Source organism: Emydura macquarii, unplaced genomic scaffold (assembly GCF_026122565.2).
Source record: "Emydura macquarii macquarii isolate MOO-44397 ecotype Brisbane River unplaced genomic scaffold, CSIRO-AGI_Emac_v2 contig_3477, whole genome shotgun sequence".
Taxonomy (NCBI): Eukaryota; Metazoa; Chordata; order Testudines; family Chelidae; genus Emydura; species Emydura macquarii.
In genome coordinates, this window is record NW_027133614.1 from 1,240,250 (window position 1) to 1,816,965 (window position 576,716).

Here is a 576,716-nt window from a genome sequence, read left to right on the forward strand (position 1 = left end):
GCCTTGCGTATTAAGGAAAAGAATCCCATCCATGAATGTGTAGCAGCACCAGAACAGCGTGACCTTTACAGAAGCAGCAGCAACCTGTTTTGTTTGGGCTGTGAAGATGCATCTTGGTGACATCTATTCAGCTATAGAAGGAGCAATACCAGCCCCTGGGAGTGAAGCAAGCTAACGGTGCAATTAAATTGCTCTTGACAGTAGCTTCTGCTTGTGATTTACTGTTTGAAGTGAAATCTGCTGCAGAAAGGCATGGTTTTCCTTTGCTAATTCATTACCATGCTGACCCCTTCTGGGGAGAACAGGGAAGGCCTCTTGCAGCTGCAGGCTCTTCACATGCCTGAGAATGTCCTCTGAGCACCACACCAGACTCCAGCTGGTGTGTCAGTTGCACACAGAGGGGCTGGAAGGCAGGCCAGTTTCTTGTGGCCATTGGAGCGTATGTCATCCTGCAATCACCCAACAGATGCTTCAAAAACAAACCATTTTTGATAATGCCACTGAAACAGCAGGAAATCCTTAGCTTAAATGCTGCAGACAGGCAATAGTATACTGTTATTTATCCTTTCCCAAAGCCTAAGCACTGGACTGGCCAGTGGGAAGGGATGCTCCAGTGCCCCAAATCAATAACAGATTTTACAGTATGTAGTTAACGTGGGACTTGCTACTATTGGCAGTTGTTGAGGTGAATAGCATTGTTTTCAAGAAAATTCGGTATTATATGAAGAATAGCACTTGTTCCCAGTGAAGACAAAAATCCACATGCTTCAGGGCATAAAATAATCTCAGCAGCTGGGGTCAAGAGGAAATTTTCCCTCTTTTGGCATAGTACAGCACAAGTAGCCAGGTATGTTGTGGGCATCCTGTCCTCAGGCACAAGGTGTTGGTCATTAGCTGAGTCAGGATGCTAGATTAGGTGGATATTGGTCTATTTCATTGTTTGCTGGGAATAGCCCATTGTTTGGGTTTTTTTCTGAGCTCCTCAGTCTTTTCCTTTGAGATCTTCTATAATATATCCTTGGTGAATTAGTTGCTTTTTAGTTTTTCTAACCACTCTGAAGCCCCCATCCTGTGTTCTTACTTGGGGAGCCCCTTCTGCCACTTTGGTGGTGTAGCCAAAAGCACATTGAAATTTTAACTCCAGTAATAGACTTGTCTTTTCTTATACAATGAAGACCTCTAGTGGACATCTGAGGCAGTGCACCCACTAAAAAGCCATCTGTTATAATTTAATACCCAAGGACCGCTTTCTTAGAAGAGATGGGAGGCAGGAGTCCCACAACAGAACATTCCCTGTTGGCTCACACAAGGTTATTTACAGAGCTTTCCACACCCCGGCTGCCAAAAGTGGCAAGAACATGCACAGACAATGCAAGGCAGGAGCAGATCACTTGGGCAAGAATCAGGCCTTGTTCAAGAGTTCCAGACGGGTAGCCGTGTTAGTCTATACAGCAAAAACAACGAGAGTTCTGTGGCACTTTAAAGACTAACAAATTTAATTTCAGCAGGCATAAGCTTTCGTGAGCCTCAGCTCACTTCCTCAGATGCAGTAAGTAGAAATGATACAGCAAATGTAACATATAGGAGGCATCATATACATATACAAACGCATAGAGAACAATGGGGTAGGTGGGTAAAAGCTGGGTACTTGAGGTCTAATGACAACCATTGAGTAGGAGGTGAGAATGGGTGATCAAAGCAATTTGCCTCTTGTAATGAGAGAGCCATTCCAAATCTCTGTTTAAACCCAGTTTAATGTGTCAAGTTTGCAAATAATTTCTAACTCAGCAGTTTCTCTTTGAAGTCTGTTTTTGGGGTTTTTTTGGAGACGTACAGCAACCTTCAGGTCAGCGACAGAATGCCTTGGGAGATTGAAGTGCTCTCCGACTGGTTTATGGATGTTGTTGTTTTTTATGTCTGATTTGTATCCATTTATCCTTTTGCGTAGTGATAGTCTAGTTTGGCCAATGTACATGGCAGAGGGGCATTGCTGGCACATGATGGCATATATAACATTAGTGGATGTGCAGGTGAATGAGTGTGGTTAGGACCACTGATGCTGTCACTAGAGTCGATGTGTGGGCAGAGCTGGCAACGGGGTTTGTTGCAGGGATAGGTTCCTGGGTTGGACATTTTGTAGGGTGTATGGTTGCTGGTGAGTATTTGCTTAAGGTTGGGGGGCTGTCTGTAAGCCAGGATGGGTCTGCCGCCCACTGCCTAAGCGAGAAACGGATCATCTGCTAAGATAGGTTGTAGATCTTTAATGATGTGTTGGAGTGAGTTTAGCTGGGGACTGTAAGTGATGACCAGTGGTGTTCTGTTGTTTTCTTTGTTGGGTCTGTCCTGTAGTAGGTGACTTCTGGGTACCCGTCTGGCTCCGTCAATTTGTTTCTTCACTTCTCCAGGCAGGTATTGTAGTTTTAGGAATGTTTCATGGAGATCCTGTAGGTGTTTGTCTCTGTCTGAGGGATCGGAGCAAATCTGGTTGTATCTTAAGGCTTGGCTGTAGACAATGGATCGTGTAATGTGTCCAGGGTGAAAGCTGGAGGCATGAAGATACGTATTGCAGTCAGTAGGTTTTCGGTATAGGGTGGTATTAATGTGACCATCCTTTATTTTTATTGTAGTGTCCAGGAAATGGATTTCTTGTGTGGACTGGTCCAGGCTGAGGTTGATAGTGGGATGTAAATTATTAAAATCCCAGTGAAAATCTTCGATGTTGGCATACTGTGGGGCCATGCGGGTGCCCATAGCTGTGCTACTGACTTGGAGGTATAGATTGGCTCCAAATCTGAAGTAGTTGTGGGTCAGGACAAAGTCACAAAGTTCAGCTGTCAGGTGTGACATATGATCATCGGGGAAAATGTTCTTGATGGCTTGAAGTCCATCTTTGTGTGGAATGTTGGTGTGGAGAGTTTCTACATCCATAGTGGCTAGGATGGTATTTTCTGGGAGATCACAGTTGGCCCCACAGTATGCCAATATTTTTTATGGCTGACCTAGAACAACACTTCCTCAAAACTCGTCCCCTAACACCTCTTCTTTACCTACGCTACATTGATGACATTTTCATCATCTGGACCCACGGGAAAGAGTCCCTCGAAGATTTTCACCGGGATTTAACCTTAAGCAAATACTCACCAGCAACCATACACCCTACAAAATGTCCAACCCAGGAACCTATCCCTGCAACAAACCCCGTTGCCAGCTCTGCCCACACATCGACTCTAGTGACAGCATCAGTGGTCCTAACCACACTCATTCACCTGCACATCCACTAATGTTATATATGCCATCATGTGCCACAGAACTCTCATTGTTTAGGCCTTGTTCAGGTCACTCTTGTATATTTGTTGCATCCTGCGCATGCAATGTTTGTGTCTTCTGCCAATGTGGGCAGATGAGGTAATATCTTGTCACTTAGTGCTTAGGCTACATAGGATATTCTCATTTTCTAAATGAGCCAATGGGGCTGGTTCTCCCTTTAACCCCTTTCAGTGGCTGTGTACACTGGGTCCCTAGAAATGTGCAGAATCTGGAACTTGGAGACTTTTGTGTATTACCAAAAAGTAACAGTTGTGTGGAAATTGAGGGCACTCAACACTTTCAGGTGGCTGAACCCTCACTGCATGTATTAGAAAACCCTGCTGATTGAGACAGAGCCTTCAGGATCCCAGCCTCAGTCAGTGTGCCTCTCTGGAGACAGGCCCAGCCTACTGTCCTTCCCAACACTGTTTATGTCGAAATGACCCTGCTTCTCTGGTGTCCACATCAGTCCAAATCTGTGCACAGGCCACTGCTTGTAACAATGGGCTTGGCTGAGTCATCTGTGGGGACTAAAGCTGGCAGCTGTGAGTCTAAAAGCATTAGTCTCTACTACTTAATCTAGAGGAGCATGTCTGCTAGCACAGAGACAGTAGCAGACACACAAAGTTTCTTACATAGTCTAGCCACTGGAGAGGGACAAAGAGCCTGCAGCCTTAATATTGGTTACATTTAAAAATCCTGCTATTGTTAAAAACCTATTGAACTGTGCAATATGGGATTCCCTTCTCCTCCCGCCCCTTGCAAAGTTTTATAATTCAGATAAATATCAACCAGTTTCCACTGTGATATTCATTGGCACTTATCCTTAATAAGGGCCCCTCCCTGTCAAACTTTCACCCCAGCCACTTTGGATGCCAGGGTATTAATATTATCTGTTAATGATATTGATTCCCCCTCTGTCCCCCAGCTTCCTGAGTTCAAACACAACTGGCCTGTTTGCACTCCAAAAAAAGCCCCAAAATCACTTTCAGGGAGAGGTCAGGCCTAGCTAATTTCACCCTGATCTGTGAAACATTGAGCTATTTATGAACACCGGAAAGCAAGGCTATATCAGAATTGCTTCAGTCACCTTAACTGCAGTTGGAGTACTAGTGAATGCTACAAGATACATCTAATGGAATTATACCCGGGGGGGGGGCCTCATGAGTTGAACTAATAGACCTTTTTAGCTTATTGGGTAGAAGCCTGAGTGTATGGAATAATGGCTGGTGCATAGAAGGCTAGCGAGGTTTACCTTCTTTTCTAGAAGTAAGTTCTGCCCTGGTTGGGGAGGATCATCCCCACCAGTGCTCTGTACTGGTAACATAGTAAAGCACATTCAGGGCAATGAACAGTAAACAGCATAGCTGTGAAGGAGACAAGGAGGTGCTGCAAGACATTTGGTAGCAAGGTCGCTTAATGTTAGTAGCAAGGTAGTTAATGATCCCTGAGCCAGAGAAACTCTCAGGACAGGCATGAGTCTTCTGTTAATGAAGCTCATGCTACACCTAAGTATCACTGATAGAAACACTGGGGTTTGTGTCCCACCTATGTTGTGTCAGTGTCACAGGTATTTGCCCAAGAAGGTGTGTTGTGGTAGCTTTTGCCCAGGAGTCCTGTTTCCCAGCAGCTCATGTTTACCCAGCTAGGCAGGGGACCAGGCAGTAGCAAAGAGCCCTTGTGGGTATCACCTGGTTTCACCAGGTCTGTTTTCTCTTTTTGGGGTGCAGGTGAAGCTTTTGCTGAATCTGGTGCTGGGCTAGAGCAATGTTTCTCACCTAGAAACCACAGTCTAGACTTGGCTGTGCGCCTCATGCCATTGAGGGAATGTCTATGCTGCAATCAGGATGTATGATTGCAGCTCTTGTAGGGATATCCAAATAAGCTTTGATGGAGCTAGATCAAAGCTAGCTGAAGTAACAATAGCATGGGTTAGCTACTCAGGTATGTACTCATGATCCAGAGGGAGGCAGTGCAGTCTGATCTCCTGTTTGCAGTATAGACGTACTCTTAGAGAGAGGGCTCCAGGAGACAAGCCCCTTTACACCCCCAGGGGGAAGGAAAAGGGGAGAGAGGGCCCTTCTATCCCTTACATTCATGCATGATACAAGGCAAAACTGAGACACACTGAAATTGAAAAGCAGCAAGTATAAAATAGATTCCAGGACAAATGTCATAAAGATATAGTTGAGGGTGGCACCTAAATATCAGTTAAATGGCAATATTATCAGAATGTTTTAGTTCTAAAAAATGGTGAAAGTCAGGAGGATATTAATTAATTCACAAAAAACCTTAACTTTGACCCCATCTGTTAGCCCTGCATCAACTGGTGTTAGAGTAATACCTATTAACAGTGCTTTTCAAATCACCTTAGAGGGGATGTAAGAAAGACAGCAAGGCGCAGAGCCGTGCAATGATCTACTCACAGTTACTAGGCAGAACTGGGACTAGAACCAAGGACACATGGCTCTCAAACTGCCCTGTGAACCACACGGTTACAGGCAGAAACATCTGATTGAGGGCAGGTGCTTAGAACTGTCATGGTCTGTTCTACTCTTTATATAGCAGAACAAACCTGGGGCCACCAAGGAACATCACACTTGTCATGACAGTGCATATGTTTGTGAAATAGTGACAGCCAACCCCCAAACAGAAGCAGTCACATCTTCTTTTGTGACTGCCTGGATTTCCCTAACTCTCCTCAGTCCAGATCTCCTTCTTACAGGAACTTCCCCCCAGCATGCCTTTCTGCACCTGGCCCTTTAAATATGGCTGAGACAAGCAGCTGCAGTCCAAACCCCACCATTTTGCAACAAGCTGCTGCCTCTCCTTCTCTTCCCACTAGGGCATGTTCATGCCTGTTAAGTTTCCCCTTTCTTGTTCTGAGTGAAATGGCCCATTCTTACACTTGTGGGCACTCTGAGTTCACAAAAGGGTGTAGGGTTAGAGCTCAGATCCTCCTGCTAAAACAGAAGCTCTGGCTGCTTGGAGCCAAAAGAAAAGCTCCATTAGAATTCAGTCCTGCCAAGTGCTGAGCCCTGGGACCCTAATCCAGCAGGGTATGCACTTGCATTCTCCCAGCTTGGCTGGCTGTAGAAGGGATGTGGGCTCAGCCTTGTCTGCGACCTAACAGGCAATCCCCAGCTGATCCTGAGCTGGTGGTGTGATTGCCACTAGTGACCCCAGCTGGAGGGGCCAGCTCAGTCAGATAGAGCCTCAGCCCCAAGGCCTGATGAGCCTGGGGTGGGGTGGAGCCTAGGGGAAGGACTGACAAGTAGTCAGAGAGAGAGAGAGAGGAAAGGATCTCTAGTGGGGATGTCTGGACTTCTAGCTGCACTTCTGTTGCCATGGAAGGAGCCTGGACTAGGTGTGGCTTAGTTGGAGGGCTATATCCTGGACAGAAACAGGCCAAGGAGGTGATCCACGGGGGTCTGTAGAACTGAAGACCCATGCAGTGCTGCACCATGGTGCCAGGCAGCGCAGTGGCTGGAGTCACTGACACACATACATGGGGAATGTCATTTAGCCTTTAAAGCTAAGCATATGCTTGAGTGCACTGCGCAGGATGAATGCCTTAGCCTGTAACAGCACCAGGCTTGTAGTGTGCAGCTGAGCAGCGTGGATTCTATCTATACCAGCCAGCTCACTGGACTCTTCTGGAGGTGGGTGGTGATGTTGGGGTGCTTTGACTCAGTGGAATGGTTGTTACTAGGTGCCTTTCTGGGCTGTATGTGGAAACTAAGAACTTACTGTCCATGATCAGCCAAAGTTGAGGGGAGTTTGTGTTCAGGTCAGCTGGTCTTTACGTGGCTGAGGGTGGAAGGAAATTTGTGAAAACAATATGGTAACTGATAGTATTTTTAGTATAGACTGGAGCTAGGAACAAGGACTCTGCTTTGTGATAAGTGATCAGGGTAGCCTGGCCTCTTTACTGTGTTCCTTGTGCAATAGCTGGTGATTGGGAATCATTTTGGGAACATGGAGGTGGTTTATATGGAATTCACAGGCACAGGAAGGGTGCTGATATGATGGTTGCTGCACTGCCCCCCCAGAGCTGGCTCTGTTTCGCTGGTAGGTGACTGAGCCTTGTCAAGGTGGTTTGTGATCCATGGAACATGAAAGTACAGCTCTGCTCTGAAGAGTCACTAAGGAAAAAAAAAAACACCCCTCTCTTACTCTGTACACCTGCTCCCTGCAGGTATTCATCAGGTCTCTCTGCTTGACTGACTGAAATAAGCTTTTATTGGTTTTTATCACTGCAGAGTTACTGAGACCATGGACTGGGCACCATTCTTGTGCTGACTCAATTAACACTTCTGCTGATGAAGCTGTGACTGCAGATTTTTTTTCTTTTTAGTCACTTATATGGTATCTTCAACTCCTCATGGACCATGGGAGTGGAGTAACCTGGTTACAGGGTATCGCTCTGTAAATGGAAAGTAGCACCTGAAGAATAGCTGCTGCAGTTACACTAACTGGAGTACATGTTACAAACCCATATGCTCAGGCAAACCTGGGTGAAGAGATGTTTCAGACCTTGACGGTGGGAAGTACTGCATGCTCATCCAGGTGTACGATAGGCCAGTCTTTCAAAAGACATTGGTTTCCATGTAGGTCTCAAAGTAAGAGGCTGGATCTTCAGAAGTGCTCAGCACATCAGTTGCATGTTGTGCTCTCTGGACCAGTGGACCCAATCATGGGTGCTGAGCACTTGAAAATGTAGCCTTGAGCTCTTTGGAAATTCTGCCCATTGGTGTATCTTGTTTCTTTTGTGCCTGATTCCTCTGATGCATCTAGCAGAGGCAGCTAACTAAGGCTGGAGACTGGCTGGGCTATTGTAGTATGTCTGGTCTGTTCTGGTTTGTGTTGTACGTGTTTATGCAGTGAGCTGATATCTGTGCTGTCTGCAGCCTTGGATGCTTACTGTAAATCTTGAGCTAATTTCAGTTACGTTGGTGGAAGGTCCATGGAAGTTAATAGGTGCAGCACCTAGGTAAGGGAAGGCAGGGTTTGGTCCCAGGTGTTGAGAACTAAACTTTGTACAAAACATCTTGGACATTCCTAGTTGCCTGCATGGTAGCTGTCTGCATGCATTACGCCCCTCTTGTGCCTCTGGATTGTACAGTGTGTTCTGAGCAGGGGTTCTATTATTTGTTGGGTACATTCCATCAATTGTAAACCACTGTGTCCCCTGCAGTGCTATATAAATAACAAACCGTATTCAAGCTCCCTGAACAATGAATGAACAGCTCTAAGGGATTATTTGCATTTTATTTTCAGGCACTGTTTAATGGTAATTTTACAAATATCATTGCATTACAAGCCCTGAAGTCCTGGATTAATTCCAGTCTGGGTAATTACATCCTGCCTAACTAAAATACATTCCCTGCTCCTCCCCTCCCCCCACTATACACCCCTGTAGTTTCCTTGGCAAAGAGGTTCCTTTACTTTTACTGTTGTGTTGCTGACACCAGCTGGCTGCTGTGTTCCACCCCAGAGCTGGCTCCATTTCAGCAGTGGGCGACTGAGCATTTTACATAGCTCTATAAACACTTTGGGATCCTTCGGAATGAAAGGCGCCATAGTGTAAATGCAGCCTTTATTCATAATAAACCCAGCACAGCCTTTCCAAGCTACAGGAGCTGTGCTTTTACGCTGCAACCCTCTAACATCTGAATTTACCCAAGTACTTGATTTTTCTGGTCCCCCATCATTTTAATTGATTGCATATGGTATGTAGAAAATAATATTTTATTTCTAGTAGGGCTGTCAACAGTTAACTCAACTCAAAACAAATTAATCTCTTAACTTGATTTAAAAAATTAATCATGATTAATTGCGATTTTATTTGCATTGTTCAATAATAGAATACCTATTTTAATTTATTATAAATATTTTGGATGTTTTTCTACATTTTCAAATATATTGATTTCAATTACAACTTGGAATACAAAGTGTATAGTGTTCACTTTATATTTTTATTACAAATATTTGCACTGTAAAAAAGATATAAATAGGCTGGGTGGGATTTAATTTATATTATTAACTGTAATTGTCAGCTTAACCTGACACATAGAATCTGACAAGAAAGCGATCTATAGTAGTTGAACGGGGTTTTCTACTTTGCCCAATGAGTGCAACTTCCTCTGCACCTAGTATCTGTAAAGATCAGCTATCCTGGTATCCACCTGCTGTGAAACTGTGGAAAAATTAAATCAATAAAAATTGGAATGGGAGGGAGAATCTTAAAAATATCAATTTATGCATGAAAATTACACAAAATTGAAGTCTGTGAAACCTATGTATAAATATTAGGCATGTCTGCTCAATCCACTTTGGCTTCTTAGATTATCTACCCTGCCCCAACCTCTAATATTTTAAATGAAATCACTCTGGTCAGAGCATAAACCCTTCTCAATTTGTCACTATCCTATCTCCAATAGTCTGAATATGGCTCAGATTGACTTATACCTGGGAAGCTGTTAATGAGGCCCTTGAGTGGCAAGGATTGGGTGCCCCAATATAGGGCAAAAGTCAGGATAATGAAAGTGAGTGTCTGTGCGTTCTGCTACTATATTCTAGTAAGAGTAATGGAAGGAGGCACTATGATGTAGTGACTAGGTCACTAGACAGGGGGTCGGTAGGCCTGGAAACCAGGCTCTGTCACTGAACTGTTTGGGCAAGTGTCTTCACCTCTCTATGTGTCTGTTTCCCTTTCTTCTCTTCTTCGTTAGACTATAAACTCTTCAGGTCGGGGATAGCATCATTCATGTCTGTACAGCATCTTGTGTAATGGAACACTTCCCTCATGGGAGGCTTATAGGCACTGCTGTGTAACAACCTGTTCCACGACAACCTACAAAGTGATGTCTGAGGATGAGGAGGCAGCAGGAACACATGAGCTCTTGCTACAAAAGCTCTGTCTCCAATCAAGTGTCCAGTTAAAGAGGCGGGGGGTTTGAAAACCAAAGATGGAATTGTCCCCTCTGGTGGAATATCTCCTGGAGGTAGGAAGTGACATCGTGAGGCTCTCATGGAAGCTGGGCTTGGATGCTGAGGTGATGGAGACCGTAGACAGGCTGCTTGCAGCCCCTGGTGGTCCCTGTGGCTACCCCTCCTGGATGAGGCACATGCAGCCTTGCAGTTAGGATGGGGCACAAACCTACAGAGCCCAGCATTCAGTTTCACAGCAAACACGCAGTGGAGTCTGGATGCCCCCAGGTGCTCTGTCTGGAAGGCTGCACCATAATGCTGCTTAGAGTCCCGAACCAAAAGCAGTGACAAGGCAGGCGGTTCCCTAAGGTACCGCTCACCTTGCTTTACTTGAGGCTGGCTCTCTGCAGCCTGACTGCACAGGACCCAGATCGCAGGCTGCCCTGCAGAGCTTCCAAGGCTGCAGGCAGGACCAGCAAACCCCTCACTCAAGTTAAAGTGATGGCTTGTAATTTTAACACAGTTTTCAATACACCACACCCAGTACAAGGATGTGGATCCAGCCCCTCTGCCCCCTCCCCAACCCACTGATGGCCTAGCACTGTCCAGTGATTGCAGCGTCTCTTGGCCATGAGACACCTGCCCATCCAGCTCTGCACCAGCTGCATCCTGACTGGGCTTGGAGTGTGGAAGTGAGTGAATGCTGTCACAGCTACATGAGAGCTAACACAGATATACCCCAGAAGTAATGGGCAGCTCCAAGGGGGAGTGAGCTGAGGAGGGTGGCTGTTCCCCTGACACCTCCCCTCACCCTTGGCTGAGCCCTGGCTGCAAAGATTTGCTACAGAGGGGCCCAGGTTATGGGGGAAAGGGGCACATACTGTGGAGCTGATACTCCTCCCTGTATATACACAAACCATATCCACCTTAGTCTGCTCCCTGCTGCCATGTAAGGAAATTGGAGAAGTGGGCCCATGGGATATATGGGGCTGAGTCTCCTTGCTTACAGCAGTGCGTATCAGAAGTAACTCCCAGGCCCACTATGTGTGAGCAAAATAATATCTGGCTGGGAATTGCCCACAGTGCAACAGGAGGTCTTTGCAGGTCTGTTCGGATGGTGCAATCTTCCTGGGGGCTAATCCACTGTGCACATTGCCTCTTAAAAACTGTCCATCTTCACAGGTGCAGAAGAATATGCAGGGGAACGTTCTGAATGCTGCATGGAGTTGGATTGCGCCCCCATCTCCAGATAGCCTCCTCTGACCCGGAGCATGGTCCAGGAGCCAGGTGAGAGCCTTCCATCCCAGGTAACAGCAGTGAGGCTAGTGCAGTGGCCTTAGCTGCCCCAGAGTACAGCGATTTTGGCCCAGTGTTGTGTTTTGGAGGAATTGCCTTGAATGGAAACAGATGGATGTTGGCAACCCCTGGCTGGAGCTGGGCTTGATGCTCTGGGATGTGTATTTCACAGATCTGCCACCAGGTGGGGCTGCAGCCTATAGTCTGAACCTGGCCTGAGTCTTGCTGGCCCAGCACAGGCTGAGCCCAGTGCCCGCAGCGGGGGGGGGCTTTGCTTGGCTAAATGCCATCGAGTTGATCAAGGAGCCGCAATGATAGGCTCTACAGGGAGGCAGGCGGGGTCCTGAGTGGGGCGTGCCAAGAAGTTGGGGAGATGTGAGAGGATGGGGACGGCTGCACCAAGGGCACAAAGGAATTTCCCACAAGGCCCTTTGCTCAGTGGCCATAGGCAGGACGACACTGGTGGCAGAGCTGTCGGTGCGTGAGATGGTGGCAGGTCCCGCTCCAGAGCTGGAAGGGGATCTGCCAAAGAGCAGCTGTGCAATAGGGGCCTGACTCACTGATGTGGCTCTCGGGGATTAGGTGATGCCCCCTCCCATAAGCTCTGGGGGACCATCCAGAGCTAACCTTGCCTGAGGCAATGCCACGGCTCGTCTCTCCTTGATGGCGATGCTGCGCAGCCTGACACCAGTCCTGAACTGCGCTTTGGAGATGGTTCCCCAGGGGCAGCCAGCTCCCTCCCAGCATGTCTGGCTCACTCGCCAGCTCTGGTTAGAAGCTCTGCGCTAGAATATTGACACTGCAGGCAACAGCGATGGCCAGGGACCATTCATATGCATGAAAAATAGCCTCCACTCACATCTCGTCATCGACTGAAGTCATTTTAATCCATTCTCTCTCCCTCCCCTCCACAGCTGGCCTGCTGGAAAACCAGCATCTTCACTATGCAGTGAGGCATTACTTCTCCCCGCCCCAGCCCCAGGCGTTTTCTGCTATCAGAGACTTTGGTCGTCCGCAGTGACACTCAGCTGGCAGAGCCATTCCCCCTCACACTCATAGCTACCAATCTGTGAATTGCCTCTGATCTGCTCCTAACTTTCCCAACAACCCAGCTGCTGTGGAAGGTACAGAGGGAGGGATGGGGAGTGCAAGGCTGTCTGCTTTCCAGCTGTTAGCACACTGAGCTTTTCCTTAGAATTTCCTATCTCTCACAGGACACATCTAATAGGAGACCAGAACTAACAGGTGCGTTAACACATCACCCAATATAAATCTGGCTGAGTTCGTCAGGGAGAGGCCAGGATGATCTCGCAATGCTTTCTTTTGCCTTCAGATGTGGCCTTGCTCGCCTTTCCTTTGGGTCTTAAAGGTGAAGTACAAAGACAATCACCATTGTGAAGCTGGCATGGATCTATGTGCTGAATTTCCCCACTAACTGGCCTGGCAGGTAGGCACTCAGGATGCAGGAGACCAAACCCCTAACATACTTACAAAAAATACTTGTACAGTATACTGCTGACTATCTAAATAGCATGGGGGCATGGGTTTTATTTGGTTAACTGGATGGATAGGAGCCCTTCAGCAGCAACTGGGGGGTTGTCGTGCTCCTTGCAGTCCTGGCCGGGGGTCTCTGCTCTGCCCCACTCACTCGCTCCCATGACAAGAGGACTCCTGGCGCTGCTGCACGGCCAGAGACACCCAATCCCTGCAGGAATAAGGTGCAAGGGGAGTTCAAATATTTCTGCTGCAAGCTCTCCCTCAGCACCACTCCCTCGCTAGTAACCTTCATGAGCTCTTTGTGACGGGTCCATTCTGGTCCATGAGTCCTGTTGTTCTTCAGGCTCATTTCTCATTCATTTGTTTTGTGGTCCTTTGGCTTTTCTTCTTCCATCCCTATTTCCTGGCATCTCTCCCACCACCTCTTCATCTCTCCCTTTGTGAGCGCAGAGGCAAAGAATGAACTGTAATTGTTCAGCAACATTTATTCCTTTGATCGATTAAATTATCCTCTGCCATCTCTTAAGTAATAAAACAAACCTGCAGCCCTGGAATGATTTTATTTAAATTAATGATTCTGTCCTCCTCTCCACGCAGTAAAATAGCTCATTCCACCCAACTATCGTTTCAGCTCCTTTCCATTCTCCTGTCACCCTGAAGTCCCCAGGGCAGAACTGTTCTGCACTGAGGTCGGTGACTCTTCAGGGGCTCTGCCTTTCGCTCACTGAATCAAGCCTGGGCCAGGTTGATGGGAGTCCATTGTTAGTTACTGAGCAGCTGTCAGATGCCGACAGTATGGGAAAGGAGCTGCTGACCTCTGCCATTCTTAGTGGACAGGTGTAGTCACAAAACCCGTCACCATAGGTTCTCCTCCTGCCACGCTCCTTTGGCAGTTACAGCAGAGGGGGCACGGAGAGGTGGGATGGTCCAGTGGTTAGGGTACTAGCATGCAGCGGGGTGACCAGGGCTCAATTCCCTGCTCTGCCACAGACTTCCTGAGTGATTTTGAGCATGTCATTTAGTGTCTCTGGGGCTCAGTTCCCCATCTGTACAATGGGGGTCATAGCCCTGCCCAGCCTCCCAGGGGAGTAGGGACGACGAATATAGGTCAGACTGAGAGCAGTCAAGTACTATGGTGATGGAGGCCGTATAAGTCTCATCAACAGAAGTACTGCATGGGTCTGCAGACGAACTTCTCCACCTCAGGGAACAGGACTCGGCTTGTTGACTGTGATTACGGAGGAAGCTTACTCTGCTGCTGCCTGTGCTGTTCTGTGCTGGCCAGATGAATGCTGATGCTGTAAACGTTAGCGGTAGAAGCACCATACTGCTTGCTTGTGTGGTGACACAGCTTGGGCCGGCCTGAGTGCATGGCACGAAACCGTGTTCTCTTCACATGATAGGACTGTGCACTAGTGCAGGTCTTACACCGTTCTGTGCAGGTCTGGAATTGCACAGAGTCAAAGCCAACATGCTGGAGATGATGGCTGATCATCTCTATTCCCATACAGCAATTCCTGAAGCAGAGATTCCTGCCCTAGTGCCTAGATTAGGAGAAGATCCAGGTTCTCTCTGCTTGTTTCAGCCTTGGATCTTTTTCTTCTCCTCAGCAGCAGTTCCATTGGAGCTAGACATATGGCTCTCTGCTCCCCTTTGCTACTGCAATCACCTCTACACATCACCTTGCATAGAAGTGTCAGGGCTTGCTCCTCACCCACACAGTCCCAGTAGACATCACTGCTTTGCCTAGTCCCTCCCAGATCGGGGGAAGTGAAAGTCTGGGTCTAGATTTAAGCTTAACTATTCCTTGTAACTGTCTGCCGTACAGGAGCTGCACAAAGACGCCTGGCTACAGTTGATTTTTTGTTGTTGTTGTTGTTGCTTGTTTGCATTTTAAAACAAACACCTAGATGTGGGGAAAATTTTTCAACTGAATTTTTTCCAATGAAAAATGCAGGTTTTGATGGACTGAAACATTTGAAGAATTTGGTTTTGACTTGCTGAATAGTTGTGGTTTGGAAAAAATTTTTCCCCCAAAATTGAAATGTTTCTTTTCAACATTTTTGAAAAGATTCTTAGTTTAGAAATATCCTTTGGTTTAATTTAAAAAAAAAAAAAAAAATTGGAACGTTAAAAAACCATCATCATCAAAATGAAACATTTTATTTGCCCCAAATAATTTTAAAAAAACAACCAAACTTTTCACTTCGCCAAACAACTTGAAATATTCTGGTTTTTTGGATCTCCCAAAAAAAAAAAAAAAAACCCCAAAAAAACACGTGCTTTGTGTAGATATTCTGGAATTGCTGGCAAACTGAAAAATCCTTTATTCACCCAGTTCTAGCAAACACAACACTGCAGCAATTGGACTTAGAGGACTGAGAAGCGCATAACAATCACAATATGCTGCAAATGTGGTTTCTCTTGGGGGAAGTTCTCTTTTTGTTGCCCCTCCAGAATGCATCAATGTGGTTGTGCAGGGCAAGCAACTTTAGGAGTTGGAGAGTAGCTGAGTCTCTGTTCCCATTCATCTCTCCCCTGACGCTGCCAACTACAGTGGTGATGTGTTTGAAGTGGATTCTTGTACATTGGGACCTGACCTGAGACTCTATTAGCTGTGTGATTTATATGAAATGTAAATAGCTTTTGGCCATCACGATCCTGGACTGGGTTGGATTTGAACTAGAAACCCATAAAATCAATGAGTTATCAGTCCTACTACCCAGCCAGTCCCCATGTCCCAGCTCTGCAAAGAATCAAGCAAATGTATCACAAATTTTTGCAATTTTCCTCCCTATATTTTTCTACTCACTCTGGCAGTAAATGACATGAGCAGTTGACAATTCAATTCAAGTATTCAAGATCAGGCACCTGACAATGGTTTGGGTAGCTTCTCTTATTGTGCCCCTGACTGTGTGTTTGGCAGTGTAGACTTTGAGCCAAGACTGAGAATTCAGTTACTTACTGTGAAGGGTTAAACCTAGTCATCTAAAGGTTAGTAGAGAATCAATGGGATCAGTTGGTGCCATGTTTTTAAAGGTATTGTCTGGGTCTCCAGGGGAGAGTGGAAGTTACAGAGACACAGGTAGCACCTGCGAGTACAAAGGCATTTAGCTAGTGACTAGAGAGGGGGAAATAAGTGGTGTTCCAGATGCTTTTCCAGCCACTCAGACATAATAGGGTCCGAAAGGTGACCTTTAATGTAGGTTTGTGAGTCTGACCTGCTGTGACAGCCCAAATGAATCAGGCCAAGAGATGCCACTCTGAGGCTGACTGCGCCATAGCAAAAGGAAGAGGGGGAACTGTAGGAAGCCCAAATAAGGAAAGGAGAAGACAGAAAATTCAACAGGCGCCTGAATCTGTGAACTGATACAGAAAAACTCCAGGGCTGCTATGGCATGGGAGAGGGAGCAGGAGCCAGAGGCTGTCAGTGAAGCTGAGAGGAGAACGCTGAAGTTGAAGCATGTCCCAAAGCACCGACAGAGTGAGAATTGTTTACATGGGGCAGTAGCCTTCAGGGCTCCAGTCACGCTGTGAGAGCCCCTGCACCCCAGACTGGTACATCCCCCTGGCAGGGTGAATGTCTGTGGGCTGGTGGTCTGTGGGCTGGCAGTGAGGAAGGGAGTTGTTGGATTTGGTTGTTAGTCGCATTGAGGCCCCTTTGCACTTCCCTGGCCTGAAAGTGGGTGTGAATGTGAAGTAAGGTCCTGGTACACTGCCAGGAGGTTCATAGGGGCTATAATGTAAATGAGAATTAGGTTCCATGTCTCTGTTCTACTAAGTGCCATGTGAGGTGCCATTTTCCTGTTCTAATCTGCACAAAATGACAGCAATAGACAGCCTCCGTTAGAGGCAAATTCATCCCAAGACTCCTCTCTTCTGTGGTGTTGCTGTGATGTGCCTCCCTCCAGCTCAGTGTCCAATTCCCCTTCTCCCTTTGTTAATAAATGCAACATAGTTTATTCTTAAAGGTGACCTGTAAGGGGAGAAACGGGTCTGTGCCCTTTTTTCTGCTGCTTCTTGATAGATAAAGAAGGCCTGCAAGGCATGGGGTAGTTTTATCTTAGAAACTCTGCTCGTGTCTGGCCTGTCCCAGCAGAGACTAGAATGATTGGAGAGCTAGCAGGACTGAGAATAGCTAGTGGTTGCTGCCTTAAGGATTACAGCCTACAACTGATACCCGCTAATGACACTGGTGTTCTAACTCAACGTGTATAGCTCTGTGGTGAAGGGTACAATTCAGGCAGCAGCTGTAATGCTGTAAAAGTGTCATTAGAGAGGGGAAAGTATAGATGCTACCTGAATTTTGAACTATGCAAGTCTATTGGTGGTTTGGTGTGTTTTAATAAAAATCTGTAGATATTGGATGGCTTTTCTGCCTAATTTCCCCTCACTGATCTGAAATGGGTCTACACACCACAATTCTCTCTTACAGCTCCCATGTTGTGTGAGCTGGAGACCAAGGAATTGCCATACGGGCTTAGACCAGTGGTCTGTGTAGTGGTTGGATGCTTCACAGGAAGGTACAAGAAACAATTCTAGAATAATCTACCTGTAGAGGAAGCTTTTTCCTCCCCTCTGGTAGCTAGTGACTGGCTTGTGCCTTGAAACATGAGGGTTTATCTCTTTCCTAATTTTTTTTATCCAATCTACCGTCTAGTGTGAATGTTCTCATTATGAATATAAATGTCATTCTTTTTTTTTTTTGAATTCTCTGAAGCTCTTGCCCTCAATTATAGCTTGTGGCAATGAGCTCTACAGGTTAATTATATGTTGGGTTTTGAAAAAAAATCCTTTTATTAGTCTTCAATTTATTGCCTCAGTATTTTGAATGTTTGGTTTTTTTTGGTTCTTTTTTACATTGTGAGAGAGGGTAAATAGGCACACCTGACCTACCTTCTCCATATCATTCATACCTCTCATGCCCCCTCTTCTTTCTCTCCTCTTTGAACCTAAACAGTGCCTCCTCTTCAATCTCTCATCATATAGAAGCTTTTCTATGCTGCTAGTTGATTTGTTGCTTGTCTCAGAACTGCCACTCCCCCTCCCTTTTTTTGCTCTATACTCTTGTGAGATGAGCAGGACTGAACACAAAGGGCCAGGAGAGGGCATTCTGCTCATCAGCAGAATGGCAGCAGAATTTTTTTTTGAAGAGTAGGATTTTCAAAAGTGCTCAGTGTTGGTCTAACCCTGCTCCCATTGGCTTCAGTGAGAGCAGAATTAGGCTGGCCCACTTCTGAGAATCCCACCTGCAGTATGTCTTTTCCCATTCCTGATGGATTCGAAGGCTTGGATTGCTTTTTTGACTGCTGTTGCAATCCGCTCAGGAAGATTTCATTGAGGTGTTGGCAATGGGACTCAGGTCTCTTTCCTAAATGGTTGTGATACAGTGAGAACCCAGCAATGTGTATGAGTTGTTTACATGATTTATTTTGATGTGCATTACCTTGCATTTGTTCAGTGAATTTTGTCTGTCGTCATGCTGCCCATTCACCTATCTTTGACTCTGGAGTTTCTCAGTCTTTTTTGCGATCTTACATTAATGGTCCTCTGCAGATTTTTTTTCACCAGATTTTCCAGATTCTTAATAGATACATAGAACACCAGCTCCAGTACAGCACCTTGGGGGGCCCCTATGTTATACGCTGACCATGTTGAAAACTGACCATTTATTCCTATTCTTTGTTCTCGGTCTCATAGCCAGTTTCTGATCAATATTTGTAATTTACCACTCACAGCATGCCTGCTAGGTTTCCTTAACAGCCTCTCGTGAGGGACTTTATCAACAGCTTTTTCAAAGTCCACATAAATTTTACCAACTAGTTCTTTAGCCACTCTTGCTGACAGGCTGTAAAGTTCCAGGAGATTAGTGGGGCATGAATTTCCTTTACAGAAGTCCTGGGTTTATCATTATCACACATTCTTCTAGGTCTTTTAAAATTCTATTCTTAATTATCATTTCAACCAGTTTCCCCAGCATTGAAAACAGCTCACTGGTCTGTGATCACCAGCATCACCCCACTGCTTTTTTTTAAAGATAGGGTCAACATTTGCTAATGTCTAATCTTCTGGTGGCATAGACTCCTTCACACCCAGTGTGCTAAAGTCAGAGGTGATGAGTGGGGAGGAGGTTGTCAGTTACTGAGACTTGGTGTATGCTGCAGAGTTAGGTTGACATAAGCTGCCTTGCATTGATCTAACTGTGGGAGTGTCTATACTTAAATTTCGCTCCCACCAGCGTAAGTGCCCTGCTATACAGATTTAATAATTCCACCTCCACGAGTGGCATAGAGTCATGGTCGATGTAGTTAGGTTGATGCAGTGTCAGTGTAGACCAGCGGTCGTCAAACCTTTTGCCATCGCACCATCACTTACCTGGTCTGTGCCCCCCAGGGGTGGAGGCTGGGATCTGGGGGCCGAGGCCAGAGCGGACCTGGGGTAGAGCAGAGCTGGATGGTGCTCCCTCCCCGCCCCCTGTGGGGGCTGGCCCAGCCCTGCTGTGCCCCTAAAGTTCCTTCGTGCCCCCCTAGAGGGGTGTGCCTCACAGTTTGGGGACCACGGTTGTAGACCCTGTGTTGCTTATGTTGAATGTTACTGGCTTTCAGGAATGTCCCACAATGCCTATACTGACAGTCCAATTGATACAAGAGCTCCTGGTGAGGATGCATACTGCCAACACAAGAAGCAAAATGTAGACATGCCCAAGTGATGTAATTAATGCAGTGGCTGTGTGCTGACATTAATTAGGTCGACTTAATTTTGTATTGTAGACATGACCTTAGCCTCCTACCCACATAGCGTGTTAAATCTAGGGGGGTAGGCTGATGTAGCAATGAACACTGAGTGTGGGGTGGGAGAAGAAGAATAAATTGGTGCAAGTGGCATCTTCTCGACTCACATAGTCCTGGTCTACACAGTCCTTCCCCCCCGCCCCCCCCAGTTTTCCACAGTTACTGCCACTTCTCCAACTCCGCTGAAGGTAGCGACACCGGGAGCCCGAGCGTAGATAGCAGCCATTGGTGCCCTGGCATTTTTACCACCCTCCTGCCTAAGTTTGTTCTGAACAGGTGAGATGAGATGAGAAAAATGCCGTTGCCTTGTCTAGTCTGGGGGGAGCTGCATTGGGGTGGGGGGGAGGTGGGGAGAGGGGAAGGTCCACTGCAGACATAACCTTGGGTCTCGCCTCTCTGCGTGGCCCGTTGAATCAGCTAGTGCACAATGTGTAGCGGTAGGCTTGGAAGCCAAGGGGAGAGGCTGGACAGTGTGTGGCAGAGCGTCTGGCATCATGGACGGCTGGTGAACCCTGTTAGGGGAGACTAGCCCATGGCCCCGCCCCTTCTGCCTGAGGCCACACTCCTCCCACCCCTGAGCCGAGCCCCCTACCACAGCTAGTGGGGAGGAGCCCCACTCCTAGTCCAGCCGGCTGGAGCTGCCAGCTCCAGGCAACCCAGGCCCAAGGCAGACGTGGCCGCAGCTGTCCCGTGTCCCAGCCCGGCGGTCCTAGCACTGGATGGCCCTGACTGCCCTGGCGTGCTTGCCTGCCCAAGGTCTGGTCAGGTGGCCTCAGTGCCGCGTGGCCCTGGCTGCCCCGAGTCTCAGCTGGACCACACGTGGCCCCAGGGCTGGGCGGCTACAGCTGCTCTGGAGCGCTAGGCTCACCAAGTTCCAGCAAGGTAGCCCTAGCACAGCATAGGTGTGCAGCCACCCTGAGTCCCGGCCACACATGGCCCCAGCCCACATCCCCACCTATTTCGGGGGAGGTTGAGCAAGGGTGGGAAGAGCTGCTGCTGCAGTGCTTGCCTGCCTGGGGGATGCAGCAGAAGGGGGCAGGGACCCAGGGTGGAGCGTGAGTGCGGCATGTCTGACTGTTTGAGAAGGCCCCGCCTATTATACTAGCTGCCCATGCCTGGCATTGAGACGCTGCTCAGGCTGAGATACCATGGATTCCCCCCATCCCTGCATTCTGGGCCCTGTTGCAGACTCACTCTGCCCTTCCTTTGTTGTTTCATTTGGAGGCTGTTATCTTTTTGGGATATGCGTTTATGCTGGGGTTGACAGCCATCCTGAGAAGAGAGGTCTCTAACCTTGAAGGTCTGTGTCGCCAGCTTCTACAGCAATTGGCGTGTTGTTGTCGCTGCGGCTGGCAGTGCTGCCTAGAGGCTGCAGCGGAGACTTGCTGGCTGATGGCCACGTTTGCCTCCCTCCTGCCTCTGGGATAGAGAGTAACGTGGGAGGCCTGCAGAGCTGGGGAGGGGGACTGGTGCCAAAGGGTCCCACTCCCCACCTGCATGCATCTGTAGCACTGTCTGGGCTCTGGGCAAAATCATTAAGGAGAGGCCATGATGTAGGTGGCGTGCTTGTTTCATTTCCGCCTGTCTGGTTACAGCAAGGCACGTTTTATGGTGTGTGTTTGTCAGTCTCTTCACTGCTCCAGGGTGTCCCACTTGGCTCGTTTCTTCTTGAAGGAAGTAATTAGCTCTGTGCTTGAACAGTCAATATTGCAGCAGAGGTAAATGGGGGGAGAGATGGAAGAGGGAGGAGCAGGAGATGTTGCCATGTGCAAGCTGGATGGGATATGAGACCCCTGGGAAGCTGGCCAACCTAATCCTCTCAACTGGTCGTAATTACAGCTCTGCCCAGCAAGATGCTTCCTGCAGTCAGGAGAGATGTGCGCTCCCTGGGGCACAAAGGCTGCAGAGAGGAGATGGCACAAGAGAGCAGAAGCTCCTTTTTTTGTGCAAGTGAGTCCCCGGTGGCTCTTAAAGGGACATCCCCTTGATGTTTGGAACGCTTTCAAGGCATTTAGATCCCAAATTGATTATAAGCCAAGTTGGGAATGTCCTATTGGATTCTAAGGCTGAGATTTTTCCAAAGTCAGTGTGTGCTCAGTGCCTGTCAAAAGTAATGGGAGTTGGGCATTCAGACTCCCTACGGCTAGTGGCGCACAACCTCTTCTAGGGATCTAGCTAGGACCTTCATCCCATATAGCACCATTGGAAAGGCAAGGAGGGCGAGACTTCAGGCTGTCTGGGAGGGCATGACTCGCCAGCTGAGAGCCCAGGCCTTGGGTGGCTCTGAAAATTTCAGGCTAAGGACCTGTTTCTAGTTTCTAAACATATTCTCCACTCTCTTATAGGGGAGGCAGTCCCCTTCCTCAGTGCTAGACTCACACAAGCCTGTTGACCGTGTTCAGCCAGGTGCAATGCATTTGCAGGCTGCTGACAAACTGCACAGCTAGAGCTGGGCTGCCATTCACCACTGATGCTGGTGCAAGAGAAAGGAGATGAACAAAGGGCCAAGCTAAATGCAAACTCTGATGTGCTGGAACTGTTGAGGAGCCTAGGCGGTGCTGGCAGGAATCAGCAGCTGAGATTTTCAAAACAGTCCGGGTGGGCTGACTTCCAATGAGATTTTGATGCCTAAGTATTCAAAGTCACTACTGAAAATGGCACTTGGATCAGGTTTTTAAAAGTTTTACCTTGCAGGTGCCTTTTAAGTGCCCAGGCACCCACAAACTCTTTTTGGGGTAAAGCAAAGTAGCTTCATTGACATCAATAAAAACACGGGGAAAAAATGCTCTCTGGCATGCCCCAAATGACAGATAGCGAGGAAAAGGAATATTCTCCAAGTTTTGCCTAAAGGGAGAACCAGAAATAATGGGAAGTGAAAAACCGGGGGAAGCGGACAATGCAGATGGAATGATTTCTATCTTAATTCAGTAAATATGCTTTCCCATTTTCCTTCACTTCTCTTATTATCATTCCTTTGTTTGTATTATGGTAGCACCTTGAGGCCCCAACTGAGATCAGGGCCCCCTTGTGCAAGGTGCTGTGTACGCACAGAGTGAGAGACAAGATGGACAAAAGTTATTATCCCCATTGTACAGATAAGGGCAACTGAGGCACAGATTAAGTGACTTTTCTAAGCACAGTCAGTCAGTCTGTGGCAGAGTGGGAAACTGAACCTAGCTTTCATGAGACCCCGGCACTTGCTCCCTAAGGAAGTGGGGTGTTTCAGACAAGCTGAAATACTTTTCTTTCTGGTATTTTGCTTCTCATGGCAAAGGAGCTATGTCCGCATACACTAGCTGAGGATGTGCCCCTGGGTAGCCATGATGTGAAGTCCATAATAATCTAATCTCTGCTCTCTCCACCCCATCCCCATCTCTTGATTGCTTTTTACATCTGTGTTGGTCTGATCTGATCATCTGATAACCTTTTGAAATCCAACTTGTTGATTTCTCCCCTTGCAGAGACTTCTCGTGTCCTGAATAGGTCACCTCAGGCCCAATAGTGGGAGAAATGAATAATGGGCTCTTTGTAACTTTTACATAAGAGAACAGAAAACAGCAAAACAAAACCAGACTGATGCTTTCTGGGTGAAAACACTAATTTAGCCATACAATAGCTGAGTGTTAGCAGTTTGATTGCTGTCTTCACAAGAAAAATGTCCTTTGTTTTGTGTAGTCTGTGCTGGGAGGTGAAATGTCCTTTGATGCCAAGAATTTTGAACTAAGTTGCATTATGACTTAGTTTTTCTTTCACTAAATACATACAAATATAGCCAATTTGGCATACTATATGCTTAAATCAGAGTTATTAGCATCTTTTGCAAAAATATTATTTGTGTTAGGTCATGCCTAGAGAGCTCAGCTGAGACTGCGAATCCGTTGTGCTGGGTGCTGTACACAGTGTGAGACAATCTTCGCCCTAAAGACCTGGCAAACTAATTAGACAAGCCAAAAAAAGGGTGAGAGGAAGGATTAGTACCTGTGTTTTAAGGATGGGGAATTGAGACCCAGAGAGATTAAAGGTAAAATTTTCAAAAGTACTGAAGTGACTTGCCCAAGGTCTGTGGCAGAGCCAGGAGCTGAACCCGACTCTGTCCACTCCATTGCCTAACTACAGACCCATCTTTCCTCTGAAAAAGGTAATCAAATGTCCAGTTAGTTTCCTTCAAGCAAATAATGTAATTGTGAAGTAGGGCTCAATGCAAGCGTATTATTTATTTCCGGAATTAGTACTCCTCTGGCAGGCATCGATTGGTGTGTGGGTTTGGCTGGGCTTGTGTTTGGTTTGTTTTTGGTTCTCAGTTGAGTTTGTAGTTACACAAAATATACTGAGCAAATCCTCTACAAATGTTCTCTGCAATAAAGCACTGACAAACAGGAGGTCCCATTTCTGGCTATCACTCCTAATGCCCTGGGTTACAGGGCAGGAAATGCAGCTTGTTAAGAGAGGACAGTTTCAAAGCTGATGTAAAGAAAGTTCCAGCACTGGAAGTGTTTTGGCTGGCCTACATTTCCTCTCTCTCAAACATCATCATCCAGCTGAACTCCCTGCTGGCAAGTCTCAGTAAAATGGCAGCTCTCAGTGGGAGACACCAGCTCTCTTCACATGGGGTATTGAAATAGTCAGATATAGTTCCCAACACATTTGAAAATTCCCTATGCACTATTACCCTTTATTTGGCGATATGAAGTATTAAACTGTGGTGACGGATTCTTCCTTTAATGAACTGATAATACAAATTACAGTCAGGGGAAAGTTGTCTCTGCACAAAAAGCTCTTCAGAGGAAGAAAAACATTGCAAGATTAGGAGCTGAGGAGAAGAATGCACAGAAAATATGCAGTAGAAACCCAATCTGTGCCTAACATGCTCCACACAAGAACTATATACTGGGTATTGGGCAGGTGGTGGAGGGGGGAGATCACTCAGTTACTCTGCAACATAGCAGTCTGTCTCAGCAGGAAATTTCAGGCCCCTGCCCATATTTTAAAGATCTTAGTCTTGGATTCTGACTAGCATTTTCCCGAAAGTCACAACACTGTGGCTCAGGAATAAGCAGTGGCACTGCCTTTGGTTGCAGGGGAGATGGCTGTCCCCAGTGCTTAATTTATGCAGAACTTTCCAGGGCTCAGCCCTGGCACCTCTAGGCATGGCAGTTCATAGCCCTGTCACCTCTGGGCTGGCCGTGTCAGTTATGAAAGTAAAAAATTGCTTGAGTGCTGGCACCTAATTATGTGTGACCCGGCACCTCTTTTGTTACAAATTGAAGCACTGGCTGTCCCCATTTATTGGCAGTTGGCCATTTGTCATGCATGTACTGTAAGGTGCTGTTTCTAAAGACAGCCATCATCAGGACAGGCTGGTGATACTTTAAATGCGGGGAGGCAAAACTGACACATTAAAGATTGCACAAGGCCAGTTTACACTGGCAGGTAAAAGTCTTTTTGCGTGAAACAGCATAGACAATGGCTGATCTGAGGGAGGGTCGACTCTTCTGAGACCTGCCCTCCTGTAACATGGACAGCTGTAAAGTCCTGGAAGGATTTGAGGTCTAGTGGCTCAAAGGTCCAATGGTTAATGTGTTGGACTGGGACTTGGGGACCTGATTTCTATTGTTGGCTCTGTCATGAACTCCCTGTACAATCTTGAGCAGCTCAAGTAGGTGAGTTTTCAGATGTCCATTCTTGGGCATGCAGCAGAGGTACTGGGGACCTAGTTGGGCACTCAAATGGAGACTTGGCAAAGCTGAATAATGTTGGTGCTCCTGCTCTGCTTCCCAGAGTGTCAGATCCAGATAACACATGCTCAGGCAATGACATTTCCAAAGGCTCCCTGATGTTCCTGCAAGGTATAGTTTTCAGACAGTGGTCTGCTCCTCTTTTCAAGATAAATTTATGGAGGGGATGGTATGATGAGATTGCTTACAATGTATGTAACTGATCTGTGACTGCGAGCAGCAAATATCTCCAATGACTGGTGATGGGACACTTTAGCTGGGGATGGCTCTGAGTTACCACAGAGAATTATTTCCCAGGTGTCTGGCTGGTGGGTCTAGCAAACATGTTCAGGGTCTAACTGACTGTAACAATTGGGGTCAGGAAGGAATTTTCCCCCAGGTCTGGTTGACAGAGACCCTGGGAGTTTTTAGCCTTCCACTGCATCATTGGGCACAGGTCACTAGCAGGTTTAAATTAGAGTAAATGGTGAATTCTGTGTAACTTGAAGATTTTAATCCATGGTTTGAGAGCTTCAGTAACTCCGCCCGGGATCAGGGGTTGATTACCCGAGTGGTTGGGTGAGGTTCTGTGGCCTGTAATGTGCAGGAGGTCACCATGATCATTTAATCTGGTCCCTTCTGGTCTTAAAGTCTGAGTCACATTTACACCCTTCATCTAAGATAGCAGCTGACACTGCATCAATCCTGTGTGCCATTGTAGGGCTGCATAAATACCTCACCAGCTCCAGATGGGAAAGAGAGAGGAAAAGCCCCTTAACTAAGAAATGGGTGGGGGAAGGCAACCTAGAGCTAATGAGCCATAGTGACTTTTGGATTCCTTTCAGATGAGACTTTGAAGCAGTTTAGAACCTTCCAGAGCTAAACAGCTTCTGGAGTTCCAGAACGGGCAGAATATTGTGCACCGTTTTGGGACAGGAAAGATACAAGCAAATTTCTGAGAGGGGAAAAACATCCTGGGTTTTGCATTTAAATCTTATTGCAAAGCATATAGAACTTCATTGAATTCTGCTCTACCCTGAATGACAGAAATAGATAATTTTTCTAGGAGGTGTTACTAGGTTGTTTCTAGAGGTAGTTGGTATTTTTTTGATGGAAAAAATGCAGATTCATCAACACTGAAATGTTTTGTGAATTAGTGTTGGTTTTGTTGAATTGGTTTTTGGGTGGGCGGAAAAACACCCATTTTTTTTGTTGTTGAGATTTTAAAAGAAATATCTAAATTTTTTTCCCGTTTTAAGTGACTTTTCATTTAAAAATGTACTTTATTTTAAAAGCATTTTAAAATGCTCAAAACTGAACCAAAATGTTTCGCTTCTAAACGTTATTTTTGACTTTTTGATTTGTGAAAACGTTTAAAAAAATAATTTTTGGTTCGCCCCAAAATGAATTTTTTTCTGACTTCAGAATTGACAGCAAACCAAAAAGCTAATTATCTGTGCTCTAGTCATTACTTCATTTTGTTTCTTTTTTTTTTATCTCAACCATGCAAAACCAAACACTGTCATGAAAGATAGGTCCAAAATATAGTGGGGAAAGAGAAATCCAACAAAACTTAATATGAATTAAAAGATTTATGAAATTTAAAATAAGTCCAACTGAAAAATTATTTTTGTTGCAGGCTGGTTTTTTTGTTGCTGTTCTCCTGTAGCTTCTTGCACTTTAAACATTATACTCTGGACCAATGCATGAGAACTGAAAAGTGAAACTGACTAAGGTGAAAGTCACTGGTCTGTTTTTATTGTCTGAAATTAAAAGAGTAAACACAGCATAAATGGGGGAAAAACAAATCAAACTTTAAAATTCTCAGTTTGAGTAACATAATAGGCAGCAGGCTTAAAATAAAAGGAAGTACTATTTCATACAGTGCACAGTCAACCTGTGGAACTCATTGCCAGCGGATGTTATGAAGGCCAGAACTCTAATGGGGTTAAAAAAAAGAATTCGATAAGTGCATGGAGAATATAGCCCACAGCAGCGGCAACCTGAGCACCCAGGGGCTCTGGTCGCCAGACAAGAGGTACCTCCACATCAATGTCCGGGAGCTCAGAGCAGTCCGTCTGGCCTACAAGGTTTTCCTCGGATTTCTGAGGGGCAGAATGGTGCAGGTCCTTACGGACAACACGGCGGCCATGTTCTATATGAACAGGCAGGGGGGAGTGCGCTCCTCTGCTCTTTGCCAGGAGGCCATTCAACTTTGGGACTTTGCGGTGAGGCACGACTTCCACATATCAGCCTCTTACCTCCCAGGGGTCAGGAATGACGAGGCGGATCACCTCAGCAGGTCGTTTCTACCCCGACACGACTGGTCGCTACAGCCGGAGGTGATAAGTTTTATCATCCGCAAGTGGGGTGTTCCCCAACTGGACCTGTTCGCGTCGTCCCGGAACAGGAAGTGCCCGAGGTTCTGCTCGCTCCGGGGTTGCGAGCCAGGCTCCATCTCTGACGCGTTCCTTATAGGATGGACGGGGACCCTGATGTATGCGTTTCCCCCCATTCCGCTCTTGCCCAAAGTCCTCTTGAAGATCAAGAGAGACAAGGCGGACATCATATTGATCGCCCCAGCTTGGCCGAGGCAGCACTGGTTCAGCATGTTGCTGGACCTATCCATAGCCACGCCGCTCCCGCTTCTGAGGCGTTACAACCTGCTCTCCCAGGATCAGGGTCGCCTGCTCCTCCCTCCACCTGACAGCATGGAGACTCTGTGGCTGACGGAGGGAGAGAGAGCCTGTTCCATGCAAGTCCAACAGGTTCTGCTCAACAGCAGAAAACCTTCCACTCAGGTGGTGTACCGGGCCAAGTGGAAGCGTTTTACCTGTTGGGCAAAGTCCCGGGGTATCCCACCGAGCTGCTCACCCATACAGGCGAATTTGGAGTACCTCCTCCATTTGAAGCTCCAAGGTTTAGCACTGGCCTCCCTCAGGATACACCTGGCGGCCATCATGGCCTTCCATCAGCCGATGAAAGGGAGATCTTTATTTTCACATCCCATGTCAGTCAGGTTCCTCAAAGGGGTGGAGAGGCTATATCTGCAGGTCCGCGACCCGGTGCCTCCCTGGGACTTGAACCTGGTCCTCGCCATGCTGACAGGACCCCCCTTCGAGCCCATGGCTACATGCCCGTTGTTCCTCCTCTCTTGGAAAGTAGCCTTCCTAGTGGCCATTACATCGGCTAGGAGGGTCTCCAAGATAAGAGCTTAACCTCGAAGCCCCCCTACATGGTCTTTTAAAAAGATAAGGTCCGACTGAGACCCCACCCGGCTTTCCTGCCTAAGGTGGTGTCTCAGTTTCACTATAACCAGTATATCTTCCTCCCCGTGTTCTTTCCTAAACCGCACGGTTCAGAGGAGGAGCAGAGATGGCATTCGCTGGATGTCAGAGGAGCCCTGGCCTTCTACATCGAGCGGACCAGGCCGTTCTGGAAATCGACACAACTGTTTGTGGCAGTGGGAGACCAGATGAAGGGCTCACCCGTTTCCACCCTACGCATCTCCACCTGGATGACTGCCTGTATCAGGACCTATTACGAGCGGGCGAAGGTGCCGCTTCCAGGAGCTGTGACAGTGCACTCAACCAGAGCCCAGGCCTCATCAGCGGCCTTCCTGGGAAGAGTGCCCCTGCAGGACATCTGCAGAGCAGCGACCTGGTCATTGGTCCACACCTTTGTCCCACTATGCCATCGTGCAGCAGGCAAGAGAGCACGCAGGCTTTGGCAGAGCCGTGCTGGTGAGAGCCACTCAATGCTGACTCCTACCCACCTCCATGGTATGGCTATTTAATCACCTCTATTGGAATGGATATGAGCAATCACTCGAAGATAGAAAAGAGGGTTACTTACCAGTAACTGTTGTTCTTCGAGATGTGTTGCTCATATCCATTCCACACCCACCCTCCGTCCCCGCTGCCGGAGTCGGCAGAAAGAAGGGACTGCGGGGTCGGCGGTGCCCTATGTACCGCGGCATTAGCACGGTACTCCAGGGGGCGCCTGAGCCAACCCTACGGGGCTTGCTAAGGGGAAAAAAGTTCCAGGAACTAGTGAACAGGGCACGCACTCACCTATATTGGAATGGATATGAGCAACACGTCTCGAAGTACAACAGTTACTAGTAAGTAACCCTGTTATAGTGAACATCTTGGTCCATGTATGGATCTTGACCTATCATTTCCTAATTGCTTATTGGTTCTGCTGGTCTGATTTGCATAATTTCTGTATGGTTAATTTTAAATAAATGTACAATATGCAGATTATTATACTGGCACTAGCTAATAAGTGGTCAGCCAATCGGAGTGCAGAGATTTGCATAATCAGTGTGGCAGTTTTTGTCAGTTGCCATGCAAGTCTATGATGACAGGGTACTATCATCCCTGTGTTCTTTTTGGCTCATCCAGCCAGGATTTTTTAACTGTTTCCCAGCAACAAATATGCCTCTGCAGCTTCTGTCTCCCTTCAGCTGAAGCAAGACACCGGTGTTGACATGCACGAGAAGTGGGGGAAATACCAAATAGCACAGAAAATTGTGGCTGTGAAATTGAAAGGGAAAATGTTCTTAAAAAGTTAAGATTTCAACTCTCAAACAAAACCCTGGACTCAATCCCCTCCTCTAAATTTGATCCAACTCCCTTTTAATCTGATGGTATTAACTTTATTACCAAATCCGGTGTGTTTACGTTGGTTGAATCCCAGCCTCCCCCTCTGAAATCAAAGTTGATTGAAAAATGGCAAAAAAATACTGAAGTTTCACAGTATCATTTTAGGCTTGACATTTATCAATTGGCTCTCCAGATTAGTTCTGAAACCCAATGGAAACAAATATACTGTATTGTGGTCTGGGAAGAGGAGTTACGTGGCAATGCAACGCTATCCTGTAGAACACATTGCACTGAAATATTGAAGGCAAGAGCTTCACAAGGTTCAGAAAGCAGTTAGACATTCATGTGGATAAAAATAATGCAAGTTAAAACAGCAATAATTAAAAACAAAATCCACCCAAGAGTTTTGGAGATGGACTTTAAACCCTTGTGCTTCAAGGCTTAAGTCAATCATTGGGGGACTGGAGGGAATTTTCTCTGGAGGCAGGTTCATCTCATAGCTGCCTGCTGCAGGGTTTCTTCTCTGGTGCTGGTCACGGTCAGCTAGGATACTGGACTAGATGGATTCAGTATGGCAATTCCGATGATTGAATGAAGGGTTGGAGAAAGAAGGAGAGGGAGGGAAATTATGGGGTGGAGAAAGAAGGGCCCCAAATGGGTTAATTTCTTAAAAGCAAGTCTATTTTTCTGCAGTTTTGTGGCCCACTCTAGGGGTTTGCATTTTTCTTTTTTAAATTTAACATTTGAAAAGTTAACTTAAAATATTCACTACAACAACTTGAGTTGATTTAGAAATGACCTGATGAGATCAAGTCCTTCACTGGGGGCATTTGTCTTCTCAACTTGATAAAAATGCCTCAGCCACAGGCTGGAGTGTATCAGCCCTACATGCAGTTACCTTGTAAATAGGACACACCCTCATGTTGTTATCAGAATCAGGACCAGTGCACATGTGATCTCACACCAGTCTGACTTCATGGAGTTACATATTTCTGAGAGGAGAATCTAGCTCCAAGTGTGTGGGGTGCCCTCCAGTGGTAGTTCTAAGTATAACACTACTTCATACAGGAACTGCCTTTTTCCTGTCCAGAAGTTAGGTGTGTCTTTCTTTGGAAAATGCAAATAAAGCTTATGGGATTATCAGCAAACTTTATGGTCTGTACCTACACACACAATCCAGTTTACACTGGTGAGCAGTTACTCAGTGGAGTCACTCAATTTTCTTTTGAAAAAGCAACTCTACTTTGAACCTGACCGCATCCTTCTGTCTTTAACAATTTGGAATGAGCAAAGAAGTCATCTTAGAGCATCATTCTTAGGTATTAGTTCAGCTAATATGTGCAAGACCTTTTTGCGCACAGTGGCATAGTGCAGCTTTCTCCTGGAGACCTGTTCATAGCATGTACAAGTCACCACAGTGGGTGCAGCACAGTCCGTGAATCAGAATTGGTTCTAATTGGCCCCTAGCACTGGGCACACAGGCAAACAATTTGCTTTTTTTAATACTGAAACTCATTCAGTGCATAAAGAAGGTAACTACTGACTTTTGTTCTCCTCCAATCAACTTGTAGGTTTAATTTTTTGCAAAGGGCACAGCATTGGGACATTTGTGCTGAAGGAATTTCTAATGTGCAAACATTGGGAACACCTGTAGAACTCACAGAAGTCCAATAGCAACTTATTGCTGTGACCGATGCCTCCTGTACCGAAGTATTCCTGTGACTATTTCACGGTGGAGGGGAGGGGGAATTCCCACCTACCTTGTACCAGGGGTTGCCACCTTGGGCCTTAAACAAGGCCGTGGTCTCAAACTAAGCCCTTCTATTGCCTTCCCAAGACCACTTCCTCTCCCTCTGTGTGCAGTAGAACCAGGGCTGTAGCCAGGCAACAGACGAACACAGTCCTTAGAATTCCTTCTCTCTTTGAAAGCAAAGCCAGAGTTCAGCTCTATCGTGGATGAAAACACAGCCAAGCCCAGACCCACACCCTTTCTTCCTGCAGGCTGAACTGATGACCCTTTTAGCAGGTTACGGTACCACTGGCCCCATGGAATCGCTCTCCTCAGAGCAGCACAGCCTCTGAAAGCAGGAGATAACCTTCTGGGAGAATTTATAAGAAGGAATTGGGCTGTTAAGTGTGCACAGCAGCCTATGTGGCTGGCTGAGCCAGGAAACATTTGCTACTTGCATGGAAGCCACTTCTAAGAAGCCATGTTAGTTTTTAATTGGTCTCATTTGGTTAACAGGCACCAGCTGTTTTCTGGCCTTGCTTGTCAATGTTTCCTTCTCACTGTGGAGCTCCATGACTTTCTGACCCAGCCACTTTTGTGGCCCAGATGAGCGATAAATCCAGTCACACCTTTTCTAGTGCAGCCTTTCAGTCTGGGGATTCACACGTACAGAGCAAGGCAAGCATGACCAGGAGCCTTCATTTGACATCAGTGGAATCCCCTCAGTGTACTGTACCAGCCTTACCCAGCAGTTGTTGCTGTAGAATATGGTGCTGAAAAAGCGGTAAGAGAACCTCAGAATTACTCCTAGTTCCAGCCTTTCTCCACCTTGGAGCCACTGTATGAAGGTGTTTAGAGGTTGGGTTCTGAGCTGTGAAGGGCTGAGTCTGGACACTGAGTTTATCAATATAGCCATATCTGCTCTAATCTGTGGTCATGTTGTATAGACTCATGGACTATCAAGGGCTGACTGAGGCAAAAGGAATTCAGGGGAAGATTATCCACTTAACGTTGTGGCAAAGGCTTTGATCATGTCTGCAGTTCCCATTTGGGTGCTTCTCACTCCTACCTTAGTGCTTGTGCATCTAGTTTTTACCACTAACAAGAACTGTATCTGCACTCTTACTTTTTCCTGCTCTCCTATTTGCTAATTTCAGTGAACATTAGGACTATTGAAAGTGAGACAATCAGTAGCACGTGCCTGAACTAAGCACAGGATGGACAGGAAATGTGGGAGTGGCTCTCTGTACAGTGCTGCACTGATGGCTTAACATGCATCAGATCTGATGTGACCTACCTTGCAGGGCTTCTGAACACACACCACCCATCATAATCCTGTGAGTATGTGTCTTCCAGTTAGATACTGCACTTTCATCCTGAAGGAGCTCCAAATAATATGCAAACTGTATATGTGGATTGCTTCATTGACATGCAGCCACCTCTGGTGCAAAATACAGTAACCACTTAACAGTGCATAATAGCACAAGAACTTAGGGCTGGATGTGAAGAATGATGCAGCATCCTCTTGAAAGGGTAAGGGGATTTAGTTAGACAGAGTATGCACAATGGGTATTTTACCCCTTCTCCTCCTGGAGCTAGAATAATTTCTGGAGCAGTAATAGGCAATGCCTGGTGATTGATCTCTCTATGGATTGCTCAGTCAGCAATACTTTTTCCTTCCATCCTATCTCCACCCCCACCAACTTAGACCCTGAAACTGATCACAGAACCATGTTTTGTTTTGGTTTCTTTGCAATGTCTGCTAACTTTATGCCGATGAACACGTACAAAGAGCTGTCTAAGAGCAGGATTCAGTTTAAATCACAAAAATTATCTGGAAACAATATAATGCATGGCTGCTTCAAAATATCCCAAATGCAGGACTTGAAGGGACCTCGATAGGTCATCTAGTTCAGTGCCCTCCACTGAGGCTCGAATAAGTATCATTTAGATCCTCCGTGGCAAGTGTTTCTCTTAAAAACTTCCGATGATGTAGATTCCACAACCTCCCTGAGTAATTTGTTCCAGTGACTGACTACTCTTGAGTTAGGGAGTTTTTCCTAATGTCTAACTTAAATCTCCCTTGCTGCAATTTAAGACCATTACTTCTTGTTCTGTCCTCAGAAGCTAAGGAAAACAGTTTATCATCTTCCTCTTCATAACAACCTTTTATGTACTTGAAGACTTACCACATCCCCCTGTCAGTCTTTTTTCTTTTCCAGACTAAACAAACCCATTTTTTTTTTTTTTCAATCTTTCATCGTAGATCATGTTTTTTCTAGCCCTTTCATCATTTTTGTTGCTCTCCTCTGGATTTTCTCCAATTTGTCCACATCTTTCCCAAAGTGTGGTGCCAACCCCTGAACATAGTACTCCAGTTGAGGCCTTATCGGTGCTGAATGGGAGAATTACTTCTCATGTCTTGCTTACAACACTTCTGCTAATATATCCTAGAATATTTGCTTTTTTTTTTTTTTTTTTTTTTTTTGCAGCAGTGTGACATTGTTGACCCTCATTTATTTGTGATCCATTATAACCCTTAGATCCTTTTAGCATTCTTTTCTAGGCAGTCACCTCCCATTTTGTATTTGGGCAACTAATTATTCCTTCCTAAGTTGAGTACTTTGCATTTGTCCTGATTGAATTTCGTCCTGTTTATTTCAGACCATTTCTCCAATTTGCCAAGATCATCCTGAATTCTAATCCTGTCCTCCCAAAGCAGTTACAACTTCTCCCAGTTTGGTATTGTTTACAAACTTTATAAGTGTATTCTCTATATCATTATCTAAACCATTTATGAAGATATTGAATAGAACCAGACCCAGGACAAATCCCTGCATACCCCCACTTGATGTGCCCTTCCAGCTTGACTGCGAACCATTATAACTATCCTCTTGAGTACAGTTTTCCAAACAGTTGCACACACACCTTATAGTAGGTTTGTCTAGGCTATATTGCCCTAGTTTGCTTATGAGAAGCTCATGCAAGACAGTATCAAAAGCCTTGCATGACCTTCTCATAAGTATGACCTCAGAGCAGCACATTAACAAATTCCTCTTTGTGTGCCATGTTACCATATTTGCCCTTCACCTTGGGGTATGCTCATTTATTAGGGTTACCTTCCTGGAAGGGGGTGTGATTCTAGGGGTGTGATTCTACTAATGTACTGCTTGTGTTACTTGTGTGTTTATAGGGCTACAAGCCCCCTCCCAATGGAGCTATCCTGCAGGACCTAAGGTTTTCAGGGCTGGGTTCCTCCAGCACCAGATTCAAATAAACCCCCCACAGATACACACACATATACACAGTTCAGCTCAACTTAGTGCGTCTGAGCGGACTGGGCTATCAGCACTCTCAGCTGACCCCTTATATGTCCCTGAACTCAGCAGGCTGGGTGAACCACACTCTCAGTGGCTACCCTTATGTGCCCCTGTGCAACACACCAGAATAGAGCAGGCTGGGTCCAAACAGCACCTTTTGGCTATTCCCCTTAATTGCCCCTTGGATTCAATCAGGCTGGGTCAAACAGCACTTGAGCTGCACCCTCATTTGCCCCTGGACCCCATAGGCTAGGCAGAGTGGCACTTCCTGGCTGTCCCCTTCATATGCCCCCTTACACCACAATTGTTCTAGCAGTAACCCCCTTGATGAGCAAACCACATAGGATTTTTGCGCACTCCAGGGATCTTTGGCTAAGATAAAAGAAGCGTTGCTACAGAGCAAGATAGGGACCAACAACACAAAAGAGCACATGCAGTTTGGAGAGAGAGAGAGAGAGGGAGAAAGAAAGTGGCAACCAGCTTGAGCATAACAGTTATTTTATTGCTAGGTATATAAAACTTATGATACTAATAGTAATACCATACAAGGAGAGCTTACAATATTACACAATTACAATTGAGGTATTGGAGAAAATTATCCCAGGTTTGATTACAAAAGTAGAAAGTTATACCTGGACTAAGGGAGAAGGAGGGGGAGGGAAGAGAAAAGGTGTATTTGGGGGAAGAAGGCGTTGATCTCACCACTCCATGCAGTTTAGAGGTTCCCAGGAACAAGTTTGTCAAGTTCAGGGTCTGGAGGGCTTTGAGTCTGGCAGAGCCCCCAACACGATCAGTCAGGAAGAGAAGACAGGTTACAGTGGAACTGATGCAGAGTTTGGATCCAAGCATCAGAACAAAAGTTTGATTTCTGATAGGGGGTTTTTGTAGATCCCAGGTTTGTTTATGGATACAAAAGGAGCTGATCGTTTTTGGAAGGGCATCCTTCCTTCAGAGAGAGCTCACAATGCAACCAGGATATAGTGTTTTGCATATCAATACCTAGAATGGTCTGATAACTGCGGAGCTGGATGTGTACAGGTGTTAGTTCATTTACATCAAGAGCAGGGATTTCCCAACATGCAGTGCTTCCCTGCTTCAGCAATCCCGGAGTTCAGTGCGTTCCCTGCTGTACCAATCCCAGAATTCCGTGCGTGTTCCATCTTCCATGTAGATGAAGCTTCTGTTCTCCATTCATGTGCTAACTGAGATGCTTTTGAGGCATGGGGAGTTGTCTCACCCTTGATGGGAGGGTTTCAGTTGTGTCTCCTGCCTTTTCATATTGAGAATGTCTTTGATTTCCGGTTCAAGCAGCCTGCCAGGTGGTGGTGGTGGTAGGGTATTCAGGTGAGCAATTGGGGTTTTGCGCCCTGGTTCCCCAAGAACACAGAGCTGCTAGGTAACAGCCACATACCAAGATCCCATTTTGGTGACATCAGTATGTGAGGCAACGTGCATTTAAAATGATGGTCAGACCTGCTTTGTTCTAAATTGATTGTGTGTTTTTTTTTGGTTTTTTTTTTAAAGTTGTCTACAAATGCAGATGAATGACTTCATTTCTAATGTCAGTCTGCTCTGTGTTGTGAAAGTGTCTTGAATGGAGGAATATTAAGATCTAAAACTGCAGCTCTTGACAAGATCGATACTGACTGCGTAAAGATGGCACACGCAGAGGGTAGGGGCTGATGGGAAGATTAAGTTCATATATTGAGCTAGATAAGATTGCAGCTCTGTAAGTGCGAGTGCTCAGTGATTTTTCTGGAGAAGTGTGTGTGTGTGTGTGTGTGTGTGTGTGTGTGTGTGTTAACGCAGTCAGGTTAGTTTCTCTTGTGCAATCAGTGTGCGTGAATGGAAGGTGTTTTGTTGCTTTTGCTGCTGCAGGAAAGCGTGTATGTTAACACACTTGGCATCTGCAATATTACGTTTTTTGCCCCCAGTAAAATATAATGCTCTATCTAAGACAAATGAACAGAGCAAGAATGAGTAGATAGGTTACATACTTAAGACACTGGGGGGTGCTGAGGGGAGGAGGAAAGATGTCCAGGATGCTTTATTTCTGTGAATTTAATCCTACAGACTGCTTGATACAGGCTACCGCACACAAGCCTTGATTTATTTCCATAAGAGAGATGGCCAGTCCAATAAATGGTATTGTAAAGTTGGGTTATTGTTGGCCTCTGCACTGAAGCACAAGAAGCTGTTGGAGGCCCAGTACAATTTGAGTTGTTTGACCACTGTCCTACAGGCCTAGCATAGCGTCAATTGCTTGCTTGGCTTTTCTGACCCCTGTAGCATGACGTTTTCCAGTTGGCAGAGACTGAGTAACCTTATAGATGTCTCAGTTTCTGCATAGCACGGCACATAATAAGACAAAATACAGATACTGTATGCTTGCAGCTGCACATAGATAACAGTGATGGGAACAACAAGTTATCCTTGAACGTCTGGGGTACATTGTTTTATTGTCAAGGGGCATACTTTTACTCCACCCCTCCTATCACTAGATGTTGTTTTGGTGACCCCAATTATTATGGTGAGAATGGAATGTAGTTAAGGGTGAAAACCCAATGTAGGTAATTAGCATATATGATAATGAGAGAGATAATTAGGTGAAGGTTGTTTATGGAAGGGTATAAGTAGTCACCACTTAGACAAAGGGGGTGCTTCATCAACACCTGATTCTGCGGGAGGTGCTGCCGGTTGGACCAGAGGATCCACTGACTCCCTGGGGGGCCCCTGAAGAAAGCCGTTCCCGTATACAGCCTTCTGAGTAACTGCTTAGCTCTCCAGGCTTAGTGAGTATGATATATTGTAGTTAATTTTAGGCTTTGTATCTAACTAGTGTATGTATAGAAAACCTTGCACATTAAACCTTATTGATCTGCAAATCGGGCGTACGGTGTCTCACTGGTATCCACACTGATCACAAAGTGTCCAGAATCAACAGAAGCCATTGTTCTCCGTGCGACTAACTGCTTTAGCAGAATTCTGTACTGCACATGCTCTGTCTCCTCAAGTTATTGCTAGGGAAAAGATATGTTGGTCTATTTTTTCTCTGGACTCAAGAAGCTTTTTTTTTTTTACTCTCCCATCACTGCAAACTAGCTGAAGGGAGGTTGGCTAAGATTTTGAAAAAATACCAACTTTCAAGCAGCAATCAAGTGAAGAAACCTTTTAGCTTACAAGATGAATACTTCTGGAAGTTGAGTGACAACTATTGTACAGTGTTGGGCCAAAGTCATCGAGTCTAGATTTGGACTTACACATAACTGAGGCTCTGTTCATACTACACAGGCTATGCTGGCATAGCCCCCTAGTGTAGACACAGCATACACGGACAGAAGGTGTCTTTCTTCTGGTGTGGGCACACCACCTCCCTGAACAACACCAGCTGTGTCGACGACCGCTCTTCTGCCGGCATAGCTGTATCTACATGGGAGGGTTTGCCAGCATAGCTGTGTTGCTCAGGGGTGTGTTTCTTTCACACCCGTGACCAATATAGCTATGCCAGTATAAATTTATAAGTGCAGACCTAGCCAGTGTATTAATTCACACCTTTTGAGCCTGCTTCATGACTCTCTCATTCAGACCACCTAAGAATTAGATCATCTCTCTCAATATGCAAGTGATATGTTTTAAGATTCCCTCTCAAGAGCATTGACTTAAACCACTTGGATCTTCCAGTGCCCGAGTGGCTAGAAGAACCAGGGGGCTATTTATGTTGAATGGCAGGTACCAGCTCAGTGGCATTCATTTTTGTTGAGTATTTATGAAAGGAGCTGGATTGACAGCTCTGGGTTCTGTGGTGGTGTTTATTCACAGTACAGTTGCAGCAGCATAGGCAATGGCAGTGTGAACTTCCCCAACCTTCACCCACCGGTGTGCCTCAATTCTTAGACATCTTATGCCCATTCAGTCCTGTACCTGAGAGACTACCAACAATGGGGCCACTTGTGGTCCTGATTGTATCCACTACGAACTGGACTGAGGAAACCCCTCATGCACCTCACCCGTGCCACTGAACACCCACTGGATGGTAACCATTTCCACCCTGGCCTGGATTCAAACCAACAATCTTGCTGTGAGAAGCTCTTTATCAGTCTCTTCAGGATATCATTTCAACTGACGTGCTGGGTAAACTGAATTAAACCTGATAAGAGCTGTCTCAGCTCTCCTGAATATGGTGCCTGACAGCCATATCTGTAAGAGTTTAAACCCCATTGTAAATAATTCTGCTAGTCGACCGATAAGAGTTATTTATAATAGCCGAGGTTTGGAGTATGGATAGGTTTAATGTGAGCACTTTGGGGATTAGTTGTGAGCACTGGGAATGACTGCTTTTGCTTTACAGGAAATGGGGAATGCAGCCTGCGCAGTAAAATCACTGCAATTTCCTTTTCACGGTGATTGTTTCCCTCACTACACCACTGCCATCCTCTAAGTAAACAAATGGCCCATAAGTGACAGCCTGCTGGTCCCTGGACACAGCTAGCACTGTTCATGCGTGAAATGTAGACAGGAATGCTGATCCTTTGTGAGTGTGGTTTGGTCCATTCAGTGCTGCAAGACTGAACAAGACTCCAACCTTATGGGAGACCCCCATGCTGTTTGTAACATGTCTCCCCAGTATCGTATGAACTATTGCTAACTAAGAAAAAGTAAAGGGCAACTTGATTACAGTCTATATGTATTTACATGGGGAACAAATATTCTTCTTCGAGTGCTTGTTCATGTCAATTCCAAAAAGGTGTGCGTGCGCTGCATGCACAGTCCACCGGAAAGTTTTCCCTTATTGTTACCCGTAGGGTTGGCTCTGGAGCCTCCTGGAATTGCACCTTCATAGTGCCCTGTATAGGGCTCTGCTGACCCTCCACCTCTTCAGTTCCTTTTTCCCCACCTGTGACCCTTGCTGGAACATCAGATTCTCTTGCTTTGCAAGCTCTTCCCCTTACCTCGTCTTTGTCTTGTTAACGACCTGTAAATAGTTAAAAGAAGTAGTAGTTAGTGTAGTTGTAGGATAGAGCATTCCTGCTTATCAGGTAGGCTTTTTCCCTCTCCCCATCCTGGAGACAGGGCATGCCTGGCTTCAAATCTTGTGGGTCCTGCAAGAAGTCTATGCCTGCACTCTTCCTGCCTAAAGTGTCTAGGAGAGTCACACCTGTGGGACCGTTGTAACATCTGCAGAGGCTTCCGTCCCAGGACTCAAAAAGAGCAAAGCCAGAAATCTACTCGTGGAATTTGCCCTTTGGCCCATGGAGAGCCCTGTGGAACAGAGGCCTTCAACCTTGGTGAGGAGTTTGCCGGCATCGGTGAAGGAGGAGCCCCTTAGTAAAGACTCCACACCCAAGGAGCCTCAGCACTGGCGTGCTTCCTCAGCACTGAAGGACATGGCAAGTGGGCAGCAACGGCACCATTCCCATTCCCCCGTGCTGCATAAAAAGAAGGCAGACCGACATCACTCGCCAGGAAGGGAGCAAAGTGTGACCAGTGTCAGGCCACTTGAGTCCCGAGCCCACAAGCACAGTGCCGCTGACTCTGGCCCTGAGGAGGGTTCGCTGAGTTTGGCCCCCATAGTCTCCCTGCTGTGGGAGATGCAGGGGGAGGAATTGAGGCTCCCCTCCACACAAGAAGCCTATGAAGCGGCAAGGGAGCTGATTGAGGACACGGCCCTGCCACCTCCACCTCACCATGACTGTACCCAGGCACTGGCACCGAGAACCTGCAGTGCCCTCTAAGGGCAAGCCAGTTATGATGGCCAGGTCTTGCTCCCCACGCCACCAATCCCCGGCACTGCACCCTATGGTCTCTGTAGAGTGAGCAGTTCTCCTCGGACTCTGAAGTAAAGTGGCAGGTACCCTCACAGTAGCCAGTTTGGACCCTGTGAGCATTCCACCAGTCCCAAGGGTCCCACTTGGGCAGGTCGCACTCCTTCTCATCAGAAGGACGAGCCAGAAGACCATCTCATTCTGCTGGAAGCATGCAGCACAGCACCGAGGAGTACTTATCCCTGGAACCATGCAGGATTTCTCCTGCGACCCCAGCTCTGAGAATGAAGATGTGGCATTATGAGACCCTTCCAGCACTGAGGGGCAGGATGCGTCAGCCCTGCCTGTTAGTGTCTTCCTCTTCATCCCTGGATGAGGTTGTGGCGGGAGCAGTGCCGATGCCAGTACCGGTTGACAGCAGGGCTCACCAGGAGCTATTCCGTAGAATAGCTCGGAATATGGACCTTCAGGCAGAAGAGATTGCAGAGGGTGTGGACCCCGATGCTACACATCTTAGCCCTAGAAGGTCCTTCCAGGGTTATGCTACCGCTTATAAAAATCATCAGGGAGACCACAAAGACCTTGTGGCAAACCCCAGCCTCTCTGCCTCCTATGGCGAAAAAAGTCAAGAGGAAATATTTTGTGCCATGAAAGGATCATGAGCATTTTTACATGCACCCTCCTCCAGGGTCACTTGTGGTCGCTACTGCAAATGAGCGTGAGAGGCAGAGACAACAAGGTCCCACACAGAAGGCTAAGGATGCCAAAAAGTTGGAGCTCTTCGAGAGGAAAATGTACTCCACTGCAAGGCTCCAACTCCATATAGCTAACCAGCAGGCCATCCTTAGCAGGTACGCCCTCATCTCCTGGCAGTACATCAAGAAATCTGCGGCGTCAGTACCATCAGACTCTAAATCTGAGTTCTCCATCATGGTGAAGGAGCGTAAGGAGGTATCAAAGACCTTGCTTCAGGTGGCCTTAGACACAGCAGACATGGTGGCATGGACAATGTCTTTAGGAGTAGCCATGAGACGGAGCTTCTGGCTCCAAGCCTTCCTCATGAAGTCCAGCTAACCATTCAGGACCTGCCATTTGGGGGTCCGGCCCTGTTTTCGTCTCAAAAGACTCCAAGATTCATAGCTTGAAAGACTTCAGGCCCATACAGAAGTCCTTTGAGCTGCATACTCCAGTAATGCAGAGGAAGCCATTCAAGCCACAGCCCATGCCTCGTTTTTATCAGAGTCAGCAGAGACAGGACTCTGTCAGAAGAGCAGGAACAACAGAAGGAGGCCACGTCAATCCTCTGGCCAATGCCTGGGCCAACAAGGCAATCCCCAACCCTAAGCAAAACTTTTGAGGGTGTGCCTGAGGACAGTGCACCAATCATTGTTCCGGATCCATCCCCCCCTTTTTGTTTTTGGATTGTCTATCCTGCTTCTATCATGTAGTCACAGATCACATCGGATAGATGGGTTCTACACATGGTAAGACTGGGATATTTGCTCCAATTTTCATCTCACACACCCTCTTCCCTCCCCGTCCCTTCAGGGACCCCTTTCATGAGCAACTTCTTTCACAAGAGGTGCAAGTGCTTCTAAGAGTGGGAGTAGTGGAAGAGGTGCCTCGGGAACTAATGGGAAGGTGATTCTACTCCTGCTATTTCCTAATCCTGAAAGCCAAGGAAGGCCTTTGTCCCATGCTCAACCTATGGATCCTCAACAAATGCATTAAGAAACTGAGGTTCCGCATGATATCCCTAGCCTTCATCATTCCCTCCCTGGATCTGGGAGATTGGTATACTGCCTTTGACCTAAACCTTAAAGGATGCTTACTTCCATGTGCCTATCTGCCTGGGCCACAGGAAGTTCCTCCATTTTGTTGTCAATCAGGCCCACTACCAGTTCACGGTCCTGCCCTTCAGTCTATCCATGACCCACTGGGTATTCACTAAATGTATGTCAGTGGTCGTAGCCTTTCTGAGGAAGAAAGGAGTGCAAGTATCCCTACCTCGATGACTGGTTGGTCAAGGGATGCACCAGGAGGCAAGTGGAGGCAGACACGAATTTGATAAGGGCTACCTTTGACAAGTTGGGCCTTATGATCAATGAGCTGAAATCGTTGCTTACGCCCGCCCAGAGGATAGAATTAATCAGGGCAGTGCTGGACTCTGGGCAGGCCAGGGCATCCCTTCTGAAGGCTTGTTTCCTGGCCCTTTGGGGCATAATAGAGGCCTTGAAGTGCTACCTTTGGACCATGGCTCAGAATTGCCCAAAGGTGCTGGGCCAGATGGCGGCCTGAACATACATCGTACAGCATGCGAGGCTATATCTCAGGCTCCTACAAGCATGGCTAGCCTCAGTTTACCACCCAGCTCCTGGCAACATAGACAAGGTGGTCTCACCCCCTCCTCAGTGTTAGAGACCCTGGAATGGTGGTGCAATCCTCACATTGTATGAGTAGGAGTTCCCTTTTCGCCACCATGTCACTTGCTATGTCTGGTAACGGGTGTGTCAGCGATGGGTTGGGAAGCTCATCTGAGGGACCTCAAGACCCAAGGTCTCTGGTCCCACGCAGAACTTTCACTTCAGATCAGTATGAGAGAGTTTAGAGCAGTGTATCTGGCTTGTGAAGCTTTCCAAGGTCACTTGGAGGGCAAAGTAGTATCGGTCCTAACAGACAATACAACAAAGGTGTTTTATATAAACAGACATGGTGGAGCTCTCTCTTCTCGCCGGTGCCAGGAAGCCCTCAGACTGTGGGACTTCTGCTTTGCTCATTCAATGCATGTGGAAGCATCATACATGTCTGGGATTCAGAATACATTGGCCAACAACCTCAGCAGGTCCTTCCTTACTCACAAATGGTCGATCCGGCAAGACGTGTTGAGCAGTATCTTCCATTGGTGGGGTATTCCCTGCGTGACCTTTATTTGTCACAAAGCTCAAGAGGAAGTGCCTGCAGTTCTGCTCCTTCCAGAACCACAGCCCTGGGGTCCATTGCAGATGCCTTTCTCATCCCATGGATGGGCCAACTGTTTTACGCCATCCCTCTGACGCCTATCATTCACAGGGTCCTGGTGAAGATCAGACAGGAAAGATCCGCAGTGATTCTGATAGCTCCCGCTTGGCCTCATCAGCACTGGTTCACCACATTCCTCGACCTCTCAGTGGACACACCTGTCACTCTACCTCTGCTCCCGGACCTGATCACTCAGAAGCATGTCACCTTGAAGCACCCCAGTCTTGAGTTGCTATACCTCATGGTATGGAAGCTCTATGGCTGAACCCCATAAAACTAGCATGCTCAGAACAGGTTAAGGAGGTCCTCCTTGGTAGTAGGAAACCCTCCACTAGGGCCACTTACCTAGCTAAGTGGAAGCAGTTTTTGGTCTGGACTGCTCAGAAGGATATCCAACCCATGCTGGTGTCAATTTAGTTAATTCTGGGCTATTTGCTATAGTTGAAAAAACAGGGTCTATCAGGGTCATCAATTAAGGTCCACCTGGCTGCCATTCAGTGTTCCATCCTTGGTAGCCAGACGCTCGGTCTTTGCTAACCCTTTGGTTGTGCGTTTCCTGAAATGGTTGGACAGGCTGTACCCATCCACATGTTCACTGGTTCTCCAATGGGACCTCAGTCTTGTTCTCTCAAGGCAGACAGGGCCTCCATTTGAGCCTCTAGCGACCTGCTCACTTTTTTTTATTTATCCTGGAAAGTGGCCTTTCTCATAGCCATAACTTCTGCCAGGAGAGTATCTGAGCTCAGAGCGCTTACGCTGGAACCTCCCTATATGACCTTCTTCAATTATAAGGTTCAGCTTCACCCTCATCCAGCATTCCCACCGAAGGTGGTGTCTCACTTCCACGCGAATCAAGATGTTTTCTTCCCAAAACCTCATGCTAGTAGTAGAGAGTGTAGACTGCATTTGTTGGATGTCAGGTGTACCTTAGCCTTCTACATTGAAAGAACCAAGCCATTCAGAAGAATGACTCGGCTATTTGTAGCAATAGCACACAGAATGAAAGGGCTACCAGTTTCTTCCCAACAGATTTCATTGTGGATCACTTCCTGTATCAAGGCCTGTTATGACCTGGCAAATGTACCTGCCCTGGCGATAACGGCTCATTCCATGAGATCACAAGCATCCTCCACAGCATTCCTGGTTGAAGGGCAGATCTAGGACATTTGTAGGGCAGCAACAAGGTCCTCTGTTAACACCTTTGTGGCCCACTAAGCTATTACCCAGCATGTCAGAGGTGATGCTGCTTTCAGTAGAGCAGTTTTGCAATCTGCAGGACTTTGAACTCTGACCCCTTCTTCTATGGTCTAGGTTAGGAGTCACCTACTTGGAATCGATATGAGCAAGCACTTGAAGAAGAAAAAACAGCTATTAACCTTCTGTAACTGATGTTTATTGAGATGTGCTGCTCATGTCCATTCCAAAACCCACCCACATACCCCTGTATTGGAGCCAGCTGACAAGAAGTAACTGAAGAGGCAGAGGGTCGGCAGAGCCCTATATAGGGTGCTACAAAGGTGCGACTCCAGGAGGCTCCAGAGCCGACTCAATGGGTAGAACTACGGGAAAACTTTCTGGTGGACTGTGCATGTGGCACACGCAAACCTACTTGGAATGGACATGAGCAACACATCTCGATTAAATAACAGTTACAGGAGGTTAGTAACCGTTTTTATGGGCTCCTTGCTCTAGCAGCAAAAGGTATACCGCGATCCAATGGCTTGAAGTTGAAGCTAGATAAATTCAGACTAGAAATAGGGCATACATTTTAATGGTGAGAGTAATTAACCATTGGAACAATTTTACCAAGGGTCGTGGTGGATTCTCTATCACTGATAATGTTTAAATCAAGACTGGATGTTTTTCTAAAAGATCTGCTTTAAAAATTACTCTGGGGAAATTTTATTGCCTGTGTTACCCAGGAGGTCAGACTAGATGATCACAGTGGTCCCTTCTGGCTTTGGAATCTAGAAACCAATTCCATTCTGGGCTCCCACTGTCCAGTCTGTTTTGTGAAGACCAGAGAAGAACATTTTTGGGAAGCAGGGGGTGGGGTTGCATCTATACTTGAGTTCAACCCCAAAGTATGAGACATTTCCCTTTAACTGCAGCTCAGAGGCACCCTGCTGTCCCTCAGAGGGACAGAATTCCCAGCTGCCTTAACTTTTAGTTTCTTTTGGGGGGGGGGAAAAAAAAAAAGCTGATTGTGAGAAATATTCCTGTTTTTCACATGGATGTATTTGAATCCTTCTAGTTAAAGGCTGCCTTAATGTATTCTTAGGAGGATACACTTTTTGGGATCCAGCTAGACTACAAGATGTTGGATTATTATTTTTTAAATATTACAGTACTACTTAAATGCCTGGAGTACATGGGGCAAGTAGCAACAGGCTTCCGCCACTTGTTAAAAGTGGCTTGGTTGCTAGTGTGGTGGGAGCAGACTTTCCTGTACTGGTACAGAAGGCTTGCTAGAGATCCGTTGGAATGTGTTGTCTAGCTCACTGCTTAACAGTGTTGCCAAAGACGCTATAAAGTCCACTAGAGACTCAGCTATTACTATCAATTTTACATAGAAGGTGCTCATATGCCATGATGATGAGTGACAGTGTGAAACCATAAGATAGACAGACAGAAAAGAGTGTGACTGTTCTTCACACTGGAACCCAAACCATTTCCAAGAGTAGCTGCAGAGGTGATGACATTTGATGGTAATACACACATCAGTGTGGTGAACTAGACAAGAAGGGTGGCTTCAATGCAGAGTGGAGGAAATGATCAGTAGAGTCCTCAGCTGGAAGGTGCTGTAGTGTGCATATTACTAGTAATAGTAGTATGATTATTTCAAAGCATGTTATAAACATGAATGAGTTAGGGTCACAGCACAACTGGGTGGGTAGGTATTCTTTCCATTCTTCACTTATGGAAACTGAGGCACCTGAGGGACTTGCCCAGCTCACACAGGCCATAGGTAACAAAGCCAGAAGAGAGTATCCAGATCTCCTAGCTACAGTTTTGCTCCTCCCTCTCTGTGTGTAATAATATATAGAACTGAGCTGAACAAATGCCTGGAGGATTCCACATCTGTATCTGACATTCTCGCGTGTTTTCTAGTTCACCCTTTTCCATATGATTTTTTTTTCTTTTAAACGGTTTATTCTGAGAACCAAGGGCCTGATTCCTGTCTGCCTTATGCCAGGTCTACTCCAGTGCAAGTCTACTGAATTCATCTTATACCAGCATAAAGCTGGAGTAATACAGTGGTGTGAAGCAGGCCTGAGTTGTGTAAGCTTCAGTCTGAGAATAAAGGGCTTGCAGTCTGCCTGCTGCAGCCTGTGGAGGAGAATGCTTTCAAGGGTCCTCCACAGCCAGACTGCTTTCATTGCCAGACACAGAAACTACTGTACAGTGAAGTGGTGAGGAAAGCCCAGGCAATTGGGCCAGCATCTCTTCGATGAATAAGGCTCTATCCATAAATCCCTTGGTGACAATGCCAGAGGAATGAGATTAATTTGATGTTCAGGACTGTAGATGAAAGGATTCTGTTTGCTAAATCCTTCAGCATCAAAGAAGATGAATTGAATTCTGACTGCCAAATCCAGGGGCATCAAAACGGGTGAATTAGGCACTGCCCACTAAACCCCTGGTGTGATGAATTGCAGTCTCTTGGGTGAATGAGGAATGAAAGCATTTAGGGCAGTGATGCTCAGCCTGTGGCTACTGAGCTGCAAATAGCTCGACATGTCCCTAACCATAGCTGTCTTGGGGCAAGGGTCAGGCCAACTGTGTGGGGCAGGGTGAGAAGAATGCTCATGGATGAAAGGGAAGCTTTCAGGCCACTGCAGTTCCATGGGCTCTGGAAGTGTTGAAAATGGAGTGCCACACCAGTAGGGTATCTGAAATCTTCCAGGAGTGAATGCTTGTACCTGCCTAGGTTAGCTGATCATGTACTGATTTATAACGGATATCTGTGGCAAAAGGGGAGTGGTGGGGTGGACCGAGATGTCCCTGTGTGGGAGAGGTTGCTGATCAGCTCCTGGAATCTATCTACAGTGCATCAGGCAGTGGCTCCCATCTCCAGCCTCCTGCCGGGGTCCCTCACTCCACAGCTCAGCACATTGCGATCCCTCCTCCTTCCCCCTCCCCACATTTTCTCTCCACTGCCATTTTCTTTCTCTCATTGTCTCCTCTCTTTGGGGAGGTTTCCTACTGAAAACAAAAGAAAATTCTTCTGTTTTTATAAATATTGTTCTTCGAGTGCTTGCTCATGTAGATTCCATTCTAGGTGTGTGCACGCCCACGTGCATGGTCACTGGAATTTTTTTCCCTTAGCAGTATCCCTAGGGCCGGCTCTGTGCCCTTTGAAGCCCTGCGCTCATGCCACAGTTCCTGTGCCCCCTCAGTTCCTTTTTTCCACCTCTGACAGTTGCTGGAAACCTCGCTCTTGCCCGCTACTGCTAGTGTTCGGAGTTTCCCTAACAGTTAGTTTAGTTGTCTTTTTTGTTTTCTGTTAAGTTAGTCAGTATATAGTTAGTTGTTAAGTGTTAGTCCCATTAGGGACCTCAGTCCGGGAGCGGGGCAACAAAGCCCTGGTCCCTGGGCTTCAAACCTTGTGTTACCTGCAACAAACCCTTCCTGCTTAGCAACCCCTATGTCAGTTGCCTAAAGTGTCTGGGAGTATCGCAAAGTGCAGGATTTGTATGGGATTCAGGCCGAGGACTTAAAAAGAGAGAAATTTGCCTGAAAGCCCTGCTAATGGAGGTGGCACTGAGACTGGCCTCAGAACCGCCCTGTTCCATCTCCGTGCCAAGCACTTCTGCTTCGGTGCAGAGCGCACCACTGGCACTGGTTGTGATACCACTCTTCTTCTCCGTCATCAAAGAAACAGCAAAAGAATCAACACTCCGACAGAGATCATTCCCCTGCACTGAAAAAGAGCAGAGAAGTGGGGTCGAGTGCAGGTGCTGTGTTGAACCAGCTGCCTGTGTTGGGACAGCCAGAGCTGGGTTTGCCACCCAGGACACTGAGCCCGCTGACAGAACTACCCCCAACACTGGGGAGCGAAAGGGGGCCTCTCTGACTTATGGTGCCATTAACGTCAGAAGCGTTTCAAGTGGCGAGAGACCTGATGGCCCTCTCCTTGCCCCCCACACCTAAACTCTCCCTTTTTGCCAGGTAAAGGGAAGGCACCAATATCAAGAAGGAAGTACATGATGGGGCCCCCACAGTGGCTGCATTGTTCCCCTGAGTCATGCTGCCGCTCGGTATCACTGCGGTCCCGGCCGCCAGTGCGGAGGAGGTCCCTGCATTCACAGCACTGGTCCCCAAGATCATGCTCTTGGTCTCCGGCACCGAAGTGATCTTTCGCAGCTGAGTGGCGCACCGATCCCAATCCCCTGCACCAAGGCAGTCATCTGCAGCTCAGCGACACCAATCCCAGTCCTTTAACAGGCACTAGACCAGTGCTGTGTCGCTGGGGACTCCGATGCCTCGCTTTCTGGCACTGCATTACTTACATCAGCACTTATCAGAATATCCTGGGACCCGGGGTTCCAGTCACTGGTCCCCCTCTCCACAGCACTGTCCCTCAGTACCACAGGGTAGCTGGAGGGAGGCGACGTGGCTTCCGGGAGAGGAATCCTACTCCTTGAGCAGTGACAGGCCCATCGCCCGAACCAGCCAGCGCCAACCATCAAAGGCGCAAGAGCTAGGTTCGGGCCCTTCAAAATCGAGTTGGCCTCAAGGTCAGTGGCCAGTTCAATGGCTATAGTGGAATCTGTGGGGATTGTCCATGGCACTAGGGCTCTGCTCTTAGTGGTCGTAGGGAAAACGCTCAGTGGTGCTGATGGGCCCAGAGGAGGCTCAGGACTTGGCATTGGAGGTGGGCACAGAGTCTCAGAAGGGGGCATCTACCTCAGTCTTCTTTCAAGAGGCGGAGATACCATCACCTCCCTTACTGCTGCCGTTGTCATCTTCATCCCCAGACAAGGTAGTCACTGCAGCAACCTCAATCCTGTTAAGTGATTTTCAAGCCCACCAAGAGCTCCTCAAGAGAGTGGCCTCCACTCGGGGCTTAGATACAGAGAAGCTCAAGGAAACCACGGATAACCTCTTTGATAGGCTGGCAGCTGCAGCGCTGGCCCAGGTTGCCTCGCCCTGCCAGTACATGAAGGGGTGCTCAAAGAGGTCAAGGTCCTGTGGCAAACACCTTTCTTCTCTGCCACCAACATCCAAATGGGCTGAAAAGAAATACTACATCCTAGCCAAAGGATTTGAGTATCTGTTCACGCACCCTCTTCCTGGATCTCTAGTGATGGCAGCTGCTAACGAACAGGATAGACTGGGTCAGAAGAGCTCAACTCCAAAAAATAAAGACTCCAAAAAGTTGGATTTGTTTGGGAGGAAGATTTATTTGACAGCCCGCCTCCAATTTAGAATTGCCAACTGGTAGGCATTGATGGGGATGTACAATTATAATATCTGGAACTCCCTTAAAAAGTTTGAAGATGTGCTGCAGCAGTAGTCATAGGACTTTGCCTCCATCTTGGAGGAGGGCAAGACAGTGGCCAGGGCTTTGTACGCGGCAGATGTGGCGGAAAGATATATGGCCTCTGCCGTTTCCATGTGCTGGTGCTCGTGGCTGCAATCGTCAGGTCTATCCCAGGAAGTGCAACAATCTATCCAAGACCTTCTGTTTGACGGCAGTGTGCCCTTCTCAGATCAGATCAATGTTAGACTCCATGGGCTAAAATATTCAAGAGCCACCTTGCAATAGTTAGGCCTATATACACCACAAGCCTTAAGACGACAGACTGCTGCTGAGGAGGGCGCAACTAGGTTTCAGGCTCCACAGATAAATCTGTGCCATAAATCTGGGCCTACAGATAAATGAACAGAAATTGACATTATCACCGTTCCAGCGAATAGAGTTCACTGGAGCGGGCCTTGACGCCACACAAGCCAAGGCTTTCCTACCAGAACACCGATTCAAAGCCATGTCAGACCTCATCACGCAAATCTGCACTTTTCCCCTCACAACAACCTGGACTTGCCTGCAGCTGCTGGGCCATATGGCAGCTTGGATGTATGTGGTGTGCCATGCACGTCTAAGGCTCAGACCACTACAGTCATGGCTGGCCTCGACATATACTCGCAGCAGGCACAGCCTGGACCATTGTGGTCACAATACCCCCATACGTCTTGTCTCCCTCAGTTGGTGGTTGAATCCCCATTTAGTGATGCAGGGCATGCCCTGTGAATGGTTAGTTGCCTAAGTCACAGTACATGTGGGTGCGCACACACCTAGAATGGAATGGACGTGAGCAATACATCTCGAAAAACAACAGTTACAAAGGTAAGCAACTGTCTTTTCACTCTCTCTTTGTGTGTCTAGCTCCTGCACCAACAGATGAGCAGTGCCTGCAGCTCTGTGAGAGCTGCTCCCACCAGCCGGCTTCATTAGAGAAGGGAGGGAAGGCGAGGAGAAGCCCATGTGTGTTGGAAGGGAGAGAGTGGTGGTAAGGCGGATCTGGGGTTGGGTAGTGAGGGTGAAAAGCTGCCCCTCTCCCCTGACCTAGTCACCACAGGTTCAGAAATACTGTCCTACTCCCAGTGATATTTTCCACTACCCCTCCAGCCCAGTGCTAGTCACACACCTGTTTGAACTAACTACAATGGAGCAAGAACATCTCCACCATTCAGCGCTTTCTCAATTGCCCCCAGGTGCCCTCCCGGTGCCTTTAGTATTCCTAATCCCAAATCTCTCTTGCGTGAATGCACCTCTTGGACAGCATTGAGGGCTGGAGCCTTTGCCCACTGAAATCAATGGTGAAGCACCAAGCTAATATTTCCCCCACAGCCATGCATCAATGACACCCAATGTGGAAAGAATCCTTTTCCAGCCTTCCTGCTGCAGGAGATCAGCTTAAAAATAGACGGAAGGAAAGCTCTGATTTGCAGTAGTAACTTGCTGTAGCTTTAATTTATGATTGAGTGCCAGTGAAATCCCTATGAATATTCTATTTTTAGCTGGTGCTTCCAGTTTGTTGATACTAGAAGGAAATATAGGCATGTGATCAGTGGCAAACCATGATGTTAAAAAACCCCAAAAAACCCATGGAAATTAATTTCCCCAATACTTGGCAGTAGAACAGGGAAGTTTGACTTCTTAATAATGCAGGAAAGGCAGAAGTTTTTCAATAAAAATTTCTGTTCTGTATTTGTGAAAAAGCCAGATGTATTTATATCAGATTATTCTTCTTGTATATGGCAAGAGAGGGGATTAGCCATGTTCAGTATCAGATGATGATGAAGAAATACTTTCCATTCCAACCATAGCTAAAGAGGATGTTAAAAAGCAGCTATTAATGTTAGAGAGACAAGGGCCTTGTCTACTCTAGCACTTATGCTGGCAAAACTTTTCTTGCTCAGGGGTGTGAAAAAACACACCTCTGAGCGACATAGGTTTTGCTGGCATAAGCGATTGTGTGGACAGCGCTATGTCGGTGGGAAAGGCTCTCCCACTGACGTAGCTACTGCCACTGATTCAGGTGGTCTCCTGCCAACATAATACAGCTACACAAGCGCTTACATTTTCACACCCCTGAGCGACCAAACTTTTGCCAGCATAACTGCTTGTGTAGACAAGGCCAATGTGAATGAGGTAATATCTTGTATTAGGTCAGCTTCTGCTGCTGAGAAACAAGCTTTCAAGCTTACACAGAAGAGCTGCTCTTCTTCAGGTCTGCGCCTTGATCTACACTACAAAATTACTTCAGTATAACTAAGTTACTTGCGTGTGAATAATCCACACCCTTGAGCGACAGAGTTAGAGCGAACTAAGCACCACTATAGACAGCACTATGTCAGCGGGAGAGCTTCTCCCACCGACAAAAGTACTGCCTCTTGAGGAGGTGGTTTTATTAAGCCAATGAAGGAGCTCTCTCCCATTGGCTTAGAGCATCTTCATCAGACATGTTATCGCAGTGCAGCTGCATCAGTGCAGCTGTAGCAACATAAATTTCTAGTGTAGGTCTGCCCTAAGAAACGTAGGCAGAGTATCTGCTAAATGCAAGATGGAATAGTGTGTTTAGCATAAGTAAACACATTTCAACAGACCATTCAAAGTGAATGTTAACACCCCTCTAGTCATGGGGGATAGGGGAGAAAAGGCAGTTGGGCAGTGGCGGAGGCTGTTAGGGGGTTACAGATTGTTGTAATAAACCATAAATCCAGTGTCTCTGTTCAGTCCATGATTTTTAGTGTCTAGCAAAGTTATGAATTTAAGCTCCCAGGCTCGTCTTTTGAAGGTGGTGTGCAGATTTCCATTTGAAAATGAGGACTGAGAGGTCAGATATGGAGTGATTGTTTCCTGACAAGTGTTTGTCCACAGGTGATTTGGTGTTTTTGTCTCATTTTCCTGTGTGAGGTTATTCGAAAATGTAGCAACTGTGTTTCAGCCACATTGTTGTTGGTGTTGTGTTTATAGTGCCCTGGATGAGGTACACCACATGTTGTGATAGGCATGAAAAGGACCCATGGATCTTGAAAGGTGTGTTGTGGGGGGCATTAATCATTGTAACGGTGGGGATATGTCTGCAGATTTTGCGTCTGTTGTGGGAGGGTCTGGTGCTGCTTTGTGTTGGTGTGTCCTGGTCTGTGGGGAGCTTGCTTCTGATGATGATCCCTGAAGCCCCTCTCTTCGGGCCTTCAATCAACCCCCCAGCCTCTCAAAGCTCATCATCGGAAGCAAACAATTTTTAACCCACTAACACGCCCCCCACTCTCATCAAGCTATATTCCTGCCCTTGCTTTCCCCCCCAATGACTGGAAGGGTGTTAATGGGCCACTTCACCTTGAAGGGTCCCTTGAAATGTGTGTTAACTTCTTATGGTAAACAATCTGTTCAAATCTAATATTTAGTGCTAACACTTTGAGGTAGAGCTAGTCTACACTTAAAACTTACAGCGGTACAGCTGTGTCAGTACAGCTGTGCTGCTGTCAGAGTGCCTGTGTAGCTGCATTGTCGATGGGAAAGAGCTCTCCGCCAACATAATCAAGCCATCTAAATGAGTGGCGGTAGCTATATTGGTGGAAGAGCGTCTCCTGCTGACACAGCAGTGGCCACACAAGTGCTCATGCTGACAAAATTTATGTTGCTGAGGGGTGTGGTTTTTTCCCACACCCCTGAGCGATAAAAGTTTTGCCAGCATAAGTGCTAGTATAGACAAGGTCTTAGTTTTCCAGACCTGAAGAAGAGTAGCTCTGTGTAAGACTGAAAGCTTGTCTGTCTCTCACCAAAAGAAATTGGTCCAATACAAGATACTACCTCACCCACCTTGTCTCTCTAACAGCCTGGGCCCAAGATGGCTACCCCAATGCTGCTATTAAAGATAGACACTTTTATATCAGGAGGTCTGGATAGTTTGTCTCTGAGAACTTTAAAAGAGATGGCCAAGGAGTAGAACTGGGTGACTAATGACTTTTTTTTTTTTTTTTTTTCAGTTTAGCCAGCAAACTGAAAAAAATCATGGGTAATATTTGGTCAGAATTTGTCAGCAAATTAGAAGAGTCCATTTCAGGCCAGCAAAGCATGAATGTCTCCGTGTCTCCATTTATAATGTTTATCCTAGTGGATGGGGCACTGCTAAGAGTACGGGAGCTCCAGGTTTGAATTCCTGCTCTGAAGAAGGGACTTGAACACTAGTCTGCTCCTTCCCAGGTGAATGCCCTACCCACCAGACTATTTTGGGGTGGGCCTCTCTGTCTTTCCTGTGGAAGCTACTCCACTCTGTACAAATACTTCAGTATTCATTGGGCCAAAGAGAGAATGACTGAGTGACTTTGCAGCCTAGGGATTAAGCCATTCACCTGGGAGTTGTGTGGATTTAAATCTCTCCTGTGATGAGATTACTGATAAAAGTAATAGTGTTTGATGTAACATATTTAGACTTATTTAAGGCATGTGACTTGGTACCGCATGACATTTTAATTAAGAAAGTAGAACGATACAAAATCAACGTGGCATGCATTAAGTGGATTCAAAACTAGCTAACTGACAGGTCTCTGACAGGTCTCAAAATGTAATTGTAAAGGGGAATCACCAAGTGGGTGTGTTTCTGGTGGGGTTTTTTCAGAGATTGGTGCTTGGCCCTATACTATTTCTTTAATACTAAAGAGAGCATAAATTCATCACTGATAAAGTGTGCAGATGAGACACAGATTGGGGGAGCAGTGAATAATGGAGGACAGATTACTCTGACAGAGCGATCTGGATCTCTTGGTAAGTTGGGTGCAAGCAAACAATATGCTTTTTATTACTGTCAAATGTAAAGTTAGATAGCTAGAAACAAAGAATGTTGGCCATGCTTACAGGATGGGGTGTCACAGTTCAGGGCAACTGCACCTGTCTTTCCTTCTTGTAGTCCAGCAAGGGCACCCACTCTAGGCTCCCAGCTTTTCCGCTGTCATCTCTCTTGGGTGGAAATGTGTCTCTCTCCCTCTGAACCAGAATTTTTCCAGGCTGCACAGTGCTCTGCCTACACTGTGATATCCCCACCAAGACAGATTGTTTAAACAGGCTTTGCTTTCTCTTTGAAAGGCAAGTGTTAAGTTGCCACATAGTTTTTTCTAAGCAATCACGTTAATTCTTAAGGGAAAAGCGATACAGAGAAAACATTAAAAACAATAAAATAACCTACATATATGTGCTATAATCTTACCAGAGATCACCGCAACTCCAGCAAGGGCTCTGGTCGGTGTCAGTCCTTCCAACCCTTCTCTAAGGATTGGCCCCCTCCTCCCCAAGACAGAAGGCCCTGGACAGATCCATTTGCTGGATCAGAATGAAGGCCCTGAGTCAGTTTAAACTTAGGCTATTTATCCAACTGTCCTTTCTTTGTCTGTTGGTCTCTGGAGAATCCAGTTTGAATTAGTATATGCAAGCGTCCCCAGGAAGCGATACCTCTTTGGAGGTGTTACAACCTGAGTGAATTTGCCTAATCACCCTCCGCTGTTCTCCATTCCTAGAGGGAGGTAGTTACCATCCCCCATGGAATTACATACACTCCTTGGCTCACAGTGATACATAAAATTAACACAGTAAGCTCTCTCAAAGATATTGCAGGAAATTGCCCATCAGTCACAGAGGGACTCGGTTGTGGGAAGAGGGGACTCTGAAAGAGACTTGGGGTCTTTGTGGATAGTCAGCTCATCAGCTCCCAGTGTGATGGTGTGGCCAAAAGGGCTAATGGAGTCCTTGGATGCATAACCAATGGAATTTCAAGTAGGAGTAAGGAGGTTATCTTACCTCTTTTTGGTGCTGGTGCCATTGCTTCAGGAAGACAGGGTCCAGTTCTGGTGTCCACGACTTAAGCAGGATTTTGATAAGTTGAGGCGGTTTCAAAGAAGAGCCAGAGAATGGCTAAAGGATTAGAAAACATATCTTAATGGGAGACTCAGTGAATTCAGTCTGTTAAACTTTCTTCTCCTTAAGCTAACGGGGTGACCTGATCACACCCTAGAAGTACCTACAAGGGGAACAGATATTTGATTATAGAGGAATCTTCAGCCTAGCAAACAAAGCCATAACAAGTTCCAGTGGCTGGAAGCTGAAGCTAGACAAATTCAGACTAGAAGTAAAGTATACATTTTTAACAATGAGGGCAATGAACCATTGGATCGATTTACCAATGACCACATTGGATCGTGGTGGATTCTCCATCAGTGGAAATTTTAAAATCAAGATTGGATGTTTTTGTAAAAGATCTGCTGTAGTTTAACCACAGCTCTTGTACTTGAAGCAGGAATTTAATTCAGGGATGTCCTATGGCCTGTGTTATACAGGAGGTCAGACTAGATGATCACAATGTACATTCTGGCCTTAAAAATGTATGAAGACAGATGGGATAATGATCAGGTCTTTTTAATGCACTGCAGCTAAATGGGTCCACGCAATAAGCGCACTCCAGTATGATTTCAACAAGTTCCAAGCTACCTGCTGCTAGGGGACGCAGAGGGGGGAGGAGTGCTATAGAAAGTTCACCGCTTCCAATTGCAGCTAATTAATTGAGAATGAATTCTTGTTTAATTTTTCTTTTCCCTTGAGACCAAACTTGGACAGAATGACTAATGAATCAAACTGCAGGGCCTTGGCGTGCATGGAGGGACCTGGCTTTGGTGCTTTAACTGAAGGATTTCTTCCCCAGATGTGCATTCCAGTGGGAGGATTTAGGCTTAGGAACACTAAGGGCACTTGGAGAAACCCAGGGGTGAATCAGAAAGTACTGCGCTGTGGTGATAGTGGATGGGGCAGGTTTTGTGTGTGGGAAAGAGGAACACCGTGGCCTCCCATTGGCTGATGTCAGAATGTGGACATTAAGGTGGCCCTTCCGTTCCTTCAATATCCCCCATCGTTCGTGAACTGGACTGAACTCCTCCTAGGCAAGAAGTGGGATTCAGTCTCCGTATGTTGATTCAATGCAAGATGTCCTCTTCAGCCAGTGCTCTTCCCAAAACAGACCTGGTTGGGCTAGGATCTGTACATACACAGTGCTGTTATAACAGCAAGAGACAGTTCCTGTTTTGAAGAACTTGCAGTCTAAGCAAATGAGACAGACAAAGGCTGGGAGAAAAGACCTAGATCAAAGTATGCATTTAATCTAATTCAGCAGACTAGGCATCAGACCACAACAATGTCCAAACCCATCAAAATCAAAGACCGAAGAAAAGCTGTGGTTCAGCCTCCTGGATAGATCCCAAATGCTGTGCTTTCTGATCCAGACTGAATATGATGTGGTGTGCATGTGCTGGTTGCGATTCAGTGAGGTGTTGGAACTGACAGACCCCTGTTTAAGTGGGAGAGGGGTGTTGGCAGGGGAGGGACCCTCAACTTCGGTATTCATGTCTTCCCTTGGTCCATCCAAACCGAAGTCTTCATTGGGGGTTTTCTCTTCTGGCTACCTTTTGCTCAGCCTTTGACCTGCATCTTGTCCCCACCCTTCTTGAGTTGGCCCACATAATTAGTTTACCTCAGTTCCTTGTTTGGCCCCTCCCCTTCTCTGATGATTCTTTTTCCCCCTCTTCACTGGTCTGGTGGTCACATGATCAAAACCTAAATCAGACAATCCAGGAAGTTTTTGGAGAATGTTGGGGACAACTTCCTGGTGCAAATGCTGGAGGAACCACACAGGGGCTGTGCTTTTCTTGACCTGCTGCTCACAAACAGGGAAGAATTGGCAAGGGAAGTAGAAGTGGATGGCAACCTAGGCAGCAGTGACCATGAGATGGTCAGGTTCAGGATCCTGACAAAAGGAAGAAAGGAGAGCAGCAGAGAATGGACCCTGGACTTCAGAAAAGCAGAGTTTTGACTCCTTCAAGGAACTGATGGGCAGAATTCCCTGGGAGACTAATATGAGGGGGAAAGGAGTCAAAGGGAGCTGGCTATATTTTAAATAAACCTTATTGAGGACTCAGGAACAAACTATCCCGCTGTGCAGAAAGAATAGCAAACATTGCAGGCGACCAGCTTGGCTTAACAGAAAAATCTTCAGTAAGCTTAAACACAAAGAGGAAGCTCACAAGAAGTGGAAGCTTGGACAGATGACTAGGGAGGAGTATAAAAATAATGCTCAAGAATGCAGGAGTGAAATAAGGAAGGCCAAAACACAATTGGAGTCGCAGCTAGCAAGGGACATGAAGGGTAACAAGAAGGGTTTCTACAGGTATGTTAGCAACAAGATGATTATCAAGGAACATGTGGGCCCCTTACTGAATGAGGGAGGCAACCTAGTGACAGATGATGTGGAAAAAGCTGAAGTATTCAGTGCTCTTTTTGCCTCTGCCTTCACAGACAAGGTCAGCTCCCAGATTACTGCACTGAGCACCACATTATGGGGAGGCGGTGAGCAGCCGTCAGTGGTGAAAGAGCAGGTTCAGGACTATTTAAAAAAGCTGGCCATGCACAAGTCCATGGGGCCGGATGCAATTGCATCAGAGGGAGTTGGCTGATGTGTAGAGCCCTGCGTGGATACAAATATGTGGATCCGCATCCGATCCTCCTCTGCACGAATAAAATTTCACCTGACCTGCAATCCGCTGTCCCTCTTTTAGATTTACCCGCTTCCACACATCAGCTTCTTTTGGAGCCAGCAGCCCTACATGAGCTGTTGAGCCCTTACCACTCCAAACAGCTGATGAGCCCCCACCTAAAAGATGATCAATCTCTCCCTCCTGCCTAACAGTTGATGAGCCCTCCCAGCTGCTCCTCCATCTAATAGCTGATCAGCCCTGCCCTCCCACCTAACAACTGATGAGCCCTCCCAGCTGGCCCTCCCACCTAACAGATGATCAACCCTGCCCTCCCATCTAAGAGTGGATCAGCTGCTGAGCCCTGCCAGCAACCTAACAGCTGCGACCATCTGACTGCCATCTGCAAGAAATGGTCCACGGATATAAAGTGGATATCCGTGGATTTGCAGGGCTCTACTGATGTGATTGCAGAGCCATTGGCAAATATCTTTGAAAACTTGTGGTGATCGGGGGAGATCTTGGACAATTGGAAAGAGGCATAGTGCCCATCTTTAAAAAAGGGAAGAAGGAGGAGCCTGGGAACTACAGACCAGTCAGCCTCACCACAGTCCCTGGAAAAATCATGGAGCAGGTCCTCAAGGAATCCATTCTGAAGCACTTGGAGAAGAGGAAGGTGATTGGGAACAATCAGCATGGACTCATCAAGGGCAAGTCATGCCTGACCAACCTGATTACCTTCTGTGATGAGATGATTGGGTCTGTGGATGTCGGGAAAGTGGTGGACGTGATATACCTTGACTTTAGCAAAGCTTTTCATAAGGTCTTCCACAGTATTCTTGCCAGCAAGTTACAGAAGTATGGGTTGATGAATGGACTATCAGGTGGATAGAAAGCTGGCTAGATCATTGGACTCAACGGGTATTGATTAACGGCTTGATGTCTGGTTGGCAGCTGGTAACAAGCACAGAGCCCCATAGGTTGGTCCTGGGGCCGGTTTTGTTTAACATGTTCATTAATGATCTGGAGGATGGGGTGGATGGCACCCTCAGCAAGTTCGCGGATGACACTAAGCTGAGGGGAGTGGTAGTTATGCTGGAGGGTTAGGAATAGGCTACAGAATGACCTAGACAAATTGGAGGATTGGGCCAAAAGAAATCTAATGAGGTTCAACAAAGACAGTGCAGAGTCCTTCACTTTAAGACAAAAGAATCCCATGCACTGGTACAGATTGGGGACTGACTGGCTAGGCAGCAGTTCTGCAGGGGGTTGGACTAGATGTCCTCCTGAGGTCCCTTCCATCCCTAATCTTCAATGATTCTTGACTTTCAGAGCATGCTGTAAGGCTGAGGTAGTCCATTTATTTTTGTTAATGTCCTAATTTCTTTGTCAAGATATAGTCAAGATCCAGAGTCCATAGAAGGATTTTTCACACTGCCACAACAATAATCATGATGATAATAGTCAATAAAAAGATTTAGTGGTCTGTTCAAAAGCATCTGGCAGTCCAGATTTGGCCAGATTTGCCTATTGACTATCCTTGCTGTAGGGTTTATTTGTTCCCCCAGGCTGTCAGAAGGAGATGAAGCAAAGGTGGGGGGGGGAAGAACTCTAATGGAACGTCTACACTGTGATAGAAACACCAGCGGCATGGTCGTGGCTGGCCAGGATCAGCTGACTTGGGCTCATGAAGCTCGGGCTGTGGGGGCTCAAAATTACAGTGTAAACATTTGGGCTCAGGCTGGAGCCTGGGCTCTGAAACCCCCCAAAGGGGCAGTGTCTACACTGCAATTTTGAGCCGCCCAGCCTGAGTTCCACAATTTTAGTCAATTGACTCAAGCACTAAAACTCGGTGCAGGGAGTGTTTTATTGCAGTGTAGACATACCTTTTGGGTGTTTGGGTGATTTAGGGCTGGTTCTGAGTACTTGAATGGCTGATTGTACAATAAAATCATCTACAAATCCTTGTCATGTGCTTAGAGCACTGTGACCTGACAGGCACACTTAAAAAATCACCCTAACTATGTAATAATGATGATTTTTAGGTGGATTTTTTAAGGCAAGGAAATGGATCTTCAGCTAGATAAATGGATTTTGTGGCTGGTTTTTCCTTTAATTTGAAGGCTAATGCGTGTCTTGCTCTTTTCCAGTGGCCAACATCCCTAGGCGATATGGCTAGATCATGAGCACAGGTGTTACGGAGCTTTCCCTTCCATGAGAGATGGGCGGGTGCTTGGGGTGAATGAAGAATACAGGAGAGAGGCATAGGGGCTTTCGGGTAATTGGGGGGAGGTGGGGAGAAAGCAAGTATGAGGGGTGAGGGTAGGAGACCGTGAAGGGAAAGGGAGGCAGAATGTAGGAGGCAGGATGCCATGGGAGAGTGTGGAGGGAGAAATGTGAGTGGCGAGTGTTGGTTCTGGACACTTTGTGATCAGTGTGAATACCAGTGAGACATGGTATGCCTGATTTGCAGATCAATAAGGTTTAATGTGCAAGGTTTTCTATAAATATACTAGTTAGATACAAAGCCCAAAATTAACTAAAATATATCATACTGACAAAGCCTGGAGAGCTAAGCAGTTACTCAGAAGGCTGTATACAGGAACGGCTTTCTTCAGGGGCCCCGCCAGGGAGTAAGTGGCCTCTGGTCCAACTGGCAGCACCTCCCGTGGAGTCAGGTGTTGATGGAGCGCCCCCCCTTTGTCTAAGTGGTAACTACTTATACCCTTCCATAAACAACCTTCACCTAATTATTTCTTTCTCATTATCATATATGCTAATTACCTATATTAGGTTTCCACTTAACTACATTTCATTCTCACCACAATAATTGGGGTCACCAAAACAACATCTGGTGATAGGAGGGGTGGAGTAAAAGTATGCCCCTTGGCAATAAAACAATGCACCCCAGACGTTCAAGGATAACTTGTTATTCCCATCACCGTTATCTATGTGCAGCTGCAAGCATACAGTATCTGTATTTTGTCTGATGTGCTGTGCTATGCAGAAACTGAGACATCTATACTGTTATTCAGTCTTTGCCAACTGAAAGATGTCATGCTACAGGGGTCAGAATAGCCAAGCAAGCAATTGACGCTATGCTAGGCCTGTAGGACTGAGATCAAGCAACTCAGATTGTACTAGGCCTCCAACAGCAAGGAGAGTGGTCAGGGAGGAAGATGGTGAGGGAGGAACGGAGAGGAATAGAATAGCAATGGCCCCAGTTCAGAGGTTCTGGCCCATGATATTTAAATGCTGGGCCCTTGTTAACAAAGGCCCTAATGCGGCAAGTAGGTCAGCACAGGCATTTCCCCTGGACTCCTGCAGGGCTCTGTGCAGGTGCATGGGTCAGTCCTTGCAGAGCCGCTTGCCACATCAGGTCAAGAGGCTTCCCCATGGCTTGGAAGACTGTATGCAATAAACAAAAAAGATCTCACGGCAGGCATCTTTCTAGGATCATGATGCTTCTGTTTGCGGCCTTCAATAGTAAGAATTGAAACAGCCCGAACCATTAACTTCAACTATCTGAGCCAGAGTCCTGACTGCAGATTCCCTGTCTTGTCTCTGAGCTCCCAGGGCATCTTCCTAGAAAAGAGTTAGGTTGCATGCTTCCTGCTTGGCTAACCAGCAGGGTAACCAGGCCACCTGCTGAACAAACCCATTCCCATAAGCAAGGGCAATTCGAGCCAGTTGCTGAATCTGGGAGGCCTTTGAGCTACCTTATTAAAAGCTGAGTGAACGTGGACTACCAAATTACTTTGCAAGAGGCAGATTTTTGAGAGAAGCTAATGTAACCTTATCCAGAGTTCTTTGTAGAGTGAAATTTACTAATTTACTACAGTTGCAGTCTCTGTGATCTCATACATAATAAGCTTTTTTCATGTGGCATCATTTCAAAAATCTAAAACTAAAAAGGATGGGAAAAAAATAACAATCAGCATAGGAATAAATAGCTTTCTGGCAATAATTTTTCCTGCACTAGATGGGGGAGGAGACGCAAGCCAAGAAATTGCTCAGAATTTGGTCAAATATGTCAAATGCAACTAGAAATATAATAAAGGTATGTTGTATGCTTAAATTCAGGCATTTCCAAGTGGTTGGAGCACAGCAAGGCAATGATGCAGATCTCTTTGTAGGCATAGTCACTGTGGCCAATTGGCAACTGCAGCTTCAGTGCTTAATGGCAGAGTTGTGTATTTTAAACTGGATACTGGAGCACAATGCAAAATTAGTGCAAGGAAAATATATAATGCTGAGGCTAAGGAAACAGATCAGAAATCTAAAATAAAGCTTGTTTTGTAATCCGAACATAGACTACCTGTACAAAATAAGGTACCTAGTGGGATTTGCTAGCATAACTTTTTCAAAACCAGTGTGACTTTACTTTCCAAACAGCAGATACACTATCTGTGTTAGAATTAAACTCTACCATGCCATGAAGCTAATCAACATGTTTGCTGTAAATGTAAGATAATCACATAAAGAGAGCATATTTGGGACATTCTCAGTTATTTCCCAAGGCCTATGATGTCTGAAAGGTGAATGCTGTATTAAAATAGACAAATCAGTAATTCCTGTGATCCATCAGCTAAAAAATATTCCATTTGCCAGATGGAATAAAGTAACTAAACTTCATATAATGGTAAAGTTGGGAATTATTGAAAAGTAAGACCGTCCTACAAGCAGGGTTAATTGTCCAGTTGGAATTCAAAAGCCAAGTTAAATATTGATATGCATTGAGCCATGTGATTTCTAAGTCCTAAAATATGAGTATTGATTGACTAAACTGTTGAAGAGGCAGCTAAGTTTTCAGAAATGAAAATATTACTTATAGTATTTAGAGATGGTCAAAAATGCCATTTTTTTCCTCAGCAAATCTTTCATTTAAAAAAAAAATTCCCATGAAAACTTTTTGTTTTTTGATGAAAACCCAAAACAACAGCAAATAATTTTTTTTAGCTTTTAAAATAGTTTTTGGATTTTTTTTAAATTGGCATTTTGGTAAAAACTTAACTGATTTAAAAAAACAAACAAACCGAAACCCCCAAATGTTATTGGTTTGCGTTTTTTGGTGGAAAACTAGAAAACTTCTACCAAAATGAAAATTTTCCATGAAGAACGGTTGTTATAATATTTTTTTAGTGAACTCTAGTGTTTTTACATGTGGGAAATAACTATAGGTGACAAAACTTTAACAACTGTTTGAATATAACATTTAGACAATATACATTTACACTAAAAAGACATTCTCCTAGTTCTGCCTCTGAGGTAGTCAGTGACTAATTTCACAGGTTTCTGAGGAATTACAAGGTGTTGAAGCTATATGGAAATCTTGAACCTATTTATATTCCATGTGGAAATTATGGGCCAGATCCTCTCTTCAATGGAGCTATGCTGATTTACAGCAGCAGAGGATATAACAGATACCATGGTCTGCTTCTCCTTTGCAGTTTTGCACTGATGTGAAAAGAGTCACATCCCCCATATCTTTGCAGTTTTAGCATCATTATTGTGTGCTGGATTCTAGGCTATGTTAAAATTAGATTTTTTTAAGAATAAATTTTCAAATGGCTTGTGATCAGTTTTTATCTGTATCTTTTCTCTCAGATATTAACATATATACATGTAATTATAGTGGATTTCCTTAGCAGAATTGTAAACAGATCACCTTGAAAGAGACGGATGAATATGAAATTCAGGAATGAGACTTATCCTGTTGCTGCTTCAAAATTAGCAGCATTTCAAATCACAGAGACAATCCTGCTTTGAATATTCTGTCCCAGTCCTGCTGAGGAAAGAAATGATTATTAAAATACATAGTTGTCATTTATTTGCAGAGAAACATAAGCACAAGGCAATAGCTAGTTTGTCTTTGCCTAGGATAAGTGATTGTTCTACTTCGAGTAATTGCTCATATCCATTCCAATATAGGTGAGTGTACGCCACCGTGCACTGGTTCCCGGATTTATTCCCCTTAGCAGATCCCCTAGGGTCGGCTTAGGCACCCCCTGGAGTACTGCGCTCATGCCACGATATATGGGGCACTGCTGACTCTGCAGGCCCTCAGTTCCTTCTTTCCGCCCGTGACGGTTACTGGAACGTCTTGCCTCTTGCCTTCTAGCAAGCAGCAATCCCCTTACGAACTGTTCTTGTTATTAATAGTTGAATACTTAGTGTTAATTGTTTGTTAAAGTGTAGATAGTTTAGTTAGAATAAGAAAAGCACCCTTAGGGGCTTAGAGTCAGGCCATGCCCGGCTCTCCGGGTTCTAAAGCCTGTGCCGCTTGCGGCAAACCCTTGCCTGTAAGCGACCCCCACGATCGCTGCCTTAAATGCCTGGGGGAGCAGCAGCATCGGGACAAATGTAAAATATGCAAAGCCTTCAAGCTGCGGACTCAAAAAGAAAGAGATATCCGGCTGAAGCCTATCTTGATGGAGGCGGCGCTCCGCCCAGACTCTGAACCGGTGTGTTGCCCCGTGGCACCGAGCGTCTCCTCAGTGCAGAGTGCTCCACCGGCACCAGAGTTGACATGTCGCCGCCAGTCGCTGGTGCCCAAGAAAAGGAAGCGCCAGGGTTCCGAGCACCAGGACTTCCGCGCACCGCCTGCGCGGCCGGGGTCGAGCCAGGAGATGCCCCAGCCACAGCCCGTTGAGTCTGCTCCAGCACCGGCATCTTCGCGTGGGGAGCCTCCCCCGACTCCTGCAGGTGGGGGAGTGCCCCTGCAAGGACCGTCGACACTGGAGGTGTTCCGCACGGCACACGCCTTAATGGCCATGCCTACGCCTCCAGCCCCCCCTCGGCCGAGGGTGCAGGGACCGGTGTCCCGAGGTAAACCCGTGCTGGGTGCCTCAGGTGGGTAGACGAGACCCCTGTCAGGGGTGAAGTCTCCCCGCAGAAGGCCAGAGAGGGTAGAGCGTGCTGGCTCCCCTCATAGCTCCGACTATGAGTCGTCGAGCTCCTCCTCCCTGCGGCACCGAGGACGGTCCACGGCACCTGAGGCATCGCGTTCGAGGCGGCGTCGATCGAGGTCTGCCTCACGCAGTATGCGCAGCTCTTGCTCCTGCACCCCAGCACCGAGCCCCTCGCCTCCACGGCACTGGTCCCGATCCCTGGTGCGGAGTCCGGTGTGGATCCCAGTGCCGAAGGACCCAGCACCGATAGTACAGGCCACCTCGACACATCGCCGATCGTGGTCCTCGGAGTCGGGCTCGGCACCAAGGCAGCATGGGTGTCACCGCTCCCCGAAAGGAAAGCGGCACTGGAAGTCCTCGGCACTGAGACGGAGGTCTTCCTCCTGCTCGTCAAGCCGCTCATCTGCCCAGCGGCACTGTTTGCGACGGCACCGATGCTCCTCAACCTCATCGGGGTCATTGCAGGACAGGTCCCTGGCGAAGACGAGCAGGAGCCACAGGCACCGTCGGCACCGCTCCAGCGGCTTGGGGTCCCACAAGGGCAAGTCCCGCCTTGACGTACTGCAGCCGGCACCGGTTCCGGCACCGGGATGGCCACAGGGGCCGTGGCAGTGGCCATACTGGGGTCCATGGGGGGTGCAGATGGGACAGGGCACTGTATCCGTCCTATCTTCAGTGGCGCAGCTGGTGCCCCCCCCCCAACTAGCCAACCAGCTAAGGGCCATTCCTCAGAGGAGGAATCGGACCCTGAGGAGGGACCCTCCATGGGGCCCCTTCCACAAACCTCCTCCTCTTCACCTGATGAGGTGACCGCGAGGGACCACAGGGCACCCCTCCCTGACTTCAGGGCCCATCAAGAGCTCCTTAAGAGAGTGGCCAGCACTTGAATATTGAGCTTAAGCAGCTGTTGGAGGAGGAGGACCCCCTCTTTGGGGTAGCTGGGTTGGCGGGACCATCGAGAGTGGCCCTGCCAGTACATGAGAGAGTCCTCAAATTGGCCAAGGGTCTCTGGCAAACCCCTGCCTCGGTTGCCCCCACCTTGAAAGGCGCCGAGAAGAAGTAATATGCACCAGCAGAGGGGTTTGAATTCTTGTACACCCACCCAGCCCCGGGGACACTGGTCGTTGATGCGGCCAACCAAAGAGATAGGCAAGGTGGCTCGGGCACCATGCCTAAGAACAAAGATAATAAAAAACTCGATTTGTTCGTCCGCAAGATCTATTCCACCGGGGCCCTACAACTGCGGATCACAAACCACCAGGCGCTCCTAGGTCGTTACAACTTAAACCTATGGAACTCGATGAGGAGTTTCGCAGAGGGGTTGTCCCAGGACCAGGCGGCGGACTTTGCCACGGTCCTGGAAGAGGGCGTCACAGTGACAGGGGCGGCATTGCAAACTGCCAGTGACGGTGCAGACACAGCCAGCAGAGCTATGGCCTCTGCGATTGCCATGCGGCGGTGTTTGTGGCTGCAATCATCTGGGCTGTCCCAGGAGGTGCAGCAATCCATCCAGGACCTGCCCTTTGATGGGGCAGGCCTCTTCTCGGACAAGACAGACGAGAAACTGCATGCTCTGAAAGACTCGAGCCACCCTCCGGTCTTTGGGACTTTACACCCCCCAGGCCTCGAGGTGCCGGTCTTGGCCGCAGCACCAACGCCAGGCCCAACTGCCCCCTAGACCATCGCCCAGACCCCCTCATCCCCATGGGGGCTGGGACAGGAATTGGGGTTTGGACGCCGAGACCGCTCTGGTTCATCTGCGGCTTCCCAGCAAGGGCCCTCTAAGAGGCGCACCATCAAAATTGTCTCTTTGCGTTGGGCCCGAGGGTGGCACCAATATCTCTCTCTTTTGGATCCACATTTCCCGTTTGCGGAAAGGCTCAGACCCTACTACACCGAGTGGAAGAATATTACATCAGACCGCTGGGTCCTCGGCGTAGTTCTCAGGGGATACGCCCTTCAGTTTACGGCTTTACCCCTGGTATCTCCTCCACCCTGTCCCTCTTCAGGGACTCCTCTCATGAGCAACTCCTTTTGCAGGAGGTGAATTCTCTTCTCCTTCTCGGGGCTGTGGAAGCAGTCCCTCCTCAGGAAATAGGGAGGGGATTCTACTCCAGGTATTTCCTCATCCCCAAAGCAAAAGGGGGCCTGAGACTCATATTAGATCTCCGCCGACTGAACAAGTTTATCAGGTGTCTCAGGTTTCGCATGGTCCCCCTAGCCTCCATTATCCCTGCTCTGGATCCAGTAGATTGGTATGCACCCTCAACCTAAAGGATGCGTTTTTCCACATTTCCATCCATCCATCCCAGCCACAGGCGCTTCCTCAGGTTTATGGTAGGTGGCTGCCATTATCAATTCTCAGCCCTGCCATTTGGTCTCTCGTCTGCCCCCAGGGTCTTTACGAAGTGCATGGCGGTGGTGGTGGCCCACTTGCACCGCAGAGGAGTGCAGATCTTCCCCTAGCTGGATGACTGGCTGATCCGGGGCAGGTCAAGGACCCATGTTCGGAACAGCCTAGCCCTCACTTGCGTGACGTGCACTGGACTGGGGCTGCTCATAAACGAGCAGAAGTCCACTCTCACCCCAGTGCAGCACATAAATTTCATTGGGGCCACCCTGGATGCTACCCAGGCCAGAGCCTTCCTCCCGCAGCCTTGATTCGAGGCAATGGCTGCAATAATCGCCCAACTACACAGGTGCCCCACAACAACAGCCAGGCATTGCCTGCAGCTGTTGGGGCATATGGTGGCTTGTACGCATGTGGTAAGGCTGGCTTACCTCAAACTCAGGCCTCTCCAGGCCTGGTTAGCCTCGGTGTATGCACCAGCCAGGCACTCCTTGAACAGGGTGGTCACGGTTCCCCCACAGGTCATGACCTCCCTGAACTGGTGGAGGACTCCCTTTCCGGGATCTAGCCCCATCGGTCACCCTAACTACGGATGCTTCAGATGTGGGTTGGGGGGCCCACATCAGCACCAACCTGAGCACCCAGGGGCTCTGGTTGGAGGAGGAAAAGAGCCTCCATATCAACATCCAAGAGCTCAGGGCAGTACGGCTGGCTGTGAAGTGTTCTTCAAATTCCTAAGGGGCAGAATGGTGCAGGTCCTCACAGACAATATGGCGGCCATGTTCTATATGAGCAGGCAGGGGGGAGCGCGCTCCTCGGCCCTTTGCCAGGAGGCCATTCGACTTTGGGACTTTGCGGTGAAGCACGACTTCCATATATCTGCCTCTCACCTCCCTAGGGTCAGGAAAGATGAGGCAGACCACCTCAGCAGGTCGTTTCTACCCTGACACGACTGGTCACTTCACCCGGAGGTGATAACTTTTATCTTCCGCAAGTGGGATGTTCCCCAACTGGACCTGTTCGCATCGTCCTGGAACGGGAAGTGCCCGAGGTTCTGTTTGCTCCGGGGTTGCGAGCCGGGCTCCATCTCTGACGCGTTCCTCATAGACTGGACGGGGACCCTCATGTATGCGTTTACCCCCATTCCACTCCTACCCAAGGTCCTCTTGAAAATAAAGAAGGACAAAGCGGACATGATACTGATCGCCCCAGCCTGGCTGAGACAGCACTGGCCACTCCCGAGGCGTTACGATCTGCTCTCCCAGGACCAAGGTCGCCTGCTACACCCGGACCTGGACTCCCTCCATCTGATGGCCTGGAGACTCTGTGGCTGACAGAGGGAGAGAGAGCCTGCTCAGCGCAGGCCCAACAGATTCTGTTGGGCAGCAGAAAACCTTTCACTCAGGTCGTGTACCGGGCCAAGTGAAAACGGTTTACCTGTTGGGCGGAGTCCCAGGGCATCCCACCGAGCTGCTCGCCTATACAGGCGATCCTGGAGTATCTGCTCCACCTGAAGATCCAGGGATTAGCGCTGGCCTCCCTGAAGGTGAACCTGGAGGCCATCTCGGCCTTCCGCCAGCTGATGGAAGGGAGGTCGTTATTTTCCCACCCTATGTCAGTCAGGTTCCTCAAAGGGGTGTGGAGAGGCTGTAACCGCAGATCCGTGACCCAGTGCCTCCCTGGGAGTCGGCAGAAAGAAGGGACTGAGGGCCCACAGGGTTGGCGGTGTCCCATATACCATGGCATGAGCATAGTACTCCAGGGGATGCCTAAGCCGACCCTACGGGGTCTGCTAAGGGGAAAAAAGTTCCAGGAACCAATGCACAGTGGCGTGCACTCACCTATATTGGAATGGATATGAGCAACACATCTCGAAGAAGAACAGTTCTCTCTTCGAGTGATTGCTCATATGCATTCCAATTTAGGTGTGTGCGCGCCCCGTGCACAGAGTCTTAAACTCCAAGGCCTGGCCTTGGCCTCTTTGAAGGTACACCTGACGGCTATTTCGGCTTTTCACCAGCCAATGGAGGGACGGTCGTTGTTTTCCCACCCCATGTCAGTTAGATTCCTGAAAGGGGTGGAGAGAGTGTTTCCACAGGTTCGAGACCCCGTCCCCCCCTAGGATTTAAACCTGGTCCTCACCATGTTGACAGGACCCCCCTTTGAGCCCATGGCTACTTGCTCCCTGCTCCTCCTCTCCTGGAAGGTAGCATTCCTGGTGGCCATCACTTCCGCCAGGAGGGTCCCTGAGTTAAGAGCACTAACTTCGGAGCCCCCCTATACTGTTTTTTATAAGGATAAGGTCAGGATGAGGCCCCACCCAGCCTTCCTTCCCAAGGTGATGTCCCAATTCCACTGTAACCAAGATATTTTCCTCCCTGTGTTTTTCCCGAAACCACATGGTTTGGTCGAGGAACAGAGATGGCATTCGTTGGATGTCAGGCGGGCCCTGGCACACTACGTGGAGAGAACCAGACCCTTCCGTAAATCGACACAGCTGTTTGTAGCAGTGGCTGACCGGATGAAAGGCTCCCCTGTCTCCACCCAGCGAATCTCCTCTTGGATCACATCATGTATTAAGCTCTGTTACGAGCAAGCGAAAGTGCCACTACCTGGAGTGGTAACGGCACATTCGACCAGGGCTCAGGCCTCTTCAGCTGCCTTCCTAGAGAACGTGCCACTGCAGGATATCTGTAGGGCAGCCACCTGGTCGTCAGTTCATACGTTCACGACCCACTACGCCATTGTTCAACAGGCGAGAGAAGACGCAGCGGTTGGCAGAGTTGTGCTGAGCAGAGCCGCTCGTCAGTGATTCCTACCCGCCTCCAAGGGTATGGCTACTCAATCACCTAAATTGGAATGCATATGAGCAATCACTCGAAGAGAGAAAACAAGGTTACTTACCAGTAACTGTTGTTTTTCGAGATGTGTTGCTCATATCCATTCCAAACCCACCCCCCATCCCCGCTGTCGGAGTCGGCAGAAAGAAGGGACTGGGGGCCCGTGGGTCCAGCAGCGCCCTTTATACCGCGACATGAGCACGGCACTCCAGGGGGCGCCTGAGCTGGCCCTGCGGGGCTTGCTAGGGAAAAAGGTTCCGGGAATCTGTGCACGGGGCGCGCGCACACCTAAATTGGAATGGATATGAGCAACACATCTTGAAGAACAACAGTTACTGGTAAGTAACCTTGTTTTACTGGTAAGTAACCCTGTTTTATCTATCCAGTTGTTTCCATAAAGAGCAAACAAGAATATACAGGATCATAAAATCACAGTGTGGCCCCGGCAAAACCAAGAAGGTGACTGATTTCCACTTGACAAAGACACGGATTTACTGTTAATTGATTGCTAATCTATATTGATGGTGATTTCAGAAATACTCAACACATGCAGAAAAATGGTGATTGCTAGGATCAAATTATGATTTGAAGGGCATGAAGTGCAGGCGGCTCCAATTTTTGGCAACAGATGGATATCTTAATAAGTGAGGAACATCAGAAAATCCTACGAGAGCATGTCATCTCCTGGCCAAAAGCACCCCATGAATAATGGGCGGCCAAGACAGCCACTTAGAAAAAATCCCTTAAAGGATAAAATCCTTTGAATCATGTTGGTAAAGACCCATTTCTAGCCCTGTTGGATTTTAGAAGTACAATAGTATGAAGTGTGGCCTTCGCACAGTTGCTAAAGGGAAAATAGAAACTTTACTTCTGCAAGCCCTCAGTCACTCAAAGCTAACAACGCTAAAAGTGATTCTCTCCAGCCTTGTGCAGTCATTTACAGGTGATTTACAAAGTGTGTGTAAAAGGTTACTCTTCTGACTTGGTGCAAAACAATGGAGAACCAAGCCTGGTGTCTGTATCGATGACCACAGAATCATTGCAGTTGGTGACATTGCCAAAGCCCTGGCAGAAGTCACAGCATAACTAGCCTGAACTGAGCCATGTTAGTGGCTGCATTTGCAGGAAAACCCCAGCTAGTTCCTTGCAGGGCTGAAACTCTAGAGCTGTGAGTAATACTTCCAGATCTGTTGGCTGGTTGCTTTATAGGACTGAAGTGACTAACGAGAGCAATGAAAGAACACTTGTATTATCAGTAAGGCAGTCACTGTGCCTGGTTTGGGAGTGGCTGGGAATCATGCTTTTGAGTTGTATCCCATCAGAATTAGCTATTTCCAGGAGCCTGAGTAGACTCAGTCTGAGCTGGCTGCTCATGGAGCTCACAAAAGTGCTGTCCCTTTTCTCCACCTGACCTCCTTTACTACCTGTGGGTACACAGGCCTCCCCATGTCACTTTTTGACTGATGTATATTTCAGAAGCCTCAGGTGCGCAAAGGAAGCCTTGTTTAAGCCTTTTGTTTGTCTGGGCAGAGTCTGGTCAGAGAAGGGAAGGTAAACATTTGAGATAAGCCCCTGGATCTAAACAGATTGAAACATTGCTGAAGTTAGGATCTGGAGCTGGATCTGAACTTTGCATCTGAAGTCCATCTTGCCTGTGCAGTGCCTAGCACAATGGGTCCTGGTGCATGGCCAGGGTACCTAGATGCTACGCTAATACAAATAATCAATAAGCTCTAGTTAAAATCCTGAGAACAGGCTGGCAGACTGCTGTGGTGAGACTCCAGCATGTGGGCGAGTGTGTGTTTTGTGATTTGTTCCCAAGAGACTAATGCAGTCTCAGTTCTCAGTTGTCAGCACTGATATGATTACATCTTCCTGTGTTTCATTCCAGTCTATCCTTAGCTGAGTTAGTGGGAGTAGAATCTTGATTTCCTCTCTCTGGATGTGGATGTGGAGTCTCCTTCCTTTCAGTATATAGAATCTCTTCCCTGTAATACACATTAACATCTGCTCCTCTGAGGAGCTGGCAAAATTATATTCTTAATGGAGTCCTGGGGAAGAACCCTGGTTTGCTCCCATAGAGCAGGTAAGGGCTCAAATTCACATTGGCTTTGCTTATATCTGGAAGAGTAGAGCTGATCTATGATGAAATGCAGTGAGAGAGAGAGAGAGAATCTGCTGAACAACGAACCCCAAGAGTTCAATTACCCCAGCTCCTACCACAAAAGTTAACCATGGAAACATCATAATCCAAGGCATCCCTGGTCCCTGAACAACAGCAAAAATAAATCAATCAAAATCAAAATCCTGAGCATGTCAGTGATGGGAGTAGGATGTGTTGTGTACATACAATATGGGTGCCATGTTGAGGTTCCTTTGAGTTATGTGTAGGCTGCACCATTCGGCTGGCTGTTTGGGCCTATGGGCAGTACAGGATTCTTGTGTGCCAGCTGTCCTCTTGTATGTGTAAGTATGATTGTTGAAATGTGAGTGTATGTTGGAGTGTGTCCAGGTATGTTCCTAACTTTCTTGAGGGTGTTGAATTTGTGCATACACTGTGTTCTTGTTAGTGTTGGGTGTGTATATCTGGAAACTGGTGGCTTAGTCTGCAAGATGTGAACTGTAATAATAAAGTGCATTAAGGTGAGTGTGGATGTGCTCTTCAGTGTATTATGCTGATTTGCCTGGCTGTATATGTGATGTGTATGTGATTATGCCTCAGGGTTATGCATGTAAAGTATGAACGTGTTAGGTTTTGTTTGTGCATATTGTGACAGGGGCTACAGGAAGGTAGTAGAAGGACGCTATGTTAGCCTAAGAATGGCCAAGGCCCTGTTCCCCTAGCAGCTGCCCAAGGTTTCCTTCAGGCTGATTAGGGCCAGCTGAGGCCAGGGTCAGCTGAGACCGATTAGGGCCAGCTGAGGCCAGGGTCAACTGAGACCAATTAACGGCTGCCTGGCAGCAGATAAAAGCTCCCTGCCAGCCAGGCAGGATGCTCTTGAGGTCTGGAGAGTTTGGGGGAGAAGGAGAACAAGAACTGTGAGTGGCAGGAACCAGAGGAAAGCAGGGGGCTTGCCCGTTGGAGTGGCTGCTTAACCCCAATGAAGACTGGGGACCGACGAGCTGGGCAGCAGCTCTGCAGAAAAGGACCTGGGGGTAACAGTGGATAAAAAGCTGGATATGAGTCAGCAGTGTGCCCTGGCTGGCAAGAAGGCCAATGGCATATTGGGCTGCATTAGGAGGGGCATTGCCAGCAGGTCACGGGAAGTGATTATTCCCCTCTATTCGGCATTGGTGAGGCCGCATTTAGAATATTGTGTCCAGTTTTGGGCCCCCCAATACAAAAAGGATGTGGACAAGTTGGAGAGGGTCCAGCGGAGGGCAACAAAAATGATTAGGGGGCTGGAGCACAGGACTTATGAGGAGAGGCTGAGGGAACTGGGCTTGTTTAGTCTGCAAAAGAGAAGAATGAGGGGGATTTGATAGCAGCCTTTAACTACCTGAAAGGGGGTTCTAGGGAGGATGGGGCTAGGCTGTTCTCGGTGGTGGCAGATGACAGAACAAGGAGCAACGGTCTCAAGTTGCAGTGGGGTAGGTCTAGGTTGGACATTAGGAAAAAGTTTTTTACTAGGAGGGTGGTGAAGCACTGGAATGGGTTACCTAGGGAGGTGGTGGAATCTCCATCTTTAGAGGTTTTTAAGCTGCGGCTTGACAAAGCCCTGGTTGGGATGATATAGCAGAGGTTAGTCCTGCTTTGAGCAGGGGGTTGGACTAGATGACCTCCTGAGGTCCCTTCCAACTCTATGATTCTATGATTCTATGATTCTAAGATCAGGGTAGGGAAGCAGCCCAGAGAGAAGACTCACACAGTGCCTTATAGCGGCAGCCAGCCACTGCTGTCAATTAGGGTCTCTGGGCTGGTGTCCGAAGACAAGGGCGGGCTTGGACACCCCCTACCCCAACCTTAGAACCTAAGGTCCCGAGGGCACTGCTTGGCCTGCGAAGGCTTGAAGGAAGACGGGGCGGAAGCGAGACGGCCACCGTCTTAAGACTGATGGGAGTCCCAGGTGGCCATTTTGTGCCCAGCACACTGAAAAAGTGCTCAGCCCACGGGAGCACGAAGGCCACCCTACCACAACATGCATGGGCAGTATTTATTCTGTCGTGTGTGTCCGAAGGGGTGTGTTGAGTCTGTATGTGATTTGGTATAGGTTTGTTGGCCACTCACTGTGCTGTGTACTGTACCTCTGAATGGATTCAAAGTATTAAGGAGCTGGGTGTATGCAGTATTTACATGTGTTGTGCCCCGAATGTGGGTGTGTGGGTTTTTATTTCAATTTGCTTGCTCTCTGAGTGGGTGACTCTCTTCATTTCATACAATTGCCATGTCTCTGAGAGGCCTACAAGTGGAATTGCGTTTGCATGGAAACATTCATTGTGTGTGTGTGTGTGTGTGTGTGTGAAACAGAATTCTGACGGCAGCATTTAAACAGAACACTTGTCTACAGGATTTTCCTTCTAGTTTCATTCAGATTTACAACTGAAAGTTTTAAAGGGACAGTGTTAAAATATAACATACCCATAATATTATGTTGGTTTTTTTTTTTTTTTTTTTTTAAAAAACCTTCTCTGGATCCTCCAAAACCTGACAGTCCCGCCAAAAGAACTAAAACAGTGTTTAAAATCCTGGCTCTTCAGCTAGAGAGCCCATTTACCTGCTCAAATCACTTCTCCAGCCTGCTTTGCTCACCTGAGCAGGAAGTGGGAGATTGCAAGATTTACTGACGTTTAACAACGACGGAAGGCTGACGTTTCACTATCAGGGGAATATCTTTAAAAACAAAACAGTATTTACATCTCAATTATTTTGTAGAGCTGTTAGCCCCCCAACATAACTAACTTGCGGGTCTGTCTGCAAAATGATCTGTGGTGTGAATGGATGCCCAAATATATGTGTGACCTCCTGGGTAGTAGACATTTCTATGCAGGCAGTATTATGCCTGCCTATGCATGTATGACTGTATTGCAAGGCTTGAGTGTACACCTCACCTTGTTTAGTTGGCATGTGGATTTGGGTGTACTTTGTGTGTACAACTGTGTCCCCTATTTTATCTGGGCAGTGGTCTTGGTTTGGATCTAGTGGCTTGCCTGAGATTGTTCAAATACCTTTTTTTTTTTTCTTTTTTTTTTTTTTTAAAGCAAGACAAATGCTAAACAAGGAGAGGGTGTCACACAGGCTGATGCCTTCTGGGAGCTGAGGCTTTTTTGTGGCATTAGCAGTGAGCAAGCAGCAAAAATGAGGAAGGTGTGAAATCTGAATAGTATTAATAAGGCTGGCAGAGGCTGCCTGTGCCAATATGTAATTGGAAAGTTTATGATGCTTGATAGTGTGCACGCGCATGCGTGCGTGTGTGCGCGTGCTCTTTCTTTTTTCCCTTTCCCCTTCTAATAATGTCCTGCCTACAATTGGATGTCAGCAAGCTGGTTGCCATGGCTACTAAATGGAATACATGCCAGCTGAATTATTAAACCAGGCCTTTTCTTCAGAGCTGCTACTCCCATTGAAGAAGTCACTTTAGGTGGCGCAGTCTGTGCAGTGGAGCATTTGCTGGGCTATTGAAAGGCATTTACTGTCTCGGGTGGCTTCAGACACAGCAGGGAAGTGCAGCGGAAGGCCTCGATAGTGAGCTTGACATAGTTAGAGCATCTTCCTTCAACCCTCCTTCCCTCCAAATGTGCATGTTCAGGGGTGTGTGTTGGCTTGTGGGGAAGAGGGATACTTTTAGAGGAAACGCCCAGTCAGCTTGCTTCAGCCCCTCTGCCTGAAGGAAAAGGGCTGGGACAGCACCATTGCTGAAGCGTGGGGGATAAGGACCAAAACCAATATTGTGTAGTGCTGTTTGGAAGGACTCCACGCTGCTCTAGTTGGCTGCTGGTTTTTGAGCCTAGTAGGGAATGAGTTGAGTGGCTGAACTGTGCATGTTTTGGGAGAGAACATGAGTGTCATAGGAGCTTTGGACTCTCTGCCCACCCACAAATACCCATCAAGCAGGGATGCCCTGGGACCATCCTATCATCAGGCCAGTAGCAGAGAAGATTTGGTGCTCTGGCATGAACCTATGGGACAGATTTGGTATTTGGGAGTGAGAGTGAAGGCCTGACTGTTGCTCTCTTGGGGTGGTTTTAAAGCCAATGTCCTTGGTGTTCAAATTCTTTACTCCAATCAGCTGGTTTCTAAAATGAATTTAGTGCTGCTGGCTCCACAGCTCTGTGGCCAAGCTCTTTAGGACCCACAGACTGGAGGCAGGCAGCAGCAGGGCAAACCTGCCCCCACGCTGCTCCGTCAGTGCATCTCTGTGCTGTGAGAAGGGAGTTCACCCACCACGTGCATCAAGTCCTTGACCTTTCTGGCTTAGTTAGCAGCATCTAGCAGTGGTTTTTGGGAGGTGAAACCCCTTTTTGCTAGGAACTGGACTGAAATTTCTCATGTGTCTGCCACAAATCAAACAGGATACCAATTGACGCTATAGTGGTGACTTTCTTCCCTCCCTGCCTGGGTAAACCGGGCTGTCTCCTGGCACCGTTGAAGCGGACATAATGAAGGTTATAGTTAACAGAGCATGTGGGACTGAGTCCACCCATCAAAGTCACTTTAATAGGTTCTGTCGTCTCCTCCATTCTCTTCCCTCACTTTGAGTGACAGCATTCAGAAAATTGTTGCTAACACCTGTAGCTGCTGCTGACCTACCTCACAGCTTGGACCATTGATCTGCAGTTACATGCAGTCACAGCTTCGAGCCTAAGCTTCTATCTGGAAACTTTTAATATGGAAACTTAATTTTGGGTGTTATGCCCTTGAAAAACATATACCTTAAACCTGCATTTACCTGGATGGGTGGCAGGGGAGAGCAGGGGAAGCCATGTATTGTAGTTGCTCAGTTCTGAGCATTCTCATACTGTTCCACCAGTAGACCATGACCTGGGAACGCTATCCTTTCCTGAAGCTAAGGGAGGAATTCAGTCTCATGTTCATTTGACCATAGATTATTCCATATTTCTCCCAAATGAACCCTAAGCTGGATTGGTGCTTGATCCCCTGGGAGGAGAAGGGGAATGCTGTTTGTATCGGCAGCATTCAGATATTTCAGGATTGATTGTTTTAGCAAAGAGGAGAAAAGACCAGGAATAACCCTTAGCTTTGCTCTCCTGCACCTCCCTGCCTGTCTGTTCCAAGTGGGACTGGGAGAGGAATGCCTAATGGAATGATATGGAGTTCAGTCTGGAATGCTTTGCATAGACTCTTGGAACCTTTTTTTCTTTCTAGATTTTGCTGAAATTGAATATTTCTCCAAGTTCAAGTTTCTTTTACCCAAGAGTCCATTTAATTAATTTGTCTTATTACTCTTTATTGTTAATTAAGGATGAACTGAAATTGTAGTCTTTTATTCCACCCTGTCTCCTTTTCTTGGACTCTGGGCTTTTGAAAAATGGGATGTGAATAAGAGTCATTCCTTGCTTGCGAAAGCAAAACCATCACTGGTGTCCTCCATCCCCACTGTTGATCTCATTGGTTGGCCCAAAAACCGGATCCCCTTGTTCTTCCCACCTTCTGCCTTCTTGTTCCAAGCCATACTTCAGCTGTTGGTTGAGGAGGAGACAATCATCAAGTACGATTCTCCTCAAAGAACGTGCTGTAGGTTTGTGAGGGGTGGGAAGTGTGGGCTGTTTGAATGGTGGGGTTATGCTTCTCTGATTTGTTACAAGGCACTTAGTAGGTGATTGCTGCTGGCTGGAGTTACAGAAGTATCCAGTGCTGTGGATTTCTAGTGCTTTTGAAAACCAGGCCATGGGCACGTTAGTAACCAATAGATGACTGGACTGCAAGGAGCACCAGCCTGTAAAGTGAATTTAATGACATGAGCATTTTGGCAGCCAGAGCCTTTCCTGTGCAGCCATGTGTGACCTCCTTCACCCACAAATTGCCCCTCCCCACTCCCCCATCCTAGAGGACTTCCTCCCAGCAGTGCCCTGATCAATGTCTCAGCAGTCTGTCACAAATCCCACCCAAAGTGGGGGAGAGCAAGACTGGAGCATGTGAGATGTATTGGTTCCTCTCTACAGAGACAGAAGATCGATGTGATTTTAGGATCATTAAAATTGTTTGTTTTTGTTGACTATAGCCAAGGAGTAAGTTACAGGGTGCTGAACTCTTTAACAACCGTGCCGACCTGAATTCCCAGGCACGTGGCTGTTTACTATTCTAATCATGCAAAATGGGCCAAGCCTTTCCCCACTCTTTCCCTCCTCTCTGCTTACGTGTGTTTGATATGCCTGGACATTTCTTTTTGTTTTGATTTAGCTCGATTCTCCGTTTCTCCTTTGTTGTTCCCCGTCTGCCCCCTCTGGTATGTGTGAGTTCTCTTTCTGATTGTCAGAAATTTCTTTTCCACTGTGTGGGCAGGAGACAGATTTTAACTGTCTCTATTTTTTTCCATTTAAAAAAAAATAATTCTTTTATCCCCCCTTCCTCCTCCTTCTCCTTCCTCTTTTTCATTCTCTCCTTCTCCCCCTCCTCTTCTTCTGTCTCTCCCTCTTCCCCCTCCCCTCTCTCTTTCCCCCTCCTCTGTCTTCATTTCTCTTCATATTACAAATAATGTCTCTGGAATAGTATCATAACCTCACCCAGCTTAAGTGCAGGAGCCATGCATTTAATTCAAGGTAAGCTCTTGCTTTTGGTTGCTGTTTGTAGGACTGGTGTTTCTTAGTAGCTTTTTAAAAGTAGATAATGCTGTGGTTTTGTTTTTTTCTTTTTTTGGCATCTTGCATTCCTACCTAGCACAGGAAACCTTAGACTGGAGCCAGACTCCGGAGAGCGCTGCTACCTGTTGGAGAGTGGAGGTAGAATGGCTGGCTTTCTGCTCTCCAGCCACCTTTTCTTTTTAATATCTCCTACCCCCTTTTTTTAAATATATATACTTTTAAAAATCCTCTCTAGACTGTGGCTGCCTCTTTGCTTTTATCTCAGGAAGAGATTCAGTCTCTGCTGAAAAATTTCCAAGGCTTTTGTGTTATCTTTCCTTATGGCAATGTTCTGAGCTCTGGGTCTGTGTTGCTGCTTTAAGATGAACCATGCTGAGGAACTACAAGCAGAGGGACCAGAGCCTGGTGTAAAACAAAGTGCCGGGTTGTCACTTACAGCTCTCCCCTCTGATGGATCTTCTGCACACTGCTCTGTGTGTACTTGTTTGTGTGTATTCTCTCCCCCCAATATCTCCACATTCCACTCCAGAGGATTTACACTGCACTTAGATGGTTTTGAAGTTTGAAGAGGAACTTCTTCACAGGAGAATTCTCTGCACCTTTGGGGCTTTGCTGTGCCCAGGAGAAGCTGTGGCTCAACAAAGTTTTTATTAAGGTAGCCTTTGTGCATTCTGAGGCTATACAGTTACTTTAAGGTGGATCCTTTACTTCCTTAAGATGAACTTTGAGTGAGTGAGCAGAGGCTCAGGGGAAGGAGAAAGGCAAGATGCCTTTCATTGGGACTGCAAGCTGAAGGAAGCTGGTGATGGGGGAAGAGGTGAGGTCTGTGGTGTTGGATTTATTCTGCCTTGGGGTTTTTTGTTTTCTGTTTTTTAAGGTAGTTTGAGGCTGTTTCCATCAGAACAATGCTGGTAGCTTTTTCTTCCACACAGGCAGAGTGTTCTAGCTCCTGCTTCATTGATACCGAACTCCTCAGGTTTCATTCACATGTTCTGTGGATCCCATTCATTGGGGCTGCAGATATGAGGCTTTCACTCATTTCTCTCCATGCCTCAGCCAAGTGCCATACAAAGGTATCCTCCTTGTTTAGATGGCAGGGGTCTGCGAGGGTCTTCTGTGATGGGTGGATGCTGTTGTCTTAATGTGCCGAGGGCTTAGATTTGTTCCAGGGGTGCCTATAGTCCAGAGGCGTTGGAACAGTTTGTGTAGTGGGGGTGCTGAAAGTCATTGAACAAAACTGTAAACTCTATTAATGATGGAAACCACTTCAAGCCGGGGGTGCTCCCGCACCCCCTGCTCTAGTCTCAGAGTGGGATTGTGCCATTCTACCTTTGCTCTTCTGTCTTTACCGCCCTTTAGTGACCTAGCTTTGTGCCCCGTTAGTGCAGCCCCCCAACCTGCCTTACTCCTTTGGCTTGGCCGCTCTGTAGGGTACAGCTCCAGCCCCTCGACTCCTCTAGCAGTGAAGCAGCTCCGGGCCCTATTGGCACACTGATTTATTTATTCTCCCCCTCAGCTTGACCCTTTAGCAATGCAGCTCTATATTCCATGGCTTCCTTGTTTCTCTAGCTTGGCCACTCTTCAGTGACTTAGCTCAGTTGCCTGCTAGTGTGTGGCATTCTTGTGAGCAACAACTGCTGCTTCCATCTGGGTTTCCCTTCTCCCTATATGGGCCCTTGGAAAGCTTGTTTCCCCTTACAAAGGTGTTTTGGAAAGCCCTCTCAGGCCATAGCTGTCCATGGGCACTTCCATTGCCTATCAGCTGGTTAGCCTGCTGGGCTTGTTCAAAGGAGACTTGATTCTCTCCCTCTCCCCATACCTGAGGCCTCTGTAATGCACCTTATCTCCTTTCCTTTAGAAAGCTTGCATCCCTGATTTTTCCACCTATAAAATGCATGTCTTCATGCCATGCTACTTCCCTCCCTGCTCCACCTCCGTGTCCTTGGAGCTATGGCACTGCACTAACCATACAGATTGTTCCCTTGACAAATGGCCCTCCTGTGTTGTTTTTTTTAATTCCCCAGTTTGCATTTCTGTTTGGTCTGAGTGAGGCTGGATCCATCTGCAGCTAACAAGTGGAGCTCTGCCTGGGGCTGTTCGAGACATGTTGATTGCAGAGTGATGAATGATTGGCCCCTGAGTTGTAGCACTGTGTTATTTGTCTTGCTTCTGCAGCTCTCTTGGCTCGTCAGTGTTACATAGAGTGAGTGTCTAGCAAATGTTGTCCCAGCCTTAAAGCGCTGAGATCGGGGCTCAACTGCAGCCTTCCCTGCTGGGGAAGCCAATTCTTTCCTTTCTGAAAGACACTGAATGGACTCTTCTTGACTTGCAGGACTTGGATACTGTGATTCGTAATATCTTAGCCCTGTCTCTTGGCCTACATAACATTCCAAGATACACCATGCCACCTTGGGCTGTGATCTCACTGTAGTTCACACAAGCTGCAGCAAGATAGGCCTAGTCAGTGTGCACATAGGAGATCTCCACTCTTGATGCAGTAGAAATTGATGACACTCTCTGAACTGATACTTATCTGTTGTTCTGGCAAGGGGTTAAAGAGGCATCATGCTGACAAAGGTACTGTCTGTTGAATGGGATATGAAATTGCAGCCTTGACTCCTGTTGGGATCTTTGGCAAGATCTGGAGCATTACTGCTGTAGAATCCTGGGAATACCGCTACCAGTTAAGTAATGGTTTTCCTTAACAGAATCCAAACTTCTAGCTTCTTTTAGAGACATTCCTTTCTACTGCCTCCTTCTAAAATCTTTTTTGTAGAGTGGCTGTTGCAGAATAGCTGCTGTATGTGAGGACAACCTAGATCTGCTACCTGTCATCTTGCCCAAACCTGCTATAGCTTCAGGCCAGCTATGAATGGTCCTCCAGTAGTTTCCATAGTGCCTCCTAGCCACAGAGATGCTAAGCAGGTTGGCCTTCCTGGCAGCTCTGCATAGGAGACATGCAAAGTTCCCTGGCCAGTTTGCTTAGCTCCTGGCCAGAGGGAAAACTATACATTGCTTGCTGGAGACATCCAGAAGAAGCTGACAGTAGCAGCTGTCCCAGGGAGGGTGATTCCTTCTGTTCTCTGCACACTCTTCCCCACAGAGAGAGGGAGCTAACCCAGTGACTGTCATCTCCCAGTTGCCCGCCTTCCATTCCCACAATGGGGGCTATTGTACATTCCCCATGGCTCTTTATAACCTGTACTGCTATGTTCTAGAGTGAGGGACTCACTCTGATCACCTTGCTTCTGTCATTGATGGATTTCTTCTTCTGCCCTGAACACACTCCATATTAAGGAATCGGGTTCCAAGCTTGGTGAAGGTCTGGGTTGCAGCATGGTCCAGCAATGTGGTTATAATGTGCTTTGGTTCCTATCTATGCACACATGAGACCAAACTGTATTATGTCCTGGCCAGGTGCTATTATGGGCAAGAGCTGGATTGTGCAATCATTTGTAGTGTAGATGGGTTTCTGCTGCCTGCTGTCTTGCTCCCTGCCAGCCAGTCAGCCAGCCCCCCTCTCTGCTGCCTGTGAAGGAAGGCATGCATTAGGAGTTGTGGATCGAACCCTGCACAGGGGAGTCTATGGACAAGTGTCAATTTTTATTCAGCATGAATAAAACTCTTCCATTGATTGTGACTTTGCGGCCCCTCTCTCCTCCCCCTGGCATGGTTGAGTCAATGCAGCCCACCCACTGAATCCAGTACAGTGACTCACAGGCTTTTCATACACTGGTGTGAATCACTCACTCACAGCAACAATGACTATAGTGACAGCTGAAAAGAGAAAACAATTACTCCCCCCTCGCACAGGGTCCTGGTGACCGGAGCCAAAGCTCCCCTAACTTTTCTGTCCTCGTGATCTACATGAACCCAGGCACCTTCTGTTCATGTCCTGGGTGTTACCAACAGGGACCCACTGCTTAATGTCCAGGAGGATCCAGAAGTTAAGCCTTAAAGATTGAGCTCAGGCCTGTTGGCTGTGGTCTGAGGGGGTGTCCACCAGCTAAGGTTGGCTAGCGTGTGGGCCCTCTAGTAGTGGAGGTTGGAAGCCCAGACCCGTTGGCTGAAGTTGGGTTTGTGTATTTGTGTGTGTGGCAACAGGTGGGAGTGAGGGGGCTTGGACGCCCTGACCCACTGGCTGTGGTTGGGCGTGTGTGTGGGGGAAGGGAGCTGGTTTGGAGGCCTGGCTCTACTGACTGTCCTGGGAAGGGCGGGGGTGAGGCATCTCCATAGGTAACTTTGTCAGTGTCCCTTCTGATTCACTCCTGTTGAAAATATAGAGTAAAATCAGACTCCGTCTCAGATTTGATGACTTTCCCCCAGCCCTTCCTGCCCATTGCAGACCCCTTGAGTGCATAAGAAACATCTTAACCCCAGCGTGAACGGCTGCCTGGAGCCAGAGCCTTCAAAATGCTCTTTCCTGCTCTTCTCCCTCATGCTGTTGGTGTGACAGATGGCAGCAGTCATCTGCTCAGTTGGTGGCCAGGACACTTTGTTTGCTGCTCTGCTGAAGGCCTAGGCTGGGCCTGTGTCTGGCCCCCTCGGACCAGAGATACTGTTTTAACAATTGGAAGATGCTTGTTAATTACCTTCCTCAGCTCCCTCCCCCTCCATCCCTACTGTGCCTCTGAGAGAGACTCTGAATCCTTGCAGAGATGGAGGGGTGCCGGCTTTGAGAGAGGTTTCAAGCACCCTCTTCTCCGTTCCTCTGTGAGGCTTGGTTAGTGGCAGGCCAGCCTGGGTGTAGGATCAGGGCTGGTGGCTGTTCCAGGTCGTGCTGTTTCTCGCCGCTGGAGGGATCTCTCTGCTGGGAAGAGGATTCAGTCTGATAATTAGTGCAGCAGCCACGTGGCTCTGGTTTCCAAGGTTCGTGATCTCATTCAAGTGAAAAATCAGACACTGCAGATGGAGCTGCATTGAACAAATTGGTGTGGATTATTGGTGGCGTGTTTAATCTGCAAGAGTGGAGTTAGTGTCCTACATGCTGTTAGGGTTCTAACCCCCTGCCTCCCGCCCTTTCCTCTCTTTCGGCCAAACTCTCTATCCCTGGCACATTTATTTTTGTTGTGCTTGTTGCTCTTACTGCCACCCCTCCCCCCCATCATCTCTGGCTTGGCTTCCCACCGTCAGGTCCCTCCTCCTTCCTTATTCCCTGCGGCTGAAATGAAGTGCTGGAGTATTTCAGAGATGTCAAAACATACCATTAGTTGCAGCTGTGAGGTCTTTTGCCCAGGGAGCAACCACTGAGCTCCATGTCAGGCTGAAACATGAGCACAGTTTGCAGGAGCAGTAAGTTTGGGGTGGGTGGAGGAGGGGCTGTTGGAGGCCAGACTCTGGCTTTGGGATCATCATGCCCCCTTCTCTCTTCACCTGCTTCCCTCTGGTTCACGATGACTCTGATGCAGATTAAGGCTCTCTTCCTGCCCCTCCCCCACCTTATGCCGAGATGCTGGCTGGCTGGACAGATGACTCCTGGGCTAAGCTGCCCGTGATTAATTTAGTGAAAGCATATATCACTCCAGAGGTGGACATGAGTGTGACTTGTGTCCATGCAGCAGGATGCTGAGGCTGGGAATCCTGTTGAAAGACTGCTGGGAGACGGTCTCAGGCTGTGGCCATGGGCTATTTCCTGAAGCAAGTTTGAAGGCTGTTTCTTGGGACCAGATTCAGGTAAGAACACCGTTGCCTGGTGCCAGCTTGTGTGGGAAGGGTATGACTATCTAAAAGTTCTCAAACTCATTAAACTCTTCCAGGATATGGTCCATAATGTTGTGTAGGTGGGGATTGACTCTTGCAAGCTAAGCTGAGGTCAAGCCTGCTGAGTGTTTAGCTGGAGGAGTCGCCCTGAGAAAAAACCAGCATGCTGCAGGGAAGCACTGTGAGTGTGTTTCAGTAGGTGGCATCTATCCCTCTGAGTCACCTTGAGCCAGTGCCCTGACAGAGTGCTTGTGGCCACTGAGGCTAGAGGTGCCATATGTCAGATGAGATATAGAACCAAAGTCCTGATCACGTGTGGTCATTAAATCTGACATGACACTTTTCCCAAGTGTCACGAGCACATTTACCTTTGGTGTCCTTGCTGGGTTACTGCATTCCGCCCCTGAAAACACCCCTGCAGTTTACATTGAATACTGCATTTTTCAAAATATCATCTCAATAAATAGTCCCAATGCTCAGACCTGGCTAGACCTCTCTCTGCCCAGAACAGGACTCGGTGGCCCTGAGCTTCAGCCTTCTACTGCTGTCTAGAAAATAGTGGCACATGGGATTTCCTTTTTTTAAGAAAAAGAACAAATGTTAGAAATTTCCTTTGAAGCACACAAACAAAATACTCTGGGAAAAGGAAGTCCTTAAGGCTGCAAAGTCCAAGTGCTGAAAAGTTAGGTTCGGTCAGAATTAAGGTAGCTTGCACCCTGATATGCTGGTTTCCCTTTTTCTTAACTTGGTAAGGTGGCAGGAAAATTCAAGATTGTCTGTCTGAATTCCTTTGAAGAGGTTGGGCTTACTCCTCAGAATTCACAGAGAATTGGTGCCTATAAATAGGAATGAAACCAGACAGAAAGGGTTCCTTAAAGTGCTGAGATGTAGGCAACACTGGGCATATAATGAGACTTTTCCCTGTTAGATGAGTGCACAGAGAGAGCTAATTTAGTCATGGCTAATATTTCTAAGGAAGTCTTTTGGTTCAGCAAGATATTTGTGTTGACCTGTGTCCCCTCTTCTCGGTGTTGTTCCTACACAGCAGAGAAAAGGAGAGCTTTAACTCATTGTCCTCAACTCCGTCTGCATGTTTTTAATATCCAGGGATGGGATCCAGCTGGATATTATGTGTGAACTTCCTCACTGTAGCCTCCAGGCAGTGCCAGATGAAATCTCCAGCACTTTGAGAAGTCTTCCTGTGTGCCTGGAAAGAGAGTCCCCGTTAATGCCAGTGCAAGTTTCCTTACCAGGGTGCCTTGTCAGACAGCTTACTGAAACTGACAAATGTTTGAGGCAACGGAAAGAGACTGATGTTGAAGGCTTCAGATTTCATTTGTGAAGGATAATAAAATAAATCCTAGCAAGCAGATACTCAGTTACAGTGCAGCAGGCCTTGTCACTAGTGGTCTGTAAGCAGTCCGGGATAATTTGCATGTCTCGGGGTTCAGGGATGGTCCATTCCCAGAAAAGAAAGAGACGGTAGACTGTAGGCTGCTCCCTGTAGCCCGAAGTTGAGAAGGAAATATGAGCTGTGACAGTTAAAGCAAATATGTTCACTGCCTGTGTCCCTAGGTGTAGTTTGACTTCTGTGTTTGGAAGGGCAGGGCCCAATAGGGCTTGAGCCAGTTCTGCATAGCAGGGCCCAGAGAGGGAGACTCGCCTCAGCAGGCCACCCAGCCTGTCTGGGAGGGCACGCACAACCAAAAATTGTAACCCAAAGGGAGGGGCTCAGCTCAAAAAGTTTGAAAACCATTCAAGGTGCAAGAAGGGGGATAGCTGGGGGCCAGGAGGTGGGGGTAGCTAGAGGCTGTGTATAGGGAGAGGGGTAGCTGGGGGCTGGGGAGGAGAGCTAGGGGCTGTGTGCAGGCAGAGAGGAGGGAGGTGTGTGGCGCTTCCACTGGGGCTGTTCCGTTGTCATGACACCACTGCAGTTTAGGGAGTGGCGGGGCAATCCTTCTCTTGTGCCCCTCCAAAGTCTGTCCATGCCTTTGTCTGTGAACTTGTAGCAGCTGGGCCTGGTGCCCAGTGTGGGGCGAAAGTGGTCTGAGTGTGGGTGAACTGAGATGCCTGTGCCCCTCAATGTGATAATATGGAGGTGTTGGTCACCACCCCAGGGTGAAGAATCAGTTCTGTTTTGCACATAAATCAGGGATTCAATCTTTGTTATGCATGAAAACTACAGCATCTTCTCCTCAAACTTACAGCACTTACCCTTGGAATTCAGAATGAATTTTCTGGTCATATATAAGTAAATCCTTCAATTAGCTTGAGTTAAAATTAATGGATCCCTGAAGAAATTTAACATTTGCCAGCCTTTTTTTTGTCCAGAATGATCTTAACAAGGGAATAACGAAGACCCTTCAATTAACTTTAACTATATGGAACGTGAAATCTTGAGCCGAGACTGTATTTGAAGAAATTACATTGTAATTAAGTGAAGTTTATTATTAATGATTGTTGGATCTAATTGCTGTGATTAATAGGCTTCAGACAGGCTCAGATCAGCAATTCACAGTTCATAAATGGAAGCTTTGTGAAATCAGAGATAACTCAACCATCCTTACTCTTTCTCTACAGCTGTGTTGCTGGACCGATTCTGTTGGTTGTAGTGATTCAGGGGTGGGAGGGAGATGGGACACATGTCAAGAATTCTCATTGGTAGACTGTCTGGCCCAACTGTTGCTCTCTTTACAGGTTCCGTGGCTGCATGCTAGCCTGGGGATCCATGTATGAAAGGCTCGCCATGGCACTGCTGCACAGCGCAATGGAGCACTATATGAGGGACTGAGGCTGGGGCGCAGAGGGAACTCTCACAGTACAGAAACACTGGGACTCAGGGAGGGCCTCCCTTCACATTTTGCCAGTTTCAGTAACGCGGCCCTCTCAATCAACCACTCAGTTGCAAAGTAGGTGCCAGATTCACCAGCATGCTTGGGTTGCTTTGCCCTACTCGGATATTGGTGGTGAATCTGGTCTTAAAAGTTAAAAGATGATTGAAAGTTAATGTTCTAAATCTTCATTAGAAGTGTCAGATAGCAGCTTTCCCTCTGGGTTGTTTCTTTAGTGTTCATGACTGAAACTTTTAATAATTTTTAAAAAACCAAGGAAATTCCAAGAAGGGAAAAAAAAAACAGGCACAGAAGCCACAAATGCAAAAATGCCTTAATGACAATTATATTGTGATTCCATGGCATGGCTACTGGGCCGCTGTTGTTTGGACACTTGCGGTGTGCATTTCTTTCTTCAACATGCTTGGATTTCTCTTAAGTGTAACCTTAACTCTGAATTTCTGGGGGTGGTTTTGGTAATGCTTGTTTTAGGGATAATTTCAACATCTCTGTGATGGGTTTTACTCTTAAGTTACTTACATGTACTCTCAATGTACTCTCAACCTGGCCTCCATCTTTTGGAGTTTGTTGGCTTGAATGTGAATGTTGTTTGTATTGGACAGATTCTGTTGCTTTGGAAAGCAGGACATGGAACCTTGTGGTCCATTGCACGTGTTACCCCTACCTAAGCTGTCATTTAGTGGAGTCTGAGGGGGGTTGCTGGCTATAGATTGTTGCCCTCTGTTGGAGATTAAGAGCATGGGATTTGGCCATGGGGGAAATTTCCTTCTTACCCCAAGCGGGTAGAGGTTAGTGTGAGAAGAGCTGCATCTGTAGCTTCTCCTACCTCAGCTCATACCATACACAACAGTTCAGTCATACGTAGGAAATCTTCTTCCATAGCCCAGACACCTGGCTTCTTTCCCTCATGGCAGGGTTTCTCTCTCTTTCTCCTCCTCTTGCCCAGCTGTTTGCTCTCCATTTCTCTCCTCTTGAGCTTCATTATGTTCCACCGTTAGGTATGCCCATATTTGGCTCTGTTCAGAAATATCTTCACTTGACTTTCTCTGACTTTCTTTCCTGGTACTTGCCTGGCCCTCATCATCATAGTATCAGAGTGCCTCCTGTGAGTTACAAGAGACCAATTTGCTCCTCCGCCCCCACTTCACTGCCACTGCTGTGCTTAGTTTCCCTCTTTCCACATTTTAAAAAATTATCCTTTAGCTCCTCCCTCTCTTTCCTGTTTGTACAGTTTAGGATCAGCTCCTGCCCCCACTTACCACTGCACGATCTAATTGATGTCAACAGAAATAACTGTGGGCAGGATCTGATCCTTTGCCTCTGCATTTCCTCTGACCCCTCTTCTTCCCTCGTCTCTTTGCTCTTATCTACTTTTCTGCCCTTTACTCCTGTACTCCCCCAGGTCTTGCTTCTCCTCTCTTCGAGTGGGTTTATATTTGCCATGTTAAGGTAACTGCACCAGCTGGGACAGACACTCTCACCTATCCACTCTCCAACCCCTATGACTTCTAGTTTAAATTCCAAGGTGCTATTGTCCCTAATTTCCATGATCCCACCCCCCAACCCTTTCTTAAACCTGGCTGCATTGTGCATGTATCTTTCTCAGATTCTGAGGCTGCCTGTTTCGCGTATAACTCAGAGTTCATTCACTTGCTTGTCGTCACTTGTGTATAGTCTATATTTTCCTTGCCGTGTGATTTGTTTTGCTCGTTAGATCTGTGGATTTTCCACCATCTGCTTCCTCACAGAATCATAGAAATGTAGGGTGGGAAGGGATCTCGAGATGTCATCAAGTCCAGCCCTCTGCGCTGAGGCAGGGCCAAGTAAACCTAGACGGTCCCTGACAGGTGTTTGTCCAACCTCTTCTTAAAAATTTCCAGTGATGAAGATTCCACAACCTCCCTTGGAAGCCTAGTCCAGAGCTTAATTATCCTTCTAGTCAGCAAGATTTTACTGATATGTTACCTAAATCTGCCTTGCTGCAGATGAAGCCCATTACTTGTCCTACCTTCCGTGGACATGGACAACAATTGATCACTGTCCTCTTTATAACAGTCCTTAACATATTTGAAGATTGTTATCCAGCTCACCCTCTCAGTCGTCTTCTTTTCTTAAGGCTAAACATGCCAGTTTTGTTTTTTTTAACTTTTCCTCATAGGTCAGGTTTTCTAAATCTTTTTATCATTTTTGTTGCTCTCCTCAGGACTCTTTCCAGTTTGTCCACATCTTTCTTAATGTGTGGTGCCCAGAACTGAACACAGTACTCCAGGCCCAGCTGAGGTCTCACTAGTGCCTAGTAGAGCAGGACAATTACCTCCCACATCTTAAAATATGACACTCCTGTTAATATATCCCCAAATGATATTAGCCTTTCTTACAACTGCATCACATTGGTGACTCGTATTCAATTTGTGATCCACTATAACCCCCAGATTCTTTTAATCAGAACTAACACCTAGCCAATTATTCCCCATTTTGTAGTTATGCATTTGATTTTTTTTCCTTCTTTCGTGAAGTACTTTGAACTTGTCTGCATTGAATTTCATCTTGTTCATTTCAGACCAGTTCTCCAATTTGTCAAGATAGTGTTGAATTCTAATCCTGTCCTCCAAGGTGCGTGCAACTCCTCCCAGCCTGGTGTCATCTGCAAATTTTAAAACCATGATCTCCACTCCATTGTCCAAGTCACTAATGAAAATATTGAATAGAACCAGACCCAGGACTGACCCCTGCAGGACCTTACTAGATACATTCTCCCAGTTTGATCATTGTTTTTTCTTTTCTTTTTTTTTTTTTTTTTTAACCTTTTTGAGTGCAATTTTTCCAATCAGTTGTGTACCCACCTTATGGTAACTTAATCTGGACCACATTTCCCTGATTGCTTATGAGAATGACATGTGGGACTGTGTCAAAAGCCTTCCTAAAATCGAGATGTATCACATTTGCTGCTTCCCCCCCATCCACTAGGCCAGTAGCCCTATCAAAGAAGGAAATTAGGTTGATTTGGCAAGATTTGTTTGTGACAAATCCATGCTGGCTATTCTTTGACCCTATTGTCCTCCAGGAGTTTACAAACTGATTATTTAATAATTTGTTCCAGTATCTTTCCAGGTATCATAGTTGGGCTGACTGGTCTGTAATTCATGTTCAGATAAAATTACTAAACTGTTCCCACCAACTGTCTGAGCCCTGCGTTGCAGCTGAAGCCCAGACTTAATTAGAAAGAGTTGTTTGTAAGTCATGGAAGGTTAAGAGTCACCCAGCTCTTCCACAATGGGAAGATTTTCTGTTTGTCAGAGCCCTGAGTCCCACCATTCCAGCCCTGTCCACACACACACTTTACACCTTCTTCTCCTTCTACTCCCAGGGCCCAGCAGTGGACAGCAAGTACTGTTGTAGTCCAGGATTGGATACCATAGTCAGGGCGAACTTGCCAATGCCACACCTCAATTGGCTTGAGGAATTACTGCTGGGAGGCAGGAGGTGTTCTTCTCTTCCCTTCCCTTTCCTCCTCCCCCATGCCAGTGGAGCATCCTGGCTGCCCAGCCCCAGGGAACAAGGGGCTTCAGTGGGACAAGTCTGGCTCTTCTAATGACAGCAATCTGCACTGCTGTGTCTGTTACCATGTGCTGAGAATTCTATTTAAAGGCCATTGTCAGATGGCATAAGGGCTGCTGGCACTTCCAGCGCACGTGTGTGTGTGTGTGTTTGAGTGAATCCAACTATCTGCTCTGCCCCAAGATGGAAAAGACTTCGTTGGTAACCTTTGTTGCCCAGCGTCACCTGCTGCCTAGTGCAGTGGGACCTGTGGGACCCGGTGTGGCTCAGTCCCCCCACTAGTGGCTGAGCCACAGAAGTTTAAGAATCCACTGCAGCTTTTGAGTTTGCAGAGCTGGGGCTTTTAGCTCAGGCTACAAATATTATGGTGATGGGAGGCTGCAGAGAGATACAGGTTTAATGTATCACTGAGGTACATGGAGGAAGATTGTACCTCACTGTTATTTCCATCTGCCTGAAGACTCCATAAGGGAGTGTTGTGCTAGGTTGCTCGGATTAGTAATTACTTGTTCTACAGTAGTGCCTGGAGGTTCCAGTTGAGGCCCATCATGGTAGGTGCTGTTCAGCATTGTAGGTAAAGGATCGGTGCAGGGAAGTAAGTGAACATCACGTACCTTCCTTACTTCTCTGAGCAGAGGTCTGGATTGCAGCCCACAGAGGAGAGAGAGCAGCGTCTGTAGAGCCTTACCAACTCTCCTATGCAGGGAGTCGGGGTGGGGCTGGTGAGGAGGGGTAGAGCCTTAGGTGGTCATCACTGCAGGCACCAGCTAGCAAAGCTGAACGGCATGGGGCGGTTGAGGAGGCAATTCCCTGATATAAACCAACAGCCAATTACTTGGTCTGTGCAGCAAAGAGGGAAACGGGGAATGAGCAGCTCAGAGTGCACTGCCCCTGCTCAGAACAGGTTGTACTGATGCACTCTAGCCCTAGTGAGACAGACCCCTGTCCCAAAGAACTCGCTGTCTCAGTAGACAAGAGACAGAGGGTGGGAAACTTCATTTAAAAATAAAAGCTTAGATTCTTCAGAAGCCGCTGGTTTAGCACCCCACCCTTCCATGACACCAGCAAGTGGGCAAGAAGTGTCTTGGTATGGTTTTCGTATTGCCACACTCGTCTTCTCGCATTTATATCTCCCATTAGCCCCTCTTTTTATCTCAGACTCATCAGAAGCGTGCTGCTTGTGTTTGATGTTTAGTGACTTACTAAGCAGCCTTAAAAATGTTTACAAAACACAGCTCCAGTGATGCATGCTAATGTCTAGCTCTGTGTTCTGCTGCTTTCTTCAACTATTTGCAAATGTGTCATTTGCTCCAAAAGTTGCTTTTAGAGTTTAGTTTTGAAACACCAACACTGTGTGGGCTCTTCCATGATGCTTAATTCATCATTCCTAGGCTACTTGCAACCCTTCTTTCCACCATCACTTACACCACGGCAAGATCCTGGCCAAAATTCTCCCTTGCCATGAAAGCCCCTGATCTTGTGGTTACCTTTGATTTTTCCCTTTCCTTTCCCAAAGTCCTCTTGCCTGGGCTTCAGTAACCAGTTCCCGTGGAACCTCCCTGGCTCAGCCCTCTTCAGCCCACGCAATTTCCAGCGCTGAACTAGTCTCTCTGAGCTCTGACTATCATCCTACCTCTAGTCCCTGCACTGGCTCCTTGTCTCTTTCTGCCTGGCATTCTGATCTTTGAGTTCTGCACAGTGCTCTCTCTCTCTCTCCCACCTTGTGCTCTGTCTAGACTCACCTTCACGCTCCCTTTGTCTCCTCTGACTTTTGCCTTTGTGCCTTTCCTTTCATGCTGCTAGCTGTGTCTGGGTGACATTCCTCTTGCTGGGCACCCAGTGTCCTTGCTCTGCTCCTCCAAACACACTTCTGTCATCTTTTTCCACTGCTGACATCCAGTCCTAGGCAACATCCTCCTCTCCTCACCCTGCCTTAGTCTGTACTAAAAATCATCAGCACCTAAAATATTCTCACTATATAAATGCCTCACTGCCACTTGTGTTAATCCTCCTCCTTCCATTCCATATCACCTTGCTTTGCCTGCCTGCATGTTCTGGGTTTGTCCTGTTTAGATAGAGAAGGGCTACTAGGATGATCTGAGGAATGGAAATCCTGCCTTATGAGAGGAGACTCAAAGAGCTTGGCTTGTTTAGCCTAACCAAAAGAAGGCTGAAGGGAGATATGATTGCTCTCTATAAATACATGAGAGGGATCCCAGGGAGGGAGGGGAGTTATTTAAATTCAGCACCAATGTGGGCACAAGAACAAATGGATATAAAACTGCCCATCAGGAAGTTTAGACTTGAAATTAAACAAAGGTTTCTAACCATCAGAGGAGTGAAGTTCTGGAATAGCCTTTCAACGGGAGTAGTGGGGGCAAGAAACCTAGCTGGCTTCAAGACTGAGCTTGTTAAGTTTATGGAGGGGATGGTATGATGGGACAGTCTAATTTGGCAATTAACTGAACTTTGACTACTAGCAGTAATATGCCTAAGCCTGTGATGGGGTGTTAGATGGGGTGGGTTCTGAGTTACTACAGAGAATTATTTCTGGGGTGTCTGGCTGGTGACATTGAAAATGCTGCTCTCTCTATGTGTATTTGTGTTTCTGTAATAACAGTGTAATTCCTGGGGTGGGAAGGGGGAAATTCTTTGAACCCCTCTGCATGTAGTGGGATGCAGTTGAGTGAAACAAATGTAGGATGAAACGTTTCTTAATGGTGAAACCTATTAGACTGTGAAATAGTCTCTGCAAAGGCAGTGGTGCAAGCCCCATTGTCTGAGCCACTTAAAAATTAATTGGGTAAAGCGCTAGGGAGGAGGGTTTGGTAAGGAAGTGATTCTGCTCTGTCCCCTGAGGGATGGACTGGATGACTGTGCCCCTGGTTATACTGGGGGCTCCTTAAATCAAAGTACATAGATTCAATAGTAATGTTGCTAGCAGCCTTATTGATTACGTCTGCACAACATGGATATCCTAATCACACAGCACTCATGAGAGCTTGATCCAAAACGCACTGAAGTCAATTGGAATCGTAGGCTTTCGATGAGGTCCTAAACTCTCATAAGAGTGGGATTTTCAGGAGCACGGCATGTTGGCCTAACTGCTCCCGAGGAAATCAATGGGAGTCCCACTGTTATTCTCAGGAGATGTAGAGTTAGGCCAGTGCAGTGGCCTCTGCATATATATATAACTTGAGAAGGAGTCCCTGGAGGGTCTAATGAGGTTGTTTCAGAGCCCTAGTCAGCAGTCCAGAGGGCGTGTCCCCAGGGCATAATGATCAGGACTGGCCGTAGCCTATTTTGGGTAGGGCTGCAAAGTCATTGTTTGCCACTCTTTCCTCAGACAGAACTGACTCCTTCCCTGTGTGATTCCATCAGTCTGCGTGAGGCCAGCCTGAGGACTGAGGGGGGTTAATGAAATGACCCTTTGGGACGCACTCCAAGCTTGACAGAAAAGTGGGAGTGTTCTGGAGATTTTTATTGCTGAGTGGAGGGCAAGAATTCTATTTTGCAGCAACTTTCAAAGTTTTGAAATGTTATTTGTTTCACATGGGAAAAAAACCAGCACCTTTTGAACATTTTTGCAACAAACCTGTGTCTAAATGTCCATTTTTGGTTCAAAAGCTGGGCTTTTGGGGATGCATCCTTGGGGGTTAGGGCACTTGCCTGGGACATGGAAGATCTAGGTTCAAGTCCTTGCTCTGACAGATGCATCTCCTATCACTTGAATCAGGCAGAGCAGTGATTGAACCAAACTCCATTGAAATAATACATCTCTGCAAAATGTTTGCATTTAGAGGAAAGAGAATATTTCGGCAAAATTTCATTTTTGTGGAATGTTCAACCAGTTCTAATCTTTAGGTAACACTTCCCCCGCCGCACCTCCCTTGCTTATTAGGAAAAAAAAAACAGAAAAACTTTGATGGAATTATTTTCCTTGGAAGTGGTTCTATTGAAGTTGAAATGCTTTGTGAAATTGTCAGTTTTGCTGAAATTTCGTTTGGGAGAGAAATCGGAGAAAAAAATTCTAACAACGTCAAAATGTTTGATTTTGATTTTCCATTTTGAAATGACTTTTCGTTTAGAAATTATATTTTCTTATGTAATAACATGAAATAAAGTGAAACTGAAATGTTTCAGTCTGTTGAAACTAAACGTTTCAAGCAACCACAAACTATTTTTTTTCAGAATTTTTTCTTTTGCAGAGAATTTAGAACTTTGAGTTTTGTGCCTAATTGGAATGAAGACAAATGTTAAAATTTTGATATCCTCTACAAAACAGAATTTCCATCCTTTACACAGCTCTGTTCTTATATCTTACAACAGCCTATGTGCAATTGCCAACATTATAAAAGCATGGCAAGGGAGAATTGTCCAATTAAACTGGGTGATGATGATAATACCTAGCTCTTATATAGCATGTCTCATCTTTAGATGGCTAAGTGTTTTGCAAAGGAGGCTGGTTTCATTCTCCCCATTTTATGGATGAGTTCACAAGGCCCACAGGCAGTGTAGGGTTTTGTGCATGTTCCAGTGGATTACAGCACTTTAATACTAACAGCTCATCAGTGCTCCCTGTCGGGGAAAGGAACTATTCTTACTCCCATTGTATGGATGGGAAAACTCAGGCAGAAAGATGCAATAACTTTACCAAGGCTACAGAGGGAGTCTGTGTTGGAGTCAAGATTTGAACTCAAGGGCCCTTGTTCTCAGGCCTGTGTTTACTTCACTAGATCATATTATTGAATTGGCCCTCCTTCAGGACAGAGGTCAATGGTCACTTAGTAGGGGAGCCACCTTCAGAATCAGTCTATTGAATTGCCTCTACCAGTCAAGAACTGATCATGGGTCCTCCCAAATATCGAGAGACCTGTGGCCATATATGCTATGGCTCCTAAATACCACTGCTGGAGGGGAAAGTGAATAACTTGTGATAGCCAAAAAAAATCAGTAAGGTGCTTTCAGCCCTAGTGATCTGTTTGTTTCCAGGACTGCCATCACAAAGAAAGGGGGGATAGAGCTGTCACTGGCCTGGTGGGTGCACAGCACCTTTGAAATTCAGACCTATCGCTGTTATTTTTAAATGAAAGCTAGGCTTTTCCTTTACCCTTCCACTTCTCCATAGCAGGGGGACTCCACCGTGGCTTTGAGGACAATAAAGGCCAGCTCTGATTACTATAGCTTGGTGCTTTTCCTATCTGTAATGTGTCTGATTCTGTGCTCATACCATGTCCATCCAAGCCATGAGCACTCTAGCCCTGCAGAGGTAACAGTACCATAGTATTTCTTTTGTCAGTCCTAGAAGCCGCCTGGGAGGAGTGTGGAGCAATTGTGGCTGTTCTGTTCAGGAACATTAAGAAGAATGCAGGCTCTTTCCAAAAAAATGTCAGATTCATACAGGGTGGTTATTTGTAGGCCTGGAGCTGAGTCCCCAGGGGTTGAAACTGACATTCAGTGATTTTTATTCTAATGATTGCTTAGAGCTAATTGACGAAATGTAGTTATGTGCATGTCTCACTTGACTTATTTGTAAGTGTCGTGACTTAGTTTTCATCATTTTTATGTTTTGCTCATGCAGAAAAATGTTAGTGTCATCAGGGGGATTTAACCTAAAAACTGACACCTGTTTTCTTTGGTATCCTACTTGCTAAAGTTAATACACTGGATTGTAGATGCATTCAATCACAAGGGCAGCCCTGGACATTAGCTCTGTGCTGAATCCCTGCTCTCCAGTAGTTTCTTGTATGGTAAACATTACCCCTTCTCAACTAAGGGAGCCTACTGCCCAGTGTTGACAGTGTGTGCTCATTAAGTCCTGAGCTTCCCAGTCTGGTCCATCACTGGGACCTGGAAGGATCATCCTCTCAAGCCATGTTCATGTTAGGACTGGCTGTGATGGATGCACTATGTGGAACTTGGCACAGTGCAAGACCACATGGCCATTAGCTATCCAGGATCTGTGATTGGCTGAATGCCATCGAGAGCCTTTTTGTGTGTGGACATCTGAGGGCCCTCTCCTTGGTTGTTTCCAGGATCTGAGTCCAGGATTTCCAGAGTTAAAGCTTCTCCAGAGCTTGGGCTAAAGAACTGAATCCCTAGCCAGCAGCTGTAACAGACTTTTATCTTCTGTGGAATAGGCTCAGAGAGGTATTCCTAACACACACTGAGCAGTGAGTTAGACACGTGGCATGAAAGACATGGTAGGAAGACTGTACCGGTTAATAGGCCACATTTCTCTAGTGTAGACAAGACCACTGTTGGAAATATCTGAGATGCTACTTCTCCTGCACTCAGCATAACTCATTCAGTGCATTGCATGGCTGCAACATAGTTTTGGACTTGTGTGGTGTGGCCACAAACCCACACGGTGTACTCTGAAGCTAGTATAGTGTAGGCAGGGCTGTGGAGCATGAGAAACATATGTTCCCCATTTTCATTCAGTCCATCCGCTCTTCTTGCTGCTGTATCAATGGACAGCAATCCTAACATCCCTGCGGGAGAAAGGAAATCCACTCTCTCCTGGCTTATTGAATCTGAGCTTTTCCCTCACTGCCTCTCTGGTAGGATTTTGCCATAGCTATCAGTGTGGAGAGGGATGTTGGATTCTGCCTATCCTTCAGCATGTGGAGCTGCTGTTCTGAGTCTGTAGCCTTGCTTAGAATTGCAAATCTTTTCAGGCAGAATTTCTTGGCACTAGCCTTGTCTAAGCAAAGCTGAAGTCTGAATTAATGCTTTAATTATCTAGGAATCTTCCCCAAAGGCCACATTCTCTATTTTAATTTTGGAAACCTCTCTTATGTAGCATCTTTCTTCTCCTGATCCTGTCATCTATAATGTTGAAAACATCGCCCAAGGAGTGAGACTGGGACACAAACAACTGCCCTGCGTGAAGCCATCTGTAACTGCTGAGTGTGCTTGCAGTGCCATTCCCAGGCTTCTAGTGCAGCGCAGAGCCCTTGTCAGTGAGGAGGGGGGGGGCTGGTGCCTGGGTTCAGATGGGCAAAGAACGTGGAGCCACATTTACAAAGGTATTTTGGTGCCCAAAGATGTAGACAGATGCACAGTCAAATTTTTGAAAGTACCTAAGCAGGCTGGATGCCGAACTGCCATTGGGAATTGGACACTTGAAAATCTGGCCCTAGGAGCTTAACATATAGGACAACAAATTCTGTGTAGACCAGGCCAGATGGAACTCCTCTTTGTCCTGTAATAGATGACTCTTCTAGAGTGCCTTTCCTCAAGGATCTCTGAGCACTTTCCAAAGTGAACACAGCTTCAAGCAGGTTGGGAAGTATTAATGTCACCATTTTATGGACAGGGAAAGCTGAGGTATAGGGAGATTAAAGCCTTGTCTAATACACTGGTTTCTGCTGGTTTAACTAAAGATGAGTTTTTTACAGTGATTTGGTGAAACCAGTGCATAGCCCTGTGTTCACACTTTTTCTTCAGTTTAAGTAGCTCATGTTGATTTAGCTTAAATTGATTCTTTACTGGCTTAAGATACACTTATTTCAGGTTATCTGCACAGGGTTTTGCACTGGTTTATATTAAACTAGTTTCTTTGTAGTTTGCCACCCATGACCCCTAGGATATGGCTTCTCCTATGTTGTCCAGATCAGGAGAGAAGGTTATATTTTTTAACAGTTCTAGACAGAGGGCCCTTGAAACCATTGTTCTCTCTATACAGGGCAGGTATGATCTGGCCAGTAGCCACAGGACAAATTTCCTACTCTTTGTCTGTAGGTCTCAACCTTGTGCTGGAGGTACCATGTGTTGAGGTGGAGAGAGGGTGGCTAATGTGATGTATTGAAGACCGTTTTGGAATTGTGTGTGTGTGTGTGTGTGTGTGTGTGTGTGTGTGTGTGTGTAGGTGGGGGGGGCCACCAGGTAATGAACTGCTTTTTTCTGTCACCACTGACCTGGTAGGAGTTTATCTAGCAGTTAAAAACTTCCATATCCTATTACCAGTTGCTTGGGTCAGCCAATCTCCTGGAACAAAGTGGCTTGAACACCTCCCCCACCCCCTCCAAACTCTTACAAGTTACTGGCTTTTTTGGCCTTGTTCTCTGACTCTCCAGCCAGAGCCTCATTTCCCTATGCAGCCAATCCTCCCCTACCTTCTCTTCCTAATGGATGAGCAGCAGCTCCTCAGAGCATTGCCTTACTAGCATTTGTATTGCATAGCCTCCTATATCAGGACCCCATTTTGCTAGGAGGTGCCATACAGGCATATAGAGAGAGAGGGTCACTGTCCTGAAGAGGTTACCATCTAATTGCAGCAGGACACCATGAATGTAACGAACAGTAGGAGGGAGATGAGGGGAGGAAGGACAATAGTAACACTTCCAGTAGTGGCCCCTAGCCTTCTTCCATGCAGAGCGCTTGGGCTGCCCCTTCACAACAGTGACTCAAGCGAGAAATGCTCACTGTTCCTCCTCCGCTACTGCACCACTGTCGCTAAATCACCTGGCCAGCCAGCAACTATTAGTGTGTATTATTGGGAGGAGAAGACAAATAACTTCCCTTAAGCTGGGACTGATTCCCAGCACTATTATTTGCATGAACCTGTCTCTAATAGTGTTGAGTGCGTTTCTGGAGGGCTGGCAGATAATAGACAGTTTGGGCTAGTCTCCTTGCTTGTTGATGGGGGATGGGTGAACACCTTCCTCCCCCACCAAAATCATCATATCCTTTCAAAAGAATCAAGCTCTTGCTTTGCTTTATGGTTTCTGAACCTTTAGGATGTGCTTGAGTCATGTTTTCAATCTTTTTTCCACAAACCAGGAGGGATAGAAACTAGGTGAGAGACTGCTTTCATTAAAAAATAGTCACCTGACTCCAGAAGCAGGGGCTTTAAGAAGAAAGTTAAACGTTTTGAGACTTGAAATAAAGTTGCAAGAGTTGGCAAGACCTCCACTAGGGCAGCATAAAGGGGCCTTAAAATGGGTGTAAATAGCTTCCAGAAAATATCCCCTGGCCACTTTTAAACCAGACCTGCATCGAGGACCTGGCATGGGGGCAGATCACGATGTGTTGAGGGCATGGCCTGAATGTACTACACTATGGCGAGTCTCTACTCAGCGCTGTGGGATGCAGAGTCTAAGTTAGAGCAGCCTCAAGATTGCTCTAACTTACAGTGGGGCTGGGTAGGCCTTTCCACAGTCGCAGAATACAGAAAATGCAAAGGTGGTTTTCAAAGCCACCTTAATTCCCCCACTTCCAGAGCTGGAGAATGGGGTAACTGTAAATCAGGTCCCTTTGGGTCTGCTAAGGAGAGACTGTGATAGGTGTGGGGGAGCAGAGAGGGGAAGAGAAATTCTAATGGAAAAAATAGCTACAGTATAAATGCTATAGATAGGCCACCCACACCTGTCTGCTTAGATTGCTGAGGAGAGCGGGGTGTCTGATTCCTCTAATGCATGGCACAAGATATTAATCACATGTGACAGGTGTTAGTCACGTCACTCACAGCGTTACTGGAAGGCACTCAGATGCTGTAGTCATGATGGCTGTATAAGAAACTGGAAAATAGGGTCAGCTTCCCTTTAATTAGGATTTTTTTTAATGGTTTAAATTACACAGGGCAAAGTGTTCACGGACTTGACTTGTTTTGCAAACTCCCACAATAAGTCCAGGCGCATTTGAACTCCCCCACATGTCTGCAGTCCCTGTTCACTGACCACAGGAAAGCAAGTGTTTTCAGGGGGCTTGAAAGAATCTGAATGGGGTAGCCCCCTAGGTGGTTGTGATGATTTTGCCCTTGATGAAGAAAGATTGTGCAAGTGATGACCAGTCCTTTGGTTTTACAAGATGGAATATTTTCCTTTTCTAACCCAAACCTGCCTGGCTGTGCATGGCAGGAGTAACTGCATAGCTGTCTCTGGAAGTGCCAGATGCCAGATCAAGTTGTGTGTGAAGGTGAAGTAAGGATGGGCATCCCGCAGCATTATTGTGGGATGGAGGTTCTTTGCTGGAGCGCAGCTAGCTCCTATGACGCCAAGATTCATGATCTGGATATACATCTAAACTAGCTTTAATTTAGCTCATGGTAGTCCTGAGCTTCAGGTTGGGTTAGCTGTGTGAGTAATTAGCCAGTGGTCCCAGGTGGGTTTGTACAGCCCGCTCTTAAGTGGGCACTGCCACAGCTTCACAACTGCTGGTACCCAAGTGTAGAAAGGCGCTGTGGCCTCCTCCGGGCTCAGCACCCGAGGAAAGGCCGCAGCCACTGGACTGGGCAAGACATAGCCCCACAGAGCAGCCTGGCCAGCAACCACACGGCTGGACTGTGAAGGGGCCGGCAGGCCAGTCTGCCCGGCAACCCAGGAGCCGGGCCGTGATAGGGCCGCCAGAGCTGCCCAATCAGCCCAAGAGGGGCGGAGCTTCTCAAGGCACAGGTAGTATAAGAGACAGGCTCCAGAGCTCAGTCAGGAGCAGACCGCTGCTGGAGGTAGACGTGCTGCCCCGCTGGCTGAGACCTAGGCCGGAGCCGAGACTCCGACCTACCCCAGACCAAACTGGGCTTAGGGACTGGGTAGGGCCGTCGCATAGCTGGACCATACAACCTGGCCAGAGAGACTGGGCCGAGATCCCTGAACCGTGGTGCTGGACCCAGGCCCCTGAACCCCAGGACTGGGCTGAGTCCCCGGCGCACCTTGGCTGGGTAACACCCTCTGCGGCTGAATGGGACCTAGAGGAGCTGCCAGCTACCGACCTTCCAGAGTCGGGACCAGACCTCGACGAGCTGCCTGAGGCCGGACCCTTCCCGGAACCCAGTGACCTAGAGGAACTGCCCCTCGCAGAGGAGCTCCCCACATTGCCGCCACTGGGCGAGGAGGGGCTAGCGGGCCTACCCCAGACAGCGGACCCCAGCGACCCTGGAGAAGCAGGTACAGGGGGATACGGGGAGGAAGTAGCCCAGGGGCAGCCATAGACGTTGGCTGAGTTGGGGCAATCCTGCCGGCATGTTGCGGCAGGAGCCCCGCCGGCTCAGCGGCTACGCCTTTGCCGCTCTTAGGGCCCTGGGCTGGGACGCAGTGGAGACGGGTGGGCCTGCATCAGCCTTCCCCCCCCCCTTTCTCCTAGCCACCCCGGGAGAGCCTCAACCTCCCTACTGCTGCCAAAACAGAACCACTGCTGGCTCGCCCTGCCTCAGGGCCGGAACCCTTCGCTGTTTGCCAGCTCGCCCTGCCTCACCAAGGTAGATTAAAGCTAGCTCCGGTATATCCTCTTGAGCTGCAGTCACAGCCTGTGATTGCAGTATAGACACACCCTGTGTGTCACTTGTAAAATTCCCTTCAGACTTTTACTAGTGTAGCTGGGATGATCTAGGCAGTCCAGAGAATTTGAGGGTTAATCGCTCATCTGGGTCTGTGATGATTCTAGGTTAACGAAGAACTAGATGGTGGAGCTGCACCAATGTGGCTGGGGAGGTGGAGGTAATTCAAAGGGTTTATTACTGTCAGAGATTAATAGAGTGTAAACATCATATAACACAGAGAGTACCACTTAAAGATCCAGGTTCACTGTTCCAGCCAAGTTGTGCTCAGCACAGGAATTACAGAAGAGGAGGTGGTTAAAGGTAGTCTTAAGCCACCTTTATGCCTCCTATGTTCTTTATTTTTTTAAATTTGTGTTGTAGTAGCACGTAGGAGCCCCAGTCATGGACCAGGCTAGGTACTGTGCAGATGAGGGGAGGGAGGAAAAAGACCATCCTTGTCCCAAGGAGCTTACACTCTGAATATAAAACCAGTGACAAGAGATGGATACAGATGGATGGGAGGAGTACAAGGAAACAAGGAGACCATACTGGTCAGCATGACAGGCAGTGACCTCAGTGCACCAGCAGCCATCCATTGTCAAGTGTTTTGTAGGCATTGTGGCAAAGGAGATTAAGGAGGGATTGGAAGGAGGATAATGAGTTTATATGGAGCTTCTCCCCAGCATGAGGGGCAACACAAGAGAGCACAGGGGCCACTGTTTGGAAAATTAGCAACTAAACGTTTATTATAAAGGGAAAGAAACAAATAAGAAGAGAAATGTTAAGTGGTCAAAACAATTAGAAACATACAAATGACTGTAAATCACGTACATCAGATTATCAGCAGGACTGTGGAGTTTGCAGGCTTGTACAGTTCCTCTGGTGTACATCCAGTACCTGGATGGCTCTATCATTTGTTTCACAGTTTCAGTTGTAGATGAATTGATCCAGAGGTAGGAAGCAGGAATGAAGACCAGATGGAGATGGTGAAGTTGCATTTTATATAGTCTGGTCTGCCATGTGGCTTGTTTCAAACAGAAGCCCACAGCAGATGGGCAGGGAAAGACAGGCACTTGCAGTACCCCTGACCACAGACATGTCCCTACATGTCTTGATGACTCATCATAGGTACCATCCTAGCTTCACTTCCTGGGCTCATTGTAAAGATAATGGCCCTCGATGAATCATCACTGCTGACACTAATCTGTTTGGGGGTGAGCCCAGTAGCACAGCACAAGTGTTTGGATACAGATATCACGCATATCCATAATTTACCATACAGATAGAGACGATATTTACACATAAGCAGTATTACCGTGCTTAGCAAATTATAACCTGTCCAATGGTACCTGACGTGGCTGATCTCTTATGAATTATTGTAATTTTGCAACATTGATATCAGTAATATAAATGGTCACCCCAATCCAGAGAGTCACATCCCCTCTGACACTTGCTAAAATCAATTGAAACCTAAAACATGTTTACAGCATGACATGGGGTTAGGTCCCAATTTATCTCAACTGGCTTCTAAATTATCTCACTTCACTCATATTTTATTAGGCCTTAGTAGTAGTAACATTCCCCCATTCCCATATATCCCCTTGTCTCTCTTAGCGCCCACACCATCACCCCCCATCCAGGATTCCATAGCTTATCCCTTTGTTGTTCTCCCGACTTCCAATCGCTCCCTGTGTCCCCCCATAACCTGCATATTATCCCTGGATGTTTTATAACTTTACCTCTTTAACTTTATGGGTTACCTGTTTGTTACTTTTTGAAATATTCACTTTACTGCATGACCCAAGATTATACCTTGAGTCACTTCTATTCATACCTTTGTTCACTCATGCTAATAATGTAATTTTAATTAATATGAAGCCTAAACTTTAGGCCTAAAGGCCTGCTCTCTACTTGCATTTCAACACATTTCTATTTAACATAAGCAAGTGTCATCCCTATAGGCTACAAAGGTGACATGATCAAAGCGCCGGACTAGGAAAATGGTCTTTGCAGCAGCATGTTGGATGAATCTGAATAGTCCCATAAAATTATTTTGATTTTAAAAAAAAAAAAATAATTTGTCATTTTATTCTTTAGGAATTTCTTGTTTCATTGAAATGTTTTTATTTCTTTTTATACCATTTAGATTAATAATTGAAAAAACCCGTGCTTCTCCATGCCCATTCAGTAATACAAATGCCATGGGACACCACGGTTCTTCCCAACCCCTGCTGCTTCCTCATCTTGTTCCCACCCACCCCAGTCTCCCACCTCTATATCCCCAGGGACTTCTTCCTGGTGACCCTGCCCCCTTTATGTATTCCCCGTCTTCCACTGAACCTCCCCCACAAGCTCCAATTAGCCCTGGAAATCTCTCCTCTACCCTCTTAAATATTCCCTCCCCACTGAGCCCCAGGGACACCTCTCCTATACCCCTTATATATTCCCAACCCCCCACTAGTTCCACACCCCGTGAATTGGGTCTTCCCTCCAAGAAGTTGTAGGCCCTGGGGGTGCAGAGCGAGTCCTCCCTGTGCTTACCCCACAGCAGTGGTACCTGTGGCTCCTGTCCCGAGGGGCCCCACTAGACTCTGCTCCCTGCTCTGTGCATTACGACTTGGCACATTGGGTCATAGAGCTGCTCTGCTGTGGCTGGGCCAAATTTGAGTGAGTGGTGGTGCGACCCCATGCACCAGGTTGCAATGCCACTCACTCAAATTTGACCTGACCCCCATCATAGCAGAGGGGTGGCTGGGCCAAACCTGAGCAGCACTGCCACCCTGTGCACATGATCAAAAGGCTAGGAGTGGGAGCTGAGCCCAGCCAGCCTGCAGGACAATGGCTGCCGTTGCTGTGGTGGCAGGGGGAGTTTTTCATTTTATTTTGGTTTTTACATTTGATTTTGTTTTGTTTCATGTTATTTTACATTTGGGAAAAACATGGGGCGTTCTAGATCCGAGAGTGGGCAAGATGGCATTAGTCAAGGCCAGAGCAGAGAAGGGGACGTGGTAACATTGAGATGTGAGATAACTAGAACCATCAAAGAGCTGGTGGATCCCTGGTGTAAATTAAAAGAGCCTCTGGGATGCTCTAACTTATGCTCCGCTGCAAGAGCCCATAGGGAGGTCACTGCATCAAGAAAGACTGGGCTCCCTCCAAGTTCCCCCTCTCTCCTGCTATGCCCACATCTGAAGCACCTCATGTGATGGAAGCTGGGTGAAGGGACAAAGCAGAGGAGTGCTGTTCTACCAGCTCTTCATTGCTCTGGGAACCCCATTATATTGGGGGTGCTGTCTCAGGGCTCTCCAGTGTTCTCTTGTGTTGGGGCTAGAGTGCCAGGGAAAACTGGCTCTTTGGTAGTTTCCAAGTGCAGAAGCAAAATACCCCTGGTATTTGTAGCATTTCCATTCTATAGATAGAGAATCCTCCAACTCCCACAGTAGAGGTGAATATTGCAGTGTGGTACACTCCCATTTCTTAATGGCACCCACTTACATTGATATACCGTACTCCTTTCATGGCTACTGCTGTGTCACCCCCATACTGCCTCTGTCAGCTTCTCTCGTATGGTATCTTGGGTATATAATGCCCCTAGAGCCTGATCCTGCTAGATGCTAGGTGCCCTCAGCTCTCGCCGATGTCAGTTGGAGCTGAGAGCTCTCTCAGCCCTTTGTCCTTAATAATAATCTGTCAGTCACTTATTTTAGTGCCTCTCTCCTAAAAATCCCCATGCACTTGATAAGTGGATTTGCAGACTGTCACAGAGGTAGTGATCATGTCTTCATAGTTCAGGAAGGACTGGATCTGATTTAAAGGGATCACTTTACCACCAAGTGATCCGTGGGGTGAGGCACAGCAGTTGTTTAAAAGCAACACTGTTCAATAGTTCAGGCCAAGAGTGGAGCATGCTCTTTCTCCCCACCATGACAATGACAGGGAAATGCAGGTGGAACAGTTAGAATTTAGCTGGGACACCTCTCTCTCTAAAGCTACCGCCGCAGCGACATTCCTTCTCAGTGAAACAGTCCTTGGGGTTGAATGCACAGCAGTCAGAGCAAGCTGTCTTCACACCCCTTCTCCATTTCTTGTTTCCTGCTTGTGTGGCATGTCTATGTACTGTCAGTGCCCTGTGGCTTGTTGGCAATGCCCTCGTTGACTGCAGTCTGGGTGGGTTTCATGTTCGCACTGAGCCTTGTTCCTCTGTTCTGACTAAAGAAACTCATGTAACATATTTTACTTCTTGGCTGTTAAAATAACTAGTTGCTAAAATAAATGCTACATATGAATGCAGCAGCAAGGAAACTCAGCTAGTGGTGTTCTTTGTAAAGGAAGCACATTGACAGATCTGCTATTATAAGTTTTTCTTTTAACTATAGTTTGAGTGGCATTCTCAGAAGCATGGGTTTTCTTAAAGATGGAATGATGATTTCCCAGCAGAGGCTCTTTTCCTACTTAAATGTCAATGGAAATTTATAGGAAATGCTTTATCTCCTCTCTGCTTGTTGACTTTTTATTTTTCATTTGCATACGCCAATAGTCAAGGGTGGAATAAACGAGATTTGTCACCGGTTCACAGCAGGCTGCACATATGTAGCTTTTGTCTCCCAGGAGAGTGTAGGGTGGGTTTTCAAAAGCACTCTGCACTGCCCTAACCTTGTTCCCATGGCAAAACTCTCATTGACTTCCCTACGAGCAGAGTTTGGCCAAAGCTGAATGCTTTTGAAAAACCCACTTGTGCTGTATATAGAATTCTAGGGCCTGTTTCTGTGAACTCTTCATGTGGGGAAAGGGCTATTGGTTTCAGTGGGATTACTATGAACAGAAGGTTTGCATGCTCAGGAGCAGAGGCAGGATGGCCTAGTGGTTAGGGTGCTCCTCTGGGACCTGGGAAACCTTGCTCTGCCACAGCCTTTCTGTGTGATCTTGGGCAAGTCTCTCTCTGCGTTAGTTCTCCATCTGGAAAATAGAGATAATGCTATCCTGCCTGTTGTGAGGCCAAAGGCAATAAGCATTATGCAGTGCTCTGATACTGCATTGATGGGGGCTAAATATTAGGTTCTTGCTCAAAAAGTGTTCGCAAAGCAGAGTTAAGTTTTAAATAAATCAATTAACTCAAATTATTTATATTTATAATAAGCACAAAATCATAACATGTAGAATTAAAAAATCAAAGTTCTATAAACAACCATTGCTCTGCCCCCTTGTATTCTGATGCATCAGGCTCCCTCTGCAGCATGTGAGATTGCTTTGTGTCCATAATAAGCATTAGAGCTGCCTCTCAAACTTCTGAAATAGTTAACAAAAGGCATATGCTGCCTGCAGGTCAAGTCCTTTATCCTGCGTGTGCAACTGGTAAGGTCAGAGTGTATAGCTTAGTGTGGATAGCTGGTTGAATCTTTGATCTGTGGCTAGTATTTGCAGAGTGGAGGGAGGTAGGTTAGATACGGGGCTCTGCTTGGATGCCTCGGGCTTGGACCCACATTGGAAGTTAGACTAGGTGTGATTTTATACTCTGTATAGAGAGTTGAACTGGTTGAGGGGGGAAAAGGATACAAATAGTGGGATTTTTCAAAATGTGTTACTCTTCCCCCCTCACAAAAATTGAAATAATTGTTGACACTCTGAAGTTTCATCCAAGTTTGATTGTCAGCTTTTTTTAACCAACTTTATAGCTGGTTGGAAAACCAAAATATCATTTTGGGGAGGGGGTGGATTCTATCACATTTGATTTATTTTTATTTTTTCCAGTGAAAAATGTTATTTTTGGAGTGCTTGCTCGTGTCCATTCCCATGTAGGTGTGTGCATTGCCGCTGGAAGCTTTTTCCTAATGGCATGTGCCAGGTCAGCTCTGGTCCCTCTAGAGTGGCGCTCTCATGGTATAGTATTCCATGCTGCTTTCCCTCCCCTCAATTCCTTCTTTCTGTCAGTGATGGTCGCTGGAATGCTTCTCCTCTCTTGCTGTGCAAACAGTACCTTCCGTGGTTGTTCCTGTAATTAAGTGTAAATAGTATTGCAGTGTAAATAGCTTAGTTAAGATCTTGAACTTCTTCCCTGCTCTGCAGGGCTCTTCCACCCGTTCTTTGGAGCATACCTCCGTCCCAGGGCTTCAAACAGTGCACATCCTGCCCCAAGAAAATCCTGGTGAGTGACCTGAATGAGAACTGCCTGAAGTATCTGGGTGAGGGGCACCTCCTGGAGAAGTGCAGAATCTGTAAGAACAAAAAAGGACAGGGACAGTAGACTGAAGTTCTTACTAATGGAGGCCGCATTTCATTTCGCTTCGGAGTGCCAACCAGACTCAGGGCCAAGCACATCTTCGGTGAGGAGCACTCTGGCTTCCATCAGGGAGCTGCAGAGCAACAAAATCTTTGGCACTGAAAGTGCCCTGGCACCTTTCCCCAATGCCCCATCAATGCGGCACCAATCAACACTTCCAGTGCCCAGGAAGAGGTCAAAGAAGACGGACTGTGGACACTCTCCAGCAAGGAGGAGCGCAGAGAGGGTGAGGGAAACAGTAGCCCTTCCCAGGCATCGGTCAGCCAATGGGCACCTTTGACTGTGGCCCAACGAGGGGTACCATCAAGTCCAGTTCATGTGGACTCCCCACTATGGTTGAGCCAAGAGGGAGACATGGCCCTAGCAGAGCCATTGATGCCAGAGGCTTATGAGGCAGCAAAGAGACTCTTGACCCTCCCAGCGCCTCCATCTTCCCTGCGCTAAGGCCCACAAGCCTTGGTCTAAAAGCGCAAGCCCACTACAAGGAGACTAATTCCTAGCCTGGGCAAGCTGGCAATGATGGCGAGGCACCGAGCCCCATCTTGCCTGGACTTGCGAGTGTCGACGCCGCAGCAGTGCTGATGATCACAGAGTAGATCACAGTCCCGCCAATGACAAGAAGCCTAGCACCAGTCACGGCCACCATGACGCTCAGGGTCATAGTGCTGTTCTCCATCTTGGCGCCAGTCCGCATCCTGGCATTGATCCTCATCTCAGCACCGCTCACTGTACTGGCACCAGTCACCACAGCGAGGCCAGTCCTCTTCTTGGCATTGGACTGTAGCTTGGGGCTGTTCTACCTCATGGCGCTGGTACACAACACTTCCTCATCATCCCAGCCTCCCCATCGCCTAGAAGCAACTTGTCGGGCTTGATACTCCAGAGAGAATCCTAGGGGTTCACCGTGGAGCCACTACAGATCAACCAGGGGGTACAAGCCACCGCAAGGGCCATCTATCTATCTCAACATGGACCCCAGCCCAATGGCAAATGCCAGCACAGTGGTGGGCACTGTGGATGTCCTCAGATGGTTCTGGATGGCTCACGTGGGCCAATCATACTTGGCCCCTCAGAAGATGCAGCTCATCCTCCACTCCCCATCAGAGAGAGGATCTGTATTGGGGCAGAGGGTATGAAAGCCCAAAGTACCACATCAGGGGACCAGCCAGAACCTGAGGAGCTACAGGATCCTGGGACAATCCAAGCATCCTCATCATGCTCCCTGGACGAGGCAGTGGTGGGGCAGCTGTGGCCCCCATCCGGGATGATTACAGAGCTCACCAGGAGCTCCTGAGAAGGATGGCCCAAAACCTTGGCCACAAGGTGGAGGAAATCGAGAACTCTGCCCCAGCTTTGGTGGACATTTTGACATCACCCGCCTCATCTAGGATGGCGCTACCACTTAACGAGGCAATCTCAAAGCTGATAAAGGTGTTGTGGCAGACCCCTGCAACTCTTCAACCCACTTCCAAATGGGTTGAAAGAGAGTACTTCATCCCCCCTAAGGAGTATGAGTACTTATATATGGACCTGCCACCAGGCTCCTTGGTGGTAGCTGCTGCCAATAAGCGGAAGAGGCAGGGACGGCAAGGTCCTTCACCCCATTCCCTAAGATGAAAGAAGCCAAGAAGCTGGACTTGCTATGGAGGAAGGTCTACTTGAATGGGGGCCTCCAGTGGTGAATATTGAATCACCAGGCCCTCCTCAGTCGATATGACTTTAATTCTTGGTCGGCTATGTCAAAATTCAAAGATCTCTTACCATCAGAGTTGAGGGCGGAGTATGGACCCCTAATTGAGGAGGGCAAAGCCATAGCTAAGGCATTTCTGCAAGCCTCCATGGATGCTGAAGATGCATCAGCCCACACCATTGCCAGGGCAGTAGTAATGAGGCGTAGCTCCTAGTTGTAGTCTACAGGTCTCCTGTACGAGGTGCAGATGATGGACAAGATCTACTGTTTGAGAGGGGCTCCCTCTTCTCTGACCAAGTGGATGCTTGTCTGCACAGCCTGAAAGACTCCCAGGGCACATTGAAATCATTAGGTCTCCCCACACCAGTCCAGTGGTGCCCTCTAGGCAAACTGCGAGGCAGAACTTTTGGTGGTACGGTCGAGGATGACGCACCAGTTCAGAACCTGGATCTTACCCTGATGTTTGGAGATTGTTTATCCTATTTTTACCAGGCTTGGGTCAACATTACAGCTGACCTTTGGATGCTACTCGTGGTGAAAGTGGATATACCCTACAGCTAATCTTCTCCAATCCTCTTCCCCATCCCTCTTAAAGGACTCTTCTCATAAGAGACTACTATTATAGGAAGTACAATACCTGTTAAGGGTGGGGGCAGTGGAAGAAGTCCCATTGGACCTAAGAGGCACGGGATTCTATTCCTGATACTTCCTGATTCCGAAGTCAAATGGGGACCTCAGGACCATATAAGACCGGCGGGATCTCAATAAGTTCATGAAGAAATTCAAGTTCTGCATGGTCTCCCTTTCCTCAACCATCCCTTCCCTAGATCCAGGGAATGCTGCCCTCGACTTAAAAGATGCATACTTCCACATAGCACTTCTGCAGAGCCACAGGAAGTTCCTCCAGTTTACAATAGGTCATGAACACTTGCAGTTCATGGTGCTGCCCTTCGGCCTATCAGTTGTGCCAAAGATATTCACGAAGTGTGTGACAGGGTGGCGGCTTTCCTAAAGAAGGCCAGGGTAGAAGTTTATCCATACCTGGATGATTGGCTGATCAAGGGCTGTTCCAGGGGGCTGGTGCAAGGGCACGTAAGAATTGCTCAGTTCACTTTCTTGAACCTGGGGCTCATGATAAACCAGCAGAAGTCCATCTTTTCCCCAGTACAGAAGATAGAGTTTTTAGGGGCTGTCTTCGATTCAACCCGGGCAAGAGCTTTCCTCCCAGAGTGTCGCTTCAAAGCCATCGAAGTCTTCATAAAAGTTCTGGTCACCAGAGCATGGAATTGCCTGAAATTGCTAGGCATCATGGCATCCTGAACCTGCACCTTGGGGGGAGAGTCTGATGTATGCATTCCCTCCTACGGCTCTAATCCACAGGGTGTTACTCAAAGTTAGGAGGGACAAAGCCAGCATGATCCTTATAGCCCCAGCATGGCCGCAGCAGCTTTGGTTCTTGACCCTCCTGCACCTGTCGAGGGACAAGCCCATCACCCTGCCGTCGCTCCTGGACCTGATCTCACCTGGCCTCCAGCTTCACCCAAATCTTGACTCTGCACCTGACAGCTTGGAAGCTCTATAGTTGAGTGATGTGGAGCGAAGCTGTTTAGCCATGGTTTGGGCAGTCCTCATGAATAGCAGAAAGCCATCAACCAGATCCGTGTACTTGGCTAAATGGAAAAGGTTTTCAGTGGGGCTATCACAGAAAGGGATTTGGCTGAATGAGGCACCCTTACCACTTATCCTTGACTATCTACTCTTTAAAAAATGAAGGCCTGCGGTTTCATCTATATGAGTTCATCTGGCTGCAATTCCAGCCTTCCATCCACCAGTTGCTGACGGATCAGTTTTTGCTAACCCAGTTTGCTCTCAGTTTCTGAAAGGTCTGGAGCAGCTGTATGTCCAGATGATGCAGCTGCTGCCGCCTTGGGATCTCAACTTGTTTCCTGTCAAGGCTCATGGGACCTCCATTTTGAGCCTGTGGAGATGTGCTCTCTGCTCCACCTTTCATGGAAGGTAGTCTTCTCAGTTGCCATCAGGGTCTTGGTTCAGAATTGAGTGTCCTAATCTCCATCTTATACCATATTCTTTAACGACAAGGTGAAGCTCCATCAGCACCTGGCCTTCCTGCTGAAGGTGATCTCACATTTTTACAGTAACCAGGACATCTTCCTCCCTGTTTTTTACCCAAAGCCTCATGTCAACAAGAAAGAGCAGAGGCTTCACTTGTTGGATGTCAGACGGGCCTAGGCTTTTTACAAAGAAAGGACCAGGCAGTTCCTGAAGACTTCCCAGTTGTTCATGGCTTTTGCAGAAAGAATAAAAGGAAATCCAGTGTCTGCCTAAGGGATCTCCTCATGGATCATGTCATGTATCTGCATGTGCTATGTCCTAGCGAAAGTTCTGCCTCCTCGCCTGACAGCACGTTCCACAAGGGCGCAGGCTTCATCATCAGTGGTTGTGACACAGGTTCCGATCCTTAGACATCTGCAGGGTGGCAACCTGGTTGTCTATTCATACGTTTACTACTCCCTATGCCATAATACAACAGGCGATAAGTGACGCTGCCTTAGGTCAGGCAGTCTTACAGTCTGTATCCATATCAGCATGGAATTCCAATCCCACCACTTAAAACATGGCTTGGGAATCAACTATACGGGAATGGACATGAGCAAGAACTTGAAGAAGAAAAAATGGTTTACTAGCCTTTCTGTAACTGTTGTTCTTCAAGATGTGGATTTTATGTCCATTCCAAACCCGCCCGCCTACCCCTCTGTCGGAGTAGCTGGCAAGAAGGTACAGAGGGGGCAGCGGGGTTGCAGTTGCTTATATACCGTGCCATGAGGGCGCCACTCCATGGGGCACCACAGCAGACCCAGCATGTACCACTAGGAAAAAGCTTCCGCCAGCAGTGCATGCAGCGCTTACACACGTACATGGGAGTGGACATGAGCAACTAATCTCGAAGAACAACAGTTACAGAAAGGTTAGTAACAGTTTTTGCTCACAATGTGTGAAATTTTGACCAGCTCTAGTCGAGAGGAGTGGACAGGGTCATTTGAATCCATTTTCTTGGCAGCCTTGCCTTTGTGGCCAATAGTGGAATAGTTTAGTAGTGGTGGATGTTTGGGGACCTTGTAAAATTGGTGAGATGTGCAAGTGTTGTAGCCTCTTGACCATGGTGGGAAACAGAGGATGAGGGAGGGACAGAGTTTTGGAAGGTAAGAGGCAAAGGTTGTTGTAAGAGACATTATTATGGAGAGGATGGGGCCCAGGATGTAGCTCATGCTGGAAACAGAGAAAAAAGTTTGATATAAAAGTGTCTTGGGCGTCTAACTTTAGGCTTGCTGGGGATAAAGAGAAGGGACAGAATTAAGCTTCCAGTGTATTCCCCCCCCCCCCCCCCTCGACTAAATCTTATAAATCTTCACACCTATAACTTTCACAGTGAGGATTTTTGTCTGAGAATTTTCTTCTTTTACAGAAAAGAAGAGAACTAAAACATCTAAAGCTCCTTTCTGTTTCTTCCCAGCAAAGTTAATATTCTAGGGAAAAATTATTTTAAGTAAGAATGAAGAAAAGTCAGATTACTCTATATAGTTGCCTTTGAACCAAACCCATCTTCACCCCGTCAGTGTAAAACACCAAATAAAAATTAATGGACTTGCATACTAGACAAAAGAGGTTTATGTTCAGTTCTATATGGTGGTAGTGAGGCACAGCAAGGAAGACCTGCTGTGGAAGCCCAGCTGCTAGGTAAGTGCTGAACTGCTGAGCTAGAGAGCACATGGCAGATTTGTCAGAAGCTTTGTCCCTGCAGACCTTAAAAGCTTCACTCTAGAGTGAAGCTCTAACTATATATAGCTGCATTGCTGTGGGGTGCAAAATCTCGGCTTTGGCAGCTATCTTCATTCCTGCAGCTCCTCAGCTCCAGCATTGTTTTCTCTGCTCCTATGTAGCTTATGAAGGCTTCCTGGTCCCTAGCATCTCTGAAAAGTCTGCAGGAGTCCTATCCCAGGTGTGTCTGTCTTCATTCCTGAAGGAGCTTATGAACTCTGCCAGGCATGGAGGCTACTTAGTGATCCTGTATGGCATACAGGGCTCTAGTGCAGGCTTCATGGCCTCTTAAACCAGCTGTGCCTACCAATCCACTTACAGCCTTGGCAAAGTTTACATCCTTCATCTGTGGACATCTTATACCTCATATGCCCTGCTAGGAAAGCTAAAGACTTTTAGAAGTTTGCAGCCTCCAAATCTTTCTATCAGGCCTGTTGAGAACCAGTTACCAAATCAATTGTTTTTCTCCAAACTTGGAATAAATATATCAGTGGCCTCAATGTGCTTTGAAAAACATTTCCATCAAAAAAAAAAAATCACAGTCACTGGCCAATGCATCCTGTATGTGTCTGTACCCTTATAAAGGTGAAAGATCGGTAGGTGTACAATGAGCAAAGGGAGCACAGTATAGCAACATAAAGACGGGATCAGTGACTCAATTGTCACATAAGGAGATAGTGTACACAGGCACCTACAGCACGAACAGGTGTTTGTGCAAGCAAGCAGTCCAGGTGGTCATCTGCCCCTGCGAAGAAAGTATCGGTGGAGGGTGGTCGCAGGGCTGCGAGGGCTGTAAGGGCTAGGAATGGGAAGGTATGTTGTCTGTGACTTGTCAGGTAAAATGAATGGGCAGTAAGGCATATTAGCAGGATATCTCCAGACTCTGCGAAAATGGCAAAGCCAGTTACTGTCCCAAAAGCAGATTGCTTAGTTCCACAAGTCATGATGAGTTCACTGGGCATATTTGCACAGATAGCAGTGGCATAGCAAATCTTGTGTCAGTAAAATGCTGGTGTTGCTGGTCCATAGCCTATTACAAGCCAGGGTCCAGTAGGTAGTGAGGATAATAGGGTGGAGTACACAGCTCTACAGGGAATGCCCCATTTTCCTACCTAACTGTTGGTGATTGTGTACAACGTACCTTTCTTAGCACAGCAATGGGTTCACATGTGTAGTATAACAGCAGTGCCTCGTGCAGCTGTATGCGATGAGTACAGCCCATAAACATAGTCACCCAAGACCAAGCTGCCAGGTTTGTGATACAGTAGAGACAGTGCTAGATCTTTAAGGTGTGCGCACACCCATTATGCTCAGCCAGCTGTGACCTGGCTTTCTGGGGACCTTAATGCCCCATTGTTTGGACCAGTTTTACTTTACAGTTGCTATGTGCTTCTTGAACACTAGTCAGGGGAAGGCCAGGCAGGTACATGTCCCATTGCCACATCTCCAAACACTCTCCTTTAGCTGCTGTGCTTGGCCTGCATGCATCAATGTGCTGCACTACGCAAGAGAAGCAGAACAAGGTTCACCTTTGTACGTTTGTTGCTTTTTAGCCAACACAGATTTGTAGATTCTAAGACCAGAAGGGACCATTATCATCACTAGTCTGACATCCTGCCTAACACAATCCACAGAACTTCTCTAAATTAATTCCTGGTTCATCTAGAGAATATCTTTTAGATAAAGATTCACTCTTGATTTAAAAGTTTCCAGTGAAGGGGAATCCACCATAACCCTGTCAGTTGTTCCAAGGGTTAATTTCTCTCACTGTTAAATATTTGTGCCTTATTTTAAGTGAATTTGTCTAACTTCAACTTCCAGCCATAAAATGGACAGCCTCCATCTCAGGAGAAAGGGAGCCAATCTTGTAGGGGACAGGCTGCCTAAACTTGTCAGAAGGGCATTAAACTAACAACATAAGAGGAGGGTGAAAAGAGGGAACAGCTGAGTGCTCTCTTAGCACAAAGCCAAGATGGTGAGAACAAAATTAATCAAGGCACTAAGAGACATGAAGAGAAGAAATTCTTTAATTGCCTACACCAATGTGAGGAGCCTGGTAATAAACAAGAGGAACTGGAATTGCTCATTATGAGCATAAATTCACCCTAGCTGATATTTCTGAAACCTGGTGGGAAGATTTGCATGACTGGAATATTAAAATCAATGGTTATAGCAAGGACGGAGTGGGGAAAAGGCAAGGGAGAGTGGCGCACTGTCAAAAACGGCATTACTTGTTGCCGAGTCATTGACAACTCAGAACCAAATGATCTTGAATATTTATGGATCCTTGTCCTAACTAGGAATGTAAAAATTTGTTTAAAAAAAATCCATTTAAATGTTCTAAAAATAAATGTGTGTGTGGGGGGGGCAGCTGCGTTGGGCTCTGCTGCTAAATGAGAGCTGCCTAGCTGTGGCTCCTCCTTTGCAGGGCCATAGCTGGGCAGCTCTTGTTGGTGGGGAGCTGCCCCAATCCCAGCTTTGCATTTGTGGGGGGAACTGTGCTAGGCTCCGCGCCTCCCCATGAACCAGAGCTGCCCAGCTGTTCTGGCTCGAGCCCAGCTGTGGCTACCCCCATCCTCCCCACTGGGCTCTGCACCTCCCCTACCCTCCCTGGGCTCTGCGGCTCCCTCCCCCCCCCCCGACTTTAAATGTAATCAACTGTTTAAAACATTTAAACAGCTGATTACCATTTAAACGGTTAGCCTTTTACATCCTTAGTCCTAACATGTAAAGGACAAGATGGGGTGCTAGTTGGTGTCTGCTACAGAACTCCAAATTGCAGTAGAGAAGAGGATAATCAGCTCCTTATACACTTATCCATAATGTGTAGGGGGAAAAAAGTTGAATTATTATAGGATGCTTCAATCTGAGTAACATGTTGGAGGTCTCAGATTGCCTGTACTAAAACATCCGCAGAATTTCTTAATGTTATAGATGACAATATCCTAACTCAAAAAGTGTTTTGGGTCCAACATGGAGGAATTCTATATTAGACCTTGTCTGATAGAGGAACTGACCACAGAACCAAAAATTAGTGGTAACTTAGATGCAATTGATCATGATTTTATTATGTTTGTTGTACACAATCAGAATGAAGTCCAAACCAGTAACATATATACATGGTGTTTTAAAAGGGCCAGTTTCACAAAGATGGAAACAATTATGATTCAAATCAGCTGAGAGAGAGAATTTAAAGATTAAAATGTGAATGCTAATTGGGAGCTATTTAAGAATATTTTATTAGATACTCTAAAAGTCACAACTGATAAATGACTAGACTGGTTAAAAACCCAACCTCATAGACTATAAGGTCAGAAGGGACCGTTATGATCATCTAGTCTGACCTCCTGCACAATGCAGGCCACGGAACTTCTTCCACCTACTCCTGTAATAGATCCCTAACCTAAGACTGAGTTATTGAAGTCTTCAAATAATGATTTAAAGACTTCAAGGTACATAGAATCCACCAGCAAGTGATCTGTGCTCCATGCTGCAGAGGAAGGTGAAAAAAACCCAGGGCCTATGCTAATCTGCCCTGTGGGAAAATTCCTTCCTGATCCCAAATATGGCGATCAATTAAACCCTGAGCATGTGGGCACGACTCACCAGCCAGACACCCAGAAAGAATTCTCTGTAATAACTCAGAACCCACCCCATCTAACATCTCATCACAGGCCATTGATCATATTTACTGCTCGTAGTCAAAGATCAATAAATTGTCAAATTAGGCTGTCCCATCATACCATCCCTTCCTGGGTTAGAGGGGGATGTAAAAATAGCTATAAAATGTTTATTTATAAACAAATGGGGAAAAGGGACAGTTGATAATGATGACTTATAAATTAGAAGCTGGGACTTGTAGAAAATTGATAAGGGAAGTAAAAGGATACAAGGAGAAGTTTTAAAGCATATTAGGAACAAAAGGAATTCTAGCAATGATGTTGATCCATTACTAGATGGAAATGATAAAATTGTCGATAATACAGAAAAGGCAATAAATATTTCTGTTCTGTATTTGGGAAAAGCCCGATAACATCAAATTCTTTCCATTCCATCAGTCATCCAGGAGGATGTTCAACAGCTACCAAAGACAGACATTTTAAAATCAGTAGATCCAGATAAGTGGCATCCCAACATTTTAAAAGCTAGCCAAGGAGCTCTCTGTACTGTTAATGTTGATTTTCAATAAGTCGAGGAGCACTGGGGAAATTATAGAGGACTGGAAGAAAGCTAATATTGTGCTAATGATGACCTGGGTAATTACAGGCTTGTCATATGACCTCATTCTGGGCAAAATAATGGAACAGCTGATATAAGACTCGATTAATAAAGAATTGAAGGAGAGCATTATAATTAATTACCAATCAATATGGGTTTATAGAAAATAGACCTTGTCAAACTCACTTGATATCTTCTTTGATGAGACTACAAGTTGGTTGATGAAGTTAGTAGTGCTGATGTAGTGTACTTAGATTTCTGTAAGGCATTTGACTTAGTGCTGCATGACATTTTGATTAATAAACTAGAACTATATAAAGATCAACACAACACATGAAATGGGTTAAAAACTAGCTAGCTGACGGGGCTCAAAATGTAATTGTAAATGGGGAATCATCATCGAGTGGATGTGTTTCCAGTGTGGTCTTGCAGGGATTGATTCTTGGCCCTATGCTATTTAATAAATTTATCAATGACTTGAAAGAAAATATAAAATCCTCACAGATTGTCATAGGTTTTGTCCCCACCCTAGCTTCTTGCTCACTGTGAGAAGATCTAACGCATAGGGGGTTCACATCCAACTAATTCCATGCCCAGTATTGGGGTAGGCTGAGCCAGATGGCGTTATTTCCCTGCTCTGTTATCTAGTCCATTGTGAATTAATTATGGTCTGATGACCTCCCCCTTTTGAAATCACTTGTCACCCATGGTTCCAACACAGATTTTGCTGACACTCTAACGGGTATCCACTGTTCAGTTACCTCCCTTGTGACCTGTATGTTAGGGCTCCACATCAGTGAGCTGGTAGAAGAAGTCAGCTTTGTTGCTGGTGCTGTGAGGGCAGTGTGTAAACCTGTGTGCAGTGACGTGCATATGTATAGGCAGTCTAATACAGGAGAAATTCAGACATCCACCGAAGAGACACGCCTAATGTTTGGGCATTGTTCTTTCCACATGCGTTGGGGAAGGGAGTTAGGCTAGGAATTGGCTGTATGATGCTGGAGCAGACGTGTGAGCCATTCGGAAAACAATCCTTGTTTGATAGAAGTTCCTGTAACTAAGAGACCCAGCCATCTGGTCTCCAGATTTGGGGTTGGGACAGAATTTCCCCCCAGGGTAGATTATCAAGGACTTGGGGTTTTCTCCTTCCTCTGCAGCATAGGGCATTGGTGGCCTGCTGGGATCATCTAGGCATGTGTCACCTAATCAATTCCCTGCCATTGCAGGGGCCTCGAGTATCAGTGGCATTTCTGTCTCTCCTGTTCTTTTTCTGTGGCACACAACAGTTTAGTCTCCTAAAGACTGAAATGCTCCAGTCCAGCCCAAGTTATTCGACTCAGTACAGGGGTGACAGGATGCAGTGTAATGGCTTGTGATATACAGGAGATCAGACTAGATGATCTAATGGTCCCTTCTGGCCTTAAATTCTATGAAACTGTGAAACTATGATGCTGATCCTGTCTTAGGTACAGCATGTAACGCACATCAGGGGTAGAGGAAGACCAATCTCTTGTTCCTTCTATAGACATTTACTCTAATGACCACACATTGGTACCTTTTAATGGGCGCCATCAGTGCACTTGCGATAACTATGATGTCATTCCAGTCCCAGCCTTTACAATCTAAATAAACCATGGCTGTGACCGGCTATGCAAGCGGCATGCTCTCTGTGTTTGCACTGCATAAAGTCGAGTGTTCTGTATTCTTGTGCTGTAAAAATCAATGAGTTTGTCTGAAATAACAATCACCCCCCTCTCTCTTGATAAATGCCAGTCTTCCTGCTTGCATAGCCAGCCCCAGTTGCTGCCTTCTACAGCAGGTTGTGTCTGTGTGATCAGCACCTTGCCTAAGGCCAGTTTTCTTTCTGAAAAGCTCCAATGTCATTTAGCTACCTAAATGAAGTAGCCAGATTGTCAAAAGGGCTTAGCATCCAGCAGCTCCCAATGGGTTTCAGAAGAGGTATGATCCCATTTAGCTACCTAAAGAAAGCCAGATTTTCAAAAAGTCTCAATACCCCTTTGCTCCTAATGGTTTTCTGAAGAGCTCCATTCCCATTTAGGCACCTACATGAACTGGTCGGGCTTTCAGAAGGACTCAGCCACTTCAGGCTGCTGTGTAATGGGAGCAGGGGCCTTGGGCTCTAGAAGCTACTGTAATGAGATTTCCTGGCCCAGGTCTAGTGCATGCAGATGGTGCCATGGATGAGAGACAGAGCCAGTAGTGGGCTCTTCATATTAGATGTTGAATTTAACTAATTTGTTCATATTTGCCGATAAAACTGGGTTGTCAAAATGTTCTTTTTAGCACCTCATAAATAGTTATTCCCCTTTCATACCAAGTACAGCTGACAGAGAGAAACTGGGATCAGGTAAACTCTTTCAGAGGCTGAATTCTTTGTGTTCGTGTGACAGCTGAAAAGAACTCCCTATTCACACATGTTAAATTGCACAAGAAGGGAAGAAGGAGGGTTACAGTGAGAGAGAGAGAGAGAGAATGAGAGAGAAACGGCAGAGGTCGGAATGAGCAAAAAGCAGGCAGTGAGGGAGGCAGTGTGCGCTAATGCATAGAGAATTGACTGGAACTCAGGAGACCCAGTTTCTAGTCCTGGCTCTGACACTATCCTCCTGGGTGACCTTGAGGCTTGCGCAAATCTCTTAGTCTTTCTGAGCCTGTATTTCCCCTCCCGCATTTGGTTTTGTGCATGTATGCTGTAAAGTTGTTAGGACAGAAGATGGTCTCTTGCTACATGTTTCTAGCACACTGGGACCTTGGTCTCAGCTGGATCCTCAAAGCACTATCATAATACAAATGCACAGAGAGTCTCTGACTTTGGGCACATCTACACTGCAGAGCATTCCTGTGTCCATAGTCCTGTGCATGCGAATCTGTGCTTGCCAAGCCAAACTGAGAGCATCCATGTTGCAGAGTCACACGTGACCCGTAGCCATGTCCATAGTGGCGCTGCAGTGATGTTTACGATATCTGGGGATATATGCAAGGGTTCTCCGTGCCTTATTAGCTGGAGCCGCTCTAGGGTTTTTTTGTTCATATATTGTGGGAAAATTTGTCTGTCCTTCCCAATCCCAAGTGTTGAGTCCTCCAAAACATCTAGCTGAGGAACTTCTGGCTCTGCACACTCCTTGCTTCTGTCCAGTCCAGCTGGAGCCAAACCATGGATCCAGTGCCAGTGGATGAGCTGTTCCTCTTTTGCAGGCTACAGACAGAAGATAAAGATAAAACACTTTTTAGTGCCTCACTTAACAAACTATATTAAATTCAAGCAAAATTTCTCATCTCACAGTTCCAGCGAGGTTGCTGACCAACTTTGTCAAGTCGAGGACCGCTCCCGCAAAGTACAAAGGCTGTTTTCCTTTGTTATCTTAGGTGTGATGCTAGAGACAGATGAGGGGGAGAGTTTTGGGAGAGCTGTCTTGGGATGTTTGTCCCCACTTTTTATAGTTTCAGTCCTCCTCTTCAAAAACATTTCCAGCTAGGAACTAGGAGGCAAAGAGTCTGTGTGGAAGGATCTTCCCTGCTAGTTTTTTCTACCTGTTTGAGCTTCCTTTGTTTTCCCTTCCTGCTCAATGACTCTGTTTTACTGCTTAAATGTAAATTAAGGCAAACATATACTTCTTTGTTCAAGACAGGCCTCTGACCAGTTTGGTGCTATGTGAGTTTTGAGCATGTGTTCTTAACGTCATACAGGGGAGTCTTACAACTTAACATACAATGTTGCCACACATTTTATCGAGATGAGACAATATCGAGATATATCTTGTGCAAAGATTATTACAGTAGTGTGTAAAGTGTGAGCACAGGGGTGTGTGCTGTCACAGCGGCTTGTTACTGCCATCAGGGAGTGGGCTGCCCTAGATTGCTGCAAGGCTGTGGCTAAACAATTTAGTGTTGGCAAGTCACCTGTGGCACTGTGGTAGGGAGGTTTGTGAAACAATTAATATTGTGATTTACCCACAAGTGGTGGACAAAACTAATGTACCTGAAACGATAGCTGGCTTTGAGGGAACGGGCTTCCCAGACTGCACTGTGGCCCATTGAAGCACTCATATGCCCATAGTTTGCCTGCCATAAGGAGCACATGAATATATTAGCTGCAAAGGGCACTGTTGATTGTTCTGCAGGCCTTGCTCAGCCTCAGGTACAAATTCATGAACACTGATGTGGAAAGTCCTGGCAAGGTGCAGGACACTAGAGTGCTGAGCTGAGAAGATCTGGTGTTTGCCTGTTTGGATAAGCCGGGACAGTATTCCCTCCAAATGACATGGTCATCAATGGTGTATCTGTGCCTGCTTTATTGTGGGTGACTGTGCTTACATTCTCCTTCCGTGACTTGTGAAACCATACCCCGAGCTCAGAAGACCTGGAAAAAGACATTTTGATGCATGCTTAGCAGTTGCAGGATGGTAGTGAAGTGTGCATTTGGCAGGCTGAAAGGTGCCAGTGTGGCCAATGCTGTCCAGATGATTGTGGCTCTGCACAACATCTGCAAGAATAAGGGTGAGAAGGTTTGCATGGAGAGGGGTTCAGGACACTGCTTGGTTTGGATTCAGAAAGTGCACCCACCTGGCATCACCAGGGCTGGGTCCAGGTGAGCAAGGGAAATAAAGGATGCCATATGCACCCACAACATTGCATTGCACAGTTATCTGCATGTTGAAATGTGATGCTGTGAAGTGTTGTAGTAGACACAGAAGTTTATTTGCGACTGCTTTTACATGGAATTTATTTTTTAAAAGCCTTTAGATGCAACATTGACTCATCCTTTTTTCCCTGAGCTCTCAGACAACAACATTTATTACAACCAAACCAATTTGTTAACAGACAAAATAGCATTAAATGAAATAACATTAGAAAACTATTGCAGGCATCCCAGCTGACTGCAGATAAACACTGAAAGTGCCGAATGAACAAACAAACGTGCAGAGCAGCCCACAATGGTACAAAGGTGCAACAAAATTGCGCACTCCTCTACAGTGCTCGCAGTACAGCCTCACTTGTCATGGGAACTGAATGTCAGCAGTGGGCCTGTTCTCCTTGCCACTGGTGGAACGCGTTGCGCAGGTTGTCTGCAGTTGTACGGGGTGGCGTGAGCAGGATAGTTCAGTGTTTGGAAGCATGGGGGATTCTAGGAGAAGGTTGCTTGAGGTGACAGGTTAGGGAACTGCAGACTGCTGGATGGTGAGTAAAGGCTGGGCAGCCAGTGGACAGCACTGGGCTGAAGCAGGTGAAAGTCACCAAGTGCTTGGCAGTACTTGGAATAGCATCTCAGTAGGGATGATATAGAGCCAAATTCACATTGACACTAAGACCCCTTTACACCATTCTGCCCTGTGTAAATTATAGTTAAATGCACTTTAAGGCCTTCTGGTGCTGCCAGGTTTGTTTGAAGGCGCCTTAGCATGAGTGAGAACTGGGCAATGGGTTGGGAGAATTAAAAGGAACAAACTCCTTTGAGCCAGAATCTAAAAGTTAAGAAAAAAGTCAAAGGCAAAGTACAAAATAAAACCAGCTTGCTGTTCCTCCTTTTAATGCTGTTTAATGATCTATAAAAATGGCATCAGTGTCAAGTTATTTTTTGGCTTGTACATGACAAGCATCCTCTCGTCTCTCTCTTTACCGGAGGAGGCAGACCCCTTGCAAGATTTGGAGGTCCTGATTAATCCCGTCTCTTGAAGCCATAGCTCCTTCTCTCTTGCCACTCCAGCAGAAGGGGTAGGGGGAAGAGGAATCAGCTTATCCTCCCTGTGCCATAAAGTAAATCCTTCAGGAAGTAGAAGATACAACACTTTCTAGGCAGCAGAGATTGCAGCCTTGTGTGACATCATAAATTGGGTTCTCCAGCTGTGACCAAGGGTCTCCAGAAAAGAAGGAGAAATGAGGAGCTGAATTTCTAATGCAAATTAAAAAAAATTGGGGGTGGGGTGCGGGGGAAGGCTGGCGGAGGAATAAGCCCCTTTCAGCCAGCCCTTTTACGTAATAAAGAAGCACTAAAGGCAAAACCATATCTTCCTTTTAATTCACCTTTAAAGGATCCAATTGTTTTAACCTCTCTGGGGTGCTATGACTCCCTGTGTTGTGAATTTGATGTTTGCAGGATCATATAATTGCCTTTGAGTCTATTGAGTAATGACACACGCACATTGTGGCTTGTGAGTCACATTGGCCAAGGCACCAATGGCATGAGAACTAGTTCTCAATGGCTTCCCCAGGTTAAGGGTTTCATCATTATTATTAATTTTGTTAACAATATAGCAAGCTGCAAGAGAGGAAAACAATGTGAAAAGAGCAGTAAGCAAGCCCAAGGGTAGGAACCATAAGTAGGAAAAGCCAGAAAGAAAGGCCAGAAGAATTGTTGCGTCTTTCTGCAGGGAAATATTGTATTTGATGGTATCGGGGGCACTTCACAGACTTACCAAGGTCACATGATAAATTAGTATCTTAGCCTGGCTCAGAATTTACAGTTCGCTGGGCTCCTGTTTAAGTTGTCAAAGTTGTTGGAGCACATGTACACACCCCACCTCCTCTCGGCTCCTGGATCTCAAGGAAGTGGAAGGTTGGTCTTGTGCTTAAGTCAGAGGACTATTGGGCAGAAAATCTGGGTTCTCCTGGTTCTGTTTTGTGCCCTCGGGCAAGCCACCCAGTGGATCTGTGCCTCAGTTTCCCCGTTGGTGAAATGGGAATAATAGTACCTATCTCACAGACGTTTTGAAGCTCAATTCATGAATGTGTAAAGATTGATCCTCTGGAAAGTGTTATACTTGTGCAAAGTATTAGAAATACCTTCCCTGCTCCATTCCTTAAGGGTGTTATAGCTATCTTATAATTCCAAAGGTGTTCTTTTTTAATTTTGTGGGTTTTCACTTGGATCTTGCTAGAAATGAATCTAGCAGGGGGTGTAGATTATTTAAAACAAACACAATACATGTCTGATGTGGGGGGGTAGTCAGCTCTGACTATGCGGTACCTCAGCGGCTAGTAGCACATCTGGATTGTGGAACAGGAGTGTGCAGCCCAATGAGAGTTTCTGCTGATGACTGTCTTGAACACAGAGGGTGGGGAAATAAAATAGAGTGAAACCATCTTGAATGAATGCCATTAGGAGGGATAATTAGCAGTGGGGGTATTCTGGTAGTGCCCACAAGGTGCTAGGTGCTGTCCATACACATATCCACACAACCCCAGTCCTGAAGAGTTCACACTGGATTGGTGTCTGGATCTCGATGTTTAGAATTGGGAATCAAAATCATGTACCTTTGAACCTTGGCAGCTGGTGAGCAGGCCTGCATGGTTGGTAGGCACTACTGGAGTCTTTTCTTCATGCTCCCCTGTCTCTCTCTTTTATTCTAGAAACAAAACAAAGAAACACCCAATAACACGATGCAAAGCTTTAGAGAGAAGATGGGGAGGTAATATCTTTTACTGGTCCAACTTCTGTTGGTGAGAGAGAGACACTTTCGAGCCACACAGAGCTCTTCTTCAGGTCTGGGAAAGGTACTTAGTTGCCATGTGGAACAGATTGTTTAGCATAAGTCATTAGCATGTATTGTAAGGGACCATTCAAGATAGAGTGGCCTGTTAACACTTCTGCAATCCTAGGACAAAAAGAGGGGGATTAGTGGATGAAACCACACTCTTGATCATTACACTGATGGTTTCAGGAAAAAAAATTGACTATGAAATCCTTAACAAACATCACATCTACCATAATCTCTCCATTGCCCAGAGGACAGCCATACAGTCCCTGAAATCTAGCCACCAAACGGTAATCAAACTAGCAGACACACCAGGCACCATTGTAGTCCTCAACCGTGATGATTACATTCACTAGGCCAGCCAACAACTCTCTGACAACACCTACTATAAAGAACTCAAAGAAGACCCTAAATCACAATTTACCCAGGAATTTAAGGATATCATCAAATCCTTCCCCAAACAACTCCAGGAAAAACTCTACAAACTCATCCCCCGTGAACCCACCCCAGGGATCTTTTGCATGCTTCCCAAGATACACAAACAAGGGAACCCAGGCAGAGCCATCATATTTGGCCACAGCACTCTTACTGAAGGAATAGCAGGAATCACAGAAACCATCCTCAAACTACTCGCCACACAAAGTGCCAGCTTGCTCCAGGACACAAGTGACTTCCTTAACAAACTCGCCCAGAACACCATTCTCGCCACCATGGATGTCACTTCCCTATACACCAACATCCCTCATGATGACAGCATAGCTTCCTGTCTCAAATATTTATGAGACAACCCTCAGATATCCACCCCAAACATATTGCCAAACTCATCCATTTCATCCTCACCCATAACAATTTTACATTCAACAACAAATACTTTGCTCAAGCCATGGGAACAGCCAGGGTACTTGGATGGCTCCCCAATATGCCACCTTGAAGAAGAATTTCTGGACAAATGTACCAATGAAATACCTGAGATACATCAATTATATTTTCATCCTCTGGACAGATGACTTAAATTTCCTCACAGTTTTCAACTACAACTTCAACAACTACCCTCTGTCCATTAAACTCTCTCTGGAACACTCCCCCACTAGTATCAACTTCCTGGACGCCATAATTAGCTTCAACAATGGAATCCTACAGACAACCATACACATGAAACCCACAGATCACCACCACAGGTACCTTCATAGATCCAGTAGCCATCCCAAACACACAGATACCACAGAATATGCTCCAAGGAGAAAGTCTGGGATATACACCTTAACGCACTTAAAGACACCTTCACCAAACAAGGATACTCCACCAGAGAAGTAGATTGTATCCTGGAATGGGCCACCCAAATACCCTGAGAAAACCTGCTTCAATACAGAAATAAAACCCCCTGCTTCAATACAGAAATAAAATATACACCCCTAGTCGTCACCTACCACTCCACACTGGAATCCATATGGGGTCTCATCAAACAACTACAAACCATACTTGATGGGGAACACACCCTGAAAGAAATCTTTCCTGAACCGCCACATCTGGCCTTCAAACAATCTCTTCAAGCTCATCATCAGAAGGAAGCTCCTCACAGACCAGGACATATCAACTCAAAGTGGCCCCAGACCCTGCCAGAACAACAGATGCAAAACCTGCAGACGTATCTCCACAGCTAGTGATCAAGGCCCCCTCTCCCCCCCGACACACACAATACACCTTTCAAAATACATGGATTCTACACATGCCTATCACAACATGTGGTATACCTCGTCCCGTGCTCTAAATGCCCCAATAAAAACTGTGGGTGAAACTAAACAATCATTACGTTCTTGAATGAACTCTCATAGGGTGTTTTTCTCTTTTATCATTTTCCTATCACCTGTGGGTGAGCACTTTTCACAAAGTGATCACTCTGTATTTGACCTATCAGTCCTCATCCTCAAAGGAATACTTTCAAAAGATGAGCCTGGGAGCTTAAATTCGTAACTCTGCTAGACACTAAAAATCATGGACTTATTACAACAATCTATAACCCACTAACCCCCTCTTTTTGTCCTATGATTCCCTTGGAATATGTGCTAACTACTTATGCTAAATAATCTGTTCCTCCTTTCATTTAGCAGTGAGGCTCAGAGTGCTACTTTCCCAGAGCTGAAGAAGAGCTCTCTGTGGCTCGAAAGCTTGTCTGTCTCATCTGTTGGTCCAATAAAAGCTATTGCCTCACCTACCTGGTCTTGCTAATATCCTGGGACCAACATGGCTATAATTACACTGCATATCCAAAGCATTACTAAGGTCTTTGCTTCAATCATATCATATGGCAGTGAGTTCCACAGGTTTATATATAAAAAGTAAGTTCCCAGTATAAATTAGTTGCCTTCTGAATGCCTCTCTTGTTGACATATTATGGGAAAGTGTAAAAAGTAATGCCTGACTGCGCTTCTCTATGCTATGCATTAACTATCTAATTTTTATCTATTTTTGTTTTTTCTATTACCATTCCTAATGAAATACTCTTAGTCTTACTCCTACACTCCTTGTATGGAAGCTCCTTCTGCAAAACAATGCCTCCAGTCACGTCTTTTTTTTTCTTCCTCTGGGCCTTTTCTGTTTCTGCTGTTGCTCTTGTGATGAGTTAGGTGACTAACATAGGAGCACAAGTCCTGTTATTGCTTAAAGTCACTTAAGCACTTTTGAAGATCCCACCCAAGATCAATAGCTCTTTCTGCAAAATAAAGGGAGAGCAGGTCACGGCAACTGCAGTCCCGCCTCTCCCAGCAGGAGTCATTGTAGGGAATGGTGCAGGAGCACTGACTCTGTGGAAACTCATCTCTAGTGCAGTCCTCACCTCTTCCAGCAGGAGTTGCTTCAGAGAATGGCATAGGAGCACTGACTTGGTAGGAGCTAGTTGGTATTTTAGTCCCAGCCTCTCCCAGCAGGAGTCACTATGGGGAATGGAGCAGGAGCACTGCTATGGAAAAGATTGCATCTATGCCAGGCCCAGCAGCAGAGGGTTAAAATGTTAAGGTGGATTTAGAGCAGCCAGGAGTACTCAGGATACGAAATGTGAAGAACCTGCTGTCACATCTTGCTTTATTAAACCATGAATTTCCACTCTCCTCATAACTGCTGCATGTAAAATGATGTTCCATTTCCTAAATGTGCAAGCTGTCAGCTTGGTGTGCGGAACTGAGTATCCGCAGGGAATTGCAGGCTGTCCCACAATGGAGCTCCCTCTCCCAGTGTAAATGGTTATAGGAGCAGTCCTTTGAGGGTGGTCCCAGCCAGGGTAATAATCCAGTCTAGGAGTTTTGCACAGACCTGGAGAGCTGTGCTGAGATAGAAACCTGCAGCTTCCTTGCTGTGTGCCAGTTGCCTCTCTCAGCCAATAATGCCATCTGAGGTTCCAGCAGCAGAAGGGGATTACAAAGCACTCTCAAGTTACCAACCTAGTAGACGAAGGGTGGACAGACCCCATCCATCGCCTGGGCAGGTGCTGTCCTAAAGAACCTGCCATGACCAACTGAATGTTCCCCCTTCCTCTTGTCTGCATTCACCTTCAGTCACATCCCAAGCTCAGTCAGGCATTGACATCTCCCCATCCGGGCCTGATGATAACGAGTCCTTGAACTGTGTGTCCTGCAGACTGTCTCCTCCAGCAGCCTCACACGTATCATTTCAGCCCTGACTTAAGAAAGTGGCTGAGGGTTAATCTCCCTGCAGCCATCCCTTTCTGCTCCTGTAATTGCTTTGCCTAAGAGAAAGGCCCGGCTCCTTGCATCCGCCTGCTCTCCCCACGGTACTGTGCCAGAGATGGAGGGCTGATTTCTTTGACGTAGGTTTGTATAAATAATAGTGGGGTTTGTTTAACAGATATTCTTAAAGGAAAGATGAGATAATTTCATGTTTTGATATTCTTAAAATTGATTCCCTTGAATCTGGAGCTCTTTGTTACTGTATATATTAGAGAGAAAGCACTCTTATCTCCTCCCTGTCTGAGAGGGGGAGGGCAGAGTCCTAGATCACTTGAGCAAGAGCACTGGAGACAACTTGGGGCAGTTGAAGAGGGGGAAATGGGAATCCGGATGCTATTTGGGGTAGGTTTGGAGTGGCTTGAAAAAGGAGAATGGGGGAATGACGTGATCATGTAAAAGAACTGGAGTAGTGAATGGCCCAGGAAAGGCTTGGGGTGGAGGCCTGGTTTGGCCCAGTAGGAATATGGGGGAATAGCCTTGAAAAAGCATAGGGAAGTGGCCAGGGAATGGTGTGTGGGAGCAGCCTCAGTGTGTCTCAGAAAGGGAGGAGGGTGGAATATTCTCTTTACATCAGAAATCTGAGCAAAACCAACAATGCATCATGGAACTTCACCCGGAAAAGCCTGTTGCCGTTTTGTGCATTTCACACCCCGTCTGCCTTCCCCACCTCACATTTTACTGTATTTGCAGTTTGAACAAAATTAATAGATTTCAAGGTCAGAAGGGACATTGTGATCATCAAGTTTGACCTGCATAACACAGGCCAGAGATCCTCCTCTAAGGATTTCAGCAGCAAACCATCACTTCTGTTTGAGCTACACAACCTCTTTTCAAAAGCCATCCGGTCTGGATGTCTATCTTTGCTTTGGAAATGCAAAGAGTCATACTGTTTAGATGAGAGCAGTCTCTGATTTCTATATAGATTTTTTTATATGGCACTCGTCACCATAGTATCTGAGCACCATCCTGTACTGTTTTAAGTGATGTGACTAAAACCTGTCATGTGCTGTTTGTTCTCTCGTCCTTTCCCTGTGGGGAAAGTGTGTGTAATGGAGTGTCTTGTTGTGGTAGAGGTTTTTTTTAAATACACTGCTCTGTATATATATTAGAGAAGGCAAGGTCAAGGAAATGTGCCTTGCACTTGGAGTGGATGGTGATAAGGTTTGTGATAGTCCTTAGTTCTTGAGGGAGTTCATTCCATAGTCTGGGGCCAGCCCCCGAGAAGGACCTGTCTCCTACACAGATGAGCTTTACCTTTATTGTAGATTGTTCCATTGTGCTAAAGGAGTGTAGTTGTTGACCATTGTCTTCATCCCAGAGGTCTAGATGGTCTTTTAGATGCCTTGGGGCCAGGCCTTGAAGATAAGGACTTAGACATTAAACTTCATAAGATTATTCTATAGGAAGCCAATGTAGGGAGCAGAGGACAGGTCTGATGTGTTCACGGTAGCCTGTGTTGTTGAGATATTCTGCAGTGTTCTGCACTAGTTGGAGTTTCTAGGCACAGAAGGCTTCATGCCCAAGTATACTGCATTGCTGTAATCCAGCTGAGAGGTGATGAAAGAGTGAATCATTGAGGCCAGATCTGTTATCTGCCAGGATGGGACAGAGTTTCCCAGCCAACTAGAGATGACAATAGCATCTGCAAGTAATACTTTCTATGCAATAGCTTAGCATCAGTGAGGAATCCATGTGTACACCTAAACTACAGACTGAATTGACCAATTATGGGTATGTACCTTCAACCATTAAGAAATTGGCCTCTTTGACCTTGGAAATAGGCCTGAGATGGCGTTTCTCTATCAAACCTTCCCTGCTTCATGAGATTTCTGTGACAGGAGGCTTGTAACTGACTTTCCAGTTTGTCTGGCTCTCCACAGACCTGGCCTCCTTGTTGCATTGTTTGCAGATGAACAAAGCAGCCTCTGGTTCTTTTTTACTTCAGCCATTATCTGTTTCTGGTTCTGCCTTCCCTGAGGTCAGTTTCCTTTGAGACACCTGCCAGTGATTGTGCCATCCACAATCCAGTTCCAGGGATCTAAAATAAAAACAGACTTTCCTGAGAAATAACAGGAGTCAGGAAGTAAGATCAGTAGAACACACCCTCATCAGGCTTGATGCTTTGCAAAGTTCTGCTGTGCAGGCCCATGGTTTAGGTTAAAGCACTGTATGAGATACATGAGAAGTATTGAATGGCAGAACAAAGGCACTCTCCCAGATTAAAGGCTGTCTAAGTGTCTAGTCCCACAATATCTCCTGTCCCAAGGAGAAGTGTCAGGTAATCAGAACTCCTTCTTCCTTTATCTGGTCTATTTTAGCTGGTTATAGTGCCTTTCATTGTGGGATCTAAGCACTGCCCAGCTTACTCATCGCCAAAAAGTAACTTTTTACCCATAGGTTCATAGAAATATGAGCTGTCCACTAAAAATAAGGTTTAATGGACTCTCGTTTGGTTTTATGCAGTTCCTGACGCCCAAACATGATTGTATATATGGTAACATCCTCTTTGAGGCCTCAGTTCAGCAAAACGCATAAGCATAAACATACATAAGAACAGACATACTGGGTCAGACCAATGGTCTATCTAGTCTAGTATCCTTTCTCTGACTGGCCAATGCCAGGTGCTTCAGAGGGAATGAACAGAACAGGGCAATTTCAAATGATCCATCCTCTGTTGTCCAGTCCCAGCTTCTGTCAGTTGGAGGTTTACGGACACCCGGAACATTGGGGTTGCATCCCTGACCATCTTGGCTAATAGCCATTGATGGACCTATCCTCCAGGAACATATGTGCCTCCTGTGGGAAGGCAATCCCCATGACAGCTGCCTGAAGTGCTTTAGGGAAGCCCATCTCAAGGAGAAGTGTAAGATCTGCAATGCTTTCAAACCAAGGACTCAGAAGAACAGAGAAATCCATTTGAAAGCCTTGCTCCTGGAGGCAGCGCTTTGTCCGGCTGCCAAGCTGACCCACTCTGTCTCGGTACTGAGAGAGGGGTTGGTACAGAGTGCACCGTCGGCACCGGCCGCAACTCGACACCGCACGGCTTCCCCAGTGCAGAAAAAGAAGAGAGAACAGTGACCAGAACACGGACACTCCCCCACGCCATTGAAACGGGCGGGGTCAAGCACTGAGCTGCACCGAGGTCGGACCGCGGAGACCAGCTTGCCGGAGCCAGTGTCTCCAGTCAGGGAGCCACCCCTGACTCCTGGGAGTGTGGGAGCCCCTCTGTCTCTGCTGGCACCATCAACACCAGAGGCCTTTCAGGCAGCAAGAGCCTTGTTGGCCTTGCCTTCGCCACCTCCGTCCCAATCTCCGCCGAGGGAGAAGGGGCTGGTATCACAGGTGTGGTAGGGTGGCCTTCGTGCTCCCATGGACCGAGCGCTTTCTCAGTGCAGTGAGCACAAAATGGCTGCCCGGGGTCCCCACCAGACTTAAGATGGCAGCCGTCTTGCTTCTGCCCCGTCTCCCTTCTGGCCCCCTGCAGTCCCAACCGGGCCCTCAGGACCTTAGATTATAAGGTGGGGGAGGGGGGGAACCTCTTCTCCAGGACAAGGGGAGGTTATCTGGTTGGTCCAGGGGCGGTCGGGGTAGGGGGTGTCCAAGCCCACCCTCTTCTTCGGACATCAGCCCAGAGACCCTGGCTGGTAGCAGTGGCTGGCTGCTGCTACAAGGCACTACATACATCTTCTCTCTGGGCTGTTTCCCTACCCTGGTTTTCGTCGGGGCTAAGTAGCCTCTCCAGCGGGCAAACTCCTGCTTTTCTCTGGCTCCTGCCACTCACAGTTCTCGTTCTTCAAACACTCCAGACTCCAAGAGTGCCCTGCCTGGCTGGCTGGGGCTTATATCTGCTCCCAGGCAGTCCTTAATTGGTCTCAGCTGATCCTGGCCTTAGCTGACCCTAATTGGTCTCAGCTGACCCTGGCCTCAGCTGGCTCTAATCAGCCTGAAGGAACCCTTGGGCAGCTGCTAGGGGAACAGGGCCTTGGTCATTCTTAGGCTCACATGGCGTCCTTCTACCACCCTCAGGGGAAAGCTGTGTTGGGTCCCCCGGTGTGGCGGAGGAGATCCCTGGTACTGGGAGGAAGATCTTCAGCTGGACGGTCACCTAGGGTGGAGCAGTGTGGCTCCCCTAGCAGTTGTTCCAGGTTGAGGTCGTCAAACCGACCTGCACCGGGAGAAGCTCACTCCAGGAGACGGCATCGGTTGAGGTCACCTGCCGAGTGCCGCTCTGCAGATGAATCCCGCCGTTCCTGTTCCCTGGCACCGAGAAGTTCGCCCGCACTGAAGCGGCACTGAACCCGGTCGCCGAAGTCTGACATGGCACCAATGGCAAGCGGCGCCGCAAGTCATTGGTACCAAGACGATGCTCCAGTACATCTAGCTCCTCGAAGCGCAGCTCCGTGCACCTCCAGTACATCTAGCTCCTCCGATCATGGCGCCGAAGGCATCCCTCATCATCATTGAGGTCGGCAGCGTTGAGTGTTCTTTGGACCGACAGAGCACCTGTGGCTCAGGACATCACTCCCCCCCCAGCTCGGTACCACACGGCAAGGGCCTCGGAGTCTTCGGACGCTGCTTTGGTGTCCTCCGGCGGGGGGAGGAGGTAGTCAACAGGCGAGTCACCATCGTCAAAAGGTGCCAAAGCACCTGACACAGGTGGCCCCCGGATGGCCTAAAGGGCAGTGGCCACCCCAATGGCCATATTAGGGCCCCTGGGGCTCCCCAGTGGGGCCAGGACCCCAATCTATTAAGTCCTTGGGTGTACATTTGGTGCCCCTGGTACCGGGGAAGGCCCTCGGACGATAATTTGGACCCACAGAAGGGTTCTATGTGGAGGCTGCTCATCAGCAGGAAGGGGTGCCACCTCCTGCTGTACCCCTCCAATCCTCTTCCTCACTGGACTAAGCAGTCTTCCAGGGTCACTCAGTGCCACTGGATGATTTCAGGGTACACCAGGAGCTGCTTAAAAGGGTTGCCTCCAACTTGGGGCTGGAGGTGGAGGAACTGAAAGAAGAGTGGCTGCCCCAACTCTAATAGCCCTCCCTGGTTATGAGGGGGTCCTCAATATAGTGAAGGCCCTGTGGCAAACCCCCTCTTTGGTGGCCCCGATGTCTAAGGGGGCTGAGAAGAAGTATTACGTCCTAGCCAAGGGGTTTGAGTATCTGTTCACCCACCACTCCTCTGGGATCCTGGTGGTGGACGCTGCCAACCAGAGGGATAGGCAGGGGCAGCTGGGGTTTACTTCCAAAAACAGACAATAAAAAGTTGGACTTGTTTGGGAGGAAAATTAATTCTACGGCAAGCCTACAGTTTAGGATTGCCAACCTGCAGGCTTTCCTGGACAGGTATAATTTTAACCTGTGGGACTCGCTGAGATGCTTTGCTGAGGCTCTGCCCCAGGACCAGGCGCTGGACTTTAATACAATCATGGAAGAGGGTACCACGGTAGCTAGAGCAACTCTTTGTATGTGGCTGACTCAGCGGGCAGGGCTATAGCCTCCGCCCTCTGCATGCGCAGATGCTCATGGCTCCAATCCTCCAAGCTGTCCCAAGAGGTTCAGTAGTCCATCCAGGACCTTCCCTTCGATGGGTCAGCCTTATTTTCTGACCAGACTGATGCTAAGTTGCATGGTCTGAAGGACTTGAGAGCCACGCTTTGCTCCCTGGGCCTTTACACACTGCAGTCCTCTAGGTGTCACTCATGTTCCCAGGCACAGCAGCAACAGAGGTTCCAACCTCGGCCGTTTCTGACCTATAGGCAACGGGACAGAAATAGGGGGTCTAGGAGAAGCAATCGGCCCCCAAGTTCCTCCTCAGCCCCCCAGCAGGGGTCCTCCAGGCGGTCGGGCAACCAGAGGAGGCCCTTTTGATGGTGTGACCAAGGATGGTGCCCCAACCGTTCTCCTGGATCCCTCCCGCCCCTTTTTGAACTGCCTAGCGCCCTTTCACTCTGAGTGGGCCAGTATTACTTTGGACTGCTGGGTCATTGGTATAGTTTCAGTGGGCTATGCCTTCCAGTTTGTCTCTTTTCCCCCCAACAACCCTCCCCCTCTGTCCCTCTTCAGGAACCCTTCTCATGAGCAACTCCTCATACAGGAGGTGGAGACTCTCCTCAGCGTGGGAGCGGTGAAAAAGGTCCCTCAGGGGATGGCTGGGAAAGGGTTCTACTTGAGGTACTTCCTCATTCCCAAGGTGAAAGGGGTCTAAGACCCATATTAGACGTGCGTCATCTCAACAAATATATTAAGAGACTTAAGTTTCACATGGTCTCCCTAGCTTCCATAATCCCATCCCTGGATCCAGGAGACTGGCATGCCACCCTCGATCTCAAGGATGCATATTTCCACATATCTATCCTTCCCAGCCACAGGTGCTTCCTTCGCTTCATGGTGTCCGGCTCCCACTACCAATTCACAGCCTTACTCTTTGGCCTGTCTTCGACCCCGAGGGTGTTTACCAAATGCATGGCGGTAGTGGATGCACACCTGAGGCGAAAGGGTGTACAAATTTTCCCATACCTGCACAACTTTTGGCAACATTTTTGACAACTGTTTTGTTCAAAATCTTCATTAATGATCTGGAGGATGGGGTACATTGCACCCTCAGCAAGTTTGCAGATGACACTAAGCTAGGGGGAGTGGTAGATATCCTGGAAGGTAGGGATAGGATACAGAAGGACCTAAACAAACTGGAGGATTGGGCCAAAAGAAATCTAATGAGGTTCAACAAGGACAAGTGCAGAGTCCTGCACTTAGGACGGAAGAATCCCATGCACAGTTACAGACTGGGGACTGATGAGCTAGACAGCAGTTCTGCAGAAAAGGACCTAGGGGTAACAGTGGATAAGAAGCTGGATATGAGTCAGCAGTGTGCCCTGGGTGCCAAGAAGGCTAATAGCATATTGGGCTGCATTAATAGGAGCATTGCCAGCATATCGCGAGAAGTGATTATTCCCCTCTATTCACCATTGGTGAGGCCACATTTGGAGTATTGTGTCCAGTTATGGGCCTCCCACTACAAAAAGGATGTGAAGAAGTTGGAGAGAGTCCAGCGGAGGGCAACAAAAATGATTTAGCGGGCTGGAGCACAAGACTTATGAGGAGAGGCTGAGGGAACTAGGCTTGTTTAGTCTGCAAAAGGGAAGAATGAGGGGGGATTTGATAGCAGCCTTTAACTACCTGACAGGGGGTTCCAGGGAGGATGGAGCTAGGCTATTCTCAATGGTAGAAGATGACAGAACAAGGAGCAATGGTCTTAAGTTGCAGTGGGGGAAGTCTAGGTTGGACATTAGGAAAAAGGTTTTCACTAGGAGGGTGGTGAAGCACTGGAATGGCTTACCTAGAGAGGTGGTGGAATCTTCATCTTTGGAGGTTTTTAAGCTGCGGTTTGACAAAGCCCTGGCTGGAATGATTTAGCTGAGGTTAGTCTTGCTTTGAGCAGGGTGTTGGACTAGATGACCTCCTGAGGTCCCTTCCAACTCTATGATTCTAACTGGCTAATAAGGGGCAGGTACAGCTCCCAAGTTCAGAGCAGTGTGACCCTCACATGAGCCACTTGCTGCTGGCTAGGCGTGTTGATAAATGAACAAAAGTCCACGTTAAATCCAGTGCGGTGCATAGAGTTCATTGGTGCTACCCTGGATGCTTCCCAGGCCAGAGCCTTACTGCCCCAACCGCACTTCGAGGCAATGGTCTCCATTATCACCCATCTGCACCAATGCCCCATGACAACAGCCAGACATTGCCTGCAGCTGTTAGGTCACATGGAGGCCTGCACCTATCTGGTGAGACTTGCTTGCCTGAAGCTTGTTGCACATGTGAAGTAGAATCCCCAAAGACCAACAGAGGGGCACACAGTGGCACCGGATACAAAGTAACTTTATTGAAGGAGAACGAAATAGGACTTTTAACAACTAGCAGCAGCGGTCAAAATTGCAACAAAACTATCAATCTATTAGCAGCTAGCAGAGGCACTTAAACTTGCAACAAAACTATCTTGTTATATATATATATATACAATTATTATGCTAGACCCTTGCCCTTAAGTAGTAGGAGGAAGCACAGTATGCTAATACGTTACCAACAAACAGATTCGGCCTGGGATTCCCGCTCTGGGAACACAGGAGCAGGAGAGTCAGGACCAGCTGATCAGGCTGGTAAGTTTCGGTAAGGCTCTCTGCCTGCTGCCGCTGTGCAGCGTCTTTTTAGGGGGCTAGGGTCAGGCGGGGCAAGCACCGCATAGGTCATCCTGTGCCTCACAAGGCAGTACACTGGGGAATGCTGTGGTCTGATTGGTAGTTAGGCTCCGTAGAGGGAGGTAGTAAATTCCAGGTGTACGAGGTGCAGTTGTGGATCGTGGTTCGCTAAGTTTCGCTTTCACCTGGTGTAGTAGGTCGGGGTGGGGAGGGGGAAGCAGCCGATCGTTTTGGCGGGTGCCCTAATAAGGTCAAGTCACGGCCAGGCAACAGGGACCCGAGCGTGCTGGGCGGTGAGGGATGGCCATGTGTGAGAAATTGTGCCGCGACAAAGCTCAGACCATTTCAAGCATGGCTGGCCTTGGTGTGTGTTCCGAGCAAGTGGTAACAGGATCGGGTGGTAACAGTTCTCCTGCCCATCCTAGCCTCCCTAGATCGGTGGAGGACCCCTGGGCAGTGTTAAAGGGCGTTCCGTTTGAGGAACTTATCCCCTCAACTATCCTAATATCGGACGCCTCGTTTATTGGGTGGGGGGCCCATATCCGTGCCAACCTTGGCACACAAGGGATCTGGTCGGGGGAGGAGAGGCGCCTGCACATCAATGTGAAGGAGCTGCAGGCCATTCACCTAGCGTGCAGAGTCTTCTTCTGCTTCCTTGTGGGCAGGGTGGTGCAGGTGCTGATAGACAACACTGCAGCATGGTACTACATCAACAGGTAGGAGGGAACTCGCTCCTCAGCCCTCTGCATAGAAGCTATCTGCCTGTGGGACTTTGCTGTGAGGCACGATTTTCACATGATAGCCTCTCACCTCCTGGGACTGAGGAACGACGAGATGCATTGCCTCAGCAGGTCGTTCTTACCCCACCATGACTGGTCACTACACCCAGAGGTAGCATCTGTGGTCTTCTGGAGGTGGGGCTCTCCCTAAGTGGACCTGTTCACGTCGACCTGGAACAGGAAGTGCACACAGTTCTGCCCTCTCCGTGGTCAAGAGACCGGGTTGATCTCTGACGCCTTCCTCCTGGTCTGGTCAGGGAGCCTCATATACGCGTACTCACCCATTCTCCTCCTGCCTAGAGTCCTGCTAAAGATCAAGAGGGACAGAGCAAATGTTATCTTGATCACTCCAGCCAGCATTGGTTCAGCATGCTGCTGGACCTCTTGATCGCCCCCCCCCTCTGGAGCTCCCAAGACGGCACGATCTCCTGTCCCAGGACCACCATCACTTGTTGCACCCGGACCTGGACTCCCTGCACCTCACAGCATGGAGGCTCTGTGGCTGATGGAGGGTGAGTGAGCCTGCTTGGCACAGGTCCAGCAAGTCCTGCTTGGCAGCAGAAAGCCTTCTACGCAGGTCGTGTATTGGGCTAAGTGGAGGCAGTTTACCTGTTGGGCAAAGTCCCGGGGTATCCCGCCCAGCTTCTCGCCTATACAGGCAATCCTGAAGTATTTGCTTCAGCTGAAGCTCCAGAGTCTGGCGGTGGCCTCGTTGAAAGTTCACCTGGCAGCTATTTCGGCCTTCCATCAGCTGCTAGAGGGGAGATCACTCTTCTCCCACCCAATGTCAGTCAGGTTCCTCAAAGGGGTAGAGGGGCTCTATCTGCAGGTCTGTGACCCGGTGCCTCCCTGGGGTCTCAACCTGGTCCTCTCACGAGTCACGGGGCTGCCTTTGAACCCATGGTTTCATGCCCTCTGCTCCTGTTTTCCCGGAAGGTGGCCTTCCTGGTGGCCATTACCGCTTCAAAGAGGGTGTCTGAGATTAGGGCACTGACCTCAGTGCCCCCCCCATACGCTGTTTTATAAAGATAAGGTTCAGTTGAGGCCACACCCGGCCTTTCTGCCCAGTGTGGTTTCCCAGTTTCATTGTAACCAGGATATTTTTCTCTCCATTTTTTCCCCGAACCTCACAGCTCAGAGGAAGAGAGGAAGTGGCACTTGCTGGATGCGAGATGGGCCCTGGCCTTCTACATCGAGCACATAAAGCCGTTCCAGAGATTGATGCAGCTCTTCATCGCAGTGGCTGATTGGATGAAAGGCTCACCTGTCTCCACCCAGCGTATCTCCACATGTATAACATTGTGCATCAAGTTCTGCTGCGAGCAGGCGAAGGTGCCGCTTCCGGGGACCATGGCAGCACACTCAACGAGAGCTCAAGCTCTGTCTACAGCCTTCCTGAAGAGAGTGCCCTTGCAAGACATCTGCAGAGCCGCCACCTGGTCATCAGTGCATATCTTCACATCCCACTACGCCATTGTCCAGCAGGCGAGAGAGTACATGGACTTTGGCAGAGCGGTGCTGTGGGCAGCTCATCGGTAACTCCGGCTCATCTCCAAGGTGTTGCTTGTTAGTCACTTATAATGGAATGGACGTGAGCAATCACTCGAAGAAGAAAACAGGGTTACTTACCAGTAACTGCTGTTCTTCGAGATGTGTTGCTCATGTCCATTCCATGAACCACCCCTGTCCCTGCTGCTGGAGTGAGCAGAAAGAAGGGACTGAGGAGGCGTAGGGCCGGCATTGCCTCATATACCGTGACATGTGCGCAGGGCTCCAGGGGGTGCCGGAGCGGGCCCTACGCGGTCTGCTGAGGGGAAAAAAGTTCCGGTAACCGTGCACCAAGTCGCACACACACCTATAATGGAATGGACATGAGCAACACATCTGGAAGAACAGCAGTTACTGGTAAGTAACCCTGTTTTTTACAACCCTGAAGGGCCACCAGTCTATCAACTCATGAAAAATGTATTGATGTATAACACCATTAAGGACTACAAATCAATATAATTTAAGGTAAACATTTTGATGCTACTGTGCTCATTTTTACATTCACTATAGTATACCTACAAATTATTCACAATATGTCACACACTCACAGAGAAAGCACTAGTTTAGATGAGTGACTGTCACTACACATTGAAGCACATGGCCTGGCAGCTGAGTCATGGTGGGTGGCGTGCTCAGTGCAGGCCAAACCAGAAGGCTCTGATTTTTAGAGTTTTGTCCCTTCTCAAGCTTGGTGGGTCCTGGCTGCTCCTCCAGCAGCCCTCCCCAACCCACTCTGCTGCAGCCAGACAGAAGGAGTTCAGCGAGGAGGCTACCTTCTTGCTGATCTCCCATCCCCCTGGCTGCAGCAGGGAAACCACACATGTCCTGTAGTCCCATATGCTTCATGTGAGTCCCTATGCAGTGGCTCCCTTCTGCAGCCAGAGGGACGGAAGATCAGTGCATCTCCAGAAGGGAGGTTCTACTCTGAGTGATTGCTCATATCCATTCCAATATAGGTGAGTGCACGCCACCGTGCACTGGTTCCCGGGACTTTTTTCCCCTTAGCAGACCCTGTAGGGTCGGCTTAGGCGCCCCCTGGAGTACCACGCTCATGCCGCGGTATATGAGGCACCGCTGACCCTACAGGCCCTCAGTTCCTTCTTTCCACCCGTGACGGTTGCTGGAACATCTCTTGCCTCTCACAAGTAGCATTCCCCCTTACTGACTTTATCGTTGTTTGAATAGTTTAGTGATAAGTGTAATGTTAGGTAGTTAAGTTATATTAGAATAGCATTAGAATAGAAGCCCTTAGGGGCTTACGGCCAGGCCATGCCTGGCTCACCTGGTTTCAAGTCTTGCGCTGCTTGCAGCAAGCCCCTTCCAGTGAGTGACCCTCATGATTGTTGCCCCCAGGAGTCGGGGGAGGCTCCCTGCAGGCTCCGGAGCAAGCTCAATGGGCCGCGGCTGCTGCATCTCTTCGCTCGACCCCGGCTGTGCAGGCGGTGCGGGGGAGCATGGGCACACTGCGCCCTAGCACTGTTTCTTCTTGGGCAGCGGGGATGGGCATCGAGTAGACTCTGGTGCCTATGGAACACTCCACACCAAAGAGACACTCGGTGCCGAGGTGGAACGCGGCGGTTCGGAAGCCGGTCGGAGCGCCGTCTCCATCAGAATAGCCTTCAGCCGAATATCCTGCTCCTTCTGAGTCCTTGGCTTGAAGGCTTTACAGATCTTACACTTGTCCCTTCGATTGCCCCGCCAGTGGAGCTCCCGAGGCGTCACGACCTGCTCTCCCAGGACCAGGGTCGTCTGCTCCACCCGGACCTGGACTCCCTGCATCTGATGGCCTGGAGGCTCTGTGGCTGACGGAGGGGGAGAGAGCCTGCTCGGCACAGATCCAACAAATTTTGCTGGGCAGCAGAAAACGTTCCACACAGGTTGTGTACTGGGTCAAGTGAAGAAGGTTTACCTGCTGAGTGGAGTCCCGGGGCATCCCGCTGAGCTGCTCGCCTATCCAGGCGATCCTGGAGCATCTGCTCTACCTGAAATTCCAGGGTTTGGCGCTAGCCTCCCTGAAAGTCCACCTGGCGGCTGTTTCAGCTTTCCACCAGCTGCTAGAGGGGAGATCCCTGTTTTCCCACCCCATGTCAGTCAGGTTCCTCAAGGGGGTGGAGAGGCTTTACCCGCAGATCCGTGACCCGGTGCCTCCCTGGGATCTAAACCTGGTCCTCTCTAGTCTGATGGGGGGGGCCCCCTTCAAGCCCATGGCTGCATGCCCGCTGCTCATCCTGTCTTGGAAGGTAGCCTTCCTGGTGGCCATTACCTCGGCTAGGAGGGTTTCCAATATTAGAGCATTGACCTTGGAGCCCCCCTACACCATCATTTATAAGGATAAGGTGCAGTTGAGACCCCATCCGGCCTTCCTGCCTAAGGTGGTCTCCCAGTTCCACTATAATCAAGATATCTTCCTCTCCATGTTTTTTCCAAAACCGCACGGGTCAGAGGAGGAGCAGAGATGGCACTCCCTGGATGTCAGGCGGTCCCTGGCCTACTATATTGACAAGACAAAGCCGTTCTGGAAGTCGACGCAGCTGTTCGTTGCAGTGGCAGACCACATGAAGGGCTCACCTGTCTCCACCTAGCGCATCTCCGTGTGGATCACTGCCTGCATCAAGTGCTGCTACAAGCAGGCGAATGTACCGCTTCCAGGGGCTGTTTCAGTGCACTCAACCAGAGCCCAGGCCTCGTCTGCAGCCTTCCTGGAGAGGGTGCCCCTGCAGGACATCTGCAAAGCTGTCACCTGGTCGTCGGTGCACACCTTCACGTCTCACTACGCCATTGTGCAGCAGGCGAGAGAGGATGCGGGATTTGGCAGAGCCGTGCTGATGAGAGCAGCTCACCGGTAACTCCTACCCACCTCCATGGTATGGCTATTTAATCACCTCTATTGGAATGGACATGAGCAATCACTTGAAGTAGAAAACAGGGTTACTTACCAGTAACTGTTGTTCTTCGAGATGTGTTGCTCATATCCATTCCACACCCACCCTCCGTCCCCGCTGTTGGAGTCGGCAGAAAGAAGGGACTGAGGGCCCGTAGGGTTGGCGGTGCCTCATATACCGCGGCATGAGCGCAGTACTCCAGGGGGCATCTAAGCCGACCCTATGGGGTCTGCTAAGGGGAAAAAGTTCCGGCAACCAATGCACGGTGGCGTGCACTCACCTATATTGGAATGGACATGAGCAACACATCTCGAAGAACAACAGTTACTGGTAAGTAACCCTATTTTTGCTGGGATAGGTCTACTGGTATTTCTATACCAGGAAATCCTTTTAAGTCGAGACAAGGCCTTATTTTACTTACTGAACTGGTATAAACTATAATAGCAAAAGCAATTTTTGCTGGCATGAATTGCATCTATGCTAGTATAGCTCTATTGGTATAGGTGCATGACAAAACTTTAGTCTAGATTTAGGCCTGCTCTTCACACAGATTTTTGTAGCTATGTCAATTACCAGTGTGATTTTTCCTTACTGAGATAGTGATACTGGTAGAATAAGTAATGTGGATGCTGTTATAGTGGAATAAAGGTGCCTTATACTTATATGGTTTATATCAGTATAGCTATTCCCTTACTATGGGCATAACTATATTGATATAAAGCATCTCTCTACTGGTATTATTTCATCCACATTAGGAGCGTGTATTTCTTTAACTCTACCAGTATAGCTGAAGTGGTATAATGTTTGTAGACAAAGCCCTTAGGCCTAAGTGCTCACTTCTGCTGTCGCATACAAAAGTCTCAACAATTCCAAATATTGCTTCTGAGAGAGGCGCTTTGTTAACCAAAACCAAGCAGCTTTTGCCCAGGCTCCATAACGAACAGCCATGGGACTCAAAATTATATACATCATCAGATGAAACTGACACCTAAATGTACTCTGACGTCATAACTCCAGACACAGCTGTCTGCTACTTGGCCATTTTTGAGTTTGTTGTTAAATGAGACTAAACCTTGAATTTCAAGTAGCTCTCGGGTTTTCTTCACCCGCTGCCTCGCTATTGTTAAATAAAAATGTAGACACAACTGGAGTGAAGAATAATTTACAACTGAATATATTAAGATAGCAAGAGATATAGCGAAGCAGTGAAAATGAATCACTCATTTGAGGGTCCACTTGTCTCTGCTCTGTGAGGCCCTGTAATTAATTTACTCTTATTACTGTAACCTTTTGTGCTCTGCTTCTGAGCATTGCTTTGCATCATTAAATGAGTTCCCCACTTTTCTCACGTCTCTTTGAACAGTGACTAATATTCATCAGCTCAGATAGAGTGAACACTACTCAGAGAAGGAAAACGGGTGATAGTTAAGTGGCCTGATGTTAAGGTAGAGGAGGTGAGTGGGAGTGGGAAGAGGGGGTGAAATGTCAGACTGGGGTGGGATATGGTCAGATTTGTAGGCCAGAGAGATCAGAAACTGGGAAGGAAGACAATATGAATGTAAAGCCCGAGAGGGGGATGTAGTGTGGATGGGTGAGAAGATGCAGAGAAAGCAGGAGGAATGGGTGAAAAGGGGAAAGCATCTCCAAAGCTGCCTTTATCAACTTTTAAATCTGCCCCCACGCAAAGGCCTCTCTTCCTTTGTGCCTTACCGCCCTTGAGATGACTGCCTCTCCCCCAGCCTTTGTTTGGTTTCTTTGACTGACTGAGGAGTCAGAATTCAGTAATGCAAAGTGTTTGAATATTTCTGAGGCTGGATGAAAGCTCTTTCCCCCACCTCCCTGCCCCCAACAACTTACTGTCTTCATCATCTGCTGCTAAGATGACTTCACCTTGCAGTGTTGCCTCTGGAAGGTGGTGGTTGTGGTCATTCAATGATGGACTCAGTTAGTTTGCATGCAGTCAAACCAAGGGGATGTGGCAGATATCTGGCCCAGGAAGCAATAAACAGGTGTAGCATGTGCTCTAGATGAGACCCCCGACCTTAGCCCTCTCTACCCTTGGGGACAGGGTGAAGGGAGACAAGTGGCCCCGTTTTGCAGACTGTATTGAATTAACCTGTGAGCCATGGTGAGGGGCAGCCTGTGGTGCTCAAAAAAAAGAACTGATCAAGAGTGGATTTTTCAGGATGGTATCAGCAGCGTGCTGTGCTGCAGCCTATTGGATGCCCTTTGATCGTCTGGACATTCAGGGACACATTATCCTCCTACATATGTAGGATTGCTCCTTTGCAGTCAGCAGAGTGAGAGTGATGTAAGCGTACGGCTAATGTAGTTGTGCACATTTACATCCCTAACTCGCTGGGCAGTGGTAAAGGTTATTCAGATAATAGATGTAAAGTGCTTTGATCATTAAAAGTGCTACCTAAGTGCTCAGTATTATTACGCTGGTAATACATCATTATCTGGACAAGAGGTTTTATTGATGTCACTGCGGCGCACGCACCAAGGCAGCAGAAAAACCTCGGACACCAACCTCCTCTTTCTAGATGAGCAATAATGCATTCAGGCTAGCATATAGCTTGGTGCTGTTTGCATTTATTATTATGCCTTCTTGTTTTGTTTAATTAGGGTTCTGAAAGTGGGAACAAAAATTCTACATATCATAGTCTCCCATATTCGTAAGGTTCTGGTTGTGTCTTGTACACAATCAAAACAATGGGCCAAGTTTTTTTGTGCATGTTGATTGGCACAGCTCTTTTGCAGCCAAGGGATCTGTGCCAATATACAAAGCAGAGTGTTTGGCCTTGAAGCTTTAGTCAGCTGGATGTGAGTCATCAGGTTGTATGTGGCTACTCTCCAAATCAGACTGACTTCTTATGGGCTGTCTTTCAAAGACTGTAACAAGTTGGGATCCAAAAGAATTCCTGGTAGTTTCTCATCCATAATTTGTTCTCTGACATCAGTGTGTTGAGAGCTTTCCAAACAGTCTTCTGCCCCCATAAAAGCTGTCTGGCATGCATGTTCATCTGGTGTCTCTTCTCTCATTGAATCTGTGCATCCATTCTGCATGTACTTGAAGCAAGAGCATAACCATTTTTTCTTTTATGAGCAAGGATAAGTTGCTTAGTTTCTTGAAGATTGGGTAAAGCCTCACAAAATGGAGTCAATGTAGGGTTTCCTCCTGTTCTGTCCAGTAGTTTCTCTTCACTCCTAGCATTTTGACCTTGTCTTGAACATTTACTGTTCACCTGTTTCACTACCCTTTGGAATGCACCTGGCACCTCAACCTCAGCTGCTCCTGTGCTCCTGCACAGCTCTGTTATCTCCTGATGTCTGAACATCAAGTCACAGAAGGTTAGCTTTGAAAATCTCAACCAAATTGCCTTCACAACTTCTTGGTATTTTCTTGCTGCTAAGAGTCTGAGCAATGAACCAATGATAGGGTTTACTTTTATTAGAGTAAACCTTTATATAGGGTTTATTTACTTGTATTTTTTGTTGTTGTCCTTTTATCTTTCAGGGACTGTACCACCACATATGTTGAGGAAATATCATACACCATAAGCATTTCTGGTAGCAGTCTTCCTAAATAAATTTGTATTATCACTCTTGGCTTTATTGAGGCATTTCCCCTAGGGGAGAGCTTTCTTTCTGCTAGTGCTTTCCTTCCTTGACATACAAGCCAAGTAAATAACTTGTTCTTAACATCACCAGCCATGGTCAGCCAAAAGAACACCTGACATTCTGATTGTTTTTTTCAAAGTTCACGTGACCTTTTTCTTCATTACTGGGGGGCTATTCCCAAGATGTTCTCTGTAAGCCTATGGGCAGGGAATCCTGCTACCCTGTAATAAATGGGTCTGCAAATTTACCCTATGAGCTCAACTGTGACAAGTGAGTACAAGTTCATAAAATGTCACAATAACCTATAACAATGAATGTTGATGGGAAAAGTTGTGTGCGCGTGCGCACATACAAAAAGACAGACTTGGTTAGTCCAAACAAGGCCTACTGATATAACTCAAGGACTGTGTTAAGAGCATGCCTAGTATACAAAAACTGTATGAAATCGAAAATCTATGAATCAAAATTAGTGTGTCGGAAATGAGGATAAATTGGTGGATAAAATAATAAGAGGATGGACTATTCTGCCCATCACTCTCTTCTGGGTGTCTTTAAAATGAAAGCGACTTTGGAAGAAAACCTGGCTACCATGATGCTGGCTGACTGAAAGAGGCAAGAAGGGGAAGGAGTGAGCTTCACCATCATGTCTGCTTCTGCCACCGTTTCTTGGGACCCTCAACCTTCTTCATCCTACTCCTAAGAGATGTCCTGACCACACTGGGCCGGAGAGTGGGAACCAGATAACAAACAACCTTCACCAGCTTCAGCTAAATCCCAAACATCACCTAGGACGTGAGATATTGTTTGCTTCCCTCTGGTCCCCATGTGTCCTTTTCCTTCCCTACCTTAATTCTTTTCTTTCCTAGCTCTCTCCTTCCTTCTGTCTAAGAGTCTAGCTTAGCTGGCCAGGACTGCATATTTTGCAACACTGCTGTGAACCTGTGACCAGTGCGGTGACTAAAAACAATGCCCTGAGCAGTCCGATGCTGGTACAAGTTTGCCAGCTCTTGGAGTGGCTGATTTGACGCTGTGCTGGGCCTGTGTTTTGCCAGCAGTGTGGTTGCAAGTGAAAGTCAATGACAGAGTCAGAAGTTGAATTTTCTATCTTTCCTGTTCTTTTATTTCCCTTTTTGTGTATTTGTGTTTTTGTTTTGCTTTTCAGGAAATGGGTCGGCCTTTAACAGCAACAATCACAGCCCCAGCTCATATTACCTAATTTTTCCCTTTTTGCCAAAAGGATGACACCTCCTGCATGAGCAAATTGGTACCAGGGTTGATGGATGCTGTGAGCACTTCCCATTCTAGGTCTCCCTCCAGCAGAACTGCTGGGCTATTAAAAGTAACTCAGGGTATTTAGACTACTCTTTCAAGAGGTCTAAGCCAGACTAATCGGAAACTGGTTCTCACTGCACCCATCTGGCTCAGAATATCTGCAACCGCATGGCTAATCTGTGTGCACAAACACAAGAACCTGCAAGGCTGGTACCTAGCTCCATGTGGATTCTGGGCCACTGTTGCCTCTGCATTGCCACTGGAGGCTTAGGCTGGGCTCCCATAGGAGGACCCTGTATAAGGTGACCATATGTCCCATTTTGGCTGGGACAGTCCCTTTTTTAAGCCCTGTTCCAGCCTTCCCGACCTTTTTGGCAAAAGTTGGCATTTGTCTCATTTGTTCTTGCCAACTGATCAAGTTGTTAAAAAGTGGGGTGCGGAGGAGTGTGTGTGTGTGGGGGGGAAGGACAAGTGGTGATGCCAGCCCTGCTCAGGGCAGGAGACGGGGCTTGGGTGGGGAGCAGGTAGGGCTCAGGACAGCAGCAACACCAGCCCCGCATGGGGAGGGGGAGCAGGGGCTCAGGTGAGTGGCTCAGGCCAGCTTCGGGGGGAGGGCTAGTCCCATGCAGTGGCCTGTTTTCTCTTTGGGAAATATGGTCACCCTAACCCTGTGAGGCTGGGCTACACAGGAAGTATCGCCCAGCAGGACCTGAGTGTTGGCCCCTGACAGACAACAGACTGGCCAAAGCTAGTACTTAAAGCAGGAAGACATGAAAGGGATCTGTCTGAGCAACAACACAGACTGCCTGCCAGTCTCTGCTCCAAACCTTGCCTGCAGTGGGTCCTAGACTCCGGCTTCTGACCTAGTTTGTCCTCAACTTCATTCCTCGATTGCTGTCTGTAACCTGGTGCCTGACCCTGATTTCCTGGTAACCTGGCCCTGCCTGTATCCTGATGCCTGACCCTCAGTCTGCCCGCTGGCCTATCTCAAACTCTGACGTGCTGGTACCTGACTTGGCCTGCCTCCCAACTCCTGCTCAGATCACCAGGTAGGGTTGCCAGGTGTCCAGTTTTCGACCAGAAAGTCTGGTCAAAAAGGGGACGTGTCAGCATGTTGACTGGATGCTAAAGGTCCAGTTACATGCAGTAATTGGCCTCTGCCACTAGGGGCTGGGAAGCACAGCAGCCGCAGCTAGAGCCTGGAGGAGCACTCAGTAAGTGCCTGGCTCCTGTGGGGGAGAGGTACCAGCAGCTCCCCGGTCCTGTCCCAGTCACCTCTCCCCCCGGAGCACAGCTCTTCCTCCCCCATCCTGCCCCAGTCACCCCCTTCACCCTAAGAGTGCAGCTCTCCCTGCCCCGGTCACCTTCTGCAACCCTGCAACATGGCTCTCCCTCCTCCTTGCCCCAGTCATTTCCCCCCACCCCTGGAGCGTGGCTCTCCCTCCTCTGCCCTGCCCCAGTCATCCTCCCTTCACTCCTAGAGCCCTGCTCAGCTGACGGGAGAGGGAAGTGGACAGTGCAGTGAGTGACATGGGGGGAGGGGAGAGGAGTGGGAGCACGGGGCCTCCAGGGAAGAGGCAAAGCAGGGGCGGGGCCTCGAGGAAAGAGGCAGAGCAGGCATGGGGCCTCAGAAGGAAGAGGCGGAGCAGGAGGTGGAAGAGGTTCTGGCATTCAGTGTCTGGTTTTCGCAAATTAGGAAGTTAACTATCCTACCATTAGGTCTGACTACCCTCCTCTTGGTCGTGACAAGTGCCCCTCTGTATTGGAGCCCTTCGGTGTGTTATATGCTGTGAATTCTGCATCTAACAAATTTGAAAGTTGGGGCTAAACAGTCAGAGGCTCCAGTAATTGAATACTTGATTTCTTTCTAATTCAATTTGCAGCTCCTAGAAACCACTGATCAGTGTTTATCAAGGTCACCAGACTGCTCCAGCATGAATCCAACATAGACTTTCATGCATCTTTTTACTATTAATTAATAAATGAACTGGAGTCTAAAAGTTAAGGGCCTCCAAAGACCTTATTCGCTAGCAATGAAACAATACAGAGCATGTCACAAAAGAAGTTTTGTCACAAAAGAAGCTTTTCCTTGATCTTCCTTTGCTCCTCCTCTGCTGGGATTTGGATCCTAAATCAAAACTGCTGCAACATTTCGTTCCAGCCATTATCCAAAGTGTCAGTTATGTTAACAGACAATGGCTGTCTTCAACTGTCTGCCATGAGTCTCCTGTCATCCACATGCATACTCGTGTCTCCATTACACTTTTTAACAGTTACACTTCACCCTTGGCATTCCTAATAGTACTGCGCAATAAACCCATCCTCCAGCCAGGGATAGAGCTGTTCTTTTACTGCTACCAATAGGGGGGGATATCTTAGCGGGGCACTCAAGTTTAAAGAAAATCTGATGCAGCACGCAATCACGTTTATATTCCCATCTCTTTATTATCTTAACATACTGACAGGCTGTTGGTGCAGCTGTTCTAATTATTTTAGTTTCATCCCCTTTCACTGTCAAGACCACCTCTAAATTGCTTTCTGTATGGGCTGCTTTACATCTCTTGTCCATGCCGTGTGACAGGTGATGAGATGGCATCTCCTGATAACACTGTCTCATACTAATTGTTTACCAGTGGTATCTGCTTCTCAATCACACTTACTTTTACCCAGAACTTTCCATTTTGGGGCTACTTTAAAAAAAAGTTTGGCTAAATGACAGTTTTGAGTGTATTTGGCACTTCCAATGCTCCTCCAGATTCTCTCCAGCTTTCCATTCTTTTTACAGGTGCGTGGTTTATTGGTGCATGATGACTTAACTTCATAGCAACTTTATTCCAGGCCAGGAATGGAACAGGACAGTTGATTTGGGATACTGAGAAGATTCTCCCTCTAAACCTCCAAGAGCTTCCTCCTCACAGTGTGAGCATTTACTCCTACCAACATCCAACAGAAACACACGGATAATGTGCAGGGAATTGTGATGAACACAGGCTATCTTGGTAACCTTAACACATCAGCAACCTCCAGTTTTCCTAATGCCCCTACTCCTTTCCTTGGGTTGGGCAGTCATTTCCAAATGGCCTTTTCCTCCATTGTGAATGTCATTTGGCCCTAGGCCCAACTAGAGAAGAGTTAGTTCTCATTTGATCAAAGGGTGGCTTGTGAATTGTGTGCACGTCTGCTTCTTTTAGTTGGCCAAGTCAAGCAAGGCATTCAGCGGCATTCCTCTGTTTGTCTGCATGTGATAACTTAAAGATCACATCTGATCAATTCCAAACTCTCAGGGAATGTTTGAGGCATCAGTAGGAAGAATCCGATTGATTGTGATAAAAATCAGAAAAGCCTGTTTTCCACTAAAATCAGCACCTGCTCACTCAGGATACTGGGCAAGGCAGTGGCTAACCCCTGTGGGAGGGGAGAAGAGACACTCTGGATGCAGGCAACAACCTCAGAGTTGAGGGTTAAGATCAATGGGCCACCCACCAACACCAGCCCACCTCCCCACTCCTGCTGGGCCCCACATCCCCGCTCCCCCCACCAAAAAAAGAAAAAATCAGCTGAGTCCTTTGCTGTCACTCCTCCAACCTGCCTCCTGGTCAGAACTCTCTTGATTTTGGTGGAAACTGGACCTGCCTGACAGCAAGCAACTGAAAAGTAATAGCTGACAGGCAGGTCAGAATCAGTTTGTCTGCCTGCATGTTTGCAACCCTGCTTTTTCTCTGATCCATCAGTTTACTCATGGGTATGTTCTCTTCCTTTGCCAGCAGATCATGAAGTTTGCTTGTTAAGCCATTTATAACCTGATTTTCCTAACAGGGCTCCTTCAATGTCTGCAGCCCAGGGTCTTCCTAGCTTGCTGATTTTGACATTCAGTGCAGCAGATTCTGCTTCACCCAGGTCATCTCTGATTTGGCTGCAAAGCTCTGTAAAGTGCACAGGTAGTTATCAAGGGCCTGCTATCACTTTGTGGTATTTCAGAAGAACTAGTCCTCCTTGGTAGCAGCTCTTTACATTATTACTGATACTAACTGTTTATGCAATCTCCAGGCAGCAATGGGAGGCTGCTGTTGAAGGGCCTTTACCTTGCCATGGTACTCTGGTGCCTTGTTTCCAAACTGATCATTCATCCAGATGAACAGTTATTCCACAGTCATCTTCCTGGCTTGTATTCTTAGCAGGCAATAGTGCTTTAGCTGCTGCCCCATTACTTGCTGACTGACAGCGCTGCAGGTCACTGCACCATGCACCGGTCAAAGAGGATTCCCCTAGCAGGAATCCACAGTAATGCCACTTGCGCGGGGACTGGCGTTCTCATTATGGAGACAGCACCACCTACTGTTACAGATGCGACTTGCATTTACCATTATAGTCTGTGAGAAGTTTTGTCAGATACTCTAGCCAGCCTCTAGAATGGGGGAGGAGGGCAAGTTTACTGCTTTCTGCCTTTGGAAGAGTCAGTGGTGGGGATCATTATCTGTTTTTGGCCCAGGGCAAAAGACCGGGGCAAAAATTCATCACTGTTGGTGGAAGATTTAAGCCTGTGATTAAGCTGGCTCTAGATGAGAACTTTGGGTCTCACTCCACCCAGGCGAAGGGGGCTGGTAAAAAACAAGATGTGGATGGGGGGAGGAGATTCACTGGCTCAGCAAAGATCCTGAGAAATGGGATGTTGCAGGTATGGTGTGAACAGCTATTTCCTTCCCTCTCTGCTGCGCAGCCCCATCACATCCAGACACCTGGAGACAACTAACTTTTTGTTTAAACTCTTCTGTTGTGGTAGCACAACACACGGCCACCCACATTTCCATTGCGGGGGGGGGGGGGGGGAGTGGGCGGGATATTCTGTGGCGGGGAGGAGTACCGCACATCCCCCTAGAGTATGCCTGGGTTGGTGTTGTTAGGTTGTAGAAGAAGTCCTGCCCAGCCCTCATTGGCTTGGAATGAGGGAGCCTGTAAAAGTGAGGCATAAAGGAAAATATCGGGGTGACCCCAAAGCATCCACACTTTTTCTCATTGAGCAGGAGCTTGCTATTAATTTCCTCTGTCTGTCTTGTGTCCTCTCTAGAGTGATGTACTGCAACAGCACCCAAGATGCTTGGACTCGGTGCGTGTTCTCTCAGCGCTCAAACACTCTCCGAGGCCAGTTCCTTCACTGCCAGTGGGGTTGCCGAGCTGGATTCCGACTCCCAGAGATACGTCCTGGCCCTTCCAGAGGAAGAGACATGGCGTAAGCACCAGCTAGGCCTGATGCAAGCTACCCAGTCCTGCAGCCTGCTGGAGCCCGAGACCTTGGGAGATGCTCTGGTCTTGCGCACGGCCAGCTTCGACACCCTCTATGAGCCGCGATCCAGGGAGGGGGAGGCCAGCTTGGGCTTTGAGGGCAGCACTTTGGACATAGGACTAAGCCAGTACATCCCGGTGAGCCCAGACGTTATCAAGCGCCGGCGGGGCGGACTGATCGAACAGCGGGACATCATCAAGGCGCACGAGGCTCACAAGATGCAGAGCACACCGCAGGCGAGGAGGAAGGAGTGGGAGTAAGTACCCGGACAGGCCCAGTGTTGGCGGCATGAGGCAGCTCTAGATAAGAGAAGATGTTTCTTCTCACTGGTCATGGCTGATTGGAGCTCAGGTCCCTGGCTCCCGGGGCCAGCAGGGGTCACAAGAGTTCTGGAGGCAACATGCTCAGCCTTGCAGGGAGGAAGTGCCTTACACAATTGTCCTCCAGTGGCTCTCCTACAATGACCCCAAGGGGGAACAGAGAGGGAGAGCTGGAGGGATTGTGGAGGCCTAGCTTGCTAAACTACTAATGCCAATATCTTCCTGTGCCCAACCCAGCCTGCTCTCCCCTCCTGTAGGGAGCCATTTTAAAATAAAATGAAATAATCCCTGTCCGGGCTCCCTTCTGCCTCATTTCCCCTTGGAATGGGTCAGATACTTAACCAGCTATTTGAACCTGGGACATGGATTCTAACCTTCCTTTGTGTTGCCAAACAGTTTTGCCCACCACTAGTTGCCATCCCTTCTTTGGTCCCTTCCCTGTGTCTTCCCCACCATAACTGCCCTTCAATGCTCTCCCTGTTTCATGGCTGTTGCACTTGGCTCTGTGCTGAACTTGGGACTTCCTGGGCATGTTGTTCTAATGGCCTGGATTCCTTATGCTTTGATGGGGGTAGGTTGGTATGTGTGAAGCAGGGCACGGGGCTATATTAGGCAGTTCAATACTCATCAGTCAAGACAGAACAAAATTTATTCTTCTCTCTCTCCTTCCTGCCCTTGTTTCTGGGTTATAGGGACGCGTCTGACAGGAACTACACTCAAGTGCTAGGGAAAAGCTCTTTAAAGCAGAGGTGTCAAACATGCGACCCGCGGGCTGGATCCGGCCTGTGAACCTTTTTTGTCCGACCCGCAAGCTGCCGGATACGGCCCGCGATCCTCCTTGGTCCAACCCCTGGTGGCTGTATACGGCCTGTCAACTTTTTTCTTCTGACCCCTGGCGGCTGCTGCCCAGCAATTCCCCTGGAGCTGCCGCTGAAAGACAAAACACAGCGAGTTTTGTTGGCGGCGGGTGTCATGCTGTGAGCTGCCGCCGATAGGGAGAATGCAGTGTGATTTGTCAGTGTAGGGTAAGATGTTTCGAGGGTATGCCCTTAAGTTCATTTTATTGAAATGTGGCTCGCCATTGGAAGTTAGACACCCCTGCTCTAAAGATTTACCTTGGTTTCCTTGGTGATGGGTATTTAGTTGTACTGTGTAGTGGGGAAACTCTACAGGCATAAAATCACTGGTGTAACTTTCATCTCTAGACACAGTCTCCGGGGGTATGGGGCACAATCTAAACTAGTGAGGCTTATGGCACCAGAAGCTCTAAGGCCAACCCTGAAAAGAGGGTCTGACTACCTGGTTGGACAGAGACTGGGAACAAGCTAATGTCTCTGCAACTGGGGACCTGAAAATGGTACTGCAGGCAGTGAATTGAGCTATATGACTCTTCACCCAACAAGCAGATACTGTTTTCAGGGGAGCCCGGCTGCTTCCTGGAAGTGATTTACTTTACATGTGCCAGGAATGGTCCCTGCTGCTGATTGTCCATCTTCAAACTTTATTGCTTATGTAAACACCATGTAGCTGAAGTGTGTAGCTTATTGGCTTGTCAACCAAATTTTCCTTATGGGGATTTTAGTCCGCTCCTTGCCCCAGTAGATTCATGCCCAAAAAGATTGTGTTTGCCAGCACTCATGCCTCACCTTTTGTTATGTGTAGCGTCTATTCTGGATTTCAAGCTCCTTTGAATTAAAAAGGGGCCGCAGTGAGAAAAGTGCTTGTAACTACACGTGATGTTGTAGAGGTCTCAGTGGCTGTCCTGTGCATTGGGATTGGTTTGCACATCCAAAGATAGTGTTTCTAACAGCCAGGTCAGCACTGCAGAAATGGTACCTTGTGTTTGAAACTACACCTGGACTCTCCACCACTGTGACCTGGAGCAAGACACTAGCTTCTGTAAAATGTGGTGAGAGTTACCCACCTCCTGTGGGTGTTGAGGGATAATTGGTCAGTGTTTGCACAGAGCTTTGGAATGAAAAGTGCAATATTCACACTGAGTTGTTATAAACTCCTCTCCCTGTCTCCACCCTTTGTGAACACCCACTCTAACCACTAGTCACTAGATGCATAACTTCTCTGCAGGACATTTCGAAGGTACGCTATCCATTGCCTATCCATCCTCACAGCTAAAACTCTCATCAGCTCAATGACTGCAATGTCCTCTTCTCTGGCCTTGACAAAAGCAATTTTGCCCTGCTTGTATCCTTTCCATGCTGCTGCAAAAATCATTTTCCTAGCCCCTTGCTTTGACCATATCTTTGCATCCCTTCACTGGCTTCCCTTTCTCCACAGTATCAAACATAACTTCTTGTCTTCGCTTTCAAGGCCCTTTATGGCTTATCCCCATCCTACCTTTCAAATGCTATGAGATGTCATCTCTTGTCTCCAACCTGTGATGCCAGTCTCATCGTCCGTTTGTTGCATTTTTCAAACAAGTGCCCTGGCGCTTTTTCCCATGCTGCCCCTGATGGTTGGGAGGCGCTCCCTGTGAACATCTGCCATGGAGGCTGTGGAGTACCATTGGAAGTGGGGGGCCATAAATTCCTTGCACTCCACCACCTGACCCTCCTCTTCTCCTCAGCGGGCTCCCTGGCCCCAGAGGACAACAGCTGGCGAGGCGAGGGGAGAGTAGTTTCAGGCCAGACCTGGCTCACTCTGTGTGTAGGAGGGGTAACACATACCTGCCTGTGATATGCATCTCTCAGGAGCGTGGGCATGTGCCTCCAGCATACAGCCCAGATGGCAGTGGGGGAGACGCGTCATTGTGTAGATCTAGCTCCCAGTCCTGGCGGCAGCCCAGGTGGGGCCCAGATGCTGGGACTTGACTGGAGGCAGATTCTTCTACTGATATCCTCTGCTCCTCTCCCAGTCTCCTCTGCCTGGGCAGACACTGTCCCCATGCCCTGGAGGAAGGGACTGGGAGGTGATGCCAGGTGAAGGCAGTGGCCCAGGGCTAGGGGAGAAGTACATCCCCTGCCTCATCTCAGGCACGAACACTGCAGCTGCAAAGCACCATTACAAAGCACGTGGTCCCATTTATTGCCAGGCATGGAGTTTCCCGGAGGCCTTGTCTGCCCAGAATTGCTGCTTTCGGTACCCAGTGTGAGACGCCTAGGGCCCGACTGAGTCCTTTGCATTATCAAGCACAATCTACTAGCCCTGCCTATAGTAAAACTCACTGCTAGTTGCATTCTTCTATAATTGGCTACTCTATCCCATTATATATGTCCATCCCTCACCTGCTTTTGTGCCATGAACCCATCCCTCTCCCACTTTGTGCCACAGGTACCGAGAGTGTGTACCTAGTGTTTACTGTGAGAGAGACTCGTGAAACTGGGCACAGGAGACATGAATTGATATGTGGGCTTTGCAAGTGCTGAGTACCTGGTTATCTTTGGAGTCCCACCAGTGTTAATGGACAAGCAGGAGATAGAGTGACAGAGCCCTTCATTGTCAGTGGCTGTGTTGAGTACCTAAAATAGAAGTACTCTGACTTGATTGTCTGCAATTTTATTCCAGGCTGGTGAAATGAGTCCAGTGTCTTCACTGCTTGTTCTGTATGCACCAGGGCAAGGTCTGTGCCTTTCCCCCACGTGGGTATCTGCTGCTCATTCTAAGAGTAAGTCTAGTATAGTACAGATGGGCTTTCTGCCTTAGACCTATGTATGGGAAGTTCACAGAAAAATCCTCCTTATGTGTGCACTTTTTTTTTTTGCTTAATGTGCTTGTTTCCCCCTTTTGGCAGGTTTAGGTACTGCGGCCACATACAGTACTGGATTGGGATACGGCAGACCTGGTTCTAGTCCCGCTTCCACCCCTGATCTGTTGCATGACCTCAGGCAACTCACTCCTCCTCTGTGCCTGGTTTCCCCTCTCATTCTGCCTATTTTGCTTGTTCAGACTGTAAGCACTCAGGGCAGGCACTGTCTCTTACATGTACGTCCAGAGCCTAGCGCAACAAATCTTTGACCTTATTTGTTTGGGGGTCTGTAGATGCTGCTGTAAGTACAGGCATGCCTGTGGGATTGCTGCTGTGATGGATGGCTTGTACAGCAGGATCCTTCTGCTCATCCTCCCTCCAAATCCTCATGGGCTGGACCCGAACACCTTTTTGCTCAGGATAACTGCTTCCTTAAGGGATCAGTCTCTTGTATTAAAAGGCCAGTTGCTGTTTTGAAGGTTGGTAGTGGGTATGTATTATGGTAGTATGGGCTGGTTAATATTGTGTGGGTTTTTTTTTTTCAAAATAAAACTTTATTTATTGGGAAGAGGGAATGATGTTACTGCACTGGTGGTAGTTGTGTTAGGAATGGCCCTTGCAGTTTGTCCAGGGCTTAAACAGACTTCTTCCTCCCTCCACTGTCCCTCTGATCCATCTCGTGTTCATTATATGTGCTGATGTTACCCTATGTAATAGCAAATGGAAGTGGGACACTGCGTGAGTTAATGAGGCATGGGGCCAGATGCCTGGCTGGCAGTAGTAGTGAATGATGGAGTTATGCAGACATGGGGATGAGAGAAACTTCATCTTGGCTGGGAACCAACGTGTGCACACAGCTGCTAAGCTCTCCCTGCTACTCAGCCAACTGAGCTACAAACTAATCTTAGGCCTTGTCTACACAGGAAAGCTTTCTCAGTATAATCTAAGGTGTGAAATTAAACCCATGTAGTTATACTATTATAACGCCCCATGTGGACACTTATTCCAGAATAGAAACATGTCTATACTGCAATCAGAGGTGTGACTGGAGCATGTATAGACATGCCTGAATTAGCTTTGATTTAGCTACCTTGGATACTGTGACAGGGCCAGACCTGACGGCTATAGGAGGGTGCTGGAAGGCATATATATTAGCTCCAGGCTCAACAAATCCTTGTTCCCTGGGTAATTCAACCAGGGTTACTCCAGGTCCACTAGGTCACCAGAAGCCATTTAAGGAGCTTGCCACAGCAGTTAAAAGCCTCCATTTCAGGCAGATAGGGGCAGCTGGAAGGGAGTTGAGAGAAGGAGTGGAGCAGAGTAGAGCTGCTACAGAGCTTGTGCTATTTCAGTTGCTGTCACAACACCAAGGTACGGGAGCTGGGGAGAAGCCTGTCCAGGCAGGACCGAGGGTCGTAGGCCCAGAGGCCTGAAGGAGGACCTGGCCGCTCAGGCAACTGAGTGAAGGAGTTGGGGTGGGGGAACCTCACCCAAACGGGAGGATCACAAAGACAGAGAGACTCAAGGCGAGGAAGGCGGAAAAACCTCCTCCCCAGTTCCAGGAAGCAGACCGCAAGCAGGGGGGCTACGGACAGGCGACCTAGGGAAGGTGGTAGTTCTCAAGGACTAAGCAGTTTGAGGCTACTCCTCGCAGGGTCCCTGGGTCGGGGCCCAGGGTAGAGGGCGGAACTGCTCCCCCCCGCTCCCAGCCAGCCACACCACTGGCATAGCCAAAGAAAGCGCAGGACCCGTGGGGGCATAGTAGGCCTCCCTCACCACAGTACCAATAGCAGGGAAAGGTGTCAGTATGGGCTAGCCACCCCAGTAAATACCCAGCATCTCTGGTGGGGTTGGATAACCGGTGATACCGCAGCTTCACTGCTATTGTTATTGAAACTAGACAGATCAGAGTTAACTTGCATATGTCAACATGTGCTGCAGTCGCCCCTCTGATTGCAACGTACATACATCCTCAGTGTTTTCTGGTTTTGTTTTATAAATTCACTTGAGAAGGAGTATAAGCTAAACCCTGAAAAGGCGTTCACATTGGAATAAGCATGTTCACATGGGGGTTATACCATATTATAATACTGGGGTATTGGTAAACTTTCTTGTGGAGATAAGTAAGGCCTTACTTTATATTGGCTTGTACGCTACAGTTTTGAGACAGTGGTGTACACTGAATAAAACCCATTTTCCTTGAATCTTTAGGATGGTCTTTAATATGGTCTTTGGTTGGTCACATAAATCCTCATTTGTTCACTAATTGCCTTCAGCAGTCAACACTTCTTGAGGGAAGGTGCCATTATCATGCAAGCAGAGGTGGCTTCTTTTGCATGTGGCCTGATTTCTACAGGGAAGAACAAATGAAATATCCAGATGTTATATGCTGGTTATAATTCATATTATACAGGCTGGGTACTGTGGGCCACAATTTCCTTGCCATCTAATTGTCACACTTTTGATGCACTGTCATTACTGTGGTGATGACAGGTAGGGCTCAGTAATAGCAAGGCTGGTGGCCAATTGGACACACATACAAAGTCCTTGTAACTGAGTTTAAAAAGTATGATTAAGCACACTTTAAAGCCCATTGTTGCCCACGGGGTTCTCATATGGCTGGGCTGGACTGGCCAGTAAGGAGGGGGCCAAACTGTGTTCTAGGCTGCTTTGTGCTGTTCCAGTGGCATCAAGCTGGCAGATCAGGGTCTTCTCTGTGTTTCTCCTGCCTAGGGGAGTCCTTGGTGGGGTAGGGCCAAATTGTAGCCCCTGTGCCCTCCCCTCTCATGGCCCTCGGTGAAGAGGGAGTTCCCAGGAGAAAGGCAGGGGCATCCATGGGCCCGAATGGTTTAGTGATGCCATGGACGGCCTCAAGGTTGCTCTAATTGACAGCAAGACCAGACCCCGACCCAGGATTGAGGGAGCACAAGAATGGCTTGAAAACCACCTTTCGCAGGTCTTGTTCGAAGCACAGCTTGGCTAGATAGGTGGATCTGAGTCTGTCCACGTAGGAGGAGCATGGTAGTTCTGTCTACATTGCTCAGACTGGGTAGCCGGTAAAACTGGACAAATGATATCTGTGAGGAGCTTACTTGATGGGGTTTTCCTCTTGAGTTCTCCGATAATTGGTCCCTGCTGTTAGATCAGCTCAGGCTGATGACAATTATTGGATCATTTGCAATGTTTTTGTTGTTTGTTGTTGTTTGTTCCCGTCTAGTGCAGAAATGGTGTTAGATCTCGACTTGACTATGGCAGAGTTTGAACTGAGGTGTAAGTCTCCTTTTTACATTGGGGTGGTGAGGATGATGTACTGGGGGCCTTAATGTATTTTTCTCCTGGCTGAATTCCAGACCACACCGTCATTCAGGGGAGGAGTGTCCCATCTGTATGGGAGATGCTGTCAGGCAAAAGTAATAATTCCAGAAGGGCTGCATGTGTTCGGTCAGGAGGTAGTTTGGCTGCAGACAAGGGAAAGGTGCAAGACTGTAGTCTTTCCCAGAACTTCTGATCTGAAACCAAGTGCTAACTCCATCTTTTTAAAGCTTCCCGTTCTCAATTTTGTCAAACCTAGTAGGATGACTTGCACAACTGGAGTGTTTAAATCAATGGTTATAATCTAGTTAGGAAGGATTGAGTGGGCAAAAAGAGAGGGGAGTGGCACTGTGTGTCAAAAATAGCATAACATGTTTCCAAGTCACTGATAACTTGGAAGAAAATGATCTTGTACATTTATGGATCAAAGTCCTAACAGATAAAGCAAAAGATGGGGTATTGGTGTCTGCTATAGACTGTCAAAATCACATTAGGGATCAGGATGACCAGCTCCTTATGCACTTATTGATAATGTGTAGGAAAAAAGCTGTGTGATCATGGGGGACTTCAATTTGAGAGACATATGCTGGAAGTCTCATGCTACCAGCCCTAAATATCCTTGGAATTTCTAAGCATTATAGATGACAATTTCCTAACTTGGAAAGTGTTGAAGCCAGCACAGGGGAATTCTTTATTAGACCTTGTCCTAATAGATAAAGAAGAATTGATCACAGAACTAAACATTAATGTAGCTTAGGTACAAGTGATCATGACTTGGTCACAACTATAATGTGCAAGCAGAATAAAGTCCGGACCAGTAATACATGTATACTTGGTGCTTTAATAGGGCAATTTCACAAAGCTGAAAATTATGAGTCAAAGCAGCTGGAAGGAAAACATTAAAATATGAATGATAACTGGGAAACATTTAAGAATACCGAAAAAAAGCACAATTGAGAAGGAAGGCCATGTTGGTTAATAAACCAACCTGATTTAGAAAGGAAATGAAGAAAGCTAAAATAAATAACAAATGGAAGAAAGGATGAGTTGATAATAATGAATATAAATCAGAAGTTATAAATTGTAGAAAATTGATAAGGGAAGCAAAAGGACAGAAGGAGAAATCTTAGGCCAGCAAGTTAAAGCATTTTAAAAATATATTAGGAAAAAAATGAATGCTGTCAATGGTAATGGTCCATTACTAGATGGAAATGGTAGATGGATCAATAATAATCCAGAAAAGGCAGATGTGTTCAATAAACATTTCTGTTCTGTATTTGGGAGTTAAAAACAGATGATATAGTCTCTTCATATGATAACACTCTTTTCATTCCACTAGTATCTCTGGAGGATGTTAAACAGCAGCTACTAAAGTTAGACACTTTTAAATCAGCAGTTTCAGATAACTTGTACCCTAGTTAAAACAGCTGTCTGAGAAGTTCACCGGACCGTTAATGTTGATTTTCAAAAAGTCTTGGAGCACTGGGCAAGTTCCAGAAGATGCTAGAAGGCTAATGTTGTTCCAGCTTTTAAAAAGGGTAATGGAATGATCCATGTAAATTATAGTCCTGTCAGCCTGATATCAATCCTGGGCAAGATAATCAAGTGATTGATAAGGGACTCAATTAATGAAGAGTTAAAGGAGGGTAATGTAATTAATGCAAATCACTATGGAAAATAGTTCCTATCAAATGAAAACATTGATGAAATTACAAAGTGTGGTTGATAAAGGTAATAATGTTGACATAATATACTTAGACTTCTGTAAGAATTTTTACTTGGTTCCATATGACATTTTGATTAAAAAACTAGAATGATATAAAACTAACATGTCATTCATTAATGGATTAAAAACTGGCTAACTGATAGGTCAAATTATAATTGTAAACGGGTAATTGTCATCAAGCAGGCATATTTCCTATGGGGTCCCACAGGGATGGGTTCTTAGTCCTATGCTATTTAACATATTTATTAATAACCTGGAAGAAAACAAAATCATCACTGATAAATTTTGCAAAGGACTCAAAAATTGGGGGAGTGGTAAATAATGAAGAGGCAGGTCACTGATTGAGTGATTTGGATCACTTGGTAAATTGGACGCAAGCAAAGCAATATGCATTTTAATTTGGCTAAATGTAAATGTATACATCTTGGAACAAAGAATGTAGGCTGTACTTGTAGAATGGGGGACTCTATCCTGGAAAGCTGCGACTATGGACAAGATTTGGGATTGTGGTGGATAATCAATTAAATGTGAGCTCCCGATGTATCACCGTGGCCAAAAGAGCTAACACGATCCAGTGATGCGTAAACAGTATGACTAGAGAGGTTGTTTTACCTCTGTACTTGGTACTAGTGCGACTGCTGCTGGAATCCCATGTCCAGTTCTGGTGACCAATTTATCAACATCTGTCTTGAACAGAGGAGAGGGTTCAGAGAAGAGCCATGAGAATGATTGAAGGATTAGAAAACATGCCTTATAATGATAGGCTCAAAGAGTTCAATTTAATTTAATTTTTCATTTAACAAAGACATTTAGAGGTTATTTGATTTACAATCTATAAGTACCTACATGAAGAACAAATATTTTATAATGGGCTCTTCAGTCTAGTAGAGAAAGGTCTAACATGATCCAATGGCTGGAAGTTGAAGCTAGACAAACTGAGACTGGAAATAACGTGTAAATTTTTGACAGTGAAGGAACCATTGGAACAATTTACCAAGGGTCATGGTGGATTCTCCATCACTGGCAATTATTAAATCAAGATTGGATGTTTTTCTAAAATATCTGCACTAGGAATTATTTTGGTGAAGCTCTGTGGCCTGTGTTCTATAGGAGGTCAGACGAAATTATCACAATGGTCTTTTGTGGCCTTGGAGTCTATTATTCTTACTCTGTGACAATATAGTGACAATATAGTGGTGATGCAGATGTCTCTCGGTGCTGGAGGGTCCCTGGTGCTATCCTGTAGTTTAGAGAAGGAGATTTGGTCATTCTCTCTTCGAATGATTGCTCATATGCATTCCAGTTTAGGTGTGTGCGCGCCCCGTGCACAGATTCCCGGAACTTTTTCCCCTTAGCACACCCTCAGGGCCGGGCGGCGCCCCCTGGAGCGCCGCGCTCATGTCGCGGTATATAGGGTGCTCTGGCCCTGCGGGTCCCCAGTTCCTACTTTCTGCCTCTGACGGTTGCTGGAACTTCTGCCCCTTGCTATTTCAAGCAGCAGTCCTTAGCCTCTTTGCTCTCATTAGAGCTCTAGATTTGTTAGATAGTTAGTTTTGTTATTCAAAAACAGTTAAATTGTAGATAGTTGTACTGTCAGGTGCCCTTAGGGGCTTCTGCAGGAGCCATGCCGGGCTCTGCCGGTTTCAAAAGCTGCTCCATGTGCTCCAAGCAATTTGTGGCGAGTGATCCTCATGATCGCTGCCTCCGTTGTCTCGGAGAGCAGCACTGCAAAGAAAAATGCAGGATCTGCAAATCGTTCAAGCCCTGTACCCAAAAAGAAAGGGATGCAAGACTGAAGGTCCTGCTCATGGAGTCTGCGCTCCGCCCAGCATCCGAGCTGTCGAGATCCCCGGCACCAAGTGGACGCTCGGTGCAGAGCACACCGCCGGCACCGACATCGGCACCGAAGGCTTTGGTGTCGAAGAAGTCGAAGCGGTCCGGCACCGTCTCCATGGACTCCTCCCTGCAACCAGCGAAGCAGGGAGAAGGTCAGGAGACATCCCAGCCACGTGCCATGGAGGTCCCTCCGGCACCGGTGTCTCCTCGTAGGGAGCCTCCCCCGACTCCTGGGGGTGGGGGAGCGCCCCTGCAGGGGCCGTTGACGCCGGAGGCGTTCGTCGCGGCAAGGGCCCTCATGGCCTTGCCCACGCCTCCATCCCCCCCTCGGCCGAGGGGTGCGGGACTCGTGTCTTGGGGCAAACCTGCGCTGGGTAGCCCCGGTGGGTGGAGGAAGCAATGCTCCCAATCCTCACCCAGACGGCGTGAGTGCATCCCCTCCAAGCTCCGACTCACGGTCGTCGAGCACCGCGGCACCGGGGGCGGTCAAGAGGCACGAAGAGCCGGCGCAGGAGTGTCAGCGCCAACTCTGATACCACCCGCAGCTCGGGCTCAAGCTCTCTGGTGCGGGGGACATCGTGGCACCGCTCCCCAGTTGACACCCTGGTGGCACCGAGCAGCGACGTCCTGGAGGCCCCCCTTGCCTCGGCATCGACAGCAGCGGCACCGTCAATTCCGGCACCGACTGCAGTACAGGCGATGCCGGGACCAATAACGACGCTGGCTCCTACAGCGGCGTCACACGTGTCCCTTGCGTGGTCCACACCTTCGATGGGGACCCAGACACTGATGGGCCAGACCTTGGCGCCTCCAGGGTTATCAGCACCGGTGTATTCGGCCCCGCCGGCACCGACGTATTCGGCATCGAGGCTCCAGGCACCGACGACTACGGCACCGACCGCCTCGGCACTGGGCTTCGCGGCACCGGGAAAACCAGCGCGTTCCTGTTCCGCTTCAACGGCACGCAGCCAAAGGAGCCGTCACTCCCGATCCCGTAGTGGGGAGCGCCGCTACAAACGGTTGGGACGCAGATGCAGGAGGTCCACCAGTTCCTCCAGTCGGTCCTCCTCTAGAAGGCACCGCAGGCGTCGGCACCGGTCCTCCTCTTCTTCCCAGAGCCACTCCTCGCCGAAGGGTCGCAAGAGACGGTCTGCGGGCTCAGGCCACAAAGGCCACTATGTGGACACCCAGCAGCTACCTATGCCAGGGTGGCCGCAAGGGCCATGGCAGTGGCTGTACTGGGGACCTTGGACTGCTCAGCCGGGACAGGGTGCTGAGTTGCTCCACTCTGGGGTGGTGCAGCCTCCACCTCCCCCAACACAGCTGCCTCCACAAATCCACTCTGATAGGGAGTCAGACCCGGAGGAAGGTCCCTCCACAGGGCCCATCCCCCTGTCCTCTTCTTCATCCCCGGATGAGGGGACCTCCAGGGACCATAAGGCGCCCCTTTTTGATTTCTGAGCGCACCAAGACCTCCTTAAGCGGGTAGCTACCAACTTGGGGTTACCACTTAAGGAGATTTCGGAGGAGGATGATCCCCTCTTTGGCCCTTCGGGGTCCTCAGGCCCTTCTCGAATGGCCCTCCCCGTCCACGAGAGGGTAATGAAGATCGTTAAGGCCCTTTGGCAAACACCTTTCTCTGTTCTCCCAACATCGAAGGGAACAGAAAGGAAGTATTATGTGCCGAAGGAAAACGTTGAGTTCCTGTATAATCATCCCCTCCCAGGGACTCTAATTGTGGATGCGGCGAACCAGAGAGGTCACCAGGGGGGTCAGGGGAGTACCCCCAAGGGTAAAGAGGGGAAGAAATTAGATCTTTTCAGCCGCAAAGTTTATTCCACGGCCGCTTTACAATTAAGGGTGGCAAATCATCAGGCCCTCCTGGGGAAATACAATCAAAACCTGTGGATCTCGATGCAGCGTCTGATCTCAGCGCTTCCCCCTGATCAAGCTGCAGACCTGGCCACGTTGGCACAGGAGGGAGAGACAGTGGCCCAAGCAGCTCTGCAGTCCGTCAGCGATGCGGCGGATACCACAGGCAGGGCGATGGCGTCCGCCATCATCATGCGCCGCTGTTCCTGGCTGCAAGCATCGGGGTTGTCGGTAGAGGTCCAGCAAGCCATCCAGGACCTCCACTTTGAAGGTTTCGGCCTCTTTTCAGAGAGGATGGATGATAAATTGCATGCCCTCAAAGACTCGAGGGCTACCCTGAGGTCCTATACCCCTCAGGTGTTGAGACGCCAGTCTCGCCCCCAGCCACAAAGGCAGACACCTCCCCCGCCAAGACAAGCCCCTAGGGCCACTCAGCAAAAGAGGGGGCGGGAGCGCTTTAGAGGGCCTAAGCGCCGTGAACGGCAGGACTCTCCAGCACGGGCGCAGCATGGTGGCAAAACCAGAAGTGGCAACGGTAATAAACGCTTTTGACAGCGACTATGAGGGTGGCGCTCTTCTTTTTCCCTGGGAGCCTGACCGACCCTTTGAAAGCAGGCTTCGGCCTTACTATCATGCTTGGGAAACAATCACTACGGACCGTTGGGTCCTGGGGATGGTTCTCAGGGGCTATGCCCTCCAACTCACTTCTTTTCCCCCGGATGCCCCTCCCACCCTGTCCCCTATCAGGGACTCTGCGCATAAGCAACTCCTCATACAGGAGGTCCACTCACTCCTGAACCTTGGTGCAATTGAGGAGGTCCCGGGGATGGAAAGAGGAAGTGGATTTTACTCTAGATACTTCCTGATCCCCAAGGCCAAAGGCGGCCCGAGACCGATCCTGGACCTCCGCCGTCTGAATAAATATATCAGACGTATCAAGTTCCGTATGGTTTCCCTAGCCTCCATAATTCCGGCCCTAGATCCAGGGGACTGGTACGCTGCCCTTGATTTAAAGGATGCCTACTTTCACATCTCCATTTTACCAGGGCATAGGAGATTCCTGAGATTCATGATAGAGGGAGGCCACTATCAATTTGCGGCCCTCCCATTTGGCCTGTCCTCAGCCCCGAGGGTCTTCACCAAGTGTATGACCGTAGTGGCGGCCTACTTGTGCCGCACGGGGGTTCAGATCTTCCCCTACCTGGATGACTGGCTCATCAAGGGCAGATCCAGGAATCACGTGCAAAACAGCCTGGAGCTGGCTTGCGCCACATGCACCAGACTGGGGCTGCTCATCAATGAGCAAAAGTCCACACTCGCCCCGGTGCAGCGCATTGACTTTATAGGGGCTACCCTGGACGCCATACAGGCCAGAGCCTTCCTGCCACGACCGCGTTTCGAGGCAATGGGATCCATTATCGCGGAGCTGCATAGGTCCCCCATGACGACAGCCAGGGACTGCCTACAGCTGTTGGGAAAATGGCAGCCTCTACCTACGTGGTGAGGCTGGCTCTGGCTCAAGCTAAGGCCCTTACAGGCGTGGTTAGCTTCGGTCTACATACCCTCCAGACACTTACTCACCAAGGTGGTCACGATTCCCCCACAGGTGCTGTCCTCCCTCCGTTGGTGGACGAACCCGAGGGAGGTGCTCAAGAGAGTCCCGTTCAGAGATCTGGCTCCGACCATGACCCTTCTCACGGACGCCTCGGATGTGGGATGGGGAGCCCACATCAGCAGCAACCTGGGCACCCAAGGGTTATGGTCACCGATGGAGCGAGCTCTACACATCAACGTTCACGAGCTCAGGGCAATCCGTTTGGCCTGCAAAACCTTCCTCAGATCCCTGAGGGGCAGGGGGGTACGAGTCCTCACGGACAATACCGCAGCCATGTTCTACATGAACAGGTAGGGGGGAGCGCGTTCCTTGGCCTTGTGCCAGGAGGCTACACGTCTATGGGAATTTGCAGTGAGGCATGACTTTCATTTATTTGCCGATCACCTCCCGGGGAACAGGAACGATGAGGCGGACCGCCTCAGCTGGTCGTTCTCACCCAGACACGAGTGGTCGCTACACCAGGAGGTAGCAGCTTCAATCTTCCGAGAGTGGGGTGTTCCCCAACTGGACCTGTTTGCGTCGTCTTGGAACAGGAAGTGCCCGAAATACTGCTCGCTCCGAGGTCGCGAGCTGGGCTCCCTGTCCGACACGTTCTTAATAGAATGGTCAGGGTCCCTGATGTATGCATTTCCCCCCATTCCGCTCCTCCCTCAAGTCCTTCTCAAGATCAAGAGGGACAGGGCGAATATCATCCTGATTGCCCCAGCGTGGCTGAGACAGCACTGGTACAGTACGCTGCTCGACCTATTCATCGCCACACCGATTACGCTCTCCAGGCGATACGACCTGCTCTCCCAGGACCAGGGGCGCCTGCTGCACCCGGACCTGGACTCCCTCCATCTGACAGCATGGAGACTCTCTGACTGACAGAGGGAGAAAGAGCCTGCTCTTTGCAGGTTCAGCAGATTCTGTTGGGTAGCAGAAAACCTTCCACACAGGTTACATACCGGGCTAAGTGGAGGTGCTTTACGGGTTGGGCGGAGGCCAAGGTTATCACGCCAACCTACTCGCCAATACAGGCGATTCTGGAATACCTCCTGCATCTTAAACGCCAAGGCCTAGCTTTGGCCTCCCTGAAGGTACACCTGGCGGCCATCTCGGCTTTTCACCAGCCGATGGAAGGGCAGTCACTGTTTTCCCACCCCATATCAGTCAGATTCCTGAAAGGGGTGGAAAGGGTGTTTCCACAGGTTTGGGACCCAATTCCCCCATGGGATTTAAACCTGGTCCTCACCATGTTGACAGGACCCCCCTTTAAGCCCATGGCTACGTGCTCCCTGCTACTCCTCTCTTGGAAGGTAGCATTCCTGGTGGCCATTACTTCGGCCAGGAGGGTCTCTGAGATAAGGGCATTAACTTCGGAGCCCCCCTATACTGTCTTTTACAAGTACAAGGTCAGGATGAGGCCCCACCCAGCCTTCCTTCCCAAGGTGATGTCCCAATTCCACTGTAACCAAGATATTTTCCTCCCTGTGTTTTTCCCAAAACTGCATGGTTCGGAAGAGGAACGTAGATGGCATTTGCTGGATGTCAGGCGAGCCCTGGCACACTACGTGGAGAGAACCAGACCCTTCCGTAAATCGACACAGCTGTTCGTAGCAGTGGCAGACCGGATGAAGGGCTCTCCCATCTCCACCCAGCGAATCTCTTCTTGGATCACGTCATGTATTAAGGCATGTTACGAGCAAGCGAAAGTGCCACTGCCAGGAACGGTGATGGCACATTCGACCAGGGCTCAGGCCTCATCAGCGGCCTTCCTAGAGAACGTGCCACTGCAGGACATCTGCAGGGCAGCCACCTGGTCGTCCATTCACACTTTCACGACCCACTACGCCATTGTTCAACAGGCGAGAGACGACGCAGCGATTGGCAGAGCCATGCTGAGTAGAGCTGCTTGTCAGTGACTCCTACCCGCCTCCAAGGGTATGGCTACTCAATCGCCTAAATTGGAATGCATATGAGCAATCACTCGAAGAGAGAAAACAGGGTTACTTACCAGTAACTGTTGTACTTCGAGATGTGTTGCTCATTCCAAACCCACCCCCCGTCCCCGCTGTCAGAGTCTGCAGAAAGAAGGGACTGGGGACCTGCGGGGCTGGAGCGCCCTATATACCGTGACATGAGTGCGGCACTCCAGGGGGCGCTGCCCGGCCCTGCGGGTGTGCTAAGGTAAAAAAGTTCCGGGAATCTGTGCACGGGGCGCGCGCACACCTAAATTGGAATGGATATGAGCAACACATCTCGAAGAACAACAGTTACTGGTAAGTAACCCTGTTTTATTCAGTGCTGGAGGACCCTGGGTTATGTACTATGATATAGTGGAGGACAGAGGTAATGCAGCTGTGTCTTTGCTGGAGAATCCCAGATGTGTGCTGTGTAATATAGTTGGAGGTAATATGGTTGTCTTTGAGCATCCTGGATTCTCCAGCTCCAACTATAATGGCAGAAAGCAGTCTTTTCTCAGTGTCCAGTATACGGTGCTGTATTCTGATCATGTTATAGTACAGTACTCCTGGATAGGGCTATTATAAATGATTTAATTAATACAGCAGACCGCTGTGTCATTATTTAGACTGTGTGTTCTCTGCTCATGAAACTAAGAGTTATTGCAGTCATATCCTCCCTTTTTTGGTATTCATGTCACTAATGCACTACTTATAGCTTCCAAGGCTTAATTAAATCATCAGAACTCTATGTTAAAGCGATGGGTAGTCTGACTTGAATTCCTCAAACTGGAAAATTTCTGGTTAAGTACAACCACCTATTCAGAACCAGCATTCAGCTTGCTCCCAGTTGCACCTCAGTAAGTACTGCAGCACCTGTCGAATGTGGGAGATCCCTGTTCTTCAGTGACCCCTAGAGTGAGATGTTGGGAAGAGAATCTTAGAGCTGAGAGCCATTTAACACAAGCTCTTCTTTCACTTGCCTGTTAGAGCACTGTCCCTGCCGGGCCACCAGACCTGGGTTTCCTTGGTGCTCACGCGTGTGTGTGTGTGTTAGGCATGCCACTCACCAGTCCATGAAATTTGGAGGATAGATGAGAATCATTTGGAATAACTTGTGACCAAGTCAGCTGGGACTCTTTCTAAGCTCTGGTTTGCAAGCAAAGACCTGTAGACAAAAGGTAAGTTTGAAATTCACCCCTGTGCAGAGGAATTGTTCATCACTGAAGTTTCATGTATGCTCTGCTTTTAGCGTGCAGGCAAGGTGCTCTGCACGGGGTTGCATTTTACCCTGCATGGAAAGCAGTGCCATGGAAGACTTAGTGGATTTAATGTCTTGACTTTGCTAGTTCTTCCTTCTGTTGTTTGGTTAGCAACAGCTAATGAAATCCCAGTGGAACATCATGATGCTTCTGGTACATAGGGCAGCTCTGCAGGAAAACGTTCCTCTTCCCAATGGTAAGGGAATAAAACAGCTTGTAAAATGCACGAGATGTATCCAATGACTCTTTTGGAACTGGAGCAGTCTGCTTGGCATGTGTACACTGGCACAAATACAGTTCAGCACCAGGAAATCAATCATCTTTAACAGAGTCTTTGATGTTTATTGATCAGTCAACTCCAGCCGCATTCAGAGTCTTTTTTAAAAACAGACATCCAGTCTGGTCTTGATCAGGCATGAAGGAGTCACTCCTTGGCTAACTGACAAACAAGGATCTATTGTCTAGTATATCAGAGAATTAGAGGTGGAAAGTTAATAGATCATTCTGGCCATGCCCTAGAGGCCAGTCTAGAACAGTTGCCTTCAGCATATTCCCCAGGACTTTATACTGTCTAGCTTTAACTAGTGCAAGTGACTGACAGGTCATTGAGTTGAGACAAAGTGTCTCAGCAACTTAGTGCGTTCTTGCACTGTTGCGCATGAAGAGCTGAAGATACTTCTACTGCTGACATGAGCTCATTGTTCTGGGTCCCAGTCTCCTTTCCCTTCTGATTTCGGCTGTTGAATATTTTCATGAAGGATTTCCGTTATATTGCCACTGGCCGTGGGTGAGAGGGGACAGAGTAGGGATGCCTCTCTGTAAAACTCTCCCTGTCACAGATGTCCATTTATGTCAGATGTGATGCTGAGACACATCAGGTCAAAAAGACATTGTCAGTTTAATAAATATGTATTTAAAAATTGGTGACCCCTTATTGATAAATAAATCATTGCAGATAGTGTTATGTGACTGGCGCTGCTTCTCTCTGATTGGATGGCCCCAATCACTGTGGCATCTCTCAAACGTGAATGAGTTCCTCCTTTAAGACACCCCCATAAAACAGGGTGGCATTAATTTCCCCATTTTACACTTGCGGATCTGAGACACTGAAGAGATAAGGGCAAGATTTTTAGCAAAGCGCAGCAGCCACAGTGGGGACCAGATTTGCAAAACAGCCAAAATAAGGGGTCAGATTTTCAAAATACCTCCTCATACTGGACTCTTGAAAATTTGACCATGAATGACTTGATCTAGGGAGTCTGTGGCAGTTGTAAAAGTTGAATGTAGGCCTTCTGAATCCTGGTCTGCTGCCTTAACCACAAAACTATCCTTTCTCTTGAGCAAAGGGGCTGGACTGATCACACTTCCTTCTGTGTATAGTCACTTTCAAACTTTGGGCTTTCATGCACTATCTCAGTGCTCTAAGTTCTTGATAATGTTTTAAAATCCAAATAAACCTTTGTTTTCATTGAGACTTTTTATTTGAATTTCTGGTCATGTTAATTTTGATCAACAGTTTTCATAAACCCAGTATTTTGGGCCCTTACTACTTGACAGATCCCTTTATATTGAGCTTCTTCAGTGGCTTTCTCTGTGAAAACTTACTGCTGTGGGACCCTTAATAGTTTTCTTTTTACAATTTTTTTAGTACATTTTCTTTCGGATTTTAATTTGTTTGGTTTCTCCATGGCACATTTCTGGTTTTTAAAGCTTCACATTGGGGGACCAGAATTAATGACAGAAAGGATACACTATGCTGGCAATTTCAGATCCACTTTATAGCCATGTAATTTACCCACCAGGTATCGCATTACTAAAAAGCAATCAGTAGGCCTAGCTATCTTCATATTTATCAATAGTTTAAACAGTTTTATTTCTGCTTTAATATCTTTGTTTGTTTGGCATGGCGTGGTGATAGGCTGCCACTGTGAATGGTGATGCCTTAAATCAGATTCTGGGCTAATCAAAGGATAACAGGATTTCAGCTTGTTTACTTGGTTTCCAAGCACTGGCTTCTGGGAACTTAACAGCAGCCCTGGTTCTAACTTTCACAGCTGGCCCTGCTGCTGTAGGGAATGTCAGACCCTTGTTATCTAAGAGAGATGGCAGTTTTATCTTTGGTGTCCTGGTGCGTTGCATTCTCTGAGTCAGAGACGCTGCAGTTTGAATCTTGATGCCCTCTTGTGCTGAGCCCTTCATAAATGAGGGAGGGTAGGTCAAGTTTTAGAAAAGCAGTGTATCGGACCCTCTGTAACCAGAACAGCATGAGGGTCAGTGCCTAACTCTCTCCAGCCTTGGACATTTCACAACTGATCAAGGCAAGGGTTCAAGCCTGGTGCATTAGATCCTCTGTTACCAGGAGAGGCTGCGGTTAAATGGTGAGAATCAAACCATGTTGTTTCTGTCACTCAGGGTCCAAAACACCAGCGCTCTGGGAATCAAACTGCAGTTTTTCCCAATTACAGAGGGTTTTCTAGTGCAGGGCTTCTCAGATTTCTTTGTAGTGTGGACCATGTCTCAACAGGGAGATAGTCTCCTAGCCTCTCAACTATGAGTACCTTAACAATCCTACAACATCCCTTTGGCAACTACAGCAAGCGCTTTCTCAGGAAGGCATTGATTAACTGTCTTTAATGTGAAAGATGAAAAGTGCTATGGAAGAGCTGCTGTTTATTATGCAAGTAATGAAATGCAGAACTGGGTGCACTGAGCTTGGCATCTGAATTGGAAAACTAATCTAATGGTGTATCCCGCTGAAACATGATTCCATTTAGCTCTCGCAGCTCTGACTTCTGTTTTCCTTGCCATGTCAGGTAAGGATCAAAGCTGTTTGTGAGTGTTTCTCTCTCATCCTGGCTGAGGCAGGAGTGAAATCATAACTCTAAATCGGTGACTTCCTGTGCAGGAGAGCAGATGTGGTACCATAAACATCCTAAATCCATCATCCTCAGAAAGATTGAGACTGGGAAATAGCCTGGAGGCCTGGACTTTTGTTTTCTTTTTCCTTAGTAATTGTAGTGGAAATATGATTTTAATGAAAAGATGGGTCCAGGAGCTACATACTGTATTTACCTTTTACCTTTCAATAGGTGGTTTTTCTGTGATGAAGTTTTGCAAGAGGAACCAGTTTGGTGTGCTTTTATGGGTTTATTAAAAGAATCAGTAAATAAAGTGAAGCTATGTACCAGTGTTGCTAACTAATTGATTTTTAATTTTTCTAAACTAATTAAATACAACACAATGCATTGATTAAATTAAAGTTACAATTGAAATTTTATTAATAGATTAATGACTTAATTTATTTGTCTTGCCAATTACTATAATGAGTAATTAAATTAGTTTACAATGTTAACATAAGAATTACTTTAATAGTTGGCTAGAAAGTTAAGGAAGAACATTTTAAAATTTTAATTAACTGGGCTAAGAATCTGTTAAAAGCAGAAGCTGACTCTTGCCTTTGTTTGAATGGAGTATAGCTTTTAGAACGATTTTTTAAAATAGCTTTGTATTTTGATGCTTTACCTTAAGTATTTTTAACACCTAACTTAACCTAGACTTTATTTGCTTGCCTTATTTATTTAGTTTTCAACACCAATATCGTGTTTGCATTTTTGACATTTTTACACAGATGCAGAAATGATTTTTAAATTAGACACTTAGTGGCTTAAGAATAAGATGATTCAAACTCAAAACACTCTTTTTCTGATTTAAATAACTTATTTTTTTGACAATGTGCTTTGGTTTCAGTTCAGAACTAGTTTTGACAGTGGAAATAACCTGAGCTTGTTCTGCACATCAGAAGTTGGTCAGTCTTTTCCTTTTCCTTTTAGTTGTAGACTTTAGGCTTGGCTTAGTTGCTGGTTAGAGTTTTTTCTTTTATCTCTTTTGGATGTCTGGTTAAGGCAAGAGAGCAGGATACAACTTTAGTTGTCATTGGTGGTGCAAGACAGTCTCCCCTTTCTTCCTTGCATGATTAGAGTTTTTTATAGGATTTAGTGTTCCTTTGCTCTGCCTTAGAAACCAGACTTTATTTAATTAGAGATTTGAGCATGTCAACTCTAGTTTATTGTGGACCAGTAATTTGATGTCTTGATTTGAGGTTATAGTAGAAGCGTTTAGTTGGAGGTGGACATTTCTTTTGCAAACTCTGTTAGTGACCACAAGCAGATGTCCTCTTTGTAAGCAGCACGTGTGAGAGACCCGTGTGAGAAGACATTGGCAACAGACTTCTGTTAAATGGAATAAGGCCTATATTCCCTACATAACTATGTAAGGCCTGAGAGGGCTGAGACTGGGAGCAGCCTGGAGGATCTGACAGGAGCAAGAATCTGGATGGTCAGGGCAAAAACCACTGATTGGTTCCAGTGCCCATAATTGTAGAGGGAGTACACTCAATTAGAAAGTAAATCACTTTTAGTTTAAATGCTCTGTTCCCTCCCCAATGTGAACATCTCTCTGTAAGAGATCTTGTGCTCATTAGTACCTGGCTGCTAAATGGAAATGAAGAGGTGGCTCCCAGCAGATGTCACAGCTCGGGACCTGCTGCTTAGAGTCTTTTGTCATTATTTTCTGGCATATCTTTTTATTGCCTTCCCTTTGGAGCCTCAGCTCTAGCTGTCAGTGTCAGGGAGATTCATTAGCACATCTCAGTCCTGTTTGAAGCAGGGTTGGTGCTGCTGCAGGCATCTGGGCTTGTCAGTTTGGTTGTATGCCCCCATGTCTCTTTCCTAAGAATCATCCTCCAATTAAAGCTTTTCTCTTCTTCTCTGCAGTACCTGGAGTACAGGCTCTGGGACAGGAGGGTTGGCAAACAGACAGGGAAGGGCTATGTTGATTAACTCCCCTACTCCCTCCCCTTTGGGTATCTAGCACTTTTCTCTCTTTCTCTCATGCTCACTCTGTCTCTCTTTCTCTCTCACACAATTCTCCTGCCTCTTGCTGTGTTTTCTGTCCCCCCAAGCTCCTCCCCCAATGCTCTCTACACTTCTTCTGCTGGTTCTGTGCTGCTCCAGCCTTGAAGCGGCTGTAATAATGGTTGAGTTGGGGAAGGACGGTCATGGTGGCACAGTGTTCCTGAAAGGAGATGGTGCTGATCAGCTCAGCACTCAGGCAATTCCTGGCATGCCCTTGGGACCTGGTGTCACTTAGAACAGCTCTGAGGACACGGACCAGATCACAAAGTCACTGTGGTTAGTAGAGAAATGGTTCCAGTCATCAAGCCAAACCAGGTAAGAAAAAGCCTATTTGGTTAGTATTCCCATCTGAGCCTGCTTTAGCAATTGAGGGTTATTAGTGCCACGAAGTAGAAGATCTCACTGACAGAATTGTAGAAGGCCCCACACTGCCCCCATCATATTTTCTAGATGTTACCTGCTGCAAGGCAGCATAACTTCCATCTGATCTGGACTGAGCTTCATCAAGCTCACTCTCCTCCCAGCCCTTCTCTTGAGTCAGCCATCGAAGCCTTGGTGACATTGAAAAGTTGGCCCAGTTTAACCTAAATTGTGAATTTAAGCTGATTTAGCTAAAGTGGTACGACTTGCCTATGTAGACAAGGCCTGGAACAGTCAAGACACTGTGTGCCTTCTGAGTCTGATGCAAGAGAGATGTAGAACTGCAGGTCATCCTCAAACTGCCTCATCTCCCACAGCAGTTTCATATACAGGCAGAATAAAAGAGGGCCCTGCATGAGAGAGACCTCTAGGTGTATGAGTGCTTGCCCAGTGTTACCCTTTGGCATCTCTGAAAAAGAAAGGGAATCATTCAGGTGTGATCTCGCTAGGGTCCACCGTCCAGTCAACAAACTTCACAGCCGACAGAAGAAGGCAGGACTGGCCTTGAGCACAGGTAAAATGGGTGATGTGGCAGAGCACTATCAGCGTCCCATTTCCTGATTTCTCTCCCTGCCCATGGCAATGGAACTGGAAGGGAAAATAAATCTTGTTTTCCCAGCCTGCTGCCCCCTGCCTCACCAATGGTAGCTTGAGACCCCGCCAGTCAGGACGACACTGAGTGAGGGAAGATTTCTTTGTAGTGTGAATTACTTCCTCTGGAGTGAAGTTATTTATGGCTGCATAAGAGAGGTGGGTGTGGGGAGCAGGAAGGAGAATTGTGCTATCCTTCTTGAATTGTTTTCTGTTCTAGGATAGGTATGTGGCATGGACCTGGGGATTAGAGGGTGCAATAAAATGAGGATGAACAAAGATTTTTTTTTCTCTGTTGCTGAAAGTGACAGGTCTCTCTCCCTGTTGTGGCCTATGCCTGAAATCTCCTTGTGACTAGCCATAGCAGTATTATTATTATTTTAGTATTATTTATTTGTATTATTGTAGCACCTGGGAGCCCCAGTCATGGACCTGGACTCTATTGTGCTAGGTGCTGTACAAACACAGAACAAAAGGTCGGTCCCTGCCCTGAAGAGCTTACAGTGTAAATAGGCAAGACAGACCCACGGTGGGAGATGGGGAAGAACGCACAATCACAGCTAACAATATGATGGTGGCAAACATCCAAGCTATGGGTTTGAGAACCTGGAACCTCTTTCCATAATTCTGCTCACTAATCAGACTGTGGAAATACGTTGTCATCTGAGATGTTGCAGGTGCCCCTCTTTGCTCTTTTGGGACTTTCTGCCTTCCTAGCCTTCTGCTGAGAGCAGGGAATTTGTTTGAGTATGTTTGAACTCCTCCTTCAGGGAACTGAATCCCCAGTGACCCATGCTTTTGGGAAGGCAGTGAATGCTGAAGTTCCTCATTCAGTTTGTACTCTTCTCATTCCAACGTGGAGATTTAGCTGAACAATCGATTGATGTGCTGGGAGCTGAGATTGAGAGGGGTCCTTCCACATCATGGGCGGGGGCTAGAGGGGATGGGAAGGAGGAAGAGGAGACAAAGGGTTATGTGATGGGGCGTCACCAGTCAGTCAAAAGGAGAACCTCTTCTCCCCAAGCTAAACAACACAAGGGGATGTGGTTCCACCTTTCAAGGGCCGTGCCTTGTCTTTAGGGGTGGGATAAGGATGGTGCATGATTTATTTTTAGTCCAATGGAAAGGCGATTTCAGCAACAAGGATATTACTGGGAATGCTAATTAGAGACCAGCACAGAAAGTTAAATAAAGCAGCCGGGCATTTCAGGCAGTTTATTAATGGCTGATTATTTCACGCCTCTTTGGATGTGTTGTGGAGCATAGTAGCCTAAGGCAGAGTGAGTGAGCCCAAGAAGTGATATGTTCTTAGTCGATGCACAGCCTGGTGTATCTTATATTTGTTATGAAATAGAAGTGATCGAAACTGGAGCATGGGGTTTGGAAGGGGAGAATGAACCCCTATGTATCATTCACTGGGTTTGTTATAGAACCAGAGAAGGTGTGTCCAGAGGATACAGGGAATTAACCTCTTCTAGAGACAGAGACTAGAGAAACAAACCCTATGCACTCTGGCAAAGAGTGAGAGTTTGAGGGTTCCCACAGGCATTTGAGTTTGGTTTTGGATGTCTGAACTGGAGAGGGGATTGTGCTCACAAGCTAGTGCTCAAGGGATTGAGGCTGAATGTTGGTTCTTGGAAAGAGGCTAATGTATTGACTATAAACTGAAAAGGGAAAGGTTCCCAACTGTTACTGCTAGCATGGGAGAGACCGGGGAATGCCCCCTCAATTACAGACATAACAGGATAGTCATCACTAGCCATGGGCATCGCACTGAGAGGGGGGCATGGATATCCTGGTAGTAGCAAATACTGCTGACAGGTCCCAGCGGTCTGACTGGTCACAACTGATCAATGGTCATAAATGTAATTTCCTAAGTTGATATTGTTCCTATTTTTGTGTAAACAACTCAGTGAGGCCACTTAATTGACTGAAGTGAGGCCAGGTCCATGCACAGAGTTGCATGGGTTTAACTAAAGGTGTGATTTTAAGCTAATTTAAATAAATTGGTGCAACTAAGTGTCTCTTAAACTGCTGAGATTGAAAGCTCCTTGGGGCAGAAACTTTTTGTTTTTGTTTTTTTTGTTTTTTTTTTTGTTTTTGTTCCGCTTTTGTATAGCACCTAGCACAGTGGGATCTGAGGCCATGTGTGGAGCTCCTAAGGCACTACTGCACTACAAATAATGGCACATTGATTTAAACCTGGCATATTATAGGTGGGTTGGTAGTGCTGCATATTAACAAGGTGCCCAACATTTCCCATTATAAGACCCTGATTCATTTGCTTATAACTTTACCAAACTTTAATGCTTCAGGCTGAAATTTTCCTTCGTGGATGTTTACCTCAGGCTGAAATTTTTGGAGTAACTTCAGCCAAAATGAGTCAGCCATTTCCAAGAACAAGGCTAGGGACAAATATGTTTTGCTCATGTTAAAAAAATTCTTGATATCTTTCCTTTGAGAAGCTATTGCTCCCCCAGGCTTTGGAGCAGAGTCTTGAAGTGTGGCAAAAGGGTGGCTGTTGTGTCAGAGATGTGCCCTTTTGCTGTTTCCATGAAAATCCACCCAAATTGGACAAGTTATAAGCCTTTGAAAAATTGCAGTTTGTACATGCTCGGTGGAGACTTTGACAATTTTAGCTGTTAAAATCTGCCAATATTCTGTCCTTACAGAGCATGCTCAAGCCTCTCACAGCTCCTGTGTGTGACCAGATGGTGCACACATCATCTCTACAGAGCAACCGAGCATGTGCCAACCGAGGGATACTGGGGCTCAGCAGGATACTCTGGCCCAGCGTGGGGCCAGGCACTGGAACACAGCCCAGGGAGCCTGTGTCTCCTGTGCTCTCCACTCCCTGACCCCATCCTGCTAACACCTTCAGCATGGAGGAGGCAGCTGCCTGACTCTCATGCAAGGGGAACAAGAGCTGGACCAGGAGTAAGGAAAGTAGAAGATTGGGACAAGGAGACTGGGATTTGAGTGAGGGGAAGAGAAACAGTGACAGGGAGCACAGCCGTAAATAGGCATTTAGTGCCCAGGGTGAGCAAGCATATTTGCACCCTCCCCCCACCAATTTTGGGTCATTTTTCTGCCCAGAAGTGATGGGGGGCACATGGGGTCACAATACCCCCCAGATTTTTTGGTTGTGTCCCCCCCCAACCCAGATAGGCTGAGTGGCCTCCTGAAGTGTGTCAGAGAGTGGAGATGGCGCTCCCTCCCTGATCCCCGCTGCACAGGGCTGGCCTGACCAAGCCCCACCATGTGGGGATTTACACGTCGCCTCTGGTTTTGCCCCATTTTTCTGCCCTGGCAGCTTTGCATTCAGGGCGGCTGCCCCACTCTGCCCTGGTTTATGGCCCTAACTGGGAGTTGGAGTGGAGACTGGGAGCGGTTGGTCAAGGGGACTAGGGCAGAAATCCAGTGGGGATAGGAGGAGAGGCCTGGCTGGGCAAGGAGAATGGGACTGAGAGCTAGTGAGGCAAATGGAGTGGAGGGGAACTGGAAGCCAGTTGGCTGATGTGGGGAGGGGCAGAGGACACCAAGATTGGACAAATAGCTGGATGGAGGGGGAGACTATTACTGGCTGGACAAGGAGACTGGGACTAGGAACCAGTGCAGGAGGGAATGGGGTGGAGGAGAGGGAGAAAGATCCGATAGGGAAGTGGGATATGGGGGGAAAGATAGGACTGGCTGGACAAAGAGCCTTGGAGAAAACATTGGGAAGGGATTAGTGTGAAGGGAGACTGTGAGACTGGAAGGGGAGCCCGAGGAGGGAGGCCAAGGCTGGGAGGCAGTTGAGTGAAGGGAGAGAAGAGACAGAGTGGATGAGGAAATTGAGGGAGAAATGTACTGGCTGGGCAAGGAGACAGGATGAGACTTGGAGTGGGGGAAGCACCGGGGACTGAGTGTAGGGAAGGGGAGATTGGGACTTGGACAGAAGTCCCAGAGGGGAAACTAAGATTGGCTGGGCAAGGAGATGGGGACTGGTATGAGAATCATGAGTGGAGACTGGGACTGCATAAGCAAGGAAAAATGAGACTGGGGCATGGAGCCAAAGGTGAGGAAGAGACAGGACCTGGACAAGGACAGGCTGGAGGAAAACAAGTCAGATGAGGTCAATCCTGTGGTGGGGAGAACAGGCAGAAGGATCTAGGACCACGAGAGATCAGCCCCTCCTGAGCCCGGCAGGGAACCCAAGGCATTGAGTGTCCCTTCTCTTCTGCAGTCAGCAACCATCTGTGAAACCATCTGACAAAGTGTGTCCTCCCCCTCTAGTGCTGATCCACATAGAGGATGACAGCCTACTACTGCTATCAGTTACTTTGTTAGCTCCAGTAACAGGTCTGTGTGGTGATTAAAAGGTTCTTCTTCGAGTGCTTGCTCATGTCCATTCTGACTTAGGTGTGTGTGTGCCACCTGCACCGGTGCTGGAAATTCCCCAGTGGTATCCATAGGGCTGGCTCTAGCGCCCTCTGCAGCGGCACGTGTATGTGCCCGTATATTGGGTGCTGCTGGCCCCACTCCCTTCCAGTTCCTTCTTACCGCCTGTGATGGTGCTGGAACGCTCTCTTGCTCTCGTAAGTCTTAGTATTCCTAGTGGTTTTGTTTGCTTTCTAGTGTATATAGTGTCTGTGTCTGTGTGTACACCCAGGGTTGGGGCATGCCCCGGTCCCCAGGGTTTAAACCCTGTGCTTCGTGCAAGAAGCCTATGTCATTGAGTGACCTGCATCAGAGCTGTTTAAAGTGCTTGGGGGAAGCTCACATTAGAGAGAAGTGCAAGATCTGTAAGGGGTTCCCCCCTCGAACTGAGAAGGACCGGGACATTAGGCTTATGGCCCTTCTGATGGAGTCAGCACTCAGACCGGTGTCGGAGCCAAGATTGGATTTGGTACCGAGCACCGCGGAATTGACCAGGAGCGCTTCCCTGGCATCAGCATCTACCCGGCACCGTTCGACATCTCCGGTGCCGAAGAAGCACCCAAAGACGACGCACACCGGAAAAGAACACTTGCTGGAGCTGAAATCAGCTAAGAAAAGTTCGGGGTCCGCAGGGAAACCTGAGTCAAACCCAAGGGTATCTCCGTCCATGCAGGCATTGAGCCCAGCACCTGTGCCGCTGCCGACTCCAGGGAGTGGCAGAGGCCCACACTGCCTACTGGTCCCCACTTTGCCTGAGATGTTCCAGGTGATGAAGGACCTCTTAGCCATGCTAGTGCTGCCTACACAGCAGGAGGATAGGCTGCCACACTGAGGACTGGACACCCTGGGCTGAGAGTCCGTCAGAGGAGAAGCCAGTGTTGGTGCAACCTCTGTACCCCCTATCAATTGATCGTTGCTCACCCAAGATCGATGCTGTCACTGGTCTCAGATGCCTCAAATGTGGGCTTGGGTGGGGTGCCCACCTCGGTGCCCTAAGAACTCAGGGTCTTTGGATCAGAGTGGAGATGGAATTGAAAAGTCTTATGGAGCATTGGAATGTGTTATTAATAGCATTAGAGGCAACAAGAAGGTGGAAAAGAATGCACAAGCCTTTCTTCTTTTAAGGTTTTGGATGGGTGTGGTGAGTCCTACACAACCTTATGTCGCTAACTGTAGTTCTTGTTTGCCAGTTCATATAGTTACTATATAGTTACCTGTGAACAGCCAGGCTATAAATACTCTGTTCAGCCCATCCCTGAGAAACGTGCAGATCTCTAATTTCCACTTTCCCCTTGCCATCCATGTTTTATATTCTTGATGGCTAAGATTGCAATGTGAACCAAGTTTCTGCTAAATTTTCATGCCAAGACACTAAGTCCTCCTGAATGCTTATTTTAAGTAGAATTCTGTTTTTTAAAGAATAAAAAAAAAAAGCCAACAAGACAAAAAGCACTGGAGATGTTGTGAAGTGTGAATCTGCATGGCTGGATGCTGGACAGTGTGGAGGTTGTGCTTTGCAATTGAAACATTTGTGGTAACACACCTAATCATGATGTGGCTGATCTTGATATTGCATGGTGCATTTCCGATTGTTCCAGTGCTGCAAAAACTGTCCTGTGGTCTTCTCTTAAAGTAGTGATGCTAGATTGACACATGTTTTTGGGTTTGCTTTAAAGTGGTTTAAATTATTTTAGCCCTTAAAAAGTCACATTTCTTGACTTTGATAATATATTTGATGACACACTGTGTGTAAAGAATCCTTGTTTTTTGTAGCCTATGAACATAGGTAGAAGTGCTCTAATACCAAAGTAATGGGCAATTTTATAAAAACCTGGATAGATGGGCAATGCGTTTTATAGGCCTGATTCTCATTTACTCTAGTGCCCCTTTATACTGCTTTAAGGGCCCTGAAAGTGGGTTCAAAAATGTAGTTCACACCCACTTTAGAGCGTCATCACACTGCCAGCAAAGTCTGAAGGAACCTTAGTGTAAATGAGAATGAGGCCCTCTGTGTCTCATTGACATAACTTGCAAGTTATTACAGGTTCAGTAGCATTTGGAGCCTGTGATTTCTACACCTTCCATATACTCCTGTTCCTACAGCATTTTTTGTGTTGAAGAACAGCGAGGAGGGGAAAAATGGTAGATTATATAGTCACTGATTCCTGTTCTGACATTTAATTTGACTTGTGGAAGCACACTTATCATATCTCTCCTTGCTCATGAAGGTGAATGTCATAAGAGATCAGGAATTGCAAGATGTGTGCATGCGTGGCTGCAAGAAAAAGAGACTCATGAATTCTGTTTCCAGCTCTGGCATTGACTTATTGCACAGCTTTGGGACAGTTACTTAACTCTCTGTTCCCCAGTTTTCTCACCTGTACAAAGGTTATATGACTTCCTAGCTCCTAGGGGTGCTGAGATCCCTGGATGGAAGGGACTCGTAGAAGTGCCTAGGATTGCTATGTATCTGTTGTTCTAATCTATGTGATCTGTCTGACTTATACTGTAACATGAACACAAACAAGTAGATAGAGATGACAAGGAGGGAACTGAGGATAAAATAGCTGATACAGTTTGAAGGTCTGTGCCTGCTCGCGTCTTAGCAGGACCTTTTCCTATAGACCTGTGTTTCAGCAAGGATCTCATCAGGTTAAGGGTGTCTGTGCGTGTGCATATATAATTAAAGTACTTCAGACAATCGGATCAAGCACACAATTTGCAGCCATGGCCAGTGCATATAGAATGCTAACAGATCAGAGTGGGAACTCTTTTACAGCGATGTGGCCCAGGTGCAAATGACGTTGCAAGGTAGTGGAGACCCAGGTTCCTTGAGGAAGATTTTCAAAGGCGCAGATGGGACTTACATTTCCCACTGAAAGTCAAAGGGAATTGGGTGCCTAGCTGCTCTCTGTGTCTCTGAAAATCCACCCACTCCTTGTCTGCAAGAAACTTAGCACCAACGAGTAACACAAAGCCACCCTTCAACATTACATTGATGGGATGTTTATTCATCACAAGACAAAAGCCATTACAGGATTTTTTTCATCCCCACCAGGAGGGACAATACCATTGATTTTAAAAACTCCAAGGTCAGAAGTTGGATTCCCTGGGTGTCTCCAGTTAAAAGCAGCAGTGTGTATAAATTGCAGTATGCTTTACACCATTGTACAGCAAATTACATATTTCACTTAATATGGTTTGAAACGCCTCTCTCTCCCCCCATTGTTGATACTGACTTCACTGCCTGGCCTGCCTGTTCAGTGTGGCTTTTTGAGATTGTGGCAACTAGTTAAATTTGGAAGCATAATTTACAGCTTTGTAATAAGTGTACAGGCCTCTCTGATCGTTTTTATCTGTATAATTTCTCTTTGAGTACATTTATGCTTTTTGGCTTGGGAAGTCAGGTTCTTGGGCTTGCCTAGGTGACAGGTCCAGGCACTTAGCCAAGTGGATGCTGGTTGGGAGTCTTTAGAATCGACAAAGGAAAGCCTGATAACTATGTAGGCAGTTCTTGAGGGTGAGATTGGCATAGGAAGTAACATGAGTTAGATCAAACTGTTAGTGAAAGAGGAATGTGTTTTAATGAGCAGACAGGGAAAAGGAAATACCCGTCTTGATCTGGACAATGGGATGAGGTAATCCCCTAAATACTAAACACTTCAACTGCCAGAACCTTTGGGCTATAATGGTAGGGCCTTCAGCTGCACCTTTCTTCGATGAGCATTGAGAAAAAGCAGATAACTCTGTAGCCATGGAGGAAATAAAGGGCCAAATAATATGCTGGTGTAGATGGGCAATACTCCATTCAGGTCACTGGAGCTGCATCATGCAGCTCATATGCACCAGCAGAGAATTTGGCCCAAATGCGCTCTGCAGTGTCACGTTAGGTGTAGGGCCGGGCTGATGCTACTTTCCACAGTGGCCATTTGGCAGAGGTATTATGACATTGTGGGGTGCAGTCCAGGCTAGTGAGGGGCTGTGTCACTCCTGTCCTGTAACCTGGGGTACCTCACGATGCATTGCTGCTGTAGTTCCCACCTTGGCTGCTCACAAACAGCCTGCCAACCACTTTTCAGTCACACTCTGGCTTCCACCAGCCTTAGTTTCCACTTGCAGGGTGACCCCGACACACTCCTAGTCCTGGATTTTTCCACCCAAAATGTGTGTTTGTGTACTATGCTGTCCAACCCTCTCCTAGACAGTTCAGATAACAAAGGTCCATTGTCTCTGTAAGCAACTGATAGACAGCAACTTGCCACCTTAAATGGAGTTACCCACACAATTCACAACACTGGATTTGTTTTGATTAAAGAACAAAATGTTTATTTAACTACAAAGTGAGAGGTTTTAAATGAGTGCAAGTATTAAGACATTAAAGCCAGAAATGGTTACAAGAGCAATAAAGATAAAACACTGCTTAATGCTAAACTTAACAGACTAGACTTGGCTTAAGGTGAAGTTCTTACCAGAGGGTCATATTGCTGGCCAAGTTTCAGGTCAGGGTCTGCACCCAAAGTCTATAGGTTGTTTCTTTTGTCATCTTAGATGGAAAGAGAGAGATGGACAGGGAAAGATCACTTGGGATGTTTTTGCCCCTTATTTTTGTAGTTCAGTTGCCCCTTGAAATGCATTTCCCTGAGAGTGACCCCTGGATAAAGTTCTTTTCAACTGAGCAAGGAGACAGAGTCTTCGGGGGAGGGGTTTCTTGCTGTTCCTTTCCCCCCCCCTCTGTTTGCTGAGAAATAGGTTTTCTTCCTTCTTCCTCTCTTTGTCTGAGCTGTCTATTTACAGCTTATATTCAAATTGAGGTTAACAGGCACCCCTTTGTTCAAGACCTGCCTGACCAGTTTTACCTAATTGGGGCTATCTGAATTTTGAACATGCACCTTCAACATCATTCAGGGAGATTTTGTAACTTTATACACAATGTTGCTACACACAATTCACCATGATTCTTGACCAGCAAGTTATTAGTTTTCAAATGACACCTCACAAGGTATATTGTGTACAAAGATTATCACAGTAGTATGTAGGGTTTGAATACAGGTGTGCATTAGGTCACAGGTATAATCCCAGTTTTTTGCTTAACCGTTTTCCATCGATTTCTATAAGCAGCCAGTAAAATTGCATTTAAAACAAACCGTGCAGGCGTTGAAAGAGGCAAAGCCAGGAGTAGGTAATTGTGTGCAAGTTTCAGAGCACAAAGCAGGAGGGGAATCTCCTTCCGCGCTCAGTGCTACAGAAGGGTTGGGGAGAGTTATTGTAGGTGCAGGGGAGAATTAAATGACCTGGAAGGTACTAGGCACTGTTATAGAAATAAAATGATAATATCATAGGATCTTCCATAGCCAATCGGATCCAGAGTCCATGAATTCTGGAGTTCTGCCTCTGACAGTGCCAGCTATCTGATACCTCACAGGAGAAGGATGTGTCCCTTCAGAGGGACGAATGCCCCTAATCCCATAAGGCCACATTCCTTCAGTAGTCAATTTATGCCTTGAAGCAGGTTTGATTGCCTGTATAGCTGCACATGTTGTTCTTGGTGATTAAAATGATCTAGTCCCTTTTAAAATTCAGCACCAGTACCTTACACAACTATAACTTGATGCTGAGAATTTTTTCCCTATAATTGAAACATGATTTAAAAAAAAAAAAAAGTTATACTAAAAGTCACCTTTTAATAAGAGGGTATAACTAATCAAACATTCTGGCAACATCATAAATGAGGAAAGCAGAGTCCTCCACAAACACGAATAGCTTGGATCTGTTAGTTTTTATCCTCGGCTTTGTTAGCTGACCCTGAAGAACACAACTGGCTGATGGGCATCATGAGGTAGCCTTTGTTTTACACTTTAAAAACATCAAAATTGAAAAGAGGGTCAAATCTAAAACATCACCAACTCTTTGAGTTATTGTTTCACTGTTGGTGCGTCTCCCCTTCATTGCACTACTTCTGAAACTGGACCTAGCCATAAATATGTATGAAAATTCTGACTATTATTATTAGTAGGCAGTATCAAGATCAGCGTCCCATTGTGCTAGCTATTATACAATAGCATATAAAGGACAATCCCTGCCCCAAAGAGTTTTTAATCTAACTAGACAAAAGAGGAAATGGTGGGACGGAGGGGGTATTATTACCTTGCTTTTGCAGAAGGGGGACTGAGAAACAGAGAGATTAATGTCTACACTGTGTAGCCTATGTTGGTATGCAGCCTACATTGAGAGATGGAGTTTTCTTGCTGGGTAAAAACACCACCTCCTGAAAAGGCGTTGGCTATATTGACTGCTATCGACACAGCTACATCTACCCTGGAGTTTTGTCAGCACAGGGATATCACCAAGGGCGTGTGGTTTTGTCAGCATAGCGATGTCACCAAAGCTGTGTGGTTTTTTTACACCCCTGACAAACATAGAAAGGTCAACATGACTTTTGAGTGTAGACCATGCCTAAGTTTCTTGGCCAAGGTCAGATAGTTTCATTCTATTCTCTGTAGGTTCTTATAACACACTCATTACCATCGTATCTGAAGGCCTTCTATTAGTGCATTTAGCAACCTGACTAACATCTGTCGTGTTTCTATTATCCTCTCCCCATGGGGAGAAGCATGTGTAATGGAGTTATATAATCAATCATACATCTTAGAAAAGCCAAAGGCAAAAAAATGTGCTGTGCACTTAGAGTGGAAAGTTGGTCAGGACTGTGATGGCCCTTAGTTCCTGGGGGAGTTCGTTCTACAGTCTTGAGCTGGCCCCTGAGAAAGCTCTTGTCTCTTCCTCAAATAGTCAAGCTATGTTGGAGCTAGTAATTGAGCTCAAATCTCCTTAGTTCTGATCCAGTGCCTTGTCACAAGGCTATCCTTTCTTTTACAATGAACCTGATCCAAGATACTTTGGTGTTAATGGAAAAACTCCTAATGACAGGCATGGGCTATGGCTGAGGCTGTTTGCTGTGGAATTCACCCCTAGCTGCTCATTGTGTAGGTTAGCCTTTATAAGCATGAAGAAAACATTTACAAATGTGAACTGATTCTTTGTGCTGGTCATACACTCAGCCTCTGTGTTGATGTGTTTTTATTTCTGATAAAACGGGCCACTGTGGTGATAACGCTAGTTTTGCTATATTCATGCATTACACAGTTAGTGCAAAAATATTTTAATCACAATAAACTGCATTGGATAGAAGCTAATGGAGCATTTGTTACCTTTGTGGATTAATGTGAAAATAACGAGAGTCCTGTAGCACTTTAAAGACTAACAAATTTAATTTCTGCAAGCATAAGCTTTCATGTGAAAATTAATCTGATGGACAGAAGGAAAATGTAAATATATTGTATAATTAGAGTAACAAATAGCCAGTAGATGGCACTGTGGTAGCAGAGAGAAGTTTTCAGGACATATGCAAGCCTGTATGGATTCATAAAGGAGAAATTTTTTTTTTTTGCTTGGAGAAACTGGAAAAAGGTCCTCTCCTGGTGCTTGAAAATCAGGATTATAAAACAGACCAAGGTGTTTAGTGTCATCTTTCTGGGATCTGAGGGGATCAAGAAAATGGAGGAAGTCTCGGATTCCAAATCCAGTTTCCTTTATAACAATATTTCAGAATTGTACAGTAATGTTCCAGCACTATTGCAAGCTGCTCCATTTTGGTTCGATCCTGCTCCCTCTGAAGCTGATGGCAAGTGTAGGATCAGACCATATGTGATACAACAGTATTTTAAAAAGAAGGGCCTATGCTAAAAATATTCTCTTTCCAAGTCAGGCTATAAGGAAACCTGTAGTCTGGCAGTGCGCTGCTCTCTGCCATACTCTTGGATCGGTCAACACCTACTTAAGAACTAGTCATTGCTCCATAAAGATGGATTCCTCCCCTCCCCCCCCAATCGTATTAATTTGGATGGAATAAATGGGCCAAAGGTGTTAACATAACCCAGTCACTCTCCCGCATTTAACAGTATGTTAGGGGTTAGTATACAAAAGCTTCAGTTTAGTTTAGTTCAATTTAGTGCCATGGTACAAACACCATTTAAAACCCTTTTAACCTTTTATTAAATATAAAGATAAAAAAGAAAAACAGGTAAAGCATTGGCAATGTAAAGTATTGAGTGAAGCTTTCATTTTAACAACATCCCTCGTTCCCTTTCCCTTGAGAGAGTTTTTAGAAGAACACCCCCACCCTCTCTCCTTATTTGACCATCTCTTAGATGGTAGCAAAGGTGATAGTCACTGTCCTTGTGGGGAAAAGAGAAGAAGTTAGCTGAGGTGGGCTGCAGCTGCTGTTGCTGTTAGAGTCCCATCCTGTTTCATCCCAGGGATTCACCTGGAGCCAGCAGAGGTGGTGGTATCATCTCAATCCCTCACTCTGGCCTGATCTGGTCAGGACATCTCTGAGGATTAGGGTACAGAGGGTCTGTGGTCCCAGGAGATGGTGGGATTGGCAGCCATGATGGAGAAGCTCACTCTAGTGGCCAGTTTTTGTCCTTACTGTCTCCTTTTTTGAGGACCCCAGAAGGGATGGTGGGTGGAAATAACTCGTCCCCTCATTATTTTGTCTACCAACTAGGCCTAATTTCTGACACACCAATTTAAATTCACTGATTCTTGATTCCACACTTTTCCTGTTTCTAGGCATGACCTTAACACAGTCCTGAAAGTTCTAGCAGGAGGCCTTTTTGTTTGTACTAATTCTGTCTTTCCGTCTCCCTTTCATACCTTGTTCCATTGACGTTTGTTATAGGTTATTTTGACATTTTATGAACTGATGGTTAAGCTCACAATTGGCATAAATTTGTAGGCCCAATTATCACAGCACGCCCCCATCCTTCCACCTTCTGGGGGCTCCCTTATGCCCTGTCTGTCAGTAGCACTCTATCCTGATCTTTTTCATTCCCAAGATATTTAGCCAGCTCTAAACCTGTTGGGCCTTCGCACTGTTTAAAGATCTGTGTGCTTGTCATCTTTTCCATTGACCAACAGAATACTAGAAGAGCCATATGCCGGGGTGGGAGTCATTAAACAGAACAGTAATGTTCCTCATGGGGGAATAAGTTCTGCAGCTCCTTGCCTGGCTGAGGCAGTTTTGTTTCAAGCATCTTCTGCCTTCCCTTGAGGAGCATCTCTCTCTCTTAACACTGGCACTCCCTTTGGCCCATCGCATGGTCATCTTGTGTCATGTCTTGGTCCCACTGGTGTAGAGAGGTTGCTCCAGAATTGCCCCCATCCCACGAAGGAATATTCCCTCTTTTACAGTAGATCACCCAGATGCACACTGGGAAGGAAGATGGGACATATAGGGAGGAGGAGGATGACTACCTGACTGTTCCCTTTCCACTGGAAGGACTGGAGGGGGACAATCAAGAATTCCCTCTTTGCTCTGATAGGAGAAAGCAGCCTCTTGTTGTCCCCACCTCCCTGGGCCTCATTGTATTGCCGTGAGTCCCCCTGGGTGTGTGAGAGACAGGGGGAGCTGGAGAGAGGAAATCATTTTGCATAGTTACCTGTGAAGTTAGCTATAGCTGATTAGAAGCAGGAGCCACAAGCATTTATCCCAGTGAGAAGGCTTATTCCGAAACACAGCAGAGCTTTGCTAACTTGCTAGGAATGAGAAAACACTGGGAACAACTAGCAGAGCAAGCGGGAAGCCAGGAACACACTGGGAGCTTGGCTGAGCTGGGCTGGGCTGGGGATCATTATTTGGCAGTTTGCCATGATACAGTCTGAATTAATAGAGTTGAAAGGTAGGAATGGCATCATTCCTAATGCGGTGTTGGGCGGGGTGGAAGGGACGGATCCACAAATCATAATTGATTCCTTTAGGGCAGCATCTTGCCTGAAGTGAATCAATTGTACTGTATTTAGTCATCAGTCAGTACTGCCCACCCCCCTTCCCTGACTTAGCAGCGTGTTGGTAAAGACTAGGAACTGCTCCACGTTGCACTGAATCTTGTTTGCAGTGCAGCAACACCTCTGAGACAACAGGACAAAGCCAGGGCTGCAGTGACTCTGACTTCAGCAGCTATGTCAGGAGTGTACCGAGCCCTGTAAGCTCCAATATTTGCCTTTCTTCCCTGTTTAGAATCTCTAAATTGGTTGGGGTTTTTTTGTATCTTCCCTGTGTGGGGAATCTGTGTGGGAGGGTGGGGATGCCGGACGGAGGTGTTTCTAGCTTTGCAGACATATTAAGGGGAAGCCTTTGGATGTGTCTTTGCCCAGAGTAGTGGGAATAGTGGAAAGCCGTGCCTAAGGAGCACAACGCAGGGTTGGGATGGGGTGTGGGAGGGAATAACAGGTAGCTTTCAATCCACCTTTGCCCTCCTCCAGCCTGGGTTGCTCGGCGATTTCCTAAGTAACCAGTCCAGCAGCTGAGGATTGTCCAAGCAGAGGGAAGCCACTTATGCTGGCCCCAGAGAGTGGGATTGATTCTGCACCAGCTCTGTGCGTGCCACCTGCTTATGGGATGAGTCACCCATTACCAGTGATGGCGCCTTTTGGGCTGCCTTCTGCCAGCAGTCTGGTGTAATGAGGCCAACGCACAGCCCAGGAGCTGGGCCAGTCATTCACATTCAGAAGGAAACTTTGAGTCCCACATGGTGTGTTGGCAGTCCTGTCACGCTCACTGGAGTTGGCCAGCACGCCTACTCACTAGGAGCTCGCTGTACACAGAAATGCTTGAATATTGGCCCAAAGGACATGTCAGATGGTTTGTCTGATTGTTGATTTTAGAGTTTGCACACACGGGTTAGTGGCACGTCTGCCATCCAATCAGGGAATAGAATTAATGCCATGTGAGTATATAAAACTTACCAGCACCCTGAGAACTGTGAATATTCATCACACGCTGTTCAACCCCCCTGCGTTTATTGAAAAAACTTGCAAACAGGTTTGATTAAAAGATGAGACTTTCAGAAGCAATTCTAACTGTTAGCCGGGGGACGGAGGGAGAAAGTGAAATTCATTGCCTTGCTTCAGTGCTGGGCATTGCTGAGATAGCTATGGAACCCATTAACTCCTGAATGTGAGCAAGCAGCTTGATTCTCTGGGGGAGCCGGAAGACAGTGTCAGTGGAATATTTCTAATGGAGCTGGTAAGACTACGGTGAAACCACCAATTATAACTTGATTCCCTGGTGTGATCAGTGCTGTCTGGAGCAAAGGTGATTAGAGGGACAGAAGACAGGGCATCTAAATGTTAACAGGCTCCTAATAGTGATTTGGGTTTGAAATAAACCCAACCCCCCCTCCGCCCATTTTTTTTTTTTTTTTACACTTCAGTTTCATTCTGCCTGGTGAAGAAGGCATGTTCTCGGGGGTTCTTCTCTACACCTCCTCCTTGCCTTCTAGGGGGGTGATCATTCTGCTTAAAAGGAAAACTCACCGGTTGTGGTTTATTATTTATGTTCGAGTAGTAGCTTGGGGCTCAGAGTGTCAGGTGCTGTCCAGCCATACCCTGGAAACCGGAAGGAATTTACAGTTTAAGCACTAAAGGCCACATTTGGCAATGGGCTCAGTGGGGTCCCTGGCACGTTGGAGGCCAAGGATTGAGGGCGTTTCAACAGTGGTTGCAGGAGTGGCCCCTGCCTTGGGTGGCCTCTTATGTTGGATGACCAACCCCAGACACCTGGGCCTGGTTTTTCAGAGTTTTTGTGCACTGGCAATAGCCTTTGGTGCTGGTGGGAGTCCCAGGGGCCCAGCACCTCTGAAAAGGAGGCCCAGGTTTCCAAAGCTGGATAGCAGGTGTGAAAAATCAGGATGCTTTTTTCCCTTGTGCATCTATAAGACAAAGCCCCTAATAGCGGATGTGTGATCACCCTACTGGGCCCACACTACCTGAAGCGCTGGAGGTCAGTGGCTATGGAATAGTTACTGGAAGGGTGCTCGAGGCAGCTGTTCACAGAGGTGGGGGCGCCTGGCTGGTGGAAGTGAAGGGTGGGTGGCAGTGGGATGCCGTGGAGCAGGAGCTTCAGAAGCCCACTGAAGGCAGCCAGGGACCGAGGGTAGCCGGCTTTGGATCGGCCCCCGGGGGTGCGGAGTAGGGCCCGGCCCCACGCCGGCGATGGGGCTCAGTGCGCCCAAGGCTGAGCCTCCAGCTGCGGGTGAGCTGGTGCCCACCGGCCCAGTGCCGGGATCCCGGGCAGGCAGGGCGCGGCGCACGCCTGGCGCGCACAGCTGCTCCCCGGGCTGCGCGGAGCCCGCTCGGCGCCTGCTCTGGCTCCAGGCAGGGCTGCTCTGCGGGGCAACTGCCCTGCGAGCCGCAGCGTTTCCCAGAGCAGGCGGAGGGGGCTGTGGCGGCTCAAGGCGGGGCGGGGGAGTTGAGCGCCTGGGAGGTGCCTGACCAGGGAAGGATTCCCCTGCGGGGCACCCACGTCCCTTTGTAGCAGGCGCAGCGCAAGGAGAGACCTTCCGTGCGGCGCGCTCCTTAGAGCGGAGCGGAGCGGAGCGGACTCCACTTCGCTTCTTTGTTCCTCCCATAGCCTCGCCCTCCCCGCCCTCCGCGTCCTCCCCCTCCTCTGTCTCCGGCAGCGCCTCATTTGCTCGCCCAAAGCAAGCAAGGCGCGGGGTGTGTGTTCTGTGCCGGATTGGCTTCATGCAAGCTAATGCCTGCTGGGCTGCAAAGCCGCTGCAGTTTTCCTTCGCCAGCCAGCGTCGATCCTCGTCGCTGCATTTCTCCCCCCTTCCCCTCCCCTCACTGCTGTGCGAGGGAGTGGGGTGCGCGTGTCTCTCTCCACGCTCGCCTCCGGCTCCGTGCCAGAGAGGAGCTGGGGGGCTGAGGAGGAGCAGAAGGAGGAGGAAGGGCAGCCCTCGGCTCTGACGAGGCTGGGCTGGACCGGACCGGACAGGACAGCCACCTGTGCCCCGAGCTCCCTGGTGCAGGCTCTGCCCGCTGCATTTTGCCTGGTGCATGGCCAGATGGAAAGACGCGGGGACCGGCCCTTTTGCCTTGTGCCTCTGATGGGCAGCCGGAGCAAAGAGGGCTCTGGAGTGGCTTGTGCGTGGGGCTCCAAGCAGGGACCTGGCTTTTTGGTTTGAAACAAAGACCTGGGACAAGGCGTCTGATTTAAACCCCGGCTGCGGGCTGGAATGTGTGGATACTCCCTAGGGTCTGCGCAAAGGGACTAAGCCTCTCTGCCACCCCTTCCCCGCTTCAGCAAACAGTCAGCCCCTGGCACAGCGGCCTGCCTGCCTGCCCCTTGCCCAGGAGGCTGGGCCATCGGGAGAAGATCGCGGCCTTGTGGGCAGCCAGCTGTAAAGCATGCCGTGGTCTTGGTGTTGAAAGGCTCCCTGGCTGCTGGCCTCTCAGCCTTGCCACCCAAGGAATGGAGGAGACCCCGAGCGTTTGCCACTAGACAGACTGAGCAGCGCAGAGACGGCGCTTGCTGACTGGGATCGCTTCACCCCCCTTGCTGGCTCTGTTGCTTGGTAGTTTGTGGGTGCCTTGATTGGATCACCTCTCTGTTTTCTTCCAGGATGGCTCGCTTTGGGGAAGCGGTGGCTGGCCGGCTGGGATCCGGAGATGGAGGCTCTGAACAGAACAGGAACCGCCAGGGTGCCCCTGCGCCTTCCGGAGGGACCCCAGGAGCCTTCAAGCAAACCAAAGCGCAGAGGGCCAGGACTATGGCTCTGTACAACCCCATCCCAGTCAGACAGAACTGCTTCACAGTCAACAGATCCCTCTTCCTCTTTGGGGAAGATAACATTGTCAGGAAATACGCCAAGAAGCTCATCGATTGGCCATATCCTTTCCCCCTCACTGCCCTGTTGAAAACCCTTGCTTCTCATGTCTGGATTTGCATCGGTGCAATTCCACGGCACATGTGTGTTGCATTAGCTGGCAGGCACGCAGCAGTGTGTCCAAGGTAAGCGCCTGCCTTCTGATTTCAGTCCAGAATTGGTAGCACATGGAGGCAGAGTATCCAGCTAATCGGGTGTGTCCCTCTCCATCCCCTCTGCCCCCGCCCCATGGTTTTTAAGTTGTATCTTTCTCCCCTTTCCTGGGGTTGGCAGCGAGGGTGGAAGCTGAGTGATTGTCTCTTCGGGAATAAAGGCTGCAGTTAGTTGGCTTAAGAACTCTGGGCTAGAATCAAATTAGTCCCTGCAACCAACTTCAGAGACTAAGTTTTGAATCACCCATGCCTGGTGAGGATGTTTCGGGGGGAGGGCCTGAGTTCGGACCTACGCCCTGCTCACAGCTGAGTTCCTCAGATTCTCCTCCAACTCTGTAGAAACGTGAACCGAGAAACTTAGGAGGGGTCCCCCTTAGCTTATTGATGGCTGTTCCCTCCTCCCCACGCCTCTAAGGGCTTGATCTCCTTTTGCGCTTCCTTACTCACTAGAATAGAGGAAGCATTGTACAGAGTGGATTTTGTGTTCCTCTTTACGGGAACAGACCCCTCCCTGATTCTGCAGCACTTGGCACTGTGGTATGCTGCCTTTTAATAAATCCTTAATATGATCCTTGCTCCCCCAGGGGCTCTCATGGCCTCCCCACGTCCATATCAAGACATGCAGGAAAATTCTGCCTTTAGTGAAATCTCAGCTTCGTTCTTGGCTCATGTCAGTACCTCAGTGCTGTGCTGGAACTGCTAAGGGATGGCTACGCTGAACGGCCCAGGGTGCACAAGAAACTAGGTCTCTGCCACTTGTGGCAGAGCAAGATGCTGAAAATTTCTGGATGAGACTTCCTCCCGTCCACCTGCCCCAATTGGGTTTACTATGAGAGCTGAGGTCCGCTGACTTCTTATTGCAGGGTGGCAGGGAAATGCAAATCCCTTGATTGGGTTCAGGGTCTCAAGAAGCTTGCGCGCTACTGTCTAGCTTCCCCTCTCCCTCCCCCCACACACCAGGATTTGTATGGCTCAGTCATCCCCTTGCCTGGTTTCATCCCCTAGCTGCTGCTCTGCAGGTGTCCCCCGGCACCCAGTTCTGAAGGATGCTCCCCTTTCAACCCCCCTGACAGCTCTCTGATGTCCAACACTGCAGAGAACTCTCCCAGGGGTTAGCCAGGATGTGTCCTGCGCCGGCACCAGCTCAGAGATCTCTTCTTATGTGTCATACCCATGGAGAGCTGAGCACCGCACAAAACTCCTAGGTGTCATCCACCACAGAGACACCCCCTCTCCCCAGACTATGCCTTGCTAAGCCACCCTTCTCACCCTTCGCCAACACGGACAGCTCCCCACCCCACGGCATTCACACAAGCGCTGCAAAGCACTCGCTGGGAGAGTCTGGCGATGGCCCAGTCACAGCTCAGCCTGACAATCACTTCTCCGGGGTCAGCAGCATGCCAGCAAGGACTCCCTTTGCAAAGTGCTGGTAGCACAGTGGAGCCCCTTGGTGCACCCTCCAGCTTGTTCCCCTACATATTGTAGAGGGGAAGAGTTCTGTGTAGGGTTGGGTGGGATGCAGGTGTTCCTGGAAGTTTTGTAGTGGGATGTGGTATATGGGCTGATTTCATACGTCATAGCCTCCTCAGTGCAGAAGGGAGCCAACCTGACTGCTTGGAGATTGCCATGCTCAGTTTTTAACTCTGCCCTATATTTTGCAGTGACAAATGTCCATAGCTTCTGTCATTACTTTTCTCCCTGGACACTACTTGGCTTCCTTGCTGGATCTGATGACTCCTCCTTGGATGTGAATTAACTTGCCCTGTTACAAAATGAAAATTCCCTTCATCCACTGCAAACAGTTGTTTTTAGAAAGGTTAATATGAAAGGCAGTTGGAGGGATTGATTTTCATTTAAGAGATGGAACAAAAATATGTCAAGAAAATACCATGTTAACGCTGAGGCCCCAATTCAGCAAAACCCTTAAGCACATGCTTAAGTGCTTTGCTGAAGTGGGGCCAATCTCAGTGAAGGACATGATGAAAGATTTTAGGCCATTGGCCATGCACATGAGGCAGTTAAGGTAAATAAAAACACTTTTTTGGTATTGAAGGAGCTGGTAAAGTTTGTTAAATACTTCAGATGCCTCCTGGTAGATTTAAATCTCACTCTCCCAACTATCCATATAACATATTGCTCACCTCTTCAGCCTGGGCTGAGGTGTCTGAACGTGAGCATCAAGCAATATCTACAGCTCAGAAGCATCAGCGCACATTTTGTGAGTCACTGTATGCCGTTTCTTAGGTGAATAAGCCTCTTTTTCCAAAATTTGCCAAATTATTCATAAGCTTTGTTTTGTGAGATGGAGGAGGGGGCTAATTGCTTTGCTTTATTTATCATAATTTCTTTACATGCCGCTTGTGACTGGTACCCCAAGTGTGGATTAGGGTCAGCTTGTATTAGATGTGATAAAAACAGTCTCTGCCCCACGCAGCTTTCATTCATAGTGCTTTCTCACTGTGCTTAGTTCCCCCCCCCCCCCATTATTCTTCCCAAGAATTTACAAAGCATAACAATAGTTTAGTTTCTAGTTCCTTTTGTCAAAGTAAATGCTATATCCCCATGCTATCTCCCCCATTCACGGTTCTAGTTAAAATATTGGAACCCTAGTCTCCTTCTGATCACTTGCCATGTAACAGATGGAAAAAGTGAAGGTCTCGTCTTTCCAAGAAACTCATCTATCTGAAAGCATTAACTCATCAACCTGAAAGCATTCATGCTGTTCTTCAGCACATGACCTGGTAGCTTCAGCTATCTCTTGCATTGACTGGGTTTTTTGATAGTAACCTTCTTCAACGAATGTGTGTCTTGGACGGAGTGGAATATGCACTGAGCATGAAAACCGAAATGCGGTTAGAGGCAAAGCTCCAATGCTGTGAACATTTCACCTTTTCAATCTGTCAGCATAATACTGGGCTCATTCTGAGGGTATGTCTCCACTAGAAATGTAAATTGACCTATGTTAGGTTGACTGACAGCCACTGCAGTAATTATTACGGTGGCTGTTGTCCACATGACCCTCTTTGGGTCTGTGGTGCGCATCCTTACCAGGAGTGCTGCCACCGACCTAACTTCTCAGCTCCTCTGGCAGCTCCCTGCCATGAGCCTGGCTGCCTCACAGGCTCTTGGGCCCCTGGTGAGCTGCCTCTCCTCCGCTTCCCATTCCCTGCTGGCTCTTAACCAGAAGCGGGGTCCAGCCACCCAGATCTCCAGGGGAGTGAGGGACAGCTGTCCAGCTTTCTTGTCAGTTTCACGGCTTCTGCTGTGCAATTGACAAGACAGCCAACAGCCAAAGGACCAGTGTCTACACAGACACTGCCTCGCCCTAATTACACCGACATAAGCCTTATGCCTCTCGTGGAGGTGGAGTTAATATGCTGATATAGTAAGGCACTTACATGGGCGGGAGGAAGGCTGCCTTATGTCGACCTAACTGTGTAGTGTACACCAGCTCTCTGACTGCATCATCTTTTGTTGTGGCAAAATGCCTGAAATGACAGGACAGTTTATACTGCACTTCAGTGGAGTGAGAGCTCAAAGTGCAAAAACTTAGGACAAGGCTAAGCTCATAACAGAGTCTCCTAATGAGGGGGCATGGTAATTGCATACTATTATCAGATAATGTAAAATGCTTGTTATTTTCTCCTTGTAATTGTAGCCTGGTGCAATCAGTTAAAAGGGATAGTGCCTTTAACCAGTATGAGTGACTCCAAAGAGTTGTGTGAGTCTAGAGCAAAGCTGCGGTTTGAATCCAGAACTGCCTCTGAGATTGCAATCAAACTAGTTGATGGAGGTGAGTTTTGGATCTTGACCACAATACATGGGAGGATGAATTGCTCAGGATAGGAGGCCTCCTGCTATTTTCAGTGGTGCTGGTTATAACAGGGATGACACAGAGGAAAACCAACGTGGATCAAGAAGGTGGGGGGAGGAGAGGGGTCTTCATCAAAATCCAGTTGACTAGGTAATAGGGATAAAAATAACTGGAAACTGGTGATTCAGTCCTGTATATCTGCTGGGTAAATGTGTAATTATAACCAGCAGCCTCTTCAGTTTTGCTTTTCAGTGTAAACAGGGATGATACATAAGGTGGAAGAAAGAGAAATATGAGACAATAGCTTTCATTTTCTTGTGGGGATCCAGTCCTTTCAGAAGCACAAAACTGAAAACCGGATTGATTAGTTTCAGGTGGAATTGCCCTTTTTTGCTGTCAATGTGCAAAATACTAGGCAGGAGCCATTTGTATTTTAGCTAGAAGAACATTAGATTTCTTTTTCTTAAGTTATTTTTAAAATTCAAATGAAAAATTGACTTAAATCAGTTAAAAACAAAGCCCCATTCCTGCCCCCTTGACTGCACTTGTTCTGTCAGGGGAGCAGCTGTCAATGCCCAGACCGCCTGTCTTTATTTCATTTGCCTGGCTGCCTGGCAAATTGCAATTCAGTTAGTGTGAGATGGGAAGCAGCTTATCAATATCTGCTCAATTCATCTTCTATTAATCAGGTTTGACCACAACTAGATCAACCCCTTCCCCCCCTTTCAAAAAAAAAAAAAAAAGGAAAAAACATGCAAACAAAAGCCGTGTTGTGATTATGGCTCCTTTTCCCAAGCACTGACTCATGTGCATCTTCATGAATTATGCATTGGCCATGCAGGCTTTCCTAGGATTACTTGGTGAATGCTGACATGTAAAGCTATTGGGCTGATCTGGAGATGCATGAGAGATACTGCAGAGGGTAAGCTGGAGAAATGCCTGGTATTTTATTTTTTAACCCCAGCAGTGCTGCCTAGGGGCTTGTTTCTGCAAGGTTCTAAGCGCTCTGGCCCCGATCCAGCCAAGCAGTTGAGCACGTGCTTAAAGTTTAAGCATGTGAGTTGTCCCACTGGCTTCAGTGAGGACCTATGGTAGGGGAAAGAGAGACATAGGGGAAAGTGAGCAGTAGAAATCCCCTGCTTTTACACCCATCTTCTGCCATCCTTCTCTGAAAGAGGAATGAAACCAGTGGGTATGAATAAGAGGAGAATTTATTCTCTACTGTCTCACCCTCCTCCCTCAGCTTGTCTGGACACCTGTGTGATAAATAGTGGGCCCTTTCCCTGCAATTGTCTTATCCCAAGAGAGAAACATAATCTATTTGTGTGTGATCTGCTGGTCTCTGGTTCCTTTGCTCTATCAGCTTCTCTCCTCCGGTATCCCCGTCCAGACTAATTCAATAAACACCAGGGGGCTTAATGTTCCCTTAATGCTTATATGTATGCCCGGGTAATATTTATCCATCCACACCGAGGGGGGAATGGCCATCCATGAGACCTGTAGCGATCTCTCTCTTCTCCAACATCCCTATGCTAATTGAAGACAGAACCACTATACAACAGTCTCTTCCCTCAAACCCCTTCCCCCAGCATCCCCTTCCCAGTCTGGGACAAAATGGCAGTGAATTTCTGCCTAGTTGTAATTTACAAGATAGCAATCATCCAAATGCCTCCCAGTTGCACTTCCACTGGTACTGTGTTCCAAACCAGGGACAGACAGTCCAGAGCTAAGTTCAGGACATAGCAGCCTAGCTGTCCCTCCACTAGACTGCAACTGGAATTAGTCTGGGTTTTGTTCTGTAGGAGACACACGTGGTTCAATTTTCTGCTCACAACAAGCTTCCACTCATCACTGATACTCAGAATGAGGACACGTTCCTGTTTGCTGGCACCTCTGGCACTGCCTGCTGAAAACCAACAAAGCCAGAAAGGAACCGCATTGAGATGTATTAGATTGTTCAGATGAAGGATAGTTGTGTTGATTGTGGTTGTTCAGAGACTCAGAAGGTCCTAGTTAACCCTGTTTGACTCGAGAACCATCTGTCACTGTATTGGGAGTAATGACTTCGTGGCAGTGTGTGTGCTGCTACCACAATCAACCTGCTTATTTAGTGGCTCAAAGGTGTGGGGCTAACCTGGCTTGTTGCTGGCTTCCTGACATTTCTTTCCCTCCCTTCATCTTTGTTGCATTTTCTGCATTGCTCATGCTCTGATGTCATCTGTGTCAGAACTTACTGTGGTAGAGCTGGTCTTGTGATAACCACTTCACAACAGTGCCTGTTAAGATCCCAGATAATGAGGGCCACATTCTCCACTGTCTTGCATCCTGTGAGCTCATTTGCATCTATGCACCTTTTACATCTATTGTGTAGTCACTTTGCACAGGTGTACAAAGCAGTGGAGAATCCAGTCCCGAGTGTCTTCGTTGCATTATTCTGTCAGTACCCAACGAGGACTCTAGCATTGCTGTGACAATGACCAGCTAGGACTTGCTATGCAAGCTTCCCTATTGCAGTGCCCAGCTGTTCTGTGTCAGTGCCCAGCCAGAAGCATCAGTACGAACTTCCTTACTACAGCACCCTGTCAGTGCAAAGCAAAGCTGTGTGAGATGCCTGACTGTAGTTCCCTGTCAACTGTGCCCACCCATGATTCCAGCAGTACTGGCTTATGTACTGCAATGCATTAATGGTGAATACGACCCTGAAAGGAGCTTTTAGAACAGTGGTTCTCAACCAGGGGTACATGTACAGAGGTCTTCCAGGGGATACACCATCTCATCTAGATAATTGCCTAGTTTTACAACAGGCTACATAAAAAGCACTAGCAAAGTCAATACAAACTCAAATTTTGTACAGACAATGACTTGTTTACAGTGCTTTATATACTATACACTGAAATGTAAGTACAATTATATTCTAATCGATTTATTTTATAATTACATGGTAAAAATGAGAAAGTAATTCATTTTTCAGTAATAGTGTGCTGTGACACCTTTGTATTTTTATGTCTGATTTTGTAAGCAAGTAGTAAGCGAGGTAAAACTTGGGGGGTACACAAGACATATCAGACTCCTGAAAGGGGTACAGTAGTCTGGAACGGTTGAGAGCCACTGCTTTAAAACATCAGTAAAAGTTTTGCATGGACTCATTTAAAGAAAACTGGGTAGTACTGGAGATTTCATAATGGGAATAACTTCATCCATTGGCTTATGTCTCTGGACAGTAGCATGGCTGTGGTACTTGAGAGAAACATTCCGAGCCTGCTGACATCATTCTGTTATTCTTTCAATGCTGCTTTCTTTGCCTTTCATTCATTAGACTTCAAGCCTGTTTTGGGAGTAGGTGTAATGGCAGGTCCATCTTTCTGACAGCCAGAGAGAGAGAGAGAGGCTGCCTGTCAGATGGTGAATTTAAACAGAGGCAGCTGTTGTCATGGTGACACCAAGTTGCATCCCATTGCTATGGCAACCAAAGTTAAAAAACTGATGTTAAGGCAAGAAAATCACATGATGTGGTTCTTTTTTGTTTAAAAGAGAATAAGAGAGAGAGAGAGATTTGGTATCCAGTTATTAAGACAAGGCTGGGTGGAAAAAAAAAGAGGCTTGTATACAAATATGATTGCATAAATGACAACATAAACAACAATGTACATACAATTTATTAATATGTGTACATATGTATAAATTACAATGGCCAAATTCAGACCTTATGTAAGTGGGGCAGGTAGTAGAGTTGTGCCCATTTACACAGATCTGAATTTGGCCCTCTGTGTAGATTTTGAATGTGAACTTTTAGAATTGTATGCCATTTTTTGTTATGCTTCCAGATACTGAGTTTGATTCTCCTCTAACTTAGACTGGTCTAAATCAGGAGTAACTCCATTGAAGTCAATTAAGTGACACTAGTGTGAAAGAAGGAGAATTAGGTTCAATGGGCCCAATCCTCTGGTATGATTGAGGTCTCTTTAGTGCAAGACATCAGGGTGAAGAGGTAAGGAGGAGGGGTTAGGGTGGTTGTACACTATGTCTGTGTTCCTCCAATGGCTGGGGCTGCTATAGGCTACTTTGGCTCTCTCTCTGTGCAATTTAGAGCAGCCTCAGGGCTTTTCTAGCTTGCACAGGCAGTAAAAGCCCCTTCGAGGGCACAGCTCCAGTTGGGGATACCTAGAGGGCAGCACGCATCAGCCATATTCCTTCTCTTGGCCATGGTCTAACAGGCTCCCTACAACTGGGACTCCCTAGCTGCTCCATCACAATTCTTTCATGGTACTGGAGACCAATGGACAATATCAGGAACGAGGGTCTGGCCCATTAGTTGTATATATATCACGGTCAGGGCATGGGCAATCAGGCCTAGTGAGTAGGGCTGTAGGCAAGGGTCAGAGCCAGAGTCAGAAACCGGGAACCAAAGCAAGGTGAAGGAGCAGGGTCTGTCACAGGAGCCAGGTCAGGATCCACCAGTTGCCCAGACACCCTCCTGGGGGCCCCACTCAGCGTAAATAGTGTGCTTGGACCAATCAGGGACTCCAGAAGCACTGCCAATCAATCCCTTTGTGGGTGACCCCATCTGCAGTGCTCAGGCCCCCATGGCTCTTAGCCCATCAAGAGCCCATCAATCGTTGTTCTGCCAGAGCTGTCAGGTGGCAGTGTGAAAGCGCCAGTCGCTTAGGGATGAGCTGCCCCACATTCTAGCCCTGCAGCTCCTGCCCATATGGATACAGGAATCAAATACACATACCTACACATGCACGTTTTATAAATATATGTCGTATAAGGTATATACATGGAGTGCTTTCAGCATTCATGCTATTTGCCTTCCCCATTACCCAAAGGCAATTGGTGTGTGTGGGTGATAGGTTTAGGGAAGTAAATTCTATAATTCTAGTAAGTCTTCTTTCAAGCATCAAACCAGACTTGAACTGGACAGAGGCATGAATGTCACAAGACTGAGTATGTTTAAGAGATCATTATTGAAATTCTAATGGTCAGAGCATTGAACTACAGACACCCCCAAACAACAAACTTCCCTGCCTGTTGAAGAAAGGTTTTTCACTCTCTTGCGTCCGCTTTCCTTCCCCTGGGCAGGGCTAGTGAAGTGTGTGTGTGTGGGAGGGGGAGGAACGAGGAGTGGAGAAGCTCTAGACTGAAGTTGGGCCAGTACCCTACAACTTTGTTTTGTGAATAGGCTCTTTCATGCAAAATGTATCCCAAATACCTTGCAGAATCTAACAGGAGAGGGGTAGAGAAGAAAAGAATTGCTTTCAGCTGAGATTTGGAATTAGATGGAGAGCTGATGAGTCAGAGAAAGGAAGACTGTTCAAGGGGCAGGAGCTGCAGGGGAGGCTTCTCTCCAGTGGTCACATCATGCAGAGGGAGAGGGAGGAGATTGGTGGTAGACAAGCGGAAGGAAGAGAGGATTGGGAGCAAAGAGATGAATGAATGAACGTAGAGGCTGAATTACCCTCTCATCTCGGAGGGAAGTGCTTTCTCCAGGGTTTGATTAGGGTCTACTGATGGTGGAAGTCCAGAGTCAAATGAAGATGGAGACTGAGTTTCTCAGAAGCTTAGAAGAAGTTGATTCCTTGAGTGCAGGGCTCGGGGATCACTGGAGAGGTAGTGTAGGAAATCCTAACATTTAATAAACATGGGAACTGAATTTCTTCCCCTCTAAGGCAGACTTTTAAAAGTGTCCGATCTCTATGCAGATGCTAGCATGGCTGCTTTGATTCTGCACGTATCGTAGTCCTCCCAGTCCCACCTTTCCACCAGCACATTTCATTTCTGAAGGCAGGGAGGAGGTGCAGAAGCTAACATGATCTCACTGCTTTCAGATCACTAAGTCACAGATGTGGCAGGTGAATCAGTGAAGTTTTTTTGCAACACTTAGCCCTCCTCCACAGCCAGGGTGCGATTTATATCCCATCCAGCAACTTGAGCATATTGCATTAGTGTGCCATCAGAATCATAAATCCTCCTTCAGGGCTTGGATCTGGCATGCTTTCTGCATGAGCAATGGATGCTGGGTGAATCTGGTTTGAGCTCTTATCCCAGACCTGTTCCTGGGGTGGGTCTGGTGTAGATGCACACTCCCTTGTGAACAAAGGGAAGCATCCAGTAGCATCCAAGCTGCTCCCCCAAGACCCCATATTACTTAGCTGGCTGCTCTTCCTACAGGAAAAGAAATATCTCTACATTTCCTTCTGTTGCTCTGCCTAGCTGATCCCCCACGTGCTGACTGCAAAAAGTTCTGCCTCTGTAGTGCTCTGATGTAATTCAGCTGCTGGTGGAGCGGAAGGGGGCTCCGCACTGCAGCACCATCCCCACTATTACACAGACTGATGGCTCAGGCAAGACCATGTCAGGAGTTAGTGGAGTGCTCCCAGGACAGGACATAGCTGGGAGAAAAGGGTGGATTATTGCTGAAGCTTGGGCTAATTTCTTCATGTCTTGGTGACTAACAAGTCAACACTGCAGCCACTGGCCTCTCATCTCCTTCAGCAGCTTGAAATTTACCAGGGAGGAAATTAACAAACGGCAGGTGTGCAGCCTGGCTGGAATTAGCTGAGTTGCTAAGGAAACAAGTCAACTATTCAAGGGAGAGAGCATTGGATAAAGGAGATAAATCAATAAGAAAACCTATTTTTATCGTTTCCCTAATGATCTTATCTGAGAAGCTAGATGAAGGTAAAATGAGAGAGCTGGAGAGACACAGGCTCTCATTACCAGGCTCAGAGGGAGGCAAGTGTTACTGTGCATTTTGGGTGACTCTAAGTTTTGTATAATTAGCCATCTAACAAGGAAGGAAGGGAGAGAGACACAGTGCATCTTCTGGGAGTCCCCAGCTCTCAGCTGGGAGGATCATCACCTCCTTGGCAGAAAGACAGGTGGATTGATTGTAATGTTTAATGAATCTCCCTCACCCTTTGCTAATAGTTTCCAACTCTTATCTCTCTTGAGGAGCCAGAGGAATTTGGGGACATCATGACCACTTACAGCCCAATTTTCCAAAGTGCTCTCTAATTTGGGGAGTCTCAGTCTTGGGTCCAAAACTGAGAGACCCTAGGCCTAATTTCCCAAGAAGCTGAGCATCTGGAGTGGCCACTGATGTCAGCCTCTCTGAGACATAGACTCACAGTGTCGCACGGTGGGCACCTAAAACAAGAGGCCTTGAAAATTAAAAGCCACTTTTGAAAATGTTGGCCCTAACTCCTCCCCTGATCTGAGTGAAGGAATCTTGTCCCATCCTCTCGCTGGGTCAGCTGACTCAGGGACACTTGCTCAGTGCTAGGTGTTCTGGAGGAAAGGGTAACACTAATGCAAAAACACCCAACGTTTACCTGTTTGAGGGCTAGTTACCAAGTACCCCACCTAATTCGTACAAAATGGGGCTGAGCACAGGCACCATTTTTGGTCTGAAAGTGTGGGGCCCATGGAGGCTACAGTTCCCTGCATGCAGTGCTCGATGTCAATCTGACTGTTTGCGCTTGATGTAAGATAGAGCAGCACATGCTTGGGCCTTGAGGGTGAGATTCCCAAAGGAGATTGGTGCTGGCCTAATTCTGCTCCCATTAAAGTCATTAGAGAAACTCGCTTTGACTTAATTTGGAGAAGAATTAGGACAACACTAAGTGCTTTCAAAACCCCCAACCATCAGCTCTATGTACTATACTTCTGTGTTAAGGACCAGGTGGCTACAAGCCACTTGTCCCCTCTTAGTGGCATGTGCTCATCTCGGGTCTGTGTTCAGAGAGATTAGAGGGAGCTGCCCTACAAAACACTGCCATTATCTATGTCCCACTCTGCAATGCCCCAGCCATGGCATTCACGTCTTCCTCTGGCTTCTCCATCTATCAGAGTTACCTGGTTTTTCCATCTGGATTTTTCCATCCTGGGATAATCAAATTTAAAGATTGCAGGAAGGGAGAGAGAGGCATTAAATGTCTGGCTCAGAAATGGGGGGAGTGAGAAATAGCAAGAGCCATTTGGAAGGGTGAAACAGACCCTGCAGAGGGAGGGGAGAGACTCCAGTTCAGAGCTGCCAGCCAGCCCCACGCTTCTCATTTAGGCAAGTGGATCTAGTGCCTAGGGACTTGTCTTGCTCACAGCAATAGCACTGCTAAAGCACTAGTTTTCTTTGAGCTAGTGTTAATTGCTCACAGGTTTTCAGGAAAAAAGAACAAAAGACCCAAAACAGGCCAATGGCTCATGTCCAAATATTATTTCTCATGTAATTGCTGGAAGTTGGCTGGTGCGGCAGGGGAACAAAGCAACGTGTGGCCTTAACAGGAGCCTCGAAGTGAAATCACAGCTGGTATAAAGCCCCCTGGGAAAACTTTTTGGTACTTGGTTGGTTACCTCATGGCAGTTTCCATCGCTCTCTTCTGGGCCCACCCTGCAAGGTAAAGGTTCAGAGTGGGCACAGAACACCCCCATCTTGAGGGGGTGGAGGCACCATGGATTCATCTATTGCTTTTCACCTGAAAACACAGAACCTGCCACGCCACTCGGACCACTTGCCCAAGCCAGTGTCCTGCCTCTGGTAGCGCCTGTCTGATGAAACCCATACTTCTGCAGGGCTCCCAACTGTGCAATGCTGCTTTCCTGTCTGATCGCTGGGGTTCCCAGCATATGCTCTGAAGCAGGAGAACTGATCCCTCTCAATATTATCCTTTTTAATGACAAATGTAATGAACGCTCCCATAGTTAACAAGGTCCTTGAAATATCAAGTAACAGGGTGTGACTTCATGGCAGTGAATTCCACAGGGTGACTGTGCTACAGAAAGTAATATTTCCTTTTCTGTATGTTTAATTTATCGGTCATTAATTTAGTTGAGTGGCCTCTCCAAACCTTGACTGAATCCCCTCTGGCTCCTCTTCGTACCAGCCTAAAGAGGTCTTAGCTTCTGCAATCGCTCATCACCAATGTCTTGGTGAGATCACTGGAGACATGGACTGACAGCCTGTCTTTGATCAACAGCTTGGTGATACTCTTGCCACACTTTCAGGAAGCTGTGGAGGTGAAGGGAAATGCCCTGATAATTGCTCAGGTCTTGGACCAAACCCAGAGGGGCAACTCTTCCTGCACCTCCAAAACCCTCAGCCACAGAATCATGCAAGGCTCAGTCCTATCCCCATATATTCATGCCGGTGGTACCCAGCTCTATATCATCTCTCCTGCAAAGGTAGATGGCACCATGTTCTAGCTCTCCCAGTGCCTAGCCAAAATCAGCACCTGGATAGAAGAGCAGCTGGCTGTAGCTTAACTCAGTCAAGAATGAGGTAAGGATGGTAGTAGGAGGGAAGGGCTTTGAAGAACCTGCCACTTCTATAGTCTCATCCATGATCTGGGGCATCTGGCCTCAGATTAAGTTGGTCTGTAGCTTACAAGTCCTTTTGGACTTATCAGTGCTATAGGATGCCCAGGTAGCTGTGGTGGCAAAGAATGTCCCCTTCCCTGTGCCTGGCCAGAAAATTGCACCCCATGCTATCAGACAAAGATCTGGCCACAGTGATGCGCACGTTTGTGCTCTCCGGGCTTGAGTAGCGTAACTTCGTGAGTCTAGGAATGAAGCCAAGACCCTGAAAAAGCTGTAGCTGGCATAAAGCAGAGCAGCCCATCTGCTTAGCTCTGCAAGTCGCTCTGGTGCTTGGCTGTCTGCACAGGCTCCCTGTAGAATGGAAGTCCAGTTCAAGGTCTGTCTGGATTGCTATTTACAGCTGCCCATGGGTCAAGCCCTGGATTGGCTCTTCCTCATCCAACTAACCAGCTGTTTTGGTGGAGCAATGATATTGTTGACCACCAGAGGGCGGTGCTGAGTGCAGGAGGCAGAACTTCCCAAGAGATGCTCCTAAGTGGTGGAACTCACTGCTGGAACGTAACGGGCCTCTCCACTTTCAGAGCTAAATGTAGACATCACTTCTGCTTAGCTTTAAGTCACATTCCTCCCTTCCCCCTCGACATTGATCAAACTATTCTCCGATGGGCTGGAGAGAGAAAGACAGACAGACATTGCTTCTGACTTGAAATACCAGGGGGACATTCAGATACGATGGGGATGGGGCTCTACAAGGACCTATTTCAAGAGAGAAATGGTGGAAATGGAGAGTTTGGTCTCAGTGTAATCCCTCGCTAATGGATGTTTGTTCAGATCCCAGAACCACCCGGTGGCTGTGATAGTCCATGCTAACCAGAGAACTGGAGCAGCCCTGGGAGTGCGGGTCATCCCTGAGGTGGATTGGCATTGGCAGAGGAGGCAGGCCGGAGGAGTGACTGCAGAGGCACTGCATATCAGGGCTAAGGTGCATGACCAAGGGTGTGAGTCCTGACATAGCAGGAAGGGCTGCAGTGAAGTGCTGGGAGAGAGCCGTGCAGTGGAATGGCTGAACAGTGCCTGTGCCTGAATCTAGACAGTGCATCGCAGGGCCTGAGCCTGGGCAGCCGGAGAGGGGAAGTTGAGAGGGGCTGTGGTTTAAACACACAGTCCCTCCCTGGCATATCAGGATTATTTCAGGAGTTTTGCTTTAATCCAAGTAACACATACTTAGCAGAAGTCCCTGCCTGCTGCCTTCGTGCCATGCAGTTCTCCAGCCAGCCAGCTCCAAAACAAACCTACAGCCCAGCTTATGGCCCAGCCTTTCTGCTTCCCCAGGTCTCCCTGCCCTGCCTCCTGGTCAGCAACCACCAGCTGTGTTTTTCCCAGGGGAGTAACACGGCCCCTCTGTGAAAAGTGCTGAGCCTAACTGAACTCAACTGAGACTAATTAGGTGTCTGAGCTACTGCTATACACTAATTGTTAGGCTGCTGCCTAGCTCAGTGGGTCCCCTGAGAGCATCACTGTGGCACAGGGCAGGGCACTGACAGACCGTCCAGCCTGCCCCACAATGCTCCCAGACTGTCACAAGCTCTACAATTCACCCCGTTTCTTTTAAAGGGAAGATCAAGTCAAAGTTTAAAGGAGGCACCTGTGGAGACCCCCTGCCTGCCATATAAACAGCCACTCACATTCACTTTGCCCAAGATCTTTATTCTCATAACACAGCAGGTACAATGAATTGGCACACTGGATTTATTCCCTACTGCCTCCTCTCGAACTCTGGGAGGAAAATGTCCCTCAGCAGGTGGGAGCATGGCAGTTGATTCACTTAGTAAAGAGCCTTCACCTGCAGGAGTAAAGAGGAGTCTCTTCTCCATCAGTATCTCACGGTTCTTGAAACGTGACGACTCTCCATCCTGAAATGGCAGTGTAGTTAACGTCCCCTCCTCCTGCTTCCCCAGCTGCGAGGTAACAGGGGCTAGGAAGCAGAGCCCGTCTGCTTGTTTTCATTGATGACAATTGTACATTTTTTACAAAGACGTGCTGATGATCGATGGCTGCTGACTAGGATTTAGTCATCTTTTCAGTTTGAAATGCTTTCTTTTGGCTCTGCTGGGCAGCAGGTCAGATGGGAAGAGGGAATTCTTTACGTGTCCACCTTGTTTAACACAGCTGCCTGAGAGCAAAGGATCTGGGGAGCTAGGGTTCATGGTCTCTTCTAAAGGCGAAGGATCCTCCATTTATTCCACCTTCCCCCAATTAATAGAATATTAATATCTAGGTGATTTGTAGTAGGTTCAATCTAATTTGAAGGGAGTAAATCTAATAATCCTAATAATTAGTTGCTGTGTGTATGCTGTACCACCTCTCTGCCAAAGGACCCTAGCTCCTTAAGGATAAAACACATACAGACTCTTGCCCTGCAGTCAGATTGATGCATCGGGGTCCTTCCCTCTGGGTTAGGGCCCTTTGAAGTCATTGATCCAGATTTTTCAAAGAGACCAGTGATTTTGGGTACGTCTGTTTTGGGGGGGCCGACTTGAGATGCCTTAAAGGGCCCAAATTGTCACCAACCTTCTGAGACTCGGGTGCCCCAAAGCATCTCGAGTGGATAACTGAACATGGAGGCATCGCTTTTTGGAAATTTTGGACCTCCATGTGGGTGGCAAGGTGCACCCATGCTGATTGGGATCTAAATGCCAGGCCTTACAGACAGAGGTCTACACATGGCTCCTTACTCCAGGCTGAAGCGCCACTGAGGGTAGATTGTCATCTTCAGGGCAGGGAGAGTCCGTTTCCTATGATTGTCCAGCACGCTGGGTCCCGTATCTGGACTGGGGACTCCTGTGTTATAAACATTGGATGGTGACACTGATTTCAGTGAGAGGTCGCGTGGCTGGGTCTGTTTGCAGATCAGTCCTGAAAGCACAGATCCTGGGAGAGTTGCCCTATGCAGCTCAGGTTCATGAGGCTGAAACACAGCGATTAGTATCCCTGTGCCAGTGCAATCGGTGTGCTAGGACACCGGCTTTTGGAGAGAGAGGTGCGTTGATGTGCTCTGGAAAGGCCTTTGCCTGTGTTTGGGCTGAATGCGGGGAGGAAGCTCTGAGGTCAGAGGCCCACTGACTGACTCTGGAAGCCGTATCGCCTTGGCTCCCCAAGGGCCAGATGGAACATACCCCAGGGAGTCAGAAGTGGTATCTAGGACCCAGGCCATTAATGGCCCTAAAAGTCAGCCCCCAACCTTTTAAAGTCAATCCCTGCCCACTCTGCCAGGCAGTGAAGGGAGCACAGTGGCAGGTAATATTAATAATAGTAATAATATTAATGCTTTGTCCCTATATAGCACATTCCGGCCCAAAAGCTTGCCCTTGCCCAGCCTCCCGCAATAATGGAGCTGCCACATAATGGCAGGAGTTGACAGATCAGCCTTTTCAGTGCCCACATTAAGTGTATATTGCGCAGTCTGACCTCGGCAGCACAAAGGGCCTCCTGAATAACAGTTGTCAGATCAGCATGGGAGAATTACAGCTGCCGTCGGGCTGGCAAAAAGCAGCTCTGCCTGCACTGTTGTTAATGTGCAGCTTGCAGTAGTTCCTAGAGGCCAGCCAGGTCTGGTCCCAATGTGCTAGGCACAGAACAAACAAATAGGCACTTTCAGTCTCTGCCCCAAAGAGCTTGCAATCTAGAATCCAAGCCATAACAGGTGGGCTGGGGGAACCCGGTGAACCGATATCCTGGGGTGGACGCAATCCTCAGCCATAGCAGAGCTCTCCACCTGCCTAGCTGTGTCAGAGGGCAGAGTCCTTATGCATGACAGAAGAGGTATGTTTTCAGGCGGTCAAGGCAGTAGCTTTATGGATTTAGCCTGAGAGCATGAAAGTGCTTGTGGAGAATCAGGCAAGCAGGGCTGGCAACGTCAGCAGAGCAAAGGCAGGAGTCGACCTTGTGATTCTTGTGACTGCAGTTAACACCAAATCTTCTAAGATCAGCTGCACTCAAGATGAGATTCTCAAGAGCAGGCACCATCGGCCTCACTTTGCACCCACTGAAATCAACAGTGAAACTCCCACTGAATCCGACAGGAGCAGAGGTTGGCCAATGCTGAGTGCTTTTGAAAATCCCACCTTTAGGCCCTGGATATGCTGGCCCTCTGAGGGACTTCCTACTGCTGAATGGTCGGCTGGAGGAAAATCTCCTCATGTAACCTCTTTAACCCAGCTGAGCTAATTTCCACCTCACTGTATTTTTTGTTTCTTATTGCCTGTGAAGTGCTGACAGCATGCTTAGTACTGGGCTGTGCGATACACTAGAATCAAGAGAGCCCCCCCCCTGCAGAGCTGTAGTTCACTCTCCAGCCAGTTCCAAGCCATCCACTATCATGTTCCCCCACTGCCTAATAGCACCAAGATGTCTAATAACCCTCTCAAAAGCAATGGAGAAATGGGTGTCACCCAGAACTCCTAGAGGCATCGGAAGCTGCATTGATCCCAAGGTAACTGCAGATAGAATCTGAGCTACAATGCTGACAGGAATTGAACCGATGATACAGACGGGGAATGTTCTATCAGGTGTGGCCCAAATGGGTTCCAAACATTCTCAGTCATCTCCAACCGATCAGCCGGGCAATGCAGCAGAATACGTTGAGCAACACGTTAATAGCAGCAAGGAAGGACGGATCTCCTCTGTCCCTTGTAGGGAGTGCCTCATTCATGACTCTCAAAAGGATAAGCTTAGCCCTGTGTCCTTGCCTGAAACCAGACTGAAATCAATTAGATGCACGTGTAAGCCCAGTGTTTCTCTGTCATGGGTCTTAGCCAAAAACGGAAGAGTCTGAACTGGTCTATAATTTCCAAGCATAGCTGGGATGAGTGAGGCTTTTATAAATGTGGGTGGCTGATGCTAAATTCCATGCTGTGGGTTGTACTTAATGACATCCTGGACACTTGTTGGCTAAATGGGCCCCCAAGGAAATTGTGGGGGTGAGGGAATGCCTAAGGATGGCAGCTAGGACTAAGCGGGAAAGGCGGGGTGTGAGAGTATGGGAGGCTATGAAGGAACCTCGAAGAGCTGAGTTGTCTCCACATATCCAGCAGAACTTGGTGAAGGGGAGTTGGCTGCGTTGGACTTCTCTAGAGAAGATAAAGCCCTTCCCCCAGATTGGAAGTCCTGGGATATTTTGCACCCCAGCCTGGTAGGCTTGCTGAGTCATCTGGCTTTTCATTTGGGCTCTGAGGGCAGCTTTTGGGCAATTTTAAACCTCTGTACTTATTCATCTTTGTACCTGTATTCTGGCCCCCCAGCATCCTCTAGGGTCCTAATTTAAAGCTACCTCCCACCTGATGGCTAAGGAGATCACTTTGGGCGCCCAGTCCCTTGTATTGCACACTATCGGCGCTGGCTTCCTTCCTTCACCAATGCTGGCATTGTAGTTACTCAGTGAAAGAGAAGCGCTGGGCCCCACTGAATCCCTGGTGAGGAACTGCTGATGTGCTTGCTGCTTTTGGCTCTTTTCTCATCACTTGTCTCATTTCCAAACAGTATAACCAGTAGATCTCACCCCACTTCCTAGGAGCAGAGGAAAATGGAAGCTTTATCTCGTGGCTGTGCTATGTCTGTGCGTGTGCATGGGGAGAAACAATTATCGCTTTCTGAGCAGTCACAAGCAGAGACCAAGGGTGAGGAAGAAAGGGAGTCTGTGGGTGAGAGACTTGTTCCCTCTCTGTTATGTCATTTCTGCTCCTTAACTGTCCCCTCCACGCCCTTCGAATACATGATCCTGGCAACCATCATTGCAAACTGCATCGTCCTAGCACTGGAGCAGCACCTCCCCGAGGATGACAAGACCCCCATGTCCCGAAGACTAGTAAGTGCCTCTCTCTTGTACCTCCCTTCTCTCCCAGAAGCAGCTGCAGCTTTCTCACTGCGTGGGTGTTAGTTGGTGGCAAGCCCGCTGGTGAACACGTGTCAGTTGCTGAGGTTTAAGCCTCTGGTGCCTACAGCTGCTCAGAAAACTAGAGGTGTGATCCCCTTTCTGTCTCTCTGACTTTGGTGATCCCAGCCTGCCTTTGGGGAAGGACAGACTGGGGTGGGAGCTTTTTCTCTGGTCCCTTCATGCTTCTGAAAGACTTCTCCAACTCTCTGAGAACATCTGGGATGGGAGGGTTTGCCAACAGGGGTGGGGGGTAGTGGTTCAGGGATACTTGCCATTCGTGTGGATTTCAGAAAGGGTCATCAGGAAGAAACTGGGGAAGAGAGGGCAGCTGGGCAACAGAGTTGAGGCCTGAGCCCCGCAGTTTATAAATCAAGGTTTTTGTGGGGCCTCAGAATGTACCGAGAGCAGAGCAGCAGAGTGAGACCCAGTGTCGAGTAGTGAGTGTGGTGGACTCCAGCGCAAAGTTAAATAAAAAGGTGCAAGCAGCATTCCCCTCTGGATGTTTGCTGCGACTCCCTCTCTCACCAATCTCCTTTGTTCCTTCCTGCAGGAGAAGACAGAGCCTTACTTCATTGGGATCTTTTGCTTTGAAGCTGGAATTAAAATAGTTGCTCTGGGATTTGTTTTCCACAAGGGCTCATACCTCCGGAATGGCTGGAACGTCATGGACTTCATCGTGGTCCTCAGTGGGTAAGTTCTTATCGGTGCGTGAAGTGGGGTGACCAAAAGACTGATGAGGAAGGTGCTGTGTGGTAGGATCCAACAGCAGGTCCCAATAATGTAAAGGCGGAGCTATCTTTGGACAATTGCCCTATTGAATCCATTGTCAGGGATTAAAATACATCCCCAAAGGAGGGAAAGTGCACAAATGTCTGAGTTGCAACATCATTAACCAAATGCTAGGCTCCCTTGAGGCTGACTTTGACTAGTGCTACTTACTAATCCTTATGGGAGGCTGGGAGCTGCTCTTCAGTCTGCTTTAGTCCTGGACCTCGCTCCTCCAGCTTGGCAGGGGCTGGGCATGCTCCACGGGTGGCATGCTTACTCTCACAGGCAAGAGAATGACTTCGCCTCTAATGTGCTGGATGGAGTCATGTTCAGCTCTCCTCAGCTAGAGGAGGGGTGTGACCAGGACACTGGGGCTCTGAGGACAGTGGTGGGAAAGCAGAGAAGGAAGGTGGGAGGGTGTGGCAGGTCCCTGTTTAAACTGAAGGGGAAATAGTTTTGGTGAGGAGATGGGCAGTTCTGGTATTGGAAGCAAGGGTTATGTTAGAGTTTCAGACCTGGGGCGTGGAAAGGTTCTCTTACCACTCACTCCAAAAGTGCCTTCTGGGGCCCAGTCACTAGTGCTGGCTGTTGGCTTTTGCTTTCTCAGTAAAAAAATAAATAAAATTAAGAAAAACCAAAACGAAAGCAGTTCTAGATGGGAATCCATTTCCACAGAGCGCTTCACTCAGAAATCTGTTATGCCGGTGTATTTGAGGGGTGCTGACTTCATGGATGGCTGTGTACAAAGCACTTCTGGACCACTGGGAATTGCTGGCTGGACTGGGTGTCACACGACTGGTGGTTAGCCCTGGGTTTGTGACGTGGTCCCAGATTTCACCTCTAGGTTTGTTGTCGGGAGATGTCACAACAATCTCCATAAAGATAATGAGAAAGCACACAAATGTCATCTTCTTTTGGTAAATTTGCTAGGATTATAATAATTTGTGAAGACAAATCAAATGAGCACGACTCCTTAGTTTCCCAAGTGCAATCCCCCTTGGACTAGGACCTCTGGTAGCACAGTGTGTAGAAACTGGTGTCTGTGGAGGCTGAGGATTCAAAGAGGGGAAAAACCCATCCAGACAGCAGCTCTGTTCCTTTGTACCTGTATGCGGATTGAGATATCGCCGGCCCATGCAAAGAAGCCAATTTAATATATAGAAGCAGATGGTGCCTGTCATCTATGGATCTCAACGCACTTTATAAAGTGCTTCATTAACAAAGCCTGGCATATCCCCTGTCTTATTACTCCCCCCCATGTTGCAGGTTAGGTAACTGAGTCATTAAGGTGAAGTGAGTTGCCCAAGGTCTATCACCTAACCAGAGACAGAGCTAGGAGTGGAGTCCCGGAGATCTGAATCCCAGAGTTCCAGCTACAGTTACGTTGTCATGCCTGCTGGGGAAGTTTATGTTCTGGTATACGGTCTGAAGAGGAGGGGCTGGAGCGCTGTGGTTGAGGGTGGGGGTTTCCCACCTGGTGAGCTGGCTGCGGAGATGGGATAAAACAAAGCTAAGGGTGGGACTGGCTATCTCCTTCAAAGGGCTGTTGCTTAGATGTTGCTCATGGCTGCAACTGCCTGACAGCGAGTGCTGATGGGCCGGTACTCCACGTTGCATTGGGAGAGATTCCATGTTGGGACTGTACGTGCGGGAGCACCTGTTCGATTGCAGTGAGTTCAGTCACTTGTCTGGCTGCTAAAGCCAATGAGGCAGCAGGGAGGAAAGGCAAATCCAGTGAGTGCATCAATGTCCTTCGTCGTCAGGCACACCAGATGGTGAGGGCATGGCTGGTGGTGCTGCTCTGCACTGCAGCCTGGGCAACTGCTGTTTCCCCTTCCCCACCACCCAGCATTGCTTGGCGTGTGGTGGCAGCAGGAGTCAGTGAGGTTGAGCCTATCTCGGTACCTTCTTGGTAGCGTTCCGAGCAAGCTCCTGGGCCAGGTGAATGCTTGTAGGGAAGCAGCGGCCTCTCTGCTGGGACAGATCAGTGTCTTTCCGGTGTCACTTTTCAGCCCCCTCCTTTTCCCCCGACCCCCTGCCCTCGCTGGGGTGGAATGGGCAATCCCCTCTCTTCTTTCTAGGATGGAGGTTCCCTGGTTTATAGCCCCTGAGAAGCAGGCTTCCAGATGAGCTCCTGCGACTGGTCTGGTGCTTGTCACAGTGGGGAGTGGTGTTTGCAGGGCTATCTCGCCCCGTTTCCTGAAGAAAAGGGAAGACAACTTCCTCTCCTATTTACCCTGACACAAACATGGAAGGGAAGCTGCCCGATGGGCTTTGGATCGGGGTTGGCTCCCTACCAGCTTGAGGGGAATAAGCAGGAGGAGCAGGCTTGGATCTGTCTATCAAAAAGCCTAGCATGCCCTGGGATAGGGGAGGGGAGCTGTAAGGGCAGGAGCTATGGAGACAGCCCTCACCTCACCAGGGCCCTCCAGAGAAGTGGCAGAGGGGGTTTCTGGCTCAGGCCTCCTCCCAGTGTGGGGACATGGGGAAACACTGGCATGCAGGGGGAAGGTTACCAGTGACCTTTCCCCTCTCTCCCTGCTGACTGTGACTGTCATGAGGCTGAGTCAGCACTCAGCGATTACTCACTCATGATCATGGTCCCAATTTCTTTCCAAGTTTCTCCATGTTCTGGGCCTGGTGCCAGAGAATCAACTGTCCAGGAAGGGCTCTTAGTTCTATACAACCCAAGGTGCTGACACATGTAGGGACCTTCCTCCGAAAGGCCCAATTACCAAGTGCATAGGCATCAACAACAAATGGTCTCGGGGTTTGTTTGGAAAGTGCTCCCTTTTCTGGTGGTGAGTCCCAGGGCAGTAACTCCCCTTGCCTGCCTCAAATGAGACCTTGCTCATGCCAGCTGTTGCATGGCTCTTGCCTTGCCAACGATCAACAATCTGCTGCTCCCAGCTCCATTCTTCTGAGGGTCACTAGCTGTTATAACCATTCCAGGACACTCCTTATGTTTGAACATCCATCCCATGTGCTGATCCTCACGTCAGCACGACAAAACCTGGGCAGAGCAATAGCTGTGGAATAGCTGAAAGCATTACCAGAGTTTTCACTGGTGTCTCACTGATGGTGGATGGAGTGTGTACCAGTTTGATGACTATTGGTAGAAAGACAAGAGATGTGTGCCAACTATATTTGACGTTTGACGGATAAAGGATCTTGTAAGGAGGCCCCTGCAATATGTGAGTCCAACTGTCCGAACCCACCCAAGACCTGGTTCTGTGTTTGGACTAAGATCCATGCTGTCACACCTGAGAAGTAAAAGCTTGTGTAACTAGATGAGGTAGGTTGAGGTTTGAGTGCTGTGGCATATTCATGACACTAACACATGTGTAGCATCTGTCACCATGTGGGATTTTGTGGATCCCTGCTGCTCTGGGCACTGTGTTGGAAGGAACTGTGGGTAAGATGCAGAACAAGTTTTGTTGTTTTGTGTAATGGATTTGTCAATTGTTCATGAAATTCCCAAGTGTATTTGCTGTTCTAAATGATTAGTGAATTTCTTCAGCAAATAATTCTTGGACTGTCAATCTTTCACGAATAGCTTGTGGTGAATATTTGCACTGTGAAGTTCATGCTGGGTTGGTTAGTTACGTAAGTCAGGTAATATTGTTTCTGCTCCCTGCATAGATGACTTATATAACTAATCAGCAGAGTTCAAATGCAGGATTTTGCAATGAAATATGCAGATTGAAATGTGCTTTCAACAAATATTTGAGTGTCTGAGCTTAAAAATCTCTGTTCAGAATGGTAATGGGGTGTACAGGTTGTTCAAGGCTTATCAGGTGAAACCTCCTGGGTATCAAAAAAAAATTCCTGGGGGAGAGAGGACACTGTCACTGAAATGGAAGGAATAGTCCTTGGGAACTGCTCTGGAGTTTACAAAAAAGCCCATCCTGTTGCTGTCTGAGGAGCTAAACAGTTCAGGAGTCTGGAGCCATGTCAATCAATCAGAATGTATACATAATTGACTGCATCTTGACTAGTTCTCTGATGAGCCACTCAGCACACACAAATATCTGGTTCTTGCCTGGCTCATTAGGAGTTAATACTGGGTGTTCTTTTTTCATAGATCTGTAGCTCATTTCCCTCCCTTTACAAAATGTCTAATAGGAAAAGTTGTTATACTTTTGAAATCTGTGGCCATAATGGGGGGACGTTCAGATCTTTATGATGGAAACATTTGGATGATATGTAACAATACTGTACCTATATTGGAGTCATGTTTCCCTGAATAAGGGGCAGATTCTCAGCTGGTGCCAGCTGAGAATCTGCCCCACTATTGTGCTGACATTGATTTTGCTTCAGTCAATATTTGTTTCTTAGCTCAATGATTCTGGAATTGACTACTATTATATCATCTATTTGGTAGCTAATGTCACTCTTTCTGGAGTGACTCATGATCGAGAGTGCCAACTTCAGGGCATGAAGAAGAGCTCTGGGTGGCTTGAAAGCTTGTCTCTTTCACCAACAGAAATTGGTCCAATAAAAGATATTATCTCCCCAATCTGGTCTCTCTAATCTCAGGGCAGACTGTCAGAAAATAGGGCAGACACCCCAGAGTGGTTGTATGTTCTATAATTAGATTTCACCAACCCAGTAACAAATGTGAACTCCCAAAGTACTACAATAGTCTGATAACGGAGTCAAAGACAGTCCCCTCAGACACTCCAAGTCTATCTTGCCACCCGGGCAAGCTGGATTATGTGATAAATGACCTGAAGAATAGCTGTGTGGCTTGAAAGTTTGTCTCTCTCACCAGCAGAAGTTGGTCCAATAAAAGTTATTACCTGACCCACCTTATGTATGTGATAAATGATCACTTATACCAAATACCACAAAATATTTAGGTTGTTCCCTGTCTCAAGAGACCAGTAGCTTACCCCAGGTCAGTTTGCACCTTGGATCTCACACCAGAGACAATGCTTGTAGATAATCCTATAATAAACCAATTAAAGATTTATTAGCTAGGAAAAAGAAATGAGAGTTATGTATAGATTAAAGCATGCAAACAAATGAGTTTGTGATTTTAAAGGAGACAGAGATGTAGTAATCTGTCAGTTCAAAATGTCTTTCAGGGCTAACCCATGCCAAGCAGTATGGGGATCTCTTTGCTTATGTTTAGGAATCTTTGCCCCTCAGAGTTCAGACAGAATAAAAGAGATTCAGTTTCTCCTTGTCAAGGATTTTTATCCCCCTCATTCCAGAGTCTAAACTGATGGGATGGGTTCATGGGTAGGTCTCTCCTTCTTGGAAGGAATTAGGAATGCAGTCAATAGGGCCTCTCACCTTTGATGCAACACAATAACTCATTTGCCTTCAATGGGCCATCTTGTACACAAGAGGGGCCCTTTATCTTGATTAATTCTTCTTTTCTTGTTTGGTGAGTTACACAATTACAGAAGTTTACAGAGCAAACACTCAATATAACTTTACACCAAGGTTGTAAGTGAGATCAATACATGCAGCATCCTACAAGCATTTTATAAAGTCTAAACACATTCTTATCAACTTAACATCTAATATCTATTTTGATAATGCTAACACACAGGTGAGGAAGAGTGGTTTCCAGCTGTCCATTTGTAAGTGTTCAGTGAGACTTGGGGCCATGGCATGAGCTCGCATCTGGTCTGCCAGTGCCACAGCTGACACTGCAGTTAAGTTTCTTATCTATATTTCCATATCATCGTAATTTTCTAAAAAAATGCTTTTTTCCATGCTTGATTTTCATCTGAAAGGATGAGATTTTTAAATGTGAGCAAAATTCAGTCCTTCATTTGGGTGTGTGTGTGGTGGGGAAATATGCTTTCCCCTGTTGGTTTATATAATTATATTCATTTTTTTCACACACACAACTCAAAATTGGCCAGACTTTGAAATTTGAATTGACAGCTCTTGTTGAATAGTATGGCCAGGATCAAATATGGACAAATATTGGCTGGAAATCAGCGTAATTATCAACATTAGAAAACTGCCTATTGAACATATGTAGAATCTTAGCACTCATCGTTTATGTAAACAGGGACCCCACTCCTGACACCAATTACTATATTTACTGCTAGTCTCAGCAGAGACACCAGGACTGAATGGGCCTGGAGAATCAACTCCCTTCTGCTCCCTAATCATGGCCTATCCACTTGACAAGACAGTGGGAGAAGCTTGCACTGCCGATGCCCCACCATGCAGTACCTGCTCCATCAATTTAGAGAGGCCTTTTGTCCCTAGGGCTGTCAGTCAGGGACCTTTCACCCGCTTTAAATTCACGTGAAATAGAAAGAAGGGAAAGGGAAAAAAGGGGTTAACTCCTTGCAAATGGTTAGATGGGTGTGCTCTGCACACAGTGATTCTTTAGTATTATAGAATTTGTATTGGCTTTTTTATAACAATTACAGTAATAATACACTAACAAGTCACAGGAGAGAAAGAGCTGGGAGAATGTTTTTAATATTAAAAAAAAAAGTCTCTGCAAACTTGTATGGAGACCCAGCTTTTATTAATTGCAGATGCTAGCAAAGGGATTCTGTTTTTCAAAAGGCCAGATTTCTGTAGCGTGGTCCTGCTGATCCGTCAAATCTCACTGACGTCTCCCAGATCCAATTCTTTGACATTTGCACTCATCAAATGCAGAGAATAGACTTTCCTGGGGAAGGACTTAAAGACCTACCTTAGCGGGAGTGAGGATCAATGTAACCAAGCTAGATTTCATTGGTCCTCTGCTCCCACAGCCTTCATTCTGTGTGAGTGGTGATGATGCGGGAGGCAGCAGATGAATTATCGACTGTAATACCAGGATAAATAAATTGGGGCAATAAAATAAGTCTTAGCTTCAGGCCTTTTAAGAAGAGTTTAATAATGGCTGCTGCACCTGAATGCCTCTTGGAAGCCCTGGGGGCATTGTGGTTTTCATTAAGGTATTTCATGTGGTGGGAATGTGGCCAGGGTGAATGAATGAACGGATCAGTGAATGAATGAATGAACAAAAGAATGAACGAACACCAGTATTTCACTGTGGAAGGGGGCGGCGCCACGCAGAGCCTGCCACTTCTGGGCTTTTCTGTACACATGCCTTGCCACTAACCAGCTCACAGCTGGCCAGCCTGCCCCGAAATGAGAGGTGAGTAGCCTCTAAGTCATAGATCTTCCATTCTGTGGGGCTGAGGCGAATTCCGGGTGAGAGCCCTCCCCTCCGCCAGTGTTTGCTGATGCAGCCCGTCCCAGCTGTGCTGTTCTCTGGGAAATACTCTTTGCAGATAGAACCCACACTGTGCCATGGCTTGGCTGAGATGCAGGGGATGTTTTTTAGATTGCTGTGTTTCTATCATTGTTGCAAACCCCTACACAAGTCTGAGAGGCAGAGGGGCAGCTCTGGAGAATATGTTGCCTGTAGCTGGTTACACCTTTCCTACGTAATGGGCATGGGCCCCATCCCAGTCTCCTGCTGGAAGCCCTCTGGAAGGGGTGCTGTGAGGGGGAAGGAAGCTGGGAGGTTCCCTTCCCAGAACTGCCTCCACATTCTCTTATTGAAGGGGGCAGGAAGGGCTTTTCTCTTGTCCCCCCTCAATACTAGCAGAGTAGCAGGCAGCTCAGCCCCCAAACTTCGCAGATCCTTTGAGATCTGCTTGCATCTCCAAGGATCGTCCTGACCTGCAGTGTCCTATGCGTGGATGGCTGGCCTCTGTCTCTGCCTGCTGCTCCCCTTCCCCCAAACCCACAGCCATGCAGTTCCACAGGAATGCTGCCCCGGTGGCTGCTCCTGGTACCCCATAAAGCATGAAGTGGCTCTGAACAAGAGGGTTTGCATTCTGGGGCCGATTCCATTTCAGGCTTGGTGGAGGACAATGTGTGTTCTCCAAGTCCATGGACAAGAGGAGATGGTGCCACAGAGGTGGCTGTGCAGAGCCTGGGAAGTCATTCCCTCCTATGGGTGTATTTGTGCATGGGTATATGGGTACATATGCTGTCTTGCTTTCACCCACACAAACACATACACACAGAATTCTTAGCAAGTTATTTCCTGAGAGCAAACATCTCCATTTTCACAGGTGAAAGAGAACATTGTTGCCTAGCTCTCTGCCTACCTGCAATTCTTGCTCCAGTCAGTGCCCTGATCCCTGTCAGCAAGGTTTCTTTTTACCCTGAGGAAGAATATCTTCTCTTTCTCCTAAATGGATCTCTTTGCTTCCACTGCAGCTGTGCTCTAATCCCCCTCTATCTAGCACCTAGCACTGGTAGACATTAACACTTCCCACATATTAACTAATCCTCAAAACTCCTGGGAGGCCAGCGTCACATTGTACAGATGGGGAAACTAAGGCTATGTCTACACTACCACTTATGTCAGTACAACTCATGTCGCTCAGGGGTGTGAAAAAAACACACCCCCCCGCGTGACATAAATTACACCAACAGAAGCGCCACTGTGGACAGCCGCTCTATGCCGATGGGAGAGAGCTGTTCGGTTGACATAATTAAACTACCCCCAATGAGCAGGGCTAATTATGTTGACAGGAGAGCTCTTTCTCGGCTGACATAGGTAGCACTGCTCTTTGGGGGTGGTTTAATTATGTCAGCCAGAGAGCTCGCTCGTATCGGCATAGAGCAGCTACACGAGGGATCTTACAGGAGCGCAGCTGCATCGGTACAGCTGTGCTGCTGTAAGCTCTCTAGTGTAGACATGACCTAAGAGAGAGAAGCTGACTTGTCAAAGACAACATAGCATGTCATTGGCAGAGCTGGGATTAGAATGCCAGAGTTCCTGGCTCCCAGGCCTGGACAATCCATTAGACAATGCTGTCTCTCAGATGTGCCCCACTTAAGGTGGCTTGGTTTGGGGGCTCTTCTCATCTGTCTCACGCTGTAAAATGCTACCTGCACCTCTTTAACTGAACACCCAAGCAAGGCAGAAAGTACATTTTCTTTGGACCTGATCCAAAACCTGTTGAAACCAAGTCTTTCCATTTACTCCCATGGGCTTTGGATCCTTAATGTAGGCTCTGTGTTGAAGAGACCTCTTCTTGTTTCCTTCCCCCGTTCTCCCTGGTATCCTATTCTTCCTCGGAATAAGGGAGCCATCAGAGTGCCTTGTATCAATCCATCTGTATTCAGCCCGTGCACTGCTGAGAAATGAACCCATTAAAGTTTGATGCACTGTCAGGAGCTGCCCAGCAGGGAAGCGGGTGGGGGAGGATGAGCAGGGAATCTTTCCCCTCCTGTGGAAGGTGGGAGCTGACATACCTGTTTCTGGGGGTGTGTACGTGTGTGTTATCCCATGTTAAAGCACCTCTGTTTCTTCATCCGGGTGCTGGTATCTCTCTATTTGTACTCACAGCTCTCCACTGGATATAAAAACAGTGCAGTAATTGTGTCCCTTTAGCTGTGTTTTCTCTTTATTACCAATTTGGCTTAAAAGGCTCTAAAAGCCTATTCTCTCTTTGGGAGAGAAAGTATCTCATTTATATTAATTGCTCTAGAGTAGATTCCCTCTTCCAGCTCGGTGAATTGCCCACCTCCCTTTGGCACAGGCAGCGATTTTTGAATCCCCCTAGCGTGTTTGCTGGTATTCCCAGCCGTGTGCTACCGTAACAACAGCTGCTCACATTTGGGACCATGGCTCAGAGACCCCTGGGAAAGGAGATCGGTGTTTCATGGCAGGTGGCTCATAGTTGTGGGGCTCTTTTCCACCAGAGCTGAGAATGATCCCAGACATTCCAGCTAGCAGTGGGGTCCAATCACACCTGCCAACAGCCACTGCATGGAGCTAAATTGAACATGACTTCAAGTCTGTTCACCTCTTAGGTGAGGGCATCGCTGAGAACGTGCAGAGCCCTGGGATGCAGTGGGTGTGCTTCAGCACTGCTCTATTATGTTTGTCCTCATTTAAAGACCTGCCAAAACATGACCTGCTCAGAATGGGAGCATCTGACACCTGCTCTGCAAGGTGTTTAACTGACCTGCTGCCTGTACAAAGCAGGGAGGAAGGGCCTTTCAGGACTGCTTTCTTTTCCCAGAGATGGGCCGAGTGGCTGTTCTGAACCTCACATTCAGGCCTCAGCAAATATTCAGACTTGAAGGCAGGTGACAATGTGGGTCTAAGCCACCTGAGAGTGTCTCTTGACTGGAAAGTTGGAAGGCCTGGATAGAAAGACCCATAGAGAGGGGAGACACCATGACATCAGGGAGTCCTTATATAATGTTGAAAGGCCCTGAGCAGCACTATCACGACGTGACTGTCATGGAGAAGTCTGCAGCATTACATGGCCACAGAAATGTGGCTGTTTGCTGATGCAGGAGATTGTCCTATACAGCAAACAATCACAGGGGCAACCTTCATTCTGGAAACAAGCTAATTTTCTGATCAACCCTGAGAAGACCCCTTTCTTTCATTAAATCAGTGAATCACGAATGCTGCGGGTTACCTACACGATGTCTTCCCGATCTCCCTCCCTCTTATCCCCTTTTCTGTTCTTCCAGGACAATTAGTAAAGTGTTTAGTCTTTGGAGTGGATGAATAATTAATTCCCAGGCTTTGTGAATGATTCATGTGCCATATGCCACGGTGACAGGATGTGTGTGACACCGTCACCTCATGCAACGGCAGTGCCATTTTCCCGGCCTAGTGGAGGAGAGGGTATGTGGGAGGAGAAGGGAGGGTTCGCACTGTGGGTGGCTTGTCTGGATTCAGATGGTGGGGGCACAGGAGAGCCAGGGATTGGCTTCCTACAGGCAGAGACGTGTGTACTGGCAGCATATTAGCCATGTCTCCAGGGGCACCTCCTGCCACCCTCATTGAATGAATGGAGTCAGAGAGTCCCTGTGTGTGTGTCTCCCACACAGACCTGACTGAGGCCATCTGGTTCCTGCAGTCTGAGTCTCAGTCATGGTCTTCTCCTAGCCCATGAGGTGACTGTAGAGACAACTAATTTTCTGTCATCATCTCTGGGTTTGATCCTGAGTGGCGCTGGGCATCTGGAACTCCCATTGATGTGACTGGGACACTCAGCTGCTCCCAGGATCAGGCTGTCTTTCTGCCTGTGAACAATGTTTTACCTGTCACCTTCCATTCAGACTTTCCAGGTACAATCCTGTAAGGAGCTCGAGGGGCAGGGTGCACTACTCCCATTGACTGTAGTGGCAACGGAGGGCTCCCAGCACCATCTGCCATGAGGTGCTTGGCACCTTGCCGGATGGAGTCCTCACAGCCAGCTGATGTGCTAGGAGACCATTCACCTGGAAACACTCAACCTCCTGGCTGCTTGTCTGCCTGTTGTTCCCCTCCTCCTTCCATCCATTCTAACTCTGCCTGGTGGGGCAGGCTCCCCAGTTCTGTATAACATCCCCCAGCTGAAGCAGGTCTGAGATTTAAAGTTTGGAAATGTTTGGCCTGTCAGTTGTGCCTGTGTTGTCTCGGAAGCGAAGTATGTTCTCTCCTCTAACCCCCCAGTCCCAGTGTGCTGATGGAGAATGAGAGCAAGGGGTAGGACTGCGCAGAGGACCAGAAGCATGGTTCCGTTTGGCCAGACAAGCAGTGAGGAGTGGCAAATGGTCCAGAGTTATCTAGAGAACTAGACCGAAAGGACCAGATGTGGGGAGATTAACTCTCTGTTATAGATGGTCGTGGTGTCAGGAAGATTAACTCTTAGCCCCTGTCAGCCCAGTTCTGAGGAAAGATTTAGGGGGAGATGAGGGCTAGGGGACAGCCCAGCAGTGGAGAGGTAGGTGGTTCAGGGAACAGAAGGAGCTGGTTACCATAGGCTGGAACGCACTGAGTTTAGAAGACTCGTCTATTTTTAAATCCTGTGGGAATTGGATTCCTGAGGTTACTAACGTGTGTGGCCAGGTTCTCAGCTGGTGTACCCCAGCAAAGCTCTCCTGAAGTCAGTGGAGCTACGCAAACTGCCTCTGCTGTGCAGTCCACAAGCTTCACTCCGTCCTCACGCATCTCCTCGTTCCACATTTTGAGACGTGGTCTGTACAGAAATGAATCCCTGTCGCTCCCCCGCAGCGCCTTGTCTTCTGGATTACCCCCTTCTTCTTCATGGACCAACCAGACCTTACAGAAAACTTAAGATCTCTTCCCTCCAAGCCAGCATGACCCACTGTGACGTCCTCTGCGATTGCTGAAATGGGATTGAGACCTGAATTCCTACATGATATAAGTCCTAGGTCACACGGCAAACCTTCACATCATCTCAGCCAGGAGAGAATAAACCAAGCTCTGTCCCTGTTCTCTGATCTCCATTTCTTTGGGTTAATACAGACCTCTTGCCATTGAGTCCCAGGCTGCCTAGCAGCTGGTGGAAGCTCCAACCCGCTGACTGGATGGAGTTCTGGTTAGAAACCTAACCTAAGGGAAAGAGATCAAAGGGTTTATTCCTAACCAGATACCTGTATTGACAGACATTATTTATTGCTGAATATATGCTAAGTGTTAGAACTGGGCCCAGGCCAGAGCACCCTAGCTAAACTCCCCTCAGGGTCTGGATCGGGATCTGAACATTGTGACTTGGGCTTGTCTCCTGACAATCACTGGCAATCAGCCCACTGAAATCCACCAAGAGGCTCCCATTGACTTTACTAGGCTTTGCCCCAAACTCCGTCAGAGCTGCGTGGAATGCTGCAATTTTGGTTCACGGGGGTGTCTTTGAACATTCTCCAACCATGTGCACGCTATATCCCAGCTGTTGCTTTGAGTTCTGGGTTCCAACAAGCACCAGAGTGAAACTCAGTCAGAACTACCGAGTTTCTCCTAGTTTCGCAGCCTGACTCGATACCGTGTAGTCTAGATGTATGTGTCTCTGGGGCAGGGTGTAGGGTGCGGGCAAGATCAGGGCACTGACTTACAGCCCAGGATCCTCTCACAGAACAATCCAATCCCTAATCCAGGAGTATTGTTTTCCTTGGTTTCTTAAGAGATAATGGTTGCCTTTGGACCTTGGTTTGAGATGTCCTTGCTACGCAGCATTTCGGAGAGCTGGCTTTCAAGCTGCAGCTGGTGCCAGCTCCAAGGAGGTATAATGAACTCGTGCAGATGCTGGGAGTGTCTCCTCGTTGGCTGAGACCGTGCTGGAGCCAGCTGGCCCTGGGGAGTGATTGCCTTGGGAGCAGAGGTCCTGTGCTTGGCAGAGCATCTGGAGCTGTCTGGTGACCGTGCTGTTTGCGCTGGGGCTAGGCTCCAGTCTCCTTTGCAATTAGTTTAAGAGTCCACAGCATCATTTATTCAAATAACATTGCACAAACGTCAGCTCCTCCAGCCAAACCCTTCGTTCTGACATATGCATTGTGCAGACAAGCCTCTTGGGGCTTAATGGCTTTAGGAGCCTTGTGGTGTGCCGCTGAGGGGAGTCCTGGGGAATTTCATACCAGTCAGTAGCAGACCAGTTCTCTGTCGGGTGTGCTTCTGGGTTTGGGAGCGCACCGTCTTCGCTGGCATGTTTTTGTAATGGTGGCGGGATGGAGGCAGAGGAGGGGGCTGTCTCCTGCACTCTGTCATGCTTGTGGAAGGGGATAGTGATAAAGGGACAGGCTTCAGAACAATGGAAGAGATTCAACCCAAGAGAACAGGATCTGCCCCTGTGAGCTGTGACTCCTACCTGCGTTCCCAGGGTCAGATCATGCACCCGTCATCACAAGATCCAGCAATGGGCACAGAGGGCTGGGGGTCATTCAGCCCTGCTCCCCCTCCCCAGCATGCTGAGCACCAGTTCGTAGTGTCCTCCATAAGCTCGTGTGGGCTGGTTGCACAAGAGTCTACAGGGTGCTCCGAGACTAGATTTTCTTTGCCACACCCAAAACTATGGGCCAGCTCAGGCTGTTCTCTTTCCTTTTTGCCCTGCCCTGGCACAGTCACCTCTAGGGCTGGGAGGGTAGCTCAGTCTCTGTGCCCAGTCAATCTTCTGCATCTCTGCTGAGATCTTGTCTACACTGGGGTTTGCCACAACTTCAGCCATCACTGGCCAGCAATCAGTGTAGCTGCATACTAGGGTGTGTCTGCACTGGAAATGCTACAGCGGCACAGCTGTAGGTTGTTATTCCATCGCTGTAGTAAATCTACATCTCCAAAAGGCAGTAGCTAGAATTCTTCTGTCAACCTAGCAGCATCTCTGCTGACGCATAGGTCAGCTGAACTGCATTTCTCAGGGGAGTGAATTTTCACACCTGGGAGTGACACAGCTGGGTGGACCTAATTTTGTAGTGTAGACAGGCAAAGCTGCCATTTGCAGTGTTTGAGACCTAAGAAACTGCATCCATGCAAATTGTGGTTTATCCTGACATGCTAGGGGTTTGCCGAGGTACGGCTCCACCAGGCACTGAAATCAGGGCACCCACCACAGTATGGACGCAGCCTGAGAGTGCCAACCGGAGGGAGCCAGGTGCGGTGTCAGTGTGATTTGGGCACCTGTGCACTGAGCTCACTAACTCATTGTACATATGTTAATGAATAGTCATCCGATGGCAGGAACCATCCTGAACTTCATTTGCACCATCCCTCCACAGGTCTGTCTGCTATAAATGACTTCCTGTGTTCTTCTTAGATTGAATTAATCCCCCTTCCAAAATAAGGATTAGTTATGAAATGAGAGTGAAATTGGTAGAGTCTTAAGTATAGGGAGAAGTACAGGTTCTCGTTATCTGTGATGGGGCCATAATGACTGCTGCCAAGCCCTGCATAGGTCTGTGGTATGCTTGACCTCCTCTGGCTTTAGTTTCCAGGATAGGAAGCACATGTGAAAAGGCCTGCTAGAAGGTGTAAAATTCACAGCCTTTTTCACAGCTCGCACAGGCTGTTAATACGTGTTTTTTTAAAAATACATGTTTTTTTTAATTCTCTCAGAAAAGGTGAGATCAGCTGACACATTTGCAACTTCACATGCTGTGTGAACAGGAACCCAAAACTTTCAGAAGGAGGATACTTAATTTTGAAGGATGATCTGGAGCTGTATGGATCAGATCTGGACCCAAACTTCCCCGCAACTCAGGGGTGCTCAGATCCAGGGTTTTGGTTCATCTCCCATACAGATGGTCTGTGTGGAACTCAACGCTGGATCCAAACTCCAGCAAAATTCAGAGTTTGGGGTTGAGACATTTCTATTGACTGTTAAATAAAAAAATTAACAGGAGAACATTAATGTCTCCCTCCCCAACAAACTTAACCCTTCACTAGAGCCCTTGGGAGTCCTGTTCTGGGATACCTCAGGTACTGACCATCTTGAGTCCAACACAGGAAACAATTCAGTCTTTACAGTAGTAAGCATATTTAGTGCCTGGAGACCGGGGGGGGCGCGGCAGCAACTGAACCCCGCTCACTCCTGTCTAAATGGTTTATGTTGGGGCTGGAATTCCTCGCATGGTGGGTGACCCTTGCTAGCATAATGGCCAGTAGACCCATTACTAGCCAGCGAAACTGACAGCAGTCTCAAGTCTGCTCTAGAGTGTTCTGGGAGTTGAATTGCCCCTGGTGGGCTGCAGGAGCAGTGGACACAGCATTGCCTTTGTACTCCCTCTCCCCATCTTCCCTGGGGGAGGGAGGGAGGGAGGGACCCAGGCCCACCCACTCCTCTGGGTCCCAGCCCAGGGGCCCTATGAACAGCAGCTGCAGACTACTGGCTCTGTATTTTGGAGCCACAGCCTCCTCCCCTGGGCTACTTTCCCCCCTCAGTCCTGCTACCCTCTCAAGTCCTGTGTCCATGTTGCCCCTTGCTGGGCTCAGTACCTTCTTTGGGGTTCCTCCGCTCTTCCACACTTGTCTGATCTGAGCTGCTCCTCCGCTCCACACTTGGCTGCTCCAATTTGCTCCTTCGCTCCACACAGCACAACACCTCTACTTCCTCCAGCTTGTGCACTGTGTGTTTTTGGGGGGGAGGGGGCAGAGCCCTTTTGTGGAGCACCTGGCTGATCCCTAATTGGCCTCAGCTGGCTCCTAATTGCCCCCTCATGACTCCAATTAGGCTGCAGGGAATAAAGTCCTGATCATCCTGGGGCTGATATACCTCCCTTTGTATACTCTCCTGCCACCCTCGATATATCACAGTATTCAGGTACAGAATAACAGAGAGACTCCAAGAGGGTGCAAAGACAATGAGGATGGCAGTATCAGGAATAGACTGGCAATTCTGTGAGCCAGCCCTGTGGTTAATCCTGCTTGGAGATGCTAAGTGAATCTTGCTGACTTTGTGCTGCAGGTGTGGCTTGTTTATACATATAAGGGAAGAGGGAGTGGCCTTCTACCAACAGCAGTGTTCCCCAAACTTTTTATGTAGCCCCCCCAACCTTGCCTGCGCCACCCCTGGGTGCCGGGGCTGGGAGCAGGGGCATGATCAGGTTTGGGGCCAGGGTCGGGGCTGAAGCTGGATCTGCAGGTGAGGGCGGGTCTAGGTCTGTGGTCAGGGCTGGGAGTGGAGCCGTGGTCAGGTACAGGAGCCAGGGGCCAAGGCTGGGGGTAGGGCTGCAGCCCGGCAGCAGTCGGCTGTGGACCCAGAGCTGGAGCAGAATGGGGCTGAGTGGTGTTCCTTCCCTGCCCCCAATGGAGACTGGCCCAGGTCCCACCACACCTCCTGAATGTTTCTCTGGGGCACACCCCACAGTTTGCGACCTCTGGCCTACAGCGATCTTGGATCTGAGGCAAAGAGGACCTAGGGTATGGGCTGACCAGTCCTGAGGTAGGAACCCAAGGAGCAGTAGCCATGCCTGAATATAAGGCTAGGGGATTAAACATTGTGTTATCTTATTGTTAATTTATTTGCTAGTAAAGTTAAACATCAAGATGGGGGAAGTCGCAGCAAGTCTGGACTCCACATAATGGACTAGATCTCAGCTGGTGTAAATTGGTGTAGTTCTAATGAAGCTCTTGCAATTCATTAACGTATACCAGTTGAAAATGTGGGCCCAGTGTGTGGATTGTGTTTTAAAGCAGGTTGGGAAAGACGCCTACTACCAAGATGATCTCTGAACAACATAAAACAACATCTAGACAATCATTAGGCCATGGGGTACAACTTAATTGGCATTTCAGAGCTGAGGAGGGTTCAAGAGGAGTTTGATGATGTGGGAATTGCATCCCTGAGGAAAAGGAGTAGCAACGTAGACAAATGTCAGTCATTTCCAGATGTTCACCTTTCCCTCTGTTTAATTGTGAAAGCGGGTGAAATCCTGCGAAAGCAGCCTGTTCACAAACAGTCATTTGAATTCTGAGTGGTTGTTTGCTTTGTCCATGTTCATACCCTTTTTTAGTCGTTTTTTGTGGAGATTCGTGGGATTTTGTTTGCACACATGTCGGGGGAATGTGAATTCACTCATCATTATTTTTTCTTCCCCTGTTCAGATGTTTCAGTCAATCTAAGCAGGGCCTGGGAATGATACCATGTGGCTCAGTTGAACAATCAGGAATAACGTATAATAGAGAGTCCAAGTAAAGAGTTTGCAAACACTCCCTAGGCTGAAATTTGTTTGTCTGAAGTACTGGGCAAACACATAATAATAATGGATCCATTTGCAGAAACTGAGATTGATTCACCGCAGAAAAAAAAGGAATAAATTATTCTTCTAACCTATTTGCCGTGAATAATTTGACCACTCTATTAATTGTGAAGGAGCCTCCTAGCAGAATAAAGTGGCTGTGTAGCCCTTGAGCGGCCTTTCCATTTAATTGTAAATATTAATTTGTTCATTGGTCAGTCGACAACCTTTGATTGGCGAGATTTTGAGTTGGTTGTTGTCTGCCTCAGCCTGTCATCTCATTGCTCTTGGACTTCTGATTGCTTCAGGAGAAAGGTCTTTATCTCCAGCCAGGACATCCCACTATTACATGGGTCTTCATAGTTTGAGAAATAATCATCTAAAAAGAATCTCAGTGTGCAAAACTAATCAAGGAATATCTTTGGAGGTACTTCTTATCATCTGTCCCACAACAGGGACTGCCATCTGCCTGTCTTAACGTTAGGTGCCTGTACTGATGCCCTTTGCAAGTAGATTTCCATCTATCTCGCTAACTCCTCTGCCTAATCCCAGGATAAGGGTGACAGGAATGTTGCCCTTACTCTCAGCTTTATAATCAGGAGAAGGGACGTAGAGGGGAGGATGGGCGTGTGAATCACTCATTTAGTGTAACGAGTAAAACTGGACACATGAGGCCTGACTCTTCACTGTTCTGCCCCTTTTTAGTCATTGCTGCCAGTGCAACATGAAAGCAAATAGGGTGTAAAATGCTATCAAATTAGAGTTTTGCACACACTCGAACGGCTGTTAATGACTATTCAAAGTGGAAGGCAGTGGAGCATGAGGAACATGGATGTTTTTGTGTGTGTGTGCCATTGTACTCTTAGATCCTACTTCTGGCCTCAGTGACTTCAGTGTAAATCCACTTAACCAGTGGTGGGTTGAGAGCTACATCTCAAGTATTGCTCCAATGAAACATTTGAGATATATTTTTGTACTTAAGCAGAAGAGGCCTGATTCTTTTCTCCCTCATACTGGGATCAATCAGGAGTAACAGCACTAAAATCATTGGGGCCGGATCCTCAGCTGGAGCAAATCTGTATAGCTCCATCAGGGCCCAAGCATAATTTTTTTGGGCCCAGTACAAACCTGAAACACGGGCCTCCTCCCACACACATAATGGAGGCTGCAGCCTGGGCTGGGCCCACCAGGGCCTCCGGGCCCCGGTAAAGTGTATCCTTTTTCCCCCCCATGTGGGGGCCCTGAGCTCCATTGACTTCTCTAAACCATTACCAATTCGCAGACGGTGGGATCTGACCCAATGGAATTACACAGAGGGAGGAGGATCAGAGTCAGGGCCAATGAATGTACAAGCACACGTTACGGAGTGGAGCTTTCTAATTAAATTGAAATGCTGTAAATAAATAATCACCCAGTTGCACACACAAAATATCAGATTTGCCAAGGTGTGTTTTTCCTGCCTGTGATTGCTCATTAATCAATTGCACTTTGCTCATTAGCTTATACATCCCCTCCTGCCTCTGCCCTCATTTGCATCATGCAAATAGATTCTCACTCCTATTTTCTCACCTGAAATCTTTTTTTCTTTCGTTCTGAAGGAATTAAAACGAACCCTTTGCCTGTATGACCTATAAAACGCCTTCGCTCTCTTTTTTCAATATGTATGATCAAAAGCATGAGCTCACTGGGATTTTTATAGACCAATCTGGCAGCCTTTTCCAATAACATGGACTGTGAGATATAATTTTAGTTTGGGTCTTTGTCTAAAAATAAGCAATAATTATTAGTGCATCAGCCTTGAGTAAATTGTGTTTATTATAGCTGTTAGGTAGAATTTAAATTGTTCTAAGGACATGGGAATTGCTAGACTGGATCAGACCAATGGTCCATCTACTCCAGTATCTCTCTCTAACAATGACCAGCACCAGATGCTTCAGAAGAAGGAACAAGGAACCCCATAATGAAAAATTAAGCAACAACATGTCCGTGGGAGACTAGGAAAGGAAATTTCTTTCCTAACCCCAGGCAGTGAGTGGTTGGCTTATATCCCAAAATACGCAGGTTGATATTCTGTAAACAGTTTAGTTCTAACTTGTTTTCTGTATTGTCTTAAACAAGTTTCTATGTTTTTCTATATCAGGATTGTTCCTTATTTCATTTTGGCGTATTTGGTACAATTTCTTGAGCTCTTTAAATTGTCTTTGTAACATTTAACAGGGAGAAAAGCAAATAATAAAAATAACCCAAAGAGGATCTTTCCCAAATGATGTCAGATTCAGATCTTGCCCTGAGTAATTTGATTTGTAGGAAAATGAGAACAAAATGTCATATAAATGAGATTCTTTTCAATAAATTAAAAATCACATACATGCGAATGCGGATTACACTATATAATAAAGTTCCAGTTAGAAGTAGTTTTAAAAGGCTTAATAATTAATTAATAGATGTTGAGTAAAATTTTTTATAAATGCCTAAGTCTTAGCACTGTATTTTTTTAGGTATTAGATGCCTAAAGATGCCAATATGTGCCTAGTGGGATTGTCAAAAACATCTAATCAATAGGTGCCATTGGGAGTTAGGAAAATACCTTTTGCCCTGAGGCGCTTATGAAAATTGTACCTGTTGTTACATATTTGAATAGTGTGTGTTATAGATGGTAACAAATACCTCTGTAGAAGGTGTTATGGGGTTTCCCCTAACTATGGTTCTAAAAAAACTAGTGCTGTGTTGTATTCTGGTCTTGATTAGCCATTTATTAAGACATCTGTGAATCATTTATTAACCCTGTACAAAAGGAATTTTAATATCAAATGCAACCTTAAACATTTCTGCCCAGTGAGTGGAGATGAGCCAGAGGTACAAAGTTCAAGTACGTGTGGCTCGGGGGGGTTGGTTCAGACAGCTTTTGACTATTTAGGTGCCTGTATCTCTCATTCTGAGGAAGGCCACTCATTTTAGTCCGCAGGATCCTGCATTCTGCACACATTTGGTGTCTCCTTACTTTTATTTTTGAATAGTAATTTGTGACCGAAACAAAAAAGCCACGAAGCGGAGAATCTAGAAAGAGATATTTGCATCCAGGGAAGGAATCCCACAGCATTTTAAGTATCCTGAGTGATTTTTGTTTCTGACCCTCCTTTGAGTCTTTGCTATGTGTTGCATCCCACCTCTAGGGCGTGGCAGATTGAGAAGTGCCTTTGATCCACTTTGGACTCAGTGCCTCCTTCATGCAGTTCTGTGTACTTAGAACAGCCACCTGGTTAACTATTACTACTATTTGAGTGTGCTACTAATAATTAGAGATAGGCTTAAGAAATGGTTCAGATCCAGATCTGAACTTCTCCAGAGTTTGGGGGTGTTGAGTTGGGGATCCAGGTGTTCGGATCAGTCACATGTCTGGTAATATTTGAGACCAGTATACCCTTGCATGCTGGAATGGACACAGCCTTCTCAGCAATGAATCTGAGATATTCTGTCATTTTTTTACTCTTAAGTGACCCTTGCTGTGTATATCAAAGTGTGTGCAAGGGCAGTTGCATACTCCATTGAGTGTGGACCCTCTGCTTTTGTGTGCGTAATACAAGCTCATCTTTCTGACAACTGGACCCTAAAAGGAAAAATACCCACAGTGATCCTTTTGACTGCAAGCAGATTTCAGAGCTGTCTGCTGCTCGGCATGTCAAGGGTCTTGCTTAAATAGTCTGTGCAAGTCTGATCTGAAATGATCCTTGGGGCCCACCTCCCTAAGGGGGGACAATGAATATTTCACATTGGGGGAATCCCGGTCTTAGTCACTAATAGAGAGCAGTGTGTATCGTCTTGATACAGGGTTTCCTTGAAGAAGGTTTGGTCCCCAACCCTTCAGATAAATTAGGGTTAATTTACGGCTTGGCATCCAAAGTACTCTGTATAGGTTCTTATACTGTGCTCATCACTGCAGTATCTGAATGCCTTCCAATAGTGCATTCAGTGACATGACTAACATCTGTCCCATGCTTGTTCTCTCATCCTCTCTGTAGGTGGAGAAGTGTGTGTAATGTAGTGTCTTGTTTGGCAATTTGATTACACACACACACATGGGTTCTTCTATTTTTCTGTTAGAGAAAGCAGGGAAGAGAAATGCACTTTGCACTGGGAGCAAAAGGTTTGGAGGTTGGTGATGGCCCTTTGTTACTGGGCAAGTTTATGCCACAGTCTCAAACCGGTCCCCGAGAAGGCTCTGGTTCCTGCCCAGACTAGCTTTACCCATATGGCAGAGAGTTCCATTGTGCCCCAGAATTCAGAGGGGCTTTTAGATACCCAGGGACCAGGCCATGGAGCACCTGGAAGATAAGACCCAAGGCCTTGTACTTGATTGGGCATTCTATGGGGAGTTGGCGTAGGGAGCAGAGGACAAGTTGGATGTGCTCACAGTAACCTGTGTTGCTGACGAGATGCATTGCAGTGTTTTGTAGCACTGGAGTTTCCTAAGCACTGAAGGCTTTGTGCCCAGGTATATCACTCTGCTGTTGTCCAGCTGAGAGGTGTGCATCGCCAAGGGTAGGTCTTTGTTCTCCAGAATGCAGTTTCAAATAGTTTAGGTGTAAAACTGTGTCAAACTTGGTGGTTTCAAATTGGGTTTTGCTTTAACATTTGAGTCTTATTTGGCTTCCAACCCTAATCTTCTATGCTTCTATGACCCCAAAACTTGGAGGCATGTGAAGCTGAAGGAAAGGTTCTTGGACACCTCTGCAACCTAAAGCATGGAGTTGACCCAGCTCTAAAATGCACTTTCTGTTGGCCAGAGTATAACACTAGAATTCCTTCTGGGGGAGAGCTGGGTAACCAGCCATCAGGCTCTAGTTACCAGTCAGAAGGAATGGGAGAAATCTCAGCTTCTCTGCCTGCCCCCTCAGAGGTACTAGAATGTAAACACAATTGACAACATTTATTGATTTGGACTTTTCAGCCAGTTTAACAAAGCAACTATCTGGGGCTTCTGGGCACTCTTGACTTAATTAAGGCCCTCATTCAGCAAGGTACGTACACATGTGCCTAATTGCAGTCAGTGGGACTACTGGCTTAAAATAAGGTACATTTGTAGGTGCCTTGCTGAATTGGGCCTAAAAGCCCTGTGGCAAAACGGGCAAAAGCCAGCAGCCTGCATCACCGGCAAACTGGAAAACAGCCAAGTAGAGATGAAAGGAAACCCAAACTGTATCCGACCTCAGCTCTTGTCCCATCCTGCCAGCATGCCAACAGATCAGAGCTGTTGTGGATCAAGGAGGTAAGTGTGTGCACGTGGTGAGGACCTCTCCAGGAAAATGGCCTCTTAGAAATTCCTTCTCTTTCTGTAGGAATGTTGCATCAGAGGAGAGATGTTCTTCTAACTAGGCAGGTCCCAATCCTCTTAGCTCTCTGGGCTTTAAAGCAAGGACGCTCAGTGCAAGTGCTCAAACTCCTCCAGGGGAAGAGGGGAGCCCATAACCACCCAGCATGCAACAGCTGGCCACGTCTCTGCTGGATCCAGGCCTCTGCAAAATGCAGCATGTCACAGCTCTGACTGTAGGAGGTTGGAAAGCAAAGCCCATTAAACACACACATGAAATCCTCATCAGAAGCTGCCTGGATATTTGCCACCTCCCTGGCTTTGGTCCAGCTTCCTTCTCTGAGCAGTCTAGACCGGATGTTTTCCAGTCTCTCTCTCTCGTTTGTTTGTTATCAAGGTTTTCTGGAAAGTATAACATTAAGACCCTCTTTGGGTTTTCGAAAATGGCCAGTGTACGCCTTTGTTCTGGGGTCTCTAGAGCGGGGTGGAGGCGTGTGAGGGAGGCATTGTGAGAGACTCCATGAGTGAGGCATGGTGGGGAAGTCAGGCAGAAGGGGCTGGGCCAGTGGGGCATGCTGATATTGGCTGAAGGGGGACCATCGTGCAGAGCATCGTAGAGAGCTCTGGGAGCAGACTAAAGGCCGTGTTGGTCAGGCATGGTGTTGATGGCTGGAGGCACTAGTGGAGAAGTCTGGGAATGGCTGCAGGAAGTAGTAGAGGGCAAAGGTTTCCTTGGTGAGGGCAGCAGGGAGGGGCAAGTCTAACACGGGAGGTGAAGTTTCTTAGTGGCCCCTTGAGCTGTAGTCTCAAGTCGAGCCCTTTGCTCTCTCCTTCACTCCTAGTTCCCACCTGCTCCCCACTATATTTTCCCTTCATCTCTCTTGCTGCCCATTTTTCTGTTCTCTCCTTCCTCTCCCTTTTGCCCCTTCTACATTCCTGTCCTGTGGCAAGGTCTGGTACCTGATTCCCCCCTTCCCCCTCTGCTCCCTGGGCTTCCTGCCTCTCCTCCCTCCTGTCACAGCCCTGGTGTCATGTCCCCCCTTTCACTACCCCATGTCCTCTCCTCCCCTTTCTCTCCCATGACCCCTCCCTAGGATTCCCTGAGTTCCACCAGATCTTCCCCCTTTCATGGCCAGCTGGTTTCTCATTAGGATTCCCCCTGGGGTATGTTTGGAGGGGAAGAGGACTAGTGGCGCGGCAGAAGTGCACTCATGCCCAGGTTGGGAAGGGGAGAATGTCGCTGTCTCTAGCCTGGGGCCATATGCAGCATGTCTGGCCCCTGCCTAAGCAGCGGAAGCTGATTTCTGGTTGTGGGGTGCAAGGGGATGGTTTGTTCAGCCACATGGATGGTAGGAGCCTATGTATCTTACTCACAGCGATCCTGGGTGGGGCACTGGGTTTAGATGGCATGGGAACAGAACCATAGCTGCAACACCTCCCAGATTAAGCAGTCACCAGGTTTAGGTTTTTCTCCTGGTGCCCGTCATTTCGTCCCTTTCAAATCCATCGTGATAAACAGAAAGGGGGGGACAAATCAGATGCAATGAGCTATTTTGTCGATGACAGATAATTTCTACTGTCTGTATCCTAGGAAACAGAACTCTTGTTTCTGAAGGGGCTAGGTTTGTACCTACTGTACACAGGGGGGAGGGGGAGGAGAGAAGATTGCTAATTGCGCAGCACACAAGAGACCTAGCATGGAGCTACTCAGGCCCGTAATTAGATGAATTAGTGGAACAATGACCCAATTTTCCTTGGTTTTTGGATTGCTGCAAACAGTGCTGAGGTCGCTCCCTCCCCCTCCTCCCTCTCCATCCCTGCCTGCCTCTGTCGAAAACACCGTTAGGGCAGCGTGCTGGCGTTTTCTCTGGAGCTCTGGGTCTGTCTTGACCCCAGCTCAGCCCCTCCTGCCATCAGCGAGCAGGATTCAGGGCCTTGCTCACCGGCATTGCTGTTGTGCTTGACCCTGGGGTGGGTCGCTCAAGGGGGAGTCCCCACCACCTTCTCTTGCCTACTGGTGAAAGTCTGATCTCAGCCTGGCCCTCAGCCTTGCATTGTGACACACAGTCCCCACAGTCCAGCCTGGCAGTGCCAGTCACACCCATGCAGAGCGTGCTGTCTGTGGTTAATGCCATGTGGGTATATAACTTGCCTGCAGAAGGAACCCATCACAGGTATTGTTTCCCCTGCCCACCCTGGTTGCTGATGACATTTTAATTCTCATGGCTGATCTCCATCATTGTCCTGCAGTTCTGTGGCACTGACGGGTTAAAGGACCATGGTGCCTCGAGCTTATGGGGCATTAATCCTGAGACGTGTCAGTAGCTCCCCGGCAAAGACTCTGATCTTCTGAGCGCTGTCTGCACCAGACTGATAGTGCCCTGGAGAGAGATTAAATTGATCCCAGGAAGACAAATAACAGATCTGAAGAGTGCCATTCAGGCAATCTAAAAACTCCGAGCATAATTACATAGAGCTGCTAATGGTTAGAGCAGCTGGACATGAATCGTTGGCCTGGCTCTCCATTGCCACGCAGCATAATCACTTGCCCCTGTGCAAAAGCGGGTGTAAAAAACACTCCTTGTCTGATCCGGAAGCATTTTGTGCTCACTTTGCATAGATCTAAATGGCTGCACGAGCTGAAAAGCAGCAGTGAGTCAGGCCCATGTTGCATGCTCATGTGCAACTAGTTGAGTCCCACTGCACTCAGAGACTGTGTGTGACTCCTGGCACTGTCCGAGGACCTGATCCTTGCTCCAGCAGCCACCTGGGGCTGGTCTGCCAGTGAAAAATGGACTTAACTAGCTCCCTGTGGGGTCCTTTTGAGATATCATGCTGGCCCAGCAGTTTCTGGGCCACCCCTCCTGGTTCTTGATTTAGGGGGTATGGCCAGGGAAATGCTATGTCTGGATGATCTCTTGTCTGTCTGAATGGCTTTGGGGTGGTGGAATCTTAAGACAGCCTTGAGGCTGCTCTGAGTTGTGCCTTGGGAGCCAACTGATGTTCAGCAGCTCCAGGACCAGGGAGACACTAAGTTGGTTTAACATCCCCATCCCCTTCCTGAGCTGCACCTGATGCCGACTGGCCAACCCTGAGGGCCTGAGCTGAATGCAGAGAGTGTGACTCCTCGTCCTAGTGCGATGCAGGGTGGGTTGCGCTGCACTCCGGTCAGGACCGTGGATCCTGGCAGCAGTGTGTTTGTTTTAATTATTAGCTTTATTGCTCTGCTATCGCTGTTACATTCAGACCCCACAATCGCTGCAGATTCACTGGAGAGTAAGGTGCACCAATTCAGGCGGTCAGGTGCCTCGTCTGTGACGGCCCTGTCGTGCCGCCTCCCTCTCACAGGCATGTTCGCACTGCCAAGTCTGTCTGGCTAATAACTCTGCTTTCTCGTTGTCTGGCTGCAGCATCCTTGCCACGGCTGGAACTCACTTCAACACCCACGTGGACCTGCGGACCCTGAGGGCAGTACGTGTGCTCAGGCCTCTGAAGCTTGTCTCGGGCATCCCCAGTAAGTTTCATCTCCTGCTCTTGTGCTGAGCATATGAGCTATGTGTGTCCATTGGGCCTGGGAAAGCACTCATGCCACCACTAGAGACAGAGGGGGAGATCAGGGTGCAAAGATTTGGGGCCCCTTGCATCTAGATCAGGGCCAACAGAGGTGTTTGGGGGGCCTGGGGCAAAATCTGAAACTAAATCCACCTCCTTTATGAAAAATTACCACTGAGGGGAGGCTGGCGGAGAGATAGTGGGGGTGTTAGAAAGAGCACGCCTTGCTGTCACCCTGCAGCAGGGCTCGGCTCCTATCCTGTGGCGATGGACCTGTCTTCCTGTGCTGGGCATTGCAGCCTGGCACGCTGGGGTCACAGCAGCACGCAGGTTTGGCCCTTCTGCCCCACTGTCATGACAGAGGAGCTGCCAGGCTAAAGAAGGGTCACTGGGCCAAACCCGAGTAGTGTCATCACCCCACACACCAGTTCGCAGTGCCATGTGGTTTGGTGACCCTCTCAAATGGGGAGCCTGGGGCAAAGTGCCCCTTTTGCCCCCCTGACCTCTCTACCCCAGGTGGCCCTGGTCTAGAACAAGGCTGAATGCTCTTTGTGGAGCACAATTGGGAATCCCAGGATTCACAAAGTCCAGAGATTCTAATTCCACTCCCATCCCAGAAGGCAGTGGGTGGATTCCTCCAGAGCTGTGGTGTATCTGGGGGGGATTTCCTTTTTGCCTCCGTTTACACAGAGGGATAAGTAAAGGAATCAGTCTGTTGGTGTTCCTGATCCATCCCCCTCCTGGGCCCTGAAAGTACAGCTCGCAGTGTTAATAAATCGGGGGGCTAGGGCAGAGTGGACCAGTGAGTAAGTGCATGAGACTCTCCTTTCTGAAGCGAGACCTGAGGAAAGCAAGGAATTTAGTCACAAGCAGAATGTCCTCAATGGGATTGGCTGTGACTTGGTTTAGGGTCACAGGAATTTGTCATGGGATGTGATGCTGTCCACATCTAGGTCACCCTGAATCATAAGGCAATTTCCATCTGAGAGCTGGTCAGTGGTCTGTGTAAGATGAGCCTGTGGTCCGGTCCAGCTTCTAGTGCACAGATGGCCATGTCACAGAATCCGCCCTCACCATGAGTGGTTCTCTTGTTGGCTGGTCTCAAGAGAGAGGCCATGAGCCGAATCATCATGGAGGCTGAACCCCTCATCTCACCCTCCAGGGTGGTGGCAGGGCAAGATTGGCTGTGCTGCTGTCCTCTGTACCCTTTGTACTCATCCTGGCACTCTTCACCAGGACAAAATCCACTCTTTAAAAAATTAATTTGACAGCAAACCAGTGCTCACAGACGCTGCTCAGGAGAGCCCCAAGTTGGGAGAATAGGTCAGGAGCGAGGTGCTGTGACAGAGCTGAGTGTGGAGAACACACACTGTTGCATTTGGCCCACATCATGACTGGCTCCTGGCACTGCCGTCATTGTTTCTCTTGCCCCGTCAAAGTCAGATGGGAAAAATTCTTAAAAACCTCCCCTTTCGCAAGGTACTTGGAAAAACTCTTTGTGCTCCTGGGATGGCTTCCCCCATTGTTATCCAAAGTGAATACACAGGTGGGATGTTTAGAGAGAAGCAGTCAAAGGCCACACGCAACATGGGAGCCACGCAGGAGGTACACTTACCTGTTGTGTGTGCACAAACATGTACATTTGGATGCACAAACTAGATACCTGTGCATGGACACAGGCGGCTGTCCATGCAATTTCCTGATTTTCTTTCACAAACAGTTGCATGCATGTATGCTTTGGATACAGGGCAATTTTTCATCTATTGCTTTGAAATGTGGTCCTACATGTTAACCTTGCAATTTCCACTCAGGAGGCAAGTCCTAATGAGTAGAGGATGTTTTAATATGGTAGCATCTAGAGGCCCCAACTTAAATCAGAGCTACACAATAAAAAGTAAGAGACGGCCCCTGCCCTGAAGAGCTTTCAGTCTAAGTAAACCACACAAACACAGGGTGGAGGGGAAACTGAGGCAAAGAGAGGTGAAATGACTTACTATGGTCACACAGCAGGCCCATGGTACTGCCAAGAATAGAACCCATCCTGAATTCATTGCCCTATCCACTAGCTCATGCTTCTTCTCTAAGGGCAAATTTTTCCTTCCTGATCTCAGTGCAGCTCTCTATTGCCATTCTACCCTTGCTCTGTGAGTGGAAGTCTGTAGACCTTGAAACTTCCCTGGGCAGAATATGCACAGAGAGAGCTGCAGTGGAGAGAAGAAATTTGCCCAAAAAACCAGAAGTTGATTCTGGGTGGTTGTGGGCGTGGCTGTTTGGCAAAGGTTTCTTCACTCTGTGCTTTGACTGGTCGTGTTTGACAGGGCATTGATCCGTCTTCATTTCTGTGGCTCACAGTCCTCTTACCAAGAGCCCCTCCCATAGGGAGAGAGAGAGATGTCCTCTCTTCCGTTCTCGGGGTGCGGTGGTGGGATGGTCGGTGAGCTGTGTCTTCTCTCCTCTTCCCCAGGCTTACAGATCGTGCTGAAGTCCATCATGAAGGCCATGGTGCCTCTTCTCCAGATAGGCCTCCTGCTCTTTTTCGCTATTCTGATGTTTGCCATCATTGGCCTGGAGTTCTACAGCGGGAAATTGCACCGAGCTTGCTACACGAATAATTCAGGTAGGCAGGCTGCCGCCGCTCCCCCTGTACTGCCCTGCTCTGTTTGCAGTGCATGGCAAGCTGTTGTGAGCAACATGAGATGAGGAGAAAAGGGCCCTTCTGAACTCAGATAGAGTGGCTGACTGCATGAGCCACCTTGGGGCCTTGTCACGCTGAACTCTAGCTTTGTCTGGTTCGGGCTGCAGCAAGGTGTTAAGCCATGCAGTGGGATGAGGGTCACACGGTGACATTGACACTTCAGATTGTAACACACTGTCACTGCATGATGACAATGGCCAAGGAAAGACTGAGCTGCTGGTCCCCAGTACATGGTAGGGACAAATTCCATTTCCCCACAGTGCCCATTAGAATCTGAGGCAGGCTTCGCTCCCTCTCTTCACTGCTATATTCCGGCCAGAGCTCAGGGTTCAGCCATTTCCTCTCTTTTTTTACTGAACGCCACACTCTGTCTGCCTCTCCCACAAGCCTACTATCAGCCAGGGAGGGTGACAATTATAAGTCACTTCTAGTCCATTTCCTTAGGGCTGGCCATAATTAACAAAGTAAAATCCAGCTAAGAACTAAGCAACTCAAACCACTCTCAAGAATCCTTCCAGGTTCAGCCCTCATCTTTCCCCATCCTGCTGAGCTCAGGCTATCCCTTATATGGTTCCCAAAGGCAGATTCTCTGGTCATGTGACCTCTGGACTCTCAGTCCTTCCTAGAGAGCTATGTTTCCCAGAATGCCAGCTCTTAAAGGGCCCACGGACCATAACAGGCACACACGTGCTGTGAGGCTCAGTGACTGATGTTATGAGTATTTTTTATCAATCAGAACCACCCCCAATATTTGTCTTGTATTGTCTTGACATCCAATACCAGCTGATCTCATTTAAAAAGAGAGGTTCCCATTCCTCAGACTTAGCATGGGCAGCCATAAGTGTTCAAAAATCATGACTAACGACTCAAAATCATGAGATTGGCATAAAAATCATGGGATTTAAAATAATGATGATAATACAATGTGGGTTCTTCTTGCTTTTGGGTTTTTGACTCGTGTGTGTGTGCACTTGAGTCACATTTTCAAGCTTTTCTCCGCAATGATAAGTGCTAGAAACTTGCTTTAAAAAAAAAATGCTGAGATTCTCCTAATCGCAGGATTGCAGGAACTGGGGCTTTAGGGAAAACACCGAGCATCGTGAGACTCACCATGAAATCATTAGGATTGGCAAAACTTCAATACAGAGATGAAAACCCACCTCTTGAGATGATGATGATGATTATTTATTATTATTAATTATTTATTTATTTGTGCCCACTGTGTACTAGACAGGCAAGGAGGGAGAGGTCCCTCCCCCAAGGAGTTCACAGTCCAAGGTTGGTGGGAACGGGAAGAAACATGCTGACATACTTCAGCACAACTGGCCATCCCTGCTCAGACGGGGCCAAGCCCAGAAGGCCCAGAGTGGTTTCAGGTCAGGAGTGAGGTGCATTGAAAGAGGCGCGTGAGCTCTGGAACTGCATTAGCAAGGAGTGCTTCAGGTGAAGCCTGAGATGTACTAGCAGAGGGAAAGGGGTCAGAAAGGGTAGGGAGCAAATCAGGGGTGGCCTGGAAAATCAGGGCACTGCAGGTCAGGATTCCATGAAAATTCCAGTGAACCCAAGGACCCCCCAAATGTGAGGGTTTTTATAACGCAGCTGGGTGCTCGTCCCACCTTGCCTTCCGCTGGGCTGAGCTCTGTCTGCTTCTCTGTGTCTCCTCAGCCCCTCCCTGAGCTCTGTGCCCTCTGGGTGTTGCTTTTGTGTGACTGCAGGTGAACTAGAAGAACTGGACCCCCCTCATCCGTGCGGGGTGCAGGGATGCCCCTCGGGTTACGAGTGCAAGGAGTGGATCGGTCCCAATGATGGTATCACTCAGTTTGACAACATCCTTTTTGCTGTGCTGACCGTCTTCCAGTGCATTACCATGGAAGGGTGGACCACAGTGCTGTACAATGTAAGTGAGGCTGCAGTGGTGCACTGGGGCTCATGGGAGCACCACGGGAGGGGGAAGCAGAGGTGGGGGGTGTTTCCGGAACAAAGCTTCCAGGTTGTAGAGCTCCCTTTGTTCCAGGATCTCCTGGTTGGACTGATGATGGAAACGTGGCTGCTCCTTAATGGGGGGGATGTACAATTATGGGTGAGCACAGGCTGCGCTCAGTTCTGATATCCAGTGCACATCTGGGCATCTTTGAAAGGAGGAAAAGCTAATTAATTGGAGAGGCATCTGCCACTTTCCACCTATCAGTGGGTTGGATTTGTGACCTGTTGCAAAGAGCTGGTTAACTGGCAAAGACCTGTCTCCTGCACTGGCTCTAAGGAGCCTTCAGTTAACACCTGGGGCTTTTGAAAAAGTGGGCAGGATCAGATTCAGCGGCCCTACACACCATTTCCTTACACGCTCCTGTCTGCCTGCAACCAAGACATCATGCACATGTTTCATGGCATCATTTATTCCCAGTCCTAATGGACAAACAGACATGCAGTTACTGCGTATGCAAAACTTCACTGAAGATTGCAGTGGCAGTCCCACAACAGCTCGGAAGGGGCTGGAATTCAATAGCACATGCAGTGGAGCGATAAATGCATTAGGCATTCTTCTTTGCTCGAGAGCGGGGGAGAGGGTCGTGCGATGGTGACATGGGGATTTTGTGCCTTACACATTTAGGTTTCTTGATGCTCTGATGAGGCTGTTTGTTGTTTGTAAAGGAGCTGTACTGTCATGTGTCAGATACTGACAGCGTCTCAGGTGGTGTTGCGACCTCTGTGTATTGTGGGGGTAAGATGGAGCAGGGAACGGGATAGGAGACGGTGATAAAGAGTGTGACCTGTCCCAGGAGTTTTACCTGTGTATGTGGGTTTTAGGGTATGGACTAGAAACAACTGGACCAGATTCATCCCTAGTGTAATTTCTACTGATGTCAGCAGTGTTACACCAGGATGTTTTTGTCCCATTTTGTCTGGCTCGTGCAGAAGTTTGTAGCAAGGCATGTATCACAGGGAGATCTGAGAATAGGAAACCCCACTGACTGGAGAGCAGCATGCCATGCAAACTGTGCTGCATGGATGCTGTGCAGAGATACTCATAATTTGAATGTGTATTTTGTCAGCAGAGTAGTTAACCTAACCCTCCAGTAGCAAGAGACAAGGTGCAGCCTATCCAGACTTTAGAAGGGTCCTAGTCCATAGATATAAGACACAGGGCTTTTCTGGGAGGGAGCTGAGAGTGTGGGGGAATTGCGGAGGACCCGCTAAAACTAAAGCACAGATAGAAAACAAACAGATAGTAGGTTAAATCCGCAAAGGGGCTTTGTTCTCTTTCTAAGATCTTCAGTGTCTGGAATTCTCTGCCCTGGAAAGGAGTGGCAGAATCGACCTTCCTGGGATTTAAGATGGAAAATTTATTGGATACCAGTGCTGTCTCACGGTATAAATGGGATTACAGGCTTAACGGTGATGATGGATGCCCACGTGGAACCAACTATTAGGTTGAATGAGATTTTCTCCCACAGAAAACCTTGTGGGTTTTTTTCCTGTTCCTTTGAAGTATTTATATAGGAGCTGCCTCCTAGAATTATTTAGCCCGTATCCCACAAGATGTCCTGCAATGGCCTGGGAAGATCAAGGTGAATGCTGGATCTTAGTCTCTCTTGTGTGTGTGTGTGTCTTTCTCTCTCTCTGATGCTCTAACACATGGGAGGGTGAGCTAATGTACAGATAAGATATACATATTCCTCCTACACACTGCTTGAGCTTGGTAGGGAATGTACCTCTCTGCCTCTTAGCCTGTTGTTCATTTAGGAATATTGGGACTGGGAATGTTTTGGGATTGCAGACAATCTCCGTCCACCTGCCTGCCTCACTAGCCTTTGTACTCTGCAACCTTGTTTTCTGTTCAGTGCCTAGCTCTTCTTTTCAGTGCATGAACATTTGCAGCTCCTCTTGATGCTGTTGGCAGCCTGTTTCTGACATTAATAACTTATCCTCTGTGTAAGTCAGGCCTCTCCTGCCTCGTCCATCCTTCTCTTCTCCTGGTGCTCTCCTTTTCCTGGACTCCTTTTGTTTCTCTAGAAGCCCTCAGGAGCGTACACCCCTTCAAGACCTCCCCTCTTGAGCTCCTCTTTCCTCCTGAGTGCAGCAAACCTGGCTCTCCTAACGTCTCCACGTTGCCATGCACATCACGCCATAGGCTGTTCATCTGCTTCCGAACTGTGTCCAATTTTCTTTACTAATCCTCGTCACATGGCACCTAAAACAGGAACCATTACTTCAGCTCGCCTCACTAGCAGTTGATGTGGTGCCCTTGTGATAGCTAAATTTCTCTATCTCAGCCCAGCATAGGGTTTGCTTAGCTAATGGATGTCGGGCTTTCCTCCCTGAACCATTGGAGTCACGCTGCTAATGGTGCCCACCAGAGCTGAGGGAGTTTTGGGGGCTGAACTGAAAAACCTTTCGGTTTGGTTCAAACCAAAACTGAACGTTTTTTTCCTCGCTGCAATGAAACATTTTGTTCAGCCTGAAACATTTTTCTTTGGGCTTTTTGTTTTGTTTGGGGTCATTTTTTGGGTGTCCCCCCCCACCTTTTTTGTTTTGTTTATATGAAGCTAAATTTGCAAACAAAACACCGTTTCAAAGTGAAATGCGGAGACGCCTTGTTTGCCAATGGTCTAAATGCAATGTTTCGATACTCCCAAAAAAACAATTTCTGCTTTTTGTTTGGCCCAACCTGTTCTCTGCGTTCACGCATTGTTTCAGTGCACCCCAAATTATACTTTTGCCTAGCTTTAGTGCTCACGTGCTTGAATGCTTCTGAAATGACTACTTCTGGAAGTCCGAGGGCAGAACAGAAGAGGCTCCCTGGGTACAGATGGCACTGGGACCCTTGTAGTTAGCAGCCTACTGCTCTGCCAAGTGAGCTAAAGGGACAGCTACTTCTGCTTGATGGATACCTTCAAGGCTGTGTTCAGCAGATGGCACTTCTTAGTGCAACACCACTTGCACTTCAGTGAGGAGGGAAGGAGGGAGGAGTTTAGCTACTTTCCCCACCCCTTGCTGCTCCTTTCTTTCTTTAGCTACTCCCCCCCCCCCCCACCCGGCTGAAGGCCTCTATAGCTCCATCTAGAAGGCTAACCATTGACACCTCATTTTAGGTCCTCCTTGTCACTGTAGCTCAGGGGTGGGAATGATGCCCCTGCCTATTTCCATCACAGTGCACCATCACCTCTGCCGTTCTGTTCCCAATGACACTAATGGCTTGGTGCTCACTTGCTGTGATGCAACTTAGAAAGCTTTTCCTGCATTCACACCTGCTCTTGGAGCAATGGTGAATCTGCCCCATTCCCTGTTGCTAGTGGCTCTTGCATGCTTCTATTATCTTGCTTGCAAAGCTGCTCTTACTGATGGCAATGAGCCAGACCCAAAGCCCATGACATGGAGATCCCAGACATGGGGGAAGTTTGGATCGAGAGCTGAGCTCCATGGCTTGAGCCCCTCTCTAATAATGTATTCTGTCATATAGCTCTCTTCACAAGCATCCAAAATCTCCTCACACACACACGTGCAACATGCAGAAGCAAAGAAACACAGCAGCGGCCAATGGAGATGGTCACAATCAGGCATTGTACTAAGAGTTCTCCAAAGAGCAGTTGGACTACTATCCTTGCAGGCTTTGTATTATAACATACAAGCACAGCTGGTTACCGAGCTACAGTTTAAAAAGTCATGACTGAGCCTCAAACGGCTTGGTGATTTGGCTCAGATCAGCCTCAGAATGTTGCCCTGTTTTCCCTGTCCTCCTCAGGCTAGAAATCAATTTGGCGATGTAGCCCCATGATTCCCGTCAGACCGGAAATCCCATGGGAACAGCCTGTCCTGTACTGTTTTGGTCATTCTGGAGCCGCCACACCCAGGAACTGTGGAAATGCAGAAAAGGAATTCCCCACTCATCACCACCACCAAGAAGCCATGGAACATTCGCCAATCTCAGAAACAAAGGATCCAAACCAAAATCCTGGATCTAAATAAACCTGGCCTTTGTGAAAGCCCAAATATCGATCCAAACATTGTGGCTCAAGCCCATCTGTGCTCAGGAAAGGTTTAGTTCAGGTGCAGATTTGGGCTGAGTTTAGGGGCCAGTTCTTATTACTGAAGGCTGTGCAGCTCCGATAGATTCGAGAGGTGGGGTCGGGGGGGTCACAAAAGTTCCACTGCTGGGCGATTTCACATCTTTAATTCAAGGGGTCAGTGTTCATATAATTTACATTCTGATGAGAATGTGAATGTGATGATCTGACCATGTGTGGGGTGAATTCCAGTATTTCCTGGGACTCGGACTTGCATTTACACCTCTGTGCATGTGTTATGGCTATCTCTCGTTAGGGCACTGGGCTTCAATCAGCAGAGGGGTAAGCGAAGAGCTGCATATTCAGGACCTGAGCTCTGTAGGGCTTCCCAGGAGGCAGTCTTCCCATCATGCACTGCAGCAGTGGGCACATCTGCCTGCAGCTGGGAGGTGTCATTATGAGCGCAGGTAAACATACACGTACTAGCTTTGATGGAGCTAGTGTGTTGAAAATAGCACTGTGGCTGCAGTGGCGTGGGGTGGTGGCTTGGGGTAGCTGTCCAAGTACCTGCCTAGGATCTTGGGTGGCATTGTATTCAGCAGATAGCTTGAGCCACTCCCCGTGTCATTACGGCCACCGTGCTGGTTTTAGCATGCTAACACGTGTATGTCTACCCAAAGCCTTTTTCCCCAGTGCAAGGAGATCTGGCCTTTGATCCATTCTCCAGGGGACTGTTCATCTCCTGCGCAATGATTCAAACACCAGGCACCGCTACTGACAGGTGAGACGCTGCCCCTGGCATGTACTTTGGCTCCCAGAGGGACAGGTGCTTCGCCAGCACCTTGCAGCACAGCCTGTTTGTCTGTGCAGCCCCTGTCAAAGCATTCGCAGAGCGGGAGAGGTGCCCACGTGGCTACGCAGAGTTCAGGCTCCTGACAGCATGCGCCTGCCTGACATGGGCAGAGCTGGCAAATAGCTAACTGACGCCTCTCCATGTTCCCCATCCCTCCCGGCCCACCCCTTCCCTTGCCTTGTTCTCTGCTCCCTCCTCTCTCCCTTCTTTAATCACACACGCACTGAAGTTGGATAATTGCATTCTGTGGGGATGACGCAACTCCCGTGGGACCTGCGTCACGTGACTCAGATGAAAGCACCAGCAAACGCCCACGGGCGAAGCAGGTGGTGGGAGAGATCACCCTCCTAGGAGATGGAGTGCCCGGCGGTGCCAGAGGGCGGGCGTGGCGGCTCCGCTCCCCCTGCTGGGAGGGAATGTGGCTGCCTACCTGCTCTCAGCCACACGCGCTGGTTGGCACCAGCCCCTTCTGACAGAGACAAAGCCCTCGCTTGTCAGCTTCTACTGCCTGTGCAGCTGTAAATACCAGCCCTCAATGCCTGGGGAAGGTTACTGCAGAGAATAATTACCGGTGTTTAGTCTGTGTGCGAGACAGAGCGCGTGCCTCGCTCTTAGACGACACTTATTTATTGCATTTGGCTTCTGACTATCCTCTTTGACCAAATAAGCTTTAACACAGCTCAGGGGAAGGAGGTGGGTGGTTAGCATGAACAAAGAGGCAGGTTGTGGTTAAGGGCTTCAGAAAAGGGGCCGGCAGAAGCCAAAGGTGTTCGGTCTTGTGGATGTGTAAGCGTGTGTCCACACCTGTTTGGAGGGCTTCTGCTTAGAATCATAGACTATTAGAGTTGGAAGGGACCTTAGGAGGTCATCTAGTCCAACCCCCTGGTCAAAGCAGGACTAACCTCAGCTAAATCATCCCAGCCAGGGCTTTGTCAAGTCACAGCTTAAAAACCTCTAAAGATGGAGATTCCAGCACCTCCCTAGATAACCCATTCCAGTGCTTCACCACCCTCCTAGTGAAAAACTTTATCCTAACATCCAACCTAGACCTCCCCCACTGTAACTTGAGACCATTGCTCCTTGTTCTGTCACCTACTACCATTGAGAACAGCCTAGTTCCATCCTCCCTGGAACTCCCGTTGAGGTAGTTAAAGGCTGCTTTCAAATCCCCCCTAATTCTTCTCTTCTGCAGACTAAACAAGCCTAGTTCCTTCAGTCTCTCCTCATAAGTCTTGTGCTCCAGCCCCCTAATCATTTCTGTTGCCCTCCGCTGGACTCTCTCCAACTTGTCCACATCCTTTTCATAATGGGGGGCCCAAAACTGGACACAATACTCCAAATGCGGCCTCACTAATGCCAAATAGAGGGGAATAATCACTTCCCTCGATCTGCTGGCAATGTTCCTGCTAATGCAGCCCAATATGCTATTAGCCTTCTTGGCAACCAGGGCACACTGCTGACTCATATCCAGCTTCTTATCCACTGTAACCCCCAAGTCCTTTTCTGCAGAACTGCTACCTAGCTCGTCGGTCCCCAGTCTGTAGCTGTGCATGGGATTCTTCTGTACTAAGTGAAGGACACTGCACTTGTCTTTGTTGAACCTCATCAGATTTCTTTTGGTCCAATCCTCCAATTTGTCTAGATCACTCTGTATCCTACCCCTACCTTCCAGGGTATCAACTACTCACCCCCTAGCTTAGTGTCATCTGCAACCTTGCTGAGGGTGCAATCTACCCCATCCTCCAGATCATTAATGAAGATGTTGAACAAAACCGGCCTTAAGACCAACCTGGGGTACTCCACTTGTTACCGGCTGCCAGCTAGACATGGAGCCATTGATCACTACCCATTGAGCCCTATGCTCTAGCCAGTTCTCTATCCATTTTGTAGTCCATTCATCCAACCTATACTTCTTTAACTTGCTGATAAGAATACTGTGGGAGACTGTATGAAAAGCTTTGCTAAAGTCAAAGTATATCACGTTCACCCGCTTTCCCCACATCCACAGAGCCAGTCACCTCTTCATAGAAGGCAATCTGGTTGGTCAGGCATGACTTGCCCTTGGTGAATCCATGTTGACTGTTCCTGATCACCTTCCTCTCTTCCAAGTGCCTTAAAAGGCCTTGAGGACCTGCTCCATGATTTTTCCAGGGCTTGAGGTGAGGCTGACTGGTCTGTAGTTCCCTGGATCCTCTTTCTTCCCTTACTTGAAGATGGGCACTATATTTGCCTTTTTCCAATCATCAGAGACCTCCCCCAATTGCCACAAGCTTTCAAAGATAATAGCCAATGGCTCTGAAATCACATCAGCCAACTCCCTCAGCACCCTCGGATGCATTACATCTGGCCCCATAGACTTGTGTATGTCCAATTTGTATGTCCTGGTCCTGTTCCTTCAGCACTGAGGGATGTTCACCTTATACACATAGAGCTGCAGTCATCCCGGGTGTGGAAAGCTTTGGCATCTGCACGTGTTGGATGATGATCGCGGGCTGGGGCTGTGTGTGCAGCAAATTTTTTTTGCTTACAGCAAGGTGGGTGCTTTCCTCCCAAGCGCTATTCAGGGTCCTGCCCAGACACAGGACTGAAACCACAGCAAACGCAGTGTGGTCTGCCTACCTCTCTCTCATACACGTATGCAGTGTAGTTGTAGCCATGTTGCTTCCAAGGTATTAGAGAGACAAGGTGGGTGAGGACCATCTTCTCAGGGACCCAAGGAAGAGCTCTGTGTAACTCGAAGGCTCATCTTTCTCACCAACAGAAGTTGCTCCAATAAAAGATATCACCTCACCCATCTGGTTGCTCTTTAATAAACACATGCAAGCTCATGTACGACCAAGCAATGTATCCTCATCCCAGTAGCTGTGTGCAAAGCATGCATGGGCGCGTGGTGTGCGATAAACATTTTATCTTCATGAATATAGTATTTCTACAGCACTCATGCGTGGTGAGCTACATGCAGACGAGGAACTCCTCCCAAACTCATGCCACACCTTGTATTCTCTTTATGCCACGTATCTTGCGGAGAAAATGTTGAGTTTTGTAGATCTGTGTGATGGATTTGGAGCTGCCCTGTGATAATTGATGAATACTTTGTGTGGGCCTGTTTATTGGGATGTTTTCTGTAGGCCTGTATGGGTTTAACTCAGTCGGGGACTCTCTGGAAAAATTGGCAGGAAGGAAAATATTGGCTCAAGATAGCCGCCTCTGAGCAAACACTTGGGCGTTGGTAAGGGACAATGCCAGGCCTGTTACCTTTGATGATTTGCCTCCTCTCCAGCCAAGCAACAAAACTGGCTTGGACTAGATAGGGAAAGGCACCTGAACACAGGATGGAAGAACTGTGGCAGGATTAAAAGGCCCCGTCTCTCAAGAAGAAGGTGATAGTTGTTTGAGGGAACCAGGTTGTGACGCAGGTGCCTGCCAGGGGTGGTGTCTAGAAGCTAGGCTTGTCTAGGTCCTCATCACGATGGGATGGTAGGGCTGTGGGTAAGACAGACAATTGTTTGGAAATCCCTTTTCTCTGAGTGCTTTCTTCGTTCTGTTAATATAAACAAGGCTTTCCAGAGACTGTCTGCTCATTATACACCACTGGTTGAGTCCCCTGAAGGCAGTCAGATCTGCTGTATAAGCAGAGTGGATACACAGGTGAACTCAAAGACCAGAGAGGCATCAGAGGTGCAGCTAGCCCTGTAACCATGACCATATTTATTGGGTCTTTAAAATTTTTTTTATTCCTTTGCCTGTTAGGCTGTGGCGCGCTCTTAGCTACCAGGGGCCAGAACGTGATGCCTTTATTCACACTGTACTTAGTGCCCCTCACTGAGTATGTGGTACCTTTACTCACTCACTGACTGCAATGGGACTGATGTGAAGTACCTTCTGTTGAACAGGAGTATGGGGATGAGCATCTGGCTCCATGAGGTTTGTTGAGTAGGTCTCGGAGGGAGAGGAGAATCATAACTAACACATCCCAGAAATCTCTAAAAGTTACCTACAGTAGTTTTTCCATAAGGAACAATGTCATGATTTTAAAATGCACGGTCATCACATGACTCCAGGAGCTGGGCCTTTAAGAAGAATTTCAAATCTTCTGCAAGACTTCTAGGAATTGGCAACACTGGATGGCCACAGAGGGAGCCCGGATTAGAAATCAGGAGTTCTTGGCTCGCAGTATTTTGTTCAGGCCACTGGATCACAGTTTCCTAAACCTTTGGAGCTGGTGATTGTAACATTAGCCACAGCTCAGCCATGGCATAATCCACAACCATGTAATGTGATACAGCACTGCTCTGCATCACACCTTTATTTTATAGGGTGTCAGGAGTTAGCTTAATCTCATAAGTCCCACAGAGGCAGTTAAACACGTGTGCTTGGACAAACCCCCCTTTCTGTCACTGCTGGAGTGAATACAGCCACTTGAGTCTGGAAGGGAACCAGGCGGAGAAGGGTGGGGGTGGATGCAACACTTTAAAGAGTTCCTGGAAGCAACTGAGGTTGCAGAGAAACCAGGAAGGCTGAAAAGTTTTACTGTGACTGTTATATTGGGCAGGAGCAGAGGCATTGGAGACCTACAGCAGTGGTTCCCAACGTTTTCTCTGCCGTGGCACACCTTGATACCTTTAATTATTTTGAGGCACACCACCATATAGACTCCAAATGAACTCATGAACATTCATGAGCCAATCCAGAACTCTTCAAGTAGTTTTTAAAAAAATTCCATGGCACACCTGCTCAGGCCTGACAGCGTACACAGTTTGGGAAACACTGACCAACGGCAATGCCAGCAGGAGCATGAAATGCACTGCAAACTGCTACAATCATTCAAGGATGTCAAGAATTTCATCATTCTGGCAAGAATGTCACTGGGAAAGGCATGTTGTCGCTACAAGAAACTAGCTGCCAGGTGTGCCCCTTGATTGTTATGTTACAGAGCTAATAAAGCTAAATCATGTGAATTGTTCAAATTCACAGATAGGCTAATGACAGACTGAATTATGTGTGCAGTAACTGATAACCAAGCTGCAACAAGGTTATTGCAAAAAATAGACTTGATTTTGCAAAGAACAATGGATTTTTGCAGGGCAAGTGAAACACACTTCCTAAATGGGAATGCTAACAAGCAGTGAACGAGTAGACGTGCCTCTAACTAAAAATGCATGTCAAGGCATAAGCACAGGATACAGACCAGATTCGCTTGCAATAAAAGTGGAGACAATCGCAGCACAATGCCCAGCAAAAGAGCTGCAGTGACATGCAAGCCACAAAATGTGACCATGCTTCAAAAGCGTGTGGCTTTCAGCACAGCCTGCACAGAGACAGAAAAGCAAAATGCATTCATGAACATGCAGCTGGAAGTAAAAGCCTTGACGATGCAGAAACCGAGTTCTTGATTGGTTTTCTTACATTTCCAGAGCGAGGTGCTGCCGCAGATTAATGTTTGACATTTGAAATAGAAGGACAAAAAGCAAGTTTCAAGATAGATGCTTCAGCTGAGTGAAAAGTGAGGCATAGTTCATGCATCCAAAAAGGAGAGCAATCCCCTGTCCTTAAAGATTGTCTCATGATGTGGGCACAAAAGGAAACCTTGTGGCAAAGCTACCTTGGCTGGTCAGGCCAAAGAGGGTTCTCACACAGCAGGGTTGGAAGCAATGGAACAGGAAGTCCCGCCCATGCTGTAAATGATCATGAAACAGCAAATGTTCTTGTTAAATGTGAAATCCAAACTTGGTCTGGAGCTGTTTCCAGCACAAACTCTTTTAAGGGTGCCTATAAATAGGGAATCCAGTTGCTTCAGGAATTGGAGTCTGAAGTAAATATGACTCAAATGCTACACATTTCTGCCACCAAACTTTACAAGCTCAAATGCGAAACACCAAATGAGTCAACCTTACAAGAGCACAATTATGGAAGGACGGCCAACAGAAACAGCCCAGATGTTTCCAGGCATAAACAGGTAGTGGGAGCTAGAGTGGAAATTTCTGCCTGTGTTGGGATGCGTAGAGGACATCATGTTGTAACATGCAACATGAGGTCAGCCATGATCCGCATGTTGAAAAGCACAAGAACAGAACCTGAGATGCCTTATCCTGGCTAGGCACGAAGGCGGCCAACAAAGAGAATTTATCCACGTGAAATCTGCCGTCAGTACAGGAAACTGAATGCACGTGGACTATTGAAACCACGTAAATCCAGGCGCACACACGCACATACACACAAGTTTAGGTTTAGTATGGAGGCCATGATTATCTAAAGTGAGGAGTGATTTGGGGTGGCTTCAATTCTTGCATGCCCAACTTGAGACACCTTAAAGGAACCTGATTTTCCAAAGAGCTGAACACCTTCCCTTTGAAAATCAGGCCCCTTTTAGTGATATCAAACTGGGCACCGAAAAATGGAAGTGCCCAAAATCACCATCACCTGCCCTGGGGCTGTGCTCAACCACTATGGTTCTCATGTGACTACAATAAGGTGGACTTGCAGGGACATATCATTACAGGACTTAAGTTGTATAGCTGTTCAATGCATTAGTTGGTGTGTGTGTAGATTTTTGGCATGACTTCCCAATCTCAGTTTGGGGAACTCTGCATGGGACTGTGCTGCCACTGAAATGCTGAAGTTTGGTGATTGGGCTCTCATAAGTATTTATCTGGCCCCATTACCATGGTATCTGGGCATCTCCCAATCATTAACGTAGTTATCCTCACAACACCCTGTGAGGCAGGGCAGTGCTATTACCCCCATTGTACAGATGGTGAACGGAGGCGCCACAAGACTGAGTGACCTGCCCGAGGTCATACAGGAAGTCTGTGGCAGAGCAAGGCTTGCATCCAGATCTGCTGAGTCCCAGCCCCTTCCTCTAGACTGGTTGAGATGGGTGATGCTCAGCCCTTCAGCAGCGTGTATAGCACAGTTTCTTGCCTTGTTGTTTCTGCTTGGATGAAATCTGCCTGAGAACCGCTGCTTTAAAGAGATCATATCCAGAGATAGAAGGATTCATTGTCATTACTTCCCTGCATTCTTATCATAGCATCAGCCCCTCTCCCTCTGTGTCTTGGCAGAGAAAGAAAGAGAATATGGTGTTGGATTTTTCCTCCTCTAGTAGTGTTTTCTAGGTGTTGGAAAGTTTTTTTTCCCACCAAGCAACCCTGCCAGGTTGATGACAAAGCTCAAAGCCACGCTGCTGTGGGCTGACTGAATAACATTGACTGTGAAGAAGCTGAGAAAGGGAGAGAGGTTTAAAACAAAGCACAAAAATGGGCAGTTAAAGCAAATTAAAAGAGACTAACCCTCAGTCACAACCAGTCTGGCACTGGGAGGGGGAGTTCAGTGGAATTGTCTCTATCCTGATTCTGCTACCCCTGGCGCCACAGCTGTTTTTAGCATGCTAGCTTGATCAGAGCTGGTGCCTGCCTGCCTGCCCAAGTTGGGAAGTCCCCCCTGCTGCTGTGCAGACGTACCTGAAGTTGTGAAGATTGAACATTAGGAGAATGGATTTGGAGGGATGTGACTCTCACTCACAGTGGTGTGACATGGGGATGGTGGGTCTAGGAAGAAGGGGTTGATTTGCCTTTCAACAACTTTAAATCTCAAATTGTGCAATACAGAGCTGAGAATTGGTAGAACTTATTATTGTCTTCCTTATTTCAGCAGAGCAGAATGTGGCTTTCTGATGCGAGAGTGGGGTGGGTGAGTCGAGCCTGGACAGAGGAGGATCCAGATGGGAATCCCATAAGGTGCACTGCAGGCCAGGCCCCAGGTGTGGGAGGAGCCTGGGATTGATACGCCTTGGTGTGCTGCAGGCCAGAACTGAGGTGTGTTTGCAGAGCTGTGCAAAGGGATCAATCCTTCCTAGCATCGCACGTGCTAAATCTGGCTCTCCTCAATACTTTTAATCCATTCCAAGATCTGTAACAATTCACCAAAGGAAGCTCCTGTCCTGATGTCCTCTTCTCCCCTCTCCCCCGACAGCCACACCCCCTTCAAATTTGGAAAGTTTGCATCTGGCTCTGAACATGGTGGCCCCGCCCCATCTCTGCTTTATGCTAGGGGCCCCTTTAACCGCCCCCGTGGAGAATGAGGTGTTGGGTGGATCCAGGCTTCCCCCTCCATGCCCTTGTGTGCATATTCTGTCTCCCCAGCACCCACAGCTCACAGGACAGGGCTGTGCTGGGAAATGTGCAGTTTCATTAGATCACCTGGGTAAGGGCAGGACCATGGTGGGACGGAGGGATTTATAGACAAGAAGTGGAGGTCACGGTTGTTGGGAATCGCAATGTATGGGTGTGTCATGGCATTTGTGTCCCAGGGACACAGCTGTGATATCAACATGGTGATGTTGCAACTCCTGATGTCAATGTAGGACTCCTGGCGCCCAAAGCCTCGTCACGCTGCCCATTCGTTGGTGCAGGAGCAGCCCTCGCCCTTTAGCCAGCCAAGGTGGGAAACATTTTCAGTGCTTTCCCCTGACCCCAGTGGCTGAGCCCAAAATCCCTACAGCCAGCCAATTGGTGAAGGGGGGAAAAAGAAACTAGATAATCAGAAACCAAAACCAACCCTCATCCCCACCAGCACAGCCCCCTTCAGCCCCAAGGCACCCGCCTTGCTTGCCCACCCCTAGAATTAGGGGGGAAAGACAGAAGCATGTTTGTCTGCAGTTCAGCCTGCTTGTCCATGACAGTGCCCCTGGGACCTGGGAAGTTCCCTCTTTTCTGTCTTCCCCCATGATCTTCAGAGAAGACAGTGCTCCCTGCTTATGCATTTGCATGTAGGTCAGTGGAGTTATGCCGACAGAGAGCTTGGCACAGCGTTGTGTCCATGACCCAGCAAACCAATCGCCTGATGGAGCCACCAGCCATCTGAGCTGGTGCCACTGATGACAGACTGGCTGAACTCTGGTGAACGTCAAAGACACCTTGCCCTCCTCCCCGCTGCCAGGCCTAGCACATCCTCTGAGCTTTCTTCCCAGATAGCCCTTCCCACCCCTGCCATCTCTGCATGAGTTCTCATGAGAGCTCTCTCCTACACATGAAGCCAGACCCACAGGGCTAGGGGAGAGAGAGAGAGATGGGTGTCGCTTTGGTGAGGAGGAGGAGTGGACACCCCACCAAAATCTCCTCCTCTGCATACCCACCACCCCAGCTGTCCCAGCTCAAAACGCTGGACCCCCTAGATTAGAGTGAAGGCTGGGAGGCAGTGACATGGAGAGCCGATTTCTGTCTGTGGGAACCTGCAGTGTACCATGACCTGTCACCCTTACACCTATGAAAAGTGCATGTGAAACAGAGACCTCAGTCCTTAAAGTCTGAACCAAAATGCTCACCCAGAAGAAAACTGCCTGGGGCTTCGGAGAAAGAACAGAGATCAGCTCACTCTTTTAGCAATTCCCTTGCTTAGCCCACTAATCCATCTGCTTTGGGGCTGGATGGGAGCTTTATCACCCTATTGCTCCAGCAGCAGTGAAGATGTTAAAGGGTTGTACCTGAACAATGAAGAGGAGGAAGCAGTGGATAATTGCTAGTGATTTCCCGAATGGTGTGCAGGCTTGTTCATATGCCCTTTCCTAATGCAGAAAATAAAGGGGTGTCTTTGGAGAGAGAGACTGTGGAGAATGAGAGGCAGCAGGAAAGTGAGGGGGAAGTGTCAAATGCAAAGGAGAGATGTATGCTCTGCATGGGAAGGAGAGGCAGGGAGGGAAGCAGTGTGCTATGTTTTTTATGCACTGCAGCAGGCACAGAAGTCCTGTGAGCAGCAGGAGCATTGCCTGGGGCAGAGCCAGCTTCTCAGGCTGGAACAGTGACAAAAAGAAAAGAAAGCCCTTCTTGTGCTTAAAAAAAAAGTTACAAAAATCCCTGTCTGGGAGGTATGAAAATTTAATCAACACCCAGTGCTCTTAGCAATTCTGTAGCAAGCACAAATCTTATTACCTATGCAGCTATTTTTGTCAGATCCCAGCCCTCTCAGCTGTACTGCTGCCCAGAATGTGTGAGAATCTGACTGCTGACTCTGTACCAGCAACAGGGGAGAAGGAGAGAGGAAACAGTGTGTGTGGTGTGTGTGAACAAGTGAGTGTAATATATACAGGCACACGTGCATTCAGAGAGACTGTGCTTGTATGGCGAGATAGGATGGGCTTATTGACATGGGTTTGGGTTGACTACATTATCTGCAAGTGGCCAAACAAAACGGAATATGGAAATTAAGCAAGTGCCAATACAGCCTTTATATCACACCATGTCATCACATGTGCTGTGTATTCCCCTCTATGGACGGGAATAGTGGTGTTTACTAGTGCAAGAGGCCAGTTGGCTCCAGACTAAGGTTTGTACAGAATCTTTATAGCATTGCAAGCCTATTAGCTCTGAAACCAGGATCTTACAATCTCTGGTGGTTAAATCTTAGCCTGGCACATTCCAGTCAGCCATTTTTGCAGGCATATCTTGCCAGCAGCTGAATGGATTTTGTCCAATTTTGGCTTGTTTTGCAGATCTCATTGGGAGCTAAGGAATGAACCAAGTGGGAAAGAAATTGATTCAGTAGTTGTAAAGTTGGGAACATTTTGGTGTTTTTCATTTACATACTTTAAGTTTAGGCTTCTGTCAGGTTTCTTTGCTTGACCTACGGTTCAGAATCCTGATGTATACTTGTGCAGCAGCTTTTACCATGAGACTTACTTCTCATTCTAAAGTGTCTGCGAACATATGAAGTGCTTTAACATGATACAAATTTAGCAAGTTCCAACATGAAAATTTAAAATTTTTGTAACCTCTAAAATCTCAAAAACAGACTTCTGCAAACTGGACCCGTTCTGGTGATCTCATTTCAAGCATGTTGAATGTAAACCAGAACCCCTCCAGATCCAAATATTCCTGAGCTTTGCAGAAACTTTCCTCTGACCCTTATCTCTATTATGCTTTGAACCAGAACCTGGATCCAGACATCCCCAAGCTTTTATGCTCAGGCCCGTATTCAGTGAGTCACGTGTGGCTAAAACTCTGCTTGAAAAGGGTTTCAAACATGGGGACAAGGTGTGCTTGCTAGACTTGTGGGCTGCAGTACAGATCGGTGCAAACTGGGGCTGTCCCACAGTGCCATGCTGCGTGGCAGGGTAATCTAGGCAAAGTACATCTATCTTTTGCTGTTTGCCCTCTCTCTCCTTTGGAACACTCTTGGGCCTTCTTATGAATCCATGTTTAGGCTGGTAGAGGGGCCTTTAACTGTTTTGCTCTGAAACAGCAGAGCATTGTCCCAATGGATATGTCTATTCAGTGGATCAGATCCATCTCTGCTGTTTTTCCACTGAAGTCAATACAGTTAGAAAAGGAATGAACTGGGCTCAGTGTTGCTCAAATTGCCCTCCCCAGTAGTTCCACAGGTTGACAAGCGAGGGAGGAAGTGTGTGGCTATCTAGTGTAAACAAGGGAAAATATATTTTTTTCTTCTTGGCTCATTTCTTTTACTCAGCACTCAGGAAAGCCAGAACCCTGTGTTGTTCACCAAATGCTCCTGCTTTTTGCTGAAATGACACAGCAAGAAACACATGGTGTCTGCTGCATCCATATATTTAAAGATCTGTTCTGCCCTTCCCCTTTATAATGCTTTGCCCCTTGGGAAGGCTCTCTCCTAGACTCTGTACTTGAAAAGCCTGGTTAAGAGTTGGTATTTTAAAAGGGAGAAATGCCCAAGGAACTTTGGGTTGGCACAGCAGCTCCTTTGGGAGTAGAATTAGGGGGTCTCGGGTCAGTCTGGCATCTGTGGAGCTATACTTCATTAGCTAGTAGCGTGTTGTGGTTGGAACACGATTCAGGATTCACAAAGTTGTTTTATAAATCTCCCTATAATAATTACTATCGTTTTTATGTATTACAGAGGGTCTAGAGATCTCAACCAAGAATCACCTATTGTGCTAGGTGCTGGACACACACTCAGTAAGACACAGACCCTGCCTTGAAAAGATTACAATCTGCATAGGCAAGACAGGCAAAGATGTAAGAGAGGAAGTATTATCTCAGTTTTACAGATGAGGAACTGAAAGATTAATGCCCCAATTCAGGAAAGCATCTCCACAGAGGACCACATTTGAGTGCTTTCCTGAATCAGGGCCTAAGTGGCTTGCCCAAGATTATATAGCAAGTCTGAGGTGGAGCTGGGGACTGAACCCACAATCTTGAGTCCTTGCACAGAGCTGCAAATACAAGACCAACTTTCCTTCCAGTCCCAAGGATTTAACTTTTCCTCCCTAGATACACAGTTGATTGACTGACATGGACAAATCACTCCCTGACCTTAATTTTAAAGCAAAGCCATCAGGAAGGCTCTGAATGTACCGAACTGATCAGTCGACGCCATTTTAAAGAAATAGGCCTGAACCAACACTTCTGGACATTCAGAACATTAACATTCCACATGTTCTGTCTGAATGGATCAAGCTCCAGCTGCATCAGAGACCAAATTCCGATCTATGAACCCCTGTCACAGCTGCAATCTCCTGGGACATACAGATCACAAAGCAAGTAAGAACTGGGGACAAAGCATTTTCTGTCTAGGGGATCTGGCTGGGGAGCAGGACATCAGGCAAATTCAGAATCCGACCATCTTCAGGAAACATTTCAAAGCCATCCTCTTTGAGAAAGCCTTTCCACCATAAGCTATACTCAAAATTCAAATGCCCCTTCTAGTTCCAAACTCCTCCCCAACTCCAAGCACAGTTCTGACCCTGTAAAGGGAGATATGCCAAAGATTCCATGAACTCTGTTTGGGATTTTGCTATTCTATTGATTTTATGCAGAAGGTGCTCAGAAAGGATGGTGATGGCCAGCAGTATGCAGTTTGGGTCCATCTTTCCTTATAACTGGAAAATGGCCTAACCCTATTTTACCGTTTGGAAACGCAGGGGATACATACTGCTGGAAAAGAAAAGCACGTGCTTCAGTCTAAATTCTGATATTAAACCTTCAAGCACCCAATGACAGAGCTTTACAGTGTAACAGAGACACCACCCAAGCTGAAGAGTTTAATAGAGGATTAGTGCAAAGGACTTTACAAATATTGCTTAATGAAAACTTCATCAGCCCTGTAAGTGCGTAAATATTATGTCCAGGGAAGAGTCTGTCTGAGTTGGCAAGGCTGCAGGATGAGTCACCTTTAGAGCAAGGATTGGAACTCAGGGGTTCCTGGCGCCTGGGTTTGTGTTCAGATCACCAGGTCACAGCTTTTTCAAGCTCCATCTGCATAATGTCCCCTCTGGGGAGCCAGGGAGTTGTACATGGGGAGAGTGTTTGTAACGGCTGTCAGTAGAGTCCTAAGTTAGAGCAGAAGGGCCTCCTAATGACAGGAAGTTGCATTAGCTATTTTTGCCGTCCTGAGAATTGGGGCAGGGTAGGTGTCTGAACTTGCTCCATTTCAGTCTGCTAAGCCCCAGCTCATTGCAGTTTGGGTTACCAGGTTCTATCGTGATCACAACAGTCCTGACTCTGGGGAATCCAGTCCCCAGTGAGTGGCCTGAGGAGAGCGCTGGCATATGAGGGAACAACCTGCAAAGACAACCCCATTTGGGGAGCAGGAGGGGGGGCAGTGCCCAGCTACATGTGAAAGCAGCTAGATGGGGGGACCCTCTTTTCGGGAGTTGCAAGCCCAAACTGGGAGGAAGGATTTGGATTAGAATTGGCCAAATTTTAGGTGAACAGCAGAGCCTGACCTTGTTGAAGTTCACTCACCATCTAGTGAGGATTCCCAGAAACATACTTCTGCACTTCTCCTGTTTTATCCCAACATTGTGCCAACTTGACCACCTGCCAGGAAAGACTGGGCATGTCTCCCTCCAGAGCCAGCCCCCTCCCCGACAGAATAAGTGAGAGATCACAAGGAAGCCAGGCCAGGCTCTTCCTCTGGTGCCAGAGCTGAGACGGCTGCCCCACAGCTCTGCCAGCTCTTGCCAGAGCAGAACCGAGGAAGTAAACTGAATCCTAAACTCAGAGCCCCTGGAAGGTTGGAGGAATCTGCATTTACCTACAGTGGCCAACTATGAGCTCAAAGGGGAATGTAGAAACTCAGCAGCTGAGTACAGCATCCCTGGCTCTGGCCAGACCCTCAGAGTAGTGCGTGTATTGACTTAGTCACGTGACACCCATAATTGACTGTCATGCCGCAGCTATGTTCTCCTGCCTTCCTGGCGCTCTGCAGAGCAGCAGTCCAGCCCCTAAGAGCCAGCAGCCCTTGTGCTGCAAAGGAAATTTACCAATTTCCTTGTTAAGCTAATTTAGAAAAGCAAAGCATTTTCATTCAAACCATGTACAGTAACTGGGTAGCTGATGGATGCCAGGCACCACCAATCAGGAATAAAGTATGGCCCTGCATACAGGAGATCAAATTACAGCTATTAAAGTGAAGAAGTAAATCTATTTCCTCATAGGCAGCTCTGCAGCGCATGGCAGGGTCTTTGAGGGGGTGGCGGTGTTGGGTGTTCCAGGGAAGCTTGTGATTCTTCGCTGTAATATACAGGGTGGGATGGTTTTGTTTCTCCTACTTGGTCCCATTTTTGTGTATATGCGTCCATCCATGTAACTGTCTGTCCATCCTGCTAAACTAGATCTATCTTCCATGGATATATGCTGCATGTCAGGACCGCCTAGATAGGAAGAGGTCTGAGAATGGAGTGGTAGGCAGTACTCCAAGTGAAGGTTGTAGAGATGGGTCTGAGTCACAGAATTCAGATCCGGATTCCAACATCTCCAAAATGTTGGAGTGTTTTGCCCCATTTTGAGAGACGCCTGAGTGACAAAGTTTGGGTCGGGATCTGAATCTTGAGGTGTTGGTGGTTTCATACCCAGTGTTCCAGTTTGGGCTGACCTCTAGAAAACACCCTTCTTCTAAATTAGATGTCAGTATAAAAACTGCTATGAACTTTGAGGCAGACAGAGTCATGGTTGGCCAGGTGTTGTACAAGAGACTACTGAAAACAGCTGCCTTTCTCTTTTCCTGAAAATCCCCTTCAAATGTATAAATGGGAAGGGTGAAAGACTGTGAATATCTTTCCTGGTGATTTTCACCTTAGCGAGTACCCTTAGTTTAAAACATTTCTTTCATTACTTTTGCTTTATATGAAACTAATATCCCTCTTGTTGTGAAATTATTTGAGAGACTCTCACTTCTCAGCCACTTGCGCCTTGCTTTGCCCTCAAGCCATGCAGGTATCTGGCATGTCAACCTGCCACCTAGTTTAATTCTGAACTGGGATGAGATTATCTCATATCTGAGCGATGCCATAGTGTCCTGGAGAAATCCTCCTCCCCGTTTCTGCGCAAGACTTTGAAATGCCCCAACTAGAGACAATCTCTGAAGAATCCTCAAGTCTCTCACAAGGCATGCTGGAATGTGATACTTTCAAAATGTCAGGTTACTCCTGAGCAGATCTCCAGCAAAACTGGATGTAGTAATTAAAGATATTAGTTAGTTATTTTAATACTGAGCATTAGCATATTACTTAAAGCAGTGGTTCTCAGCCAGGGGTACATGTATCCCTGATGGTATGCAGAGGTCTTCCAGGGGTACATCAATTCATCTAGATATTTGCCTAGTTTTACAACAGACTACAGAAAAAGCACTAGCGAAGTCAGTACAAGCTAAAATTTCATACAGATAATGACTTGTTTATACTGCTCTACATGCTATACACTGAAATGTAAGTACAATATTTATATTCCAATTGATTTATTTTATAATTCTAGGGTAAAAATGAGACCATAAGCCATTTTTCAGTAATAGTGTGCTGTGATACTTTTGTATTTTTATGCCTGAGTTTGTAAGCAAGTAGTTTTAAAATGAGATGAAACTTGGAGGTACGCAAGACAAATCAGCCTCCTGGAAGGGGTACAGTCATCTGGAAAGATTGAGAGCCACTGACTCAAAGGCTCCCCACATCCTGGGACATCACAGATACTACTCATGGTGAATAGCTTTTCATGGCAGGAACTGTGTCTCTTGCTGGAGCTATTCGTGTGGACAGGTGGCAGCCTTATTGCCAGTAGGGTGGCATTGTTAATGGGTCTCTGTGTGGGTGAATTTGAGATTGGGTGAAAAGTTCCTCGAGGTCTTGCCAGAGGCATGCAATTAATGCAGGATCTTCAGCAGCCCACTGCCCTTGTTCAGCAGTCATGGATCCCTCAATTAACCCTGATATTTTCTTTGCAGAAAGGTATGGATTTGCACAATTTTAGACTGAGTTTGTGTCTACGTCATTTTTGTCCAGCACAGCACAATCTATTCCATGGATAGGTCATGGAAGGCTGGTGACAGTAATGATGTACATTATACCAATCAAACTATGTGCGTGTTTGGTCTAGATTCCAGTAACAGTCAGTGGCTATCTGCTAGTGTAGATGAGCTTGTCTGGGGGAGTCCATTGAATACAAGATGCAGAGAGACTTTTGCTGGTATTTTGAGGGGATAAGTGGATTTGGCTACTTTTCTGGCCTTATGGTTTAGATTGTGGACATTATGAGGCAGGGCTGTCTCTCTATGTAGACACAGCGGAGTCTTGATCCCTGATGGGGACCTCTAGGAGCTACCGCAATACAAAAAGTAACTAAGAAAAGGAACAGAAACTAGCCGCTACAATTGCACGTTTGTATTTATTTTTAGGTAGGAGAGGGTCCTTCCCCCTTGGCAGATACATCCTAACCTTTCCCATATGAACATAGAGGGAGGATACATGTAGGTTGCAAAATTGTACTTGCTTTCCACTTAATATAATTATTTCTTTAGATTTTTAAAAGCCCAAATGAGGCCTTATTTTATGCTCTGAGTGCCTCTTATAGTTAGTTACAAATGCAATCTCAATAGAAGGTTTCCTGCAGCAACCCCACCAATTATCGCAATAGACATAGCTAATAGAATTGTATGGGGTTTGTGTAAATAAATCGTCATCCCTTAGACCAGTTGTTCTCAACCAGGTTTACATGTACCCCTGGGGACACGCAGAGACTTTCCAGGGGGTACATCAGCTCATCTAGACATTTGCCTAGTTTTACAACAGGCTACAGAAAAAGCACGAGCCAAGTCAGTACAAACTAAAATTTCAGACAATGACTTGTTTATACTGCTCTACGTACTATATGCTGAAATGTAAATACAATCTTTATACTCCAATTGATTTATTTTATAATTCTATGCTAAAAATGAGACAGTAAGCCATTTTTCAGTAACAGTTTGCCGTGACACTTTTGTATTTTTATGTCTGATTTTGGTGAAACGTGGAGGTATGCAAGACAAATCAGATGCCTGAAGGGGTACAGTAGTCTGGGAAGGTTGAGAACCATGAGACATCATTCCTCCAGCAGCAATTTCCTGCCCTAAAAACTGTATTAAAGAAAGTGGACTTGCAGCAAACTCCGAAAGGACTTGGGCACTTTCAGCTCATAGGCTGAGCTTGTGCCAATTGCCCTTGTGGAGGAGACCTTGCAAGGAGCCCCCTTTCCATTGCAGTGTGGGGAATTCTGCTCAAATGCTGTCGCGCAGCTCAGCAGTGTTAGCATGACACAGGGAGGGGACAGCCGGGCCGTTTCTCGGCCAATAGCTAACAGCCAGGGAGCCAGTGCAGATCGCCATGCTAAGTGTTTGAACCCAAAAATCCAGTGCAAAGGACAGACTAAAACTTGGAGCTGGGGGAGTGGGAGAAAAATGCTAACAGAAATGAAACACCATGGTGAGGGCTGATCCTGACTGATGCTGAGCATTCCCAGCTGGCCAGGAGAATTGGAAGGGATCCACCCAGTCAGGAATCAGCCCGTGTCACATGTATAAGCCAGCCCAGGCAATGTTCTGTGCCAGCACTACCTTCTCTTCTGCTAGAAGACACATTGATTTTCTTTCCCTTTTTAACGGGCACTTTTTAAAATTAAACTTACAGGTGGAAAAAGGGATCAAAATCTAAAACCACCATATTCAGCCAGCCCCTAAAAGCATGTCCCTTCTCCTTCCAGCCTGACAACCTTCCCTCAGCTGTCACAGGCCACTAGGCCTGCCCCGGGCTCTTACTTCAAGCCACTGTCTTTGCAAATGAATCATTGATGTGCAAGGATTATATCGTAGCTTGACTGCAGATCCTTTGGACTCTGTGGATACCAACAGGGGACAAAATATTGCAAACACAATAGATCATGCGGTTAGGGTGATGACGTGCTTGATTTCTGTCATGCTGGGCTTCAGTTGGGATGTGTGTTTGCAATAGATGCACCGTCCATTTTCCTTTATTATCCTGACAGCTGTGCTTTTGTAGCACTTCTCTCTGCCAAAGGGGCCAGAGAAGGAGCTCTCTATTTCGGGCTTCAGTCCTGCGAGGTTCTGGCCCCGATCTGGCAAAACGCTGAAGTTCCTGTGTAACTTTAAGCACCCGAGTAATCCCATTAATTTCTGTTGGAGCATCTGTGTAAAGTGCTTCATTGAGGGTTGCTCAGTGCCATGCAGGATGGAGGCCAGGGTGCAAAGGGGGCGTTAAACCTCAGTGCTAGGGAATCACCCCAACTCGGCCCTTGCAAGGGGAAACAAAGTAGGTGCAGTTACACCAGTGGGCTGTGTGAGCTGATGAGTACATTCTGACAGAGGGCTGACTGAGCCAGTGAGGGGCGGGCGAGGTGGGAACACAAATCCACCCCACATGTATTCCCAGCGGAAGGCCTTGGCAGAGCTGGTATGAGCTAGGGGAACTGCGATGCTGCTGTGCTCCCACTGAGAAGCCATTGGGCCAGGGTCCAGCTCAGCAGCAATATCTAACAAAGCCAAGCTCATTTCTGTGCGGGCATGGATGTCCCCTGATGAGATGTGTCCCTTATCCAGAGCCAGAACAGCTGAGCAGCTTGCTGGCTGGTGAGGTGGGGTCCTTGTCCTTCCCCTGATGGCCAGTGTTTGTCAGGAGCGGGAAGGAGCATTGCAGTCTCAGATGTGAGTCTGGCACTGGTACAGGCACAGTGGCTGTGATGGGGGAGGAAACGCGTATTCAGCGTTTGCCTGGGGAAACATTTGTACCCATTTTCAGGTGCAGCAAACTGAGATTCTCCTTTGCCCACTTTCTCCTCTCCTGAGCAGTGGGGGCAGGGCTGTCAGACTGGAGATCCTGGTAACCTTGCCAGTCTCTGCCACACCTGCTGATAGCCCTGCTTTGGCTGGGATATCTGCAGGGGGGGTGTGTCAGAGCAGCTTCTCTGGGCTGCTGAGGATGAATGGGAACCCCTTATGTTTGGGACTCAAGGAAGGGCTCTGAAGTGGAGGCAGTGTGGTCCCATGGAGAGGACGCTGGCCTGGGGCTCAGGAGCCGTGGGGTCTAATTCCCCACTCAGCTACCGTCCACCCATATCAGACACTTCTCTCTGGTGCCCCTCACCAGAGCCACCTCTCTGTGAGCCCCCACGCCTGCCTGTAATGTATTTATCCTCCCTATACTCCTGTGAGGCAGGGCAGGGATATTTCCTTGTTACAGAGGGAGAACTGAGGCCAGAGAGACTGTCTGGCTTGCCCACGGTCACCCAGGAAGCCTGCCCTGCTCTGTGGCCTTGGGGTGAGTCCTTGATCCTGTGTCTCAGTTTCCCCAGTTGTGTATAAAGCCAATAATCCTGAGCCACCTGTATATAGCACTTTGAATTCCACAGATGAAAATGTGCTCTCCGGGTGTTGTTATTAAGCGATAATCCTGGTGAAAACACTTGTAATCCGCTCTCAAACGCCTCTCCATAAGGTGGCGAAAAGATTGCAGGGTGCTGATTTCCCTGGGAAGCCTTGCTCCGATCAAACTCCCGTTTTAATTGGTTGAGCCTATCTAAATCTCTCTGATGGTGCCTTGATTTCATTTCCAGCATCTAGAGGAGGTTGCGCTCACAGTGTGAGTGTTCAGTGTGCAGCCTGAGGTCTCTTTTCAGCAGTGACAATTCCCCCGAGTCACTCGGAGCAGGGTGTGTTGCGTTGCTGAGCTGAACAGCTATTTTTATTTCCCCAGGGGATTAAATAAATGCCTTTTACTCAAGCGTGGGCCATGCACAAGTACAGTGTGCAACTGCCATAGACAGTGTCCGTCTCACCAATCAAAATCCTTCCCTTATTGTTTCCAACATACTTCTCATTCCCTTGCTCTGTCTTGACCCAATTTACAACCCCCTCCACCTCCCAGTTCTAACTGCCCAACACACTGTTTGTAACTTGTCCCAAGCAATCCATGGGGGAAAGAGATGGTGCAAATCATGGGGAGAGGCCAATCTAAATCTCCCCTGTCTAGGTAGTTTTAACTCATTCGCCATGTCAGGTGCAGGACACGTGTAAATAACACAAGCTATCCGTCATTACACCTGTGTAATGCTAAACAGTTGGAAACAGCTTGGCAGTCCTGGCCAGCTGCAATGAGCTGGTGGGAGGAAGCATCACGTGACAGGGCAGAGCTCACCTTTCATCTGATGGTGGTGGGCTCCACAGCCAGGCAGGTAAAGGGGGGGGGAGTTCACAGCTGTGGCCAGCTGCCAGTTGTTGCCCAAAATGTAGTTAGCTCCAGTACGCCTAAGGAACAGAGCTGCCATTGTCATGGGGAAGCAGCTGACCCCTGAGATTGCCAGGTCCCCACGTGCTGGGGGCTGCCGCGATCATCTTAGTGGGGAGCTGTCCACCCGCTCTGTTTGCTTGTCTTTGAACCTGCAGCCCAGGAGTGTCCCAAGGACTTGTGACACTTGACAGCTTCTGCCACACCTCTCTCTCTTGGGATGCTTAAGCCCCAGGGCGGTCAGGCAGCATTGGCATGGCTGGAAATCTTTTGGGCACCCAACTTCCCCCCTGAGCCCTCAGACTCCCAAATGCCTATCTGCACCTGCCCAGACTTTTGAAGATGTTGCCTTTAGCCCCTCTGTGGCTCAGTTTCCCTGTCTGTAGAACGGGCACAATACTCTACAATGCAGGGGCACTGACGAGTGCTGGTAAAGCATTTTGAGATCCCCTGACAGAAGGGGAGGTGGGGAAAAAAGCCAGTATCAATACTGAACTGTAGCATATTCATTAAAGGCTCTCACTGACCTGGGACCTCATTGCCAGCATCACTTTCCATGTCAGAAGGAAGCTTGTTTCATTTGTCTCCAAGTTACTGCATTTCTTGTCGTTCTTGCCCGCTCCCTCCCACCACCCGACTCTCTCTTCCTTTGGAGAGTCGGGCAAACATGGTCCCTCTCCAGCTGCTAAAGCCCATGGTGATTTTTCATCTCAGCTCCTGCTTTGAAGAGCACTTCAAATGCAGCTGCAGATGCTGCTGGCAGCATGGCTGAAGTGTCCTGGCAAATCCATGAGAGACTGGCATGTGAGTGAGCGGCAGATGGGCTCAGTGGCCTGGCTAATTAGAAATGGGGCCCTAGAACTTCTTGGGAGAGGTGAGGCTGGAGGATCGGATGCTTTGGGTGATTGGGAAGAGAATAGAGACCTTCCGACCTCTAGATCAGTGGTGGGAATCTGCCCCAGGTCAATAGTGACCTAACTGCTACTGAATCTGTTTCCTGCTCGACGGGTATCTGTTGCTCTTGCACATGTGTGCACTCTCCCACTGACACGCAGACAGCCTGGAGATGCCCCATGGCCAGAGCAGTGCTCTGCATGTCGGGTTCAAGGCACCGTGCCTGAATGGAGTCGGGATGGCTGCACGGCTGCTGCCCACCCTGTGCCTCTTTTGTAGATAAAGAGAGGACTACGGAGCCCAGGGCTCTAAATCCGGCCCTGCCCCCGGCAATCAGTTCACCTAAAAGCAGGAAGGAAATAAATCCCCCGGTCTCTTTGGCTGTGCTTTGAAACCCAGTTCTGTCTAGGCCAGGGGTGTCAAACTCGCTGATGGTGACAGGCCAAATTCACATAACCTGCACTTCCCAGGGGCCATGCAATACCTTCCGCTGAAAAATTCGGGCCATCTTCTGCTTTTCGGCGGCTGTGTTCTGCGGAGGTAGGTATTGCCGCTTTAAGACTCTTTTAAGTTTAGAGACTTCGGGTTACAGAGAATCAGTCATTTACTTTAGTTCAAACCAGCTAGTGAGCCGTGCCCCATGCTGCAGAGGAAGGTGAAGCCCCTCCAGGGTCTCTGCTGATCTGACCTGGGGGAAATTCCTTCCCACCCCCAAATATGGTGATCAGTTAGACCCTGAGCATGTGGAAGACCCACCAGCCAGGCATCTGGGAAAGAATTTGCTGTAGTTAGAAGGCAGCTGTCAGGCTCAGCCCAATGTTCTCTAGGGCTCCAGGCCACTAAGCTTTGGGAAGACCTCAGGCTGATCCCCACTCAGGACATTTGTGAAGGGGAAGCTTTGACAGCTGGGGGCCAGCTGGAGGTCAGGCCACTTGTTACCACTGGCAGGCCTGTTACCAGAGACGGGCCATCGGGAAGAATCATGGTGTTAGTCAGCAGGGGCAGGGAAGGGCTGGCTCTGCAAATCCATCTTTCCAAGCCCTGGTGGGCAGCAAGGGGTGGTGGAGGGCACAAGGACGTGCTGGGAAGGTAGGGTGCCAAGGGAACAGGAGAGTTTGCAAAATGCAGGCGTGTGAGGGACTGGCCCTAGGGCAACAAGTGGACGGGAAATGAACCTCTGCTTCGCACTCAACCCTGGCGTGGCTGAGAGCAAATGCCTTTGGAGAGATGGGAGCTTTGTTTCCATTTTTCTGGTGTTTTATGAATTAAGCTTCTCTTACCACCTGGCTTTGACTTTGTGTCTTCCCCAAGGACTTGGGAAAGGCAGGAGACACCCCACTGCAGCCTCGCGATGAGCTGCCACTGCAGGCACACCCTGCAACGTGTGGAGAGACACGGGTTCTAATCCCCCTCTGCTGCCGCCTCCTCATCCATCCACCCATCTCTCCCGCGTTCCCCTCCGGAGGTTAATGTGATAATTGCCATGTGTGACTGTTTACTTTGAGAGGAGGTGGCACCGCCCCCAGCCGGGCAGGTTCATCAAAGAAAATATTGCCGTTGCGTCACGGCTGAAATTGCTGGTAATTGAGACCATTTTCCCAGCACAGGTGCACCGCCGCCCCCAAGCTGCTTTCACCGTCTGTTATGATCCCCCTCTCGTTTGTGTGTCACTCTCAGTAATTAGAGTCTGCAGGTGAGGAAAGCGAGGCAGAGACAAGGGAGAGACACAGAGCCTGAGAGGACCAGCCGGCAGATCTTAGGGCAGAGAGATGGGCAGTGACTGTATAGTGGAGCTGTCTTGGAAGTGATCGGGGAATGTGCCACCTGCCTCCATGGCTAGGAGAGGAGACCCCGTCTGATTCAGGCACGTTTTACACCCACTTAGCACTGGAGTAAATGGCTTTGCCAGGTGCGGGGCACTGGAGAATCAGGCCCAGGTTTCCTAGTGGGGAGGGCTCCTGGATAGTCTCATTTCCAACCCCTGACACTCAGTGTCGCAGTCTATTCTGGGCTGCCTGCAGGAGCCGCTTCAAAGCTGTGATTCAGTCTTTTCAGAAACAGTTAGTGCATTGGCGTCACTCTCACTAGAAGCCGTGGGGAGGCAAGGTGGGGATGGGGGCCACAGAAAGTGCTAAGCCAATGTCACAGCTCACGGGTTTTAGCCAGCAACTTCTAGTCTCACGTTCAGAGGGGGTCCCTTCCCTTACAGATTTTTTTTTCCACTCTTCCAAGCTTTGGCGATGACTTTTCTTTGTGAAAAGACTCGTGTCGGCTCCGGCAGTGGCCGATCTCGAGATGCAATGCCGATGACTCAGATGAAGATGAGGGCTTAATTAGCGTTAGGAAAAAAATAATCTTTCATTCCAACAAGATTGATGCCACCACCTCCAGACAGTCACGTTCTGCCGCATCACTGTTCGGGCCAGCGTCATGCGCAGATTACTTGACAAGAGGACGAATGGGGACTGGGAAGTGACAGGGAGGTGGAGAGGGAGCACTGCTTTATTAAAAGACTCAGTGAATAAGTGCATTGAGATGTTACTGAGTGGTGCTGACCAGAACCCTTTTAAGCTGATATGGTTTGCCCTGCGGTTCGCGTGCTCCTGGGTGCTGTCATCTCTTTTTGTTCCTGTGAGTCTCAGCGGTGATGCAGTAAAGCAGTGTGCTTGCCACGCTATTAATGATGACATGGTCAGACTAGACATATGCTTGGAATAACCTGAACTGGAAGGACGAATGTTGGCAGCCTCTCCCTGAGATGCCAGCTTCATTGCATATAGTTCTTCTCTCTTAGTCTGGGCCGCGCTTCACAGATGCAAATGCTGTGGGTTTTTTATTTCAAAGCATGATGCGGGTGAGACACGGGGGGGGGGCCCAAATGAAGGCAATGCATATAGAGACTCCTCGCTTTCTGCTCTGTGCGTGGCCCCAGGCCTTACCTCCCCAGAGGGAAGAACAGGTCCCAGCTGCCATGTTTGGATTGGGATGGAAATGTCTCCAGAGTCCAAGGGCGTTTGGATCTGGGATTTTGCTCTGGGCTTATCTCTGCTTAATTGTAATGTGAAATCTGACCTCTGATCATCTGCTGGTTGGTAGCATCCTCCTCCTTCCTCTAGTGGGAGGTCATTGCAATTAAATACAGTGGGGGGAGAGAAGGAAATGGGTTCTCATCCATGCACCTGTCAGGCCACCTGCATGGACCAACCATTTCTTTTCTGTGGTGGGATAGAGAGGTGACAGAGAGGACTCAGTGCCAACTCTTACATTGCATTTGGTGGTCTGTTGCTAGAGTCCAGGCTCTGTGAGGAGGAAGAGTCTTTATCCCAGCTTGGAGATGTCACTGTGGGACTACTGAAAGAGGAAAGGGGAGAGGCATAACATTCAGCCTGGGTTTGACCTGGCTGTACCAAGCGAGGAGTCTTGTTTAACCGAGAGAGTGCTACTGTCATGTGGGGCAAGGAGAGATCCCTGAGGGGACTGGCTTAGGTAGACACTGCCACTGTCAGAGCCTCTGCCGCTCTTCAGTAGGGGGAGGGCTTTCTGAGGGGTTCTAGGTGGGAAAGTGGGGAAATGCTTCGCAATCTAAACTCTCATTATGTAAAATGAGCTGGCCAGCCTGGGTCCTAGGTATTCACCCACTTCACCAATGCACTGAGTGCATTGGCACCATAATTGGTCGGTCCCTGTGTAGGAGAGGCTCAGCCCTGAAATAATGGGATGATGACTGAGGGATGTTATCAGAAACAACAGGGGCCCCAGGGCTGGAAGAGCAGAGAGTGCTGAAGGTCACAATGGAGATGGATTTACACAGCTGTTTTTAGGGGGCTGGCACTGGAATAGCAGATGGTGCTTAGTGGGTCAGATTGGCAGAGCTGTGCGTGTGAGGTTTACACAGATCTTATCTGCTCCGTGCCTGGCCTGAGCCAGCGTTATCAGCTGTGCATCCATAAGAGCAATAAATGAGTCAAGCTGACACCTTCCTCCCTCCTCACAGACAGTTCTTGTCATCAGTTCATTCCTTTTGGGATAGCAGCGAGAGGAACAGTGTGTCTGTGCCTGTCCCCTCCTTTGGCATGGGTTCTTGTCCAGAGGAGGCAGGTCTTGTCAGAGGAGCACTGGAAGTCCCAAGACGCAATGAGATTGGCACTTTCTCACCACACTAGGGCTCCCCAGGCGTCTGCCCCATCCGTCAGGGCAGAAAGGGGAGCAGAGCTGTCCAAGTATGGCATGGCTCCTCAGCCTAATCCAGCCAAGAGGCGAGATCACCAAACAACACCTCACCAAGGTGCCACAAGCGGCTCCTCCCTGGGGTCGGATGGTTGGATCAGGTCAAGTCTGGACATGCTTCTGTCTCAGGACAGGAAGATGCTAAGCCAGTTTCTCCCTCTCTGACTCCTGCTCTGCCCTTTAAAGAGCAGGACAAGGGTGTATGTGCTGATGAGCTACACCTGATGGGGACAGTACAGAAAAGCACAGGCAGGGGGCAAAGGCTCCCATCCAGTGCTGGGTACCAAATGGCAACTTCCATAAATTACACGGGGGGGAAATAGTCAGTTCTGTGGCACTTGGGCAACATGCAGAATTCTGCAGAAGACGCTGTGGTTGTGGAATCGGGGCACAGGGCCCTGGTTATAGACCCTGGTGGATGGAAGAACCTGGGCTCTTTGTGGTCACACAGAGGCTGAATACAGTGTAACACTTTTTTTTTTCCCTTTCAGACCAATGATGCCTTAGGAGCCACCTGGAACTGGCTGTACTTCATCCCCCTCATCATCATCGGCTCTTTCTTTGTCCTTAACCTTGTCCTGGGAGTGCTTTCTGGGTAAGCAAGATGCTTTCCCTTTCTTTTGGGTCCATTAGCCACTGTTAACTCTGCCGTGCTCTGACACAATCGCTGGTTGCTCTTGGATTAGGAACGTGGTATTTGGGGGCTGGTGCTCAGTCCTCCTTCAGCTTTCCTTGCAGCGACTCCTCCAGGGAAGGCTTGGCCTGCAAGAGTGTTTCTAGTGGGGTCACCCAGGGGTCTGTTCCTGGCCATAGGCTATTTAACATTTGTGTCAGTGACACACAAACATAAAATCATCACTGATAAAGTTTGCAGAGGACACAAACATCAGGGGAGTGGTAAATAACAGAGAGGCCAAGTTACTGATAGAGAGCGATCTGGATCACTTGGTAAATCGGCACAAATAAACAATGTGCATTTTAATATGGCTAAATTTAAATGTATACCTCTAGGAATGAAGAATGCAGGCCGTACTGACAGGAGGGGGGCTCCATCTGGGGAAGTAGTGACTCAGAAAAAGATTTTGGGGTAGTGATGGAGAATACAGTGAACGGGAGCTCTCAGTGCCACACTGTGGACAAAAGGGCTAAAGTGATCCTGGGATGCATAAACGGGGATCTGCAGTAGACAGACTCAAGGAGCTCAATCTATTTATCTTACCAAAGAGAACATTAAGGAGTAACTCAATTACAGTTTATAAGTACCTGCATGGGGAAGAAATATTTAATAATCGGCTCTTCCATCTAGGAGAGAAAGGTTTAACAAGTCCCATGGCTGGAAGTTGAAGCTAGACAAATGCAGACTGGAAATAAGATATACATTAAGTAACCAGTGGAACAATTTCCGAAGGGTCATGGTGGATTCCCCATCGCTGACAATTGTTGAATCACAATGGGATGTTTTTCTGAAGGAATCATGCTAGGAATTATTCTGGGGAGGTTCTATGGCCTGTATTGTACGGGAGGTCAGACTACACAATCACAGTGGTCACTCCTGGCCATTCCTAATCTAGGAATAGCTGTGAACTCGCTCACAGCCACATGGTTCCCTCCAGGGTGGCCTGATCAGAGGTGCAGCCATTAGTGGAGTAAAGAAGGCCCCTTCCATGGCGCAGTACCAGCCAGACTAATGTATCTCATACCTCCTGGTCCCTGCCAACTCTTTGATGTGATTGAACCGCTGCTGCTGGCCAGTCTCTTGCCATGTCATGTGTGTAGCACACGGATGGTCTGGGCAGGAAGATTTGTATTATGGTATAAGTGTCTATGGAGCATCAAATGCCACTTGTTGTTATCGACTGTGCACAGTTCCCTTGACATGGCTCAAGTCTCACCATGAGTTTACTTTCCCAAAGAAGAAAACACTAGGTTTGGAGTTGGCACCACACTCTTTTTCATTGGATGTAGTGCATGACACAGACTTATGCCCTGCCACTACCTTCCCTGCTAATCCTCACCACACCAGCTCTTCACGTCTCAGCGACTTGCTCCGGGGGATGAGGGAGCCACATGTTTGTCACACAGTAGGCCATTTGCCTAGCAGGTGGGCTGCTGGGCCCTGTCCCTCCATCCATACCATGCCTCTGGTATGGTATGAAAGCTCAGCCCCATTTCCAGTCTTTCTGAATCTCCCGAGCTGTGCTAAGCAAGAGATGCACAGTGTAATGGGATCACCCTTTGGTGCCATGCAGCCAGCTGCTACTGCCTCATTGTGATGTTTTGCGCTCACCCAGACTAGAAAGGGGTTCTGTCATCACCATCATGCCATGCTGCTGTGGCTCAGAGCTCTAGTCTGACACCAGTAGCCAGCCCACTCACAAGCACAAGGTCTCACCCTTGCTTCCACCAGCCTAGTTACTCCTGGCAGGGTGACCTCAGCGGCCCTTTTAGAGCCGAGTCTCCCCAAAACTGTCCTCCCCAAGTTCTTAACTATCCTTTGACTTTTCCCCTTTGGTTCGCCACCCCCACAGGTGTGAAATCAGCCCCCAGTGATCAGCTCACTTTGGCCCCCAAACTCCACACAGTTTGCACACTAGAGACCTGCTTGGGATAAAAATAAACGAAAGGATTATTTAATAGGAAAAGCACAGATTCAAAGACAAAATAGTAAGGGAGAGCAAACACATACAGGTTACACAGAAATTAAACACGAAGATGCAACCTCAGGCTTTACGCTTCAATATTAGATAAAATCGCTTTGCTCATACGAGTTATCTATTGTGGTTGAACAATTTCTCAGCGTATCCCCTAGCTGCAGGGGGGACCCAGCCTTTCATGGATAGCTTCCTGCCTACACACTGTCCCTCAGGTTCTGGGTGCTTTTCACTTCCAACCCCTTCCATATTTAAGGGATTTGTAGGTTTTTTTCTTCTGTCATTGTAGATAGTCAAAGTGGGGAAATTCTCAGTTCTCTTAATGTCTTTCCATTAATTTCAGTGGCCGAGCATTGTCTTTTCCTGGGTTGTACAGCAGATCATTTCTTGAGTCTGGTTTTGTGTAAACACCTGGTTTGGAAGGTGCCTCACCCTGTCTGACATGTTGTGACATGGAGCCGAAGTTTAGAGCCCAGTCTCTATGTACACAAATACACGAATTCATAACCGGGCCCTGCACACACATCTCATAATGATCATTACGTTCAGATCCAAGCTTTAATAAAAGACCTTACTCAATATATTTTTATAACACAATACCATTGAATCAGTTGATTCAGCTGCTTATTCTTTATGGTTCAAACTTGGGACGTCTGGATCTGGATTGTCACACTCATGTCTCACTCTTCTGGCTGATGCGGTGTCACAACGTGACGTTTTGTGTTTGGTGTGAAGATAGGTCAAGTCAGCGGGATGGGAAGCTGTCTTACTACCGTAGGGTCATGGGAGCGGTGGGTCTTGTAGCTCTGTGACTACTAGCACTATACACATACTTTGCTATCTTTCCTCCTGTCTGGCTCCTCAACTTCCACCTAATCCAGGACAGTTGGCATAATATGAATGGAAAATGCAGTCTTACGGGGTCTTTCAAGGGCTGGTCTGAGCCAACCATGGTGCTGGGGTTTCTTCTAAAGCCAGGAATGGCTTTGGCTTTGGCTGGAGAGCTCATAACACTGTAGTGACAGATGCCTCAGGAGCTTTTGGAGCAGCCTGTGAAGCTGCAGCGGCCAGGAACAGCTGGTGTGCAAATAAATCCTGAACCGGGAATGGGTGTTGGCAGCTGGGTGTGGAGCAGGGACAGCAAGAGACTAAACTGGAGTGTTTCCTACTCTTGTGTGTGTGTGTGTGTGATGGGGGAGGGAGAGGGACTGGGGCGACTGGCTCGGCCAGCTCCAGGGCCGGGGAAATATGCTCACCCCTGGGCTCTGGCTACCAGCTTGGCCAGGGGACAGGGCCTCAGGGGGAAGAGAAGGAGCAGGGGGCGGGGCCCCCAAATTGGCTGGAGCCCTGGGCATGAGTCCCATTGGCCCATGCGGTAATCCACCACTGTTTCTACTTTTAGCCCAGTAACTTGATGAGAGCTAGTGTGAGTGTGCCTATGCAGGCTGGGAATCACACCCCCAGATCCTGGGGGTGAGAGAGTGAGGTGAGTGTAGGAGGTGGCTATGTGTGTTTGCTCTTTGCATGTGAGAGTGCAGTGTGGCAATATATGTTTGCAGGTTGTGGCTGTGCTTTGTGTGTGTGTACAGGGTGTGGCTGTTCTGTGTGGCAGTGGGAGAAGTGTCTGAGCTAGCTGTGAGTGCAGAGTGTGGCTGTGAGTGGAGGGGGAGGCTGTGAGTGCAGGGTGTGGCTGTATTTTGTGAGAGTGCAGCATGCGGCTGTGAGTGTGGGGTGTGTCTGAGCTGGCTGTAAATGCAGGGTGTGGCTGTGCTGTGTATGAATGTAGGGTGTGGCTGTGAGTGCGGGGTGTGGCTGTGCTGTGTGGGAGTGCGGGATAAAGCTGTGCTGTGTGAATGTGGGGTACAACTGTGAGTGCAGGGTTTCATTGTGTTATGTGGGAGTGCAGGGTGTGGCTGTGCTGTGTGCAAATGCAGGGTGTGGCTGAGAGTGCAGGGCATGGCTGTGTTGTATGTGAGTGCAGGTTGTGGCTGTGAGTGCAGGGTGTGGCTGTGCTTTGTATGAGTGCGGGGTGTGGTTGTGTTGAGTGTGAGTGCGGATTATAGCTGTGCTGTGTGAATGTGGGGTACAACTGTGAGTGCAGGGTTTCGTTGTGTTATGTGTGAGTGCAGGGTGTGGCTGTGCTGTGTGTGAATGCAGGGTGTGGTTGAGAGTACAGGCATGGCTGTGTTTGAGAGTGCGGGGTGGGGCTGTGCTGTGTGCGAATGCAGAGTGTGGCTGTGAGTTCTGGGCGTGGCTGTGCTTTATGTGAGTGTGGAGTGTGACTGTGAGTCCAGTGTGTGGCTGTGCTGTGTGGGCGTACGGGGTGCGGCTGTGAGTGCAGGGTATGGCTGTCCTGTGTGTGAGTGCTGGGTGGAGTGTGTGGTCAGCACCATTGTAACCATTTTACTTGTTTAGGAGGACATGAGAGTTTAATGTAACCCATTATTTTGGGATTGAAGAGAGCAGAACTTCTTGTCTCCATGGCGATGAACCATGGCTGCACCAGCATGTCCTGAAATACTGCCAGCAGCTTAGAGCATGAGATGAGCAAGAAGAGAACAATTTCAGCAAAATGATCTCCTCCCCAGTCCTCCTTTTCCATCATTCCAGATGTCTGCACCGAAGGACTGAATTTGGGCCATCTGGGGAGAGTCATGTGGGGGTCAGAAAATGTATCCCACAAGCTGACTTTCCAGTTGTAAAGTCTGGGGAGCTTTGTGCGGGGGGGGGTGTGTGTGTGTGTGTGTGTGTGTGTGTGTGTGTGTGTGTTCATGTGTGCTGCGCTGCATTGTAACGTGGTGTCATGCTGGTAGGACAATGATGACTTGAAACTCTATATGCCTGGAAATGAATGGATGCCACCTTTCTGGTTTCTAGCATAGTTCAATGCTTGGAAGGGCCTTTTTCTGTCTTTAGTCACTGAACTCATCCAGGCAGCTGGAGATGGAATGAGTTATGACAATGACACCACTGGAACAGCAGTGCCATTTTGCCACATACATAATGATCATTGTCTTGCACTATTTCTTGTCACCTCTGAATGTCAGTGAGACTCCACGAACCACTATGATAATCACTTGGATAGTAAATAGCTGGCTTTGGAGGGAGTATAATAGCTGTAATGTCAGATACGTGTTCCTCAGGTGTCATCCACTGATTGATTATGCCAAACTCAGATGTTTATTCCTCTTAGATAGTAACGTCAGACCATCAACTAAGTATCCCAGCTCAGTGCTAGTGGGAGCTGTGGTATGAGACGTGCTGTTTTTCAGATGAAACATACCCATCTCACTGAAGATCTATGTAAGTAAGAGTAGGGATATTGACTCTAGCATCCAGGTCGGCATTATCCCTAATTAATTTCTCTGCAAGTTTCAATTCACGATGATAATCTTCTTCATTTTCTGTTCCAAGTGGTTCTGTAGCGTTTGTGAGTACTGCTGAATTGATGTTGGATTCCGCCCCACAGGCAGCTAGAACCCAGCACTAGATGGAATCATTCCTCTTGTGAAGCTGGTAAAATGCTCCATCATGTTTCAAGATGCAGGATCGAAAATTGGAACTGTCCTCTCTAACCTTCCCTCCATTAACTGATGTCAGAGCTGGGCAAAATGTTTTAGTCCAATAGTAAATTTGCCAAATAATGCCACTTTGGGGCGATTGAAACTGTTCGCGAATTTGTGTCCAATTTGGCGTATGGTTTCAGCCGAATAAAACAGAGGGGGGGAAAAAGTCTAAACTGTTCTGTTTCAAAATGTCATTTTGAAAGGACATTCAAACAGTTCGTTTGACCCAAACTAAACTTCGTCAGTTTTTTTTGTTTGGCAAGAAAAACCAAAACATTCAGTGTCAGTTTGAAGTGAACCAGATTTGGTCACCAAACCAAATAACCATTTATTCCCTCAGCTCTAGTTGAGTCCGATGTGGTCTTTCTTTCTGGCTTGTTCCTAATGGTCTGTGAGGTAATCCCATCTGTGGGTGGTCTTATCTCTGTGAAAAAGTAGGGTCTGCACATCAGTAGGGTCTGCAGGGTGCAGATCTGTTGTCTGTGGTGGCAAGGGAGAGGTACGCTCTCTTTGCCTCCTTCACGGCAGTGATGGAGGTTTGTAGGAATGTTAGTCTGAGTTTGTCTGTATCAGACTGCATTTTTTCACCTCTGATAGGTAAGCTTTCTTCCTCCCCTCTTTTTCTGTCATAGGTCATTCAAAACCTGTGGCAATCTGTGTGGGTGGTGGGATGGGAGAGAGCACTTCATTGCAGCCATCAGAGAGAGAGGTTGTATTGCTTAATTGACTCTTCTCTGTGGCCTCTTGGCTGGGTAGAGTTTTCTATAATTAAATTCTGGAATCTGGCCAATTCCAAGGGATTTTTGGGGGCAGACCATAATGGGGGGATGGGGAGGGTTTCTTATTGCTATGGCATGGTGGGCCCACTCCACCCTGTGGGTCTTGCACTTTTCCGGCCACGCCAGTGGTGCGGCTGGGAGGGGACCAGGGGGGGGGGCCCGGTCCCGCCCTCTGCCCCAGGCCCCAACCCAGGGCCCCTGAAAGGAGTGGTCTCACACTGCTTAGTCCCTGAGACTGACTACCTTCCCTGGGTCGCCTGACCACGTCCCCACTGCTTGTGGCCTGCTCCCTGGTACCAGTGTGAAGGGTTGTTCTTCCTTCCCTGGCTGGACCCTTTCTGTCCCTGGTATGGTGGCAGCAATGGATGGTAGTCCCAAGCTCTGTCGCTGCGGTACGGCAGGGCCACGTCGCTCTGCTCCACCTGTTAACTCCCTTTCAGCCTCTCTGGCCTGCCTGGAGTGGAGGCTTTTAACTGCTGGGGCAGTTACTTTGATAGGTTCCAGGTGGCCTATTTGGCCCAATTACCTTGAAATAGGCTCCAGCTGGGTTACCCAGGGAATAGGGCTTTATGGAGCCTGGGGCTAATATGCATGCCTTCCAGCACCCTTTCATAGCCATCTGGCCTGGCCCTGTCACACTGCCTAGAGGAAGAACTGGTCTAACTGGAACTGGGTGGTTCTTGCATTACTAAAGTTCGTGTCCCGCATTAGGATTCAGGCCAGAGTGTGTCAAGGTATAAGTGTTGGTTCAGAGTATGCCTATGAGAAACATAGTGTGGAAGGTTAAGATAAGAGACTTGGGGCTAACCTGTCAGAAGCATCATCTACACTGATATTGAAGTCTTCCAAGACAGTGAGTTTTGTGAACTTAATCACCATGTCAGGCCTGGGAGATCTTGAGTGTCTGGAGGTCTATAGATTTCCCAAATTAGTCTTATCTCTGGATTCACAAATTAAGTGGATGCATTCAAAAGATTTTGTTTTTAGTGAACTTTTCCTGCATTTGAGCACAGAATGGTTATTCTGCTTCCAGATTTGCCTTCTGTGGCTGTGGGTATATGATGAATAGAGTACCCTGGGTAGATGAGACAATGTGAGCTCACATTGGTCCAGCTGTGTCAGCCAGCCAAAAGCCTGTGATGCAGACCAGGTCAGGTGATCCATCAGCAGTAAGACTGTGAATGGCAAAGGGTCTGATGATCACAGATTTTTCTTTGATCCACGTGAGGCAGATGTCTTGGTGTTAGTCTGTTCTGGGCCCATGTACATAAGAACGGCCATACTGGGTCAGACCAATGGTCCATCTAGCCCAGTATCCTGTCTTCTGACAGTAGCCAATGCCAGGTGCTTCAGAGGGAATGAATAGAACAGGTAATCATCAGGTGATCCATCCTATTGGCCATTCCCAGCCTCTGGCAAACAGCAATCCCTGCGTATCCTGGCTAATAGCTTATCTAGTTCTTTTTTGAACCTTGTTTTAGTCTTGGCCTTCACAACATCCTCTAGCAAGGAGTCCCAAAGGTTGACTGTGCATTGTGTGAAGAAATACTTCCTTTTGTTCATTTTAAATCTGCTGCCTATTAATTTCATTTGGTGATTTCTAGTTTTTGTGTTATGAGAACTTCCTTTTTCACTTTCTTCACACCAGTCATGATTTTTAGACCTCTATCATATCCCCCCTTAGTTGTCTCTTTTCCACCGAGCGCAGACACAAAAGACAGACCCTGGGAGGCTTCCGAAAGCCTGGGCCCATGTTTTGCATGTGGTCAGATGGGACATCTGCGATGCCAATGCCCAGCCATGGACTGCACCTACGGCATGGTCTATGCTGGGGGGGGGCACACTCGGGGCCCGACCACCCCTAAAGTGATGATCACGGTCGGCATAGCCGGATGGCATTTGGAGACCCTGGTAGACTCTGGGTATGGCCAGACCCTCATTCTGCAGGGGCTGGTCCCCGAGGACGGGCGGGTCCTTGGACAGATTGGCCTCCGTTGCATCCATGGGATCTGAAATTTTATCCCACCCTGTTGGTCCCCTTGACCTTTGGACAGGTCACCCGGGTGCTACCAGTAGGGCTGGCACCTCACCTCCCATACCCCGTGATCCTAGGCCGGAACTGGCCAGACTTTGCAGGGGTCCTCCAATGGGCGGGCAGCCAAGACGCCCCAGATGAGGGGCCTCCGGAAGTGGAAGCACCAGACCCCCCAGGAATCGCCCCCTGGAGATGACCAGATGGGTCCCGCCACGGAACCGACCGGAGAGACAGAGACCCAGGATGGAGAGCATCCTCCGTTGGGAAAGGATCCCCACTACTTGGGGGAACCAGGGACTGACTTTTGCCACGACCAGTGGGAAGACCCCACCCTCAGCCATGCCTACGATCAACTGACCGCCATAGACAGTGTGGTGACCGACCCCCAACGTGCAGCCCAGTGGCCGCGATTCGAATTACGACAAGACTGGCTCTATCACCTGGAGCGGGACGCCCAGTGAATTATGAGGTCCGTCAACCAGACCGGCGGAAGAAAAAGCAAATATACCATCTGAACCTGTTGAAGCCTTGGCATGAGCAGGAGGGTTTGCTCATCAACCCTCACCCTCCGGATCTGGACCTAGGCCCACAGATCCCCAAGAAGGAGGACCCCGGAGAACCTCAGCTCAGTAGTGGCTTAATGGAGGCCCAGAGGCGACAGGTGATACACTTGGTGGAAACTTTCACTATGACCTTCACCGTGACCCCCAGAGGACCACCCAGGTATACCACACAATCGAGACCCGCCCTGGTGAGGTGGTGCATACTGGCATGAGATCACTCCCCCGCCATCTGCAGGCAGCTGTGGAGGAAGAAGTCCAAGCCATGTTGCGGCTGGGGATAATAGAGCCCTCGACTAGTGAGTGGTGCAGCCCCATTGTGTTAGTGCCAAAGCCCGATGTGTCGTGCCGCTTTTGCATAGACTTTCGGCAGGTCAATCTTATCTCCAAGTTCGATGCCTACCCCATGCCACGATTCGACGAGTTGCTGGACCAACTCGGGGAAGCTCACTATTTTTCCACCCTGGATCTTACAAAGGGGTACTGGCAAATCCCCCTTGAAGCCAGCTCCGGGGAAAAGATGGCATTTGTGACCCCCAGTGGACTATACCAGTTTGTCCGGATGGCCTTCGGACTCCACGGGGCATCGGCGACGTTCCAGAGGCTGATGGACCAGTTTATAGGGCCACACCTAAATTACACTGCAGCCTACTTGGACGATGTCGTGGTGTACAGTTGAGACTGGAGTGAGCACCTGAACCAAGTGGCCGCGGTGCTGAGGACACTACGGGACGCAGGGTTAACCGCCAACCCCCGGAAATGCCACATAGGGTGGCAGGAAACTACCTACCTGGGATACACCTTAGGTCGGGAAACCCTGCAACCCCTGATTAGGAAGGTACAAGCCCTGCAAGAGTACCCCCGACCGACCACCAAAAAGCGGGTACGTCAGTTTCTGGGCTACTACAGATGGTTCGTCCCCAACTTTGCCACCTTCGCTGCGCTGCTTACGGACCTCCTACAAAAAGATCAGCCTCTCCGTGTCCGGTGGACCCCAAATAGTGACAGGGCATTTATCATGCTGAAAGATGCGCTATGCCGTGAGCTGGTTCTGTACAGTCCCGATTTTAACCGCTCCTTTCTAGTGCAGTCCGACGCCTTGGCCGTCGGACTGGGGCTGTGCTCACCCAGAACTTTGACGGGGAAGAACATCCCATCGTATACATCAGCCGCAAGCTGTTTTCCCGAGAAGAATGGTACACAACCATTGAGAAGGAGGCATTGGCCGTGAAGTGGGCGCTCGAGGCCCTAAGATACTACCTCCTTGGTAGCCCCTTCACCGTGATTACAGACCACTCACCCCTCCGCTGGCTCCACCAAATGAAAGACACCAACACCCGGGTGATGCGTTGGTACCTCACCTTGCAGCCCTTCACTTTTATCATCAAGCGCCATGCAGATAGGAACCACGCCAACGGTGATGCCTTGTCCTGCATTGGAGAGGGGGAGCAGGCCAGCCCTAGAGACCGGGAGCTGGACTTGAGGGGAGGGATGTGTAGAAAGGCGCTGTGACCTTCCTCAGAGCCAGGGCCTGAGGAAGGGTTGCGACGCCCCTGCTAGGCAGAACAGGGCCCTACAGGCCAAACTGCCCGGCAACAGAGGGGCGGAGCCAAAGCAGGAAGAGGAAGCATAAAAGGCCAGCCTAGCAGCTCAGTAAGGGGGAAGCTGCTGCCGGAGACAGATGTGTCTTCCTGGAGGCCGCAGCCTAGGCCTGGACCTGATCCCGATCCCGACCGAGCAGCTGTTTGGAGCAACCGCCCCACCAGGTGGAGCATCCAATACCTGCCTGGATTGACAGGCCCTAGTTATTGGACCAGGCCACCGGGCCCTGGTAGCTGGAACGAGCCACCTAAGACTCCTGGGTGGGAAATACGCCCTGAGGCCTGGAGGAGCTGCCTGACGCCGGGGACCCTGGGAGCTGAGGGAACCCTGTGGACCAGAGAAACCTCTGGGACCCTGTGACCTGGAGAAGCTGCCCTTTGCTGATGACGCAGAGGAGTTCCTGGACCTGCCGCCAGTCAATGGGGAAGGACTTGTGGGCCTGCCACTCGCAGTGTACCCGAATGACCCAGAGGGAAACTGAGGCATACAGGTGACCGGGGGCCAGGGGAAGGAAGTGGCCCAGGGACAGCCGGCTAGCAAGCTGCTGAGTCAGAGGCTAAACCCCGTCAGCATGTTGCTGCTGGAGCATCGCTGATTCAGTGGCAAACTGCTTTGCCACTGCTAGGGCCCTGGGCTGGGACGCAGTAGAGATGGATGGGCCTGTGTCCCCCTCCCCGCTTCCCTAACCACCCCGGGAGGGAGTGCTATCCTCTGCGGTTGCAGACAGAGGATCCCAAGCTCCACTGGCCCCGCCTGCCTGCAAGGACTGGGGCCCCAGACTGCTTTACCAGGCCCGTCTGTGGGAAGGCTGGGGGCTGCTGACTAACCAACCAGCCCTGCCCAGTTTGCGGGCCAAGGACTGCAAACTGCTTGCCTGCCCCACCCTGCCTGAGGGCTGGGGGCACCAGACTGCTTTAACAGCCCCGTAAGGCCAGGGGCCATAGACTACTTGCCTTCCCTGCCCTGCCTGAGGGCTGTGGGCACCAGACTGCTTTAACAGCCCCACCTGTGGGAAGGCTGGGGGCTGTAGACTGCTTGCCTGCCCTGCCCTGCCTGAGGGCCGGGGGCTATAGACTGCTTGTCAGCCCGTCCCGCTGGGGGCCGGGTCTAAAGACTTGTGAACTGGCACTGCTTATTCCCCCTAAAGGGAGACGCTGTGGCCTTCCTTGGAGCCTGGGCCCGAGGAAGAGTCGCGATGCCCCGGCCGGACAATGCCACTGGCTTACAGGGACACACAGTCGAATGAAGTCTGATTGTCATGAAAATGTGCCTGCATTAGGCTTTGCTTGGGACACATTTTGTTTGACTTCTTTAACCTTTATTACATTTTTAATATGTCCTTTATTGCCAAGATTTCTGCTGTATTAGGGAAAGTATTTGGGGCGTACTCCAGTGGCCAAAAACCTACTTTTAAACTCCCAAGTGTCATAGTTAGACTGCGTAATCATGTTCAGACTCTTTGCACAGGTCTAGACTTATTTGCATTCAGATAGTATGGGGCACTGAGGTACTATGGTGATGAAATGAACATAAAATAAAACAAGTATTTCCACCAAGCGATTGCACAGCTTTATGGAATCGAGTCTGAGACAATCTGAGTGAGTGTCAGCCTGAGTGGGTCTGAGACACTGTGTAGCTCTATGAAAGTAGAGTCAGGGACCAAGAAAGAAGCCACGTCTCCTTCCCTGACTGGTTTCAGGTCAGCTTTACAAGCAAAGATCCTGAAAGTGACACGGGAAGCCATGACACCTAATGCGAACTGGACATTTTGCCTTGTGGCTCGGGGACCCCAATGGGGTTGTTTTTAACAGAGCCCCACAACGCTTTCCTCTGAAATCACATCCTCTCAACATCCCCAAAACATGCACTGATCTGGGCTGGGCTCATGAAATCATTTGATGCCAACAAACTTGCCAACTAAGGCACTGTCTCTGTCCTCTCCTCCCCTGGATAGGATCCATAAGAAACCAATGGCTGACTAGCTCCTACAGTACAAGCACCCCTTATGAGATCCAAGAACCCTTCCAATCTTGCTTCAGACATGAGTTTGGCATAGAGACAAACCTTGTCATGCTGATGGACTCTCCAAAGGACTATGGACAGGGGCCAAACTTCCACACTTAGTTCTATTGAACTATTGGCAGCATTTGATGTGTTTCATCACCAGCTGCTGCTGACCTGTTGGACCTTGCCAGCGGCAGATGGAGTCAAATTAAGCTGCTTAAGTTACATTAGCTCCCTCATCTCAGATAGCTCCTCCTTACTGAGAGCTGTCACAGGCCCAGTTCCGCAGGTCTCAATCCTATCACTTGTCTTATTGGACACGTGTGGCTGCTGTATGATATCGTGAGATGGTATGGAATACAGTGGCACCAAAGTGTTCCCAACACTCTCTCTCCTCTAGGACGTTCAGTGCTGTCTCGCTGCTCTTCCAGTGTCAGAAGGGTGAGCTAGCTTGTGCTTCCCAGGAGAAGACATGATGCTGGTGGGAAGCACTTGAAGGAACCAGTGAAAATTCTGACCATGTCCTCTATTGTTGGAGAAATAACTGAGTTTATAAAGGTGTGGTAGGCAACGAAGTTCTTCCTGAATGAAGAGGGAGACAGGATTTTTCAGGTCTGAAGTGGCTGAGCTGGGAAGTAGGAGCCAAGAACAGCACAAAAAGTTAACCAGAAGGGTCAGAAAAGTCCCGCCTAGCTGCCTTGCACCAAATGAGAGTAATTTAAGTCCCCTTCTATTTGCCTGCAGTCATTTGAGTGATGTTAAATCTCATTTTCTCCATTTTTAAATCTTTTCTGAAACAAGCCCCCCCCCCCCCCCCCCCCACACACACACACACACACACACAATACTAAGCCTTTGAAAGAAACGACTAATGTTATAATTAAAGGATCAATTTGGCAACATTCCTTTATCTTAAGATCTTCCTTCTTTCAGGTTGGGTTACTGTAGTGTTCTCAGTCTCTGGAGAGCATTCTTCAGCTTCTTCAAGAAGCTTCTGAGCCATCTCTGAAATCTTTTCACTTCGCCTAATTTAAAAAAAAAAAAATTCTAGCCAATTTTCAAGGCATAACAAATGATGAATAAGATTAAGTTTTAGAGATTAATAATAAAGCTGTTAAAGTAGCGCATGCACATTTTTGACAGAGGCTGGGGTTTTGGCGGACTGCATGGAAAACCCAGGGCCGGCGGTATGCCAGCTGGATTGGGATGCTGGAAAAGAAATGTTTGCAAGATAAGAGTTTACTGGGAAAGTGGGTAGGTGATTTGTGGTGGTGGAGAATTGTCTCTAGAAGATGGAAAGGTTATGTGGGGAGAGATTATGAGAGATGGTCAGAGGCTGAAAAACACAACCAAGGAATATCTTATTGGACTGATTCAATCCAACTAGCTCTGTGCTTTCTTTTCCTTCAAAGAGTGTAATTTCTGGAGAAAAAGCTTTGATGAAGCCCATGAGGGAGGGGGGTGTGTGTGTGTGTGTGTGTGTGTGTATGTGTGTGTGTTTGGGGAGGGGTGATGGTGAGTAGGGGGGAGGGAAAATAAACTTTGCAAATTCCAGTTGCCATGGCAACTTAATGAGTTGTGAAACTGCCTTCTTTGAGCTACTTTTGAATAGGAAAGACAGCGGGAAGGGGGTGGAGAAACACTTGCATCTGAACAGTTCTTCCCACTTGTCTCCGAACATCCACAGTAAATAGCCATTCTCCAGGTTATTTCAACTGACATCAGGAGGCGCATGTTGGGTTTACCAGAGCAAGAAGCTGATGTTCTATAATATCCTGAGTAGTGAGCAATATGCACCCTGATAATTCTGTCTATTCTACAAGGTTCTTACACCATCACCCTGGTATCTGGATGCCTTCCATAATTCAAGCAACAGAGCCTTTGAGATGGTCATCTATATTCAGTAGACAGGTGGGCATCCATATTCAATAAGCTGCTGAATGCTTTGCATCTCTGTAGCACTTTTAAGCTGAGGCCCTTTACAAACAAGCAGGGTCACAATAGCCCTGCGTGATTGGGATGTCTTATCCCCACTTTCCAGGAAATAATTCTTCTTCTTATAGCTGAGCAGAAAATTTCACAGCGGATAGTTTAGTTGATAGTTCTCCCTTTTATTTCTATTCATTCACCAACAGATCTTTTAAACATGTTCATTATGGAGAATTCCTTATGAATCTCTTCGACAGATAATCCTTACTCTGCTGATTGCTTGTGAAACATTTGTTGGAAATGTTCACAATTTTGTGTTGTGAGGGTTAGTTACATAAAATCCTGGGGCACTGGCCTGTTGCTCAAACTTGACTAATGGCTTCGGGTGTCTCAGCCTTTGAGCATCCAACTTGAGACTCCTTAAATGGCCTGATTTTCAGGGGTTGGGTGCTCAGTGTTTCAGAAACCCAAACCCCTTTAAGTCGACTCAAGATGAGCATGGATTGTGAATTTGACACTCAAATATACAATTCAAAATTCACTTTAGGTGACTAATGAAGTAATCAGTGCAAGCACTCGAATGTTCCCAGGAAGTGAATGGGTGGTGAATGCAGTTGAATCAAAATTTGCTTTCATAATTGCATGAATATTCACAGGCAATTTTCCCCATTGGTTCTCAGTTTGAATACTTTTATAGCGCTTTTCATTTGAGGATTTCTAAGCACCTGGAAAAGTTGGGTCCATTTGTTCTTGGTTTGAAGAGGGGGGAAATTGCAGCCCGGGGTGGCTATGTGAGGCTTGGTGAGACACTGGAAGAGCTGAGAGTACAGCTCAGCTTCTGAAGTCACTGGAGCTGCATCAGCTTCTACTGGTGGGGATATGGTAGAGACACTTTGATGCTAGCAAGATGCAAATGCCACTCCCTGCTTTATATATCCTTCACATAAAATGTTAATAGCACCATTTGCTAATGTCCTCAGTGTCTGAGTTAGATAGTTGTCTTAAGCTAAACCCAGGCAAGATAGAAGTAATGCTGATGGGAAGAGAGAGACATTTAGAAGACCTTGCCAACACCATATCATCAATCATTCAATGGATTCTGCTCCCCAACATATATCATACAAAGCCTATGAGTTTTCTTAGACTCATTACTGATGATAGATACCCAAATAGCTGCAGCTGCTGAAACTGTCACCATCTCCTTGCAGCTGGCAAGAAGATTCTGACCCATCTTGACAGATCTGGACATGGTGATCCTGCATTCTTGACCTGCAGGCTAGATTATTGCAACACACTGTACCTGGAAATGAAAGTAGACATTTGAAAAGCTCCAGCTGGCGCAACATCTGCGGCAGTTTGCCTGATGACCTGGATTTGTCAACATGAGCACATCGCTCTGGTGCTCCTACCAGTGCTCTAACACCCCATCAAATACCAGGTTGTTTAAATTTCTGAACTTGACCTTCGAAGCTGTCGATGGGCTGGCCCTGAGAGATCAAAGAGTGTCTCCTATGTTCTAAAGCTCCCTCAACAGCAGCACTCCTCAGAGAGAGTGCAACTCCCAATACCAAGATGGGGACCAAGACAGACAGTCTCTTTGTTGGCTGGTCTATAGCAATGGAACTTCCTCCAACAAAAGCTGAGAATGGCCACCATTTCATTGCCTTTGTAACCTACACTAGAATGGAGTGGGTCTTTGTCCCCTTCTAGTGGCTGCTCTGCAAAAGGAGTTTGAGTTTGTTACAGCTGTCAATTAATGGAGTTAATCTTTTAGCTCAAGTCGGAGAGGCCCATGACCTGCAGTCAGCCCAAGCAAGGTCAGTTATACATTCAGGACAAAATTAAGACCCATCTCTATGCCACAGCTTTCCCACAATAATAACCCAAGTTCAGATGCCACGGTGATAACTGCAGTATAAATATCTAGCAAGACAAATATATTGGGAAGAACAGTGTAGCAGAAAAGCACTCACTGTCATTTTGTAAATGTCCACTTGACATCAAAAGGAATACAGGTGGAGCCTGAGAGCAGGACTTAAACTGCAAAAAAGCCAGTCCTCTTTTACCATGGAAGATGTGAACCCTCCAGAACATTTGTCTGGAAACTAAATTCCAAAGATCTGACTTTAGGACTCCAGGAGATTCATATCAGCTTTAGCTTCCAAGTAAGGATTGAAGTGGAGTCCAAAGAGCTGACCTGGCTGTGATTCCGAAGGGTTTTATTTGTTTTGCCAGTGATACATTTGATTCTGGTGAAAGGTGTTGGACCAGTGGCCTTGGAGCTGGAAGCTCTTTGTTCACAGCACGGATAGCGTTACCAATGCTTATTGATCAGCAAGTGTGCACCAACCCTGAACTGGAGGGAAACACCTGTGAGATTCCGGAGGATTTCAATAGCCAGGAAACCCTTGGCTTCTGTGGTGCATCTACCAAAAAGGGAGCCAACTGCTATGGTGAGATTTCTTTTTTTAAATATGAGGACACTTCTCCCACTGAACTTTCTACACTTCTCAGGCATGGACCTGGGGACCCTGGTTTATCCAAAGTGTGTGTCTGTGTGTCTCTCTCTCTTGTACAGCGTGTGTGCTTGTAGGGAAGGGGAAACACTTCCGGTTGTGGAGCGTTAGGGTGTCTAGTAAGGTCTGTAACAGATACTACCTAACAGATTCTTGGACTACATGAAGGGAGTGCCAAGGTTGTACTGGAGAGCAGCAAGGAGCCAGTAAAATTCACAGCGAAGGGAGGAATGTACCATCTGTGCTCCGAATGCCCAGACAAACTGGGCATGCTGTTATGATGGTGCCCTCCTGTGTAGGAGGACAGATGGCACTCTTCTCCCCAGCCTCACTTAACTGAGTTCTTCTGCTCCCTGTCACATTCCTCCGTGTTCCTCTCCATCAAGAGCTGATCTGTGAATGTCGTCAGTTTTACGGAACACGAAGCCCTGGCACATAAGCGGCTGTTCTTCCACTGACTTCAATGGATTTTCGCCCCCTTCAACCAGTGCTGAGTTCTGCCCACCATACTTTACCTACTAGAGAATGAGGCTTATGGGATGTCACCAACGCTAGAATCTTGGGGCTCTGCTCATGTGCTGCAGCTTGGTCCGCAGGCTGGAGTGTGCTGAGCAGAGTGCATGCATCCAGCAATTTTATTAAGAATGGGGCAATATGGGTGGCCCGATGCACTCAGTGGGCTCAGAGATTGGATGCCCAACACTTCCTAGGCTTGCAGGGTCTGGGTGCTTCCAGAGGCAAAGAGGTTAGGCCTTGAGAGGCAGGAGTAGCTCACAAAAGTACTGTCAGAGAGAGCCATGCCCTGCCTTCCTTGGCTGGGTTTGTCCAGTCAGAGGTAGTTGAAGGGGAAAAGGGAAGGTCACGCCCCTGAGCGATGCAGTTATATTGCCCTAGCCCGTGGTGTAGACAGCACTATGTCAATAGGAGGGTTTCTCTCATGCTGCCTCTCAGGGACATGGAGTACCTATGCCGATGGGAGAAGCTCTCCCATCAGTGTAGGTAGCGTCTTCACTAAATGCAACACTGGCGCAGCTGTGCCAGTGCAGTGCTGTATGTGTAGACAAGCCCTTGATATGCTGAGGGTGAGATTTCCATACCCAAAGCCTTTCAGTGAGAGTTGGGGGCCTCCTTCCTCTAGGCTCATTTGAAAATCCCACCCTAAATCTGATTTGGAATGTTTCTAATGGTTGTCAGTCAGCATTGCCTGACCTGTTCTTACTCAGATATAGTATTATCTTTACCCAGTGCTGTAAATTGGTTCTGAGCAATCCTTGATCTGTCAATTTCGCCCACCCACTTTCAGATGTCACCAGCCTCCGCTGCTGCCCTGCTCAGTAACGTGTCTCTTTGAAATGAAATAATTCATTAAATTGAGTTTAATTTATTTTTTTCCACTTCCTCCTAATGGACAAAAGCAATTATTAGAGATTCACAACCTCCCAAATTTGATCTTTGCAAACACAGTAGCAGCTGATGAGGTCCAATCCCTGGACATGCTGAACTCCTGCCACTCCCAGGAAAGCTCTTTTTCAGCATCAACCCCTAAATTAGATCTTCCCAAACATTTGATTGCGGTGGAAAGAGTCCATCCGTGTAAACTCCATCCCCTTAATAAGGATTAGTGAGGGTACACTGAAGTATCCTGCCTTCATGCACTGAGAGGGTGTGAGCTCACTGTGCCTATTAAAGACGCAGAAAGGGGGATTGTGAATGGGAAGTTTCCATTGGCTTTCCATGGGATTCAGGCTGGATTTCTTCTTGGACACATTTCGTAGATTGTAAAGCCAGAGGAGAACATTGTGAACATCTAGACTGGCCTTCTGTGTAATACAGTCCATAGGACTTTCCTGAATTGATTAGCACTTACCTTTTAGAAAGAACAGCCCATCTTGATTTAAAGATTTCCAGTGATGAAGAATTCACAGTCACCTTTGCTGAGTTGTTCCAATGGTTAATTACCCTCAGTGTTAATAATGTGCACCTTATTTCTAGTCAGAATTTGTCTAGCTTCAATTTCCAGCCATTGGCTCTTGTTATACCTTTCTCTGCTAGGTTGAGGAATCCCGGATTATCAAATGTCTGTTCCCCGGGTAGGTACTTCTAGACTGTGATCAAGTCACCCTTTAACCTTCTCTTTCTTAAGCTAAACAGACTGAGCTAACTTCCATTCCTTTCATCATAGTTGTGCGGTTACAACAGCTTCTCTCAATAAGGCCATATCTACACTCGAAAGCTTACAGCAGCACAGCTGTACTGATGCAGCTGCGGTGCTGTAAGATCTCTCTTGTAGCCACTCTATGCCAGTGGGAGAGAGCTCTCTTGTTGGCATAATTAAACCACCCCCAATGAGTGGTGGTGGTTCCCGCCAACATAGCGCTGTGCACACCAGCACTTCTGTTGGTGTAACTTATGTCACTCGGGGTGTGTAATTTTTTTCACACCCCTGAGTGACACAGGTTATACCGACAAAAGTGGTAGAGTAGACATAGCCCAAGCAAGCAGCTCATTCAGATAAAGGAGGCAATGCCACCTGCACAGCCATGGTGGGAGCAGCCAAGCATTTCTGAAGACGGCAGGGACAGGCAAGAGGAAAGAAAGACAGGGCCAAATTCTCAGCTGGGGGTAAATCAGCATAGCTGTATTGACTTCATTATAGCTGTGCTGAAGCACACCAGTGGAGAATCTGGCCCAAGATGTGTCTCCTGTATCTTCTGTGCAGTGAGGGCACACCACTGGCACTCAATGAAAGAAAGCCAGAAAAAGCCATCCCCGCCAGTGCGTTCACCTCATGGGGGCCAGCAACTCATCCTCCTTCCTGCTCACCTGAGCTTTTCATCTGGAGGAGAGTGGAGCTCACACACCACCTTCCTGTAGGAGCAGGAGGGTAGCCACTCGCGCTCACTTTCACAGGGTGGTTCGAGCTCGGCTGGGTTTGCCCTACCCGTTGGACTAGCTGGCTGTTATGTGGCCCTGACAGTGAAGCTTTCCCACATGAGGTTGTATCAGAATATGGTGGTGATGTGAAAAATCCACCCCTCCAGGCCAGCCTAACTCCCAGTGTAGACAGAGCTCCTGCCTCTGGGGGCCATGGATTTCCTCTGCCAACAGGAGAACCCCTCCCGTCAGTGTCAGTAGCGTTTACACTGAAACGCTGCAGTGGCACCGTTGCAGCACTGTAGCATGTCAAGTGTAGACAACCCTCAGTTTCCAAGTGGCATCTCCATGTTCTGTGGTGCCCAGCACCTGCTGGTGAGCAGAGATTAGGTGGTACTGAATGATCCAGAATAGATACTTCAGCACAGATGATTTCTACTGCCCTTTGCAATGCTGCATAGACACCTTGTTCCCAAATATCAAACCAAGAGCTCCGAGTCTATTTGCCGATCGGCTGTAAGAGGCTTTTCTTATCCCGTCTCCCGTTCCTTTTCTCCTTGCCTTCTTTTTCACATTTTCAGTCTCCTTTTCTCTCTGTGCACTCCTCTCTCCTCTAGTGTAGGAGTAGAGAAGGTCTCATTTAGTCTGAGGTCTGCAGATAGAGGGGGAGAGCCATTTGATGCTAAACACCAGAGCGGCAGGAAACTTAACCTTCCTGGGGTGGAATTAAAAGTGCTCAGATTGTCTGGGGATCTTAAACAAAAGATTCTGGGAACAGTCAGAACATTTTTTTTCACAAAAAAAATGCCCACACAGTGCTAAGTGTGTAATGGCTCTGCCTGGGTAATAAACTCAAACTCCCTCTAATGCAGACATAGCAATTCTTTAGATTGCTTTGAATGTTTTGGGTAGGGAGATGGCTGCTGGGATCTCAAAGTACAGAGACACTTGTCTTGTAAAAGAACACAGCCATTTGTTCTTCATAATCACGCCTCTTTCATGCTGTAATTAGAATGCTACAAGGCCAGGAGGGGGGTGCAGTACTTGAAGTGAACTTCTTTGTGCCTTATTCTTCATGTGTCGTGGACTTTTGTATCTACTGAAGTGTTGTGAATGGCACTTACTTTAGCCATGTGCTGTGTGTGTGTGTGTCCATGCCACACACCAGCACCAGCATGTGTGTGCCTGTGTATGTCTGGGCACAACAGGCAGAATTCATCACTTGTGCATACATTTCCTTCACTGGAGTTACACCAGAGATTAATGTGGCCCACTGTGAATGGGAGTGGGAGTTTACATAGGTGTATGATTGTATATCCTCAGAGTATTGTGTCCATGCAAATGGCAACACTGTGTGTATGTGTGTGTGCATGCGTGCGTGTATGACTAAACGTGCATGTGTGGGTGTGTACACCAAATGCATCACTTCGTACAGTGTGTGTAGTCATGTGAGCCTCCATGCAGATGGTTCCTGTATGGATGTGTGTGCCATGCCTGCATACAGCATGTGTGTGAATTCGTGTGTGTTTTTAGTGCCATAGTGGTGTTACTTGGCATATTTTCCCATGCTTCTGTTTCCATATGGCCCTTTTGGTGCATGAATGCATGTAGTCCTGCATTTTTTTCCTGTCTATATGTGGTCACTTGGTATGGCAGCATACAGGAAGTGGGCATGTGGATGTGGTCGCTGATGTGTGCACACCAGTGTGTGAGCCAGAATTATCAGCAGACGCTCGTGCATTTTGAGGGCAGGTATGTATATGTATATGATTCTATTTGCATATTAGCGAAGTCAGCACCAGTTCGGGGTGTGTATATGAGTTTGGGCATGTGTTTGTGTGGCTTTGTGCATTCATGTTGTTTGCATGTATGTCGCTGGTCATGCATGTGATTGCATGTGTGTGTCCTGACTAAGTATCCTGGTGTGTGACTGTGATGCCGCAGGCGTGTGCATGTTTTCTTTTGTGGATGATGATGGGCATGGTGTGTAAATGTGCTAGTATTATCACAAGTTTGTCTGTATGTGTGTGCTTTTCTTTGTGTATGTCCAGCATGGAGGTGTGTGAAGCATACAGAGGGGTGAGCCTCTGTGTTCCAGTGTATGAGCATTAATACTCGTGTATAGACTTGAATAGCCATGTGTGTGTATGTAAGTAGGTCTTTGCATCTTGTAGGCTTTCCCATCCTTAAGGGGTTCATTGCTGACTGGGTTACTATGACAACAGCAAGAGACCCTGAATCCATAAGCAAAGCTTTATTTGTACTGAATCGGAGATGTGTGCATTGCTGATCACTAAAGCAAAGCAGCTTTTACAGAGAGAAGGGTCTCCCTCACGCAGATTGTTGTTTGTGCCACCTAATCCCTTGATCCTCAGCGTGGGTGCATCAGGGATGGGGATGGGGATGGGGTGGAAATGAGGGAAAAAATGTTCATGGCTCATGAGAGTGTACGTATGGGGTGAGGGATTGTGTGGGAGGGGCCCTGTGTTACAAGTTGTATCGGGCCTGGAAAAATTATGCTTGGGCCCTGGGTACCATAGGTAAGATTCCCAGAGTGTGAGGAGTCAGCAACATGCAAGCACAATGAGGGTGGGTTAAGGAGGGAATCTCAGCCTTTACTCCGAGTTTCCTGGTGTTTATGGGGGATGCTTGAGGCCAAAGGGAATCCAGTCATAATAGATTTTAGCTTCTGTGGTTTCCTTTTATAATAGTAACTATAGGAAACACCAGACCAGACCAGTGTCCTCTCTCTGGACACAGCCAACGCTGGACGTTTCAGAGGAAGGTCTTACCCCCCCACCATTCTCAAGGTCAGAATTTTCAAAGGAGCTCAGCACTCGCAAACTGGGCCAGATTTTCGAAACAGCTCAGCACGTTGGGTGTTGAACTCTTTGGAAAACCTGGCCCAATTATGCAGATGCCTAAATGGGAACTGAGCTCTCTTTGAAAATCTGGCCCCAATCATGCAACCTTATCCCACAGAGGGGAAATCTCCTCCCATCTGGGAGTGAGGAACAGTTTATATTGTGAGGCAGGAGAACTGATAACTAATGCTAATGTTGCCACAGATGCATCCCTTACTCATGTGTCCAACCTTCCTTTGAAACGTACTAATTTGTTTGTTTTTTCTTAAAGATAGTAGAGTATTAAAATAGGGAAGGCTACTTTCCTCCCTCTTCCGACTGATTGCTGTGCAGGGGCTCCTGCAGGCAGACCTGTCCAGATTTAGCAGAGCTTTGGGCATTTTAATCATGGCCCCAAATGACAGCAACCCACTGCCCAGCTTGTTGGGAGCCCGCATTGTGCCTGGGAAGCTGGGAATGGGTGTTAGCTGTAGTCTGCATCGGCACGTTGTGGTCCTGTGAGACCCCGTGTTCTCTGTGCTGTGCGAATGACTTCACATGCAGGTGAGCTACCTTGAGGTCTGCAGGCATGTATAGCTGTGTGTGTCTTGCTTAGAAAATGTCCCCAATGTCCTGTGTTAGTGCACATGTGGATCAGTATCCAACAGCCTTCCCTCAAATAAGGAATGGATGACTAAATAAGAACGATAAACAAGATTATAGGATGGTAGGATGGTGTAATGGTAAAGGCCCTAGACTTGGACTCAGGAGATCACTGGGTTCCCAGCTCTGCTACAGCCTGCCTGAGTGACCTTGGACAAGCCCTGTTGAGGGTGCAGGGGTGAGGGTGTTTGAGAGCTGTCTGGAAGCAAAAGAGGGTGCAGGTAGCCTCTCAAAAGGCACTTGGGTAATCACAAACCTTGTGGGAGTTTGATCCAGAGCAAACCCCTGAACTGTCAGTGACTCAAGGGGCCCAGCGAGGGCCCCCTCAGACCTCCGCACTCTCCTGGCTGAAGAGGCTGTGAAACCAGGCACTGACGAAGCTGCCAGCTTAAAATATCTACCCGATGCATTTTCCGTGACAGAGTTGGAAAGTCTCTTTCCGCTGGGTGGGAACGCAGCGCTTTGCTGGCATCTGTGCGCCTGCAGCGAGGGTAGGGAAATGCGTTTACCTGGGTCATCTTGGTCATTTTTGATTCTCCTCCTCATTACCGGGCTGGGCTGTCAGCTCTGCAGAGGGAAGAGCAGGTCTGGGGGCCACATCACCATCTCCTTGTGACTAGAGAAGGCTGGAGTTGCTGGGGGCTCCCCCTCTTCTCAGGGCTGCACCCCAACCTTCCCCACCTTGCACAGATCCCTGGAGCATACAGCAGGGCTGCGGTGGAATAAATTTTGTCTTAATAATGCATTCTGTCCCGCCTCCCCCAACCCTCGGCAGCACTGCAGTCTGTGTAAAGAGGAGCTGTGCCTGCTACAAGCCAGCACACAGTGACTGAGTGGAATTATAAGGATCTGTCTCTGGGAGATGGGTAGAGAGAGCATCAATTCAGGTGGCAGGAACGCTCTCACTTGGCTTCCTGGATCAAGCACTGCAGGTCTGCGTCTACCTGCCCCAGTCTGCCCACCCCCTGGAGTTTCCCAGCATTGGCTCTTCACCCACTGCACCTGCCCCTTCTCAGGTCCCATCGCCAAGTGTCTGCAAATCCTGCCCAATTGTGCCCCCCACACCTTTGAAAGAGGTCAGTGGAGTGGCAGAGCTTGGCAAGTGTTGGGAGGAGGGAGAGCTGAGTTAGGATCTGGGCCATAACCTGCCTTCCGAACTGTGCACAGGTGCTGGGCAGGATTGCTTCTGGTCAGAGATGCTGGAGAATGTGGAGATTTCATTTAACTTTCATCAGCTTCACTCCTCTCAGGCTTGCCAACCGTCCGTAAATTTACGGACAGTCAGTAAAAAAATGTACAATTTTAACACTCAGTAAATCTGTAAATAAATGAAAATGTCTGTAAAATTGGGTAGAAATAAAACATTGTATTTTGAAATTGATTGTCGTTCAGAATCACTTCTTGTATCATAAAACTACACCGATCATGACTTTATCAATTTCTTGTTTTCTATTCTTGCACACACCCAAAGAACCCGATTGATCAATTAACTGCAGCTAAAACAATTGCTAATTCCAAATTCCTGTGTACAGAATATCGTGAGCGAGTTCACACTTTTGTGACATTATTATATTGTTTATGGTATTTTTAGTGATGTCAGTTAAAAGTTTACCGTGTCAGTAAAATAAATCAACTTCTGATATTCATGTCAGTAAAAACTAAAATGCCAGGTTGGCAGCACCCCTCCTTACTTCTCCCTCTCCATGCATCACACTGTGCATTTGCTCCATCTGTACCTTGATCCCATCTATTCATCCTTTTGTCTCATTCGTCCCTGCTATACCCATGCTTTAGCTCAGTAGATCTGTTCATCTTACCCATCTGCTCCAGCCAGCCTTCCTCCATGAGCAGGGGGAAGTGTTTACATCTGCTTCAGCTATCCCTCTTGTTTCCCTCTGCCCTAGCCGGCCAGCTGTGCAACCACTCCTCCACCTCCCTAGCTCTCCTCCTGTTCCTCTCAGTTACCCTTCTGTCCCTCCCTCTAAGCCTGCCATCCTTCATTCTGCTCTGATAGCTGTCTCCTGTCCCGACCACGCTGCCCCAGGCACAGCCCTATGCCCCAGCTCATTCAACTTGCACACCACTGGCCCTACCATTGTCCCTGCTGTGCCTCCCTGCACACACACACACACACACACACCCTTACCCCAGCCATGACACACACACACACCCTTGTCCCAGCTGAGCCACCCTTTGTGCGCACATACACACCCTGTACCAGCAGGCAGCCGTGTCACCCTGCGTACATCCACCTGCCTCTATTGTCATAGCCCTGCCGCCCTGCACGTGCACCCCCCCCCTGACCCAGCCGTGCTGTCCTGCTCTCCCTCGCACATGCGTGCTCACACCTCCCATGTCCTAGCCATGCCACCATCCCTTGACAAAACCAATGTTGCCCTTCTGTGTTTCCAGGGAATTTGCCAAAGAGCGAGAGCGAGTGGAGAACCGCAGAGCCTTCATGAAGTTGCGGCGTCAGCAGCAGATCGAACGGGAATTGAATGGCTATAGGGCTTGGATAGACAAAGCAGGTAAGGCTGGCAACAGGCAGCAGCTGTCCTAGGGGCAGCGTATCAGTGTGAATGACCAGTGACCCCGCTGTCTCGGGGGAAGGAAGCTACTGTGCTCCCTCTGTCGTTCAGCAGAGGCCTGTGAAGTCAGAAGCTGCCATCGCTGATTAAGGAATTAGCTCCGTGTTGCACAGCTTGTGGGTCCATACGTTTCTCTGCCCCTCTCCCACATCCAGACTGTCTCTGCCTCACGCCTCCCCCACAAAACATTTCACTGGGGCAGAAACTGCGCTGCTGAGTCGCATGAGACTGAATGGCATGTTGGAGGCCAAAGCATGTGAAAGTTGCCATGGCTGGGCTGAATTCTACCTTTGGTTACTAAAGCATAACTCCACTGCAGTGCAAGGAGGTTACTTGGGTGGAAGAGAGGGCAGGTTTTGACTTGAGTGTGTATTCAGGAGAGGATGCTGAGATACTGACCATGCAAAACAATGAAGGTGTAAATCCCAAGGGGAGTGGATGAGTTGCCCAGGACAGTGTGTTTGGTAGCCTACAGGTACTGGACCTAACTTCAGTGTCCATTAAGAAAGCTGCCCAATGATCCAGCTAAAATATTTTAGCTCTTCTCCCATAACGATGCCATGAGGAAATCAGAAATTCATAGTGACTCTGCAGTAACAAATAGTTCCATGTTATCAGTGGCCACAATTAGAGTGCGTCAGACAACCTCTGTTGCCCAGAAGGAGATCCGATCACGGAACTCATTGCAGCCCTGACATCGTAGTGGTTATGTTGCTTTGTGACCATCTTTGCAGTCAGACACAGCACACAGACATAGTCTGACAGATTGCTGTCATGTGCTATCATTCCCCATCCTCAGGAATGGCTGATCCTGGGAGCTGCTTAGCACTAAAGCTTCCATATGGCAACCTTTTGTCCAGGTGTCATTAGTGACAGAGCAAACACGTCTCCATGCATGCAATCCTCCTGGCCTCAGATCATAAACTCGGAGCTCTTGTGAAAACGGCCACAGGTGGTGTGATGATCCAGCATAGCACTTAGCTGCTGTGTTGGAAACATGAATGGACAAAGCAGATTATCAAGCCCATGTTCTGTGGAGCATGTTTTTAATATTGTGCATGCAAAGAAGGGCTGATAATAGGTCGATATCTATACAGGGAACAGTGCTAAGGCAGTTTGGTAACACAGGTGTGAACGTTCACATGTTCAGAGTTTCCTGAGTTTCTAGTGTTTGTTGTTTATGATTTTCTTTTAACTATCATAATACTGAAAGGTCGTATACAAGTCAAACCACTGTCATGTGCTTGCAACCTTCACGTCCTTCTAACAAAGCTGTGTGTGTGTGTGTAGGACTTATATAAAAAGGTGCCAATTTTATATTTTAAATAATGAACTGTTTGGTCGGACTTCCCGCCATCCTAAGGGGCCTGGCTGGGGCTTTGCATTTGCTGTCATTATCTACCACGGTAGGGCCATAAGTTGGCATAAGCGAGGGTCAATTAGTCGCTTTCAAGCCAGTTCCATCACTGCAGGTTTTCTGATTGAACGCATGGTCCCTTTGTCAGCAGTTCCACCCCCAGCTCCCAGCCTGTGACTGCATCTAAGAAAATGAAGGCTTTTTCTCTACAGCTATAGATTTCCAAATAGACATGATACAGACTTTGGCTATCACACCTGTTTTCTAACTTGTCACCAATGTGTCACTTACATCCTCATCTGTCACTGAAGAATTTAGCCAAAGGCCTCTGCTTAGGTCATGGTGCGTAGGAAGGGGTTTTAAATAGGATTGGGGGAGCGGATTCAGATAAAATAAAAAAAGACTTGCACCTTCATTCAAAACTCATACCAACAACAAGTTGAGATTCACAAAAGGCTTTTTAACTTCAGGATGAGCCTGAGCCACAAAGTTCAGCTGTGGATTTAGTTCCCGACTTGTCCAGTGATCCAGTTTGGATCTACGGTTTTGGTTCATGCCCATCTCTACTTTAAAAAATGGCTTGACTTTCACATGTCTTTGTGCTTCCTGGTTCTGGCTGGGAGCAGAAAAAGAAGGTCCAAAATGCCATAAGAAGTGTTGTTTCTATGGCATTTCTGCTCAGAGTGGAAGCAAGGGGTGCTGGAGATACTGTAAGAAAAGGAGGGGCGTTCCAGCCATGCACACCCAAGAATTTTGGATAAATTGAAGCCTCTGAAAACTTGGTTGCTGATCTCAATCAAATGACCAAACTGATTTAGATTCACCACACTAATTTGTTTTCAGCAATGACGACAACATTCAGGGCCTGATCCTCTCGGCTGGTGTACATGAGCATAGCTGTGTCCATTGGCACCAGCTGAGGATCTGGCCCCATATGTATTTAGATTCCTTTTCTGTTCTAGGACTGGGTTGTTCTGTGGCATATTCCTGCTGACGTCTCCAAGATCTTGGAGCTAAGAATCATGATGTAAATCTGCCACTTTTTATAACCTCTGAAGCCATGATAAATGTTAGTTTAAAAATCTCAACCACAGGCATATTCCAGAAACAAATCTCACAGTTTTTCCTTATAGAAAATAGTATTTTGACTAGAAAGATGTGTTCAGGGCTTATTATTAGAGGTGGGCAAATAACTGATTTTTTGGTTCGATTGCAGTCCTGAAAAATTAAAATAAAAACATCAGTTCTTGTCAAAAAAAATATGAAATTTTTCAGCATTTTCAGCGACTTGAGAAGTGTCCTACCCTGTCTTACCCACTGGGCAAAAGGTTATAGTGGAGGGGTGGTAGAGTGACCACCACCTCCTCCTATGGCCATTTTGTGACTAATAAAAATTATTTGTGTCAAAATTTATGAACAGTTTAAGGTTAACTGAAACTGCATTTTTCGTCAAATACACTATTTGTCTGAAAAATGTAGCCCAGCTCTATTTCTTAAACATCTTTGTTGGCCTTTAAGAGAGCTTACCTCTTGGAGAGGCAGCAGGCAGTGGATTGGAAGTCATTTTTCTTTCCGATTGGCTGACGTAGTGTTGTGTAGCTGATTCTTTCCACCACTGTCAAATTGTATCTGCTTAATCACAAGGTGCAGGAAGCCACAGTGGGGCTCCCCAATCTCTGCTGCATATTAGTACAGTTCTAATCAATGCTAACAGCACTGCATCAGCATCTCCTGACTAATCGTGTTATCTCATGTTGCTCTCATGTGGTGGATCTGCTCCACTTCCCTACATGGCTTTCTCATGTATCAGATGCTGTCTTTCCTCCATTGTTTTGCCTTCAAAACAAATTCAAAATGCTCTTGACAAACTGGAGAAATGGTCTGAAATAAACAGAATGAAATTCAGTCAGGACAAATGCAAAGTACTCCACTTAGAAAGGAATAATCAATGGTGCAGATACAAAATGGGAAATGTCTGCTTAGGAAGGAGTACTGCAGAAAAGGATCTGGGTACTATAGTGGACCACAAACTAAATGAGTCAACAGGGTCACCCTGTTTCAAACACCCCCCCCCTCCCTCCCCCCCCCCAAAAAAAAAACAAAAACCGAACATCATTCTAGGATGTATTAGCAGGAGTATGGTAAGCAAGACACAAGAAGTAATTCTTCTGTTCTACTCCATTCTGATAATGCCTCAGAGTATTGTATCCAGTTCTGGGTACCACACTTAAGATGTGGATAAATTGGAGAAAGTCCAGAGAAGAGCAAAAAAAATGAAAACATGACCTCTGAGGAAAGGTTGAAAACAATTGCGTTTGTATAGTCTGGAGAAAGGAAAACTGAGTCAGGACATGGAAACAGTCTTCCAGTACGTAAAAGGTTGCTATAAAGAGGAGGGTGATAAATTGTTCTACTTATCCACTGAGGATAGGAAAAGATGTAATGGGCTTAAATTGCAGCAAGGGAAATTTAGGTTAGACATTAGGAAAATCTTCCTAACTGTCAGGGTAGTTAATCACTGGAACAAATTACCTAGAGAGGTTGTGGTATCTCTGTCATTGGAGGTTTTTAAGCACAGGTTAGACAAACACCTGTCATGGATGGGCTCGATAATACTTAGTCCAGTCTCAGTGCAGGAGACTGCACTGTCCTTTCCAGTCCTACATTTCTGTGATTCTGATGTGTTCTCTGTCTTTCTCCCTTTCACTGCCCTTCCTCCTCCCTCTGGCTGGGAGTGCCAGACATGAAGTCTGTGGGTGCTCTGAGCTTTCTTTTTTTTTTTTTTTCCTTCCCTCCCTGATGTATCAGACACTTGGAGATAATTTACTAAACCATTTGTTTTTATGTAGAGGAAGTAATGCTGGCTGAAGAGAATAAAAATGCTGGGACATCAGCCTTGGAAGGTAAGGGAAACAATAAACTCTCTAATGTAGCTGCATTCCCTTCTTTGCCTCTAACTATCACCTCACTAGAGCAATGGGAACCAGGTACATAATTGGGGGGGCGTGTGTGTGTGCGTGTGTGCGTGCGCGCGCTGGGAACCAAACCACTGTTTCTGCTGGCTAACAGGAGGCAATCATGCTATAGTAGTGGGACTCGACGGCAGTTAGGGAGAGTACAACGTGCCAGAGAGCACGGAGCCGATCTGCAGTGTCTCTTGGTACACAGCCCCTGACTTACTGTAGTGCTGGGAACTGAGAGCAGCCTCATTCAGTTACCGAGACCCCAGTTGCCGAGTACGCTGGTACCAAGTAACAGCCTGGGTAGGACACAGTTGAACAGTCTGCAGGTGACATTCAGCTGCAGTGGTAACTAGAGCTCCCCTCTTCTTCATTGCCAGTGCTCCGGAGAGCAACCATCAAAAGGAACCGGACAGAAGCCATGAATCGTGACTCGAGTGACGAACACTGCATCGATATCTCCTCCGTGGGTGAGTGAAGGCCGGGTCACCAGCCCGTGTGGCTCTTGCCCGGGGCCCAAAGTTGAAGCAATCCAGAGTCTCCTCACCACACATCCTTTAATGATGTGGAGCATCTTGTAAAATCCTGAGGGGAGCAAAGCCAAAGTGGATGTGGGCAAAGACTTTATGTTTCTGCCAGTTGTTAGCATAGGTGCTGGAACTTGGGGTGCTTGAAGTAGTAATAACAACCAAATACATGGTATCCACCTTCAGCACCCCCACTATAAAAACGTTACAGCACCATAGTGGTTAGCATAGGGAATAGAGCCCCCGCGCTGTTTCTGCTGCATTACAGAGCTTGTATGGGAGCTGGCAGATTAAGCCCCTCCGGCCATATTGGAGTCCTTGAGCGAGGAAATAATTCCCCCCATCCCCTGGTCCGGAGGGAGTTTGACCTGCTCAGGTCCTCTGCTCAGCAGAACTGCAGGGTTCCATTGTTCTTGTGTGGCCTCTCTCCTCTCCCTCTCAGGTACCCCCCTGGCTCGTGGCAGCATCAAGAGCGCTAAAGTGGATGGCGCCTCCTATTTCCGGCACAAAGAGCGACTTCTGCGCATCTCCGTTCGCCACATGGTGAAATCCCAAGTGTTTTATTGGATCGTCTTGAGCTTGGTGGCTCTCAACACTGCCTGCGTGGCCATTGTCCATCACAACCAGCCGCCGTGGCTTACCCACCTCCTCTGTGAGTTCCAGCTCCCTCTCTTTGTTTGGGTGTGTTACAGTGACATAGGCTGTATAGAATACCAACCTGCCTGGCCCCAGGTCATCTGTCTGTGCAAGCGAGACATGTGGCTGCATGGGGCCCCAGGGCTATCAGCATATGGCATGATTTTCTGCCTCTCCAGCAGGACTGGAGAAGCGAGTGCGCTTAAACAAGTGCATCCGTTCTTCTGTGACACTCTCCCAACATCACACACACCTTAAAAATGTAATTTTGTGGTGCAGTTCTTTATGATTCATGAGGCCAAGTGCCTCAAACCATACCCTGCCTACTGATACACAACCTTCCTAAATGCCCAGAGACAAGTGCCCAGTTCTACATTCCCTCCCTGGAGAATCAGGGAAAGGGTCTTCATCTCCCACCTGGTTATCCTATTTTCCAGAATGTGCTGAATGGATTCCTGAGGTCTATTTGGGGACCCTGCAAAACTGTCTTTGCACAAGGTCCCATAAAATCTAGTATCAGCATAATACGTTGATAAAGTGTGTCATGTCCCACTGCAGTGGCTGGGCCACTAGAAGATAATAGTCTACTGCTGCAACCCGCTAATGAAGTTATTCCTTTAGAACCAGTGATAGAGTTTCATTTTGGAGTGTTGAAGGTTTGAACTCTGCTGACAACGTATGCAGGGGTCACCGTATCAGCTCTTTGCACTGTGTTCTAAGCACAGATAAGGAGAAGCAGATGTGTAGCTAATGCACCTGGATTTCCCTCTTTCAGACTATGCAGAGTTTCTGTTCCTTGGGCTCTTCCTTCTGGAGATGTCCTTAAAGATGTATGGAATGGGGCCACGCCTTTACTTTCATTCCTCTTTCAACTGCTTTGACTGTGGGGTAAGTGGCACATGAAACTAGGGCAAAGGCTGTAGGACAGCAGATTGGCCTGCAAGTGTCTGAGAGGGTTACAACGTAACTTAAAGAGGGAAAGGAGAAGGGGACAGTCCTTCCAGAGGGCTATGGGGTGGGGATATGTCTCTAGAAGGGATAGGAAGACAAGCAGCATAGTCTATTAGAGTAGTAGTGAGATCCAAACTACCAGCTTCTGATTACATATGGCCGGTCATCACACGGAGTTGCACACAGGAGAGGAACTTCCTGTGTTTACTGTGGTCCTTGACTCTCTAGGCCTATGTTATGTACACAGACTCTGTTCTCATGTGTGTTTCTGATCCCCCAGGTCACAGTGGGAAGCATCTTTGAAGTGGTCTGGGCTATCTTCAGACCAGGAACCTCTTTCGGGATCAGTGTCTTACGAGCCCTCCGTCTTCTGAGAATATTTAAAATAACAAAGTAAGTAAAGAATAAAAGTAAAGCTTATTGGCTCCTCATCCTTCTGCCCACATGGCCCTTTTGCTATCCTCTTCTGGCGTCTAGCTCTCACCCGGCTGCTGTCAGATCCAGATTCCCCTTGTCTTGCACAGTCCTCAGTAATGTCTGCATTTCCCAGGTATTGGGCATCCCTGAGGAATTTGGTGGTCTCTCTGATGAGTTCCATGAAGTCTATTATCAGCCTGCTCTTCCTCCTTTTCCTCTTCATTGTCGTCTTTGCCCTGTTGGGAATGCAACTGTTTGGAGGCAGGTACGTGCGTGGAAGGCCAGGGAAGATTAAACCCATTTATTTACAGTGAATAACAATATCATCTCCAACCCTTTCAAGGAAGACCCTGACCCACCAGCTCACACCAGATTACAAGTAATGTTCCTTTTTCTAAAGGATCTTAGATTAGGGCTAGTTCACATGAGGGCACAATGTCCATTCAGATTCCTGCACAAGTGCTCTGGAAGTCCTTACCTGTCTCATGATAAAGGCAAAATGGGGAAAAAGAAGTGACAGTTGAGGGAAATGATGAATGGATGGGGTAGGCGATTATAGAAGCAGCAGATCTAAGAGGACAGAAAACAGTGATTTGGTGCCACCTCTGTATTCCAACTTGTTCATTTCCCTTTGGTTCTTTTTCAGATTTAATTTCATGGATGGGACTCCTTCGGCCAATTTCGACACCTTCCCTGCAGCCATCATGACAGTGTTCCAGGTAGGGGCCTGGTAGAAACAAGGCAACTGGAATTTTTTACCGTACAGTCAATACCCCATTGCTATCTGGTTCTGATCCATGACCCTGCCGCGATTCATGTTGAGACATTCTCTTTATAACCAAGCATATGGCCTGATTCTCCACACAGCTACATGGGTGTTTGTGCCAATGTAATTCCATTGCCTTCAGTGAGTTACACTGGCAAAAAGCCCATGTAACAGAGTGAAAAGCCATACCCCTAAATTAAATGAAAGCTTGAGTTCTGCTGCCACGCACTGTAGATTCAAAAAATCTCTGGAGGAAACCTAACGCCTCACCACAGAGCAATATCTTCTCCCCCACGCAGTAACAGAGCTGTGGGGCAGGATCGTCCTTGAGACAGGATCTCCATACTTGGACCGCACATTTGCAGATATAAAACTGGCGGGCTATATATAAAATAATAGCCTGGGTGACAGTGCTGCCTGTTTGTTTGTTTGTTCAGATCCTGACGGGCGAGGACTGGAACGAGGTGATGTACAATGGGATCCGCTCTCAGGGTGGAGTCCGCTCAGGCATGTGGTCCTCCATCTACTTCATCATCCTCACCTTGTTTGGAAACTGTATCCTCCCTGTTGCTACATTTTAGTGAGAGCTCCCTCTGTCCTGCCTCTCTGTGAGAGGATAACATCTCCCTCTTTAACTCCTCATTGCTCCTCAGAGCTTCAATGCTCTGTTCGTACTGAGGGAGTGGGTATCCCAGAGTTCCTTTCCGGTCTCGCACGGCAGGAATGAGAGCCTTGTTCTGCAACTATCCCCACCACAAAGCCTGGGAGCCTGGTCCTACAATTACCCCCTCAGACATGGAGGATGAAGAATGTCTCCGAGATTTCCCACTCCTGTCTTCTGCTGAGGGACCATGCTACAGGCTGTGTGGGGAACTCCTCCCTTCCACTTTGGTTCAAATCCAGCCTTTTTCTGCTTCTGAAAAATAGAGGATTTATCCCTGAAGCGAAGTAGGGCCTCTCAGCTACCTGGTCCTTTCCTTGGTGCTGGTTCCTCTCTGTGAACCTGCACTCTCCTCTGTATGTAGGGGGAGTGGGTCCTGTGTGTTCTCCCAGTGGCAGCTGTAGAAGCTCAAGCCATAATCACATGACGTGATGACTCTTAACACCCCTAGACACTCTGCTGAATGTGTTCTTGGCCATCGCTGTGGACAACCTAGCCAATGCTCAGGAGCTGACAAAGGTAAGGGATGCTGATGCTCTCATCCCCCACACCTTACTACCCAATGAGCTTCATACATATGGACCCCACACAGGGTCAGGACCAGGAATCTGCTTCTGAGTCCTTGTCATGGTCACCTGGGAGGCCCATTCCTTCTTTCCCCTTCTTTGATTTTAAATTTGTGAGTAAACTTAGTGTTTATGGAAGAGGAGGGCTAGTAATGCTGTACGGAGCCTGGCCTCTGTCTGCACCTCAGTGCTAATCTTGCCACAGGCCAGCCATTCTAGCCCAGTTCCCCCTTAGAGTTCTGTCCATGCAGCTCATTCCTGTCTTGCTGCGTGCACTGCTGTTCCATTCTTGGGCCTCCCCTGAGCAGTGATAAACAGTCTTCCTGAAGAGTGTGATGGCTTTGTAATGTGGACAAACAGGGATTAGACTATGACCACCAAACTCATATCCACTTGGGACCTACGCAGCATTTGAACCTGTGTTTCTATTGGTGAAGGGCAAGTGTATTGATACCCTGCACCACTGACTCCTGCCTTGAGCAAAATGGCATGGCTTTGTGGACTGAAGTTGGAGATGAAAGCCTGATTCTTCTTTGAGTGCTTGCTCATGTGAATTCCAAGTAGGTGTGTGCGTGCCATGTGCAGAATCACTGGAAGGTTTTTCCCCTAGCAGTAACTGTCGGGTCAGTGCAGGCGCCCCCCCGGAGTGGCACTTCCATGGCGTGTATATAGGGCCCTGCCAACCTGCTGTCTTTTGAGTTCCTTGTTACCCCCTGTGATGGTCGTTGGAGCTTCTTACCTTCTCTTCGTTGGCAAGCATTCCTCTAGTGGTAGAGAGTTATCGAACCTGTAAATAGTAGATATGAGTTAGTTAGTACTTAGTTTGCATTAGTAGTTAAGTTTCTTTTGGAGGGCCCCCCTGCCCGTTACATCCCAGGAACCGGGGCATGCTTTGGTCCCAAGGATTCAAACAGTGCGGGACCTTCGATAAACCTATGCCAAAGGGCAATCCCTATTAATCCTGTCTGAAGTGCCTAGGGGAAGCCCATCTGGCTGACCTGTGCAATATCTGCAGGGGATTCTGTTCTAGGACCAAAAGGGACAGGAGAGTCAGACTGAAGCACGTCCTCCTGGAGGCAGCTCTCCGCCCCCAACCAGGCCACTCAGACTTGGCACTCAGTACCTAAGTGTGGAGCGCACTGGCCTCTCTTAGAGAGACTACGGTGCCGAAGAAGGTCTTGGCACCGAAGGACCTCGGGCACTGGCATTCCCCAGCACCGATGACCCAGCACCAATCCCACCCTCCGGTGCCTCATAAGAGGCAGAAGAAAATTAATAGAGGGCACTCACCTACAGCAAAGGCTGCAGGGAGAGATGACAACCATGTGTGTCCCTTGATGGGGCACCTGGCACCTTCCCCACCATGTGGAAGAGCTGCACTCCCCTTCCATCCCAGACACATTTGAGGCAGCTAGGAACCAGATAGCCATGATAGCATAGCAGTCCCCTGTCAGAATGGAGGAGCAGGAGCCAAGACCTCTGGCACTGCAGCAAAGCATGGTGCCATCTAGAGGCAAACCTGGCATAATGCTGCACTGGTTGCCCTCCCCCTGCCACCAGTCCCCGCCATTGTCCTGCTCAGCACTGCCATGGTCTCCGTGTTCAGAGTCACAATCTCCTGACTCAGAGGCAGAATCCGACACCTCCAGGCAAAGCCAGCACCAGTCCCAGGGACACTGCTAAAGGCAGGAGAAGGGGCAAGACCTCTTCATGGCACTTTGGCCAGCCCAGTGGCAGATGCCTGTGCAGTGGCCCTTTTGGACTCTGTGGGCATACCACGAGGCTCAAGGGTCCTCTTCTAGGTGCTCCTGTTTGGTCGCCTCACAAGCATGGGCTCCCCTGCCACCTGAGGTCCGCTTAACACATCGCGGCACTGAAGTGGATAACAACATCGGCACCAAGGTGAGCGCACAGTATGGTGTGGAGACCGGCACAGGGCAGACCCCAGCACCGAACTTGACAACCCAGTGCAAGGGGAAACCCACGACCCAGTTGCCACAGAGGCCTGGTTCCACCCAGGGCATTGTCATTGTCTTCCCCTGATGAGGCAGTGGCAGGGACTTCAATTGTGGGTAACAGGGCTCACCTGTAGCTGCTATGGAGGGTGGCCACAAACCTAGGACTCCAAGTGGAGGAAGTGCGGGAGTCAGAGGACCCCATGGTGGATATCTTGGCACCAGAGGGCTCCTCTAGGGTAGCACTGCCCCTCATAAAAACAATCCAAGCCACCTCCAAGACACTGTGGCAAGCACCAGCCTCTATCCCCTCTACAGCTAAGGGGATAGAAAGAAAGTACTTTACCTCCTCCACATGGCACAAGTATCTCTTTACTCAGCCACAGCCAGGGTCGCTGTTGGTAGCAGCAGCAAACGACAGAGAGAAAAGAGCAACAAGGACAAACGCCCAAGGACTCGAAGAAGCTTAGACCTCTTTGGTAGGAAGATGTACTCTGCTTGGGGCCTCAAGCTTTGCACCGCTAACCAGCAAGCGATATTGAGTTGCTATAATTTCAACTCCTGGGAGACTATGATGAAATTCAAGGAGTTGCTTCTGGCTGACTCCAGACAGGAATTTGCTGCAATCATCAAGGAGGGCAAGGCTGTGGCAAGGACCTCACTGCAGGCTGCCCTGGATGCGTAAGACTCAGCCACATGGATGATTTCATCGATGATTGCCATGAAAAGGAGCTCATGGCTACAGGTGTCGCCCCAACCCCCCGATGTCCAACAAACTATCCAAGACCTGCTATTTGAGGGCTCGGATTGGTTTTTGGAACAAACAGACTCCAAACTTCACAGCCTAGGATTACATACACCGAGCACCCAGAGATAGCACTTCAATCCCCAGCCTGCCCCATGCACAGCAGAGGCAGGATTACTCTAGAAAGAGGGGAAGGAATAACAGGCGCAGGACACCCCAAAACCCCATCTAACCAGAGTTGGGGCTCGGCAAGGCAGTCTTTTAGCTCCAAGCAGACCACATCCCGGATCCTTCTCCCTGTTTCCTGAATCGTCTATCCCATTTCTAAACGTGCCCAAGTCAACCTTATCCCCTTCCCAGAGAATAGAGTTTATAGGAGCAGTCCTAGTCCCTGTTCAGGCCAGGGCACTTCTGCCGGAGTCTCACTTCCAGACTATGTGCTCCATCATAAAGGACTTCAGTCATTTTCCCATCACAATGGCTTGAAATTGCTTGAAACTCCTAGGTCATATGCACATATGTGGTTTGGCACATGAGGCTGTGGCTCAGACCTCTCCAGGCTTGGCTGGCATCGGCTTATCGACCAAACAGAGACAAATTGGACAAGGTGGTTTCACCTCCCCCTTGGTTCATTGAATCCCTTCAGTGGTGGCCCAATGCTCACTTGGCACATGTGGGAGTCCCCTTTTCCAGACCCCAGGCTTTATTGTCTCTGGTCACAGATGCATTCGAGTTGGGATGGGGAGCACAGCTAGGGACACTCAGGACCAAAGGCCTTTGGTCTCCAGCAAAGCTGTTGCTCCACATCAACTTCAGGGAGCTGAGAGCGGTTCACCTAGCGTGCCAAATCTTCCAGCTTCATCTAGAAGGCAGATGCGTGTCATTATGATGGACAATACAATAGCAATGTTTTATATAAACAGACAGGGTGGAGCATGCACTTCTCCCCTGTGCCAAGAAGCTCTTAAACTGTGGGACTTCTGCATTTCTCACTCCATGCACCAGGAGGCATCTTACTTTCTGGGATCCCAAAATGAGCTGGTGGACCATCTCAGCAGATCCTTCCACAGCCAGGAGTGATCCATTCACCCAGATATCCTGAACAGCATCTTCCAGCAGTGGGGCATTCCCCAAGCTGATCTGTTCACAACTTGACTCAACAGGAAGTGTCAACAGTTTTGTTTCTCCTTCAACCACAGCCCAGGATCAATGACTGATGCATTCTTCCTTCCATGGAGGCACCATCTAATTTATGCATTCCCACCTTTTCCACTCGTTTTCAGGGTCCTACTCAAGATCAGAAGGGAAAGGGTATCCCTCATACTGATAGCTCCAGCCTGATCCTGGCATCATTGGTATATGATAACTGCTGGACCTGTCCATGGTTGCCCACCATTGGTGCTGGACCTAATCACACAGGACCACAGCCGCCTGCAACATACCAAGCTCGAGTCTCTCCACTTCACGGTGTGGAAGCTTCATGGTTGAACCCCATAGAGTCTGCATGCTTGGGACCGGACAGGGAGGTCTTCCTTGGCAGCAGGAAGCTGTCCACCAGGGCTATATACTTGGCCAAGTGGAAGAGGTTTTCAATTTGGATAATGCAAAAGGGCACTCCTCCAGTGCAAGCATTGCTGCACTTCATTTTGGACTATCTGCTGCACTTGAAACAACTAGGGCTGGCAGTATTATCCATAAAGGTGCACCTCGCGATGATCTCTGCATTTAACCCAGGAGCGTGTAGATGATCAAGTCTTTGCTAATCCAGTGGTAACCCATTTTCTCAAGGGCCCGGACCGACTCTGCCCTTAGATTCACCGTTCGATACCAGCATGGAACTTAAACCTGGTACTTACCAGATTAATGGGACCTCCCTCAGAGTCCTTAGTGACACGTTCACTCCTCTACTTCTCATGGAAGGTGACATTCCTGGTCACGATTACCTCAGCCAGGAGGGTGTGTGAGCTCAAGGCTTTGACATCTGTTCCTCCGTACACAGTGTTTTACAAAGATAAGGTTCAGTTGTGACACTGCCCAGCTTTTCTTCCTAAGGTGGTATCCCAGTTTCACATGAACCAGGACATCTTACTCCCAGTGTTCTTCCTGAATCCACATGCCAATAACAGAGAATGAAGCCTCTGTTCTCTAGATGTCAGGTGGGCGCTAGCTTTCTGTATAGAAAGAACTAGACCTTTTCATAAATCAAACCAACTCTTCATCACTATAGCAAATAGGATGAAGGGTCTCCTGGTACCATCCCAGAGGATCTCGTTATGGATCACCTCCAGGATCAGGACCTGCTACGACCTGCTAAGATACCAGTCCCAGCACTCCACGGGGCACAGGCTTCCTCAGCAGCTTTCTTGGTGCAGGAAAATCTTCAGGGCCACAACTTGGTCATTGATCCACACGTTCACCTCCCATTATGCCATCACACAACAGGCCAGAAACGATGCGGCATTCGACAGAGTAGTGCTTCAGTCAGCGATTCTGTGAGCTCTGACCACTCATTCTAGGGTCAGCTTGGGAGCCACCTACTTGGAATTGACATGAGCAAGCACTCAAAGAAGAAAAAAGGTTCCCTAACTTTCATAACTGCTGTTCTTCGAGATGTGTTGCTCATGTCCATTCAATGACCCACCCGCCTTCCCCTCTGTCGGAACCAGCTGGCAAGAAGGACCTGAAAAGATGGTGGGTCGGCAGAGCCCTATATACAGCACCAAGGAGGCACCACTCCAGGGGGCAGCTGCACTGACCAGACGGGTACCACTCGGGGAAAAGTCTTCTGACGACTGCACGCAGCGCGCACACACCCACTTGGAAGGCACATGAGCAACACATCTTGAAGAACAACAGTTACCAAAAGTAGGTAACTGTTTTTTCTAATCCTGGTTCCACCACTGATTTAGGGCTTGTTTACATGGGGAAATTGACTGGAGTAGCTATTCCACAATAGCTGTTGCACTTTAAATTCCCACCCTACCTTAATCTGAAATAACTTTCAAGTGTAGACAAGCCCTTATCATTGGGCAAGTCACTTGGGCCCTGATTCAGGAAAGTACGTGCTAGAGTCCATCCCTATTCCAGAAAGCACTCACACACAATGATTCATAGACTTTAAGGTCAGAAGGGACCATCATAATCATCTAGTCTGATCTCCTGCACATCGCAGGCCACAGAACCTCACCCACCCACTCCTGTAATAGATTCCTAATCTCTGGCTAAGTTACTGAAGTCCTTAAATCCATGCTAAAGTATGTGCTTAAGTGCTCTCCTGAATCAGTGCCTTAATCTCTCCACGTCAGTTTAGCCAATCTCCCAGGGTGTGTTGTGAGGTTTCATTAGCTAAGATTTGTCCAGCATTCTGAAAATGTAAAGCGCAAACAATTTTAAAAATCATATCACCTATTACCTGTGTGACACTGGTGCAGTTGTAATGAGTTAACAATCACAGCGTGGGCCAATGCCAGACTAGACTTCAAGTCCCTGCTGGCAAGTATTTGAGCTGTGTTGATCCTCTGAGACACCATCCAGATTACCGTGTGTAGGTTAAGACAGCCAGGATCATTGTTACTCTTCGGATGTGTTGGTCCCAAAAGCACTCCATGCTGCCCATTTCCTCTGCAGTCCATCTGTTCTTCACGCTCTCGGGGCTCAGTGAGTGGCCTCCAGCAGTGCAAATCTGACCTCTTTGAGGCGAGTGAAATGGAGCAGAATAATCCATTATGTTGTCTAACTTTCCTCGGGGGGGAGATGACACAAATGTGCATCTGCCTCTTAGGGAGCAGTGCCTGCAGGACTTTATTTCCAGGGTAATGCAGATGGCACTTCAGGGGGGGGGAAGGATGACCATAACTCACACAGGGAGATTACCGCCTCCACGCTCTCCTGTCGCTGCCTAGCTAACTTCAGAGGGAGGAGACTGTTGTAGCTCCAGTGCTTTGAGGACTGTGTATGTGGCTGAGGTGGGTAGGGGATTCTAGGTTTCACCACTCACCTCAGTTCCCTCACATGCTACCGCATCCAGCTTCAGTGTGCTGGGTTTTTAATGGGACTGAATGAACGTAAGGCTGCAATGGCTCAGCCAGACACATCAGGGTAATATGATCCCATGTGGGGTCAGGAATGGACTCGGAGCTGCCTCTTAGACAGGGAGAGAAATATCTAAACGCCCCTGCTGCCCCGTTCAGAGACTGCAGCCTGGGATCAGACCCGCTTTGGCTGGGAGTGACCCAAGTTGTACTGTACAGTCCTGGCTAATGCCTAGGCAGTGTTTGCTGCTGCTGGATTTTGTTTTTTTAACTAGAACAGCTGCCCCTGCTAGTAGGCCCCACTGTGCAGACACTGGGGCAGCGGCAGTAGCCGACTGGTCCCTCCTCTCCCTGCCTCAACTGTCCCTTTCTGCTTCTGCTGCTCTGAGGGCCAGAGCCAAAGCCTACTGACATTAATGGACAGACTCCCAATGACTTCCATGTGCCTGGACCAGCCCTGAGTGCAACACTGAACAAGTGGTAGCTCAGAGATAGGGAGGGAAGCAGTCAGGCATTAGCTTTATCCTGCAGTGGGGGCTTAGCTGAGAGGGTGCGTCCCATCTTTTCCTCACTTCCCCCATGCTCAGCATCCAAAGGTTGGGGACAGAGTCAACTGGGGCAGAGAGAAACGGGCGAGAACCAGGGAAGCGGAAAGAAGAGAGGAGTCAGAAGTCAGGGAGAGATACAGGGGTCATATGGGGCATCTGCAGATACAGAGAAGCACCTAAAAATATCTAGTACTTTATCCCAGCCCCAAACTTGGAGAATCTCCTCAGTAATCTTAGGAAGAATATGCTAAAATTCCCTGGGATACACGGAATTGCTCCTGAGAATTGTCCCTGGAAGTATTTTTTCAGACTTTAGCGTGAACATGTGACCCCTTCCACACCGCACCCTGCACACGCTCATGCCCCCTACACTACACGTGCACACCCCCACCCCTTTGTGCTCCCCCCTGCACTCTGCACCCACTCCCACTGCGCTTGGACACGCACTCCCCACACATTACATACTTGTGCATATATATATATCTCCATAGGTTGTGGGGGCACGTTCAACTCTTCCTCACATACTGTGGGGGCAGAGTGGCGCCAGTCTTCCCCACACATCTGTTGAGGCAAGCGGTGTCCTAGTCTCATCCTCATGCCCAGCCCTCTGCCCCCCACCAGTCCCATTTGCTTGATTTGGGGTCAGAGGGTGCCCCAGTCTGCCCCTCTCAGCTCCCACTTTCCAGAAGTCAGCAATGCTCAGGTCGGTTGGTAGGTGCATGGAGTATCCCATTCTTCCCAGCGCAGTCTTTTCCCCTTACGCACCTTTTGGAGGAAAGGAGATGCTCCCATATGCTCCCCCCACTTCTCTGCAGTAATATGAAGGTTTCCTGGGTTCTGGTCCTTAAATTCTGGTCATGCACTATGGGAAATTTTTTGTCTATTTCCTGATAAGCATCATGTATTCATGACTGCCAGAGTCAGAATGCCAGACTAGATAGACTAATGATATGTTCTGCTATGGCAAATAATATGTGATGGGGCACTGCTGCGGAAACTAACCTGCCGAGAAATCCCTGGAGGCCTAGAAAAGATTGGGCATAATGCGGAAACGATGTCAGTTTTCAATGGGTTTCATGAAACTGAAAACCACACTTGGCAATTCAGAAGGCTCATCTCAGCTCCGACAGCTTCACCCAGACCATCCCGAGCCTTTTCTTACTGGCTGCACCTGGCCTGGTTTGCAGCATCTTGCATCCAACATAACCACGCAAATCCTCTGCAACATCTGGATGGTTGTAAATTCCCTGGTGCTCCCTTGTAACGGACCCTTTTGTTTGACATTTAGGATGAGCAGGAGGAAGAGGAGGCTTTTAATCAAAAGCACGCTCTGCAGAAAGCCAAGGAAGTCAGCCCGATGTCTGCTCCAAACATGCCCTCCATTGAGTGAGTCATACACCATGTCAGCGACTGCCTCCGCCTGTCCCCCAGCTCCTTATTGTGATAGCCACTCCTGTCGTGAAAGAGAGAGGGGTCTCTAGAAGGGGCAGCACCAATGCAAGGCATTTTATGTATCCATGCACATCTAGGGTACAGGTAACACAGAGGAGTTGCTGGTTCTGGCACCTTTCATTGATTGCATTGAAGCAACACAGTTGGATCAGACCAATAGAAAAAGACCAGGGTTTGCTGTTAATTACTGGGGAATCTTTGCAGCTGCAAGGGGATAGCTACATCAACGGGCAGCGCTGGTAACGGCTTGCACTTGCTGTCTTAAACACCCCAATCTCAAGTCTATAGAAAAGCAATAAGGAAGACTTTCATCTCTGAAAGTACTGCTTTGAGCAGGGGGTTGGACTAGATGACCTCCTGAAGTCCCTTCCAACTCTAATATTCTATGATTCTATGAATGTGCAAAGAGTGTGAGGTCAGAGACCCACGCTGTCTGCTAGGGCCCGGGGAGGGAAAAGAAGCCCCACTGAGTCCTCTGGTAAAAGAAAAGGCCCCACAGTCACCCCTGGAGGAGGAAGGAGCCCTGTTGGCTCCTCTGTAAGAGGAATTCCCACTAACGATTCCAGTGTGGCAGAGGTGGATGGAGCCAACCATCAGTGGCTCCATTAAGGGGGTGAAAAAGAGGATTTAATGATTGAGCCTCTGCATCAGAACTGGTTGAAACATTGCCGATAGAACCATTTCCCGTCAGAAAAAGCAGTGCCATAGAAATTGAAATGCTTTGGAAAATGGACAAATCGTGTCAATTTTGCTGAAATTTTGTTTCGGGGGGTGGAAAAAGCAAAAAAAAAGCAAAAAAAAAAGGTCTGACGATGTCGAAATGTCCCATTATGTCACTTTGGGGACAGCACGTTTCGATGTTTCCATTTGAAATGATTTTGAGTTTCAAATGTTTGTATTTTGTATGATATATTCTAAAATGAAGCCAAAATGAAATGTTTTGATTTTTTTTCAAGACAAATGTTTCGATCCTAAAGGAAATTTTTTTTTGGAATTTTGAAATTTTCTGGTTTCATTCGGATGCTAAACAAAGCCAAATTCTGAAATCCTCTGCAATATGGAATTTTCTGGCCAGTTCTACTGTGAAGGTTCAGGGAAGCACCTGACTTCTGTTTCTCCAGATAGCATCCAAACTATCTGAACTCCTTGTGCCTGCAACACTGGGCTGAGATTGTCACAAGAACAGGCTCCTTTGCTGGATCTCTGGTGTGTCCGGCTTCTAGTTGGGCCAGACATTCTGTAAAACTGCCCATTCCCTGAGAAAGGAACTGCCTATGTGACTCTTTTGTGGAGGCGGAAGAGGCTACATTAGGGGACAGTTTGGGAAGAGGCCTCATAGTCTGACTGCTCTGATGTGCTCTCCAGAGCCAAGCTGGCTGCCAGTGTGTGGAAAGCTGGCCACTGGATGTACAGTGTGAATGATGGATTTTAGAAGAAACGAGTAGCGGGAAGAAATGAAGGGATTTAGACTGTACTAGAAGACTAGGGAATGGACAGATACAGGCGAATTGGGAGTAAGAGGTGATAGGTGGGTTAAGTTTGATACTCAAAGGCTGTGTCTATATGAGACTTTTCCATCAAAAGTTTCCAACCATTGCCAGTACAGTGCACTCCACTAGCACTGACGACAGACAGGGAATCCTAGGATAGCCAGAGCTCTAGGCAGCTGCTAGTGCCTTATGTACACAAGCACTTCCATGCTTGCTAGTGCTGGTGCACCAGTGGTAGGAAGGGTGGGAATTAAAGTAGAGTGTAAACAAGGCTGAAGAGGAGACGACCTAATGCTGAAAGGATGTGCAGAAGTAGAGTGAAATTATGGAAGTACGTGTTTCTGTGTGCAGGCATGCGTGGACAAGGGTGGATCTGTATGTATATGGGTGCCTGCCAGATGGATGAGTTGGGTATATGGTGTCTGGGTGCCTACCATGCAGGTGGGTTTGAGTGAATGGTATATGGGTTCCTGCCCTGGGGTGGATGAGTTTGCATGTACAGTGCATGGGTGCCTTTCATGGCGATGGGTTTGTGTGTATGGTGCGTGGGTTCCTATCATGTGGATGGATTTGTGTGTAAGGTGCGTTGTGTCAGTGCCTATTGTGCAGATGGATTTGGATGTGTGGCATGGGTGTGTCAGTGCCTAATGTGCGGTTGGGTTTGCAGGTATGGCACATAGTCACATTAGCAAGTGCTTTTTACATCTGCATTTGTCTTGGCTTATAACTGCATACGTATGTATTGGTATTTGCACCTGTTATTATTAGCCATTAAGTCACCATGTGGTGCACAAGCCTTTATTAATGTGAGACTCCGTGAATATTTCTTTGCATGTCTGTATACCTTTGTTTTAGGTGTCCAAAGAGGACTAGCATTCCTACCCCTGGTGATGAGTGTATGCTGTGTGCATGCAGTCATTTGCTTCCATGCATGTCCTGTATGCATGTGCTTTTGTATGGGTACCAAGTTCTTACTTGTGTGTAGTGTGTGGCTAAATCCTTGCATGTGTTGTACATACACACTATATGTATGATTTGCATATGGATTGGCACAATGTGTAAATTTTTGTGCATATATTTGCATGTGTTTCATGCATATTTGTTCCAGTTGGCACGTGTATATATATGTGACTGCATACAGTAAGTGTATGGCCATGATTTTCCTTAATCCACATTAGGAAGCCTTTATACTGTCAAAGCAGTGTAAAGGGGTCTTAGTGTAAATGGGAATCAGGTCCTGTGCATTTAAGTGGCAGTGTTTGCACGTGTCTGTATGTATAAATGTTATATGCCTCTGTTGTTTTGGTGGCCTAATACATTTGAAATGTCTGCCTGCATCAGTGTGTGCGTGTGTTTCTGTGTATAAATCTGTTTGCATGTAGAGGATGGATAAATTTGTTCGCAAAAGTGTTTGCTCCATTATCTCTATATGCATTATCTCTATATGTTTGTGGGTGTAATAACCACGCTTCCATTTGTACATATATATGCATGCTGTGCAGTTAGGAATGTGTGCATGATAGTGATGGATGTCTGAAATCACTTTATGCACGTGCGTAGGAGTGCCTGTGTTTCTCTGCCGGTGGCTGTAGTTTTGTAAGTCCCTGTCGGATTGAGATGGACTGAACCCATTCATTTTTCTTTCCCAGAAGGGACAGAAGGAGGAGACACCACATGTCGATGTGGGAGCCACGCAGCAGCCAACTGTATGTGTGCCATATGGTTGCTTGTTATGCGTGGCTATGTGCATATGTGGCTACATGTATTTTTCTGTGCGCTAACTTAGGCATCTACATAGCCTATTTCGGAGTGTATGTTTGCTCTTTTGGGCATGTGATTTGTGCGTGTTCCTGCCTATGCACATCTGTTAGTGTGCGTATGTGTGTTTGTGGATTTGTGTGTGTCTAAACTAAGTGTGCTCTTTTGTGCCTCTGTTTGCTTGTGTATGTGTATGTATGTTAGCACTGTAAGTGTGTGCCTGTGCAGGTGTGAATACTGTAGGTACATGTGAGCTGGTGTATGTTTCAATGTGTGTGCCGGTGTGTGTCTTCACATGCATATGTTTGTACTGTATGTGTGCGCTTTCTTGTATGTGTGTTTTTTGGTGTGCGGGCGTGTGCCTGTGTGGGGATGTTTGTCTTTTTGAAGCCTGTTTGTGTGCACATTTGCGATATTTTAAAGGTTTTATTTGATATCTTAAAATGCACCCATCAGACCATCCCCTGAGCGCGTCTATGGGAATGTACGTGGTACAAATCACCTTCATGAAGGATGGCCCCTTACCCAGAATTTAGCCCAAATTCTTTCCTGCCAAGGTCCTAGGCCAAGCAGGCAGATGAACATTACTGCACACTTGTTGCCCAAGAGACTCTAGCTCTGTCAGACCAATGAGAGAAGCAAGCTGTAGAGGTGAGGGCCCTCCATTCAGAATGCCCAGTTTCCAGCCATTCAGATCGCAAGACTGTGAGTTAAAGCTGATCTCAGCTGATGCAGTGCGGGAGGAGGGAAAAAGGGGGTTCCTCAGGGGCAAAATCCCCGACATCACAGGGCATTGTAGATCAGAATGTAAAATCAACCCTTTTTTCCATCCAGCAGGGAAGTAGCAGTTCATGCAGACGTTGCAGAACTGGTCGAGCACGCTCCCTATGGCTATAGCTCTCTGTATTGCTTAGTGAGCAGGCAGCTGGATTCTACACTCGTTTTAGCTTCCCACTGATTTTTGAAGGTAGCCTAAGGTCACCACATTGCAACAGTCCAAGCTGAAGGTGATGGGTGTGGATTTCCAGGATGCAGTTCATGTCCAAAATGAAAGTTTGCCATTGTTTCAACAAAAAGCTGATGGGATCAAAGCGCACCATGCTCCCAGTTCTGTAAGAGCTCCATTTCAGTGAGACAGGCAGACCTTACACCTGACGTCCTTTACCTGACCAGCCCACGTCATTGGTCTTGGCTGGACTCTGATCCCCACCCCTGTTTCAGCTACACAATAAGGCCAAGTAGCTTGTGTAACTCTCGTCGACTTCGTAACTTCCCTTTAGCGCGCCATCTCCACCGCGCTGTGCCGACGGGAATTGCTACCTGTCGACGCAGCACTACCCTTTTTGGGAAGGTGGTTTTATTGAATCAACTTCCAGATGAGTTGAGCTGGTCTTCACTTCTTCTCAACCGATCCGTATAGATTGATCTGACAGTGGCGAATTTGCCGCTGTCAGTGTGTACATACCCTTAGTCAGTAAAGAGATTGAACTCCATTGCCAAGAGATGGAGGTCTTTGGCATCACACCCATACTGCACAAACACCCTCCCTCTATCTGTCTCACTGGCTTTCATCCACACTGTAAAGGAGGGGGTGACAAAACTGAATCTGTGCGTGAGGGTAGGTGGGCAACACTATCCTCTGGAATCTCTTCTTCAGGAAAGAATGGCAAGGGTTTGCAAGGTGACAAAGGCAGATCTAATTAGAAACCGTTGATCGATTTCTAGCAGATGGAAACAGGCATTTCTCTCCTTTCTCCTCCCAGCCTCTCCCTTCTTTTCCTTCCCTTCCCCTCCCATTCCTTTACTTTTTTGTTTTTTTGTCTTTTTTTCCTATTCTCCTCTTATTTTTGGAAGAAGAATAATTCAATAAAATACATTTAAAAAAAAGGGTGGGGGAAGGTAGATCTAAAAAAATCAACATGGACATCTGCGCTTCAGCCAGAGGCAGGCCAACTACCAGGAAAGCCAACAGTGTCTCTGCCACACAGGTTTCCTTGACTCCTTTGTCAGACTCAAAGGGGTCAAGGAAACCTGAGGATTCCAAATGACGCCACACCTGCCTTGGAACGACTTTCCCAGGGATCTTCCCCACCAGGGAAGGTTAGAGATAGGCCCGTGACTGGCAAGACTATCAACATTAAAAGCTGGTTTTCTGAGCCGGATCCTAAGAATATTCATTTGAAGAAGGCTGGCATCCTGCCCTCCCTGAGGGAGGTGTTTATACTGTTATCCAATAGTAGGCCCAGAATTCCCCGGCTAGATTTTAGCAATCTCAAGGGCTAATCTGTTGGCTCAATTAGAGCTCTCCTAGCACCTGACGTAGTGAAACAGGCTGAAATTCAGCCAGAGAAGATATTGCATTTGTCCCCTCCAAATGCTGCCTGCTGCTGTGCAGGGAATTAGTTTCAGTCCAGATCTGATCTACACGATCAGATGGATGGATGGATGAAGAAATCCTTACCGCAAAAAAGACTTGACTCCGTCCATTTTAGAATGGGCTTACTGCTAGTTCTGACATTTAATCCATCCCAAACCACCTGGGTACCGTCGTGGTCTGCGAGGAAGCTCTATGGAAAGAGGACTTTTAATAGACAAGACATAACCATAATTTCCTATTGGGCCATTGCTAGAGTGGGCCATTAGTTGCACAATATTCTCCTTAGAGAGATCTGAAACCTCTGCCCCAGTGGGAACCATGCTGAGTCCTGACTTCAAACTGGAAGGAGTGATAATGAGAGCATGGCACAGGTATCATTCTTGTCACCTCTCGTTGGAACCAGAAGCCCCCCGGGTCAGTCCAGTAGTACTCCTAGCAGCTCTGAGACCCCACGTTAACCCCGAGTTATTCTGTTACTGGGGATTTGGGGTCAGCCAGTGCAGTATAGGCCTGATTCTTATTGACATTAAGGCCCCTCTGCACCATTCAGACAGTGACGCGAGGCCCTGATACAGGTGTTCATGTAAATGCCAGAGCGCTGATTAAGGGGCAGTAGTGTAAACGAGAATCAAGGCCAAAGCCTCAATGATTCCAACATCAGCCTAGACAAATATTCAGGCAGTGTGCATGGGAAATCTGCGATGGCAGCCTGTACACACAGTCCCAATTTCATCCTCTCCGGGGACACTTAAGCCACTAAGACGAATCCATTTATGAATGAGGCACTTCTTATCTCTGGATTCAGATGCCGATAACGTGACTCCACTATCACCCTGAACTTCTCTCAGCTCATCCTGAACTGGGTAAATCTGGGTTAGTGCAGGGGCAGCTGCCACAGCCAGCCAGGGCTTGGTCATACAAACATGTAGAATGGCTGTGATTCAGTCAGGGATAGCGATGACCTTATCATCCACCAACTTCGCACTGAACAGCATGACCCGAACCATACAGTCCCCATCAGCGAATGCGCTGCATCCTCAAGATGAGACCAGCGGACTGATCATTAATGTTTGTGCACGTCTGCCCACCATTTTGCATGTAGCAGCCCATGGTTTTTGCTTATAGTGGTCCATGCATACGTGGCCATGTGTGTTTGTGCATGAAGCTAATTGTATGTACTGACGTGTTTACCTGAATAGGTCTGCAATTGTAACATCCATATTTTTGTGTACATTGTTCCACACATCCTGTCCTCATGGGTTCAAGTGTTCATATATTTGCGTACGTGGGCTCATGCAGGCCCGTGTTCCCTTGTATTTGTAGTAGTATGGTCTTGTATTTGCACATGTAAGCTCACACATGCTTGAATGTATGGGCCTGCCCAGCTGTGGTGTTTTGTCTTTTGATGTATGGGGCCTATGCGTCTGCATGCCTGGACTCTCCCATACAGTGGGCCTGCTTTCCCATTGCTCTGCATCCTGTGCAGGTGTTGACACCAGTGCAGAGCGGGAGAAACACGCTCCCAAGCCACAGTGGTAGCATTGCACTCCCACTTTGCCCTGGCGGAAGTGACTGCCCGATGAGAAGGGCAATGAGGGTCTCTGTGTGGGTCTGTCTGGGCCCAGGTGCATGCTGTATGTCTTGGGGTGTGTGCTCGGGTTTCTGACAGCGCAGCGATGGTCTGTACCCCTTTGTTTCTCTTTCCCAGAAGGGACAGGAGGAGGCGACACCACATGTCGGTGTGGGAGCAGCGTACCAGTCAGCTCCGCAGACACATGCAGACGTCTAGCCAAGAAGGCCTCAACAAGGATGCCCCCCCCTTGATCAACCCTCATGCCAGCATATTTAGGCGGAAAAAGCCTGGAGAAAACATCTCCGTGGAGAAGTGTGAAGAGGACCAGGGAGGCAAGGCAGAGCCATCACAGGCGGAAGGCCTAGACCAGCCCACCACAGGCGCCAATTCATGCCCAAGCACCAGAGAGGACCAGAAAAGCCCATCCCCTCGAGCCAAGAGAGACAGGGAGCAATGGCATCAGAAATCATGCCATGGCAACTGTGAGCTGACTGAGCAGGAGGGGGGAGGGGCAGGTGGCGGAGGAGGGGGTGCAGGGATGGAAGACAGAGCACGGCTGAGGCAGAGCCAGAGGCGCAGCCGGCACCGGAGAGTGAGAACTGAGGGGAAGGAGTCGGCTGGGACCCTGGAGAGCAGGTCAGCCAGCCAAGAGGCAGGCCTGGAGGAAGCCCATCCCGTGGAAGGAGAGCAGGACAGAAATGAAGGGGGGAAAGAGGTCATGATTCAGGAGGAGCCACTGGCAAGCGAGGAGCTGAACAGGTAAAGGATACACCATCTCTGATGGCTATGATCCGCGCCTCCTTCTTGTGGAGAGATGGAGAGCCTGTCATCTGGGGGTGGGAGGATACGCAAAGGAAGCTATAGCTAACCAAGCAGTGTGGGTGGACCAATCTCTCGATGTTGCTGCATCTCCAGGCATGAGCTTTTTCTTTCATCTGTCATCCAGCCCCTTGCAGCCTCTAGTCCCTTTTTACTCTGCTTCTTTAGTACGGTCTCCTCTTTCCCCACCTAGTCTGTCCCGAGGATCCAGTCTGTCCCTCGCTCCTTGTCAATAGCGCCATCCCCTAGATGGTAAGTGCTGCTCAGAACAAAGCTCTAGACAGTGCCGCAGTAATGCCCTGAGGTGCAGTAGTAATCTTTATGTAATCTTTAAGGTAGAATACCATCATGTGCAGGCTTTTAAACAAGGGACTAATTTGGTCTGTAATCTTCATGTCTCCAGGGTCTGGGAAGTCTCCCTGTCTCCTCCCAAGGTGGTAAAACTCTGACCAGGTCCATGTCTTATTTCTGGCATAAGAGAAATATTTTCAGATCAGGATCAGGAACTGCAAACTCCTTGGATCCTGATTTAAGTCTTCCCGTGAGATCCAACATGAAATTTAACATTTGTGTTATGGCTGCTATACCCAGTCCAATAAATCTAATCAAATACAACAGCCTATTCAGATGTTCCCACCTGTGCTCCTCAGGCCCCCTAGAAATCCCACAGGGAGATCATTTCTCTCAGCATTTGACAGACTGAGCTGGCCATCCTCAAGACTGGAGATCAGCAAAGGCAGGAAGGGTCCACTGAGCCCTCCCAGCCCTGCAACAGCTTGTTGCAATCTGAGCTATTCTGGTCTTCTTTGCTGTCAGTTCTTAGGGGACGTAGGGCAGTTCTTGCCTTAGACAAGAGGAGACTCCAGCAGTAGGGCATTAAAGCACTTGGAGAGCGATGGATGAAAAGCACTATAGAATTATTGTTATTTCTGCCCTCACCAACTGTTGTCGCTGTAACCAAAGGAACTTGCTGAGAAAAACTCAACGCACACAAGAGACAAAATCCAGCTACAAATAAATATGAATATAAAAATTATAGTCATTATTCTGGGGAGTGCCACCGATTGCCCTTTGCTGAGGAAGTGAAGGGAAATCCATTTTAGCCAGTTGTGCAACAGACCAGTGAAAACTTGGTTTGTTAGCAGGGGCTGATCTTTAACCAAAGAAAATTGCACAGAAAACTTGAGGAATATTATAAAGTGTCTGCTTAACACAGACCCTTGCTTAACACAAGGGGATGTTTTTTGAAGGCTGGGCACTGTGTGCTGCTTTCACTATTTCTAACTGAATCCTTTATAATGTTGCAAGAACAATTATTCCAAAAGCGCACACAGTTTCATTTTTCTCGCTCTCTCTCTTTCTCCCCATGTTATCTTTGCTTCCCAACCTCCATTTCTCCCTCTTTATTCTTTCTTATCCTTTCCGTCTTCTCCATTTTCTCCCCATTTGCTCTCCCTGTTCTCCTCTGTCGTCTTCATTTCCGTTGTCCCCCACATCCCACCTCTTTCCACCCCATCCCATGTATCTTTCTCTCTCCCCTTCCCTGCCTCCTTTCTCCCTGTAGAATGAATGAGATCCCGGCCAGTGATGCTGCATTTGTTGGGGCTACAAAGGAAATGAGCCCCCTCAAAGACTCTCATGAGCTCAACCAGGAGAAGAACGCTAGCTTGACAGAGCAGGACTGCAGCGGCCTGGACACCAGCGACCAAGCCCTGCTGGGCAGTCTGCAGATGGATATGAGCAAAGCCATCAGCAGGAGTGAACCTGAGCTGTCCTCCATCACAGCCAACACGGAGAAAGCCACCGAGAGCACCACCATCATGATCGATGTCCAAGACTCCGCTGTGGTACAGAGTGAGGATCTGTCTCTTTTGCTGTTTGCCTCTCTCTGATCTGCCTTCCTTCAGACTGGCCCATGGGGCTGCTAGGAGCACTGGATTCCCCAGAGGATCCCCAGCATTCATTCAGCCCCAGCACTGAGAATCTAGTGGAAAGCCTTCCTGGGTGTATCCCGTTTTCTTTACAGGCCTCCTTCACGGTGCTTTCCCTGAGACTTCGAATCACACCCACTTGCTTGTGTCTTCATGTCTTCATTTTGCACTCCCCTAGTCCTCTCCTTAGATATTCTCTCCTCACCTCCACCCCATTGTCCCTCAAACCCTGAATTTGTAGTCAAGGGCCCATGTCCTGTGTGGCAAATTGGACCTAAATCCAGAATGATGCTCTGGATGGGGTTAGCTGGCAGTAGTATTCAGGCAGTGTGTGCTCTGCCCCCATTGTGGCCTTGGGGGAAGACGGCAGAGAGAAGCCAGCCAGAGACTCGGGAAGGAGTGGCCAAAGCAGAGACTTTCAGCCGTTCCAGTCAAAAGGCTCAAACCTGTTCTCTGCGTTCCCTGCCCTGCGCTGACTGGCCGTGTGCTGCTCCCCTCCTGACTAAATACCCACCCCAAACATTATGGGACTAACATGACACTTGCAACCATCCCATGGTTCACTCTGCTTGTGTTAGACCCTTTCTCCCACTCTGGGTCTGGTCTATTTCCATTGCTAGCTCTTCAGGGTCGGGCCATCTACCACTCTGTGTTTGTACAGTGCCTAGCACAATGGGGCCTTAGGCACTGCTGTAATAGGCACAACTATTAATAATAATAATAATAATAATTAATAATAAAACAGCACTGGAGTGAAACCTGATGTTTTCTTTCTACACTAGGGTTTTGCATTAGTGTAGCTACACTGTAGGTCGTAACCGGGGCAGATTTCCACAGTGGGCGAGGCCTTCTTTCCACTAACTACAGAAATGCATGAGGGTTCTCTCAGCCGTGCTTTAAGCCCATGGGGAAACTCTCCCCTACAAGAGCTGTGCTAGAAAGAAAGCCAGGCCTGTGACAGGGCAGAACAGCCTTATGTATATTGCTCAAGATGAACCCTCGGGTAAAACAGATCATCTCCCCTCTGTGTACATGCTGTACCCAAGCATGCAACTTGGCCCCTAATCCTGGCCTTGACTCCTGCACTCTGTGGGTGCATCTCACAACTATGGCTTGCTGTACAGTGGTTGTTAGTTACATACTTTCTGCACCCTCTCGCTTTCATGTGGTGTCTTGTCTCTTTCTCCCTCTCCATTTTTCCCTCCTACTTTCTCTTTCATTTCCTTCTCTCTTTCTGATCCATCTTCACTCATATGACTTCTTTCCCCTTCTATCCCTTTTCCTCAATTCCCCTTTTCTCACCTTCCCCCTTTCTCAACTCCATCCTGTCTCCTTCTCCCTATTCCATCTCTTTCTCTATCTTCCTTCCTCCCTCTCACTTCTTTCCTTCTGCTTCCCCATTGCCAAGGCCTATGGGAAAAACTCAATTAAATTTTATGTAAAGCGAAACTGTCACACTCCGCCTGTCAATCAAACCCTAAAAACAAGAGGAACATTTCCCCTCACCTTCAAGGTGAGAGATTTTTAAATTGTGTTATTAATTAAACATCACCACCAAAACGTGCCTCGTTAAAGCCTCTTTTCTTTGTCTCTGTTTCACAGTCTGTGCCTGTCCTTTCCTTTTCATCTTTCTCTCGCTAACAGCAGAACTTGGACGTGGGAATGTAAAACAGCAATCTTGCAGCTCACATTCATTCTCAGTATAGAAATGACATTCTTAGGCTGCTAATTATTGTGCATCATTCCTTTCATTGTTGTTGCATTCACAAGGCAGCAACCAGGGCAATGATTGAGGAGCGCGAGGCTTTACAGGGGCCCCAGAGTGCAATGCTCTCTTGCAATTGCTCATGCAGGGGAGCAAATTTTGGGAGTGATAGTGTATTCCAGGCATGGAAGCCATCAATCCAGTTGCCAGTTCTGGGTGGATAACCCACCACCTGGCTCTGTGGCCAAAGCTCATAGCAGCTGGTGATATGGTCAGTCCATCTCTTGGGAAAATGCCCTATACTTTCATCCAGGGTAAATGTCCCATGCAGCTATAGCTGGCTGGGTCAATAAAAGAATTGGTTTCTTTTGCAGTTAGTAACAAGACGGATGGAGAAGCCAGCCCCTTAAAGGAGGCGGAGACGAAAACGGATAAAGAGGAGAAGGAGAAGAAGAAACGGAAGAAAGAGAAAAGCTCAGCAACAGGCAAAGCAATGGTGCCTCACAGCTCCATGTTTATCTTCAGCACCACAAACCCGTGAGATATTCTTTGGTCTTTGTCCTGGAGTAACTGAGCCCTGGAGGAGGGAAGGGTCTGATGGGGCAGAGCCTTGCAGGCTTTTATCCTCAGCCAGCTGGGTCTCTGGAGGAGCTGGGGTAACTGAGCAGGTTGGTGGGGAAGCCTGAAGCATTGGGGCCCCCTACGTGCATCCCACCAACTTCCTCTACTTGCTGCTGCTTCCTCAGCTCCAGAGGGTGGGGACAATACTGACCCAGGCTCCCCCACTTACCTTCTCTGCTACCGCAGCCTCCTCCCCTCCCCAAGTGCCCAGCTGGCTGTAGCAACACAACAGGGCTGGGAGGTGCGTGAGCAGCCTGAGGCTTGCTAGAGCTCAGTTCCTGCAGGTGCATGGACTCGTGACTCCAGCTGCACAGCTCCTACAGCCCCTGGCTCTACTCCATGCCTTCGCCACTCGACCCCCTTGGCATGCGCATTGTGATTGTTAATTACATTTTCATTGACTGGTTTTCCCACAGGATCTCTGCCTGATTCAATGCCCAGGGCAGACACCCAAGGGGGCCAACTTAAGGTTGCACAGGCAGCCACTGACGTGGCATTTCCTAATTCTGAGTGCTTAACTACGCAACCTAAATAACATTCTCTTAATGCAGCTCTTTATGTGTAGCCTCGTCTAAAGGCGGCGTAATGCAGACGCACACATAGTGATTGCTCTGAACCATTTCTCCTGCAGAGTGCGGCGGGCCTGCCATTACATTGTGAACCTCCGCTACTTTGAGATGTGCATCCTCCTGGTGATTGCAGCTAGCAGCATTGCCCTGGCAGCAGAGGACCCTGTCTTGACCAACTCGGACAGGAATAAAGTGATTGCATGTTTTCTTACTCATCTCCCCAGTACATTAGTTGTGCATAGACCAAAGTGGGGAGAGGAGGAAGAGCAGTTGTACTTGTGAACTTGTTCCGCTCCTTTTCAGAGTGGTAGCAGATTGCAAACGGGGATATATTCCCCAGAATCCTCTTTCCTGCAGCATGTGTCCATCCACATGATGCCCTTGATCCTGCCTGAGCTTCAAGCTCAGAACTATAAACCAGCAGAGCAGCCAGATGCTCACATATCATTTCCAGCCCTGGTACATCTTAGCATGCAGTTAGATAGCGAGAGGGAGATCTGAAGTCTAGGATATGTGTGTGGGTCCCAGAGTCAGCTGGGAGGGAGAGGTACAGCCGGGTACCAAGGGTCAGGAAGGGCATGTGTTTGATGGGAGAAGATCCTGTGTCAGCCCGGAGAAGGAAATAGGAGTGGCTGAGGCGGGGCAGCAGTACTTGTCCAATGTGATGAATAGGAGGATGAGGCTGCGCAGAAGGTGGGGTTTTATGTAGCGAGAAAACTAACGTGTGATCGTTATCCCACTGTGAAATCCTGGGGGAAACAAAGCATCTGTAGTTTTCCCCATGAGATAGCAAGGGGATGTCGGCACTATGCCCTCGCCCACAACTGATCTCACCTAGTGTATCTCGAGGTGAAACTACAAAGCCTATCCTCCACTAGTCATGGACAGCGAGATAGCTAATGCACATTGCTTTCCTGCACTAAAATGCACCTTTTCTTATCAGTGAAGGGGTAGCCTGAGCTGGGGGACATCAAGGTTAAAGGAAATGAGACAGGATGAGGGGGCGCACAGCCAGGTGGTCACAGGAACAGCATGAGCAGAGGCTGGTGGTTTGACAGAGCTCAAAATCAAGGCAGGGAGCAGGATAGAGACGGCTGTTGCTGTGATGTGGGTCTCATTGTCTCACATCATGTCACCCAGCAGGAGGGAGGTTAGGAAAAAGGTTTCGTGTTGATTTGTTCAAGGAAAATTGAATCTCAGGCTTGGTTGTTGAATGAGAAATTACAGTTTGTTCTGTTATTTTTGTAGCCACTGTGATTTACTTTGTAGAAATGTTGTGGGTATGTTACGTCCGTCAGTCCCTTGAGGACAAGCTGTTGATCTGATCTGACCTGCATTGAAGCAGCGTGGGTGCACTGACAGACCAACCAGATGGAGCAGAGAGGGAAAGTGCAAACCAGCTTCTGTTACTCTGTAGACCACTTTGAATGGTTGTCATTTCCAGAGTGGCCCTTCTAGGAGAGCCTACCAGAAACCAGCTGTGCATTCTCTTCTCACTTGTGCCATGTGGGGCAGAACCAGAGTTGGAATGTAGCAAACTGGGGTGGCAAATCCTTATTTGTCTTTGTTGTTGGTGACACAGACAGCACAAAGGAACTGAGTCAGGAAGCTAGAATTAGTTAACCTCAGCTCAGGTGGGCCAGTCAGTCACAGTACACATACCATGTCACAGTAGTCAAATCATCTCCTTTCTACTGATGCTCAGGCAGGCAGGAATTTAACCCTGTGCAGAGGGGCAGCCCAGAGACTGTGCACGTAAGTGGATGCACGCCTTGTGCTGGGCCTGGACAGCAGTGAATTTCACCCCCATCTAGCAGAGTGAGAGGGTGCTCCCCCTTTAACCAGAGAAGGGATAGTCTGCAGGCATCAGAAGGCTCCATGGCAGAGAAGAGGAAGGAGTCTGAATTCAATGCAGCGTCTGCAGCCACAGGGAGCCATGGAGTGGGCAGCGAGCGAAGGTTAATGGAAGATAAAGTGAAGTGTGGGAGCGGAGCAGGGCCAGAGAGGGGCAGAAGGGAGTGGAAGCAGGGCAGGGGTGGGAAGGATCAGTGTGCCCTAGTTATTTCTCATTGTGTTGCAGGGGCAGGAAGAGTTTGAATTCCTGCCGCACAGGGCTGAGTTAAAAATCAAATTTGCATTTTTTGCTACCACAGAAGCCACTGAAAATCATCCTCAGCCTGCCCCTGACACTGAATAATTTCCAGTCCCAATGACAGTGATTAGTTATCTCTGGAGGGGTACGGTAGCTGGGAGAGGGATAATGCTACTGGAACAGGCGGCTTTATGTAAGCAGGGGTGAGAATTGGGGTCCCAGCCACAAGTCTCTGAAGAGAGGCCTCCAGCTCATCCTAGCTGAGAGACAAACACACCCAAAATGTTATAGCACAGGTAGTGGCTTGATGAATGGAAGGGAAGTTTTAATGGGATACCTGGATTAAGTTTCTGGCTGTGCTGTGCTCCTGGGTAATAGGATTTTTCCTAGCTTGGCTCCAGGACAAGAATATAGGCCTGTCTTTTGATCTTCAGAGGTGTAGGAGTTTTGTCGGAGGATGCACGAGTGAGCCCCCCAGTAGGCAGTCCCGTGTGTGTGAGCGCTGTACAGCCACCGGCTAAGGGGGTGTTCCTTCAAAACTGCCCTCTGCCTCTGCTCTGTCTTCGCAGGTCCTGAGGTATTTTGACTACGTTTTCACTGGAGTTTTCACCTTTGAGATGATTATAAAGGTAAGAGACGCACTTGGAGGCGCTCCTGAAGGCCTGTGTAGGTGTGCCTGGAGGGGGGAGTGGGAGGACAGGTGTGCATGGCTCTCCCAGCAAGGTCCCCTTAAATTACAGCTGCCACCTGCTGGCTGACAGAGAGGCTGTCAGTGCTGTACAAAGCTCTGCATAAGGTATTTGGTAAGAAGAAAGCAAAGGAGGGTGGCAGTCACTTTAACCCCTGGAGCCCCCCAGATCCATTCCTATGCCTCCCCCTATCACTGGCTGGCATGCTGAACTCCAGGGAGTGCGGCAGTGGTGAAGGTGAGGGTACTCCAGGCAGCGGAGTTTAGCTCTGAACCACTCTCCCTTAGCACGGAGTGAGCCTGGAGAAGTCAGGCAAGTGGGGAGGAGAAGGGGAGCTTTTAGCACAATCTCAGTTTACTGTGCCAAATGCTGTAACTTCCTGGTGGTGGGTGGAGATTGTCTTAGCATCGCTGTGGATTGAATGTGAAGCAGCAGCTTAGATTTAGTTCTGTCGTAAATTTAGATTTTAAAACAAAACCTCTTTATGGAACCTCCTCCACACCCTGACCCAATTGCATCCCAGCAAGACAGAGGCAGTGTTGCCCAATGGACAGGGCATTGGACTGGGGCACAGGAGACCTGGGTTCTATTTGTGCCTAGGCTGCTAGCCTGCTTGGTGATTTTAGGCAAGTCACGTCCCTCCCTGTGCCTCAGTTTCCCCATCTGTAAAATGGGGATTAATGATCCTGCCCTCCTTGGTAAAGCACTTTGAGAACTACTGATGAAAAGTGCTATATGAGAGTTATTGTTATGTTATTACCTGATACCACTTGAATCACATGGGGCTGAGTCTGCAAGGTGCTCCTGTAAGGCATTAGGGCCATGACTTCCCCACATGGGTGCCTGCAGTTAGGCCCCTTAAACCATATTTAATAAGCCTGATTATCAAGAGGTGCTGAGCTCCCATTGATGTCAGTGGGAGCTGAGTGCCCAGCACCTCTGATGACCAGGCTGCTTATATAGGTGCTAGTATTTAGGCACCCAAGATGGCCTAAGAGCATGTGTCCCTGGGGCAGCCCCCTGCAGCGTTAGCTCAGCTGAGTCCAAGGGGTCCGCCACGACTCCACTGGAAGTCAATGGGACTAGTGTGTCATGGCAGCAACCCTGCAAATCATGCGCCTTGTGGGGTGGATTTTACTTGATGCAGCTGAGCGAGGTATTTACTGCCTGTGTCTCCATCCCCCCCCTACAGATGATAGACCAGGGCTTGATCCTGCAGGATGGCTCCTACTTCCGAGACCTCTGGAACATCCTGGATTTCATCGTGGTAGTCGGGGCACTGGTGGCTTTCGCCTTGGCGTAAGTGAATGTCTTCCATTTTACCCTGCCTTCCCAGGGGTGCCTGTCGAGCTGCTCAGGGCAGGGCAAGCGTAAGGTGGCAGTGACAGCCGGCTGGTTATGTGGCTTTAAGAACAGGTTTCTCTTGTGAATCCGTTCCTTCTTTGGTTTCCTTCACTTTCTGAATACCTCCATTCTCTTGGCAGTCCCAAGTCCTACCAGCCTGGCCCGGCCACCCAGCAACGCAGCTGTTGGCCTTGGTGGGGAAGTTAGCCTCGGAAGGGGAAGAAAGGAGGAGGCAGAAGGGGGAAGAAGGAAGGCGAGCAGGGATGGCAAAGATGTAGTTAGGAGCCTGCTAGTTAAACCCAGAGTGGACAGAGGTGACACAAGTACGGTGTGAGGCCGAACTGATTCTGGCAAACAAACACCGATTCCCACGCAGTGATGACATGCTGGCCAATTATCACACTCCTGGGCGAAGGAGGGTGGGGGTCGTCCCTCAGGATATGCTGAAGGCCTGTGCTCCTCATTAAAGATAGCATCACAACTGGTTGTTTTAATCTCTTTGTCCTGGTCTTCTGTGCCACCTGCTGTGCTGTCCAGGCCATCCTGGGTGCAGCGCATTAGCTGGAGGGGGCAGAAAGTTCTACTGCTCCTTAGCATCACCTTGATCGGCATTCCCCATTGGTGGGCACAGGCCGTGGCATGCACAGCGTCTCCATCTCGCAGGGGTATAAAGGAAGGAATGGCTTACTGTTTAAAAGCCACTTGGAGCAAAGGAGATGCTTTGTACTCAGCACACAAGAGGGGTGGGGGAAGAACCTGCCATGCTGACCTTCCTCAGCGCTCCGATGCCACATGGTAGCCATTGGGGCTGCTACCAAAGCGATGGCACTGCCACACCTGGATGGCACTGCCCTGCTTATTCTGTGCATTATGACAGGGAGAGAGGAAAGGAGCATCCCCGTTCCTCATACTGATGGCACAAGCCCGTGCCAGCCTCGCCCGAGCTTTGCCCCAGCCCGTGAGCATCTGGCTTTTTTCCTTCTGTTTCTGAGGGGTTATTCAGAAGTTGGAATTAATTTTCCGCCTGCTTGCCCAGCCTCACCCCTCCCATTGAGTGAGAACAAGCTCAGCGAGGGGTTGGACAGTACTTCCATGGAAAGGATGTGGGAGGACATACAGGGGCCCAGAGTCCATGACAATGGCCCCGGCATAAGACTCTGAAGAGAATTTCACAGAAAGGCAACTTGGTGCCCAATGACCCTGCTGCACGGAGTCTGCTCAGTGTTCGGGCACCTCTAGAGAAGGGAAGGGCGGAGAGCAGCACCTTGTGATCCAGCGTGCTGTGTGTTTGTCATGTTGTTGTTCTTTCTTTGTGCCTTTGAAACTTGCGCTGGTGGCTTTAGTGCTGGTGGAAGGGGAGGGACTGACAGCCGTGCAGAGTGAAGCCCTGTTTGCCCACAGCTCAGGTACTGTGCAGGGGGCCTCAGCGGCCATGAGGGTCCTGAGGCCCGAGGTTGCTCGATGGATTATGGGCCATAATCCATCACTTGCCTTTCTGTGTGTCACGTTTCCCGCTCCCCCGGCACATCCGCCTGCTCATTTCGCTCCCTCTCTCTCACTCGCGCGTTCACTTGCTCTCGCTTTCTGTCTCACACTCTCTGGTCCTTTCAGCCGCGGCTCTCTCTTCGCAAAGAACACTAGAGAATTCAGCTTGCTCTGCATCTGGCCAAGTTAGTTCACACACCTGGGGATCCCCACCAGAAAGTGAGGAGGGGGAGTGAGGTCAGCCCCGGGGGACCTACCTGGTGCTATATCTTGGGGACTGAGCTAGGCTGAGCAGGCACTCTGCTAGGTGGGAATATAACTCTGATTCCTTGGATGCTCTTCAGGTGATTTAGAGAGTTAGCCGTGCCACAGGAGCTGTCTAGCTGCTCTGCCAATTGGGTAGGAAATACAGGTCTGTGGTCTTCCTGCCTCCTGGCCAGGTTCTCTCTCCCCTGGATATTGAACTCATCTCATTTGAGCTATTATTATTCTGGCTGTGGCTTCGCCATTTTGGATGATTGGTTGTATTGGGGACACCAGCAATTAAGGAATAGGATGAACAGCTCGAGGGATAGGTAGTAGGGTAATGGAGCCTTTCACATCTCGGTTGCCATTCAAATCCAGTCCAGGCTAAGAGTAACTGGAAGTTCTTACCATCTGCTGGCTGTTGGTGGCCTGTGTTACATAAGTTGGCAGCTTCTTAGTCCGTTTCCCAATGGACAAGTGTCGACATCACCAAAACCACCACCACAATTAGCACTAACGGGCCCCCTAGTTTTCAGTCTCAACAGAAAAGTCAAGGTTTGATTGAATGGCCCGTGGTGACTAAGCTGCTCTCTCACCCATTGCAGGCAAGTGGTCCCTCTGGGTCAGTGTTGGGGCATGTTGGCAGGGCAATGTGGGGAAACTTCTAGGGCCATACCTTTTCTGTGGATAAACAGAACTTCAGCCTGCAGAGCTGTCAAAATGACCCTGTCACCCACACGTCCTCTCTATCCCACCAACCCAGACAATGCCCAAGTTCTGTAATGGTGGTTAGCAGGCCCATCTGGCTTCCTCAGGGACTGGCAGCAGGCTTCTTTATAACTATGGCCATCTCTGGGAAGGGGAATCTATCTTTTGGCATGCGGGAGCAGCTGAATTCTCAATGGAAAGCGCTCCGTCCATTGATTTAGACACTCAAAATTCTGACACAGAGAAGGCCTAATGCCTTCATGTATGTTTGCAGCAAATATATATGTTGCCCTACGTAGTGGTGGTAGATATGTAGATCAGTAGTTGCTTACATCATGTACAAGAGCTCTTTATAATGTAAACCTGCAAATTTTTCCTGGGGCAGTTGTGTCTCCTGTTTTTGAGAGATGATCAGATGCTCATAACCTTGGGTAGGGAAAGAAGACAGGAATTGCCTCAGCGTAATGACGGCTGTTCCTTTGTGATTTCCAATCGGCTTTTACATTATAAAGCATTTATAAGAACATCTGTCTCTCCTTGAGCTTCTGTGCCACCTCCTCAGCCGAGTGGGTTGAGCTTTTTCTCTTGCACTGGACACTGCCATGCATTGGCACCCTCTGCCGCCGTCCTCTGGTTCCTGTGGAGATGCAGCATGTTCACCAACTATAAATGTCCATAGCTGCCTGCCTTGCTCCATTGTGATTTCAAGGGGAAGCACCTCCTGGTTTGCTCTTGAATTCACTTTTCTTTTCCCTGGATGATCTACTTTGTATGGAATTTGGTTTTCACACAGGCGCCATGCACCCCTCTCCCTCTTCCACCATAGTTTTTGGGTGAGCAAAACAAAGGCACACAGCCTTGGACTTTCTGGGTATTTGCACATCCAGCTGAGTTACTGAAATGCCATTTGCAAAGGAGGGGCTGTCTTACCGCGTTGCTGTGTCCTTGTGGCAATCAATAATGGCAAGTCTGTGTGTGATGTTAGTCTATTATGTTTATTAGCATTGTAGAGTCCTGAAATCAGGATCTTGAGCTTAGTGATTGGGAGATGGAAAACAGGATCCATGTGGGGAGGGGGTTGGGGGAGCAGGGAATTGGAAAGGTTAGTATGTATAGAATATCCTTACAAAGGTATGTCATCAGCTTTAGCATTTCTCATGGAAAGAAGCAATAGAACACTCAAGGAGCATTTGAATGTCCTGTAAATTTGTGGAAGCTTTGACACCTTCTCTCCATTCAGAAGGTTTGCCCCAGGATGCTCTCGTATGGTTCTGGAATCAGCAAAGTGTATGTAATGTGATCGAATGGGCACAAGGTCAGAAGTCAGAAGAATGGGTTCTCTAGATACACAGTATTCAGTCTAATGTTTGATGTCACACTATTGTCATATAACAGCCATGCAGTCCTTGTGTGTTCTTGTGGGATATCCAAAGAAATAACCACAGCCCAGTTGTTATAAAAATGAATCCAGACAAACCCAGATCTGTAAAGCCACAAATCCATAGATCACCTGCTACTTCACAATGTCACCTAAACCTTTGGTATGTCATCAAAGAGAGTACCCATCTCAACTCCTCTTACCCAAACTCTGCCTGGAGAGCTAATGTGTCTAACTAAATGCAGCCTGTATAAAAACACAACATACCTACAAAGGTCTCTGTTTAATACATAATAATAATAATGATAATAATAAATAATTAATAAAAACCAAAATAACTAGCAGAGTATGTCTCCCCTCATGCTCTAATTAGGTATTATGTAAACTAGCAACACTCGTTTGCAGCTTTACATGTTCACCAAGAGGTGGCAATAGCCATTTCTGCAATATTATAAAAGGTTGAGGTCCTGTACTTCTTGAGAGTGGGGAGCTCGGGCCATGGTCCTATCAGTCCTTCCATTAATTTGGCCCTGATGAGTTGGGACAGAAGCAAGCCTTTCAATCCCGTGGCACTAGCGGGTGTGAATTCTCTTGGAATGACGAGCAAAGAGCACAATCCTATCACGCAGCATCGAAAAACTTTCAGTACAGTATCTAGCAACAATGGTGCATATGGTGCATCATTAATGGAGCATATTTCACTGTTTGCAAGTGATTTGTGATTTTAGGTTTCAGTAAAGCCCTAGCCAAAGCGAGGCAAAGTGTAGATAGCTGCAGAGCAAATCTCTTCATGGATCTGCTAATATACCTGAATCCTAACCTGCAGCAGCTGTTGATATGCTCTTCATCTTCTGTCACCCTCACCCTGCTCACTGATAATACCTCTGCTATTCCAGTTCTGGGCTTTTCTCCTAAGCAGCCTTATCTGTAATACAGAGGAAGCATACAGAGCCCTATTTATGCAAACAGACCCAATTTACAATAAACCCATGTTCAGACAGTTCAAAATAAAGACTCGGTTTTTCCAACAGTGAGAATAGGATAGAGTTTAAAGATCACATTTATCTTTATCTTTAAATTATTCCATTAACTCAGGATTTTGGACAATGACTGGAAACTGCTTCTAAATATCCAGTGCAGAGTGGTTTAAAAACGTATGTTGCTTCATAAGAGTTTCACCTAATTCACAGTCATGCTCAGACTGGCCTCAGCAGATATCTAGCAGGGACTTCTAGCAAAGCTTTTGATATAGTCTCCCACAGTATTCTTATCAACAAGTTAAAAAAGTATAGGTTGGATGAATGGACTATAAAATGGATAGAGATCATTGGGCTCAACAAGTAGTGATCAATGGCTCGATGTCTAGCTGGCAGCTGGTCACAAGCGGAATGCCCCAGGAGTCGGTCCTGGGGCCGATTTTGTTCAACATCTTCATTAATGCTCTGGAGAATGGGGTAGATTGCACCCTCAGCAAGTTTGCAGATGACACTAAGCTAGATGGGAGTGGTAGATACCCTGGAAGGTAGGGATAGGATACAGAGTGACCTAGACAAATTGGAGGATTGGGCCAAAAGAAATCTGATGAGGTTCAACAAGGACGAGTGTAGAGTCCTGCACTTAGGACAGAAGAATCCCATGCACAGCTACAGACTGGGGACCGACGGGCTAGGCAGCAGTTCTGCAGAAAAGGACCTGGATAAGAAGCTGGATATGAGTCAGCAGTGTGCCCTAGTTGCCAAGAAGGCTAATAGCATATTGGGCTTCATTAGTAGGAGCATTGCCAGCAGATCGAGAGAAGTGATTGTTCCCCTCTCTTTGGCATTGGTGAGGCCGCATTTGGAGTATTGTCCAGTTTTGGGCCCCCCACTATGAAAAGGATGTGGACAAGTTGGAGAGAGTCCAGTGGAGGGCAACAAAAATGATTAGGGGCCTGGAGCACAAGACTTATGAGGAGAGGCTGAGGGAATTAGGTTTGTTTAGTCTGCAAAAGAGAAGAATGAGGGGGAATTTGATAGCAGCCTTTAACTACCTGAAAGGGAGTTCCAGGGAGGATGGAGCTAGGCTGTTCTCAATGGTAGTAGATGACAGAACAAGGAGCGATGGTCTCAAGTTACAGTGGGGGAGGTCTAGGTTGGATATTAGGAAAAAGTTTTTCACTAGGAGAGTGGTGAAGCACTGGAATGGGTTACCTAGGGAGATGGTGGAATTTCCATCTTTAGAGGTTGTTAAGCTGTAGCTTGACAAAGCCCCAGTTGGGATGATTTAGCTGAAGTTCGTCCTGCTTTGAGCAGGGGGTTGGACTAGATGACCTTCTGAGGTCCCTTCCAACTCTAATATTTTATGGTTCTATGACTTGGCTCAAATAAATATGGGGAGCTCTTGTATCATCCACTGCTGCATAAATCATCAAGGCAATATCAATTTGCTCTATGACAGGCAGCTAGCAGAACTCCCTCAGAGAAGGGGTGACGTGCTAAGGGTGATGAGAGCAAGCTAAAATTCTAGAAACCTCTGTGGAGTCTATGCAGCAGTTTTCTATGAGGCCACAAAATATTACAGTACTCGACCCAAAGGTGAAAGCGTGGAGTAGCATCTCCATTTCTTCTCAGCTTGCAGTAAAAATGAGAACTTGCCTGCCCCATCTGCTGTGGCATCAGAGGGTAGAAACCAAAGCAAGCTGTGGACAGATTTCTATCAGCATTCCAGGCCTACCAACAGGCATCACTCATATATGAAAAAACTCCCGTTGTTTGCTGCTAATCAATACACTTATCAATGAATGTTTATTTCCTAGCATGAAGCAGTGTTGCTTGTTGGGGATTCAGTTTTGATGGTTGGGGATGAACCATATTCCGAGAGGTCTCCTCATGCAACTCACAGCAGTAATGCCTGTGTAACCATTTGCTAATGTCGAAGTGAGTCTCCTCCCAAGCCCATGGCAGGAAAGGAGCAGTAAGGCATAAATAATGGGAAGTCCACATAGATAGGATAGTTAAGGCACAGGACTGTGACTTAAGAGATCTGGGTTCTGACATAGACTTTCTGTGTGACCTGGGCTAAGTCACTTTCTCTGTGCCTCAGTTCCCCATCTGTGAAGTGGAGATAGCGATACTTAACACACACCCCTGTGACGGGCGGATGTGAAGTGCTTCATTACTATGGTGATTGAGGGTGATGATAAGCCACATAGAAAAGCTGATTCATAATAGAACATGTGTGTAGGTGATGGATCAGAGTCACAAGGCTCTGAAAACCATTGCTGCAGAGATAAAACTGTAATTAGAAACTAACAAAATCTTCAGCACCAATGGAATTCACGTGAACCTATAGGACACCAGGCTGAATTTAAATCCAAGCCAGAACTCATGCGAGGAGACAGAGCTCTCAGAATCTGCTTCCTGATACTAACACCAATGTAGAGGAGACTCAGAGGTGAGCACCATAATACAAACTGCTGTTTGGTTAACCTGGATTCCACTTAATCTTATTCCACAGCAAATCTAATATACTGTAGGCCAAAAGATCTCCAGCAAATCCTGCCCTATTTAGAGAGAACACAATAATCAGCAACATTCTGATCGTATCAAAGAACAATTTTCAAACCAACAGGGGAGAAGCTCTACACAACAGCAGTTCCAGGGAGACCGCAACTCTAGTGAATCCCCACAGTCAAACCTTTAGATTAGTTATAGCCTCCAAAGTGTATAATGCTTCATGTACGTGTCTTTCAGGGGCTAGACTGGGATGACCATCACATTCATTCCATATTCTACCTACTTTATTCTTCAGACCACAGCTCATCTTCAAATCAACTTCCTCTTCTCATCCGAAGTTAGAGTATGTTAATCAGGATGAAGATGGAGAGGGGGGCTCCAGGTGACACGTAGATTAGTCATTCCCCATGGAGAAGAGGTTAATGTCTGGATCTGTGGTTCCTGGTAAAGGGACTCTTGTTAGTGATACTGTGGATATATGGATTGGCTTTTAAACCCAGAGTTTAGGGTGGTCAGAGGGGCAATCGGAGCTTGACTTTATAGTGCTGAAATGTGTAGAATATCCAAATGCCAAGGCTGTGAGAGAGGCTTGTGATTCTACTCTAATGCAGATCTCATTCCTGGATGGCCTTGCCTCTCTTCGGATCTTTAATTTTCTTATCTTCTCTGTTTTCTCTCCACCTGGTTTTTGTTTGTTTGTTTTATTTTTGCTTTGCGGCTGCCTGACTGGATCATCCACAGGAATACTTTGGGGTAATTATACTGTTTGATTCTCTTCGGGGTTACAAGCCAGGGAAAATGGGTTGTTGGGGAAGTTGCTTTGTTCGTCTGTGTAACTGAAGCTTTCTTATTCCATATGAATTCCTGCCTACATCTGTCCTTGCCACCTGTGTGTTGCAAAGTCATCAGCACTTCACACGAAGGAGATAAAGATGGGGATATTTGGAATGGGGTGGGGATATCAAAATTGTGTGAGTGCACACATCAGGACTTTGTAGAGGATGCAAGTTCTGTGCCCCGTACTATACTGCCAGCTCTGACTATCTGGGGCCAATGAACTGGGCCTCAGATGGAATATCACCAGATCTGTATGGGAGATCATCACAAGGTGGGGGAGGTTATTCCAAGATAGATAGATGTACACCCAGTAGTGTGTGTGTGTGTGTGTGTGTGTGTGTGTGTGTGTGTTGGCAATAAACACACAGTGGAGTTCAATGAAGAGTACCATGTCCTTGGTACAATAGGTTATGTGCCCTATCTTTCTTTCCGTAAAGCAATAACAGATGCTATCCCAGTCAGAGGAATCAGTTGGCTGAGATTCCCAAACCTTGCATTCTGCTGTTTAAACTATTCCATGTTAAAATGGTAGAAGGGAGGGTGAATTATTATCATCAGCAGGGTGGCACAAATCAGCACGGATCAGGTCCTATATGTTTAATTTTGAACCCCAAAATGAAGAGAAACCTGAAGATCTTCGCCAAAAAAAAAAAAAAAAATGTTTGAATTGCTTTCCTTTGGGAAAAGTGATTGATAACATTGTTCCCAAGGGGGCACTTTAATAGCTAGTCAAAATGCTCGTGACCCATCCTGTGATTCTACTAGAAGTACTCTCTGGGGACCATGTGATTAGAGAGTGTATTGTCCAAGAGACCCCCATGCTCTCATTAAAGACATAGCACTGTTCAGCCATCTGTGTTTGTGTTAGAGCAGTCTGAACCTTAATGGTTTTCATTCATACAGCCCTGTTAAAGGGTTGTTGAATGTATGTGCACCTTTTGTATTTTAGACACGCTAGAGAACTCTGCATGAAATTAAGCTGAAATCACTGAGTCTTGCTGACATGCAAGTTGAAACTATGCAGAGTTCTACATACTTTTAACCAGGCACTATAAATCCCTATCCTTTTCCAGCAGCCCCTTTTCTTGGTCTCAGCATGGACAGAAAGAAAAGATCCTTGACAGCTCTGAACTCTCCCAAGTCTTGGGCGAGGATCACAAGCCGCAGCAGACCTGGGCTTTCCGCCTATACTTTGCTGTTTTCTGGTGTAGAAGTCTAGTGGCTAGCTAGCTCCCTCCTCTCCCACTGACTTTTCAAGGGTGGCTATATGACCTATCCCCCCCATTCTGCTTCTCCCTCCCCAGCCCTTGCAAATCCTCAGCAGGTCAGTTCAGGAAATAGATGGGTGCTTTGCCCTGTCCTCCATCCTGCAGCAATAAGAATGGGAAATGATCCTCCGGTCCCACTTCTGCAGCTTCATGCTACCCTTTATCTCAGTCTGGGGCTGAGACCCCCATGGTGGACTATGCTATTGGGTCTTCAGCAAAGGGCAGTACCCAGCAGTAGGGTCTGAGGACCATGTTCTGGTCCCATTGGGATGCCTGTCTTACTGAGCATTTGGCAGGAGCTGACCTGTCTTGCCAGTGCTCCATCTTCCTGAAGGAGAAGGATTAGGGATTGGATCTGACAGTTGCCCCAGAAAAGCTCCTAAGAGCCATCAAGATTTCTCCGCTTCTCCACGCAGCAGCTACCAAAAGATCAGGAGGAAGCCTGTTTGGAGATGTTGATCCAGGACCTGCCAAGCCAAAAGAAACCCAAGAAAAGACAAAATCTTCCTGGTTTCACATTTTCTAATCCTAAACCCCCCAAGCTTTGTTGAAATCCCTTGTGAACTCTTGGGTTTCATTAGGAAAAGCTCACGCAGCATTAGTGGCATATGTCAGCCACAAAAAGCTAGACCTTCCCTCCCAATCCCTTTCACAGCATATTCCTGGTAAGGAAAACATCTCAGCGGGGAACCTCACATGGCGGGGCTGCGAAAATGGGCTGCAAGTTTGCCTGATAAATAAAAAATTGTCCTTCTCCTGAAAGGCTTAAAAAAAATAGGAGTGAAGAGACTAGATGTGTTGAAACATCTCCCACAGAGTAGCATTGGTGCCAAAGCATGAAGTGGGTTAATTCCAATGTTTGTGCAGTTGCTTTAAATGTTATGTTTGTGGGGTTGTACTGTTATTGAGGAGTTTTAATTAGTGTTTTTGTTTGCATCTATTCATTGGTAGGTCTGTTATTGTGCTTTCTATTGTATTAACCCTTATAAAAGGAGCCATGCAATTAGAAGTACCCTTTGTCATAAATCTCCGTCTAGATGTTTTCAAGAAAAGGAGATGGATACAAAATATACTGTTTTCCCATAAGGCCTTGTTCATTTTACCAATACAAAATAAGGTTCTGATTGTTCTAAGATCAGAATCTTGGTCACTACCCACCTTGGGTTTTGGTTTATGTTTCTTTGGTGTTTTTAAATCACAGCTTAAATCAGGGGTTTAACAGTGTTTTTCTTGACAAAAATCTATTTTTTCCCCTATAACCATAGTATAAAGTTATGCTATAGATTACCCATCAGACTGACTAGGGAAATCATCCCCCAGCCCAGCAAGCTGCAGCTAATAGCAGGCTACAGTTAATGGTGAGTGAGCACAGGGTTTCCAGCCAGGAAACAACTGAGGACATAGCCTAAGATTATCTAAGATTTTCTTGTAGGACAGAGAGGGCTGATACTAGAGATAAGTACAGTGGAAAAATCTATGATAGACACCAGTAGATAGAGCACTTTGCCAACAAAGGAAATTTGCATCTTTCTGTTTTGTACATTGTTGTGGTTATACCTATGTAATTTTCTTACAGCAGAAGCAATTTTTTAAAAATTGCAACATTGGTGGTATTTTGTTCTTCACGTTTGCAAATTGCATAGATCAAAGAAAGCGTGTGCGTTAGGAAAGCAAACTCAGACTTGCCAGGCAGCATGAGTTTATGGCACCCCAGGAACACTGCATGGCGTGGTGCCTTTGAAACAGATGGCCCAGCACAGCGAGAGTGTCGGATCACCTGCTTTAACCTTGTTACCTCACTCTTTCTCACAATAATAGGATTTGCTAAGGCAGTTGATCCTCATCGAAGGGGAAAGCACTAAAGCTGACGCTGAACTGAGTGCTCTGATTGCCTTCCTCTGATCCAGGGAGTCCTAATTTTTCATTTGCAAACATTTTCAGTACATGTTTAGAACACACATGCTTGTGTAGTCAGGACAGCCCCACCAACACTAGTGGATTGACACCTGCTTTCACTTAGGCTGCCTGTGGCCCTAGATTTCTCTTGTGTGTGTGTGTTGGGAAGTAGTGAGTGCTGTTGAAACTCTCCAGTGAGTTTCTCCGAAACTCTGAAAGTTTATTGCCTCTCTTTATTTTGTTTTTGGGTGTGCGCACCTCCTTCCAACTCTGTAGGACCAACAAAGGCCGGGATATTAAAACGATTAAGTCTCTGCGTGTGCTCCGGGTCTTGAGGCCTCTGAAGACCATCAAGCGGTTGCCCAAACTCAAGGTAATGTTTAAAATTCTCTGCCCCCGACTCCATTTTTCTCCAGGGTCAGACAGAATCCTGGTGAGGTAACAATCAGAGAGTGTTCCCCATCTTAGAAGAGGGATCCATCCTCTTTTGTCTCTCACTGCATTTGAATTCTAGTCTGCAGAATTAAGACTGATTCCCTGGTTAGCAATAGATAGAGTAGTGCTTGAGCTTTATATCAATTGCCTTTCATCCCCAAACTTCAAAGAAGTCAACAAACCTTACAGATTCATTTACAGGCCCTCCTACAAACTCAGTCTTCAGTCATAGCACCTTACTAATAATAGGTGGTTTAAATTTCATATATGGATACTCAGTCATGTAAAGCAGGTGTGGATTTTTAAATGCCCATTTGATGTGGGATTGGAGAACCCTGTTTCGGTACCCACAATCTACAGGAATCATTTAACCTGCCACTGCAATGAGAGATGGCCTCAAAATGATCCCCCTGGGTGCTGACTCTGGTAGGCCAAATTAACTCCCAGATCTGGATCTCTCCCATCAAACCTTGGGAAAGTGTTGCTCTTGATATAAAGGTCTGTCTTTCCCACCAAAGCAGCTTACAAACACTATGAGCTGCTTTTGCACTGAGAACTGATCTTTTGCTGCATTGCCGGTAGTTCTGATGCTTCCACAAGACTGGTTGAAGTATCTCTGCAGTTCTGACTTAATTAGGTGGGTGGAGTCCAAACTAGAGTTGGTTACTACCATGGAGCCTGCATGCAGTGGACACAAAATAAAACAAAACACTCCAAACTTGCAGGGCCTGATTTTTAAAATCAGCCTTCAACGTCCCACCTGAAACTGGTTGCAGGTGCAAATGATAGCACAGAGGTCTAACTATTTGATCTGCCAGTACAGATAGGTAGTTTGATGTTCAAAGGATTCATTTGCTCTTGCAATTAGTACTACTGTTGTTATCATTTGTATTACCATAGAGTCTTGTACAATCATGGGCCAAGATCCTATTGTGGTAGGTGCTGCATAAACAAAACAAAAAGATGATCCCATTTGCACTGGCATTTTCACACCATGGATTGATCACAGGGCACATAAAAGGAAACCTGAGTTTAAAAAAACCCCAGGCTCCTAGTATACTAAAAGCAGTTGAATGCTTTTAAATTAATGACTCATTTAAAAAGTGCACTCTCTTGAGAGTAAGCCTTCTAGAGGTTATTTTTGAAAAGCATATTTTATGAAACAGCAGTACTTTTATCTGAAATCTCTAGTAAGAATCATCACACTGAAAGATTAAACATATAGTGCGAGTAAGGTTATGGGTCTCATATCTGTATGGGGCACCTACCTACAATTCTTTATTCCTCAGGCCTACCAGCTATGCAGAACAGTGTCTTTTGATTGTAATTAGAGATGTCCAATCTGTCTTGTCGTTGGAGGAGAAGCTAAATAAATAAGTGTTCACTAACTGTATTTAAGTACTGCTATTTGTACTATGGTGCTCTGGTATCCTACCCTGAGAGATGGTTGTGAAGAACCTTTATATGGCATAAATGTCCATTGTACCTGGTGGGACAAAGCTTTCCTGTTAGTGATTTTTGGATGTTATGGTCATGTATAAAATAGCCTATTCTGCCTGGGACAGGGTCTGCTTCTGGCATCCTTTTCCTGCCAGGAATGAGAAATGTCTCCTCAGATGGTCCTTTCTAGGTAGTTTTGGTCCCATCCTCTGCCAAAATCTGCTGGTTCTCCATGGTGAATCATGCCATTGGGTTTGCCTTCTCCTGCAGGCTGTCTTTGACTGTGTGGTGACTTCCCTGAAGAATGTCTTCAACATACTCATCGTCTACAAGCTCTTCATGTTCATCTTCGCAGTCATCGCTGTCCAGCTCTTCAAGGGCAAATTTTTCTACTGTACGGACAGTTCTAAGGACACAGAGAAGGATTGCATGTAGGTACACGGAGCAGCGTTCATGAGCCCATCTGCTTTCCTGACAAAGGCATCCACTCTTACCTGTGGTGCAGAGATAAGTGAAGGACTAGTAGTGAAAACTCTGGTCTTTCACCCCCTCAAACTCTGGTTAATATTCAGTTTGGGTTCTGAATTAAGTCCTTGGTCATGGGTTGCACCTACCTCTCATTTCCCAGGGAATCAAAGCCATAAAATATTGTTTAAAGGACTAGTTTAGATGATACCTGGACTCAGTGAGGGGTGAACTCCTTTATCATCTTTTAAGTGAAATCTTGCTCAGTTTCAGGGAGTGGTCCCTGCCATTCCAGGAGCAGTATGGGAAGACCAGTCTTTAAACAAACACTGAGCCTCCCATCTCACTTAAAGATAGACTGGTCTTCTCAAGTCAGGGCTGGGATCCCTTTGCTCCAAGGGCATCTCCTGCACTATCACTGCTGCTTTCTAACACGTTTTTAAATTAAAAATTCCATGGAAAAAACCTGATTCTGAATCGCTGCCCTGCCTAAAATGTGCACATTAACGCCTGTGATTGGCTAAGAAGCTGGAGGTGCAACTACCTGAAGAATCATATGAGCTTTCTGCCACATTCTCTGTTATGAGCTAAGCCTACCAGCTCTTCCTTTTTACTCCTTTCTTTCATTTTTCTCTCAATCTTTCCCTGTCTCTTTCTCCCCATTCTTCTACTCTCTGTTTCCTTCTTTCCTTCTCTTTTTGATTGCTTTCTTTCTCCCCTTCTCTCGGTCTCTTTCAGTCTGTTCATCCTGTTTCTCTCCACCTCCAGTTTCCTTAATTTTCTTTCCCCATCGAGATTTCTCCACCTTTACAAGGGGAGAAAAGTGTCCCTGCTGCCCCACAAGGTTAAAGCCTGAAGTCTTCAATCCTGACAGCACAAAGAGGTCCTGATCTTCTCTTCCAATCTTACAGAGGCAACTACGTGGACCATGAGAAAAACAAGATGGAGGTGAAGTGTCGTGAATGGAAGCGCCATGAATTTCACTATGACAACATCATTTGGGCTTTGCTTACGCTCTTCACTGTCTCCACTGGAGAAGGGTGGCCACAGTGAGTACTGTGCTTGTTCCTGTCTGCTTGCTGGTGTCAGCGGGCACAGCATTCACGAAGAAACCTCATGTTCCCCTTTTGAAGAGCTGTTTAAATGGTAGGGCTCAGAATTGGGTTTCTCCAGATGGGAAGGGGCTAGAAGCTGCTGAGAGAGGAGTTGGGGGTAAGATGATAAGTCAAGAAATTATATCGGTATGTGAGAACTCTGGCTGGTTAATGGGTATAGGAGTCTGATGGAACCAGCTCCCTTCTTGTGAGGGAAATGCTGGAACAGTTCGTCGGCCTGAGGGGAATTTGAGGCCAGTCCATCTCCCAGCATAAGTCAGAGGGGAACTCTATGGGGTAGTCCACTCTCCATGTTGGGGGAACTCTGGGACAATCTCCCTCCATGTGCATGATCAAAAGGGAGCTCTGGGATACCACTTTTTAAGAGGGATCTATGCAAACCCATCTTCTAGGCTGGATGCTGGGAAAAGCTCTGGGACTCTCATAATGTAGGAAAGGGGAAAATCTTGTCATAAAAAAAGGGTAGCCGCCATTTTCAGAGTGTGTCCATGACTGAGCAGATTAGGTAGAAGATTTGCTTTATCACCCTGATGAGCATGCACAGCAGGGACAGATGGAGATGAACATTAAAGATAGTGCCATTGAGTACACGATGTTCTCCTAGTCAGGTACAATGCGGAGACGTATCCAGAATGGGCCAGCCATCGGCATGTATGCGACCCTTTGTGCTTCTCTCTTTCCCTGTACCTTCAGGGTGCTTCAGCATTCAGTGGATGTGACTGAGGAGGACCGGGGGCCCAGCCGCAGTAACCGCATGGAGATGTCTATTTTTTACGTGGTGTATTTTGTGGTCTTCCCTTTCTTCTTTGTCAACATCTTTGTGGCTCTCATCATCATCACTTTCCAGGAGCAAGGAGATAAAATGATGGAGGAGTGCAGTCTGGAGAAGAATGAGGTAACACAAAAACCAGGACAGCAAAGGGAAGGATGATTTTGTTTTGCATGTACTGTGGCAACAGATGGCTTCAGGTATAGACCATAGAGTGGTGGAGCCGCGGGCTAAGACATGTGGTGAGAAAGCTTGGCTGGTGTCCAGTAAAGTTCCCTTCAGCCTCAACTCCAGCCTATGTGACATCTGCCTTTCTTTGCATTTACTTCTGGAACGTGGGATGTTTTAATCACACCTGAGTCATTCTCACTGATTACATTTCTGCTCAGACAGTCAAGCCGACAACAGTTCACCAGTCTTCCTGGCTATTTGAAAAGGAGGCCATTGTTGTAATGAAAATCCATCTGTGGCTGCTGTGAATCACCCCCATAGGTACTCAAATGAAAGAGCTAGGGAGCCATGTTCCCTCCCCCACTTGCTTCACAACAGAGAGGGTTTGCCCTGGACGTTAAGAGGAAAATGATTTTCCTCATCTGCATTTTATCCTGCATTATTGGCCAGTGGGAGCCGAAGCTTATTCAGTCTAAACTAATATTCCCGTTCATTATACAAGTGATGTGCTGACACAAGTGAATCATTTGCCTACTAATATAACACAGCAGCAGTAATGTGAATTAACAAAAGAACGGCCATACTGGGTCAGATCAGTGGTCCATCTAGCTCAGTATCCTGTCTTCCGACAGTAGCCAATGCCAGGTGCTTCACAGGGAATGAACTGAACAGGGCAATTGTCAAGTGATCCATCCCTTGTAGTCCAGTCCCAGCATCTGGCAGTCAGAGGCTTAGGACACCCCTAGCGTGGGGTTGCATCCCTGACCATCTTGGCTAACAGCCATTGATGCCCTATTCTCCATAAGCATATCTAATTCTTTTTTTAACCCAGTTATATGTTCAGCCTTCACAACATCCCCTGGCAACAAGTTCCACAGGTTGATTGTGTGTTGTATGAAGAAGTACTTCCATTTGTTTCTTTTAAACCTGCTGCCGATTAATTTCATTGGGTGACCCTTGGTTCTTGTGTTATGTGAAGGAGTAAATAACACTTTCCTATTCATTTGCTCCACACCAGTCATGATTTTATAGACCTCTATCATATCCCGCCCTTAGTCATCTTTTTTCCAAGATGAATAGTCCCAGACTTTTTAATCTCTGCTCACATAGACACTGCTCCATGCCCCTAACCATTTTTGTTGCCCTTCTCTGTACCTTTTCCATTTCTAATATATCTTCTTTTGAGATGGGACGACCAGAAGTGCACACAGAATTCAAGGTGTAGGCGTACATGTAACTGCCATGATTTCCTGTGCTGTTACTGTCTACTTGCTGCCAAATAATGGGCATTTTCAGATGGTAACTTGAGCTCGTTCCTGTCCATGTGGCAATAACCATACCCTGCCCTAAAGAAATGCCCAGGCAGAAGGACAGTTGTGTTCATTATTCCAGGGTATGGCTATTACTGAGTTCACAGAAAGTGCCCTAGAGGTTTGACTATTCTGGACTGTCTAGCGAAGAAATAATTGTGAGACATAATTCAGTTAAGTTTAATTTTTTATGCTCTGTCAGATGGATCAAATAAGAAATTGGGGCCACCCGGTTTGGCATGATCATGTGGTCGGTAGTAAGTATGTACATGTGGAGGGCAGAATCAGAACACGGGGATCTGTATACGATACAGTTTCTGAAAACAAGTGTAGTGAACAGCTCAGTAACTGTGCAACATCCCTGTGCTATCTTTGTCTTCGTTTATTCCATATGAGCATAAAACCCAGTAGTAATGTCATTAATTAATTAATCCCATCATTTTATGCTGAATTTGAATGCACGGAAACGGATTATAGTGCAGTCAAATGAAAATCCTGCACTGTTTCACTACATCGCAGGGTATACATTTTGCTGCAGATTATAGTGACCTTCTGTTTATTGGGACGTATCCTTTCCCCACGTCCAATTTGATTAGCTCATCTGGGTGCTGGGGAACTCATCATCCCCCAAGATCTCAGAGTGTCAGAAGAGTTTCTGTAGGGCTGTATCTCCAGCATAATGACTGAAGTAGCTTCCATGGCCCCAGGCAACCAAATTAACTCAGTGGGAGGAAGGACCCTAGTGGCAGATACTCTGCCCAATCTCTCTCCAGCCCGCCTGCTCCTCCTGTCAACACACCTCTGCATAATGACATGCAGGGAAGCCCCGGAGCCTGGGATTCACGCAGCCCAGAAGGACAATCTTCTCTCTCTTCTATTCACCTATAGCAAAGCTGGTTTCAAAGAATGAGTAAGAGGGCATCATGGGTAGTAGAAGGAAAGAAGAGAAGATGAGTGCAAGCTAATCGACTTTGTTTTGTTCCAGAGGGCGTGCATTGACTTCGCCATCAGTGCCAAACCTCTCACTCGCTACATGCCTCAAAACCGACACACCTTCCAGTACCGAGTCTGGCACTTTGTGGTCTCTCCGTCCTTTGAGTACACCATCATGGCCATGATAGCATTGAATACTGTGGTGCTGATGATGAAGGTGAGCTGATCATGTGGACCAAAGGCCCAGAGTGGCTTGCCTCTGTACAGGGAATTGGAGAGGAGGAGAAACAGACAGGGAGGGATTTAGAAAGTATGTCACTTGTTTTAAGAATATGCTGGGATCTTGGCACCAATGTCCCATTTCATATTATATCTGTTGGCATAGATGACTATGGGGGTCACATCCGCTCTTGCACTCGGCTCTTGCACTGGTGTCTTTATTACTCAAGCAAATATTTCCAGTTTGCACTCAATCAATCCATCAAGCACAGTCCTTGCTGTGAAACCTGGAAGGCAATTAATCCCCATGACACACAAGGCCAGATTTTCAAAGGGACCGTACCCCAGCCTCTGAAACAGCACCTGCATTTTTCACACCCAAGTTATGAATCTGGCTAATTGATTTGCTTGCCCAAATGTCGTTCTTCCACCTAAGGATATTTTTTGTGTCTTCCTTGTGCAGAAACTTGCATGTTCTTCATTGAGTCATCATCTTCCATCTCCGCTAATCTTTTACTGAGAGGATGGCTAATACGCTCCTATATTAATAAGGCCCATCTCTGTTGTTGCTTTTCCCATAGCCTGTAGGAAATGCTTTCAAGAATACAAATGAACACTTACACTGTGAACATTGTAGGTAACAAGCAGTGACTCTGAAACAACAATGCCCTCAACAGGAGGACCTTATCAATTAGTGGGACACTAGCGATTGTAATGTGATCTGGGCTAATTCTGTGATCAACATCTAGGAGTGGTTGCCACCTGGGAGATCCTTTCTCCATCATCTCCATCCCCTTCCTTAGCCTCAGCATAAACAAAGCAGAAGGGCAGAATGAGCATTACTGGGTATGTAGATGGCTTAAAAAAGAAATGAGAGTCAGTTGTCACTAAACAGTCAGTAGCAAGAGGATAAATCTCAGCAGCTTAGAAAAAACCTAATTCCACCATAGAACTAAACGATGGTTGTAAGATTCTGTTTTGGTAACTGACTGTAGACAATTATGACTCTCTCTCTCTCTTTCTGGCAGTACTATTCTGCACCCTACACATATGAGTTGGCTCTTAAGTACCTAAACATTGCATTTACCATGGTGTTCTCATTGGAGTGCGTCCTGAAGATCATAGCTTTTGGCTTCCTGGTAAGTGATTGGTACTAGTACTCCATAACAGCTTTGGATACTCGATTCAAGGGAGTGGTAGTGGCCTTTGGCTTCCTAGTGTGTACCTAATATTCTGTTTTTTTGGCATTGGTCATGGTATTTAGCTTCCTGGGACATAACTGGTATTCAGTTCTTTTTGCGGGCTGTATGTATTCTGGGTGCCGGAGTCATACATTAGATTCATGCCAAGCACCATGACACTGGATGTCTGCCAGCTTTCTTGGTGAGTCCAGAGTTTTTCAGATTCCGGGCCCAATATCTGGAGCTTTCCAGATTCCTGAGTCAATATCTTAGAGTGAAACTTCTGGGATTTTCATTTAATCTGATGGAGAGTCACCCACTGCTGAACCCAAATGATGGTATTATTTTAATGGATTTTTATATTTTGAATCAATTTAGTACTGGTGACAGCTGTCAGGTTGTCACTCCTCACCACCTGAGTAATTCAGTGCCCAGACCCATTCAGCCATTGGCCTTTCTGCTCAGACTGCTAATCAGGTGCCAGTTACTACCAGCTGTGTTGGTGGCTGATATTATGTTGATACCTGTCCACTAGGAACTGGATTGAGTCCACTCATTCCTTTTAACCAGACCATGAAACACCCATCTATTGTTAACTTTTGTTCATTATCGGCATGACCCAGATTGGAACTGGTGAAATAGTGGTGAAAGGCTTCAGATTTAATTATCATTCCCTTGAGTCTCATCCACTTCCCACTAATCATCTTATTATTCAGACACAAGGAATCTGTTATGTGTGAACATAACACTTTCTTTTCTTTAGCTATCCTTAGGAAAAGCTGATTCAGTTTTTTCTTTATTTCCTTTTTCCTTTTAGTCTTGTGTTTACAGCTAAGGACTGAGAATCAGAAAACCTGGATTTTGTTCCTGGCTGCATATCTGACTTACTGGGCTCTCAATCTCTCTCTATCTCGCTTTCTCTATTCATAAAATGGGAACAATGATACTTACCCATCTTTTTAAAGCACCTTGATTTCCTCAAATGGAAGGTGCTCTATAAAGACAAAGTGTTATTGGTAGGCCAGTTTCTGAAGTTATTATTCAGACAAAACTTCCACAGATTTCAGAAGTTGTTAGTACCCATTTAGGCATCTGATTGTGTTAAATATTCAGACCTGGTCTACACTTACCTTCAAGATTCGGTGGCAGTGGATGGGCGTTATGCAAGCTACGCAAAAAACTTGCATAACTCTGTCGACTTCTGGGCTCCTCTTCTGCACACCGCCTTCGCTGTGCTGCGCTGATGGGAACCACGTTCCCGTCAACACAGTGCTACACCACTTGTGAAGGTGGTCTTAGTACGTCGATTTCTGGATCAACTGAGCGGGTCTTTACTGACCACTCAGTCGATCCAGAGCAATCGATCTGGCGGCGGCGACTTTGCTGCTGTCAGTGTAGCCATAGCCTCAGTTGCATAGATACTCTGCTGCATAGTTTAAACAGATGGTTGTGTCTCTGAGCTCATCCACTTGTGTCTGTGCCTTCAGGCAGCTATGCAGTAGTTTCTCTGTTCCTATGTGTCACCCTTTGACAATGCAAGCAAATTCAGTGCCTTTTAGTCTCCTTTTAGCAGTTTGGCCTATTTAATGCAAGAGTTATCTCATAGAAAATCTATCTCACCGTATATATGTTCTGATCTACAATCACCTCAGCCACCAGACACTCTTTGGAAGTGTGCTTGCACAGAAAGAGTACAATATCAGATGTGCTTGTTGTTATGTGGGAAGACTTGGCACGTGTTTCAGTATTGCCTGGATTTGACCTCATTTTGCTCCCAGCCACATATTTTTGATCTCCCTGCAGAATTATTTCCGGGACACCTGGAACATCTTTGACTTCATCACTGTGATTGGCAGCATCACAGAAATCATCCTGACAGACACCAAGGTGAATATTCTGATCTTGGAAATTCATACCAGTGGTGGAGGGAGGTGCCTCACACCCTGCTTCTCCTTGGGAGTGTAGGATAGGTGTGGTGATTTTTGCCTTCTTCTGATTGTTTGATCTTCTCACAGCTGGTGAACACCAGCAGCTTCAACATGAGCTTCCTGAAGCTGTTCCGGGCTGCTCGCCTCATCAAACTGCTCCGCCAGGGCTACACCATCCGTATCTTGCTGTGGACCTTTGTGCAGTCCTTCAAGGTAAAGGACACATCAGTCATATCAGACAGGGGCAGGTGTTATGGTGGAACAGTTACTAGACTTGGGTCATTCTGGTGATGTTTATGACCTAATGGAGTTCAGGAAGAACCAGAAATTTTTGGATCATCATCCAAACTTTGGAGAGCTTATATGAACCTATCCTCGGAACTGTTTAAAATTAATCCACCTCCAATTCTAAGTGCAGGAGGGAGAAGCAGTAAAACCTTCCTTGCAGAAAATAGAGGTGAGGTGAGGGGACTGCACCATTCCAGAAGGTCCTTACAGGTCTTTTTAGATGCACTTAGGATGTGCTCATTTGCATGTCCATACCCAGCATGCTTTGCCAGCTGTCAGCTGTTGCACAGAGGTGCTGTCTGGTATTGTGTTTTTGCATATACTAAGTTCTTTGTCTATATGTTTTGTAAACCACAATTATGTGGCATTTTAACTTCTAGTCCCTGTATTTGTTTTGGAATCCAACAGTCAGGAAAAAGTTGCACCATTCTAGCAAGGAGTGCAATTCTGACTGGTTCTTTGCAACTAATTGCAGTAGGCTGTAGGGGGGGTCAGCACAGTTCACAAGCTACTGCATTTCACTAATATTCTGAAGCCTCTATCAATGCTAAACCAGGCTATTGTGCATTTCCCTTTCAGGCCCTCCCGTATGTCTGTCTCTTGATCGCTATGCTTTTCTTCATATATGCAATCATTGGGATGCAGGTAAGCAAGGGTGTCCAAGCATGCATGTGCTCCTACAAGGCTGCTTCTCCCTGGAGCAGACAGAGTGAAGAGTGTTCCACTGTGTCACCCACATTAGTGTTACCCCATCTAGCATCTGCTTATCATGTTGAATTCTGTTGACTGGGTCAGATGCTGAAGAGGGTTGAAGGATTGATTGTGCAGTGGGTTTAATACACCCACAGGTTGTAGTGTGTGTCCCCCAGAAACTTCTGGTAATGTACATATCCAGACTGCCTTCTCCAGGGATCATGTCACCATGACTCCTGTGATGTAGTACGCATGGATGGAACCCTTCATGTGGATTACATCATCAAAGATCTCTCATATTATGCTCAGGTGGGCAACCTGCATGGACGGCTCAGTGGACCTGTTTCTTTCCAAGCAGAAATCTTTAGTTCCTAAAACCTAAGGAGTGACGCACATCCCACCAATGTCTGGCCCCAACCTGCAGAATCCAGATCACAACCAACATCATGTCTGACAGGGACCTCGTGAGAGCCTTTGATGATTTGGTTCCTCTCGCTGATCTCTGTTGCCCAATATCCTGGTATTTGCTTGTGAAGACCTCCTGTTTCAGAAACGTGGGTTAGAGCCCGATCCTGCAGTTGAAGTCAATGGGAATTTGGGGTACTCTTTGCAGAACCAGTCTTTTAGGCGCCCCAGTCCAGCAAAGCACATAAGCACGTGAGTAATCCCACTGACTCATGCATTTAAAGTTAAGCAAATGCTTAAGTACTTTGCAGGATTGATCCTGTAGGTTGAAGACTGTCCAATACCTATATTCGATCTCTGAGAAGGCAGCTTTGGCTGTCAATATTCAGGGCTTCGTTCCATGGTGATTGAGGCATTGTGACAACTAAAAGAGCCTGATGTGCACAACTGTGAAGTGCTTTGGGTAGTGGGGGAGGAGATCATTGCTATGGCTGTCATTGCCCCCTGCTCTGGATACAGAATCTGGTTTCCCTTGTTTGAGTGGAAATTTAGTTGTTTAGTGGGTCTTCCCCACAAAAAGTGGACTGACTGCTCTGTTGATCTAGTTCTGGACACCTTCTCCTACCTCCCCACCACCCATCCAGGCTTTCTCAGCCCCACACAATTGCCATCGGATTTAATCCCCCCTGTGGTGTGATAGTATTTGATGTGTTTTAACACCTTTGTGAACAAATTCCCCAAGCAGGAGCGAGTGGGTGTTGTTTAAGCAAAATAGTTGGAGGCAGAAAATATTCTACAATTACACATTCCAAAAGCCTTTTGTGGGAAAAAATAGTCAGCGATTAGTTTATTTTTAGGTATACTGAAAGTAGAATAGATACGTAATGATACTGATACAATATTTTTCCTCTCCAAAGTACTTTACAAACACAGACTAGTTCAGCCCTACAACACCCCAGGGTTGTAGGTCAGTAGTATTATCCCCATTGTACAGAAGGAGAAACTGAGGCACAGGTTAAGAGTCACTGTCAGAGTCAGATTTAGAATTTAGGACTTCCTGGCTCCAGTTCTGTGTTCAGACCATGCCTCTTTCTCAAGATGCATGTACTCAAAACACACGCAAGATGCACCTAGAAATCTCACAATCTTTAATGTATTTATCTGTACCAGAAATGTCTGCACATATATTCAACAAGCCAGATTCTCCCTTCATTTATTACAGGTGCATTGTCGTCATGTAGTTACACCAATGTGCTTTGAGAGAGGGGAGAATTTAACCCAAGGCGTTACTGCCCTTTACAAAGCGAATCTCTTGATAGCATAACATGAAAAGCAACTGACAGCTTTTCTGATCTACTTTTCTGAGGGAGACAGCTGCTGGCCAGATGGATTCCTCCATAGCCCCGCACATGTGTGTCTGTCTGTGTTAGTGCAGTCCCTCCCCTGGTGACAGCCAGCGTACCTGCTCTCTGATCTGAACGGTGATCTCCAGCAGAAGGATCAGCCTTTCTGATGTGTAGCTGTCACGGAGATCAGACCAGCTGTCTGCTCCACGGGAAGGTGGGAGGGAAGGTAACCGACTCCAGTCCCTGACTGTGCAGGTCGGTACACTTGCTGGCGTGGCAGTTCTTGTGTGTTGAGTTTTCTTTCCTTTTTGCCCTTAGGTTTTTGGAAATATCAAATTAGATGAAGAAAGCCACATTAACCGTCACAACAACTTCCGCAGCTTCCTGGCCTCTCTTATGCTCCTTTTTAGGTACACGTGTGCTTTGAATAAACATCTCGGTTTTCCCCATCTCGTTCCTACCTGAGTCACAATACTGAATGCTTGCCTAGGTAAAGGAGAGTCTGCAACAGCAGATCAGCAGGGGTGTCCCATCTAGAAAAAGGGGGTGGGGATCACAAGTCACCCTGGCTGCACGCACACAACAATGGCGTTTCAGCTTTACACTTGGAGCTGTTAGTCTCCCTGTTCCTCTCTGTGGGTTGCTGACATTCAGGCTATGGATTTCTGACTTGTGGAACTTGCTGCTGCTGGATAGCAACAAAACAAGTTTTTAAAAATGATCAGCTGTGTTTGTGAACCGCATCTGCAGTCAGGCCACCTAGGACGGAATTCAAGGGTCCTTTATCCTCTTGCTATAGGCATAAGATGACCACTAGTTGGAGTCAGGAAGCAACTTTGCCTCCCACCGTGATACGGTGCTATACAGTTTAGTTCATTGTGGAGGTTTTATGCCATCTTCTGAAGCAGCTGGCATCGGTCATTGGCAGAGATCATAAGTTCTGAGTGGCAATTTGTATGATCTTCCAAAGGGGGGGGTGGAGTGTGTTTCCAAGCATCCGAGCTCATATGTAGTGAAGTTGTGGAGCAGTGATGGGGACCTGCTTTGAGCTGCTGTTGATGATGGCTGTGTTTGGGATGCAGGAGTGCCACAGGTGAGGCGTGGCAGGAGATCATGCTGTCATGCCTGGAAGGCAAAGGCTGTGAGCCAGACACCACGGCAACATCTGGACAGAACGAGCACGAGCACTGTGGCACGGATCTGGCTTATGTATACTTTGTCTCCTTCATCTTCTTTTGCTCCTTCCTGGTGAGTTCACTCCCCTCCACCCTATTGATCTCTCAGTTCTCAAGAGGCGATATCACAACAACACACCTCATTCAGCAGCCTTACCCTCCACTACTTCATGTTGGGTGGGATTCACTGTGAAAAGTGACTCGGAGAGCTCACACTCTTATAGGCCCGTTCCTTTCATCACAAATACAGCTCAACAGTATTTTGCCCTGCATCAAATTTCGGATTTCAAATGATCTGTCATATGACTGTCAGCATGAAGAGCGGGCCCACCCTCTCTGGATCCCAGTGCTGTGCATGATATATCTTTGTGTCTCTTACCACTGTTTTTTCATTTATCAGGGAAGTTGTGGTTGCAAAAGATATATGTGTGTTCTCTGGGGGAGGAAACTGGGGGGAGTTACAATTGTCCTGCTTACTCCCCTCTTCCCCCCCCACTGGCATGCATGCGTGTGTACACACACATTTGAGCCTAAACATGGAAGGGGAGATGCCACCACCATGACCCCCTCAGCTACAAGAAGGCTGTGGGGTTAGGAAGGTGCTGTCAGATTAGCTAGATCTCCTGGCTTCTGGGCTCTTGGATTCCTGACTCAGACAAATCGCCGTTCTGAGGAGTGACCCCACTGAGACCCCAGGCTGCTGTTTGGAGTCTCACTGGCTGGCTAAACACAGCCCAAGGGAGCGATGCTGAGATAATTACCCTTTCCACCTCCTGCTTGCCTCTTGCCCAGTGTGAGGTGGTTCCTTACCCATGCTGTCTTCTGGCTGAAGGTTAAATGCGGGTGTTTAGCAGCACATGCAGATCAGCACAATCCGCAGCTCTCAGGAATTATGGGCATAGGTCATCCCTGGAACAAAGGCACATGTAACACATCTGGGAGGAGTTGTCTGCCTGGTGCTGTTGACACACCACTGTAATGCAGTCTGCACATAGCCGGGTGCTGCGTTTAAAAATGTCAGCATTGATTTGTGTGATAATTAAACAGCTGATTCTGTAGCCGCTCCAGTGGGAGTTCTGTGCATAAAACTGACATGCTCTTTATTTACAGATTCCTTTTTTCTTCTGTCTTCTTCCATATATTACTCTCCCATCGTCCCTCCCTCTTCTATGATCTTTCTCCTTCTGTCCATCCCTTTCTCTCTCTCCCTTTCCTTTTCACTTAGATGCTCAACCTGTTTGTGGCTGTCATCATGGACAATTTTGAATACCTGACTCGGGATTCCTCCATCCTGGGGCCTCATCACCTAGATGAATTTGTGCGGATCTGGGCAGAGTATGACAGAGCTGCCTGGTATGTAGCCAACCCCCTCTTCCTTTCCCTGGCCTCTCAAAGCCCCCTTTTTCTGGAACCCATTTGGCTGTAATACCTGGGACAGTCAGGGAAGGGAATCAGATCTGCTCAAACACGCAGCTGTGATAGGAAAATACCGGCTGGCTCCCAACAGATCCAATGGCACGGAGCCACCATCCTATTCGTGGGCTGCTTTATAGATCACTGGGCATCCTACTCTTTTGATAACTAGCGATGGGCTGAAGTCCAAAGGCTATGACTGGTTCTTTTCAGATAAGCATGATAAAGTACAGTGTTTATCCAAACCTTTGGATATTGCTACCACATCCCTCTCTGTAGTTTCTCTGGCAGCCCCCAGCTGTCTCCGCACTCTGCCACCTTCTAACTATTGGCTCTTGATCGTCCTCCTTTCCTATTTTCCTCTTGCCAATCAGATTCCCACACCCTCAAGACAATCTACAAACAACTGTCCATCCTCCAGCCCCGAGTACTTTGTGCACTATAGCGTGCAAAACCACCATTGGAATCAATGTGTGACCCAGCAGAGAGACTGTGAAGGTAGCTGGCCTCCTGCTAATTAGCAGCTCGGGACCTTATTCAAACATGGAGAAAGGGTTGAGATGGTTTGGATGGGGATGAACCTGAAGCTGGGGCTAGATTTATTATGGCCAATACACTTTGCCCATCTTTGCTGAGACAAAAGAAGGCTTTTGAGTCCTCTGTTGATTCTTCAGACTGCCTTTCCAGGAGCCCTGTGAAAAGAGAGCTCCCACTTGGAAGAGCAATTCACTCTGGCGCTGCCACGCTGAAGAAGCAGCATTGCATCGGGGGTCTCTCAAACTGCCACTGGGGTAGAGTTGAAAGTGCTTTAGGGGGACTGCTCCAGACACAACCCCCAGCAGTGCTCCAGGAAGGTTGCTTTCAGCCTGCATGTCTGAGGTCATGGGGGGTGTTTCCGGGACAGCTTGCTGAGATCTAACCCTCAACGGCACTGGAGCTGCACCAGGGCTGCTGCTCACAGCATCAGCCCTTAGCGATAGTAGGAATACGGCGAGTGCCCTCTCTGGCTCCAGACCCTCATTGGCACTGCAAGTTCTGCAGGGCACCAGCTCCCGACGGCGTTGGGTCAGCACTTTGGGCAGCCTCTTCGAAATCACATACACTCGGTGCTGCATTGGCTTCAGGCGCAAGATGCTGTCAGCTGTGGAGCTCTGCCCCAGTTGGAAGCTCACCATTGGAATCACCCACCTTCACATCTTTGCAACCTCATTTATTGCTTACTTGAGAGCATGTCCAGGCAGTGATTGTTCCTAACATTGTCCCTTCTTAGCGCGGTCCACTTTGGCGACTTGTCCAGCCTGACTCAATTTAGTGGATGCCGTCTTCCCAGGACTGCTTCTCAGCAACAGCATCCAAGGCTGTGAAGGCATCATCAAGGCTGAAGTAGGCAGAGTTATCCTCCTATTATCAGATGCACATGCATCATACAGTTCTGAGATCTCAGTGGAGATCAATGGTAGAGCAGAGGAGCTATGGTCATGTAGACTCGGGAGGTCCAAGCAGTGAAAAAGCAGGCTTCTGGAAGTGGGATTTTTCTTCTCAGCTTTTTAGGAAGGGTGACATCTTGATGCCAGCAATTGCTTTATTCTAGTGCCCTTTGCACTGGGAACTGGGTGCTACCATGGGTTCTCCAGCCCAGGCAAAGAAAGAACCTGCTGTAGGGTCCTGTGGATGGCATTTTCCAAATGTGGGCCAGTGCCTGTTCTCACCTGGGTCTCACAAAGCAAGAGAGCCCGTGCTGTTTTGTCATGCAGCCTAACCAGTTATTATGGAAAACACTGGGAGGAAACAAGCCGCTCCATGTTCATTTTAAACTCTGTCTTTGGATTCTGCACCAGAGCACTGTGGGGCAGCTGTAATCCCCATTGCTGAGTGGGGCAGGGTGACTAGATATGAGCAGGCCCTGTCACCTGAATGGGGCTGCAGGTCTACATTTTGGGGAATAGATAAATAAATAAATGAATATTGCCAGAGGCCTCCCGCTACCTCAAAGAAAGAGACCCAGAAGCTGGGTTACCTCTGGCCAATGATGGAAAGCTACCTAGGGTATGGGAGGAAAGTGAGGAGGGACCAGAGGAAATAACAGACAAAGCAGCTTCACTCCATGTCATTCCTAGCAGTGGCTGGGGAGGCTACAGCAGTCTATGCCTCAGCGCTTCCAGCCAATACATTTCCACTTTCTGAAAACCTCTGATCTGTAGGCTGGTATCAGGAACTAGGTATCCGACTGCACCTGTGCAGTAGGTCCTTGTGTTCTGCTGTCCCTCAGATGTAATCGGTTAGATATTTCTGCTACTAAAACAGGGATCTGAGGTGTATCCTGAGATTAATGCAATCACTCCTCAGGAATGCTTGATTCTCTGGCTTTATTGGGTTCCAGGAAAGCATGCCCTTGGCATAGCATGGTCTGGTGGGTAGAGCACAGGATTGGAAATCAAGAGACCTGGTTTCTAATCCTTTCTCTGCCACTGACCAGCTGTGTGGCTTTAGGCAAGTCACTTTACCTCTCCATGCCTCAGTTTCATCTATCTGTCAAATGGAGATAAAATGTATTTGGCTACTGATCTCATAGGGACATTGTGAGGATTAATTAACTGATTTTTGTAATGAACTGACAGTTTGGGGCAAATTCTCTGCTGGTGTAATTGGGCGCAACTCCATAAAAGTGTGAAGTATTCATAGAACTCTAAATAAGTAGCTGTGTACTGATCTACAAACCCATCCCTGAATTTCAGATTTCTCTGACCACTCATGGGCTTGCGAGTGGCATTATTGGGGCTTGGGGTATCTGAGTTAGTTCACCTTTAGGACAGGCCTTTCAGGAGAGATCCCCAGTTTGGGTTCGAATGAGGATGCTAACCTCTTTGGAAAGCAGAAGGTGGTAGCTATGCTTATATGGTGGTGACTTTTCACAGCCTTCTCTGTTGGAGCCAGAAGGAGAGAGACATGGACCTAAACTGGGTGTCTCACCCCTGGTTAAGCTCTCGTTTCCTCTTCTCTATTATCTCAGTGTCCTATTAACCCACGTGTGCTTCCTTTACAGCGGCAGGATCCCGTATAAGGATATGTACAAATTAGTACGGGTGATCTCGCCTCCTCTGGGCCTGGGAAAGAACTGCCCCTACAGGGTGGCGTGCAAGGTTTGCCTCCCAGTCCCCAGCCACAACCTGGCAACGGGACGCACCATTAACCCCTCCTTCCCCCTCCTCTGCTCCACCACCACTGCGTCTCACAAGGGAACCTTCACGTTGCTTTCCTTTGAGTTTAAAGAGGTCCAAACCCGCCCAGAACCAGCAGCTGTTCCCTTAGGGAAGGGGGAAGAGGGACCCATCTCAGAGCCCCATTGATGTGGATTTAGACAAATTTATTCCCTTGCTTTCCTCCCTAATGCAGAGAACCCTGGAGTTCCTAAATCCATTCTGTGGTGTGTGAATGTTGCCTGTGGCTCAGAGAGGGCAGCCATTGGCAAATGGGCATCATCTTTGATTCCAAGAATCACAGAGCCATCCCAATGGGAACTCTTTTCTATGATGAACGGAGACCAAATATTGTTTACAACTAAGGCATGAGGAAGAGCAGGAACAAAGGTCGGGCGTGTGGGAGCACAAACTATAAAGGAGAACGAGGCAGGGACCAAGGCAAAGATCCTACTAATCAGTCGCTGGGATCCTGTTCAGAGGTTCGGTCGCCATGGTGGGTCGCAGGACACCACAGTGTTTTACCGTGGTGCACAGTGGCTTTGAAGAGCAGTCACAGAATGGTGCAAACAGAGAACCCGGCTCTTAGTTTGCCATAATGCAAAGAGATGACTACTCAATGGAGCAGGTTACCTTTTGGGACTCCAGCAGCTGGACTCAATGGCCTACTGTTTATTCTGACACACACACACACCCCGCGCAGTCCAAGACATTTGGGCTGTGCCTCTCTTCCAGCAGCAATTCAGACTTGTCCACAAGGCTCTTGGCCACACTCTGCCACTGTTTGTGCTAAATTCTCCGCCTCTGGCAGTGCAAACAAAACAGCCGCTCGGCACCCCAGCCACATCCTTTGCCATCACATCTTTTCAATCTTGTTTTGGGGCAGCAGTGAGCGAAATCCTCCTCCCATCTGCCTCCTCTTCTTCAGGGGACCAAAATTTCTGCATCTGAACAGGACAAGCCTCTGAGCTCCTTCTCCCCATTTATTCTTTCCTAACCTGGCAGACCAGGTCAGATGGAGCAAGCAGAAGAACAAGAGATGCTTCTTTTGTGAGGAGACTCTCAGGAGTTGCCAAAGGTTGCTCTGTGTGCCATAATCATTCCCAGTCTATGAACCCTCACTGCACAAGGGAAGGGGGTTCAGAGTATGAATGTCATGGTGTAGCCTCTGCATTCACCCCCATCATCTTCATCTCCTGGAATTCAACAAGCTAGATGGTCCTCAGTGATCTTGGGAATAGCGCAAAAGTCCCCCTAGCCTCTGTGGACCAGTCCAAAATGGAAAATCCCCAGTGGCTTCACCCATATGCTCAAGTGGCTAATAGACTCACATGGCAAAGAGGCTGCTGTGCTTTTCAACTTTTCTTCTCAAAGCGGGGATCTAGACTTTTTCAGGGTATATGTATCCCAACATTTCTTCATCAGTTACGGATGCCCCTCGCACCCTCAGCAGGGGCTGAGCCCCAACTAAGAAAATAGACTGGTCCCCTGATGTGGTTGAGAATCCTCCCTCTAAAAGGCAAAAGAGAAGCAAAATGGCTAGAAAACACAAGAGAAGCCAGAAAGCATCCCAGATCCTCATCTTATTTCACCAGCTCCTTCTCCTCACCCTGGGAACTCTTGGTTTCCCAGCATAGCCCTGTACCAGAGAAGCAGAAAGGTTCTTTCCCAGGATGTGTTTGAAACCATGGAGAGTATGCTAAAGTGAAGAGCAAATCTCTCCTGTCCTAAACTATAAGAAAAGTCAGTGTGTCCCTTCATCCCTCCTTTGAAAAAGTCGTTAGGAAAGTGTGGGAGATTCCTGACTAAAGGCTTGGTTGACCAGTTCTGAAATTCCACAGGGACTGAGAAGCCACAGACTGTCTTCATCTTCCTTTCAGCCAATGCAACAATGGCCTTCCTGGCAAAGGACATGGTAGTTTTTGCTGAAGGTTCTTTCTTCCCAAAATGCCCTGCAGACAAAAAGATAAAAAATGCTGTCAGAAGAGACTTCTAAGTTTCCTCGGCTGCCTTAAGAGTCTCACTGACAACCCCTACTTTGTGAAAGCCACGATGTCCTGGTGCAACAAGCTAAAAGGCATGGACCTCCGTAGACCCAAAACAGATTGAATTCACTGTTAAGGAAGTTACATTGATAGCAGGTGGATTCATAGCTATTACATTTTTCAAGCACGAGGGTCTATCTGACAGGTAGATACAGAAGAGAGTCTTCAGTCCCTTTCCAACTTCAAGAGATGCTGAGAAACATCAATCCATCCTGAAGGAGATCTCTCATGATGGAAACTACTTGGAACTCTATCCTAAATTCTTCATAGTCAGATAAAGGTATTGGGGAGTCTTGGCTATCTTAGACCTCTAGAGGCTGAGCAGGTCAATGAAGGTGATGAAATTCAGGATGGAGACACTAACGTCCACTACCTCCACAATGTCAAGAAACCGAGCATCTTCCATCCATCTTTACCTGCAACTCCTGGATCTTCTGGTCTTATACACAGAGATCACCATGACATACACAGAGTGCCCCTGAGAGAGCTTATGGGATTCTTGTTACAGGCCAGAAAAAGGAAAGGAGAGATGCTACCCACAATAATCCAGTTGGTGAGAACAGGAAGCCCACATGATGGTACCATCCTCACTTCACAATCCACACCCCAAAATTCTGACCACAAACACCAGTCTTTCAGGTTGAGGAGCACAATTTGGGACCCACGGTGCACAAAGAACATATTTAAGATCAAAAGGCATCATCTTTTGTTGAGAGAAGAGTGATCAGACACTTGATGACTCTCAAGATGAGGTGAGGAATGCGCATGTTCTGATTCATTCAGATGGGGCAATGACTGTACCATGCATAAATCCACAAGAAGGCAGGTCTAAATGCCAAAGGGATGGATATACTCTCCTAGACAGAAAGTCACTCGGCCTCTGTCAGGACAGTGAAGAAAAATGGGATTCTGAATACAAAAGCTGTCTGGCCAGGCCATCAACAGGCAGATGCATCAAAATGGTCACTAAAACAAGAAGTATTCCAGCTGAGATCCAACAAACTTGGTTACCCCTGTGGGGACCTATTCACATTCAGTCAAAGCATGAAAGCAAAGCTCTTCATCAGCAAATCAGATCAGAGATTGCTGGGAATGGAAGCTCTGACTCAATAATTAGCCACATCTGCTTCCCTGTGCTGCCTCTTCTCCTTCTACTACTACTAGGAAGAGAAATGAAAAAATTATTTTTTAAAGGTGAAAGTGATGGTCATTCTCATCACAAATTGTCCAAGATGGTCGCTATGGTTCAGCCATAATGGAGCAGTCACAGAGACTTCCAATTCACCTTCGCAGGAGACTGGATCTTCTATCCCAGTCTGGGCTGTGACGCAGGAGTAGATTCTATCTGAGCCTGACAATTTGACTGTTGAGCAGTAAATCCTAACCAAAATGGGCAGTGCAAGATCTCTTACTCTCATGTAGACTTTCTGGTCTTTCAGCCTATTCAAAGAATACAAACCAGGCCCTCTTATTGGTGATAGGATGTGAGGCTCGATCCCAGGAAACAAGGCATTCCAGTCCTGGATTTCTTACAGGTCAACCAAGAGTTGGGTCCAGGGTTGCCAACCATCCATAAATTTATGGACAGTTAGTAAAAAAAAAAAAAAAAATGTACAATTTTAACACTATGAGTAAATCTGTAAATAAATGAAAATGTCCATAAAATTGGGTAGAAATAAAACATATTGTATTTTGAAATTGATTGTTGTCGTTCAGAATCACTTCTTGTATCATAAAACCACACCGATCATGACTTTATCAATTTCCTGTTTTTGATTATTGCACACGCCCAAAGAACCCGATTGATCAATTAACTGCAGCTAAAACAATTGCTAATTCCAAATTCCTGTGTACAGAATATCGGGAGCAAGTCCACACTTTTGTGACATTATTGTATTGTTTATGTTATTTTTAGTGATGTCAGTAAAAAGTTTACCATGTCAGTAAAATAAATAACTTCTGATCTTCACGTCAGTAAAAACTAAAATGCAAGGATTGGCAACCCTGCGATGGGCGTAAGACCCTCCAACATCGCATTTCGCAACTCATTCATAAACAGTGCTCTAAAAGCAGACATATCCAATTCCTGGTAGATGGCCTGCTGCTATCAATGTTCTTTCCCCCTAAGGCCAGCATTTAGGCCAGTCTGGGATCTGCCCGCAGTGCTGTGATCTCGTTACCCATCCCATTTGGGTTCATGGCATCTGATTCCCTGTTCTTCCTCTACATAAAGACAAGTTTTCTGGGCATAATCATGTTAATAAGAAGTCTGTGAAATCTCTGCTCTGAGAAGACACAAAGTTCACAGCATGTTCTATGAGGATAACATAGTTCTGATACTGTAGTCATTTATTACCAAGGTAAACTCTTCCTTCCGCACAGAAAATCATTCTTCCTTCATTTTGCTGAAAACCTCTGCACTTCAAGGGAGGAGTGTGGTACAGGCTAGCTATGAAAAGGACTGCTAAAATGTACCCTGATACAACTGACTAGTTCAAGAAACATCATTGGCATTGGTTTACTTTTGCCCTAGTGCCTAGGCTTGAAAACATCAAAATCCTCCATAGCCAGCTGGATCAAGTGCTGCATTTCTGAAGCATCTGCAGACACTGAGAAGCCAATTCCAGGATGGGACAGAGTTTGCTCATTACATTCCACGGTAGCATCCTGGACAGAAAGGGCATCAACCACTACAGAGAAAATCTGCAAAGTTGCCACCAGGCTTATCCATCAAGACCAGTACAAAGCACTGCAGGCTTTACTTCCAGTCCTTGGTGGTAGCATCCTTCAGCAGGAAGCTGACTCCCAAACTAGACTAATACTAGAGAAGAGGAAATATTCTTCCTCTGTCCTCCTTTTCTGTCTCTCTGTACTAAAGTTTCCTCATTGCTCACTACATCTGATTGGGAAAGAGGTCAGGATCCTGATGGAACATTTGTTACTTGACAATTTCCTCTCTGGAACTGACCTCTCCCCCATTCAAGCCTACCTGAGATACATTCTTCAGATGCCTCTGCAATGGCCTCTTCACCGCTCCACATGTATAGTTAATACGATCACTGTTAAGCATTTACATTTATCCATTAGCAATCCAATGTTTCAATACAGACTTTGAAGTGTTCATCTGGTGCAAGGGCAAGAGAGGAGAGGCCAAACCTGGGGTCCTGTGAGACCTATCTGAACTGCCTTTGGTATTTTCACGAAGAGAGGTGCAGCCCAAATGTCTCATTGTGTGAGAGGTCAGACCCAGAAAGGAAATCATCAGGTGACAAATTTGTGATACCTCAGCTCAACGGATCTAGACAGGTCATTGGAAGCAGAGGAACACAAGGTGGGAATCCATCAAGGAAGCAATCAGAATAACTGTTCCATTCTGGGGAATCCCCAAAGAGCTCCAATCTTGGAAGGCCAAACAGCTGCCTCTGCTGAGACTCTTTAAACTCCAACCTGGTGGAACTTGCAGTCGCATGTGGGAGAGAGCTGGGGCGGGAGCATGGCATGCAGAACTTTCCTCCTGGTTTTGTTTTCTCAGCCACTAGCATGCCTTTTGCACTGGTGCATGGTGGGAGAGTGCTCCATCCACAGGCCAGACGGAAGCAACTGGGCATATTCCTTTGACAAGTGACCCTGGCCCACTGCCTTCTATGCAAGATGCTGCCCCTGAATTGCATAGACATTACAAGATGGGGATACACGACGTTCCAGCCATGGGTTATGTGACATTTTGAAACAGTGCATGGGATATGGAAGGAAAGAAATGCCAGAATCCATGGAGCACTGTTGTTTCCTCTGTGTCACAGAGGTACATGCTGCTACATCTCAAATAACCCATTGTTTGAGCACCGTATATCTGATTTATGCCACTTGCACACATCCCTGGGACTTGTGGAACACCTGTATTTGTGGGCGGGGGTGGATTGAGATTAGGAAATGAATGCCAAGACTGCAGGGGAAAGTAGAACTAGCCAGCAGCAGCCGCAGAGAGCTGGAGAAGTGAGCGGTTGGAGCTGGCATTCCTGGGTCTGTGTGCGGAGTGATATAAATCCTCATCAGGACAGACACTTGTGTATGATTTGCCTTGATTAACGGGTTTCCTGTTCTTTTCCTGTTTGTCCATTTGTTTGTTTTTTTTCTCTCCTGTTTCCTTTGTTATTATTTTGTTTGTTTGTTTTTGCTCTCTGGGAATGCCTCTTCTCCTTTCCTCTCTCTCTGCATCTTCCCCCCCTCCGCTCCCCCTCCCTGCCTTACTCCTCCTCCCTACCTTTCCCATCCACCCCTTCCTCCTCCATGAGCAGTGGCCGCATCCATTACACTGAGATGTATGAAAAGCTGACTCTCATGTCACCACCGCTAGGCCTCGGCAAGAGATGTCCCTCCAAAGTGGCCTATAAGGTAGACCAACCCTTCCTTCCTTCCTTCTGGGCTAGCACTGAGCAGGGAGTGGGTGGGGGAACTGTTGAGTATTCAGGAAGCTCCAGGCTGGTTTGATTTAATCAGAAATCACATGCTCCATAAGGAGAGGTACTGTCCACTCTGACAGAGCTCCATTTTGGGTGTGACACACCCGCCATTGCTGGTAGGACACCCAGGGATGTGACATTCCTGTTATAGGAAAGGATGGAAATCTGGGTCAGTATGAGGAAAGGAAGTGAAAGGATAATATGGCCCCTTCTGAGTAGGAGAAACAAAAGGGACACATCCCTTGGGGACAACTGACAGCCCCTTCAAATAGCACTGCTAGAGGATCTCTGGAACTAGGCCTTCTCCAAGTGGTGGAGGAAACTCCAGGGTGGCCCAGTACCAACATGGCCCTGAACCATACTGTTCCCAGCCAGCTCCCTTGTCAGGATCTCAGTCAAACCTCTTGAGAAGATGCTAGGCAATGAGGGTTCCTCCTCTAGGCATGAATGTGCGGTGACCACAGTGTGCCAGGGAATAGTACAGTGGGATAAGTTCCCCCTGGAGAGCTAAAGCAGTGTGGAAAAAGACCACTCCATGCTGAGGCTGAGCTGGTGAGAGTCCCATCCCTTTGCCTGCTGGGGCTTTTTTTCCCTTTGGGCATTAGAGTGACTCTTTAACAGACCCTTTGATTGCTCTGCTGGTCTGGTGCCCTTTGCTCCTGCCTCTGGGGAAACACTCTAAGAACCTGCTGGCCAGCTGCATGGTATGTGTGGCACGGGAGGAAGCTGTGAATGGGTAGATGCTGTGCAATACTGAGCTCTGGGCAGACTGGTCCATAAGTGGGACCTCCCATAAGTGGGACCTCCTGTCGCAATGTTGGAGACAAAACACAGAGGGACTTGTGAGACTCCAAGATCCAGCGCTGGGATACTTGGTTCTAAAGCCACTGGAAGGTCTCCTTGGAACTTGGCTTCCAAACTTCTGCTACTGAATGTTGACAGTGTCTGTGGTATTCTAGCTAGTGGCAGCTTCTGCACAAACATATTCCTGTGTAGCTGCTCACACTTACACAAGCACTCTCACTTGCTCCCATTTGTGATGGGGTCAGAACCTTCTTACCCACAATGCACCAGGAAGCACTAAGGATGGGATGGATGTGGGTGGGTGTGGGAGAGGGAAATCCTGACATATATACAGAGCAAAATATACTCTCTGGAAAGTGGATCTGGCCATTTGAGTTTGTCCCCCTCTGGGTGAAGGGAGCATGGCCTGCCCACTCCTGCCTTGGTCACCTTCCTCTCTCTCTCCGTCTGCACTCTCTCTATTTTCCCCTTGGATAAGTTGGATCCTATGCATGTGTGATCATATGCTGGCAAGTGTCATCTCTGAAAGACTCAAAAAGGGGGCGCCAGGATGTTGCATACTAGGCAAGCGAGCCAATCAGAAGTGCCCACAGTTTAGGGATGTCCCCAGGGGAAGGAGCAGAAGCTGGATTACAAAGCTGCTCTGAAGCAAGAGATTGTGCGATCCCATGGGACTGTCTCCCACTCAGTAATTTCCAGAGCCAAATTCCCTGAGTTTTCAGGAGTCCTTCCAAAAGCACAGGGAACACCCCCTCCCTCCCCAGGCTAGGGGATTGCCTTTGGGTTGTAGCATAGGGTCCTGGTGAGTCAAAGGACAAGCCTAGCAGGGCACTGGGGGGTGGAAGGAGTTGATATGGGAGGGAGGGGGCGATCCTTGCCCTTCTTTTTTGGCTGTGCTGTTTTACACTCTTGCTTTTTTCCCTCCTGCCTGCTTGATGTGTTTTTCGATATTGTTTTTCGCCTGCTATTTTTTCTCTTTCTTGCGCAGAGGCTGGTGCTGATGAACATGCCCGTGGCTGAGGACATGACGGTCCATTTCACCTCCACCTTGATGGCGCTGATCCGAACGGCACTAGACATCAAAATCGCTAAAGGTGAGGATGGGGGATGACAGCAGAAGGATTCAGGAGTGAGCAGTGAAGACTGCTGAACGTGTGGTGGAACTGGCTTACTACACTGGCAAGGGGCAGGGGCCGTTAACTCCCTGTTCATTCAATCCTATCTGCGTCCTCTGACAGGCTGAGCAGTATGTGCTGCGATCCCTAGGACATGAGGGGCAAAGTGTGGCATCGTTGCTGTGGGTCACATGCAGGGATGGAGGAAATTGCTAGTCAGAGAGAAATCAACCCCAGTTTGTGTCTCACCCAGTAACTGTTCCTGAAACTGTCTTTGGCTCCAGAAGGAGCTGTTTCTTCATAGATATTGATGCTGCCCTCTTCCATAATGGGCAGCTTTCCATTTAAAGCTGCGGTGCTCAAAAAGCAGGACTGGATCTCCACACTCTGAAAGTCAGAGGGAGAGATGGTGGAGGAGAGCTCCCATCCTGCCAGCAGAAGAGAATCACAAAAACCCACTTCGGGAGGTGGAGCATCTTATGTTGTTCTGTAGTGAACCCCTTTGCCCAAAAGGCAGAAAGCAGCATTTATAGGAGTCTGTGGAAGCTACATCCCATCTTCAGTAGCCTGTGGGCCCTTGAAAAGTGGGGGAGAGTGGGGAATCCCAGAGGGAGACCCCTAGAAAGGGAAATACTTTAAAATAACCCTTAAGAGGGTGTGGAAATTATTTCCCTCCGATATGCTGCCCATTTTTGGCCCGTAAGAAGAGTGGAGTAGAAAGTCTAATGGATGGGACATGGTGGTGGGTGTCTTGGGGGGTCTGGCCTAAGACACCGAAACCCATCCCCATCCAGCAGCCTGTGTGAATGTGAATTGGAGCGGTGGCTCGGCCTCGTGCCCTGTGAAGCAGTATCCATGTCACCAGCAAGTCTGGCACCCACTGGTACCCTTCTTGGCAGTCTCAGCTGAGAGACCATGGCCTGAATGGCCCTTGAGGGTGAATTAGCCTCTCATCCCAGAGGTGGCTGCACCAGGTGAGATCTGAAGCCTGCGAGGAAGGCCATATGGCTCTGCCTGGGTTGCCTCTGTTCTCCTGGGCTGTCAATCCATTGCCTTTCACCAGCTCTTGGTTTAAAGGAGGAGAAAGTGCGGTAGCAGCAGGTGTGTGAGGGATGGAGTGGGATCTGTACTGAGAGGCCAGGAGAGCTGGATGATGGCAGCTCTGGGTGGGAGGGAAGGAGATCTGCCTTGGGTGTGAGGCCCTTATATGGATGAGATTTCCCTTTGAGCATTTTATGCCATTGGATGTTCCCATTAAGAGTTGCCACTTGTTGGTAGTGGCTCTTTCTCCCAGTTATGTCTGGATTGTGCTGTATCATTTAAAAGCAAATCCATCTTAACTTTGGAGACTAAAAGGATTACATTCAGCTGTGCCCAGGGCATGGAGCTGGACTCACAGGGTATGTCTACACTGGCCTATACCAGCCGACTCGGGCTTCTAGGGCTTTTTAATTGCAGTATAGACATTTGGGTTTGGGCTGTAACCCAAGTTCTGGGACCCTCCCCACTCGCAAGGTCTTAGAATCCGAGTTCCAACACTGCAGTTAAACAGCCCCTTAGCTCTTGCCCCAAGAGCCCAAGTCAGTGGGTATGGGCCAGCCGTGAGTTTTTAATTGCAATGGCAGTCAAACAAGCTAACAGAACATTAGGAACCATTAGGAAAGGGATAGATGATAATACAGAAAATATAATGCCACTATATAAATCCATGGTATCCACCTTGACTATTGCATGCAGTTCTGGTCATTCCATCTCAAAAAAGCTGTGTTAGAATTGGAAAAGGTACAGAGGAAGGCAATAAAAATGATTAAGGGGATGATACAGCTTTGATAGGAGGAGAGATTAAAAAGACTGGAACTGGAAAAGAGCTTGGAAAAGAGACAACTAAGGGGGGATATGATAGAGGTCTATAGAGATGTGGAGAAAGTGAATAGGGAAGTGTTATTTACTCCTTCAGATAACACAAGAACCAGGGGTCACCCAATGAAATTAATAGGCTGCAGGTTTAAAACCAAAGAAAGTACTTCTTCACACAATGCACAGTCAACCTGTGGCGCTTGTTGCCAAAGGATGCTGTGAAGGCCAAAACTGTAATTGGATTCAAAAAAGAATTAAATAAATTTATGGAGGATAGGTCCGTCAATGGCTATTAGCCAAGATGGTCAAGTATGCAACCCTATGCTCTGGGTGTCCCTTAATCTCTGAATGTCAGAAGCTGGGAGTGGACAACAAGTGTTCGATCCCTCTGAAGCACCTGGCATTGACCACTGTCTGAAAACAGGTTACTGGGCTGGATGGATCATTGGTGTGACCCAGTATGGCTGTTCTTATGTTGTGAAGACTTACCCATAAGGACCCAAGTAGTAAATGCCACTAATTATAGAGGAAAATGTGACTAATGAGCTTAGCTTTGAACAGGAGACATTGCACAAGCTCCCTGCAACCTCTCCCATTTGTAGTCTGTGCGGACCCGTTCTCTCTCTCTATTCCAGGTGGTGCAGACTGGCAGCAGTTGGATTCAGAGCTGCAAAAGGAGATTCTGGCCATCTGGCCTCACCTGTCCCAGAAGATGCTGGACGTACTAGTGCCCCTGCCAAAAAGTGAGTCTCCTCCTTCATTGCTGCCAGTCTCCCACAGTCCTAGGCTGAGGGAAGCATCTCCTGCAAGAGGAACAGCAATGTGCCAATAGCAGCACGTTGCGTAAGAAAAAGCACAGAGAAGATTTACTCTAAAACAAGCAAAATTTTCTCCTTGCTCCATCCCAATACCCTGGATCTGTTTGAAAAACAACTAACATGCAGTAATCTTCTCAAATCAAACCCCTTTGATCAGGGGGATCTTCTGACCCATAGGCGGGGTTGGGAGTGGAGAGAGGATTGTCTGTTCCCCCTTTCTTTTGATAATGTTACTGCAACTATGTGATGAGGCTGCATATCTCCAATGTTTTATTACTACGGTTCTAAGCTGTCCTCCTCCAGTCTCTCCGAAATCTAGAGGAATTTCCATCCACAGTACTTAGTCTTTTAAATCCATTTCTTCTGGAGCACTGAACAGAGATTGTCTTTCAGGATCAGGAGAGTAAGATGAGTATTGTGAGATTGTGAAGGGGTTGACAGTAGTGTCTTCACTTCTTCTCACCTATTCATTCTGCTAATATAAAAGTATTGCCCTTTATGCTTGCAGCTACTGACTTGACGGTGGGCAAAATTTATGCGGCCATGATGATCATGGACTACTATAAGCAGAGCAAAGCAAAGAAGCAGAAGCAGCAGCTGGAGGAACAGGTGAGGTTCAACCACTGTAAGAGTTGGCTGGGTGCTCTCTGGCTGTGGGGACAGTGGTGAGCTTACAATATCTTCAGAGCGAGGGTTCTGTATGGCCTTTAGATAAACCGCTGATCACATCCTGATTCTCGACCTGCTGAGAACAAGTGGCTGTCACAGCACTAAGAGAGTGAACATCTGACAGTTTAAAGGATGGGTGAGTGAAGGAGATGATGGGTAAAAGAAGAGGTGAGTGATTTAAGGCAAATGTATTCATAGCAGTATAGAGGTCACACTAAACAGATAGAGAGCAGTCCAAAAGATGGATTCATAAAGGGGGAACCTTTTCATGCTTTTAACCTTCTGTACAAGGGATTTGCATAAATGTTTTGCACTTTGAACAGAGTCAGATTGTTTAATTTTTATTACAGAAAAATGCCCCTATGTTCCAGCGCATGGAGCCTTCATCTCTGCCTCCAGAGATCCTTTCCAATGCCAAAGCTTTGCCTTACATCCAGCAGGACACCCTGTCAGGCCTGTAAGTATAGCCCTTAGCGCCTGTAGTATACTCTGATATTTCTGTTCCTACAGGCATTATTTTATGTTCTGAATGAAAGATAATGGAGGCAACCTAGTGACAGATGATGTGGAAAAAGCTGATGTACTCAGTGCTTTTTTTGCTTCTGTCTTCACAGACAAGGTCAGTTTTTAGGCTATTGCACTAGGCAGCACGGTATGGGGAGGAGGTGAGCAGCCCAGGTTCAGGACTATTTAGAAAAGCTTGAGATGCACAAGTCCCTGGCGCCGGATGCAGTGCATCTGAGGGTGCTGAGGGAGTTGGCTGATGTGATTGCAGAGCCATTGGCCATTATCTTTAAAAACTTGTGTCCACTGGGGGACGTCCTGGATGATTGGAAAAAAGCAAATATAGTGCCCATCTTTAAAAAAGGAAAGGAGGAGGATCCAGGGAACTACAGACCAGTCAGCCTGAAAAAATCATGGCGCAGGGGACTGGGGCACATGACTTATGAGGAGAGGCTGAGGAAACTGGGCTTATTTATCTGCAGAAAAGAAGAGTGAGGGGGAATTTGATAGCAGCCTTCAACTACCTGAATGGGGGTTCCAAAAAAGATGGAGCTATTGTTCTCAGTGGTGGGAGATGACAGAACAAGGGGCAATGGTCTCAAGTTGCAGTGGGGAAGGTCTAGGTTGGATATTAAGAAAACCTTTTTCACTAAGAGGGTAGTTAAGCACTGGAATGGGTTTCCTAGGGAGGTGGTGGAATCTACATCCTCAAAGGTTTTCAAGGCCCAGCTTGACAAAGCCCTGGCTGGGATGATTTAGTTGAGGTTGGTCCTCCTTTGAGCAGGGGTTTGGATTAGATGCCCTCCTGAGGTCCCTTCCAACCCTAATCATCTATGATTCCATGGAGGTTCAGATGAGGTGGTCGTCAGAGCCCATGGGAAAAGGAAATCCTGGCAATCAGCAGAAACATCTTGATCATCATAGAATGAGTCCAGAATTATGAGCTTATGGTGTGTTCTTTTATTAGTTTCACCAAAGCACCCCAAAGAGCCACATTTCAGCCCATGGACAACGTCAGCATGTATCCAGCCACATACACATAGAAGTGGGAGAATAACTGTTTTTTCAGTTCGTTGGCAGTTCCAAAAAACTGGAAAAATATTTCTGTTCATGCACCGAACCTGAAATTTGTTAGAATTTTCAATGAACTGAAAAAGTTGGAAAACTTTCAGTTTGGGTCGAATGAAATGAAATGTTTTATTTTGGGTCCTATTAATAAGAGCAAAGGCAATGAAGGGCTAGATGCACAAAAGTGGAGGAAAAAGAGCCTCCCGTACACCAGTGATTAGAGCACTTACCTGGGATGTGGTATACTCAACTGTGAATCCAGGCTCTGGGACAGGGCCTTGAACCCAGGTCTCTTGCCTCCTAGGTGAGGGCACTAACCACTAATGTATAAGTTGTTCTGGAGTAGGGCACTTTCAGTCTGCAGTTGCCCCACTGCTGCCCTTGTGAATCTATCCAATAATACAAATGTTTTGTTTTGATAATGTCATTCTGACATTTCCAAACTTTTCTTTTTTCACTTGGACCAAAACAATTTTCCAAAATCACCATGAATTTGCAAATTGTTTCAGTTATCGCAAATCTGCATTTTTTTTCAGCAGAAAAATTTCACCAAGCGCTTTGTGGACAGCACTGAAAACCCAATGTGGCATTAGCAGAACAATGAGCAGTGTAATCAAGGAGGACTAGTAGGAGGAGACTGTGTCTGGGACTGGTAAAGAGAGAAAGTCTTTCACTTCAAGGTCCCAAATTTAAAACCAGTCCAAAATAGTAATGACTGTACGTCAAAACTATTCTGCTGTAAAGGAAAGTTGGGAAGATGCCAGTATGGCTCCATTAGGAGCTCTTTAATGACCTGAAAATCAAAAAGGAATCCTGCAAAAAGCGGAAACATGGTCAAATTGATAAGGAGGAGTACAAAAAGAACAGCACAAGCACGTAGGGACAAAAGCAGAATGGCTAAGGCACAAAATGAGTTACACATAGCAAGAAGAGATTAGAAGCAAGAAAATGACAAAGGAAAATGTAGGTTCTCTGCTTAGCAGGGAAGGAGAGCTAGTAACTGATGACATCAAGAAGGCTAAAGTACTTAATGCCTATTTTGCTTCAGTCTTCACTGCAAAGGTGAAATGATAACCAGCTACTCAATGCAGTTAATACTGACAACCATAGGGAAGGAATGCAAGCCCAAATAGGGAAAGAATATTTAGGTAAGTGAGCTGTATTCAAGTCATTAGGGCCTGATGAAATTCATTGTAGGGTACTTAAGAAACTAACTGAAGCAATCTTGGAATCGTTAGGAATTATCTTTGAGAACTCCTGGAGGATGGGAGAGGTCCCAGAGGACTGGAGAAGGGCAAACATGGTACCTATCTTTAAAAAGGGGAACAAGGAAGACCTATGGAATTATAGGCCAGTTGGCCTAACTTCAATACCTAAAAAGATACTGAAGCAAATTATTAAACAATCAGTTTGTAAGCGCCTGGCGGATAATAGGATTATAATGGATAGTCAGCATAGATTTTTTCAAGAACAAATCATGCCACATCAACTTAATCTCCTTCTTTTATAGGGTTACTGACCTAGTAGATAGGAGGAAGCAGTAGACATGATATACCTTGATTTTGTCACAGATCCGCATGATATTCTCATAAGGAAACTAGGGAAATGTGGTCTAGATGAATTGAGTATAAGATGGATGCACAGTGGCTGAAAGACCATACTCAAAATAGTTACCAATGGTTTGCTGTTAAATTGGGAGGATGTATCTTGTGGGGTCCTGCAGGGAACAGTCCTGGGTCCGGGACTATTCAATACTTTCATTAATGACTAGGATAATGGAGTAGAGAGTATGCTTATAAAATTTGCAGATGATACCAAGCTGGGAGGAGTTGCGAGCACTGTGGAGGACAATTTACAATTCAAAATGACTGACAAATTGGAGAATTGGTCTGAATTCAACAAGATGAAATTCAGGAAAGACAAGAGCAAAGTTCTTCATTTAGGAAGGAAAAATCAAATACACAAATACAAAATGGAGAATAGCTGTCTAGGTGGTAATACTGCTGAAAAGGATCTGGGGGTTAAACTGAATATGAGTCAATGTGATGCAGCTGCAAAAAAAGCTAATATAATTCTGGGGTGTATTAAAAGGATTGCTATATGTAAGACATATATATGTAAGGAGGCAATTGTTCCACTCTACTTAGCACTGTTCAGGCCCTACCTGGGGTGCTGTGTCCAATTTTGGGCACCTCAATTTAGGAAGGATATGGACAAATTGAAGAGAGTTCAAAGGAGGGCAACAAAAATGATAAAGGGCTTAGAAAACTTGACCTCTGAGGAAAGATTGAAAAATCTGGGCATGTTTAGTCTTGAGAAAAGAAGAGTGAGGGATGACCTGATAAGTCTTCCAATATCTTAAGGGCTGTTATATAGAGGCTGGTGATCAATTGTTCTCTATGTCCACAGAAGGTAGGCCAAGAAGTAATGGGCTTAATCTACAGCAAAGGAGATTTAGGTTAGATATTAGGAAAAACTTTCTAGCTATAAGAGTAGTTAAGCTCTGGAATAGCCGTCTAAGGAAGGTCATTGAATCCCCATCATTGGAAATTTTTAAAAACAAGTTGGACAAACACCTGTCAGGGACGGTCTAGGTTTACGTGGTCCTGCCTCAGCGCAGGGGGCTGGACTTGATGACTTCTTGACTTCCCAGCCATACATTTCTAGGATTCGAAATCTTTGCCGTCTGGTTGCTCTTTGGCTCATGTGAAGTGAGCCCATCATGTTATTCCCGTTCCCGGTAGGCAAGCACCGCCATAGCAGGTGGCAACTTTTATCAGTCTCAGCAGAGAGGTGAAGGGATAAATGAGAAATGTGGCTTGGAGACTGCGTTACCCTTTCATTTCTAGAGATGTTCCCTGTGGGTCAGGATTGAGGTACATTGCAGCACAGCATGCAGAAGCTTGCACCGCCTCTGCTCTAGCTGTATCCTTTCTGAGAGGCAGTGTGCACTTCAGTCTGTGAATCTAGGGGCTTCCGCCAGCTCTAAATTCACCTGAAAAAATGTTAAGAGGAAAAAAAAATCAATAATGCTTGAACATGATTGACACCACTGTCAGGAGTGACATAACACACTCTTCTTCAGAGCCAATGCTACCGCCAGGCATGTGCATGTCCCATTAGTAACGCCATTACCATGACCAGAGTTGCGCTAGCAATTGCAGACACTCTTACGGGAAGCATCACTGTAACCCTGCACCACCGTTAGCTGCAAAAGAACAGAACTGCTCCACAGGGAAACAAAACCTCCAATCACTGAATGGTAAAGCTCTTGTGATTGTCAGACAAGTCTGACCGCCAGGTGGAAGCTAGTTTTGGAGTTGTTGCTGTGCTTCCCACATTGCAGGTGACACAACGCATGTCCCTTTTCAGCTGTCAGGACAGTACTCGGGAATGCCAGGTTGAAGTTTGTCTGTGAGATGAAAAGTTGTTCATTTCAATTCACAGCATGCCCACCAAAGGAGCACCTCGTGCCAGGAGAACTTTGAGACTGCAGTGCTGAGTGAACTTTTTCTCTTTAAGAGGTTTAAGTCAGAGAGGCCATCAATGATCACAGCGTGAAGATTTGTTCTCTCTCTCTGTCTCTCTGAAGTTGGAATATCTTTGCAGGAGCAGCCGGAGCGGGTACCCGTCACTGAGTCCACTCTCTCCTCAAGAGATATTCCAGCTGGCTTGTATGGATTCAACACATGGGCAGTTCCAGGAGCAGCAATCTCTGGTAAACCAATTCCCTGCCTTTAATGTACTTCTTTTGTGGTCCCAGCACCTCTGCCCTGCTCTGTTTTCAAAAGGTAGTTCTAACTTTATGCCCCATCTTGCAGGTGCAGGCAGTCCCACACACGCACATGTGGCTCAGAATCCCTCTTGGGTTCAAGCAATAGTACCAACTCCCTTGCTACTTCTTCCCTCCACCCCCGCCCCCGCATACTGATTTTAGGAAGCACATTCTCTGACAGCATCCTCCCACTTAGCAGTGGGAAGTGTGGATCTCTTGCCAGTGGCAATGTAAGGTCATGATGTGCCGACTTCAGTAGGAGGAGCAAAAGAGGGAGAACATTGATCTCTTAACTTCCTGATTTTTTGGAATCCACAGTAACAAATTAAGATGTATTCCTGTCTAAGGGCCTGATCTAAAGCCCACTGGAGTCAATGAGAGCCTTTCCATTCATTGACTTCAGGGGGGTTTGGGTCAGGTCCTAAAATAGGCCACCCCAGGATGGCCCGGCCCTATATGAAAGGAATATGGAGACCCATTTCATGCTAGATCCCTCTCTAGAGCTCCTTGCAACATGATTTTACCCTTTGAGTCCTTGCATCGTAAAGCAGCTGGGCTTCGGGTGGCTCTTTACACATACAGCATCATGAGGCCCTTGCTTCCTCTCTGTGTGGTGTCTGTGGGCCTCTGGCTACTTGACACATTTGTACGACTGCCCTGAGCACGTGTGAGCATTCTGCTGCGTTTCAGATCACGCACAGGCCTGATTTGTAGGACTGGAGATGCAAAATGCACACCCAGCACATACTGACACATAGGCCCAGATGGCCAGCTGGTGTAAAACAGCAGCGCTCCATTGGAGCTATGCCAGTTTACGCCAACTGGGGATCTGGTCCACCAAGTGTATCGGAGCTACCGAGGATGCCACGTACCTGGTGCCGTTTAAATATGTTTCTAAAGAACATCAGAGCAACCCAGTGTTCCTCCTCTCTGTGTTTCTGGGCACAGGACACAAGTGCACAGGAAGTATCATCGACTGGGAGTTTTTCTAAGACCTTGTGATGCTGTAGTACAATGGATTGAGATAATGCAGTAAACTATCCTTTTCTTCACAGGTCGATTCCTTTTATTAAATACTCATTTCAGTGGGTTACCGTATGCTGAACGATGGTATCTGCTGTTCTGGGATTCGTGTTCATCTTGTTGTCAGTGCTGGTGTCCATTATCAAAACTGAATTGTTGAACCGTGTCACACAAACGTGAACATACACATATGCCCACATTTCGGTCCACAGCACTAGTGTCTGTGTATGTGTATATATGTACACGTGTGTGCATCTGGGCACCACCCTTACACTTGTTGGGCTGCAGTGTTGTATCACTGTACATTTCCAGTCTGATCTCGTATGCTTCTCAGAGTTTGTAGCACTATCTCTGTGAATTCTGCATCCCACACACACCACCTCTCCATACAATTCAGCCCTTCAGCCAGAAATGGGAACTGTCCAGTCAACCTTTCATGGAGACTGCTGGCAATGAAGGAGGGGATCTGAATTCATCCCTTCCTGGTGATGACCCACATCTATCTGATGTCACTTTCTGGCAACCCAAAATAATGTCACTTGCTTCTGTTTTCCTCTTTGACCAGAACAAAAGAGATTTTCAAAGTTGGAAATGAACCAAAATATACAAATGTGACATCAAGCCCTTTCTGATTCATTTAACTTGGACATGACTGGAAAAACCTTTAAAACATTTTAGAAAATCAAAGTATAGAAGATTCTGCAAGCTCAAAAAAAAAAAAAAATAAAGAAAAAAAAAATTAGAAGCAGAAGTGTAGATATTTCAGGGAGTTAGAAAAATCAGTCTAGGTTTTCCTTCTCTCATTGCTAAAATAAAAAAGTAGTGAAGTTTGACTAGATGTCAGCCAGGGCAAGAATCTGTGAGCAGGATCTCTGTGCCCACCTAGAACCGAGTCTGAGACTGAAACTATTTCCAAGTAAACTGCTATAAATATGGAATCCAGCCATTCTTACTGTTTGGCCAACCAAAAAACTGCACCCTGTTCCAGAGATTTGAAAGATACAGGTTTCCCTTCTGTCAAGCTGTTCCCAGTCCAACAGGAGCACAGACACTGGAGAAGAGGAGTGGTGATATAATCAAACAAAATCCCACGAGCTTGGCTGTATGTTTATTTCCAGGAGCCAGAGGTTAGAGAGTTTAAAAGAATGCAGTCCTCTAACCGTGGCAACTATCTCCCCGTGGACACTCAGGAGCGCGCTGTATCTGGGAGGGCCTCCTCCATGCCACGCCTGACTGTGGATCCCCAGGTAAAACCAAGCAAAACTGTAATCGGACGAGCAGAACCAGCAATACATGACTGTAGCTATTGGATACGCAAAGGGGGACCATATTTTTCCCTGTGAGATCTTTGATGCTGCGCTGCCAGGCCCTGCTGTAGTGTGCTAGGTATCGCTAGTGCTTTTCCATTGGCTGCCTGTCTGGATGGCACGGGGAAACAGTCTAACTTAGGTACTGACATGGCCTCTATTCCAAGTGTACCTGAGCACCTCACAGTCTGTACCATAGTTATCCTCACAGCACTCCTGGGAGGCAGGATGGTGCTGTTCTCCCCACTGTACAGATGGGGAACTGAGGCACTGAGAGACTTGCCCAAGGTCACACAGGAAGCCTGTGGTGGAGCAGGGAATGGAACCTGGGTCTCCCAAGTTCCAAGATAAAACCCAAACCACTGGACCCTCTAGCCCACACCAAGGGTGAGCAGCAGCAGGACTGGCTCACTGGTGTTTCATTGAACATGCAACATTTTCAAAGTCTCTCTCCCCACCTGGCAAATATTTGTTTTGGCAATTATCCTATATCTGTTTTCCTTCTTCTGCCATTGTCCCAAAACACATGCACACCTCTCTGGCCCTGGGCAGTCTGTCCTGATCACTCCAGGCCGTGCTCCATCTCTTTGTTTGTCTGCCTGGTTTTTCTGTCTGTTTGTCTCGTATTCCGCTTTTGACCGAGACATGAAAGCTTTTCTTGGGTTTGTTGTCATAACCCTTTGACACGGAGCATCGGGACCTTGTGTTTCTTCAGTAGCAGGGACAGTATAAATAACAGGCCCTTCCATGCCAAAGGGGACTGGACATAATGTCATTAGTGCTCTCCATGGGGTAAATCCGCATTGTTTATCTACAGTGGTCCTTTGGAGGGTGGGGAGATGAGGAGAACTCTTCTCTGCTGATGCTACTGATTTAACTGGTAACTTGGCACCTGGTAACTATGGATGTTTGCTGGCTCTTTGTTGTATCTTTCCCAACTACTGCCTGTCCAACCATCCCCAAATGGGATGAGACAGTCCAAATGGACACAGAAGCTGCTGTATCATCAGGCACAGAGAGGAATGACTGCCTCTGAGAGGACTGGCTGAACACAGTGTGGGGATGGGAAGGCAACATGGCAACAACACTGAGGAGCTGGAGGGAAATGGAAGGAAATAGCTTTGCTTTAAAGGGAAAAAGACATGAGAAGCAAGAGGTGGCGGGGGGAAATAAGTCAGAAGGATGGCACAAGGAGTGAAAGGGAGAGAAATACAAAGAGAGGGGATTGGGTAGGAGAGAGAAGGGAAGAAAAAGGATGGATCAAAGATGGACAAGGGAAAAGCAGATAAGGTAAAGTAAGAAAAAATACAAGCAGGGAGAACTGATAGACTCATAGACTATAAGGTCAGAAGGGACCATTATGATCATCTAGTCTGACCTCCTGCACAACACAGGACACAGAACCTCACCCACCCATTCCTGTAATAGAGGGGCAACAAAGAACACGAGAAGTCAAGAGTGGAGAGAAGGATGAGAACAAGAGATGGGTTGTAGGAGGGGAAATAAATGGTGAAAGGAAGAGGAGAAACATGGAAAACATAAAGGATCCTTTGGGAGGAGAAAATGGGGAGGAATAAGGTGGCAGAAGGGGGGACGGGATGGATGGAAAAGAAATGGTGTAAGGGGGTGGAGGATACGGAGAGTGAATAAAGTTAAAAGGGCAGGTAGCCAACTATGAGAACAAGAGAGAGTTAGAGGAAGGGGCAGGAGATGGAGGGCAGGGTGCTGGGCTGGGGAGAAGGGGACAGGCCAAGGACGAGTACATAGAAATATGGCAGTATTTATGCAAATAAATGGAGGAGGAGAGAGACATGGGAGTGAATAAGCCAATAGGAGCTCTCCTTTCTATTCCCTTTTGAATTTCCTCTGCTCTCCCTTTTTCCCTGCTGATTTATACCAGCTGAGAATCCGGCCCTATCTTTTTAATTCAGTGATAGATGCTGGAGCAACTCTGGAGCCATTGCTGTTAAATTTCCTGCGCTCCCTCCTGGAAGGAGTGTAAGCAGGAGGGACTGTACTAGTGTTCCTCTGATATTAGATACCTTGACTTTGGAGAGGCCCAACTGCTCCCCCTGCCACTGCAGCTGGCTTCCATTAATCATCCCATGGGATGCATTTCCAGGTGGTTACAGACACGAGCTCTATGAGACGATCGTTCTCCACCATCCGGGACAAGCGTCCTAACAGCTCCTGGCTGGATGAGTTCTCCATGGAGCGAAGCAGTGAAAACACCTACAAGTCACGCCGACGCAGTTACCACTCCTCCCTGCAACTGTCAGCTCGCCGCCTGAACGCGGACTCAGGTGAGAGGGGTACTTTCCCAGAGTACAGGAATCTTCTTCAGGTGAGTAATTCACTCCTTTCTGCAGTCGAAGTTCAGTGTTACTCTTGGGTATGGCAGAGCCATGGGGCACTCCACCCAAAAACGATGGTAAAGAATCAAGAACTAGAAGTACAATCCAATCTAGCTTTATCATCAGGCATTGCAAGATGTGTCCTAGGACAGTACGCAGGATTAAATCATGCATTCAGAGAGTTCCAAAAGGAGCAAAGAGGGGAAGGAGCTGCTAAGAAATATGGGCAAGGGAGACATGGGGTTTTTTTTTGAGATCTGAAAATAGATGGAGAGTCCATGAGCCAGAGAGATGCAGGAGCTTCAAAGAAGGCTATCTTGTACCTGCTGTGGAGATGACAGAAAAGCGGTGGGGGCTGGACAACAGAGGGGGCAACCGGCAAACTAAGGAAGAAATAGCGATCTAGAAAAGTTGCACCCATAGTCCAAGAGTTGACAAAATGAGCAGGCCAACTGGTGTCCCATGTTTGGGTCTTGGCCTGGGGTCCTTCCCACTGCAGTGCACTGCCTTCCTCCAGCTGGCGTGGACCACAAAGCATCTCGATTCAAGGTCCCACCCAGGTCCTTGCTCCAGTGTCCATCTGGCTCAGCTATACTGGGTGTGGGCTGTTCCTCCGCTCAGCCTGAAGGGGGCCACTGCTGTCTTGATCTCCTGTTTCTCCCTGACGCTGGCAGCAGCCTGCACATGAGTTGTGCTGAATCACCAGCAATGCAGTCCGTCCCCTGTCCCAGGCAGCATCAGGAGTGGCCGTGGCACGAGTTTGCCATCCCGGCCTTACATGTATGGATGCAGATCCTCACCTGTAGTGGGAGCCGGACACACCCAGGATTCACTGCAGCTCCAGTTGCATTTGGTGCCACTGGCTTTCTGATTGGCAAATGCTGCTTATGTGACGGGGAAGAGGAGGCATGTGGGGATGGGCCAGAACAAAATGGCAATGGCCAGAAAGCAGAGCTGGTTTGATGTACGTCTGGGAGCTGACTCTAGAGGGAGTGGGAAGTAGAGAGCACTCAGGTGTGGAAGCGAGGCTGGAGTCAGTCCCTAGAGGATTTGAGTAACCAGGTGTAAACTGGATCCTGAAGTGACCGGGGAGTCAGTGGAACTACACGGAGACAGGGCTGCAGCATTCTGTACATCCTGGCATCTGGAGAGATGGGTCTTGGCAAAGCCATGAAGAAGAGAGTTGCCATGGTTCGGGCATGGATGAGAGTTTCAGCAGAGTTGAAAAGGAGGCAGTGGCTTGCATCGCCCTGGTGGAGCTGAGCATCGGCAGATTTACAGGCATGGGAGATGTGGGAGGAGAAGGAAAATTCAGATGCTAAGATTACAAACAGTGGAGACAAATGGGAGGTCTGTGCCAAGACGGCGGGAGATACAGTTGTGTTTGAGGGTAGCCAGATGGTTACCGGAAAGAAGCTGCGTCTGAGTCCGAGGGTTTACTTGGTTCAGACAAGTCCAAAGTACGTGAAGTGGGGGGCTCACCAAATGCATTGCTAGTTAGTTACATGTGGCTGAGAGTGGTGCTGCAGGGAAGCATAAAAGTGGAGATAAGTTGACAGAGAAAGAGAAGTCATAAAGCAGCAGCAGGCTGAAAATTGAGCTTATGGGGCTTGGTCTAGGAGGTGTCTTGATGCAGGAGGAATCAAGACAGAGAGGAAATAATCCAATAAAACAAGAGCAGAACCATTGCTGGAGGGAGCTGCATGGCTCTGAAGGTGCTGCAGAAGGAGAAGGTAGCCCACAATGTCAGAGGATGCACTGAGGTTTTGGAGAAGGAGGAAGGAGAAAGACTTTCCAAGCCAAAAAGATAGAGGTCATTAACTATCCAGAGGAGCGCAATAATGACCAGAGCAGCCGCAGTCTGAAAACAGACAAGAACCATGATGTTAGGGGTGGCTGAAGAAATCAAAGCTACTGTCACAAGCACTTTGGTGAGGGGGATGAGGGTTTTTTTAAGAAGACCCTCCTCCTGGGGTGAGGCAGAGGCAGCTGTCAGGATCCTCAGCATGGGACAGCCCCTACCTGCCTGACCTCGGGGAAGTGTTGGGTTAACAGGATGGAGAGAGAGGGAGCTCTGGGAGTTAGAGTGAAGATGACAGCACCCTCCTAGTGATCTCTGGACCCCCACTATGAACAAATCAAAGCATGTGTCCCACTGGGGGCTGCTGGGGGGAGCCTTACAGTCTGGCTTTGTCCTCCCCAGGCCACAGGTCCGAGACACATCGCTCGGGCGGCAGAGAACGAGGGCGATCCAAAGAACGCAAGCACCTGCTGTCCCCAGACATCTCCCGTTGCAACTCAGAGGAGAGGAGTCCTCAGGCGGATGGCGAATCTCCCGTCCGGCACCAGTCCAGGTCACCCAGCGAGGGCAGGTCGCAGACGCCCAACAGGCAGGTAGGAATGAAACCAGCAGCCAAAAATCATTGTTCCAGGCAAGGGTCCTGGAGCGGGGAAGGAGGCAAGCAGTCGTTCAGCAATGAAATCTGCAAAATCCCTGTGATCCCGTACTCCTGTCTCTGGGGTCAGGCAGCCTTTGCTCAATTATTCTGTAAAGTACAGCAGTGCTGAAAAGCCCTACCTGCATCTGGAGCCTCGTTGTGCTAGGCGCTGTGCAAGAGGCGGATCCAGCCCCAAGCGCTCACAATCTAACTAGACAAGACCGGCAATGGGTGGGAGGGGAAACACGGACACACAGAGGTGAAGTGGCCTAGCTCACAGAGCCAGTCCATAGCACAGCCTGGAACAGAACCTAGGACTCACAAGTCCCTACTCAGGGCTCTGTCCACTAGACCACGCTGCCTGCGACTGGGACATTGTTGTATCATCCTAATGAAGCGTTTGAAGTTTGCAGTGGTGAGAGCACAGTGCTCAGGGACATAAGTGCGTCTCCTGTAAATCTAGCACCCTACAGGGAACTGGCGGTGAGGATGATAATAGTAGCTGGTCCTGTGCCAGCTGCCATCAGTTAGAAAGCCTATTACAGTGACTGAGGAACAGTTACCATCCCTCCACATAGCTGTTTGCATTTTCTTTCCTATCCCGCCCCCACCGAGATACAAACCTAGCTTATCCACGGCCTTGCCCCTTGTCCAGTCATTTACACCCATGATGAGTTGGTGTGAAATGCTACCATTCTCCTTGGTAGCATTTGACACCCATTTTGCACTAGTGCAAACACAAGCGGCAAGGCAGGGGAGAATCAGGCCCATTCATATGAACAGTGTCTTTGTCAGTGCCTGAGAACACTATGTTACCACAGACACGGTGTGGGGCTGCAGACATCAGGCCCTGGCACTGCCGTGCACCTGTGTGATGCAACAAGTGCAAAACTGTGACTGCACAAAGGGATGGTTGTAAGACCCAAAGCACACCATTGTGACATCACCAGAGGAAAATGGGAGCAGCTGAGTCAGTCGCCACCTCCGTTTACTCTGTCCTGATCTTCTGAGGCCATGCCTTCATTAGGAGCTGCTCCACGCTGAAGTTACACTGGCATAGCTACATCTCTTGGGGGGGGGGAATTCATGCTCCCCCCTCCCTGAGAAACAGTTAAGTCAGCCTAACCCCTGGTGTAGGCAGTGGTAGGTCAACAGAAGAATTCTTCTGTCAGCCTAGCTACCACCTCTCAGGAAGGTAGATTACCCATGCCGCCAGGAGAACCACTCCCATTGCTGTAGTGAGTGGCAATGACATAGTGAGTGAGTGTAGACATAGTGGGTATGTTTACACTATCGGGGCACTGCCATGGCACTGCAGCTGTGCCACTGGAGCGCAGACACTTCCTATGTCAACAGAATTCTTCCATCAACCTAGCGCCATCTGCAAGGAGGTTGGGTTGACCTAACTACATTGCCCAGGGCATGAAATTTTTCACAGCCCTGGGCGATGTAGGTAGGAGTTTTAGGTGTAGACCAGGTGTAACTCAAGGTAAAAGCCTCGTGAAGGCGAAGCACATTGGAGTATTCACAGGTTGAGTTCAAGCCCAGGCTGCCCCGTGGCTACCTGGAGTTAAGACACCTCTTCTCCTAGGAAAGACACAGCCATGGAGAAATGGCTTTTCATCAGGGGCTTCTGAAGGGGCAGGATGCAGCTTTTGACCAAACTGTCCCATCCCAGCTGTACTGTTCACGTGTTTTGTCTCCTTCCATTTTGCAGGGCACGGGCTCCCTGAGTGAAAGCTCCATCCCCTCTATATCTGACACCAGCACCCCTAGACGAGGTCGCCGGCAGCTCCCTCCCGTCCCCCCCAAGCCGCGCCCGCTCATCTCTTATGCTGCCATGATGGGGCATCCCGGTGACACCTCCCCACAACCCAACGAGAGTGAGGGGGGCTCCCCTCTGTTCTCCCAGGCTCTGGAGACGAACAACACCTGCCTGACCGAGTCTTCCAGCTCTCCACAGGGAAAGCAGAGCCGGCACTCAACCCCCCAGCGCTACATTTCGGAGCCATACCTGGCCCTGCACGACGACTCCCACGCTTCAGACTGCGGCGAGGAGGAGACGCTCACCTTTGAGGCTGCTGTCGCCACTAGCCTCGGCCGCTCCAACACGATCGGGTCAGCCCCTCCAATGCGGCACAGCTGGCAGATGCCCAATGGGCACTACAGGAGAAGGAGGAGAGGGGCTGCGCAGGGGGTGATGTGTGGGGCTAGCATCGATGTGCTGAGTGATACGGAAGAAGATGACAAGTGCTAGAGGCCGCTCCCTCCCTCCGATGCATGCTCTTTGCCACGCGTGGGAATGAAATGAAACCAAAATCAAATGCAGGAGAAATAGTCTTTGTGCAAAAAAAAAAAAATTCAAACCTACTGACCTCCCCGACTCTTTTTTTTTTTTTTTTTGTGCACAAAGAAGCATTTGATTAGCTTGCACGCCCCTGGTCTGGTAAGGCTCACACACCAGCGGGATGAGTGTGGAAACTATGGAAACGGCCTCTCCGAAGAGAAACAGGACTTTATGCCTATGGGAAAGCAAAGGGCAGATCTGCTGCCAAGCAAAACTCAGCAGGAAGCAGCCAGGACCCTGGGATTTATTTGTGTTAACCTTGGTCCCTTGAAGCTTGGCAAAAGATCCCGGCCAGTGGCTTTGGGCACGTTTCCCTTGGGAAGTCGGAATGGGAGAATCAGGACAGACACGTGGTCCTTCCAGAGACGTAGACACCATCACTGGGGTTCTCTTGTGCTGCCCATGGCTTTCGGTTTGCTTCCCAGATGTGCTAGTAACAGAACTGTCGGGAGAAACGTGGGATGGGGTGGGCGAGGACACCGGGGCCCAGCGGACAGCCAGCAGTTGCTGTGCATGGTGGGAGGGGATGGGTTTGAGTGAAACCAAAACAAAATGGCTTGTACCATGGGGAGATTGTGGGAGGTGGGGCTGGGGCATGGGGGCAGTGCTGCTGAACGTAACCACCTTGCTCGTACATATATTATTTATATACTGAGAACTATAGGTGCGTGTGTGTATATACGGTATGTGTGTGTATATATATTTATATGCTGTATATATGAAGATATACACATACAGGTATTTGTTTTAGTCAACTGGTACACGATATATCCAGGGCCATCTTTCTCCTGCAGGACCTCTAGCCAGCAGGCAAACGTTTTCTGTTGACTTATGGTGCCAGGTATGTATTTTTCCTACCCAGCGTCTTGTTCAGTTGGACAAACGGGGCTGGGTCAGGCCCCTCTTTCTCCCTGCCTGGAAGGTGGCAGACGTGGTGTTTGAAATGAAAAATACAGTTGTAGGTAGATTTAAAACAAATGGAAAAGCCTTCCGTGAGATATTAACACGGGAGGAGGTTTTATTGCCTGGTTTTTGCATGTGGTTGAGCCCCAGCTAGACTGAGGAGCTGAGGGTGTGCCAAGGAAGTTACTACTTCACAGTTTACACTTGGGCACGTAGCTGAGTGCCCGTGCTCTGGGTTCCTCAGTGGGGTATGGGAACATTTCTGGATGCCAATACCTCCCCATCCCCTCTCGTGTGTGCAGCTGGCTGGGCACCATCCTCTCTCAGCCTTGCTGCTCAGGTGCCTGCGTTTCACTGCTGCACAGACAGAGTATGCACCAGGGGTCAGATACAAGGCCCACTAACGTCGGTGGAAGTGTTCCCATTAATCTCAGCAGGCTTTGGATGAGGTCTTGATTGATTCCCCTTTGTACCTGCTGGGTGTGAAAGCGCTGTGTACTGGCAAACTGCGTGGGAGAGCAGGAGCAGACTGTGCCCAAATGAGCCCCTTCGTGCCTATTGAGCAGGGCTAAATGATGCAGATAAGTACAGAAATCTCCGCCCAGCCCAGTCCTAACCCAAGAGACCCCGAGGAAATGCAGCCACCCTCTCTAACAAAGAAACCAAAGGACTGAGCACACTATTTTTCAAACCCAAACTGATTGTTTTAGCGGGGGGACCAGAGCTACAGCTGGAAAGCATGGCCGTTGGGGATGAGCACTGCGCCTTTCCCCATTCCTCAAGCAGCTTCATCGCTGCATGGAGGGACACTCCTGCATAGTAGCCCTTCAAGGTCACCCTGCAGAGGCAATGCCACAGACTGAATCCAGGCCCAAAGGCACCACTGGAAAAAATATGGGCAGCATCCTTTGTTTTCCAAAGTTCAGGTACAGGAACTGGAGCTAGATTGCATCACCATAGCCATTAGAATCTCTCCTGGCCCTAGCAAGCTCCATTTGACATGGAGTTGAGGAGTGTTTTGATCTGACTTTGGAGATATAGGTTGAGATTTTCAAAGCTGACTGGAGCTTCACAACTATCATGAATTCAGACTACAAGGTGGATAGAAAGCTGGCTGGATCATCAGGCTCAGTAGTAGGGTAGTGATCAACGGCTTGATGTCTAGTGGGCAGCCGGTAACAAGCCAAGTGCCCCAAGGGTCGGACCTGGGGCTGGTTTTGTTCAACATCTTCATTAATGATCTGGATGATGGAGTGGATTGCACCCTCAGCAAGTTCACGGATGACATTAAACTGGGGAGGAGTGGTAGATACCCTGGAGGGGAGGGATAGGATACAGAGTGACCTAGACAAACTGGAGAATTGGGCCAAAAGAAATCTGATGATTGCAGAGTTCTGCACTTAGGATGGAAGAATCCCATGCACTGCTACAGACTGGGACCGCATGGCTAAGCAGCAGTTCTGCAGAAAAGGACCTAGAGGTTACAATGGATAAGAAGCTGGATATGAGTCAACAGTTTGCCCTTATTGCCAAGAAAGCTAACGTCATATTGGGCTGCATTAGTAGGAGCATTGCCAGCAGATCAAGGGAAGTGATTATTCCCATCTATTTAGCACTGGTGAGGCCACATCTGGAGTATTGTGTCCAGTTTTGGGCCTCCCACTGTAGAAAGGATGTGGACAAATTGGAGAGAGTCCAGCAGAGAGCAACGAAAATGATTAGGGGGCTGGGGCACATGATTTATGAAGCTAGGTTGAGGGAACTGAGTTTATTTAGTCTGCAGAAGAGAAGAGAAAGGGGATTTGATAACAGCCTTCAACTACCTGAAAGGGGGTTCCAGGGAGGATGGAGCTAGGCTGTTCTCAGTGGTGGCAATTGATAGAACAAGAAGCAATGGTCTCAAGTTGCAGTGAGGGAGGTCTAGGTTGGATATTAGGAAAAAGTTTTTCAGTAGGAGGGTGGTAAGCACTGACATGGGTTATATAAGGAGGTGGTGGAATCCCCATCCTTAGAGGTTTTTAAGCCCCAACTTGACAAAGCCCTGGCTGGGATGATTTAGCTGAGGTTAGTCCTGCTTTGAGCAGGGGGTTAGACTAGATGACCTTCTGAGGTCCCTTCCAACACTAATCTTCTATGATTCTATGAATTCACCATGAGCTATGTGGCTAAATGCTGTCAGTTTCCAAAATTTTAACCATACTGTCTAGTGATCTGCTGTTTACTCTTCCACCAGCAGATTTTGGTCACTCTGGAGCAGTTTTTGGCAGTATTTTCTCCCCCAATTCAGAAACAGATTGGCATAGTCAACATCACCTCAATCGCATAGGAATTGAAGGTTTGTTTGAGAAGCTTTAAAATATACATATGAAATATCTGCTGGGACAGTGTAACACAAGCCTTTTTTTGGCATTGGCTTGGGAAGGCGACATTACTCACAAGGGGTGACTTGTCTGCTCAACCCAAACCAAGGGCCTCTTCACTCTTTCCACCACACCATCCTGAAGTATTATGGCAGGTTTTGTACAGAAACAGTCGCCTTGGGGCACATTTTAGACAGGTGTATTGGGTCTATTTATTGTATCCCTTCACCTGTTAGCCAGGTGCAGCATGATATAAAGCTTCCCTAACCATAAAAATGTTCTGGATGTCTCATTGCCTTCCAGAGCTAGAAGCAGCACACTGCGTATCTCTGAGAATCTCCCCTCTCCAATAGGATGAGGAGTCCATGGAGGTTAGGCACCCATATCTCATTGAAAGGTCAGTGAATATTGGGCCCCTAACTCCCATTTGTGCCTTTAAAAAATCTCCCCTAAAAGTTCCCATTTCTAGCACTTCAGCATCATGTAGTATTTCACCATCAAACTGTCCCTTCATCAGCAATGAATACTGCCTGTCAAGGAGCCTCTGCCCAGTCGAATAATTATGAAGGAGAAATTCCACATTTGGAGGCAAGAAGAAACAGTTCTGTGGCAGGTTAATTCTTGGAGCTGCTCAGGGTTTTCCACTATTAGAAGTGGTCCTGGTGTGAGGCTGCATTTGTGGGCAGAGTGCAGGTGAGGGGAATAAAGGAGCAAGAGGAATGCAGTTTATTGCACGGTTGTGTCATTTTTCTCCCATGGCCCCGCCACTTATCCGATAGCTTTGCAATTCTGCACATGCATTGCACCCCTGTCTGTGGGGGAAGGACGGGGAAGCACATTTATTATATACTACATGACTTTCTTGTTAACAGCATAACCTGACCAGGACTAATTTTTCCTGTGAAGGTGTGTTTCTAGGCCACTTGCTCTGTCTTCCCTCTGTCATTTATGCACTTCAAGGAGAGCACATATGTAATCAGCCGCATGTGCAGAACCTGGGGCAAGTGCTTGAGTGGAGCCAAAGGACAGATTTAGCAAATTAACCGTTTCTTCTCCCATTCAGTGGCCTTTATGCAGAAATTGAGTTAGGAGGCTGATTTTCACTTCCAGTTTTAGGTCATTCAGGCCTTGGTTCAGCAGTCCATCCCTCTTCAGCAAAGCATTAGAGCACGTTTAATTATGCTGGCATAGGATGGATTTAAGCGTGTGCTTAGATGCTGTACTGAACTGGAACTTGAATGCACTAAGGATATGTAAGTGCAGATCAAAAGCTTTCCCAGCAGGCAGTGAGGGACTGGAATGGATTTCTCTGGAGTTCGTTTTTGGCTGGCCTGTTCTGCTTGAAAATTGAAATTTTCCTTTCCTAAAGTTCAACTATGCCACAAAATCAGCCCAATCTGAGAGGAGAAGGCTGGCCGCCCACCCGTCACAGTAAAACAGCCCCAGTATTCCCAGTATGGCCTTGCCCATCCCTTCCACATACACACATGCAAATGCAAGGGGAAAAAACAGCAATCAGCAGCTGGCACCAGTACTAGCTTGGAGTGGCTATTGTTATATAGAGCTTTTGTCTTAAGGCACTTGTACAGAGAAATGGGCTAAATCCTTCTCCTGCTGAGATTGGTGAGATGGAGGGTGCTAGTGGATTCAACATAAAGGGTGCTGGGGGAGTCAGGGTTGTCCAGTGGTAGGAAGAGGGTAGAGCAGCTGGCTCAGTGAATAAGCTTGCCTGCAGTATTGCGGTGCAGCATATTTGGGAGGACTGTGCTTATCTGTAGAGTTCAAGCGGTTGAGTTGTCTGGGCCAGCTTCCTAATACAGGAACTGTACTATTTAAAATATAGTGTGTGGCTAAATTCCAGCTCCAGTTGTAACTGATCTGGTAATTCTGTTCTGCCAGCCTGAATTCCCCCTGCGGATTCACATGGGTGTGCTGTGCTTTGCTCACAGTGGCAGAGGCATGCTAGTGCAGGATGGTGGTTTTGTTTCCACCCCAGAAGTGGTTGCAGTTCAGTAGGGCAAGCAGTGACCTTTTTACATACAGGGCCAAAGCCTGGTTCCTTTGAAGTCAGTGGGAGTTTTGCCATTTATTTCAGTAGGACGAAAATTTGGCCTGGGGTCTGTATAAATGCTTTGGGACCAAAAATGCTGTGTAATAGTAATACCCACTATAGTATATTACTTGAGCCAGTCGTCATTGCTGGATCTACAGGTATGTGTGTGTGTCAATATAGGAGGGGAGGCTACGCTCTGAAGACACATGTTTGAGGTGGTTTGGAGTGTGAGCATGTGGCCCTTATCTTAGCTTCTTTTAATCATGCCCTCATTTCTGTCTGAGGGTTATCTTTTATTTTGTCTATATTGTGCAGCAGCCTCGATCATCCAAAATGTAGCTCTGGATGTACGACATTTAATTCTGTGCGAGCCACTGGATAAGCTTGCTCGGTACTTAGAAATCCCGGTGGTATTTGCTGATCTGAAACTGGAAGTGAAGCTCAGACTCCCACCTTGTTTTCTGAGTTTCTGAAAAAATGCTTCAATGAAAAATTTCAACCATCTCTAAGAACTGTTCGGTTCACAAGGGGAGAGATTGGGGGAAAGATCTGTATTCTAGGTGCCAGACACTTCCACTTCTTGTGCTCTTGTGTCTCACTCCAAGGAGCTACTGTACCCCTCTCCTGTGTGACAAATCCTCCTGCCACCCCCAAATTCCTCCCCAATAATCCTACCCCTCTCCTAGATTTCTGACACTCTCGCTGTCCCAAGTGATTGATTCATCCCTACACCAGCTCTTTCAGCTGCTGAATTCACACAAAATATCCCTAAAAATGACTTGGGCCACCCCCTTCCAGCAGCTTAACTTCTCTCAGTCTCCCTCAGCAAGCAGGCTGGCTTTTCCTACCAGCTCCCGACCTGTCCAGTTTCCAGATTTCATCCTGCTGGACTGTGGTGAGGGTTAACCCAAGGACCAAATGGATGCCCGGTAAGTCACGGCCATCCAAAACCTCTACCTCGTTATGCTTGATCTCGTTAGCCCACCTACCAAGCCATAAAGAAATATAGCAGTTTCATTTGGTTTTGATTTGTCAGGCACCAGATGATACGGGGATGGGCATTTAAAACAACAAACAGTGATTAAAGGGCTGGGCTGTCATTGCCAGGGCAAGGGGTGTGGCTCTGACTTTCAGCGTTTGGGGGGCGTTTTGTGTTTTGAGCAGAGGGCCCTCTCGGCACTTTGGAATCCAGTCAGTAGAGGTGGGTCTGCATTGCTGCACTGGTATCCAGACTGAGCTGTGTGAATTCGGGCTGTTCGGGTCTGGGGGTTTGGCTCAGGCGCGTCTCTGATGCAGAAGTTCTCCCTACTGGTCTGTTTGCTGTTACAAAGAGCTTGTGCTAGCCGCTTGGCAGAAAGGAAGAGCCACTCTTCTGCAGTTTTCAGTACGTGTTGTGGCACAGGAGTCTTCTCTGACACCAGGCAGAGACAGCCAGTAGAGAGCTCGTGAACATGCTGAATGGGATGGCTCTAGGCCAGGAGAAGGCACCATGGGCCCCGTTGCGTAGGTGTCCCAAGTGTGATGAAGGCAGCTTTCCAGACCCATTGATTTCCTTTCACTCTTTATTGTCCTTCGTTTAGCACAAATGTGAAGGTTCACTCGGGGGATTTCCTGATCCAGATCTTTCCATGTAATTACCTAGCGCAAATGAATCTGGAGAAGATGCAACTTTCTGCCAGCAGCAGCCACTGTTTGTGCCAGCTCATAGCCAAACTGTCCCAGCAGATGTGCAGTAACTACCAGAGACCCTGCCTCTCTGCGGCAGCACGCAACACCCCAGAAGGGACATGAACAAAGACCCTTGTGGTCCACAGGCAGTGCCAGATGAGCCTCTGTCTGGCTCCTGGGCTTTTTTCGACTAGATGTCACTCACCCGATGCATCACAGCAGGTCCTTGGAGCTTGATACCTCTCAGGTAAATAGGCAAAATGCAGTGAGGTCCAGCTCAGTTCTTTGGGGCCCTCGCGGTGCTGTTGGTGAGCGGCAAGGTGGCAGCGGCCTGGGGGGTGTTAGAGTGTGGGGAAAGAGCAAGAGCCTCGAGAGGTGCTGTGCATTGACTGGCGCCTTCATTGCCACTGGGGTCTCGGATCAGACTGAGCTGGTCCTCGGGCATAGATGCCCACACCCCTGCCAGTGCCCCCTTCAGTTTCTATGGAAATCAGCTTTCATGTAAAAACACCAAACACTTCTCTTGTGGGCGAGAAGAATGCCAACCAACCATGGGGTGTCTAAGGCCTGGTCTAAAGCCTACTGAAGGCAATGGAATGACTCCCATTGATGTCCATGGGCTTTGAATTAGGCTCTGACTGAGTGAACAAGAAGAATCAATAGCTGTAGAAGGCCCAATGTGGCTCTCCTAATGCCCTGGGACTAAGGGAAGTTGTAGGTACTCAGTACCTGTCTGGATCAAGAGGTGAGACACACCCTGTTCATCGCCATTAGCTGTTATCTCTGAAGCCTGGTGATGGCAGCTGAAATGTCAACACTGTTAACTAGCTCCTGGCTGTCTAGCAGCAACATCCAGCTTCTCTGGGATTGGGGGTGGAGCTGCGCCCATGTTTATTATTCCAACTTGACTGGGCTGGGGGGTGCAGGGCTGTCTCGTCCTACAATAGGATAGCAGAGAAATGTATCACAATTTAAAAAACCAAAAAGAAAACTAATCACTCCAGAACTGGTGGGAAGTAATCAACAGCTGGATAACTGTGAACCAAGCAGCTTTGAGGGGCTGACTCTGATTCTTCAGCAGCAGGAAGGCCGCAATGTTACCGTTGGCTTGTTCCAAAGGTCTCTTGCAAAGGCATATCTCCTCATGGTACAAACTGTTGGGACAGGAGGAGGTCATGGGCGGCTGGGTGGGGATGAGCTGGCCCCCCATACGTATGGTAAATAAAGGGGTTTCCATCTGACCTTCTAAATGCAAAAAGTTTTCTGACAATAAGCCATGCTCTGTGTAAATACATTATTGGGGGTGGGAGGTGGGGTTCTTTGGTGTGTGTGCACTAGGTGGGTGGGGGGAGCTATAAAGAGGGTCCTCGTTTCATGTTGGTTTTAAAGCTTATAACTTATGTCTCATTATTATGATTCTAGCTGATACCAGCAAGTGTGCCATGAAGTTTATAAGAGTTTTGAAATATTTCTTAATTTTTTAAAATCATGTTTCAAGTTTAATATCACTTCGGCACACAGACTGGTCTCGCTCCACTATGAAAGCTTATCCTGGTCCCTTCTCCCCCCCTCCCCCCCCCCCCCCAATTGAAGGACAGGTGTGTATCCTCCAGCCTCAGGAATCTTAGATCAAGTGCTGCTATATACCACTGGTGAAATGAGTTGGGCCTGGTTCAGCTCAGAGTTTAGTGACTGGCCATGAGGTTGCCAACTGGGTCATTTGCTTGTGGCTGGAACTGGATCTAGGTTTGGTTACAGGTGGCTCTGCAGGTAGTGAAGACGAGTCAGGACTGAGGTTGGTTGACTCTTTAGATCCTAGAGCACAGAATCAGGACTGGGCTCAGATCTGTCTGAATGCTGCAGCAGGATTGGAACTTAGATCGAGGTTCCAGCCGGGTGATGGCACCAGAGACTTGAAATGGGGCTGAGATAGGTTTGAGAGATCTATCCGATCAAGCCAGGTATTTACACTCTGCTTATTGCCATAACATCTGAGCATCTACAGAGGTTGGTCTGCTCTCCAGCCACACTTAATAAGTCTCAAATTAGGGCTTAAAGCAAACTGTTTCCCAAAATTCCTTGCGTCAGAACGGAGACTCAATCTCTCTCCAAATGTTGGAGCTATGACACTCAAGTCAGAACTGAGTCTGGTGATGGGAAAGGGGCATGTCCAGCTCCTGCAGCCAAAACTGTGAAGTAGGAGATTGGGTCTCTCTCCAGGTGCTAGAACTGCCATTCAGGGGAACTCTGTGCTTCTCAGCTCCTGGATGGACTGTCTCTCCCCCCCTACACACACTAATTGCCCAGACAGCTCACCACATACTTGGATTGGGAGATGGAAGCATTTTCTTGAATGTCAATGGTTTTGGTTGGGAATAATTAGAAATTTCCAGTTTGGACAAGTTAGTTGCTGTTGAAACCATCACAAAGAGGGGAGAAGAGAATCAGTAAAAATCAAAGTGCTATTAAAATAAACCACTGAGGAATGGTTTGCATCCATGTAACTAGAGCTGAATTTGCTCCCTTTGTGTAAAACAAGAACTAAAATTTTGCTGCACACATTCTGTAGTAGACCTCTTCCCATTAGTTGATGAGAGTTGCTGTATTTTATGTAGATACCTGCTGGGTTATTGAAACCGATTGGGGTCAGCAGCCAGGTAAGGAGCATACATCGATAGCGTGGACACTGGTCCTGAGTAGAGCTTTTTATTCATCCACTTTGGTGTTTTGTTAACATGCAAACGCTGTTTGTGTGCAGTTGCACTACAAACCACAGTGCTGCGAATCGTTCTTTTCAATGGCACCACAAGCATGGACTGATTCTATTTCCCTTGTGGAGTCCAGGGTGTGGTTACACTTCTGGATGCGGATAAAGTATCCCAGGGGCTCAGAGGATTTGAAAGCAAATGGGGACAAAATTGTGTCAGACTGCAAAACCAAAAAATGAGAGCACGCAGGGAAAAGACTATCATTAGGGGAGCAAGTTGTTTCAAGGTACCGGGGCAGCCTGTATACCCCTTTTAAAGTGTCTGGACTAACTCTGCTTCTGTATAATGTATCTTCCGTGGCCTAAAGAAGGCTTGACAGCCAACAGAACCTTCCTTCCTCTTCACAAGCCCATGGCATTCCACTGCTAAGGTCCAGTTCCAGTTTCACTACTGTACTTTGAGCAAGCATCTCCAAACCAAGGGCACTTTTGCTTAAATACAACCAGGAGATGTTCTTTATGACTTTAACAAACCTTCAAGGTAGTGGGTAGAGAACAGGGGAAGTGTGCTTCCATGCAGGGAGAGGGCTATGGCGGGACATCAGGTGAGGGAGGAGCTAACAAGAATGTCCCTGCAGGGAGTAGGCTATGGCAGGATATAGAAGGTGGAGGAAATCAGGGAAATGGTTCAGTCTCTGCATCTGAATCTAGCGTTTCAAGATAAACCTGACCCCGCTCAGTCCAGTCCAACTGGAGGTGCACCAGTATGATACTTGTACCAGTGCACAGCTGGCTAACTGATCCCATTGGTTGGTATGACATCCAGCTGTTCTAAACAACAACCATTGCCTCTGGCGTTGACTCAATGTAGTTTTCTCTTGTTTGATACCTGAAGCATGTGAAGATTGATTAAGAGAAAGCAGAGAAGCTGCTGAGGTGCATACTGCATGCTAAGCAAACTGGCATGCAGCCTTTCTTTTGGTTTTTTTCCATAGCCACATCCCAGCCTACGCAGGGCAAGTGTGAGAGCCCCTCCAGTAAATGCGATTCTTATTGGCGTCCCATAGCAGTCATCCCTGTGGAAGTCTGAGTGCACTTCTCCCAAGCCAGCCGCTGAGATCAGCACTGCATGTTGACGAGGTGGATATGTAACATAAATGCTGATTTGGATCCAAAAAGAAAACTACAAAAAGAGGGGAGGGGAAGGGAGAAAAATGTAAAGCTTTAATGTTTTTTTGTCAGAAAAAAAATAAAATAAAAACTTGTTGTAAAGAATTAATCCAGCTGCCTTCTCTTTTTTCTTCTCTTCTTCGCATCACAATCTCCCAGCAGGCTCAGCTGGGGTCACTGTACATTGGGTGTTGTACAGGCACATGGTAAGAGACGGTCACTGCCTCAAAGAGAGGCAGGGTGCTGATATGATCTACCCAAGGCCATTTAGCAGGTCAATGGAAGAGCTGGGAATAGAACGTATGAGGCAGCCCCTCAGATGACATACATTGTCACCGAATGGCGCTATGATACTTAACACTGGCTGAAGATCTGCTCCCAGTGCAACATGCTGCCTCTCTACACGTGTTCTCTAGCAATTATAATCATACATGCGGAGTGACCTTCCTTGGGAGGACATCAAATTTAGTTATATTGTGCATGCTGTTGCTTGGTGGTTCAAAGACATTTCTTTTCTGTATTGACGCCGGCATATTGCACAAAATTAGGTCAAGAGTACCCTCTCAAGTTGTATGCTCTTTAACAAGCTGTTGCCAGCAGCAAACATTTCCAGTGCAGAGACACGCTTTCTCTGACCCATACCCCCATGTGGCATTCTTGACTCTGTTTCATTTAGGGCAGTTGTATTTCCTTATCATTATTAATTAGGATGTTTGTGGACTTAACAGCCTCTCTGATCTCATTTGACATCTCTCTCCCATTGTTGCTTTTCTGGTCCAGAAGTTGCAATACACTGGAAACAACAAATTGAAAAAGACAAAATTTGCTAGAGGCTTCCAGTTGTTCATGTATGGTGTTTAGTGAATGCACCACAAAAACCCAGCAGGTGACATTCTTAGATGCATAACTTAGCAAAAGTTAATTAAAATAAGACTTCGGTTTGATCCTGCTCTCACGCATGTTGTGGTGCACAAAAATACTTTCACCACATTAGTAATGTTACAGTTGCACCAGATTAGTAATAGTAGCCAAGATCATGTTGTTGGGCCACAAGTTAGCAGAATAACCAAAATATCGGTCATTAGCCAACACCTCCATAAATTCTGGCACTGTCTGTATAATAATGACATGCTCTGGCTTGGATTTAACAAGGACTTTTGTTAACTAAAATATCGTGTTACACATTCAAAACACACAACAGATTAATATGATTAGGTCCCGATGCTCTTTACTAACCCCATACCCACTTACTGGGGAACGTACAGTAATGCTCTTTTGTGTGCTGCACCCCCTTTCCTCTTGAACTATATTCCACTAGAGCTGTGTGGGCATGTGAAGCTGCCTACCTTTAAGGGCAGCTCCCTTCAAAACACAACTCAACGTGCTCCATCTTACTTGCACCCCCTGCTTGATACCTTGGATCAAGGGTCTTATATCAAAAGAAGCTCTCCATTTCCCCAGTAGATAGAGAGCTGTGCATCTCAACCAGGGGTACCCCCTGGAAGACCTTTGTGTACATCAACTCATCTAGCTATTTGCCTAGTTTCACAATAGGCTACAGAAAAAGTACTAGTGAAGTCAGTACAAAATTAAAATTTCATACAGACACTGAGTGGTTTATACTGCTCTATATATATTCTGCTCAGAAATGTAATACCATATGTATATTCCACTTACTTTATTTTATAATTATATGTTACAAATGAGAAAGTAAGCAATTTTTTAGTAACTGCACTGTGACACCTTTGTATTTTTATGTCTGATTTTGTAAGCAAGTAATTTTTAAGTGAGGTGAAACATTGGATGTGCAAGACAAAAGAATACAGTAGGCTGAAAAGGTTGAGAACCACTGACATGGAGAAACCAGGTTTAGCTTTTTGAATGTTGCAGACAGGTCTATGCTCTTATATGGCAGGATAGCAGTATTCTGGTGGGTAATATTGCACATGATGTTTTGCTGCTTCAACAAAGTCATTTAAACATTTGTCGAAAGCAGTGAATTTTGGAATGCTATAAGTAATTAAGAGTTTGAAAATGTAATGATGCATTACTTGCTGAAAGAGTGAGAAAAAGCTCTAACAAGTTTTTAATAACATTAAAATATCAGGATGATTTGAACTGGACATCACTGAAATATAAGGTAGCAATTTTATCTACTGGGCTAAATTGGCTTGGTTAACATCAATGGCGATCTCAAGGTGTTACAGTCACCAGAAAAAGCCCATGTTGTTCTGTGAATGTCATAAAAGTATTGTGTTACAAGAGAAATTAAATTAAAACTTGTATATGAGAGAGTTTATTAAAAAGTTCCAGAAACCATGCTGGCATCAAAATACCCAAGAATAGTTTATACCCAATAAGGTATTTTGCATCATCTGTTTCTCTCCCTGCTTTTGCATAGTATAGCTAGCTGTAGCACACAGTGCATTAGCTAAACTATGCTCTTTTGAAGAATAATAAAAAAGACAAGGAAAATTCAGGGTACCAGGACTCAATATGAGTTGTAACCATGCCCCTTTCATGCCAACTTTAGGACATTTGACAAACCAATAGGATACTCTTTTATCTTACCCACTTGTTGCACTTCTCTACTCTGAACACAGTTCTGGCAGGGAATAAGACAAGATAGTGTGATCATTTGGAGGAAAGTTATAGACTATGTATTCTGTGTCCTGCGCCCCATTTTTGCAGAGCTATTTTAAAAGCGGTGCAATAGTAGGTTTCTAATCAGTGGTGCAAGAGTTTTGCAGGCTGTGTGTCTGCGATAAATATTTTATAGGTTTTCAAAAAGGATTTTGTTTTTAAAAAAGCAGCACCAATTAATGAGTTCAATAAATGATTAAGGAAATTGCTCTGCTCATCTTAGAACATTTAAAACTGAGCTTATTCATCACGGAGGGCAGAAAAAAGCCCAAGGGAGACATGATAAATGATGGCAAATACAGAAAGTAAGGGGAAGTTATAAAGGAGACCGGGCTCACTTAGTCTCATTAGTAGTAACTGAGGTCAGAGAAAGCATTAATGGGCTGAAACTACAGGAGGAAAAATGGAGATGAAGTATTAGGATCTCTAAGCTCCTGCTTCTCTCGAAGTCAAGGTGAATGCTCCCCCCCACTGAGTTCTATGTGAGCAGGCAGCAGTTCACAGCACACAAGCACATGCGTAACTTTTAAGCGTGGGGGCAGTCTCACTGAATTCTGTGCACGTGTTTCAATGCTCTGCTGGACCATGGCCTTAGCATTCAGAGCAGTGAAACTACTGCTGGTGAAAAAACAACGAGAGTTCTGTAGCACTTTAAAGACTAACAAATTTAATTTCAGCAGGCGTAAGAGTTCGTGAGCTTCAGCTCACTTCCTCAGATGCAGTTGGTAGAAAAGCATCCCACTGCATCTGAGGAAGTGAGCTGAAGCTCACAAAAGCTTATGCCTGTTGAAATTAAATTTGTTAGTCTTTAAAGTGCTACAGAACTCTCGTTGTTTTTGCTGTATACAGACTAACACGGCTACCCCTCTGGAACTACCTGCTGGTGGACGTTGTAGAATGCCCAGCACTGGAGATATTCAAGGCTCAGCTAGACACCACGTGCTAGGGATGGTCTAGGGAATAACTCTTAACCCTCTCCTGGTGTAAGAGATTAACAGATCCCTTTCCAATTATTCTGTGATGAATGGATAGGAAAATATCAGCCAAGGTTACTTGCCTGCCAAAGCAGAGAACCAACCCTACCCTAGCTAATGTTATTCACTCCAGCCCCAGGTGGCTTTGTTAGAAAACCATACAGGACAAGTAATTTGCAGCAATGGATACATATAATGGGCTTGACACGAGTCCACTGCCTCCATGGTACTAATCTCTTTGGATCCAAAAAGGCCTTCAACAGGGTAGGCTGGACTTGCCTTTTTCAGGTCCCAATGCAAGAAAGCAATTAAGCATGTGCTTAAGTGTCATTTGTTTCAGTGGGTTCACTACTTAAGCGATTACATGAATAGGGATACTTCTCTAAATTTGAGCATTATACTTGAGGAAACAATAGGTTTTGTTCCTAAATTCTTGTTCTTGAATTAACTACCTTTCTACGGGAATTACTGCCTATGGTATTTCATCTGTCTGACACTCTGTAGTCTGTATGTCATCTTTCCTGCATTTCCTACTACTTGTTTCTCTTTCCTATTTGCCTTGATGGTTCGTTTCTGATTTTTCTTACAGCATAAAGCAATGAACAAATGTGAAATGTTTTTTTCTTTTCTTATCTCTTGGATTTAGCTTCATGTTGTACTTATCTTTGTATTTTTTCCTATTTCAATGTAGCTGTTAGTGATCTTTTCCCCTTTGTACTATAAATTGTTAGAAAACATGCTTCACAGTAAGAGACTTAAGCGCTCAATCTATTTAGTTTATCAAAGGGAAGTTTAAGAGGCGACTTAGTCATGTCTGTAAGGATCCACATGGGGAGTGGACTACTGAGAACAGAGCGCACTGTAAACAAGGAGATAGAAGCATAACAAAAACCGATGGCTAGAAGTGGAAGCCAGACAAATTCAGCCTAGAATTAAGGTACGCATTGTTAGCAGCGAGCATGATTAATCATTGGAACAACTTCCTAAGAGAAGTGGTGGATTCTCCCTCACTGGAAATCATTAAATTGAGGCTGTATCTCTTTCTAGAAGATGTGCTTCAGCTCGGCCACATGTTACTGGGCTTGATCCTGGGGTGAGGTGCTCGTGCCTGTGTTATCCAGGTCAGACTAGGTGATCATAATGGTCCCTTCTCACCTTAAAATCCACAAGTCTATGAAAAAGGAAATTTTTCCATGATGAAACCCAGTGTGTGGGGAGGCTCCCAAACAGCCCCCAGGCTAAGAGGTGGCAGCTCAGCTAGCTGTCTCTGAATGCCCCATAGAAGCTGCAAAACAAGGGCTGAGTGTTAGAGACAGCCCCTTGTGAAAGGAATTTTTTACAGACCACCTGCCCATCCCTGGCGGAAAGAAGGTAGCCTGCAATGACTGGAGTCCTCTCTTCTGAGGTGTGTTGGTGAAATGTGCAGGTATGGCTGAAGTGACTCAAGGGGTCTCTCTTCATTGCAAGAGTTAGCCTGGGCTCCTACCCAGATGTTTTAGATTAATAGATTCCAAGACAGATGGGACCATTGTGATCATCCAGTCTGAACTTCTGGATAATACAGGCTAGAGAACTGCCCCAAATAATTCCTAGAGCAGAGCTTTTAGAAAAACATCCAATCTGGATTTAACAATTGTCAGTGATGGAGAATTCATCCTTGACCCTTGGTAAATTGCTTCCATGGTTAATTGCCCTCACTGTCAAAAATTTACACCTTATTTCCAGTCTCAATTTGTCTAGCTTCAACTTCCAGCCACTGGATCTTGTTATACCTTTCTCTGCTAGATTGAAGAGCCCATTAGTAAATATTTGTTTCCCATGTACTTACTTATAGATTTTAATCAAGACATCCCTTAACCAACTCTTTGTTAAGCTAAAGAGATGGAGCTCCGTGAGTCTGTCACTGTGAGGCATGTTTTCTAAAACTGTAATCATGCTCGTGGCTTTTCTTTGAACCCTCACCAGTTTGTTGAATTATGGCACCCGAACTGGACACAGTATTCCAGCAGCAGTAGCATCAGTGCCAAATACAGAGGTAAAATAACCTCTCAGCTCCTTCTCGAGATTCCCCTCTTCCTGCAATCCAAGGATCACATTAGCCTTTTTGGCCACAGCATCACAGTGGGGGGAGCTCATGTTCAGCTGATTATTCACCATGACCCTCAAATCTTTATGAGAGTCAGTGATTCCCAGGATAAAGTCCCCCATCTTGTAAGTGCAGCCTGCATTTTTTTGTTCCTAGATTTACATTGTCATGTTAAAACACATATAATTTGCTTGCACCCAATTTACCAAGAGATCCAGACTGCTCTGTATAAGTGACCTGTCCTGTTCCTTATTTGCCATTCCCCAATTTCTGGGCCACCTGCAAGCTTTATTAGTGATGATTTTGTGTTCTTCCAGGTCATTGATAAAAATGTTAACTAGTGTAGGGCCAAAAAACCAATCTCTGCGGGACTCCCCTAGAAACACACAAGCTCAGGTGATTTTACTGTTACATTTTGAGACCCATCTGTTAGCAAGCTTTTAATCCATTTAATGTGTGCCATGTCGATTTTATACTGTTCTAGTATTTTAAACAAAAGGTCATGCAGTACCAAGGCAAGTGCCTTACACAAGTCCATTACATCAACACTATAAAATGTATCAACCAAACTTGTAATCTCAAAATGAAAAAGATTTATTACCCAGGGTTTTCAGAACCCGTAGCAGTGGTAACTTAACTATTTCACTCCAGGCAATTTCAGGAATAAAGCAGTGGAAACAAAACATTTCCATCTGAGATACATAAATACAAGCAAGCGTGCTGTTATCTAAAACTAGTATATATTAGATTTAAGCACACACAGACATAAGCAATAGGTTTAGAGCATCCCAAATAATTACCTAGAACCTGGGATGGTAATGAGTAATTGCGGCAGATCAGCATTGGCCGAACACTTCCCCGCCAGAGAATAAAGGCGTCAGGAAAAATCTCTCTCAATAGCTTCAGTGAACTACTCCAAGGTACACTCTATTATCTAGTCCTTTTTTACTAACTATCACAAAACACAGATCATAGCAACCTCATACTGGGTCATCACTTCTCCTAACTTCAATAACTAACTACGTATTAACAACACATTCCTAACTATCTGAGCCATAATAAGCTTTCTGTATCAGAGGCGCCTAAATTCAAGGTTCTCTCTTCGAGTGATTGCTCATATGCATTCCAACAGAGGTGAGTGCGCGCCCCGTGCACGAGTCTCCGGAAGCTTTTTTGCCCTAGCAACTCCCGCAGGGTCGGCTCCGGCGCCCCCTGGAGTGCCGCGCTCATGTCGCGGTATATATGGCGCCGCCGACCCCGCGGGTCCCCAGTTCCTTCTTTCCGCCCGTGACGGTAGCTGGAACGCTAGTGCCCTTGCTATACATGCAAGTAGCAACCCTTGTTTTTATGTAAATAGTTAAATAATAGTTAGATAGTTGTTAATAGTAAGATAGATTGAAAATAGAGTTATAGTTAAGGACTTTCGCCCTTCGGGGCAGGCACAGCCATGCCAGGATCCACTGGATTCAAAGCCTGCGTGGCGTGCATGAAGGCCTTCCCAGTCAGCGACCCCCATGACAGGTGCCTTCGCTGCCTGGGAGAACTGCATCGCAAAGAGCGCTGCAAAATATGCAAAGCCTTCAAGCCACGGACACAAAAAGAACGCGATGCCCGCTTGAAGGCTATGTTAATGGAGTCAGCGCTTCGCCCCGACTCCGAGCCCGCCAGATCGCCGGCGGCACCGAGTGTCTCGTCGGTGCAGAGTGCCCCGCCGGCACCGACCACATCGGCACCGACCAAGACGGCACCGACGAAAAAGAAACGGCCCAAGGCCGTACTCATGGACTCCCCCCAGCGACCGGAATGGCTGGGGGCGACTCAGGAGATGCCCCAGCCCCGTGCCATGGACTTGTTGGCACTGGCATCTCCTCGCAGGGAGCCTCCCCGACCCCGGGGGTGGGGTAGTGCCCCTGCAGAGACCGTCGACGCCGGAGGCGTTTGCGGCTTCTCGTGCCCTCATGGGCATGCCCACGCCTCCGTCCCCCCCTCGGCCGAGGGTTCCGGGAATTGCGTCTCGGGGTAAACCCGCGCTGGGTTACCCCGGTGGGTGGCAGAGACGGCAGGAGAGGTCTCCCCCCAGACGGTCAAGGAGGGACAGTGACAGCTCCCCTCCTAGCTCCGACCATGGGTCGTTGAGCCCCTCGGCACCGCGCCGGCTAGGGCGGTCCCGAGACGCCGGCAGGAGGCATCACAGTTCAGCCTCCGAGGGTTCCCGATCCTTAGAATCCCGGCGCCGATCACCAGCTCATGCCCCGGCACCGGCATCTACGGCACCGAAAGAGCATTCTGGGGGCCGCAGTCCGGTGCGCTCACCCACCAGCGGCCGGCACCGATCTCGGCGGAGATCCCGCTCACCCAGGCGCTCTACGCCTAGAGACACTCGGCACCGGTCCCGTTCCCGGCACTGGTCTGATTCCCCGAGGCACACCCGGCACCGGTCTCGCTCACCAGCTTCCCGGCACCGGTCCCGTTCCCCAAAGCGAAGCCGACGCCGCTCTCCATCTCCGCTCTCGGTACGGAGCAGAGGGCGACGCTCCCGATCCCCAACAAGGAGCCCGGCGCGGGTCCCGGTGGCCGAATGCAAGTCCCGGCACCGGTCTAGATCCCCGGGGCAAACTCCGCAGCGGAGCAGGGAGACGCGTCGGGAGACCCCTAGCCCTGTCGGCACCGTGGCTCAGAGCGCTTCGGTACCGGCAGAGGCCCCAGACTCCGGTCGCCGGACAAGCACTAGCCGGGATCGAAGGGGCTCCAGATCACTGTCACATAGCCCGGGACGGGCTCCGGCACCGCAGCACACGGCACCGACCGTTACGGCACCGCACCACAAAGAGCTCACGCCAAGGCGCCGCTCCAGGTCTCCACCTTATAAAAAACGCCAGGCCAAATCGAGGGCGTACAGAAGGCATTCTTTCTCTTCCTCCAGCCGCTCCCCACCATACCGGCGTCGTCAACATCGCTGGGACCACTCCAGGTCATCTAGGAGTACTTCACGGGAGCGGGAAGATAGGAGCCGTGGATCCAGGAGACACGCGCACGGCCCCATCACCCAAGGGGTCTCCTCGGGCGCGGCACCGGTACCGGTACCGCAGGGATCCTACCCGGCACCGGGAGCGGTGCCGTCATGGCCACAGGGGCCTTGGCAATGGCCATATTGGCAATGGGCACCACAGCCCACACAGGGCACGGGCTCAGTACCCTCCATGGGACCTCAACCCGCACCCCCCCCTCGAAGCCAAGGGGACGAGGGGAACTCTTCAGAAGAAGAGTCTGATCCCTTGGAAGGCCCATCCACGGGGCCAATTCCTCAGTCTTCCTCTTCCTCCCCGCCAGAGACAACGGCGAGAGATCGGGGGACCCCGCTGCCGGACTTCAAAACCCACCAAGAGCTCCTCAAGCGTCTGGCAGAGAACTTAAAGCTGGACATCAAGGAGCTAGTAGAGGAGGAGGACCCCCTCTTTGGAGCTGTTGGCCCAGCAGGTCCGGCTAGGATCGCACTCCCGGTTCATGAGAGTGTGCTCAAACTGGTTAAGCCCCTCTGGGAGAACCCAGCCTCAGTGGCACCTACCTCTAAGACAGCAGAGAGGAAATATTACGTGCCACTGCAAGGGTTTGAGTACTTGTTTAATCACCCATCCCCAGGGAGCCTGGTTGTGGACGCTGTAAATCAGCGGGACAGGCAGGGGACACATGCAAATACTCCCAAAAATAAAGAGAGTAAGAAACTTGATCTCTTTGGGAGAAAGGTATATTCTACAGCAGCACTGCAGCTCCGTATGGCCAATTATCAAGCGCTGCTAGGGCGTTACACACTAAACCTGTGGTCCTCACTCCAGAGGTTTCTCCAAGGTCTGCCCCAGGACATGTTGGCAGACTTTACTACACTGGTCCAGGAGGGCTCCTTGGTTGCCAATGCTGCCCTTCAATCGGCTAGCGATGCCACGGACGCAGCGGGGAGGGCTATGGCCTCGGGCATAGTTATGCGCAGGGCATCCTGGTTACAGTCCTCCGGACTCTTGCCTGAAGTGCAGCAGGCCATTCAGGACTTGCCCTTTACGGGAACTGGCCTCTTCTCTGAAAGAACGGATGAGAAGCTGCACGCGTTAAAGGATTCGAGAGCCACCTTGAAATCCCTGGGTCTCTATGTGCCACAAGCAGCTAGGAGGCAGGGTCGACCACGCCCCCCTAGGCAGCAGCAGCAGCAGCCTCCACCGAGACCACCCCCAAGACCCCCTCAGTCAAGACGGGGCAGGGATCGGTTCTGTCAAGGCAATCGTCGGGACCGCCAAGGCCCAGCTGGGGGCTCCCAGCAAGGGCCGCAAAAGGGTGCCAAGCGGCACTTTTGATGGGACGCCCGAGGGTGGCACCCCCCCATCTCCTGGACTACTCGGACTTTCATGAACAGACTGTGTCCGTTCCTTCCCGAGTGGCAGAGAATAACCTCGGATCGCTGGGTACTGAGTATAATTCAAAGAGGTTATGCCCTGCAACTCTCTGCCTTCCCACCGGACCTTCCCCCTACCCCGTCCCTCTTCAGGGACCCCTCTCACGAGCAGCTCCTTATTCAGGAGGTGAATGCCCTCCTCCTCCTGGGGGCGGTGGAAGAGGTGCCTCTTCAGGAAAGAGGCAGGGGGTTCTATTCCCGGTATTTCCTTATCCCCAAGGCGAAGGGAGGCCTCAGGCCTATTCTGGACCTTCGACGTCTAAACAGGTTCATCAGACGCCTCAAGTTCCGCATGGTCTCCCTAGCCTCCATCATTCCCACACTAGATCCAGGAGATTGGTTTGCTGCCCTCGACCTACAGGATGCCTACTTTCATATTTCCATCCTCCCGGGCCACAGGCGTTTTCTACGATTTCAGGTAGCTGGTGGCCACTACCAGTTCTCGGCCCTACCCTTTGGCCTTTCTTCAGCTCCCAGGGTATTTACAAAATGTATGGCGGTGGTGATTGCCCACCTCCGCCGCAAGGGAGTTCAGATCTTCCCTTACCTAGACGACTGGCTAATCCGGGGCCGGTCCAGAGTCCATGTCCAGAACAGCCTGACACTAACTCGCACAATATGCGGCAGGCTGGGTCTGCTCATAAACGAGCAGAAGTCCACCCTCATACCAGTACAACGAATAGACTTTATAGGGGCCACTCTGGATGCAGTCCAAGCCAGGGCCTTCCTCCCCCAGCCCCGCTTCGAGGCAATGACTACCATCATAGACAATCTCCACAGGTCCCCCACGACCACGGCCAGGCACTGCCTTCAACTGTTGGGTCACATGGCGGCTTGCACCTATGTCGTGAGACTCGCTCGCCTCAAACTCAGACCCCTACAGGGGTGGTTGGCGTCTGTATACGCTCCGGCCAGGCACTCTCTCGGACGGGTAGTCACTGTCCCAATTTCGGTTCTGAGGTCATTAATTTGGTGGACGAACCCCATGGAAGTATTGAGAGGGGTCCCCTTTGCAGAGTTGACACCCTCCATAACTCTGATTACGGACGCTTCGGATGTGGGTTGGGGGGCCCACATAAGCAGAGACCTCAGCACGCAGGGCCTCTGGTCGACGCAGGAACAAAAGCTCCACATCAATGTACGGGAGCTCCGAGCAGTCCACCTGGCCTGCAAGGTCTTCCTCAAATTCCTGAAGGGTCAGGTAGTTCAAGTCATGACAGACAACACTGCTGCCATGTTTTATATAAACAGGCAAGGGGGGCTCGCTCATCGGCCCTCTGCCAGGAAGCGACGCAGTTGTGGGACCTTGCGGTGAGGCACAACTTTCATTTGTCTGCCTCTCACCTCCCTGGGGACAGGAACGACGAGGCGGACCGCCTCAGCAGGTTGTTCTCACCCCGCCACGATTGGTCACTACACTGGGAGGTGACAACTTTTCTCTTCCGCAAGTGGGGTATTCCCCAACTAGATCTATTTGCATCGGCATCGAACAAGAAGTGTCTGAGGTTTTGCTCCCTCCGGGGGCGAGACCCGAACTCCATCTCAGACGCCTTCCTCATTCAGTGGACGGGGGCTCTCATGTATGCCTTTCCCCCCGTCCCACTGCTTCCCAAAGTACTCTTGAAAATAAAGAGAGACAGAGCCAATGTTATCCTTATCGCCCCGGTGTGGCCGAGGCAATACTGGTACAGCCTCCTGTTGGACCTTTCTATAGCCACGCCGATACCACTTCCGAAACGCTACGACCTGCTCTCCCAGGACCGGGGTCGCCTGCTGCACCCAGACCTGGACTCCCTACACCTGACAGCATGGAGGCTTTGTGGTTGACGGAGGGAGAGAGGGCCTGTTCGGCGCAGGTCCAATTAGTCCTACTGGGTAGCAGGAAACAATCTACCCAGGTGGTGTACAAGGCGAAATGGAAGCGTTTCACGGTTTGGGTGGCCTCCAGGGGTGTCCCGCCCGATTGTTCACCCATTCAGGCGATTCTCGAGTATCTCCTCCACTTAAAGTCGTTGGGTTTGGCATTGGCCTCCCTCAGGGTACACCTAGCGGCCATTTCGGCCTTCCACGAACCATTGGAAGGAAGGTCGATCTTCTCACACCCTATGTCCATTAGGTTCCTCAAGGGGATAGAGAGGCTATATCCGCAGGTCCGTGACCCGGTGCCTCTGTGGGATCTAAACCTGGTCCTCTCCAGGTTGACAGGACCCCCCTTCGAGCCTATGGCTACATGCCCTTTGCTCGTCCTCTCCTGGAAGGTAGCCTTCCTCGTGGCCATCACATCGGCCAGGCGGGTATCCGAAATCAGAGCACTAACCTCGGAACCCCCATACACAGTTTTCTATAGTGACAAAGTGCGACTGAGACCCCACCCAGCCTTTTTACCTAAGGTGGTGTCTCAGTTCCACTATAACCAGGATATCTTCCTCCCCGTGTTCTTTCCCAAACCGCACGGTTCGGAGGAGGATCGGAGATGGCACTCGCTGGACGTCAGAAGAGCCCTGGCCTTCTACATTGAGAGAACCAAGCCGTTCCGGAAGTCTACGCAGCTGTTTGTGGCAGTGGCGGACCGGATGAAGGGCTCACCTGTCTCCACCCAGCGCATCTCCACCTGGATCACCGCGTGTATCAAAACCTGCTACGAGCTGGCGAAGGTGCGACTCCCAGGTCCAATCACCGCACATTCTACCAGAGCCCAGGCCTCATCAGCGGCCTTTCTGGAACGAGTGCCCCTGCAGGACATCTGCAGAGCAGCGACCTGGTCTTCGGTACACACCTTTACGTCCCACTACGCCATCGTGCAGCAGGCAAGAGAGGACGCAAGTGTGGGCAGAGCCATGTTGAGAAGGGCTGCTCGCCAATGACTCCTACCCACCTCCAAAGGTATGGCTAATTAATCACCTCTGTTGGAATGCATATGAGCAATCACTCGAAGAGAGAAAACAGGGTTACTTACCAGTAACTGTTGTTCTTCGAGATGTGTTGCTCATATCCATTCCAAACCCACCCTCCGTCCCCGCTGTCGGAGTCGGCAGAAAGAAGGGACTGGGGACCCGCGGGGTCGGCGGCGCCATATATACCGCGACATGAGCGCGGCACTCCAGGGGGCGCCGGAGCCGACCCTGCGGGAGTTGCTAGGGCAAAAAAGCTTCCGGAGACTCGTGCACGGGGCGCGCACTCACCTCTGTTGGAATGGATATGAGCAACACATCTCGAAGAACAACAGTTACTGGTAAGTAACCCTGTTTTTCCGTCCACTTGTTTTCTTTCAGTCTCAAATTGTTGACTTTTCTCTTCCCTCGTCCCATTCTGATTAACAGAGACTGCCAGCCTGCATTGACTTTGCCTCTAGAAGCCCTGCTTATTTAAGTTAACCCTTAACTCTGCGGTGTTCTATTTTATTAATTCTTGGTGGCTGAATGCATACAATATGGCTGCTATTTGCTGGATCAACTTCTGGGGTACAAAACCCCCCAAATCCAGGGTAACACATTGTTATTAGTACCCTCCTAGTACCCTCCTTTAATTCTTTATTAATTGAGTCCCATCTCAACCACTCCATTATCTTGCCCAGGATCGGTGTCAGACTGACAAGATTATAATTACTCGGGTTATCCTGTTTACCCTTTTTAAATATTAATACATTCAATTTCTTCCCATCTTCTAGAACTTCTTCACTGTTCCATGACTTAATGAAAAATCAACATTAACGGTCCAGTGAGCTCTTCAGCCAGCTCTTTTAAAACTCTTGGATGCAAGTTATCTAGACCTGCTGATTTAAAAATGTCTAACCTTAATACCAACTATTTAATATTCTCCTGAGATGCTAGTGGAATGGAAAAAATGTTATCATCCTATGATATGATTAAATCATCTGTTTGTTTCTATAAATATTGAATTAAAATATTTATAAAACACTTTAGCATTTTCTGCTTTATTATTGATAATTCTACCATTTCCTTCTAGTAATGGACCAATACTATGATTAAGAATCTTTTTGTTCCTAATATATTTTTAAAACTTCTTATTTTCTTAACTTTCTGGGTCATAGCTGTCTCTTTGTGTCCCTTTGCTTCCCTTATCAGTGTTCTACATTTCCTAGCTTATGATTTATATTAATTACTATCAACTTCTTCTTTCTTCCATTTATTATATATTATTATTTTATAGCTGCTTTCACTTCCACGCTAAATCAGGTTGACTTTTTTTAGCCAATACAGACTTCTTCCTCAGGTATGGCTTTTGGGAGCATCTAATGAACTGGTCTTAAACAATTCCCAATTACCCATTCACATTTTTCTGATTAAATTCTTCCCCCAGCTGATTTGTCTAATAATTGTTTTCAACTTTGTGAAAGTGGCCCAGAAGGACAAATAAGTTCTCCCACAATTCACTGGGAAATTTAGTGCAGCACAAAGAACCATAGTATATGCCCCCAAAAGTCCGAGTGACACACGCAGAAGAGTGAGGTCACTGTAAACTTGAGTCTAGCTTTGCAGTGTGTCTATTTGCTCCCCAAGCTAGGCTAATCCAGCTGCTCCGACCCAGGTGCCAATCACCTGAGTTAACTCTGCAGTGAAGACATACCCAAAGAGAGCTAATATACGCCAGTCTCCTGTAAAGATAGTAACTGCACTGTTCTGGATAAACTGCATCCTGGATTTAAAATGACCAGATTTTTCTGGAAAATAAAGAATTACAGGAGGAGTAGCCTTGAGAAGATGAACAAGCAGCTTTAAATCATCCCTAAGCAATGCCCTCAGCCTGGTTCTATTGGATAGATGATAACGTGTAATCCTTCGCTAAAAGAGCTATGATATGTGCCTGTGCATTAGTGGTGGGACAGTGCAATGACAAAACTTTGATGCCAAGATTCTCAGAGGGCAGTCCTCAGCTCTATCTGACAACCAAGACCCGTTGGGGGGGGGGGGGGGGGGAATAACTTGACACCCCTTGAAAAAAAGAGGGACCCAAAAATCGCCCGTTGCTATTGAAAAATCTCAGCCATACTAAACAAAGATGGAGTCAGTATTACCTAGGTGGAACTCTTACTATGGAAACCCACGGTTCAGCTGGGGCTTCGAACTGACCGGAAGCTCCTCCATCTCAGTGGAATCTGGTATCATTAAATGGTTCCCTCCACTGTTTGTTCTCACCCACAGCCTGTCAGGCGCTGAGTCAAGCTTTCATCTTGCTGGAATGGAAAGGTTAAATATAGCCCAGCATCATCTGTAGAACAATGGAAATGCAAAGCATACCTGCTTATAATAGATTGCAGAAAAATATAGAACAAAAAAGGTCCTAAAGAATGTCACTCAAAAAAGAAAGCCGGGGGGGGCTAATATTGGTCTGCTGAAGGCAGTACTGGGGAATTGCAACAGATAAGCTTTAATCCAGCCTAACGCTCTCCCCAACAGCCCCCAGACATTCAACATTCACTGTGACAAATGGACTGAGTCACCCCAAGAATCTAACAGCACCAGTTAGTGGCCTGATTGCAAGAGGTGCTGAAGACGTATAGCGCGCATTGGGTGATATGTTTGGCGTAGGTGTTCAGTGCCTCTAGAAAACAGGTTCTAAAGATACTAACGCAGCCTCTGTGCTATGGCTCGTATGGAGACCAAGCTGATGTTTTGCACCAAGGTAGCAGAGGCAAGTGGGATGTCTGCTATAGATGCCCCCCCCCCCCCTTCTCCCTCCCCACCATCTCTGTGGGTGACAGAGCTGGTCAAAACATTTCAAATGCAGAGTAACATCTGCAAAAGTGCCACCTAGAAGCCTGAGTCGCTTTACCTTTCAATGAGATTTAGGCACCTAAGTGCCCAGGTCACGTTTGAAAATGGGTCATAGGCTCCTAAGTCACATAAGCCTTTCTGAAAATTGTACCAAATGCTTTTTTTTCATTAAAAATATACGACTTTGTTAAGAAAATGAAACTTTCTGTACAAAATTGTTGACAGGGCTGAAATTCTTTGTTTCTCTCAAAGTACTTTGTGCTTTTTTTTTTTTTTTTTTTTCCTGTTTTCTCCTCCCAAGTTTGTATTGAAAATGTTGTCAAAACAGTTAGTGACATTTTTATTCTTGCGACTCTGGGAGGGTCAGCTTGGAAACATTTTTTCCTCTCTTAAAGTGATTGCTCATATCCATTCCAATATAGGTGTGTGCGTGCCCCATGCACAGATTCCCAGAACATTTTTCCCTTAGCAAGCCCCGCAGGGTCGACTCAGGCGCCCCCTGGAGTGCCGCGCTCATGCCGCAGTACATAGGGCGCTGCCGACCCTGCAGGCTCTCAGTTCCTTCTTTCCGCCTGTGACGGTTGCTGGAACGTCTGCCTCTTGCATATTGCAAGTAGCATCCCTTAGCATTCTAGTGCGTTTCTTTCTTCAGTTGATTGGTGATTGATAGTAGACAAGTTAGTAAGTAGATAGTTGCCCTTAGGGGCTACAGTTGAGCCATGCCTGGCTCCACCGGCTTTAAAGCCTGCACCGTGTGTGCAAAAGTCTTTCCAGTGTGTGACCCTCACGATCGCTGCCTCCGATGCCTCGGAGAGCAGCATAGAAGAGAAAAGTGCAAGATCTGCAAGGCCTTCAAGCCGCGGATCCAAAAAGAGCGAGCACTGAAGCCTGCGGTGCTGAAGAAAAAGAAGCAGTCCGAGGCAGCGCACATGGACTCCTCCCTGCGACCGGTACAGCAGGGAGCGACATAGGAGATGCCCCAGCCACATACCGTGGAGGTTACTCCGGCACCAGCATCTCCTCGCAGGGTGCCTCCCCCGACTCCTGGGGGAGCGCCCCTGCAAGGGCCGTCGACGCCGGAGGCTTTCGCGGCAGCATGCGCCCTCATGGGCCTGCCCACGTCTCCGTCCCCCCCTCGGCCAAGGGTTCTGGGACCAGCAGCTCCAGGTAAACCTGTGCTGGGTGGCCCCGGTGGGTGGAGGAGACAGGAGTTGAGGTCTCCCCCCAGATGGTCGAGGAGGGCTGAGAGTGCGGGCTCCCCTCCTAGCTCTGCCTCTGAGTCGTCGAGCGCCTCGACACCGAGGGTGGTTGAGAGGTACATGTGCGAGGCGACACTGCTCCAGTTCCACCTCGCGCAGGGGTCGCAGCTCCAGCTCTCATACCCCAATACAGAGCCTCACTCGGCACCGATCCCTAACCCTGGTGTGCAGCCCGGAGCGGTCCCCGGTGCACAGGGCTACGCATTGCGGGCGGCGCCGATCGAGATCCCTGACGTGGGTCACGGTGCCCGTCAGTGCATCAAGTGCTCTGGCTCCGCCTGCTCCGGCACCGATGGTATCGGCACCATCTGCTCCACAGGCACCGATCGTCTCGGCATCGCTCGTCTCGGCACCGTGGAGTCGATCGTGTTCTGGATTGGCACCGTGGAGACATAGGCGACACCGCTCCCAGTCCTGAGGTGGGAAGCATCACCGTAAGAGGTCGAGGCGCAAGAGGCCATCGTCGTCTTGGGGCCATTCACCACCCGGAGCCACAAACGTCAGTCTAGCGGCTCTGGGTCCCAGGCATGCCAGCCAGACGCGACCCAGCAGGCACTGATGCCGGCACTGGCATGGCCCCAAGGCCCCTGGCAGTGGCCGTACTGGGGGCCGTCGGGTACTCAGATGGGCCAGGGCACCACGTCCATCCACTCCTTGGTGGCCCAGCCAGCACCCCTTGCCTCCGGGTCAGCCAGACCAGGGTCACCCCTCTGTTGAGGGTTCGGACCCTGAGGAAGGTTCCTCCACAGGGCCCCTTCCGCAGTCCTCCTCCTCCTCCTCCGATGAAGCGGCGGCCAGGGACCGTAAGGCCCCCCCTCTTTGACTTCTGGGCCCACGAAGACCTGCTGAAGCGGGTGGTGAGCAACCTGAACATGGAATTTAAGGAGATATCAGAGGAGGAGGACCCCTCTCTTTGGGGCATCTGGGTCGGCAGGGCCATCACGTGTCGCCCTGCCGGTGCACGAGAGGGTCATGAAACTTGCCAAGGCCCTCTGGCAGACCCCCTCCTCTGTAGCCCCCACCTCCAAGGCCGCAGAGTGAAAATACTATGTCCCTAAGGAAGGGTTCGACTTCCTATACACCCACCCTGCCCTGGGGACACTGGTTGTGGACGCTGTTAACCAGCGGGACCGACAGGGCATCCAGGGCAACACCCCTAAGGACAAGGACAGCAAAAAGCTGGACCTCTTTGGGCGTAAGGTTTATTCCACGGCGGCACTGCAGCTGAGGGTCGCTAACCACCAGGCGCTCCTCGGGAGGTATAACCTCAACCTGTGGTCCTCGCTGCAGAGGTTCCAGTCAGTGTTGCCACCAGACCAGGCCGCGGACTTTGCCACTGTGACTCAGGAAGGCGCGGCAGTGGCAAATGCGGCATTGCAGTCAGCCAGCGATGCGGCAGATGCCGCCAGCAGGGTGATGGCTTCGGCCATCGTCATGCGCTGCTGCTCCTGGCTTCAGTCCTCAGGCTTGTCCCAGGAGGTCCAGCAAGCCATACAAGGTCTCCCGTTTGATGGCGCTGGCCTCTTCTCAGAAAAAAACAGATGAGAAGCTCCGTGCCCTGAAGGACTCGCGAGCCACCCTAAGGTCCCTAGGGCTCTACACCCCGCATGCTGCGAGACCCCAATCTCGGCCTCAGGCCCAGAGGCAGCTGCCGCCTCCACCCAGACCGGCCCCCAGACCCGCTCAACCCAGGAGGGGTCGAGATGGTTACCGGGCGCCCAACCGCCGCGAGCACCTGGGGTCCTCAGTGGGACCCCAGCAAGGCCCAAGCAAGGGCAATAACGGAAATAAAAGGTTTTTGATGGTGCGCATGAGGGTGGCACTCCTTCCTTTCCCCTGGATCTCTCCTGGCCCTTTGCCCACAGGCTCCGGCCATATTATGCCGAGTGGGAAACCATCATCACGGACTGCTGGGTCCTCGGCATAGTCCTCAGGGGCTATGCCCTTCAGCTTACAGCCTTCCCCCTGGATTCTCTCCCTACCCCATCCCTCTTCAGGTACCCCTCTCACTAGCAACTCCTCATACAGGAGGTCAACTCCCTCCTCCTGCTTCGAGCTGTGGAAGAGGTTCCTCCACAGGAAAGGGGAAGGGGATTTTACTCACGATACTTCCTCATCCCCAAGGCCAACGGGGGCTTGAGGCCGATATTAGACCTCCGCCGTCTGAACAGGTTTATCAGACGCATCAGGTTCCACATGTTTCCCTAGCCTCCATCATTCCCGCTGTAGATCCAGAGGAGTGGTACGCTGCCCTTGACCTCAAAGATGCGTATTTCCATGTTACTATCCTCCCCGGTCACAGAAGGTTCCAAAGATTCATGGTAGCTGGCTGCCACTACCAGTTCTCAGCCCTGCCCTTTGATCTCTTGTCAGCCCCCAGGGTCTTTACAAAGTGTATGGCTGTGGTGGCGGCCCACCTCCGCCGCAGGGGGATCCAGATCTTCCCATACCTGGATGACTGGCTGATCTGGGGCAGGTCCAGGACCCATGTGAGGAACAGCCTAGCACTCACCTGCACGACATGCACCAGACTGGGGCTGCTCATCAACGAGCAGAAGTCCACGCTCACCTCAGTGCAACACATAGAGTTCATAGGGGCCACCCTGGATGCCACCCAGGCCAGAGCCTTCCTCCCACGGTCTCGATTCAAGACCATGGCTATCATAATCACCGATCTGCACAGGTCCCCTGGCAGCATGTACGTATGTGGTGAGGCTGGCTCGCCTCAAGCTCAGGCCTCTCCAAGGGTGGTTGGCCTCGGTGTATGTACCAGCCAGACATTCGCTGAACAGGGTGGTCACTGTTCCCACCAGGTACTGTCCTCCCTGGACTGGTGGAGGAACCCGGGAGAGGTTCTGAGGGGTGTCCCCTTCAGAGACTTGGCTCCTTCAGTGACTCTGATAACGGATGCCTCAGACGTGGGATGGGGGACCCACATCAGCAAAGACCTGAGTACACAGGGGCTCTGCTCACCAGATGAAAGGGCTCCCCATCTCAATGTCAGGGAGCTCAAAGCAGTCCGCTTGGCCTGCAAGGTCTTCCTCAGGTTCCTGAGGGGCAGGATGGTTCAGGTCCTCACGGACAACGCGGCGGCCATGTTCTATATGAACAGGCACGGGGCAGCGCTCTCCTCGGCTCTTTGCCAGGAAGCTACTCGACTTTGGGACTTTGCTGTGAGGCACGACTTTCACATATCTGCTTCTCACCTCCCGGGGGGTCAGGAACGACAAGGCGGACCGCCTCAGCAGGTCATTCTTACTCCGCCATGACTGGTCACTGCACCCGGAGGTGGTAACTTCAATTTTCCGGAAGTGGGGGGGTTCCCCAACGGGATCTGTTCGCATCGTCCTGGAACAGGAAGTGCCCGAGGTTCTGCTTGCTCCAAGGTCGCGAGCCAGGCTCCCTCTCCGACACGTTCCTTCTAGACTGGACGGGGACCCTCATGTACGCGTTTCCTCCCATCCCGCTCCTACCCAAGGTCCTCTTGAAGATCAAGAGGGACATAGCAAACATAATACTGATTGCACCAGCTTGGCCGAGGCAGCACTGGTACAGCATGCTGCTCGACCTGTCCATCGAAACGCCGCTCCCGCTCCCGAGGCGCTACGACCTGCTCTCTCAGGACCAGGATCACCTACTGCACCCAGACCTGGACTCCCTCCACCTGACGGCATGGAGACTCCATGGCTGATGGAGGGAACGAGAGCCTGCTCCATACAGGTCCAGCAGGTTCTGCTGGGCAGCAGAAAACCTTCCATTCAGGTGGTGTACCGGGCCAAGTGGAAGCATTTTACCTGTTGGGCGGAGTCCCGGGGTATCCCACCGAGCTGTTCGCCCATACAGGCGATTTTGGAGTACCTGCTCCACCTCAAGCTCCAGGGTCTAGCACTGGCCTCCCTGAAGGTGCACCTGGCGGCTATCTCAGCCTTCCGAAGGGCGATCCCTGTTCTCCCACCCCACGTCAGTCAGGTTCCTCAAAGGGGTGGAGAGGCTGTATCCGCAGGTCCGTGACCCGATGCATCCCTGGGATTTGAACCTGGTCCTCGCCATGTTGACAGGACCCCCCCTTTGAGCCCATGGCTACATGTCCGCTGTTCGTCCTCTCCAGGTAGCCTTCCTGGTGGCCATTACATCAGCTAGGAGGGTCTCCGAGATAAGAGCATTGACCTACACGGTCTTCTATAAGGATAAGGTCCACCTGAGACCCCACCCAGCGTTCTTGCCTAAGGTGGTGTCTCAGTTTCACTATAACCAGGCTATCTTCCTCCCCGTGTTCTTTCCTAAACCACACGGTTCGGAGGAGGAGCGGAGATGGCATTCGCTGGACGTCAGACGAGCCTTGGCCTTCTACATCGAGCGGACCAGGCCGTTCCGGAAGTCAACGCAGCTGTTCGTGGCAGTGGCGGACCGGATGAAAGGCTCACCCGTCTCCACCCAGCGCATCGCCACCTGGATCGCCTCCTGTATCAGGACCTGTTACGAGCGGGCGAAGGTGCCGCTTCCAGGAGCTGAGAGAGCGCACTCAACCAGAGCCCAGGCCTCATCCGCGGCCTTCCTGGAGCGAGTGAAGAGCAGCGACCTGGTCGTTGGTCCACACCTTCACGTCCCACTACGCCATCAAGCAGCAGGTGAGAGAGGATGCGGGGCCGTGCTGATGAGAGCAGCTCACCGTTGACTCCTACCCACCTCCAAGGTATGGCTATTTAATCACCTATATTGGAATGGATATGAGCAATCAGTCGAAGAGAGAAAACAAGGTTACTTACCAGTAACTATTGTTCTTCGAGATGTGTTGCTCATATCCATTCCACACCCACCCTTCGTCCCCACTGTCGGAGTCGGCAGAAAGAAGGGACTGAGGGCCCGCAGCGCCCTATGTACCGCGGCATGCGCGTGGCACTCCAGGGGGCGCCTGAGCCGACCCTGCGGGGCTTGCTAAGGGAAAAAAGTTCCAGGAATTTGTGCACGGGGCGTGCACACACCTATATTGGAATGGACATGAGCAACACATCTCAAAGAACAACAGTTACTGGTAAGTAACCTTGTTTTTTATCATGAAAAAAACATATTGCAAAAAAATTTGAACTATTTCAGACCCTTTAGCATGAAAGTCGCTTTGAAATTGCAAATTTTTTCCAAAGCAGGTGAAGTAATGTCATTGATTCCTTTATGGAGAAGGACAAGGCCTGATAAAAACAAAGTCTGAGAAGTAGGGCTATCAAATGATTAAAAAAATTAATCGTGCTTTATCGCAAGATTTAAAAAAAGTCATGATTAATCGCTCTTTTAATCACACTCTTAAACAATAATAGAATACCATTTATTTAAATATTTTGGATGTTTTCTACATTTTCAAATACATTTATTTCAATTACAATGCAGAATACAAAGTGTGCAGTGCTTACTTTATATTACTTTTATTACAAATATTTGCACTGTTAAAAAGATAAATGAAAGAAATAGTATTTTTTTAATTCACCTCATACAAGTACCTTAGTGCAATCTCTTTATTGTGAAAGTGCAAAAACATAGAATTTTTTTTATTACATAATGGCACTCAAAAACAAAACAACTTAAAAAACTTTAGAGCCTACAAGTCCACTCAGTCCTACTTCTTGTTCAGCCAATCACTAAGACAAACAAGTTTGTTTACATTTACAGGAGATAATGCTGCCTTCTTCTTATTTACAATGTCATCTGAAAGGCATTTGTATGGCACTGTTGCAGCCAGCATTGGAAGGTATTTCCATGCCAGATATGCTAAACATTCATATGCCCCTTCATGCTTCAACCACCATTCCAGAGGACACGCTTCCATGCTGATGATGGGTTCTGCTCAATAATGCTCCAAGGCAGTGTGGACTGACGCATGTTAATTTGCATCATCTGAGTCAGATGCCACCAACAGAAGGTTGAGTTTCTTTTTTGGTGGTTTGGGTTCTGTAGTTTCCGCATCAGAGTGTTGCTCTTTTAAGACTTCTGACAGCATGTTCCACACCTCGTCCCTTTCAAAATTTGGAAGGCACTTCAGATTCTTAAACCTTGGGTCGAGTCTTGGAGCTATCTTTGGAAATCTCACATTGGTACCTTCTTTGTGTTTTGTCAAATCTGCAGTGAAAGTGTTCTTAAATCGAACAGCATATGCCGGGTTGTCATCCAAGACTGTCATAAAATGATATATATGGCAGAATGCGGGTAAAACGGTGGAGCAAGAGACATACAATTCTCACCCAAGGCATTCAGTCACAAATTTAATTAACACATTGTTCTTCTTCAAGTGATTGCTCATGTCCATTCCACTATAGGTGAGTGCACGCCACTGTGCACGGTTTCCGGAACTTTTTTCCCCTTAGCAGATCCTGTAGGGCCGGCTCTGGAGCCCCCTGGAGTCCCGCGCACATGCTGCGGGATATGAGGCATTGCCAGCCCAACGCCCCATCAGTTCCTTCTTTCTGCCAGTGACAGTTGCTGGAACTAGCCTTGCTCTCTGCAAGTACCATTTCCTTTCTTTGAACTGTTTGTTATTCAAAGTAGTTTAGTTAGCTTTAAGTGTAGTTAGATAAGTAAGTCCCTCCAGGGACTTAGAGCGGCCGGGCTATGCCCCGGTCGCTGGGATTTAAGTCGTGTGCCTCCTGCAGGAAGGCCTTTCCGCTCAGCGACCCCCATCATCAGTGCCTTAAGTGCCTGGTGGAAGAGCACAGGAAAGATAAGTGCAAGATCTGCATGGCTTTTAAACCGCGGACTCAGAAGGACCAAAAGATCCGGTTAAAAGCCCTGCTGATAGAGGCAGTGCTCCACCCGGTGTCCGAGCCGTCCTGCTTCACCTCAGCACCAAGCGTAACCTCGGTGCAAAGTGCACCGCTGGCACTGGGCTCGACTCGGCACCGAGCAACATCCCTGGTGCTAAAGAAGAGACAGTGCGCAGAGCACGGACCATCCCCTGCGTCATCAGTACGGGCAGGGTCAAGTGCGGAGATGCACTGAATGCGGCCTGTCGAGTCTTCTCCAATCCTGCATCTCTGCGCAGGAAGCCTCCCCTGACTCCTGGGAGTGGGAGAGTGCCTGCCAACGCCGTCGACACCGGAGGCTTTTCAGGCAGCAAGAGTCTTCTTGGCTTTGCCTATGCCACCTCCGCCCCCTCCCCCCCCTTCGCCGAGGGAGAAGGAGCCAGTGTCCCAGGGCAAACCCAGGTTGGATTCCTCCCGGAGGGCGGTGGAGATCCCTGGTCCAGGGAGGAAGATCTCCCATTGGATGGCCATCAGGGGTAGAGTGAGGATGCTCCCCCAGAAGTCACTCCAGGTCAGTGTCGGCGAGCCGGCCTGCTTCGACTCAGGACGAGGAGTCTCCCTCTCGGCGCCGACGTCATTCCCCGGCACCAGAGGCAGCGCAGGCCAAGAGTGGCACCAGTCAAGGTCTGCCAGGTGGCGCTCGGACAGCTCTCGTCCCAGTTCTCCGGCACCGAGGAGTTCGCCTACACCGAGGCAGCGCAGAATCCAGTCGCCATGGGAGGGCCCGGCACTGTGCAGCCCCCAACGCGGAACCCAGTCGCCAGAGTCTGGCTTGACACCGCGGAGTTCAGAGCAGCGCCGGTCTTGGTCTTGGTCACCTAAGGGCAAGCAGCAACGCAAGTTATCAGTACTGAGACAACTCTCCGGTACCGAGAGCTCTTCGGACCACACATCCACTCACTGGCATCACTGCGCGGCGGTCCTCATTGTCCTCCAGGTTGGAGGTGTTGAGAGGACAGTCCCCGGCATGGCACGGCACCCAGGACCGAGGACAGGCACAGCACCGCCGGTCCAGTGGCGCGGGGTCCCATAAGGGGGACAGTCGTCGGGACAGCCCACACCCCCACAAGGCGTCACAGCCTGTGGGTCAGTCAGCCTCAGGTTGGCCCCAGGGACAATGTCCGCAACAATGGCCTTATTGAGCCCCGTGGAGCATCCAGATGGTGCTGGGACCCCAATCCACCCTGTCATTGGGGGTTCAGTCCATGCCCCTGGCACAGTAAAAGGCCCATAGGCACCACTCCTCAGATGAGGAGTCGGACGCTATGGAGGGGCCCGCTAAGGGTGCATCCCTTAGTCAGGTGGGGGGCACCCGCAGGACGCGCCCCGGCAGTCCTCTTCCTCCTCACCGGACAAGGCAGTGTCCCAGAACCACATGGTGCCACTGGAGGATTTCAGGGTGCACCAGGAGCTGCTCAAGTGGGTGGCCTCTAACTTGAGGCTGGAGGTGGAAGAGTTAGAGGAGGCCGATGATACCCTCTTCAATGTGCTGGCGGCAGCTGCCCCAGCGAGAGTGGCCTTACCAGTTCATGATAGGGGCCTCAAAATTGTAAAGGCCCTGTGGCAAACCCCTTCCTCGGTTGCCCCATGTCAAAGGTGGCCGAGAAAAAGTATTATGTCCCAGTCGAAGGGTTCGAGTATTTGTTCACTCGCCCTGCCCTGGGAACCCTGGTAGTAGATGCAGCCAACCAGCGGGACAGGCAAGGTCAACCAGGGCCCACTCCCAAGAACAAAGACAACAAGAAGCTGGATTTGTTTGGGGGAGAGGTTTATTCCACGGCAAGCCTGTAGTTCAGGATTGCCAACCATCAGGCCCTCCTGGGTAGATATAATTTTAACTTGTGGGACTCCCTCAGGTGGTTCGTTGAGGCCCTGCCCCAGGACCAGGCCACAGACTTTATCACCATCCTGGATGAAGGAATCACGGTGGCTAGGGCAGCGCTCCAGATGTCCAGTGACACTGCTGACTCGGCGGGCAGGGCCATAGCCTCCGCCATTTCCATGAGAAGGTGCTTGTGGCTGCAATCTTTGGGCCTGTCCCAGGAGGTGCAGCAATTGATTCAGGACCTCCCCTTTGATGGGTCGGCCCTATTCTCCAATCAGACCGATGCAAAGCTGCACGCTCTGAAGGACTCCAGGGCCACGCTTTCACTCCCTGGGCCTGTACACACCCCAGGCTTCCAGGTGGTAGTCACAGCCCTAGGCACAGCAGCAACTGAGGCCTCCGCTTAGGCCCTTTCAACCCTACAGAAATAGGGACAGAACTAGGGGATTTAGAAGATGAAATCAGCCCCCCAGCAGGGGCCCCCATGGGGGTCGGGCAATTGGAGGAGGCAGCTTTGATGGTACTCCCGAGGGTGGCACCCCGACTGCTCTCCTGGATCCGCCCTTCCCCTTCCTGAACAGGTTAAGGCCCTTCTATCCTGATGGGCAAAGATCACGTCGGACCGTTGGGTCCTCGGGATAGTCTCAGGGGGCTATGCCCTACAGTTTACTTCTACCCCCTCCAACAACCTTCCCCCTACGTCCCTCTTTGGGGACCTCTCTCACGAGCAAATCCTCTTGCAGGAGGTGGACACATTCAACATAGGAGTAGTTGAAATGGTCCCTCAGTGCAGAAGGCGGAAGGGATTCTATTCGAGGTACTTCCTCATCCCCAAGGCGAAGGGGGGTCTGAGACCCATATTAGACCTGCGTCATCTAAACAAATATGTCAAATGACTCAGGTTTCGCATGGTGTCCCTAGCCTCCATAATCCCTTCCCTGAATCCAGGAGACTGGTATGCCGCCCTCAACCTCAAGAACACATACTTTCATATGTCTGTCCTCCCCAGCCACAGGCATTTTCTCCGTTTCACGGTGGCTGGCTCCCAGTACCAGTTCACAGTCCTACCCTTTGGCCTATCTTCGGCTCCAAGAGTGTTCACCAAGTGCATGGCAGTAGTGGCTGCCCACCTGAGATGAAAGGGTGTGCAAATCTTTCCTTACTTGGACGATTGGCTGATCAGAGGGAGGTCCAGGTCCCAAGTGCAGGAGAGCGTGACCCTCACTTGCTCCACGTGCAGCAGGCTGGGATGCTCATAAACGAACAGAAGTCCACACTAACCCCAGTGCAACGCATACAATTCATTAGGGCCGCCCTGGACGCTTCCCAGGCCAGAGCCTTCCTTCCTCAGCCACGTTTCGAGGCGATGCTCTCTGTCATCTCCCAGCTGCACCAATGCCCCACGACAACAGCCAGGAACTGCCTACAACTATTAGGCCACATGGTGGCCTGCACGTATGTAGTGAGACTAGCTCACCTGAGGCTCAGACCGCTATGTGCCAAGCAGACACCCATTGGACCGGGTGGTCACAGTTTCCCTGCCCATCTTAGCCTCCCTAAACTGGTGGCGGACTCCCAGGGCAGTGATGAAGGGCGTTCCATTCAGGGAACTGGTCCATCAGTCATCCTAATCTCCGTTGCTTCGGATGTAGGATGGGGAGCCCACATCAGCACCAACCTAGGCACTCAGGGGCTCTGGTCGGGGGAGGAGAGGTGGCTGCACATCAATGTGAAGGAGCTGAGGGCCATTCGCCTAGCGTGCAAGGTGTTCCTCCAATTCCTGACAGGCAGGGTGGTGCAGGTGCTGACGGACAACACTGCAGCCATGTTTTACATAATCAGGTGGGGGGGGGGCGCTCCTCAGCCCTCTGTGAGGAAGCTATCCATCTGTGGGACTTTGCCGTGAGGCACAATTTCCACTTGACTGCCTCTCACCTCCTTGGAGTGAGGAACAAAGAGGCGAATCGCCTCAGCAGGTTATTTCTACCCTGCCACGACTGGCCATTGCACCTGGAGTTTGTGACTACGATCTTCCAGAAGTGGGGTGTTCCCCAACTGGACCTATTCGCGTTGGCCTGGAACATGAAGTGTCCGAGGATCTGCTTGCTCCAGGGTCGCGAGACTGGGTCGATCTCCGACGCGTTCCTCATCGACTGGATGGGGACCCTCATGTACGCGTTTCTGCCCATTTCGCTCCTTCCCAAGGTCCTGCTGAAAATAAAGAGGGACAGGGCAGATGTTATGCTCATTGCTCCAGCCTGGCCGAGACAGCATTGGTTCAACATGCTGTTGGATCTTTCAATCGCCCTGCCCCTGGAGCTCCCGAGACGACACAACCTTCTCTCCCAGGACCATGGACTCCCTGCTCCTCACGGCCTGGAGGCTCTGTGGCTGACGGAGGGAGAGAGAGCCTATTTGGCGCAAGTCCAACAAGTCCTGCTGGGCAGCAGGAAACCTACGCAGGTCGTGTATCAGGCTAAGTGGAGGCAGTTTACCTGTTGGGCAGAGTCCCGCGGTATTCCGTCCAGCCTCTTGCCTATACAGGCGATCCTGGAGTAGCTGCTCCAGCTAAAGCTCCAGGATCTGGCGCTGGCCTCATTGAGGGTTCACCTGGCGGCCATTTCGGCCTTCCATCAGCCGCTAGAGGGGAGATCGCTGTTCTCCCATCCCATATTGGTCGGGTTCCTCAAGGGCGTGGAGAGGCTCTATCTGCAGGTCCGTGACCCGGTGCCTCCCTGGGATCTCAACCTGGTCCTCTCGAGACTCACGGGGCCCCCCTTTGAACCCATGGCTTCATGTCCTCTGCTCCTCTTTTCATGGAAGGTAGCCTTCCTGGTGGCCATTATCTCAGCTAGGTGGGTCTCCGAGATTAGAGCCTTGACCTCGGAGCCCCCTTATACAGTATTTTATACAGATAAGGTGCAGTTAAGACCACATCCAGCCTTCCTGCCCAAGGTGGTTTCCCAATTTCATTGTAACCAATATATTTTTCTCCCCGGGTTTTTTCCCAAACCGCCTGGTTCGGAGGAGGAGAGGAGATGGCATTCGCTGGACATGAGACGAGCCCTGGCCTTCTACATCGAGCGCACAAAGCCATTCCAAAAACCGACGCAGCTCTTCGTTGCAGTGGCTGACCGGATGAAAGGCTCACCTGTCGCCACCCAACACATCTCCTCGTGGATTACATCATGCATCAGGTTCTGCTACGATACTTACCTGGCACGGGAGACACCATGATCACGAAGGTGGTTTTCCCAGGGCGAGGCTCATCCATTGTACTGCGGGTGTGCTGACCCCTACGATTTCCCAAATGCGGGAAACTCGACTGCATAATTTGTGGTAGTGGGGGACTGTGTTCGCGCTTTTCCCTGGCTAAGAAAAACAAACAAACAAACAAAAAACCGAGCAGGCGAGGGTGCCGCTTCCGGGAACCATCACAGCGCACTCAACCAGAACTCAAGCCTCATCTACAGCCTTCCTGGAGAGGGTGCCCCTGCAGGACATCTGCAGAGTTGCCATCTGGTCGTCAATGCATACCTTCATGTCCCACTACGCCATCATACAGCAGGCGAGAGGACGCGGGATTTGGCAGAGCGGTGCTGAGGGCAGCTCACCGGTAACTCCAACCCACCTCCAAGGTTTTGCTTGTTAGTCACCTATAGTGGAATGGACATGAGCAATCACTTGAAGAAGAAAACAAGGTTACTTACCAGTAACTGATGTTCTTGGAGATGTGTTGCTCATGTCCATTCCACAATGCACCCCCCATCCCTGCTACCGGAGTTGGCAGGAAGAAGGGACTGAGGGGGCGTAGGGCTGGCAGTGTCTCATATATGCAGCATGTGCGTGGGACTCCAGGGGGCACCAGAGCAGGCCCTATGGGATATGCTAAGGGGGAAAAAAGTTCCAGGAACCATGCACGGTGGCGTGCACTCACCTATAGTGGAATGGATATGAGCAACACATCTCGAAGAACATCAGTTACTGGTAAGTAACCTTGGTTTTTTTTAACAAGTGTCATCAGCATGGACACATGTCCTCTGGAATGGCGGCCGAATCATGAATGGGTATACGAATATTTAGCATATCTGGCATATAAATACCTTGCAATGCTGGCTACAACAGTGCCGAGTGAACGCCTGTTGTCACTTTCAGGTGACATTGTAAATAAGAAGTGGGCACCATTATCTCCCGTGAACGTAAACACACTTTTTTGTCTTAGCAATTGGCTGAACAAAAAGTAGGACTGATTGGACTTGTAAGCACTAAAGTTTTACATTGTTTAGTTTTGAGTGCAATTATGTATTAAAAACCCCCTACAGTTGTAAATTGCTCTTTCCCAATAGATTGCACTGTAGTACTTATAGGAGGTGAATTGAAAAATACTATTTCTTTTGTTTATCTTTTTTACAGTGCAAATATTTGTAATAAAAATAATATAAAGTGAGCATTGTACACTTTGTATTCTGTCATAATTGAAATCAATGTATATGAAAATGTAGAAAAAAATCCAAAAATATTTATAATTTAAATTAGTAGTCTATTATTGTTTAACAGTGCAATTAAAACTATGATTAATTGTGATTAATTTTTTTAATCGAGTTAATTTGTTTTGAGTTAATCGCTTGAGTTAACTGCGACTAATTGACAGCTCTGCTGAGAAGCTTTGATTCCCTCCCCATAGCTCTTTGCGGTGGCACATTTCCCCCTTTCACTTACCTCCTTTCTTCCCAGTGACCTTCCCACCCCAGCTTCAGCTGAATGTAGCTTCATCCAGAGCCCATCAAAGGTGAGTTCCTTGCACTTCCCTGAGTGAAACATTTCTCCTCAAGCCCTTTCCTTCCCTCCCTCCCACCTTCCTTCCCCACCTGCCCCCAAGTGCCTCATGAAAATGGCTTGAGGCATGTCACACCTTCTTCCTAGACCTGCCTTCCCCCCACCTGAGGAGGGAGGGAAGGAATGTTCAGACCAGCCCCTCTTTCAGCATCTGCCAGTCACTTGGCTAACAAACCCCAGCTTGTTCACTTCCTGAGTGTCCTCTTTAGCTTCATGCTTTGTGTCTCTCTGACAGTTCAGATGCACGTGTGAGTGGGGCAGCCCTAGAGAGGGAGAGGAGGCACATTCATATATTTTACACACTGTGTCATTTTTCTGGAAACTCTTTTCAGGGCTTCGCGTGGGTTGCATTGCATCAAGGAGCTGGCCTGGACGAGGACGGGGAGGGTGTGAGCCAGGTCACAGTCTAGCCCTTCGCAGGGCCCCAGAGTTCTTTGCTTAAAGTCCAGCAGACAATAGCAAAACACTGACTCTTCAGTCCCGCTGGGTTCAGCTGGCAGCTGCCTTCTTTGCAGGCTAGCCCCAGCGTCAGACTTTGCCACCTACATCCCAAGTGCCTGGGTTTAACTCCCACAACCGCAGGGCCATCACGCTTCCTCTTGACCCAGGGTTTCAAGAAGGCTAGCAGTCCCCAATCAGCCCTGTCTTCAGTCAGGCTTCCAGCTCAGGGCTTAACCTAGCAGGTTTCTCTTAGTGTCTCCCAGCTGCCTCTCACCTTGGCCTTCTCTGGCTGGGTTTGAGTCCCATTTAGGCTGAACACCCCTCCAGGTGCAGCCTGGTAGGTTAATTGGGCTTTTGAGCCACTGCAACCTTTCATCAGCTGTGTGTGTCACAGAGTATCTCTGCATTGGTCTCTGCTGCATGGGACACCATGGGGCCAGCCCAGACTCAGCATGGTTATTCTGCTGCTCTTCTCCCTTGCCATAGTAAGTGACTGCAATGGTTTCTCTTTTTAGCATACCAGCCCGCTCCTGTCCACTGCTTCTGCAGCCTCTCCCCACTTTGCCTCGGGGTCCCCTGGCTGAGGGCACCTCTAGTGCTCTGCTGTAGCCCCTCTCTGGCACCGTGGCTGCATTTCCAGAGTGGGATCTGGGAAAGGGAAGGCTCTGCCTGCACTATAAATTCAGCCAGGTCAGGGGCTCCCTCTACCACACGGTTTCAGCTGGCAGAGCTCCCCCATGTTTTGCCATATCTACACACTGATCGACAGCCAGGGACGCAGTTAGGTCCTAGCACCCATGCAGGCTGGAGCTGTGCATTAGCCATGTTAGGTGACTGGTTGTCTTCTAGAATGGCTGCATAAATACCCTAGCTGGGTCAGTCCTGCCTTTGGAGCTGTACATCAGCAAGGACAGGGCTTCTTCTTTAAAGGAAACAGGCATCTGATGTGCCAGGTCTTTAAAGATCTCTGCAGCGCGGGTGAGTCATGCCAGCTTGGCAGGGGATGCAGCGAAAGGCAGAATGATGGCAGATAACTGTGCTGTCACTGAGAGCTTTCTCTCAGCGTGAGCTCTGCAAAGAGCTCCGTCCAGCTGAGATAAACTCGGCACAGTTCCAGCTAGCGAGGCCAGCTGGAGACAGCCTTTTGCTCACCAGACATGCCAACCCATTAGCCATAAAGTGGTGGCTTGTGAATTTACATACGCTTACATTCTAAAGTTATACTTAAAACTAGAAAGCTCTCATATGGATAGATGCTAATGTCATGTATGAGGCACCCTGTGGGTATACGAGAGATACCAAATGTATCCTTTTAAGAAAAAAGGGGGGGAGAAACATCCATGCCCTATTTCCTACATTGTTACTGTGCTTTCCATGATGACAGCTGTGAAAGTTGGGGGCAAACAAGAGCTTGTTATTACCTGCCCAATGTAACTATAACTTGGCTAACCCAGACTGTGTCAAACCAGCTGTTTTAGAGCACAAAGAACAGGTAGATATTTCAACGTTCTCTGGAAAGTCTGAGAGCCAAAGGGCTGCAATGGCAGCTGCTGTCTTCTCCTACAGACCAACCCGCACATGCCCAAGGTAAACCTGCGTTCTCCTAGGAATCTGCGCTCTTGACTGGGATGACTGGGTGGCCAATGGCGCTATTTGCTTTTTGAAGAGCAACGTTCTCCTGTGGGGCTTGTGGATCATCTGACTCAGGAGTGACACTGGGGAAAGAGGAGAGGACTTCAAAGTGTTATAGTGCCATGGCTGTTCATCAGCACACAGCTGATGGTTTCCTGTGCTATCTCCCTGCACTGAGCCCAGAAATAGACGAAGTAGTAGATTGGCCTCTTTCCCTGCAGAATGGGACCAAACCAGTCATCTGCTGGGACAACTAATAGACTTGACAGCTCTTCATTTGGCTCCCCTAAACAGCTGCCACATAGCGACCTCAAGGGTCCCACTGCCGGTCATTGCTGTGATCCTGTGATGAGGAAGTACACCCGGTATCTGGGGAACCCATGTACTGGTATGGTGTGTCCTAGCTTCTGGCCACCAGCTGGCATATGCTACGTTGTTGATAGCCCTAGCTCTGCTTCTGTTTGATTCTACAGTGACAGCATCACAATCGTGGCTGTAGCATTGCAGCAAGACCACAGAGCCTGTGAGCTCACTGCAGGGTCATAGCTGGCTTTGTACTCTGCACTGTAATTTCATCCCTGCCGTGGGTTGTCAGATTTATGTCGGTGTTTTTATCAGATGTATGGAAACTACATATTTATTCAAGGTGGGGCATCTACCTCTAACCTAATCAGTGATCCTCTACCACGCCCCACACCTGGGTAACTGAGCGTCTTGCAAAGAGAGGCAGGCTTTACAGTGTTCCAGCAGCAATGCACGTCATTTCTGGAGGCAGCAAGGTCTGCTCTGTGCAGATTGTAATACTAAGGCACTGATGTGTCCTGGCAGCATCCTGAGCCCATCTCAAGGGCTATTCACATCGGGATGAGAGAGATTTTTCGGTCTAAAATCTTTCCTTTTCTTATCATAGGTTAGCAGGTTTTTGCTGGAAGAGAACAACCCAAGCAACAAATCTCTAGTTGCTGATGTCTCTTCCTAACCCCACCCCAGATCAGCAAATGTATTTTCCAGACTCTTTCTCCACCAAAGAAGCCCACACTATGGCAGCTTTTGATCTCAGTTACAGTAGAGTACATTCCAGAGTAGCTCCATTGATTTCAACAGGAGATGCTCTGGATTTACCCCAGTGTCAATGAGATTATAATCTAGTCTCTCCAGCTGAGTGTTCAAAGGCACCCAGCAGCATGGTATCTGAGCAGCCATTCCAATTGCACTCTGAATCTCAGCTAGACGCCCCCACAGCTCTAACGGGAGCAGCTGCCATCAGATGCAAGCTGCTAATGTGTTGTAGACAAAAAGCGTCTGACCAAATGGTGATGGTGACAAAAAGAGAGGAGGTTGGATGGAGATAGGAGGAAGGAGACAGAGGAGGGGGGAAACACTTTGGGACTGAGTCTCCACCCTGCTATAGTGGGCTAACCCGAGACTAACTACTGAAGTCAATGGAGTTACATCAGCATAATTCTGGTGTGTGAAAAGAGGGGGATAAGGCTCATAGTCAGCCCTGTTCTGAGCTGTGATATAGCTCACCATGCAGGGATGCTGAACTCCAGGGCTGAAATAATGAACCAAACCAGGTGGTTTGTTCAGTTTTAGAAAATACCTGACCAAATATGTGACTTGGTAGCCAACAGTCCTTATAGAAAATGTGATCCTAAGCCACAGTGATGCTGCAGCTTCCAACAGCACGATCTCTGTACTGTCCCTTCGGCTGTGACTGTACAGTTCTGTAACAGTTTGTAGCCAATGGGGATGCCACCGCAGAAGCAGTTTACTGGCAAGGGCAGACAAATAGAGAGGTGCTACAGCGCACACAACCCCGGAGCACTGCACTGAGCTGATGCTACCAGGCTGACCCCAGCCAGGCCCCAAGCATAATCTTTTCGGGCCCAGTACAAACTTGTAACACAAGCCCCTTCCCACACACATACCACAATCCCTCATCCCATACATACCACCTCATGAGCCATGACAAAAGTTTGAATTCTGAAATTACTGTTACACGTTCTACATTTCTGAAAAATGCCCCCCTTTGCTATTTTTGTTTAACATAACATCCAGCCTGAGAGTCCTACAAGTTTGCTGACTATTTTGTAACTTTTTGGTCATTATAAAGGTATTATATCCTGTCAATGTCTTGATTTTGTTTATCTGCTTCCCTAGTTAGTATATTGCCATCCTGACAGCCTGTTCTGTAAACATAATAAGCAGGGAAAGGCCCTTGCAGGAGAACTCTCTTCCAGCATGGCCTCTCCTGCACTCAAGACAGCTTTGTCTGCAGGGGAGGCCTTTCCTTGGTCTTCCATCCAGACCTCACCCAGGGGAAGCAGAAAGACAGGCCTGGGAAACACTCAACATTTGCTTCACTCTCTGCTATCAGCTGGGACTTGGCGGTCTTCAAGGCAGCTGCGGAACTAGGAAAAACTGGAGCTCTCCAGCTTCATGCACACACAGCTTGCCAAGAGAAGCAAGGTGGATTAGGAGTCTGCGGCCTCATCTCCTGGAGCCAAATCCAGACAGAAAATATCCTGGACTCGACAGGCAGCAAAACTTCCAGCTGTTCCCTCTGCCTCTCTGCTCCCCATCCCTGTAATAACGGCGATGCAGCTCAGCTCGGACAAAGTACCCATCGCTCAGTATTGCTGCACACCCGCAAGCCAGAGGGGACTTTGTGGCCACCTCCACTCATCCCCCTCCTGTTCTCAGGAGACAAGGCAGTTTTACAAATCCATTTCCCTAGATTCCCAGACTTACGTGAGACCAGCTTTCTCCACAGCCAGAGATCCCTGGGGTAACGCACTTCTACCCACTCCAGAGAAGGGACTAAGTCACGTTTGAGGAGACACCAATCTCTGCTGCATGGGTAGAGACTTTCTGTCCCCTTCTGGGGACTCCGTATGCTCTCCCGCACCAGGCAGGGGCTGTGCAGAGGCACCAGTGGTCCCCAGGGGGATTCACCAGTACAGGGGCAATGTTGGGCCCTGGGCTCTCCCCCTGGGGTGTGCTGGGGATGGAGGCCATGTCAGGGCAAGAAGGGGAGTGGTCAGAGTGCAAAGTGCTTAGGCTATTCTGGGCTGTGGAGCACCTCACAGGCAGCAGCTGTGGGAAGCTGCTTTAAATTACAGCGTTTTGTGTTACTCTGACCCCCCAGGGCTGCTTTTTCTCACTCCAGCGGCTGCATCAGCCCCTGGAGCAGCCCAAAAAAGCATCAAGGTGGCAGAAACTCCCTTTGCCCTCCCGCCTCACTTGCTCTCGAGCTGGGCATCAGTGCCACGGCTTCTGGGATGCCTGGCTTAGAACCTGCTCCAGGGACTCTATCCTCTGTCAGGGGGCCTGAAGGGCCCAGCCGATGCTTTGCTGTCAGCCACAAGACCCAGGGCTGGCCAAAGGCAAGGAGACATTGCTTATTCCTGGTAGCCTCCTCTGCCAGCGCTGCAGCTCCAGCTGCAGAACTGCACCCACCAGCTTTTAGCTGAGGATGGAAGCCATACTCCCGCTGCCTCCCTTGTGCTAACCCCTGCTCCGCTCACAAGGCTCTGTGAAGTACTGTCACAGCCCCGCTTCTTTGCAGGAACGATAGTCACCCCTGGACTTTGCTGGGCTGCTGTAGGCGGCTCAGGCTCCGGGGTGCGGCTGGCCCAGCCGCTCCAGCACTCTGGGCTATTGCTGAGGCACAGGCTTTGTGAGGTCACTGGAGCAGCACCTCCCACTTGCTGGGCTGATGTGACGCCCCAAACCAATAAGAACAGCCACACTGGGTCACACCAATGGTCTCGCTAACTCAGCTTCCTGTCTTCAGACCATGGCCGGTGCCAGGTGCTTCAGAGGCATCTGAAGAGAACAGGGCACCTCTACTATTATTAACTATTTGTCCCACGGTAGCTTGCAGGGGCCGCATACAGGGTCGGGACCCATGACAATAGGCACTGCATAGAGACAGAGGAAAAGGAAGCTGTGATGCAGTGCCCCCTTGGCAAAGGGTCTCCTGATCTTTGCAGACCATTCTCGTCTCAGACCTGACAAACTCACGACACCAAACACATCTTACAGGATATTTATCTGTAAAGCTCGTAACTTGTCAATCATTGCGAGATGTGTGTACAGATAATATTTAAGGAATAACAGCCATATTGACAATACGCTTTATGGTCTTGCTGTAAAGTTAGTCAGCAGGGGATAATATGTCCCATTCAAGCAGGAGGGAGTTTTCATGCCTTCCTGAGTGTAATGCAAGACTCAGTTGGTTAGCCTTGCTCCAGCCCAAGACTATCAATGGAAAATCATGAGATACAACTGCAAACATTTGAAACCACAGTGAAGTAAAAAAGGAACATTACAGCAGAGGGAGATGTGCCCTCTCTCCTGCTTCCAGGACTTAAAGTATGTGATGGCTAAGAATTGCATGACCTATGCAGCTTCTGTAGCTTCCCATCCAGATACTGCTTAGGTCCTGCTCCAAAGCCCACTGAATTCCCTGGGATTCTTTCAATCAACCAGTGGGCTCTGGATCAGGCCTTTATCAAACGAGCCCCAGAATCACCTTATAAATAGTGATAAAACACAGTGCAGAAAGGCGCAACCTTTCCAACCTCTGCTGCCAACAGAGGGTCTGGCTACCATCCTGTAATACTGCAACACTCTTCCAGTAGCCAGCATCTTCCCCGTCTGCTCCCAAATCATCTGCCATGAAGGAACTTTAATGGATGCATGCCTAGAGTGAAGCCGTTCTACTTCGAGTGATTGCACATGTCCATTCCAATATAGGTGAGTGCACGCCACCGTGCACTGGTTCCCAGAACTTTTTTTCCCTTATTAGACCCCGTAGGGTCGGCTTAGGCGCCCCCTGGAGTGCCGCACACGTGCCGCGGTATATGAGGCACCGCCGACCCTACAGCCCCTCAGTTCCTTCTTTCCACCCATGACGGTTCCTGGAACGTCTCTTGCCTCTCGCAAGTAGCATTCCCCTTATAGACTTTGTTGTTGTTGTTTCAGCAGTTAAGTGTTAAGTAGTGAGTCTAAGTTAGTTAGCATTAGAATAGGAGCCCTTAGGGCCAGGCCATGCCCGGCTCAACTGGATTTAAGCCTTGCGTCGCTTGCGGCAAGTCCTTTCCAGTCAGTGACCCTCACGATCGCTGCCTCAAATGCCTGGGGGAGCAGCATCAGAGGGAGAAATGCAAAATCTGCAAAGCCTTCAAGCCTAGCACTCAGCCTTCAGTCTAATGTCCCGCTTTTTCTATCTTGATGGAGGCAGCGCTCCAACCAGCTTCCGAACCACCGAGTTCCACCTTGGCACCGAGCGTCTCCTCAGTGCAGAGTGCTCAGCCGGCACCGGGGTCCACTCAACACCAACCATCCCCGGTGCCGAAGAAGAGAAGACGCCAGTGTGCGGAGCACTCACACTCCCCCACAACGCCTGCGCGGGTGGGGTCGAGTACAGAGATGCACCAGCCACAGCCCGTTGAGCTTGCTCCGGAGCCTGCACCTCTGTGCAGGGAGCCTCCCTTGACTCCTGGGGGTGGAGGAGTGCCCCTGCAGGTGCTGTCAACGCCGGAGGCTTGCCAGGCGGCACAAGCCTTGATGGCCATGGCCATGGCCATGCCCACGCCTCTGCCCTCCCCCGCCCACCCCAGCCGAGGGAGAGAGGGCTGGTGTCCCGGGGTAAACCCACGCTGGGTCACCCCGGAGGCTGGTCGAGACCCCCACCAAGGAAGACATCTCCCACCGGACAGTCACCGAGGGTAGAGCACGGAAGCTCCCCTCACAGCTCCGAGTCGGACTCGTCAAGCTCATCCTCCCTGCGGCACCGAGATCGGTCCCCGACACCAGAGGCATCACACTCGAGGAGGCACCGATCCAAGACCGCCTCGCGCAGTGGTCACAATCTCACTCCCGCACCCTGGCACTGAGCCCTTTGCCAGCACGACACCGGACCCAATCTCCAGCGCGGAGCCTGGCACGGAGCCTGGCACCAAAAGACCCGACCACTTCAGTCCATTGCAGATCTTGGTCTTCGGAGTCGGGCTCAGCACCGAGAAGCCACAGAAGGCACCGTTCCCGGTCCCCAAAGGGCAAATGGTGCCGCAAGTCATTGGTGCCGAGACGTTGGGTGTTGTCGTCCAGCTCGTCGGGACATGCGTCATCCTATCGGCACCACTCGCGGCAGCACCAACACTCATCCACCTCATCGGGGTCGTCTAGAGCAGCGGTTCTCAACCTTTTTTTCCAGAGTACAACTCGGGTCAGGTACAGTCAGGTCAAGTACTGCTTGACCTGACTGTACCTGGCCCAAGTGGAACTCGGTAAATAACCGGGGGGAACACTTTCGGTGGCGGCGGGGTTGCGTGGAGGGATCAATGCCCTCCGCCGAAACCCTGCCGCTGTTTGACCGTTTTCGGCGGCAGGGTGGGTGGGACTTTCAGCGGCAGTGAGCTTTCTCAGCGGTGGCGGGGGGGGGGCGGAAACGGCGGCAGGTTACGCCTTGCGTACCACCGAGCCGTCTTCCGCGTACCGCTGGTCTAGAGGATGGTCCCCGACTAGGAGCACTAAAAGCCGGAGACGGGATCATCGGCACCGATCCAGCGGCTTGGGGTCCCAGAAAGGCAAGGACACCTGAGGCCACCAAGACGCTCTGCAACTGGTGCTGATGCCGGCACCGGGTTGGCCACAAGGTCCCTGGCAGTGGTCTTATTGGGGCTCATGGGGGGCGCAGATGGGGCAAGGCACCGTGTCAGTCCCATCCTCAGTGGCACAGCTGGTGCCCCCCATGCCTGACAAAGAGGGTTAGGGCCATTCCTTGGAGGAGGAATCGGACCCAGAGGAAGGACCCTCTGCGGGGCCCCGTCAACAGTCCTCCTCCTCCTTTCCAGATGAGGCGACCTCTAGAGACCACAGAGCGCTGCTGACAGACTTCAGGGCGCACCAGGAGCTCCTGAAAAGGGTGGCCTCTAACCTCAATTTGGAGATTAAGGAGCTATCAGAGGAGGAGGACCCCCTCTTTGGTGGTGTTGGGTCAGAGGGACCATCAAGGATGGCCCTGCCCGTACACGACAGGGTCCTTAAGCTGGCCAAGGCCCTGCCGCAAACCCTGCCTCGGTTGCCCCCATGTCTAAGGGCACGGAAAAAAAGCATTATGTCCCAGCAGAAGGGTTTGAGTACCTCTTTACCCACCTGGCCCCGGGAACCCTGGTGGTGGATGCAGCAAATCAGAGGGACAGGCGGGGTACCAGGGTTCCACTCCCAAAAACAAAGATAACAAAAAACTTGATTTGTTTGGAAGGAAGGTGTACTCCACGGGGGCCCTGCAGTTTTGTATAGCTAACCACCAGGCCCTCCTAGGACGCTATAACTTTAACCTCTGGGACTCCATGAGGTGGTTCGCAGAGAGGTTGCCCCAGGAACAGGTGGCGGACTGTGCCACGGTCCTGGAGGAGGGTATCACAGTGGCAGGGGCGGTGCTGCAAACCACCAGTGACACAGCAGACACCGCTAGCAGAGCCATGGCCTCTGCAATAGCGATGAGGCGGTGTTTGTGGCTGCAGTCGTCGGGGCTGTCCCAAGAGGTGCAGCAATCCATACAGGACCTGCCCTTTGATGGGGCGGGCCTGTTCTCGGATAAGACGGATGAGAAGCTGCATGCTATTAAGGATTTGTGAGCCACTCTGTGCTCCTTGGGACTCTATACCCCCAGGCCTCGAGGCGCCAGACTCGGCCGCAGCCCCAATGTCAGTCACAGCCACAGCCTAGGCCATTGCCTAGACCCTGTCATCCCGGCAGGGGCCGAGAAAGGAGCAGGGGTTTCGGGCAACGTAACTACTCCAACTTGTCCGCAACCTCCCAGCAAGGACCCCCCAAGGGGCCCAATAATAAAAAAGCAATTTTAATGGTGCGCCCGAGGGTGGCACCACTACCTCTCTCCTGGATCCATCCCTTGCATTCCTAAACAAGCTGAGATCCTTCTACGCCAAATGGCGGAACATCACCTCAGACCATTGGGTCCTCGGAGTAGTTCTCCGGGGATATGCCCTCCAATTTACAGCCTTCCCCCAAACCCCCCTCTACCCCGTCCCTTTTCAGGGACCCCTCTCACAAGCAACTCCTCTTACAGGAGGTGAACACCCTCCTCGACCTGGGGGCGATGGAAGCGGTTCCCCCGCACAAAATAGGGAGGGGATTTTACTCCAGATACTTCCTCATCCCCAAGGCAAAAGGGGGCCTGAGACCCATATTAGATCTGTGCCAACTAAACAAATTTATCAAGCATCTCAGGTTCCACATGGTCTCCCTAGCCTCCATTATCCCTGCTCTGGATCCAGGAGATTGGTATGCCACCCTTGATTTGAAGGATGCATATTTCCATGTTTCCATCCTTCCCTGACCACAGGCGCTTCCTCCGGTTCATGGTAGCTGGCTGCCATTACCAATTTATGGCCCTGCCCTTTGGCCTTTCGTCCACCCCCAGGGTATTCACAAAGTGTATGGCGGTACTGGCAGCCCACTTGAGGAGCAGAGAGGTGCAAATTTTCCCATACCTGGATGACTGGCTGATCAGGGGCAGGTCCAGGTCCCACGTTCAGGACAGCTTGTCCCTCACCTGTGCCACATGCACCAAACTGGGGCTGCTCATAAATGAGCAGAAGTCCACTCTTACCCTGGTGCAACGCACAGAGGTCACTGGGGCCACCCTGGACGCTTCCCAGGCCAGAGCCTTCCTCCCGCAGCCTCGGTTTGAGGCTCTGGCCACGATTATCGCCCAGCTACACAAGTGCCCCACGACGACAGCCAGGCACTGCCTGCAGCTGTTAGGGCACATGGCAGCCTGCACATATGTGGTGAGGGTAGGTCGCCTCAAACTCAGGCCTCTCCAGGCATGGTTGGCCTCGGCGTATGTTCCGAGCAGACACCCCTTGAACAGGGTGGTCACGATTCCCCCATGGGTACTAGCCTCACTGAACTGGTGGAGGACTCCCGGGGCGGTGTTGAAAGGAGTTCCCTTCAGGGATCTGGTCCCATCGGTCACCCTGATCACAGACGCCTCGGACGTGGGGTGGGGAGCCTACATCAATGCTGACCTGGGCACCCAGGGGCTGTGGTCAGAGGAGGAGAAGAACCTCCATATCAATGTAAAAGAGCTCAGGGCAGTCCGGTTGGCCTTCAAGGTGTTCCTCAGATTCCTGAGGGGCAGGATGGTTCAGGTCCTGACAAATACCGCAGCCATGTTTTACATGAACAGGCAGGGGGAGCGTGCTCCTCAGCCCTCTGCCAGGAGGCCATTCGACTGTGGGACTTCACAGTGAGGCACGACTTTCACTTATCTGCCTCTCACCTCCCGGGGGTCAGGAAGGACGAGGCGGACCGCCTCAGCAGGTCGTTTTTACCCTGCCACGACTGGTCACTGCACCCGGAGGTGGTGACTTTTATTTTCTGCAAGTGGGGTGTTCCCCAACTGGACCTGTTTGTGTCGTTCTGGAACAGAAAGTGCCCTAGGTTTTGCTCGCTCCGGGGTCACGAACCGGGCTCCATCTCCGATGCATTCCTCATTGAGTAGAAGGGCACCCTCATGTATGCCTTTCCCCCCATTCCGCTCCTGCCCAGAGTCCTCTTGAAAATCAAGAGGGATGGAGCGGACATAATACGCATTGCCCCAGCCTGGCCGAGACAGCACTGGTACAGTATGCTGCTGGACCTGTCAATCGCCCCGCCAGTGGACCTCCCGAGACAACACGACCTGCTCTCCCAGGACCAGGGTCGTCTGCTCCACCTGGACCTGGACTCCCTGCACCTGACAGCCTGGAGGCTATGTGTCTGACGGAGGGGGAGAGAGCCTGCTCGGCACAGGTCCAACAAATTCTGCTGGGCACCAGAAAACTTTCAACACAGGTCATGTACTGGGCCAAGTAGAGAAGGTTTACCTGCTGGGCGGAGTCTGGGGCATCCCGCCGAGCTGCATGCCTATCCAGGTGATCCTGGAGTACCTGCTCCAGCTGAAACTCCAGGGTTTGGTGCTAGCCTCCCTGGAGGTCCACCTGGCGGCTATCTGGGCTATTTCCATCAGCCGCTAGAGCGGAGATCCCTGTTCTCCCACCCCATGTCAGTCAGGTTCCTCAAGGGGGTGGAGGGCCTTTACGCACAGGTCCATGACCCGGTGCCTCCCTGGGATCTAAACCTGGTCCTCTCCAGACTAACGGGGCCCCCTTTGAGCCTATGGCTACATGCCCGCTGCTTGTCCTATCGTGGAAGGTAGCCTTCCTGGTGGCCATTACCTTGGCCAGGAGGGTTTCCAGGATTAGAGCTTTGATCTCGGAGCCCCCCTACACCGTGTTTTATAAGGACAAGGTGTGGTTGAGACCCCATCCACGCTTCCTGCCTAAGGTGGTCTCCCAATTTCACTATAACCAAGACATCTTCCTCCCCGTGTTTTTTCCAAAACCGCACGGGTCGGAGGAGGAGCGGTGATGGCACTTGCTGGACGTGAGACGAGCCCTGGCCTACTGCATCGATAGGACAAGGCCGTTCCGGAAGTCGACGCAGCTCTTCATTGCAGTGGCAGACCGGATGAGGGGATCACCCGTCTCTACCCAGCGCATCTCTGCATGGATCACTGCCTGCATCAAGGGCTGCTACGAGCAGGCGAATGTGCCACTTCCAGGTGTCATCGCAGCGCACTCAACTAGAGCCCAGGCCTCATCTGCGGCCTTCCTGGAGAGTGTGCCCCTGCCGGACATCTGCAAAGCTGCCACCTGGTCGTCGGTGCACACCTTCACGTCTCACTACGGCATCATGCAGCAGGCGAGAGAGGACATGGGATTCGGCAGAGCCGTGCCGAGGGCAGTTCACCGGTAACTCCTACCCACCTCCAAGGTATGGCTATTTAATCACCTATATTGGAATGGATATGAGCAATCACTCAAAGGAGAAAACAGGGTTACTTACCAGTAACTGTTGTTCTTCGAGATGTGTTGCTCATATCCATTCCACACCCACCCTCCGTCCCCGCTGCCGGAGTTGGCAGAAAGAAGGAACTGAGGGGCCGTAGGGTTGGTGGCGTCTCATATACCGCGGCATGAACGTGGTACTCCAGGGAGCACTAGAGCCGACCCTACGGGGTCTGCTAAGGAGAAAGAAGTTCCGGGAACCCATGCACGGTGGCGCGCACTCACCTATATTGGAATGGATATGAGCAACACATCTCGAAGAACAACAGTTACTGGTGAGTAACCCTGTTTTTCCTTCTTATCTACCGCTGCTATCTAATGTGGAATAGAAGCCCTGCCTTGCTGGCCATGTTGCAGCAGCGCAATAAGGCTTAGCAGGGGTTGCCATTTCTGCCCCGATCTTTCGGGGAGCTCTACATTGACGTTACAGTCCTTCCAGTCCATCCATCCTATCACTCCCCTGCTGCCCCTTACAATCTGTCCATACAGTGAGATGCTGCTAGGCTCTGGATATAAATTAACTGCCTTCTCCGTGCTTCTGTGGTTTTCTGGGCCAGGGAAAGGCACCTTTGTGAGTCATAACAAACCTAGCAGCCATGCATGTTCCCCCAGAAGATTCATTCCAGAGATGTAGATTCCACCTGGGTCCCTGATTTTTTACCTCTCTGATACTCTCTCTTTCACATTTTCCAGTGAATTAATTGTTCTTCACTTTATAGTCACTCGGCCTTGTTTTCTCCCTTTCCTGCTTTTCTCTTCCTCTTTTTACTCCTTTCATTTCTTAAAGATGCGTAAGTGGGGAAGACCGGCTCAGGGGTTGGGGCCTAGGAGTCCTGGATGCAATTCCTTGCTCCACCACAGACTTTCGGGGGTATGAGCGTAGGTAAGTCTCTCTGGGCCTCAAATTCCCGTGTGTAAACTGGGGCTAATACTTCCCTACCACCTAGTGGAGCTGTGAGGATAAATCCATTAAAGATTGTGAGGCACTCAGCGTACATCTACACAGCAAGGAAAAACCTGCAGCGCCCAGACTCGGAGCCCTGCTCAGTTGATGCAGAGTGGGGCTGCAGAGCTACATAGAGCAGTGTAGACGTTCAGGCCCAGGCTCCTAGACTCTCTCCCCTTGCTGGGTTGCAGAGCCCAGGCTCCAGCCTAAGCCTAAACGTTTACACTGCTGTTTGCAGCCCCGCAAGCCCGAGTCAATTGATCCAGGCGCTGAGAGTCGGCACCGTGGGGATTTTTTTTGCCGTGTAGACACACCCTCAGATGCTATATTAATGGCAGGGGCTGTCAGATAAATACCTTTGACAGACAGAAGTGTCGCCTGCAAGGCTTAAACCAGTCGGGCTGTGCTGTTTCATCCCTTCCTTCGCCATGTCTAAACAAGCCCTGAATGCATCACAGGCGACTTTTTGTTTGCTTCTCATTTCCATCGGCACTTGAAGAGGGTGGCTACAGTGTCTTCTGTGGAAGGCACAATAGGTTCATCGAGCTAAAGGCCAGCAGGGAGACCTTTCTGATCACAGAGTCCTACCTAGGTGACAGCAGCACTGGCAACATCAGAGATACCATGCAAGAAACACGAGTGAGAGAGGATGTGCAATTTTTTAAATCCAATTTTTGATGCCTTGGTTTTGTTTGTATCCCTTTAACTCGAATGCCTGAAAAATACTTTGGGGGGAGGGGAGGAGGAGAGGCAGAAGATATATATTAGAGATTCAACAATTTAGCGCCGTTCATTAAGAAAACACATCTGTTGAGAAGTCCAGGAAAATGAGTGAAACTCAGATTTGATAGGCCCAAAGTTAAAAACCAAAACCAAAAAGAAGGGGGTGTTACGTGAGCGCCTAAGTTAAGAATTTCCCCTCCTCCCTGAGCATGGTGGACTATTTGTTTGTAATTGGCATATGAGGAGAGTGTGGGCTCAGGATTTGATAGGCCTCACAGGCAATAGCTGACGTTTTAGTAGGGCCATGTGCACAGAGCTGAGTGCCATGTGGAAAAACACTGCACTGCTGTGTGCAAGGAAACAGACTGCTGTGTGCAAAGACGGAAAGGAAAAGCGCTCTCATTGGCTGAACTTATTATATTGACGACCTTTGGTAACCTTGGACGGACGCTGTCCTCCCACGTGGCAGCCCACAGACTCAACTGCCTGTGTTCTCCTTGTTACATCAAAGACTTACCTGCGTTGCTCTGGCGTTGTGGTTCCAGGCCAGTTTTTTCGTCTTCATTGCAGTTCTCTGTTCCAGCATGTTCGCCTCGGTCCCTGTGTTCCTGATCTTCAGTTTCTCTCCTGTCTCCAGTTCCTGAATCCTCTCGTCTCACCTGATCCTCATGTACTCACCAATCCTACCTTAGAGAGCCAGAAGGCATGAGTTAAAGACTGTTCAGTCTGTTTGCTATTACCCAGAACTGCCAGTCTTTGGGGCCTGAGCTTAATGCTCTGCATGTGTGTGTATCTATATCTGGTTCTGTGTTTAATAAATGGTTTCTAGTTTACTTTATCTGGACTGTTTACTTCTGAGGTAAATCCTGGTTGATAGATACCAGAGGAGACAAGTGCCTGCGAGGGTCCATAATATAAATTTTGGCTCTGTTGTTTGATTTGGATAGAGAGGGTTACAGGCCCGTCAGCTCCGGGAGGGTGCTGGGATCTGTTATCACTCTGCCCTGTCTCATTTCATAACCAGTGGGGAGTGAGGAGGGGAGAAGGGAGATGACAGAAATCTTTAAAAACTGAAGGCTTCTTATTTCTTTACATCATAAAGTAAGAAGGTGAACTAATTTAATATTTTGCCCATCTTTAAGGATTTTGCTGTCTTTGGCATGCTTCTGGCATTCACTGGAAATGGACAGTTCAGCTTCGGTGGGGAAGCTGCTTTCTTTCTTCTCTGCCTTAGTGTATGAAGAAAAAAGACTGTGAACAGAATAGATTCAAAAGTTAAGAAAAATGAGCTTTTGAATGTTTTTAGGAACCAGAATTTTGTAACACTCTGTTTTCTACTGGGCTGGTAAGCTCCACTGCTTCAATCAAATCTGTTATGTATTGTAACTGCTGGTCTTTCAGCTGGCAGTGACAGGTGACTGCTGTGAGGAATACCTCATTGCTGGCTTTCTGGCTGACACTGACAAGACACTGCTGGGAAGACGTTCACACTGCTGGAGTCCCAGCTGACATTGTCAAGGCACAGTCAAAAGAGATGCCAGGAATATATCTGCCTCTCCAAAGCGCATCTCTGTGAACTGTTTATCCACACTGGCACTGGGTGGGGAAGTGAAATATCCCTCTGCCCCCAGATTAAAGAGGTAGAGCCAAATTCTCTGCTGCTGCTGTAACTCCACTGGGCTTCGATGGAATTACGCCTGCAGAGAATCTGGCCCATAGAACTGGGAGGGAAGAGGGATTAAATTCTGAGACCAAGAAAAACCCAGGGGTGTGTGTGTGTGAGAGGGGGGGGGGGTTAGTTGTAGGGGGCTTGGAGTAAACCAGTCTGACTCTGGAGGGCTTTTGCTCTTATTTACATGTTGGGCCTCTAGATAGGCCCCAAAATTCTCTTATGCAAAACAAAAGAAACTCCTGGACTCACAATGCAAAGAGAAATACTTTCCCCGGCCCTCTTTGGAGTGTTACCCTACTACACTGACTCCTAGTTGCCAGTGTTTCCCTGAAACAGCTGTTACCTTAATTTCCTTCCCAGTAGGGAAGGAAGGCAGCCTTCCACCCAGGAAGTCTTTCCTTCCTGCTGCAGCCTGCCTCATCTCTCTCCTTCCCTCTTGCACCAGAAGAGGGTTTTTTTAAAGGTCACTGGCAGCCCTTGATTGGCCTCAGGTGTCTCTCACTAACCTGAGGTAACCCTTTTTTTTTTAGCTCATAGGGAACAGGGTCTTCACCATTCTAGGGCTGGTACAGCTGCTCTCCACCACTCTTATATCTACCAGTACTGACTTTGTCACAATGTGCACACACACACACACCACCCAGAATTCCTTTTGGACTCTGAGGATCCACTTGGCTGAACTGTGTTCCTTCTTTTCCAACAACTGGTGGGCCCCCAGGGCCATATGGAGCTCAAGCAGACCTGGGATCAACGGTAAGAGATTCTGTTTCACTTCCTTGGCTCTTAATTGCACAGCTCAGCTCCTGTCAGTAACTGAGTTACATGCACATGCAGCTGATATGTGCGGTCTGCTCTCCGCTTTGTATCTTTCCATACCCTTTGAGGACCCATTCCCTGGAACCGAACAAGGCTGTGTTCTTCCAGTTACATTCCAAGAGTGTGGCAAACACAACAGAGGGTAAACTTCAGCCTGGTGTAGGTCCTATTGCAAGGAAATGGTCACATTTGGCTTAGAGGAACTAGTAACTTAACTGGTAACTCTCCAAGTTCTGTGCCAGGAATCAGGCTCACATCCAATGCTTATAGGGTCTGATCCAAAGCCCATTGAAGTCAATGGAAAATCTTTTCAGTATCATCTTTAATGGACTTTGGGTCAGGCCCATATATATTATGATGCTAAGGGCTGCTAAGCTCTTGGAGGCTATGACATTCTGTGGTGCAATCCAGACCAGTGAGGGGCTGACACACCTCTGCCTTGCAACCTGGCTCCCACCTAGGCCACTCATAAACAGCCTGCCAGCAGGTCCCATCCTGAGGATCTGTGGATAGCCACAGCCCTGGCCCAGCAACTCTGACCCAGCAGCCTGTCAGCAACACTCCAGCCACACTCTGGTTTCCAGCAGCCTTGGTCACCACATGCAAGGTGACCCCACCACACTCCCAGTCTTGAATTGTCCCCAAAAAATGTGTGTTCTGCATTGTCCAGTCGTCTCCTAGACAGTTCAGATATTTTAGGTCCGTTGCCCCTCTAAGGGATCAATATACAACAGTTTTCTGCTTTAATTGGAGCTACCTCTATATAGAGAGATCTATAAAATCATGACTGGTGTGGAGAAAGTAAATAAGGAAGTGTTGTTTATTGCTTCTCACAACACAAGAACTAGGGGTCACCAAATGAAATTAATAGGCAGCAGGTTTAAAACTAACAAGAAAGTATTTCTTCACACAACACACAGTCAACCTGTGGAACTCCTTGCCAGAGGATGTTGTGAAGGCCAAGACTATAACAAGGTTCAAAAAAGAACTAGATAAATTCATGGAGAATAGGTCCATCAATGGCTATTAGCCAGATGGGCAGGGGTTGCTGTTTGCCAAAAGCTGAGAATGAATGACAGGATGGATCACTTGATGATTACTTGTTCATTCCCTCTGAAGCACCTGATATTGGCCACTGTCGGAAGACAAGATACTGGGCTAGATGGACCATTGGTCTGACCCAGCATGGCCGTTCTTATGTACCCACACAATTCAGTGTAAATACAACAGTGGATTAGTTTTGGTTAAACTAAAGTTTATTTAACTACAAGAAGATAGGTTATAAGTGAGTAAGTATAAGGCATTAAAGTCAGAAATGGGTGCAAGCAAAATAAAGATAAAACACTTCCATGAACTACAACTTAACAAACTAGACCTGGTTCAAGATGAAGTTCCTTACCATGTGTTCCCAGTAATATTGCTGACCAAATTCTCAAGTCAGGATCTGCTCCCAAAGTCCAGCAGCTGTTCCTTTTGTCTTCCTAGGTGAAAGAGAGAGAGATGGATAGGGAGAGAGAACTTGGCGTATTTTTGCCTCTCACTTTTATAGTTCAATCACCCCTTGAAATGCATTTTTCTGGGGGTTACCTCTAGAAAAAGTTCACTTCCGCTGTGAGGACGGAGAATATACTTCTTGTGGTGAAAGAGGTTCCATCCTGTTGTTTGCTAACATGCAAATTTGCTTGTTCCTGCCCCCATTTCCTTGCCAAAGAATGGCCACGTGACACCTGACTAAATAGCTTGTCCTTTGGCTTTGAGAAACAGGTTTACCCCAATCCCAGATTCATCTGGTAAACATGCTTCAGTCAGGATTTTGGCTTATGTTCATATCTTTACGACTAAGGTTGCTATATACGTTTTTATCAAGATATTATTGACCAGCAAGTTATTAGTTTTCAAATGATACCTTACAAGGCCTATTTTGTACGAAGATTATTACAATAGTGCATACGGTGTGAATACAGGGATGCATTCCGTCACAGAAGGATTATTTTCCAGAGAAATTGTCCAGCAGAGATCTTTCCTGCTTCTCTGGGTGGGCGTAAGGCTTGCTGGCATTTTTCAAATAGATGGATGTTTTTGATGCACTTGAAGATGAAAAGTGGGTGCTTCTCTGCCGTCTGATCAGTGCCCCCACTTTAAGTCTCTGACCTGTATTTACAGCGCTATCCCCAACTCAGAAGGGGCTTTGTGTTCAAGTGGGCTGATGATGATTTGTCACACACAGGCCTGGCTTTCTGGCCAATGTTTTCACAATACAATAGGTTTCCAAGGCTGTGTGGGGGCACTTCACCACTGCAGTATTTACCTATACGCTTCCTGCATCTGCTTCTCTCCTGGTGAAAGTACTTTGTGACAGCTCCTGCATAAAGGTGTTACATAACCTAAAGCTCCATTCTATGTGCGTAGTTTAACAATGCTGCAGCGTGGGCTGACCCAGCAACCTCTCTACCACACTGGCGCTCAGTGTATTCCCTTCCTCGCCTGGCTGGCGGGGGCTCGGAGGGTCACATAAACAGTGCACAGGGACCTGGGAGCATTGGCGATGGAACGACGTTTTCTGCTGCTCTCCATCCCACAGCAGCATTGTGGTGGAAGCTGGACATCACCCTCCTCGCCAGGTGGACGGTTTGGTGCGGTAGTGGGAAGTTGAATCCAGGAGAAAGGCCAGGGTTTCCTGGAGCTTTCTCATCCACAGCCCTTGGGAGATGTTACAATATATGAAAAACCCTGGGAGAGCAAGAATTTCTGGGTTAAAAGCTTGGCAAATGGGTGGGACAGACCGTTCCAGCGAGGATAGCCTTCACCTTTGCTTTCTTTGCAAAACCACTCTGCGTGGGTTGCATCAAAGCCAACCTTTGCCTCATTCCCCATAATTACTGCTGCTGCCAGGAGCTGAGGCCTCTTAGGGTATGTCTACACAGCATTTGAGAGTGATCCTCCCTGCCTGGCTCGACAGACTTGGGCTTGCACTAGCACCCTAAGAGTAGCTGTGCAGACAGCCCTCAGAAGTTGCAGCTTGGGCTGGAGCTCAGAGTCTGAAACCTAGGGAGGGAGGAGGATGGGCCGTCAACCTGGGCTGGGCGGCTGGTTGCTGCTCACTCCAAAATGCTGTGTAGACATAACCTTAGATTTGGTAGTGCAGAGCCAGGTAGCTCTCTCATTCAGCCCCTTCGCTGATCACACCCTGTCAGTACTGGCTGGGACTCTAGCTGTTAAATAATAATGGTAGCATCTGGAGACTGCTAGGTGCTGTACAAACATTAGTACCACCTCAATGGACAAGGCAGTATCATTATCCTCGTTTTACAGATGAGGTGCATAGAGATTAAGTGATTTGCTCAGTATCACACAGTTAGTCAGTGTCAGAGCCAAGACTGAACCCAGCTCTGCTAGGTCCCACTCCACGGCTTTGACTTTCCCTATTCCTGTAGCACAGTAGGTCTGTTAGTGCCTGATTCCAGCTATTGGGATATTGTTGGCTCCAAACCTGTTTGTGGAGCAGGTCTGTGACTTCTCCATTCTGCTGGAGAGGTTTGTTTCCTCTCTGAGGTTTGCCGTATCCTGTTCTGAATGGGGCTCGGAGGGAGGTAGGGTATAAGATACAGCAGCCTGCCATCCCTTCAGCCCAGATCTGGCAACTCTCACCCGCTGCTGCAGTGCTCTTCATAGAGGATTCAGGCGTAGCGCTGGTGATATTCTTTTGGCCCACACTTCTTGATTTTGGTGAATTGTTTCAATCAAAGAAAACAAAGTTTGGAAATGTCAAAACAGTTCATGTTACCATTTCCGAAACCTCCCCCCACTCCCCGCTTTGTGAATAGTGTCTAAACGCAAAATATTTTGGGTCGAAGGAAGTCCCTATTCCCAAACACCCACTCCACATCCTTGCAGGGAAGTCAAATGAAACCTAAGGGCTAGAAGCACACACCTGAGGCTGTCCTGGTGATCTAACTGCAAGCAAATGGCTCCCACGCTTTTACTTATTTGGAGCAATGTCCTTAGTTATACTGCATTTAGTTAGCCCCAATATAGCGATGAGTGGTGTCAGGGGGCGCTTGGTCAGTGCAGTTCCAGGATGCCAAAGAAATTAAGCATCAAATGGCATAATTCAAAGGGCAGAGCTAAAACAGTAGGGCCAGATTGTTCTCTCCAGAGTCACACTCACATAACAAGGAGAGGAATTTGGTCCAAGGGCTGCAGTAACAACTGTAATTTCAATCAGAAAGGGCTCTGCAAGCAGGGTGTTTACTGTACTTAACCAACACTTCAGCTTGGGGTTGGCAGCCCTTGTCTTCTGTGTTAAGGAAACTTACATAGTTGACCACTTGCCTGGCTGATTACCTGCACCTGCTTGTTATACCAGTCTGTTTACATTTTTATCTCATTGCAGGGCTCTGAAGGTGTGCTTGGGCCTCGGGGAGAGAGAGAATCATAGAGTTGGAAGGGACCTCAAGAGATCATCGAGTCCAACCCCCTGCTCAAAGCAGGACAAACTAGAGGTGGTGGGGATTGAACCCACAGCCTCATACATGCAAAGCATGCGCTCAAACCACTGGATGGACTGAAAGAGATAAAGGTAAGAAAATCCGGGCTCGCCGACAGGAAACCTTAAACCTGTTTTTAATAAAAGGGTAGAAATCCCCTGCAAAAATCTTTGTTACGCTGAAGTTAAGGCCGCAAGCACCAGGCAGGGGTTCGAAGGCATGCTACCTTTCCAGAGTGTTACAGTTAAAACCAGCAAACCATAGCTCATCCAGCCCCGGAGAATGCAGAGCTGAACTTGGATTCTGCCAACAAGGCACTGACTCCCGCTCCAGTGTTTTTATTTGTATTATCACAATGCCCAGAGGCAACAGCCACAAGTTAAACTGCCTCACTAGTGGTGCAACCATCTCATTTTCGAATAAAGCCGAAAGTGCCACACAAATTTATTTCCTAAGGTTGGACGTAAGGAAGAGTATTCACACAGCCGGCTCTCTCTGGGAAAAGTGAGTTAACTGATGGGTGGAGCCATCTGCCAGAGATGACTTGGTTTATGCATCATTTGTACACGTCTCCATCATGAATGTCTGTCTTTGACTACTTTTTCTTTCTGTGGGGAGGGGGGACATATACAGGCCTAGAGACGCCCATGGAGATCTTTTTAATTATGAAAATATAATGAGAAGAGGAGTAGCAGTACAGTCAATTTCTTTCTTGATGTGTGGTTTGGACACACACATTTATGGGTGCAAACTTTGTGATTGAAAAAATGGCTTTCAAATGATAGACGCCTTTTAAAATGGTGCTTTTTCCTTTATTGTTAGTTAAATATTTTATTTCCTGCACGTATGGAATTTAAGCAAGAATCTGTAATGTGTCTGCCCTTTAACTTCTATCTCAGAAGAGCAAGAGCATGCGTCTTCTTTGAGAAAGGTTTCCCCAAGGCCCTCAGGAGCAGAGTGTAAACCTAGTTTGGGTTTGAGCATGGCAACTGAAATACTTTGTGAAGTAGATCTATGACAGCCCATTTTTACTGTAGCATTGCAACCCCTCTGCTTGCACTTGCTGATGAGCATTCAGTGCAGTGGAACACTGATTCACGTTTATAACGATGCTCTGTCGCCACCGTTGTCTCTACAAGGGCAGAGTTAAGGCTGTGGTTGTTCCTTAAGTGTGCCCCAGTGCCGTGTTTGAGGCATGCAGCTTTAATGCTAAGTGTTCAAAAAAGAAACCCCTCTAACCTCTGTGCAGCTCTGTACTCCGCAGACAGCAGAAGTGCCATGACTGCTGACTCTGATCAGAGAGCGCTGAACAACTGGGGGATGGGCAGAGAGGAGGAGCTGGTTGTCCCTGAAGCACAGGGCGCTGCAGAGCATTGGGTTGTGGGTTTAATGGCCTTCTGCTTTCTCTGGCAGGGCAACAAAGGTGAAATGAGGCTGATGGGGGGTGTGGCTATTGTGCAAGTGTCACATTTGCCCAGCTGACACCATGTAACATGCCTCCCAGAGGCTCTTTCTCTCTGCAAACACCCTGTTCAGAGAGCCCAGAGCTGGATCAGACACTTGCTTTAGTGGCAGAAGCGTTCATGAGACAGCAGCTCTGGACTTTGGTCCTTGTCTTTAGGTGCCTGGGCCCAAGCTTGCATTCAAAGGGGCCTGCCCTGAGTTTGTGCTTGTCATTGGGGCGGTGATAAGGGGCAGGAAAGCTGCTATCTGGTCTTCAGTGGCTCAGACTGGCAGAAGCAGGCCCCACGCTGGGTTTACTTGTGCCCATTACTTTACATTTCACTTTAAATCTAAACACTGCATTTAAATTTGTGGAGGCTATTTCCCATGGGTTAGAATAAACCTTCAAACTGGCCAAACAGTGGGTTTCAATTACATGGGATTGTCTCTTTAAACAATCCTCCTCTCCCCTCAGCTAAGAGCTGTGACTTAGCTCCCTGTTCCTCTAGACTGTGATACTATGATGTGTCAGCTAATCTCACCTCCTTTAACAGATATCAGTGTATTAAGGAGTTCATGTCAGCTGTGAGAAGGGCTGTGAATTAGCAGATTCTCCCCTTTGAAGCTCTTGTCTTACACCTCTTAGAGGGAGTAGACACAGTTGCTTTCTACAGCAGCAATACGGATGAGCATTGGCCTGTGGGATGCGGTCCTGGTTCAGGATGGGATTGCAGGACCCACTCTGATAGCCCTTCTTCCTGCATCTGAGAAGTGAGGGAGGGATAGATCATGTCATCACGGAGCACCGAGGCCGGAGGGAGAGGTTGAAAATCGGCTCTGGAACAGGAGCGGTAGCCACGGTGGGACCAGATAGGAGAATGACTGCGAATTCAGCCCCCAGCCACTCAGCTGAGCTGCTGCTTTCTGCGTAGGCGTAGACACAATGATGGAATGAGGTAGAATATAATTACACAGCCTGCTGGCCCTCCCACGCTGGGCCGTGGCCTGCCTGCCATCCGGGCTCAGGAAGGCGCTGTCCCCCAGTGTATAACATGGCACAGTTTTGTCTAAAGCAACCCCTGTTGGTCATTCCCTGACCCATTACAGCATACCCTTTACCCTGCACCTTGTGGGGTCATTGACCCCCGTGCAAAGTGGACATTAGACTGGAAAATTAGCCTGGTCTGTCCCTTGTGGCCCTGGCTGGTCTCCAGCTCTGTGGCTAGCTGCTGTGATTGCGCCTCCTGATCTCTCTTTGTGGATTCTGTTCAGGGCAGCCCAGGCCCAAATGGACCCAGGGGATGTATGGGACTGCCAAGGCTTCCTGTGAGTAAGCACCGTGCCCCTCTCTGGCATGGGTCTGGCCAGGCCCCCAGCTCCGGAGTCCTGGAGTGGTGAAGACTGTGCTATCGAACAGAGGACCTGGCTTTTCCCTATCCCGTGCAGGGACCACCTGGGGAGAGTGGACCCAGGGCCTCCCGGAGCCATGCTGAGCATGAGCGCACAGCCAGGAGGGTGCCAGGGAAGTAGGGAGAAAAGGGGGCTGCCTCTGTCCCTTCCCACGTCAGGATGAAACACTGGGGCACATCACAGTAAAGAACAGGCTGAGAAAAACTAGTGTCTCCCTCTGTGAGCTCTCAGCTGCTCTGTGCTGGACCCATCCCAGCCTCTCCTCACCCTCCAGCCAGCTCTTGTATACCTATCTCCCCTGCTGTCTTCCTCCTCATTCATACTCACCACCATTTCACCCACACTCACCAGCTGCCCCATGCACACCCAAACCTGCCAACTACCATCACCCCCCGCCAGCTCAGAACCCTCGTGTGTCCATCCCCAGGGCTCAGAAACCACTCCCAGATGGCTGCCAGCCCTCCTCCCAGCTGAGCCCTCCAGGCACAGCAACACGCTCACTGTGCCACCTGAATCCTCTCCTCTCCTTTGTGCCTTGTCAAACCCTCCCTTCCTTGCTGCTGGACCTGGAGAAGCACAAGCAGGCTGCAAAGAGCACCTGCGTGGCCCCCACCCTGCCTCTTTCTGGCAAATCTGAATTTGCCTTGCTCAGAGCCTTGAACCTCTCTTCTGTGCCTGATTCCTCTATGCTGCAAGGACTGCTGGTGGGGCTGGTGCCGTTTCTCTCAGTCACCGGGAGTCTCTGCAGAGGCACCTCTTGGTACTAAGAACATAAGACCGGCCACACTGGGTCAGACCAATGGTCCATCTAGCCCAGCATCCTGTCCTCCAGCAGGGAATGCCAGACACTTCAGAAGGAATGAACAGAACAGCGCAATTATCCAGCAATCCGTCCCATCCTCCAGTCCCAGTTTTTGGCAGTTGGAGGTTTATGGACACCTGGTGCATGGGGTTGCCTCCCTGACCTTCTTGGCTAACAGCCATTGATGGACCTGTCCTCCATGAACGTATCTTTTTCTTTGTTTGAACACAGTTACACTTTGAGTGTGGGTTGTGTGAAGAAGTGCTTCCTTTTGTTTGTTTTAACAGACTGCCTATTACTGTCTTTGGGTGACCCCTGGTTCTTGCGTTATGTGAAGAGGTGAATAACACTTACCTATTCCCTTTCTCCACACCATTCATGATTTATAGACCTCTGTCATATCTCCCCTGAGTCATCTCTTTTCTAAACTGAACAGTCCCAGTCTTTTTAATCCCTCCTTTCATGGAAGCTGTTCCATCCCCCTAATCATTTTTTGCCCTTCTCTGTACCCTTCTCAGTCCATACTACATAGTGTCAGCAGTATGGCTGACAAGTGAGGCACTGCTGTTGGCTGGGCTTAGTCCCACTTCCCCCGAATAATGACCAGCTGCCCTGGCACAATATCCGTGTGTATTTGTGGTGTGTTGTAAATCACCCACTACAATGAGCCAAACCTCCCACCTCTCTTCTCTGAACATACTTTCGTGAGGGAACTGGGAATGAAGAGAAGCTGAGGGATGTGGGTTCCCAACTGTAGAAGAAAACTGGGGAGTGAGGAAGGGTAAGTCTGTGATAGACCCAGTCATAGGGAGACCTTTGGGAAAGGGGCAACTGTGCTATATGAAAACCTTGGTAACTAGCACCTTCAAAATGCACATAGCAATAAATACAGGCCCAGATCCAAAGCCCATTAAAGTCAATGGAAAGACTCCCATTAGCTTCTGTGGGTTTTGACTCAGGCCCAGAGAGAGAGGAAGGGAACCAAGAAAAGAGGGAAACCATACAGTCCCAAAGGCAGAGGAGCAGCGCGGAGAAGAAGATAGAAGTGGGGAGATTTTGGGAAGAGGGGAAGGAGAGGCACAGAGCACATGGAAGGCCATGGAGAGGGATGTGTCTGGGGGGAGTGAAGTGGCTTTTTAAGGTAAGTGAGGGGGAGAGCAGGGCGTCAGATTTCTGTAGAGTCCATCTGTTCCGGAAGCTGCACCTCGCCGTTCTGATCTCCAAATTCCTGTCACAAGAAAATCCTTCGAAGGCGGCGTGCGTCGAGGGGATGGATGGATGGATGGATGGAAGCTATTTTTAGTGAAATGTGCCAGATCTGCTGCCCTAGAGACTGAAATCCTCTAGTTAGTCACACAACAAGTACAGCAGGGGAGCAGCAATGCAAGTCACCCCTCCCTGCCTTCCCACTGTTGTGCAACACTGACCATTAGGGACCACCTTCAGGGGTGAATAGTGTATTTCAGCCTCCATGGTTAACAGGTAACTATAAGTACCTCCAGGGGGAGAAATTTCTGGCAATAGAGGGCTTTTCAATGTAACAGACAAAGAAATAATAGGTTCCAAGGGCTAGAAGCTGAAGCTAGACAAATTCCAACTAGAAAAACTACAGATTTCTCACAGTGAGGGTAACTGATCATGGGACCAACTTACCAAGGATGTGACGGATTCTCCAACATGTCAAGTTTTAACATCGCTGTTGGGTATGAGGAGCTTGATGCAGGAATCAAGGGGTGGTATTTTATCATTTGTGTTATGCAGAAGGTCAGACTAGATGGACATTGTGGTCCCTTCTGACCTTAAAATTTCTGGAAGCTATTCAGCTGAGCTCTCTGCTCACACTACTAGCTATGGAGGTGAAATCTATAGGGGGGCACCTGTCCCACAGAAGCGGCACTGAGATCACAGACATTTCTGACATAGGCAACTAGCAGCCATGACTTTCAGTGACTTTCAACTAGAGCAGGCTTTGAACAGTGAAAGTCTCCATGACTAACACCGACCTCCTGGGCCACTCAACTCCATGTTGTGTTTTATTACAGTCAGAGATAATTTCCATCCATTCATAGCTGGTGGGTTGGTATAAGTGGGCTGTGGTGTGTACGCTTGTCTGTGGAATGAGGATTCTTAACAGTGTCATGACTCTGAAGTCCCTAGCACTGTGGGGAGCTGTGATGCTCCCAAGGTTTGGAGGTGCTTTGCTACCAGCAGCCCTTAGCGTGAGGAAACCTGGCCTGTGTCTGTCTGGCCATGTTTGGAATGAGAGAATCAGTTCAGTTGAAATAAAGGAAGCTGCCTGAATCTCCTCCCCCAGACTTGCACTGAAATGCCCCAAAACTTTATCATCTGAGGTTTGCAAGAGTTCAAAAATCAACAGCCAATTACACAACCCCAAGCTGAGAGAGAATAAAATAAATCTGTGCTTAACTGACACATGCAGCCAGGAAAGAGAGCTGGTCAAATGACAAAAGACCAGATTTGCAATATAGTCACCAAGAAATGACTTTGGTTCAATTCACTGCTCTCCGTGGAGTCTGACACTGTTTGTTATTTGGGCAACCATCAGGGTTCATTAAAGGATCCGTGAATCCTGAAGTTTTCATGGATTTGTACTAGAGATGAATGATTTGTCACTTGTTACTGTTCTCTTAAAAATTTTGGTCTCGATCCTGCAAGCTGCTTTGTGTATGAAGAACCTTGCCCTGCACAGAGTCCCATGGCATTCTGCCAGGCTTGAGACAGACGCAGGGTTCCGCCCATACAGATCAGTTTGCAGAATCGGAGCAGACCAGGGAGCAGAGATGGCAAAGCTGGGTGACCCAGTTAAGAATAGTGAGTGGCTGCAGTGAACAGCTTGCAAACCACCTGTAACTTGAAGATTATTTGTCCATGCTGTCTGGTGAATCCTTAAAAACCTACAGATCACGGAAACCAGAAACAGCTTGTAAGTGGCTCTCAAGCCAAAATAGCCTACATTTGACAAATAGTAGGTTTGACAGATATGATCCAAACTGCTCTGACAGTGAGTGAGAGCATTCAGCTTAAATCAGTGACCCTTCCTTCATCTCTCTCCCAGCAGGCTGGCGCTAACCCCAGGGCACTTCTTGCAGCCTTGGTTTAAGGTGAATTTCCCCTTGTTTTTCATACACATGGAGTTTCTGTAGCATCTGATCAGTGTGTAAGTGATTGAATTGTGCCTAACTGAACCTGTTATTTTTTTCTTCTCTGGATTTGTAGGGGAAATCTGGATAGGCCTGGCCAGGTGGGCCCAAAAGGAGACAGGGGAAATCTTCTGATACACTCATACTCTTTCTTTCTAGGGCAGAGAAATCCAGATCTGGACCAACAGGGAATATTGTGTCATCTCGTAGGTGATGCCTGTTCATGGAAGTGTCTAACAGGATTTTCATTAGCACAACAGTTGGGGCCTTGCTGTCCCCAGTGCAGAGGGGACCAGGAATTAGAAAAGTAAAATCTGATCCTGGTCCGATGTAGTAGCAAGACCCTTAAATTTCTGGCAAGGCTTCCACATCCAGGCCCTGATTCAGCAAGTCACTAATGCATGTGACTAGCCAAGCACATCACTGATGCATGTGGCTAACCAAGCATGTGAGTAAGCCCACTGCAATTAATAGAACTGCTCACAGGTGTTATGCTAGGCACGTACCTAAGTATCTTACTGAATCAGGGCCAAAAGCAGGAACCCAGCATGTCTGAGATGCTGTGTGCATCATTTGTGGAGCCACATGGGAGGGAATTTCCAGAGAATCCCTCTTCCTAATTACACCCTCTCCCATTTTCACTCTCTTGGCTCTTTCCTGCACCGGAGCTCATTGTCAGTGAAGCGACTCCATGAGCATCATGTTGTGGGGTTTCATCCTGAGGCCCAGTTTTGGCGGCTGCTCTGCCAGATCCTCAGCTACAACAGGGCATTGGCACCAAGAGCAGCCTGGAAGCTGCTCTAACTTATGAGGGGAGCTGCTTCAACTCCCAGTAGGCTCAGGATCAGGGGGCCCACCTTTCCACTCCCCTTGCCTCAGCTGCACCATGTGTAAACTGATTTCCCTCCTTTGATCCTATGGGGCCCATCCTAATCCCACATAGCCCATTAGATGGGGGCAAGGACCTCATTTTGCACTGTCTTGTAAAGCGTTGTGTGCAGTCAGTGTGTTCAGAAATAGAGATAATGAAAACACTCTCCCTCAGCAATTTCTATGGAAAATTTGCTTGGTTTGAGTCAAAAGGAGACTTTTTAAAAACTCCATGGGCTGAAGAACAAGGTGTGTGTGTGTGGAGGGGAGGAGAGGGGAGGGGAGGGAGGAGGTTTCTGCCTCTTTTATCCTCCTCACTAATAACTCTGCAGTCACAACTAGGCTGACAATTTAGGTGGTGATGTGCAAGGCAGAAGAGAATCCATCATGCTCTCCCATGGCTGTATTGCCTCTGCAGGGCTAACAGGAGTAAAAACCTACATTTGACAGGGAAGTAAGCAGATATGACTAGCAGACACACATGAAGCAGCATTATTATAATGACACTGATAGTGAGTTCCTTTGTAAAGTGCTTTCAGATCTACTGATAAAAGTGCTATGTCAGAGATAGGTATTGTTATACAGTTCTCTGTTTTCCCTTTGTTCTACATTAACCACACTTTAGTGGCTTTGCAGCATGTGTTATTGACATTGATTTTGAGTTGGAAACGATGAACCTCTCACTTTGTCAAAGAAGGTTGGTGGATGATTTGAGGGAAATTATCTAAACGAGTAGTTTCTGGACAGGACCAGCTTTCACCTGACTGGATTATAATAGTTATATTCCATGAGTGACCAAAAGTGACTATTGTCATTGGGTAAGTCAATGAACAGTAAACTGCTCAGGGCAAGGGCCATAGCTTCTGATGCTTTTGTACAGCACCTAGCACGAAGGAGCACTAATACTGATTGGGGCCCAATAAAGACAATATGTAATATGTAAAGACAAGAAGTCATCTCGTATGGCTACCTTTCTCCAAGCCAACATTTCTGCAGTGCCAGCATTTACTGCAGGATTTATAAAGATACCCAGCAGGGCTGAAGGAGGTTCTGAACTACACAGTAACTACAGCTGCTGTGTGAGAGGTCAGCATAGTCAAGATATGCAGAGTTCATTCTGGTGCCCTGTAACGGGTCCCTGCTCACCACCATGGTGCCTCCTGCTGGCCATCCCAGGGAATTGCTCTGGTGGCCACTGCGCCCTCTCCGGTGGTGTGTTACCCATCTTTCTCTGCTCCTGGACCCGCATCTCCCCACAGTCCCAGCATCCGCTTCACAGCACAGCCCTCCAGCTTTGTCTGTCTCTGCTCCTCCCCCTTCCAGGGGCAAGTGGAATTCAATAGTCCTTAGCCACTTATATCAGTGGCCACAGCAGTCCAGAGTGGGGCCCTTACTTCAGGGCCTAGCTGCTCCCTGTCGGGAGTCAGCCCTGCCGACTCTGTCCAGCTCTTACTCCAGGGCCCAGCAGCTGCTCCTTCCCTTGAGCCAGCTATTGCTCTACCCAGGGTGCTAGGCAGCCTTCTCCCTCTGAGCTCCTGAGGGTGACTGTCCCTCCTGCTGGCAGGCAGCCCTTCTGATATGGGCCTGCCTGGCCCCGATTGGCTGCTTCCCCCTTGGCCCTTCTGATTGGCTACTACCCCCGCAGCCACTCCAGGGCTCTATTAACCCCTTCTCTGCTGGGGTGGGCTACCTGCCCCACCACATGCCCATTTGGGGAGGCGCGTCAGATAGCATTTTACCTATGGTGTTTTTTTTCTTAAAGGGAATCCACACAGCCTTTGCTGTGAAAAAATCACAGCACAGAGCCAAGTTCATCCCTTGTACAGCATCATCGATGTCCAGTGAGGGTACGTCTACACAGGGACAAAACACCCGGGGCTGGCCTGGGTCAGCTTTAGTGAGGCTAAAAATTGCTGTGTAGACATTCAGGCTCGGGCTGGAGCCTGAGCTCCGGGACCCTCCCCCTCAGGGTGAATCAAAAAGAGTCCCCCATCCTGTTGCCACAGGATCATGGAGCTGGCAGAGGGCCTTCAGTTACCTGCAAACTCCAGGGGCTGTAACAAGAACTTTTTCTTTCTGGTCTCATGCTGCTCCTCACTAAGTGAAGCTTGTTATCTGTTTGGCAGTCGTCTCCTTGACACATTGAGTCTCTGGGCTTCATTCTGCTTACAGGCATACTGGCGTAATTTCCACGGAAATCAACTGAGTCACACCCATGGACATGAGAGCAAAATCTGGTCCTTTATGTCTGAAATAACTCCAGACACAACCTATCTTTGGTCCCTCTAGTCCAGGCTTCCCAGGTTCACCCGTTCTACCCTCAATATCCTACACAGGAGCAAAAGAAAAGAACAGCTGTAGGTGACGATTTCAGTGGGGTAAATACTGTTGTCACTCTCAGTATGACATAGAGGGAATAAATTTGAAGGGTCCACGTGGAATCCTTGCAACTGTTCTACCTGCAGGTACACTGAAAAGATACCACTGTTCCTATCCCACGGGTGGTCTCCTTCGTTTGCCCTGCGAATCCTTGCCATGCGTGTATAGGATTTAAACAAATGTGCAGGGCAGCACATTACAGTAGCGATGAGGAGGATAATGAGAGAGCCTGGAATATCCGCCACCCCAACAGGAGGAAAATTCTACAATAAAAGGAACATATTTTTGAGGCTATTAAATAGGGACCTTGGACTTACCAGACACTAGACACAGCGGAGGATACCCAAGAGCCCAAGCCTGGCAGAGAGCAGGCATGGTTAAGAACCTCTCCGCGTAAGTGGTGCAATTAGTTGTTTGATCCTATGGTAAGTGGGAGGATTTTAACAGCAGGGAAGAGCTGTTTTGATGGAAAATTCAGCTAACAGCTACACCAGCACCATGAGATACAGAAAATCTACATCTTCCCAGGACCGTCCATAGTTATCCTGATGGCACTCTTAATCCTTTGATTCCCTGAAACCCAGAGTCCCCCCTTCTTTCCTTGAGCACCTTTTTTCCCCAGGGAACCTGGTGGGCCCTAAAGAAAAAAAATAAATATTTAGCCACTGTAAGCACGGAAACTGGAAGCTATGCTGCCTGATTAGAATTTGATATATAACAAACCAGCTTTGACATGTAGATGCCAATATGGAATGGATCATATGCAGAATCATTGTAAGGCTGTGTAAATAATGCAGGGACATTCATTTTATCCTTCACCAATAAAATATAGCATGAGATGCATAATGCAAAAGATGAACTTCTAAGCTGGGCCAAATCCACACCTGGTGGAAGTGGATGCGACTCCACTGAACGCAATCTGGTGACTGGATCCCACCTACGGTGATCAGTCATCTCTATGGAAACCTGTGCTCTTGCGATGTTAGCAAGAGTCAAGGGATATTAGAACCAACACGCTAGGAAATTTACAACAGGTACAGCTGAGTTAGCTCTGAACACCATGTATCTGCAAGCACAGGCCATAGCAAACTGTGGTCAGCAGCGTTTCAAAAACCATGGTTCAACCCAGCAAGATTTTAATGGCTGAAGACATCTTGTCCTTGGCCACACTGGCAGTTATTCTATCTTCAACTCTGGTCACTCACTGATAGCAAAGAGTAGGTTTTTCCAGGGGCCCGAGGCCCTATTGTACAAAGTGCCATTACCAAATTCCATCTGTACTTATCAGCTCCTCTTTGGGTCCTCGATCTCCTTTCGTACCTCAAAGTCCCTAAAGTAATCAGTTCAGGAAACCATGGCGTTACCCACAGAGACTTTTTACATAGCATTAAAAAAACAGCAAATTAAACCAACCATACTGCGAGCACTGGTTCTACGGCAGCATTCCACCAACATCTCAAGCTAAGCTGAGTGCTATGCACCAGCCAGGAAATTAAACAAGAACCATGGTGGGACAGCGTGTAAGAAAAAGGAGGGAAAGCCAGACAGTCCTAAGCCTGGCAGAGGTTAGCAGCACAAGAAAGCTAGAGGGCCTGATTCTCCATGGCCTTGCACCTTGTGTTGTCTTTTACAGTGTAGAATTCACAGAGAGAGAAATAGAGAGGGGCTGGGTGGGATGGGGAGAGACGGTGAGGAGGACCAAGACAGGTATACAAAAATTAAGGATGAAGAACAGAAGAAAGTGAAAGGCTTGTACCTTCCTGCATTGCCCGGAGGCCCTGGTTTTCCATGAAGTTCAGGCAATCGCTGAAGGAAAGGAACAAGGACAATAGTTTGCCTTCCTAACTATCTCTTGGAGGCTAGTCAGGAACCCAGATTAAAAGTGCAGGGGATCAGTTGCCTTTGATACACCTGTCTGACCCTGTGACATCTCTGTTTCTGCAGAATCATTTCTCCTCCAGCTTCTGAGAATATCAGATTTTTCTGCTAACCTGCACATCCAGTTAAGATGTGCTCAAGGGCCCCTAGGGGGAACTGCAGCACATGTGGGGTCTTTTACCCCAGTGTAGACATACCCAGAGGTGAATTGAGCCCTGTCACAGTCTGGCTGGCCGTTTAAGGAAAGCCTGTGAGCTTGCAGCTAGCCCCCAGCTGACGATGATATGGCCACTGAATGATAATTAGTGAAAGGTAAAATTATGCAAACAGAGAGTGAGGCTATGGAGAAGACCTAGGAGTGAGGTGTTACCTTTTCTGGGAAAAGGTATGGAGAAGGCAGCACTGTACTGCAGGTGAGACAAACCACAAGATGGAAGCCAGGGCCAGGGCCTGCAAGGAGCAGGGAGATCTCATTGGGAAGTGGCCAGAGTCCCTGGGAACAGAGGCAGAGAGAGAAAACCTGTGAGAACAAGAAGCAGCTGCAGGAGCTGGGAGGCTCAGCAAAAGCACAGCTGTGGTACCTGAGAGGGGCAGGAGATGTACTGGTTCAGCAGAGAAGGGAGAAGTTGGAAGCTGTGTTAGGCGCAGGCTGTGGGGAAGCAGCACAAGGGGGCTTAGAGCTAGGAAGTGGCCCAGGGAAACAGCAGCATGTCTGCAGAAGCGGACCTAGCTGTTTAATGCAGGGTGCTTGGGCCAGAACCCAGAGTGGAGGTGTGTCTGGGCTCCCCTGCCAGCCCCTGAGGAAAGGGGCCTGCAAGCCTGACTGCAGAGCAGACGAGGCTCCTAGGTGAGGGTCAGTCAGAATGCTGCAGTGCAGCCTGAGAGGGGCAGAAGCATTATTTGGATGTGTAGCTTAGACTTTCAATTGGACCCTTTTGTCAGCCCGGAAGGGGACTGAGCTTTGTGACTTGCCTGAAGGGCTGAGCCACAGAAGAGCCAGCGAGAGGCTGATGGGCAGCAGGAGGTGCCGGAGAGGAGGCTCGCTTGCTGCTTTGCACCCTGACCTAAGAGGGCACTATGGGAGGTGAGGACATGACCTAGAGCCCCGTACATTTTTCTGCTAGGATCCTGTTTCACCAAGGCTACACTGATGGTTGTGCTGTTTTCAGGGGAGAGGGCGAGGGGAGGCAGTAGCACAGCAGGCTTGAGTGGGCTTCCTGGCCCCCAAGAAAACAAGGTCTGTTTGAAATAAAACAAAGAGGCTTTCTATTTAACTGTCATCTCTCCACCAGGAAAATCACCTGGGTCTTAAATTGTATTCCCAGGCAGGGACTGTCATTAAGATCCCGTTAAGGCTATAAATAGATATCAATTTTCAAACCACATAGGAATATTGTCATTATTAGAAAATATGACTAAGTCCAGAGATTTCTAGTTAAGGTTCAAGGAAAGATTGCTGTAGGAGAGCAGATAGACCCTAGATAAGGAGCTTACTCATCAGAGCATTGGGCCTTCCTGACATACCGTGTTTGAACTGATTTAAGTTTAGAAATCAATGTAGTTAAATCCATGCAACCCCCTTATGTGGGCACTCCTGAAATTGGTTTACATGTGCTTCAATTGCTAAATGGATATAGCACACACTCAAACTGAAATAAGAGCATCCGCAAACGGACTTGAGCTAAAATAACCAAAAGGTGTGAATTAAAACTGATTTAGATCCATGTTTGCATATAGACCAGCCCTTGCTTGTGTTCTGTGACTGACAGGAATGAAGAGGATATGCTGGAATCCTTGGGTTGCAGGTGAGGGCTTAGTTCATTTTCTCTGTTTCTTATACTCCGTTGAAGCCATGTAATATGACAAATTTGTCAAAGAACACATGCACTGGAAAGACTAGATGAGTCAGAGGCATGTTAATAGCACATAAGAATGGCCATCCTGGGTCAGACCAATGTTCTGTCTGGCCCAGTATCCTGTCTTCCGACAGTGGCCAGTGCCAGGTGGTTCAGAGGGAATGAACAGAAGAGGCAATTATCAAGTGATCCATCCCTTGTCTTTGACTCCCAGCATCTGGCAATTAGAGTCTGGGGACACCCAGAACGTGGGGTTATGTCCCTGACCATATTGGCTAATAGCCATTGATGAACCTATCCTCCATTAACTTATTTAATTCTTTTTTGAACCTGTTATAGTTTTGACCTTCACAACATCCCCTGGCAATGAGTTCCACAAGTTGACTGTGCGTTGTGTGAAGTAGTACTTCCTTTTGTTTGTTTTAAACGTACCACCTATTAATTTCATTGGGTGACCCCTAGTTCTCATGTTATGTATTATTCACTTTCTCCATCATTCATGATTTTATAGACCTCTATCATATTCCCCCTTAGTCATCTCTTTTCCAAGCTGAATAGTCCCTGTCTTTTTAATCTCTCCTCATAAGGAAACTGTTCAATGCCCTTAATCATTTTTGATGCCCTTCTCTATACCTTTTCCACTTTTAATGTACCTCCAGACATGCAAGGGAAGGGATTCGATTCCTGCTACTTCCTTATTCCCAAGGCAAAGGGGGGGCCTCGGACTGCGGCATCTCAACAAGTATCTCAAGAGACTGAAGTTCTGCATGGTCTCTCTAGCCTCTAGCATACCCACTCTGGATCCTGCAGACTGGTATGCTGCCCTCGATCTAAAGGACACATACTTCCATATCTTGATTTTTCCCAGCTACAGAAGATTCCTCAGATTTATGGTGCGCCATACCCATTACAGTTCACGGCGATGCCCTTCGGCCTCTCTTCTGCTCCGAGAGCATTTACGAAGTGCGTGGCAATGGTAGTCACGCACCTAAGATGTCAAAGGGTGCAGATTTATCCCTGTGACCTGGACAACTGGCTGATAAGAGGAAGGTCCCAGTTGCAGGTACACCTCAACATAGGTCTCGTAAGATCCACCTGTCATCAATTAGCTGTTGATAAACGAGCAAAAGTCGACTCTCGTGCCGGTTCAGCGGGTTCAGTTCATAGGAGTGGTTCTCAACTCCACGCGAGCCAGAGCCTTTGTACTGGAGTCTCGTTTCCAGGCCATGTCCACCCTCATCAACAGCATTGGTGTCATTCCCCTCACGACAGCCCATGCTTGCGTGCAGCTGCTAGGTCACATGCCAGCGTGCACTTGCGTGGTGAGGCATGCTGGCCTAAAGTTCAGACCATTACAATTTTGGCTGGCTTCGGTGTACTCCCAGAGCAGGCCCAGCTTGAATCGAATGGTTACAGTGCCCCAGCCCATTTTGGCCTCCCTGAGCTGGTGGGACAACCCGCACTCAGTGATGCAGGGCATACCCTTCGAGAACCTCACCCCCTTGGTTACCCTAGTGTCCGATGCCTTGGACTTCAGATGGGGGGCTCACATCAGCGGCAACCTCAGCATGCAGGAGACATGGTCAACGGCAGACCGCCACTTCCATATAAATGTCAAGCAGCTCAAGGCGATATGCCTAGTCTGCCAGGTATTCCTCCCCTACATGGAGGGGCAAATGGTTCAGGTTCTAACAGACAGTACCACAGTGTTTTACATCAAGAAGCAGGGAGGTGCATGCTCATCAAACCTTTGTCAGGAGGCTACGCTTCTGTGGGACCTCGCCATTCGTAACAACTTCCACATCATGGTGTCACACCTATCAGGGACCAGAAACGCCATTGTGGATCGGCTTAGCAGGTCCTTACCTTGCCATGAGTGATGGCTCCATCCTCAGGTGGCCAATATGATCTTCCAGAGGTGGGGAACTCACCAAGTGGACCTCTTTGCTTCCAGGTGGAACAAGAAATGCAACCTGTTCTGCTCACTTCATGGGATCAATAGAGTGCTGTCAGATGCTTTCCTCCACTCATGGATAGGGTCGTTCATGTACGCCTTCCTGCCAACACCTCTGATCCACAGAATCCTGCTGAAGATCAAGAGGGACAAGGCAGATGTGATTTTGGTAGCTGCCGCTTGGCCAAGACATTCCAGCACGTTGCTGGAACTCTTAACTATGCCCTGGCTGGAACTGCCCAGTTGGCTGGACCTGTTGTCGCAGAACAACAGCCAACTCCTACACTCGGATTTGGTATCCCTCCCCCAGACAGTGTGAAGACTGAATGGCTGAATGCAGACAAGCGGGCCTGCTCGTCTCAGGTTTAGCAGGTTCTCATGGGTAGCAGGAAACCCTTTACCAGAATGTCTTACACAGCTAAATGGAAGAGGTTCTCCATCTGGGCAGCGGATCGGAATATCCCGCCCTTTCAGTTCTTGATACAGTTCTTCAGGAGGCAGGGCCTAGCGCTCTTTTCAATAAGGGTCCACCTCGCGGCCATTTCAGCATTTCACACACCAATTCAAGGGAAGTCAGTGTTCGCCCACCATATGATGGCCAAATTCCTCAACAGTCTGGGAAGACTTTACCCTTAGGTCCAGAACCCGGTACCTCTATGGGACCTGAACCTAGTTTTGTCAAAGCTGACAGGGCCTCCCTTTCAGCCCCTAGCAACTTGCTTCTTATTGCTCCTTTTGTGGAAAGTGGCTTTGGCGATAGCTATTAGATCGCACATAGAGTCTCTGAGATAAGGGCTCTCACAGCGGGTCTGCCGTACGCTATATTCTACGAGGACAAGGTGCAACCTCATCCAGTATTCCTGCCCAAGATAGTACAACAAGCAGGATATATTCCTGCTGGTTTTCTATCCTAAACCGCATAATTACAGCGAGGCGCATAGATGGCATACCTTTAGATGTCAGGTGGGTGCTAGCCTTCTACATCAAGAGGACCAAATCCTTTCGCAGGACTGCACAACTCTTTGTTGCAATGGCCGAAAGGATGAAGGATCTACCTGTCTCCTCTCAGAGGATTTCCTCGTGGATATCTTCCTGCATCAGGCTCTGTTATAAGCAAACGAACTTACCTCCACTGGCAATTGTTACGGCCCACACCATCAGTGCTCAAGCCTTGTCAGTGGCGTTCCTGGCACAGATCTCAATACAGGATGTTTGTAAAGCTGCTACTTGGGCCTCAGTCTATACCTTTACGTCCCATTACGCCATCATTCAGCAGGCACAAAATGACGCCAGCTTCGGCACATCTGTGAACTGCGAGCCCGCCTCCAAGGGTATTGCTGGTAAGTCACCTAGAATGGAATTGACATGAGCAAGCACTTGAAGAAGAAAAGATGGTTACTAACCTTCTGTAACTTGTTCTTTGAGATGTGTTGCTCATGTCTGTTCCATGACCCGCCCTCTGTCCCTGCCATCAAGTTGACAGCAAGAAGGTACAGAGGGAGCACAGGGCCAGCAGCGCCTCATATACCGTGGCATGAGCACGGGGCTCCAGAGGACATCAGAGCTGGCCCTACGGATGTTGCTAAGGGGAAAAAAATTCCAGCAACCGTGCACATGGGCACGCACACACTGAGAATGGAATGGACATGAGCAACATGTCTTGAAGAACAACAGTTACAGAAGGTTAGTAACATTCCATTTGGTTTTTTGGCTGCTGCTGCACATTGAGCAGATGTCACAATGACTTCAAGATCTTCAGTGGTAACAGTTATTTAAACCCTATTGTTTTGTATGTATAGTTGGGATTAAGTTTTCCAATGTGCGTGACTTTTCATTTATCAACATTGAATTTCACCTGGCATTTTGTTGTCCAGTCACCCAGTTTTGTAAGATCCCTTTGTAACTCTTTGCAGTCTGTTTTGGACTAAACTTTGAACAGATGGAGTTTGTTATATCTAGGTCACTGGTTCCAATCCATGGTAGGTCAGCAGTGATAGATAGTCGTTACCATCCAGTGGCTGATTAGCCCTGTGTAAAATGAGTGAGTTCAGCCCAGTTTCCAGTAGGTAAACACTCTTATCGCAGATGGCAGAGGCAGTTTCCTTAGAGAGAATGTGCTGTGGTTACTGGGCTATTCTTTCACCTTTAAAGTGTGTAGGGCCAAACATTGGTCAAGCATGGTGCTCAGATCCCAGGATGAGCGGGCAGGGCTAAGCATCTCATCTTTGTATTTGTCAGTGTGTTTATTCTGGAATCAATATGCCCATGATACTGTTTGAAGAGTCACTTCAGAGCAGAACCACATTTTATCTTTGCTCTTGCAAAATTTCAGGGAATCTTTGATCTTTTAGCTTCCGGTACTTGTAAATCTCTTCTCTTTCCTTCTTTCCTGAGCTTTCTTTTCTTTGGTTCCCTGTCCCAGAGGGGGATGGGTGTGTGTGTGTGTGTGTGTGCGTGCGTGCATGTTTCCTGTTGCTGCATGTCCTAGAGTTGCAGCCATGGCACCTTCTTCAGGATATAACTGCTCTGTGCTTCCCAGTCAACCCAATCTGTATTCCACTGGATAGACTGCTCCTGTCCTTCATGATGTCTGCCTTTCTGGCTGCAGCTCTGTTCTAAGCTGTCTGTCTTTGTGCACGTAGCTATTTCTCTCTCAGCTGGCCACCTCCCCCAAACAGCAAGTGGGTAAGAGGGACCCTTTCAGTCTGTTTAGCGTGGATAGGGAGATCTCCTTCATGGGGACCTTTCAGCTGAACGAGAGGAGAAGGAGGCTATGCAGGAATTCGGAGCTCATGTAGGGATCAGCGATTTGCAGAGACTGTTATGTGTCTGCTCTATAGCACTGTACAATTTTAAATGAAGACAATATACTCTAGCCCCAGTATGAGGCTCACACTGTGTGCATTGCATACAGAATTGAATAACAATAACTAAGCTCACCAAGCATGTGGCATATTGTATATCTTTAAATAAAATGATCTCAGTGTTCATCTTTCCTGTGTGTCTGTGGAGGGGTGTCTGTGCTGCCTCTGGACTGCTCAGGTGCCCACCCCCGCCTCCATTCTGGTCTGGGAGTGTTATTTGGAGCAGTCATTTCACATGAGCGAGGGTAGAAGGGGAGAGACACAGACTGTGCCATCACTCCACATGATAAATCCACACTTGGCCTCTGTCTCTCACCCCTCTTTCTCAAACTCCTCCCAGCCACTCGGTGGCAGGGCTGAGCTCATGGCATACCCGCTGCTTAGGATTCAAGACACCGAGTATGGAAAACATCACCTAGTCTGTCCTTCAACCAGCATGACAATGTTCCCTTAGCTGGGTGCTCACTAAAGAGGGAGTTAAGTTGGCTGAACTATGTCACTCAGGGGAGGTGGATTTTTCACGCCCATGAGCAAGTTAGCTGGGTCAACTTAACTTTTTAGTGTAGACCAGGCCTTAGTGAACAAAACCTCCACCATTGCTGAATCTTAATCCACCACCTCTGGCAGGTGGCTGCCTGTTATTACAGGGGGGCTGTTGCTTCAGACTTCACTGCAGACTGTTCAAATGGGGACCCCAGCAGTGAGTGAGGTTTCCCAGGCTTATGTCTGTCTAACTGCAAGCTCCGTTTCTTTCCTACAGCTGTGAGTGAATGGGAAGGCAATGGTGGGGGAGCTTCAGGCCATATTTTGCTGGTTGCTGGGCCTAGGCTGCTGGATGGCTGAAGGGGGAAGAAGGGGTCGGTTTTATGGTGGCATATTTAAGGATTGCCAAAGCCCAGAAAAAGACGCTCCTTTTTAATGAATGTAAATAAGCTGAATTCCAGTTACTGTCTGTGCAGGGCCAGAGGGAATAGCTGGTAGGACTGGACCAGGAAGCCTAAAGGTAAAGAAAGCTGAGCTATATTGAAACCAGTGCAGAAAACACAACCCAGCAAGTAGGACCGCTCATCTCTGTGGGTCCATCAAACTGCCAGAGCCAATGCTGGAGTGGCATCGCCAAGGGATTGTTCTGTCTGAAAGCTTACACGGTCACAGATAAAAGGGCACTGCTGGGAGGTGGCTCATCTGGCCAGGGTCCCAGCCAGCACTAAGGAGGCACTTTGCACACTGCCATGGGAAATGAAGCACCGCTGGGAGGAAGCTGGCACTGCTGCATTCCTTGCTCTACAGGGGGTTCAATACAGTCCTTTGTCTTCTGATCAGGCATAACATGGGGATTTTTCTATTCCCCTCATACAAAACAACATTATTTTCCTCTTTCCCAAGGGAATCTGTGGGCGGCCTGGATATCCAGGGCTAGATAGACCCCCCTGGGGCGCTGATAAGTTTCACATCTGTGAAGGGAACAAGTGTTGATTGTCCTGGGGCTGCTGGAAGGGAAAGAAGGAGACATTCTGTGTAAGGAGGGAGTGTTTGTTTCCTCAGTTCCTGAATACAAGCCAATTATCATTGATGTTTAGATACAAAGTGGGGGCAAAAGGGGTGCACTACTGCAATATAAATGAGACCCATAGTTAAGTCCATGGTTCCTTTGTTTTAGGCACTGTACGAATACCCAGTAAGAGACGGGGCCTGCCCCCAAAAGCTTGCGGTCTGAATAGACAAACCAGATGAAGGCTGTGAGAGAGGCTGTATTATCTCCATTTTCCACCTGGGGCAATCGGGTGCAGAGCAATCGAGTGACTCGCCCTTGGTCACACAAGGTGGCTGTGGCAGAACCAGGAATTGAATTCAGCTCTCCTGAGTCCCAGCCTGATGCCTTAACTAGGAGGCCTGCTTCTCCCCCTCTTTAGGCCCCCGTTCTGTTGCGGATGCAACCAGAGAATGCTACTGGGCAGTAGCCATACTTCCCAGAGTGTGAGCTATCTTTGTTTCCCCCCCACCCCCAAAAAATAGCATTGGCCAGCCCTTGGCCGGGGCTAGAGCAGGAGCAAGGGGAAGGAGATTGGATCTCCTCTTCCTATCTCTGTCTTCTGCCAGAGGAGATTTGTCCTGTCACCTCCGTCGGTTCTTCTGGTGCACCGGGAATGCTGCATACACTTCTCTCCATTCCCGCTGGCCTTGGTCACTGAGTGGGAGGCCTCAGGCTGACTAAAGCAGAGACCCTTCAGGGTACGGCGCTGGAACGTCTCTCACACTGTGCTTCGTAAAGAGTCAGTCTGTCCTTCCAATGCTACAACACGCGCATCCAGTGTCTGAGGCTGAGTCCTGCCTCCCGCTGCTGCCCTTCATGCTGATGGCCTGTGGGCCTGATTCAAAGGCCACTGAAGAAAATGGGAGTCTTACCACTGACCTCGGAGGGGCTCTGGGTCAGGCCATTAATACAGACCTATAAGGAGCCCCTGATTATTCCCACCTCTGTAGGCCCTCTGAAACACCTGTTCCGTGCGCTCTGTGATGGGAGTGCTGGGCGAGAGGAAGATGTGGGGCGGGATCTTACTTTCGTGTGTGTGTGTGTGTGTGTGTGTGTGTGTGTGTGTGAGAGAGAGAGAAGCACCACTCACACCAACAACACCATAAAAACAATAATGACTCACTGTGCTGGCGGGAGCAGTGGAGTGAGGAAGAGGAAGGACGGATGAAAGAAGAGGAGAGAAAGAGAGGGGTGGCAGGAGTGTGCCCTCTGCTGTTACTGTAATTAAAGGTGGTGGTGATGTCTTCCCATTTCCTCTAGCAATGGGCAAACTGGCTTGACTAAAATGTGAACCCTCCCGCCCTTCCAGAGCTCTGCCTTTGAGACAGTCCAATGGATGGACTGCACTGAGCACAGGCAGTGGTGCACATATGTACTGGACAGTTCATGAAATACCCTGATGTTTGACCCTTGCATATGGGAAAAATACTTACTTTGCAAATCAAGGGTGAAGCTGCCGCTCTCAGGGGCTTTCCTAGTTGGCGACGTGTTTCCCTGTTGAGGAGAAGTAACCATTTGAAGGTCTCTTTCCTACCTGCACTTCAGTAAGGACCTGACTTTTTTTCAAAAGGCAAGATAGCCCCAGTAATCCAGCCCTTGCTGTCAAGCTGGGACCTTGGCCTCCGCCCTCACAGCTGGAGGTGCTGAGCCAGTGCTGTCACAGGGCCCTGTGCCTTGACATCAGATTCCTAAGCTGGCTGTGCTGAGCGAGTGACTTGCCACTTGCTTTCAGCCCAGCAATCAAGAGCTGTTGAATTAAAAAGCACAGCAAGACTGTGGCTTGGCATGTGCCCAATCAGTGCCGCAGTTCCCCACCCTCTCACTTCCCCTCTTCCTGCCTCTCCCCTGGCTGGTGCAATGAGGACTCCTCAGGCAGGAGAATCTGAGGTGGGAGCAGCAAAAGGAGCTGGGGGGTTTATAGGGCTCTCATTGGTAGGGGAGCAACACCTACAAGAAGATCTGTCCCCCTGCTTGTTCCCTGTCCCCTCCAGGAGGCAGAAAACATCAGATGCCTCCAGCTCTCCCCACTCCCTCCTCTCAGGGGGTGGGGGGAAGCAGACCCTAGCCCTGGCCTCCCCCTGCTCACTAGACTCAGGGGACATGATGATCCTGTGAGCTCCCCTCTCCCCTCATTCCTTAGTGGAGCGGGTGGCAGCACAAGGGTCAGTGCTCTGCATCTCTTCCCTGCCCTTTCAGCCACCCAACACTTTTCAGATCCATTTCCTCTCTCGTCCCCATTCCCCTCCCTGGGCCGTGTCCCATCGCAGCATCCTTTGGTCCCATGACAGTAACACCAGCACACAGCCTCCAGAGCAGGGGGGCGCCCGCAGGGGCACCGTTTCGGATTTTGGTAGGGTGGGGCAACTTTGACCATGATTCCAGGGACTACTTAGGCACCTGAAAACACTAGGTTTTTTTGCAAGTAATAAGTTAGAAAGTTAACTGGCAGGAGCACTGTACCCAATTCTTATATCAAGAAAAAAATAAACCCCAATTAAGCCATATTTTAAGTTTATTTGTAAATTTAGATCAATCAGAAGATAATACAGCAAAAAATGCCCAATCCCAAATCTGACTAGGCAGATGATAATGACAACACTGATTTAGACCACTACAAATGAAAAAAGTTTTAAAAGTTCAGTGTAGTTGGTAACTACTTATGTGCTTTATTTTCTGCGTTTCTCGAAGTGTAGACAATGGGGGAAAAATTAGTTCTTCTACGTGTAAGTCACTTCACTTTCAGTGTCCTAGTAAGTGCTCTAATGTTTGGCTTGCAAACACTGCACAGGAATCTTGGTCTAAGAGCTGTTTTCAGTCAGATACGTATCCTTTTTCAAAACATTTTGGAATCTTTTTTGTAGTCTGTGGTTTTAGAACTTTTTTTTTAAACTACGTCATAAGCGCTGGAACTAAGGGTCCTGGGGGTGCAGCATCCCCTGGCCTGAAGTGGTTTCCATTATATACAGGGCCAGCACAATGACTGCATGACCTCTAGAATATTCTTGGGCATGATATTTTTGGAGGTCTTTCCATCATGAGAGAAATTTTCAGAGTATGTGTTGTAACTTGATCATCTTTCACCACTAACATAAATGAGCTGACGTTAAAATACAGGGTTAAGATGAACATTTAAAAGTTTGTCAAGGGGGAAAGTAGTATTAGAGAGAAAGTATGTGCATTCATTAACAAATGAAGGAGGGGGTGAAATTAATGATGGCTCAAAAATAGCTGAGCTAACAAACAAATCTCTTTAAAAAAATCTCTATCTGGAGTGTAATTAAATGATGGATGTTAGCAGCATGGATCTATAATGAACAAATTTTGGCAGCCAAATCTTCCATATTTTTCATATAGGCTTGGGTTTATATGCACTGAACGTTTTATACAAATAATTATGACAAATAAAAAGAATTAAGTTGGAAGGAGGTTTCTAGTGTGTAGCTGTAAGGGATTTGAGCGAGTAAACATGAAACTTCAATGAAATTCACTGAGGTACTCAAGTTTGAGACTCTGGCCCCCTCAGAAATATTAAAGAGTAAGTACAAGACAAGAGGAGCTAAGATTACTTACCAGGACATGCAGGACAACTAATTACTTACCAGTTGGAAAAGAAGGACATACAGCAGTTCACACACAGATACAATGGCTGCTTAAAGGTAGCAGTAACTTATATCTGCACATAGAAAGGACCAGCCACTCCTCAGAAGGTATTCTGGGAAAAAGGTCCTAGTAAAGTGCAACCCTGGGGAGTTGTGAGAAGATCAAGGCATTCACAGCATTTGGGAGCAACAGCCTGTGTGGACCTACCTGGTAACCTGACCCAACCAAAGCCCATTGTAGGAAAAGGAAAGATTCTCACAATTGGATTAAATGGCAGACTAAATGGCCACACTAGGGTGCTGCTATTCACTAAAAAAATTAGAGCGTTGGAAAAAATGGGAAGGTTTTAAGTGTAATGTAAACAATATTTGTGGTGTGCCAGCGTTTGCTTATTTCTTCACAGCAGGGAAAGATTCCAGGTGCTCATTCATTCTTCAGTGTTGCTCTTGCAGCTTGAAACGTCCGAAGCTGGGCTGTCTGGGAGGATCATTATCCCCTGAATGTGCCTGGGCTGTTGCTATTGTGCTGTATCTATTGGTGTCACAAGGTCAAGAAGCTTGCTCCTTTTTAACATGTTAATGTGAAGCTGGAGGCAGATCATGGTGAAATCTGCACCTCTTCAGACTAAGCACAGATCCTGCAGAGACCAGAGTTCCTCTGGGCCAAGTCTGCTGACTTCTTGACTACTTTTGAGGAGCAGTAGGCGCTGTTCGGGGTTCTCCGCTCAGTATCCCTTCACGTTCCCTCCATTTCGCCTTTTGACCTTCACGCCTGTCCCTGTTTTTTCATTCGTTGTCCCCCGTAATTAGTTGAGTCCTAGGCTCAGTAGCTCCTCCTCTTACACTGGGGAGGGGTTTTTAGCTGTGGGTGGGTGCGCATGAGGGAAGGGGAGGGGGAAAGTCATTCCCAGCTATTGTTATGAAAAGTCAGGGCAAATGCCATACCCTGCCATACCTAAGTGATGCCCCTTGGCAACCCCCTCCTGGTTTGATCTACTTCAACCACTGCAGCAAGGCGAGTTGTGTGGAGTGCATCATGTATCCTACGCTGTGGCCTGAGGCATGGCGGGTCAGTCCAGCTCTCCTATTCTGAAAGGGGCTCCCAGGAGATCTTCAGTTTCTTTTCCCATCAGCTCTGGCCTGCTGGTTCTTGTCTCCAGTCAGATCATCTGCATCACAAGAGAACAGTTTGTTCTATTCTAAACTATGCTGTTCCCAATTCACACAGGCCACTTTTAGCCTTCGTTGCTCGGTTTCCAGGCACATGCAATTCTGAATAAAAGCAGCCACAAGGACTGCAAGCTCTTCGAAGGGACCCCCGAAGGAGCTGGGGATGGTGGACTCCACTGTCAATCCGTGGCAGGATCAGGCAGCCAGCTGAGCAGTGCAAATGAGTGCATGATCCCTTCTCCATCCACCAGGAATGGCTGAGCGGTGATTGGGACTTAGGAATTGATGGCTTTTCTTAACTGCCTGACCTCAGGGCATTCTTTCTGGTGCAGTGCAGGGTCTCATTGCAAAGGCAATCACCTGGCTCCCAGGGAGCTGTTGACACACTTGTAAGGGCTTTGCACCCACTTCGGTGCAGCATGGTGAGTGCAAACATTAGGGCTGGACTGTCTTGTCCTAGGAGAATGTATTTCCCCTCAGTTAGGGCCTTTCAGTGAAGTAGTGCGGGGGCAATTCAGGACTGAATGAACATACAGACTAAATCCTCTCTTTCCTCGGAAAGGGGGGAGAACATCCAATTCCTCTTATTTTATTATTCTTAATCCTGTTGTTACGGTAGTTCTGAAGCAACAACCAAAAGCGGTGCTCCAGTGTGCTTGGCACCATGCAAACTGATTCTTGGTCCATGCCACAAACTTAGGGCAATAAAACCCCGTTGCACAGATGTGAAGTAAAATGTTTCAGGTTGTGACACTGAACCTGAAAGGGTTAAGCAACTAGCAGTCTACGTGACCTTTAGAGACGTGTTAGAAGAATATATAAATGGTAATTAGGGCCATTCCTTATAAATAACTAAAGCCATGTTCGATAGACTAGAGCTTTGAAATTTAGATCGTATTGTTTCAGAACTGGAAGAAGATAATGACTGTATTTGTCTGTTTACCCATGTATTGTTAGAGGTTAACAAAGTAACCAGAGGGTCCCTGTCTCTCACTATATTCTGTTGATTCAGAGATCAAAAGGGGATATTAACACTTAGATTAAACTTGGGTGTAGTAATATCATTGTCTTTTTCTCTTTGAAGTTTGTAGTAAACTACCTGTGAATGGTTGGAGATAGGCAATTACTTTATGCTAATCAATGCAGCTAATTATCAGTTTGTGCATATGAGGTTTTACTTCAAAGCCACAGTGATTACCTATTATTCATCCAAGGAATGGCTGCTGTCAAAAGAGATTGATAAAAGACCTCTAGGGCCCTGATCCTGTCATCTCATCTCTGCATAAGCTTCATCAGGGGAAGGTTAAATCGCATGAAGGAAGTCTTCAGCTCTACTCTGGATTATCCTGATATTTGACATGAGCTGCCTATATGGACTATAACCTGATGAACTGTTTCTGGAAAGAATGTTTTTGCAGCTGAGCAAATCCCCATCTCTACTACGTTATTAACCTAAGAACTTTATTCATAGATATATAGATATAATGATCTTTAATCACAATACTCTTCTTTTTTAATAAATCTTAGATTAGTTAATAAGAATAGGCTGTAAGCAGGTATTTGGGTAAGATCTGAAATATTCATTGACTGGTGGGTAATGTGTTCAATCTCTCATATATGATGAACAAGATTTTCAGTAATCCTCATATTTGATTTGGCTGTCTGGGTGAGAGCCCAGGCTGGATTGCTTTAAGTGAGCTGTATTTTTAGCTTCTGGGTAACCAGTAAGGTATTGTAGAAGTTGTTTTGTTGCTGGATTGGTGAATCTAATTATTTAGAAATAAGCACCAGTTTGGGGGATCATCTGACCCATTCTTTGCAGTTTGCCCCGATTGAGCAATCTCAGCGTGGTGCCTCAGCACCGGTGGTCACACAGGTGTTCTGTAACATCTGTATGTGGACAATGGATTTGAAGATACCCTCCCCAATGGCAAAGAAAAGCAGAAAACTCAGGAGTTGAGCCTGTCTTCAAGGAAGCTCATATCCCTCAGAAGAAGAGGCAATTTGGTTACAAGGGCAGAGATGAGAAAGATTGGAAGAAAAATTCAAGAAGGAGGGTTTTGGGTTTTTTTGCTCATTTGTTGACACTGCTTGGTGTCCATCAAGGCAGGTCCGGACAAATGAAGCACCATGAAAAGACCTGAGGCTTTCTGTATGACCTTAGTAAGCTGCCGGCAAACAGGAAAACACTCTTGAACAATTGTACAGACTTTCACCGAATGCTGACGCGTGGGGGATGTTTGGACGTTCATGATAAAGACCTCTGTCAAACTGGACAACATCTGTCACATTTTATCACACGGGAGTACTCTCCTCACCAATTCTCCAATTCATTCGTGATGCAGAGCTGATCCTAATATGTGGATAGCTTCTGCTCACACGGCTGGTCACAGTTGCGAGTGGGGAGTGCAGCTTTTCGAAGCTCAGGCTCATTCCAACACATCTTGAGTCAGTGATGGCTGAGAGACTGACATCACCTGCTATTTTATCACTTGAAAATGCAATTGGCCAGTCTTTGGATCTCTCTGACTTTATGCTTCAGTTCGTGAGGGCAAAGGTGAGAAAAGTAACCTTTTGAACTGAAGAACTAGGATTAACATTCTAAGGCTGTCACCTACTGTATCTCTGTTTCATACCGGTCCACCCAATGTTGGTGCACAGTTCAATTTCCTTGTTAGTACATTTCAGTTATTCTTAAAATTAAAAAGTTTCTATAAATCTAGAGGAAATGAATTCTTTTGTACTTGCTTATATATGGCATGAATAAATTCAGATGGACAGATCCTAGCATGCAAATGTATCATCTTATAGGACAGGAATAAATCATGCATGCAAATCTTGCATCAAAGTCATGAAACAGGCTACCAATGCAATAAAAAATAAGGTATTCAAAAGTTTAACAAATGGAGGGGGTGGGCAAGGGTGCTGAAGGCTCTCCTCACCTGGAGCGTCATTTGGTCTAGGGCCAGCCCTGTCCAAAGTCACACACACAATAAATCAGTGACAGAACCAGGAATACTCAGGTCTCTTGACTGTCAGACCACATTGCTTACATGGATTAGAAAAGAGAGCCCAAAGCTCCTGTAGCAGAGCCAAGGATTCAGAAATACCGTTATGGGACAGGGGAAGGTTGAGGGTAAGGTTGGGTGTGGGTTACACCATAGTTTCCCAACAGATGATGAACAGTGAAATCCACTAAATTACCATTGTATGCTTCTTCATGAAGTTAAAGAATCTGGTGCCTAATTAGTTGTGAATAGGAACAAAATTATAAACAAATGATTTTTTGTAACAAATCAGGCTGAGTGCCTGCAAAACTGAGTGTGTGACTGAACTGGTTCCATTGCCACTAGCTAGTGAAATGAAACAAATGATCCTACAGAATGCCTTGTAACAAGCTATTGCATACATTTCCATGGTGACTGTGGCACAGTGCTATCCTGTGAACTCTGCAGGTATCTAACAGGAAGTAGGCTAGAGAGAGGCACAGAGACAGAAAGCATTTAAAGGTACTCTGAGTCAAACACTGAATCAGGTTTCATCCATCAGGTGGTTGATATAATGGTTAAATGGAAGCATTTCACTGAAACCTGAGACTTCCTCAAACAAGGCTCAAAGATACTGCATTGCCTGCCTAGGACTTAGCAATAGAAGGACTGTAATAAAAGGAGTTTGCAGACATGTGCCAGGGGAATGCAGATGCTGTGCAATGTGCTGGAGCAGACTCAAGCATATGATCTTGTAAATACTCAGGTCAAGTGGACTTCCTTGGGGAAACGAATTGCCTAAATGTTGTGATTCATCCTACCCGAGCCTTCCTTCTGGGTACCATATTCTGGACATGCTGAGCCTGCTGGAAATCTCACACTGCAGCCTTCATCCATGAGCTTGAAGGGGTGGATATAAGTTGGGTTGGAGTGACTAGCATCTCAAAGGAAGCTAGCTATAGATGATTGTGTAACCATAATAACTCCTCAGTGCCAACTGGCAAAGATCTTACTGTTGTGCAACAGCAATACGTAGGCCTGACAAACTCTCTACACCTAGCCTGGTGCTTTCATCCCATTTATCCATAAAGAATATGAGGTAAGATCACTAATAAAAACTTACATGACACTGATCCTCGCAATCCTTGGGTGATGTATGTAACACATGACATTTAAGGAGTTGTGTATATATACTGAAACTATGTTTCAAAGTCTCTTACCGATCAAAGAGGAAAAACAGGATTCTTCTAGACAGGTGTCAGACAGTGAATATACCGCCTACCTCGGTTCATGTGTAAATTAAGCATTGGAAACCAATGCAGCAGGAGCCAATAGGGGAATGGGAAAATGGTGGAGACTAAACCACAGGGAGCTGTCCTGTCTCTGGGGGCAAAAAAAAAAAAAAAAAAAGAACTCTCCAGAATGTAACTGGAATGCAAGGAGACATTTTGTTATCCATTCAGTTCGGAAAACCTCTGGCAAAAGGAAGGGTGCTTCCTGAATGCTTGGAGCCTGGTTTGTCTGCAGCCAGCTAGCTCTGCAAAAGACTGAATCTTGGGGGGGGGGGGGTAATCTACTTTATCATAGAGGAAAGATAACTACTGAAAAGTGTAGCCCAAGTGTGCATGTTATGACTTTGTTTTATATGTAACCGTTTTGTTTCTAAATAGCATTACTCACTATCTCTGAAATCTTAGGTTTTGATACTAAATTTATGATTGTTTGCACTATAATTATGTCTCAGTGCTGTGATGTCATATAGGAGTTGACTCAGTTGAATCAAACAAACCTGTGTGTAACGCTGCCCCCTTGGGGATAGTGAACCTAGTAATTTCTGTGAGTGTACAGTGACTGGGCTGGCTACTACAGGGGATCACTTCAAAGGGGCTCTGGGACTGGGGCGCACCTACTCTTAACCTGCAAGGCAAAGTTAGGGTTGGTACAGCCCTGAGAAAATTGTTTGGATGGCCAACAGGCTGGTGGTGTCAGGGAGCTGTAATCCAGCTAAGCACTAGCAAGTCTTCCTCTTGCTGGATTCAGAGGCATAACAAGGTATCTCTCTTTCTTGGGGTGCTCAGGATGGAGTCCCAGGTTGTACAAAGGTGAAGAATAGAAACAGCGCTAAGTAGAAAGTGATTTAGAAAGGACATTTCAGAACCACTGCACGGGATCCAGCCCTCTTGGCAAAGTCCTATAGAGTTTAGTAGGAATTCACAGAAATGACTCTCAGATCCTCAATTGGCATAAAGCAGTGTAGGACCAACAACAGCAGTAGAACTGCATCCATTTACACAGGCTGAAAATCTGGCCTGCAGAATTTAACAGAGAATGAACCTTTCAATAGATGATTTTATACACTATTCTGGAGTGAAAGACATGGAGAGAATGAACTGGGCAGCTGTCATTAAGGAGCAGGCTGCACCATGAGTCTGATTATGGTCTTCCCCTTTCTAATGAATAGTTGTACAATACCTAGCCCTTTCCACCTGAAGTGTTCCTGGAAACTGCCTGGCCTGCCAGGACAGGGAGGAAACCAGGGGCAGAAGGTAAGAGTGAGCTCCTCCCTTCATCTAAGCTTGGCTTTTCCCATTTTGTCCTTTCCTCTCATTTGCAGATTGTCCGTACTGAAATAGTGATGCCAGTTCTGCTCTCCCATCCTTCTCGTTTTCTCAGTGAAGGCAACCAGATACCAGAGGATAATGCAGGCAGTATAAGTGCCACTAGATTATTATGAATGAGTGATTATTTTATTACAATAGCACCTCCAGACCCCAGACAAAGATTAGAGCCCATTGTACTAGGCATGCTCCAAACAACTAACACGGAGATAATCCTGCCCCCAAATGACTTACACCTTTCAGATGAGACACGAATATGCGTAGCTTCTTCTGAGTTTGCAGTTGTCTCTGGCTATTGATCTGCTTGATTATTGTTCCAGGTGTGGCTACCTCCTTGCTGGTTAAATCTGTCTACTTGTCTAACTCTTAGCCCAGTGGTTCTGAGCTCTTCCAAACAGGCTGCGGGGCTGGCATCACTCACAATGATGACACATTGTGTAGGTGTCAAGTAGTCGTGGCTCCTGGGAGATGGGGCCCAGTCCAGGATTCTGATTTCGGGCTGGACTTTGAGGCTTTTTTGGCCAAGTAGGCTCACCCCTAGCCTAACTCTGCACCCTGTGTGGCTGCTGCAGGTTGCTTTTGAGTCGGATGTACTTGGATACAAATTCAGCTGTGCTCAAAGGAGAGGATGGACCCTAAAACTGGAGTGGTTCCTAAAAATAAAGGGAGGACAGAACCAAAATGGAGATTGACCTAGAGACAAAAGAGCAGCAGGAATTGTGGGCAACCAGGGGAGCCTGAGTACTTACAAATATTAAACACTACACCAAGGGGGAAAAGGAAATAAACAGCTCGGATACAAAAGAGCAAGTAGTTGTGACCAATCAGCTGCCTCTTTTGTAATAGAGTGAGTTTATATTCATTTTGTCTCCTGAATAGTATCTTAAAATGACTTTTTAATGCAACCAAGCTCTGTAGTAGCTATTTATAATTTGTGTTACAGTAACACCGATAGACCTCAACTGAGATCAGGGCCCCCCTTGTGCTCAATGCTGCTCAGACACATGGTGAGAGAGAGTTCCCTGCCCCAAAGAGCTAATAATCTAAGGGTGGGAGAAACAAGTGTTTTCTTCCCATTTTACAGATGCCCTGAAGAGCTAAGATTAAGTGACTTGCCTAAGGTCATACTGCAAGTCTGGTGTCTGTGGAAGAGCCAGCAAATGAACCCAGATCTCCTGAGACTCAGACCTGTGCCTTAACCCCAAGAATGTCCCTCCTTCGAAGTCCTTCCTCACTGCTTGCCCCAGAGATGGCGTGGGATTGGGACTGCAAGGTTGGGAGAGTTGGCCTGTGATGAGAGCTAATCCTTCTGTGGATATGTAGGGCAGACTTTTGCTTGCTTTTTTTTACAGATTATAGTTGTTGGGATTGTGCTAGCCCATTTCAGAGCATAGTTGCCCAGGGGCTAGCGCCTCTCTTCGGTTTCCTCACAGCATGTTGCTGGCTCCTTGCAATGGCTTCTGTGGTTAGCTGCTTGCACGTTGCATTAGCTGGTGAGATATGCCCCATGGAGAGGGAGACTGCAGATATTTTGACTGGGTTGCTGTGACCTGAAAATCCTTTGGGTAATCAGCCATTTACTGAATTCACACATTCTGCTTTGACTTTCGCTCCATGCAACTCCGCTGAGTTTGCGATTCCGGAGCTAGTGGTTCCGGATCTAGAAAAATGTCTCACATTCCAGTCCCAAGCCTGGCAGAGAACATGCTGCATGCCACACGGAGAGTTCATAGCCATCAGCGAAATCTCTCTGAATTCCAGGGCAGGCCTGGACCTCCCGGTGCATCTGGGAAACCAAAACTCCCAAGTAAGTGACATGCTGCTGTGGTTTTCACAGAGGAGCGACTGGGCTGACTAAGCATTTATGGAGGGGACAGTATGATGAGTCTGCCTACAATGGCATATGGCCCATCTGTGTCTGCTACTAGTGAATATCTCCAATGGCTGGTGATGGGACCCTAGAGGGCTCTGGATTACTCAGAGAATTCTTTCTCAGGTGCCTAACTGGATGATGTTGCCTACATACTCAGTGTCTACCTGATTCCCATTTTTGGGATTGAGAAGGAATTCTCCCCCAGGTCAGCTCGGCAGAGACCCTGCGGGATTTTGCCTTCCTCTGCAGCACCGGGCACGGGTCCCTTGCTGGTTTGAACTAGAGTAAATGATAGATTCTCTGTAACTTGAAGTTTTAAATCAGGATTTGAGGACTTCAGTAACTCAGCCAGAGGTTCTGCATCTGTTACACGAGTGGGTGGGTGGGTGAGGAGGTCAGACTAGAGGATCATGATGGTCCCTTTTGGCCTTAAAGTTTGAATCTATGAATCTATGAGCTCTCAGAAACAGAGGGAGCAAACTCTACGGCTTGTGCCAGGCAAACCCAGGCCATTCGCACAACTCTAGGGCAAGCACATCGACGGCTGAGTCTCACTTGACCTGTGCTGTGTGTTGCCTCTGGCCCTGGCATTTCGGCAGCTGTCTCTGCATGCTGACAGTCGCTGGCTGGCTGTTGCTTGGTTGCTGTCACCCTTGTTCTCGTCACCCTGTGGGACTGTGCTTGGTTTCAGCTGTTTGATTCAGTTTCCACGTCCCCAGCACTCAGTAATGAGAACTGCTGGTTCCCTTAAGAAAAGAAATAGCAAGTGAGGGGCACTGGGGGGAGATGAAAAGCCACCGCTCGGTTTTACTTACCAGAGCCCACAACTGAGCCAGGGGCTCCGGTGGGGACTGTTCACATTTTCAGCTGTCCCGGTGTGGGGTGTTCTGACCCAGATGGATCACCCCATGCCAATGGGACAACTCAGACCATCCAGCCACAAGCAAATCTGGTTCACTCAGAGAGAGGCTGAGGTCTGATAGTTAACATGGGGGCATGTGCTGAGTTGTCCATATTCTCACCTTCTGGAGAGACGCCTAGAGCAGATAGAGAGAGGGCACCAGGGCACCCATCTCTTCTGAGAGCCCTTCACCAGTGGTGGCATTTTTTGTAGAGCAACAGTGTCATCTGGTGGTCATGAAGGTTAAAAACTAGGCTTGTACAGTTCTTCCTCTACGTCTCCCATGTTGTATTTTTTAGCATTGAGACTTGGGTCTGGATTAGCATGACTGGTCAATTGAACCTCCAGGTGGGTATTCTCTATAGGTATCTCAGGGTGACTCCTAAGCCCCGCCTCCTGTTTAAGGAAGGTACAATGTTAAATGAGTTTTTTCCACACTAGCTGATACAGTCTAAACTCTGTGGTCTAATGTCCAGAAGGGGATGGCACGGAGTCACTATACAAGCTCTACATTGTCAAGAGATTCCCCTCCTCGGGTCTGGATCTGCTAGGTTTCTACCTGCTGTATGTCACCAGACCATGTTTGAGAATCAGGCCCCAGGTCCTTAGCTGCTGTACTTGCTGGAGCATGCAGCACAGGAGTTTGTGCCTAGCCCATGGCCATCAAAGACCATGGGGTAGATTGGAGGAGGAGTGCATGTATGGAGAAAAAGAATGAGGTGGGGGTAGATGCATCTAAAGAAGGGGTACTGAGATGGTGCTGTATAAACAAGAGTCCTACAAGGGAAAAGGAAAGAAGGGCCTCCATTCAAACCAGATTTCATAGGAAGTGCCCAGCCTTTGGCGTGTTGTGTCCTGTATTCTACAATCACTGCATGAAGCAGCAAAAACTCCTAGTTCCAATCAGGTATGGAAAACCCCAGTGTGTTGCCGTGCCATGAGGCTGCATAGTGTCATGATGACATTGCATCACAGCTGCCATGATGAAGATCCCATTGTGTAACTAGGAAATGCTGACCTGCTGCAACATCACAACATTTTCCATCTTCACAGGTCAGGGAAGCAACTGTTGAAGAAATGCAGATAGACAGTTAGGCAAATAGTTGAGACAGCAGCGCAAAAATCTGTCGGTTCCACATCATGTGTAGTATGATGTTGACTTGCATTTAAGTAGCACCTTCTGTCCAGAAGGAGCTCAAAACACTTTCTTAACTATCCAGGCAGGATTCACATCACCGACCAGACCACGAGTTTGTCTCATCCAAGCATCAGCAGTGCACTGACCCCTCATGCTTGCTGGGGCATTGGTCTAACACTGACTCAGAGGGAAGAGTGTCCCCTACTGAATTATTAGCAACATGTTATTGCAGCTTCTTGGACGGCCCTTAGAGCTCTCCTGTCCCATACTGATGCAGCTGAACTCTGTTCAGCCTGAGAGTGGACCAGATCCCAGCTTGGCTGTGGGCAATAATGCTGCACAGTCTTGGCTTTGTTCACAGGGACCCATGGGAGTGGCAGGAACCGGTGGGGACTATGGAGTTCAGGGCCTTCCAAGCTTTAAGGGGCTTCCTGAAGTGAGAGGGCCGGCAGGGTGCCTTGGAAACCCAGTCAGCACTTGCTGGAGTTGGGGAAGGGGGGAAAGATTTGCACCATAGGGTTTTCCAGGGAGCTAACCCTTCCTTAGCTTCCCTTTGGTTTATTGTATGTCATGTATCTTGGGGCCCTTTTTCCATTGCCTCTGCAGTCCTTGTGTGTTTATCAGTTTCACGCACATGACCAGAGCTTGGACTGAGGTTGATTATAGAAATATTCCAGACATGCACTCCAGTCTGTCAGGACTCAGACAGGTCCACTCTGGCTCGCTGCTGACAAAGGGCTCTCTTATTCCAGGCCAAGGATGGTGACATGGGGATTCCAGGGAGGAAAGGGGGGAAAGTGAGTCTCCTGGCACCAGATGCCTCTTGCTTTCCTGTTCGGTCTCTGGTTTAGAAATGCACCAAGGGATTCTGCGTCTATGGGCGCAGCAAACTGCTGGGACATGCTGAGTGGCACAGCTCCCTTTGTCTAATCTAGCTATGCTATTCCTAGTGGTGCCTGTCAGCTCAGTGTCTGCTTTAAGCACTGATGAGCTCTTGTGCATTCCCATCACATAGGTTCCCCACACAGCAGGTGCTTATGCCAATATTCACCCGCATGGACACTCCAGAGTTCCTTTCTCAAACTTGACTGCTATCTCAGGAACTTCCGAACCAGGGGACTGTGTGGTTCAGGGGATCTCTAAAGGCAGATGGAACCCTGCAGCTCTATTTCACAAGGTTCATACCAAAGCCATGCTGGCAGTGTTGCCTGATGGCTACTCTGTGGCTCATGCACAATGAATAAGGGTCAGAAAAAACATCATTATAGTCAGCCCTAAAAGGCACCATTGCTGGCAATCTCAGCAGAGAGATCCAGGATGGAAAGGGTCTGGAGATCAAACCTCCCTCTTACCTTTAGAGATGGGCCGTCCAGGGCAAGGCTGAGGCATGCTGGCAGAACAAGATGATGGGGAAAGCTTGTACTGCCAGCCACTGCCCATGCAGTGCTCATTCTGTGCACACATGGACCATGGTCCCAACAGCTGTCAGTCTTGCACATTTCATGAGCAATTGTAAAGCGCCCCTGGAGCCTTGGGTGGAAAATGATGCTGGGAAGTGTCTGGGTATTGCACTGCCTACTGCAAGCATCCATGCAGTTATCTTCAGAGGGCCTGTGAGTGTAACACTCTTTGCGGAAGGTCTTGTCTACCCTTTGCCTTTCTCCCCCTTGCTGCATTGTGGGATCAGACTGGTTTCCAGGAGGATGAATGGTTACCTGGTCTTTGTTCCCACAGATGTACTCTCTCTGCTCCCCACAGTCAGTGCTCCAGCTGCCGGGGGTTTAGGAGCGTGATGGCATCACACTAACCAAATGGAAATCATTCAGAGACAGCTGTGTACCTCCCCGTCACTACAGGTTGAGTCCCAATTTCACAGGAATGCGGGAGCCATCTAAATTATTGCTCTGCCTTAATATGTCCTGCTGCGATAATGCAGAACAATCTCATTTGTATTTTCTCTTTATAATTTAAACCCCATTCCATGCATCTGTTTTGACACTTTGCCTGGCTCTGCTAGGAAGACTGTTGCACTGATCTACACCCTGCCGGCATTGACAGGCTGGTGCTGTGAGGCTGGGAGTGCGCTCCTAATAATGGGTGGCTTTGAAAGCATTGCTGATCTCCTATTCCTGTATCTTCCAGGGAACCATTGGCCAAATAGGAGCAAAAGGCACTCAGGGTTCCAAAGGCCCCCGGTAATTACTGTCGCCATGCCGACAGGCCTTCGATGGAGGTGCTGCAATCATGGTAACAACAACGTTCAGTTTGTGTCACACCTTTTGGTGCTGAAAGCCCCATGTAGGAACCACTTCACTCGCAAGCACTGGGCAGCACTTAACATTCATGGGGCGCTCCAGCTCCTCAGCGTGTCAGCATTTGTATTGCGGTGCCTTGCCGAGGGCCAGAGCTGAGACGTTTTCATTCTCCACTCTCCTGATGCTCAAAGCTGAGTTAATGTCATTCTTCATGTTTGTCGCTTTTAGTGGCTGGCTGCTTATGCTGAATCCCCGACCCCTCTCGCAGTGATATGTTTCTCTCTGTCGCCAGGCCAGTCCCTGGGTTTCTCTAAATTAGGACATTAGTATTCCTCACTCTCTTGCTCATGTTCTTGTGGAACTAAGCCATCCATTTCCTACCCTTCCCTTGAGGCTCCCCAGTGCTGAGAAATGCTATGCCTGGTTTTTATAAAACAGTCCTGTGTGTGCGTGTGTGTTTTATAGGTGACTGTATAGATGCACACTTATCTGTAGCTGTGCTGTAGGATGTGAACAATAATCCAGGTTCAGCTGGCTCTCCGAGGGACCTCAGGGTCTAAAAGGTCACTTTGGAGAGAGACGACACAGAGGCGAGCACGCTCCACCTGTACCCACAGGGAAAGAGGTACAGCTTGTGCTTCCAGAATGGGAATCAAGATTGACCCCCAGACTTGCACATCCCTTATTTGTATGCATTGTTGTTGTAGACATATTGGTCACTCCGTCAGCTAGATTTAGCTGTGTAAAGATGTTGTTTTTCCCTCTTCTTTCTGATGCATAATTGAGCTCTTACCTCCTCTCTTGTGTTTGCTTCTAAGCTTCAGAGATTGAAGTGACCCTGGCCTGGGGACATCCCGCCAGGCTCCTTTGGGCAGCCACTGCAATGTCCCACATAACGTGGTGGGGGCCTGAGGAATGCACCACAACTTGAGGGTGACGGGGGTGGAGGAGCACCATGGAGAAGTGAGGGGGAAATGGAGTGTGTAGAGGTGAGAGAGACAGGAATGCTGGTAAGAGACTGATCACTGCTTCCTGGTGCCAGGCCCATGGATGTTGGGCGGAGTTGCAACAGGCATGGCAGGGGTCCATATCCACAGACTCCAGTGGCTGGTGCTCCAAGGAGAAGCTCTGCTGTGCATCTAAGCTTCTGGCTTCTGTTCTGATCCGAGCAGGGTGGAAGACGGCGTTGGTCAGCGGACAGAGGATGGTGGCAGTGAAGTACGCATGTTCTGGGGGCAGAGCTGTTTGTGCAGGTGCGTGCGCTCATGCCCATCGCTAACCTTTGATGTTCGTCCTTTGTGGTTTCCAGGTGAATCCCTGTGGGACTAAGGGGGGAACTTTGCAAGATTTGAATAAGGTTGCACTTTCCATTCTCTGTCTGTGCCCTCCTTTGCTGTTCTTGGGGCTTGGCTCTGGAGGGGAAACTGGGAACCAGGCAAGAGAAGAGAAGCTCTGCAGGCTCCCAGCCTCTTGCTGCCATTGTGCCTCCACTTGACAGCTGAAGTGGGTAACTCTCTGAATGGCCAAAGTGGCCCCTGCATGGTGGACGGGAGCATTGTGGAAGTGTAGGGGGAGGACTAATTGCACTATAGCAACTGCTCTGCCAGCGCTTGTTCTCTGCACGGGCACTGCAATGGTGCAGGGTGAAGTGGCTTTTGCTCAGAGCAAGTGCAACCCCGGCGCTGGTCTGGATGTCAGCAGGGTGGTGTGTCCGGTGCTAGAAGTTTGCAATGGTGGTTGCCAAGCCAAATATGTCTGGGGGGGACAAGGCCTAGGGCATGACAAGTTCAGCACTAATGACTGCTGCTTACTGGATCACCAGCACCGGTTCCCACAGCATTCCTACAGCCCATCCAAGTACGAACCAGTCCCAATTCTGCTTAGCAATAGCCTTGAAAAAGAGATCACTACCTAGCCAGTATGCACCTCAAAGTGGAGTTTGGGTTGCTTCATATCAGAGGGGCATTATTTTCCCAGCAAACAGGCTGGGGAGGGAGTCCAATCCTATTCAGGTCCCTAAAGGAGACACTGCATGTTAGCTCCTTGGGACTGTGCCCTCAGCCTCTTCAGTGACCACCCTGCACTGCTGTCATTCTCACCCTAGTTTCTTTGCTTGTCTGCCTTTGGCTTTCCCATAGGCATTAGGAGATGCTACCACCCTGCAGTTGGTGAATTAAATTTATCGATTTCCAATTTATAGGGAGAAAGGGGACCAAAAGGCTAAACATGGGAAGGTGGAGTCCAAGGCAGGTGAATGAGTCAGTGACACTGGTAAAGGGTAAATGAGCAGCCACAGCTGGTGCTCATGGGAAACAGCACCGCTCCTGATTTGAAACTAGGTAGGCCAGATGTAAATCAGCCGTTGAGTCCTACTGCAGTATGTTTTGGAACACAGCGCCTTGTAGGACTCAAAGGATCAAAAGAAATGAGGGGACTGAAGGGCCTTGCTGAGTTTCTTGGCCTGTATGACACGCTGTAGCCCTTGTACACCCTTATGATGTTATTTATGTATCATTCATGTTCACGTTTGTAGTGTAACTGTGTATTGTTTAATGCAAAGTATGTCATATAAGGTGTTTCTGGAATGCTCATGACATACTGAACATTATTGTTATGATAGCATGTTTCCTGCAATGTCACACATACGTAGTTACGGAACTCTGCTGTGTATAATTCCCAAATGTGTGTCTCACATGGCTTGCCTGGATCCAGGCAAACACACAGCTGAGTGAGGGTTCACGCCTTGCAGAGGCATGCATACAGGAACAACGGATTGGTCTGAGCACCTGATAAGGGGACACTCATTTGACTCAAGTGGAAGAAGTCATGCCCATTGCCAGACATGGTCGATCACTTGACTCCAGGGAGTGATGAGGAAACATGTTAAAGGTGGAGGCATTCTGATCTCTGGTGCACTCCCTTGGATTCCATCTACAAAGCAACATCGAAGACACTGCACCCACAGGGAAGGGGCCTGGTTGAAAAGGAGTCAGCTAGCCTGTGGTGAGTGGGCAGTGAGGGGGGAACTGAGGTGCCATCCCCAACTAACACAGGACCTTCAAAGTAATTGGGTTATATGGGATCGGTCTGTAGCTGGTTAGCAGTGGGAGTGGTGAAGCGGGCTTCTACGTTATACCGTCTGCTTCCAGGGTCAGGTCCATCTGACAGGGCCTGTAGGCCGCAACCAGGGACTCTGGTTTCTATTATACAGTTGACAGAGGACCCGGATAGTAACCCGGGATGGTAGGTTCCATTTCCCAGCTGGCAGAGAAACAAGTGACAGTATCCCACAGGCTGAGTTTAACTGGCATAGAAAGTCCAGCTAAGGAAAAGCCCCATCTTTGAAGGGGATGGTGTTTAGTTCTCAGAGATCCCTGAAAGTTCCCTGTTTGTTTGTCTAGTATAGGGTTTCTTTGTTTTTTTAGAGGCCTGTTGGACTTCAGGGCCTCCTGGGAAAGCTGGAAAACCTGGTAAACAGGTGAGAGATGAATATTTTCAACCATGAATTCAGGGCCAGACTGACATCTTCTAGTTATGTACAGCAGCACATTAAATCTGATTCAGAACCTCAGCTAGAAGGGGCCGTATCAGTGTAAATTATTATCTACTATTATTCATTTATTATGAACCACATCTCTTGAGAATCACCCTCTCTACTTTATAACCATGGGTCGCTCAGAGGAATGTTCATGTGTATTGGTGGATGGGTATGTGGATGGGGGAAGGAGGTGTATGATTGGGTGAGAGGAGGGGTGTGTATGATGGGGTTATAAAATCTAGAGGAACTGACTCTATTTTAGGAGAAAAGTTCTAGAGAGGTAGCTGTGTTAGTCTGTATACAGCAAAAACCAAAAACTCGCTCAAGTTGTGGGAGGCAGACCTATCCTTGCTTACAGGCAGCCCCCCAACCTGAAGCAAATACTCACCAGCAACTGTACACCTTACCAAGAAGATCCCTAACCCAGGAACATACCCCTGCAACAAACCCCGTTGCCAGCTCTACCCACACATCGACTCTATTGACACCATCACAGGTCCTAACCACATCAGCCACACCATCAGGAGCTCATTCACCTGCACATCTACTAATGTAATATATGCCATCATGTGCCAGCAATGCCCCTCTGCCATGTACATTGGCCAAACTGGGCTGTCACTGCGCAAAAGAATAAATGGACACAAATCAGACATAAAAAATGGTAACATCCATAAACCAATCGGAGAGCACTTCAACCTCCCAGGACACTCTGTAGCTGATTTGAAAGTTGCTATCCTCCTACAAAAAAACTTCAAAAACAGACTTCAACGAGAAACTGCAGAGCTGGAACTCATCTGCAAACTCGACACAATCAAACTGGGTCTAAATAGGGACTTGGAATAGTTATCTCATTACAAGAAGTAATTGTCACGGTTCACACATTCTCACCTGCTAATCAATGGTTGTGAATAGGCCTCAACTACTCTAACTGAATGGACTTTGTTTATACCTAACTTCCCCATTGTTGTTCCTTAACCTTAGATGTATATATACACCCCCAATCTGACTTCTATTCCTTACATTTGATGAAGTGGGTTACAGCCCACAAAAGCTTATGCCTGCAGAAATTAAATTTGTTAGTCTTTAAAGTGCTACAGAACTCTAGTTATTTTAGGAGAGGGAGTCCATAATTTTGAAGGCTCTGGGCTTTATTCTCAGTTGCCCACTTCAGCAATGTAAAAGGGCTTTAAAGTGAATGTAAATTACATTTATTAGTTATATAAAGAAGCCTTTAGTCTTAGTGTCAATGAGACTGTAGAAGAGGAGGCCAGGCTAATCCAGAAAGGTATCACTTTTCCTATTTAACTCTGGCATTGCTGATGACCAGGTCTGTATACTGTGTCATCCTCGGTTTGCCCAAGGGCAAACAGGATTGGAAGGGGAGCCCATACGCTTTTTCACTTTCCCTCCTTTCTTTATGTTTAAATCCAAGCCAAAATAAAAACAAGTTTTGCTGGGGGTGTTGTTAAGCTAGACAAGCTGGTTCCACATTGAAAGAGCTTTCAAGTACGATTCTGTAGCTGTTCCTCCAAGAGCCATGAGACTATTCAGCTTGAGCCACCAGGGTCATTCCTGATGTGTATTGATCTCAGGGTCCAAGTCCTGTCAAGCAGATTTTAATGTGGAAGGCACTTGATTTGCATTCCTGGCTCCTCTTACCTTGCTTGCCTCAGATCAGTAGAGGTATGGCCTCAATCAAGGGTTTCCAGACTTTTAAACAGCAGAGACCTTAATCTGTCTTAGTAGAAAGGTTTGCTTGAGGACTACTTTCCTTCCTCCCCTCCGTTTCACAATTGCATGCACCTCCTCTCCTATCATTCATGGTTGCCAGGACCACCTCCTTGCCCATTTGTCATCCTGCATCACCCTTGAGGCAACTACAGCAACTGATTACATGAACAACTAACATTAGAAAAGGATGTCATATATTTTAGCTTCTTCTCTGAAATTTAGCAGCTAGAAACTAGATGGAAAGCCAGCCCCAGGTGAGCAGCCAGTACTCTTACCACCAACCAGTTCTCCATAGGCCACAAGTCTTCAGGACTCAGTCCCTATAGCTCATCAAACAATGACAACTATCTTCCCATGGAAATTTTGGAAACAATTAGATTTTTTACAGCATTTTCCATGAATTTTTTTTCTTGGTTCTTTTAATGAAAACCAAAATCAACATATTTTCAGCTTCTTATCAATATTTTCAATTAAAAAATGTACAGTTTTTGGAAAAACAAATTTTTTTTTACCAAAAAACAAAAAATTTTGCTGAAAAGCAATTTTTTATGAAAAATGTTCCATTTTCAGTTTCTGGTTTTCCACTAAGGAAAAAAATGGACCCAAAGACACTTTTTTTCTGAAAACATTTTCATTTTGTTAGAAAAGCCATTTTTTCATCAGAATAAAAAATGTTTCACTGAAAAAGCATCACCCCGTTCTAATGATCATGTCTGTCAGTATCTTTTACCCACTTAGCCAGAGCAAGTCACTGGGGCAGAAGAGCCTCATTAACCAAAACATACATTTGGGTGCCTGGAGCACAGGAAGGTAGTGTCACTCCAGCTTTTTAAGATTCCTTGATTGCTGCCCAGCAAAATCACCTGAAAGCATTTAAGCAATATATAGAAGTGACTGTGCAGCTTGACAGGGCCAGCCCTATGGTTTCTGTTGTCTAGAGTCACATCTGCGTTATCTTTGAGACAAATCAGATAATATCCCTCACCCTGCCATTGTGCTTTTCGGTTGATGATGACTTCAAAGGGAAATAAGTTTCTCCAGTGCGCCAGGAAACAGGGTAACTTTCTCACCCATGAATGATTTAGCTTGATATAGGGCCTGCTCCGAGGTCCGTTGACATCACTAAGAGGCTTTTTTATTGACTTCAGTGGCTTTGGATCAGGACCATGTTGCATTCACCTGTCCAATTCCATATGGAAAGTCTTTCTGGATTTACTGATGAGATACTGAGTGTGACCCGTCCATGCCTAGGGTAGCCACCTGAAAATGCCAAGGTCAGGGCAGGCTGTAAAAGGAGAGCAGATTCTCCCAGCACTGGTAGGTGACACTGAAGTCAGACTTCCCACCCAGCCTCAAACAGTGCTTCTGATTCCCCACACTGGTTAGCAAGAATCCAAAATAAAAATATATACACCCCTCTTTACTGCATTTCAGTCTCCGGCTCCCAATCAGCCACTAGGTCCAGTAAAGAGACCAGTTATTTAAAACTCTATGCTCCTTACCAAAAAGGTTTCTCCTGACCCCAAAGGGTCAGCCACAGTACCATATTAGTTTGGATATTAGCCAAAATACCACGCTGCCAGCCAATCCGTTAGTAAATAAAACTAAAGGTTTATTATGAAAAGAAAGAGAGAAACTATAAGAGAAATGTTAAAGGATTAAATCAATCAGACAAATACAATTGATTTGAAAGTCCATATATATCAGGTTTCTAATACAACTGTGGAGTTTGCAGGCTTGTATAGTCCCCCTGGTATACATCCAGTATCTGGATGGGTCTCAGTCCTTTGTTTCACAGCTTCAGTTCAGTTGTAGATGAGTTGATCCGGAGGTAGGCTGAAGACAAAATGGATGTCGTGCAGCTACCTTTTATGTCCTTTGGCCTTTGCCATGCTGCTTGTGGAATTTTACAGGAATAAGATGGAGTCCAGGGTCACATGAGTAAGTCCTGGTGACTCATCAGGTACATCCCTGGCTTCTCCCCCGGGGCCCCTGTACCTGTGAATTTCTTAATGGGCCATTAAGCAGGTTATTGCTGCAGCTATCCTGTCTGGGGTGTCGCCCAGACACAGCACAATTTGAAATACGGATATATCAAACATATCCATAACTTCCATTACACATATAACACATGAACATAAACAACATCATCTTACTTAACACATTATAGCCTTTCTAACGTACTTGACATGGCATATCTCGTATGAATTATAATGATTTTGACATATTGATGTTAAATAATATAATGAATGCCCCCCATTCCCCCAAATCTGGCTAGCATTACACTAAGATCCTGTGGTTAATGCTGAGTTATAGCAGATATCCAGTATGATTTTTTGGAGCATATTTAAAGAGTAATAGGGGGTAAAGATACTTTGTATTAAGAGAAAATATCCTGAATGTTACAGTGGTGATGTGTTTACAAAATGAGTTGATGTTCAGTATCATACACAATTTAGCAACAACTCTGCTCTAATTACAATATATGATTACTCAGTTTGAAACTAGCAATTCACTGTATCGCTTCCAGTTTATCTTGTGAAAGCATAATGAATGAATCATCTCCCACCTGTTGTGGATGGATTATAGAGGATACATCAAATCACTCCTGCACACAACATTAGGGTGGCTAATGAACCTTGCTTTTGCTGCCACCTCCTCTGTCCTTCATCCCTTCATACACAGGGAGGAAAATTCAATCTTTGGGTGAGAGGGGCTGTGTGGTACATAGTTTCACCTTTCACAACCAGCCATATGGAAGTAACTTGACAGAGCTTTGACTTCGAACTGTCCTAGCAGATCTAGTTTGCAGATTCTGCCATGGAAGAGCAGATTCAAAAGAGGGCAGTTGGCTGCCATGATACAGAACTCCACTAACCAATCCCGGCTTTGGAATTAACACTGTCAATCCACATTTTAACTAGCTGTTGTTGGGAGTCTTGGGACTGATTTGGTTTGCAGGGAGTGAGAAGACTACTGCTAACATTTCCTCCTTTAAATCATGCCTATCCTTAGGATTTACTTGCTCAGATTTTGTTCTTTTTCACTTTCCCTAGATCCCCATGTTTGGGATCTGTAAGCAGAGTTTACATTTACAGGTAGATGGGCCAAGTTTTCAACCAGTCTTCATTTTTACACAGCTGTTTTGGTGCATACAACTGATTCTGTGCCCACAAAAATGGGCATGCTTTACTGATGTTTGCACATACAAATGCCAGTTTGCCCACACAAAATGAGCATACATCTGCTTTGGCAGATGGGTGCACATGTAAAAATGGGCATGAAAACACAGAGGCCTGGGCTAAAAATTTGGTCTATTACTCGCTTTTTATTTTTTTTATGGAGGTGACACTAGTAGCTCCACAGTTAAGATTGCATTTAAAGAAGAGTTTAAATCCCTCTGATTTAGCATGTTAATGGTTACATTTAGTCTCCACATTTTACCCAGTAATTCTTCCAAGGAAAATGAAAATTTCCATATTACTTCCTTGGTTACATTTTTACTAACATTTTATAATGAGCCTTTTTTTGAACTTTGTGCCTGAGAAACTCATGAGTTCCTGCCTCTCCAGTGTTTAACAGCCCCATTTTTTCCAGACTTCACCCAGACATTCTTGTAACCTCCCAAACAGATATAGATCACATTTCAAATCTTCTGTTTTAATGCAAAAATAATTATTTCTTTTAGTCATAATTTAATCTAGCTCCTCAAAAAGAAGCCAAGGGACATGGCCAGGTCGGCCAGCTCCTCCCATCCTCTGAAGCTGTTTCCCTGCTTCATTAGTGCTTGGGCCTTTGCTAAGACCTTGTGTACACACAAAAGTTGGACCGCTCTATAGCTAAAGCTGTACAGTCCACTAATGTGGATGCAGTTAAATTGGCTTAAAGGTGTCTTATACCACTATAGCTTATTCCCATGTGGGAAGGGGAACAAGCTACACGAATATGAGACACCTTTGTCTTGGTCTATGACTGTGTCCAAACTAGGCCTTCTACCCATATAACTATTTTGGTATATAAAAAACCCCCCACACCCCTAACAGATTCTGCTATAAAAACTGGACCAGGCTTAACTCTGTGTTTCCAAACATCAGCCTTTACGAACCCCTTTCCCGACCTGAAAAACAGGAGGCTTTGTATAGATGTTAATGTCAGTGCTGGATTGACAGCCTTGACGTCCTCTAGCTGCAGAACAGGTCCAGCACAGACAGCTGAAATGCAAGGTTCCCATCACCCTTCTTCCTTGGAGAAGGCTGCCTCTTCGGCTGAAAGAGAAGGGTAGTGTAGTCTCCATGTCCTTTCAGGCCACGGTGCATCTTCCGAGACTGTTCAGAGTTGGTACCAATAAGTGCCAACAGTGAGGTTGCTAGGGACTGGAGTGAGGCCACAAAACTCATCATATATAGACTGTCCATCCTAGCGTGGATGGATCCATCAGACTGTGTGACCTGAGCGGGGCTGGGCTGGACCTGGCCACCTAGAGGTGAAAGGTTCTGTACGTTGCTATTAATCAGATTTCCCTGAGTGGGCCAGCCAGTCCCCCACGTCCCCCTCCTCTAAGGCTTTGTAGTAACACAGGTCACTATGACTGAGGTGTTTTGGAGGCACAGCATGCAGATGACCAGCTACAGCCCTCCCAAAAGCAGTTGCACAAATTCTCTGCCAAATTCCTTGTACTCCATGGTGTGGCTCTAGAGATTTTCATAGAAGGGCGAATCCTTTTAACCCCTGCTGCTAGGAAACGCTCTGTATTAACAAATCCCCAAGCTACTTAGCGACAAAGTGTGGGGAGGTGGGAGCATGTGGGAATACCTTTTCTAAATGTTCATTTCTCATGTTTTTCAAAAAGATGCCCAGAGGCAGTGGCCCAGCCCGCACATTTGCAAAGCACGCCACTAGTGGCTTTATGTCTGCCATTGATGTTAGCGGGGAAGAAAAAATAAAAGCTTCAGGGGGGAAAAACTATTTCTCCCCACTTCAAAGTAGGAATGGGACATGCATATTCATTCCCCTATTCTCTCATTTTCTACTCTGATGTATTTACTGCTCTGGGCAAAGTGTTGGCTTGAGAGCCCTGAGGACTGACACCCTCTGTTCTACTTCGAGTGATTGCTCATATCCATTCCAATATAGTTCCTTTTCCAATATAGATGAGTGCACGCCACCGTTCATGGGTTCCCGGAACTTTTTTCCCTTAGCAGACCCCGTAGGGTTGGTTCCGGCACCCCCTGGAGTGCTGCGCACATACCGCAGTATATGAGGCACTGCCGACTCTACGGCGCTTCAGTTCCTTCTTTCCGCCCGTGATGGTTGCTGGAATGTCTCTTTCTTCTCGCAACTACCTTCCCCTTGTAGAACTTTGTTGTGCATAGTTTGTTAAGTAGTCTTAAGTTTTAAGTAGAGTGGTTTAGGGTTCAGCTTAAAGCAAGGCTTAAAGACAGGTGACCACTTGTGGCAAGGCTTTTTCAATTAGTGATCCTCATGATCGCTGCCTCAAGGGCCTGGGAGAGCAGCATCGGAGGGAAAAGTGCCAGATTTGTAAAGCTTTCAAGCCCAGGATGCAAAAAGAGCGGGACATTTGGCTGAAAGCTATTTCAATGGAAGCGGCGCTCCGACCAGCCTCCGAGCTGCCTTGTTCCACCTCAGCACTGAGCGTCTCATTGGTGTAGAGCGCACCACCGGCACCGGAGTCAACTCAACGCAAGGAAACATCTCCAGTGCCGAAGAAGAAGAGGTGGCAGCGCATGGAGCGCATACACTCCCCTGCACCATCGACACGGATGGGGGTCGAGTGCGGAGGTGCACCAGCCACGGCCCGTAGAGCACGCTCCGGTGCCCGACTCCTGGGAGTCGGGGAGTTGGGGAGTGCCCCTGCAGGTGCCATCAACACCGGAGGCTTGTCAGGCAGCACAAGCCTTGATGGTCTTGCCCACGCCTCCTCCCCCACCTCCGCCGAGGGAGAGACGTCTGGTGTCCCGGGGCAAACCCGCGATGGGTCCCCGCAGAGGCTGGTCGAGACCCCCAACAGGGGAAAAGTCTCCTGCTGGATGGTCACTGATGGTAGAGTGTGGAAGCTCCCCTCTTAGCTCCGAGTCTTGCTCATTGAGCGCATCCTCCCTGTGGCACTGAGGACAGTCCCCAGCACCGGAGGCAACGCATCCAAGGCAGCGCCGCTCGAGGGCCGCCTTGCGGCGTAGAGACAGCTCTCGCTCCCAGTCCCCGGCACCGAGCCATTCGTCCAGGCGGCACCAGATCCGGTCACCGGCATGAAGCCCAGCACCAAAGGGCTCGCCCACCTCAGCATGTTTCAGATCCCGGTCTTCGGAGTTGGGTTCCCGGTCTCCTAGGGGCAAATGGCACTGCAAGTCATCGGTGCCAAGACGATGGACATCGTCCTAAAGCTCCTCGGAGCACACCTCCTCGCGTTGGCACCGTTCGCGGTGGCACCAACGTTCTTCGGCCTCCTCGGAATCATCCAGGAGTCGGTCCCTGGCGTGGAGCAGCAAGGGCCGGAGACGGGCTCGACGTCACCGCTCCAGTGGCTCGGGGTCCTGGAAAGGCAAAGATGTCCAAGAGTCCAGCCAACGCCGCCAGGTGGCTTATCAGCCGGTGCCGATGCCAGCACCGGGTTGGCCCCAGGGTCCCTGGCAATGGCCCTATTGGGGCCCATGGGGGGCTCATATGGGACAAGGAATAGTGTTGGTCCCATCTTCAGGAGCACAGTTGGTGCCCCCCACATCAGACAAAGAGCGCAGGGGCCATTCCTCAGACGAGGAATCGTACCCAGGGGAGGGACCCTCCATGGGGCCCTGCCAACAGGGGGGTGAGCACCCACAATCTTCCTCCTCTTCCCCAGATGAGGCAGCTTCTAGGGACCACAGGACGCTGCTGAGAGACTTCAGGGCACACCAGGAGCTCCTGAAAAGAGTGGCCTCCAACCTCAATCTGGAGGTCAGGGAAATCTTAGAGGAGGAGGATCCCCTGTTTGGTGTTTTGGGGGCAGAGAGACCATCAAGGGTGGCCCTGCCCATGCATGACAGGGTCCTTAAACTGGCTAAGGCCCTGTGGCAAACCCCTGCCTTGGTCGCCCCTACATCCAAGGGCACTGAAAAGAAATATTATGTCCCAGTGGAAAGGTTTGAGTTCCTCTTTACTCACCCGGTCCCGGGAACCCTGGTGGTGGAGGCAGCCAATCAGAGAGAGAGGCAGGGGTACCAAGGCTCCACTCCCAAGAACAAGGAGAACAAGAAAATGGACTTGTTCAGGAGAAAAGTTTATTCCACTGGGGCCTTACAGTTTCAAATTGCAAACCACCAAGCCCCATTGGGCCGGTATAACTTCAACCTCTGGGACTCCCTCAGGCGGTTTGCTGAGGCGTTGCCACGGTCCTCGAGGAGGGGATCACGGTGGCAGGGGCGGCACTACAAACTGCCAGTGATGCCACAGACATGGCGAGCAGGGCCATGGCCTCTGCCATCACCATGAGGCAGTGTTCGTGGCTGCAGTCCTTGGGGCTTTCACAGAAAGTGCAGCAGTCGATACAGGACCTCCCTTTTGATGGGTGGGGCCTGTTTTCAGATAAGACCAATGAAAAGCTGCATGGCCTTAAGGATTCGTGGGCCACGCTGCATTCCTTGGGCCTCTATACACCCCAAGCTTCGAGGCGTCAGTCTTGGCCACAGCCACAGCAACAACCTAGGCCACCGCCTAGACTCTTTCAGCCCAGTAGGGGCAGAGACAGGAATAGGGGGTTCAGATAGCATAATCGGCCTAGCTCATCCTCAACCTCCCAACAAGAGCCCTCCAAGGGGACAGGCAACAAAAAAGGGCAATTTTGATGGTGCACCTAAGGGTAGCACTCCTACTATTTTCCTGGATCCGTCCTGTCCCTTCCTCGACAAGCTGAAGCTCTTTTATACAGAATGGGCAAATATTACATCAGACCATTGGGTCCTCAGAATAGTTCTCCGAGGTTACACCCTACAGTTCACAGCCTACCCTCCAAACAACCCCCCCAATCCCTCTTCAGGGACTCCTCTCACGAGCAACTCCTCTTACAGGAGGTAATCACCCTCCTCGACCTGGGGGCAGTGGAAACGGTTCCCCAGCACGAAATAGGGAGAGGATTCTATTCCAGATACTTCCTTATCCCCAAGGCAAAGGGGGGCCTGAGACCCATATTGGACCTGCGACGGCTAAACAAATTCATCAAGTGGCTCCGGTTCCACATGGTCTCCCGAGCCTCCATTATCCCAGCTTTGGATCCAGGAGATTGGTATGCCACTCTCGACCTAAAGGATGCATACTTCCATGTATCTATCCTTCCCAGCCACAGGCGCTTCCTTTGATTTATGGTAGCTGGGTCCCACTACCAATTTATGGCCCTGCCTTTTGGCCTTTCGTCCATGCCCAAAGTATTCACCAAGTGTATGGCAGTAGTGGTGGCCCACCTGAGGCGCAGAGGGGTGCAGATTTTCCCCTACCTGGACAACTGGCTAATCAGGGGCAGGTCCAGGTCCCACGCACAGGACAGTGTGACCCTCACCTGTGGCACATGCAGCAGGTTCGGTCTGCTCATAAACAAGCAGAAATCAACTCTAACCCTGGTGCAGCGCATAGAGTTTATTGGGGTCACCCTGGACGCTTCCCAGGCCAGAGCCTTCCTCCTGCAACCTTGGTTCAAGGCTATGGCTGCGATTATCGCACAGCTGCACCAGTGCCCCACGATGACAGCAAAGCACTGCCTACAGCTGTTAGTGCACATGGCAGCCTGCACATATGTGGTGAGGCCGGCTCGCCTCAAACTCAGGCCACTCCAGGCATGGTTGGCCTCGGCGTATGTGCCAAGCAGACACCCCTTGAACAGGGTGGTCACAGTTCCCCCGTTGGTCCTGGACTCCCTGAACTGGTGGAGAACTCCCAGGGCCTGGCCGAGACAGCATTGGTACAGTATGCTGATGGACCTGTCGATTGCCCTGCCCGTGGAGCTCCTGAGACGACACTTTCCCAGGACCAAGGTTGCCTGCTCCACCCGGACCTGGACTCCCTGCACCTCACGGCCTGGAGGCTCTGTGGCTGACGGAGGGGGAGAGAGCCTGCTCGGTGCAGATCCAACAAATTCTGCTGAGCAGCAGAAAACCTTCAACACAGGTCGTGTATCGGGCCAAGGGGAGGTGGTTTACCTGCTGCGCGGAGTCCCAGGGCATCCCGCCAAGCCTCTCTCCAATCCAGGCGATCCTGGAGTACCTGCTCCAGCTGAAACTCCAGGGGTTGGTGCTAACCTCCCTGAAGGTCCACCTGGGGACTATCTTGACTTTCCATAAGCCGCTAGAGGGGAGATCCTATTCTCCCACCCCATGTCAGTCAGATTCCTTAAGGGGGTGGAGAGGCTGTATCCACAGTCCATGACCCAGTGCCTCCCTGGGATCTAAACCTGGTCCTATCCAGACTAACGGGGCCCCCATTTGAGCCCATGGCCACATGCCCTCTGCTTGTCCTTTCTTGGAAGGTAGCCTTCCTGGTGGCCAGTACCTCGACTAGGAGGGTTTCTGAGATTAGAGCTTTGACCTCGGAGCCCCCCACACCGTGTTTTATAAGGATAAGGTGTGGTTGAGACCCCATCCAGCCTTCCTGCCCATGGTGGTCTCCCAGTTTCATTATAACCAAGATATTTTCCTCTCCGTGTTTTTTCCCAAACTACACAGTTCGGAGGAGGAGCGGAGATGGCACTCGCTGGATGTGAGACGAGCCCTGGCCTACTGCATCGACAGGACGAGGCCCTTCCGGAAAATGACGCAACTCTTCATTGCAGTGGCGGACCGGATGAAAGGATCACCTGTCTCCACCCAGCGCATCTCCGCATGGATCACCTCCTGCATCAAGTGCTGCTATGAACAGGTGAATGTGCCACTTCCAGGTGTTATCGCAGCGCACTCAACTAGAGCCCAGGCCTCGTTTGCGGCCTTCTTGGAGAGAGTGCCCCTGCAGGACATCTGCAAAGCCGCCACCTGGTCGTCGGTGCACACCTTCACGTCTCACTATGGCCATCGTTCAACAGGCGAGAGAGGACGCGGGATTCGGCAGAGCCGTGCTGAGGGCAGTTCACCGGTAACTCCTACCCATCTCCAAGCTATGGCTTTTTAATCACCGATATTGGAATGGACATGAGCAATAACTCAAAGTAGAAAACAGGATTACTTACCAGTAACTGTTGTTCTTCGAGATGTGTTGCTCATATCCATTCCACACCCACCCCCCCCCCGTCCCAGTTGTCGGAGTTGGCAGAAAGATGGGACTCGGGGGGCGTAGGGTCGGCAGTGCCTCATATACCGCAGCATGTGCGCGGTAGTTCAGGCGGCGCCGAAGCTGTCTGCTAAGGGGGAAGAAGTTCCGGGAACCCGTGCACGGTGGCGTGCACTCACCTATATCGGAAAAGGAACTATATTGGAATGGACATGAGCAACACATCTCGAAGAACAACTGTTACTGGTAAGTAACCCTGATTTTACTGTATTCACAGGACAGGTACAGCACAGGCATTGGTAATGGTAGCTTCCCATAACACACCCCAAAACTGCAGGGCCCACCTCTGAGGTGTGGGTTTAGAACCCGCGGCCTCTTTTCACCTTGCGCTCTCCACTGGAAATGGCCTGCTTGCAAGGCCATTTTTGAGCTGTGGAAACCTAAGGAGTGAGCTGAGTTCCCCAACCCATTGACATAGGGCATCAGAGAGCCAATAGATGGTCCCAATGGCCAGTTGGTCCTGAGGTGAGCTGGATTTGGACAAGCAACCTGGAGACGTGAAAGGCTCAGTATCCTCATTCTCAGTATCCTGAGCAATCCGGTCCCTGATATTAAACCTTTCCATCGTCTCTTTGTTAAAATTCTGCATGAACTTAAAGGACCTATTGCTTATATAATACTTATTATAGCCGCCCAGGCAGTCTCTTGATGCTTTGCTGCCACTAACCTGCATCCCAGGTGCCTCACTCATAGCTGTTTCTACAAAAATAACTCTTATGACTTTGATACAGATTTGAACCTAAGACACCTCTTGGGTCTGTTCTTTATAACCATGTTTAGTTCTGAAGAAGTACATGTTTGCTGCCATTGTTGAGCATTTTTAAGACTGAAAGCACCCTGAAGCTATTGGGAAGGATCATCTGCAAATACCTTTTGTTGTTGTCAAAAAAGGCTCAACATAGTTGCTTTTTATCCTTTTGAAAAATGTATTTTGTATGATTCTGACCCTGCATGCCAAATTTGATCTAAGGATTTCTGCTGCTAAAAGTTCCCCTCAGACCCTTGAAAATAAGAATTTATAACAAGTGCCAAGACAACCTGAATGGCATGCCTTGACCAAAATGTTATAATAAAAATAGAAACCACTTTTTACAGGGAAACCAGATGGCTTGGGTGGGAACTGGTTCCTCTCACCTGGAGGTAACTGGTCTTTCTCCAGCCCAGAATTACCATTCTATCCTGTGTAGGTTCCTATACTGCCTTCATCACACTCGTGTGCAAGCACCTTCCAAAGGTGCCTTGTAATAATGGCCAGAAGTCATGACCAGATGTTGGTCTATGTTAAATTGATTGGTGACCTCGATCCTCTTCCCAGTGGACAAGCGTCCTCATTACTGCAATTGGCGCTGACTGGCATCTTTCTGGCAGTCTCACCAGAGAGGCACCACAATGAGTAGGCCGTGGAGACTGAACTCTCCCCTCACTCCTACAAGTGTCCTCTCCAGAGTGGGGTTGAGGCACATTGGCAGCCTGGCTGGAGGAGGACTTACACTGCCATTGCCCATGCTGTACCTTGCTCTGTGGCTACAGGAATTATATCTCCATGGCATGCGATCTGGCCCCTTTTCCCAGCATGTAGCTTGGTGGAACACATCACTCTAAGGCGCTGAATAGCAAAGAGCCAGGCATGGAAGGTGCGCTGTATAGCGTGTTCTTAGTGATTTTGGAAGCCCTGTCCCGGTGTTATGCGAAATGCAACATTTTGAGGACTGAGGTATTGAGAAGAGATGGCACATGAAAGGTGCTTGCTTGTAAAGCGATTGGCAGAACCAAAAAGCTGCTTAACACAAAGCACTTTCAGGCAGTGTGACTCCCCACCAAATTTTGCATGCAGCTTTACCAACCTTTTTCCTTTGAAGACAATCTTTTCTCTCAGGGACCCAAGGGAAGCCCAGGGCTTCCAGGCCCCGCTGGGCTGCCAGTGAGTAACCCCACAGTACCACTGCTCATTCTTGCTGGGAAACATGAGCAGGGTAGAAAATGCACCACTGAGGGTGGATTCCTTGACAATGCCTTGCTATATGTGAGTAAGTTCCAGAACAGGAGTCTTTGAAAAACGGTTTCAAGAGCCAGTTATTGGGAAGCTATCCCTAACCAAAGAGTGGTGTTAAGTCAGGTATCATTTGGGGTTGGCATCCCTGGCACTGTCAAGCTGTGCCTCTGTGAACTAAGTGGCTGCTGCAAACAGAGTGTTCCTGTGAAGCATGTAGGGAAATCATAAGTGTCTCTCTCTTTTCCTAGGGTGTTGCTGGTCCTAAAGGATTTTAAAGGATCATTGGACTAAAGGGAGGCAAGGTAAGGAATAGAAAAGTGACACAACAGCGGAACCCAGAGTTTTCTTATCCCACAGCACTTGGAGCCTTGCAAATTCCAGCACCAGCGAATGTCACATTTGGGAGGATGACTGCCAGAATTAGTGCACGGGTGGGTGGATCTGAGAACAACCATCTATTGTGAGTCTCAATCTAGGCACTGCAATATGTGATCCCAAAGTGCTCAGAAGCTGGGAGTGTGAATGCCAGTGAAGGGCAATTGTGGAAGCTGTTTCCTGTTTCCAGACCAGGCAGTGGCAGAGCCGTGTTTTGCAACTGGGGGAGCTGGGCTGGAGAACAAGCGCCCCCCGGCACTCACCTGGAGTTAAGATAGAGCGATTTAAACAATAACTAGGATGTAGCTATTTACTGTAACCCAGTCACTCCTGTCTGGAAATCTAAACATGTAACACAAATAATAATAAACATATTTGTGATAAACAAGGTGTAAACCAAATGGGAAGGTGGAGAAGCTCGTAGTTCTCAACCCTTCCAGACTCCTGGACCCCTGAAGCCTGAGCCCTGCCACTTGGGCTGAAGCACGTAATTTAGCTTTGCAGAGCCTTCTGGGTAGTTGCCCCTAATGCCAGCCCTGCACTTGTAACCCCCCTAAATCTGTCCTGTGACCCCCCCTGAGAATCACAATCCCAGGTTGAGAAACACTGATCTAGATGAGTTGATGTACCCCCTGGCAGACCTCTGTGTGTACCCTGGCTGAGAACCCCACAATACATTACACATTTATTTATTTATATGGCCAGCAATTCCAGAACCTAATGCAAAGTGAAAAAAGGAAAACAGGGCCCGGGATCCATTTTGAATAACAATTGGGGCTGAAATCAAACTATAGGGTACCTCTGTTTTTAATCCCATGGAAAAAAGGAATAAATAGTGGAGCCATAAAATGAAACCAGCATATTTTGACTTTAATTTTATACTGCAAAAAAGCCAAATTCTACCTCTTTGACAATGCAATCTGTTTTACCAGATCTTTGCCTGACAGCAGATGACAATTTTTCATTAGCAAAATATTTATCTTTCACAGGACTTCACATAAGAAGGACATCACAGTCTCAGTCCTCCACTCCTGACTCCCTTTGGCTTTTGTTGAAGTTTGCCTGAAAAAGAAAGAAGTGCAGGATCAGCTGAACTAACCGTGAAATTCTAGACATAATAGCAGCTTCACTAAATGTAATTAAACTGGATGAAATTCCGCACTGGGAAACTGGCCCAGCAAAAAACTGGAAGCTTCATCCAAGGTGTAATCATAGCATAAAAATAGTACTGAGAAGGCTAACGGTGCCAGACTATCAACTAAAGTACATTACTGAACTATGTTATTTAACCTGGGGTACGTATGGATATATTTCCCTTTTTCCACTCAGGGCCCAGGTAAGTAGTCTGCCAAAACCATTCCAGTATGCAGCTTAACAATAAGTCATACCCCTTACAGTAGAGACCAAAACATGTTAGAATATTGAAGGCAGAATGCTAGAGTTTGCTGTATCTGGATTCCTGTCGGTAGTCTGGGGATAAAACTTAAGGTGGGCAGAAATGTCCAGCTATCTGCAGTCATGAGCCTGTTATACTGCACCGTTCCCACTTCCAGAACCTGTCCACGATTTCCAATCCATGACAATTGAGGCAGTTTGAGCACTGTCATCTGGAAAAACTAGCTCCTCCAACCACCTGCCCTCCACAAGACATCATACTACCTTGCTGTATGTCACCATTTCTTCCATACCAATGTATAGCTTTCCTCCCATTATTATCTTCATATTTATTGCCAACACCAACATCCTGCTTATCTTCAGCATCCTTAGCACTGCCACCATGGTTTTCGTTACCACCTCTTACTGCTCTTTGCACTTCATTTATCTGAAAGTTTTTGCTTACTTATCTCTTTCATCATCCTCCTCTTTTCACCACCATATTGGCTATGGTAAAGTGTACCATATAATCAGTTTAATATCTGATGTATCCTCTCTTGACTGATTGCAGTGTGTCCTGCTGTGACAGAAGGATGGACTCGATCCAACAGGTCATTTTCTATGACTTAATCGGGATCCCTGTTCTCTTCTCTCTTAGCATTATTTTCAGGGATCCCAGTAAATCGCCCTATCATTTAAAAAAATATTTCTTGCTTTTTGGCATCATATCTTCATCATCATCTTGGCTGGAAAAACACAGCCTATCACTATCACTGCTGAAGCATCCTCTGAATGCATATAAAAGAATATGCTTTTTTTCTGTTACTCAGCCAGTATGTGCTTCATCTTCACTACAATCATCGTCATGAATTACAGAATTATTTCACCTTCACCCTCAAAACTACCCTAGCCATGAAATTAATAGCCTTATCCCCACTGCCACCAACAGCAGTCCCCTTCCGCTTCCTTCTTCCTGGCGGTACCTTTGATGCCGATTGTAGAAGGTCTCATTCTCCTTATCAAATTGCAATTCACTCTGCAGGGGAAATGCATCCCTTTCATGCCTCTTCCCAAATATTTTTCTCCTTTGCCCCCCCAAAAGCCCTCAGAGACCTCCAGTAAGTGACACAGCATCCTCTTGATCCTTCCTTTAGTGATTCTAGGTATAGAAGGTGAACAAAGGTTGGCATATCTCAATGTCAAGTGGAATAGGATTAAACCTTCTGGCACCATTACCCAGGGATGACCCATGTTTACTTCTTGATGTTTGCCTCCGTCAGTGAGTGTGTCCGCTGTTCAGCTTTACCATCCAGATCCTGATTGAATGAAACAAATGCAATACGGACTGGAAGGATCAGGATGTTTCAGTGAGTGTACAGGCATGTCCAACATTTCCAAATGTTACTGTCCCTCCCTCCCTTCCTTTGATAAAATTACTTTTACCCAAAGGAACTGATAACTTGGCGAAGATTTTTTAAATTGACTAGTGATTGACTAGTGATTTCATGTGACTCAATTTATGAGGTGCCTAACTTTTGTGACACCTTGGAGGGGCTTGATTTTCAGGAAGTGCTGAGCACCCATCATCTGAGCTTTATGTTTCTTTAAGACGTCTCCAGATGGGAACCCAGCTATATGGGCATCACAAATCATTACTTTTGAAAACCTTTGCTATTATTTAAACTATCTATAAGTGAGTTAGGGTTGTGATAGACTCACTTGTGCTAAGTAGCATTTCACGCTATAAGTAGCTCCATCAAAATTAGCAGAACTGCTTGTGGAGTTAAGGGTATTGCAATCTGTCCCTTAGCAATATCACAGAACTTAGGAAATAGGAGACTGGAAAAGGTTTTACACAATACATACACACGCCTACCTTAAGAATAAGGATCAGAAATAAAATACTAATGAAAAGAGCAGGAAATAGCAACAGAAAATAATTAACCCTAGAATATCTCAGTATAGATTTGAAGTTGGGGTGATCCAGGCCTCAGCTGACTGAAAGAATGGGCAGATACTGCAGTGATGGGTGCTACTGAAATGTAAATATCTATGCGAAGAAAAATCTTTCTCTTCCATTCCTCACACATTCCCTTACCAGCACCCACAAAATTGTGCATGTAATTTCATTTCCATGCATAAATGGTGTACTCGAGTGCCTCGCATCCCAATCTATGGGCATAAATACCACAAATGCAATTTTGCAGTCCCAAAAATCAGACTCTGCCTGAAAATTTGATCCTCTCTGTTCATGTTTGGATGTGACCGATAGGCCCATGCACCCCTGGATATATCAGAAGGGATTCAAATCAGTTGCCTCAAATTTCAAAAGGCCAAAACTTTGGTTCCACCATGACATTCCTATTAATTGACAGTGTGAAATGTGTTGGTGTGTCTGTCATTTGAAGTGCGATTCTGTGATAGTTGAGTCTCTGTGTTTATTAGGTCCACATCTGCCTCCCCAGCCATTAAGTGGATTGTTTGTTGATGGGAACAAAGTTATATCTACCTCCCTTATATAATTTAATAGCCCTCAACACTGTAGTATTTGACTATCTCACAATCCTCTAATGCATTTGGTATCACTACACCCCGATAAGTATTCCCATTTTACAGATAGCGGTCCTGAGGCACAGAAAGGCTGTGTGACTTTGGGCAAGGACATACAAGAAGTCTGTGATGGGATAGGGAATGGAAACCAAGTCCTAGGCTATCACTCTAACCACTGGACCGTCCTTCCTCTCCAAATCAGACAGTGGCATCAGACTGCTGACCTAGATTCTGAAGACAAGGTTTGGATTCAATATGGCAGGACACCAACCTCCACCCTTCTAAGTGCAGATTTTGACTACACCATCCACACCATTCATTGTTTTAAAATGCAGCCTCCTTTTCTCAGATATTCAAGCTACACAAAACCGTGATCTGAGCTGCTGAAGGAGTCTATTTCTTGCAGGGTCCGCTAAGACAGCAGCCATCTGGCAGGCATCAGGTACATTATCACCTATCAGCCTACCACCTGGGTAAGCTTCCTCACTGCTGCTGCAGCTGTTTATTGTAGAGAAATTGGGAGTATCTCAATGGGAGTGTCTAAAGTTTTTACCTGTTACCTTCAGAAATGTGAGCACAGAGCCCTAATGGAAGAAGGTTCTTATCAGACAGGAACGTGTTTTTGAGGTTTCCTCTATTAGATATTGCGGAAGCCTCTTTGACAGCCATATCGGTAAGCTTTTTGAAGGCTTCTCTCATTTAAACTGGGGATGAGCAAACCTATAAAGTTTTAGGGCCAGGCCTGAGTTCAGATAAATCATTCAAAATGTTGTCTATCTAAAGTCTCTTCAGTTCTAGGCCTGCAGACTTGACCTGAAAGCCTTGCTAAGATGGGATGTCTTGGAAGATTTCTTGAACTTCTATGATGCCCTTTCCCCTCCATTTGAAACCTTTCAAGATTGAAGAACCAGGGCATTTTTGCTGCATTTGGTGGCACGTGGTGAGAGTACATGAAATATCTGGGCTCAGAAGTGACCTTGCACTCTGGCTTCTATGGCTGTCTGGGGGCATTGCAGAGGTGGTGGTTTCACGCTCAGTGGAGGCCAGTTAGTTAATACACAGATAGAAACACATGAAGGTTGGACAGGATCTTAACTGTTTTCTGTGAGTAGCTAATACATCCTGAATCCCCAGGCTGGGATGGTGAATTTGAATCAGTTGAATCAGTGCTGATAGCATGCCAATGGATGGCATACCTCCATTGCAGTCAATGGAGTTGTGGTCATTTACACCAGATGCGGATCCCGGCTTTAGGGTGAAGCATAAAAAAACTCTAGCTGTGTTGTCTAACTATGCTACTCTACTTCCTCACACTCTTCTTTCCATCCTTTCATTCCTCTCCCGAATGTTAGAACACCACTCATCTCTTTGTCCTTCTCTCCACCCATCTAGCCACCTTGCCATCCTTTGTGCTTCCCCCATTCAGTTCCTGCATGGCCTATAGCTATACATTGACCCGTTCCTGCATTTTCTCTCCTCAGTGGTGGTCTCAATGTGACTGTTGTGACCTCAGCTCCCTCCAGCTGCATTTTCTCCACTTGCAGAGTAATGTCACCTTCCAGTGCCTTGGTTTACCACACTGTGTATACCCTGGTCTGCACATAGAAGCATGCATTCCTTCACCAGGACTACCTGACAGAGGGGAGACGACAGGAAGGAAATACACTGGATGCACCCCAGCTTTCAGGCTGCAAAGAAGGAATTCCAGGTAATCTCTACAGTAGCAATATCTTGCAATAACACCCCTCAATTTTCCCCTGTTCAGCTCTTTTGTAGATGTCACAGTGCATTCAGGGTTTAGCCCCGAATCTGTGGGCTTTGGATCAGAAACTCAGACCCCAAAATGGTAGGAGGGATTGAGAGCATAGACAAGAGGAGGGAGGGAGGGAATTAGAGTGGGATTGCTTACATCCCAAGAGGTAATACATGTACTGTTTTAATACTTCTGAAGTAGCAGGGAAAGCAGGGTAAAAAAGGAACACTCTATCTTCTCTACAAATACCAGCAGCAGATCCATAGCACTGCCTAATAAAAATGACTTGCTTTCATAGATAAGCTGACTGGAAGTGGAATAACAGTGATCTGGCTGACACAGGAAGATGATTTGTGATATCGTACATCAGCAGATTGTAGCAGTTGGGAGGGGGTGGCAAGGGTCTGATACTGAATCTGTAGAGAAAAAGAATATTCAGATTTGGAACTAACACAGCAGAGAACTTTTGAGCACAAATGTAGTCCAGTAACTCTTGGGCAGGTCTCTGGGGGAGTTAAAAAACAGGGATGACAAAGTGGTTTGAAAGACAACCCATTTGGGATCTTGGTTCTTCATTCAGATGGTTGAACAGCTAAGACACCACATGCTATTTTGGACCTTGTCCAAAGATATAAACGAAGCATGGTAAATAAAGGAGTAGTTGAAAGGGAGCCATCTGAGATGTTGTGGTCAGTAATCCATAGATATGAGGTATTTTAAGTGGTAATTTAAAAGAAAAAGAAGCAGCACAGAGTTTTGGGCATGATCCAAAGCCCTTTGAAGTCACTGAGAATCTTTCTGTTGAATTCAATGGATCAGGCACTTTGTCCTTGTGAATATTGAATGTGATGCATTTTGAAATGGAAATCCCTAAAGGATTTTGATTAAAATACTGCAATATTTGAAGGACATTTTGTAGGAATGTGGGAAATATTTAAAGAACAGCTGGAGAGACTGGCTTCAGATGCCCTTTTCCCTATTTATACTTAATGGGGATAACATTTAATTGCTGTGTGATTCAATATGGTTATAAAGAATAGCTTCCACAAGCAGCAAAACATAAGCAATGTGGGAAGGAACAGAACTGCGAGGACTATAAAAAATAAGCAGATGAAAGCTAGTGGAACAATTAAAGGAGCAAAAAAGAACTGAATGTCAAACTGCAGAAGAAACTTCAATAACACCTAATTAAAACTGTTCCCACTTGCAATAGACAGAAGGTAAAAGGAATTAATGGGATAACAAAGAGAGAGGATAAGAAATGAGCGATTTAATCTGTCAAAGGGGACGCTCATACAACGGCAAGTTGAGAAAATAGACATTAATAGTCAAAGAAATGCATTTGGCCAGCATTTTGGGGGCTATTACTGTTTGCTATTTGGGTTACAGTGGAATCTAGAGACCCCAACCAGGATCAGAGCTCCATTTCACTCAGTACTGTTAAAAAAACAAAACAAAAACAAAAACCAAAACCAGTGTTTGAAAGAGCCTCCCCCCACAAGTGCTAACAATCAATAGGTGTTTAAGGCAAGCTGCCTTTTCTGCTTTTGGAAAATTTCTCAGTCAACTGACGAGGCCCACAAATGGTGGGAGAGAGGAAGTGCTATTACCCTCATGCTGCAGATGGGGAACTGAAACGCAGAAAGACTTCGGGAGCATCTACTCTGCCATCAGGGTGTGATTGCAACACATGTAGATGTACCAAAGCTAGCTAGCTCGGGTACCAAGAGCAGGGAAGCTGCAACAAGGTGGGTTTCAGCACATCTGGCCACCCAGATAAGGACCTGGGGTTGTGGGTGGGCTTGTCCAGCCCATGCTGCCATAGCTCCCCCGCTGTTGGAGCCGAAGCTAGCGAGATTAATGCAAAATTGGATATGTCAACACGTATTGGAATTGCACGCTCTGCTCGCAGTGCAGCGCACTGGTCAAGTTCACACAGGGAGTCTGTGGCAGAGCTGGGAAATGAATTCAGTTCTCTTGAGTCCCAGTCCATAGTCTTCACCAGATCATCTCAGGATTCGTTTTACCAATTAATTAAGCCACAATCCTGTGTACATGTGGCAGCAAAACAGTTACCATGGTAGCGACTGTGAGGTTAGAAATTCAGCGCTATGACTTCATGGCAGCATAAAGGAGTAAGAGTATCATTTAATGCACGGCACCTTTCTGCCACAGCATTTTAGGGGCCTGGCACATTATTGCATCACTGCTGTTCTGGGTTGGCATGACTCCATTGAAATCCAGCAATGGAATTGCACCCTTGGGACCCTAAGAGCACCCCAATGCCAGAGGACAAGAAACTTCCTGGTATCTAGCCATGAGTCTCAGCTGGCCCCCTACTCACTGCTGTAATAATCTGTATCTAGAATGCATCATGTAAGTATCCTATGTGAATGGGTACCCCAGCGGTCATTCATATTATTGGGTGATTTATGTACGGGTGTTATATGAAGAAGTATGAATATGTGCTGGAAATATGTTCTCAAAAAGTATTTGGCAGACAGAGCTTGAGTCACCCACCCTAGTAGACAAAGGAATGTGGTTCTGCCCGCTTGGATGTGTCTCCAGTGTAAATTGAACAAGGAGAGACAATGAAATGACATTTATGCGGAAGGTGAAGAAAGCCATCAGGAAAATCTGGGATGAGGGATGGCCATTTAACACTGTCAGCAGGGGATGGAAGCTGCAGCTCCTCCAGGAAATCTTCCTGCCTTGAACTTTGGAAGATATCAGCAAGGACAGAGAGTCCTCTTTTACTGGGCAGATTCAAGAGGCCAGAGCTCTTGTACATCTGAGAAAAGTGGCACCTTTTAACCAAGGGGGTTGAAAGTCTCTGGAACCTGGTAGGTGAGAGAAACTTCTTTCAGGAATAGCCTCTAGTTTGTTGAGTTTTAGCTGTAGAAGCATATTTTTATTTTGGTTTGTTTGTAACCATTTTTATCCTTATTCATTATACTTGACGTCACTTAAACCTATGTCCTTCTGTTAATTAACTTGTTTTGCTTTTACCATAAACCAGCTCGGGTCTTTGATAGACATGGAGGGTTTGTCAACCCCAGTTAAGTTAATAAGATGCTGTGTACCATCTCTTTAAAGGAGCAGCAAACCTGATAAGGTTGTGTGGGTGCTACGGAAAAAGAGGCTGAGAGAGACATTTTGGGGAGGACTGGGAGGGTGTCGGTGTTACCCTGGAAGGAGTAACCAGGCTGAGGGGAGCCAGGGTGAGGTCAGAGTGCTGTAAGCAGGCTGTTGGCATCAGGGCTGTGAACCAAAGCTGCACTGCACAGAGACACCAAGGGTGAGAGGGCAGGCAGTGACACAACCCCTTACTGGCCTGGGTTGAACGCCAAAGTGTCACAATCACCCTAGAAGTAAAATAACAGCCATTAATCAGGCCCTAGATATCTCCCAGTAAGAGAAATGTGAAATCTGCCCATGTTGAACAAAAACACAGCAGATGAAAATAAGAGAAAAGCTGCACTGTGGGTTGCCAGCCCTTGTCTAAACAAAAACCTTTTAGTAATTGGCAAACACAGTAAGAAAATATAATGAACAACATTTGAAAGGCAAGAGGACTTACTGCGCCACATGTCTGAGTATAGAATATTTGACAGATAGATCCAGTCCCTGGTCCATGAGTGTTAGTGGGAATTAAGAGAGAAAAACAGGAGGCATCATAACTAAGGCATGTGATGATAGGTCAGGGCCTGCGAGGCTGCAAATTGACAGGTAAATCACCATATTCCAAAAAAACAACTGACACCATGAAGTGCAGCAAGCAATTGCTGGCCTATTTGTAGTGAAAATATATAAAGAACAACTGAGTAAAAAGCAAGTGGGAGATCGCCTTGAAAATGCCATTTGAACTGAGATGGCCAATAGGGCTTTGAGAGCAATGAGATGAGGTATTATGGTAACGGAGGCTATAAATCAGTATTTCTCAATCTTTTTGATACCAGGGACTGGCTTGCTACCTTCCTAAACTGTATCGGGGAGATCTCAGGCATCAGTGCTGGTACACTGCTATAAAACACATCAAATAGATCTTTCACTTAACTTATTGGAATTTATTTTTTAATTGCTGCTGTAATTGATGGGGGAAATGTATTTGATTAATGGCTAGCAAATGGATCACTTGATGATTACCTATTCTGTTCATTCCCATGGAAGCACATGGCATTGCCCACTGTTAGGAGACAGGATACTGGGCTAGATGGACCATTGGTCCAACCCAGTATATAGCCATTCTTATGTTCTTAAAAAGAGGGATTCCCAGCATAAAAGACAAGACATACCAGCTAGTACAGCCATTCCACATTGCAGGGCTGAGGGGACATGGAAGGCCATGCCCTTTGGAAACATATGAGCTTTACTGGTCAGTCAGCAGGTGGGTTCTTTTTTGCAAGGTGACCTCTCATTGGACAATTCCCTTTTCCTGTAACATTGGTCTGTTTATGGGCTGTCATTAGCCATCAAGGGCTTCACAGGGAGGAAGCAGGTCTTTTTCCTGCTTCATCCTGCAGCTCCTCAGTGTCCTTTGAGATCACTTCAGGGCCTTCTCGATGAATGATTTGGATGAGACCATTAACTATTAACACACAGTTTTGGTGTTATAGCCAAGCTGAAGGTGTAGCAATGAGGAGAATCAATACACCCAGTATTAGTGGGATGGGGGAATCTTTTAGGTGACTGGGCCAGGAAATGGAGATTGTATAGACAGAAGAGTCATCCAGCATGTTAATCAGGAAAAGCAACATGTTGTGCAAAAATGCTTGGATTCATAAAGGTGCCATGGTACAAAAGGCCAATTGATTATGGGGGTGCATCGGCAGAGAGAGGGAGAACGTACATAAAAATAAATGGTATTCAACAGATCAGATAGTTAATACACAAGTATTATTCCCTAGTGGGCTTGTTGCCTATTCAGAAGAAAGATACTAAGGCCCTTGAGAGACAGGAGAAAGAGCCAGGCAACCCACATGATTCCAGGTCATAAATGATGAGATGACAGTAGATGGGACATCTGTGGGAATGGAACCCAAGACATTTGGATCTAAAAGTATGAGCATCTACTGCTTGAGCTAAAGGATTAAGGAGCATATTTTTAGAGATACAGCAGAACCCCGTTTATGCGACCTAATTGGGACTGAGACCCGAGGCCAGGCCGGATAATAAAAAAAAAAAAAAAAAAAAATCTGGAGAATGGGAAAATGCAGTGCTGCAGCGCCATCTAGCTGCCACAGGAGAGATTGTTCCCTCCTGGACCTGGGTGGTTGTCCAGGTAACACAGAGAGCTGGATAATGGAGGGTTGGATAAACTGGGTTCTCATGTATATAGATGTTGCTTTATTCAGCATTGCAATGCCTAACTGACCTAGGAGACTGTCTCATTGACGTACAATGAGACTTAAGTTCCTAAGTGCCTAAGTCACTTTTGTAAATGAGATTTAGGCTCCTAAGTCAGTTAGGTGTTGCAATGCTGAACAGCGCACTGCCTAAATACATTTACAAATCTGGGCCTAGGGCCCCTAGATAACAGCAGTAGCAGGCTCTCAAACTCCCTTGTGGGACCAGCTACGTGAGGTGGACAAAGACCCATACTGGGTTAATGAAGGCTATAATGAGGGGGAAATAATTTTAATGTTGAGTTTATTCTCATTGGGGATGATATTTTGAAGTGATCTAATTCCATTATTAGACTAAAAAGTCTTGGAGGGGTTTGGGATTAGAGATGGTTGTGAGGATCCATGGGACTAGATCAGGGGTTCTCAAACTGGGGGTCGGACCCATCAAGGGGTTGTCAGGTTATTATGGGGGAGTTGCGAGCTGTCCACCCCCATGCATGCCGTGGCTGTCAGCCCTGTGCATGGCTGACAGCCAGAACCCTTCAGAGCTGGGTGGCCGGAGAGCAGTGGCTGCTGGCCGGGAGCTTTGAAGTCAGTGCCGCCCCCAGCACTGCAGAAGTGCAGAAGTAAGGGTGGCATGGCATGAAGGGATGGATGGCATGGCATGGCATGGCATGGGGGGGGTTGTCACTTTTTTGTAGGGTTGTCACAGCCTGAAATATTTTCAAAGGAGGTCCCAGTAAAAAAAGTTTGAGAACCCCTGGATTAGACCCACTGTCTGCAAAACCTGGGACAGCTGACATTCCCACATCCCTCTCCACTTGGGAGCTTTGCAGAGCCCTATCCAAGGAGCACTGTGGAGATTAGGCACTGCAGGAAGTACTGCCCAAAGGATCCAGAGTGACAGCACCCTGTGGCCCTCTGATTGGCTCCTGGGCACTATTTAACTCTGGCAGGTGCCCCAGGAAATTGTCTGGGCAATCACACAGACTGCTGGCATGCTGTGACTCTTGATACCACCTTACAGTCTCTGACCCCAGCCTGACTCTGGCCCTGATCCTTGCCTCCTGACTCCAGTCTGGTACTATCTCTGGTCTCTGACCCTGGCTCTGACCTTGACTCTTGGGGCCTGGTCCCTTATACTGGTTGAAAAGTTTTCAACAGAAAATGGTTTTTCCACCAGCAAATGCAGTTTTGTTGAAATCAACATGTTCCCATGATTTTTTGCGGTGTTGTTGTATCTAAGTTGGTCCCAGGATATGAGAGAGAAAAGGTAGGTGAGGAAATACCTGTTACTAGATCAACTTCTACTGGTGGAGAGGACAAGCTTTTGAGCTTACATAGAGCTCTTCCTCAGAAAATAACTAGAGTGTTCTCATAAAGTGTTTTGATTTAGACTACATTTTTTATGAGAGAAAGTTTCAATGAATCATTTTGACTTTGTCATTTTGATCCATTTAATTTTGATTTTTGTATTATTTAGAATAAATTTATCCATTATATTTAATATAACAGTCAAAATTAAATGGGTCAAAATGAAACATTTACCGTATCAAAATGAAACATTATCAAAACAAAATGATTCAATGGTCCTGAATTGAAATTTCCTGCAGAAAGGGAAAAAAATAACATTTTTTACTTCTCAGTCTGATTTGGAATAACTTTTTTTTCTTGACATGTTGGAATTTCCTACAGAATGGGAATTCTGGTTTCCTTCCAGCTCTGATGGTATAAATGGAATGAGAAGAATTGTCCTTGCAGGGGAGGAGTTCAAGCTAGCAAAGGTCTGTCAAAATGAGGATGTGGTGAAGAGATGGGCAGATGTCTTCCACTCTGGGAACAATAAACATGTGGAAGAAGCTGTCAAGTAAGGCAAAAGCAAGCAGTTTACATCAGTTTGAAAGTTAGGCATGTCTATGGAGAGAATGAGAAGAAAATGAAGGATGTAGGGGCTGATTCTCTTCCTACAGAAGTCAGTGGTAAAACTCCCATTGAAAACAATGAGAGGAGGACTGGGGCCTACAGAGAGGAAGGGCTGAAATTTAAGAATGCATTCTTATTTGGCTAAGTGGCCTTTTCCCGTGCAATGATTTGTCCATGTTACTATAGTGATACTCTAGCAATCCGAGTGATTACTGTCTGTTATATTTTGTTCTTAAGGGTGTATGGTTATCTTTCATGGCTGTGTTAGCATAAAACAATACTCCTTGCATCAATGGCTTAATTCATCTTTGACCAGCTGGGAGCTCTTATCCCACAAAACTACTAAGGTGGGAGAGTCTCTGGGCCAAATTCAGCTCTGGTAAATGGATGCAAGTCCTACTGAAGTCAGTCCTAGTCTTTACCTGTCATAGATTTCTCATTTCAGTCTGAGAAACAATGCCGGACAAATGGTGTTCTCCTCTGCTGCTGACACAGAGTTGTTGCTGCTCAGAGCTCTGCGGAATGGGATTTGCACCCTGAGGAAGAATATTTCAGCACTACTCTGTCCCCAGTCTGCTTTGTGTAGACCATAGTTTCTCAATCTGTGGTATGTGTACCCCTACGGGTACGCGAGACACAGGAAGGGGGTACCCGGGGAAAAACAGAGTGAAGGGGAGGCAAGCAGCAGCAGCTCACTTCTCACCCTGTCACCGGTCCCAGCTGGAAGGCAGGCGGCAGCCACTAGCTTCTGGGGAAGGCGGGCAGCAGCCCCCCCCGCTTCCTGCTGGGTCCCAGCTCCCAGGTGGGAGCCAAGTGGCAGCCTCCTGCATTTTGTGAGCTGACTTCACAGCTGGCTGGCAGCCACCCGGGCCCTGGCTCCGAGCTAAGGGACAGCCTCCAGCACCCCAGCTGGAAGATGGGCAGCAGCTGCTTGCCCACATCCCCGGGTCCCAGCCGGCACGGAAGCCTCCTCTGCCCTAGCTCGGATTGAGTGGCAGTCGCCCACCTCCTGAGCTGGCAGCCAAATGGCAGCCGCCTGCAACTTGCCCAGGTGGCAGCCCCCTCTCCCTGGCTCAAAGCCCAGTGCCCAGAAAACTTGTCAATTTCACTGCTCTAGCTGAACAGTGAAATTGACAACTATGACAGCCCCAGATTTCACCAATTACCCTCTTTTCCTGTCTCTCTCTCTCTCTCACCCTCTTTCCCTGTCTCTTTCTCACTCCTTCCTCCTCTCAAATCTATGGCAAAAAATTTGGCACGGTCCTTTATATTCCCCAGCATTGGCATGCTGCTCAAAGCCTCCTAGCTTTGGCCAACATCATCTCTAGCCCAGGTACATACCTGAGTTCTGCACCCCTGATGTAAAGGTGGTAACTCTACCCACACTTGATCTGACATCTGTCCTATCATGGCCTTATATACTCAGCCCTTCTTCCAACGTATGGCTCACATTAGTCTGTAAATATAAAATCCCATGGAAAATTGAGTGTTGGGGTACTTATTAAAATTTTCAGAAGTTAGGGAGTACTTGCTACTTGAAAGGTTGAGAAACACTGGTGTAGACCATACCTCAGCAAATATACTTCAGTGTTCACCAGACTGAGCTTCTAAAACAACAAATCAAAGGTGTTTTCTGAAGAGGAGATGATCAGTACAGAAGGCAATTGTTTAATCCTTTTTGGATGAGAATACTTTAAAGCGGGGAATTAGACGTGTCCAATATAGAAATGTTGACCCTGTTACTTCTCTGTGGTAAGTTTCCCCTCCCAACCATTTAATACCTAAAAGAAAAAAGAAGGAGGGAGAAAATACACCTCCTCCACTGCGACTTTACTGATCCCTTTAGCTGGGATGGTTTAGTTGGGGTTGGTCCTGCTTTGAACAGGGGGTTGGACTAAATGACCTCCTGAGGTCCCTTCCAACCCTAATCTATGATTCTATGATCAGTCTAGCAGCCTATGAACATTGTCAACCCAAAGAATTCACATACCAACATACTAGAGATGAGGGAGCAAATTTACAAAGCAACCCTCTTGCTATGGACCGTAAAAGATATCATGTGCTTTCGGCAATGGGCTTTGAGGAGCAAACCCAAACTACAGTGTATAAATGCAGGCAGCCAGAGGTATAATTTTGTTTATAAGCCACAAAACATGAAATTGGAGGAAAGTATCTGTTCAATTTTTCACTTTCCCTAATGGTTCCTTATGTTGTCAGACTTCCAATTAAACAAATAAAATTTCAACAACAAAAGTACTCTTTAGATTCTCACGCACTTCTGTACATTTTGTCTTGTTTAGATTGTAATCTCTTCAGGACAGGGACTGTCTCATACTATGTGTATGGACATGTATGTGTATTATTATGTACAGTGACCAACAACATGGAGACCTGGTCTCAGGCGTGACCTTTTGGCACCATTGTTATACAAATGATGAATAATAATCAGGACGCTTATAAATGATAGAGCTGATCAAAGAATGAGAAATAATTTACAAATATATTTGTTAATAAATACCTTGAATCCCAATGACTGCTATTCATAAGGCATGAGTATGTGTATAGTGGCCAGGCATTTGTGAAATGTTTGGATATCTTGGAAGTGTTACAAAGTTGTACTGGGTGTGATTGTACTATTCATTATTTGTTGTCCATTATTCTCTGGTTTAAAAGTCATCCCATCTGTTGCAAGAAACGGATCCATGTGATTTGGGCAGCAATTTTCTAAGCGTGGATACTGATTATCAACTTTGGATACTTTGCAAATAATCCATAGGCTGCCACTTGTTAACTGTAAAATCTGGTGGCTTTGTAAATAAACCCTGTTTTTGGTGAAACTCTTCAGAAATATTCAACAAACATCACACGTGAACAAGTACTATTCAACCATCTCTAATATGGAGCAATATTTTATCCATCGAATGGTGTGCAGGTCATCAATGTTTGTGTGAAGCTAGACTATGTTCATAGAAATTACTAATGAAAATCCAAGCCAGGTAATTCATAGATATTTTGGATGAACAAGCAGAATTTTATAGCAGCTTTTCTTATTTTCTCAGGTGTCCACCCTCACTTTATTTCGTCTGCTTAGTCAATATCCAGACTTACCATCCTGAGTTTCATATCTCTGTGCAAGAATATAAATGATGGCCAATGTGCAGAACAATTAAAAATATACTTTAAGATGACTAGTCTAGGTTTTCTTTATAACTTGTAAGGCTACTTTCACGCCAAACTAATGAAGACAACTGTTCAGGCTCCTACATGCTATGGTAATGCAAATAATAAATAATAATGTATATTTGTATAGCAGCATAGTTAATATTGAGTGGCTTTGTGCAGCTGATGAGTGTTTGTTTGTAATTTGAACAGATTCGGGGATGTACTAAATGAAAGTGCATGTTACCATTGTGTCTAGATTACAGCAATATTGTTGCAATTAATCAGTTTAAGCCATCCTTCTGTCTTGTTTTTAGCTATACTATCCCTTGTTATGTCTGTTTGTTTAATTTCTGTTAATTACCCACCCACTCACTCATCCACCACTTCATTTCCTCCCCACCTGTGGACAATTTTAAATGTTAATCTTACATTCTTACAGTATGGAAATTGTAGGCATCAAATTCAGATAAGTGTTTTACTGTGATCTCCTAAGCATAAAAGGATAATATTGCATTTATTGTGCTCTGAGGGACTCAAACCAATGACTGTACTGTTGTGGTTTTATAGGCTACAGGGATGTCTCTTCTGCAATGCTTGTGATTAAATATGTGGGTTGGAGACTGAAGCAGAAGCTTGCTGGATGGGCTACACTATAGCATGTAACCAGGAGGAATTCTAGCTGACTGAGCAAGAAGCTCAGAGACCAAAATGCAGCAGCAGCCCAGTCACCCATATTCCTCAGTTGTTTTACCAGCTCAACTGACTGGTGCAGACAGGTGGATCCTGCTCTTGCTTTCTCTCCCACCCTTTTGAGTGGCTGGCAATGGCACTTAATAGCAAGCAGGGCCCATCTTTCCCCCTGGGACTGTGGTCAGACCATGTGCTAGACCACAGCAGGGAGACTCCTTTCACAATTTTTCACAGCTGGGTGTAGTTTGCCCCAAAGTTGTGGCTGCCTTGCTGAAGAAATCAAGCAGGCTGACCATAAAGCAGAGAGTTTGTTTTACATACCAATGGTCAAATTCTGCTCCTGGTTAAACCAGGGTAATCCCTCTGTAGCCGACAGAGTTGAACCAACCGAGAATTTGTTTCACATACTAGATCTTGGTGATCAGTAAAAAAAATATACAGGAAAAGGACTAACAACTTAATGGGGATTTTGATTAAACAAAGGGCTTTACCAGCAATGCTAATTCCCACAAGTAGGACCAAGCTAACTATCTAACCCAGCAAAACTGTGGTTCTAACTGTGGCTAGACTGTTGGACTGGGGCCCAGGAAAGTTGGGTTCTATTGCCAGTTTTGTCACCGTCATACTGTGTGACCTTGAGCAAGTCACTTTTATGTTTCCCCTCCCACAAGTTATCTGTCCTGTCTATTTAACGTGTAAACCCTATGCTATCTCTTGCTACATATATGTACAGTGCTGAGTATTATGGGGCTCCAATCTCATTTAGGATCTCTAGATGATATTATAATACAAATAATTAATAATGACGATCAACTATCTGAAATCCCTGCCCTCGCATTATGAATTGCAGAGTTTTCAGTGTCTTCTAGGCTGTGCTGTCAGCACACACCTTACAAGAGCTGCAGTGATCACCTCATGCAGTCATGGCAGTACAGATTCAGCTGCCTAGGGAGAAGTATGGATTGGGAAACTTGGTGGGTGAGGGTAAAGCACTAACATGGAGAGCAAAGAAGGCTCTTAAGAAAATCTCACCACATACTGGAGCTCAGGCTTCCAGAGATGTGAGATAGCGTAACCTCACTTAGCACAAGGTCTGGGTTGCATCAACATTGCAGCTAGAAAGAGGTTGGCAGCTTTTGTTCTCTGGGCTAGGGGCTGCAGCCTTGTACCACAGTGAATTCTGTTGCTATGGAAACTGTTACTAAGTTGCTGAACTCTAGCCTTGGTAGCCTTCTGCTGTTTCCGCTCCCTTCCCCTAGCCAATGAAGTCCACAGTCTGGGTCCAGCTTGCACACAGGGATCCTAAGCCTGAGCACATCGCTCTATGGCAGCGGTTCTCAACCTTTTTTTCCTCGAGTACCACTCGGGCCAGGTACAGTCAGGTCAAGTACCACTTGACCTGACTGTACCTGACCCAAGTACCACTCGGGAAAAAAAGGGAGGGGACGTGCGGCGGCGGCGGGGTTTTGCGGCGGCGGCGGGAGGGATTTGCGGCGGGGTTTCACGTCGGCGGGGAGAGACATGGGGGAAACAATACCCACCGCCGAAACCCTTCCACCGTTTGCCCATTTTCAGCGGCAAAGTTTCGCAAGGGCGGGCGGGAGGGCACTTCCGGCGGTGGATTCGGCGGCGCGGTACGGCTCGCATACCACCCAGCCTTCTCGTAAGTACCACCAGTGGTACGCGTACCACTGGTTGAGAACCGCTGCTCTATGGTATTTCTAAGGTGCCCCTCACCACGGTAGGTCAGGTTCACGTGTGCTGTTGGTTTCTCCTCGGTGGGAGATTGGGGTTGTAGAGAACAGAGAGAGGGTCGGAAGATGGTATGAAGTCAGCTAATCTAAACTGGGTAGCTGCGTTTCAGAAAGGGAGTCTCATATTTTACTCTACCCAGAGGTTATCACAGGGACTGGGTGGCAATGCCTGACTCAGTGTGTGGCTGAGACTTCCCCTGTAACATAAAGCTCGTCTCTGAAGAAAGAAAACCTTAGGCCCAGGGTTACCTTTTTTTCCTCCTAGTTTTATACAAATCTCTTTCCCAGTCCCCCTTTTCTTCATCTCTATAGCATTAATAGTGTAGATGGGGAGAGGGAGGGAAGGAGAAAGTACAGAAAGGGCAGAGAGAAATGAAGAGCTAGCCCCATTACTAAAGATGTACTAAGAAAGGCCCTTTGCCACAAGGAGCTCCCTATAATCATTTGTATTCCATTAGTGCTCACAATGTGTTAGGTTTTGTGTCCATACTCTGAAGATGAAGGGCTTGCCTGGAAGAACTCCAAATGTAAGGCCTTGATCCTGTTGTCAGGTCTGCAGGGTAGATCCTTGCATCCCTGGACTTCAAAGGGGCTTCATGAGGGTATGAGGGACCATCGATATGGCTCCAATTGACTGTAAGATCAGAGCCAACCTAAATAATTATTACAGACAGAAGATAGGGGAAGGGAAATTTCTTTATAAACTTTTCCTATTTTTCTATTTTAACCCCTTTTAAAAAAAGTAAAATCTCTTTCTGCACAAGCTCAGCTAAGAGAGGGGATTTGTGACAGAATACACCCCTGTAGTCACACACTATTGTAATAATCTTCGTACAAAGTATGCCTGGTAAGGTAGCATTTGAAAACTCATAAGTTGCTGGTCAAAATCATCCCGATAAAATGTTTGGCAACATTGTATGTGAAGTTATAAGATTCCACTGTATGATATTATTAATTCATGTTCCAAATCCTACAGCCTTGCCCAAAATGAGGTTGGTGAACAGACCTGTCCTAAACAAAGGAATGTGTGTATTGCTTAATTTGCATTTATGTAGTAAACAGTCATCAAGTAGGGAAGGAAAAAAAGAAAGCTCATACAGTTGAAAAAAAACCAGCAGGAAACATCCTTCCCTTTAGCTCCTGCTGCCCATCTGGAAATGTTTTCAAGAGGATAATTGAAACTATAAAAAGGAGGGACAGACACTCCAAGGTACCCCTGCCCATCACATTCACTGCACCGGAAGCAATGAAGGAAGCATTTGTTGGACTCTGGGAGAAGAGGTCCTGACCTACAGGGTTTGGTCAGGAAGACCGCTCAAAGCATGTGGTGAGAAACTATGCTTGAATCTAATGTAATTTGTTAAATTAGGTAATTGTAAACATCATATCTTTATTTTTCTTATAACCATTTCTGACTTTTATGCCTCATTACTTGTAGTCACTTAAAATCTCTCTCTTTGTAGTTAATTAACTTGTTTTTATTGTTTTATTTAATCCAGTGTGTTTAAAAAGATGTATCTGGATAACTCCATTTGGGGTGATGCGTTGTGTGCATATTATTCTCTTAAAGGAATAATGGACTTAATATAACTTGTATTGTCTGGGAGGGGGCTGGGCAATACAGGTTATGCATTTCTGGGGGGAAATCTAAAACTGGAAGTGTGTTGGGGTCACCTTGAAATATAACCAAGGCTGGTGAGAACCAGAGTGTAACTGAAGTGTGACTGGCAGGTTGCAGTTGACACAGACGCCAGGGTGTGGCTTGCATGGTGGAAGATTGTGAGCGGCCAAGGTGGGAGCTATTTCAACAAGGCATAGCAAGGCACTCAAGGTTGCAACCAGCTGCTCCTTACTCTGGATTATGACAGGGTACAGGATTGAGATCTGAAATCAGAGAAAGGTACTTATGTCTAATCAGGTGGTTTACTCTGTGTTCTGTCCTTTCCATGTAACCTCATCACCAGTATAATTCTTCCTTGCAAATATCTTTTTTCCAGCCGGTACTGTTCTCACCTTCACCAACTCTGGAAATAGTGACTGTGATTTATTGATTATCTTTAATAAAGATTTTTTATTTTTTAAATATGCCATATACAAATTTAAAGAAAAAAATTGCTAAAAATGGAATTCCCTGTTGTACTAATTATGCCCTCAGACCTGTTGCAAAAGCAATGCATCAGTCAACAGAAGGTTTGTTTTAAAGTTGCCACTCCTCAGAGACAAAAGGTACAGAAAACGAGTTGGTGCACAGTTCTGACCATTATTCCCAATACAGGTACCTGCCAGAGATGAAAGAGCTTCAGATTGCATCTCCGTGGTTTGAAGTCTAGGTTGGTTTCAGGCTCTGTAAATCAATTCAGTTGGTTTGAATTGTTAATCTTCTAGTGATTTGCTATGAAGGATGTGCATGTTGCTTTCATACAGATGGCACCAGAAGTTATTTTTTCTAGGATGACTTGGAGAAGGGTAATAAACATTTTATTTCTGCTGTGTAGCCATTCTTAGATGAGTTGCTATGTGTACATAATGCTTGCTTGCAGAACTGAGGGCTTTCTATCAAAGTTTCAACTTGTTGATGTATTTTTGGCTGTTATAGGTTAGGTCTCAGACTCTGTCCCCATAATATAGGATGCATTAGATTATGCTGTTAAATAATTTCAGTAGTAGTTTTATTGGTATATTTTATTTACTCGTTGGTTTCTTATGATATAAAAGGCCTGAAAGAATTTTTTTTTCTTCTAATGTTTTCACAGACAGCCTGAACTTCTATGATGGGGCTCAGATATGTATAATTCAACCTGTTCTATTTCTGCATTTTCCAAAATAACTTTCTTTTATTTATTTGGGTTGTTTAAAGCTTTTTTTTTTTTTTTTTGCAGGGGCCTGGGGAATCATTATTCTTACTTTTTCGAGATTGACCTGTAGAATCCATATGTTGCAATATATTTATAGCAGGTGTAGGTTCCTTTGCAGACTATCTTGTGTGGGTGACAATATGACAGCTCATCTGCCTAGTACAGGCAACGTACATCTGAGTTGCTTTAGTATAGAGTCCTGGATTTGGAGACTTCTCTAGTAGGTTTTTTAGTGCATTGATGTACATGTGAAGGGTTGGGCTGAAGTTCCATCTATTTTATTCCTCTGTGTCTGTAGGGATGGTTGTTTGCATGCTGTTTGTTTTCACCCCACATCTGATGGACTTGTACACAGATTTAGTTTGTTTCCCATCAGTTCTGTTCAAAGCAGTTTAAAGCTAAGTCCAGAATGTCCTTTTGAGTCACATTCCTCCATACCCAGTTTTTTGACAAAAGTGAGGATTTATCTCGTTTGCTCTTGCCAGCTGATCAAGTTGTCAAGAGAAAATGGGACAAATATCCATTTTTGTCAAGAAAGTCGGGACAGCCAGGACAGGGCTTAAAAAAAAGACTGCCTCTGCCAAAAGGGGATGTATGGTCCCTAAGCGGAGCAGTCCCTGGCTTTGTTAGTCATACAGGGGCTGGCTGTGAGAGGAGAGAGGGGTGGTCTCTGGCGGTATCACTCACAAAGGGGTTGTGCAGAGGGGTAGCAGAGGTGGTCTCTGGCTGTGTCACTCACGCAGAGGCTGTGCAGTGGGAGGAGTGGGGGCTATCTCTGGCTGTGTCACTCACACAGAGGCTTTGCAGTGAGAGAAGAAAGCAGTCTTTGGCGGTGTCAGTCACAATGAGTCTGTGCAGAGGAGACCAGTGTCTGGCTGTATCAATCACACTGGGGCTGTGCAGACGGTAGGGCGGGGTTGTGGTCTCTAGCTGTATCAGTCACATGGGGGCTGTGGAGAGAGGGGTCAGTCTCTAGCTTTGTCAGTCAGGCACACCGGGGCTGGGAGGGGAGGGGCGGTCTCTTGTCTACTCTTCTCTGCCAGTCACATAGGGGCTGTGCAGGGAGGGGGACAGGTTGGTCTGTAGAGGTGTCAGTCACAACCAGGGCTGTGCAGTGGTGGGAAGTGGGGAGTGTTCTCTGGCTGTCAGTCAACCGGGGCGGGGGTGTTGTCTCTGGTTGTGTGAGTCACATCGGAGCTGTGCAGACGGGTGGGATGGGGTTTGGCAGAGGCGGCAGTGTCAGTCATATGGAGGCTGTGCAGAGGGCGGAGGGGGCGGTTTCTGGCTGTGTCAGTCACACAGGGCTGGGGGGGGGGCGGTCTCTGGCTGTGTCAGTCACACAGGGCTGGGGGCGGTCTCTGGCTGTGTCAGTCACACAGGGCTGGGGGCTCACACAGGGCTGGGGGCGGTCTCTGGCTGTGTCAGTCACACAGGGCTGGGGGCTGGGGGCGGTCTCTAGCTGTGTCAGTCACACAGGGCTGGAGGGGGCGGTCTCTGGCTGTGTCTGTCACACAGGGCTGGGGGGTGGGGGCGGTCTCTGGCTGTGTCTGTCACACAGGGCTGGGGGGTGGGGGGCGGTCTCTGGCTGTGTCAGTCACACAGGGCTGGGGGCTGGGGGGCGGTCTCTGGCTGTGTCAGTCACACGGGGCTGGAGGGTGGGGGCGGTCTCTGGCTGTGTCAGTCACACGCCGGCGGTGTTTGTGTTTCTCTTTCCTGCAGGGCAGGCGGTCCGGCAGACAATGGCCTCCGCCGGCCGGGCCGGGCTGTGAGCGGCCCCGGGGAGGCTCTCTGGGGTCGGCCGGCGCCGCGCGGGGGCCTCCCTCCTCACTGCGAGGGATTCCAGTCCTGGGAGCGCTGGTAACTAGCCGCGGTTCTTCCCTGCTCCTAGCCATGGTCACCCCCTCGCTCTCTCGCGGTGGGAAGCTGCTGACTGCCCCGGTGCCCTTCCCCCCACACACACTCCCACTCCCACTCCCAGGGCCGGGCTGCTTCCTGCTGCCCCCGTGCTCCTTCCTCTCCTCCGGGCACCAGTTGGCAGATCTGATGCTTCTCCTTCCCCCACCGCCGGCGGCTGGAGAGGGAGGGTTCCCTGCATGACCAGAGACGGGTGCCCCCTTCCTTTCCAGACCTCGGCCTAGCCCTGGCTCTGCCGGCCAAGCGACTGGGCCCAGGAGCGGGGGCGCAGCCAGTAGGAGACTGGTCCTGCTAGCAAGGCTGGGGGGAGATGCCAAGAGATGTGTGTGCCATGCTAGTGTGGGGAAGAGGGTCCAAGGGTGGACTTTGCTCTGCAAGAAGGGCCCGGGCCAGCGGTGGCAGCGTGGGGAGGAATTGCAGACTCTGGGCAGGGTACGGGGGCAGAGTGACAAGGACACGGGCACTGCAGTTCCTCTGGCTGGGAGGGCTGCATAGAAAGATTAGCAGGAGGTAATGTCAGCGGAGAGGAGAGGAGAGGAGTGGGCCAGAGTCTAAAAGATGAGCGTTTTCAGCAGGTGGGGAGTGGGAGCGTTGCTAGGACAGGATAAAGAAATCAGAGAGACTGCAGAGCTCTGGGTGGTACTGAGGGATAAATTCATTCATGTATGTTAGTTTCACCATTAAAACCATCTGCACACAAAGAAAGGAAAGAAGAGGGGCCAGGGAAATGGGTACAACCAGGAGGTGAGGGATGAAAAATTGAGGGATAAAGCCTGGTCTGGAGGGGGAGAAAATAAGCAGTGGTTGGGCAACACCAGAAGAATGAGTTGGGAAAGCTCTCAAGTGACTAGTATTTTGGGAGTTTCATTTTGCCTTCTAACATCTAGGCTTTGATTTCTATCTGGGAGAGGACAGACACTTGGAGTGAGAGAAATCTTAATTGCTTTGAGCGGAACTTGGACAAAACTCAACAAAAGGAAATGGGGAGATGGCAGGGAATAGAGGAAGAAGTAGAGGCAAAGTAGGAGGAGAGGGTTGTGGGAAGAGCATGTTACATAAGGAAAGTGAAGCTGACATAAGTGTAGGATGTCTGTTAGGTACAAAGACGTTGCCATACTATATCAGGTCTTTGTTCCATGTAGTTCAATATCCTGTTTCTGACAGTGGCCAGCACCAGATGCTTCAGAAGAAGGGCAAGAAACTCTATGATAGGTAGATGTTGATAATTTGTCCCATGATGAGCTCATCCTAATCTGTAATAGAGATTGGGTTAAACTGGCAATTTGGGTTTATTATAGGGCTTGTATACACTTAAAACGCTACAGCAGCTCAGCTGCACCATTTTAGTGCTTCAGTGTAGATGTTACCTACACCAACGGGAAGGATTCTCTGTCGGTGTACATAATCCACCTCCCTGAGCTGCGGTAGCTAGGTCGACAGAAGTTGTATTCTGGCGGCTAAATCAGTATAGCTATGTCTCTCAGGGCTGTGGCTTTTTCACACCCCTGAGGTGTAGCTATACTGATGTAAATTCCTAGTGTAGATCAGGTCTTAGTGTTCATTCTACTGGGACACTGGATTCTTCTTAAAGGAATAGTGGGAAAGGAATGTCAGGAAAGGGGGAGGGAAGCTGCAGAGGCAACAAGACAAATTTGGGCACACACTGGGGAGGAGTTCCCTACAGACTGATCTTTGGTATGGCTTAAGAGCACAATCTTTATAGCCTGTGGGATTTGGAAAAATTACTTATGTTCAATTGTTCAGAAAACCGGTGTCCATTGCAAGTGAAACTGTAAAAAGTTCTTCTAGAGAATCTGTAGACATTTCATAGGGAAGAATTAGAGAAATCCCACTTGTGTTTTGGATGCATATATAGTTAGATGATATTTTTAATATATTATCAACCATTGAACCCAATAACTATGATAAAGAAAAATATAAATTAAAAAAATGTTGTGATAACCCTTCAGCATTTACAAGTACCTCAATCTCTCTTAGTTTTTAAGGTTAGATTTGTGCATGTTTGTTTTTTAAACCAGATATGTCAAACATACTAAATCAGCAGGAAAAATTTCCTTCCCACCACCCTAAAAAAGTCAGAGGCACTGCAGAAATGATTGAATCTGCACTTTCCTCATTCTATCATACATTAATTCAAGAGAGGGGGTCTGTTGCTTTGTAGACTTCCTTAACAGTGTTGGACTTGGCTTATAAATTGAGCTGTCAGAGTTGGGCAGTGGGTATTGGCAAAATTGTTGGGAAGTAACTGACAATTTAAACTTGCACGTGCAAGAAAAAAACACAGGTTTGAGAAATAAGCTGTATTGTAGACATAGTCTGATGTCAACATAATTTATGTCGCTCAGGGGTGTGAATAAATCACCCCCTGAGCAACATAAATTACACCAACACAAGGGAGAGCTTTTCCCGCCGACATAGCTACCGCCCCTTGCGCAGGTGGTTTTATTATGCCAATGGGAAAGCTCTCTCTTGTTGCCATAGAGCGTCTTCACCAGATGCACTACAGTGGTGTAACTGCATCTGTGCACGTGTGCCGCTGCGAAGCTGTGTGTGTAGACAAGCCCTCAGAGGACTCACATCAGCACGGGTGCAAAGTGTTCCAGCAGTTCTTTCCTAATTCTCTTCCCCTTCATCACTCCCCCACAGCTTCCTGCTGTTTATCACTCAGCCATAGACTTTGTGTCTTTGGTTATATTAAAAGCCTTTTCTCAACTCGTTCATGTTTTCCAAAACGTCTTCACTCTGTGGGCCCAGCTGATTGTTACCCATGGTCGGGAAGATCCTGGAGAGTTTCACAATAATGTAAGTTATGATGACAGGCTGGAGGTGGCTAAAGAGATCACAATGCTTTCTTGCCCCTGATGACTGTGAGAATGAACAGCATGAATGAGGTTTAAGATTTTGTCATGGTTATTTGTAGTAAAAGTCAGGGACAGGACACAGGCAACAAACAAAAATTCGCAGAAGCCGTGATGTGTCCCTGACTTTTACTTAAAATAACTATGACAAAATGGGGCTGACAGGGAGATGAGAGCCCGAGCCCCATTGTATTGGCAGGGGGGTCCAGCACCTGCCGCCAGTGCAGCTAACAGCTCTGGGACCCCTCGCTGACCGTGGTGACTCAGAGTTCTGGAGCTGTGGACTGCGAGGGTCCTTCACCGCCTGTGGCAGCGTGGAGCTCTAGGGCCAGCGGCTCAGAGCTGTGGGTCTCCCCGCCACCCCAGGCAGCCTGGAGCTCCGGGGCCAGCAGATAAGAGCTGCAGGGGGCCCCCCACCGCCTGCTGTGTCTTGGAGCTGCTGGGGCCCCCTGCTGGCTGACATCTCCAGCCCCGCCACTCTGGGGCTGAAGTGGAGAATGTCACAGAGTTCTCTGGAAGTTACGGAATTCGTAACTTCAGTGACCTCCATGATATCTTATCCTTAGTGATGGTATGCTGGTTAGGTCCCTCATTTAGGATTTTGGCAGTCTGGATTGAAGTCCCTGCTCCACCACTGACTTCTTGTATGAACTTGGGCAAGTCACTTAGCCTCTCTGTGCTTAGTTCTCAATTCTGTACAGTGGAGATGATAGCACTTCCATCCCTCACAGGGTATTGAGAGGATGAATGTTAGATTTAGACACTGTGCTCAGACACTAATGTAATATTATTGGGGGCCATATGTGCACCATAGATTGAAAAGTACTTTCTATCTTAGCATAATTTTCAGAGGAGGGGGAGATTATTTTTAGATGCTGTAGCAATATGTCAGGATGAGCAGATTTCAGATCTAACAGAAATCATGTTTTATGCGAATGGAAACGGAAGTGTTCAAAGAGAGGCAGGACTAATCTCTAAACAATTGTTAGAAAAGAAAAAAATGAGAAGGTGCAAAATATCACATTCACCACGTATTTGAGGTAGTTGGTTCAGCCAGATACAAGAGAAATTGAGATTGTTTTATCATGAAATAAAGAACAAAGGAGAAACTGTTGCATTACATGTGGCTACTTAAATATTTCAATTAAAAGAATTTTCCATATGCCAATGTAGTAAAATAGCAGGGTATCCTGTAGGGAAATAGACAGGCAAATGTCTCAGTATCATTTATTCATTTTTACCTGACATCAAGTTCAGCAAGTCAGGTAATGAAATAATTTTTTTCCCCTTTCCTTCATTGTCTCCCCCACCCCTTTCTCTTGTCCCCCAGGAGGCCGTGATTGGAGCTGAGGATGAAAAGGGTTAACCATGATAGTACATATGTACTTGTCTCTATGATTACTCATCTGTAAGCACCTTCCTTCTATGACATCAGAGGATGGATGTGGAAGTGGATTGGGAGTCTGATAATGACACTTGTGACACAGGTGAGGAGCATTCAGATGACTCCAGCAATGTTTCTGAACGGGTGGGTCGCAAAGCCAGCCTCCAGCTGGAGGTAGAGGAAGATTACTCACCACCATCCAGTCCTGCTTGCAGCCTTGCTGGACCTTCAGTTAGGCAGGAACTCCCTGTAGAATTGCAGTGTGAAGAGGAGGAAACCTATGAAAACTACTACCAGAAGCGTGATTCAACCACCCCTGCAGTATTTGTCACCTCCAGCACCAATTTTGACCTGCAATGTGAAGATGAGGATCTGGAGCTTTACTCCTCTGAGCACTCTGAGGAACCTCAGGGAGGGCTAAGTGAGGAGGATGAAAACATCATTCTTATTGATGCTTTAGGTGAGGAGGACCTGGTGCCCATCTCTGGAGAAGCTTTGCCTTATAGGTGCAAGAAATGTGGTGCCTCTTTTGAGGATCTGAATGAATTGCAGGAACACAAACAGGTCCACCTGACAGAGCATTCATACCGATGCCCCATCTGTGGCAAAGAGTTCTTCCGTGCTGCGAACTTGCGAATGCACAAGCTCATTCATTCTAGTGACAGGCCACACAAGTGTCCAGAGTGTGACAAGGGTTTCATCCGCACGGCTGATGTCTGGAGGCATCTACGCAATGTGCACAAGATTGAACGTTCAAAAATTTTGGGAAATGGTATGGTTAGGAACCCTTGGTCTTCGGTGCACCAGAACCAAAATGGTGGTGGAGATACCTATCAGCAGTGTTCAGATGACCAAAAGCCTGGAGAAGAACAGTCTAAACCTTACATCTGCCCAACGTGTGGCAAAGGTTTTCATAAACCTAATTTGCTGTCCAAACACAAGGTGATCCACCGACAGGACAAACCATATCAATGTCAAGAATGTGGAAAGTCCTTTATCCAGCTGCTCAGGTTGAAAAGGCACCAGCAAACTCACTCTGGAGAACGTCCTTTCTACTGCGAGGAGTGCGGTGGGACCTTCACGCGGCTGGCATCTCTACAGCGTCATCAGAGGATCCATACTGGAGAAAAACCCTACTCTTGTGCTTACTGTGCTCAAGACTTCACGGAGTCAGGCTCCTTGAGAAGACATGAGCGCACTCACCAAGTGAAGACATCTTAAAAGTCTATAGCACCTTCACTAGTAGTTGTCTTTTTGATTCCTTCTTACCCAAGTGAAATCTGTCCATGCTGCTTAAGAAACCTCCATATTCTACACCAGTGGTTCTCAACCTTTCCAGACTACTGTACCCCTTTCAGGAGTCTGAAGCCTGAGTCCCGCAACACATGGCTCAAGCCTGAGCCACACTGCCCAGGGGTGAAGCATGTAACTTAGCTTTGTTGGGTCCCCTCTGACCCAATAGGGTCCGTGCAGTTGCTCTGCTTGCCACCCCCTAATACCGGCCCTGCACTTGCGACACTTCTGAACCAGTCCCAGGATCCCCCTCGGGATCGCAACCCCCATGTTGAGAAACTCTGATCTAGATGAGTTGACGTACCCCCTGGAAAACCTCAGTGTACCCCCAGGTGTATGCATACTCCTGGTTGAGAAACACTGCTGTACGCACATAGGTCAATCCACAGCTGCCTTCCCCAAGTATGGCCAATCTGATTCCAATAAGAAGACAAAGCCACATGAGGAACTCCATGATCTCTACAAATAAACACAATGCTGACTGGCTCTGCACCCTTCCTTTGAAGTGAAGAGGAAAAAACCCCAGCACCATTGAAAAATGAGGTCAGAGAAGTTACAGGACAAATGCGGGGAGTGAAGCTCCTGGGAGGTGCTGGACATTGTCATAAGTAGCTGGACTTCTCTGGTGGTGTGCCAGGTTCAGTTTTCCCCCAAAGATTGATACGTTAAATAGAGCCTTGGTGCAGTCCTGATTCCAAACTGATGGGTACTGCTGACTAGAAAGTGACTGCTCTCCAGCGGTGGATTTGGAGATCTGTCACTGCAGGTCTTTGCTGGGACTGCATGGTCCACTTAGTCAGATGTGGCCCATCCACACCTCTGTGCATTCTTTTGTGTTTTTTAATGAAGTACCTTTGTTTGGAAGAGAAGGATCGTGTCAGTTGTAAAATAATGATGGTGATAATAATATCCGGGACTTTAATAAACTGAACACTTAATTAACTGTTGCACTCTTTGCGCGCACACTTGCTTATGGATATATTGCTCTTTTATGTGCTTACATAACCCATGTTACATACTGTATATGTATACTGGTGAACGGAGAGAGGTTTGTATGGCTCACTGTGATGGTGCCTATGGGTACAGTGGGTTGTTTGTATGGATCTGTGCCTCTTGTGTCAAGGTGGAGAGAGTTTACCCTGCCCAGCTGCTGCATTATAGTAACAAATGTTTGAGAATTTAAAATCACAAAAATGCCAATTAAAAAAAAAAAAGAAAGGAAAATTAGTGCTGTTTTTTACACTATGTAGTAGTTGGATTCAAGGTTCCTGATTCTAGCTCTGACTCGGAGGATCCATTCTGGTAAGTAGCATCTGTGTTTATCACAGATTCTAGGGCATTTTTAAAGTGATCCTGACAATTTAATTTTCTTTTTTGAACAGACTAATTTCAAACCCCTCAATTTTCTGCTACTGAACCCTTAAAATAGCATGCCTTTACATTTTTAAAACATTCTTTTTTTAAAATGTGATGATTTCTGGTTTTTCCCCCCACCTTGTTTTTTTAAGAATGGTCTTTTGGGTTGGCCTAAGAGAAACACCTCTCCTTCTGCATGCTTTCACGGTATATGTGTACACCTGTTTGCTGACTGTTCACTTTTCATTTTGGCTCTGCTTCTGCTGTTACGGCTAAATACCCATTTTTTCAAAGCCCTGAGAATGTTGTTCACAAAAACTGCATAGAGTCAGGATCACTAAGTGTTGTCTCATGCACAAAGTAAATAAACTAAATAAGTGTCAACAATCTATTTTAAGTTATAGTAATTTTGGGGATTACTTGTAACTACGGTATGTACAAAACTGACCCGTATAATCGTTATTTCAAGTTGATAGTGTCTCCTCAATCACTCAGGTAGGCCATTGGTACTATTATGTAGGGCCTTTTATATAACTTAGTAGGTAGGGAGAGCATGTAATGGGTAAAAGTCCCTTTAAGCCACACCTGACCTTCCTGTTGCTTTCTCTGCTTCCAACATTGGATGTGCCCGTTGCCCCTGTAGCAAATAATGGGAATTGTGGGAGCAGGGTGATAAGGCTTTCAAGAAGTTGCCTGCTGCATTACCCATGATTGTAGGAGCTCTTCTTGTAGTGGGATAGACTGGGATGATGAAGTGAAAACACCCCCAGTACTCCTCTTTTCTTCCCATGCCCTCCCTCATCTAGTCTGTTGTCCGCCTGGTTGCAAAACACTTCAGATGAACACTTCAGCACAAAACTTCTTTTTAAGCTTATATTACACACACATGTATTCTCCTACTTTATAAATGCATTATTTTAGTGTTGACTCAAACTCCTGACAATTGGGTTCATGGTTCTCATTTCCATGAATAGTTGTGGATGTAGACAGAGCCAGTCATGGAAAATTATTTTTTACACTCCTCTTGCTCCAGGTGATATATCTACTGTTCTTTGTACGACTTGCTCTGCCCTTAGGCGAGGCTGAAGCATGGATCTTACACCTAGCTGTGGTATCCAGGGATGGTAACTTTTTTTTATTTATGACCATTCTTTATAAACAAATTGTGTGTCTATGTTGCTACAGTCAGCCGTTTGTGTCTATCCACTGGGCTCCCTTAATGGTGCAGAGGGGTCACATGAAATGATGCCTCCTGCCTTTTTGAATGTCTTTGGTTGCTATGGGGAGTTCTAAGCATTCTGTCTGCATTTTTACAACATGAAAATACAAATGTTTAGGTTCACCAGAAAATGCAACAGTTAATGGTCCTGGAAGGGGGAGGTATATGCTGGAGTTGGCCAAACCGTGGTTTGTGAGCCACATGCTGCTCTTTTACAAAGTATGGCTTGTAGAGCCCTCCATGCTCCCCACATTCTCCACCTACCAGACTGGGGTGGGGAGCTCAGAATTTCTGCCCTGCAGCAGGGTGGTGCGGCTAAAGGATTTTGCCCAGGGGGGAGGGAAGGTGTTAGTAAATTTGGCTTCCCCTGCTATATGCAGTCATAGACCTAAATCCTTGAATTGTTTCCTGATCCTCTCTCTAGCACAAGGCTAACTGAAGGAAAGTATTTGCATCAAATTTGCTCCTAATATCTATGTTTCTTGGAGGAAACGTTGGTGGGGAAGGTCAGTTTGTGACCTGTTTCCTCCAAGTGCTAGAGTAATCTGATGAGAAATTAGGCTTAAACTTGAATATAGACATGAGCATGTGCTTACCTAACCAGAATCTTACACCCTGAATCGTATTGATGCCAGAGTATTACTATATAAAGCAATGCAAGCACTCACTCATTCTGTCAATAATATCCAGTGGCATGGTGAAGGGAGAGAGAGAAAAGTAGTGGTGAGGTTGAAGCAAGATACTCATCTCCATATGAAAGCTCAAGACTGCTTCAGCCTAATCTAAATGAACAGCAACTGCACTAATGTGTTATGTATGAAAAGTAAATTCTTCAAGGAGACTGATTTTCATACAGTGGAAATGGGCAGAAATGCCCTGGCTTTGGTTGAAGTGGAATTATTAAGTAGGGACAAACTAGGATTAGTGTGGGTTTGTTAGGTTTCTCTGCCAATGGTCATCCAAACCAGTGCTGGAAAGGCCAACTGTTTGTTAAAATAAATCAACATTTGTGTTCATTTATCATGCTGATGGAAGGACATGATTCTTCAAGAAAACCTGTACCAACTTCCCCCTATTACTTTTCATTTGAACAAAATGGTTAAAGTTGTGGCTGTCCTGTGGCAACCTTTCTGGTGAAATTTACTAATGGACAGAAAACTACCATCTGTCAGTCATCTATTATAGTTATCCTCACAATTAGTTTATATACACCAACCTCTCATGAATATGCATTAAGAAAGGTACTGGGATCATCAGTTCACTGAGGCCTTGATTCAGGAAAGTAATTTAGTATATGCTGGACTTTAACATGGGGCTTGTTGTGGCCTGTTGATGGCCATGGGTTTTAAGTATGTATGTAAGCACCCATTCTAAAGAGGGAGGCTGGGCATCACCAAATGAAAGAGGGACAAAGCAGGGGCCAGTGACCTTTCCTCTACTCTACAGCGTGTGAGGAGGAGGGAGAGATTACACAACCGACACGTGCAGTAACATTCATACCGGGCAAATGTTAGCCCTGCCTGTACATTGTTTTCAATCTAAGGGTAGGGGAGGAAAGTGCACGGCTGCTACGTGGCATGGCTGCTTGGGAGTGGTGGACCAGCGGGAAAAGAAAGTGTGGGGTCAAGGTGTCCTTTGGTGTAAAACTAAGGAGAAGGCTGCTCGAGGATATCAAGCAGAGAACATTTCCCAGGAGCAGGGCTGGGCGGCACTAAATCGCAGGAAGCTCTTGTTTAGCTAGCCAGCTTCTCTCGGCAGGGCAGCGCGGTGGAAGGCGAACAGCAGACGAGGTGAGCTGACGGAGGGGCGGCCCCGGCTGGGAGTGATGCCCACGGCTGGTGCTAGCAGTGGGCAGGATACAGCTAATTAGCGACTGAAAACCCGGACACAGGATCTCGCTAGCGCCCAGCGGCCCCCCGGTCTTTATCCACCAGCGTCAGGAGCAGGCATCCCCTCTGTGCGCACCCCCCGCCTCGGGGCCACGATCCCCGCGCGCTGCGCGCAGCCCCAGGGCTGCTTGGACTCGTGAGCCTGGTCCAGTGACAGCCGAGCTCAGCCCAGCCCCGCCGCCTTCGTTCAGTGCGCGGCTCAATCAATGCGCATGTGCTGCCGGCGCTACAGTTCGGCGCTTGCGCGGTGGGGTGACGGAGGGGCGGTTGTGGGGGGAGCTGGCTGGCTCGCGAGTCGAGCCCTCGGCGCGTGAGGGCTGGGCTGGGCTGGGCTCCGGGGTCCCCCAGCTTCGGTCTCGCGCATGGGCCGCGGCTGGGTCGGGGAGTAGCGGGCGGGCGGCAGCCTCGGTCTGAGGAACGGGGCCGGAGTTCCCTGCCCGCTGCCCCGGGCCCGCCTCCGGTCTCCAGCCGGCTGCAGGACACGCCCGTGAGGCGGGGCGGGGAATGGCTGGAGCCGGGGGACCGGAGTAGCCTGGCTAGTGGCGGGCGGGGAGCGTCGCCGGGCGGGCCGCGCTCCGGGGGGACCAGCCGCGGGCGGGGCGGCGCGGTGCGGGGGGGACCGGCCCGCCGCACTCATTCCCTGCTGGTGTCTGTCCCGTAGGTCGGCGCGGGGGACGTAGCCCGGCCGCCAACCCGACCCTGGAGCCGCTGTCCGAGAACGGAGCTGGCGGGGGTGTCTGTTGGGACAGGCGCTGGGCTGGCAGCGGTGGGTCCTTTCTTCTCTCTCTGGGCCTGCGCACGTGCAGAGTGTCTGCTCCCACATCCCCTGCTGTCCTTACTCCACCTTCTCTGGACGTCTCCAGCCACATTCATCTTTCCTCTCCTCTTGGACTTTTCTCTCTCTCCCGTATTCCACTTCCACGTACTTCTAGTGTCCAACCTTGGAACCACTACTGGTGGTAGTACTACTGTGATTAAGGTTGAGATTAGTTTTCTCTTTAATATATACTAATAGTCCATCCAGCCTGAGGCGTCTAGTGTTAGTGTTTAGACCAATTTCCCGTTGAGATATCACATGGCCACAGATTCTTTCAAGGGGAGTAAGTGACACAGATTACTGAGTTAGGACAGTGTGTGCAGTGCACATCCTGAAGCAGTTTTTTATGTACTTGAAGATTGGTATCATGTCTTGCCTCTGTCTTCTCCAGATTAAACAAACCCAGTTTTTTCAATCTTTCCTCATAGGTCATGTTTTCTAGCCCTTTAATCATTTTTGTTGCTGTCCTCTAGGCTTTCTCCAGTTTGTCCACATCTTTCCTAAAATGTGGTACCCAGAACTGGACACAGTATTCAGTTGAGGCCTTATCAGGGCTGAGTAGAGTGGAAAAATTACATTTCATAGCAGGAGTGTTGTAAGATAATACATCCCAGAATGATTTTTGCTTTTTTTTTTTTTTTGCACAGTATTACATTGTTGACTCATATTTAGTTTATGATCCATTATAAGCCCCAGATCCTTTTCTGTAGTACTCTTTCCTGCGTAATCATTTCCCATGTTGTATTTGTGCCACTGATTGTTCCTTCCTAAGTACAGTACTTTGCACTTGTCCTTATTGAATTTCATACAGTATTTATTTCAGCCTATTTCTCCAGTTTGTCAAGAAAATTTTTAATTTTAATCCTGCCCTCCAAAGCCCTTGCAAGACCTCCTAGCTTGGTATAGTCAGCAGACCTTGTAAGTGTATTCTCTATGCCATTATCCATATAATCTATAAAGATATAGAAGAGTTAAAAAAGTGTGGGAATAGTTTCTAAATCATATTACAAAACAAGGGAAAATTCAGAACTAAATCTCAGATCACCAAATATTTGAAGTAGATGCATCCACATTATAAAGTTCTAAAACAAAATTATAGGGATTCTTACTGGAGTTTTTAAAGCTAAAGAAGCCATAAATAGTTATGTTAATTATTCCAATTTGCAGTAAAGATCCAATTAAAATGGAGGATTTAATTTTATGGAGATATAGAAATGTTCCATTTGATCATCATAGTAAACTACCAAGTGTCCGCTACAGTGAACCTAATGCACAAAGTCGCAATGTTATTCTGCTCACCAGAAAAGGATCTATATTGTGGTGGTTTCACTTTAGTTAGTGTGAATGTTGGCGAGTTGACTAATGAAATCATCTCCTGTTTTTTCTAGGGAGGGCTGTGATTGGCGTTGAGAACAAGATGAGCCAGTCATGACGGACAGTAAGAACATGGTGTATTTACATCCACAATAAGCCATATATAAATCCAGTGTATGACACCACAGGATGGATGTGGAGGTGAACTGGGAGTCTGATAATGACACTTGTGACACAGGTGAGGAGCATTCAGATGACTCCAGTCATTCCTCTGAGCGGGTGGATAGCAAAGCCAGCCTCCAGCTGGAGGTAGATGTAGACTACTCAAAACCATCCAGTCCTGGTTTTTGCCCTGTTGGACCTTCAGGTAGGCAAGAACTCCCTGTAGAATTGCAGTGTGAAGATGAGGAAACCTATGAGACCTACTACCAGAAGCGAGGGGAGACTACAGCTGGGGTCTTTGTCACCTCCAGCACCAACTTTGATCTACAGTGTGAAGATGAGGATCTGGAGCTTTACTCCTGTGAGGAACCTCAGAGAAGTCTAAGTGAGGATGATGAAAACATCATTCTTATTGATGCTTTTTCTGGGGAGGACCTGGAGCCCATCTCTGGAGAAGCTTCATCTTATAGGTGCAAGAAATGCGGTGCCTTTTCCCAGGATCTGAGTGAATTGCAGGAACATAGACAGATCCATCTGACAGAGCATTCATACCGATGCCCCATCTGTGGCAAAGAGTTCTTCCGTGCTGCGAACTTGCGAATGCACAAGCTCATTCATTATAGCGACAGGCCACACAAGTGTCCGGAGTGTGACAAGGGTTTCATCCGCATGGCTGATGTCTGGAGGCACCTTCGAAACGTACACAAGATTGAGCGCTCCAAGGTAGTTTTGGGAAATGATATGGTTAGGAACCCTGGGTCAACAGTGCACCGAAACCAGCATGGCAGTGGGGACACTGGCCAACAATGTTCTGAAAATCAAAAGCCTGGGGAAGAAGAGTCTAAACCTTACGTCTGTCTGACGTGTGGCAAAGGTTTCCGTAAACCCAATCTGTTGTCCAAACACAAGGTGATCCACCGACAGGACAAACCACATAAATGTCAAGAATGTGGGAAGTCCTTTGTTGAGCGGCTCAAATTGAAAAGGCACCAGCAGATTCACTCTGGAGAACGTCCTTTCTATTGTGACGAATGTGGAAGGACTTTTACACAGCTGGTGACACTACAGTGCCATCAGCGGATCCATACTGGAGAAAAGCCCTACTCTTGTGCTTACTGTGGTCGTTGCTTCACGGTGTCTGCCACTCTAAGGAAGCACGAGCGCACACATAAAGTGGACAAATAATAGCATTTAGGGCTCCATGATTGTGGTCACTGTTGTTTCCTGAATGAAATATGCTCAACAATGCTAGAGGAAGTACCCCATCCTATACACGCATGCTGGTTCACAGCCCACTTCTCCAAGAATGGTCAGTATAACTCTAATAAGAAAACATTGCCTCATGAGGAACTCCATGATCTCCACAAGTAGTCACCTGTCCTGTGGCTCTGCACCTGTCCTGTGGAGTTACTAGAGGAAAAAGCTCCATTGCCATTAAATAATGAGGTCAGAGGATATATGGAAGTGAAGTTCCTGGAAGGTACTAGGCTTTGTCATGACTAGCTGGTCTTTTCTGGGTGTGTATCAAGTTGAGCTTTTCTCTAGCGCTGATGGGTTAATGGAGCCCTTCTGCAGTCCCAGACTCTGACGTGATTGTGATTGCTCTTCAGCATTTGATTTGGAGATATATCATTTTTTGCCCTTGCTTGGACTGCAAAGTCCATTTAGTCAGAGCTGGTCCATCCATACCTTCTCTCTTCATTCTGTCATGTTTTCTAATGAAGTATCTTTATTTTGAAGAGAGGGATCATGTTGATTGTAAAAATCCAGGACTTTAATAAACTGGATAGTTAATGAATAGTTGCACCCTTTGTATGCACACTTGCCTATAGATTTATTGATCCTTGATGTGCTTACATAACCCATGTCACATATATGCATATTGATGAATGGAGAGAGGGTTTAATAATTCACTGTTATGGTGCATACGGGTATGATGGGTTGCCTGTACGGATCTGTGCCACTTATGTCTAGGTGGAGAGCCTTTTCAGCTATTGCATTAAAATAAGAAATGTCAGAGAATTTAAAATCAGAAAACGCTAATAAAAATAAGGGGAATACTGCTGCTTTTAACACTGTGTAATATTTAGATTTAAGGTTCCTCACTCTAACTCCAGAAGATGCAAAATGCTAAGCAGCATGTGTATTTATCTGAAATTCTAGGGCATTTTTAAAGGGATGATGTCAACTTAATATTCTTTTCTTATCTGGCTAATTAACCCCCCCTTCAAATTTTCAGCTACTGAACCCTTAAAATAGCATGCCTTTACATTTTTAAAACTTTTTTTAAAATGTGGTTTCTGATTTGCTGTTTTGGGTTTTTCCCCCTCCCAGAAGGGTCTTTTGGGTTAGCCTAAGAAGAACACCTCTCCTTTCACTACAGCTGTTTGCTGACTGTTCACTTTTCATTTCAGCTGTGCTTCTGTTGTTACTGCTAAACACCCATTTTTTCAAAACACTGAGAATGTTGTTCACAAAAACAGTGAACCTGACTACATAAAATATTATCAAATGCACAAAGTATATAAACTAAACAAGTGTAAACAGTCTCTTAAAACTTATTAGTTTTGGGATTAATTTTAATTTAATATTAATTTTGTACCTACTATAACTACAGTAGGTACAGAATTGTTTGATGTAATCGTTATTTCAAGTTGATAGTGGACCTTTAATCACTGAGCTAAGCAGTTGGTACCATTATGTTGGACCTTTCATATGTATCTTAAAAGTAGGTAGGGGTGTTAATGAGAGCATGTAATTGGAAAAAGTCCCTTTAAGCCACGTGTGCTTCCTCTGCTTGCAACATTGGACATGCCAACTGCTCCTGTAGCTGGCTATATTATGGGGATTGTGGGAGAAGGGTGATAAGGCAGGTGGCTTTCAAGGCATTGCCTGCTTATTTTACCCATGTTTGCAGGAACTCTTTGTAGTGAGTGGTGGGATAGATCAGGGTGATGAATAAAAAACACCCTCCCTCCAATTTTCTTGTCTTCTTCCCATGCCCTCCCTTATCTAGTCTGTTGCCCACTGAGTTGAAAATACGTGATTTAAGATGAAAACTTTAGCAGTAAACTTCCTAATAAGCTTATATTACAACACTCATACTCTAAAAATGCATTATTTTAGAGTTGATTTCAGCTCATCACTAGTGGGTTTGTTGTTCTAATTGCTATGAATGGTTGTGGATGTAGCTGAAGCCAGTGCCTGTCATGAAAATATTTTTACTGTTCTATTGCTCCAGTTCATATAGCTACCATCCTTTGCAGTACTTGTTCTTTCCCCTAAGGTTGACGCATGAATCTAGCTGAAGTATGCAGGGATGGTATTTTCTTTTAATGAAAGACCATTTTTATATACAAACTGTTTATATGTTCCTATAGTGAGGCATTTGTATTTGTCCACTGTGCTCCCTTAGATTTGAAGAGGGGTTGCACAAAATGATGTCTCCTACTTTGGAATGTCTCTGGTTGCCAGGGGCAGTTCTCAGCATTCTGTTTGCATTTTTACAGAATGGAAATACAAATGTTTAGGGCAGTGGTCCCCAAACTGTGGAGGTGGGAAGGAATTTTTGGGGGGAACAGGCGGAGGGGAGGGCACAGGCCAACAGCAGCTCCGCCCCAGCTGCAGCTCCACTCTGCTCCCAGCCCATCTCTGCCTCATTCCCTCTCTGTTTCCAGGTCAGCTCCACCTCTAGCCCCAGCTCCTTTCCTAGCCTCACTCCTCTCCCATCCCCACTTCTGCCCCCAGCTCCGCCTTCAGCCCAAGCTCTTCTGCTGAGCCAGCTGTGCAGTAATGGTGTGTGGAGGGTGACAGGAAAAGTGGGGGTACCACTGATCTAGGGCCACCAGAAAATATTATCCTGCAGCAGCTAATGCCCATGAAAGTTGAAAGTGGGGAGACAAAATGTAATCATGGACCTAATGGCTTGAATTGTTTCCTGATCCTGCTGTTGGCACAAGGCTGACTTGAACTGTTTGCTGCCAATTTACATCCTGTAATCTAGTCTTTGCAGAGGAAACATGGGTGGAGAAGATCAGTTTGTGACCTGTTTCCTCCAAGTGATAGAGTAATCTTCTGATGAGAAAGTAGACAGTAGAGTTGAATAAAGACATCAGCATGTGATACCTAACCAGAATCTTACAAGCTGAATCGTTTTGATGCCATAGCATTATTATCTAAAGCAATGCAGCTACTCATTCATTCTACCAATAAAAATCCAGCATCCTGCTGAGGAGAGGGAGAGAAAAGTGATGGGGGTAAGCCTGAAGCACAAAATTACTGTCAGTATGAAGGCTCAAGACTACTATTCATGCTTTAGACAGACAGCAACAGCACTGGTGTGTCATGGATGGGAAAAAAACCTAAATCCTTCAATGAGGCCAGTTTTCATATTGTGGATATGGGCAGAAATGCTACTTTGGATGAAATGGAATTATTGAATATGGACAAACAGGGACTACTCTGAGTTTGAGTTAGATTTCTCTACCAGTGGTCATCCAAACTAATGGAGGGAAGGCAACCTCTTTCTGATATGAGAAGGGAAATCAACATCTGTGTTAATTTATCAGGCTGATGGAAGGACATACATGATTCCTCAGGACACCTGTACCAACTTCCCAATATTAATTTCCATGTGGACAAAATGATTGAAGTTCTAGCTCTGTACTGTGGTAATCATTCTGGTGAAATATACTAATGGATGGTTATAGTCATTGTCACAATTATAGTTTATATACACCAACTTCTCATGAACATGCATCAAGAGAGGCACTAGAATATAGTTTAATTAGTTCATTGAGGCCTTCAGTCCAGAAAGCATTTTAGCCCATCCTTGACTTTTAGGCTGGGTGAGTCCCATTGACTTCACTGTGACTTAAGTATGTGCATCTTAAATAGGGATGCAGGACCCAAGCAGGGGCAAATGAATTTTCCTCTGCTTCCCAAGGAGGGGGAGACTATACAACCACATGAATGAATAACATTCATACTGGGTAAATGCTATCTCTGCCAGGGCATTTTTTTCTCTCTTCAATCTGAGGATAGTGGGAAAAGTGCATGGCTGCTACCTAGGACATTACTTGGTGGTACTATGGTGGAAGAGCGGGAAAAGAAAGTGGTGTCATGGTGTCCTTTGGTGTAAAACTAAGGAGAAGGCTGCTCAAGGATATCAAGCAAAGAACATTTCCCCAGGGCTGGGCTTGGAGCCACTAAATCGCAGGAAGCTCTTGTTTAGCCAGCCAGCTTCTCTCGGCAGGGCAGCGCGGTGGAAGGCGAACAGCAGACGAGGTGAGCTGAGGGAGGGGCGGCCCCGGGGAGGGAGTGATGCCCACGGCTGGTGCTAGCACTGGGCAGGAGAAACAAAAACAGCGAGTCAAAAATTCCAGCACTGGCGTGCAGCCCACTTCAGCGCGCACTCCGTCCGCCGCGCGCAGCCCGGCCCGCGGACCCTGCCGCCGACCCCTGAACGATTCGTTTCACTTCGGCCCGCAGCTGCCGCCGGCACAAGCAGCTTCGGGGCGGCCAATGCACATGCGCTGCTGCACTCCGGCGCTTGCGCAGTGTGAGCCAGAGGGGTCCCGGCTCGGCATGAGGGGCTCTCCCCAGCGTCGCCCCGCTCCGCTCGGCGCGGCGCGGCAGCAGCGGGCGGGCGGCAGACTCGGGATGAGGAGCGGGGCCGCCCCGCACGGTGAGCGCCGGGGCCGGAGCCCCTGCCGGCAGCGCCCGCTGTCCCCGGGCCGGGCGAGCGGCGGCGCCGGCCGAGGCGGTCTCCGCCCCCCGGCAGGGGAGGGGCCCGGGCAGGACACGCCCGTGGGGCGGCCGGGTTCGTCCGTGCGAGGAGCGTCGCGGGGAGGCGAATGGCCGGAGTCGGGGGACCGGGCGGGGAGCGTCGCCGGGAGGGGCCGCGCTCCGGGGGGCCAGCCGCGTGCGGGAGCGGGTTGGAGCGGGCGGTGCGGTGCGGTGCGGGGGGGGACCGGCCCGCCGCACTCATTCCCTGCTGGTGTCTGTCCCGTAGGTCGGCGCGGGGGACGTAGCCCGGCCGCCAGCCCGCCCCTGGAGCCGCTGTCCGAGAATGGAGCTGGCGGGAGCTGCGCTGGAGGCGGGGGTGTCTGTTGGGACAGGCGCTGGCTGCGGTGGGTCCTTTCTTCTTTCTCTGGGGCCTGCGCCCCCTTGGTTTCATTCTCCCCATCCTCTGCTGTCTTCATTCCACTTTCCCTCGACATCTCCAGCCACATTCATCTTTGCTCTCTTTTCCCCTCCTCTTGGACTTTTCTCTCTCTCTCTCCCATATTCCACTTCCACGTACTTCTAGTGTCCAACCTTGGAACTACTACTGGTGGTAGTACTACTGTGATTAAGGTTGAGGGAAAACGAAAAGAAACAGTCACAAGAGTGAAGTGCTTGCAAGCTGCATGTTAACTTTTTTAAAACACCATTATAGAGGTTCTAACTATGTAAATCTCAAATTAAAAAAAAAAGATAAGAGCTGAAAAAATGACATCCTGGCTAAACAGCAGAGTAAAAGAGGCAGTTAGAGACAAACAGATTTCCTTTAAAAATTGGAAGTCAAATCCTACTAAGGAAACTAGACAGGAGCAATAACTCTGGCCTGTTATGTGTAAAAGTAAATTAGGCAGACCAGAAAAGAATTTGAAGAGCAACTAGCAAAAGACAAAAAACTAGCACCACATTTTTTTAAGTACATCAGAATCAGGAAGTCTGTCAAACAATCCGTGGGACTACCAGACAATTGAGGTGCCGAAGGAGCACTCGAGGAACATAAGGCCATAGCAGAGAAGCTAAATGAATTCTTTGCCTTGCTCTTCAGTGAAGAGCAATGTGAGGGAGATTCTCACACCTGATCTATTCTTTTTAGGTGACAAATCTGAGGAACTGTCCCAGATTGAGGTGTCAATAGAGAGGAGGTTTTGGAACAAATTACTAAACAGTAATAAATCACCAGGGCTAGATGGTATTCACTGAAGAGTTCTGAAGGAACTCATATGAAATAGCAGAACTACTGCAGAACTGTGGTATGTGACATATCACTTAAATGAGTCTCTGTACCAGATGACTAGTGGATTGCTAATGTAATGCCATTTTTTAAAAAAAGGCACCAAAGGTGATCCTGACAATTTCAGGCCATTAAGCCTGACTTCAGTACAAGGCAGACTAATAATTCTATTCTTTATTATATTTCAACCAGACACATAAAGGAACACAGTATGTTGGGGAAGAGTCAATACGGCTTTTGTAAAGGGAAATCTTGCCTCATCAATATATTATAATTTTTTGAGAGGGTCAACAAACACATGGATAAGCGTGGTCCTGTGGATACTTGGACTTTCAGCAAGCCTTTGACAGGTCACTTACCATAGGCTCTTAAGCAAAGTAAGCGTGGGATAAGAGGGAAGGTCCTCTCATGGCTCAGTAACTGATTAAAAGATAGGAAACAAAAGGTAGGACTAAATGGTTAGTTATCACAGTGGAAGGAGGTAAATAGTAGGGCCTCCAAGAATCTGCACTGGGACCAGTGCTGTTTAAAATATTCATAAATGATCTGGAAAAAGGGGTAACCAGTGAGGTGACAAAGTTTGCAGATGATACAAAATTAGTCAAGATAGCTAAATCCAAAACTGACTGTGAAGAGTTACAAAGGGATCTCATAAAACTGGTTTACTGGACAACACAATGGCAGATGAAATTCAGTGTTGATAAATGCAAACCAATTCACAATGAAAAACATAATCCCAACTATACATACAAAACAATAGGTCTAAATTAGCTATTACTACTCAAGAAAGAAATCTTGGAGTCATTGTGGATGGTTCTTTGAAAACATCAGCTCAGTGTGGAGCAACAGTAAAAAAAGCTAACAGAATGTAGGACACTTTAGGAAAAGGATAAAGAATAAAGCAGACAGTATCATAATGCAGCTATATAAATCCATGATATACCCACACCTTGACTACTGCGTGCAGTTCTTGTCACCCCATCTCAAAAAAAAATATTAGAATGGGAAAAAGTACAGAGAAGGGCAGCAAAAATGATTAGGGGATGGAACAACTTTCATATGAAGAGAAATTGAAAAGATGATTAAGGGGGGATATGATGGATGTCTATAAAATCATGAATGATGTAGAGAAAGTGAATAAAGATGTGTTATGGGAGGGGGTAACTAACATAAGGGATCACTCAATGAAATTAATAGGCAGTAGGTTTAAAAGAAAGAAAAAGAAGAACTTTTTCACACAACACGGTCAACCTGTGGAACTCCTTGCCAGGGGATGTTGTGAAGGCCAAAATTATAATTGGATTAAAAAAAGATTTAGACAAGTTCATGGAAGATAGATTCATCAGTGGCTATGAGCCAAGATGATCAGGAACACAAGCCCATGCGTTGTATGTCCTTAAACTTCTGACTGCTAGAACCTAGGACTGGATGAGGGGAGATGGATCACTGGATAAATTGCCCTGTTCTGTTTATTGCCTCTGAAGTATCTGGCACTGGCTATTCTTGGAAGACAGGATTTTGGGCTAGATGGACCCCACTGGTCTGACCTAGTATGGCTGTTCTTATGAGATTATCTCACAGTTTAACATATTATATTAGTAATGCATCCAGCATGAGGTGTCTGGTGTAAGCAGTATTTAGAGCCATTCCCCATAGGGGCATAGCAGTGGCACCAGATTCTTCCAAAGGGAGTAAGTGATACACCTTATTGAGTTAGGATGGCACGTCGTTCCCACATCCTGAAACAATTTACTACTCCAGGTTTAGCCCTGTGATGTATGTGGATGTGTGGAAAAGATGGGAAGATAACACATGGGAGAATGAGAAAATGGGTAGGCAATAAAAAGAATGCACTAGGATGGGTGGAGGTTAGTAGGCACACATAGGAAAGTGCAGGGATTCAAGTGAAGGGGCAGTCAATACCAAATAGATACAGATAAGGATGTGGAAGGATGGAGCTGGGAAATCACCTGAAGTAGATGGAACAGAAAAGGAAGGTGATGGGGCATGCAAGGGTCAAATCACATACTATACATAAGAGAATGAGTAGATGAGTATGTATGGGGAAGATCACTGAGTTGGGGAGCTGCTGATTTGGTACAGTTATTTGTTGGAAAGTATAGTGGCAAGCAAAACTGCCCTCCTTTATCTGAATTTTCATTAGACCTAATAATCAAAACTCCTGGTTTGTGTGTAGGCACTGAAAGGGTTGTTCAGTGTAAAAGTACATTATACTGCTGAATCCCTATGCTAGGGACTAAAAAGGCAAACAGCAGATCTAAAATGTATTCCACTGAGAAGGTGAAAATTGAAAAAATATCAGGTGCTGTAGTTCTTGTCAGTCCATGTGTCAGTCTTTCTATATTGGGTGGTCCATGTATTTAAATACATATGGCCATGGACAGCTGGAGTACACATTTGAGCTTATATTGCTCTTGTGTTATAATTAGAGACATTTGTTGCAGTGTAGGTAGAATTAGGATATAACTTTTTTGCTGTTTTTCTTTCTCTTTGGGATAACTATATTTCTGTACATTGAAAAGGATTGCATGTGTTTTGGTATATTCGTAAGACATAGTTTAAAAAGTATAAAATAGTATGGATGAGAATGTTCGTGTGGCTCAGGGTATGACAGATAATGTCATCAGTTACAGATCAACTGAAGATATCCCAGTTTCTTGAAATCTGCAATCTTCTACTAAGAGAAAATCAGAATGGTTAGATGGAGGATTGTCAAAAAGAACCATATAAACCCTATAATCCTCACTTATAATGTGTCCTTGAAAAATATTTGTCTTCAGCAAAGAAGTCAGTAAAATAATTAGTGGGTTTGTTGTTAGGAAGCTGGAGTTTACCATGTAGATGTGGAAAAATTGTTGAGCTTTTTATATATGAAGGAGTCATTAAATTGATGGGACTACGTGCATGCTGTGTCAAATGTGATCATTCTGGGTGAAATACTGGCTCTGCTGAAGTTTCCCCCTTGTTTCTCAGACAATGACTAATGAAGAGATAAGACATATTTCATAAGAACGATAATAACAAGGGTCAGTTGTTTAGTGAATTAAACCTGTCTTCCTGAAGACTTGTATAAGTTAAGCATTCAGCTTAAATACATTACTAAGTTTTCTTGAGATATGAAAAACACTGAGTGAAATTAATGATACTGGCTTGGACTTGATATTTATGTGTAAGATCACAGTCACTTGCATTTAGAGAAACCTTAATGATTTTGAGTAGAATGTGAACAAAGATGGTAAAGATAAAGAGTTGGGGAATAAAGGGAAGAGAAAAGGAGAAGAGAGTGAAGGAAAAGAGGGATGTGGAAAGAATTTGTTTCACAGGCAAAGAGCAGCTTGGGTAATAGTGCAGATGCACTGGATGGGCTAGACTGTTTGAGCAGAGCTCAGTTTTGAATCTGTGTGACTAAAAGTGGTAATGTGGGGGAAAATGTAAAGAAAATGAAATAAACTGAAGAGGGAGTGGAATAGATGCTGGAACATATTGGGGGAGATCTGGAAAATGTCCTTCAAAACCATACTTCAATATGACATAAAATGAGTGCATTCCTTACAAGAAGTGTATATGGTTCAGGAAGACCGATTTTGAACAGTTGTTCAGACAGGCCATACCCACTACCAGTGAAACTGATTAAAAGGGTGTTTCTTTAGAGAGTTTGAAGCTATTAGAGTGGGCCAATGCTGAAGGATTCTCAGCTGTATTTGACACATGTAGGTTTAGTTAGCAAACTTTCTTTTATAGATTGGCAACTGTGAATAAACCAGTAACTCTGAGATTTAGGACTTGTTTTAGCACCCAAGAAATAAAATCCTAATTAACAAGTGCAGTAGGGATTATTTCTCAAGATGCTTTTATCTGTAGGTCAACATTAAAAAGATAGCAGGAATTAATCTAAATTCTATGCTAGACTACTTGACTCTTGCCAATTGAAGTCAGTGGTGTAGTACCTTTTACTGCTGTCATGGAAATGATGATCAGAGTGGTCTGACACTGCATCATAAAAGAATATTGGCCTGAAAGAAAAATATTGATAAAATAACCCCAAATTTTGATAGCTTCTACAATTCTGATGTTTTCTAAGATCTCCAGCCTAGATCTGGATTTGTTCCTTATAACTCTCCCCTCCTCACTCTGTTGACTTTCTATGAAAACTCTTTCTTGCTGTTTGCAGCTTAGCTGTCTTCTGTAATTTTACCTGACTCTGGTTATACCTCAGAATCCTTTTCTCTCCCAACTTATTTCTCCAAAATATTTTCTCTCTGTGAGGCCAGCTGTTTGTTACCCAAGAGTGTGGAAGACTGGAGAGTTTTACAATAATCTGAGTTATGATGACAGGCTGGAGGTGGCTAAAGAGATCACACTGCTTCCTTGTCCCTGGTGATTTGAGAGTGAGCAGCATGAGCTTCTACAGTTTCTTTCAGCCCTCACCCCACGCATGGCTGCTTACTGCTATATGGTTTTCTCTTTGATCTGCCTGATGTTGCTGGAGCTTGCTGCACCCATTATGTGGTCAGTGTCAGAAAGAAAGTGCCTCCTGGTGTCACTCATACAAAATTAAATATCTTTAGCAATGCAAAAAGAACATTAAATATGAATCTTCTGACAAAGCCCTGTGTGGTGAAGGGAACCCATCCTGGGAATTAAGTCTAAGATCTTCATTTCAGTAAGTTTGAATATCTCAATTCATCCCATTTGTAAAGGAAGAAAGATGTTTGCTGTTGGCTCAGGATTGGCTTGGACTGTCTGATTTGGAAACTTTAGACAGTTGGAAAAGAAATAGTCCAAATAATGTAAAAGAAGCAACATGGCTGGTAGAGATTTAAATATTGAAGGGATGCAATTTAAAATATTTCATAATTGTACATAATTGTGTGATTTGCACTGGCTAGGAGTGAGAGATGATAATCTAGTCTAGAAGAGCTGAAAGAAAATAGAGTACAAACATGTTTTGATGTGGCCCAAGAAGATCAACAACAAAAATAGGTAATAAAAATGTTCTTGCTGATTGTGTTATGTATCTTGGCAGGCTATTAGTTACTATTGAGCATTTAATATGAAAATGTCAGATGGACTTCACTTAGTTTATTTGTGGGGAGAAGTTTGTCAGGACCAATGTTTACCATGGTAAACGGATCTCAGATTCAACAAGTCACATCTTATGATAATAAATGTATTGTGGAGAATAGAAGAGCTGAATAGACATAGAAGAGTTCAAAGCAGTGTGAGAATACTTTCTGAATCATATTACAAAACAAGGGAAAATTCAAAAACCAAATCTCAGATCACCAAATATTTGAAGTGGATGCATCCACGTTACCAAGTTCTAAAACAAAAAATTATAGTAATTCTTAATGGGTTTCTTTAAGGCTACAGAAGCCAGACACATTATATTAATTATTCAAATTTGCAGTAAAGATCCAATTAACATATAGGATTTAACTTTATGGAGATATAGAAATGTTCCATTCAATCATTATAGTCAATTAGTCAGTGTCCCCTACGGTGAGGCTAATGCACAAAGTCTGTGTGATTCTGCTCACCAGAAAAGGATCTGTATTGTGGTGATTTCACTTTACTTAATGTGAATGTTGGTGAGTTGGCTAATGAAATCATCTCCTGTTTTTTCTAGGGAGGGCTGTGATTGGTGTTGAGAACGAGATGAGCCAATCATGAAGGACTGTCAGAACGTGGTGTATTTACATCCACAATAAGCCACATATAAGTCCAGTGTATGACATCACAGGATGGACGTGGAGGTGAACTGGGAGTCCGATAACGACACTTGTGACACAGGTGAGGAGCATTCAGATGACTCCAGTCATTCCTCTGAGCGGGTGGGTCGCAAAGCCAGCCTCCAGCTGGAGGTAGACATAGACTACTCACAACCATCCAGTCCTGGTTTTTGCCCTGCTGGACCTTCAGGTAGGCAAGAACTCCCTGTAGAATTGCAGTGTGAAGATGAGGAAACCTATGAGATCTACTACCAGAAGCGAGGGGAGACTACAGCTGGGGTCTTTGTCACCTCCAGCACCAACTTTGATCTACAGTGTGAAGATGAGGATCTGGAGCTTTACTCCTGTGAGGAACCTCAGAGAAGTCTAAGTGAGGATGATGAAAACATCATTCTTATTGATGCTTTTGATGAGGAGGACCTGGAGCCCATCTCTGGAGAAGCTTTGCCTTATAGGTGCAAGAAATGCAGTGCATCTTTCCAGGATCTGAGTGAACTGCAGGAACACAAACAGATCCACCTGACAGAGCATTCATACCGATGCCCCATCTGTGGCAAAGAGTTCTTCCGTGCTGCGAACTTGCGAATGCACAAGCTCATTCATTCTAGTGACAGGCCACACAAGTGTCCAGAGTGTGACAAGGGTTTCATCCGCACGGCTGATGTCTGGAGACACCTACGCAATGTGCACAAGATTGAGCGCTCCAAGGTAGTTTTGGGAAATGGTATGGTTAGGAACCCCTGGTCAACAGTGCACCGAAACCAGCATGGCAGTGGGGACACTGGCCAGCAGTGTTCTGAAAATCAAAAGCCTGGGGAAGAAGAGTCTAAACCTTACGTCTGTCTGACGTGTGGCAAAGGTTTCCGTAAACCCAATCTGCTGTCCAAACACAAGGTGATCCACCGACAGGACAAACCATATAAATGTCAAGAATGTGGTATGGCCTTTGTCCAACTACTGAGACTGAAAAGGCACCAGCAGACTCACTCTGGAGAGCGCCCTTTCTATTGTGAGGAGTGTGGAGGGACCTTTACACGCCTGGCATCACTACAACGCCATCAGCGGATCCATACTGGAGAAAAGCCCTACTCTTGTGCTTACTGTGGTCATTCCTTTACAGAGTCAGGTACTCTAAGGAGGCATGAGCGCACACATAAAGTGGACAAATGTTAGTGTTTAAGGCTCTGTGACTGTGGTCACCATTCTTTGCCTGTTACTAGAACGAGACCTGCTCAGTTATGCTAGAGAAACAGCTCTACCCCCCAATTCCCCCCCCACACACACACAAAGGCTGATCTACAGCTCCCTTCCTGAAGGATGGTCAATATAACTCTAGTAAGGAGATATTGCCTCATAAGGAAATCTGCGATCCCTACAAGTAGTCAGTGTTGATCAGCCTCACACCTACCCTCTGGAGTTGCAAGAAGAAAAAGTTCAATTTCCATGAAATAATGAGATGAGAGAAGTCAAAGGACATATGTGGAAGTGAAGCTCCTGGAAGGTACTGGGCATTGTCATAACTGGATTTTACTGGGAGTGCCTCAAGTTGAGCTTTTCTCTAGGACTGATGGGTGAAATGGAGCTCTTCTGCAGTCCTGGACTCTGAACTGATTGTGATTGCTCTTCTGCACTGGATTTGGAAATACGTCATTTTTTGCCTTTGCTAGGACTGCACAGTCCATTTAGTCAGAGCTGGCCTATCCATACCTTCTCTCTGTGCATTCTGTCATGTTTTTTATTGAAGTATGTTTATTTGGAAGAGAAGTATTATGTTGGCTATAAAAATCCAGGACCCTAATAAATTTGACAATTAATTAAACAGCTGCATCCCATACGTATTCACTTCTGTCCATAGGTATATCCGTGCCTTTTGTGCTTATATGTGATTAGGGTTATGTATGTATATCAGTGAGTGAGGAGAGAGTTGTATGAGTGGCTGTGAAGATGTGTATGGTAGGGTGGATTTTGTCTGGATCTATGCCACTTGTGTCTATGTGGAGGAGAGACCATCCCAGCTACTGCATTACAGTAAGTAACAAATGTTTGAAAATTTAAAATCAGAAGACTGGCAAAACAACAAAGTGAAAATCATGTCTTGCTGCTTATTACATTTAAATGTTTTAATTTAAATGTCCTTGTTTCCAGGGCCCTGTGTATATGAGGAAATTCATCATAAGAAATCATTGTTTGGAATGCCATGAACTCACAATGCTTGTAACTAGTGCCTTGTGTACTGCACAACGTATTCACTAGAATCTTAGCTTTTATTTTTAAGATTAAGTCCCAATAGAACCTTTTCTCAGTGAAATCTGCCAGCATTGTCTGCAAATACCTGAAACAGTAGCTCTAAAGAAGGTCTGAATTGTGCTATTCATCTTAGGGGTATGTTGACTTTGATACCTAATGATGGCCATTAAAATGTTAACATTAAATATTTCATGGGTGATCATTTTAGCAGGAACAGCCAGTGTGTATACTCATCCCACAGTCCCAAACTGCCTCCCACGCCAAAAGACCCTGCTATCCCCTCCCAGTTGCCAAAAATTACTGGCTTCCCTCAATAAATTCTACAGTGCAGTTATGCATTTTCAGTATGACGTTCTGCAGCACATTGACTAAATATAAAATTTTGGGGCATCATAACATTACTTACATTTAACATCAGGTTAAGTAACATAAGAGATACTGTACTAATTGTATTATTCATTTGCATATTCAGTTTAGTAAAATACTGATTTTTAAATTGATCTAAATTTCCATTCTGTTTTTACTGGAGTGCTGTGGACACCAAGCCCCTTGCCACAGAATTTAGCGTCAAACTTGCTGCAAAGTTCATGGCACGGGCCATGCCTATACAACACCTTGCATCCGCAGAACAGCCACCTCAACTGTTTTACAAGCCTTGGTCATGCTACATTGTTGCTGTGCTTGGTATGAAGTCCTGAGCTCAGATCAAGTTTAACTGCTTTAATCTACAGTGGTTTATCTTGATTGTGGATGGGATGTCAACCATTCATTCAACCAGTTCATTTTAATTTCATCCCACAAAAGTAGTTACTGGCATTAGAAAATTGGCCAGTACCACAGCTCCTAGGAACACTGCTGGGCACTGTGGAATATAGGCTCTGAGAGTCCCAAAATCTCTAGTAAACCATGATTGTAAGACTGGAGGAGACAAAGAGCAGGGCTCAGGGTAGACTGCCATATATCACTCTTCATAAGTCCCATCTAACAACCTCAAGTTCACATACAGCCAGGATCTCTTCCCTAGCTCAGGGCTCAAAGGCTGAATTTATCCCCTCTCGTAGTGCTTCCAGTAATGCTCCAGAATTGGGGGTATGTTTATGTGAGTTGGACAAGTCCTCCATTTAGCACAATGTTAATGAGGGAAACTGCTGTTTCCTTCCCTGGCTTTTAGACACTGATATACTGAACATTTTGGATCCAGAACTAGAGGGATTCTGGCAAATTTGGACAAAACAAAAATAATTTGTTGAGGCCACCAGCTTCCTTCTCAAGGAAGTGATGCTGCCGACTAATTAATTGGCCATCTCTCCTCCCATGTTAGCTATTTATTATTTTAACTGGCCATGTAAACAGATTGGAGTGATTTTAGTGGTAGCTTAATGTGCCACATGAGAGATTCAGGGTTTGGAAGTGATTTCAGAACCTTCTCTGCCCAGCTTGATAAATATCAGACACACTGTGGACCAGATGACCTTAGCCACATTTTCTAAATTTCTCTAAGTAAGATTACAGAGTTAGAGCTGGATAATCCCTGTATCTCTGATTCCTTGAGCTGCAGTCACTGGCATTTTCTTTGGATGGGGTTGAATATACTGTTCACAAGAGTCATTGTACTCTTGTTTAATTGGCACTTTCACATGCCTAAGCATTTTGCTTCAGAGTCAAATCACCAGACAGGTTATTTTTTTATTAACCCATTCATTATGCTTAGTAAAGGTTTAATTGCACTAACCTTTAATCCTCCCATTAAATAATCATGTTGCTTGGAGCGCTTTCAACATTGTTACGCTCTCATTGGCACAACTGCCATACCACATACATGTATATCCTACCCCATGGAATTAAGAACTGTAGCCTACTGCTATTTTAATAGCACTAAAATTGTCAATTAGTTCATAGTCTAAATGGATGGCAAATCAGAATAATTTTGGATTTCAGTAGATATTTAGAGACAGAAGTTAAATGATTTCTAATGACAAGTCACAGTGGCAGGTTTTGCAGATAGGGACAGTATAGGTGGGACCATACAGGCATTTCACACCTCTCCTGACCCTGACTGATACTGTAGTTCAGATGTGAGTCAAGAAATCTTTGGGCTAGCTCTTAGGGCTTGTCTACCCTGAGTTTTTTCAGATTTAATTAAATTGGTAGAAAAAACAGTTGCACTAAATTAGTGCAACCTCCTGGTGTGGAAGCAGTTCAACCCTATTTCCTTTCTCCCGCCTCTGATTTAAAACCAATGTTGTCTCTTTCTCATTCAGCAGCTTCCAGCTCTAACCAGCACTGTAGTCCACATTCCATGCTCGTTGCATACGGAAATTGTGGCCAGTTGGTTTAGCAGGCACTGTCTGACAATGGGCAGTTAAATGGAGCTGCAGCTATTTATTTTACCTGTATTAAATGACTCTCTAGAATAGAGGATGAACAGTTGCGAACCATTTGTTAATATAGCAGTCTTCATATTGACTCATTTTCTCCTCTAACCTTGATTCCACACCATGCCTGTGACAATCCTACTGATGGATGGCATGAAAACCTATTAAGACAGTATCAAGGAAACAAGCTAAGAATACTTTGTTTAATGCAATGAGTGCAGCTATTTAGTTGTCTTCCACCCTCTCTTTTATATCTGCCATTAATTTCTTCTCTGGTGTAGGGAATTACATGCATTTGTCCCAAATAACCCTCCTTCCCTGCAGCTCCTATTACTTCAATATCCTTAGATCACTTTGCAGTTTGGTTTTGTCCTCCTGAGTGTCTGATACCCTTCTATGGTCCCTCTGATGTAATGGGACTACTTGTGCTTAAAGTCAGGCATATGCTTAAGTACCTTGCTGAATTAAGCCCTAAATGAATTTACTTTGGGATGATGATGCATTCAAGCCTCCTCTTACTACACACATGCACGCGCGTGCACACACACACACTGGTTTTCATGTGAGAGAGAGCTCAAATACATTTGTTTATGTGATTTGGGGAGTAACTATAATCATGCTTATCTACTTGAGTTATATATCAGAGCTATTTGATTCTTATTCTGATTGCAACTGTTACCTTATGTGTCACCAGGATACTTTAAATCCAAAACCAGGAATGCTAATTTGTCCTATATTAGGTTTGTTTCTGTTCAAGTTGATGGCAGAATTCCTATTGACATCAAGGGAAGCAGGAGAAGGGTCTTAATCTCAAGAGCCTTAATAATTGGACCATTTTTGGTGGAAGAGTTTCTCCTGTACAAGAACTGTGTTGGTTAAGAAAAAATGGTGCAAAGCTTTATCAAAAAGGTCAGCACACTTTGTGGAGTTGGTTTTTCCACTGCAGCCCATCCTGTTTGGGAGAACTAGGGGTAATTTTATTTGCCTCTGAAGTCTGAGCTGCTACTTCTTCTACTCCTTTAAAAAGTGATTGGTATTGATAGCATTGTAGAGATCTTTAAACCTGCACTTCACATGGGTTCTCTGTCTCGCCCTATTTGATTAATACTGATGCACTTGAAGAGAGGTTACTTCAAAATGTTACTATGAACAAATATGATTAGCTAACTGGGTAATTGTTCTGAAGATTTTTGTTTTATAGATGTTGTGAATTATATATGATCCATTTTATTTTGTTGAAGGGGAAATCAGGGTAAGAGTACAGCATGTATTTTTCTTAACCATCAATCCCAAACTTCAAAGTGAAATTGCACAGGCTTCCTGTATAATATCACTTGATGATAATTAGAACTTGTATAGTGATATTCATTTTCAAAGAGCTTTAGAATCATTAGCTGAACTTGATTTCATACTAACATCTTTTTCTTAATATTTACAAATAAAATGAACTTACCTGCTTTCCAGGATTTTTCTACTGACTTCATGTGCAAAAGTCATTGCTCCACTAGCCTGAAAAGAGAAGGTCCTTTCTAAAGTACAGATGTATCCAGGCTTTGACATACACGTTGAGACAATTATAGCTAGTATGGTTCAGTGCATCCACACAGCAGTATTCTCCCTGGCACAATATGTCAACTATATTAGTGCTTACCATGCTACAAACCATGATTGTGCTGGTGCATTATGGGAAAATCTGGCCACTTATGTCATACTGCCTCAGCTGATGATGCCAAATCCATAGGATTATGGGTGTTTTTTCACATGTACTTTATGAGATGTTTCCTTCACAGAGACATGGAAGGTGGGAGGACTGGATAACCTGGGTACAGAGAGAGGATTATTTGGTCCCATCTGCACAACTGAGTCACCATGTTAGAATCCAGTTACAACCTAACAGTTGTGTTGCAGCCCTGCCTTTGAGCAGAATGATAACATGGCATATGCAAAATATTAATGGCCATGTATTAGCCATGATGTGCGTGGCCACAAACCATGTGTGGAACCAGTATTGATGCAACTTGGTTGCAAACTAATTTGAAAATCTGTCCTATTGAGATACCTACAGCTGTGCAAGCCAAGAAGCAGTGCTAGCTTTTGTCTGCAGGCTTATGTTCATACCTACAAATGGATGTGCACAAAAAGATCTGCAATTAGTTCCATGCTTTCATGGTCTTGTGCACTTCTGAACACACACATGTACATGCTGTTGTAGACACACACAGGCTTTGGCTCAGGTCCAAATGCAGCATTGGACATTTGAAATACACCATGCATCTCTCTTTACACTTGTATCTACTAATGCACACAGCAAGACACGTGAGCTGAAAGCAGAGCCTGGTTCCTTTAAGCCATTCATGGAGATACATGAGTGGCAATAGAGTATTTATTTTCGGTGTATTTGCTTGAAACATAACATATTTAATAGCTCAGACATTAGGGAGTTCATGTGAAAACAAAGCAACATCCCCAACATTATTTCTCTTTCTGGCCACATGGTATCTTACAGCATCCAGTTTGTAATCATCAGAAATGGCACCCTTTGCAAGTGTAAAAAATAAAACTAGACTCCCTCTCCCTGGCCAGTTCCTGGCAGATATAACCCTATTACAATACAAGCACATTTATTATTATTACTATTATTTACAGATATTTACATGCCTCAAATGTCACAGCGTGTTCAAGTAGTTGGTTCTATATGGCGTCCACCAGCTTCAGCATGAAGGGCCGAGTTAGAGAGCCATGAACAAAGTGTCACATGGAGCATCCTATCAAGTACAGAGATCAGGAGATCTCCTCCATGGCAGCAGTAACTGGTAATAAAGGTCTGGCCCACGGGAAGGAGAAGACCAGAGGCCTTGTCCCTCCTCGCAACTGGAAGCAAAGATGGTGAGACCTGAATTGAGGGGAAGGTGAGGTCTGTTCATAGGATCCACTCCCTCTCAGAAAGGGGAATTTTTCCCTTCCTTGCAGAAGCAAAGTGTTGCTCTATTAATTCTTTTCCTACTGAAGAGTGTGCACTCAGTGGCTAAGTTGTTCTGGGCTTCATTTTGCACTGCTTTTATTTCAACCCCCCGTTTGTGTGTGTGTGTATTGATAGTTTGTTCCTGTTGGCTCATGACCTTGTTGTAATCATTTGTTACCTTTTTATCAGGCATTTGTCCGGAAGAATTTTAAATGCCTTATGAGTCCAGGCCTGGTTTGGTGCTGGAAAATATTGCACATCTTTGCTGGCTGGCTACCTATGGAACTATAGTGAGTTGGCCTGAGGGAGGAGAGGGGCCTACCTCACCTGTGGGAGTGAATGGATTCAGTTCAGTGCACTCCTTTCCTATATGCCCAGACTGATACTGCAACCCATCCCAGAGGAACTGGAACCTTGTGTGCAGGAGAGGACCAAAAAGATTAGGATGGAATAGAGGAATATGGAGGGCAGGGCCATACATGTCCACTACAGCTTTGTTCCTGGCTTCTGGGCTGCTGATGTTGTGATAGAGGTAGAACTTGGATGATGGAGCATCTTTTATCACACGGGAGAGCCCGTGTCTCTCTCTGGAAGACAGCAGTGGCACAGATGGGCTCCAGACAGAGCTGTATCTAGCTCCCCTAGAGCACAAAGGTGGTCAGGCACAGCAGGGAGAGGAAATTAATGAAAAACACTTTTCTCCAAAGGATGTCTTGGGGACTGTCTGGATAGTGCAGCATGCTGCCAGCTAGGAAGCCTAACTACTGGACTGATCTTGAAACTCTTAACTCTGTGGAGACGTGGAACATTTGCTGCTTTCCTTGATATTGCTCCCCCTTTTCTGAGCGACTGAGTGGCTGGCTGTGGAACAGCTCAACTGACACAGGTTGCTCAACCTTTCTGCCAGAAGGCACAGTCCAGCAAGTGTTGCATCTACACAGAGGGGCAGTTGTAATGTGAGAGGCTTTGTGCAAATATCTGAAATGCATGAGGGGGAGGAAAGAAGTGGCTTAGAATGATAGATAGATGCAGTGAACAAGAGGGAGGCCACTCCTGAGGTCTTGAGGCAACACCCTAGTGAGAAGTCCAGCCCCATGAAGCACCCAGTTGCTAGGAAGGGTGTTGTCCCTGGACCTTGTTTGGGGGCTCCATCTACTGTATCAGCCTCTGATGAGTAGGTGCCTGATAAATTTGTCCCTCCCTTTGGCCGTTGGAAGGGAGGAAGGAGCTTTCTGTCGCTTCTCTCACTCCTTCAGAGCCACCAGGCTGTTGCAAGGTGGGAAAATCCTCTCCTTGTCTCTTGGCTGCTTCAAGGAAGGTGAGAGGAAGAAGTCTTCCATAATCTCTGCTTTTTGGGTTCTCTCTGGTGAGTAACTCCAGTGTCACCTCTCTTACACCACTCATAGCTTTCTCTAGCCCCATGAAATTGATGAGATTCCTGACATCTTCACTGCTGCCCACAAGTTTCTGAAAAGCAGCAGTGGAACTCCAGTGTGTTGCTAACCAGTGAAGCTCTGAGCAGCAGCAGAGACATTGGAGCTGTCTGTCTGCAGACTAAGAAAGACCAGTTCACATTCAGCAAGCTAGCTTCACCAACCGAGAGAGAGAGAGAGAGAGAGAGACTAAAATAAAGTTGACTTCATTAAGTCTGATGCTAACTGGTAATAAAAGAGCAAGGAATGGGACTGCTGCATAATCAGGAAGCTAATGCTGCTTAATTGGGATGCCTCTTGTTGGAAAGAGCCTTGAGGACAGACAGATGTTATAAAGCAGAGCTATTTGAAGCTATGAATACCTTCCATGGAGAATTGAGCAGTGGGGGCTTATTCCTGCTCCCAGTGACGTCACTGGCAAGGCACCCATCAGCGTCAGCCATGCAGGATCAGACCCTAGATGAGCCAGAAACTGATCAGCTCTGCATTTGCCATCTAATCTCTCTGCACTTACTGGAAGATCACCGTGTAGTGTCAGGGGGCATGTCAATAATTCAGCCAGCCAGGCCCAGAACAACTCCATTTAAAAAGTGCTTTCATCCTTTTTCTATCAACAGACCAGTAAGAAGGGAATGAATGATGTGAGTGCCTTCATTTGGAACTATCCCACAGGACATATATTTACCATGTACTCTGGGTTTGGAATTGCACATTTGTTTTGTTTTTAATGGTGTCATATGAGAGGTACTCAGGAAAGCTGTTTATGTCGATAGGCTGTCCACTGGGGCTCCTCATTACGGAGATTACAATATCTCAAAGTGCAGTTCTGCTCTGACAAGGGGATCTCTAAAAATGGCATTGTCGGGTTCCATGTTTACATTCTGTGCGTGATTCGTGTGCAATGTACAAGTAATAAGATGCATTTTGTAGCTGAGAGACCTGCACCCGCAACCTGGGCTCTGAGAGCCAAGAAGGTTTTTTCCTACTCCTGCATCATCACCAGTAACAGAGAAACTGCAGGCTAAATTGAGGCCTAAGCAATCCCTATTTCATCCTGTTTCCTTCCATGGCATTTCACAGGTGTAATTGCATGGAATTTGTCTTGTCTACATGCAAACTTTGCATCACTTTAACCAAGAGCGTATTTTAAATCTATTTAGTGAAATCAGTGTGATTTCTGCATGTCAACTGGCCCCTCGTAAACCATTCTGTTAAGGACACACAGGCAGAAAGAGACTCCAGCTCAAACTCCCTTAGCTCAGCTGGCTCTGCAGGGCAAACAGGAGTAAAAAGCAGAGTTGTGTCACTGAAGCTAGCAGATGCAACTCTGAACACCTCTACTGGGAGCAGATATGCCATTTTCTTACCTAGTCCCTTAAGAGGAGAACTACACTTGAAGGGGCAACAGGAATTAGCATGAAGGAGCAACAGCTGTGGAGTGTCAGTTTGAGATGGGCTCTCATACTTTTATTCAGCAGGAGGATCTTGGTAAACAGCTGAACTCTGTGCTTGGACAGATGACAAGGTGGGTGCATTCTTTATAATCTCTCTCCTTATCTGTCACAGGTGAGCTGTCACAAGTGGGCTGTCACAGGTGGGCTCTGGTTGGGTCCTTTCCTGTACATTTATGAAGACAAGTTCTTGCAGATTTCCTCTAGTCAACAAGCAGCTTGGTCAGAGTGGTGCCTGCTCCATGTTGCATACAAACTGCTCTCTTGTATTAGCTCTTCCTGATGAAGCCCAGATCTGTTGTATTTGACCCCACAGCGGGCAATGTTTCATCTCAAGATTTAATTTGTTTCCTCTGGTTGCCCCTGTCTCATCTGCTCCCACTTTAAAGGGGAGAAAGATGAAGAATGAACCTTCAAGGTCTGATAAGTCAGGATCTAACACTTCTGTGTGTGCTTGCTCTCCCAGCAGTGCCCAATGTGATTGGTACGGATGGGGAAGGCTTAGGAATCCACCAATGTTAGTAGAGAAAGCAAAGTGTCTCTTTGAAAGTGCTTCCCTGTGGGTGCCAGGCCTGCCAATGGGGAATCAGCCCGGCAAAGTAGCGAATGCCTGGTGTCCAGCTGCCCCGCTGGAGAGGGGCTCACTCATCGGAAGAAGAGAATAGCTCCCCGTTGCTGGCAGCGTGCTTGGTCTGGTGGCGGATAAGGTGGGTGGACTGGGTGAAGGCCTTGCCGCACTGGGCACACTGGTAGGGCCGCTCCCCTGTGTGTACCCGCATGTGCTGGGTGAGCTGGGAGGCATGGCGGAAGGCCTTGCCGCAGTCTGAGCACAGGTAGGCCTTCTCCCCACTGTGGATCTGCTGGTGCCTCTTGAGGGTGGAGGAGCGGGCGAAGGCTTGCCCACACTCGGCGCAGGTAAAGGGCCGCTCACCGGTGTGGATGCGCTGGTGGCGGATGAGGCGGGAGGACTGGGCAAAGGCCATGCCACACTCGGAGCATTTAAAGGGGCGCTCACCAGTGTGCAACGTCTGGTGCTCAAAGAGGTTGGAGGACTTGGTGAAAGACTTGCCGCAGATGGCACAGGAGAAGGGTCGCTCGCCTGTGTGGATGCGCTGGTGCTCCACCATACGGCTGGCCACAGCGAACTCCTTGCCGCAGTCGGGGCAATGGAAAGGCTTCTCACCCAGGTGGGTGCGTTGGTGGCGCAGCAGCGAAAGCGGCTTGTTGAAGGTCTTGCCGCATTCCTGGCAAGGGAAAGGCTTGTCGTTGCTGTGCATGTTGCGCTGATGCTTGCGCAAGTCCGAGGAGCGCACAAAGGCTTTCTCGCAGTCCAGGCACTTGTAGGGCTTCTCGCCGGTGTGCGTGCGGATGTGTTTGCGGTAGTCTGAGGACCACGTGTAGGCCTTGATGCAGAACGGGCACTTGTAGGGGCGCTCACCCGTGTGCAAACGCTTGTGTTGCTGCAGGGTGCCCTGGTGTGAATAGGCCTTGCCGCACAGCTCACAGGCATATGGCTTGGCCCCACTGTGAGTGTCAATGTGGCTCAGGAGGTTGCTGGATTTCTTAAAGGCCCGTCCACACTGCATGCATTTGTAAGGCCGCTCCTCTGCCTCGTTGCTGCCTACCTGCTGTGTCCCAATCCTGACCCTCCTCACCGTGGCTGCCTTTGGGGTCCCGACGCTGCCTGCTCTCTCAGCTGGCTTGTTGGCAGCTTTCAGTTTCAGTCTCTTCACCCCTGTCTTACTTTTCGGGGACAGCTCTTTGCTCCCCTCTGGCTTGCTGGAGTCCACACTTGGATTTCCTGGGAACACCCCTCCCTGTACTTTCTTGGTCACGTAGCTCTTGATGCTTTCCATGCCATTGCACGGCAGGCTGTCCCGGGCTGGGTCATCCAAATCGCCGTCTAAGGTAACCACCGTGTCTACGTACTCTGTCGAGCTCGGCAGCATCCTGCCAAAATGCTTTGTGCCCTGTGGGCTGCATCGAAGAACAGCAGGCTTGCTCATTGGCCGGCTGTGCCACTTCTGACATAATGTCTCCTTGCCACTTTCTTCCCCATCCTCATTGTTCTTGGTGCGAAGACTGACCATCATGTTCAGCTTCTTGGCCACACCATTGGCATTGATGAGGGTGAAGGTCTCATAAAAGACCTCATCTTCCTCACACAGAAGGTCTTCTGGCATGCTCTCCCTCAGCAGGGAGCTGCTAGACACCAGATCTTGGTCCTTTTGCAGGCTGTTCCCAAAATGGTCACTGTCACTTTCCTCAGCTTCCTCCTCATCCTCACCTTCATCCTCGGTTTCACAGTGTGTGTTCGTGGTCCTCTTCCTGCCCTCATAGGATCCGTGAGCCAAACTGCTGCTGGGGTACTCCCAGTCCTGTCTCTCAGAGCATTCTGTGCTTGCCATTTTCCACTGCTGCCTCTGAATGTCTGCTTTCAGGATCTTTCAGCCTGTAGCTGACCTCAGGGTAAGTGACCTGCATTTTGGAACAAGAGATGAATGAACAGGGGCTGGGGACATTTATGAGGAACAGAAAGCAGCCAGGGATCATTATTACATTGACACTCAGATGCCCCAGTTGGGCTAGAGAATTTTACTGTGCCAGGCGCTGTACATAGAGGGGTGACACATTCCTTCCTCAAAGAGCAGGGAAAAGACAAGACTGGCTACAATAACAGAAACAACAAACAAACAGCATGTTAGAGGTGATCCTGGAAATATATGTTAGCTGGTAATATTTTTTTAACCCTTTCCCTCTTTACTAATTTGATTAAGTTTATTCCTATTTATTCTATTACTAAGTTTATTCCTACAGCTCACCTATGTAAAGCTCATGTTTGTTACTTTGTTCTAACCAATGGTATTATTTTAATCTCAATCTTTTCTATTTTAAAACCACTGCCTCTCTTCTGTGTTTTTAAAACAATGTATCTGTTTTTCTGCTTTTTGTACACAGGAGTACTAGGAAGCAAACAGATGCTCTTTATTGTGGAGACCCTGATGCACTGTGGTGCTGGATATCAAACTGCTGTTTCTCTTGATTACCAGGGAACTAAAACATCTTGAATGCTGGGTAAGGAACCACAGTTAATTTTTCTAACAGAAGGTCTGACTTAGGAGAGTGCTGGGAATCAAACCACAGTCTCTCTGTTTGGTAGCGAATCAGATGCTGTGAGGATGTGATACTGACAAGGCCTGCCTATCCATTCAAAGTTTTGCTATAGAAATAAAAATAGGAAGAGGGCAAGAAATCAGAGACCCAACTTTCAGAACCTCAGGAGCTCTGAGTTCTCCATTTGAAAAATAAATAACACTTTCTCCTCCCTGGCTTTATTGCAAAATGTATTTAAACAAATGACCACAAAATAGGCTGATGAAGTCACCCACCTGCTGCCATCCTGAGGGTTTATTCACCACTCTAAAGTTCTTGACTGTATAGTGCCTATAACTGGAGACAAGGTCCATAATGGAATAACTCCCTGGATGCAGAGTGTACACATGCCACCATTGGTATAGTAAAAAGGGCCATTAAACAGCTCAGCCACTCAAGCATCTACGCTATGAAGGGGCCCACAGTTTTTTCACTGGAATGTGTGTGTAATTTGGGGGCAGGTTTAGGGCTCTGCACTGAGCAGTTTTTGATTCAGCCTTCAGAGCACTGTGCGTAATGGCCCGCACAGAGTTAACGTTATGAGGTGTGGCAAAGCAGCAAGACATTATAGCTCCAACGCTGCTGGATGACAAATACAGACGTGGTTTGGCCAACCCAATCAGGCACTCAGTTCTAAGGGTGGCAAAAGTATACCTAACCATAGAGAAATGGCAAAGGAATGCTACTCTCCACTGACAGTGGCCAATGCAGAAAATTCCTTCTTAGGCATATAAACAACCAATGGATGCTGCCACTGGGAGTCCTGGTTGCAGACAGCAATTGCAAACAAAAAATAGCTCCCCCTCATTTTTCTCCTGCATCTAATTTTTCAGTATTCCCAGACCTTCGTCCTTCACAGGGACTTCTGGATAATTTATAGGTGATTGGCTGCAAGTCCAGCAATATTAATAATTACCAGAGCTGCTTCAATCTCCAGTATTTGCAGGCATTTGTGGAACACAGGTATCTCTGTGTTTTGAACAAGTTCCTGCTGGTACCTGGGGAAAAAGTGGACTGAAGGGTGGCACAGTCTCCAAGTCACTGCGTATCCCCAGGTATATGGCACAAAGAGACAAAGAAGCACAGAGTTGTCTGTAGAAATGTAAAGCTGCCCACTGGGTGAGGGTGACCTCTCTTTCCTGATCCCGTGAAAAAACAGTTTCGGTTCCAAATACAAAGCATCGACTGTTTGGAGGAAACTAGGTCTGACTGCAGCAAGTACCAGATGTCAGGCCCTGAGAGCCCAGCTGCCTCCAGCCTGTCCCCTCAGATTTTTTTTCATATAGCTCCCCCTCCCATTTTTCTTTCCCTGTTGCTTTCTGGCCTGCCTCTCTCCCTTTCCAGTAAGCCCAGGTCTAGCTGCAACGACTCACCCTGGTATCTGAGTACAGGTATGTGGGGTGTTCCAGGCGGCTGCCCCTGTGGGATCATCTGCTCCGGGTTATAAATGAGGAAAGGCGGAGAGTTTGGTGCAGAGCAGCAGTAGCAAATGTGCCGGTCTGTCTCACCCTTTTGTGTCCAGTCTAGCAGCTGCAGAGCCAGGAGGTGGGGCCTGTGAATATACACAACCTTCCTGCCTGCATCACAGAGAGCAGCCTGGGAAATACAGCAGGGCTGCCCTGTCTGACTGCCTGACTGAGCCATTCTTCGGTTCACCCCCTCCCTCCCATAGATTCCAGTGAGGGAAATGGACTCTGGAGCCATGTAGATCACCTCTATGCCAGGGCAGGATCGCACCCTACAGTACAGTTACTATGCTGGTTTTGTCCACTCTGAATTGAAAGGTGGCTTTTACTTCCATTAGGAAATTAATCCATAGGCTTATAGAGCTCCCTGTCTGAAAGCTTTTCCTGATATTCAGCCTATGTGGTCCTATGTTGACTCCGTCCTATCACTCTAAGTTATGCTATAGTTTATTGTGCTAAATAATCTCCCTTCCTCCCTAGTATTTACACCTTTCAGATATTTGTATGTCCCCCAGTTGATTGTTGCTTAGTCACAGTGTAAACCAGTCACTGCCGTCCCACAATCATGGTGTGTCTCTTGTCTGTCTTTTCGGTGTCTGAACCTTCCTGCAGTCCTCTGTTCTCTATCTCCTTCTTCATCTTACTGACTCATATAAGGTGACCAGATAGCAAGTGCGAAAAATCAGGCCGGGGGTAAGGGGGTAATAGGCGTCTACCCTAGACTCATATCAAACATGCTGCTCAGTTCTCTGACTTCTGCAGCAGT

At 47.6% G+C, this 576,716-nt stretch overlaps 5 protein-coding genes, 1 long non-coding RNA gene and 1 other non-coding gene across 10 annotated transcripts; 5 read left to right on the plus strand and 2 right to left on the minus strand.

Annotated features, from left to right (window-relative positions):
* The first annotated feature begins 79,777 nt into the window (after window positions 1–79,777).
* On the plus strand, window positions 79,778–394,788 carry CACNA1E (calcium voltage-gated channel subunit alpha1 E). Its single transcript, XM_067535176.1, has 51 exons — window positions 79,778–79,813; window positions 151,562–151,695; window positions 152,593–152,714; window positions 153,842–154,313; window positions 195,455–195,721; window positions 214,758–214,863; window positions 215,483–215,622; window positions 241,882–241,985; window positions 244,488–244,640; window positions 246,434–246,615; window positions 277,701–277,804; window positions 303,644–303,759; window positions 308,026–308,079; window positions 308,517–308,606; window positions 309,106–309,315; window positions 310,075–310,187; window positions 310,531–310,643; window positions 310,801–310,932; window positions 311,314–311,386; window positions 311,871–311,988; window positions 312,546–312,613; window positions 321,228–321,325; window positions 324,531–324,587; window positions 328,725–329,348; window positions 330,973–331,262; window positions 333,419–333,581; window positions 334,297–334,426; window positions 336,896–336,955; window positions 338,208–338,314; window positions 349,948–350,044; window positions 351,817–351,977; window positions 352,923–353,060; window positions 353,820–354,021; window positions 356,362–356,526; window positions 357,557–357,667; window positions 359,513–359,596; window positions 359,725–359,850; window positions 360,505–360,570; window positions 362,688–362,779; window positions 363,452–363,617; window positions 364,770–364,897; window positions 368,001–368,097; window positions 376,452–376,557; window positions 379,071–379,178; window positions 379,762–379,862; window positions 380,273–380,379; window positions 385,104–385,212; window positions 387,411–387,539; window positions 389,722–389,902; window positions 392,157–392,347; window positions 394,109–394,788. The coding sequence occupies exons 4-51, from the start codon at window positions 153,868–153,870 to the stop codon at window positions 394,646–394,648; spliced, it is 7,323 nt and encodes a 2,440-aa protein (XP_067391277.1). The 5' UTR covers window positions 79,778–79,813; window positions 151,562–151,695; window positions 152,593–152,714; window positions 153,842–153,867; the 3' UTR covers window positions 394,649–394,788.
* A 39,770-nt stretch (window positions 394,789–434,558) lies between these two features.
* LOC137144749 (U1 spliceosomal RNA) lies at window positions 434,559–434,721 on the plus strand. The gene has a single exon (XR_010917478.1). It is a non-coding gene; the product is annotated as a U1 spliceosomal RNA (small nuclear RNA).
* A 17,150-nt stretch (window positions 434,722–451,871) lies between these two features.
* Window positions 451,872–452,950, minus strand: LOC137144741 (uncharacterized). Its single transcript, XR_010917472.1, has 2 exons — window positions 452,875–452,950; window positions 451,872–452,110 (listed from the first exon to the last, which is right to left on the minus strand). It is a non-coding gene; the product is annotated as an uncharacterized lncRNA (long non-coding RNA).
* Window positions 452,951–535,557: 82,607 nt separating this feature from the next.
* On the plus strand, window positions 535,558–543,205 carry LOC137144722 (zinc finger protein 253-like). 2 transcript variants are annotated; one of them, XM_067535191.1, is made up of 3 exons: window positions 535,558–535,728; window positions 538,453–538,608; window positions 539,995–543,205. In XM_067535191.1, exon 3 carries the CDS (start codon window positions 540,103–540,105, stop codon window positions 541,267–541,269), a length of 1,167 nt encoding a protein of 388 aa, XP_067391292.1. In that variant the 5' UTR covers window positions 535,558–535,728; window positions 538,453–538,608; window positions 539,995–540,102; the 3' UTR covers window positions 541,270–543,205. The 2 variants fall into 2 exon arrangements, with proteins under 2 accessions (XP_067391292.1, XP_067391291.1); XM_067535190.1 differs by lacking the exon at window positions 538,453–538,608.
* Window positions 543,206–545,386: 2,181 nt separating this feature from the next.
* LOC137144723 (zinc finger protein 92-like) lies at window positions 545,387–553,089 on the plus strand. Of its 3 annotated transcripts, XM_067535194.1 has the most exons (3): window positions 546,532–546,571; window positions 548,011–548,174; window positions 548,304–553,089. In XM_067535194.1, exons 2-3 carry the CDS (start codon window positions 548,126–548,128, stop codon window positions 549,281–549,283), a joined length of 1,029 nt encoding a protein of 342 aa, XP_067391295.1. In that variant the 5' UTR covers window positions 546,532–546,571; window positions 548,011–548,125; the 3' UTR covers window positions 549,284–553,089. The 3 variants fall into 3 exon arrangements, with proteins under 3 accessions (XP_067391294.1, XP_067391295.1, XP_067391293.1); XM_067535193.1 differs by lacking the exon at window positions 546,532–546,571 and adding an exon at window positions 545,387–545,706 and having other exon boundaries at window positions 548,011–553,089; XM_067535192.1 differs by having other exon boundaries at window positions 548,011–553,089.
* An 873-nt stretch (window positions 553,090–553,962) lies between these two features.
* LOC137144725 (zinc finger protein 92-like) lies at window positions 553,963–562,673 on the plus strand. The gene is made up of 3 exons (XM_067535196.1): window positions 553,963–554,229; window positions 560,761–560,924; window positions 561,054–562,673. Exons 2-3 carry the CDS (start codon window positions 560,876–560,878, stop codon window positions 562,034–562,036), a joined length of 1,032 nt encoding a protein of 343 aa, XP_067391297.1. The 5' UTR covers window positions 553,963–554,229; window positions 560,761–560,875; the 3' UTR covers window positions 562,037–562,673.
* Window positions 562,674–571,972: 9,299 nt separating this feature from the next.
* On the minus strand, window positions 571,973–575,981 carry ZNF648 (zinc finger protein 648). Its single transcript, XM_067535189.1, has 2 exons — window positions 575,858–575,981; window positions 571,973–573,809 (listed from the first exon to the last, which is right to left on the minus strand). Exon 2 carries the CDS (start codon window positions 573,737–573,739, stop codon window positions 571,973–571,975), a length of 1,767 nt encoding a protein of 588 aa, XP_067391290.1. The 5' UTR covers window positions 573,740–573,809; window positions 575,858–575,981.
* Window positions 575,982–576,716: the final 735 nt, after the last annotated feature.

Bases quoted from the DNA above. Each gene is read 5' to 3' on its own strand.
- CACNA1E (XM_067535176.1), top strand. From the start codon at position 153,868: ATGCTTGGACTCGGTGCGTGTTCTCTCAGCGCTCAAACACTCTCCGAG. The intron at 376,558-379,070 runs GTGAGGATGGGG...TCTCTATTCCAG, and splicing joins AGACATCAAAATCGCTAAAG to GTGGTGCAGACTGGCAGCAG. The intron at 389,903-392,156 runs GTGAGAGGGGTA...TGTCCTCCCCAG, and splicing joins CCGCCTGAACGCGGACTCAG to GCCACAGGTCCGAGACACAT.
- LOC137144722 (XM_067535191.1), top strand. From the start codon at position 540,103: ATGGATGTGGAAGTGGATTGGGAGTCTGATAATGACACTTGTGACACA.
- LOC137144723 (XM_067535193.1), top strand. From the start codon at position 548,126: ATGGATGTGGAGGTGAACTGGGAGTCTGATAATGACACTTGTGACACA.
- LOC137144725 (XM_067535196.1), top strand. From the start codon at position 560,876: ATGGACGTGGAGGTGAACTGGGAGTCCGATAACGACACTTGTGACACA. The intron at 560,925-561,053 runs GTGAGGAGCATT...CTGGACCTTCAG, and splicing joins TAACGACACTTGTGACACAG to GTAGGCAAGAACTCCCTGTA.
- ZNF648 (XM_067535189.1), bottom strand. From the start codon at position 573,739: ATGGCAAGCACAGAATGCTCTGAGAGACAGGACTGGGAGTACCCCAGC.